The sequence below is a fragment of the Jaculus jaculus genome, chromosome 8, assembly GCF_020740685.1.
Source record: "Jaculus jaculus isolate mJacJac1 chromosome 8, mJacJac1.mat.Y.cur, whole genome shotgun sequence".
In the NCBI taxonomy this organism is placed as follows: Eukaryota; Metazoa; Chordata; class Mammalia; order Rodentia; family Dipodidae; genus Jaculus; species Jaculus jaculus.
The window spans coordinates 102,405,514-102,982,229 of record NC_059109.1 but is presented as its reverse complement, the minus strand read 5'-3'; the positions used below and the strand labels follow the sequence as shown (position 1 = coordinate 102,982,229).

Here is a 576,716-nt window from a genome sequence, read left to right as displayed (position 1 = left end):
GGGAATAGGTGACAGAGAATTTCATCCCCTGAACTGCATCTCCCAGCTAACTGTCTTTATTTCAATGTTTTCATTACCAAGGTAGCGCATGATCATCATACAAACATGAACAATGAAGACGTGGATAAAGTGAAAGCCCCTCTCCCTCCTCCAGCCCCACTTCTGGAAGGAGGAGCAGCAGGCATTGTGTAGAATAGCTAGAGAGACATCCTCAGGCCCGCAACTAAACCTTCACAGCATCTCTCTCAGCCTCCCTCTAGCACCAGCATTTTGTTCTATGGATCACCTCACGGAATTCCACGGCACAGCTGCCCCGTGTTTCATCCATTGCCTTTTAAACATTTCATCTGTACAGATCGTTAGGCAGTGGATTTCTTTGTATAGTAATCTTGTTCATGTGTGAGACAGTTTCTACAGAATGAACTGCTAGCATTGGAATGACTAGGTTTAATGGCATGATTTTTCTTTTTCAACCTCTTACTTTATACTTATGAGGTGCCCTCCAAATCAGGCCAAAAAAAGTTGGTCATTATTGATTTAATTTGCATTGCTTTTAAAATTAGTTTTATTTGAGCTTTTTCTGTTATGCTTATTGGGCACTTATATATATTTTTTTCTATGAACTGTGTGAATATCAACAACCCAACTAAGAGTAAATAAAGGGTTCTTATTTAGAGTGTGGAATAGGGGGCTGGGGAAGTGGCTCAGTGGTGAAAGGTAAAGCCTGACTGCCTGGGTTTGATACCCATGTAAAGCCAGACACACAAAATGGCACAGGCATCTGGAGTGCATTTGTAGTGGCAGGAAGCCCTGGCCACTTAGTTCTCTCTCTCTCATAAACAAATAAAAATATTCAAGTGTGGAATGAAAGGGAATTGGTGAGCATCGCTTGCATTAGATGGAACATTAAAGGAAAGCAGGGAGTTAGACTTTCTAGTGGAAGGAAAGGAAGCCCTCGGTTCAGGCACACCCTGACTGGAGGTTGTTGACAAAGGGGAGCTAGTGGGCAGGTGGCTGGCGGCATGAGATCCTATGCGATTGGTTAGGAGAGCAGATTTGGCTTTTTGTTGTCGGTGGTGGTGGTGGTCCTAGGTTGAATGTTGGCCAATAAATAAATAACAAATAAGTAAATAAAACTAGGGAAGCTTTGTCATTTACTGATTAATTAGGGTTGTTTGGGATCCAGAGATAGTGGCTTGGCTTCCTGGACTGTTGCCACGGACTGTGGTTAGAGTTATATATTTATAAATGGTCTGGCTATTGCTTCTTAGTATAGATGGTCCTCAATTTATAATGGTTCTGTACCTGGTTTCCACTTTATGATGGTGTGGACACAATCTAATTCAATTGAAACTGGGTTTTGCATTTGAATCTAGTCCCTTTCCAGGCTGGTGATACACAGTATAATCCTCTTGAGATTCTGGGCAGTGGCAGTGAGTTTCAGCTCCCAGTCAGTCATGTGATCCCCAGAGAGAGTTGATTGACAGTCTATACTATCTTGCTAAGTGAGAGTGTTCAGCAGGTGAGGTGTATCTCAGTGCATTTTCAACTTAATATATTTTCAACTTAGGATGGATTTATCAGCACAGATCCCTACTGTAAGTTGAAGAGCATTGGTATATTAGCCCTCAATGGCTTTCTTGCATCTTTATTTCTCTTGCCTATATTTCTTTTGGGTTGGTGATCTTTCTGTCTTTCCTGATGGTTTCCAAACTTGGAGCAGGGACAACAATGTTGTAGCTTCAGGTTTGGGGACATTGTTAGATAATTAAAAGGAAAATGATCTGCTCTGGCTTAGGAAAGACTGCTCAAAGCCAAGGAGCATATGTATACACAACCCTTTGGTAATGCAGCTCTGTTGCTCAGTTTACTACAGATAATTTTTTAAAAATCATACCAACATGCCACTTATTTTATTTAGTTAGTTAGTTGAGAGAGAGAAAAAGGAAGAGAAAGAGAGAGAGAGAGAGAGAGAGAGAGAGAGAGGGAGAGAGAGAGAGAGAATGAATGCACCAGGGCCTCTAACCACTGCAAACTCCAGATGCATCTTGTGCATCTGGCTTAAGTGGCTCCTGGGGAATCAAACCTGGATCCTTAGTATTTGTAGTCAAGTGCCATAACCAGTAGACCATCTCTCCAGGCCCCTACTACATAGAATTTTAACCTTTTATGATAATATGCTTTGTAGAACAAAAGTGTGTAGATATGAACTATAAGAATGAAATATGCAAAAGAACTGTGGAACTATTTCTTATGGACTTTACAAATAACTTTTGTGATATTGTGGCCATGACATGCTAAATTCCTTCCTTGTAACTGGTCCTAAAGTTAATCTTACAACTGTGTAGTCCGTCTACTTAAAGCAATGTGACTAGGTTTCCTCTGCCTTGCTGTACCTTTGGCCTGAACAGCACAGAGGACCAATACTGACAAGCAATGTTTAGAGATGTTGACTGATATTAAGCTATGCTCTTTGTCTAATTTCCTCAGAGGCTTGGTTGAACTCTGAACTCAGAATAAACATACATGCATAAGAAGTGCTGATCCTAGCATTGAAGGCCATGTAGTCAGTAACAAAGGGCCCACAGGTAGGCTTAATGTGATTGCTCTTGTGATCAGAGCATATGTGTGTTCTGGATCAGTGTAGTCTAGCAGGCCATGTCCCTAAATCCCTTCCTTTAAAAAATGCTTAAGGATTATCCGAAGTTGAAAATTCCTTTCCCTTTGCTCATGCAATGTACTATTCATTCACGTGTTACTGGTTTTTGCTGTTCATTAAAAGTAACAAGAACCTGTATGCAAGACAGGGAGCCAGAGCAACATGAGAGCAGCAGTGACAGCAGATGCAGCAGGTTTACTAATGGCTTAAGCTAAACTTCTCTCTGGCCTTCTCTTTCCTCAGGCAGCTGCTTAGAAGAGCTAGCCCACTCCTGGGATGGTGTACTGGGGGTTAGTTCTCCCATCTCCCAGGCTCTGCTCCTAGAAGCAATTTGCCCATTTCTAAATAGGAAAGTTCCAGACATAAGTCTTCTCTAAATTCAGGGCTGTGCCCCCAAATAGAGCAAAAGCAAACCTGTTTCACGCTTGTATGAATCTGATGTAAGGTTGAGGGGTGTGTATGTACAATTTTGGTCAGAATTTATGGAAAATTTGTGGAGAAGAATGTGGTCCTAGTTATGCTGTGCATGAGTGTCATTCCTCAGGAGGATGATCACGTGATGCCCTCCACCCAAAGCTAACACATAGAGGTCCAAGAATACTCACCATGCTTAAGACAAAAATTTAGAAGAAATATTAAGTGCTCATTATTTTTTTACTCTTGGGAAAGAGTATATTGAATCATCCTTCAAAAGGACTGTGATGTGTCTTTTTCTTTGAGCATCAGTGTGTGTGGGGGGGTCACATTTGGTTCTGTCACAGCAGGATCCTCCCACATATCTGTCTTTAGATTCCCTTTCCCCAGTTCTCAGTTCTATTCCTAACTACTATCTGAAACTTTTGGTGGGGTGGGGATCAGCCTCCCCTCAAGAGTACCGGTTCCTCCTCCTTCTGAACCAGTGAATGGAAGGTACACAGGGTGAAAGTCCAACCCATTGTCTCAGGCATACTCAAACTCTGGAGTGCTCTGTGGCTTTGCCCTCCACAGATGGTGGCCAGCGTTACCTTGATTGGCTTCCTTCTGTGCCCTGTCTTGCTTTCTCCACTCCTGAACATTCTCCCTTGAGAACACTTCCTTAAAGCATCTAAATTCCTGACTCAGTCACAAATTTACATGGGACTTGGGCATATCCTGACTTCTTCAGACCTTTACCCAGAAAATGAAGGTATGCACTATATTATTTCTAAGGTCGTTTAAATAGTTAGGGTTCCATGACTTTTTTTTTCAATAGTATGTATATGTGCAGGTACACATGGACATGTGGAGGGGCTGTGCATGCACATGTGTGCATGTACGTGCGGAGGCCAGAGGAGAGCCTTGGGTGCCATACCTCTGGCACTATCCACCGAGCTAGAGTTGTTCACTGGTCTAGAACTCACCAGTTAGTCTAGATTGCCTGCTTCTGCCCCCCTAGCACTGGGGTCACAAGTGTGTTCCACCATGTCTGTTTTTTATTTTTTATTTATGCCTGGGTCCCCATGCTTGCAAGGCAAGTACTTTACCAATTAGACTCTGATTTAGGCTTTTTGACCTTGCATTTGGAGGTTAATATAAACCATAACACTCACTTTATTTTCTTTTTCAGACAGATATGGGATAAAGCAGCTTAGATTTACTAAACGAGAAATCATGTTTTGCTAGTAATTACTGAAGAATAAAAAATGCATTTACTTGAGTTTCTTTCCCTATTCTTCTCTATGTCCTTCTTTTCATACACAGACTAACAGACATGTAGACACAGACAGACACATAGCTACCCATGGTCACATGCACAGAGGGCATTCTGGAAGCTTTTATCAATGTAGAATTCAAAATGGAGGCCCCAGATAATTACATTTGAATCCCACTTGCTGTCTGCACAGTAGGTCCATAAATCTCGAGGGAAGCAGCTGTTCCAGCTTCAGAACCATTAGGCCCCATGAGTGAGCCACATGCAGGGAGGGGGCAATATGCACAGAAGGGTCTCCTTGAGAAATGGGGCATTTCCGGATGCACATCTGGGTTAGCTGTGGAGCGCTCCTCTCAGAAGCATATTTTATGAGCCTAAGTGATAAGAAATTATATAAATATACAAACACAAACCCCAACAATACATATGGGGAAATAAAAGTCAACCAAATAATGGTGAATTAAGTGCACTGAAGGGTTCAACCAGCCTTTTTAATAAACCATGAAAGAAAAGCTTCTGTATTTATGAAGTCACCTTGATGTTGAAGAGTGTTTGTATCTCTCAACAAAGCTCATATGGGTTGAACTTACAAGACAAAAGGCTTTGGGGTTGAGGGTTTGAACCTCAAACTCTGATGTAGGCCAACTGCACACATGCATTCATGATTTCACTTCCTCATTCTTCAGTCTGTTTACTCACTTGTTCCGGGCATGTTAATTGAATGTTTAGTCTTACACGTGGTGTTGGACTCAAATGCTTATGATCCCAGACTTAATGGGGCTTATGGTTTAGAAGAAAAGACAGAAAGAACTAGTAAACAAATACATGAGGCTGGGTGCGCTGGCACATGCCTGTAATCCCATCACCAATCATGACATTCAGATGAAAGATTTCAAATTTGAGGCCCTGTAGGCTACATAGCAAGACATTGTCACAAAACAAAACAAAAATCACATGAATACATGATTACTGATTATGATAAATACTCAAAAACATTGCATTCTCTGTTTGAAGGCCAGAATAATGGGCTAGGAAGATGGCCAGGAAGCCATCTGTGGTGGTTAATTTTAGGTCAGCTTGACTAGGCTGAGAGACCCCCAAATAGCTAGCAGAATGTTACTTCCAGTTCTGTCTGTGTGAGTCTTTCTGGAAAAGCTCAGACTTTGAGCTGGTGGACTGAATAGAACAGGGAGTCCTCCCCAGTATGGTAGGTGTCATTAGTGCTTGAATGGAAGACAAAGGTGAAGCAAGGGGAATTCACTCTGTCTGAGGAGGACTTTCTGTCCTCTTCTGAACTTGGACATCAGAGCTCTTGCTTCTGAGGTTATGTATATACACATACACATGTATATGTATATGTATATGTATATGTATATGTATATGTATATGTATATGTATATGTATATGTATATGTATATGTATATGTATATGTATATGTATATACATACAAGTAGAGAGAAATGAGAAAGAGAGAGAGCATGCCAGAGCCTCTAGCCACTGCAAACGAACTATAGACACATGTGCCACCTTGTGATCTGGCTTACATGGGTCCTAGGGAATCAAACCTGGCTCCTTTGGCTTCACAGGTGAGCACCTTAACTGCTAAGCCATCTCTCCAGCCCTGCTTCTGAGGTTTTAAAAACAGATGCTACATGCAGCCTCAGTAGCCGCCACCGCCCTCCCATTCCCAGGCCTTCTTAGTTGAATTCAATTACACCATTGGATTCTTTGGTGATCCAGCCTAAAGCCAACAGATTCCATAACCATGTCATCCAATTCTCATGATAAACCTTTTCTTGTCCATATCTATATGTATATATACTGCTGGTTCTATTTCTTAATAACCTCAATATCTTTTAGTGGGATATAACTAATACTAAAACAAATGCTCCTTGTTTGTGCAAACTACACATTTAACTAGACACCTGTGTTTTATCTAACAACTCTACCTCAATGTGTGTTACCCATGTGGCTTGAAGTGCTCATGGGACAGCAGCTAATATGAAGGAAGCAAAGGCTTAAAATGCATGTGCATGTGGCCATATGTTTTTGTCATGTCTGGGCCCTCATGACTTATAAAGAACCCAAGACTGGGGCTGGCGAAATTACTCAGCTGTTAAAGGTACTTGCTTTCAAAGCCTGATGGCCTGAATTTGATCCCCCCCAGTACCCACATAAAGCCACATGTACAAAGTGGCACACGCATCTGGAGTGTGTTTGCAATGGAAAGAGGCCCTGGCATGCTGATACTCATTTTTCTTTTCCTCTCTCTTTCTCTCTCTCTCTTTCATGCCTATACTCTCTCATAAATAAATATTTTTTTAAAAAAAAAGAAGCTAAGATAAGCCTTTGGAGGATGAGAAACATGTTGTCCAGTTACTCCCATTGTCTTGACAATCAGCCCAGCCGTACTAGATATGGGTGAGGCCAACTATACTACCCAGAAGCCAGCTAATTGAGATGCTGAAGAGCTGCAAATACCCAGTGGTTTGGGTCACACTTCAATCTTAATTTGTTTCCATAATGGAAATTTATTTCTCATAGTTCTGGAGGAGAAAAAGTCTATGATTCAGGCACTGATAAATTCAGCGTCTCTGTTATAGATGGCACATCCTCCTCACCAAGTCCTTTCTGAGGTAAGGGCAAGGTGGCATTTTGGAGCCCCTTTTGCAAAGACATTAACCCCATACTACCAAGACACTGTCTTTATGACCTAATCACTCCCCCAAAGCTCCATCTCCTAACTTTCCCACTGGTGATTGTTTCTAAATTTAAATTTAGGGAATATTTTTAAGGCTGCAGGCCATAGCAACTCCTATTTTACTTTATGGATTCACATCCTTCCCTTTTAAAATCACATATTCACTTGTCCTTTAAGTTCCAATAAAGGCTTTGGACATAAAGAATGAAGGAGCTGGACTGGAGAGATGGCTCAGCAATTAAGGCACTTCCCTATAAAGCCTAACGACCCCAATTTGATTACTCAGTACCCATATAAGCAGGTGACACATGCATCTGGAGTTTGTTTGCAGCAGCTAGAGAATGGTGTGTTCATTTCCTATCTCTCTCTGCTTGCACATAAATAAATATTTTTTAAAAAAGAATAAAGTTCCCTTAAGCATTTGGGTTTAAATTTTCAGTGAGCAATGGAACCAAAATAGGGATTTTACACATACATTTCTTTCCCCTCTCCTCATAAAAGAGCACAACTTTGGGAGAATCCTGAGGATAAGAGGGTCTCACTTCTAGTTCTTCCCACCTGCAGCCAGTGGTACTATGAGTACTATTGATCCTACTCACAAACTTAAAACTGAAACTAATAAAGCATGAGAAATAATTTCAACTAGACAAAAAGAGGAGAATTCATAAAGTTAAATAGCTTAAGGATAATAGATTCTGGACTACATTTCTTTGAGGGGTTAAGAGTGTATCCCCTCATCAGCCCCCGAAGAGGCCAGACCCAGGACAGGTGGGGGAGACCATAGCATCAATAATAACAAGGCTGAGGAACACATTTGAACAGGGCAGGAGGATCAGATAATGCATAAAAGAGGAAAGAAAAGCAAAAAAGTCTCCTTTCTATTGTCCACATGCTCAGCTTGCATTATTCAAAGACAGATTTTCAAATATGTATCAGCATTCCAGTAAACAGGGCAAGCATGCTAATAGCAGTGCAATTCACCAGTGGCTACTCTAAGTAAATACATAAGAAATGTCATTACTTTAATCAGATTAACTTCTGTCCATCATGTTTTGCTTTGAATAATCAGTAGAGGGTTTTTTCTTTCTTTCTTTCTTTTTGTGAACATGGCAAGCATATTGCCTGGAAATGCACAGAAAAAAAAAAGTTGGTTTGCTAGCATTTTTCTTTAAAGAATTTTGTTAACCATTTTTTCAGTGTGGTAATTATTCCTCTGTATAGGTGATTGGTTATGTTAAGACTTCTAGTGTTCAACTTCACGATCTCTAGCACCAGAACTTTGATGCTAATTTTATTATTCATTACAGCAGTTTGTAGCTTTTATGAGAACAATGCAATGATAGGTTAAAAGTCATTATTTTCAAAACTCCCCTCACAGATTAGCTGCTCCATCGCCTCCTGAACACTTGCACTTGAATATTTGAACCATAGTTCATAATTGTATTATTCACTGAGCCAATTCTTGTTGTCAATAAAGTCTGCAAAAGCTTTTTCAATAGCCGGTGAGCGATCCACTTCTATAAACAAAACTGTCTCCACCCATTTTTGGCATTGGGCGGCAGCTGGGATCTTTTGTAAATAAATTGAGATCCATGGATGAATTTATTTTCTATTGTGGTTGCATTCATGGTGTGAAAGCCTTTGAAATCCAGTCGTGTTATCTGGTGTTCAGTGATTTTTTTAACTCATGAGATTAAAGAGAGAGGGAAATGCTGTCATAATTTGTTAAAATAATTTTCTTATCACAAGAAAATTCTTTTTTCTGGCACAGATGTTTGGAAGTACTACATCCAGTAAATACTAATTAGACTTCTTCAACTAACTTTCCATAAACCTCTAATGTAAATACACTCTCGTTCAGAAGGGAGGCAGACACTTGCACATTAATAGTTTTTCCAAGATGGTGACCTTGAACTCTAAATTGGATTTTATTTTTCTTTTCAGTTTGTTTTGCTGATCACTGACCTTTTCCACCATGCAATTCTGTCTCAAAAACATCAAAAAGCATTAAAATTTATCCATATATGTATATATAAACCAGCCAATGGCAATTCCTCAAAATAGAAACAGATCAGATGGGCTTGCCAGACTTTTCTATCTCTGTCTCCAAAATTCACCTCTCTACTTCCAAGCATTTCCCATAGTTTGCAATAACATTTTTTTAAAAGTGGCTATCCCAGTTAGTCGTTCATCACAACTGTTCCCAACAGAAATCCCCGTTAGCCCATAATGTCTTCAAATATGGCAAGAGCAATTTCTTTTCCAAGAGAAATGAATTTAGAACTAAGGTCACCTCCAAGTTTACAAAGCAAAATGAAGGAGCACGATTGGTCCTTGGTGTGAGTTTTGACTATAGAAACATGTTTGATTCATTCATGATAAATGTAATAAACAAATACCTCATTTTTTAAAAGTACTTTTGGCCTTTTTATTTAATAAATAACTTCAGTAAATAGCATTGTAAAAAGTGAACTGTTAAAATTGAAAGGCACTTTAAAACAAGAAGTCAAGCAGTATGAAGGAGGAAATACCTCTTTTTTTTTTTTTTTTTTTTTGACTTGTAGTGGTTACAAAATGAAACTTTGAGCCAGGCAAGGTGGTGTGTACCTCTAATTCCAGCACTTGGGAGCCTGAGGCAGAAGGATTGCACATTTGAGAGGCCAGCTACATAGTGAGTTCGAGACCTACCTTAGTTACTTAATGAGACCCTAGCTCCAAACACAACAGCTACAAAAAAAAAAGAAAAAAGAAAAAGTGGCTCTGATTTTTGGAATGTTGAAGATTTCTTTGGATTGAGCAAATATTCCTTCAGATGTGTCTGGAAAAAAGAAATCCAGGTGAGGAGGGAACCTTCAGTTCCTTCCCTTTACAACTTCAGGTAACTGCTGATCCAGCAGGGGGGACGCTCAGCTGGGAATAACTGTCCTTAGATGCAGTCCTGTGCTCATCTTCACTGCAGTCTTTCTGAGATTACATTATACCACCCACCCCTCTAACCTTCTCTTGAGGTCTGCAGAGCAGTTCTTCCCTCGTCAAAACATAATAAACCTAACAGCTTACTTGGAGGCCCCATCTCTCAGCAGCCACAGCCACAGCCAGAGTTGGATGGAACTGGATGGAAAGGGCCACCCCAAGACTCCTAGCAGCGCCACAGCCTGTTGCTGCTTCAATGACTCCCCACAAGGCAGCTCTCCCTAGCTGTCCTTTCTCCAGCCAGCCTGTTGGATTTGATGCCTCTTTGCTTGGGATGAGGCAAGAAACAGCTCAGCTTCCCTGTGCTTATTCCTGGAATTTTTCCCTTTCCTTTTACAGGACCTGCCTAGTCAAGTGGATTCAAAGAGCAACTTTTCAGCATTGATCTCGGCAATGTCTTGTATCCCCTTCACTTTTCAAGGTGACTATCTCCTGCTCTTAAGGAGAAACTTCCCTTTTCCCTACAGCCTCAAATTTTCTTCCAACATTTTGTGGATAGTTTACTGACTTCTAAAGACTCCTGACTAGAGCAAGGCTCTGTTCATCCAATTGTCATTCTATCACCTGAGACCTAAAGATGAATCAACGACCCGGGATAGGAAACTTAAAAAATTATATTTTTGAGCCAGGTGTGTTGGCATGCGCCTTTAATCCCAGTACTTGGGAGGCAAAGATAGGAGAATCATCATGAGTTTGAGGCCATCCTGGCACTACAGAGTGAGTTCTAGGTTAGCCTGGACTGAAGTGAGACCCTAACTCAAAAAAAAAGAAAAAATATATTTTAATTTATTTATGAGGGAGAAGAGAGACAGAAAGTATGGATGAGCTAGGGCCTCTTACTCCTGCAGACTAATAACAGACACATGCACACTTTTTGAGTCTGGCTTTATGTGAGTACTGAGCCATCTCTCCAGCCCTGTAAAGACCCTTTTTAGACAGTTTCCCTATGTAGCCAAAGTGCTGTGTGTCCCCTGGAGAGACAGAATTAAACATCTATTCACTCCAGAAAGGGTACCAACAACAAACAAAAAAAGGCATAGTTCCACCAAGTCTAGTTTGGAGAACCAATGAGTTTGTTGGGTTATTTCAAACAGGAGAGTGGGTGACTCAAAGGCAGCTGATTCAATGAAAGGCCGACCCTAGCTTGGGTGGCTCCCAAAATGGCTCTCAGGCAGCTCAGCCTGCAGAGTGCCCTCTCTAACAATTGCTACTGCTTTTACAACCTTGGGGAGAGGCCTCATAAGGAAGGTTCAGGAGCTTTCTGAGGCTTAAAAGCTTCATTTACCTCCTGAGTCTTAAGAGCTTTCCTCCTCCCTCCATGGAGGGAGTGTTTTAATTTTTAGGAAATAGTTACATCACACCAAGCTGGTCTTAAATTCTCCATCCTCCTGGCTCAGCTTCCCAATGCTGGGATTACAGGCAAAGCATGTTTGACCCTAGAATTGCAATTCGTTTAGCCATGATACCTAACTGAATATTTATTACCACCAGTTAACTTGGTTTAAAGCCATATGTCTAAGCTAAACTAGCATGTGTGTGTCCATAAAAGCACAAGGGTCTTTTACTGAATCATTCTTATTTTCAATGGGAAATCAGTGCCATCAGTTATATGAGACTCTGAACCACAAGGTAGAGGTTATCAAGGAAGGTTATATCCTGTGACCACCTGCAACTCAGTCTGGCAGGAAAGTGCACACACATTTCCAGAATCTTGCTGAAGAGAAACCATCCATCCACTAAGCAACTGGCATCAAAATACTTCATTGGTTGACAACTCCTCCAAACTCGAAGATGAGCTTTGATGAAGGGTGTTTAATACTGTGTGTGGGGGGGGGGGAGGGGAACAGCTAAGGTTAAATAGGAATTCAGTTTCTTTGTGTTTATGGGGAAATTTAAGTAAAACTTGAAGTGCAAGAAAATCATAAATCAACTAAGAGAATAAAATATGTTGAAAAGTCTAAGAAAACGAATTCAGACCTAGCATTTATTTGTGACTACATTATTAGGAGATCATGATATTGATCAGAACAAAGTGCAATACCACTGTGTGAATGTTTTGTTGTTTTTACCATGGGCTCAGCACATACATTTTGCTGAGAATTCACTTTGAGTATGGCCCTGAGTGCACCACAGACTTGCACAACTGAGGCACCCCTGAACAAGTTTTGTTATGAATGGCATCACATCACAGCAGTCAGAGTAGGCACTCTGCTACAGCAAATCAGCCTCGAGTTTCACCAGCTTAATACAACAAAAGTTTATATTTTTACTAATAGTTTAGCAAAAGGATTCAGACACAGCTTTCATGTGTGCTTCCAAGACCAGTCTCCTTCCTGGCTGATGTTCTAACATCTCTTGTGTAAGGAAAAGGTTCAGAGTTGAGTTCGGAAGGAAGAGACTGGTTGGGATTTCTAGGGAAAAGAGCAGGCTTTATTCAGCATATAGGGACTGAGAGCTTGACACCTCAGGAGCCAAAAGCACTATAACCCTGGTAACAGGAGTGTACACTGGGTGGCATGTGTTGGGAGGCTTTAATTAGCCTTGGGGTTGGGGGTAGGGACGTTCTAGCTGCAAAATGGGGGGAGTGAGGACATGGGAGCTGCAAGCTGTCTGATCTGCAGGCTGTCTGCAGTTATTTTAGTTTCCCTCGGTGGCAAGTCAGCAAGCAGCTTCTTGTGGCCTAAGCTAGAGGGAGGCAGCTGCTTCTCTCTGGGCAGACTGTGCCTCAAGTGTGTCTGCAAGTCTGCCACCTCTGGTCAAATCCCTTGTCCAGGGCCTGTTTGCTAATGCCTTCATCTTGGAACTTAAATCTGTTTCTGGTTGAGAGGTATGAGGAAAGAGAGAATGGAGGGTCCAGTTGGAGGTTTCTATGGGGCAGCTCTGGGATTATAGATGTGTACCATCACATCCAGTACAAGAGATTGTTTTATCTTTCCCCTGAGGTAGAGACTCATGCTAGCCCAGGCTAACCTATAACTCACACTGTAGTCCCAGGCTGGCCTCAAACTCATGATGATCCTCCTACCTCAGTCTCCTGCATGCTGGAACTAAAGGTGTGTGCCACCATGCCTGGATAGAAGACATGTATTAATAACAACAAAAATCTATTTTTCAGAATTGCTGATGTGCTTGGTTCAGACCTTTGCAAAAAGTGGGGAGAGGGTCTAAGTGGAGGACAGCAGGCCCAGCTTTTCTGTTTGAATTGGGAAGAGACGATAATGGCCCAAGTCAAGCCTGTGTTCGGTGGTTCTCAAGACAGTGTTGCGGGGCAACGCTGTGGGAAGCAGCAGGGCATGGTGGCTTGTGTTGGTCTGTGCCCAAGACACCCTGGGAGCCTTGAACACATGGCAACTCCAAATGAGGCTGCCCAGGATGGGAGGGGAGAACCCCCAAGCTCCCTCTCTGTAGCCTACCAATCCAGGAAAGACACACAGCTGTCAAGTCAAATCCTAGCTGCTAAATCAGTCACAAAATAAGCTGTCAGTCATCCTGCCAGGACGAGACACGGCCCCCAAAGTACCACACGCACAAAATGGCATGGTGTCACTGCCTAACAAAATCTGCCTGCTCCCTTGCTCCGTTCTTACCACCTCTTTACACATCCATCACCCACACAGCCATGGTCTTGGGACCAGATGCTTGTTGCCGTTCTTTTAAAGGAAAGCTCTCCTTCACTGTAAACAACAATTCTGAGGTTACAAGTTGTCATTCCTGTGGACATCTCATCACTAAAATGTCTTACGGGGTTGGGAGTCCGTCACCAAGCATGTCCATTCTCTCCCCAGTTCTTACTGCTGCACACTCCAGGGGAGCAAGAGTAGAACTACCACAATTCATGCTGCAGGCAAGTCCAAGTGCCAGTTCATCCTGTTTTCAACTTGGTAAGACGACTTGCGAGAGCAAACACAGCAGTTGTTTGGATTGGAAGCAGCATCATTGAAGAGTCCAGTGGTAACACCGGTGTAACAACGTGAAGAATCGCCAAGCAGGGAGTGTTCAGGATGTGCCTTCTAATTAGTACACAGGAGGTAGCTTGGCATCACCTAAACAGAGCCTGGGCCTCCCAGCAGGTTCAAAAACTAGAGCTCACAAGAAGCTAAACATAAATCCCACCAAACAATTCTTGGTCTATCTCATCCTTTCCAGGTCTTAAATAAGTCACTAAGTTTCTTCAGAGTCAAATAAGTCCCTTCATTATGATGTTCCCATAAAACCAACATCCTGTGGCTCTGAGAAGGATGGATAACCGCCCCTGATATGTGGAAGTTTGAATGCACGCTGATAAAAATCAGATTTTCTGCATGCGATGGATATTAAAAATAGCAAACTTTTATGATTTTTGAATGTTAAACAGTGTCCACAGGACTGAGATGACCTCGAGGCATGTGACACGGTGAGCAGAAGAAAGACAGGGTGAATGCTGTCCCATCTTTAATAATTTGCCTATTCAGACTTCAACCAGTGTGGTCTGGTCACACACGGCCCGCCCGGCCCCAGTTGTTTGTGTAAATATGTCTTCAAGCAGCAGCTTCCCAAGGGCTTTGTCAGTCCTCAATTTGCCTTCCCCGAGCTTCACAAGAGAAGAGAAGTGCAGTGGCCAGCAAACTTCCACTTGGGGAATCTCTCCTGACACAGTTCATCTAAACTCAAGAACAAAAGCATTCATATTTGTGCTTGTATGTCAAGGATTACCACTATTGAAATCTTTCTCTATTCTCCGCTTGTCGCTTTCTTTGCTGTTTAATCTCTTTCTCTTATTCAATAGGCCCCTCTTACTTTCTTTCCTGCAAGACACAGGAGATACCACCCCCTCTTCCTTTTAAAGGAATGCAGAGTTAAAAGGCCAGCTCAGCTTGACCACCTGGATGGATGGGAGGCACTGTCCATCCAGAACCCGCCAGCAGCCAGCTGTGACATTGTACCCTGCCAGCTTTGTTAAGTCCCTGCTCACAGGGTCATCCTGACTCTGTTGACAACCACCTCCCATGAGCTAGTGTCTTGTTCTGATTGTCCTCACTGTTCCTTGTTTAAGGCTGTTCTGCAAATTATGAAGCACCGAGTGTCTGTTCATTGCAGTTCACCTCCCCCATGTAAGGCCACACAGGGGAGGCAGAGCTAGATGGGGAGTCCTGCCGGCAGGGCTGAATGTCCTGAGGAGGGTGGCCCATTCACACCCCTAACGAGATCATTACCGCTAACTAAATACAAGCCCGGCCTCATGACCCTCTGGGGATTGGGGAGGGGGGCTATGGGACATCTATAATATCCCACACTTGCACTCAACTGCTTTCCAGTGCTGAAAGTGAAACTGGGGTCAGAAGAACTCTGGCGCAGCTCTGGAGCCCCAGCCTGCTAGTATCAGACACCTGATGTAGCCCGCTGGCCCCCCCATCCTCCCCCCAGTCAGGAGTTGCCTGGCCCAGCTCTTCAGCTAACCCTGCTGTGGCTCCTTCTTGAGACCACCTGGGAGCTGGTTTTGCAATGACCTCTTCCAGCCTTCCTACAGCTCTCTGTGGAGTCCCAAGGGGAGATGAGCAACCCTTAGTCACATGGTCAAGCCAGGCACAGTCCCCACTGTGATGGTGAAAAGGCGAGAAGGCGAACACTAAGGACTTTGGTGCTACTTTTCACTAAATTAAGGAGGGTTCCCACGAGTCTCCTGGTACAGACGAGAGTGTTCTCAAAGCTCACTGAGCCTGAAGCAAGGGGAGCAGCAAAGGCAGTCACTCATGAGCAAAGACTGTGTGTGTGTGTGTGTGTGGGTGTGTGTGTGTGTGTGTGTGTGTGTGATAGCATGTGAGCTATCTGTGGAAGACAGAACGTGTATGAGATATGAATGTATGTATATGAAGGAGTATTTATGAATGTGTGGGACAGCATGTGTGTGTGTGAATATTTACATGTATGTGAGTATATGTATTTGTGTAAGAATGCACATGAGTGTATATCTTTGGGAATGTGCAAGAGCACAAGCATGTATGTATATAATCATATGTATTAGTATACATGCCTATGTGATTGGCAACATGTGACTACATGTAAAGAATGTATGAATGAGGGTAAGTAAGTATGCAGAAGAGCAACTATATATGAAAAGGCATATGTGTGTAAGTGCATATTGGTGTGTGTGCGAGAATATGTATAAAAAAGTGAGCATGTATAAGTATGTATGAGGCACATATTAAAGTATGTACCTATGTGAGTATGAGTATGTTTGGGTCTCTCAGTGTGTATATGTGAGACTGCGTATTTGTGTGTTTAAGTGTGCATTTAAAGTAGGGAAAGATTAGCTGGTCATCGGATGCTCAGAGATAAACTCCTATGTAACCATCTGCCAACCTGCGTGATGACATGGATCTCAGTGATGTGTTAAGAACTGAGACTCCCTAGAGAAGGAAAGAGCTGGGACCAGTTGTTTCTTAATTTTCCTTTCTCATTCCTTTTTTTGTTTTGTTTTGTGTTTTGTTTTTTGAGGTAGAGTCTCACTCTAGCTCAGGCTGACCTGGAATTCACCATGTAGTCTCATGGTGCCTTGAACTTACAGTGATCCTCCTACCTCTGCCTCCAGAGTGCTGGGTTTAAAGGCATGTGCCACCACACCCAGCCTTCCTTTCTCTTCCTTCTAAAAGCAATGGTGAATTAAGATATTCCAAAACAAAGAAATATTTTGATTTACAAAGAAATGCATTATCCATTTGCATTATGTTTAAAACAATTTATTCTGGCAGATAACAAAATTGAACTCTAGAAGAATACCCACACTCCAATTACATTTCTTGAGAGGGAAGGGCTGGTCTATTCTGTGGCATATGCCTATTTAAATCTAACCTTCAGCAGAACAAAATCCCAAACTAATCAAACAGGTCCTTTCTGTGTATTTGTTTTGTCTTCCTCGTTCTTGTGAAGGAAACATTTCCTTTAAAGGCATATCAGTATAGGACACATGCCCACAGTGCCTGAGGATTTAGATATCCTAAATAAATCTAGATTATTGAGGTCCTCAATATTTGAATTGTCACTACCACCCAGTGGAACCCCTGAATGTTTATGTTGAGTTTAAGTACAGTTGAACCTGAATCATAAAATCCCAAGAAAAATGCACAAGGAGAGAAACATAGACAGAAGAGCACAAATGCAGAGGAAGCTGGTGATGGTCCTAGTGAATGACCCAGCAAGCAGGACAACTGGACCCCGACCACACACAGATGCTGGCCATAGGCTCTGTTGGCAACAAACTATTGAAAATACTCTGCTGGGGCTGGAGAAATTGCTCAATGGTAAGAGGCTTGACTGCCTACGTTTGATTCCCCAGCTTCCATGTAAACAAGTATGCCTGTAATCCCAGGCCTGTGAGGAGTGGAGACCTGAGAATCACTGGGGTGCATTGGTCAAACCAAAAGTACCAGCTCCAGGTTCAGTGAGAGATGCTATCTCAAAGAAACATGTGGCTGAATCATATAGAGGACACCCCAACATTCTCCTCTGGACTCTGCACACACACAAAGTGCATGGCATGTATACATCTTCACACACATCTATATACAACACACACACACACACACGTACACACGCATGTACACACAGTTGAAGGGAGCAGCCTTGGGTTTGGATTCTTTCTTGCCTTCCCAGTTTGAAACAGTTGCCACACTGCTTACAAGGTCCCAGGGGTAAGGTATGACTGTAAGCCACATAGTATTTAGGGTCCTGTTTGCTCCTCTCTCTCTCAGGAGTGGGGCAGGGATGGAACTCAGGCCTCTCACAGGAAATGTCAGTACCCTCCTGGCTATTGCACAAATCATTTCTGTTTCTCAGAGTTTTCTTCCCATTTGTTCCAGATGTTCCAGATGAAAGACCTCCAAACCTGTTTAAAACTTTACCCTATAACTCAGCAAAGTGGCGCCTCTCGGCATAGAGCAGTTCCATGTTTTAAGCATAAAGCTTGCATCCTCTCCTTGCCTGACAAGCTCTGAGGAAACAGCTATACCAGAATAGATAAGGGAAAGAGTAAAGGTTTTTCATTAAACCCTTTTCAGGCTTTATCTCTGGCATAAGAATTTTCATGAAGTAGAAACACAATTTTCAGGTTCAGGGAACTGGAATGGAATTTTGGTCAGTCATTTAAGAATACAGCTGTGAAATTGTAAGAGCCAAAGGTTGGGACATCATGCCCAGGGCATTGCCTCCCCCCAACAACTGACTGTTGCTCCCACATTGTATAACCTACAACCCCATGGGAAATACCTGCAACCCCACTGAGGAGCGTTCCCAGTGGAATGGGGACAGGGATAAGGAAAAGCATGGTACGAACACATGATGTATCCCTAATAAGTATGTCCAAAATAAATAAATAGAATACAGCTTTGGGCTGGAGAGATGGAGTAGCCATTAAGGCACTTACCTGTGAAGACTTAGAACCTAGGTTTGACGCCCCAGAACCCAGGTAAGCCAGATGCACAAGATGATACATACGCACGAGGTGGCACATGTGTCTGGAGTTTGTTTGCAGTGGCTAAGGCCCTGGCACACCAATTCTCTCTCATAAAAAATTACAGCTTTATCTAATTGGGAATATATTTTACAACATATTTCTGCTTAATCTCCTCCCAGACAGGCTCCTCTTTGCTCCATTTGGCTCACCATCCTGTTTCTCAAATAACCTATGGCTGATTTCACCACAGAGCATTTGCATTTGCTATTTTTCTCTTGTAAAAGAAAAGAAATATATATATATAATTTATTTGTGAGAGTGAGAGAAAGAGAAACCAGGGCCTCTTGCAGCTGCAAATTAACTCAACATATGCATCAGTTTGTGCATCTGGCTTTACATGGGTACTGGGGAATCAAACCCAGGCCAGCAGATCTTCCCATGATCCTTCAGGTCTCAACACAAATGTCTGCTGCTGGAGGAAGGCTTCCTGACTATGTCAACAAGTAGCTCCTGCCCCACTCTGTTAACTTGGAAGCATTTTCTGCTGCCTCCTACATGGATCTTACCTCACTGTTTAGCTTATGTGTCGTCCCCTTGTCCCCCTACACCAATGGTACTTGGCACAGAACAGGCACTCAGTATGCATTTGTTGGCAGAGCTCCAGTTGGAGGGTAAGAAAAAGTCATTGAATATTCTTGCATGGTACTTATTTATATTTCTGCTTCTCTTTCAGGATATCTGTGGTGGCATCGTTGTAGTCACCTTCTCGTCAGTGGGACAAAACACCTGACAGAAGCAGTTGATAGGAGGAAGAGTTGGTTTTGGCTTACAGTCTCGAAAGGAAGTGTCTTGATGGCAGGGAAAGCATGGCATGAGTGGCAGGAGTGGAGGCTGGACACTGCCTCTGCAACAGCAGGTGGGAAACAGCAGCAAGAAGGTGAGCTGAGATTTGGCAAGAGGGTGCTGGATATAACACCCCTAAGCCTGCTCCCAACAACACACCTCCTCCAGTAAGGCTCCACTTCCCAAATCACTTCCAACAGGGTACCAGGCATTCAGAGCACATAAGTTTATGAGGGATAACTGATTCAAACTATCACAGGCATCAAGCTATTCATATGCTGAATTTGTACCCATGGAGTCTGCACATTAAAAATTATCTTGTTGGGTATGGTGGGGTACATCTTTAATCCCAGCACTTGGGAGGCAGAGGTAGGAGGATTGCTGTGAGTTTAAGTCCAACCTGAGACTACATAGTGTATTCCAGGTCAGCCTGGGCTAGAGTGAGATCTTACCTCAAAAAAAAAAAAAAAAAACCTATAAAAAAATATGCCAGGCATGGTAGTGCACACCTTTAATCCCAGCACTCAGGAGGCCAAGGTAAAAGGATCATTGTGAGTTTGAGGGCAGACTGAGACTACATAGTGAATTTCAGGTCAGCCTGGACTAGAGCAAGACCCTATCTTGTAAAACCAAATATATACAGATATATCTTCATATATATGTAATCTCAGTAACACTTGTCTTTAGCAACCAAATGTCTGCTGTGACCTTCACCCTTGTGTTTATTTTCCATAAAACTAAACCCACTTCAAATTGCTCCCACACTAAGAACCCATAAAAACATGTGCTGTAAGTGCTTTGAAGGGCCATTTTACAAATCTATTCTACCAGGTGTCCCTCATCTCCTCCAGAGTTCTTTCTGCACAAGAGTACCATCTCCCAGACTGAGGAGGCTTATGAGGAAATCAAACACTCCAAGCCATGATAGGTTTGGATCAGCCAACCATTTCCACCCCTTCCTTGTGGTTAAGCTATTAGTTTGAAGTGCAGTTTTGTTTCTGCTTGCATTTCACTTTAGGGTTTTTTTTCTTTTTCACTTTGTTCATTGAATGGTTTTCTGAGAACATAAAATTTAACATGGTTCAACAGTCCACCTCATCTATACCCCTCATCCTCTCCACCCCATTCACATCCCACAGCAGCAGGAGAATGAGCTGAGCTCTGGCAAGGGGGAGCTGGCTTTTAACACCCCTAAGTCCACACCCCCCCAAAACACACCTCCTCCAGTAAGGCTTCACCTCCAAACCTTTGGGAGCCAAACTATATTCAAACCATGTTAGAAATCCTAATTCTCTTTTTTTTGTTGTTTTTTTTGTTTTGTTTTGTTTTTCGAGGTAGGGTCTCACTCTGGCTAAGGCTGACCTGGAATTCACTATGTAGTCTCAGGGTGGCCTTGAACTCTCGGCGATCCTCCTACCTCTGCCTCCTGAGTGCTGGGATTAAAGGCGTGTGCCACCATGCCCAGCAGAAATCCTAATTCTCAAGTGGACTATTGACTCTTCCCATACAGCAGAGTAGCTTTTCCTACATGGATATGAACTTGTATCTGACACCTGGTAGCTAAATATCAAGACTAGGGGACCAGTTGTCCTCCAGGATAAAAGGTTTTCAGTCACGGGGAGTTTGTTGTGACAGTCTTCTGAATGACTAAGTAATGTCCATCTGGTCACAGGAAGCATTTCTAACCTGCTTAGAACAAACTAGTCTACACTGTTTGAACTGCCCAGCTGGAAGAGTCAGAAAAAGTAGCATGGGCCTGCCAGGGACAGTACAAGCCTATAATCCCAGCACTCTGGAGGCTGACGGAGACGTGTCATAAATTTGAGGCTAGTGGAGCTTTGCGATAAGTTCAAAGCCAGTCTGAGCTATTTTAGTAAGACCTTGTCTCAAGACACCAAGGGCTGAGGATGTAATTCAGTGGAGAACACTTGTCTAGCATGTAGAAGACCCAGGATTCAAGCTTGAGAACTGCCAATCAAAAGAAAGAAAAAGTATCATTGACCACCAAGCTCTGATCTAATTGCTATACAATGATATGTTGCCCACAGAGAGATCCTTAGAAGGAGGCCATCTTACTTCTGCAGGCTAGTAGGTGTCTCTGTGCTATCTGGGCCTCATCTGTCCCTTTCTCTGATCCACTTTGACAAGGATATCTTGACGTAGCAGTCTTCCTGAGATGTGTTTTCTGTCTCCTTCTGCTTATTGATCTCTCCCATTGGTCAGAGTCCTCCTACATGGTCTCCTCAAACCCATCTAGAACAGTAAAAAATGAAAGGTTCTCATGTCCCCAAGTATGTGACCAGATGTTCTGCCTCCCTTCCCCTTCACTTCATGTGTTTGTAATTAAGCCTCATACTTGGTCCCCAGATGGTGGCAATTTGGGAAGGTTGTGGGACATTTGGGAAGTGAGTCCTTACTGGAAGAATAGTGTTGTGGGGGAAGGCTTTGGGGTGACAAAGCCCAGTACATAGATGCCTTCCTTCCTGCTGTTGTGGTGCTACAGTTCTCGGTTGGCTGTCTATTATCACCATGCTTTCCCCAACACAATAGAACTTCCCTCTAGACTGGAAGCCTAGTGGACGCTTTCCTCCCATGAGCTGCTTCTGCTTAGATGTTTTGTCCTAGCAACAAAAAGCTAACTGTAACAGGTCTTGCTGAATGAAGAATCCATGTGGTGGATGGGGAAGAGTTTGTACCAAACACCCACCTGCACAGCTACCATGCCTGCTCCCTAATAAGACCAGTTTCGAGTTGGCATTGCGTTTAATAAGCCAAAATACTTGCTGGGCTTAAAGTGTGTACATTTTCTCATTGCATAACTTGTGAGAGATCAGTTGGGACCCTTCTAATTTGCACCCCAGTTCTGAGTCATTGCACCACTCTCAGACCCACACAGCAGGAAACTATGAAGGAAATGGACAGTGTGAATCATCTCATGTCTTCAGTGATAACTGCTATGTGTTTTTCAGAGGTAATGCAATATTAAATAGAAAAAGGATTTTCCAGGTAGAGTAGGTATCAGTTATAAATTTAAAATGCAAACAGTATGAGCCATCTACACTTGAAAAGTCCTGGGGTACAGCAGCTGACTAACATTAAATAGAAAATGTCCTTCGGTCTCTAGCATTCATTTGCCAGTCACATTGTTGGTTAAAAGTAGTCATTTTGAAAGCAGTAATTCATTCTCTACAGTCCTTCCTTAACACAATTTTCAGCCTGCAATTTAGATGATAGGAAAATTACAACCTCAGTGCACTATATTATGTGATATAAATGTTATTGCAATTAAGCCTGCTAGGAATACACACACACCACCATCACCACCACCACCACCAGCACATATGGCCCAAGCACAACTGCCCCACTATTTAGTCTAAGTAACTGTTTCCCTTACAAGGAAGGGGCTTGTGTTACTGCAGGAGAATATGGAGCCAAAAACATTCTCAACAAGAAACCAAGTGACCAGTCTGGACTAACTGTAGTGAAAGTAAGAGCTGGCCTGCCCAAGCCTGAGTTTTATCTTTATTGGTCAGGATATGGGTGTATAGATCCTTAGCAAGGATTGCTAAGCAACCAGCCACTAAAGCTGGAACAGAACCTTGGTGGGGTGAACCAAGGTGTCTTCCCCCTTGGCCTCAAGCCAAAAAGGCCCTACATCCTGAAACTCCTACAAATCTTAATTCTTTCCTAGTTGTGACATTCCACTGCCACTTTCTGAATCAACACATCATGCTTTGTTCTAGACAATCATAATATCTCTCTTCCCAAGTTTACTCTTCACTCTTTTGTGCAAATGATGGCTGCCCACTGCAAAGCTGGTTAGACTATTCTCTTACCCCAAAGCCTTCAAAGACTTGTCCACACTAGCGTTGGTCTTAGTTAGGAATGACACTTCCCAGCACACTTTCCACATAAGCTTTTGCCCATGGACACTCTTGATCAGCCTTCATTAGCTGGTTCAGACCCCATCTTTTCTGGGAAGCCCACACCACTAATATCCCAAAGGAGAAAGCCATCATCTTCATCTGTCTTTGATTTTTGGGAATCCCTGCTAACCATGCTTACTGTGGTGCTTAACACAGTTAACTATGGTCCTGGCTGGTTTTGTTTTGTGTGTTTTTTCCCTTGGGAGAAAGAATAACAAGAGAACTAGTACTGTTCCATGTCAGGGCCTCCCTGGCATATTGAAAAAAATAGGAAATATCATATGAGGCTTCAAAAATTGATATTTTATGCTGAATGTCTTCTTTTAATCTTGTTGAGTTAATTCAGTGGCTGTGCTTGTGGGTTCAGTTGGAGATTACATGAAGAGGCTACATCCAAGAGTGTACAAAATCGTAGCATAGCCAAACATCTCTCTGGCTTCCCACCCTGACCTCCTACATATGGTAGACCCGAGGCCTCACCCTGCTTGCGGGTGCCTGCCCTAATCTGGCATATCAGAACCAGATGATGGCTACTACTAAAACTGAATCAAAACAGCAAATATTCCTTCAGAATCTAGGTAAACAAAGGACTCATTCTCTTCATGTTATCTTAATATTATACCTTTAACCATGGCTTTTCTTGCTAGACGAATCCATTATGTAAAACTGGCTATTGTAAGAAACTGAAAGGTTTAAAAATTATAGATGTGTTGCCCTTTCTGAACAAAGTCCAGAAAGAGGGTGGTGACCACCAGCCATCTGTCCTTCTTGCAGTAATTTTAGGGCCCAATATCCTTCCAACCCTTGACTTGCTACCTTTGGCCTCTAAAGTTGTCTGCAACATGTCACCAAAAGAGGAGAAGCTCTTACAGGTGGGGAGCTTTCCATTCATACCCCACTGGAAGAATGGAGTCACAGGAAGACGCATACATGCAAGGGATACTGGGAAATGCCATCTAGCTGTGCCCAGGAAAAAAGACTTGTAGAGAGCTTAGAGTTGGCCTCGCCAATGATTTTTGTTAAAGAGTCATTGTGTTTATGGCAAACAGTAATACTGAAAGTGTTGAAAAAGAAAATAATCACAATAACGTGATTCCCAGGCACTAGCTTCTAAATATATATGACCTCTTTTTTTATTAGCCTGCAATGCAGATTTAATCTCATTGTTTTCAATTTAAAAAACCTGTAGCTTGGGCTGGAGAGATGGCTTAGCAGTTAAGACACTTGCCTGAGAAACCAAAGGACCCAAGTTTGATTTCCCGGTACCCACATATGCCAGATGCACAAGGTGGTGCATGTATCTGTAGTTCATTTGCAGTGGACCTCTCTCTCTCTCTCTCTCTCTCTCATAAATAAATAAAATAAAATATTTTTTTTTTAAAACCTGAAGCTCAGAATGTGGAAGCTGTTTGAGATCACACAATAGAATAGGAATTCACATTTGAGTCTGACTGAATGTAGTCAGGTTTTCCTGACATCCATTTTGTCCCCTCACAATACAGTGAGAAAAGTGAGGTACAGAGAAGAGCAACCACTAATTAATGACAAAGCCATACCTGGCACCTGTGTCTCCAACTCTGAGGCTTTCCTAACTCAGTGTCAAGTGCAAAACACTCATTAAACCAATAGATTAAGCTAGATGGCATTGCTCAAAGTTATTCCCAGAGTTAATTTTTGGAATGGTAGATAAGTATGTCCATGCTGGACACAGATGGTTGCCTTTTGAGCCTTGTCCTGTGCTATCTTCTTAACATAACCCCCCTGGCCCAGGCAGGGTGGTACATGTCTATAGTTCCAACACTAGGCACCCAAGACACTGAGGAAGCTGAAGCAGGATGATGGCCTCTAATTTGAGGCCAGTCTGGGCTACATAGTGAGCTCAAGTGAAGGGGAGAGAGAGGAAGGAAAAGGGAAATGGAAGAGGAAAGAGGGAAAGATAGAAATGAGAAGAAAAAATGAAAAAAAAAGAAAGGAAAGGAAGGGAAGGGAAAGAAGGGGAGAAGAGAGGAGGGGAGAGGAGAAAAGGGAAGGGAAGGGGAGGGGAAAGGAGGGGAGGGAAGGGGAGGGGAGGGGAGGAAAGGAGAGGAAAGGAAAGGAAAAAGGAAAGGGAAGGGAAGGGAAGGAAAGTGAAGGGAAGGAAAGGAAAACGAAGGGAAGGAAAGGAAAGGGCTAGGGAGATGGCTTAATGGATAACTCAAGCCTGAGTACCCACCAGATCCCAGTAAAAAGCCTACCAGAAGGCAAGGTGTGGCACATGCTGGTGGAGATGGGAGGTGGAGACAGGGGAATTTCCCAGAAGCTAGCAGCCAGCACAACAAAGAAGAGGAGAGGAGAAGAGAGGAAGAGGGAGGAAAGGGGGAGGGGGAGGGACCTTTCCTCAAAAGAAGTAGAAAGGGAAGAGCCAACATGAAAATTGTCCTCTGACCTTCATGGGTGCTCTGTGTCACAGCACACCCGCACTCCTATGCACAATACAATTTTAAAATATATGTAAGAAAGCAAAGAAAACAAAGAACAAGGACATCTGGAATGGCCTAGAGAAGATGATACAACATGGTCTCAGGTTCCCAAGGGCTCAGGTAACACTGAATCTCTCTTTTCCAGCCTGGCCATGAGCTTGGATTTATGTTTAGATGATTCCTAATAGACCAAGGACAAGTGATTTGATTCCCTGGGGTTCTGTCAGTTTCCTGCGTGGAGGGCAGCAACCAGCCTTTTCTCTCCCATTTCCTCCCACTTTCTCCCTTCCCTCAACAGAACCCATGTTGTATGTAAGTGAATTGAGAGGAGGGTGTAGAAATGTCAATGATTTATCCAAGACAAATTAAAAGTTCCTGCATAAGTAGGAGCCTTCAATTTTTTTACAGCATCTTCATATCCAAATGCATACATCTCGTATTCTGCTCTGGATACAATTGCCTCTTCCCACCCTAACCTGCCTTTACTGCAGCCAGATGTACTTTATAGTGTTAGCAAAAATAGCTGCTCGTTTTGTTTCCTGCCTGAGCTTTCCTCCTTTATCAGCCAGACTGGGGAAGTTCGGTATGCTCACCTCTGTACCTTGTGTTCTGCAAATATGACACACCAAACAGGGGAGACCACGCAAAGAACAAGCAGTGGCTTTGGGGCAAGGTTCCACTCCACCGCTAGGATCTGGATGACGCCCTCTTCCTAGTCTGAGTCACCTTTGACCTGATGTACAGTCAAGCAGATTTCCATTTGGTTAGAAATGCTATTAATTCAGAAAATGAATCCTGACTTACCTGTCTTTCAATTAATCCACAGGCACTGAGCTCATTTGGATTCGGTTCAGGCTCTGAAACCCTGCGCTGCAAACAAGAGGCTCGGTACACCGCTGGAATGACAACGGCTGTGGTTTATTAGTTCACCAGGAAATGTTTTCTGAGTGAGTGTATGGTGTGAAAAGGCCCAATTTTGATAATGGATGTGCCTCTCTGAGCTTTTAATTCCATGTTTAATTGGGCACAAAATTCAAGCTCTTGGATTTTGTGAAGGTGCAAGGCAGAATAATGACGGCAGCGGTACCGTGAATGGAATGGAGTGGGGCATCCAACACTGACTCACCAACGCCAAGAAGTCCCCAACTGAAGGCTATCCATTTAAAGCATGTTTTGATCGACAGAAAATTATGAGAAATTGCCTTGATTGGGCTGAATGTCTTACTGACAAGGATGAAGCTTTTTTTTTAAAAAAAAATATATCAATAAGAAACTTCTTGACTCCAGTATTGACAGAGCAGCCACACTCAGAGCCTTCCCAGGCTAGAGGTTTCTGCCTTCCTCACCCATCCTAAGTAAAGGGTATCGGGGCCTTTTTACCAAGCCCCCTTCTTCTTCCACCTTTAGCTAAGACTTTTTGTAGCTGCAACCACCCCAAAAAAGACCAGTTAAGACTCCCTGGCACAGGCTAGGCTTGGTGGCACACACCTTTAATTCCAGCACTTGGGAGGCAGATGTAGGAGGATCACCATGAGTTCAAGGCCACATAGTGAATTTCAGGTCAGCCTGGACTAGAGTGAAACCCTACCTCAAAACAACAATATCAACAACAAAAAGATGATTTTGAGGGCTGGAGAGATGGCTTAGTGGCTAAGGTGCTTGCCTGCAAAGCCAAAGAAACCAGGTTTGATTCTTAAGAACCCACGTAAGCCAGGTGAACAAACTGGTGCATACATCTGGAGTACATTTGCAGCAGCCCTGGTGCACCCAGTCATTCTCTCTTTCTCTCTCCCTTTCCCTCTTTCTCTCTGTCTCAAATAAATAAATAAAATATTAGGCCAGGCATGGTGGCACACACCTTTAATCCCAGCACTTGGGAGCCAGAGGTAGGAGTATCACTGTAAATTCAAGGCCACTCTGACACTACTTAGTGAATTCCAGGTCAGCCTGAGCTAGAGCAAGACCCTACCTCAAAAAACTGAAAAAACAAAAAGAAAATAAAAGTTTTGTTTTCACATTACCAAGACTTTCTGATTAAGCAAACAGAAATGTGACCCATTTTCAAAAGGGTCACCAATGGCAATTTGATGCATAATTTTTAATGAGCTATTTATCATAAATCTCTAGTCAGGAACCAACACTTCCAAGGAGAAACCTAAGTGACTTCATTTCCATCTTTTTATTCTTTTTCTTTTGCAATTCTCTCTTGCCTTTTATGTTTGAATTCTTTCCCAACCGATGAAGGTGAGTGCTGAGACCTTCCCATCTTCCCAATGGCCATAGTGAACAGCAAATGCCTTCTTCTCAGAATCACTTCTGCTTTGCTGGATACATTTCTATTTGTAATACTTTTGTGATTAGAGACTTAAATTTTTCCCACCATTATCTTTTCTTGAGCTCATGAATTTTTTTATTGTGTGTTTATGTAAGAATGTATAGATGTGTATGGTGTGTGGGGGGGTGTTTGCATGTACATATCATGGCACACCTGTAGAGGTCTCCACTTTGGGCCTTTGTCATCTCCTTCCACTTTGAAAGACGGGCTCTTCCTTGGGTCTGTTTTGTTTTGTTCACTGCTTTGTGTGCATCAGGCTAGTTGACCCCCCAGCTCTTTGATTCTCCTAGCTCTGCCTCCCAATGCCGTAGGTATATTGGGATCACAACTCATGTGCCACATTGCATTTCTCAGCTTTATTGAACTCAGGCTGACAGGCTTTCAAGCAAGTGCCTTTAACCACTGAACAATCTCTCCAGCCCCTGACCCATGAATTTTTAAATGGATGTTTCTAGTCTTCAAAATATTGGAGAGAACTTTATCTGTCTTTTAATTTATCTTCTGTGTTTAAGGAAATTTCTGTCTTTTGATTTCTCTTAAAATTTTAAGGGAAGTTCATAGAGAACAGGTCTTCTATCTTCTAATTCTTTGATGTTGATGGAGAATTTGTTTAAATATTCCATATATATTAAAAAAAATCTCTTCAGGGTGGAGATGTCTTGTTTGCCTATTAGAACAAGCTTGTTTGTTGATTTTTTTTCTGAATAATTTTGTGATCTCCTGAACAATTTCAGTTCACAGTAATCTCACTTTTAGAAACTGAGTTACAGTTCCCCATTGTGCTTATAGGTTTACTAATCCATAGCTCCTTTGTCAGGTCTTGCTTTATATATTTTGAGGTGAAAATGTTAGGGTGATGGTTTTAAGAAAATGTGAACACATATTTGTATGCAACTGTGTGGTGCCATGTGATTCTTTTATACACATATGCACTGTATGGTATTCAAATCAGGCTGTGCTGTGACTGTAGAGTGAGTTGTTCCATGTCAGACTGGGGTAGAGTGAAATTTTGCCTTAAAAAAATCCAGGGGCTAGAATGATGGTTTAGTGGTTAAGGCACTTGCCTGCAATACCTAAGGACTATGGTTCAATTCCCCAGTACCCATGTATGCCAGATGTACAAGGTGGTACATGCATCTGGAGTTTCGTTACGATGGCTAAAGGCTGTGACATGCCCCTTCTCTCTCTATCTGCCTCTCTCTCAAATAAATAAATAAAATATTTTTTTAAAAAAATCAAAGCTGGAGAGATGATTTAGTGGTTAACACACTTGCTGGCAAAGCCAAAGGACCCAGGTTCAAGTCCCCAATACCCAGGTAAAGCCAAATGCACAAGGTGGCACATATGTCTGGAGTTCATTTGCTAGTGGCTAGAGGCCCTGGCGTACCCATTTTTCCTCTCCCTCCTTCTCTTTATCTCTCTCAGATAAATAAATAAATTAATTAAATTTTTTTAAAACCAAATTTATAAAAAAAATTAAAATCAGGCTGTGGTTTGGGTCTTAAATGTCCACCAAAGGCCTATCAATGAAAGGTTCATTCCGTAGCTTGGGGGTGGTGGAACCTTGAAGAGTGAAGCCTAGTGGAAGGTAAGGTTGAGTGTGAGGCCTCAGCCACTTTCTTTGCTGCTCTTTTGCTTCCCAGCTGTGAAGTAAGCAGTTTTGTTATACCATGAGCTCCCCACCATGACGTGCATGCTGTTTCACCACAGGCCCACAGCAATGTAACAAAGTGACTTTGGACTGAAACCTCCAAAACCATGAGCCAAAACAACCCTTTTCACTTCATAAATTGATCACCTCAAGAATTTATAACAGAAAGCTGATTAGCATATATCTATCTGCTTATATAGTTATCATTCCTTATAGTTTGAACATTCAAATTTTTTCTAGCTTTTTAAAAAGATATGGTAGGGCTAGAGAGATGGCTCAGGTTTTAAAGGCACTTACTTACAAAGCCTGGCAGCCAGGTTCAATTCTCCAGTACCCATATAAATCCAGATGCACAAAGAGGCACATGTGCCTAGAGTTTATTTGCAGTGGCAAGAAGCCTTGGTACACCCACACCAACACACACACACACACACACACACACACATACACATACACACACCCTCTCTCCTCATAAATAAACAAAAACATTTTTTGGAGCCAGGAGTGATGGTGAACACCTTTAATCCCAGCACTTGGGAAGTAGAGGTAGAAGGATCACTATGAGTTTGATGCCACCCTGCAACTACATAGTGAATTCTAGGACACCCTGGGCTAGAGTGAAACTCTACCTCAGAAGTACAGAAAAAAAAATTTTTTTTGGAGCTAAAGAGATGGCTTAGTAGTTAAGCTACTTGCTTGTGAAGCCCAAGAACCCATGTTCAACCCTCCAGGTCCCACATAAGCTAGACAAACATGGTGACACAAGCATACAAGGTCATATATGCACACAAGGTGGCACATGTGTCTGGAGTTCAACTGCAGTGGCTAGAGGCCCTGGCATGCCAATTTCTCTCTCTCTCTCATAAAAAATTATAAAAAATGTTTTTAATATGGTAGACATTTTTTAAATATAGTATATATATATATTGCTGGAGAGATTGCTTAGTGGTTAAGATGCTTGCCTACAAAGCCTAAGAACATATGTTAGACTCTCCAGTCTCAAGTAGCCAAATTGCAGTGAAGCAAGCATGCAACGTCGCACATGCACACAAGGGAGTGCTCGGGTCTGGTGTTTGTTCACAGTGGCTGAAAGGCCCTGGCATGCCCATTCTCTCTCTCTCTCAAAAATAAAATAATAATTAAAAATTAAATGCACTTTAAAAATATATACTTTATCATTATCAATAGTCACCTTTCTGTATAATAGAACACAAAAGCTTATTTCTCCATTTAGTCCCTCCAACTGATCTTTTACCATCCTACTCTCCTCCCAACCTTGGGTTATAAACCTATCAGGTATACTTCTTCTCATATGAACATTCTTCCTCTAAACTCTGTCTTTATTTTGCTATAAATACAGCTACCACCTTTTTTGCCTTAGTTTTTATCTCTGTATTTTATTTTCAAACTTTCCATGTTATTTTGGAAGAAATTCATTTGTCAAGACTCTTAACTTACTTTGTTTTTCAAAAATCCACAAAAATTGACCCTCACCAGTCATGAATTTGTACTAAGGCTGAGGTAGGAGGAAGGAAGGAACGAAGGAAGGAAGGAAGGAGGGAGGGAGGAAAAGAAGAGGAAGAGAGAAGAAGAAAGAGGAAGAAAGAGAGAGAAAGAAATGATGAAATAAAATGAAATGAAAGAGATTGCATTCATTAGTTGGTTCTTCAAATACTTGAAACAATTCGAAAAGCCATAGGAATTATGGAAACAAAATTAGTTCCCTTCTTTGTTTGCCCATCTGGACTTGGGAGTCTGTGAATATCCCTAGCTACTGGCTTGTCTCCTCTTGTCTTTCAGAGAAATCTCGGTCCACAGCTCCAGGATGCTCAGCTAAAGATCATTTCCCCAATACGAAAGCAATAACGGCGTAACAGCGCTCCACACCCTTCAGGGAGTGTTATGTTTAGATGAGAAAAACATCCCTAAAAGCATTTGTGAGAGATGACTGAGTGGTTTTATCATCAGTGATAGGGCCTTTTCCCCCATAAATATATGGCATTCAATAATACAATCTCCTTTCCCAGCTACACGCACGTGTCCTTCAAAGCACTCTTGCTCCAACCATGTGACCATTCAGCAGAGGAAAATCAGCCCGTTTACATAACAGCTGTTAGTGCGAGCGTTGACATATTACTTCAGGGCCTTCCGCCTATAATGGGTTTTTCAAATGTGTTGCCATGTTCAGTTGATTAGTTGTGGGTGATCTGAAATGTCAAACTATTAGCGTTGACAACTACTGCCAAGGTTACTATCTTTGGAAAATATCTTTTTAATAATATAACTGTTTGTAAGTGGAAAGGGTGATGCTCAAAATACAAAGTCACAATAAGTGTGGATTACCGAACCACTGATGGCTTTGGTTTCTCATTTTCTGTGGTAATGCCTGGTCTCAGGTCCTCTTCTTTAATGAGCATGCATCTCTGGGCATCACTAGGCTTCTCTAAGATACACATTCATGGATTTCAGGATTGGGCAACTGAAGTTAGGGAAGAGAGAGGACAAAAACTTTCAAGGAAGAATATGGAACCTGTCTCCTGCTCATGACTAAAATGCCATGATTTTAAAAAATCACTTCAAAAGCCACCCATGTAGTAGGGGTTGGAATCTGCCTTTGCAATGGAGGTATCTTAAAATCTCAATTAGCACATGTCAGACATGAAGGTGGAGCCAGTCATCAGGAAAACTGCAATGGGATAAAATGAGTCTATGACTCCCACTTATGCCCCTTCTTTCTCACCCCACTTCCAGATCCAGCAGCATGCCATGTTTGCAACACTGTTTCCTACATTCCTGCCTCCTTCCTTGAGACATTCGTAAATTTCCATCACTGCATTATTTTTTCTATTCCATTCCTGTCCCTAATAAGCAAGGAACCTATAATAAGCTATCTTCAAATGATGACTTTGGAGAGTGAACGGTTGGCATGAATTACACCAGAACATTCAGTGGACTGGGATTCTTCTCCCAGGCACAGGGAATGTATGGCCACCCTATTAGTAAAGGTCACATCATGGGTCTTTGCCCCTCTCTGGAACGACATCGCCATTCTAATCCAGCTTTCCGGGAAATTACCCTTGAGCTCAGGGGTTTTGCTAGACTGAAAATGCTGCAAAGCAAAGCAGTGCCCATCGTTTATTATCACTGTGACAGCGACAGTGACACTCACACAATGAAAAACTAAAGCCACCACTGGACTGGCTCTGAAAGCATCTACTTTTGCCACCAACAGCTTCAGCTGGCCTGGACAGATCCACATCGTCAAGGTTTCAGCAGAAGGAAAAAACACCGACCACAGTGTGTTCTTGCTGTAGTGTTTCCTTTGTCTTGCTTTCACAGTGAACTCAGTCGACCTTTTTCATAGGAGTCTGTATTATCCTGTGAGCAAAGTGGAGAAGGAATTTACACAGGGAGAGAATGGAGCAATGAGCCAGTTTACAACGCGTGGAAAGAGGAGAAGCGGCACCTTTTCTATATCATTTTCAGAGGAGCGACGCTAATGCCATTCCTTAACCCAAACTCAGACTAATAGAGATTTCAGGCACTGCCAGGATTGTGGGGAAGACGTTCGGGGGGCAGCAGGGCATTTTCTATTATGGTTTAAAGGACACTAAGGAACGCAGCCAGCTCTTGTAACAGGCACTTGAAGACAAGTGTAGGAGTCTCTGTTTCAGTAGGACTCCAGTCTTTGCAAATCTGTCCCTCACCTCACTTCATCCCAAGAGTATGTGGAGATCCAGAAAACCAACTCCAACACGTGCATTCTGCTTTTTCTCTTCTAAAAGAAAACTGCAAAGTTCAAAATGTAGTTTAATCACCTCAATCCAAAAATTGTCAACAAGAATTGTAATAAATACGGATTGTGAAATGTATTGTAGATTTTCATCAAGATAAGCATTTAGGGAGGACCTGAGGAAATACTGCTACACTGAGTGAAGTCTATCCATCACCGCATTTTACTCAGGGAGCTTTAATTCTAAATGTGTGACTTTGTGATTTGTAGACGTCTCAACCTCTTTTTGTTGAAAACAGCCTCAGAATAACGTTTTAAAGGCAGAGTGAAATGCAGAATTCCAAAGGCCTTGAAACAGTATCCAAAACATTTGTAAAGTGTGACTTAGCAACTTGCTTACTCTTTTATTAGCACATTGAACTGCAGGACCTAGTGGTGAGTCAAACAGCCCCATAATTTAGTACAAATTGTAGTCTGTGATCTTGGCTGCAACTGTAGTGTGGTGCGAAAATATCTCAAAGTCACACCAGTCTTGCTGATGATACTGTCACTGTCCCCATCCATAATTAAAGGAAATGCCAAAGTTCAGTCAGAGGTTGGTTAAAATAATGAATCGTTTTTTACTTCAAGTTCACAGGCCTTCTGAATTCCATATATAAACTTGTTGGGGATCCATAGAGCCCAAGTTAAGATCAAATATAATCCTTGTATCCCAAAACTTCACTGTGCTGATGCTGCCTGATGTTTCAAGATAGCACTGGCACTAAAGATGGCACTGCCCACCTTCTTGTTCCAGGGCACAAACCCAATTCCCTCACACAGGCCATTTCGGAATCCTCGACTGTTAACATTACTTTCTCGTTGCTGGGACCAAAAGCAGCTGATGGGAGGGATGTTCTTATTTTGGCTTACAGTATTGAGGGGAAGCTCCATGATGGCAGGGGAAAGCATGGCATGAGCAGAAGCTGGGCATTACCTTAGCCACAGCAGATAGAGAGCAGCAGCAAAGGAATGAGCTGAATTCTGGCAAGGAGGAGCTGGCTCCAATACTCCAGTGCCCACACCCAGCAACACACCTTCTACAGCAAGGATCCAACCCTCCCGCCCCCCGCCACCCAGCCATATACACATCAAATTGCCACCATCTAGGGATCAAGCATTCAAAACATGAGCTTATGGGGAGGAACATCTGATTCAAAATACCACAACGCCCTTCCCAGTCTTCAATCGAAAATGCAGGCAATGGCCACAGCTTACAATTTGTGAGAACACTTCTCCAAACCAATGTCACCCATTGCAAAGAAATATTACTCACATGTGTAATTCTTTCTGAAAGAACAGTTGAGCCTAAAAATTCCCAATTATTTGTGTGTGTGTGTGTGTGTGTGCGTGTGTGTGTGTGTATAGAATGTATGTGGTATGGTATTTGTGTCCTGCATACACATGTGTATACAGATGCACACATCCCATGAGCATGTGTGTGGAGGCCAGAGAACATCAGGTATCCTTCTCTTATCACTCATCTGTCTAGTTTCTTGAGATGGGATCTCTCCCTCAACCTGGAGTTTCCATCAGCAAACCCCAGTGATTGTCTGGTCTGCAGGCCTGACTAGAGTTACATGCATGTGGCCACACCAGCTTTTTACATGGGTTCTAAGGAGCCAAACTTGCTAGTCTACGAGGTCCTCATGCTTAAGTGTCAACTGCTGTTAACCACTGAGCAATCTCCCCAGTTCTGCAACTTTTGATGAGAAAATCTGGCATAAAATTATTCTTGGCTGTTCAGTTTCAGGGGGAATGTACTTGCCTAAGGATCTAGGCTCAATTCCCCAGTATCCACATAAGCCCGATGCATATGGTAGCACATGTATCTGGAGTTCATTTGCAGTGGGTAGAGGTCCTGATGTGCCCATTCTCTCTCTCTCTCTCTCTCTCTCTCTCTCTCTCTCTCTCTCTCTCTCTCTCTTTCCTCCCTCATAAATAAATAACTAGAAAAAGAAACTGGGCATGGTGGCACATGTCTTTAGTCCCAGCATTCAGGAGGCTGAGGTAGGAGGATCACTGTGAGTTTAAGGCCAGCCTGAAAGTATATAGTGAATTCCAGGTCAGCTTGGGCTAGAGGGAGACCCTACTTCAAAATAAATAAATAAATAAATAAATAATGGAACTGAGCAGATGGCTTAGTGGTTAAGCACTTGCCTGTGAAGCCTAAGGACCTGGGTTTGAGGCTTGATTCCCCAGGACCCATGTAAGCCAGATTCACAAGGTGGCTCATGCATCTGGAGTTTGTTTGCAGTGGCAATGTGCACGCCCATTGTCTCTCTATCTATTGCCTTTTTCTCTTGCTGCCTGTTGCTCTCAAATAAATAAAAACAAAAATAAATTTTAAAAAAGTAAATAATAAGTAAAATTAAAAATAAATTCATTAATATAAAAAAGGAAATTAAGTCATTATAAGAAGCATTGTGATATGGGTGACATTAAAGTCTAAATTTAGGACCAAAAAGATCTGGGTTCTAATTCATTCAGATATTTAGTAAATATGAATCTGGATAAATATTTAACCTCTCTGAGTCCCTAGAAGTAAAATCTCAGAGCAGGGATGGGAGGAATAACTGAAGTAGTAAGATGTATGCAGATAACTTAGGGCCAATAAAGTGTCACTCCTACTCTTCCCAAATGCAAGCACTTCCACCACCTCCTTTCTATTATGTGGGCCCTTCTAAGAATTGCACATGTGCCAATTTCCCCAGCAGAAAAATGTGGTGCCTTACTCTTGAGGTTTCTCATAAAAACACTAATTTGACAAACTTTTTTTTTGTTGTTTTTTTGCACATGCCACCTCCCCAGCCAATAACAAATGCTATGTTTCTGATACAGAGAAGGGATTCCAAATCAAAAGAGAAAAGAGAATCAAAGCAGGAAATGGTTAAAGGCAAAAATATTCTATTGGATCTGCAAGTCACAGAATTACAGAGATGAACTGGGGTTCTCAGCACCTAACAAAAAAGTTATTGTTCAGCAATTCTTGGGGACAGTGCTACTAAATCAAATAATAAAGGGCACTATATAAATTGCTATGTTCTTCTTTTTCATTTTTTAGTCTGGCAAAATTAATCACTTAAACATTGCCATCTATCAATAGGAACAATCCATTCAAATGCCATTTGTTATTTTAAGCTGTCTCTGTATTTTTTTGAATTCAGTTTCTCGATATCCTAGCCAATGATTATTAGACTAAAACCCAAAAAAGATTGATGCTGGTAAAATAGTACTGGTTAGAATATAAGATGTGCCCCATAAGCTCATGTGTTTGAACACTTTGGTCCCCAGCTGGTGGCGCTGTTTGGGGAGGCAATGGAATCTGTGGGAAGTGAAACCTAGCTGGCTGATGGAGGCCGCTGAGGCTAACCTTGAGGGCTATTGCCCATCCCTGCTTCTGGCCAGAGCTCTCTGCTTCCTGGTTAGAAGCCACAGTGCGGACAAGCGACCTGGCAAGCTCCTGCCGCCACAGCTGTGAGCCGCTTCCCAGCTGTACCTTCCCTGTCATGATGGACTGTGAGGTCAATCTCTCCTTCCCTAAGCTGCTTCTGTCAGGTGTCTGGCCATGAGTGATCACTGATAAGGTAAGGAACAAAGACAGTGTGCCTCAGGCAGGCTAGATGTTTCTTCCCTCCAACTTTATTTCAGTATCAAACATTTTAAGTAATTAATCATAGCCATAACTAACATTTCTTGGACATGTACTATATGGAAGTCACATGAATTACCTCTTTTGTTTGTTTTTTAATTTTTTAAATTTTTTGTTTATTTTTATTTATTTATTTTGAGAGTGACAGAGAAAGAGGCACAGAGAGAGAGAGAGAATGGGTGCTCCAGGGCCTCCATCCACTGCAAACGAACTCCAGATGCATGTGTCCTCTTGTGCATCTGGCTAACGTGGGTCCTGGGGAATTGGGCCTTGAACCCAGGTCCTTAGCCTTCACAGGCAAGCGCTTAATTGCTAAGCCATCTCTCCAGCCCTGTTTGTTTGTTTTGAGGTAGGGTCTCACTCGAGCCCAGGCTAACCTGGGATTCACTATGTAGTCTCAGGATGGCCGCGAACTCATAGCAATCCTCCTACCTCTGCCTCCTGAGTGCTGGAATTAAAGTCATATGCCACCATGCCCAGCCTGAATTGTCTCATTTAACCTTCACTAAGGTAATTCATGTGATTTCCAGTAGATTTTAATCTGGGTGCTAGAAGCATTAGCATCAAAGTTAGCCAGATCCAGAGCCCAGAGAGAGCTTGATGAGAGCCTGGGCTATTGCCTCATCTGTGACTACTTTAGTCAGTGGTAATCACCAACGAGAGCCAAGGCCTGAAGATGGGAAGAGTGAGGCAAACCCACCAGTGTGTAAACCAGTGGTCACTCACCTTCATCCTTAACAACATCCAAAGGAGGTCAACAGTTTTGATCTTCAGTATATTTACTGTTGGGAGGAGTGGGAGTACCATGCCAGGAAGGAAACTTCTTGAAAAGATGCAAAATAGGGAGTAGTGTGATTGATAGGCATTGAGAGTAAGGTAACCCCCAAGCTAGTCAGGATTACAGGTCCAAAAAGAATAAACAGGTATGGTCTGACAGAACCAACAAACACAGAGAAACACAGAAAGCAAAGTCTGGGAACTCAAATCCAAAAAATCCCTCACATCCAAAAGGTCAAATGGTCTGATTTATGCTGACTCACCAGGATGTTGGCTGGCCTATACAAAGTAACCCATGCTCTGCCTAACTCAGCACTGTGAGTTACTAAGATAGCCTCACATACACGCAAAGAAACCAATCCAATCTACCCCAACTTGATGCCTAATTTATATCCCTCAAGGGCATCACATAATTAGCCTATTAGAAGCCCACTTATATCCCAAGTAACCAATCTAATCCATCTTGACTTGATACTTAATTGCTCCCCAAACTGCTAACATTATCCCAGGATAATTTTCGGCAAAGAGGAAGCCTATAGTTTCTGAAATGATCTTCCCTGCCCTGCCTTCCCCAGAAATATGATCCTTATGTCATTTTCCAATAGAAATGCTAATGTCTATTTAAAAGTTCAGCTGTAGAATCCTAAACTCTTCCCCAGAAGGCAAGGCACTTTCTCTCTACAATGATACTAAAGACAAATTTGCCTTCCAGGATGTTTTGTAGCTATAACCTATGAATTCAAAGGTTCCCTCCTGGAGGGAGGCTCATAAAACTTAGGAAATAAATGAAATACACACAGCCTAGGAAGTAAACGAAACTTACAAGGTTCAGAAAGCTCCTGGAAATTATAAGATTCAGAAAGGGCCGCCCTAAGGTTATACAAGCAGTGATAACTTCTGCAGAGAGGAAATAACTTGAGTCATAAGAGCGTCCCACATATTAGGCAGGGAACTGGAAAGATGTAGCTTTCTGGCCTCACCATCCATGCTGAGGTGAGCTTGTGCTTTTTGGTGATATAGTTGTCTTTGAGTCACCCATGTTGCTTGGTAAGCTCTATTTGAGTAGGATCATTTCTTTGGTCTGTTGACAATGCCCTATCTGGGGTTTAAAACAAAACAAAACAAAAAAAATTGCTCAGGTGTCTCCAGAAAAAAAAAATCACATAATATGGGTTTCTGAGTGTTGTAGTCAGCTCCATGTTGCTGGGACAAACCTCTAGCCAGACACTGTTTATGAGAGGAAGGGATTTTAATTCAAGCTTACAGGCCCAGGGGACATCTCATCAATGGTGGAAGAAGCTGGTTCCCTTTCATAGGTCCAAGCAGAGAAGGAAAACACACACACACACACACACACACACACACCCAGAATAGCCAGTACTACAAGCAAGCACAAAACTACTATAAGATAGACTGCTGTCTCTACACCTTTGGGCTGGAATCCTATTTGTACCCCCATCCCCCTCCATACACACACAGACATACCCCCTCTAGCAGAAATCTGCCTGTTAGGGGCTCAAGTAGAAAGTTTAGTCAAAAATTACAGATTCCTGAGTCTATGGGTAAAATACTCAAACCACCACACTGATAAAGGACTGAGCCACCATACCTAGCTTCACTTCCTTCTCTTATTTCTTCACCCTGTCCTTCTTCTCTCCTTCCTCCTCCTCCTCATTGTCATTTTTCAGTACTGGGAAAAGAAGCCAGGGCCTCATACATGCTAAGCAAGTGGTCTATCACTGAGTGTATCTCCAGCCCATTTTATTTTAATTCATTTTGCAACAGGACCACCCTGAATTGTGTAGATTGGCCTAAAACTTGCCATTTTCCTGCCTCAGCCTCCCAACTGCTAGGATTCCAGGCATGTGCCGCCACATCTAGTACCATGATCTTACTTTGAATAGAATATCTTGGTTCTGGGGATGGGAAGATGACTCAGCAGCTAAACGTGCTAGCTTGCAAAGGCTGATGGCTTGGGTTCAATTTTCCATTATTCACATAAAGTCAGGTACACAAAGTGGTACATGCATCTGGAGTATAACTTGGGCCATATGTAGAAGTTGGCCATTGATGAATGAAAGATCAAGATGATTTAACATGATGTAAGCACCATTTTCTTCAAATCACTGAACATGACTTGTTACCTTCCAGTTTCTTAACATTTCTGTAAGAACTGAGGAATGAGCGAGAAAATTCAAGCCTAGAATGGTGACTCATGCCTTTAATCCCAGCACTTGGGAGGTTGAGGCAGAAGGATCACCATAAGTTCAAGGCCACCATAGGCTAATAAGTGAGTTCCAGGTCAGCCTGGGCTAGAGTAAGACCTTTCCAAGAGAGAGAGAGAGAGAGAGAGAGAGAGAGGAATGAATCCAAATCCAAGCACAGTGGCCCAAGTCTGAAATCCCAGTACCAAGGAGATGAAGACAAGAAGATTTTAAAGTCAGTCTAGACTACCTAGAGAAAGATACTATAAGAAAGAAAGAAAGTGAAAGGAAGGGAGGAGGGTACTTAACAGGTTGATATTGTATGTATGTAAGTACAATGATTGAGATGGGGAGGTAATATGATGGAGAATGGAATTTCAAAGGGGAAAGTGTGGGGGGAGGGAGGGAAATACCATGGGATATTTTTTATAATCATGGAAAATGTTAATAAAAATGAAAAATAAAATAAAGGAAAAAAGCGTAAAAAAAAGAAAGAAAGGAAGGAAGGAAGGAAGAGGAGGGCTGGGGAAATGGCTTAGTGGTTAAGGCATTTGCCTGCAAAGCCTAAGGACCCCAGTTCAATTTCCCAAGTCCCATGTAATCCAGATACACAAGGAGGTGCATGCATCTGAAGTATGTTTGCAGTGGCTGAAGGCCTTGACACACCCATTCTCTCTCTGCCCCCTCCTCGGTCTCTCTCACAAATAAATAAATAAAATATTAAAAAAAGAAAGGAGAGAAGGAATGAAAGAAGGGAGAAGCGAAAGAAAGAAAGAGAGAGAAATGAGGGAGGAAAGAAAGGGAGAAATTCAATAAGAATATAATCATCATTTATCACATGGCAGGCACTTCATTATTCATCATGCAAAGTGATTGCTTTGATTCTTATGTCTCCTTTAGAAAAACAAGTGATTTGGTCCTACAGATCAGAGACCTTCACTAACTATGGAAAATATCTGGGAAAAAATGCATGTGTACTGTACATACAGATTTTTCTTGTCATCCAAACAATACAGTATAACGGCTAGTTACATAGTATTTCCATTATATTCAGCATTATAAGTAATCTAGGGATGATTTGAAGGATATGTGGAAGTCCTGCAAATACTGTATCATCCTCCATAAGGCATGCTATAGTTTGGATCATGAATGTCCACCAAAATCCCATGCATGGAAGACTTGGTCCCTGCCCCATGGCACTACTGGGAGATGACAGAAATGTTTATTAAGGGACATCTCATTGTCACTGGGGTTATGCCTAGAGGAGGGATGTAGAACCGCGGTTTCTTTCCTTTTCCTCTCTCTCTGCCTTTCCTGGTCATGAGGTACTTTAGCACATGCTCCCTGCACTGTAACTGGGGCTGGACAGATGGCTGCATGGTTACGTGTACTTCCTGTGTGAGCATGAGGACCTGAGGGGGCCGGACAGCACCAAAGTTTGAATCTCCAGATCCAACACAAATGGCTGCATGTGGCCACGTGTGCCTGTAACCACCATCCCACAGGGGAGCAGACACCCAAGAGTCTTGGGATCAGTAAAGAGACTCCAGCTCAAAACCAAGGCGGGTGGAAGAGCCACAGAGCTGGGTACCCAAGTGTCCCCACTGCAGGCAAGCACATGGACTGCCACCCCCCCCCACATACCTGTTAAAAAAAATGAAATAAAAAATAATGTAACAAAGGGCTGGAGAGATGGCTTAATGGTTAAGGCATTTGCCTGCGAAGCCAAAGGACCCAGGTTTGATTCCCCAGGACCCAAGTAAGCCAGATGCACGAGTGGCACATGCATGTGGAATTCATTTGCAGTGGCTAAAGACCCTTGTGTGCCCATTCTCTCTCTGTGTCTACCTCTTTCTCTGTCTCTCTCAAATAAACAAAGTAAGTAAATAATTTTAAAAAATAATGTAACTGATCACAGACTGGATGGAGCTTATAAAACTGTAAGCCAATATTAACTTTTTATCTTTATAGATTGATTAGCTCAGGTATTTGTAATAGTTGATAGCTAAAATGAAAGACCAGAACATCTACAGATTTGGGTATCCAAGGGGTTCCTGAAGCCAGTGTTTCTAAAATGCTCTTGTGATATTGAGAGGAAGCATTCTGAAATGACTGAATATTAATTTCCCTTTTAGACATTAGGAATACTAGACTCAGAGAGAGAAGAAATTTCCAAGTTCTCACACTTGGCAAGTGGGAAAGCCTAGATTTGAACCCATGCCTTTGACCACTGGTTCTTCTGTAGCCTCTGCTCTGAAGAACCATATAAACAGCCTGGGCAACAGGACTCCTGCATAGAGCCTGGCTGGGGGGGAGGACCACCCTGGGAAAGCACTTAGAGGGAGGGCTAGAAAAAGAGAAAATACATTAACTATGGAATATGCAAATCTGTTGTGTGGCTTGTCTCTCAGAATCATCTAAGCAAAATTTTAAAGCCTAAATTTTTCATGTTCTGCCAAGTTTCAGTCAGAGGTAACTTGACACTCGCGTTTGAATTGTATTAATTTATTGGGCAGCTTTTCCCATTTAGGCCATAACAAATAGGCTTTAAAGACCTCGAGAGTGATGGTGCTCCCTTTTATATTCAGATTGACTTCTAATGCTATTCTGGGGAATTACTCAATAATAACTCTTACCACATCTTGATGAAAAGATAACGGTATTTCCATGGGGTATCTTTTCTTTGCCATGGGTGAAAAATGAAGGCGCATAAAGGCTAATAACGTTATCTGAGGTTTAGCAGCAAATCAAATGAAATTATAGGTATGAGCTAGCTCTGCAAGGGTAAAGAGTGCTATCCAAACATAAGGCATTATTATGAAGAACACTGACACTCCATAACTTTCTGACCGTCACACTCAAGTAAATTTTCCTGACTTCAACCTAGGACATCCAACCTTAAGTGTCATTTTCTAATTCTTTCACTCACTTAGCAAACACTCCTATCCAGACACCTCGCTCTTGAACTAAGAGCCAAAGGATTCAGTGGGTAAAGGAGAGGAAGCACAGATTAGAGGACTTTCACACTACCAGGACAAAAAGAAAAGAAAAGAGAAAATTAGGGCTGGGGATACAGCTCTGTAGTTAAAGGCACTTGCTTACAAAGCTTGTTGGCCTGGGTTCAGCTCCCAAGCCAGGCATGTAAAGCCAGATGGGTAAAAGAAATGTTCATTTGTAATGCAAGAGGCTCTGGTGTATGCATGCACACACACACACACACATGCACGCATGCATTCAGGGGCACACACAAAGGCAAATAATTAAGTCTTTTAAAAATAAAATTTAGGATTGATAGATGGATTATTAGTTAAAAGCACTTGCCTGTAAAGCCTAAGGATCCAGGTTCAGTTCCCCAGTACCCACGTAATCAGCTGCACAAGGTGACACACATGTGTCTGGAGTTTGTTTACAGTGGCTAGAGGCCCTGGGTTGCCCAGTCTCTATATCTGCCACTTTCTCTCTCTCTCTCTCTCTCATAAATAAATAAATAAATAGTTATAAAAAAAACAAAAATTAAATTTAAAGTATCAGAAATTATGTATCACATATTCAGACACATTGTGCTCAGCAAGAAAACCTTGCTTCTGATTTGCATACACCAAGAATTCAGTAAAGTGGTGTTGGTCAGGGTGCAGCAGAGTCCTTTTATTTTAAATTTTATTTATTTATTTATTTATTTAAGAGCGACAGACACAGAGAGAAAGAGGGAGAGAGAGAGAATGGGCGCGCCAGGGCTTCCAGCCTCTGCAAACGAACTCCAGACGCGTGCGCCCCCTTGTGCATCTGGCTAACGTGGGACCTGGGGAACCGAGCCTCGAACCGGGGTCCTTAGGCTTCACAGGCAAGCGCTTAACCGCTAAGCCATCTCTCCAGCCCTGAAGCAGAGTCCTTGAGGCAGAGCTAGAGAACTTAAATAGAGGTCAAGAGACATCTCAGCCATAAATTACTCATGCCTGTTCTTTCTCCTTTTCCTCTGTTCCTTCTTGGTCTCTTTCCCTTTCCTTCCTTACCCCTCCCCTGCTCTTTTCCTTTTCCTTTCCTTTTTTTTTTTTTTTTTTTTTTTTTTTTTTTTTTTTGTGTGTGTGTGTGTGTGTGTGTGTGTGTGTGTGTGTGTGTGTTTGCTTGTTTTGCTTTAAGGCTCTCTCTAGAGCCTAGACTGACCTCAGTCCCCTGATGCTCCCGTCCTCCCAAGCACTGGGATGAGAGGTCTGCATCTCCATGCCTGCCTGACACTCGGTCTTCTAATGTGGCAGATCAAAACAAGTAACCACTGAGTCATCTCCCCAGCCCCATTTTTGTGCTGTTTTTTTTTTTTCAAGTTTGTCTCACTCACAGTGATCCTCCTACCTCTGTCTCCTGAGTGCTGGGTGTGCACCACCACACCCAGCATATATTAAGAAATTTAACCCATTAACAAAATACATTTTTGCCAGGCAGTTTTTTCTGCATCTCTTCCTCTTGCCCCCACCTCCGTGGAGCAAATGTCTACATGGTCACTTTGAAAGCTAGTTTTTCCTAAGAATTTGAATGAGCTCATGTTTACCGCTATCATCACCATCAACAACAAAAGTGGTGCCCACCGCTGTCTCACAGTCCAGCCATCAACATGGCTACTTCTACCTCGCTTGGCAAGTGAACTTATCAAAAGGCTGGTCTTTTTCTGCTCATGAGCCACTGAGCCCATCCAAGCTCCAACATCCCCACCTTCAGGAAATAATGCAAAACTCACTTCAGCACCCAGGACCTTTTTGATAGAAAATCAAATAGCACACCAGAAAGCAACCTCCTCTGGGTTTCCTTTTTCCCCCTTTCCACCTCCACCTTTCACCTGTCTCCCCACAAAAGCATTCTAACCCTGAAGGCCCATCTCAAGCCATCTACCCCCTACCCCCATCCGCAACTCAGACAGTGAGAGAAAAAGGCAAACATCTGCTCTCATGTCTACAGGAGAGCAGACCTATGCCACTGGTCATGCCAAACAGACATCACCACAGACACTCAACACCCTGGGAACTCCAAGTACTGTCTGTCCTCCAACAAAAATAAAGACTCAAGGATTCCACACATTTCTGTAACCACAGAAAAGTATTGATGACAGTTCCAAAGAGTTTGAAGTTAACTGAACAATTTCAGAAGAGCTGAAGCCAGCATTAAGGTATTCCAACCATGCCTTTCTCCTCTGAACATTTTTTTTTGTCCTTTTATTAAGACCTATTAGGTTCAGCTTCAGCCAGTGAACTGTTCTATCCTGACACTATTCAATGAGCTCCAATATTAGAGAAATACACTCAGCTCAGGGATAGTCAGGTGGCTTATCGTGGCCCATTGTGATTACTTCTAAGTCAGCATTGTCCAGTGGCACTTTCTGGAATGGTGGAAATGTTATTATCTATGCTCTTTGCCAATAAGTTTAACCACCACCATCAACATATGGCTACTGGAAATGTGGTTGGTGAGGCAGAGAAAACTGAATTTGTAGTTTTTTTAGATTGTAATTAATTTAAATTTCAGTAGTTTCAGGAAACTAGTGCCACTTGCCATGGACAACACTGACAGCATGGTTCATAATCAGAGACAGGAACCTGCACATGTCCAGCTGTGATGGCCTTTACCGACTTCTTTACAGCACAGCTGCCGTTCTTTTTTTTTTTTTAATTTTATTTATTTATTTATTTGAGAGCGACAGACACAGAGAGAAAGACAGATAGAGGGAGAGAGAGAGAATGGGCACGCCAGGGCTTCCAGCCTCTGCAAACGAACTCCAGACGCGTGCGCCCCCTTGTGCATCTGGCTAACGTGGGACCTGGGGAACCGAGCCTCGAACCGGGGTCCTTAGGCTTCACAGGCAAGCGCTTAACCGCTAAGCCATCTCTCCAGCCCACAGCTGCCATTCTTTATGCTCACTCTCTCCTTCCTGCACTGTGCTTTTCTGTTCTTTGCTTTCTAGTACCTTTACTCTTCAAAAATGGTCTCTTTCCAAAGTAACACAATTTTAGCAGAAAAGTGGATAAACATCCTTTGGGAGTCACAATTATGGGGCTTTTGGGGGAAGATTTGATACCATGTTGTATATATTTACTAAGCAGGACCAGGCTAAACACTTAGTGACATTATAGTTGGACCTATGTAGTCATAGGCTCTACAAAAGACAGGTTAGAATAACCACAGACAGAAAAAAAAATGAGAAAAAAAAAATATGTCAACTCATCTCAGTACAGATCCCCCCCATCATTATTCTCTAAATGATACACCACAGCAATTTTATATTGTGTCAGGTAATATAAATAATATAGGAATAAAATATGTAAGTGGCTATGCCTAGGCACCATGCAAATTACTTCATTTTTATACACAGGACCTATACATCTGCAGGTTGTAGTATTCACAGGAGGGTTTTGGCACCAACTTCTTTGCAGACAGCTAGAAGCAATTCTCCTCATCATATGGCCTTCAAGCTCTAGGTAGAAATGTTGCCAGTAAGTTCTGAAGCCTGCTGGTCTACCTTGAATGGGACATTGGCCCAGCATTCACCCGTGTTCTCCTAAACTGTCTGGTAGTCAGAACCATCTGTGAGCTCCTTCAAGGGAGTTTTGAGGGCTACTGCTGGATATGGTCTACCAGAACATGCAGGGAGAGATCTCCCAATCTTTATATTAATCTATAGCTCTCCAGTGCTACCGTGACCAGACAATAGGCTTCAAGACAACCTGTCAGAAGTGTTGGCCTGTCCAATATTAGACATACAATCATCCAGAATAATGTCTGCCCTACTCCAACTACAGAGCCAATCCAATGTGGTGCTCACTAGAGGGAACTTTTAGAAGTGTTTGATAAGGAATTTGGGGAGACTGAGGGAGGGAATACTTTAAGCTTGTATTAGGAAAAATTTCTTTCCTCCATAAGGAATTTTAAATGTCCATCCTGCCAACACAGTGAGGCAGAAAATGCTGTAGGGCCAACAGACAATTCAGAGAGATGTTCAGAGCCCAGGTTAGAAGGACAAGCTAGCATTCCTGGGGTTTTGAGTGGAAACAAAAGCCAACTATACATAGGGGATTGAGGACATCACAGGATGGAATAGCACAGGCCATAGGTGCCATCAAGGGAAGAGAAACCTAATCCGTGCTACCTCTGTAATGTCACCTATTTTCTGTGAGGAGTATCTAATGGTCTATATAAACATCCTTAAGATCTTTTTTAAAAAAAATTATTATTTATTTATTTACTTATTAGAGGCAGAGAGGGAGAGAGAGAGAGAGAGAGAATGGGTGTACCAGGACCTCTAGCCACTGCAAACAAACTCCAGATGCATGTGCCACCATGTGCATCTGGCTTATGTGGGACCTGGAGAATCAAACCTGGGTCCTTAGGCTTCACAAGCATGTGCCTTAACCACTAAGCCATCTCTCCAGCCTCCACTCTTAAGATCTTTTTTTTGTTTGTATTTATTTGTTTATTTGAGAGCAACAGACACAGAGAGAAAGAGGCAGAGAGAGAGAGAGAGAGAGAGAGAGAGAGAGAATGGGAGCATCAGGGCCTTCAGCCACTACAAACAAACTCTACATGCATGCACCACTTTGTGCATCTGGCTTACGTGGGTACTGGGGAATAGAGCTTTGAACCGAGGTCCTTGGGCTTCACAGGCAAGTGCTTAACTGCTAAGCCATCTCTCCAGTCCCCTTAAGATCTTTTAAGTGCTGTTAATACATATAAAACAATAATAATTATAATAATAATTGAGTGAGAGGAAATGTTGAGAGTAGAGGAATATGTCAGTAACCTTGATGGTGGTGATGAGTTCACTGATAAATACTTATCCCCATTGAAATTGCATACATTAAACATGTACAGCTTTATACATGGCAATCACACCCTGACAAAGTGATTTAAAACAAATCTTTTAATAGGTTATATATCCAGTTTAACTTCTGTTTGACAAAGTGCATATGTTTTTAACTCTCTGGTATGGATCCAATCATTTACAAATCCTTTTGCTATTTTTCTATAGACTCCAAATTAAAACCTTGAGCCCCCCAAAAATGCTGAGTGTGCCACCAGGGCTGAATGAGCCATGCCTAGTCACTACCAACAGGCTTCTGGTTGCAGAGCAAGCCAGGCAAGTGCTGTTCTGCCTAAAAGAGTGCTTCACTGAGGCTCATTTCCTGAAATGGTTGATTTCACTGAACTGTTTAAAGCACAGTCTGGAGATGGCTAGAAGTAGAGGTTCTCTCCTCATCTCCCCTCCTCCTCCCTTTTCTCCCTTCTGTTTCTCCTGTTCCTTCTCTTCCTCTTCCTTTTCCTTTTTAAAATATTTTATTTATTGATTTGCAAGTAGAGAGAAATAGAGAGAAGAGAGACATAGAGAGAATGGGCATGCCAGGGCCTCTAGCTGCTGCAAATGAACTCCAGATGCGTGTGTCACCATGTGCATCTGGCTTTACATGGACACCAGGAAATCGAACCCAGGCTGTTAGGCATTGTTGAAATCGCCTTAACTGCTGAGCCATCTCTCCAGCCCCTCCTTCTTTTTGTTTCTTTCTCTCCTTTCCGGTAAATTTCTAAGCTAAAAACTGCAAGTATGTACTCAGACCATACTACTTCACCTGCATCATTTTCTTCCCCCTTAATCTCTCTCAATGAGGGTGGTGAGCCAAATTTTCCACAGCTTTCTATCTCCAATGTGAATAAAGGGGAAATGCATACCAGCAGTGGCATCGGGGCTGAGAGCGGAAGGTGAACACTGAACACGCTAACTGGCTGAAGCTGTGCCAAATCTGCATCTAGTTGTTTGTTTCTTCTCTGGCCTGTGGAGATTGGTCCTTAAACGGACAGGTGTGTCACTTCCTTTGAAGATGTGTGGATACTGGACTGTCTTCTTGTCCTGCTGAGTACTCTATAACTCAAGGGCATTTTCTTTATTCCTCCACTAGAAATTTCCTGGGTTTTTGTGGAAATGGAGACCTGAAACCCAGGACTTCCTTTCCTTTTTGAAGACGTAGGCTGCACTAAAGATGGACACGGATGAAGTGTTCAGACTCACACGTTGTTCGCTCGGTTCCTAGGCACTAACATGCTCATACTAATTCCATGGGCTCTTGTCTTCTGCCTTTGAACATTTCTGTTCTTGCCATATTATATTTCCACGCTTCCGTTATTAGTAGCATCTGCTCAGATGAGTTTACTATCATTTATCTCACTTATTGTAACATAGAGCACGCCATTAGTGTTGCTTAGAATTACCCCAGCTCCAATGAAGATGCTTTAATAGTTTTGAAGGAAAGCCACCCAAATTACAGTGCATGGGGAAAAGTGGGGGAGGGCTCACAGCTCTATAAATGTGAAGATCTTCAAGCCTTGTGCTGCATTCTTTTTCATTCATTTTCCCTGGAGCAGGTTAAACCTCTTGAATTAAGTTTCATGCTCAGATGCCAATAGAAATGGAGGGCACACAGAGACTGATGTTCACTTGGATGTATTTGATGCTGGAGTGTCATTTCTGCCTTCATCCCTCTCATCACCTTCTCAAGCTTTCTGAAAGGAATCCAGTGTTTCCAATTATCTTACCATTTCTCCAAAATACGTGATATGGGAGCATCATGATACCCATATGACTTTTGTTTTATTTTTTTTAATAATTTCTCAACTTAGTTTTAAAAATAATAGCTATGGAGGGTTTAGCTGATTTCAATTAAGAGATATTATATAATACAATTAAGAGATGCTATATAATTGCCTTCAATTTCAACAGCAAAAAGAACTCATATTGCTTTTTAGAATTCTGCATGCCTCTTTAAGTCAACATACAGCCCAAAGCCACAGTCATTCACTCCTGAATTTGCATCTCTCGGAAGTAGGAAGATTCCCTTCCAGGGTAGAATTATAGCCAGCTTCTCTTCATTCGATGACGCTGTGCTTGTGCGCCCCCTGCTGCCTTGGCTTATGGCAACAGCTGTTGAAGAATACATCTAAGAGCAAGCAGACAGGTAGAAATAAGAAAAAGAGAATAAAGGTGGCTAAAATGTCTTCTATCTACACAGCAAGGAGTCTAGACACTCACTCTGATGGGAAGAACCCATATCTTTAGAATTTTCCTCCTTTTCTTACGATTGTCTCAGAAACCTAATTTCCCATAGTTTTAAAACACCTGCATACTGCACAGTTTTGACATTTGTCTTTCAAAATGGAGGTTCCAAGCAGGATACTTGAGTATGAGAGAATATGGACATGTCTGTGTGCGTGCACGTGATATAGACACTGAGGCATGAGAGGTGTGTGTATGTGTGTTTTAGTCTAGCTGCCCTATTTCTCTCTCTCTCTCTCTCTCTCTCTCTCTCTCTCTCTCTCTCTCTCTCTCTTTTTAAAAACTATGAGCAACTGAGCCTTCCTCTACTTAGTACAACGTGTTATATAAGTGTAGTTCCACTGGGCTTGGTAATATACGCCTTTAATCCCAGCGCTCAGGAGGCACAGATAGGAGCATTGCTGTGAGTTTGAGGTCAGCCTGGGACTACAGAGTGAGTTCCAGGTCAGCCTGAGCTAGAGTGAGACCCAACCTCAGGGGAATAAAAACTGTGTAGTCCCAAGCCCACACCACCACTCATGTCTCTTCCAGCCAGACAACTGATCCTGTGTAGAAATTTTGGGGCCCCTGTCTCACAGTAGATCGAGATGTCTGTTAATTGACATTTGTATATAATGTGGAATTTATTAGATGATATTCTGAAGCTTCCTTGCATCCATAACTTTCCACAACAACATACTCAGGTAAGTAGTCACTTCCAGAAGTATTTACATCCCATTCTAGGTGGCTGTCTGATGTCCACGCAGGATTGGCTATTGTAGGATCTGTAGCAGTTATCTTCTCATTGCTGGCACCAAGCACCCAACTAAAAGTAGCACCTGGAAGGGAGGATTTATTTTGGCTTACAGTCCTGTGGGGATGTTTCATCATGGTAGGGAAGGCATGACAGAGCTGAGGCTGGGCATCACATCTTGCCATGGCAGTTTAGAAGTGGCAGCAAGAATTAAGTTAACTCTATCAAGGAAGCTTGGGCTATATCACCTCAAGGCCCACCCTAAGTGGCATATCTCCTCTACCTACTAAATTGCTACCAGCTGAGAATTTAAAATGAGGTTTAATCACAAACACATGAGGTTGTGGGGGGTGGGGTACATTTTATATTCAAACCACTACAGCAGCTGACTGCAGTCCCAGTGTGAGATGCTTTCTTTGGCTGCCTCCAAATGCTTCTGATGTTCTATGCACCTGTTCTCTTTTTGAAGGCCATCACCCTCAAGGTTAGGGGGGCACATGCTACCAAGACCCCCACTGCATCCAACTTAGGAGGCTCTCAATGTCTTAATCATTGTTTGCTAAGAGGAAGAATAGTGAGTTCGAGGCCACCCTGAGACTATATAGTGAATTCCAGATCAGACTGGGCTAGGGTGAAACCCTACCTCAAAACTCCCACCCCCTCCCCCAAAAAATAGTAGGTGACTCTCTGGTTTGAGGGCAAGCAGAAGGGCTCACCTCCAAATGGCAATACCAACCACCAAATCCTTGAACACCTGAATCCATAAACACCCCCCTGCACTGAACTAAAATGACCTTAACAGTCAAATTGCAAAAGATGCATTTTTCTTATTATTTCTCATCCATGAAACTAAGTGGCAAAGGCCAAGGATAAGAACATGGTTCTGTAAGCTTATGATAAAGAAGAAACTGTAGGAAGTTCTCGGGGGGGTTGACTGCTTTCACATAAGAATTATTGCCCTAGTTTTTAGAAAGTTCTTCAAAATGGCTCTTGTGGACATTACCCTGCTTTTATCTCAAACATACTTGACTTTTATTTCTCTCTCATTCAAGCCTTTGGTTAAGAGAAAATGAGCCTGAAATGACAATTCAGAGGAGACACTCCAGCAACGGAAGACCTGATTTCCTAACAGAGGTTTCCATTGACTTTGGGTAAGTGGCCAGAACAAAATCTCTCTGTGTATAGCGGTCGTTGCCTTGAATCTGACCCCCATTTCTGCCACTGTTAACCAGGAATTCTGTCACCAACTGGAGGACATTTAGCTGGTTTCAAAAGAGCCCTGCTGAAATATGGTGCTTGAATTCACACCACCTCTTCCCTCCAGGGGAAATTATTCTACCACTTTGTCTTGTTCTGTCCTAGAGCACACCTGGAAGGAACTGCTAGAGCCTGGAGTATATAGAAACCCCCTCAAAGGGCTGGCATAGGTATAGAAGCCATTCCCGAGCCGGAGACATTGCTGCCTGCCCCCAGCGCTTTCCCCTCCATCTGAAAGTTGCTAAACATTAAGAGCAGACCCAAGGGGCTGGAGAGATTTCTCAGTGGTTAAGGCACTTGCCTGCAAAGCCAAGGACCTAAGTTCACTTCACTAGTACCCATGTAAAGCTGGATGCACAAGATGGCACATGTGCTTGGAGTTCGTTTGCAGTGGCTACAGGCCCTGGTGCACCCATTCTCTCTCCCTTTCCATCTGCCTCACTCTATTTCTCACTCTCAAATAAATAAATCAAATTATTTTAATAAATAAATAAAAAAGATCAGACCCAAGGAGTAAGGCATTGCTCTCTCCTGTAATTTACTTTCTCCCTGGGTGTTCCTGCAATGATAAATTTAACTAGGATTTCTATTAATTGTAAAACTCTCCAGATAAGGTAAAAACTTAAGGTTCTCTTAGCTTATTCCTCCTCTCCTAGCCCAGTCACTCAATCCATCTGACAGGTGATTCTATGAACAAATGTGAAAGCTCTCCATAGATACTGCAACTCCTGACAGTCTAGGTTCTTTTATTTCATGAATTCAAGAGGATACCACAAAGATATACAAAAGGATATCTCCTTTTTTACTTTTTTAACCTGTTTGTTTGGGGAGAAAGGGTCTCATTCTGCCACCCAGATCGTCCTGGGACTCACTAGCCCAGGCTAGCCTTGAACTTGCAGTGAAAGTCTTCGTCCTCAGCCTCCCTAGCGCTGGGACAACAGGTGTGAGTGATCATACTTGGATTGTTCTTCCTCCCCTCCTCCCATTCCTCCTTAGCAGAATTACTGGATATCTTATGAAATCTTGGTTACTTGCTTGTCTGGTTGTTTCCACTTCCAGACACTGAAGTTGCTTGAAAGCAGGGATTTCAGTCTCTGTTTTTGTCCTCAGAACCTTTACCAAGTGCTTGGCACACATGAGTGGCTCAATAAATACTTGTCAATGGATCATGGTCCAAGCAAGAACATGTTTAGAAAGTAATTGTTTGACTTGATATTTTTATACAAGATATGGATCTCTGTAACATGATTAACTTAAATTCAAACATGGCCAGGGAGCTGCGAGGAGGGATGCCCCAAGTCCGCATTTCTAACTGGTCTATAGAGCACATTTGAGGTAGTGAGGCTATCCAGGACCAAGGTGAATTTACTTATTTTTTTAAATAATAGTTTATTTGTTTGAGAAAGAGAGCATATGGGCATGCCAGAGCCTCTTGCCACTGCAAATGAACTCCAGACTCATGCACCACTTTGTGCATCTGGCTTCATATGGGTAAGCAGGAAATTTAATCTGGGCCACTAGGCTTTGTAAGCAAGTGTCTTTAACCACCAAGCCATCTCCCCAGCACCTAAAGTACATCTAAAATAATCAGATCATTAATTTCATCTTTAGGACAGAACACTGGTCATATAGCAACGTTGGCTGTGTTGTTTGTTAGTGTGTTTTTGATGAATACCCTGACCCCTTGAAAGTGTACACACAGAATAACCACAACAGGAAATATTCCAAATGTGGAAATAAGAAATTTCATAATTGGCAGGCTGCTTGATACATTGGTGTAAAACATAAGGTTTGAAAAATTCTATGAAGGCAGTTTCATTCCCATTTGATGTTGTATCCTGTTTCTTTATAGCCACTGATGTAAAACAAATGCACTCAGATGGATCCGGAAGGGAATCTTGACTCTTCACACATATTATTTCATTGCTTCACAGATGTTTGGAGGAAGAAAGAACAGTGATTCATAGGCCAAAAGTGACTCCTTCAAGGCCACTCCACACAGACTTTTCAGTTCCTTCACTGGTGACGCCTACACACCATTTTGCCTCTTTGTGGAAGAATTTAAGATGTATTCTTCCTTTATTAGCACCAAAAAAAAAAAAAAAAAAAAAAAAAACCTGACATGCAGCTCTCCTGATGTTTATATAACAGAGAGCCAAAGTCAGAGAGACAAAAGAACAGATCTGCCTCAGAGACACTGAGGCTCCCATCACCAAGGACCTGCTGACTTCCACAGCCAGCGAACTATTTATTGTGGAGTCACCAGAACTACTGGTGGCTGTTTTGTGCCCCCACCCTCGGCCCTAGCAAGAAAAAAACATCTAGCTGGATGTGGTGGCACACGCCTTTAATCCCAGCACTTGGGAGGCAGAGTATCACCAAGAGTTCAAGAGTTCAAGGCCACCCTGAGACTACATAGTGAATTCCAGGTCAGCCAGGGCTAGAGTGTGATCCTACCTCAGAAACAAAACAAAACAAAACAAAAAAATAGAAAAAGAAAAAGAAAACAACATCTGTGGTCCCCTCTGTGGGCTCACCTCTGGCAAGGCCACAGAGGAACAATGTCGAATTCAGGGACACCCAAAGTTCTGGTTTGCTTTCCAGCCCTGCCCCTCTGATTGCCCCAATGTTTTTGCCCTCCCCTGTCTAGACCACTTTTTCAGAAGGGCAAGACCTCACTCTCCTAGAATCGTGAAGACCAAGGCAGAGATTCCAGCAGAGAAAAATAAAACAATATAGGAGCTCTTCCAGGCTCCAATGCCCAGTGGAGCTCTGTGTCCAGGGTGAGCTAAACGATGGTGTCATAACTCCCCTATCAAGTTCGCCGATCTGACAGGTGGAAATTAAACACAGGAGTATGATGTCTTCTGAGAAAATGAAAGTGAGGCTCTAGTCCCTGCCTTGACAGGTTCCACTACTGGATGTCGCCTAGGAGTGACTGCTCTAAGATGGCTCCTCACCTTTCTAGCCACTGAAGAAGGACATTTCAGTTGCTCCTTCACGTGCATAAACACTTCATCACACAACTCTACACAGACACATCCACGCACACATCATAGTACACACATACACACACACACACACACACACATGGTGAGCACACAGACCATGAAATAATAATCCCCTTCTCTGATTAAAAAAATTCCAGTTCTGGGAGATGAATAAGTGGATAAAGTGTTTGCATGGGGATCCAAGTCAGGATCCACTGAACACCCATAAAATGCCAGGCATAGTGGTATTTACCTGCAATGCCATCACTGGGGAGGCAGAAGCAGGAGGATCCCTAGGGCTTCCTGGCTAGCTGATCTGGCCAAATTGGTGAGATCTAGGTTCAGTCTGAGACCCTGTCTCAAAAAACTAAGGTGGAGCTAGGGGTCGTGTTACACAACTTTAATCCCACACGGGAAGCAGAGGTAGGAAGATCACCATGAGTTGGAGGCCACCCTGAGACTACATAGTGAATTCCAAGTCAGTCTGGGCTATAGCAAAACCCTACCTTGAAAAAAAAAATGGAATTTTGCTAGAGATCAGAGAAGGTTCTGGCTTCTCCTCACCTCTTGCCTAAAGGAGTTCCCAAATCTGTTTTCTCATAAACAACCTGAGCCCCTCCTTCCTGGGAAGGAGTTCCTCTTTCCTAGAATTGAGGTTTAAATCTGATCCTGGCTGGGCGTGGTGGCTCACGCCTTTAATGCCAGCCATCGGGAGGCAGAGGTAGGAGGATTGCCAAGAGTTCAAGGCCACCCTGAGACTAATTCCAGGTCAGCCTGGATCAGAGTGAGACCCTACCTCCAAAAAAAAAAAAATCTGATCCTGGCATTGTGGTTGGTTAAGCTCAGCCCCAAAACTTGCCACCATGACTGGCCTCTTCCTGAGCCAACCCCTGAGCCCAGATCAATCAGCCCTCTCTCAAACTCACCTTAGTCTGAGGGTAAATCCACCACAATAAGATCGCAAATAGGTCTCGTGGCTTTTCATTTCTGCTGAACCTCCAGGTCCCTGCTCTGGTAAGCCCTCCTCATCTCAGCTCGTCTGGACCTAGATGGACTCCTATTCCCATGTGGCCTCTCTACCCCTCCTGCCTTCCACATGGCAGGAGCTCTCTGTACTTTTCTTTCTCTTTGAATATAGTCTCTTTAAGTCCTGAAAAAAAAAGGGGGGGGGAAACATGGAAAGAGACTAAGAAAGACACATGACATTGACCTCTGTCCTCCACACCACAGCACACATAAGTGCAACTTGTACCTGCACACACGTGTGAACCCACACAAATATGAACATAAACAGATCCATGTATGTATACTATGCCACATACGTACACATGCAAAAAAAAAAAAAAAAACCCTCCCTACTTCAAAACCAAAGAATGTCAAATCAGTGACCCCTAACTTAGAAATGTCCCAGCTGGTTCCCCAACTTTCTTGGTCTGTTATTTTCATTGTAGGAATGGGAAATTAAGAAGTCCTGTGGAAGTTCTTAGGAATGCCTCTGCTCCTTAACCCTGAAGCTCCACTGGAGTCTTGCTCATTGTTTCTGCTTGATCTCTGAATCCCGCCACTCCACACCCTAGTTCTTTGACCGCAACCTCTTCTCTTTTTCCTAGACCTTTTCGTTTCATAACTTCCGAGACCTCCTCCTGATCCTCAAATATTTACTGTCACATAGTGGATGTCTTATCCTTACAAGCAGACAGATGTCCCCAGGGCTGAGCACCTGTATGGATCTCCACATAGTACCTACCTCGAGGGCTTGCCTCTGAGTACATATCTGTCCCATACTCTGGATGCTCTGTCACCTCTTGCTGGACTCTCCCCAACCCTAATGGTTGCTTAGGTGACTGATGGTTACTTACCACTGTCTTTTACCAACCAGATGGGCTTCCTGTCCTTGGCCATCCGGTCTCTCTCGGTCACACCTGGAGCATCATGTCCCATTTCCCGAGCTGCCTGGCCTCATTCCTGCATGTATCTATGTCAGGGGACAGAAGTCTTAGAAGAGTAACAAGACATCCATTCTAGCAACCTGCTGGACTATACATAATAGCAGTGCACTGTTTGTTAACCATGTCACTGCACCTACGGAGATATGAATCACAAAAGCTTTCCCTAAATGTCCTTTAAAAAAAATTTTTCCCAGGCTGGAAAGATGGCTTAGCGGTTAAGACGCTTGCCTGAGAAGCAGAAGGACCCAGGTTCAACTCCCCAGAACTCAAGTAAGCCAGATGCACATGTTTGGAGTTCTTTTGCAGTGGCTAAAGGCCCTGGCATGCTCATTCTCCCCCTGCCCCTCTCTCTCTCTCTCTGTAAATAAGTAAAAATAAAATAAAATTAACAAAAATTCATCCCAACATGCCACTATTACACAGATAATAGGGCTACCAGGGTGAAGTGGATGTTTATGAAAGGCACATTAGGTGTTCATGGGCCTGAAGATTTCTCTTGCTCCTGATACTTCCCTTAATTTATAATCTGGAAACCTTTGAAAAATAACCAATACTTGGATAATATGTTCTTCCGGTGGTTAGTGAGTCAGTGAGGGGAAGGTGCAGAACTCAAGAAATTCTCTGCCTGTGCATGGATATAAATGCCCAAGTGCTCACTTAAGAGAACTTGAAAAAGTAAAATCTAAAACACACATGGGGGAGGGGTGCCTCACTGCCTACCATAAAGTAGAAATGTGGCTTAGTTGTTTGCCAAGTCTCATCTCTCCTCTTCTTCTTCCTTCCCTACCTTTTCTTCCTTCTTCACTATTTCTCTTTCTTTATTTTGGAGAGCATGCCACTATGTTGCCCAGACTGGCTTAAGATTCCTGCCTTATTCTTCTCAATAACTGGGGCCACAGTAGCCTGCCACAACACTCATCCTAATTTCTTTATTTGCAAACATTTTTTATGTGAATGATAAGCTGTAACATACATATCCCCAAAGTCTTCTGAACCACCAGCTCCACCAGAGATCATCCAGGACAAGCAGTCCTCTCTTCTTTCCCTTGAGTTTATGATGACACCTGCCCGCCAAACAGGGCATAAACCTATACACTCATAGCTAATTACATAGCTTTGACAAAGAATACTAGCAAAGATCATCTACTAAAAATTGCCAGGGTTGGGCATGGTGTCATATTCCTTTAATCCCAGCACTCAGGAGGCTGAGGTAGTAGGATATCTGTGTGTTCAAGGTCACCCAAGTCGGCCTGGGCTAGAGCAAGATCCTACCTTGAAAAACAAAAATAAAATAAAATAAAACAAAAACCAAAAAACAGGGCCAGAGAGATAGCTTAGTGGCTAAGCACTTGCCTGTGAAGCCTAATGATCCCAGTTCAAGGCTCAATTCCCCAGGACCTATGTTAGCCAGTTGCACAAGGGAGCACACACATCTAGAGTTCGTTTCCAGTGGTGGGAGGCCCTGGTGTGCCCATTCTCTCTCTCTCTCTCTCTCTCCATCACTCTCAAATAAGTAAATAAAAATTAAAAAAAAAAAAAAAAAACCTTCTAGGGGCTGAGGAGATTGGTAATGTACTTGCCTAAGGACCAACTCACAATTCCCAGAGCCCATGTGAAAAACTGCCAGACATGGTGGAGTGCACAAATAACCTCAATGCTGGGCAGGGAGGGTACAGAGACAGGAGAATCTCTGGGACTTGCTGGCCAGCCAATCCAGCTTTCTTGCCAATGAGAAAACCTATTAAACAAAAAAAAAAAAAAGATGAATGGTATGGTGTTCCTGAGGAATGACATCCAAGGTTGTCCCCTGACCTCCACACACTCAAACATGTACACAACCCACACACCCACAAGAAACTTCCAACCAGGAGTGCATTTCACAAGATGAAATCACTTAGCATCACTAGACTGGGTTAATTAAATTGTAACCTTAACTTGCACAACTTATTTTTCTTTAATTTTAGAGAAAGAAAATTGGTGCACCAGAGCCTCAGCCACTGAAATCAAACTCCAGTTGCTTTCACCACCTAGTGGTCATGTGTGGCCTTGCACTTGTCTCTCACCTTTGTGCATCTGGCTTATATGGAAGCTGGAGAATTGACCATGGGTCCTTAGGCTTCACAAGCAAGCTCCTTAACCACTAAGCCATCTCTCCAGTGCAATTTGCACAACTGTTAACCTTGAATACTCCCAGAAAGTTAAAGATACTTTTAGGCTGGGGCTGTAGCTTGGTGAAAAGTTGTGTGCCTAGAACAAAAAAGGGCCTCTAACATTGTACCCAGACCCTCAGAAGAAGAAGAAATACTATTAAGGGTCAGGAAGGCGTTTTTCTCTACCTCATTTTAGTGGTGGTTTGAATCAGATGTCTCCCATTGACTCACATGTTCTCAATGCTTGGTCCCCAGCTGGTGGTACTTTGGGAGGCAAAGTCTTACTAGAGGAGGTGTGTTGTTGGGACAGACGTAGGGGTGTTATAGCCAGCTCCCCTTTGCCAGAACTCTGCTCACTCTCCTACTGCTATTTTCTAGCTGCTGTGGCAGAAGTGATGTCCAGCCTTTGCTCATGTCATGATGTTCCGCTGCCATCATGGAGCTTCCCCTCAAGACTGTAAACCAAAATAAACAACTTTCCTCCTATCAGCTACTTTTGACAGGTGCTTTATCTCAGCAACAAGAAGATAACAACAACAACTCTATACCCACTGTTGCAGTTACCTTTCCATTACTGACACAAAGCACCTGACCAAAATCAACTTGTGGGAGGAAAGGGCTTGTTTTTTTTTTTTTGTTTGTTTGTTTGTTTGCCTTACAGACTGAAGGAGAAGCTCCATGATGGCAAGGAGAGATGCGGCATGACCAGAGGCCACACATCACCTCTTGGCCAACATCAGGTGGGCAATAGCAGCAGGAGAGTGTGCCAAACACTGGCAAGGGGAAACTGGCTATAACATTCCTAATTCTACCCCCCAAAATAGACCTGGGACCTAGCATTCAGAGCACATGGGTTTATGGGGAACATCTAATTCAAACCACCACAGCCACCCTCTGGAGATATGCCTACCACTGCACACCTGCCCTCTGGAGCTATGCCCACCAGCAAATCTCTAGGAGAAGAAGCCTTAACAAAGCTGTAGGTCAGACACCTTTGTGGCTTAAAACAATAGCTATTATTTAGCTCTGTATTCTCTGGTTTGGCAATCTGACTCTTGGGTGGTTCCTACAGTCTCAACTTGATACACACATACTTGCACTCAGCTGTCCGTCAGCTGGGTGGCTCTGCATCTGAGGGTTCAGTGGCTAATGACTGGAGCAATGGCAGTACATGGGTCATCTGCTCCCTGTTCTCCATCAGACTTATTCATGTGGTAGTCAGGTAAGGTTTTGAGGAGGATACAATAGGCAACCAAGACCTCTTCAGAGCTAGGCTCAGAACTGGCACAGTGTAGCTTCTACCACTTTTTTTTTTTTTTTTTCGAGGTGGGTTTTGCTCTAGCCCAGGCTAACCTGGAATTCACTATGTAGTCTCAGGGTGGCCTTGAATTCACAGCAATCCTCCTACCTCTGCCTCCCAAGTGCTGGGATTAAAGGCATGCGCCACCATGCCCGGCTCCTTCTACCACATTTTGATCAAAGCAAATCACTGAATCAGTTGGATTCAAGGGGTAAGAAAATTGACTCCACCTTTTAATGGGAGGAGAATCAAAGTTAGATTGACAGATGCAGGGAAAGGAATAACCACCGCCAGTTTTGCAAGCCATTTATAAGAGCCTTGACCTGAAGCAACCCTTTTCATCACAAGATACTACAGAACACATCCCAAGTTCTGATTCAAACTCTAGCCTTTGTTTCTAACCAAGAATGGTGTGTGTGTGGGGGGGGGGGGAGCTCTGCCTCAATACCTAAAAGAAGTAATCTCTCCAATGTCCCTGAGTTCTTCAGGAGCTAGGCTGGAACCTGCTGGTCCAACTAGCCTTCCAGTAACATCTCTGACATCTTAGTGGGTCATTCAGAGGATCACAGCTCTGTGTAGAAGACTTCCAGCTCTCTGGGGATTTACTGTACACAGGATAGAAACCATGAACTGGAGGCACTTCATACCTCCAATGTTACCAAATGCCAGTAGCAGACAGGACCTATATCTGTGTTCTGCCTCCCCTGGACACTGCTGTGCTCCTTGAGTGAGGGAGCACCTGGAAGTAGTTCACCCTCCTGGGCTCTCTGTACATTCTCAGGCTGGAGAGATGGCTTAGTAGTTAAGGTGCTTGCCTGAAAAGCCTAAGGACCCAGGTTCGATTCCCTAGGGCCCACATAAGCCAGTGGCACATGTGTCTGGAGTTCATTTGCAGTGGCTAGAAGCCTTGGAGCACCTGTTCTCTCTCTCCCAATCTCTCTTTCTCTCTCTCTTTCAAATAAATAAATAAAAATAAGTACTTGTTTTAAAAAAAGAATGTCTTCTCAAGAGAAAAGTTAGGAGTCATTATGATTAATTTTCTGTGACAACTTGGCTAGGCCACACCACCCAGATATTCAAACATCATCTTCAATGTTTTCATGAACAAGTGTTTAGGTGAAGTTGACATTTGAATTAGTAGACTTAGATTGACACAGACTAGTCTCTATGATATAGGTGGGCCTCATCAATTCACTTCTTAATTCACTAGCTTGAGAGATAAACAGACTTTCCTTTAGCCAGAAGGAACTCTGAACTAATTTTCCCATGGGTCTCTACTACAGTGGCCTTTCTGAAGATTTTAAGACAATTCTTTTTTTTTAATTTTTATTTATTTATTTATTTGACAGCAACAGACAGAGAAAGAGGCAGATAGAGAGAAACAGAGATAATGGGTGCGCCTGGGCCTCCAGCCACTGCAAACAAACTCCAGATGCGTGTGCCCCTTTGTGCATCTGGCCAATGTGGGTCCTGGGGAAACGAGCCTCGAACCGGGGTCCTTAGGCTTCACAGGCAAGTGCTTAACCACTAAGCCATCTCTCCAGCCCTTAAGACAATTCTTTAAAATTAATATCTCTGTATAGACACATACCATTGGTTCTGATCCTTGCAGGGACCCTGACTGATCCAGGGGTGAAAACATTCCACATGAAAGTAAATGTCAACAGCCATGATGACACACCTGGAATCCTAGCACTCAAGACACTGTGAGTTCAAAGTCAGAATGAGCCACATAAGGACACTCTGTATCAAAAAAAAAAAAAATTGTGTCACCATAGTGCTCAAAATTCTGAATTTAAGAAACACTTGAACCATGGTATATGAAAACTATAACATTTAGTAATATGTATGCTTTCAATAGGTGAAAAAAAGAAACAAGCTTGGGAAAAAAGGAGAAAGAGAGCAAGTTTAAATTCTATTTTGTTACATCAGTCCCAGTTGCATGAAGTATTTGAGGTGAAGGGACAGTATTTTACATTTGTAGCCAAGCTGATATGTCCAGCTTATCATCCCATTTCATCTCTTATTTTATGTTTATACTTTTAATCAGAATGATCACTTAATGTGTTTCCTGAATACATTCTACAGAGGAACTACTAGGTTTTTACTTATCTAAGTTGGTTATTTCCCAAGAACAGAGTAAAATATAAATGCATATTTTTAAAATGTTATTATAGGGCTGGGGAGGTGGCCTAGAGGCTAAGGCACTTGCCTGCAAAACCAAAGAAGCCAGGTTCAATTCTCCAGGACCCATGTAAGTCAGATACACAAGGTGGTGCATGCATCTGGAGTTCATTTGCAGCAGCTAGAGGCCCTGGCACACCTATTCTTTTCCTCCCTCTCTCTTCCTCTCTTTCTCTCTCTCCCCATCCTGTCTCTCCCCATCTCTGTCTCTCTCAAATAAATAAAAATAAAATACAAAAATAAGTAAAATGTCATTATATTTACTTAAATTATTCTGGGAAACAAGATTTAGAACAACTGTGTATGAAAACAATAATGTAAAAACTTTTCCCACCACAGGACTGCTGTGAAGTTGTCACAGATCTCAGGTTGAAGCAGAGAGTTCACGAATGGTTTCAGGGCTGGAGAGATGGCTCAGCAGTAAAGGTGCTTGTCTGCAGAGTCTAACAACTGGAGTTCAACTCCCTAGTTCCCATGTAACGCCAGATGCACAAAGTGGTGAATAAATCTGGAATCTGTTTGCAGTGGCTAGAAGCCCTGGTGTGCTATTTATCTTTGTCTGTCTCTCTTCTCTCTCTCTGCTTACAAATAAATAATTTTAAGCAAACAAACAAACAAAAAAAAAAAAGAATGGTTTCAGGAAAGGAGCAGAGTGGAAGAACTAGAAACCACAATGATATGCTTGAGCCTCCAAGAGTCAGCTAAGCCCAAAGATGTCAGGACCCGGAGGAGGCAGCCACACCAACTATGGTCTCCATCCTATGTGACACATGACAGCCCAGCTGCTTGGTTGGGCAGCTGTGTCCAGACCCGAGAGACTTACATACAATGTGACTCACACACCCCTAGCAGAAGTACTTCTATATGGGCAACTAAAAGCCTTTTGACTAGAAAGCTCTTAAAGAGTGGAAAGTAGACCTATAGTGTCAAACCCTCACACCTCATCATTGCAAAGGAATTTTCATTTGGTGGTCCACACTGCCACCTGCTGGCATTGGTCATCCTTCTATGTCAAGGATTTGCTGCTTCCTTCCAGTATCATCAGCTCATGCTTTATTCTAAAGTCCAAATATATGAAGTGTTCCTTTACTAGTGCATGAAACGTTCCCACTAATGTTAAGGAAAACACCTGCCAAACCAGGACATCCAACACAAGTTATGCATGCTGGTCACAGATAAGCGGCAGAGTAACAGCTGAGAAGCTAAAAATAACCAGTTAACTGAACATTCCACGTCGCATTTGGATAATTACCACTTACAGTTGTCAGTTGTTTGATTGCCCAGTAATTACAGTTTAAGTTAAACAGGTAAATCTGATGGGTACATATTTGTTTGTGGACAAGGTTAACAGCACCCCGGATGAAGCATCATGGCGTCATTCTTCAGTAGCTCCATGGTGATTAATGGGCAGTTATGGGATTTTTACATATGCAAATCAACGCTTAATACAGAAATGTCTTCAGAGGACAGATGGGTTCATGAGGAACAGTGTTTATCATTAGCATGTACTTCTTCATGGACATCACTGGGTGCAGGTAGTCAGGAAACTGTCAACATGTGTCTGAAAAGCCGTTTCAGAGGCTTTCCAAGCCAGGAAGCCCATTAGCTGTCACACACAGGAAGAGTCCCCAAAGTCCTTCCAAGGCTAATAATTCATGTCCTCCCCTGTTAGCTCGAATGTTATTTCAATAGAAATAAAAGAAGGGGAAATAAGGAGATGAGAAAAGGGAAGAGGAGAAAAACACACATGAAGTTATGAGGGCAACAGGTTTACAGCTGCATGCATTGAAGTCGAATCCCTAAGTTGCTCGATAGTATATTCTCAGGCAAACAGGATAGCTTAGATAATCCTCTATTTGTTCTTCCCCCAAAAAAGTAAACACATAGGGAATATTTTCAACAACCAGAGAGCCTCCAGGATAATTTAGGAATAAATATCACATATAACAGCAGTGTGGGTGGGGATAGACAGGGGTATGGAGGTAGGATGAATCAATCCACAGGCTCTCAAACAGCCAGAAGAAGGGCAACTGAGTCCTTGCCCAGTGGTCCCTAGCTTGCTGTGCCTACTGATACAATCATGAGCTGGTGTTACTCCGACCAACCAGGTAAGTCCACAGCCTTCCTGAACCCCTGATACTTGGTTACAGGGCCAGTCATGTGTGCCAGGCAGTTGGCATACTGACTATGTCCTCTGCTTTCAAACAAAAGATTAAAGTATGGGCTGGAGGGATGACTTAGTGTTTAAAGCATTTGCCTGCAAAGCCAAAGGACCCAGGTTCAATTCCCCATGACTCACATTAGCCAGATGCACAAGGGGGTGCATGCATCTGGAGTTCATTTGCAGTGGCTGGTGGCCCTGGTGTGCCCATTCTCTCTCCCTCTTTCTCTATCAAATAAATAAATAAAATATTTTTTTAAAAAAAGGTCAAAGTAGTTTCAGCCCCTAGAGTTTACCAGGAGCACCATGTTAAAAACCTCTTTCCTGGGCTGGAGGGCTGAGCGGTTAAGGCATTTGCCTGCAAAGCCAAAGGACCCACGTTAGCCAGATGCACAAGGTGGCGCATGAATCTGGAGTTTGTTTGCAGGGGCACCCATTCTTTCTCTCCCCCACCCCACTCTTTCTCTCTGTCAAATAAATAAACAAAAATAAAATATTTTTTTTAAAAATGCTTCTTTCCCTCTGGAGGACAAAAAAATGAACGGTCATTAAAAAAGAGCTGAGAACAACAGGCTGAATTGGATCTGTGTGCACCATATGCATGTATGAAAACATCACACCAAACCACATCAACAGATACAACTATGCTAATAAGAAATTAATTTTACCTAGGGCTGGGGATGTGGTTCAGTGGGTAGAGTATCTACTTAGCACACATGTCGCCCAAGTTCCGTTCTCAGCACTCCCTGTAATGGACGCGGTGGGGCATTCCTGTAATCCCAACAGGAAGTTTAGTCTCAAGGTCATCCTTGGCCACATAGCAAGTTCAAGGCCAGCCTGAGCTACAGGAAGTCCTGTCAAGAATAAGGAAGGGAGGGAGAGAGGGAAGCAGGGAGGGAAGGAAGATGAAAAGGAAAAGAAAGAGGGAAGGATGGAGAGAGGGAAGAAAGAAGGGAAATAAAGGAAAGAAGGAAATGAAAGGAAGAAAATAGCTGGATGTGGTGGTGAATGCCCATAATCCCTGTACTCAAGAGTCTGAGAAAGGTTGTGACCTCCATGTTGGCCTGGGCTAGAGCAATGAGGCTGTAGAACAGCGGTAGAACACTTGCCTAGAATGTGCAAGACTCTGAGTTCTATACCAAACATTACCAAAAAAAAAGAAAAAGAAAAAATAAAGAAAGAAAGAAAGAATGAGGAAAAAGAAAAGGAAAAGGAAAAGGAAAAAAAAATGTTGACAACACACTGGCTCTCCTCTAGGGCCCAGTATGACCCTCTTCTCCTCACTGCCTCCCCTTCAAGGAGCTGCTCTCTCTCTCTGCCTGTTGGCTCAAGGTCTCTTCTTTTCCAGCATTAAACCCTGCATTCCACTCAGCACAACCCAATTAACAACCTGTAGGCCTGCAAGTGGCCTTCCAGCAGCCTTTCCCTGAGCCCGTATGCCCCTGGCTTCCTCTTGCTTCTTGGACCCCTTTTCATCTTTGTTTCAGAGACCCCTTCTTCTGTCCCTAGCTATCATCTTCTGGACTCTTCCATAGCCTCTCCAAACACCACCAGCAGCTGAGGAACAAGTGTTCAAACACATCCTGCGGCAGGACGGCTCTGTCCTCAAAGACTGTCTAAACGCCCCACTGTGGGATCACTACAGATAGTGATCCCCGTGTCCCAGAGCACTGTGGGACTGCCCACTCCCCAGGGTACAGCTTCATAACTGTACCCATTTTTTTGTTCATTTATATTTTTATTATTTAATTGAGAGTGACAGGCAGAGAGAGAGAGAGAGAGAGAATGGATGCGCCAGGGTCTCCAGCTACTGCAAACAAACTCCAGACGCATGCATCCTCTTGTGCATCTGGCTAACGTGGGTCCTGGGGAATCAAGCCTTGAACCAGGGTCCTTAGGCTTCACAGGCAGGCAAGCACTTAACTGCTAAGCCATCTCTCGAGCCCTGTACATGGTAGAAAGTTGCATGAATACATCCTGTGTTCATATAATCCTTTCCATCCTCCTTGCCCTCACTCTGCTGAGGGTCCTCCTCAGTGGGAGAGCTGGTCTTCTCCCAAGGTTTGCAGGGTGTGGATGTGAGAACATCAGTCAGTCATTGTAAGGGTGGAGGGCAGTGCCTCTGACATCCCTTCTACTCTGTGGCTCTTAAATTCTTTCTGCTCTCTCATCCTAGGTGTATGACTTAATGTAGGTTCTCTAGAGAAGATTCCAACTCAAATGGGTTGCTTGGGGTGCAGAGATCACGGGGGGTGGGGAGTACTATGATGGAAGAAGTACACTGGAGCAGGAACTTGGCCCTCTGGTCCAGCCAAGCACAGCCCCTACAACCGCCCTTTGCCCTTAGTGTGCAATCTGGGTGAACTCCTTGTCACGGCCTGTTGCAGAAACACCAGTCAACTGCTTTCCCCATTCAGATGTGTCCAACCTCCTGGCCTTGCCATACCCTGCCGTCATCTACAAACTTCACACTCAACAGCCCCACAGTGGAGCTTAAAAAAAATAAATAAAAGAAAGAAAACTTACCAAAAAATCTTTCACAGTTAAAGTAAGTTTACCTTTTTGTGTTGGACTGCATTCATAGCTATTCTGGGCAGGATGTGGTCCCACGAATAAGTTTGACACACCATTAGACCTGAAGTGGAAAACATTTCTGCCCTGTGGGTTGGTCCCACTCACCAGGTTCCTCACCCTAGCGTGGGGTCCTTCTGGGCATAGTGCTCCACACTGCTTCCTGAAGCTGTTATCTATAAGCAAAATTCTTCTGATAAGTGTCCTGAGAAAACCTTTAATAGGCAGCCTGTGTATGTCAGCACCAGTGTTGTGACTTCAGTTCTCAGACCTGGGACTCTGCTCCTCACCACTTTCTGTCAATCACCTAATATTGATTGAGTGCCCACAAAGACAGTCTTTTCTGAGACTTCATCTTTTTTTTACACCATGGCAGCCTACATCTTCAGTTATTATTGATTATTTTTATCAGCTTTTTATTCTTTTAGTTATACAAATCTATGGGATATAGTGTGATAATTTGATATGTGTTAAATTGTAATGCTCTAAAACCAGAGCTAATATTCCCATTGCCTTAGACATTTTTAATTATTTTTGATGAGCACATGACAATTGTACATATTTATGGGGTACATTGTGATATTTCAGTACATGTAGACAATATATACTGACCAAATCAGGACTTTACTTCGAGTTCTCTGGGGAACCTTACACTGCCTGGAGAGCCAATAACAGCAATCATCATTTATTGGTAATGAATAGCATGTAAAAATTCACTGACTAGGGCTGGAGAGATGCTGAGTGGTTATGGCACTTGCCTGAGAAGCCTAAGAAACCAGGTTCGAGTCCCCAGTACACCACAAGGTGGTGTGTACATCTGGAGATCGTTTGCACTGGCACGCCCATTCTCTCACTTTCTTAAATAAATAAATAAATTATTTTTAAACATAATTTATAAAATGCAAATGCAGTGACTAATGGGCCCTTAGCATCAGTAGCTGCCTGGTGAATAGAATAAATCTGCTCCTTTTCATTTTTCCTTCTCATGGACTCTACTCTTTCTTTCTCGTAACTTTTTGTTGTTGTTGTTTTGTTTTTTCAAGGTAAGGTCTCACTCTGGCCCAGGCTGACCTGGGATTTACTATGTAGTTTCAGGGTGGTCTTAAACTCACGGCAATCCTCCTAAGGTGCTCGGATTAAAGGCGTGTGCCACCACACCTGGATCTTTATCTTAACTTTTATCTATAATCTAATAAAGTCTTTCTAAACTTAAAACAACACAGACATGGGGAAGGTATTCGAGAACATAACTACACACGGGCTGATTCCCACTCGCCTTGCTCCTTCTCCCTCTCTCCTCTTGCAAGCTGAGGAGTTTATCAACCTTATCTGACTCTCCCCTCTCCATTTTCTCCAATAAATCTCCCAGCAACCTAATACCATCTTAGCTTCTGCTGCTTGAAGAGCCTGCGTTTGTACAATCAATGAGAGGAATTTGCTTGAATACTCCAGGGTAGTTCAAAGAATCAGGAAAAAAAAACAAAACCCAGTAAGTAAAGAGTGATGGACAATAGCACTACCACCCCAAAACTCAGTCTCAACACATCCTGTCTGCCCCCAAAGAGCAGGCTTTGACTAGCCTGGCCCACTGAGGCTGTTTGCGCTACAGCAAAGTGTAGTAACACAAAGGAGAGAGAATGAAAGGGGGGTGGCCTTAGGGTGCCATCTGCGAATGTCCTCTTTTTGGTTCCAGATGTTATTTATAACGATGACTTTAATTACAGAAACGTCATGACCTACAGTGACGACCCATTTGCATTTCTGTACACTCAGTAGACTTTAAATATTTTTGAAAGATAGTGTGTAATATTCTGATTTCTCTTTAGATGTATACATCTTTCACCTTTTAAACAGGTAACAGTTGTGCGGGCTGGAGAGATGACTCAGCAGTTAAGGCACTTGCTTGCAAATCCTGACTGCCTGGGTTCAATTCCCCAATGTCCACATAAAACCAGATGCACAGAGTGATGCATGTGTCTGGTGTTCACTTGCAGCAGAAACAGACCTTGGTGAGCCCATTCTCTTTCTCTTTCCCTTCTCTCTCTTCTTACAAATAAATAAATTAAAATTAAAACAATAAAGTATGGTGGGTTGTGGCGGCGCAGGCCTTTAATTCCAGCACTCAGGAGGCAGAGGTACCAGGATCACAGTGAATTCGAGGTCACTCTGAGACTACATTGTGAATTCGAGGTCAGCTTGGGCTAGAGTGAGACCCTACGTGGAAAAACTACACACACACACACACACACACACACACACACACACACACACACACGGCCTCCCTCCTTGTCAGGTTAGGACGATGGCACTTCTGAGACCAGACTGAAGGCAGTGTCCTCTTGCCCTACCTGGCAGCTCCATCCTTCTGAAAGCGCGCTGGACTTGCAGGGAGCACCCTTGCATTTCTACTAGAAAATACCCTAAATGGAAATTCATTCCCTGTTTTTCTACAGTAGTTCCAGACAGTAGCCAGCAGAGGGCGTGAGAGAAGAGCCTCTGGAACCGAGCACCTGAGCCCGAAATTACTCAACAAACCCCATAGCGCCAAGGCTCCGCAAGGATGCTCCCCACCAGCTCCGCCCCTCCCAATTCTCACCTCACATCGCAGCCCCAACCTTCCCTCACCTCTACCCGAGCAGGAAACAAGCCCTGGAACATTCTCCTAACCAAAAAAAAAGTTGTCTAAAATGGTGTAGTCGCACTGCCTTAGGAATAAGACATTGAAATATTGGCGCTCAGCATTTTGTGGGGGGACTCACGTGGGTCCCCAGCCTTTCACTGGTCACATGTTTCCTTACCTACCTCAGACTGAAGCTCCCTCCTTGACCAACTGAACTCTTTACCTCTTGTTTTTATATTTTCTCCTCTGAGGAAGACTTGAGATCTCAAAGGGGAAGACAAGTTATACAAGAAAAGCAAAAGAAGAAGGAGGAGGAGGAGGAAAAGAAAAGTCAATCCACTATCACTCTCATGCACCCAATCTACACTGAATAAAGTGGGTATTTTTGTTAATTCCACACACTATGGTAAGTTAGATAAACTAGTATTATTCTTTTAATTAATCCATCAACTTAAATGTATTCAAATAATCAATTATTTTAGAAAGAATTTACTAAGTGAAAGGATTTTAAGAAGAAAAAAAAAAGCATTAATTTGTAACTTAATTTTCTCCCCCTGACTTGTCTATTTTCTCCCTGGGAGCCTGTGTAAGCTTTCTGTTGCAGGTCGTTGGCGGGAATGCTGCCACCTGGCGGCAGTGAGAGTTGCTACTCAGAGTTGATAGTTCACTGCAAGCTCAGAACTCTCGGGGACCCGACCTCAACCAAAGCGGCCCCATCCTGCCCAAGGTCTTAGCGCTCCCCAGAAGCAGCTCGCATCCAATGTCTGGACACAATAAAGATTAAGAGGCGCAGTCTCCTTGCCCCAAGTTGGGCTGATCCTAAAGAGACAGCCTCATTCCAGAGTTCCTATGGGGTCAGTTGAGACTGCCTTGCTAAGACGTGTTCCCTGACCCAGGAGGGTCCCTACCTTCCTGCCTGCCCTATGGAGCAAGCACTAGAGCCAAGTCACGACGCCCTCCTATGGAGGAAGCGCCATGAGGAGGACAACTTGTCAATGGAGTCGTGGCCCTCAGTTTCTTGATGCCCATCACCACCGTACTAGCACCCCACAGAGCCCACCACCTCCCAACCCCACCATTCAGCTCACACCAATGGACGACGCACGGAAGAGCCTCTTTGGACCACCTAACAGAAGGGAAAGCTAGAGTTTGGTTCATAGGTATTATGGTTTAAATATGAAATATTCTGGGCTGGAGAAATGGTTTAGCAGTTAAGGCGCTTGCCTGCAAAGCCAAAGGACCTAGGTTTGATTACCCAGGACCCATGTTAGTCAGATTCACAAGGTGGCACATGCATCTAGAGTTCGTTGGCAGTGGCTGGAGGCCCTGGCACGCCCATTGTTTATCTGCCCCTCTCTCTGCTTCTTTCTCTCTCTCCCCCGCTTCTCTCTCTCTCTCAGATAAATTTTTTTTGTTTTTTTTTTCAAACCTACAAAGCATTTATTGAAATTAACATATCTGGCAAAGCCACTACTCAAATAAATTTTAAAAATTATTTTTTAAAAACCAAAATGTGGTTCCAGTCAAGATGGTGTCTGCCTAACCTCTCCTCACTTTATGGGGAAGAAAAGGCAAGGCCCTTAAGATGGACACAGAACTTGAGGAGAATATCAGCCCATCACACCCCACCTGGGCACCAGCTGGAGCCATAGTTAGCAGGGTAATGAGCAAGAGATGTTTTCTCCATGAACCTGGTACCAGCACAAGGATGAAGGAGATAGTCACAGAAAACACTCAACTCTTACCAAATCCGATATGGAGAGACACAGAGACTCTGAAGACCTTCTGTCACTGAAATAGACCTAAAATGAACCCAACATAGCTCAGGGAAATTCGAGGAAGAGGGGGCAGAAAGATTGCTAGAGCCATAAGTTGGGTCATTATGCACAGAGACATTGCCCCTCCCCCATAATTGAAGGCCACCCCCACAATGCAACACCCACAATCTGCACAGGGGGATGACAGGGAGAAGGCTAACAATGGTACCATCAAGGCTGTATACTCATTATATACATAACTAATAAAAAATAAAAATCAAAAATCAAAATATGAAATATTCTCCATAGTCTACCATCATACCACCCCGAATGCATCCAATCTCATCTGAAATATATCCCTAGGGTTCCTATTTGGTCTCTACCTTGTGGTGCTATTTTGAAGGCTGGAACCTTTAAGAGGTGGAACCTGGCTGGCAGACATAGATGACTAGGGACAAGCCTTTGACAGTTATAGCTGTCCCATGGCCTGCTGTCCACGGACCACTGCCTGTGAGGAGTCGGCCCCATGCTTCCACCACCATACATATACACAATATGCCATTGTCATTATCACAGTCCCTTGCTACCGCCCTTCCCTCTCCCTCCATCGAATCCCTTCTTATTTCCAACTAGTCTCTGGTAATCTTCTCTTGTTCTTCCTCCTCCCATTATGCAGCTCTTGTATAAGTAGTATCAGCCACGGTGAGGTCATAAGTGCCACAGCCACTCTGTGTCTGGAAGACAGTATTGCAAAGTGCTCCTTCCCTCTCACTGGCTCTTACATTATTTCTGCTACCTCTTCTGTAATGGTCCCTGGGCCTTGAAAAGTGTGACAGAGACATCTCACTTAAGGCTGAACACTCTGCTGACACTTCTTCCCACGGCTGCTGCCTGTGTTCATCTACCATCAAAACTGGGCAAGATGTGGGTGACCAAGTGTACTCAGATTAGCCCTCCAAGTCCCAGGCAGAGCACTGCCCCAAGCAGAAGGGACCCCCTTTGGGGAAGAGTATGCCTGCTTTAAAACCCTGTTGCTGAAGATTCCACCATGCTTGGGCCACGGGTCACTGAGAAATCATGCAGACGCTGAGCTGAAACCTCCTCCATGTTGACTAGCTGTCAGAATGCTGGAAAGAGCTAGGCAGCATGCAGCTTTTGAGGAGAGAAGTTGTCAACGGTATTAAACAGCAGTGAACCCTGCAAGCTTTAAGGCCGGCCAGCCAGGCCAAATGTGCCAAATGTGTAATTGTGGCACGTCTGTTATGGGGGAAACCAACTGCTCTCTGATTGGACTGGAGGCCAACTCTATGGGAGGTAATACATGCCTGGTACTGAAAATCTAGTCAGAAGTCCATGGCTGGGGAGGTGATAAGCCGTAGGGGACTAACAGCTGCTGTTATCTGGCTAAATGCATATATTATGCCCACCAAACTGTTCCCTAAGCACTTTCTACATTTATGTGTGTGCCCATATATTAATGCTGCTCTCACTTTAGGTTAAGAAAGCTTCTCTGTTCAGTTGACAGTGACCCCTGGGGTGACTCAAACCTCGCCATAGTGCTGAGAAGAAGTGACCGTGGAGTGTTCAGCACTGAGACATCTCTGTCACACTCTCCAAGGGTCAGGGTCCATCGAAGACGAGATGGTAGAAACCATGTGAAAACCAAAGGGAGGGTAGGACTTCTTGCAATGCTCTTCCAGACACAAAATGGCTATGACATTCATGCCCCCACAGTGCCTGACACTACCTACACCAGACCTTCATAATAGGAGGGAACAATGATGACAACAAAATGGAAGAGAGGCTAATTGGGGAGAAACAGTGATTCAATGGAAGGTGGATTTGGGGGGCAGAAATGGAAGTGGTAGATGGGGAATTATTTTCTATACTTATGGAAACTGTCAATAAAAAGTTTAAAGAACAAAGCCGGGCGTGGTGGTGCACAGCTTTAATCCCAACACTTGGGAGGCAGAGGTAGGATGATCACTATGAGTTCAAGGCCATCCTCAAACACTGAATTCCAGGTCAGCCTGGGCTAGAGTGAGACCCTACCTCAAAAAAACAAACCAAAAATAAAGTTTAAAGAACAAAGAAAGACTATGCTTACTTCCTAAGGGCAGTGCATAGCCAACAACCAGCCAATAAAAGGACACAAAGTCCAGCCTTATGGAAAATTTAGATCTCGTAGCCCAGAGCATTTTCTTTCCAAAGAATGTATGTGTGTGTGTGTGTGTGTGTGTATACACACACACACACACACACACACACATATATATATATTTTTAAATTTCAAGGTAGGGTTTCACTGTAGCCCAGGCTGACCTGGAATCTACTAAGTAGTCTCAGGGTGGCCTAAACCTCCTACCTCTGCCTCCTGAATGCTAGGATTAAAGGTGTGTGCCACTACACCTGGCTCTTATTTCTTCAATATTTTTCTCTTTCTGAAATAATGTTTTGGGTTAACTGTTTATGACCTATGTCTTTGGTCTCATATTTTCTATGGTTTTGGCCCTTGGACCTAGAAGACTTTATCTACTTTATCTTCTAGCCCAGCTATTGAATTATCTTTTCTTATGAAACTTTGATAAAGTATTTGTGAAAAAGGCTAGTTTTGATGATAAAAAATTCAATCCTTTTCTTGTAAACATATACAAAGAATACTTTAATTACTTTTATTTCTATAATCATAGTTTAAATTTCCTTTTTTTATTTTTTTTATTTTTTTAGGTAGCGTCTCACACTAGCCCAGGCTAACATGGACCTCACTCTGTAGTCCCAGGCTGGCCTCCAACTCATAGTGATCCTCCTACCTCTGCCTGCTGAGCTGGGTCACACCATGCCTGGCAGCATTTTAATTTCTAAGAATTCTTTCTTCCTTGGTTTTCCACGTAGAACATCTTACCCTGGTTGTATAAATTTGTTTTCAAGGTCTTTTCTGTTCTTTACTTTGTTACTTCTAGAATCAGTTGTGTTTTTTTTTTTTCTTAGAGGTGTTGCTATTTTCCTTGTTACTGTTTTTGGCCTTTCCTGTTAACACAACTGAGTTTTCTCTGCTCATTTGGAACATTATTCTGTTCAGCATTTCTTCTCAGTGAAAAGCATGCATAGGAACTAAGGGTGTTAATTGGTGGGTTTTACTTGAAGAGAATGTGATGAGCATTTTGCATTTGCCCTTTCATCTCCCCTGATCCCAGCTGCATCTCCTTTTCTCTGCCCAGTCTCTGTCCGCCACACCCCAACTGTGTTAACCCAGGAGGCATGTCCTCTAAGGCATGACAGGGAGGGAACTTAGCTTGGGTCTTTACTATTCTGCTTCCTTCCTGGGTCAGATCTTTTAGTTTTTAAATTTATTCTTAATTACTTGTCTTTTGAACATTTTCATATGTACGTATACATTGCATATTGATCAAATGCACTCCACATTACTCTTTTTTTTGGTTCATTTTTTATTTATTTGAGAGCGATAGATAGAGCGAGAAAGGCAGGGAGAGAGAGAGACAATTGGTGCGCCAGGGTTTCCAGCCACTGCAAACGAATTCCAGACACATGCGCCCCCTTGTGCATCTGGCTAACGTGTGTCCTGGGGAATCCAACCTCGAACTGGGGTCCTCAGGCTTCACAGGCAAGTGCTTAACCGCTAAGCCGTCTCTGCAGCCCCACATTACTCTTTCTTACCGTCCTCAGGGCCATGCTCCTCTTTTCCCCACCACTTACTAGTGGATATGCCATGGAAGAAAATGACTTCCCCTCTCCCAGCAACCATTAACTTAGCTTAGTGCCTCGGGGTGGGGAGTAGCCTCACCAGCCCGTCCCTCACCATAACAAAATGTTGACTGACACCATCATGGACCTGCTGCGTGTGGGTAACCACAGTTGCGGTGAGTTCATGAGCGCAATGGCCTTGTCATATCCCCACCACAGAACTCCATAGTGCTCCACCTCATCTGCCACTCTTACATCATTTCTGTTCCCTCTTCTGTGATATTCCCTGAGCCTTAAATAACGTATATGCCCCACGTAGGGCATCACTCATCAATCACTTATTATCAGCACTTTGATGAGCCTTTGCATCAATCACAACCCACTGCCAGGCAAGTAGGGAGAGGGGGCTTGGGCAGAGCAAGCCTTTCTGACCAGGGCTCAGAGAGGAACTACTCTGCCAGTATCAAGATAAATATTTGGAAGGCAGCTTGGCAACACTCTTACTTAGCAGAACAACAATAGCGGGGTTCTCCCCTCTGGCCTATGGTATCCCCAGCCATGGGATTTTGAGCTGGTTTCTGCAGCAGGCATGAATTCCCTCTTCAAATCCAATCACAGAGTGGTTGGCTACCCCAGGATAGTCATGACACTCTTGCACTTGAGTTGTCTTACCTGATGGGTTAGTGTTGTAGAATGTAGGATTCACTTCTGGACAATATAACTAATACTCTTCTGAAGCATCCTGCCTAGCACCTTCCAGCATTACAAAAACTAGCTAGCAGAAAGGAATCTTCCTCCTCAGTTCTGGCTTATTTTTTCTTTCTTGCGACCAACCAGCCAATATAGTGTCTTCAGCAGGAGGGTCTTGCCATTCAGTTCTGATGAGTGGCCAAGAGCCATGATAATAGCCTATAGTGTGGGGTTTTTTTGAGGGGGGTGCTTAGAGACTTCCCTGACCAACACCACACAAGGTACTATCCTAAGATGACACTGATGTTATTGTTTGATAACCCATAGCTACTAGGAGCAACACAGTCCATCTGTGTAGGGTACCTCCATACACCCAATAATTATTTATATTTTTTAATTTTTTTATTTATTAGAGAGAGAAAATGGGCTCACCACGGCTTCCAGCCACTGCAAATGAACTCCAGATGTGTGCGCCCCCTTGTGTATCTGGATAACATGGGTCCTGGGGAAATGAACCTGGGTCCTTTGACTTTGCAGGCAAACGCCTTAACTGCTAAGCCATCCCTCTAGGTCTATTTTTATATTTTTAATTAAGTTTACTAAGTAGTAGGTTTTCTTGTAGCTTTTTCTTACCACTTAAGTTTTTTTTTTTTTAATTTTTATTTATTTATTTGAGAGTGACAGACACAGAGAGAAAGACAGATAGAGGGAGGGAGAGAGAATGGACGCGCCAGGGCTTCCAGCCTCTGCAAACGAACTCCAGACGCGTGCGCCCCCTTGTGCATCTGGCTAACGTGGGACCTGGGGAACCGAGCCTCGAACCAGGGTCCTTAGGCATCACAGGCAAGCGCTTAACCGCTAAGCCATCTCTCCAGCCCCCACTTAAGTTTTACTTAACCCTCTCCTCACATCTTCTCCTCGTCTCCTTGCCCTCATCACTGTTTAACCCTTTCCAACCCCAATATTCCACCTCCCCCCAGTATTTTCGTATCACTTGTGTTCTAATATCTCCTTCCCTTTAAGTCTCTCCCTACTGCCCACCTCTTAACCCTTTTCTACCTTCCTGGTCTTTCCTGGCATTCCAAGTTGAGCTCACAGTTAAGTTAGGATCTGCATATGAAGATAACATATACTTACCTCACTCAGTATAATCTTTTCTTGTAAGCCTCATGCTTTAAAAATCTGTGTTAAAACATCTTTTAGTCAATTCCAGTCCTGGGTTGAGAACTTCATGAAGACCCTAGTGCTAAAGATGTTACATCCTTTATCATGGGGCATAGAGAAATCCAGCTAGAACTGGGATGGATGCCTTCTCCTAGTGTCAGAGGGTGCTATGAGGGCTGCTGAGAGAGAATTGTCATCCAGTTCCACTCAGTTGCTGTCACTGAATGCAAGAAGTACCCACGGGAGCAAAAGTGACAAACAGTAATGGAGGTAACCAACCACTTTCTGTTTAGGCCCATGCCTCTAGAAGGAATACACATCTAGTACTCTAACCCTGATCAAAAGCCCTTGACTGGAGAAGTCATAGCCCAATAGGGAAGCTACTGCTATTGTTTTGCTAAGTAGACATGATGTGCTCATCAAATTACCTTCTAATTAAATATATGTATACTCATAGAATAGTCCTGACATCAGCTTTGGTGAGTAACTGACACAGGCCCCTCAAGGAGTCTGGTGTGGTAACTTATAAATAAGCCCTCCTCATAGTCATCTAACTTGAATATCAAGAGTCTAATGATACAGTTGAAACACACCGAGTGCACACACATGCACAAGCACATGCACAGACACTACAATGCAGAACTAAGATGACAGCTGTTTACTTAAGGGACACTAACCATCCACCAAGGAGAAGTCACTTCTCCCTGTACAGGTAGCTTCATTGGACCGGGCTTCCTAAAATTTGATAGCTTTTCTGCATATGAAAGACAGAGACCCCGAACCATTTTTAAGTAGAATTCCCTTCACTTTGGCTTTTTTTTTTTTTTTTTTGCAGCCCATTCCTCATTGCCCATACCCATAATGGCTACCAATTTCAAGACCAGAGCTTCTCTTAGGCCAGTCAACACCACTCCCATACTTTTCCACTTCCCACAAATGTATTGAAATATCTCATACACTCACCAGGCATCCCTAAGATGTCTTTGGTTTTGAGGGCTTATTTCTTTTTTCACCTATTCAACTTTTTCAGTTGGCTATTAGGAGGTGCATGAGATACATGCATATGGTAGAGCTTTCATTATTAAGGGAGAAAAGGCTTATGTGTGGTTCCATAAAACCAAGAGTGAGTTGCCCTTGCTTTAACTGCTTAAATTGTTACATATGATGGGGGAAAGTAAGTAGAAAGGTTAGTGACAAGCTTAGAGCTCCCAAACATCACCTGTTTCTCAGCAGGTAGCTTATATAAACTTAGAGACAAGTCAATGAAAACTTCTCAGTACATACATTTAATGTGTCAGACTCACTAAGCTCAGACTCACTAAGCTTGATATTCATACTATATATATCTGCTAAATGACACTAAGAAAATTGGCATGAAATGCAATTACCTTTTTAGTACTTTGAAAACTGTTGTGCCATAGTATTAACTCAGGAGAGAGATTTATCAACTTCTTTGCTCCCAAGAAGTTATTATTTATTGTGTTCACAGCATTCGGAGATGGAAAAAGAGGGATTAAAAGACAAGAAGATGCAGCTGGGTGTGGTAGTGCATGCCTTTAATCCCAGCCCTTGGGAGACAGAGGTAGGAGGATCGCTGTGAGTTCGTGGCCACTCTGAGACTACGTAGTGAATTCCAGGTCAGCCTGAGCTAGAGTGAGACCCTACCTTAAAAAAACCAAACAAACAAACAAAAAAAGACAGGAAGAAGGAAGATGGGCTAGAGAGATTGCTCAGTGTTTAAGGCATGTGCTTACATAGTCTGATGACATGCATTTGATTCCCCAGTAACCACATACAGCCAGATGCACAAAGTAGCCCTGGAGTACTCATTCTCTCACTTTCTCTCTACTTCTCTCTTTCTCACTACTCTCCCTTTCCCCTCTCAAATTAGTAAAGAAAAATATTTTTAAATAAAAATAAAGGGCTGTAGAAATAGCTCAGAGGTTAAAGGCACTTGTTTGCAAGCTCTGATGGCCCAGGTTTGATTCCCCAGTACCCATGCAAAGCAAGGTGAACAAAGAGGCTCATGTGCCTGGAGTTTATTTGCAGTGGCAGGAGGCCCTAGAAAACTTATTCTGTTTCTCTCTCTCCCTCTCTCTCTCTCTCTCTCTCTCTCTCTCTCTCTCTCTCTCCCTCCCTCCCTCCCTCTTTATCTGCATGTCTTTCTTTATAAATAAATAAACAATTGTTAAAAATATGACCTTTGAGGCTGGAGGGATGGTTTAGCAGTTAAGGCATTTGCCTGCAAAGCCAAAGGACCCAGGTTCAGTTTCCCAGGACCCATGTTAGCCAGATACACAAAGGGTGCATGTGTCTGGAGTTCATTTGCAGTTGCTGGAGGCCCTGGGACACCCATTCTCTCTCTCCCTTTGCCTGTGTCAAATAAATAAATTAATGAATAAATAAATAAAAATTTTAAAATATATATGACCTTTGGACTGGAGAGATGGCTTAGCCATCAAGACACTTGCCTACAAAGCCTAACAACCAGGTTTTGATTCCCTAGTACCCATGTAAAGCCAGATGTATTAGGGGACACACTATCTGGGGTTCATTCGCAGTAGCTAGAGGCCCTGATACACTCATTTTTCCTCTCTCTCTCTCTCTCTCTCTCTCTCTCTCTCTCTCTCTCTCTCTGTGTGTGTGTGTGTGTGTGTGTGTGTGTCCCTTCTCTCTATCCTCTCTCTGCTTGCAAATAAATAATTTTAAATGACCTTAGATTTATTAGGTTAATCATACTGAACTTCCATTTTTTCTTTTAGTTTTCTTTTAAAAAAAAATAGAGCATTGGAACTATATTTGTAAGGCTTCACTAGAGAAACGGAGATAACAGAAAAGCCAATAGGAACCAAACAGAATAAGAGGATATTTATTCTAAGCAAGTGCCTCACATGGCTAGAGAGGTCAGGAAGTCCCATCCAAGGGTAGAAGATGAGGTGTTCAGCTCAAGCATGGAGGCAGAATAAAAGGGGACAAATTCCTCCTTCCTGTGTCTTTTGCTCTATTCAGGTCATCGAGTTTTGGCCATGGCCATCTATATCCCATCCATGTCGGGAAGGGCCAACTACTTGCCTGAGTCCATAGATCCAAATGCTAATCTTTTCCAGAAACACAATGAGATACATCTAGAAGTAACAGTTACTTTGACATCCATGATCCAGTCACCTTGTCACAGTAACCATTCATCTAATGTATGATTCACTAACAGGTCTTATTAAAAAATTAACTTTTTAGCCGGGTGTGGTGGCGCACACCTTTAATCCCAGCACTCGGGAGGCAGAGGTAGGAGGATCGCCGTGAGTTCAAGGCCACCCTGAGACACCATAGTGAATTCCAGGTCAGCCTGGGCTACAGTGAGACCCTACCTCGAAAAACCAAAAAAAAAAAAAAAAATTAACTTTTTGTTTGTTTTTTCAAGGGAGGGTTTCACTCTAGCCCAGGCAGAGCTAGAATTCACTATGTAGTCTCAGGGTGGCCTCGAACTCATGGTGATCCTCCTACTTCTGCCTTCCAAGTGCTGGGATTAAAGGCATGTGCCACCACATCCAGATAATTTTAACATTTTATTGACGACCTTCATACATGTACACAGTATACCCTGATCATCATCCCTCCCACCCTTGTTCCTCATCTCCTATCCCCCATACTGAACCCTTCTTCATTCCAACTAGTCCCTCTTCCATTTATTTTTAATTTTTTTGAAACAATCCCAACAAACTGGCCTTTTTTTTTTTTAATGAGAGAAAGAGAGTGTGTGTGTGTGAGAGAGAGACAGAGACAGAGACAGAGAAAATGCGAATTGGCCAGGACTTCCAGCCACTGTAATCCAACTCCAGACATAAGCACCACCTTGTGCACTTGTGCAACCTTGCATGAGCTACCTTGCACATCTGGCTCACGTGGGATCTGGGGAGTTGAACATGGGTCCTTAACAGCTAAGCGCGTTAGTAGCTAAACAATCTCTCTAGCCCCCTCTTCTATTTTTGTTATATATATTATTTTCTTTTGCTCTCATATTATGCAGGTTTGATGTAGGTAGCAACACTCACTGTGAGTTCATAAGTGCAATGGCCATTAAAAGTGTTTTTTTGTTTTTATTTGTTTTTGTTTTTTTTGTTGTTGTTGTTTAGAGACTGGGTAGGATTCTCTTAGATAGGCAGGTAGGTAGGGGATCAGACAATGGTCAGCAGGCACTTGCTAACTCTCAGGACCGATGATCCCCAGAGGAATCACTCCCATCATTGTGTCTTGTTTGTAAAAGACTTTCTTCTTCCTGGAGACTTGGGAAATACTCATGTCTTTATATCAGGGAAGCTCCCACATCTGGAAGAAACTGGATGAGTTTGTTTCATCCAAAAGCTACATCACTGTGACTCAGCGTTGATGGGGAGACCTAACTGCACCCCTTAGCTGCTGAGTGCAGACGGCCTCTGCCCAGCACAGTGCTTATACATCTCCCTGGTGATACATACTTCAAGGCTCATTAAAAGCTGCCAAATGCAAATGGATTGCTGCCTCCTTGATTATCTGCTCCTGTGTTAGGGAAAATTGAGAAAATGAAGCTGAGCATACAAAAAAATGCAATAATTTAGCTGAATGTTGGCAACACACATAAAGGTAGAAGTTATTACCTCAGTGGGATGTAGTGAATGAGCTGTTCATTTTAACAGGAAAATTGCAGGCTAGCATCCATGAAAGCATGTGAATTTAGTTTTCTCTTTTTTAAACAGGTCCTGGATGGTGTTTAGTGCATTCATAATCATGTATTCTATTGAGATGAACCACTTAAAGTTTTTCAAATTTATTTTTTTAATTAAAATGGCTCTTTTCCTTCTGCTATCATCATTCCCAAATCATGCAGTGTGTGTGTGTGTGTGTGTGTGTGTGTGTGTGTGTGTGTGTGTGCATTTTACTGGGGATTGATTGAACTTAGGGCTTTGTGTATGCTAGTGAAGTGCTCTACCACTGGGTTTTATCCACAGGCCCCATTTTCAAATCTTAAAATTTTTCACATCACCTTATAGATAGGAAGCCCAAAGCAGAGAACTGGGATGGCTCTCCTGAGATTTTTTTTTTTTTTGGATGAAATACCAATGTTTTATGAAAATGGAGTATCAAATTCCTGATCTGGATTGTTAAAAATTTTTTTGTTCATTTTTATTTATTTGTTTGAGAGTGACAGAGAGAGAAAGGGGCAGAGAGAGAGAATGGGTGCGCCAGGGCTTCCAGTCACTGCAAACGAACTCCAGACACATGCGCCCCCTTGTGTATCTGGCTAACGTGGGTCCTGGAGAATCGAGCCTCAAACTGGGGTCCTTAGACTTCACAAGCAAGTGCTTAACTGCTAAGCCATCTCTCCAGCCCCTGATCTGGATTTTAAAATTTCATTTATTTATTTATTGGAGAGAGAGAGAGAAGAAAGAAAGAAGGAGAGAGAGAGGCAAATAGAGAAAATGGGCATGCCAGGGCCTCCAGCCACTGCAGATGAACTCTATACATATGCGCCACCTTGTGCATCTGGCTTATGTGGGTCTTGGGAAATTTAACCTGGGTCCTTAGGCTTCATAGGCAAGCATCTTAAATGCTAAGCCATCTCTCTAGCTCCTGATCTGGATTTTAAAAAATATATTTTTATTTATGTTATAGAGAGTATGAGAGTGAACATTGGTGTGCCAGGCCCTCTTGATGCTGTAACAAACTCCAGATACATGCACTACGTTGTGCGTCTGGCTTCATGTGAGTTCTTGGGAATAGAACCCAGGCTGAACATTTTTCTACAAATTTCACTGTGTCATTTTTTTTCTTACTGTTGAGTAGAATTCCATCATGTAGCTATACCACATCTTGGTTATCCATTCATCCATTGATGGGCACCTGGGTTGACTGGATCTGGAAAAGACTATACTAAATGCAGTACCTGGGTTCAGAAAGTCAAATACCACATGTGCACTCTCATATGTGGAACCTAGTTTCATGTTTATATTTGTATGTGAGTTGGAGTAGTAGAGGCTAAGAAGCTAGAAAGAGGCATGAGGGAAAGAGGAGTGTGTGTGTGGGGGGGGCCTTAGGGGAAGTGGAGAGGCAGAATATATGGCTAAAATGGCCTAAGTGGGGTTAGGAGATGGGATGGAGGAGAGGAGAAGGTGAGAGGAGGGTTAACAAAAATTAAAGATGTTATGAATAAACTATACAGAAACAACTTCTTCAGTAGCTATTGCTGTTACCTTTTGTTGTTGGGACAAACATCCAACCAGAAGCAGTTTATGGAAGGAAAGGGATTATTTCAAGCTTACAGAATTCAAGAGAAATGCCATCAATGGCAGAAGAAGCGGGCTCACTTCCACAGATCCATAGCAGAAAGACACAATCAAACAGTCAGCAAACACAAACAGCCAGAGCTCAAATCAGCTCTAAACACACCTTAGCATTGCACTAAAAGATCGACCCCCAGCAACACCTCCTCCAGCAGGCTGCTGGAGACTAAAGTTGTAAGCTTAATTTTAATCAAAAATCTCTGAGGCATACATTTATGTTCAAACCATCATACTAGCTAAATATTGCATATAAATATATAAAGTTTGGGCAGAAGTATCCTGTGGGGCTGGAGAATACTGTACCCAGAAACCACAGATTGTTACAAGAAAATTTCAGTGGTGGGGGGGCAAGACCTTCCGAAGAAAGTTGTTGGTCAGGGAGACCTCTTATGCTCCCAAAACATTACAGGCAATTGCCAAGGTCTTGGTTGTCCGCCAGAGAGTTATTCTCACTCTTGGTTAGAGAAGCTTCTCTTTTCAGATGGAGGTGACCACTGAAGTGACTCAAAACTCACCAAAGCATTGAGAAGAAGTGACAGTGGAGTGTTCAGCACTATGTGAGACATCTCTATCACACCCTGCAAGGTTCAGGGACCACTGTGGAATGAGGTGGTGGAAAGAATGTAAGAGTCAAACTAAGGGGAGGAATGCTTTGCAATAATGTTGTCTAGATTCATGTGGCTGTGGCATTCATAATTTCACAGTGGCTGATGCTCCTACACAAGGTCTGCATAGTAGGAGGGAAAAATCATGACATCAAAATAGAAGAGAGACTAGTTGGAAAGAAGGAATTCATTACAGGGGGCTGGGCAGGGGGGATTAGGGGATGATGTGAGGGGATTATGATCATGGTATAAGGGCCTGTGGAGACAATCAGTGGTTAAAGGTACCTGCTTAATTATGGGACACTGTATATCTGTATGGAAGTTGTCAATACAAAGTTATAAAAAAGAAATGGATGGTGTGAAAGCTAGAAGGGAAGACTGGAGATTCTTCAAAGCTAACTATATCCACTGGCAATTGAATTAGTAACAGAAATATTGTGACTTAATAATACTATGAGTTTATTCTCTAATGGGAAGAAGTCAGGAAGCCGGCTCTGCAGGGCCAGCTAAACTATCTCTCTGCTTCTCCATCCTAGAGTTCAAAAGTTGGTAGCAAAAGCAAAAGCTATTTTGTGTCTTTTAGATCCAATTCCAAGACAGGAAATAACAAAGAGTTACAGGTCACATCCTGTTACAGAATCAGACCTCAGAGAGCTTGTGATGGTAGTCCAGTAACTCCCTCACACATGCCACAGCCACGCTTGGTGTAAGAGTTGCCCTTGGTTGGTGACTGTATTGAGCAAATGCTTACGATTAGTGTAGTAATTCTCTGAGTTTGTCTGTGGGGGTGTTTCCAGAGAGAACTGACATCTTAAACAGTAATTGAGGGGAAAAGATATGCCCAGAAAATGGGTAGTATCATTCAATAGCTTTTAGAGGCTTTGAATGGATAAAAGAAGAGAAAGCCAGGCTCCGCAAACAAGAGCCATTCTTCCTGAGCACGTGCATGTGTGGCCACTGCCATTGCTGTGGACAGCGGACACCAGCCTCTGCAGGCTCACACCAGCAACTTTCCAGGCAGCTTCCTGGCCTCCGTCCTGAGACTGTGGGGCTGCTGAGGCGTCCAGCTTCTTAGACCAAGCTGCTGCATAGTTCTCTACCTCTCTAGCATGCAGATGGCCATGGAGGTTGGATAACGGAGCCTCTCCTAAATCCCCTTTTAAACCAGAAAAAGGGGAGGAGAGAGGGGGGCAGGAGGGTGGAAGAGAGAGAGAGAGAGAGACAGAGAGAGAGAGAGAGAGAGAGAGAGAGAGAGAGAGAGAGAGAGACTATTGGCTCTGTTTCTCTAGAGAATCCCAGCGCATTTGGCTGCAAAGGAAACTATGAGATGTCACCTGTCTTTTAACTGAGTAAAGTCATTGGCGGGTTCTGAGTACAGGGGTGAGGTAATGTGGTGAAGAGGATAATGCTGGAAGAAGTGTGCAAGAGCCCCTGGAGAGGAATGGGAAGAAGGTGATGCAGTGATGTCACAGCCTTAAAAAAAAGAAAATCTATCCACAATACTCCTGCCATGACCACTACTGGGAAACCAAGTCTTCCAGAGAGCATGGCTTTAAGAAATTGCTTTCCTGCAGGTCTTGAAATCACAAGCCCAATTAACTGAATAATTTTAGGTTGAGAATGAAAAGTGATGACAGCATTGATGTACTTAAAAATTTGTCTCCTTGGGGGCTGGAGAGGTGGTTTAGTGGTTAAGGCATCTACCAGCAAAGCCAAAAGACCCTGGTTTGATTCTCCAGGACCCATGTAAGCCAGATGCACATGGGGTGCATGTATCTGGAGTCCATTTGCAGTGGCTGGAGGCCCTGGTGCACCCATTCTCTCTCTCTCTCAAAAAAAAAAAAAAAAAAAAAAAAAACCAAGCTAGGCATGGGGGCACACGCCTTTAAAATCCCAGCACTCGGGAGGCGGAGGCAGAGGTAGGAGGATGGCCATGAGTTTGAGGCCACCGTGAGACTACCAACCAAGTGAATTCCAGGTCAGCCTGGGCTGAAACCCTACTTCAAAACAAACAAACAAACAAAAGAAGATATAATATATTTTTAAAATGGTCTCCTTGGCTTTGCCTGAGGTGACCTAAGGTGAGGGATGCCTCCCTAAAGCACCTTCTAGGACAGAATCAAAATCAGAGACCAGAAAACAGGTTAAGGGAGCTTTTAATGAACACGGAGTACAGAGAAAGGGCTGTATGCTTTACAAGGAGGAGCAAGGCAGGTGAATCAGGAAAAGAGCAAAGAACCAGCCACTGGGAGTCTAGGCTGTAGCTGCTACTGAAGCTGATGTGAAAACTGGGCTCCACTTCTTTGGACCAACTCAGAAAGAAATAAATAACTACCCCCTTTCTATTATTGTCGCTTTAATTTTGCATTAATTTAAAGGCCATTCCATGTGGCCCCAAATTCAGATGGGTATTCAGATGGGAGATAGCTGACCACATTTAGTACCATGTTTACCTTTTGTTAGCTTTGGACCAGGAAGGTACATTGATTGTATTTGCTCGACCTCGGTTTACCATTTAGCCTTCCTGCCATTTTAAAGCCCCTGACATTAGTCCATCCATAACCTCTAGTTACAAGCCCCCTGCTGCTCTTCGGGTTCATTTTTAACTCAGTAGTGACAAGCAATTTGAGGATTGCTTACCAAACAGTTAGCGTTCGAAAGCTTTCAGCTGCCTCAGAATCTGCCTCCTCTCCCAATTCCCTAACTACCTGCCTATGCCAACAATTCCATCTATAAATCTATCCTAAAGTAATTTCTCTTTTGTCTTATCATTCATTTTTTTGTTTGTGACAGAGTCTCACTGCATAGACCAGATTCACATTACACTCACGATCCTCCTGCCTCAGCATCAATGTTGGGATTACAGGCATGAATCACTATGCCTAGCTTGCAATCATTTTAAAATATTTATTTATTTACTTATTTGCAAGGGGGGAGAGAGAGTTAGAGAAGGAATGGGCACCCCAGGGCATCTTGCCACTGCAAATAATTTCCAAATACATGTGCCAATTTGTGCATCTGGCTTTATGTGGATACTGGGGATTTGAACCTGGGCTGCCAGCTTTTGCAAGCAAGTGCCTTTAACTGTCGATGCATCCCTCCAACCCTTGCATTCATTTTTGATACTAATAAAGCATTTTATGATTGAATAACATTTCAAATTCCCTTAAATTTGAGTAATGTGCAACTGAACTTGGAAATTTGTCATCCTTAGCATGTTGGAACCAACTCATTTGGAATCTGTAATCACCGTTGCATTGGCACATTTATATCAGAGATGTCCCTGAGCTCATCCTCAGCTACACAAAATGAACACAATAATAAGCACATTTTACAATAAATCAGAGTAGAATTATTGTTGATCTTAAGGAAAACTTCTGACTAAGGTCATTGTCATGCTTCTTTGTTTTAAGCATTAAAAATATTTTATTTTAATATTTCAGTTTTTTCATTTATTTGAGAGAGAGAGTGAGGCAGATAGAGAATGAAGGTTCCAGGGCCAATACTCGCTGCAAATGAATGCCAGACATATGTACCACCTTGTGCATTTGGCTTACATGGGACCTGGGGAATTGAACCCAGGTCCTTTGGCTTTGCGGGCAAGTGCCTTAACCACTAAGCCATTTCTCCAACCCCTGTTTCAAGCATTATATATCTGAATTTAGAATAGTGGGATTTCTGAGATACTTTAGTGGATTGCAGAGCCAAAAGAATGGAGTGCTTGAAATGGGAATTTTTCTGTAAGCTTGGGCTGCCGGCCTTGTCTATCATACCATGAATATTCACAATTATAGGGGTTATGTTTGAACTGCAAGATTGTTCTTCTTAAAAAGGGACACATAAGAGCCAGGTATGGTGATTCATGCCTTTAATCCCAGCACTCCAGAGGCAGAAGTAAAGGATCGCTGTGAGTTCAAGGCCAGCCTGAGACTACAGAGTGAATTCCAGGTTAGCCTGGGATAATGCAAGACCCTACTTCAAAAAAGGAGGGGGACACATAGGTGGTATGATTTAGTTTATAGTTCTTCACTACTAAAAGTCAAAAGATGGGCTGTAGTGGGGAATGACTTGAAATGGCCAGTTTCCAGGCCATGAAACTGTGTGAAGACTTCTAGACTGAGCTCCACAAAATCAGGCACCTCCTGCTGACTTCTTACAGAATGGTGAGCCATGAACAAATCCTCATGACACCCTACCTGCCCCGATTCATCTATTCACTGTAGTAGGACTTTTCTTGCGTTAAGCTCCAACAAGACATATTATATTTTTCAAACCCAATATTTAAGCCAGATGTGATGATAACAACCCTAGAAAACTCCAGCACTCAAGAGGTAGAGGGAGAAGGACCATGTTTTGAGGCCCGCCTGGGCTACATAGTGATACCCTGTCTCAACAAAACAAAAATTTAGGGCTGGAGAGGTGGCTTAGCAGTTATGGCTCTTGCCTGCGAAGCCTAAGGACCTAAGTTCAATTCCTCAGTACCCATGTAAACCAGATACACAAGATTGCACTTGCATCTAGGGTTTGTTTGCAGTGGTTGGGGCTTGGTGGGGCCCATTCTCTCCCTATCTGCTTCTTTCTCTCTTGTTCTCTCTCTCTCTCTCTCTTGCTCTCTCTCAAATAAATTAATTTAGTTTAATTTAAAACTACAAAATTGTGACTGGAGAAATGGCTCAGTGGCTAAGGCATTTGCCTGCAAAACCTAACTACCAGAGTTCACTTCCCCAGTACCCATGTAAGGCCAGATGCACAGGGTGGCGCACACATCTGGAGTTCATTTGCAGCAGGTGGAGGCCCTGGCACACCCATTCTGTCTATCTCTCTGTTTCCTCTCTATCTCTCTCTCTGCTTGCAAATAAATAAAAATAAAAATGTTTAAGAAAAAAAATCAAAACACATCTAGTCCTCTCATGTAAAAATGTGATGCCTCTACCAAAGTGCAGCTGCTGAAAACTAATGCTGCCAGAAAGACATGGAAACAATCTGTTTTTGAAGATAATTCCCCATTCCGGAGTATACATTACATGCAGGGGAAGGAAATGGTCACATAGCCACATAATTCCAGTGTCAGTAGGGCGGGTGTCACTGATCCCATCAACACTCCCTTGTTTTTCAGGAGCCACTTGGCAAATTTATCTCAACCTCAATGCACTGCAAACTTGGCCCAGACAGGAAGAACCTGCTTTACCTTGACTTTGTCCCTCAATCAAGAATTGGCTTTCCAAAGAATACAAGATTTCTGGCGGCCATGACAACTGTCCCTCCCTCAATCCAAGCACTCAGCAATGACACAACTCTATGCTTAGAAGTCTATGGTTACTGACTATGACATCCCATAATGCCCACAGCTGTAATCCTAGTAGATGGCCCAACCTTTGGGCTCATTTCTCTAGTGTGTTGTTCTAAATGTTTTTATTTTTTTTATTTGTTTATTTATTTGAGAAAGAATCAAAGAGAGATAATGGGCATGCCAGGGCCTCTAGCCACTGCAAACAAACTCCAGATGCATGTGCCACCGTGTGCATCTGGCTTATGTGGGTACTGGGGAATCAAACTGAGATTCTTAGGCTTCACAGGCAAGCTCCTTAACCAGTAAGCCATCTCTCCAGGCCCTGTTTTAAATGTTTTTGATGGGCATCTTCTCCTTTGTAAAAGCAAGTAAGTCCCACCACAGTGAACAGATGAGTCAAAGGGTAACACATGGCATCACATGGATTTGCTCATGATTCACCATTCTCTAAACATCATCAGCTTTCCTTGGTCCCTACAGGAAAGTAAAATGTTACAATGAACAGAAAATTTCAGTTCATGACCTCAAACTAGATTACATTTATCCTGTGGGGGAGAATCTTGGATTTACTAAGACTTTTTGTTTTGCATTTGCTAATCATCAATATTAAATGTTTCTCTCTGACCATGTATTTCTGATGAAACGTCTGTTTCCATTCAGTGAGCTATTGAGAGCCATAAATACGGAAATCTCTGCAGATGGGTTAATGATGTGATAAACACAGTTTCACGGCTAGACAGATGGAGGCAGTTCTATAACCACAGCCATCTGGGGAGGCAGGCCAGGGTCTGGATGGCAAGGCCTGCACCAGGGGATTTTAGTAGAAATTACAACAGTAAAAGCACCAGATCATCTGAGTTAAACAACAATTGTTGCTCTTTCTGAAACAGATATCACCTGATCTGCCTACAAAAATATGAATTGTTAGAAACAAAATTAAGAGAGGTCAAGGTCCCCTATATTCTAGCTTTGTTCTGCACTCTATCACACTATTACCAGATTCTTCTACATGTAGGAAGTCAGGTTCATAAAGAAGGAGAGCTCCTAGGGATGGCATCTTTTTGTTTCCATGTAATATCTACCAAGCTCTCCATAAAGTTATCCCCAAGTAACATGCAACCCAGGCAATGGGGGAGCCCTTGACATACTGAGAAAGCTTTAATAGAAGTCCCTTAATCCTTCTCCCAACCAGATGGCTGTCCTAAGCCCTGCCTGTATGGAAATTTTGGATCAGTGGCTGCTTAGAGGATTAAATTTATCCCAGGCTGAAAGAGGCTTCTCTCTGCATCACTACAAAACTGGTAATGAACTTGCCTGAGGACCAGGTCCTGCCAGACATCTGGGCAACAAAAAGTCTGCTCATCTTTGGAAACACAAGGAGAGTCAGCTAGACCTTTAAAGCTGTAAGATAGCAGGTGCCTTTGTCTAAAACATAGGTAAGAAATGTCCTGCCTAAGTGCAGAAGAGCTCCACTGGAAAGTTTGTTTCCTGAAAGAGGTAGGGACTAGGAAAAGCCATGAGCTCTTGCCTTTTCCTCTAGAGGGAGGCCAGTAATGGTAAACATGGAGACAATGAGTGGCCATCTCATGCCAATCCAAATCCTACCACTTCAAGGTTGATTTCATGCCCCTTATTCGCAGACTCTTCTGTGACTTCTGAAGGACTTGTGGGACTGGTAGTCTATGACATCGACTATGGCACTTGATAATCTGCTGTTTTGTTGTGTAGTTGGCTTCACATGCACAGATCCTGTATACATCATGACAGGCAGAAATCATGTTTCATAGCAGATGCTGTGTTGGGCAAGGCTCTCTTGCTTGCAGGAAAAACAAATTAAAGTAGAAATTTAAGAGCTCAATTTTTGCTTTCATGACTGAAAAGTATAGAATTGGCCTCTGATTTGGGCCCAGCTGGGTAGGTTCAAGGGCTCCATCAGTCACCCAGAATCTGTATTATAGTTCTTTCTACTTCTCTTTTTTTTGTTGTTGCTGTTGTTGTTTTGTTTTGTTTTAAGGTAAGGTTTCACTCTAGCCCTGGCTGACCTGGAATTCACTACTTCATCTCAGGGTGGCCTCGAACTCACAGCAATCCTCCTACCTTTGCCTCCTGCAGGCTGGGATTAAAGTTCTGTGCCACCACATCCAGTTTCTCTTTGTTGTCTTTCCCCTTCTTGGTTAGTACCATTCTTATCTGGACTTTCTCTGCATGATGGGTCTGGAAAGCTCAAGGCTTATACTAGTCAGGTGAGTTATCCCCGGGAAGACACAACTTTTCTGTTAAATATTTTCACACATACACACAGGTTCCTCTCATTGGCTAGAGTGGTCCTGGACTAGCCTCCAAGGTCAAGTGCAGTGTTGCTCTCTTTGATCAACACTGAGCACCTATCTCCTAAGGTAACTAGAACCTTCGGACATTGCAGGTGGAAAGCAAAACAGCACATCCTCCCCTCCCCAGAGAAGTAATATTCATAGTTACCCTTTGACCTATAGACTCATCTCTCAGAATCCAGCCCTCAGATACAGTGGCAAACAAAAGGAATGTGTATACACAATATTATTTATTACAGTGCTCTTGTGATGACAAGAGATTACAAATAATCAAACATCCATCAACAGGAAGCCACTTTAATAAGCTTCAGCACATCCATGCAACAATGTCACTAAAAGGAGTAAAGAACACTATGACAGATAAGTTTATGTGTCAACTTGATCGAGTCACGTGGTCCCAGATATTTGGTTTAGAATAAAGCATTGTTCTGTTTGTTTCTGTGAAGGTGGTTTTGGCTGAGAATGATGTAGGTGGACCTCATACAGCCATGAGAAAGTCTTCAGAGACCTCAAAGTATAACCCTTCCCAAAACGAGGCAGAGTTCTTTCTTCATGACACTTCCTTTGAACTGAGCATCAGGTCTTTTCTTTGTTTGTTTTCTTTTTTTGTCCATCTTAACTCAACCTGAAATATGGACTAGAACTATGCCGCTGGCTTGCCTGAGTCTCTACCTTGCACACTTAACCTGCAGGTCTTGGGACTTATCAGATTCTGTGGTACATAGCCAATCCATTATGATACATCCTATCTATCATCTATCCGTCATCTATCTGTCATCTATCAGTCTCTCATCTACCTATCTGTTATCTATTTGTCATCTCTCTGTTGGTCTTTCATCTAGCATCTTCTTATCCTGTAAGAACCAGAATGTCTCCATTTTTGGACTCTGATTCCCATTTCATTGTAACTCTCTGTTTCCCAAAAGTGACCCAGACCACCCATCCCAATTATCACTTCCTCGGAATGGCCCAAACCACCTGTCCCATCATCACTTCCCTGAAATGGCCCAAGCCCTGAGGCAAGGTGGACCGCCCAGCAACCAAAGAATCCAATGCCTCCACTGCCCCATAAGTCTCTCCTAGTCTGTAAGGGAAGCAGCTTTTGACCTGCCTGGCCAGAGCCCTTCTCAGACTTTCCCTAAGAAAGCCTGTCTCTGCTGTTGAGCTGGATCTTCTCTCTTATTTCACTTCCTACTTTTTCTAGTGTATCCATCATCCTATCAGTATTTTATATTTCTGTCTATCTCTTATTATAATCATTTTCCTATCTGTATTGCACTAATTCTGCTCCTCTGGAGAACACATACCGACATTCACCACTATGGGACATTCATCTGTGGTGCACATGGTGGCAGTAAATGCCGGCATTCACCACTATGGTACATTCAGCTGTGGTACACATCATGGTAGAAAAAGGTACCTGTAGCTGGTTAGCATTTATCCAAGACAATGGGGATTTATGTATTTCTACTATCTCACTTACTTATTTAAAGCTTACCTGGGCTGCAAGGCCACTGAGAAATCTTGCTGGAACTGAGCTGATAACCTTTTCCATGTAGACAAGCTGACAGAAAGCTGGAAGAAGCCATTCTGCATGCAGTTCAATGGGAGAGAGAGAAATCACTGGTGAAGATACTCAACAATGGACACAGCAAGCCTTATATTTGGCCAGCCAGGCCAAATGAGCCAACGGGTGCAATAGTGTCATGTCTGTCATGGTGGAAACCAACTGCCCTCTAATTGTACTAGAGGCCAGCTCCATGGGAGGGAATACATCCCTGCTACTGAAACTGAAACTTAAAACAGGAGTAGTCATGAGCTCTAGGGTTGTAATGACTGTTGCTGTCTGGCTAAATGTACATACTATGTTTATCAAACTTCCCAGTAAGCACTTCTTTTAATGTTCATACCCATATATTAATGCTACTCTCACTTTTAGTAGAGAATCTTCTCTTTTCAGATGGCAGTGACCTTGGGATGACTCAGAAGGCATCATGGTGCTGGAAAGAAGTGACAGGAGTGCTCAGTACTACAATATTGGTATCATACCTTCCAAGGCTCAGGGTCTATTGTGGAAGAGGTGGTGGAAAGAATGTAAGAGCCAAAGGAAGGGTAGGGCTTCTTACAAGATGCTCCCTCCAGACACAAAATGGCCTGGATATCCATGACCTCACAGTGCCTGACACTATATACACAAGACCATCATAATAGGAGGAAAGATCATGACATAAAAAAAAAAAGAGAGAGAGAGAGACTAATTGAGAAGGGGAGGGGATATGATAGAGAATGAAGTTTCAAAGAGGAAAGTGGGAGGAGGGAGGGCATTACCATGGGATATTGTTTAAAATCATGGAAATTGTTAATTAAAAAAAAAGAAAAAGGGAATTCATTGCCTGCAAAAGAGGAAGAAAAGAAAGAAAGGTGGGCAATGGACATAAGCTGAAGTTGTCTGCATTTTCTTTGTTTTTAGTAATTTGACTTTGGAATCATGTAAATATTCTCAAATAATTGTGAATGTTTCTTATATTGCATTTTCTTAAGCTCAATTAGAAAATTTAGCCTGATAAAGAATGTCTGGGAGCTGGGGAGATGGCTCAGTAGATAAAGTTCTTACACAAGCGTAAGAACTGGAGTTCAGATCCTCCAGCACACACATACATGCTGGACAGGTGGATGTAGTGGCCCACCTAAAGTCCTAGTGCCTGGGCAGTGAGAATTCCTGAGACAAGCTGGCTAGCTAAACTAGCTGAATTGGCAAGCTCCAGTTAAAGGAAGAAACTATCTCAGTAAGTAAAGTGGAGAATGATAGAGAAAGGAGGCTGGATATTAACCTCTGGCCTCCAAGCACATCCATACACATGCAAATGCATAACACACACACACACACACATGCGCACAAAAATTAGAAATGTCTGAGTCACCTCCCACTGAAGACCATGTTGGAGTGAAACAAGCTTTTACCTTTTCTAGAATAACTTGAGGTTTTGTGGCATCATAGGGATGGGATATTTGAAGAAAAGAGTCAGTTCATGATGGCTGAAGTCACGTTGTTCCCACAGATACACTTGGTGTTGCTTCTTCTCTTATCCTTTTGGTTCTGTCTGTCTGCAGAACCTGGTTAGAGCTGCATGGAATTGTGCCGCGGCTGTAGACGAAGAAAGAGCATTGCCAATAGATTCCAGGAGCTGAATCCTGCTGAACACATGACTGTGCAGCGCAACTGACCTAGTTATGGAGGTTGATACAGCTGAAGTGATATAGCCTAGGAGATGATCAACTATTAGACTGGTATAGACCAATTCTATGGACTGAGACTATTTCTAGGCATAGTCAAGAGATGAGACAAGCCACGCCAAACAGTGAATGCCTCCTTCTCAGCCTATGAGATGGCAAGAGTCTGAAAGGCAGGAAAACATGCTTATCCTGAAGCATTTGGATTTCACAGGTTGATGCCTACAGAAGAATCCGTGAGCCAGGGCAAGGACTTGTGAAAACCTTCCTTCCATCTTAGAGAAGAGCAAGCTCAAAGCCAGCGTCACCCAAGCTTTGACACAACACCTGCTGAGAAACTGGACCCTTTGAGGCTCTTCCCACGGTTATGCTACTCTGTCTCCAGTCACTCAAAGTCCATAGTGACCTTTCAAATTGCGAGGCTGCAAGGGAGCAAGCTGATGCTCTGCAATAAGCTGTCATTTCATGTAACATGACACATCATGATAAACGGCAAAAACTATCTGCTGCTTCCTTCAAAGATGCCTGAGGATGCATGCTCAAGAACACTCATGGCACTTTATGATGGCCACCCCCACCTGCATACCCACAGAAAACTGTAATGGGTGCCACCAACACCTGATTGGTATGACCTTGCTTGCAGAATCCAGCTGCCTCAGAAGTGGCTTTTGATGATTATGTGGCAAGAAAACTATTAACAGACTGGCTTCTTGTACAGCTTGCATATCCTGTGATTGGCCACTGACTCACTGGACACTGCAGACATTACTCTCAAAGGTGATTTAAAAGAGGGAAACAAGACTAGAGAGATGACTTAGCATTAAGGCACTTGCCTGCAAAGCCAAAGAACTTGTGTTCAGCTCTCCATGTCCCATGTAAGCTAGATGCACAAGGTAATACAAATGCCTAAGGTTGTACAAGCACCAAAGATGGCCCAAACATCTGGAATTCAACTGCAGTGGCTGGAGGCCCGGCATGCCAATTCTCTCTCGCTCTCTCTCTCTCTCTCATTCTGTCTTGGAAAAACATAATAATAGATAATAATAAAGGATTAAAAGATGGAAATAAAATTTAGCTGAGGAGAGTAAACTAGCCACAGGGATCCGGCTATTCTTCAATGCACACTCCAGTCCCAGCAAAGGTTCCAGTTCTTCACTGCTTGGATGGGACAACCTGGAACCCCCCATTAATGCTCTGTATTGTCTGCCTCCCATCCTTCTCACTTCTCCACTTCTCAGGATCAACTGGCTTTCTTGGGATCTGCTATTAAGAACAAAATTCCGAGTAGTCCCAGAGATCCACAACTCTTTTGAGTCCAATGACTCATAAGAGGCAATCCAGGACCTTTTACTAGAGTCACACCAGAAGCAGCAAACAGTTGATTTTAGGTTCCAACTCATTTAGAGTACCTTACCTCTGGATATAGATGTGAGAGTCTTCCAGAGACTTGAGCGGAAGTTGGATAGAGTGGGGATGATCAGTCCTTCATGGGGAAAGGTACCAGGCAGTCAACCAGGAGCCTGGATAGGCCTTTGGGGCTGAGATATACTCTCCTTCATTTGCCCTCAAATATCAGAATGACAGGCTCTGCAGGTCTTCAGGACTCCGTACACCAGTGGAGCCCTGGGTTCTTGGGCACTGGACGAAGGATTATAGCTTCAATTTCTCTGTCCTGGGGCCTTTGAACTTGGTACAAACCACACTCGTGGCACCTGAGTCTGCAGCACACAGATGGCCTACTACGGGATTCTTAGCCTCCATAGTCATGTGAGTGAATTCCCCTATCAAATCCCCTCTCATTTATTTTTATCCCTGTCTCCTTTTGGTTCTGTCTCTCTGCAGAACCTTGTTAGAACTATTTGGGATTGAGCCATGGTGAACAAGGCCAATAGAATTTAGGAACTGAATCCTGCTGAGCCAATAGCAAAGGCTGATGCTCCAGGTGACAGCAGGTATGTGAGAGAACCTAATTCGGGCTAGCCAATCAGCCTCCTGCCAACCCCTGTCCTTGGCACAGGTGGTATGTCCAAGGTCACATACCAAGTTATGGCAAAGTGACATCGTGTCCTCCCAGATGCCCACTCTGAACCTGCACTTCTAAAATCCTTCACAGTTACCCAGGGGGATTCCAGGTTTGTGTTTTCCCTTCTGAATGCTGGATTGAGACCATTTTCTTCAAAGTTCAGAGGGTTTTAAAAAAATTTTATTTTTATTTAAAAGCAAAAAGAAAGAGACGGAGAGAGAGAGAGAGAGAGAGAATGGGTGCACCAGGGCCTCCAGCCACTGCAAGTGAACTACAGACACATGCACCACCTTGTGCATCTGGTTCGTGTGGATACAGGGGAATTGAACTTGTTTTCTTAGGTTTCACAGGCAAATGTCTTAACTGCTAAGTCATCTCTCCATCTCCCAAAGTTCAGAGTTTTTAAGGACACTTTTGAAAACCAGTCCAGATTGTCAATGAAGTTGTAGTCCTTCTATTGTGTTTCTAGGTCACAGATGGAATTCATTTGCAGGGGCAGGAGGACCTGATGCACCCATGTTCTCTCACTCTGTCTCATAAACAAACAAACAAATAAATAAATAATTTTTTTAAAAATGAAATGCTCAATCTGGTTTGAGGAGATGGTTTAGTGTGTAAAGCACAAGCATGAGACCCTGCATTAAGATTCCAGCACCCATGTAAACACGTGGCATGGAGTGCATGCCTGTAATCTCAGCTCTGCTGAGGCAGAGACAGAAATATTCCCAGGACTTGATGGCTAATTTAACCAAATTAGTGAACTCTGGGTTCAGTAAGTGATTCTATCTTAATAAAAAATGTTGAGAGCAATTGAGGAAGACACCTTAGTCAACCTCTGGCCTACACACATGTGCATGCACACACACGTGAGCTAGGAGCCTGAATAGGCTCCCACACATTATTATACATACATGCATACATACACCAAACACACACATGAACATGTATGTACCTTTCCCCCAGCACACACAGCAGTCCTTCCCTGCTTTAAAACCAAATGAGATTTTTTCAAGATCCCCAGGTTATTAGACTCTGAGAGTTTCTAAAAGCTTCACTGTTAAATATTCCAAAGAGACAAATTTAATGAGCTATTAGATGTAGACCATCTTGAAAATAAGAAAAGAGGTGATCATTTTCTAGTCTTTTGGTTTTTTGTTGTTGTCGTCATCAGTTTCCAGCATTCTAGAATTCCCTGAAAGGGTTGATTCCTCAGAGACCATGGTGGGAACTGTTCTGGAAAGTACATAGACCTCAGTCTGGGAGAGACACGAAGTTCATGTTTGGTATATTCTTGGCATGTGGAGCAGGGGGCATAGGGAGTACCATAGGTGATGTCAGCCCTCCATGACCTCATGAAATGCCACTTCAGGGTCACAAGCTCACAGAGGCGACAGTTTCATCAATCTTACCAATCCTCCATCACATGCCATGAAAACATTGCTATTTAAGATGTTTTTCTTTTGTAGGGGGATTTTTATTCCTTCTCTTTTTAGACTTGTTTTTACATAACACTGACATTGACCCAAATAAATACATTCAGCTTATACTACTAGAAAAATAAAATAAAATGAAATATAAAAGGGATAGTGCTCATCTCTCTGCCTTAGTTACATTATTCTCAAGGAAGAGTCAAGGTCACAACATTACCCATCGTTTCTTTTTTTTTTTAATTTTTATTACCATTTTCCATGATTATAAAAAAAATCCCATGTTAATTCCCTCCCTCCCCCCCACACTTTCCCCTTTGAAATTCCATTCTCCATCATATTACCTCTCCATCACCATCATTGTATTTACATATATTCAATATCAACCTATTAAGTACCCTCCTCCCTTCCTTTCTCTTCCCTTTATGTCTCCTTTTTAACTTACTGGCCTCTGCCCATCTTTTCATTTGATGTGCTGCAATAGCTTTGTCAGTTCCTTCTATACCAGTATTTCTCAGCCAGAGAAGACTTGGCCCCTATTCACCCTTGAAACACTAAACCAATAGCAGCTGTAGCCCACTCAGCAGGAGTTGTAGTCATGGTCCTCATGGTTTGTCCATGCTGATGGAAAAGTTAGAGCAATAGCCTTCTTTGTTAGCTTTCCAAAGCTATACCCAAGTATCAGACACAAGTAGCACATAAGCAAGGAAGATTTATTTAGCCCATAGGTTCAGTGGTTTCAGTCAACGCTCACTTGGCCATGTTGTTTTGTGCCAGTGGAGAGGTAGAACATATTGGGGGCCAGGAAGAAAAAAAAAGCTGGGCATGGTGGTTCATGCCTTTAAAACCAGCACTTGGGAGGCAGAGGTAGGAAGATCACTGTGAGTTAGAGGCCAGCCTGACAGTCAGGTCAGCCTGGACTGGAACAAGGCCCTACCTTGAAAAAATAAAAAGAAAAAAAGACTAAGGACCAGCATCCTAATATCTCATTTATAAAGGGCATGTTCCCAGCAAACTAACTGTAGCAGACAGCTTCAGGTTCGCTGAGATAAACTTCCAGACCAGACACAGTTATGGAGGAAGGGATTTATTGAAGCTTACAGATCCAGGGGAAGTTCCATAATGGCAGAAGAAGCTGGCCTGCCTTCATAGGTCCAAGCAGAGAGAAAGAAGTACAAGCCTAAAGGTCAAAAGCCACAGCACACTTTGCATATATTTAGATTGAAATCTGAAACCCACTACCACACCTTAAGGTCACCCAGTGACATTGCCTCCTGCAGGTGGCTACAGATGCAAACTACAAACAACTGAATATATTGGGGGCCACCTATTCTATTGTAGCCACCACACTAACCTATTCCCACTGGGCTCTACCTCCTAAAGGTTTCTATCTTTTCTCAATAGTGCCAAGCTGCAGATTGAACAGATGAGCCTATGAGAGCATTTCAGGTCCAAACAATGACTTTCAACATCTGGTAATCTGTCTTATAAAAGCAGAGAAGAATAAGTGAGTATGGTGATGCCATTTTTAAGATTTGAGTGCCACAAGCTTTGATGCAGAAGTGGCAAGGGGCCAGCCCCTGTGGAAGGCTGCATGGGGAGCAAGGGACCAGCCCCCAAATAGCATATTTTCCTCCAGCCACATTCCTGGGAGAGCTTCTTTTCTTGGAGGAGGAGCTGAGTTATATTTCTGGTTGGGATTCCCAGAATTAGACCCTAGCGAGAGTTATATGTCAAAGTGACTCAAGAGGAAAGATTCCCAAGAAAATCCTGGGATTGGGATGGTGGACCAGAGAAGGGAGGAGGTCTACCAAGCCAGGTGAGATATCAGACAAAGTATCACTGGGCTGTGTCATTGACTAAGCCAATAAAACCACTGCAACTTGTGAATGTTGTAATACAATAAATTCTGACACTATGGAACATAAATGTGTTTGTCTGTTTCTGACATAGTGCAACCATGATAACAAGGTAAGAAGTTCATGGGCTAGGGAGATGGCTCAGTGGTTAAAGATGTTTATTTACAAAATCTACTGGCCTGGATTTAATTCCCTAGGACCCAACATCAAGCCAGATGCACAAAGTAACACATGCAGCTGGAGTTCATTTACAGACGCAAGAGGTCCTGATGCTCCTATACTATAATGTGTTCTCTCTCTCTCTCCCCCCTTACTCATTGAAAATAAATAAAAATAAAATAATAATAATAAAGAAGATCTCAATTTCAAGGTCAACCTGAGCTACACAGTAGGTTCCAGACCAGTTTGAGCTGCAAAGTAAAACCCTGTCTCCAAAAAAAAAAATCTACTGACTTGCTTCTTGTCCCTAAACAATATAGCATAACAACTATTTTTTTTAATTTTTTTATTGTTCATTTTTATTTATTTATTTGAGAGCAACAGAGAGAGAAAGAGGCAGATAGACAGAGAAAGAGAATGGGCGCGCCAGGGCCTCCAGCCACTGCAAACGAACTCCAGATGCGTGCGCCTCCTTGTGTATCTGGCTAACGTGGGTCCTGGAGAATTGAGTCTCGAACCGGGGTCCTTAGGCTTCACAGGCAAGCGTTTAACCGCTAAGCCATCTCTCCAGCCCAACTATTTTTTTACATCTATATTGTACTATATGTAATATAGAGATGGTTTGAAGCCTATGAGAGGACTGTGTAAGTTCTGTGCAAATACTGGAACATTTACCTAGGAACTTGAGAACCTGGTGATTTCAGTATGAGAAGGGCTGAAACCCATGCCCCAGTACAGGGATGTGACTGACATGCACAGAGAGCTCTCCAAAAGCATGGACCCATTTGCTTCATCAAAAAAGTCTCTAGGCCATGTGTAGTGGTGCATATCTTTAATCTCAGCACTTAGAAGGCAGAAGTAGGAGGATTGTCATGAATTCTAGGTCACTCTGGGACTACAGAGTGAGTTAGTTCCAGGTGATCTTGGACTAAAGTGACACCCTACCTCAAAACAAACAAAAAAGGTTTCTGTAGTTCCATGTTATAATAACAAATTTGACCTCACTAAGGCCCTTGGGACATGAAGAAGAAAGTTTATTGGTGACTTAAACATTCCCTGGAGGAGTTAGTTAAGGTAAATGAGAAGTTATTCTCCAAATGTTTTGCCCTAAAGTCATATTCAGAAGTTCACTTACAGATTTGTTTTCCTTTCATTGACTATTTTTCTCCTCAGGACTCTAGAGAGGAGTTTTCCAGAAACCTTGGCGCTCTTACTTCTGAGGTTCTTGTAACGATCAGATATAGGACAAAAGTTTAGAGAATCCAAAAACAATGGCTGGCTGGTTGGTCTAGGGTTATGATTCACAGTTTGGGTCTGAGAATCTAGAAAATCATCTAACTTAATTTTCCTTTTTTTCTTATTGGGTTTATTATTTTACTTACTTGTTTGCTTTTTAATTTTTTAGAATAGTTTTAGGTTTTCTGACAAAGTGAGTAGATAGTATAACATTTCCATATAGCCTGCTACACACAGTTCCTTTGTCACTGCATCATATACTAATATAGTAGGCTAATAATTAATGAACCAATGTTGATACACTGTCATTAAACAAAATGCTGACTTTGCTCAAATATCTTTAGTTGTTAACTAAATAATACAATGCGTTTTTTTTCTAAATTCTGTCCAGAATATTACATTACATGTGGCTATCTTATATCTTCATACAATTCTTTTTCAAAAATATTTTTATTTGCAAGCAGACAGAGACAGAAAAAACATGGGCATGCCAGGGCCTCTAGCCACTGAAACAAACTTCAGATGCATGCACTCTTTTGTGCATATGGCTTTATGTGGATCCTGGGAAATCAAACTCAGGTCATTAAGTTTTGCAAGCAAGTGCCTTAACTGCTAAGCCATCTCTCCAGCCCATCTTCATACAGTTCTTGAGTATGAAAGTTTTTCAGCCTTTCCTTCACCACTGTGACCAAAATACCTGGCAGAAACAACTTGAAAAGAAGAAAGATTTGTTTGAATCACAGCTCCAGGGGACTTCAGTCCATCACAGGGAGGAAGACAGTGCAGGGAAACAGTCCACACCAAGCGTTATGGGAAAAACTTTACCTTGAGGAGACATAGACATACATCTTCTCCCCCAGATAGGGCAGGAGACTAAAGACTCCCTCACCCCCCTGTCACTTAATTCCACGAGGCAAGACCCCACCTCCTAAAAGTTTCATGGGCCCTTTAAGCAGTGCCAGCAGCAGAAGAGCAAGCATCCAAAACATGAATCTGTGGAGACACAAACTACGACACCTTGTTTTTGATGACTTGGACAATTTTGAGAAGCACTGATATACTATGCATCTATTGGAAGTCACCTGGTATTTTCCTCATGGTTAGATTGGGCTTTGCCTTTATGGTTATGTCTGCTAGTCAACTGGTTGAGGTAGTCGCTTCATGTCTGCATTCTGAGAAGTGACTGTTTCCACACCCCATACTATATATACTCTTTAGGTGAACACCACTTAATGAATGGAGAGATGGTCTACTTCCCAGAGGGGGTACTACCCACAGACTTCACTGAGAATGCTGCCACCAGCAGCTATATTTCTTCATTACTAATTAGTTTATTCATCTTTATATGTCAGTATAGAGTCATACATGTTTATTTCCAACTTTGCCACTGCTTTAATTGATACTCATTATTTGATATTTTAATGCTTATTTTACTCCAGCTTTAGCCATTGGAGCTCTCTAAATTGGCTATGGTCTTATGCCGTTGGTGTGGTGTAGTATATATATGTGTGTGTCCTTATTTTCTGGTACTCTAAGACACTCTAGGCTCATCTTGTATACTCCCTGCTCTTGTCATAGAGTAAGATATTTTGTCCAAGAAATTCTGATTTTTTTTTTTTTTTTGTTTAGCTTTTTAAGGTAGGGTCTCACTCTAGCCCAGGCTGACCTGGAATTCCCTATGTAGTCTCAGGGTGGCCTCGAACTCACAGCAATCCCCCTACCTCTGCCTCCTGAGTGCTGGGATTAAAGGTATGTGCTACCATGCCTGGCTTCTGATTTGCTTTATTGAAAACTGTTACTAAAAAGTAAAAACTCGGCTGCCAGCTGTGCTCATTGCTACTGGAATGTCATTGCCTTGCGGTCTTCTTGGCTGATAGAATAAAGAAATATAGATGCATATGCGTTTGTTTGTAAATAAATTTGAATGTAGTCATCTGTATTTGTATTGAGTTAACGTGTGCTCTTATTGCAATCTTTTGGATCATTACATTTTTTGTATGTAATTAATCTTTCCAACAAGATGCCTGACTCCTACCATCACTATTCATCAACTTAATTTGCTCAGTTCCAAACATATGGAGTAGGATCCAATATTTTAATCACATCTCTATGGACAATGGCTTTACAAGCAAGAATACAGAATTTGTATGAAACTCTTTTCTTTTTTTTTTTTTTTTGCCTTTTTCCTCTAGACTGCACTCATCTATTCCTCTACCTCCTTCACTGAAGTTATTTTATATATCTACAATACTATTATTATCCGTACACTATACCTCCACACACACCCCACACCAGGTATATCATACACACACACACACACACACACACACACACACACACACACACATATTACAGTTAGTTCTCTTATCTCAAAGTTTGTTTTGGGGGGGGTCAGTTTTTTTTCAAGCTAGCCCAGGCTGATATGGAATCCACTCTGTAGTCCCAGACTGGCCTAGAACTCATAGTGATCCTTCTACCTCTGCCTCCTGAGTGCTGGGATTAAAGGTGTGTGCCACCACATTTTTTCCCTGTGAATTGCACTTAACTTTCTTTTGATTATAAAGTTGGTATAGACCTCTGCCCAGAGTTTCTTCCTGTCATGTGGAGCCCAAGTTGAAAATCACCTCAAGTGGCAGCTGAAGAGATAGAGAGGGGTCAGAATAGCTTTTAAGCCTAGGATCTTATTACTATGGTCCAGATGGCTTAGTAATGTGCACCTTCAACAATAGCTTGATGTGATTAGTAAAGTGCACAGATGCCTTCAGAGTACAGGCTGCCTAAGGGGAAACTTGTCAGAGCGATTTATGTCATAAGAAGTAGGCTTGCTTTTTCTTTACTTCTGAAAGAAACAGGCATTCTCCCATTTTTCTTGAAACACATGGAGCATATTTATGCTCCTTTTGGGGAGGGCAGGTGGACATAAAAATAATTGTATTGTTCTTGTTCCTGAAAGTGAAAGTGAGTAAGTAAGGAAGCTGTGTATGGTGATGCACACTTGTAATTTCAGCACTTGGGAGGTAGAAGCAAGAGGATTAGGAGTTCAAAGTGATCCTGAGATATATAGCAGTTCAAGGTTAACCTGGGCTATCTGAAAAAAAAAAAAAAAAAACAGGCCAACCTGCAAGCAACTTATATTTAGCATGGACACAGGGAAAGGGCAGAGTAGATGGAGGTTGGAGTTAACTGAGGAGAGTGTGGCCTCAGCCCATTTTGCACATATATCTTTACCATATAAGACTCAGCACTCCCATGGCCTGCTTGTCCCTTGAAGAAAGGCTAGAAATGCAAATATTTGCATTTTTATTTTGTAAATTTTGGTTTATCACCAGAGGCTCCTGCCCTTACATACAAAATCCAGACACATACGCCACCTTGTGCTTCTGGCTTTACATGGGTACTCAGAACTCAAACCCAGGCCAGTAGGACTAATAAGAAAGTACTTTTAACCATTGAGCCATCTCTCTATCCCTCACATATTTGCATTTTTAAATTTTGGAAACTTATTCAACTGTATATATGCTTCTGTGTGTGTGTGTGTGTGTGTGTGTGTGTATGTATATATACACACACATACATACATACATACACACACACATATATATTTTAGTATAAAGTATAATAAGCTTACTAAATTTGTCTGTGGGTGCACTCTGGCCCTTACCCCACCAATCTGCAGTCTCTGCATAAACTAATGGAAAACAAACTGGCCCTTGACCATTCTTTCCTCATAAAATTGTCATTTGTTAGCAACAGCACTTTTCCAAATCTTCCTATTGTGTTTGGGCAGATTTACAAGGCATAAATAAAGAAACCCTTCCTGACTTAGGAACTTTTACCTCCTGGACAAGGTAGAGAGAAATGTTTTCTCTTTCATTGCTCAAGTCTGCACTTTATGAATCCTTTTCCTTTAAGAACTTGCCTTTATCTCATTCCTTTGGGCCACAAGATGACTCTGAGAGGAAACTTGGCAGAGGTTATATTTAGAAAAGTGTGGAGCCAAACAAACTCCCCTATCAGCTGCACTGAAACCCATGACCCCATGCAAGCCAGAGTCTGTGTCTTGAGTCCTGCTATTTCTGCCTGCCCTTGGGAGGACTTTTTATTAAAAGACATATAATTGGGCATTAGTAGCTTGTATACCCAAGAGTATAAGCACTGATTTAAAAGAGCAATAATGAATACCTCTTTGTAATAACTGTAGTTGCCTGGTTTTATTATTACCATAATTACCAGAACATGAAAAATAATTACATGACAAGAAGGAAAAGAGCTTCTCCCTGCCAGCCTCACTTGGGATAAGGGTTCATTTATTTTGTTCTTCTCTGAGGTGCAAGGGCTTGAACCCAGGCCTTGGACATGATAGGCACATGGTCTACTACTGACATATAGCCACAGTCCCTGAAGAGTTTGTTTTTTATTAAATATGTGTTTTTTAATACTTATTTGATTTATTTGAGAGAAAGTGAGCAAGAGAGAGAGAGAGAATGGGCATGTCAGGGCCTTCAGCCACTGTAAATGAACTCCAGATGCATTCACCACCTTGTGCATCTGGCTGATGTGGGTCCTGGGGTATCAAACCTGGGTCCTTTGGCTCTGCAAGTAAATGCCATAGTCAGTAAGCTATCTCTCCAGCTCAAGTTCATTTCTTTTTTCTTTTTTCTTTTTTTTTTTTTTTTTTTGTTTTGTTTTGTTTTGTTTTGTTTTTCAAGGTAGGGTCTCACTCTGGTCCAGGCTAACCTGGAAGTAACTCTGTCATCTCAGGGTGGCCTTGAACTCATGGCAATCCTTCTACCTCTGCCTCCTGAGTGCTGGGATTAAAGGCGTGCACCACCACGCCCAGCTTTGAGTTCATTTCTTAACCCCTTCTCCCTACATCTACCTACTTATAAGTAGACAAATTTGTCAACATATGTAACATTTGAAGTTTTCAGGTAAAGCTACTCAGTTGGTTTATGCTTGAGTCACAAGTTTGTTTATTGCAAAGCAAGATGAGGGAAAAGGGCAAGGCATTTTTTGACAGTTGTGTTGAGTAAGGCTTCACAAGAGCAGAAATTAAGGACTGCTATCTGTCTCCTAATGTTCAGTTCCACCAAGGAAGCATGTGATACCCCCAGCTCATAGGAGGAGCTCACCAATCCCCTACTTTTATAGGCATTATGGACTGATCTGTGTCCCTCATTTCCATGTTGATGTCCTAACACTCAGAACCTCAAAATGTTTGAATTAGCAGATGTATCCAGCCATTGTATTTTCCACTGTTCTAACAGAATACCCAAGGGTTAGTTACTGATCAAGAAGAGAGGGTGATTTAGTTCACAGTGTTGGAGGCTGAAAGTCCATATTGGGTAATCCCCATCAGTCTGACCTCTTGTGAGGACTCTCTTGGCTGGATCACATTATGGCAGATGTATCATGGCTAGAGTGTCATGAGAGGGACAGGTCACATGACAAGTCTGGAAGCCAAAGATCTGGGAGAAGCCAGCTTGCTCTTTTACATTTATGCACTCTCAAGAGATTTAACTCAGCTTCCCAAGAGAACTACATCAACTTCTTCCAAGACCAGCTTTCCCAATGACTCAATCACCTCTGCATTAGGCTCCCACTTCCACCATCTCAAAACCATGAAACTGACAGCCTGGCTTCCAGCACATGGCTTTTGGGATATATAAACCATATCCAGAACATAGCAGGAGATGAAGTCTTTGGAGAGAGATAATTAAGGTGAGAAGACTGGAGTCCATCTGAGAAAAGGGGATTTGGACAAAGACACACATGAAAGAAGCTCACAGCTTCATGCTCTCTGCAAGGCCAGGAGCAAGGCCTCAGAGAATCTGACAGGCCAGCGTCTTGATGTCACATATCTGGCTCAGGATCTAGGAGAAATACATCTCAGCCTTTTTGTTTGTTTGTTTGTTTGTTTTTGTTTTGTTTTTTCAAGGTAGGGTCTCACTCTAGGTCAGGCTGACCTGGAATTCACTGTGTAGTCTCAGGGTAGCCTCGAACTCACAGTGATCCTTCCACCTATGTCTCCCGAGTGCTGGGATTAAAGGCGTGTGCCCCCACACCTGGCATCTCTGTCTTTTTGTTGTTGTTGTTGTTGTTGTTGTTTTTTGAGGTAGGGTCTCACTCTAGCCCAGGCTGACCTGGAATTCATTCTGTAGTCTCAGGCTGGCCTGGAACTCACAGCCATCCTCCTACCTCAGCCTCCCCAGTGCTAGGATTAAAGGTGTACACCACCACGCCCATCTCAAATCTCTGTTATTTCAGCCTCTGGTGATGATTACAGAACAATTGAGCACATTCATACCAGGAGACTCAGCCATTCCTGTTGCTGCTGCAGCCACTACCCACTACCTTCCTCTGAGTGATGTCAGACCATCACTTTTAAGTGGGAGCTTCTGCTTATGTGCTGCTATTCTGCTATTGGGCAGAGCTCTCAGAACAACCTCCTTTCAGGTGCTGGTTCTGCTCCACATACTGTTCCAACTCTTAGCCAGGATGTCATGAGACATCTGCAAAGCCACCCAGAGCAGCTTGCCTTGGTGCACAGCCATAGGAAGCAAGGGACCCTCTTAGAATGAAGCATGTGAAGATATTTATGCATCTGTACATGTATGTGCCCACATGTTTGCTTATTCATGTGAAACACACTTAGATTATTGTAGAAAGTGCAAACCAGTCTATACTGACAATGAAGGAAAAGGAATAGGGAGGGATTGCCAGGGAGTTTGAGAAAACCTGTGAAGTGAAAGAAATATTTGTGTTTTCATTTTGGTAAGGGTTTATGGACATATTTATCTTATATATACTAATGTAACTTTATAGCATTGCTATTTATTGGATAAATTAAATCCCTATAAAGATGTGTGTGTGGCTTTTATGTGGGGTCTGGAGACCTGAACTCTGGTACTCAGGCTTGAGTAGCAAGCGCTTTATCCACTGAGCCATCTCCACAGCCCTAAAGCTGTATGTTTTTAATTTTATTAATTTATTTATTTGAAAGAGAGGGGCAATAGAGAGAGTGAAAGAATGGGCATACTAGGACCTCTAGCTACTGTAACAGAACTTCAGATACATGCATCACCTTGTGAATCTGGCTTTATGTGGGTACTAGGTAATTGAACTGAGGTCTTAGGTTTTGTAGGCAAGCACCTTAACCACTGAGTCATCTCTCCAGCTCCCTAAAGCTGTTGTTTGTTTTTCTTAAGCTATTTTAACAGGTTAGCATTAAGGTATTTGACACCCTTAGGATATAGCAAGGAAGCTAGCAGAATTATGCCAAGCAAATTTCAGACACAATTCAGAAACCTTCCCCAGTATAGCCTGTGATGTGAGCGCATGACTGATTTCTCCACTTTTTTTGGCTGGGAAAACAAGTCAAAAGACAAAGACTGGCTGAGTGAGGAAATACCCACACCAACTCTCCCAGCCAGGCAAAAAGCAGTGTGGAACAAAGGCATTGAGCAATTACAGATAAGTGATCCAACCCTTCAGGTTCAGGCAGCATGAGGAAACGACCTCTAGGCCACGTCTTCCTCTTACTCATCCCAGCTTTGTTTAGGAACTACGTTATCTCAAAACCTGAATGCAGATATAGCACAGTTTCTACCTTGGAATGGAGGCTTCTGTATTCCACTGTCTGGACAAGTAAGTATTTAATGAGGCAATGCTCATGCCAACATCTTGTGAAAGGAATCCTGCTAGCAACTAGAAAGGACATGTCCAAAACAAGCCCAAGATTTTATGTCACTTTTGTGAATTTAGTGCATGCTGAGGTGGGCAAGGAAAAATAGAACCACTATATTGCTATTAATTCAAAGCAATAGCATTTATTTATTTTTCTTTTCTTTCTTTTTTTTCCCCCCAGGGTAGGGTTTTACTCTAGCCCAGGCTGACCTGGAATTCACTATGTAGTCTCTGGGTGGCCTCAAAACTCACCACAATCCTCCTACCTCTGCCTCCCAAGTGCTGGGAGTAAAGTAAATGCCACCATGCCTGACTAACATTTATTTATTTTTATTTGAGAGAGAAAGAGGCAGAGAAATGGAGAGACAATGGGCATGCCAGGGGCTCTTAGTCAATGCAAATGAACTCCAGGTGCATATGCTACTTTGTGCATCTGGCTTTACATGAGTACTAGGGAATCAAACTCAGGTCATTAGGCTTTGTAGGGAAGCACCTTAAGTGCTGAGCCATGTCTCCAGACATTAAAGCAATAAATAGTATTCAAAGGTACAGTCAATTTCTTAAATATTTATTGACAAATCTCCATACATATAGATAATATACCATGATCATAATCCCTCTCATCAACTTCCCTTTTCCCCCTCCACAATCTCTTCTCTACTGAATCTCTTCTTTCCAACTAGTCTCTCTTCAATTTTTAATTTTTAAAACTTATTTGCAGGTAGAGAAATAGGAAGGGAGGGAGGGGAAGTGAGAGAGAGATGCATGTGCCACTTTGTGGCTTCACATGGGTACTAGGGAATCAAACCCAGGCCATTGGGCTTTGCAAGAAAGTACCTTTAACCACTGGGAAATCTCCATAGCCACCCTCTTCAATTTTTGATATCATAATTTTTTTCCTCCTACTTTGCAGGTCTAGTGTTGGTAGCATCATCCTCTGTGAAGTCATGAATGCCATGGCCACTTGTGTCTGAAAGACAGTATTACAAGCACTCCTCCCCTTCCTTTGGCTCTCCCATTCTTTCTGCCATCTCTCAGAGGGTGTGATAGAGATGTCTCACTTAGTCCTGAATACTCCATTGTCACTTCTTCTCAGTACTGTGAGGAGTATTGAGTCCCCCCAGTGGTCATTTCCATCTGAAAAGAGAAGCTTCTCTAACAAAAAGTGAGAGTAGCATTAATATATGGACATAAACACAAGTATGTGGGAAGCAGTTTGGTGAATATAATATATTCATTTAGCCAGGCAACAGAGGTAGTTTCCCCCATAGGGCTTATGACCTCCCTACCTATAGGCTTTTTCAGTAAGAGGCATGAATTCCCTCCCATGGAGCAGGCATCAAATCCAATCAGAGATGAGTTGGTTTCTCCCAAACAGACATGCCACCTTTGTACCACGTGGCACATTTTGTCTGACTGGCCATCTATTAAATTTGCAGAGTCCACTGCTATTTAAGCTTATTAATGAATTTTCTCCCTCAACAGGCTGCAGAGGTCTATCTAGCATCTTGCTAGCTGGTCAACAGGGAGGAGGCTTCCAGCTTCAGTTCTCAGTGACCTGCAGCCCAAGCATATGGAGTCTTCAGCAATAGGATCTTACCATCCAGTTCTCATGGGAAACCAAGAGCCTTGGCAATATTTGGGGGTATCAGGGACCAGCCTGGCCAGCAACTAGAAAGTATCCCAATCCTGTCAGATACAGTCAATTTTTAAAGAAAATTTTAGACAAAATGGCAAAACTATTTGTTATTCTCAATAACTTTGTTTTAAGGTACAATACACATTACAGGAATGAGCATTGCTACCTACCTTTTTTGAGGTAGAGTCTCACTCTAGCTCAGGCTAACCTGGAACTCATTCTATAGAGCCAGGCTAGTCTTGAATTCACAGTGATCTTCCTACCTATGCTTTCCGTCCGAATGGTAGAATTAAAGGCATGCACCACCGGGTCCGGCAAGCTAGCATTTTTATAAATATACACATTTTGGTGTTTTATAGTCCGTTTTTAATTACTGCAACAAAATACCTAGTTTGAAGAGAATGTATAAGGGGGGGGGGAGGACTTATTTAGCTTACAGTATTGAAGACTGAAAGCCCCAAATTGAATGACTCCATCTATTTGGCTTCTGATGAGAGCCTCTTGGAGGATGGTATCACGAGAGTAGGAACCTTGTAAAGGAAATCAGTCAAGTGGTCTAACAGGAAGTCAAAGAGATGCAGGGATCAAGTCTGTTCTTTTACAAGAAGTCACTTTTGAGAAAACTAACTACCTCAATGAAACCAAATAAATCCCTTCCAAGGGCAGCATGCAGCGACCTAACCTCCTTCCACTAGGCCCCACCTCTTAAAGGTCCCACCTCTTACATTGGTTACACTAGAACAGAACTTCTAACACTCAAGTCCCTTGGGAGACAAATCATACCTAAACAACAGCAGGTGGACGCCAGCACCCAGAAGCCCTCTCCTTGCCACTTCCCAGTTACTGTCTCTTCATCCTCCAGTGGTAACTGCTATCTAAATGTCTAACAGAAGGGGGGGAGGGGAGGGAGGGAATTACCATGGGATATTTTTTTATAATCATGGAAAATGCTAATAAAAAATTTAAATTGGCAGAAAAAAATAAAAATAAATGTCTAACAGAAAGAAGACAGGAGAGCAGGAGAAGATCAGAGAAACCTTGCTCCATTCAAAGGATAGAGCGTGCTAACGTGCCATCCTTGGGGTATTGTGTACTGAGCTCCAGACAGAGCTAATATGAACAGTGCTGCTATAAGCATCTTAGTGTGTTCCTTTAGAGCTTTACACTTCCAGAATGCTGCTGAATATCTATATTTAGAAGTTGAGCTTCCAGCTCAGATGTTCAGTTTCGGTAAATTCTATCAAATAATATTTTTACAATTCTGGAAGCAATGTTCAATTCTACCATTTATGTGTGAGTTATCCTTGCTCCTCAACCTTGCCAACATTGATTTTATCATCTTTTCCATTATATACATTCCCATATGTCAGAACTTCTTTTTGAGGAAAAAAGAAACACGACAGATTAAAAAGGAATAAAATTTTCTAAACATTAGGCCAGTTTGGTTTCTTACAGAATATAAAGACAAAGAAAAGTTTATCAACCCTAGGCAATCAATTGTATACTTACTATCCATAGACATTCAAATGTACTTAGGCTTAAGACCTAATTGCATTGTGTAAACAATATTGTGATGTGCTGGTAGGAATGGAAATTGGTATAGCCATTTAGGAGCATACACATGCACATGTTCTCCCCACACAAACAAGTGCCCATACACATACATATGTATGCAAATAAATAAAATTTAAATATCTTTTCTAAAATTCTATTTCTATTTATTGATTTTAAAGAGAGAAAGAAAAAGGCAGACAGAGAGAGAGAGATAGAATGGGTGTGCCAAGGCTTCCAGCCACTGCAAATGAATTCCAGACACATGCACCACCTTGTGCATCTGGCTTACGTGGGTCTTGGGGAATCGAACCTGGGTCCGTTGGCTTTGCAGGCAAGTGCCTTAACCACTAATCAATCTCTCTAGCCCAATTTAATTTAACTTTTGTTTTGTTTTGTTTTTTGAGGTAGGGTCTCACTCTAGTCCAAGCTGACCTGGAATTCACTATGTAGTTTCTGGGTATCCTTGAACTTGCTATGATCCTCCTACCTCTGCCTCCCAAGTGCTGGGATTAAAGGTATGTGCCACCACACACAGCTCCAATTTAAATATTTTAAAAATAAAAATAAACCAAATATTCTCAAACGTACTCCATCATAAACCTTTTCAGCTTGGGCACACTTTCAATGTGAAACAGACTTCAGGGTTTTATGACAACCTTAGTCTGAAGTGACTCCAAATGAGACTCTAAGATAAGGATAAGAGTCTAAAGGGCTGAGGCTGGTGAGACAGCTCAGTGGATAAAGTGTGAGTAGCTGAGTTTGGATCCCCAGACTCCAAGTAAAAGCCAGAAGCCATGGCATGCTTCTGTGACTGATGAAAGGTGGAGACTTGAGAATTTCCTGGAGGCTCACAGACCAGGTAGCCTGGCAAGCAAAGTGGTGAACAAAAGACCTTCCCTCAAAGGAGGTAGATAATAGACAGACATGTGCAGTTGTCCCCTGACCTCCACACACACATGCCTATACTCATACATATGAACACATCATACGTACATACACACACATGTGCGCACACACATTCAAGAGGAAAGGTTTATTTTTGCTGGGGAAGTAGGATGAAGAAGGAAGATAGGCAAGAAAGGTTCCCTGTGACCGTGCTGGTCACTGCCAAGGGTGACAGGCACAGTCTTGCTGGGAAGTGATGAGAACTGTGTGAACACATCTCAAGATGGTCTGCATCAGTGGGCTAGTATGGTGAAGTACTTGTTAATCAATCCCCATTGGTCAGAATGGAAGGCAGCCCCCAAAGGGGGTGAGAGAAAGAGAGAAAGAGCGAGCGAGCTCCAAAAGAAGTCCCAGGAGTCTTCTTTAACTTACATCTGGGAGATCTTGGGTTAGTGTGCCAAGAGATGGTGAGTGCTGAGGGGAAGGAGTTTCCTCATGATATGTGTCAAGTGACTGTGTCTTTAGAACACAATTTATGTAATCTATACAGATGAGATCCTTGCTCTTGACTTTTGACTCTCACCCTCCATGTTTTGGGTTCTATTTGTTTTATATTTACTTATTTATTTATTTGGATGTGTGTGTACCTGTGGGGTGTGGAGGAGCACACCAGGGGCTTTTGCCACCACAAATGAACTCCAGTTTCATGTGTCTGGCTTTATGTATGCACTGGAGAATTGAATCAGAGCCATCACACTTTGAAATCAAACTGCTTTAACTCCTGAGACATCTCCCCAGCCCCCTTTGTTTCTGGATTTTTGAGGTCTTACCCTAGCCCAGGCTAACCTAGCACTCGCTCTCTATGCCAGGTTGACCTGGAACTCATGGCGATCCTCCTACCTCAGCTTCCTAAGTGCTGGGGTTATAAGTATGAGCCACCACACTGTGTTCCAATGCTTTCTTTAATACACACTCACCTTTTCACACCCTGAGTCTCAGAAGTACAAGTTGTCAGAGGCCAGTCTAAAGCACAGCCCCTATAGCACCATGACACCGCATGAGGACAGCAAGCTTTTGGCCAAGGCTGAAGTTACTCAATTCTTGTTCAAAACACAGTATATGTGACAATTGGCTCATAACATCTGTTTATGCTTTCAGACTTCTGCATACCTCTCTGCTTTGGCAATCCTAACTGTTTGGAGGCCACAATAACAGGCAAATCAAAGCCCCAGGCAAAGACTGCCTAGACTCATTAACAGCACTCAAGAGCAGTAATGTGCTACCTGGGGGCAGTCTTGCCCTTGTCTGTGGAGCTGCAGCCAACCCTCACTTTCAAAACCCACTGTCTGACAGGCCCCTGGGATATACCCCTAAGTGGTCAGCATGGCTGTCATCAAGCTAAAGATTCTGCATGCAAAGGGACACATTTTATCTTGCCCAAATCTGCTAACAATATGTCAGTCCCATAAAGCCCTCCCAATGATCAAAGGCACAGTTCTATAAAAAGAAGTGATTTCTGTGGCAATATGAGGTTTGTGGTCATCTGGTTTAACAGTCATGTCAGCATGAAGAGAGACAAGAAATGCATGTAGAAGAAGGAAGTGGAGGTTGAAGAGGACACAGAAGGAAATGGGAGCATGCGGTGAAAAGAGGGATGGAAACTGATGAGCCAAAGGTTTTCTGTGAATGCCTGTGGACCAGAACTGTGGCACAATTAAATGTCCTTTTCTGAATTTTTTTAAAATGTTGATTTAAAAATTATTTATTTGCAAGCAGAGAGAGAGAGGAATAAAAGGGAGAATGGGCACACCAAGGCGTCTAGCCACTGCAAATTCCAGACTCATGTACCACTTTGTGCATCTGGCTTTATATGGGCATAGGGAATCAAACCCAGGTCATTAGGCATCACAGGTAAGTGCCTTAATCACTAAGCTATCTCTCCAGTCCTTAAATATTTATTTGAAAGAGAGAAAGAGAACATGGGCATGCAGAGCTTTCTGTCACTGTAAATGAACTCAAGATGCATGTGCCACTTGTGCACCTGGCTTTACTTATGTACTGGGGACTCAAACCCAGGCCATCAAGCTTTGCAAGAAAGCACCTTTAACCACTAAGCAATCTCTTTAGCCCTTAATTGTCCTTTTAAAGTTAATTTTGTCTCAATCTAAACTCCCTCGAATATGTTCCTAGCATAAGAAGTGAAGTGCTAAGCTGAAATTAGACTTGGTCCCCAGGGTGGAGATCTTGGGAGATGCTGTGGACAGTTAGTTAGGAAGAAGGGCCTAGCAGGAGGTCTTTAGGTCACTGACAGCATATCCTTAAAGGAGACCATGGGACTCCAGTCTCTTTCTCTTTCTTCCTTTTGTTTCCTGGCCACAAAGGCAGTGGTTCTTTCCCATCATATACTCCTGTCTCACCCCAGGCCCAAAGTGATGGGGACCTGACCATGGAATAAAACTGAGACTATGAGCCAAAAATGAATGTTTTCTCTTTATAAGCTGATTGCTTCAGGTATCTTATTGTCATAACAAAAAGCTGACTAGCACAATAAGGGAGCAGGGAAGGAGAATTGCCAGTCAAAAGTATAAGATCAAAGCTGGGCGTAGTGGCACACACCTTTAATCCCAGAACTCAGGCAGCAGAGGTAGGAGGATTGCCAGGAGTTCAAGGCCACACTGAGACTACCTAATGAATTCCAGGTCAGCCTGAGCTGCAGCGAGACCCTACCTCAAAAACCCAAAAAAGAAAAAAAATGGTATGAGATCAAGTAGACTTTCCCCAGGGTAATTATCCCATTAATGATAAGGGAGTTAGAATTTTTATATATTGACTTACAGTTACCATTGTTTCAGGACTTCTCCACAGAGATCTTAATTACCCTGGTACTTTTGGCTTGTCACAAAGAAAAGTTGAGAATGCAGTGAGTGGCCACCAGTAAGAGGCCATGGAACCAAGGGAAGGACATGGAGGGAGGGGCATAGGGCACCCAGTGTAAACCACAGGCATAAGCCTATCTTTTTTTTTTTTTTTTTTACCCTATTTCAAAAGAAAACAGTGATGCTATCTCTGCTTGGATCTAATTCTGTTTTTTAAAAACATCTAAAGAGATTTACGGTTAAGATAGTGGCTTAGGTACCATGCCAAAGCAGCCTGGGGGGGGGGGGGAGGAGACCGAAAAATCTCAGCAAAATACACACTTTTGCTAAAAAGTGAGGTGTATAGGAAATCGAAACAGCAGTGGAGAAGTAGAAGAGATCCAGAGCCCTCACAGGCTGGCAAAAGCAGCCCCGGCAGGTCCACCGCCAGCAGGCAGGAAAAGCCAGGTGAGGGGAGCTTCCACTCATACCGGAGCTCTCCACAACTCAAGAAACGTGAAGGGATGGGTTGGAGAGATGGCTAAGTGGTTAAGCGCTTGCCTGTAAAGCCGAAGGACCCCGGTTCGAGGCTCATTTCCCCAGGACCCACGTTAGCCAGATGCACGCATCTGGGCGCACACATCTGGAGTTTGTTTGCAGTGGCTAGAAGCCCTGGTGCGCCCATTCCCTCTCTATCTGTCTCTTTCTCTCCCTCTCTCTCTGTCACTTTCAAATAAATAAATAAATGAATGAACAAAAAAATTTAAAAAAAAGAAATGTGAAGGGAGAGCGGCAGTGAGCAATGGAGGAGCAGATCACAAGGTAGAAGAACACATGGAACAGCAAGAGAACTAGAGAAGCTGCGGCTCCCTCCTCTCCCCCACCACCTGTGCCCAGCTCCAGTGAACAGAGCAGTGGTCCCAGGACCCGGCCATGCCAACCTAGGCCAACAGTGGGACCCAAGCAGGAGCAGAGTCTGGCAGCAACAACAGCAACTCCGGCCCCAGCAGCAGTGGCCCCAGCAGCAACAGATCCAGTAGCAGCAGCAATGGCAGATCCAGCAGCAGCAGCAGCTTCAGAGGCAGCAGTCACAGATCCAGCAGCAGCAGTGGAGGATCCAGCAGTGGCAGCTAAAGCAGCAGCAACAGTGGCAGCAGCAGTGGTGGACCCAGCAAAGGCAACAGATCCAGGAGCAGCAGTGGCAGTTCCAGCAGCGGGGGTGCCGATCTGCAGGGCCACAGTTGCTAGGCTCAATTTTCCCTGCAGGAAAAGCCAATGCCCAGCTCCAGAAATCAGAGCAGCAGCCAACAACCCAGCCAGCAACTTGACTGAGACCAAAATCATCCAAAAGGGTAACTGGGATTGCACCAGGGAAGGTTCTTACTTGTTCACAAGCTGACTTGGATCCCTCAACAGACCAGAAATCTTAACCTCTATGTTGATAGAGGATCTGGTTGTTATAATAACTACTCTTGCATAAATACTTGGTGCTGTTTTTGATTGAATGTGTACAGTGTTTAGTTAAATTTTAGAATCTACCTGTATTTTATTCCACTCAGCCTACTACTCCATAGCAGGGAAACTCAACCCCGAGGAACACCTTTGTAGATACTCTGAGAGTCTTAAGAGCCACACCTATCACCTTAAGTTCCTGCCCTGAAGATATATTACATCAAATCAATTTATACAGCTAAGAATACCCAGCTAGCTAGAAAATCCAAGCATTAATTTAATCCAAGATGCAAAAATATATACATTATTACACAAGAAACACTAAAAATAAGACAATATAAATGCACCTAAAAGTATTAATGCATCAGAAATGACCTCCAGTGAGAACGAGTTAGAGGAAATGCCTGAGAAAGATTTCAAAAGAATGATTGTAAACATGTTCAAAGAAGTCAAAGAACAAATCAAAGGAATCAAAGAAGAAATCAAAGAGGAAATCAAAAGAATCAAAGAGGACATCAAAGAAGATGCAGGACACCAATTTCATGAAATAAAGAAGGCAATATAAGACATAAATAAGGAAATAGAAATAATAAAGAAAAACCAGTCAGAATTACTAGCAATGAAGAACACAGTTAATGAAATAAAAAACTCTGTAGAAAATCTCACCAGTAGAATGGATGAAGGAGAGGACAGAATATCTAAGCTAGAAGACCAGGTGGCAGATCTAATACAGTCCAACAAAGAGAAAGACAAACTTATAGAAAAGTATGAGTGGGAATTTCAAGATATTCGGGACACTATGAAAAGATCAAATATAAGAATTCAGGGCATAGTAGGAGGAGAAGAATTCCACTCCAAAGGCATAGTAGGCATCTTCAAAAAAATCATAGAAGAAAACTTCCCCCAAATTGGGAAAGAGGTGCCAATGCAGATACAGGAAGCCTTTAGAACCCCAGCCAGACAAAACCTGGAAAGAACCTCTCCTCGTCATATTATAATCAAACTACCAAACACACAAACCAAGGAAAAAATATTGAAAACAGTTAGAGAGAAAAGTCAAATTGCCTACAAAGGCAAGCCCATCAGGATTACAGCAGATTATTCAACACACACTTTTAAAGACAGAAGGGCTTGGAGTGATATATTCCAAGTTCTGAAAGATAACAACTGTCAACCAAGGTTACTTTATCCTGCAAAGCTATCCATTCAAATAGACAAAGAAATAAGGACATTCCATGACAAAAGCAGGTTAAAGGAGTATTTGAAGACAAAACCAGCTCTACAGAAAATACTTGATAGGATCCTCCATGCTGAAGAATAGGAAAAGCACACATATAAGGAACCTGGAAAAAACAAGCAATACTCAAATACTAGTTAACACAAGAAAGCAAAGGTAGAACCGGAACAACAACAACAACAACAAAAAAAAAAAAAAACATAAATACACACCTTTCAATAATATCTCTTAATATCAACGGCCTAAATGCCCCAACCTAAAGACATAGGTTTGCAGACTGGGTTAAAAAGCAGGGTCCTACAATTTGTTTTCTCCAAGTAACTCACCTTTCTACAAAGGATAGACATTATCTTAGGGTGAAAGGTTGGAAAACAGTGTTTCAAGCAAATGGGCCTAGAAAACAAGCAGGGGTTGCTATCCTAATACCTGACAAGGTAGACTTCAGTTCAACACTGGTCAAGAAAGATAAGGAAGATCACTTTATATTGATTAAGGGCACACTCCAACAGGAGGACATTACAATCCTAAACATATATGCACCTAACATGGGGGCTCCCAAATTCATCAAACAAACACTATTAGAATTAATGTCACAGATAATACCAAACACAGTGGTGGTGGGTGACTTTAACACCTCACTCTCACCAATTGACAGGTCATCCCGGGAAAAAATAAACAGAGAGGCATCTGGACTATTTGAGGTCATAGAAGAAATGGACCTAACAGATATATACAGGACATTTCATCCAAAGGCTGCAGAATACACATTCTTCTCAGCAGTACATGGAACATTCTCTAAAATAGACCATATATTAGGACACAAAGCAAATCTTAATAAATTCAGGAAAATTGAAATAATTCCTTGCATTCTATCTGACCACAATGGAATTAAACTACAAATAAGTAGCAAGAAAGGCTATAGAGCATACACAAAATCATGGAAACTAAACAATAAAAACAGACATGTAGATCAGTGGAACAGAATAGAGGACCCAGATGTAAGCCCAAGTACCTATAGCCACCTGATATTCAATAAAAATGCCAAAAATACTCATTGGAGAAAAGACAGCCTCTTCAGCAAATGGTGTTGGGAAAACTGGATATATATCTGCAGAAGGATGAAAATAGATTCTTCTCTCTCGCCATGCCCAAGAATTAAGTCCAAATGGATTAAGACCTTAACATCAGACCTGAAACTCTGAAACTGCTAGAGGAAAAAGTAGGGGAAACCCTTCAACATATTGGTCTTGGCAAAGACTTTCTGAATACAACCCCAATTGCTCAGGCAATAAAACCACAGATTAATCACTGGGACCTCATGAAATTACAAAGATTTAGCACTACTAAGGACACAGTGAAAAAAGCAAAGAGGCAACCTACAGAATGGGAAAAAAATCTTTTCCAGCTATATATCTGATAGAGGATTAATATCTAGGATATACAAAGAACTCAAAAAGTTAAATAATAAGGAATCAAACAAGCCAATCAAAAAATGGGCTATGGAGCTAAATAGAGTATTCTCAAAGGAAGAAACACGAATGACACATAAGCATCTAAAAAACTGTTCTATATCACTAGTCACCAGGGAAATGCAGATTAAAACTACATTGAGATTCCATCTCACTCCTGTCAGATTGGCCACCATCATGAAAACAAATGATCATAAATGTTGGAGGGGATGTGGAAAAAGAGGAACCCTTCTACACTGCTGGTGGAAATACAATCTGGTCCAGCCATTGTGGAAAACAGTGTGGAGGTTCCTAAAACAGCTAAAGATTGATCTACCATATGACCCAGCTATAGCACTCCTAGACATATATCCAAAGGAATCATTTCATTTCCTTAGAAGTACATGCTCAACCATGATTTTTGCTGCTCAATTTATAATAGCTGGGAAATGGAACCAGCCTAGATGTCCCTCAACTGATGAGTGGATAATGAAGATGTGGCACATTTATACAATTGAGTTCTACTCAGCGGTAAAGAAAAATGAAGTTATGAAATTTGCAGAAAAATGGATGGACTTGGAAAGGATTATACTAAGTGAGGTAACCCAGGCCCAGAAAGCCAGGCGCCATATATTCTCCCTCATATGTGGATCCTAGCTACAGATGATTGGGCTTCTGCGTGAGAAGGAAAATACTTAGCAGCAGAGGCCAGTAAGTTAAAAAGGAGATATAAAGGGAAGAGAAAGGAAGGGAGGAGGGTACTTAATAGGTTGATATTGTATATATGTAAGTATAATGATTGAGATGGGGAGGTAATATGATGGAGATTGGAATTTCAAGGGGGAAAGTGGGGGGGGGGAATTACCATGGGATATTTTTTTATAATCATGGAAAATGTTAATAATTTTTTTTAATTTAATATTACTAAGTAGAAACTTTATATGGACACATCATATGTTGGTACCATCATTTTCCTCCTCCCTGCCCCCATTCTACTGAGGATCCTCCTTAGTGGGATTGCTGGTATTCACCATGGAGTTGTGAGTTATAGAGTTGTGGGAGCAGCAGTCAGTCACTGTGGGCCAGTGGGTAAGGTGGTCTGATGATCCTCTCACAGGGTTGTTATACTTCTCTTGGGACAGCAGATGGGACAGACACCTCTGGAGGCACAGCCAGTGATTTGCTTCTTCCATACTCATGCTAAGAAACTGGCCTCAGTGTCAAGTTATAAGAGAAAAGATGAAGTTGTAATATGTATTTCTCAAGTATCCTTCAGAAAAACAAAACAAACAACAACAACAAAAAACAAGCAAATAGAGTCCACCTAAACAAAGAAAATGAAGGAAGCTTTATGATATTCTGCTTTTAAAAATATTTTATTTATTTATTTTAGAGTAGAAAGTCAGATAGAAAAAGAGACAGAGAGAGGGAATGGACATGCCAGGTCCTCTGGCCACTGCAAATGAACTCCAGACGCATGCACTACCTTATGCATCTGGCTTATGTGGGTCCTGGGGAATCCAACCTGGGTCCTTTGGCTTTGCATGCAAGTGCCTTAACTTCTAAGCCATCTGTTCCACCCCAAGAATATTCTATTTTTCATAGAACAGGCTCTTTCTTATAGTGGTTGTATTTTGGGTCAAAGTCAGAGCTATGTGATAGTCCCACTTAAAAGATGGCTCAATGATATGGATTTCAAGAGTAGTGTTATGGTTTGAATCTGAAATGTTCCCCACAGGCTTCTGCCTTGAATGCCTGGCTCCTCATTTGGCAGTTGTGGTGGCTTGAACCAGATATACCCCATGAATTCATGAACTACGTGTTCTGAATGCTTGATCTCTAGCTAATGGTAATTTGGGAGGTGGAGTCTTGCTGGAGGAAGTGTGTTGCTGAGGAGGGAGGACCTTGAGGTATATCAGCCTTGGCTTGCCGGTGTTAGTTCAGCTCACTCTCCTGCTGTGATATTCTACTCACTGTGGCAGAGGTGATGTCCAGTCTCTGTTCATGCCACACCTTTCACCCACAATCATGAAGCTTCCCCTACCCCGAAACTATAAGCCAAAATAAACAAGTTTCTTTCCATCAGCTGCTTTGGGTCAGATGAGTTGTGCCAGCAATGGGAAGATCACTACCACAATGGCCCTGTTTGGGGAGATTATGGAAACTCTGCGAGGTGGGACCTAGGTGGAAGAAATAGGTCACTGGCACAAATCCGTATGGGTATTATATCTCTAGCTGCTCCCTGATTCCCCTTCTTCTACTTCTCCTCCTCCTCCTTCTTCTTTTAAAACAGATTTTTTTTTTTCTCTTTGGGTTTGTTCAAGGTATGGTCTCACTCTAGCCCAGGCTGACCTGTAACTCACTCTGTAGTCCTAGACTGGCCTTGAACTCACAGTAATCCTACCTCTGCCTCTCAAGTGTTGGGATTAAAGGCATGCACCACCACACCCTGGTACTTCTTTCTTTATATAAATATTTTATTTATTTATTTCAAGAAGGGAGAGAGAGACAGGGAAGGACAAACAATGAGTATGGGCATGACACAGCCTCCTGCCACTGCAAACACACTCTAGACACATGCACCCCTTAGGTGATTGCAATGACAATGGGATGGACAAAATGGACAAAGAACAAAGCAAGATAAGTTTTGTGAGCTGCAACTTCACAACATGGGAAGGGCAGGTAGGACCTGAGTTGAAATCTAGGAGAAGGTGAAGGAGCCCTTCATACCTGCACCCAGGAAAGATCCTTCCATGGAGAGAGAATAGTGAGAAAAGCACCTTGATGTGAGATTGTGCCTTTCTGTTATGGCTATAGACAGACCCTGGGTGGCCTGGCCAATGGGATATGTGGAAGAGTGTGAAAGGAGAGGTGGTGAAATCTGAGATCCTTAACATTAACATTAGTTGGGTAGCTGAGTTGGGAACAAACTGTAAGAGATCTGAGAGAATAGGGCAGGGTACAAGCAGGATGTCTTAATCTTCTTGCTCGGGTACGAGAGTGATCAGTATGGGGACATTGATAACAGAAGAACTTTTGACAGTTGGCCAGAGCAGCAATTCTGGAAGAGTGAAAAGTGCCTTCCCATGGGAACCTTTCTTGCATTTGGTGATTCTAGCCCATGAGCAGTGCCAGAGACAGGGGGTGGGGCTAGCTTTTAAAGATAGGCTGATTTACATAGAATATGTTCTCATTAATTAGCCTGAAGAGGGAAATTGGCCCTTGATGAGCTACTCTGAGCTGAGTATTTGGTTCCCTGTTGTTTCCTGGTGGTCATCAAAGCTCTTCAGGGATCGGGATTAGTTATGTGTATGACTCCGAATCCTCCCACTCAGCGCTCGCCAGTCCCTGGCAAGCACAGACAAGTTCAGCTAGTGCCAATAGGAACTTTTCTTTGAACTGTATTTCAGTGAGTTGAATTCCTCTTGGCCAACAATGATTATGAAGCACTCTAGTGGAGACCAAGACCAAATATATACATTTTATATTTATATTTATATTTCCTAATTGCCCCTGCACCTACTCAGGAAATTCAGCAATCCATTGAATGAAGTTGGAGCAATGGCATTTAAAATATGGCTGTGGGATGGGCGTGGGGGTGCATGCCTTTAATCCTAGCACTGGGGAAACAGAGGTAAGAGGATTGCCTTGAGTTCAAGGCCTGACTAGTACTACAGAGTGAGTTCTGGGCCAGCCTGGGCTAGAGTTAGATCCTACCTCAAAAAACAATCCCTAGCCAGGCATGGTGGTGCATACCTTTAATCCCAGCACAGGGGAGGCAGAGGTAGGAGGATTGCTGGGAGTTCAAGGCCACCCTGAGACTACATAGTGAATTCCAGATCAGCCTGGGCTGGAGTAACACCCTACCTCAAAAAAAATATCCCTCCCCAAAAATATATATATATATATTGGACTGTAGTGCGAGGTTTGTGATGCACACTTATAATCCCAGTGTTTAAGAACTAAGGCAAGAGAAGAGAATCACAAGTTTGTGAATGTAATGAGTAGCAGGCAACCCAGTGCCAAAGAATAAGACTCAAGAAAACTATACACACACACACACACACACACACACACACACACATATATATATATGGCTAAGGATGTGGCTCAAGTAATAAAATGCATGCCTGGCATATGCAAGGCCCTTGGCTCAATTCCCAGTACTGCAGTGAGTGAGTGAATGAGTAAATGAGTGAATGAACTATGGGTATGACAATGATGCAGCAATAGAATAAGAAATACTTTGGGGAAAAATAAAACAAAATGTAAAAATTAAATACCTGCCATGATTATAGGTATATACTTGAAGACAACAGGCAAGGAAAAAGAAACCAGGAGGAAGAATACAAAAACGGTGGAGGTGTAATGATGAGCATATTCAGTGTTTCTGTAATTTTCTGAATTGTGAGATTCTAGCTTCCTGATTTCTTCTTCACTGCAAAAAGAGGTCTGGTTTCTGAGAACTAACAGTCTGAAAACGTCTGAGACTCTACAAGTATCTTATTTCAAAGGCCCTGGTGCCCAAAGGAGACAAGTGTTTGTCAGTCCAGTCCTGTCAAGGTTCCTGAGAACAATATAACAATTTCCTGGCTGTAATCACTAGTCATCAGAAAATTAAACTAACAAAGATACATGATATTGTCTTTCCTCCTTCCTTGTCCTTTCTCAACTGAAATTTAGTCAGACAGGAACTTCAAAGGGCACTTTTCTTCCCACTCAGTCACATGGTTTTAATACCCTTCTAGCAACCTCAAACACTTCCTTGAAATTTTAATGAATGAACAATTGTTGCTAGATAAATGTCAAGGGAGGAAATTTAAAAAAAAAAATAGCTAGAAAGGAGGAGGGGTAAAAATATTCTTTACAAAGAAGCCCAAGTTAGTATTCAGAATAAAAAGTCTAAGACATTTAATTTCACATACCTATAAAATGACTGCCTTTACTTCCAAATAATTTTTATATATTTTATATATTATTTATTTGAAAGCAGACAGAAAGAGAGAGAGAATGGGTGTTCCAGGGCCTGTTGCCACTGCAAATGAACTCCAGACATGTGTACCATCCTGTACCTCTGCCTCTATGTGGGTACTGGGGAATCAAACCCATTCTGTCAGACTTTGCAAGCAAATGTCTTTAACCACTGAGATATCTCTCTAGCCCCAGCTTCCAAATAATTTAATGTACATTTTTTGTGTGAAGGACTTTACATAATCACTCAGGGTTTGTTGTTGTTGTTTTGTTTTGGTTTGGTTTGTGTTTGCAACAGGGTCTCATTCTAGGCCAGGCTGACCTTGAACTCACTGTGTATCCTCAGGCTGACTTCAAATTAATGATGATCCTACTTCAACCTCTGGAGTGTTGGGATTAAAGGTATTTTCCACACCCAGCTTTACTTAGAATTTTAATTATTCTAATAGTTTTAAAGTTTTAATCCCTAAATATTGCAATATTGTTGGTGAACATTTCATAAATCCAACTTACTTTTGATCTATTAAACAAATTACAACTGTTTCCCAAAAGAAATATGGGAGTTATTTAATCTTGATTTTATAGACAAATATCTAGTTAGTAAGAAACTCCTGCAAAGCAATTTTATGGCTATTTCTCCTCCCCTCCCTTTTCCACTGCCTCCTTCTTTCCCTCTTCCTCCACCCCTCCTTTCTTCCCTCCCTTCCAGATTATAAACTCAAATAACGACTAGTCATCCGTGCCCGTACTACAGTATTTGTCATAATACACACATTATAGAACATATTTTAAAGGCAAGCTTTTTCACAATTTTAAAAATGATTGCTGTGCTGGGGAGATAGCTCAGAAGGTCCAGACACTTGCCTTGAAAGCATAAGGGGCCTGAGAGGGCTCGCGTTCAGTTCCCAGCACTCACATAAAAACCTGGATGTAGGTATGCATTCCGTAATCCCAGTACTTTGGGGAGCGGGAACAGGAAAATTGCTGGAGCTCACTGGTTAATTAGTCCGACAGAAAACAGTGGCTCTGGATTCAGGGAGAGATTCCTTCTCAAGATAATAACTCAGAAGAGTGATAGCGAAGGTACCAGACATTCTCCTCTGGCCTCTGCCTGTGTGCATATGGAGATGAATGTATTTGCACACACAACATACACACACACACACACACACACACACACACACACACACACAAACCAGTTGGTAACAAAAAAAATTGCATGGTAAGACTGGAGAGATAGCTTAGTGGTTAAGGCGCGGCGCTTGCCTGCGAAGCCTAAGGACCCATGTTTGACTCTCCAGGTCCCACATAAGCCAGATGCACAAGGTGACACAAGTGCACAAGGCCACACATGTGCACAAGGTGGCACACACAGCTGGAGTTCGATTGGTACTGGCATGCCAATTATCTCTGCCATTCTACCTTTTCCTTTCTCTCTCTCACTCTCTCTCATTAAAAAAAAAAAAATTGCATGGTAAAATGGTAAAAATGCAGTAAACCACCAATGCCAACATATTTCCTCTGAACCTGTGTCTTTGGCCCTGTTTCTTACTTGGCCTTTGTCCACTTGCAAACTGGAATGTGGGAAAGCTACGCCAAGGTTTGTATGAACCATAATGAGGCACCATCACTAACTGATGCTCTAATTAAGGTGGTCATTGGAAGTGTTCTCTTAGTGAACTGTTGTGTGCTGGTCTCACAGTGCCTATCTCTCTTTGATGTCACTATTCTAACTCTGCCTCCAATCTGAGTGATGAAAAGTAGACCCTGTTGAAGGAGAATGGGAGAAAGCTAGCTTCTTTTGGGCAATTTCAGTGAGATATTGAGGCCCAGAGAGAACCTGGAGATTCCACTCTATATGCCATCTAGCCCTGGCACAGGAAGCAAACTCTTGGCAGGAATGAAATTCATGTCTGATGGAGACTGAGCTATAGTGCTCCCTGCTGCCCACTGCCTAGCCCACTACCTAGATGGCTGGCTCAGGTGGGCTGACCCTGAGGTCTGCTCTTCAAACCTACAAACCAATCACGTCTTCCCCTTGCATACCTGAATCTGATGAAATAATACATTGCCAATGAACTATAAAGGTTATTCCAGCTCTCCTTTGTTCTCTCTGGATTGTCTCTCATCTCTTCTTGGATACACACTACTGGCTTTTGAGCAGAATACTCCTTGTTCTGGATGGTTTTTCTGCTTGGCTCTGCTTTATAGTGTGGGGTAACTTCTCACTTTAATTACGTGTATGATTTTCCTCTGGTCTCTGAATCTATCATGTGCATATTTCTCTTACATTCCAGGCCTACCACGTGGGTAATTTCTCTAACTCTAGCCTGTTACCTGTGTAACTCTTGTAAACTCGGGGTAAACATGGGTATAACACTCTTCACTACTCATTTCTCACATGAATATTTTATCTCTGCTATTCTTCCTCAACTCACCACCATTTCCCCTTTTAACTTTCTTCCATGTTGAAACTCATGGTGGATACTATGGATGTTCCTTCTAAATCTCCCTACATAAGCACCTAGGTTTTCTCTTCCATGTGTTTATTCCCTGAAAACCTCAATTTCTCTTAAATGAACCTCACAGACTATGCTGTGTTTTCCACATGACTGCATGTTTCCTGCTTTCCATGCACTTATGGCTCTGCCCTAGCCTTCATCCTTGACCCCAACCTCCCTTAAATAAACCCCACAAATTGTGATTTCTTCCTAAATAAACGTAATAACTCATGATTTATCCTTCTTAAATTCATTTTTTAAACTTTATTTTTATTTATTTGGGAGAAAGAGAAAGAGGCAGGGAGAGAGAGAGACAATGACCACTCCAGGGTCTCCAGCCACTGCAAATGATGCAGGCACCTCCTTGTGCATCTGGCTAATATGGATCCCAGAGAGTCAAACTGGGGTCCTTTGGCTTTACAGGCAAATGTCTTAGCCACTAAGCAATATCTCCAGCCCTTGAGTTCATTTTCAAATCAATTTTTTGTTAAAAATAGAACAGGACCCCAAACTGGGATTCATAAACATGGGGGGGACCATATTAAACCCCCAAATCCTGCATCACCATCATTGACAGGAAACTGCATGTGGTCACAATTGTCATCTGGCCTTCCCACAGATGCTGCAGAGTCTGTGTCCTGTTCTGAGCCAAGGTGGCTTGTTCCTCCTTTTTTCTTTGGTTCTGAGGTTGGACATGGCCCGCTTGTAGATGGTTGTGATTTGTATTAAACACTGATGAGAGTCCCCTTTGACAAGATCCACCATGGCAGTGACAACACCTGGCCCTCGGCTTCCCTGCCACTGAAGACCATACCACTGCCCCGCCACACCCTGTCTGATCTCCCACCCCTTGCTCTAAATCTGAACTCAACCTGTGTGTTGTCCTCCTGCCCAAGCACCAATCCCACTCTGTGGCTGATATTTAGGCAAGAAACTCTTGACACTTCTGAAAATAAGTATGTGGCCAAATCCTCACCACTTTGTGTACAACGAACATAGAAGCTCGGACCATTTGCAAATGATTCCATTTATCTTGGCAACTGACATTCACAATTTATAAACAATGCAAATAGGTTGGTTCTCAATAATACACCAGTTCCAGGATAACCATTTGCTGGTAGCAATTCTGGAACTATATTTGAAACTACCCAGGCAATCTGGTGCCTCTGTTTGTAGTAATTTGCTAGTTAGTGCTAATATGTTATGTTGACTCAGGCAGTTGCTGGAGTCTAACTGAAGGTGAAGAGATGATATTATTGAAGTACAGGAAACATGTGGGAAGGGATAAATATTAAAACTATAGTTTGCTAAATTTTTCTAACTGACCTTACCCTTATAGCCAGCACCAGGATCAAAAACCAGAACATTCTTAATCCCTAAGAGTGTTTCGAATCATGAAACCCCCTGCGGTGGATTGAATTAGGTGTCCCCCATAAACTCATGTATTCTGAATGCTGAGTCCCCATATTGCGGAAATTTGGGGATTGGAGTCTTGTTGGAGGTGTGTTGTTTGGGGGTGGGCTTATGTTACAGCCAGCTTCCCCTTCCAGTGTTTGGCACACTCTCCTGCTGCTGCTGTTGTCCACCTGATTTTGGCCAGGAGGTGATGTCCAGTCTGCTCATGCCATCATGGAGCTTCCCCTCAAGTCTTTAAGCTAACATAAACAACTTCCTCCCATCCATTGCTTGTGTTTGGGTGCCTTGTGCCCACTATAAAAAGGTGATTGTAACACCCCTATTTCTTCCCAGATGACCCAAACTGAGGTATTTCTTCAAAAGGCTCACCTCCCAAAAGGCTTGCTCACTCAATAAGGGATCTAGCCAGCCTGTCTTATTCCCTGAGCACTGGCCCACACACTCACAAGCCTCTCTCCCATTGGTCAGTCCCCTTGTTGCGAGGTCATGGACAGAAAAGGCCTGGTCCCATTCTTTTGTTCTTTCTTCTTCTTCTGGCCTCTTTCTTCAAGCAAGGTATGTCTTGAAGTATGCTCTGTCTCTGCCTTAGCCTTCTACTCTGCTTTCCTTTCATGTATGTAGCTCTCTCTTTCTTTTATCCTTCTCTCCCTCTCCCTCTCTTCCTTGCTTCTTGGCTCTCACTTGGTTCGCCTGGCCCTGTTGAAACATAGCACTCTGTTCCTCCTGAGCTGGCAGCCTACAATCCACCACCAATTATCTGGCTCTTCACCCCTCCCCTTTGCCTAAAATTCTTATTCTGAGCCATTAAAAATTCTTTTAAACATATATGTTGAGTCTGGCTGGCGAGATGGCTTAGCGGTTAAGCGCTTGCCTGTGAAGCCTAAGGACCCCGGTTCGAGGCTCAGTTCCCCAGGTCCCACGTTAGCCAGATGCACAAGGGGGCGCACGCGTCTGGAGTTTGTTTGCAGAGGCTGGAAGCCCTGGCGCGCCCATTTGTCTCTCTCCCTCTATCTGTCTTTCTCTCTGTGTCTGTCGCTCTCAAATAAATAAATAAAAATAAATAAAAATAAAAAAATATATGTTGAGCTGGAGAAGTAGTTCAATGGATAAGGCACTTGCCTGTAAAACCTAATGACCTGAGTTCAATTTCCCAGTACCCACATAATCCAGGTGTACAAAGTGCCACATGCATCTGGAGTTCATTTGCAATAACTAAAGGCCCTGGCACACCCATTATCTCTCTCTCACCTCTCTCTTTCTCTCTGTCTCTCTCTGCTTGCAAATAAATAAAAAAAATTTCAGTGTGGTCTTAGAATCTTTTGTATTAGAAGCTCTGTCATGGAGAGAACCCTCAAATTCCCTTCAGTAAGATAAGTGCTCCAGTTTGAACAGGAACGTTCTTCAAAGGTTCATGTGTTAAAGGCTTAGTTACCAGCCTGGTGCTATTGGAAGGTAGTGGAACCTTTAAGAGGTGGAGTTCAGCCGGAAGTTTTCTGATCATTAAGTAAGGGAGGTGACAAAAAATATTGCCTGGGGGCTGGAGAGCTGGCTCAGAGGTTAAGGTACCTGCCTACAAAGCCTAATGACCTGGGTTCAATTGCCTAGTACCCATATAAAGCCAGATGAACAAAATGGCACATCTGGAATTCCTTTGCAGCAGCTAGAGGCTCTGACATGCCCATTCTCTCTCACTGTCAGTCTGTCTTTCTGTCCCTCTTTGATTGAAAATAAATGAATAAAAAAAGTTGAAAAAAATTGCCTGGAACACAAGGGGAGTGGGAAGAAAATATCCAACCTCACTCTGGCATTGCCTAGTTCCAATAGGATTCAGAGAACAAGGGCATCTCAATGAGAAGGCAATCCAGGGCACAGAGCAAGAGAAAGAGGAGAAGCCAACGGACCTGCAGGAGGATGGAGGTGTAGAAGGCAGAGATTAACTATCCTACACAGGCACTGCAGTGTGCTGGGAAGGCTGTGGTTCCAGAAGTCCTGGGCCTTATCACTCCCTGACTTTGCACCCCTGAGCCTCACTGTCCTTGTTGCTAAAGGGTAGGTTGGCCCTGTGTGGTGGCTCATCTTTATTAGCCCAGCACTAGGGAGGCTGAGGTAGGAAGATCACTGTGAGCTTGAAGCCAGCCTGGGTTACAGAATAGTCCCAGGTCAGCCTGGGCCAGAGTGAGACCCTGCCTCAAAAATAAAAATAAAAAAAAAATCAAAAAGTCTAGATTGGGCTGGAAAGATGGCTCATCAGTTAAAACACTTGTTTGCAACGCCTGACAGCCTGGGTTCGATTCCCCAGTATCCACATAAAGCCAAATGCACGGGGTGGCAAATGCGTTGAGTTCATTTGCAGTGGCAAGAGGCCCTGGTGTGCACTCTCCCTTTGCAAATAAATAAATAAATATTTTTAAAAGTGTAGGTTGGGATGGAGAGATGGCTTAGCGGTTAAGGCCCTTGCCTGTGAAGCCTAAGGACCCATGTTTGACTCTCTAGGTCCCATCCATGCAAGCCAGGCTCACACATTGTGCACTAGGTGGCACACACATCTGGATTTCAATAACAATGGCTACAGGCCCTGGTGTGCCAATTCTCTCTCTCTCTCTCTCATTCTCACTCCCACTATTGCTGTCTTGCATAATAAAACAAAATAAAAGTATAGGTTGACCTGAAAGTTTTTTAAGTACCTTTTAGTTCTGAGTTTATTTTTTAGCTCACACACTGTTACATGAAAATTGTTGTAACTCACTAAATAGCTGCTGTCACCTTCCTCCCGATAGGCTAGCCTGTACAGTACAGCCCCACAGACATTTGGGTTTACAGACTATGACATAAAATATAATAAAATCTCAAGTAAAAATTTCCCTTAGGTAAGTCTTATATTGCCATCTGTGTTTTCCTGCTTCATGGAAGAAGTGACTTCATGAGAGATAAGTGATATGGACAGTCTGGGTTTAGAAGAAAGCCTCCACCCGTTTCTTTTTTTAAATTTTATTATTTTTATTTTTATTTATTTATTTTGATTTTTTGAGGTAGGGTTTCACTCTAGCTCAGGCTGACCTGCAATTCATTGTGTAGCTTCAGGGCAGGGTGGTCTCGAACTCACTGCCACCTTCCTACCTTTCCTACCCGAGTGCTGGGATTAAGGGATTGTGCCACCATGCCTGGCCTAATTAAAAAAAAAAAAAAATTTAGAAAGAGAGAATTGGCACACCAGGGCCTCAGTTACTGTAGTTGAACTCCAAATGCTTGTGCCACCTAGAGGACATGTGCAACCTTGGGCTTCCCTCATCTTTGTGCATTTGGCTTAGGTAGGATTTGGAGAGTCAAACATAGGTCTTTAGGCTTCGCAGGCAAGCACCTTAACTACTAAGCCATCTCTCCCGCCCGCTCCATCCTTGTCTAGCAGGAAGCAGTCTAACTGTAAGACAGGCTCACTGGGAAGACTGCTGTGACAAAAGCAGAGGGCAGCATTGTAGATGCACAGGATAGGAAAGAGCCAAGGCCCAGCACTATATGCTAACCAAACATGAAGGCAAGGAACTCAGTATCAAAATCACAACCACACAAAGTAATCATAGTGACTGAGGCCTAATGCTTACACAGCCTATCATCCAGCAATCTCCCTTCTATGAATAGGCCCTAAGGCTGGAGGGATGGCTTAGCAGTTAAGTCATTACCTGCAAAGCCTATGTGCCCAGGTTCAATTTCCCAGTACTCACTACCTACGTCAGCCAGATGCACATGGTGGCACACGTGTCTGGAGTTTGTTTGCAGTGGCTAGAGGCCCTGGCATGCCCAATCTCTCTCTCTCTCTCTCCTTCTCTTTCTCTAATAAATAAATAAAAATAAAATATTTAATATGCCTAAAAAAGCCTTCATATCAGCATGAATGCATGTTTTGCTTGAGCTAACATGAATGGGCTTCTACCACTTATTACCTACTTACACCTCTTCTGTGTATCCCAGTGCTTTTTTTTTTTTTTTTTTTGATTGATGGTTTATTGCAATATTGAATTTGAGGAGATTCTTCTTTTGGCTTTAGTAAGTTTGATTTCTGTAGCCTATTGGCATGTTTTTGTTAAGGGTTGTGCCTTCCAGAGAAATACAATGCTAGGAAGTGTTGCCTAACAGAGGGCAAAAGGGAAACTGGGAGGGTTAACACACCAACCAACACATTGCTGGCTGCCCTCCGGTAACCTTGCTTACTATGCTTTCATTTCTCGTATTTGTGCATGAGGCTCTTTACCCTTGTGGCCAGTCACTTTCTGAGTCTATTTTCTGTTGCTGCAAACAAAATGCCTCAGACTTAGTAATTCATAAAATAGAGTTTTCTTTAGATCTTAGTTCCAGAGAGCAGGAAGTTCAGGAGCCTGGAACTAGCTTCAGCTGGGCATCTGGTGTGGGCCTTCTTTTGTATTAGACCATGGCCAAGGGTATGATATGCTAAGAGAGAGCAAGCATGCTAGTTTGGACCTCTTATCCTCTTCTTTAAAAAGCCACTAATTAGGGCTGGAGAGATGGCTTAGCACTTAAGCGCTTGCCTGTGAAGCCTAAGGACCCGGGTCCGAGGGTCGATTCTCCAGGACTCACTTTAGCCATATGCACAAGGTGATGCATGTGTGTGGAGTTTGTTTGCAGTGGCTGGAAGCCCTGGCATGCCCATTCTCTCTCTTTCTCTCTGCCTCTTTCTCTCTGTCTGTGGCTCTCAAGTAAACAAACAAACAAACAAACAAAAAAGTCACTAATTAGCCAGGCATAGCGGCACATCCCTTTAATCCCCACAGAGGTAGGACAATCTCTGTGAGTTAGAGACCAGCCTGGGACTCTAGAGTGAGTTGCAGGTTAGCTTGGGCTAGAGTGAGACCCCAGGTTGAAACAAACAAACAGAAAACCACTAATTCCTTCGTGGTGGCCCCATTCTCACAACCTTATCTAAGCCTAATTTCCTACTGAAGGTTCCACTCTCAGTGCTCTTTACATGAGAATTTGGGGACTAAGTTTTTGACACATGAATTCAAGTCTTCCTTGAGCAGATGAACACTTTTGTGACCCTCTAAAGTAAATGTCTTATTTCTTGGTCATCTGCATTTAAGTTGTTTCTATAAGGGAAATAGCTGCTTAAATGTCAATTGTTAAAAGGAGACAAAGTTAAATTGGCACTGTAACTTCAAACAAGTTAATGAATTTGTGCGATGAGAATATATTTAGACATAGTTTGTCATCTGTCTTCTACTTTGGAAGTGGAAAGGCAGCCTGACTCAAGATGGTGAATATAGAGCCCTACTGCAATTGCAAGTAGAGTATTCAAAAAATATTATAGTCCTGCAAAACATTTCCTTTGAAAACTTGAGATGGTAACATATTTAGAGCAATTCTACCAAAGCGCAAAATTTTAGCTTAGTTTCAAATCTTTAATTTTTCCAAATGAAAAGGTGAGTCTTAATTAGCAAGCTTTATATGAGGAAATTACATAATAAAAGAAGTGATAAATATAGTTACATAAATAAATTTCTCAGGCAGGATATTGGGTTAAAAAAAGTCAAGGACACAAGCTGTATATTGAATGATTCTATGCCTATGAAATTCAAAAGTAAACTGATCCTGATAAAAGCAATGTCATCATTACTTCTAGGGGTGATTGGATAAGACATGAGACAACCCTTTAGTATATCACGCTACTGTATTTACCTTCTCATTGCTGGAATGAAACATCCAACCCAAAACAGTTTATGGAAGGGAAGGGTTTATTTTGGCTCACAGTCTCTAGGGGAAGCTCCATGATGACATGGGATAGCATGGCATGAGCAGAGGCTGGACATCACCTCCTTGCCAATATCAGGTGGGCAACAGCAGTAAGAGAATAAGCTGAACACAAGCAAGGGGAAGATGGCTATAATACCCATAAGCCTGCCCCCAACAACACACCTCCTCCAGCAAGGCTCCAACTCCCAAATTGCCACCAGCCGGAGGGCTAGCATTCAGAACACATGAGTTTATGGGGGTGCCTGAAACAAACCACCTCACATGCATTATATCTTAAATAGCCTCCAAAGCTCCATGTGTTGGAGGCTTGATCCCTAAGTTGGTGCTGATGGAATGTGGACTAAAGTTCCCAGAAAAGCGCTACATCAGCTGCACCTACTTCCAACAAAGCTGAGCAGACTGATAAGAACCCCATGATCACAGGGACATGGAAAATTGCAAGACCAGAGCCAAATTACCTTGGGCTACCTCTAGCCCCTTGATAGCCATTTATTGCTCACCTATGTATCTGACCTGACATCCGCATGACTATCAGCTGATCAAGTGAAACCTTGTTGGATCGTACTAGCAGATCACCAGCTTCCACCAACCAAAGGCTAAGAATGTCTTCAGATAGCATCTAAAACATGGTGATTTCACCTCCCCACTTTGCTGTAGCCCACCTACTTGATGGTCAACCAATGTATTTGAAATATGCCTTGATTTATGACTTTCTTTTGTTCTATAACTATAAAACCTTCATAAAATTGTTAACATGTTGGAACATGGAATTGGGGTAACCTAAATCTATGTTTACAGGCCTTGGTCACTCATATTTGGCTCCAGAATAAACTCTTATCCCCTTTGAGGTGAGAGCTGTATCTTTTATGTCAATAGGAAGGTGGCTGACCTTTTAAGAGTTGGGGCCTATTAGGAGGTATTCCAGCCATTGGGAGTGTACCCTTGGAGAAGGTAGTGAAATTCCAGCCCCTTCTTCCTCTTCTCACTTCCCAGCAGGAAGGAAATGGCTTTGCTCTGCCCTGTGCTCCCACTGTTATGAACTAACCTCTACTAGAGACCTGAAGGCCAAGGATTCATTTTATCATTCACTGTAAAGTCCTACGCTGTGGGCTAAAATAAGTTTTTTCTCTTCATGAATTGATCACTTCAAATGTTTGTTGTAGAAATGTAAAACTGACTAAAACAAGGTGTTTAAAATGTTCTATATTTTTTGGAGTTTCAAAGGTGTAAATATACAACATAGAGCAAACTACATTTGCTATTTTTGCCCTTTACTATATATGTAATAATGTCTGGAAAATGCAAAACAGGGCTGGGGCGATGACACAGTGGTTAAAGGCATTTGCTTGCAAAGCCTACTGCTCTGGGTTCAGTTCACCAGAACCCACAATAAGCAGATGCAAAATGTCACATGTAGAGTTGGGGAGATGGCTCACTTGTTTGCAAAGTGTCACATATATCTATGATCCCATCGTGCCTATGACAATGGGAGGCAGAGCCAGAAGAATCCATAGCTCTCAGGGCAGCTAGTCTAACATTTGTTTGTAGTGGCAAAGACCCTGTCTCAAAGAACGTACAGCACAGACACATTGAAGTTATCCTCTGATCTCCATACACTTTCTGTGGCACACATGCCTATACCACACACACAAACAAACAAGCAATAAAATAAATAAATGATTTTTAAAAATATTCATTGATTTGAGAGAGAGAAGGAGAGAGGAAGTGAAAGAGAGAGAACACTGTATGAAGGCCTCTTGCCACTGCAAACAAAATTCCAGATGCATGCTCCACTTTGCGCATCTGGTTTTTACATGTACATTGGGGAATTGAACCCAAGACATCAGAATTTGCAGGCAAGTCTTTTTTTAACCACTGAACCATCTCTCTGGCCCAGAAGAAATGTTTTTTTTTTCCTTGCTTTTTTTTAAAAATTTTTATTTATTTATTTATTTATTTGAGAGCGACAGACACAGAGAGAAAGACAGATAGAGGGAGAGAGAGAGAATGGGCGTGCCAGGGCTTCCAGCCTCTGCAAACGAACTCCAGACGCGTGCGCCCCCTTGTGCATCTGGCTAACGTGGGACCTGGGGAACCGAGCCTCGAACCGGGGTCCTTAGGCTCCACAGGCAAGCGTTTAACCGCTAAGCCATCTCTCCAGCCCATTGCTTTTTTTTTTTTTATATAAGAAAAGAATGCACTGGGTGTATTGGTACACATCTTTAATTCCAGCACTTGAGAGGCAGAGATAGAAGAATCACTGTGAGTTCAAGGACAGCCTGAGACTACATAGTGAATTCCAGGTCAGCCCGGGCCAGAGTAAAACCCTGCCTCAAAAAAAAAAAAAAAAAAAAAGGATCAGCGTTTAATTCCTCAGTACCCATGGAAAGCCAGATGCACAAAGTGGTGCATGTGTCTGGAGTTCATTTGCAGTGGCTGGAGGTCCTGCCCCACCCTTTCTTTCTCCCTCTTTGCCTTTTTCTTTCTCTATGTGTTCAAATAAATAAACAAATAAAATAATTTCTTTTAAAAAAGAAAACAGGGGACTGGAAAACAGGGGGCTGGAGAGATGGCTTAGCTGTTAAGTGTTTGCCTGAAAAGCCTAAGAAACAGAGTTTGATTCCCTAGTACCCACATAAAGCCAGGTGCACAAGGGGGCGCATGAATCTGGAGTCCATTTGCAGTGGCTGCAAGCCCTGGAGCTCCCATTCTCTCCATCTGTCCCCTCTCTATCTCTCTCTGCTTGCAAATAAATAAGTAAAAATAAAAACAAAAAAAGACAAGGCTGAAGAGATGGCTCAGTGGGTAAGCACTTGCCACACAAGCATGAGGACTAGAGTTTGGATGCCCAGCACTTTCATAAGTGCCAAGAGAGTGGCAGCCTGTAATTCTAGCACTTGGGAGACAAAGACAGTGGACCCCCCTGGGGCAAGACAGTTAGTAGACTAGCTGGATTGGTGAGGTCTGGGCCCAGGTCCTGCCTCAGTGAATAAAGTAGAGCAACCAAAACCATCAACTTCCGGCCACCACAAACATGTGCACATCCCACGCACACACACATACAGACATGAATACACACTCTCATATATACCACATGTGTGCACACAACAAAGAAAACAGCCAAATAACTAATGAACTTTTATATGAATCTCACAGAATGGACAATAATGAGGCAAAAAATGCTAAACCTATTTTTTTTTTTAATCTTATTTGGTGTTTTTTTTTTCTTTCCTTTTTTTTTTTTTTTTTTTTTTCTGAAGCAGGGTCTCACTCTATCTAGCGCAGACTGACCTGGAATTCACTATGTAGTCTCGGGGTGGCCTTGAACTCACAAGGAACCTCCTACCTCTGCCTCCCCATGGCTGGGATTAAGGCATGCACCACCATACCCAACTTGTATTTTTTTTTTCTTTAAGTAGGGTCTTACTCTAGCCAAGGCTGACCTGGAATTCACCTTGTAGCCCCAGACTGGTCTTGAACCCATAGAGATCCTCCTACCTCAGCCTTCTGAGTGCTGGGATTAAAGGCAAGTGGTATCATACTCATCTTAAACCTAATTTATTTTTCAATCAAATGGATAGTAATCTCACTGATGAAGCTATTTGATACCAATGATTCAAGTCATACAGAATGTTCCATGGCATCATATATTCAATTACCTTATTATCCAAATGTCATATCTAATTAAAATATATATATTCACCATAATATTTCTATTGAAAACATCATACATATGGACCATATGTCATTATCATAGTCCCCTCCTGCCATCCTTCCTTTTTCTACCTCCCATACCTCTTCCACTGAGTCCCTTCTTTCTATTTGCTCTGACATTATCTTAAGAGGAACAAATTAATTAACACTTCTTTTAATATGTTTTCAGAGTTTTTTCCAAGTTTTTCTGCAAAACATCAGCTGTGCTTCTAAACATGAATCTAGTTGTTGTATTCTACTGGTTTTTGGATGGGAAGAAATGTTGACAAATTATTAAATTATTCTGTAAACTATAGCATTATAATTTCATTTGCAGCAATCCATTTGAAAGAAAGGTGTCACTTCCCCTAAATTACCAGTGAACCAAGAGCACTTGCTAATTCCTGTTCTCAGAGAATAGTTAACAGATTTGTTTATTTTCAACTGTATGTACAAAGACTACTTCTAGTTTATTTTTCCAACTTCTGTTCCAGAGACCTGGCATGCAATATACCTTAGATATACAAGAAGAGAAGGAAGTGGCTGATGAAATTATATCTAGTCTAGAGCTATATAGTTATTTCTGTCCACAGAGATCATAAAAGTTCCTGATCATTTTGGGCAAATTCCATCATCTATACTGGGAAGTCACCATCTACCTAAGCCAGAGGTTGAGTAACCTACACCAGGCACTATTGGCATACCAGCAGCGTGTGGATATGTTAACGCTGTGTTTATGGGCTAGTCCCACCCTTCCCATCAACCCCAAAACGTTGGTGTACTTTTCTTGCTAACAATCTGACCTCTTGCTAATGTTTGAAAGCGTGCTCTGTAATTGCTTGAGCCATTTTGTACAGATGCGAACATTTTGTGGCAATGTTCAGATAACCATGGATTACCGGACATTACTTTCCTGCAGTGATTATTGGATTCTAGAAGCCTAGCTATCCTCCCTGAGTTGTGACACATTGGAGGGGAGGACTTGCTCAACACATCCAGAGTCCCTGCAGGCCCAGATGAAGGGCAAGCTTTGCTAGACCCTACCCATGACTTTTTCTCTTTCTGCTTTCCAGCTTTTCTTCGGGGGGTGTGGTATTGGCAGTATAGTGGTGTGCATAACTGCCTTCCACTTTTCTTAGTGTCTCCCTGAGGGTATTTCTTTAATAAATCACTTTCACATAAATCTTAAGCTTTGGTTTTGGGCACCTGAATTAACATATGGCCACTGACATCTCCATCTTGGGCTTCACTAACACTGTATCATTACTGAGATTTGAGGGGAAGCTTATGATCACTATCTTTTCTCTATGGTATTTGATTATTATAAGAATATGTACCCTTTAAAACTGGGCGTGGTGGCGCATGCTTTGAATCTCAGCACTTGGGAGGCAGAGGTAGGAGGATTGTTGTGAGCTTGAGTCTAGCCTGGGACTACGGAGTGAGTTAGTTCCAGGTCATCCTGGGCTAGTGAGACCCTTATTGTAAAATAAAAAACAAAATGAAGAAGAATACATACCAAGCTTCCTCCCTAATTTAGCTCTGGTGGATAGGAGGCTTAAACAAAAATCCTCCTCTATTAATGCCATTCTCATTGTTGTGAACAAATACCTGACCAGAAGCAACTGAAGGAAGGAAGGGGTTTATTCCGGTTTGCATTTCAAGGGGAAAATCCATTATGACAGGAAGGGAAGGCAATGTAAACCAGAACTAGGAAGTAGAGCGTGAATAGGAAGTGGGGTCAACTCCAGTGACCCACTTCTTGCAGCAAGACTCCACCTCCTGAAGGTTCCATAGTCTTCCCAAACAGTGGCACTATCTGGGACCAAGTGTTTAAATACATGAATCTATAGGGGACATTTTAAATTCAAACAGCACTCTGTCCCTGGTTCTCATAGGCTGGGGGCCATTTCATAATGCAAAATGTATTCAATCCAACTTCAAAAGTTTCAATAATCTTTAATAGTCCCAAAAACTGTTTAAAATTTCAAAGCCTTTCTAAGACTCAAGACAATCTCTTAACTGTGACTCTCTGTGCAATCAAAAAATACATCACATGCTCCCAACATATAACTGCACATTCACTTTCCAAAAGCAGGGGGGAATGATGTATAGCAAAGAAAGATTGGACCAAAGCAAGACTTAAAATTATCAGGGCAAACACCAAATCCTGTAGCTCTGTGTTTAGTATCTAAAACTTGTGATGAATTCATGTGGGCTCCAAGAGGTTTGGGTAGCTCTAACCCTCCAGCTCTACTGCCTATAGCCCACTCAGCCTTTCTCTTGAGCTGGCTCTGCTCTGAGCCTAGAGCTTTTCTTGACAGATGGCCCATGATCCTGGCATCTCCAATATCCTAGTGTCTCCATTCCAGCTTCATGCTATAAGGCCTTTGAGCAAGGACTCCAACCCTTAGCCTCAGAAGCTCTCTGGATCCACAGTGCTTTTCTTCATGAACCCCTCAATCTTGCATTCTTTTGAGTTTATAGCAGATATAGCATGCTCAAAAGCAAAATATCAAAATAGGGCCCTTCCCCTAAATGTAGTAGTAGATGGTTATTAAATACTGTTACCAAACTCTCCTGAACAGAGAGTCCTTGATAATCCAGGAGCTGGTTCTTGTCCTCTGTACTACAACCTTTGCCATGAATCAAAGTGTGGTGATAATTGGCTGACCTAGAGCGAGTTTAAGAAGAAATGGGAATTAAACTGGAAACAGCTAGTAATGGTATCTGTTTAAAGGAGCTGTGCTAAACACTGGATTTGAGAAATGAGGTGGCAGCTGGAGAGAAAAATGGAATCAGGTGGGCTTTGAAGCTTTGACAGGGAATGTAATAGTTTATGTCAATGGGAATGATCCAGTAAAGATGAGGAATCAGATGATGTGAGAGAAGAGAGAATGGCTGAAGACTCTTCCTAGGAGATATGAGAGTAGTCTATGGCCATACCACCATGAACATGCCCCATCGTGACTGATCTTGGAAGCTAAGCAGGGTCGGGCCTGGTTAGTACTGGGATGGGAGATGTAAGAGAGTAGGTTTATGCCTCTGATTCAGAGCTCATTTAGAGTCATAGAAATTGAGGTAGAATCTGTAGGTACAAATTTAGGTAAGTGGGAAGAAGAATTAGTGCCTCTTTGCTTTCTTCAGTGTTTTGTTTTGTTTTGTTTTGGTGAAGAGTCAATATGAGCTTAGCAAGCAACACATGATCCTGCCCACCTGAAGTTTAGTGACTATGAATTTAAACGGAGGGTAGTTGGTACGGTCCTGCTCTTGCCCGGCTAAATCCAGTGGCCCAGGATCAAGGCCAGTGTAAGTGAAGCATTGAAGCTTAACAGAATTAGGGTACTGTCAAGAGAAAAAAATAAAAGGTAAAAAAAAATAGCTGGGCATGGTGGGCATGCCTTTAATCCCAGTACTTGGGAGGCAGAGGTAGGAAGACTGCAGTGAGTTTGAGGACACCTTGAGACTACATAGTGAATTCCACGTCAGCCTGGGCTAGAGTGAAACCCTACCTCAAAAAAAAAAAAAAAGTAAAAAAGAATAAGAGTGGAAAAAGAGGTGAATGCATTCTACACAAAGAATGATTAGAGTGGCTGGCTGGGGGATTTAAGCTGGGCTAAGAAGAAAGGAAATATGTGTGGGAGCTAAGAGAGTCAGCTCCTATAGCAAAGATGCCAAGATTCCCCATAGGGCTGAGGGATTGCTAAACTTCATGCCCATCCTAAAAGCAAGGAACTGCAGCTGTAAGAAGTTGATTGAGTTTGAAAATCAAGGAGTCAGGAAGTGGTGAAGCTGAAATGAGACCCAGGCAGCTCAGCTCAAGTCATTCTCAGAACACTGCCTTTCACAGTCTAATTTCCAGTTAGAACCAGGTTAGGAGGAATCTCACAGAAGGTCTCTTGTGTCTTCCAATCTTCGTTTTAGGCCCAGGCATTCTATTATGATGCTCTATTTTCCTTGGAAACAAATTCTTAATTATTTGAAGTCTCATGAGAGAGGGATCAACAAAAGAGTTATCCCATGGGCAGAGAATCTAAAACTGGTAGTTTCAGTTCATCTTGTGTGCCTGGTACACACATATTTCCTTACCGACCTATTTCCTGAAGCCTGGAGAAGATTTCATCAAAGGAAACACATGTCATAATTTCATAATTACATCATGATCCCAATTGTTTCGAGTTTCTATTGTGACCAATTAATTATAATGAGAACCAGGGCTGTGTACTTCAGTCCTCATGAGCTACTTGGGCAAATAGCATCATGTCCCACTTTAAGAGGATGTTTGTAAGAGGAAGTTTGGTAAGAGGAATTTGACAAAGCTCGTATGTGTGTTATGCCCTCAATTGTATTTGCAATATCATTTCCTATTGTTGATTATCCCGTAATTCTGGTTGCACTGCGACTCCAGTGTTGGCAGTGTATTTATTTCCAGATGTGGTGGTTTGGGTGGAGAAGAAAGGGATAGATAGTTAAGAGGTTCCTTGAGTTTTTAAAAAGACAGGATAGCATGAATACAATTACCTACTCTTTTTTGTTGGCTAGTTAGGGAAAAGTTTAACGACTTAGAAGGTAAACATATTAAACTAATATGAAGGAAATTAGGTCACATAAAATCAAAATGAGGTTTTGGAGAAGGAGAAATTTGCCCATTTCTCAGATTGTGTTGCCCCCACCCACTCCATCCCCAACCCCTTTGGGACTTCTGAAGCACTCTATAAAATCTTGGCCTACAACTTAGAACATAAATGTTGGCCTCAAAAAGATCTTAGTTTTTAATCAAGGTTTCCTAAGCCTGTTTCCTTCTCTGAAAATAATGCTGACCTCAGGGTGGTTTGTAAAGATTAAATGAGATCAAGTTCAAACAGCAGCGGGCTGTCACTACTGGCAGTGTTTGCCCACTTACTGCTCCTCCCTCGGTCCTTCCTGCTATCTCTCCCTTCTCTCCGAGGTAGTGTGTGCAGTGTCTCCTGCACTCTAGCCAATCTGATGTGTCCTCCCTTCTCCCTTCCATCTGTCCATCTCTTTTTCTTCCTTCCTTCCAACCTCCAAAATCACAGTCCCTTGATAAAGACTTTCCAACTATTTAGAATGTATTGCTTGCTTATCATTTTTCCTTTGAAATCATCAATTAGTTTCCATGACTCACATTAATGCATATTACCATGATATCAATTACCCATTCATTTCTTTATCCATTCATTTGATTTACACACAGGCCCAATGTGTACAATTTTATTTATGCTCTATGTTGGAATCATAGTTGAAATCTTACCTTTTTCTATAACTTGATACTTGATTTTATCATATATTAGCTCAATGGATTTTTTTTATTACATCCTGTGAGGTAAGCAGAACAGATGTTATCATCATTTTCTACTTCTATGAATTTTAAAAAAGGCTCAGAGGAGTAGGCGGCCTACCTAAGATCGTAGCACTGGTTTCAGGAAGGCCACCTCATGACCTTTAAGAGCCCTCTCACCTGCCCTTGTCCACTCTCTCAGCAATGAAACTGTCTGGCTATAAACACCCAGTAAAGTGGGTCTCTTTCCTATCCTGTACTATAGAGCCTGCTTTAAGCAGCCTTAATACTATATGAATACTGTTTTTCTTTAATCAGAAATTGTCTTAAGACAACTTGCTAAAGAAGTAAAATATTGCTTTTGATATTCTAACAGTTTAGAGTCATCAGGAATGACACCTTGGACTTTATGGTGGTAAGAGGTTTCCAGCCAAGCGTCAGATTTTGGCTTAAAGAACTAGCGGATTCTTTCATCTAGCTGGCACAGCCATTCATACCTACAATTCATAACTTCAAGGACATGCTAACCTTTATGGTAGCAGAAGATTCTTGTCCCTTATCTTATAAACAGTTATGGTATACTTAGATTAAGTTGATCTTTGCTCTTATGTCTCAGTCCTCCTACTTCACAGTCTCCTTACTATGTCCCTATAAACCAGAAATTAGAACACTCTGATACTAGCAATGTAGTTAATTTCTAACTTCATTAAGATTCTATAAAAGACTGCATTGGAAGGGATTTAAATTCTCCCGGGGAAATCTGTGGTATCTTGATGACCTTATCTGTGTTTCCTATGGTCCCATTTCAAATTTGTACCTTGTCATAAGACACATAAACAAAGAACAAAATATAACAGTGAAAAGTACATTCAGTATTTGAAGAATTTATTAGTACCTATGCTGGCATTAGAAATAAAATATGATTACTTTCCTGTCTTTTTAAAAAGAATTTTTATTTATTTATTTGAGAGAGATGCAAAGAGAGAACTGGCATGCCAAAGCCTCTAGCCACTGCAAATGAACTCCAGACACATGTGACATTTTGTGCATCTTTACATGGGTACTAGAGAATCAAACCTGGGTCCTTTGGCTTTGCAAGCAAGCACCTTAACCACTAAGCCATCTTTCCAGCCTGCCTGTCTTTTTAAAAATATTTTATTTATTTATTTGAGAGAGAGAGAGGCAGAGAGAATGGGCCTTCCAGGGCCTCCAGCCACTGCAAACGAACTCCAGATGCATGTGCCCCCTTGTGCATCTGCCTTACATGGGTCCTGGGGAATCAAACCTGGGTCCTTAGGCTTCTTAGGCAAACACCTTAACCACTAAGCCATTTCCTCAGTGCCTGCCTGTCTTTTTTAACTTTTATTTATTTGAAAGGAGGGAGGAAGAGCAATAAGGGAGAGTAAGAGAGAATAGATGTGCCTCTTGACACTGCAAACTCCAGATACATACACCACTTTGTGCATCTGGCTTTATGTAAGAATTGAACCCTAGCTGATGTGCTTTGTGGGCTAGTGCCTTTAACCACTGAGCCATATCCCCAGCCCCTTCCTTTCTTTCCTGAAATGGATTTTTACTCATGTCACTTGCCATCACATTACCCATTTCACTCTTATGAAACTCCTTTCAAACATTTTTAACACTTTTAGTAAATGTATGTGGCTTCTTGTTTTTATCATCATATGAAGCTACATGGTACATGTCTTTAATTCTAGTCCTTAGGAGTCTGACATAGGAGAATCACTGTGAATTTGAGGCCAGCTTGGACTAGAATGAGGCTATGCTTCAAAAATAAAAATAAAAAATGTTTACCATAATACAAGTAAAGCTGACTTAAAGGGTATAGTGTTTCTTTGGTCATTGAGCTAGATTTAAATGACAATCTTGGTTCATGAAAGGCTCTTTGGAAATGAGCTTTCACCTTATCAATATGTATTATAAGTTTACTTTGCACTGAGCAGTAGAGGGAAACAAGGTATAAATATGGACTTCTTTTTTGGAGTACATGAAATTTACTCATAAAATAACAAACTGTTACATAGGTGTGGTGGTCCATCCCTATAATTCCAGCACTCAGAAGGTTGAGGTAGAATGATCACTGTGAGTTCAAGCCAACCTGGATTATAGCAAGAGTCATAGGTCAACCCAAGCTAGACTGCCTCAAAATAAATTAACCTATTAAATATGTCTTAAGCTGATCATGATGGCTCACATCTTTAATCCAGTACTCAGGAGCCAGTGATAGGAGGATTACCATGAATTTGAGGCCAGCCTGAAACTACATAGCAAATTCCAGATCACCCTGGACTACAGCGAGATCCTACCTCAAAAAAACAAAGCAAATAATAATAATAGGTGTGATCATATATGTTGTACCCAGAAAAAAAAAAACAGAATTATCACTATGAACCCTAGTTACTGAGGGATTAGTGTCCCATAAGGGTATTCCAGATGTTGTTCTTTAGATTCTCAATATATCAGGTGTCATGAATGATACCTAAAAAGAGCTCATACTATAGGTCTCTGCCCACAGAGGTCACCTGGCAGCTGGTGCCTGCAGAGCTCATCCCATTCTTGTAGAACTCTTGCCATCACTGTCACAGTATGACTTGTTGTATCCACACAGTTGGAGCTCTCGGTGTCCTCCTCATCCACCACCTCTGGCCTTGGCAAAGATCATGGTGAACCATGTGACAATCGTCAGCAGTGGATGATGGGCCAGGGCACTGCCCTGGTTGCTGCAGTAACTGGCCACATAGTAGACCAAACAGACATCTCAGCAAAACCCAAAAAGGAAATTGAGGATAGCCTTAGAATTGTGAAGAAGAAGTTTACAAAATACCCCAAGGGTGGTGAAGACTTATGGAAAAGACTACAAGCGCCTTTTCTCTCTTTTTGTTTTTTATGCTCCTTTCAAAGTAGGGTCTCACTGTAGCCCAGGCTGACCTGGAACTTACTCTGTAATCCCAGGCTTGCCTTAAACACTCTCTCTCTCTCTCTCTCTCTCTCTCACACACACACACACACACACACACAACTTTCTCTCTCTCCCCTACAAAATAAATAAGTAAAAATATTTTAAGATAAACTAATGGGGCTAGAGAGATGGCTCAGTGGTTAAGGTGCTTGCCTGCAAAACCTAACAACCTGAGTTTGATTCCTCAGTACCCACGTAAAGCCAGATGCACAAAGTGGCATATGCCTCTAAAGTCTGTTTGTACCAGCTAAAGGCCTAGTGTGCCTCTCTCTCTGTCTATCTCTCTTCTCTCTACTTGAAAATAAATAAAAATATTTTTTTTAAATAAAATAAGGGCATTGACTCACCTGGATGTCCACTGTGGAGAACCCACATGGCTGATGGTTCATCTGACTGTTGGCTGGAAGCTAAACCAAAGCATAGTCTGAGTGACCCCACTCTCTTCCACGCCCTCTCCATGTTAGAAAAAAAAAGTTGTAAGGCCTTTTAAAATGGTGTCAGAGGCACTAAGAAAATGGCTTAGCAGTTAAGGCACTTGCTGACAAAGCCAAAGGACCCAGGTTCAATTCCCCAGTACCCACATTAAGCCTGATGCACAAGGTGGTGCATGCACCTGGAGTTTGTTTACAGTAGCTAGAGGCCCTAGCACACCCATTCTCTTGCTCTCTCTATCTGCTTCTCTCTCTCTCTCTCAAATAAATAAGTAAAAATATATTTAGAAAATACTGTCAGAGGGGCTGAGGAGATGCCTCAGAGGTTAAAGCACTGGCTTGCAAAGCCTGCTGGCCTGGGATCAATTCCCCAGTGCCCTGCACAAAGTGGTGCATGTGTCTGGTGTTAAAAGACAACCTATCACTGTAAGGTTATAAATACCTTTGCAAGAGGAGGAGAGGCTTTCTGACCACTTGGAAACTTCCAGCTGTGGTCGAGTTTTTCCCTCAGCTAGGCCTGGGCTGTTTTGGCCCAGGCTCATGCGGGAGGGGCCCCTAGCCCTTATTCTCCATATAGGTTCTTTATCCCCTCAGCTCCCCTCATGATAGGAGCTCCTTGAACTTTCTTTTCTCTCTTTTCTTTCTGCAGTTTTTCCAGGCCCTCCATGTGGGAATGCTAGCCATGTGGGTGCCTTCCCTTGGCTCTGTACTTCCCTCAATAAATATTATAATTTAACAATCATCCTTCTCAGTCTTTTTTATTCAATTATTTGATTAAAATTAAAAACAAGCCTACGGTTTGGGGTTCAAGAACCTTCCTATACCCCTAACACTCCATTACAAAGTGACCACTATCAGTTCTGCTCACCAGCTTTCTCCCTTTGTTTTCTAATCTTGTTTTGTCTTGTGTGACTTGAACCTCTAACTTCTAAACAGTCTAAACTTGGGATGCCTGCATCTCTCCTCGGATCAAAAGCCTTTTGCCATGGACTTGTTTCTCAGGCTTGAGCCTCATCCCCTGCTAGACCATAAGACATCTTTATTGTAATAGGTTATGTTTAGGACCTTGATGTCCAATTTTCCTCCAAGGGTCTTTTTGAACTCTTAGTCTCAACCTTTCCATCTAGATTTTGACCTACTGCTCCCAGCACCCTGCTTCTAACATCCATAGAGACTGGAATGGGGGTGGATAGATAGCTATGCAAGGTCTTTAAAAATTAAATAAGTTTTACCCAGAGTGGTGGTACACACCTTTAATCCCAGCACTCAGGAGGCAGAGGTAGGAGGATCGCCGTGAGTTCTAGGCCACCCTGAGACTACATAGTAAATTCCAAGTCAGCCTGGGCTAGAGTGAGACCCTACCTCAAAAAAAACAAACAAAAAAATTAAATGTTTTGACTAAAGAGATAAAGAGAAAAACCATGAAATTAGGACTAGGTTCAGGATGTTTGTCAAATAGAGGAGTAGAGGAAATTTGCTCCTGAGAAAAATTAAGGGTAGATGGATGTGTGGGACCAGGTGATGACAGCCAGGCAAAGTTCCGATTTGACGTGATATGTAGTGGTAAGCCACTGTGCATTCTTGAGCTGAGGTGTGGTTTGGTGAAATGATGGTTAAGCAAGATTAGTGAAGAGAAGGAATGTAGGGTAGAGTGGAGAGATGGATATCAAAGAGGGCAGTGGTTACTGGGTAGTGGGCAATGGATGACTGTTGTGATTCAGGGGCTACAATGGAAATGATGACTATGAGATATCTAAAGAGAAAACTCTTTAGGGCAGTGAATTCTTAGATATGTGAAATTCAATAATGATGGCCAAGAAGTAGACTAGTGAGATTTCCAGCAGGAGGCTGCTGTAGGCTCTGGGGAGGGGAGGGGTTGGGATAAGGCTGCTGTGGACTCTGGGAGGGCAGGGGATAGAATGATCAGGAGCAACATGCACAAAGCAATGAACAGGGGGAAGAAGTCTGTTCAACAGTAACCACTTCCTCTTGTAGGCTGGATGCTGAAGCAAAGAAGGGATGACTCAGGAAAATTCAAGGCAGAAGAGAGAAGTTTCAATGACAATTTTAATTAAGGAGAAAAGGACATAGAATATAGTAAGAATGAATCTAGATTCTTTTGGATTTTTTTTTTTTTGAGGCACTCTAACTTACTCTGAAAATCAAGATGACCTCAAATCCATGGCAATCCTCCTGTCTCTCCTTCCTGAGTGCTAAGATTAAAGTTGTGCACCACCACATTTGACTCACATCTAGATTTTGACCAGTGTTGGAAACATTAAAAGAAAAAGAGATCATTGTGGAAGAAGTGGTGGAAAGAAAGTAAGAGCCAAAAGAAGGAGAGAAGTGCTTTGCAACACTGACACAGAGTGGCTGTGGTATTTAGGACCTCACAATGGCTGATGCCACCTACTCAAGAGTACATACTGTTTGACAGAGTGGTGGCTATCATGGTGCACATATGAGGGGAGTTTCTCTATATGTGGTGGTTTTGCAGAAATATAACTATTAGATGGCAAAGTCTGTACATGTTCAGACTTCATAAATGTTGTCAACCATGACCATATACATTTACACTACCACCAAAATACTCTTCATATTAATGAGTTTATAGATGCCCATCCATCTACTCCTACTGTTAGTTCCCAGGTGGGACAAGAATCTTCCAGGACAAACTCTGGTATTATTGCATCTTCAAAGTGTCCTTTCCTTTAGTTCGGCTAAAACTTTTCTATAATGCAAACTGAGTATGAACAGAGGCTTTCCTGCCCACCACTTTAACCTTTACACATGAACCCCAGGACCTCAAACTAAGCAAGTCCAAGTTGTCTACTATCTTTTTTCAGTGACCTAAACTGAGTATGCTTCATAATATTTTGTTTAACTGGGCATGTTCAGAAATGGCCCCAGCCCTACATGAATATGTCTAGGCTGCCCGAATCAAAGAACCAAGCTTTCTTTGTCTGGGAAGGAAAATAACTCATGCTTTCTTTATCTGTTGTGGTTAATCAGTCTTTCTTCACTCTTTCATGTCTTAAGTGTGCTTATTCTGGCTTTGTAGTCACCAAAAGACAACCCATTGTATCCATTTATATTACTGCACCTTCCAAAACATTTGAATCCACAAAATTGTCTTTGTCTTGTTTTATTTTGAGACAGGGTCTCATATAGGTGGGGCCTCAAACTCCTGATGGTCCTGTCTATACCTGCCAAGTGCTAAGATAGAGGCATGTGTCACCAAGCCTGGCTGACAATGTTTTCTTTTAACACATACAGCATCAGCCCCTGCTTGGAAATGGGATGAAATGTGTACCCAAAGGGATCTCTATGCTGTAACATTTGAACAAGCTCCAGTGTTTTCCCTATTGGCTCTGCATGCGAATGAATCGTTTACCAGGAAAAGAGCCAAAAGTTTAAGGGTGAGCCTTGGGAAATGCTTGCCTTCAGTTAAAAACAAAAAACAAAACAAAACAAAAAAAAGTGGATGAGGATCAGAAAGAAGTGGTCAAAGACATGAAAAAAAAAAAAAAAAAACAACCAGAGCCAAAGAAGCCATGAAAAGAACTGAAGTTTAGGGTAGGTGGGTTTGTGAGAGCAGGGGCATGCTGATTTCTACTGAACCCTTATTATGTGCTGGGCTCTGTATTAATTGCTCTGCATGCATATCTTTATAATTTATAACCTTTATAATTAACTTTATGGGTTATCAACATGTCCACAATACCTAGGCATGTTCTATATGGCTTACCAGAGTTCTCTAGGTAATTAAGCTCCAGATGCCTACAGTGGCAATTTATGATAGAATGCACTTTCTTTTTTTTTAAGGGTTTTATTATTTATTTATTTGTAAGGACAGAGAGAGAATGGGTGCACCAGGGCTTCTAGCCACTGCAAACAAACTCCAGACACATGTACCACCATGTGTATCTGATTTACATGGGTTCTGGGGAATCAAACTTGGGTTCTTAAGCTTCACAGGCCTTAACTACTAAGCCATCTCTCCATCCCCAAATGCACTCACTAAGGCACCTCCCTTCCCAGTCCACTCCCTTACACTTTACCAGTACTTCTTAGCATCATCTCCTAAACAAACTGTTTGCACCCACATCCTTGGGATAGTCTCTGCTGCCACTGTAGCTAGGGGTGAGGAGGCCCACATATAAAGGTCTTCCAGGCTCCAGCAGGAAGAAGACAGATAACAATCTGTATGGGTATGAGATAGATCGTGAGCTCTCCAGCCATAAGTTTATATCCTACCAGCCCACAAAGTATCCAAAAGCCATAGTCACAGGCCCGTTACACAAGAAAGAGCTGGAAGAAGCCATTCTTCAATTCTTTTCTGTCATGTAGCCCACTGGTCTCCTTTCATTCATCCAGCAGCCATCTTACAAAGGATTCAGGGAAGCCTGTAATAATTAGACTAGAAAAATTTAAAACTCAATTGTTACCTTTGTTCAGAGGTGAGAGGAGCCTCATGATCAAGATCAAACAGTCAAAGGAGCTCCTTTTTGGCTGAACAATTGTGTTAAAATGTATGATTCCAGGGCTGGAGAGATGATGGCTCAGTGGTTAAAGGTGCTTGCCTTCAAAGCCTAAGGACATGGGTTCTACTCCCAAGTACCCATGTAAATCCAGATGCACAAGATGGAGCATGTCTGGAGGAATTCATTTGCAGTGGCTGGAGGCTCTGGTATGCCCATTCTTTCTCTCTCCCCCCCCCATAAATAAATAAAGATTTTAAATGTGTGATTGCAGCCAGGCCTGGTGGTTCATACCTATAATCACAGCACTAGGAAGGCTTAATCAGGGGACAACAAGTTTGAAGTCAGCCTGGGCACCATAGTGAGACTCTGTTTCAAAAAAAAAAAAAAAAAACAGGAGGAGGGGTTGAGGGAGTGACTCCACATAACATGTATAGCTGAGCTGCAGATGCTGTACTGGGATGCCAGTCCCTTGTGATTCAAAAAATCTTAGAGAAATAACAGGACACCACTGATGGGTAGAGAAAGGAAACATGCCTAATAATGTCTTCCAGACATGCTGAAATTTGAATTGGCCTCTTTTCAATCCTAGCACGCTTTCAGGAGTGGTTCTTTGTTTGTTTTAAAGTGCCTCTCCATCTTTGAATTCTGGCCCTCCAGTATCAGGATGTTATACAAATAGGCCAAGTTTTCTATGCACCTCAGTTCTCTTTCAGAAGGTTATCAATGTCCATCCACTTTGTATTCCCCTGGAGTGGCTCTGTGCTCTGCTAAGGCAGGATCTGGCCTCCTTTAGCTCTGGTGGGCCCCACTTCAGAACTTTAGCTGTGGGGTAGCAACGTACAACTGCCACTGAGAAGCTGCCAGTGAGGGAAAAAGTGGTGTTCCAGCCTCAACATTCAGTTTCTGGCTGAATCCCATAGATCTCGTTGTTGAGAGTATGGGGTAAGGATGCTATTGTGGAGAAAGTGGGAGGCCACTTTAAGGAATTTACACAGTACCTTGGCTTTGACAGGTCTTTATTCATCCACAGCCGGCCAAATCTCAAAGGCTCCCCTGACAAGGCTTCAGCCCTTCTCTAGGTCAATTAGAGAAAGCATTCTCTTGCTTGAGTAAATTCCAGTTTGTATTGGTTCTTAGTCTTGAATAATATATAAGACTAGGGCTCCAGCCATTTCCTTTACTGGCAATATGGCAACTTTACATACATATAAGCTCAAAATGTAAGGGCCAGAGGCCAGTCTGTAGCTACCAGGGTAGGGAGAAGCAACAAGAATAACACAAGTAGCGAGGATTGTGCATGGAGCCCCATGGACCTGCCAGGCCACAATTAGCAGCCTTCTTGCACTTTTCTTCTTTTCTTCTCCTGTTCTTCCTCTTCCCCCACCTTCTTCTTTTGGTTTTTTCAAGGGTCTCACTCTAGCCCAGGCTGACCTGGAATTCACTATGTACTCTCAGAGTGGCCACAAATTCACAGGGATCCTCCTACCTCTGCCACCCAAGTGCTGGGGTTAAAGGCCTGCATCACCACGCCCAGCTAGAGATTCCTTTATGACCAATGTGCCTATGCTATCTTCTAGGAATCTTCCCTGAGAGAAGGAATTTGCCCCAAGGCCTAATCCTACAACTGCTAAACCACTGTGGTGGGAAGACAAAATTAAAACTCAGTTTCATTTTTCTGTCTATAGTTCTCCCTCTCTTCCCCCCTCTGCAACTTTCCTTACAACCATCAGTATTACAGTTTAAAATTTCAGGCTGGGGGTTGGAGAGATGGCTTATCCGTGCTTGCCTGCAAAGCCCAAGAACTCAGGTATGATTTCCCAGGACCCACTTTTTTTTTTTTTAATTCAGGCTGGAGAGAGTGCCTACCTATCTTGCTCAAGGAGATTTTCCCTAGATTCAATCCCCAGCAATTTGGGAAGAAGCATTCTTTTTAAGCATAGTGATTTGTACTCCCAATATTTGGGGGGTAGAGGCAGTAGAATCAAAGGTTTAAGATCATCTTTGGTTACCTACGTGAATTCAGTCAAGTTTGAGCTACATGAAACCCTATCTCAAAAATAAACAAATAATAAATTAATAAGTATTCAATCAGAAGGTGGGAGAAGAGGGGAATGGAAAAAGGATGGTTAATGGCACAGGGTTGGAGTTGGATCAAAGAAGAAACTTCTAATGTTCTTTAGCACAGTAGGTTAACTATGGTTGACAATAGTTAAATATATACTTCAAAATAGCTAATGCCGTGATTTAAAATGTTTGCATCACGAAGATATGATCAGTGTTTTTTATTGACAGCTTCCATACTTACAGACAATAAACGATGATAATTCCCTCCCCCACTTACCCCTACACAAATCTACACTCTATCTTATCCCCTCCCTCTCTCCATTAGTCTCTCTTTTATTTTGATGTCATCATCTTTTCCTCCTATTATGAATGTCTTCTGAAGATAGTGCTAGACACTGTGAGGTCATGGATATCAAGGCCAATTTCTGTCTGGTCAATTGCATTGTAAGCAGTCTTACCTTTCCTTTGGCTCTAATACTCTTTCTACCACCTCTTCCGCAATGGACCCTGAGCCTTGGAAGGTGTGATAAAGATGTTTCAGTGCTGAACATTCCTCCATCATGTCTTCTCAGCACTATGGTGCCTTTGGGTCATCCTAGGGGTCACCACCATCTTGAAAGAGAAGCTTCTCTAACCAAAAGTAAGAGTAGCATTAATATATGGGTATGAACATTAAGTAAAGTGCTTATAGGGAAGTTTGGTGAGCATAATATATCCATTTAGCCAGACAAGAGCAGAAATACACTCCTAATGCTCATGACCTCCCTGCCATAGGCTTTTGATTAGATTCTCATTACCAGGCACATAATCCCTCCCATAGAGCAGGTCTCCAGTTCAGTTAGAGAGCAGTTAGTTTCTCCCATTACAGACATGCCACTACTGCACCTGTTGGCTCATTTGGCCTGGCTGGCCAAACTTGAGGCTTACAGTGTCCATTGTTTTCTGCTGCTGTCTCCCAAAAGGCTCTATGCATTGCAGCTTTTTCCAGTTTTCTATCAGCTGCTCTACCGGAAGAAGGTATTCAGCTCAACCCCAGTTTGATTTCTCAGTGGACTTGCAACCCAGGCATGTGGAGTCTTCAGCAGCAGGGTCTTATAATCTATTCGTGGTGGGAAACCAAGAGCCTTGGCAATAGCTTATAATTTTGGGGGGTCATCAAGGACCTCTCTGGCCAACAATTCACTGGAAGATATCCCATCCCTGGCACTGAAATTTTTCTGGTAACAGTCTATGGCTTCTGGGTGTGCCATTATCCAAAAAAGTAGGCTAACATGCAGCTTATTCACAATATCCTGAATTTTGATTACCCTGCCCCCTACATTCCCTTACTCAATCTCTTCCTCTGATCTCACTTATGTCATTCCACCCACAGTAATCTGTTGATCTACTTACATATATACAATACTATCCCTTAAGTCCACCCCTCTCCTCCCTCCCTTATATCCCTTTTCTACCTTACTGGCCTCTGCTACAGATTTTTTTAATTTTTTTTGTTATTTTTATTTATTTATTTGAGAACGACAGACAGAGAAAGAGGCAGAGAGAGACAGAATGGGTATGCCAGGGCTTCCAGCCACTGAAAATGAACTCCAGACGCATGTGCACCCTTGTGCATCTGGCTAACGTGGGTCCTGGGGAATGGAGCCTCAAACCAGGGTCCTTAGGCTTCACAGGCAAGTGTTTAACCACTAAGCAATCTCTCCAGCCCTGCTACTGATTTTTACTTCTACTCACACACAAGTCTGAACATTTATAACTAGGATCTACATATGAGAGAAAAATGTGTGACATTTGGCTTTCTGGGCCTGGGTTACCTCACTTAGTATAATCCTTTCCAGATCCATCAATTTCCCTGCAAATTTCATAATTTCATTTTTCTTTACCACTGACTAGAACTCAATTGTGTAAATGTACCACATCTTCATTATCCGTTCATCTGTGGATAGACATCTGGGCTGGTTCTATTTCCTAGCTATTGTGAAAAGAAAAGCAATAAACATGGTTGTAAAAGTATCTCTAAGGTAGTGAGAAGACTCCTTATGATATATGCCTAGGAGTGCTATAGCTGGATCATATGGTAAATCAATTTTTAGCTGTCTCAAGAACTTCCACACTGATTTCCACAATGGCTGTGCCAGATTCCATTCCCACCAACAGCGTAGAAGGGTTTGCCTTTTACCACATACTTGCCAACATCTACTGTCATTTGTTTTCTTGATGATAACCATTCTGGCAGAAGTGAGATGGAATCTCTAAGTAGTTTTTATTTGCATTTTTCTGATGGCTAAGGATTTAAAAGACTTTTAAAAAGATGTTCATATGTCATCTGTATTTCTTCTTTTGAGAACTCTATTTAGTTCCATAGTCTGTTTTTTTAATTGGGTTATTTGATTTCTTATTGTTTAGTTTTTGAGTTCTTTGTATATTCTGGATATTAATCCTCTGTCAGATGTGTAGCTGGCGAAGATTTTTCTCCCATTCTGTAGGTTGTCTTTTTGCTCTATTTATAGTGTCCTTTGCTGTACAAATGCTTTGTAATTTCACGAGATCCCAGTGCTTGATTAGTGGTTTTTTTCCTGAGAAACTGGGGTTATATTCAGAAAGTCCTTGCCTGGGCCAATAAATTGAAAGTTTTTCCCTGCTTTTTTTCTTTTTAATATTATTTATTTATTTCAGAGTGAGAAAGAGGCAGAGAGAAAGAGAGAGAGAGAGAGAGAGAGAGAGAGAGATGGGGGTAAGAGGAGAACGGGTTCACCAGGGCCTCTAGCTGCTGCAAATGGACTTCAGACACATACCTCACCTTGTGCATCTGGCTTATGTGGAATCTGAGGAAATGAGCCTAAGTCCTTTGTGTTACAGGCAAACGCCTTAACTACTGAGCCATTTCTCCAGCCCAGGTTTCTACTATTTTTTCCTCTAGCAGTTTCAGAGTTTCAGGTGGATCTTAAGGTCCTTAATCCATGTGGACTTGATTTTTGTACATGGAGAGAGACAAGGATCTATTTTCATCCTTCTACATACATATGTTCAGTTTTCCCAGCACAACTTGTTGAAAAGGCTGTCTTTCTCCAGTGAATATTTTTGGCACTTTTGTCAAAGAACAGATGACTATAGCAGCCTGGATTAACATCTAAGCCCTCTCTTCTGTCTCATTGATCTATGTGTTTGTCTTTATGTCAGTACCATGCTGTTTTTGTTACTATGGCTTTGTAATATAGCTTAAAATCGGGTATGGTGATACCACCAGCCTTATTTTTATTGCTCAAAATTTTGGCTATTTGATGTTTTTCATGCTTCCAAATAAATTTTAGGGTTTTTTTTCTATATCCATAAATTTGGAATTTTAATGGGGATCACATTAAATATGCAGATTGCTTTTGGCAAGATTGATATTTTCACAATATTGATTCTTCCAATCCAACAACATGGGATGTCTTTCAATTTCCTAGTGTCTTCTGCAATTTCTCACTTGAGTGTTTTAAAGTTTTCATTGTAGAGGCCCTTCACTTCCTTGGTTAGATTTATTCCATGGTACTTTATCTTATTTATTTTTTTGAGGCAATTGTGAATGGGAGTGATTCCCAGATTTCATCCTCCACATGTTCACTGTTAGTATATAGAAATGCTACTGATTTCTATATATTTATTTTATATCCTGCTATGTTATAAAATTGTTTACCAGCGCTAACACTTTGCTGGTAGTCTTTAGGGTCCTTTATGTATAGAATCATATCATCTGCAAATAATGATAATTTGATCTCTTCCTTTTCAATCTGTATCCCTTTTATGAGTGTCTTTTCTCTTATTGCTATAGCTAAGACTTCCAGTACTATGTTAAATAAGAGTGGGGACAGTGTTTGTTTGATGAAATTGGGAGCTCCCATGTTAGGTGCATGTATGTTTAGGATTTTAATGTCCTCCTGTTGTAGTGTTCCTTTAATCAGTATAAAGTGAAATTCTTTATCTTTCCTCACTAATGTTTGAAATCTATCCTGTCAGATATTAGGATAGTAACATCTGCTTGTTTCCTAGGCCTGTTTGGTTAAAATACCATTTTCCAAACTTTTGCCCTAAGACAGTGTATATTTTTTATTGAGAGATGATTTTCCTAGAGGCAACAAACAGCAGGGTACTGCCTTTTAATCCAGTCTTCAAGCCTGTGTCTTTTGGTTGGGGCATTGAAGCCATTGATATTAAGTTATAATTGAAAAGTATACGTTTATTCTCATCATTCTTCTTGCTTTATAGTGCTTCCTGTTTTCCCTTTACTTTCTTGTTTTAACTGTTATTTGGGTATGGTTTATTTTTTTCCTGTTTCTTCATGTGTGTGCTTTGCTTTCTCTTTAGTATGAAGGATTTCTTTAAGTATTTTCTATAGAGCTGGTTTAGTTGTCATAAATTCCATTAGCCTGTGTTTGTTGTGGACTGTCCTTATTTATCCATCAGTTTGGATAGATAGCTTTGCAAGATAAAGTAATTTGGTTGATAGTTGTTACCTTTCAAAACTTGGAATATATCATTTCAAGCCTTTCTGGCTTTTAAAGTTTATGTTGAGTAATCTGCTATTACCCTGATGGGCTTTCCTTTATAGATGACTTTCTTTTTTTTAATTTAAAAAATTTATCTATTTATTGAGAGAGCATGAGAGAAAGAGGCAGACAAAGAGAGAGAGAGAGAGAAAATGGGCATGCCAGGGCCTCCAGCCTCTGCAAACGAACTCCAGATACATGTGCCACCTTGTGCATCTGGCTTATGTGGGTCCTAGGGAATAAAACTAAGGTCCTTTGGCTTTATAGGCAAACACCTTAACTGCTAAGCCATGTCTCCATACCATGACTTTCTTTTTCTAACTGTTTTCCATATATTTTCTTTGGTGTGTGTGTTTAGTAGTTTAATTATGACATGGAAAGGAGAGGTTCTTTCTAGGTTTTATGTGATGTTCTAAAAGCTTCCTGTATATACATTGGCATTTATTTCCCAATTTGGGGAAATTTTTCTTCTATGATTTTGTTGAAAATGCCTTCTATACCTTTGGAGTGAAATTCTCCTTCGACTACACCCTTAATTCTTACGTTTGATCTTTTCATTGTTTCCCAAATATCTTGAAATTCCCACTCATACCTCCCTATTAGCTTGTCTTTTTCTTTGTTGGAATGTAGTAGGTCTACTACCTAATCAGTATCTATCCCATGCCACTCTACTGTTGCAGTCAGGTATGCATTGCTGGTAGAAATCACCCAACCAAGAGTAGCTTGTGGGGAAAAAAGGGTTTATTTTGGCTTACAGACTTGAGGCAAAACTCCATGATGGCAGGGGAAAACAATGGCATGAACAGAGGGTAGACATCACCCCCTGGCCAACATAAGGTGAACAACAGGAACAGGACAGTGTGTCAAACACTGGCAAAGAAAAACTGGCTATAATACCTATAAGCACTCCCTCAATAATATACTTCCTCCAGCAGGCATTAATTCCCAAATCTCCATCAGCTAGGAACCTAGCATTCAGAACACCTAAGTTTATGGGGGACGCCTGAATCAAACCACCACACCAACCAAGAACATGTAACCAGCGGGGCATGATGGTGCATACCTTTAATCCCTGCACTTGGGAGGCAGAGGTAGGAGGATTTCCATGAGTTCAAGGCCACCCTGGAGACTACATAATGAATTCTAGGTCAGCTCTGAGCTAGAGTGAGACCCTACCTCAAAAAGACCAATATAATATATATATGCAACCCATAACCTGCCCTGACATGGAAAGAGAAATTAGCACTTCCAGTGCAGGCCTATGTACCTGCTTTTTTTTTGTCAGTTGGGCCTCATTACCTTTTGGAGTGGCTTCTAAACTCATCACTGTTGAGTGCCCACCTCATTCCCTCCATGTTTTGCTGTGGATCTCATGCTATGATCAACTGTCTTGGATGCCCTATCACCAGGGGCTGAAAGAGTTCTCTGGAGGTTTGTAGTCCTGATGGTTGGAGGATGAGAGAGTGCAGGAAGCCTGGAGTTGTACTGGAACTGCTCAGCTAGTCCTGCCTGTGCCCCCTTCAGCAGCTCCTCAGCTGGCCTCTCCTGTCTCCCCTTCAGGTTTCTTGAATTTGCGAGAAGGCTGATGCAGTTGGAAACTCCCCTTATTTGGTCTCTGCTCCTACAGCTTGGCGCCTGGCCAGGCAGGCAGCGATGATTGGGGCCACAAGCACCACCACAGGATTCTGGTTGGTTTCCTCCTTTCTGGTAGATCTTGGTCTCTCCTGCTTCTCCACCATGGCCAATAATAACCTATACACCTCCACTGTTTGGAAGAAGTATGTATTTTGCTGTGGTTTTGTTTAAGTCCCTCCCTAGGCTGGTTTGGCCTGACTCCTATGTGGCCATCTTACCTGGGAGTCCCGAAATGATCAGTGTTTGAGGTGATAGATATTCCAGTTCCCCTGATCTGATTAATCTATCTATCTATCTATCTATCTATCTATCTATCTATCTATCTATCTATCTATCTATCTATGCATGTGTGTATGTCTACTAAAAGAGAAAAAATCAGAAATATACTTGACCTTTCTCCTTAAAAGGCCTAAAACCAAGTCACTTCATTCATGATGATTCATAATTAATAGAGTATTCCAAAAGTCTTTACTGGCTCAGAAATCTTGCTGTTTTTCACCTGCAATAGATATTGGCATTCTTCTTGGTACAGGTAAGCAGGATGAGTGAGGCTGTGACCTTTTCACTTTCACTTAAATGACTGTTCAATACAGCCTCCACATATACCTTTCCCCTCAAGCCGGCAAGCAGGCATGATGTTCTTTCTTTGAAATCTCTGAGCTGCTGGACCCTTTCTTTACAGAATTTCTCCCTTTATGTCCCCACACAGATTCTTGCTCCAGTTCCAAAAATACAGCTGAGAAATAAGGACAAGGTAGAAAAGAGAGCTGCCACTGTCACTCCTCCACCCTCCTCACTACCACCAAAGAAAGTAGGTCTTCAGAGCTGTTCACTTGAGTACACCTTATCCTCTCAACATTCAAGGCAAGGTTAATGAAAGTTAAACTATCTATTTCCATATAGTGTTTTTAAAATAGCAAATTTAAATTATACTTCAGTACCTGTACCTGTGATTTGGACTCTAGCACAGCAGCCTTATCTTATGTTCTAATCATATTGTAAATGTGTGCACATTCCATCCACAGCACTAGAAAAAGAAAAAAAAAGACGGTAGCAAGTTGACTGAGGTGGCTTGTTTCCTAGACCATTATTCACTAAGTTTCCCCAAGGGATGTCCGCATCACACATCTTGTTTCTACATACCCATTGCCAGCACAGCCACAGGACCACCTCCCAAAACTGGCACAGCAATACTAGTTGACCTACCAAATTATTACCAAAAATGGCTGCGTAAAAAGGGAACAAGCTTTGCTGGACTTTCTACTGCTCCAGGTTAAGAACCAAAGGTGTTTGTTCAAAGTGAATTTTTAATCACATCAGTTGGGTTATGTCCTATTCCCTGCCACCTTGAAGTCTGCCTGGTCCACGCCAAGCTGTATTTTCACAAATCACTTTTGACATAGTGCCCAGAGTGCTAGAGTAATTCTCCCCACAAGGCTGGCTTTAATCCCACAGTGCTCAGCTTTTGAGACAGGGTGTTTTGGTCCCATTCATACCAGGATGTTCTAAAACATCACCTTCCTTGTTACCTTCTAATGTATCTCTGCATTTGCCACCAGCCAGTGAGGCCTTCAAGGGTGAAGTGAGAAGCTATATCGGTCTTAGTAACTAACATTTCTTAAGAATCTTTATAGTCCTGGGTCACATGCCAAGTGCCTCAGAGGCACATTCACTTACTGTAGAAATCAGCTCACATCCAGCAAGAAACAATGTAGCACCTGAAGGGAGTTCAATGAAGGGACATTTACAGAGGTGGAGGTATGACTAAGGGATCACTATGAAACTGTGGGCAGAGAACAGCCACAGTGGGAAGTCCTTGCCAGTCTAGGTCTGAAGAAGAGTCTGGTGAAAGTTGGAGTCACAGAAGTGGAGCCATGTGCCAATAACATGGCTGCAAAGGAGAGTAGCCATGTGTGATGTACATGGAACAGAGTGGGGAAAGGAGAAAGACATTAACATCTCAGCCTCTCTCTCCTACTGCAGGGAGGTGGGGGTGGCTTCACTGATCACAGCTAGCTGGCAGGCAGGAGGCAATGGGGGACACTAACCAGAGAAGGGTCAATCCTGGGCATGGACTAGGTCAAAGAATGGATCCAGGGAAAGCAAGTGGAGAAAAGCCAACATTCATACAGTGCTCTTGTATTCAGTGTGTGTTATGTGTGTTGACACCCATACACATACTGGCATAGGAGGATGCTCATCTACTGTGGGTTGTCAGATCTTCTGCTGGTCTTGTTTTGAGGCAGTCTCCACTGATTCTAGAGCTTGATGGGGGCTGTAATGATCAGATCTCTGGTCTCATGAGGGACTTGAGTTACAGGTGTGGGTGGTCACAGCCAGCTGTTTACCTGGGATCTGGAGATGCAAACTATAATGGTCTCAGACTCCCTCAGGCCCTCCTACTTGTGCAAGAAGTACACTTAACAGCTGAGTTATCTCTCCAGCCCTTGTTTTCGTCTTTATCTAAAATGCCTAGTGTGGTGGTTTGATTCAGGTGTCCCCCATAAACTTAGGTGTTCTGAATGGTGGGTCCCCAGCTGATGGAGATTTGGGAATTAACACTTGCTGGAAGCAGTGTATGATTGGGGGCGGGCTTATGGGTGCTGTAGCTAGTTTCCCCATGCCAATTTTGGCACACTCTCCTATTCCTGTTGTCTACCTTGTGTTGGCCAAGGGGTGATGTTCACCCTCTGCTCATGCCATTGTTTTATCTGCCATCATGGAGCTTCCCTCCAAGCCTATAAGCCAAAATAAACCGTTTCTTCTCCACAAGCTGTTCTTGGATGGGTGATTTCTACCAGCAATGCAAACCTGACTGCAACAGTAAAGTGGTACTGAGGAGTAGAAGTGCTGCTAGATACCTGACTATGTGGCTTTGGCCTTTTGGAGCTGATTTTCAAGAGGAATGTGGAAGGACTTGAAACCTTGGCCTAAGAGATACCTTGCAGTGCTGTTAGTATAGCTTGATGGACTATTCTGGTCAGAGTTGAAAGACCTGAATGCAGTAAGAACTATGGACTGTGAGGTTTGACTTATGAGGGTAAGAAAGAGCTTTGCCTAGACTGGGCTAGCAGTTTGTGTGAGAAGCTTGCTGTTATGCCTGTGTCCTCAGAAGTTGTACAGGGTTGCTTTGTGTAGAAATGAACTGATGTGAGCAGAGGGATATGGCACAGAAAAAAATCTTTGTGTGAAATGCTGCCCATTCATCTGCAATTGAGAGATTGCAACCTTTGAGTTTAGGCCAAATGTCCTATACTGGGGCAACAAAAGAACGTAGACTCTTTTGAAGGGGTCTGAATGCTCAAGAAGTGTCCTGTTCTTCAAAGTCTGCTTTATCCCACCCCCCTGGATTAACAAATTGACACTCTACCTGGTATTGTGGAGTATAAGAAATGCTGGAAAGAGGGTCATGGAGTTTGCAACACAGTCTTGTGTTCTGGAAATGGCCAGGCAGTGTGAAGCAGGTTTGCTGGATGCCTGCATGGAGACCCCGTGGAGCCATGAGGATAAACTGTGGATTGCAGTGGAGATCCAGTGGAGATGCTGAGAACACAGATGGCTACTAAGGAAAGCTACCAGTTCTGATGAAGTTTTCCAGGACTGTGAGTAGCCTAGCTGGAGGGGTGGAATTGGAATGCCAGAGACTTGTTGCTGGTTAGAATTATCAGACTTGGAGATTTGTCACTGGGTAGAGTTGTTGGACTTGGAGTTATAGTTTGATGTTTGCCCTGGTTGTTTTAAATCTTGTATTGGGGGCTAGAGAGATGGCTTAGTGGTTAAGCGCTTGCCTGTGAAGCCTAAGGACCCTAGTTCAAGGCTCGATTCCACAGGACCCATGTTAACCAGATGCATCTGGAGTTTGTTTGCAGTGGCTGGAAGCCCTGGCACGTCCATTCTTTCTTTCTCTCTGCCTGTTTCTCTCTCTGTCTGTCACTCTCAAATAAATAAGAATAAACAAAAATAAATTTAAATCTTGTATTGGTTGAATGTTTCTTTGCTATGCCCAATGCCATCTTTTGCAGTGTGAATGTTTATTTTGTGCCATTATGGGTTTTGGGGGGATTATTTTGGTATTATGGCTAAGTTAAAGATCTTGGACTTGGGCTAAGTTAAAAGACCTTGGGTTATATGAACATTATTGGAATTGATAAAAACTATGGGGACTTTTAAAATTGGATGAATGCACTGCATTTTACACCATGTATGGTTGTGTTTAGGGGGGCCAGGGGCGGAATGTGGTGGTTTGATTCAGGTGTCCCCCATAAACTTAGGTGTTCTGAATGCTAGGTCCCCAGCTGATGGAAATTTGGGAATAAATGCTTGCTAGAAGCAGTGTATTGTTGGGGGCGGGCTTATGGGTGTTATAGCCAGTTTCCCCTTGCCAGTTTTGGCACACTCTCCTGTTGCTATTGTCTACCTTATGTTGGGCATGGGATGATATCCACACTCTGCTCATGCCATTGATTTCCCCTGCCATCATGGAGCTTCCCCTCAAGTCTGTAAGCCAAAATAAGCCTCTTTTTCCCAGAAGCTGCTCTTGGTTGGGTGATTTCTACGAGCAATGCAAACCTGACTGCAACACCTATGTAGGCAGAAAGTGGGACAACTGGGGCTCAGGTTGTTCCAAGTATTTTCCTAAGTAGCAAAGCTACAGACTTGGAGCCAGGCTTCCTGACTTGGGAGCCCATTGCCTAAGACACTCATAATGTGATGTCTGTAACACTGCCCCTTCCCCTGATAGCAGAGCCAGAGGATCTAAACCCTGCTTGTTGATGAAATCTATTTACTTTCCCTCTCTCACAGGCAGTTTGGTACAGAGTCTTTTTCTCTTGGCAACTTTCTGCTCTAAGAAGTAAATTCAACATGTTGCCACATCCTCTTGGCTCCTCTGAAACTGTGAAATTGTAGGCTGATTTTGGTGTCATTCTATACAACCTAATATACTGCAATATTTTGGGCGGGGGGGGGGGAATAATACTTGTACTAGCTTGTTTTCCATTGCTATAATGAAATACCCAAGACTGAGTAACTAATAAAGAAGAAATGTTCATTTAGCTCCCAGTTTTGGAGATTGAAAATCTACATAGAAAGGTGCCAGCTCTGGTGAGTACTCCCCCACCACCGCCCATACAACTGCATCATCTCATGGCAGGTGGCATTATGGAAGAAGTAAGTGAGAAAAAGAGATCACCTCCAAAACAGGAAGCCAGAAGGCCTCTGAGGTGCCATGAGAACTATGCTAATGTCTTCCAAGGCCAATGTCTCCACTGACCTGCTAAACCTTCTGACATAGTACAATGGCATAGCACATCTGTGTATTCTTGCCTAAAATGTATGACCTGAGTTTAATCATGGATAGACATCAACAATCCCACACTGATAAGACTATCTCCGTAACTGCCTCGAATGTCTCAGATGGGAAAGGCATGAGATAAGGAAAAAATGTACCACATTGGAGAGCAGTAAGTAGATATAGCACCTAAATGCAATGTGGCAATATTGATTGGGTCCTAAATTAGAAAGAAAAAAAGAAAGAGAGAAAAATTAAGAAAGATAGAAAGGATGGAAGGAAGGAAGGAAGGAAGGAAGGAAGGGAGAGAGGGTGAGAGGGCATGAGGGAGGGAGTGAAGAAAGGGAAGGGAGGGGAAAGAAAAAGAAGGGAGGAAAATTAGCGTGACAATGGGCAACATTTGAATGAGGTGCAAAAGTTAGTTAATAGTATTAGGGTAGTGCTTGAAGGAGAAAGCTTAAGGTAGTAGGTCCCAGGAGAAGCACTCTGAGGGGGCTGTAGCACGGATTCTAGATTCCCTCTGGGGTACCTGCAGAGGGCGCACTAAAATTCCACCCCAGGCATTCTCTGGCCTGGAGAGTCACTAATCAGCCCAAGAAGGTTTGCAAGTGCCAGGAAGTTAGAGTGAATAGCCAAACTTCAGCCATTAAGGGTCAAGTATTGACAGATAAATCTCTCAACCTCCTCTCCCTTCACTGTTTTCCACAGAGTTCTTTGAGGACCTCCAGCGGGACTTGTCTGCTGACATACCTTGTATGAGGCTTCCTCCCTTCTGTGCCTGATTGCTTTCCTATTATTTCACTATGCTCCCTGCAATCACCTTCCAAACTTGTTTCCTGTATCCAGATGTTTGGCTCAGCTACAGACCCTACCTTTAGGGAGAGCCAAGGTTAAGACACTTGGAAATGGGATCTTTCCTCAACTGCACATCAACAGTTACCTTGGGTTCTCTATCTCTGATGGAATAGGCCACCTGTAACTCCACTTCTCTCAAGCTCACACCTCATAGCCCTTTGGGGACAGACCATGGTACTTGGTCACCGCTACTTTCATCGCTTCTTAAATTTGAGAAGCAGGAGGTTGAATTCTGCCCATAATCCTGACCGAAACTAGCTAAACTGTCATGGATAAGGGTTTGTCTTATTACACCTGGTTAAGTAGAATTTAATGAGCTGCCCTGGACAACTTTAGTAATGTTCAACTCCTTAACTCCTTCCAAAAAAAAAAACTAAAGAAACCTAAGTATGGTCAGATGAACCTAAACCACAGAAGCAATTACGCAGGGGGAGGAGACTCTAATTACCCTGTTGGAAGTTAGGCATGACACTTCCTGTCAGCAGAGAGTAACACAAATCCCTCAGTGGCCACCTAATTTCTCTATTAAATGGCTTGAAAATGTTTAGTCTGCTTTTTGGACCTGTAAAGACTTGAAAGGGAAGATGTGTTAAGAAGCAAGCTGTTTACCCTGATAGAAACTTGCCAAGCCTTAACCTTGTTGCATTCACTTAAAAAGAATAACATTCAAGTTTTATTTTAAATTATTTTTTGGATTATCAAAAGTAATACTTAATCTTTTAATGACTCTAGAAAGGCATATTCCTGGAAATAAAGATTGTCTTCATAAAATCCAGGTAAACATTTCAGACCTATCTTTTCTTTCTGAAAATTTTGGTAATTTGCAGGTATATGCACATAGGGGATGCCATGCACATATTTTAATATTTCTGTTATTTTCTCAAGATAGTTTCTACATGGCATATGGATGTGTTTAAGACCAAATTTTACCTAAGAAAGGACAACCCAATTTATACTTGGACCATTGTCTCATTAAAAACAAACAAACAAAAAAAAAACACACTAGTCTCTCCTCTATTTTGATGCCATTTTATTATTCTCCTCCATCATGCATGATAACATGTTGGTGGACCCAATATTATGCAGGTGTTGTGCAAGTAATGACAGCTACTGTGAGGTCATGAATGCAATGGCCACTTTGTGTCTGGAAGACAGCATTCCAGAGCACTCATCCCCATCCTTTGACTTTTATACTCTTTCTTCCACTTTTTCTGCAATTGTCCCTGAGCCTTGAGAGATATGATAGAGATGCCTCATTTAGTGCTGAACACTCAACTGTCACTTCTTCTAAGAGGGTTGATGAGTTTTGAGTCACTCCAGTGGCAACTACCATCTGAAAAAAGGAAGCTTCTCTAACTAAAATTCAGAGCAATACTATAAGCATAGATATTTAGTGGACAATTTAGGACGTAACATTTCCACTTAGCCAAACAGAGTAGTAGCTTCCCCCCCCCCCACACCACCAGGATTTATGACCTTCCCAAGCCATAGGCATTTGACAAAGTTTTCAGTATTAGGCATGAAACCCCTCCTATGAAGTGGAGCTCAAGACCAATTAGAGATCAATTGGTTACCCCATTAACAGTCATACCACCTTTGCACTGGTGGGCTTACCTTGCCTGGCTGGTTGGTTGTATAGTTTACAGTATCCACTGCTGGTCAAGACTGTTGATGACTTCCTCTCTCAGCCACCTGCCTAATACTTCCTAGCACTATAACAGCTAGTCAAAAGGGGGCAAGCTTCCCACTCACTTCTAGCTTGATTTTACAGTGTCCTGCAACTGAAGCATGTGGTGTCTTTAGCAATAGGGTCTCACCATCTAGTTCTGATGGGCAAATAAGAGCACTGGCAATAGTCTCTATTGTTTTGGGGTCTTCAGGGGCCTCCATCAGCAGTAACTCACAGAGCTATCCCACCCCGGCAATGGGATTTTCCTGTATCAACTTCTGATGCAATATTATCTATTATGCACCCATACATTATTTATCTGCCCAAACTGTATATATATAGAACAAACTGAAAAAAATATATATATTCAGTTTTTTCAATGCAGGGTCTCACTCTAGCCCAAGCTGATCTTGAACCTACTTTGTAGTACCAGGCTGGCCTTGAATTCTCAATGATTCTCCTACCTCTAACTCCCTAATGCTGAGATTAAAGGCTTGTGCCACCACACCTTTAATCATAGCACTGTGAGGCAGAGGTAGGAGGATTGCTGTGAGTTTGAGGCCACCCTGAGACTACATATGTAATTCCATGTCAGCCTGAGACAGTGTGAGACCCTACCTCAAAATAAATAAATAAATAAATAACACATTTTTAAAATAGCTAACAAAGAAGTGAGTTTCCAGGTTTCCATATGGTTTATCCATAACATCATTATTATGGTTAATCCTCTCCCCTTCTCTACTCCATCCTCCTCCACTGATGTGTGGTGACGGGGTGGGGATAAAGGGGTGGGGATAAGAATAGTAAAATTCAGCAGTTGCTTAGGAATCTTCACTGTAAGCCTGCCCAGTTTTCTGTGTTCTAACTCAAAAAAATGTAACTTCTTTCTTCTCCTTTCTATCTCTTCTTTGGATCCTGGCAAAATCCTAAGGATGCATGCTTGACACTCTGGGCACTCGGTTTCTCTGAAGAATACTCCCCATGCCATACAGCTGCATAAAGACCTCTATCACTGAGCCATCTGCATTTTTGGGCCCTAGCTCAACAGACATGCCTTTCTTCCTCTTCTCTATTTCCCTCCTCTTAATAGCTGCCAAGATTTACAGCTTTCTAGCCTTAATGTTTTTCTTTCAACCTCTAATAATTGTCCCTGACCTTTAAAAATTGATAAAAATCTATTTTAAGGCATTTTTTAAATATATGATTTATTATCATTAACTATAGCTATGATGCACTGCAAAAGACCACTAAAAGCTTTGTCCATTTTCTATTGGAATTTGACTTTCTTTTCAAGAGGTAAGAGGTAAAGATACACTGGAAATGGAAACACACGGCCTATCACATTTACTGTAAATGTTTTTCCATTTTGTCAGCACACTTAAACTATTTCAAAAATTTTTGCTGACAGAAAGCTGGAAGAAGCCATTCTGCATGCAGTTCAATGGGAGAGGAGAAATCACCAGTGAAGATACTTAACAGTGGACACTGCAAGCCTTATATTTGGCCATCCAGGCCAAATGAGCCAATGGGTGCAATAGTGGCGTATCTGTCATGGTGGAAACCAATTTTCCTCTAATTGGACTGGAGGCCAGCTCCATGGGAGGGAATACATCCCTGATACTGAAAACTTAAAACAGGGGTAGTCATGAGCCCTAGGGTGTAACGTCTGCTGCTATCTGGCTAAATATATATACTATGTTTATCACTGCCCAGTAAGCACTTCTTTTAATGTTCATACCCTTATATTAATGCTACTCTTGCTTTTGGTAGAAAATCTTCTCTTTTCAAATGGTAGTGACCTTGGGATGACTCAAAGAGTATCGTGGTGCTGGAAAGAAGTGACAGGAGTGCTCAGCACTGCAATATCTCTATCACACCTTCCAAGGCTCAGGGTCTATTGTGGAAGAGGTGTCGGAAAGAATGTAAGGGCAAATGAATGGTAGGACTCCTTACAACATGCTGCCCCAGACACAAAATGGCCTGGATATTCATGACTTCACAGTGCCTGACACTACCTACACAAGACCATCATAATAGGAGGAAAAGATGATGACATCAAAATAAAAGAGAGACTGATTGAGATGGGGAGGGGATTTAATGGAGAATGGAGTTTCAAAGGGGAAAGTGGGAGGAGGGAGGGTATTATCATAGGATATTTTTTATAATCATGGAAGTTGTAAATAAAAAATAATTTGAAAAGAAAAAAAATTCTTGCTGGGTGTGGTGACACACACCTTTAATCCTAGCACTTGGGAGGCAGAGGTTGGGGGATTGTAGCGAGTCTGAGGTCACTCTGAGACAACACAGTGAATTCCAGGTCAGCCTGGGCTAAAGTGAGACCCTACCTCGAAAAACAAAACAAAACAAAAAGTTATTGTATGTATTTCTTCTTTTAAAAAATGATTTCAAGTCTGGGAAGGACAACTCAGCAATTATAGGTGCTTGCTTGCAAAACCTGCTGACTGGGGTTCAATTCCCTAGTATCTGTATAAAGACAGTACCTATGTGACTGCAGTTCTTTTGTAGTAAGTAGAAAGAGACCCATGTGCACATGCATACACACTCTCTTCCTTTTTCTCTCTCTGAAATAAAAATGTTTTTTAAAAATTATTTCAAATTTTACATTTAATTTCTTATGATCTCCAGAATGTATCTTGATGTAAATGGTCTATTTTATTTTTCTTCTAAGAAGTATTTGCTTAAGTATTTTAGGTAAAGAACACTAGTAACTGAAGTGGAACTGTGTCCAAAAAGAATTGGTAAATATCCTTTTGCCTCCCTGGGATTGTAGACTCAGAGCTTGGAAAGTGCTTCAGAAAACTAAATGTTCCTAAACAATGAACTCTAGGGCTGGAGAGATTGCTTAGTGGTTAAGGTGCTTGCTTATAAAACTAAAGGACCCAGGATCGATTTCCCAGGACCCACACAAGCCAGATACACAAAGTAGTGCATGTGTCTAGAGTTCATTTGCAATGACTAGAGGCCTTGGTGTGCCTATTCAATCTCTCTCTCTCTCTCTCTCTCTCTCTCTCTCTTTCTCTCTTTCTCTCTTTCTCTCTCTCTCTCTCTCTCTCTGTCTTCCTCTTCCACAAATAAATAAAAATAAAATATTAAAAGAAAAAAAAAGAATGAACTCTACATAGAAGGGTAGGCTGGTTTGCCTCTGGGATATGTAGACATGACCTGATGGCTTTGGTCCCCATGTTTTTGGTGAGTGCCTAACAACCCTTAGGCAGGCAGGCATCCAAGATCATTTCCTTAGCATCCTTCCCACAAGGCTATACCCAGCTAATGTTCAGCCAAGAGGTTAGGAACTGGAGGAAGCCCCTTTATCAGTGTTTGCTTTCACTGCAGTGAAGTGATAATATGTTTGTGTAAAAAGAGGAAGCGGCAGGCAAGATGACCTCATGTTTGCTTCTCATTTCTGGCAGGTTTCAGATGTTTCAGCAAGAAAATTCAACTGAAAACGTTCCTCACACCAAAATTCCCCCAGACCAACTTGGACATATTTAAGCTGATATCAGAATGTTGATTTTCTTAGCATGAAAGGTGCCAGTTATGTAGCTTATGAGCAGCTGGCCTTCTGGCCACTTTTTGTTCTCATATTGTAGTGGCCTTTCTGTGGCCTTTTGCTCCCCTCCATGGTCCTTCACTGTGCTTTGCATATCAGTTCCTTTGCATATTTTCCTTTAGGGACCTCCCACACCTCTTCCATGCTGCCATAGTGATTGGCGGGGTCCAGGGATAGTCAGTGTAGGGCTTTTTGCCTGAGCCTTTGACTTGAGCCCCTGAACTGCTATGACCATTCTGCTCCAGCCAGGGACGGGAAGGGAGCAGGCTGAGGGAGAAAGCAGAACGGACCTGAGACTTGAGAGGCACTCAATCAGACTTCAGCCTGCAATCTTAAATATTTATTTATTCAAGAGAGAGAGAGAGAGAGAGAGATAGAAAGAGAGAGACTGGGCATGCCAGGGCCTTTAGCCACTGCAAATGTGCCACTTATGCATCTGGTGTTAGTTGGGTACTGGGGAATGGAGCTCTGGTCCTTAGGTTTTGTAGGTAGATGCCTTAATCACTGGGGAACCTCTCCAGCTCTCAGCCTGCAGTCTTCAATGCAACTCCACTTAGTTGCATAAAATAATAAATTCCCTTTTGTTTCTTAACATCAACTTGAGTTGGGCTTCCTCAGGGTTGTGTCATTGAAAGTCTTAACAACAATATTGTCATGTTGCTTTACTTATATATACTCTGGCAATTTTAGCTCCTCACAATTAAGTTGCTTCGTCTCATTGCATTACCCTAAGATTATTGAGAATGAAGTTTGTTTGTTGTTTGTTTGTTTGTTTGTTTGAGGTAGGGTCTCATTCTAGCCCAGACAGCCCTGGAACTCACTCTGTAGTCCAAGCTGCCCTTGAACTCATAGTGATCCACCTACCTCAGCCTTTGAAGTACTTGGGTTAATGGTATGAGCAACCATACCTAGTGAGAGTGAATTTTAAAAACCAACATCTATTTACCTTAGCATATATGTATATGTATATATACACACAGTTCTTCAATATCTGGTTGGCTTATTTTTTGTGCTGGGATTGAACCAAGGGTCTTGCATGTTAGGCAAACACTGTATCCATATGGATGCTTTAAAAAATATTTTATTTATTTCAGAGAGAAAGGCAGATGGAAAAAGAGAGAATGGGCACATCAGGGCTTCTAGCTGCAGCAAACTCCAGATGCCACCTTGTGCATCTGGTGTTACGTGAGTACTGGGGAATAGATCTGGGTCCTTAGGCTTTGTTGACAAGTGTCTTAACCACTGAGAAACCTCTCCAGCCCCCACTTGGTTGTTTTTTTTTTTTTTTTTGACAAATACCCATGTCCCATTCTGATTTCTATACCCAGAGATTATTCCTTTACCTTTTCTTCCAGCCTTTAATCCTAGCACTCGGTACTCCCAAGGCTGAATTGGGAAAGTCTCCATGATTATAAAGTGAGTTCCAGGTCAGTTTGAGGTAGAGTAACACTCTCTTAAAAAAGATAAATGCCAGACATAGTGGCACACACCTTTAATCTCAGCACTTGGGAGGCAGAGGTAGGGAGGATCGCCATGAGTTCAAGGCCACCAGAGACTACATAGCCTGAGCTACAGTGAAACCCTACCTCAAAAAACCAAAAAAAAAAAAAAAAAAAAAAAGAAAGAAAGAAAGAAAGAAAAAGAAAATTGTATATAATGGGGGCTGAAGAAATGGCTCAACGGTTAAAGGCACTTGCTTGCAAAGCTTATGTCCCTGGTTTGATTCCCAGTAGTACCTACATAAAGCCGGATGCACAGCAGCGAGAGGCCCTAGAGCACCCATTCTCTCTCTTATTCTCACTCTGCTTGCAAATAAACAAAGGTAAAAACAAAACTAAACAGGTATAAATGTGTACAACTGTTTTGCTTGTTTTTGTTTTATATTTGAGACAGTCTTATATAGCTGTGAACTCATGATCCTCCTGCCTCAGCCTCCTCTCCTGTGAGCGTTGGAATTCTAGGCATGAGCTACCACACCCAGCCTTAGACATGCAGGACTGCAGGCTGTAGGACAAGGGTGCTTCTGTCTACAAGGTCCCTCTAAGCTTAAATGCCTGCATGTGCACCTATCAGCCAGGCTCTTCCGTTGCGGGGGGGGGGGGGGGGGGGGGGGGGGGGGGGGATTTTCTATTTATAGTCCCAGGAAGGGGATTGGCACCAGGAGGTTTGATGTTCTGAAACAAAGTACACTATTATTTCAAAAGGCTGGTGCTTTTGTGAAAGAAAAAGTATCATTTGAATCAAGTTCTTAAACTACCTTTTGTTTTGTTTTGTTTTGTTTTTGTTTTTCGAGGAAGAGTCTCACTCTAGCCCAGGCTGACTTGGAATTCACTATGGAATCTCAGGGTGGCCTCAAACTCACGGCAATCCTCCTACCTCTGCCTCCTGAGTGCTGGGATTAAAGGCGTGCGCCACCACGCCTGGTAAATTCTTAAACTATCTTGTTTACAGCATCTATTCCAATGGCTTCTCCTTTATTTTTATTGTATCTTTCCTCTAATCGTTTACAGAAAAATCTCAATCACTTCTAACTCTCAGCCACCCAAGAAAAGCTAACCAGTTTGTCTCTTCTTTTTCTGGGGTAACAGATTTTTTGTTTTGTTTTTGCTTTTCAAGGTAGAGTCTCTAGTCCAGGCTTACCTGGAATTCACTATGTGGTCTCAGGGTGGCCTTGAACTCACAGTGATCCTCCTATCTGTGTCTCCCAAGTGCTTGGATTAAAGGGATTTTTGTTGCCATCTTCCTCTAGCATTTAGATGAAGCATTTATCTCTACTTCACTGGCAGAACCTTTATACATATGAAATCCATGCTTTATAATATTTATTATTTAAAACCATTGGCTTGCACTTAGAACTGGCTTGGTAGTTAGAATCAGGAATGCCAATGATCTAAGCAGGAGTCTTTCATAGGAATTAAAACTTCCCTTTTTTTTTCTAGAAAAGTAATAATTGATAAATGCCCTTAGGAAGATGACCTGGGTTAAATCCTTCATTCCACCATTCAATTACTGTGTAATCATTTGCACATTATCTAGCCTCTCTGAGCTTGCTTGCAAAGCCTACCAGTACAGGTTCAAGTTCCCAGTACCCACATAAAGCCAGAAGCACAAAAGTGTCATATGCATTTGAAGTTCATTTATAGTGGCAGGAAGTCCTGCTGTGCCCATTTCTTGTTCATATTCAATTTCTGTCTCTCTTTGTCTAATTAAAAAAAATTCAGCTCCAGCACTATATAATTTGAGGCAAGATACCTAACCTCTCATTATCTCAGTCCCCTTACCTGAGAATAAACTTCTTACTTCAAAAAAATATTATATGGGTTCAATAAATAATATTTAAAGAGCACTTAGAAATAGTACCTCCCAAATACTCTGTGCTTTCTGAATTTTAACTACTGTTATTTGGTTAGTTAGTTATTGACAGGTAAAGGAGAGTGGTGATCCTGTTAGTTTAATTTTTAAAAAATATTTTTATTTATTTGAGAGAGAGAATGTGTGCATTCTGGGGCCTCCTGATGCTGCAAATGAACTCTGCACATGTGTTACATTTCACATATGGCTTTACATGGGTACTAGGGACTCAAACCCCAGCCATCAGACTTTGCAAAGTAGTTCCTTTAACTGCTGAACCATCTCTCTAGCTCAACTAGCCTTACTTTTAAAGTGTTGCTTGTAATGAACCAGGACAAGTACTGATAGCATGATATCTCCAAGCCCAGAGGTGCCCTCACATTTCACAGATATCTATCCAACTTAGAGATAGCTAAGCTAGAGTGAACACTCAAAAACAGAAAATGCTTATTATTCAGGATATCACCTCTAAATAGCAGCAGAGTTGTGGCCACCTCAATTAGGTCATCAGTGCCAGCAAATGATGAATCATAGCCCCATTTCTTCCTAATGGAAACTCACATGGCCACTGCTCACTTTCTATTTTTGTAATCTACCTTCATAGATGGAATTTTTGATTGGGAAGTGAGGAAGCCAGGGCTTATTCAGAAATTGTGTATGCTATCATATCAAGTTGGTAAAAATAATTTTTGCTCAGAATTAACTGATTGGAGGTAAGAAAGGAATAATAATCATGTAATTTAATTTCTAGAAAGAGTAAAAGGACTAAAAGATATCAAATAACCAAGTTGCCAGGTGTGGTGGTGCATACTTGTAATTCCAGCACTCCTGAGGCAGAGATAGGCAGATTGCTGTGGGTTTGAGACCAGTCTGCAACTACAGAATGAATTCCAGGTCAGCCTGGGCTAGAGTCAGACCCTACCTCAAACACACACACACACACACACACACACACACACACACACACACACCACAGTTAATCTGCTACTATTTCAACCAAGACAGCAAGGCAGATCTTGAGTCACCTTCCTAGCTGACTATTTTTATTGTCTTGTGATAACCATGGATGAAGAGTCTGAAAAGAACCTGAGCATTTTTCCCACGCCCAACTGGATTCTGTATTTCTTTACTGCATGCTTCTTGGATGTGTTACACTGTGCTTCAGAGAAACTTTTAATAAGTAAACAACAAAGTGAAGTTAGAGATGGTTGTGTGTTGGCCTGATTCAAAAACAGAGTAAACTGAGCATGGTGGTGCACACCTTTGACCCCAGCACTCAGGAGGCAGAGACAGAGGCAGACGGATTGCCCACCATGAGTTCAAGACCACTCTGAGATTACATGGTGAATTCCAGATCAGCCTGGGCTACAGTAAGACTGTACCTCAAAAAATAAAAATAAAAATATCAGAGTAGAAGAGTGGGAAGATAGCTAAGTGGCTAAAAGCACTTGCTTGCAAAGTCTGCTGGCCTGGGTTTGACTCCCCAGTACCCATGTAAAGCTAGACTCACAAAATGGAACATGCTTATGAAGTTTATTTGGGGCAGCAATAGGTCCTGGCATGCCCATACACACATACTCTCTCTGCTCAAGAATAAATAAAAAATATTTTAAAAAAAAACCAGGGTAGATTCATGTATTTTTAAGTTCTGAACTATATACTCCAGATATATGAAGAGTATGAGGATGGTGAAATCAACATCCACTAGGGGAATGTCCTCACAACCTATTTATTGCTGTGCATGAAACAAGCTCAGAGAAGGGATCAGTTAAGTCTGTTAGCCAGAGCACAAACTTATCAAAAAGAGTAATAAAAAGTGTTAAATGTTAGTGTGGCTCATAGAGAGGTCATTTCATTTAGATAAAAGAAGAAAACTAATATATAAAGAAGGATAAAATAGGTGTTGGGGAGATGGCTCAGTGGTTAAAGGCAGTTGCTTGCAAAGTCTGATGGCCTGAATTTGATTCCCCAATACCCACATAAAGCCAGGTACACAAAGTGGCACATGCATCTGGATTTTGTTTGCAATGGTAAGAGGTCCTGGTGTGCCCATTACCTCTGTCTTTCTCTCATTACAATAAATAAAATGTAATTTCATTATAACAAGTGAAAACATTAAAAAGAAGGGTAATTTAAAGAGAAAAGCTCCTGGAGGCAAAGGTTTTGAAGATATCAATGAAATATGTTAGTAACAATTTCTGGTATTTGAATTTATGAGTTTTAGTGAAACAAAAATGTCAGTTCTTTTTGAATTATTCATATGAAACTAACAATTGTAAATTCACATATGTAAGAAACTTCAGTGAGGGTGTGTGAAGCATCTCGAGTAAAATTTTGAAAAACTCTTCACTGTGATTCTTCCTTAAGAACTTACTGAAAGGAACAAACTGTATCTTTCCATCATCTTATTAAAGTTCACGATCTTAATTATAAATCAGCTCTATAAATGGATGCCTTCTACCCTCCAGGGCATACCTTAATTAATGCCAAGTGAAAAGTAAATAATGATGATTCTGTTCTTTTTATTGCTCTGAGGAAAGATGATTATTATTTTTGTAATTTTAGCTATCCAACATCTACCATTTTTCCATTTGTGATGAGGAATAGGGGCTATGTTCTATTTTATATATCCTTGGAAACAGGTGGTGCTTACACTTACTTAAAAGGGAGCCAACATCACAGATTTTCTGTCCCAGAACAGAAAAGGAGCTGGGCCAATAAACTGGGTATTTCATCAAGGATTAGCTCACTGGGCATGCTCTCTTGACACTTGGAACTTGAGATTCAAGTCATGGTTGGGGTCCTTTGTTGTTACTAAGTTAAAAGTGTGCTGACTCATGTGCTCTGTTTGGCAACCTGTCCAGGTACCCAGAGATTCCATGTGCTCTGTTTCATGACCTCTCCAGGCACCCAGAGATTCCAGTATTTCTGATTTTCTACTTATTGACCAAGCCTGATTTTCTATCAATTAATTAAATGTTTAATTTATTTATTTAAGAGAAACAGAGAAAGAGAGAGAAGATATGGGTGGGCCAGGGCCTCCTGTCACTGAAAATGAACTCCAGCTGCATCAGCCACTTTGTGCATCTGGTTTTATGTGGGTAGTAGGAAAACGAACCCAGATCATCAGGCTTCAACTGCTGAGCCATCTCTCAAGTCCCTCCATTAAAATTTTTTTTCAAGGTAGGGTCTCAGTCTATCCCAGGCTGATCTGGAATTCATTATGTAGTCTCAGGGTGACCTCGAACTGACAGCAATCCTCCTACCTCTGTTGCCCAAGTGCTGTGTTTAAGTGATGTGCCACCACACCTGACCCTGTCCATTAACTTTTTTAAGGTTGACATTCTTCCAATGAATTAACTCTCATGTATATAGCCAATTTTGATTGCTCACAAACTAAGACCTTTCCTGAAAAATGCCAGGTAGTGTTCTCAATTTAGGATGTGCATTTATGTGCCAATTACAAAAAGAACTTACTTTCTTATATTGTGTTTCCCATTACTTTGTATTTTTTTCCTAGAAAATTTTTAAGAATCATCAAGCAATTCTTCACAGTATGATACATTTCTCTACTCTAAATAAATATTTTTTTGTTAATATTCTAAAATTAGCATTCACTTTTTTTTTTCAGTGCTGGGATTGAACCTTGGCCTCACACATTCTAGGTAAGTGCTGTATCACTGAGTTTCACTCCTAGCCCCTACATTCATTAGAAGAATCAAACATGCTGGGCATGGTGGTGCATGCCTTTAATCCTAGCATCCCAGAAGCAGGTAGGTGGATCACCATGAGTTCAAGGCCACCCTGAGGATACCTAGTGAATTCCAGGTCAGCCTGGGCTAGAGAGATACCCTACCTTGAAAAACTAAAAAAGAAGAAGAAGAAGAATCAGACACCTAGTTCTAGTTCTAAATTAAGAAAAAGTTGAATTTATATTAATTTATATTAATGGTAGTACTTTGCCTAATGGTGTAGAGAGCTGAGGAAATGAATTATTCTTTAAAAGTCTTTTACCTTAAGTAATTTCATATCATTATTCAAGTTTTCTAAGGCTAGGGATATAACTTAGTGGTAGAGTACATGCCTAGCATGTGTAAGGCTCTGGTGGGACTCCCAGTATCAAATAAGTAAATCACCAAACAGACAAACAAAGTGGAACACTTTACTTACTGTTTGGATAGTTTCTATGATTTTAGATCTTTCAAACATCATCATTCAAATTTGATGCATGTGTATGTACCTGCACAGGTGGAGGCCAGGGGACAACTGTAACAATTATCTTCTTATTCCCAGGACAAAACACCTGACCAGAAGGAGTTTATGGAACGGAAGGGCTTATAGTATTTTTAAAAATAATTTATTTTATTTATTTGAGAGAGGAAAAGAGGTGGGGGGGGAGACAGAATGTGTGCAGCAGAGCTTCTAGCCACTGCAAATGCATTGACACATGCGCCCTCTGTGCATCTAGCTGACGTGAGTACTGGGGAATCAAACCAAGGTCCTTTTGCTTTGTACAAGCACCTTAACCGCTAAGCCATCTCTCTAGCCCCAAGGGCTTATAGTTTTGAGGAGAAGTTTCTAAAGCATTCCAAAGCAGACAGCCAGGGCATCCTATCTCCACAGCAGTGGTACGAAGAGTTATGAACACTCAGTTGGGCTGGAATAATAAACCTCCAGGTCCACCTGCAGTGACAGTTGCCTAGCAAGTAGTTGGGGATTAAGAATAAGGCTTGCCCGCGGCCCCGGAAGCGCCTCGTTCCGGCGGCGGCGGTGGGTCGCTCGGCGTCATGGCGTGGGGGCTGGGCGGCTGAGCTCGGGGTGAGGGGCGGGCTCAGCGCTCGGAGCCGGGGGCGGCCGCCGCTGTAAGGAAGCCGGCGTCATGGCTACCTCCGCCGTCTCCTCCGAGCACTTTGAGAAACTGCACGAGATCTTCCGCGGCCTCCATGAAGACCTACGAGGGGTCCCGGAGCGGCTGCTGGGAACGGCGGGGACCCAAGAGAAGAAGAAGTTGGTCAGAGATTTTGATGAAAAGCAACAGGAAGCAAATGAAACGTTGGCAGAAAAGGAGGAAGAACTACTATATGCACCCATGTCTTTCCGTAACCCCATGATGTCTAAGCTTCGAAACTACCGGAAAGACCTTGCCAAACTCCATCGGGAAGTGAGAAGCACACCTTTGACAGGCACACCTGGGGGCAGAGGAGACATGAAGTATGGCGCATACGCCCTAGAGAATGAGCACATGAATCGGCTACAGACACAAAGAACATTGCTTCTACAAGGCACTGAAAGCCTGAACCGAGCTACCCAAAGCATTGAGCGTTCTCATCGAATTGCTACAGAAACGGACCAGATTGGCTCAGAAATCATAGAAGACCTTGGGGAACAGAGAGACCAACTGGAACGTACCAAAAGCAGACTGGTAAATACAAGTGAAAACTTGAGCAAAAGTTGAAAGATTCTCCGCTCGAGGTCCAGAAAAGTGACAACCAACAATCTGCTGCTCTCCATCATCATCTTACTGGAGCTGGCCATCCTAGCTGGTCTGGTTTATTACAAATTCTTTCACAAGCACTGAACATCCTGTACAGAAGGGTTTGTGGACCAGAACCTTGGCCCCGTGAACGAATGGTGTTAGGAATGTTAAATGTGTTGCTGCCGTGGGTTAGATGCAAGAATGCACTGTGTAGCCAAACTGTGGGAGAAGGGAGAGTGATGGGAAAACCACATAAATGTCAAGGAAAAGCAACAAGACCACTATGATATACCAAGGTAATAAATGCTGTTTATCACTTCTTAAAATTTACATGGTATTATGACATTAATACCTAGTGAGCAGCAAAAAAAAAAAAAAAAAAAATCATTTACAGTAGTAGTATTGGTTACCATAATGGAGAACAGAAGTTTGCAATTGTGAGAATGCACCTATGTTCTCATTAAGGCAGTATTGACCCAGACAGCCATTTAATATCTGTCTCCTAAAATGCTTTGCAACTCTGGAATGCCCACTGTAGAAGGTGCCAGTGCACAGTATTTCCTAAATTCTCACACGTTCTTCATTTTCTGACTCATCTGGTGAACTTGGGGTAGGAAGCTGGTCATAGACAATATGTCCTCCTTCTCTTGTCTGACCAAAACTTGAAGCAATCACATCCACTGCAAGGCTAGCTGTGGCCTTCGCTTCTTCCTCTGAAGTGGCCAGCTGAGGATTGACTTCAACAAGGTCTAGTGCTGACAGCAGCCCTGGAAGAATGAAGTATAGAAACCTCAGGTGGGGCTGGAGGGATGGCTTAGCAGTTAAAGTGCTTGCCTGCAAAGACAAAGGACCCAGGTTTGATTCCCCAGGACCCACATAAAGCCAGGTACACAAGGTGGCACATGCATCTGGAGTTCATTTGCAGTGGCTGAAGGCCCTGGTGCACCCATTCTCTCTCAAATATTATAAAAAATATTTATAAAAAAACCTCAGGCTAGATAGATGGCTCAGCAGTTAAAGCCTAACAACCTGAGTTCAATTCCCTAGTATCTACCTGATGCACAAAGTGGCACATGTGTATGGAGTTTGTTTGCAGTGGCTAGAGGCCCTGCTGCACCCGTTCTCTGTGCTAGGCATGGTGGTGCACACCTTTAATTCCAGCATTTATGAGGCCGATACAGAATTGCTATGAGTTTGAGGCCAGCCTGAGACTACATAGTGAATTCCAGGTCAGCCTGGGCTAGAGTAAGACCCTACCTTGAAAATTAAAACCCATCAGGCTGGAGAGATGGCGCCTAGAGGTTAAGGGGCCATAAGCATAAGGTGATGTACACATGGAGTTCAACTTCAGTGGATAGAGGCTCTAGTGCACCAATTCTCACATTAAAAAAAAAAATACAGGAACAAAAACCAAGACAACCAAAAAAGAACCTCCTGAAATTCCCTGGCTACTACTTTCGATGGCAGTCATTGTGCCTGAAGAAACAAGTCAATTTCCACTGTAAGACTGCCCATTGTCAGCCCTTGGACCTCATCTTTACCAAATCTAACAGAAAATAGTATGTTAGAGTAGGACTGGAAGAAACCTTGAAGGTAGTGAAACAAATCTATCCTGTTAAGCTATCCCAACAGGCCCAGGTGTCAGGCCTTGTTTTGTTTTCCCTGTGCTATGGATGAACCCAGAGTCCTGCACATACGAAACACATACTTCACAGTGGAGTCACATCTTCAGCCTCCTCAGTAGTTCTTATAGTACCACTTGCCCTGAAATGTAGTTATTGCTACAACTTTTTTTGGCGACAAGGACTTGCTGTACATCCCAGGCTGTATTCCTCCTGCCTCTCCAGAGTGAGGTGAGCTCAAGTACTGACCTTCTAACCAAAAGACCACTGTCAATATTTATGATTATGGGACTATATCTTGTCAGATATAGGCATTACTTGCCTGAGGAGAAATTCTAGCATGCCTTAGGACTTGATACCTGTCTCATCCTAGCTAGTCATGGATTCCTTACAGACCTTGACCTGGAGTCTGTTTCTTTATATACCTCAGTTTAATGAAATGGTTACTATAGAACATTATGTGGCAACTGATTAAAATTTTGCAAGTTCATTTCCAGAAGTCTAAAGAGCCAGGAGCTGTTTTACAGAATTGAAACTGCAAACAAGTCTGAGTTAATCTCCAAGAGCCACTATTGATCCAGAATTCATCATGTTCTTCTATCCATCATCCAGTCCTTTTGAAAGTTCCAAGCAAGCTATACTACAAGACTTAGAAAGACTAGGACAGGGCTGGAGAGATGGATTAGCGGTTAAGGCATTTGCCTACAAAGCCAAAGGACCTTGGTGCAATTCCCCAGGACCCATGTAAGGCAGGTGCACAAGGTGGTGCATGCTCCTGGAGTTTGTTTGCAGTGGCCGGAGGCCCTGATGCACCTATTCCCTGCCTCCATGTATTTCTCTCAAATAAATATATTTTAAAAAAGAAAAAAAAAAGAATAAGGCTTAATGATGACAAACAAGGTTATGGGAGACATTTTACATTTAAAAAAACCAGGCTTGAGCGTTTTCCTCAAGAACAAACTTTGTCCACTTATTTTTTGCATTTTTAATGAGACAGTGGCTTTCATTGGCCTGGAGTTTATCAATTAGGCTACACTAGCTGACCAGTGAGCCCAGGGATGCCTTTGTCTCTGAGATTACAGGCACATACCACCATGCCTGGCATTTTTATGTGGGTACTAGGGATCAAACTAAGGTCCTAAAACTTGGCAGGCAAACACTTTAGTACCTAAGCTATTTCTCTAGTTCCCATTTAGAGTTTTAAAAATATTTTATTTTTATTTACTTATTAAAGACAGAGAAAATGGGCACGCCAGGGCTTCTAGCCAATGCAAACAAACTCCAGATATATGCGCCACCATGTGCACCTGGCTTATGTGGGTACTGGGGAACTAAATCTGGGTCCTTTGGCTTTATAGGCAAACTCCTTAACCACTAAGACATCTCTCCAGCCCTAGATTTCTTTTTAACTTTTGAAAATTCACTTTTTATTTACTACTGGGTTTATTTATTTATTTATTTATTTTATTTTTATTTTTTGTTTTTTTGAGGTAAGGTCTCCCTCTGGCTCACTCTGGTCTGACCTGGAATTAACTATGCACTCTCAAGGTGGCTTCAAACTCATGGTGATCCTCCTACCTCTGCCTCTCAAGTGCTGGGATTAAAGGCGTGCGCCACCACACCCAGCTGGGTTTATGTTTTTTTAATGTTGATGCCTATCCATGATCTGATGCTGAAATATTAATTCTGTTTGAATTATTAAAAATGAAAATATATCCAAAATAGATGACATCATGGGTGAAATGCACAGCTGTGAAAATATCTGCTGAAATAACTTTCAAAATGATTGCTAATTTCCCTTCAGTCATTACTTTCTTATCAGGCAATCCATCAGACATATCAAAATGGCTAGTACATTTACAAAAAGTTTTCAAGTCTGTCTTTGAGTGAATTTCTCATATAAAATGATTTATAGCCACGTTTAAACTTCAGTATTAACCGTCTTTCTTGACAAATATTTGGAATGACAAGGAATTAAGAATTTTCCATTAGAATAGGAACTAGTAGGAAATATTTTTGGTGGAGAAAAGAAGTATATATCACCAATGTATTCAGTTATACATCATCTAGAAAACAGAGACACTATTTTGTAATCTTTTTTATTTTTATTTATCTATTTGATGAGAGAGAGAGAAGAGGGGAAAGAGAATGGTCAACAGCCTCTGCATACAAACTCTGGACACATGTGCCGCCTTGTATATCTGTCTTATGTGGGTCCTGGGGAATCAAACATAGGTCCTTTGACTTTGCAAGCAAGTGCCTTAACTGCTAAGCCATTGCCTCAGCCCAGAAACATTTTTAATGTTTAAATTTTTATTTGTTCATTTTGTTTTTGAAACAGGGTCTCATTATGCCATCCAAATCGGTCTTGAACTCAAGACCTTCCTCACTCCACCCCTCAAGTTCTGGGGTTACATTTGTATACCACTACCTCAGCCATGTTCTCTAAACATTGGGTTTCACATTTCATTTTATAGTTAATCATCATTGTAGGAGCCTTATGTGGATATACATGCTCTGGGCTGGGACATACATATTAAACAGAAATTAAGTACAACATTCAAGACAAAAGTTGATATACAGGCTGGAGAGATGGTTCAGCAATTAAATGTACTTACTGCATAAGCCTCATGATCAGAATTTGGATCCCTAGAATCTGTGTAATGCAAGTAGTTTACATGTATGTAATCCCAACATACCTACAGCAATGGGAGGTGGAGTCAGGAGGATCCCCAAGCTCTTGGGCCAGCTCGTCTGGTGCTTGCAGCAGTAAAACAAGAAAGACCCTATTTCAAACAAAGCGGAAGGTGAAGACTGATACCCTGAAGTTGCCCTCTGACCTCAGTATGTGCACCATGGCATGATCGCATACACACACACACACACACACACACACACACACACACACACAAACACAAAGTTGATGTAAGAAAAAATTTAGGGCTGGAGAGATGGCTTAGCGGTTAAGCTCTTGCCTGTGAAGCCTAAGGACCCCGGTTCGAGGCTCGGTTCCCCAGGTCCCACGTTAGCCAGATGCACAAGGGGGCGCACGCGTCTGGAGTTCGTTTGCAGAGGCTGGAAGCCCTGGCACGCCCATTCTCTCTCTCTCTTCCTCTATCTGTCTTTCTCTCTGTGTCTGTTGCTCTCAAATAAATAAATAAATAATTAAAAAAAAAGAAAAATAAGAAAAAATTTAAATTTATTAAATGATTGCTTTTTTTTGTTATTCTTTTGCGAAACAAGGATGCAGTAAAAATAACTCTGTCACATGAGTCTGCCATGGGCTGGCTCCTCAGTGTGACTGACATCTTGAAAGATATCAATCCTGAGAACAGGTCTATGTGATAGGAAAATTTGTGTCCAGAAACTGATATTTTTTCAATTAGAATTAATATACAAGCATGTGATACTTTAGTAAGTAAACCTATAAAACTAAACCTTCACAAACTGAAAAATTTTGATGAATAAAAACTAAGGGGAAAAAGATATTAAGATGACTAAATTTTAAGATAACTATAATGTTGGCTCATCTAAGCATCTAGAATAATTCCAATGCTCAAAGTTAAAGAGATGAGCAACAGTGCTGGAGAGATTGCTCAGTGGTTAAAGGCACTTTCTTACAAGTCTGTTGGCCCAAGTTCTATTCCCTAGCATCCGTGTAAAGCCAGATGCAAAGTGGCACATGCATCTGTAATCCTGACGTGCTTATGGCAGTGGGAGGCAAAGCCAGGAGAATCCAGAAATTGGTGGGCTCACTAGACTGGTATACACAAGTGGCAAAATAAAAACAAAACATGTCTCAAGCAGGGTGAGAGGAGAGGACAAATAATCTTCAGACTGTCCTCATATCTCCACACATGTGCCACGGCATGTGTGTGCCCCCTACACACCATACATGCCTACACATCAACATAATTAAAAAAAAAAGATGAACAAATTGTCTCTAATAGCAGGGATTGAATAACTGGCAAGAATTGGCTGAGATAAAATGGAGAGACCCTGCCAGACATTCTCCTTTGTTACTAGTAACAATACCAATGAGGAAGAGGTAGAGGACTGCACTGAGGCATTGTATAAATTATGGTTTTAATAAATCATGAGCAATCTATTTCAGAAGACAGGAACATTGTGGCATGTTTTAGAAGGAGTCTAGGAAGTTAAGGGTAAGCTGTTTAAATTTTAGGTTGAGAACATCAGACTAAACATGTTAGTGAATAGTGAATAAACTCTTTCATTTAATGAATATTGATTGAATGATGACTTTGACCTGTGATGGGCATATGCCTGACAATTTTGAGTTAAAGTTGTCTGAAATATTTAACATCAATGATTATATATGCTGCAGTTTTTACATAAGATCTTGAAAGGTCATTTTTTTTTTTTTTAGTACAATGCAAAAGAATGGGAAAATGGGGCTGAAGAGATCGATTAGTGGTTAAGTCACTTGCCTGCAAAGCCTAAGGACTCATCTTTGACTCTCCAGGTCCTAAGTAAACCAGAATCACAGTGACACAAGCATGCAAAATTACACATGTGCACAAGGAGGTGCACATGTCTGAAGTTCAATTGCAGTGGCTGGAGGCCCTGAAATGCCAATTTTCTCTCATAAAAGTGGGGGGGGGCAGTATGTTGTGCTTTCCTCAAAAAAAAAGAAAGGGAAAGTATACAATTCTTTTCATCATAATTTACACATAGTAGTCATTCATTCAATAACTCTTTGTTCATTTGAATTTATATAAACACTTCAGTAGAACAAAAAGTCTAACATTTGATTTTAGACAATACCAGGAATTGGTATGCTTTTATTTTTCACTGGGTTTATTTTGTATGTTCACTGCTTTTCTGTTTGCTTGGTGGTTTTTTTTTTTCATATTTTTATTTGTAAAGAAAGAGAGAGAATAAAAGAATGGAAATATATGGACTCACCAGGGTCTCCTGCCACTGCAAACTCCAGATACATGTGCCACTTTGTGTATCTGACTTTATGTGGGAGAATCAAACCCTGGTTTTAGGCTTTACAAGCAAGCACCTTTAACCACTGAACCATCTCTCCAGCCCCTCATTGCCTTTTTGATCAGAAAAATGCTTTTATGGCATTCTTCCTTGGTTAGGATCTGGAAACCAATACCTAATTCACATGGCTTCAAGACTTTTCCCACTTGTTAACTGAGGAAAGGTGTGTGTGTGTGTGTATGTGCCAATGTACACGTGTGTGTATGTGCATGTGGGCATGTGTATAGACTGCCTGAATCAATTAAAGAAATGTACTCTGCTTGAAACACTGCTCTAGTATATGGAAAATATACTATTAATATGAGTTTCTAGATTTATATATATATAGTTTTATAAAAGAAATTATTCTTGGGCTGCAGAGACAGTTCAGCAGTGAAGGTACTTGCTGCAAAGCCTAACAACCTGTGCCCTATTCTCCAGTACCCACATACAGCCAGATGCACAGTGGTACATGTATCTGGATGGAGATTGTTTGCAGTGACTGAAGGCCCTGGCATGTCCATTCTCTTTCTCTCTTTTTGGCTCTCTTCTCCCTATCTTTCTCTGCTTACAAATAAATAAAAATCAACAAACATTATTCTTTTTTGACAAGCAATTAAAAGTTATCCTAAAAGTTTATTTATATTAAAATTTTATGTTCTACTTTTTCATTTCTCAGTTGTTCTAATTGGAAGGATTTTTTTTTTTTCTTTTCTAGGCTGACTGTCACATTTGGTCATAAGGGCCTTCTTCAGGCAGGTTCTGGTTTTAAATATTATCATTGAGTTCTGGGTATAGCCTTAAATTTTCTTTGTATGTTCCTTGAACTCAACCTAAAATCTGCCATTTCACCAAAGAACCTGACTGCACTGAAAGCAAACAACATTTAGAAGCCAAGATCTGGATGATACATGTACTCACTGCCACTGGTGATCATTGCTTCTAGATCCTTTCACAGATTAGAACAAGCAAACATAGAAGAAATTTTTTAAAAAAGAAACAGACAAATAATTTCTAAGATTTATATAGAATCAGAAAGAATAGAGTTAGCTATTATAACAATCAGGAAAAGGAGACTAAGACTTACAATAAGGCCACACTGAAACCCACTTCTTGGCTAGCTAAATAACATATATGTTAAAAAAGAAAAAGAGAGAGAGAGAGAGAGAATGAGTGAGTTTTGGCAGAAGTACCCTGTTGGGGTGGATAATGTGCCCAGAAGCCATAGATTGTTACAAGAAAATTTCAGTGTCTGGGTGGGGTACCTTCCAGTGAGTTGTTGGTCAGGGAGACCCCCAATCCCCACAAAACATTATAGGTGATTGACAAGGTTCTTCATTGCCCACTGAAACTAGATGATAAGGCCATATTGCTGAGGACACCAACACCACATGCTTGGCCTGTAGGACACTGAGAAATCAAGCTGGAGCTGAGCTGGATGCCCCATCCCTGTTGACTAACTGTCAAGATGCTGGAAAGAGCCATCTATGCAGCCTGCTGGGGGAGAAAAGTCAACAACTGTCTTAACTAGCAGTGAATTCTGTAAGTTTCATGGCTAGACAGCAAAACCAAATATAACAACTGGTGCAATAATAGTAAATTTGTTATAGAGAAACCAACTGCTCTCTGACTGAACTTGAGTCAGGCTCTACAGGAAAGAATTCATGCGTGGTGCTGAAAACCTAATCAAAAGCCTATGGCTAGAGGGTTCATAAGCCCTAAGGGGGAAACTACTATTGTATTCTGGCTAATGAATATACTATGCCTACCTAGCTGCTCTCATAATTACCACGTTTATGCCCATATGTTAATACTACTCTCACTTTCGGTTAGAGAAGCTTCTCTTTTCAGGTGGCAGTGACCCCAAGGGAAACTCAAAACCCATCAAAGTGCTGAGAAGAAGTGACTAGAAGGAGTGTTCAGCACTAAATGAAACGTCACTATCATGCCCTCCAAGGCTCAGGGATCATTGTGGAAGAGAATATAAGAGCCAAAGGAAGGGGAAGAGTGCTTTGCAATTTGTCTTTCAAAACAAAATGGCTGTGGTATTCATGACCTCCCCCAGTAGCTGACACTACTTTACATGAGGCTTGCATAATAGGGGGCAAAAGAAAAAGGTTGACATCAAAATAAAAGAGAGACCAGACCAGTTGGAAAGAAGGGGGACTTGAGAGCAGAGAAAAAGATGGGTGGTGGGAGGAGATTATGATCAAATCCCAATGTCTGCATATATGGAGGCTGTCAGAAAAAAGTCAAAAATTAAAAAAAAAATACTTACACTGAAGCTTCAGCATTCAAGCCAGAGGAGCCATTGTCTGGGGTTAAACACCAGAATCACTGAAATAAACCAGGAGATCCAGAAGTTGATAAACACACACACAAACACACACACACACACACACACACACACACAGAGAGAGAGAGGGGGGGGGAGGGAGGGAGGGAGGGAGAGAGAGAGAGAGAGAGAGAGAGAGAGAGAGAATGGGCATGTCAGGGACTCTAGCCACTGTAAATGACTCTAGATGCATGAACCACCTTGTGCATCTGGCTTACATGGATCCTGGGAAATTGAACCTGGGTTCTTTGGCTCATAGGCAAGTGCCTTAAACACCAAGCCATCTCTCCAGCCCCCCTTTTGAGGTAGGGTCTCACTCTAGCCCAAGCTAATTCTGTAGTCCCAGGTTGGCCTTGAACTCAGGGTCCTCCTACCTCTGCCTCTCCTGGGATTAAAGGCATATGGCACCACACTTATCATTTTTTGTTTTATTTTTTATTTTAAATATGTAAATTTTTAAAAATATATGTGTATTTATTTATTTGAGAGAGGGAAAGACGGAAAGAGACAGACAGACAGAATGAGTATAGGCATGCTAGGGCTTCCTGTCACTGCAAACAAACCACCGTTTTGTGCCAGTTTTTGCAATCAAGCACCTTTAACCTCTGAGCCATCTTTTCAGCACCTATATAAAGTTTTTAATTTATTCAACATGAAAACAAGATAACAGATATACTTGGAAAGGACCCTGTTATATTTCTTTCCACTCTATTTCCTATCCCATCTAGGTAGGCACTTAAATTACTTTTCTTTTCTTTTGTTTGGCACAGGGTCTCACTGTAGCTCAGCTGACCTATGTAGCTGGTCTGGAATTCACAGAGATCCCCCTGAGGGCCTCACATGTGTGCTAGGATTCAAGGCATGTGCCACCATACCAAGCTTTCCATTACTTTAAATTTTTTTTTTAATATTTTATGTTAGTTTTTAAATTTATTATTATTATTATTTATTTAAGGAGGGGAAGGCAGATAGAGAGTGGGCATGCCAGGGTTTTCAGCCACTGTAGATGAACTCCACATGCATCTGCCACCTTGTGCATCTGCCTTGCATGAAACCTGGGGAATTGATCTTGGGTCCTTTGGTTTTGCAGTCATGCACCTTAACTGCTAAGCCATTTCTTCAGCCCTTATGCTACTTTTTCTTTGTTTGTTTGGTTTTTTGAGGTAGGGTTTCGCTCTAGCCCAGACAGACCTGAAATTCACTATGTAGTCTCAGGGTGGCCTTGAACTCGTGGCAATCTTCCTACCTCTGCCTCCCAAGTACTGGGATTAAAGGCATGTGCACCACGCCCTGCTCTACCCTTATACCACTTTTAAATTTATCCTTCTAACAATTCTTTTGGAAAACTAAGCAAATAAATATATATTCTATATCCTGTCTGTTGCTTTTGAATTTAACATAACTTGGAGATTCAGTCAAGTCAGGACATGGGAAATTTTCTCACTGATTTTGCACCTAGTACTCCACAGTGCTACATCATGTGGGTGTACTAGATTCAACCAGCCAATTTTAGAAGTGTATATATTGTATGTGCTATATCCAATCTTAACCCTGAGAACATGGATTCTCTTCGGTATCTGGAAAAACTCATTTTTTTTTTTAATTGCTGGAAGCTTCCAAAAATCACACAACTAAGTGGTCTAAAACAACAAAAGCTTCTCTTCTCACAGTTCTAGAATCCAGAAGTATGACGTCAAGGTGTGAGCAGGCTCAGGCTCCTTCTGGAAGGCCCCCTGGGAGCACCCTTTTTTGTCTCTTTCAGTATCTAGTGGCTATATCATTCCAGTTTCTGCCTTGTTCTTCACTTGATTCTGTTTTCCTGGCTCCTCCTTTCAGTTCTTTTCTTTTGTTCATTATTTATTTATTTATTTATTTGAGAGCGACAAACAGAGAGAGAAAGGCAGATATATATATAGAGAGAATGGGCACGCCAGGGCTTCCAGCCACTGCAAATGAACTCCAGACGCATACGCCCCCTTGTGCACCTGACTAATGTGGGTCCTGGGGAATTGAGCCTCGAACCAGGGTCCTTAGGCTTCACAGGCAAGTGCTTAACTGCTAAGCTATCTTTCCAGCCCCCTTTCAGTTTCTTATAAGAACATTTGCCAGCCGGATGTGGTGGCACTGGTGGCACACACCTTTAATCCCAGCATTTGGGAGGCAGAGATAGGTGGATCACTGTGAGTTTAAGGCTTCCCTGAGACATAATTAATAATTAATTATTAATGACATAATTAATTATTAATTATTAATGACATAATTAATTCCCGGTCAGCCTGGGCCAGAGTGAAACCCTACCTCAGAAAACAAAACAAAATAACAACAAAAAAAAAAAGGAAAGAGAGAGAGAACATTTGCCACTGGATTTACAATCCACCTGCATAATCTAGGAGGGTCTTAATTTTGAACTTAATGCTATCTGCACAGACCATTGCTTCCAAATAGAGTCCTTACTTACAGTTTTGAGGATTAGAACATTGACATCTTTTAGCTGTTAGAGAAATTGCTGCAAGGTGGGGGTGTGGTGGCATTCGCCTTTGATCCCAGCACTTGGGAGGCTGAGGTAGGAGGATCACTGTGGGTTTGAGGCCAGACTGGGCCTACAGAATGAGTTCCAGCTCACCCTTGGCTGTAGTGAGACCCTACCACGAATAAAGAGAAAAGAAAAAAATACTATAAAGACTAATGGTTCATGTTTGAGGTTAACTATTTTCAGGGCAGATTCTTAGAAGAATTTCTGGGGCTGGGGAGCTGTCTCAGCAGTTAAAGGCACTTGTTTGTGCAGCTTACTCGTCTAGTACAGCCCAGGTTCCATTGCTCAGTATCTACATAGAGCCAGATGCACAAAGTGGTGTATGTGATGCAGAATTTTGGGATTCAGGAGGGATCTCCGAGACTTGTGAACCTCAATTTTGTATCCTTATCCCATTTGCAACAAAGAATTGATAAAATGGTGTCAGAAAGGATAAATTTTGAATTATTGAGTTCATTTAGGGGTAAAAAAAAAATCACAATTTGTGCGGTTTATTTAGGAGAAATTGATATCTAGGAAAAGGTTGGTTGCAGTTCTATACACACATGGAAGCCCCTTCAAAGAACTGAGAAGAGAGGATTAAGAAATAGTGAAGGTCTCAGAGATCAATGAAAAATCATACATGTAATCAAAGTGAGAAGGTACCCCAAAGCATGACACAGAAACATGGCAAGCAGAAAAATACCCAAGTCAAGATAGGCAGGTATTCTCCTCTTAAGGGGACAGGCTTGCTGTAGATGTTCAGGTCAGGTCACAAGGCAAAAGGAAAATAACTGGGCCATGTGGGTAACCTCCTTTTTTTGGAACAGATATCCAATTAGTGTAAGCCAAATCAGACTCAAGTGTGTAGGCAGAGACCTGGTTGGTTTGTACTCAGGAGGTGCCAAGATCTGACTGGTTTCTGGATTCAGGAGGCTGACCCAGGAGCCAGGTTCTGATTGGTTTGTGGACTCAGAAGGCAATCCCAAAGAGGTCAAGCTCAAGAAGCAGCAGAAGTTCCTGCTGGGTCTGTCACTGACAGCCATCTTGGAGGGTCAGGGTCAGACCTAGGTTTCACCCAATCAAGATGGACAGAATGGTACCTCATTGTTCCCTCTTTGGGTTTCTGTCTCTTAACTCTCTGAAAAAAGCTAGCTTTGTCTTGTCTCTTTCACATACATCTAGAGTTCATTTCCTTGGTGTGCCTATATACACTCTCTCACCCCAATAAATAACTAAAACTAAAAGAGAATATCTGAATCAAAGGGCAAATAATATGCAATTTTACCAACTATCTCAGTATGCAAGCTGAGCCTTTTATACTTCTAGCTGTGTTTGTCTATGGCTTTTCCATCTGAGTGTGTCAAACTTCATAGTGTGTTTCTTTCTAATTAAAATGGTATTTCATGGTGGCTTTACTTTGCATTCAATGCTTTAAACTATTTAATTTTATCACTTGATTAAAGTATATTATTTATTCAATAGCATTTAAGTGTCTAATACTTGACACCCTAAGACTCTAGTGGGAAATAATTAACTACCAGGTGGGCAATATCCTCAGGGAGGACACTGTTCAGCAAGAAAAAATTCTGAGAAACAAAAAATGAGAAGAAAGCTGGGAATGGAGGCTTATGCCTGTAATCCCAATACTTGAGAGGCTAAAGTAGGGGGGTTGCCATGAGTTTGAGGCCAGCGTGGGCTACCTAGTGAGTTCCATGTTAGACTGGGCTAGAATAAGAGCCTGCAAGACAGAAGAGAGGGAGAGAACATGCCAATATGAAAGTGAGCATGATGGAGCTATGATTTCAGCACTGCATGATGGAGCTATGATTTCAGCACTAGGGAGACTGGGGTAGGAAGATCAAGCAAGGCAAGTTTGGGCTATAGCACAAGATGCCAGGTCATCCTGGGCAAGAGTGAGCCATTGTGTCAAAAAACCCAGCAAAACAAAAAGACAGTATGTCATCCTTTCTCTTTCTTTCCTTCTTTCTTCCAAAGGAATACAGCAGTGAATATTGCGGTCTACTATCTGTAGTGGGTAAACTCCTATAACAATGACTATTGTTTTGACTTAAGAGAAAGCAATACTTCTCTCCCTTATCACAGTTTAGAGCAGCACTGCCATCATCCTGAGCATGGAAATTTCATCTCTGAACCTGTGAGATTCATATTGGGGTTATTAGTATCCTGTTCTTTTCTTTTTTTTGGTTTGTCGAGGTAGGGTCTCACTCTAGCCCAGGCTGACCTGGAATTCATTATGGAGTCTCAGGGTGGCCTCGAACTCACGGCAATCCTCCTACCTCTGCCTCCCGAGTGCTGGGATTAAAGGCGTGCGCCACCACGCCCGGCTTGTATCCTGTTCTTTTCCTTTGCTTCTCATGAGTATGTCCCAGTTGTAGCAATGCTATTTTAACAACTCTAAGACTAGAATTTGTAACAAGTATGAGATGTTTCTGCATGCCCAGTTGAAATATGCAGGGCTATTTTCACTTTTATTTTATTTTATTTTATTATTTTATTTTATTTTATTTTATTTTATTTTATTTTATTTTATTTTATTTTATTTTATTTTATTTTATTTTATTTTATTTTATTTTATTTTATTTTATTTTAATTTTATGAGTTTTGTTGAGTGGCCAGGAAAGGTCAAATACTGTGTCAAACACAATGGTCTGTAAATTCCAGCCACTTCCCTGAAGTCACAGTACAGCTTGTGGAGAAAAAGACAGTTGGGTTGTCCCAACTTGGATGGGAATCACGTGATCATAAGGGGCCACCTTAAGTACTAGCTAATAAAGCTGATATACTGGCAAAACTTGGAGGCTCCAGATGCCAGTAAATCATCCTACAGTTCTCTTATCTCAAAAGTCTTGCCTCAGGGAACAGGCCTCTCCTCTTACAAAACATACTGGCCCTAGCATCAGGTCCTTAGGGCTCCATTTCTGTTGCTGTTACTGGACTGCTATGGGGCCTTCCCGCGTCAATGACGGGAGCATGCATTTTCTAAAAAGCAAGAGCCTGAGGCACCTCTTGGGAAAGTGCTTTTGGTACCTCTAAGGAGGGTGCGTCTCACGAACCCCAAGGCCCGCCGGCAGGCCTCTTTCCTTGTAGCCCAAGCCACTTACTTTAGTGTGAAATTGGAGTTCCGACTTTGGCACTGTCACACGGCCTCTGTCTTGCTGCCGAGTGTGACTCCTGAAGCTAAATCTAAAAATAGTTCGCATTTTAAAAGCCTTGCAGTTTTTCTCATTGAGATTTTTCTCTACTGTCGCTCCTGATACACAGGGAAATGGGGTGTGTGCACAGGTGAGAGGGTGGAAGGTCGTCCGGGTTATCTCAGGACAGCAGGCACGTGAATGTAGCCCAGACCTTTCGGGACTCTGAAAGGCAATTCTCCGCGCTTCATCGCTCGGAGACTACATTTCCCGAGAAGCCTTGCGGCTCACGGCGGGGCGGTACCACAGGCTCACAGCCGGCCCACTGGCTGAAGACAAAGCAATCTGATTGGAGGCCGTCTCGCGGTCCGTCCTGGGACTTGTAGTACGGTAGGACGTGAGAGCATAGGGCGCGTCCCCGCGAGGGTCTGAGCCGACCTGGCGAGTGTTCTGTGAGGCGGTGCGGTCCGCGAGCGCGTGCGCGGGCTTCGCGCCCGAGGGGGCCGGCTGGCGCCTGAGGCGGGGCGGGGCCCTAGGGTTCCGCGTTGATGCACCCGCTTTCCTGCTCTCCGCCCCTCGCCCGGCCGGCTCGCCCCTCCTTCCTGGAGCCACCGCTGAGGCTGAGGCTGAGGCGGCCGACTGCCGGGAGCGGAGCGGCGAGTGGTCCGCGCGACGCGCGTCGGCTCCGACCCGACCCTATGCGGTGACTCGTGCGGCGCAGGCGCCTGCTGCCCCGCCGGCGGGGCCCGGGTTTTCCCGCGGCGGGATGTTCTCTCGAAGGAGCCACGGGGATGTGAAGAAGTCCATCCAGAAGGTGCTGGATCCCAAGAAGGACGTGCTGACCCGCCTGAAGCACCTGCGGGCGCTGCTGGGTGAGGCGCGCGCCCCGGGGCGCTGGGGCCACCTGCCGGGGAGGTCGCAGGACCCGCCCCGTGGGCCTGGCGGGGTCGTGGGCTTGGGTTGGGGATGCTGGGCTCCCGACTTCTGCTCGCCGGGGCCGAGACCCCTGAGGCATTGTTCCGGAAGGCGGCAGCCTGGCCCTGGGCAGTGCCCTATAGCATTGAGTGGAAACTTAGCTGGGATTTGCACTGGGCGCCTACCCTCGGGTCACCTCGAGGCCAGGCACAGAGGTGACTGTCCCCGGTCCTCCCAGGAAAGAAACTGAACCCCAAGTGGTCCATGCACGCGCGCACGCGCGTACACACACACACACACACACACACACACACCTGTCATCATCTGCTTTTAAAATGTTGAGTCTTGACAACTTAGGTAGACCGAGACCCCCTACGTGGTCCCACCACAAACTGAATTGAACTGCTACCTTTGTCACCCACTCTCCCTTTTAAATTTCATTTTTACATTTGAGTCTTGAGACTCCCAAATACACTGATTGCAAGTGATCCCAGCACAGATTTAGCTGTCACCTCTCCTCCCATGCCACTCTCCTCTTTAATTTTTATTTGGGTCTGGCTGACACAATTTCCTTGTGTCCTTGGTGTGAAGGGGGCTGTGCATGCTGGGAGGAAGGGTTGCTTTTTTGGGTCCAGGGAGGTGGACTGGCCCTTATTAAAAGGATAACAGTAACTCCTTACTGTTTTCCTTTTGACCTGCTGGGTGGAGTTTCTGTAGAGCTTATAGGTGGGCCTGAAATTGATCTATGATGACTTGTGAAGCGCACCTTGGTGAGTGAAGTTTCCACAAGGTTTCATGTTACCAGCTGATGGTGATTCTTGTAGATAGCTACACATTTCCTTCCTTCCTTCCTTCCTTCCTTCCTTCCTTCCTTCCTTCCTTCCTTCCTTCCTTCCTTCCTTCCTTCCTTCCTTCCTTCCCTCCCTCCCTCCCTCCCTCTCTCTCTCCCTCCCTCTCTCCTTCCTTCCCTCCTTCCCTCCCTCCCTCCCTCCCTCCCATCTTTTTTAGTCTTAACTTTTGTTTAAGGTGAAAACTCCTTTGCCTGTCTATGGACAGACTTCTCTCTGTGTATTTGGGGGCCAAGGAAAAGATACTAGATTTCTTTTTCATGTCTTTTACTGTTAAAACAATTAAAAAAAAAAACCATCAAGCTTTAAAGCATAGAGAATATAGGGCATAACAGAATTCATTTTATACATGAGAATTTTTTTTTTTTTTTTTTTGAGGTAGGGTCTCACTATAGCCCAGGCTGACCTAGAACTCACCATGTAGTCAATGTTCGGTTTAAAGGCATGTGCCACCACACCTGGCTTATAGATGAGAATTTTAAGTAGTTATCTTGTTCCTGAGATGAAAAGTTGCTAATGATTTCTATTTATGTCCTGTGAATTAACCAACCAACCCACATCTAAAATTCAAAATTCCTACCTCTGCCCCCCCGCAAATAAACAATGACAACAACAAAAAACAGAAAACCAGGCTTTGAGATATTAACTCAGTATGTCAGATTCCTGGAGATTATACCTGTTTGTTCAGACGGGAATGAAATGTAAATCAATTACTGTTAAGTGGGATTAGTTTCCAGACTTTGAAAGCAAAATGTGGAGTTCTTGGTAAACTGAGCTTACTACTTCCAGTAGTGAAATGTCTGGGCACACAGGTTGCTTTGTGCACGTTCTTACTAGTGATTGAGTGATACCTGGGGCAGGGGTAGTTTTGATAAAGGAGAATTGAGTACTTTGGAACTGTTTTCTGTGCTAAAGAATTTAAACCTTTGTTCTGTCCAAAGCTACAAAGATTAAATTGGCTACATTTTATAAAGAAAGAATCCATTAGATCAGACTAGTTTCTTAGAGCCACATTGTCCATTGTTACTGTTCTGAGAAAGTAGATGCTTTCTAAGTCTGTGTAATTACGGTTTCTCTCTGAGATGGCAGGTCTTGTTTTAAAGAATGATCTGTCCTCTTATTGTACTCAGTAGGGCCTTTTTTTCATATAGAGAAGCTCATTGACATTTCCTTAGGAGTGTTTTTGTTGATGCAGTTGTTTATGTGATGTGCAAGTTTCCTTTGTTACTACTGTGATCTTTATCTGAAGGGTCTTGATTTTGGTAACATTTGAGGCTTCCAGCCATAATGTGTACAACTAATGTAGGTGGTGTATGCCCCTTGCACCCAGGTGCCAAGGCCAGAGGAGAGTGTCTTTCTTATCACTCTTCCCTGTATTTCCTTGAGATGACTCTCGCAGTGAACCTGCAGCTTCCGGCTTCAGTTAGATTGGTTGACCAGCCAGTCCCAGCCATTCTTCCATCTCTGCTTCCCACAGGACTGGGGTTACAGGCATGTCTAGATGTTTACATGGGTGTTGGGGAGAATTGAACTCAGGGTGAATCAGGCCCTCTCAGGTGCTTTTGAGGCAAGCACTTTTACCTGCTGAGCCATCTCCTTAGCCCACTACTTAATTTTAAAAATATTTATTTATTTGGGGGGGCAGATAGAGAATGGGTGCACCAGGGCCTCCAGCCACTGCAAAGGAACTCCTGATACATGTGCTGTCACTTTGTATATCTGGGCACTGGGGAATTGAACCTGGGTCCTTAAGGCTTTGCAGACAAGCAACTTAACTGCTAAGGGGTTCCTCCAGCCCTACTTAGTTTTTTTGTAAAGTCTTATTTAGAAAACAGGTTTCTTGTACTGAAAGATAAGAATTAAGCAAGGTCAAGGAAACTTAAGGAAATGAATGAGAATCAGTATTATATATTTATTTTTGTAATACTCTTGCTTTATGCATTTTACTATTATAAAATGGTATTAATGCTGCTATTTTTTCACATATAAAGATAGCCTGTCCCTTGCCTCTTGTAGCTACATTACTTGGACCAGTACTTAGCATGTCCCTTACTTCTGTTTGGTTATTCTGTTAAATGAGTATGATAAGAGTTACCATTGGTATAATTTGTAAATGAATTCAGCTGGGAGTAGGCATTTAATAATTTCCTTTTGCATTACTTTTCCACATCACTAATAGAGTAGGACAAATATTTGGAGAGCTGTTTTCCCCACCTTTCTTCTTCTTATTTATTCATTTTGGTTTTTCGGGGTACTATGTAGTCTTAGAGTGGCCTTGAACTCATGGCAATCTTCCTACCTCTGTCTCCCGAGTGCTGGGATTAAGGGTATGTGCCACCATGCCTGGCCTTCCTCTTTTTTTTTTATTTTTATTTTTGAGGTAGGATTTCACTGTGTCCCATGTTGACCTGGAATTTACTATGTAGTCTCAGCCTGGCCTTGAGCTCACAGCCATTCTCCTTCCTCTGTCTTCCAAGTGCTGGGATTAAAGACATGTGCCACCATACCTGGCCTGTCTTATTTTTGATACTGCTGATGGCTTTGTTCTTTTTTCATGAAAAGTATCATGTATTTCAAACAACTTATAGAGAAACAATTCATTTTGGAGATTAGACTGTTTCAAGAAAGGGCCTTTAACTGCTGAGCTATCTGTATAGCTCAAGTAGAGTTATTTCCGATTCACATTCAAACTTCAGATTTTGATGACCCCAGTATTACTAACTTTATTATATAAAGAAGAAACTGAGGCAAAGCAAGGTACCAAGTTATGTTCTAAATGGTTTATATGTATTAATGGACAACAACAACAAAAAAAAGAGGGCTGGAGAGATGGCTTAGTAATTAAGGTGCTTGCCTTCGAAGCCTAAGGACCTAGGATTGATTCCCCAGTACCCATGTAAGCCAGATGCACAAAGTGGTGCATACATCATCTGGAGTTCATTTGCAGTAGCTAGAGGCCCTGGCATACCTATTCTCTCCCTTTCTGTCTTTTTCTCTCTCATAAATAAATAAACTATTTTTAAAACAGAGCTGACTTTTAGTTCTCTTTACAGTGTTAAAACCACCATTGGGAAAGTAGGCAAATAACCAAAAGTCCTCAAATGAGCTGTGTACTACCATATTGCTCTGACAATGATTCCAGGTTTAATTGAAAGTTGAGTGCCTTCTGTCAGTCTCAAGTTAGAGTGAAGAGATGGTAGTGCTATAACTAGAAAAGTCCATATAAAATAACAGTCAATATATAATAGTATAATTACATAATTGATGATAGGATTTCAGGGAGCAAAAAGAAGGGAGTAAAGAGCCAGGCATGCCAAAGGAAGAGTAGGACTTCTTACAATACAATCTTCCAGACACAAAATGGCCTGGATATATCCATGACCTCACAATACTTAGTACTACCTACACAAGACCCTCATAATAGGAGAAAGAGATGATGACATAAAAATAAGAGAGAGACTCAATGAGAAAGGGAGGGGATATGATGGAGTATGAATTTGTGAAGGGGAAAGTAGGGGAGAGGAGGGAATTATCATGGTTTATTTTCTATAATTATAGAAGTTGTCAATAAAAAAGTTCTAAAAAAAAAAAAGAAATAAATATTTTAAGGAGTCAAAAAAAACAAAACAAAACAAAACAAAACAAAACCCAGCTAGGTCAGTGGTACATACCTAGAATCCCATCACCCTGTAGACTGAATTAGGAGGATTGCCATGAGTTCAAGGCCAGCCTAGGGCTAGAGTGAGTCAGTGCCAGGTCAGCCTTGGCTAGAGTGAAACCCTGCAAAAAGAATGGAATAATATGGTGCATGCCTTTACTCCCAGTTCTCAGGAGGCTGAAGCTGGAGGATCTCTGAGTTCAAGGCCAGCCTGGGCTACAGAGTGAGTTCTAGTTCAGCCTGGGTAAGACTGAGACCATGCTTCAAAACCAAAAAGAAAAAGAGAGAACAAAAAAGAATGGAATAAAAAGAAGGGCATCTTAAAGGAGACTTACTCATACCAGGTGCTACAGCATGTTTAGACTATGTCTATTGGAAATACCAGAGAGAGAAGATCTTGAGTTTGAGGCCACCCTGGCCTACATAGTGAATCCCCCATCTAAAAGAGAGAAAGAAAGAAAAAGAAAAAAAGGGGGGAAGGAAAGAATGTATTATATCAGGAGGCAATATTAACTATTAATTTTTTGCATTATTTTTTCTCTATGAAGTCTTTGAAATCTAGTACATATTGTATATTTAGAGCACATATTGTATATTTAGAGCACATGTCCCTACTAGCCATATTCCATGTGCTCAGGAGCCAATGATGGCTGGTAGCTACACATTGGACTAAGTAAGGTCTGAAGGTGGGAAAGCAGAGGGTTAGGGCAATTTCAGACAAGGAAGATGGGAGAACTAATGGTAGAAATGCCCATGGCACTGATGTAGGAGGGTGATTCTTTCCTGCATCTAGTGAGAGTGGGAAGGGATAGCACTGAGCACAGAGGACATTTGCCCAGTGTTCTGCATAGTCTACTATAGAGGGAATGGCCTGACCGAGGCTGAGGTTGGGGGCCAGAGCAGAGAGGACTCTGGTGCCTGAGTTGGAAGCTCAGCCCTGTCTTGAAGGTAAGACTTGAGGCTTGAGATCTGCCTCTGCCAATGGATCAGGAGGGGTGGGACTAGAGTGAGGAGACTGTGACAGTAATGGAGTAGCAGGCCAGGGATTGCTTGACACAAAAGTCTGGGGTAAAGGGAGAAAAGGGCCAGAATTACAGATCAGAGCAGCTGAGACTAGTGATTATCCATGTGCAGTCATGAAAGTGAAGGTTGCATGGCTGAGGAGGAGTGATTAATGTGAAGAGCTTTGGGGTCAGAGGCTGTGACACAAGTTCTAGGACCAGCACTTTGACCTCAGATTTGGAACCAGAGAGAAAACAGTTTCTCACAATGTTTTCTATATGGACAGAGCAAAATTTAACATTTTAATTTATTTCTTCTTTTGCATTTGTTGCTTTAAATAGGGACAAATTCACTTACAATTTTAGATGTTACCCCTTATTTTATATTATTTGTTTATTTATTTTTCTTTCAAGCTAGGGTCTCACTCTAGCCCTGGCTGACCTGGAGCTCACTCAGTAGTCCCAGGCTGGCCCTCAAACTCACAGCAATCTTCCTACATCTGCCTCATGCATGAGTGCCAGTATTAATGATGTGTGCCATCACACCGGGTTCTCTTTCTTTTATTATTAGCATTCTTCATGGTTTGTTCCCCCCCCCCCTTTTTTTGAAGCAAGGTCTCACTCTAGCACAGGCTAACCTCAAACTCATTCTGTAGCCCAAGATGGCCTTGAACTCACAGTGATCTTCCTACCTCAGCCTCCCCAGTGCTGTGATTAAAAGCTTGTGCTGTTCCTTTTTATTTTCTTTTACTACAGACATTTGTCAATACTATATACCATAGTCCAGCTTACAATTTCTTGGCTGCCTTTTATTTCTTGTTATTTTTATTTATTTTTGTTTTGTTTTGGCATAGAGTTTCATGATGTAGCCTAGTCTGGCCTCAGCTTTTCCATCTTCCTCCTTTGCCTCCTGAATTCTGGGATTGCAAGTGTGTGCACCATCATCACACTTGTCCTTTTCCTCTCTCCCTTCTGTCATCCTTTTCCCTTCTTCCCCTTCTCTTTTCTTCCTCTGACAACAGCAATACCACTCTAATCATCTTGTGCTCACTTTGATCACTAGGTTTGAGTGTACTTGTGGGTTGATTCAAGGCTTTCCTATGTGTTACATAATTCTCCCAGCCAGTGGCAAGATTGAAGCTCTCCTTTTCATTGTAGTCTATCAAAAAACAACTTTTATAACTTGATAATTGTCTTGTTAGTATTTGGCCTCATAGCAAGGTCCTGACAGAGCCAGAGAAATGGGGAGGGGAGTCCTTCTAATGCTAGGAGATGATGAGTCTCTTATTCTTCAGGCTGAGTGTGAGAAGGTCAAGGTCCAAGTGGAACATCTGGGAGGGTGATGGCGGTACCTGAGGTCTGGAGCTTAATGAGAGGACAAGCAGCTGTGACATGGTTACTTACCACCCTATGATCCCATTGACTGTTCCTACGACTGCGGTGAAGATATTGCTCTTGCCCCTGACTTACAGAAGAGGAAAGTGAGGCACTATTTGCCTACCTTCTCCCTGCTTATATGTGGCATAGCTTATATTCATGTTTATAAAGCTTGCAAGGCCTAATCTCTGGGAGGCTGAGGTAGGAGGATCAAATGTTCAAAGCTTGTCTGGGTTTAAGGTGAATTCAAGGGCAGCCTGAGCAATTTGGTGGACTCTGTCTTTAAAAAAGTTTTTTTTTTTTTTAAGTCAGTGTTGTGCTTCTGCTAGTTATCTGACTCAAATGGATATTTATACATCAGAAAATGTATTTACTCACCAGAATGAATATTGTCATAACAAAACCCTTGAAGTTTTTGCATATTTTGCAAAAATATTGCTGTGACATTTGTAGCTCACAACCGGGTGAGTGTGGCAGAAGATAAAAAGTCTCCTGTGTTTTAGTGTTCACTGGCTTCTCTATGCCTGTGACAAGTCTAGCAGGTCTTGATATTTGCATAGATGTGAATTCCATTACCAGAACAAAGCTGGTAGGTGTATTTCAGGCTCTTTATGCAATCCTATTTTGTTCTCTTGTACTTGACCCTGTTTGAAACAAAGTGATTTTGTTATAGTGCTTCCATTACTGATTTTCATCAGTCACTTGACATTTGATATTGATAACCTCTGGGATATAAAATGAGCTTTGGACACCCATATGATCCCTGTTTCTAGGACTTGAAGTTGTCTAGACATGAGAAAGAGGTATGCCCAGAATTCGTTTCTGAGCTCAGCTATGTTCCTGTCACTGTAAATTATTATTTGTAGACCCAGAACATTTTTATATAAATAGCTGTAATTTGTATTTTTTTTAACTACTTTATTCCTGGGCAAACATAAATACTTCTACAATGTGCTTATGATGCTGATCTTTGGTCTCTAAACTGAGAAACTATAGAGAATTTTTTTTTAGGTTGATATTTTCAAAGTGTTAGATGATCTCATTTAAGCATTCAGATTATTATTTTTAAAATATTTTTAATTATATATTTACAAGCATAAAGAGAGAGTAGAGAGTCAGACAGAGAGAATGGGCACACCAGAGCCTCTCGCCACTGCAAATGAACTCCAGATGTATGTACCCCTTTGTGCATCTGGCTTTATGTGGGTACTGTGGATTGAACCTAGGTTGTTAGGCTTTGCAGGCAAGCTCCGTAACTGCTGAGCCATTCTTCTTCTTCTTTTTTTTTTATTTATTTGACAGAGAAAGAGGGAGAGAGAGAGAGAATGAATATGGGCATGCCAGTGCCTCTAGCCACTGCAAACGAACTCCAGATGCATGCACTCCCTTGTGCATCTGTCTAACGTGGGTCCTGGGGACTCAAACCTGGGTCCTTTAGCTTTGCAAGCAAACGTTTTAACTGCTAAGCCATCCCTCCAGCCCCTATTATTCTTTTTTAGAAAATCTTATATTTTTGTTTATTTATTAGAGAGGGAGAGAGAGAGAAGAGAGAGAATGGGCACACCAGGGCCTCTAGCCACTGCAAACGAACTCCATATGCATGTGCCACCAATGTGTATCCAGCTTATGTAGGATCTGGAGAATCTAACCTGAGTCTTTAGGTTTTGCAGGCAAGTACCTTACTGCTAAGCCAGCTCTCCAGCCCCCATTATTTTTAAAAACAAATTTATTACACTGCGAAATTAAGAATATTTAATATGTAAATGTAGAAAAGAGCTCTCTTGTTTTGGGGCTTTAACAAAATTCAGTGTGGGATTTTTTTGTTTGTTTGTTTAGTGTATGTATCTGCTGTATATTAGGAGATTAATAAGATGCAAGCCCAAGACTTAGGGGTCAGTAGGAGCAACAGATGTGTAAGCAATGAAAAATATTTCCCCAGAGGGTTTTGACCTGTACTGTGGAGCAGGATGGAAATATAGAAGTCGTCACGCTTTAAGAAGTAACTGTAAGCCAGGTGTGGTGGTGCATGCCTTTAATCCCAGCACTTGGGAGACAAAGGTTGGAGGATCATTGTGAGTTCGAGGCCACCCTGAGACTACATAGTGAATTCCAGGTCAGCCTGGGCTAGAGCAAGACCCTACCTCAAAAAAAAAAAAAAAAAAAAAAAAAAAGAAAGAAAGAAAGAAAGAAGTAACAGCAGCTTTTCTTGGTGTGGGTAGATGGTGGAAATCCAGTGAGTTTTAAGCAGAAGTGCTAAATTAGAAGTCTTCCCCTGGTGAAGATTTGGAGGAGTTCCAGCCTCTCCTGAGATTTGAAACTCAGGTGCTAGGAGTGAGGCAGCCCCTACCCCTTTGTAGAAGCTTTGATAGTCTTTCTACCATGTGGAGAACACATATCTCAAAATGAATCACAAGCTCAGAGGCAAGCCCAGTCAAGGCGGGTAGTGGGGAGGAGCCATGGGCCCTGCGTGCACCAGGGCTTCAGCCCTACCTGTGCCTGATCCATCCCTGACCCGCTGGGTTGCAGGAACTAATCACACCCAGCTTTGACTTTAGCTAACAAGGTACATATATGGGCCTTGCAACTGAGGGTACCAATTAATGTGCCAGGAGGACAGAGATTCCACACTGAGGATGGGGTGGAAGAAGTACAATTTTTAAAAAAGCATTATTTATGTGTATAGGTGTCAGAGTGTGTGGATTCATGTGTGCATGCATGTATTTAGAGGCCAGAGGTTGACATTGGGTGTCTTCCACTTTACTTTGCAAACAGGGTTTTACCCAACCTGGAACTCACCAATTAGGCTAGAGAAAATAGCCAGCAGTTCCCAGGAATCCTCCTGTTTCTGCCTTCCTGGTACTGGGATTATAGGCATGTGGCTCTGCTCTTGGCAGGTGCTGGAGATCTGAACTCAGGTCTTCAGGTTTTTTTGTCCTTAATGACTGAGCCCTCCATTCAGCTTGATTTTTAAATTTTTCAAGAGCTGTGGGAATCAAGTTCTATACATAGGAGAAGGAGCTAATAGATAGCAGAGATGGGTGAAATGGAGAAAGATGTGATCTGCAGTGGGATTGAGAGTCTAGGGATATGAATGTGGATCTGACAAGAGGGTTGCCTCTTCCTCTGAGGTCTCTTGTAGGAAGTGAGAATAAGGTGCGGACCCCATGCTCTTTCCTTTCTGGAGGTGACATCTTCTGCTAAGCTAGCTTTTTTGCTGGTGTAGTGATAGCAATGGGGTATGTTATGCTCCCTGTTCTATGCCATTTGTCCCCTTAAAGTCAGAGAAATGCCACAGTTTGTAAAGCTTTCTTCTGTTCTTTTTGGGAGTGATCTTATAAAGGCATTTAGCAAGAAGGTGGAGGAGCTGTGTCACATGAAGCCAGTTTAGTAGAGCAGATGTCGCATTCACATTGTAGCCCTTCCACTCAGTACCCATGTGCCGTGTGTGAAGTGGGACTTCATTGTCAGAGCATGTCACTGCAGGTTGTGATAGTGGTGTTTAAGGGTCACTGTGCTTTTCTCCTTTAGGTCTTTCATGTAACTTAACCCATGTAGTGTGTCATTCCATGGTATTGACAGCTTATGTTCAGATAGCACCTTACAAAACTTGTGCACAGTGTGTTCTCATGTTCTTAACTTAGTCAAAGTGCTACCTCATACAACTTTAATTAGTGATGAAAGGAGTTTATAAAATGTCTGTTGTTGAATGTATTTTAGGTACTGTGCAGTATGAGCTATTTTTACCTAGTTACAGATTTATCAGTTCAAGTAACTTGTTCAGGCGAGGGGATCCAGAATCTTCTAGCAAAACCTGGCAAGTGAGACGTTGGTGAGATTAAGAAGGAGTTTACAGAAATTATGTCTCTTAAAGGATTTACTGTATAGAAATGTTTTATAACCCTTTTGTGTCTTTGATAGTGTTTTAGAATACAGAGTCCACTTGCAACATATTGAACCCTGTTTTAAAGCACTCGTAAAATTTGATGGTAAACGCCTGCTTTGATTTTGCTATTAACAGTTGTCATTTAAATAAAATTAAGTAGCCCACTGATTGTGTCTTTGTTTGAGTTTAAGTGACAGCAGATTTGCCTTGGACTTCATTCAGCCATGTTTCGAAGGATACCCAAGGTGCTGGTGACTTTGCTTATGCCCTACTGTAGGAGCCATGAGAATGCACTGTTGTGCTACCTGCTGTGTGGTTGACTGGTGGCCTGGCGCTGTCCCCTGGATCCCAGTTTCCAGCCAAAGCTGATCTTCAGGCTTCTCCCAGCCCATTACTGAACTAGCACCCGTTTTTGGAGCTCTAGATGCTTGTAAAGGGCAGCTTTGGCTGGCCATGATGTGAACTATGTTGCAGTTTGAGACTCCTTTTGCTCACTCTCCTTTGTGTGTCTCCTGAGAGATCAGACCTGCGCAGTAGTTTGCAGCCTCTTCCTGACTTCCCCAACACTTAATTTCCTCCTGGGAATGTTTAATTTTGTCTTGGTGTCTACTTCTCAGGGAACAAAACCCAAGGCACTTCTTTTCCCACGAGGCATTTTCTATTTGCTATCTAAAATTCTTCTCAACAGCTCTGATCAGCTTCAGCATCAGTTTGTTCTGTGCTGAAATTATCTTTCTGCAGAATTCCCAAAGTACTTTGTACTTGGTGTTGGTGTCCTTTTGGGAGTATTCTGTGGATTTGTGTTCTGCCTGATATTCCCCACAAATGACAAGTACATTGTGAACCTGAGAGCTCCTTGCTGGACTCAGTATCTTGGTAACATACTGCTTTATTTAGAAGAATATAATTAATATTTATTTGGCAGCATATGTTCTGAGCACTGCTATGTCTTTATGTATAATAAATATATAAATACTGTTTAATGCTTTCAAGTGAGATTTGAGATTTGACAGATGAGCTGAAGAGAAGGTGAGAACTTGATCCAGTTATATAACCAGAAAGTGTCAGAGTTGGGATTTGAACCCAAGGCAGCTGTGTCTATAATCCCATATTCATTTAGTAGCTGTATGTCTAGCACCAGCTTTGTTCCAGCCCTGTGATCAACATTAGGGTTGCTTGTAATCTAAGTATGGATTAGCAAGTATTAAAAAAAATAACATGGGGCCTGAAGAGATTGCTCAGTGGTTAAAGGTGCTTGCCTGCAAAGTCTGGTGACCCGGGTTCGATTTCCCAGTACTCACATTAAGCCAGATGCAAAAAGTGACATGGATCTGGAGTTCATTTGCAGCTGCTAGAGGCCTTGGTATGCCCATCCTGTCTGTCTCTCTTCTCTTCTCTCTCTCTCTCTCTGCTTGCAAATAAAATAAAGGTAAAATATTTAAAAAAAAACATGACTTCAGAACACCTAGATATAAGACTGTTGGCAAGTAGTCGATTACCTTTGTGGATGTCTTAAAAGTCCTGACAGGCTTCTTGTCCCAAAGATTATTTTAACTAGTCAGAAGTTGCCATGAAGCATGGCATACTGGTCCTTTTCAAAGACCTGTCTAATTTTCCCCTTGTGTGCATACAAATAGACAATTTCTGTGGACAAAAGAAAAAAGAAATTAATGTGGATAAACCTTGATTAGAGATAGTGAGAACTGTCTTGGTGAATGTTTAGGAAAGTACTCCAGTTAACCTTTCACGGGAAAAAATTGGAGAAGCATTATTAGCAAATTTTAAATTTACAAAAAGACAAAACTAACTTTACTTTAGGGAGAATTTTATTTTCCGATGAAATCTTTCATATTGTTTTCAAAACTACATGGGAAGAAGGGAAAACTAAAGGCATATTGTTTCTATACAAGTTTTTTTGTGGATTAAATTAGTGTTATTTCTGTCTGTGTTTGTGATATAGACCTCTGCATTCTGTGGTCTCTGTAATGAGGGTATGTTTGGCCCAGTTAGACCTGATGTAGGAGAGCTTACTCTGAACTCTGGAGCAGAGGCAAAATATCCTCATGCCCTCCTCAGAGTGGCGTCTGCGTATTTGTGTTTGTGTATCATACTGAAAATGCTTATTTTGGAATGAGTATTTCCATCTCCTTATTGTGCTCTTAATAAACACATTCAAGTAGACACATCACCTTCTACTGAAGTATAAAGTAAATAGTGATCTGGAAAAACCTGTGAGACCAGTAACAGGGGAAATAGTTATATCTTCAGTGCATTAAAACTTCAACACAAGAAAAATCATAGTGCACAAGAAAAATCATAGTGTATATTAACTTCAAAAATGGAGAAATACAAGAGTCATAAGACTATTTTACATGTCACTATTAATGGTCTAAGATGTAGAAACTTAAAGACTAAAATACATTTACCATTATATTAGGAAGTCACTTATTGTTTCTGATAACATGCTGTATGAGCACTCTAATACACATTTGGTGGGACTGTTATTTGTCACAACCTTTCTGGAAAGAAATTTGCTAATATGTATCAGTGATCTTTTAAATGTATATATCATTTAAAAATTATTTACTTATTTGAGGGAGAGAAGGAGAAAAGAGAGAGAGGGAGAGCATGAGATATGGGTGCACCAGGGCCTCTTGTTACTGCATATGAATACCAGACATATGTACCACTTTGTGTGCATGGCTTTACATGGGTACTGGGGAATTGTACCCGGGCCTGAAGGTCTTGAAAGTGTTTGTAACCACTGACCCATCCTCCCATCCCCTAAATGTATATGTCATTCAATCCAATTTCCTTTTCTAGGAATTTATAACTGATATTTTTGAGGGCTGCAAATGCACTGTTATATTATTTGCATGCTTAATTTCTTTATAACTTTTTGTGTGTGTATGAAAGTTTGTGTGTTTGTAGTATACATATGTGTGCTTGCATGTTGAGACCAGAGGTGGCATCTGCTGTCTTCCTTGATTGCTGACTACTTTACTGAGGCCAGATCTCTCACTTGAGTCCAGAGCTCACTGCTTTGACTAGTCTAGCTCACCACCTTGTCCTGAGGATCCCATCCATCCCTGCATCCCCAGAGCTTGGAGCATAAGCAGGCTGCCCACTTGCTAGATGAGATTCAAATGCCAGTGCTCATGCTTGTGTGGCAAATGCTTTATCCACTGAGCCATATCCTCAGTCCCTCATTTCTTTATTGATGTGAAACTCACATCACATAAAAATCAGTCATTTTAAAATGAATAGTTCATTGGCATTTAATACACTCATTGTGTTGTAAACCATGACCTGTGGCTCTGAAACATTTTTATCACCATCCAAACCCCTTGTAACCTTTGCACATTCATCTGACAACTACCTGTATATATGTGACTAGGCGGACAGGGTTTTCTTGATTATTTTGCTCCATCAGAAGATGTGTTCAGCATTTGTAGCACCACCTTTGGTTTAAATACCAGTACTAGCTTAAACTAACTTAAGCAAAAGAAGGGATTTCTTAATATGTAATAAGCATTGTGAGGGCAGTTTTGGACTTATTAAATGTGACTGTCTACAAGATTATAAATGATGTCCAGGGTATTCACCATCTCACATCCACATTCCCTCCCATTGCTCTCCTCCTCATGGTGAGCTAGTCCTCTCTACTCTTGGTTTTGGGTTGGCTTGTGTTTAGTTTCTGTGCCCTTGTTTTGTTCTCAGACCAAATCTCCAGGCAGCTCCACAGTCAAGAGGAGATTGTGGCCCCTCCTGTGGGGCCCACCCCAGTACCTGAAAACCTTTCCAATTGGTTCTTCTTGGGTCAGGTTGATCACTTGTCCTGTTTGTAGAAATAAAGCCTTACTCTCATTCCTATGTTTCTGGAAAGTAGTTCTGGAAAGGTATTCTGACACATTCCTGTAGAAAACAGCATTGGCAATATCACTGCCTATGCCCGTGAAGTTCATTGAGTTTTGTGGTAATAGTTATTCTGTTTTTTTTTTTTTTTTTTTTTTTTTTGAGGTACGGTCTTGCTCTAGCCCAGACTGACCTGGAATTCACTCTTGTCTTCTCAGGCTGGCCTCAAACTCACTACCATCCTCCTGCCTCTGCCTCCCAAGTGCTGGGTTTAAAGGCGTGCGGCACCACGCCCTCCTCTGCCTAATTATTCTTATTAAGAACTTCTTAGATGAAAATAGAGTTCTCTTTAAGACTGGAAGTTAATATGGATTATTTACCTAATTTGAGGGCAGTAAAGCAATGTCCTTTGAGCAGATAGTATCAAACATTCTTTTAAGTCTCTACATTTAAGCTATCTCCATTGTTTTGTAAGTCTTCCACAGGTGATTACGAGTGCCTGCAAATGCAAGCCCAGCTCTCATGGCACTCTTTTCTGCTTAAGGTAAAGGATAAAAGGTGAATAACAAATAAATGTACAGTGTAATTTCAGGTATTGATGATAGTACAAATGGAGCTTGGTCTGGGTATTGGGATCAGGTAGGCCTTCTGAAGAGTTTTGACTGAGCTTTGAATTAAATGAGGGAGCAGCTTTTCCATTATTTTAGGGAATACTATTCCCAGCAGAGGGAACAGGAAGTCATAAATGGCTCAGAACCTCTCCATAGTTAACAGAGGAGAGAAAGAGCAGGGATAAGGAGGGGAGGTGGGAAAAGGAGAATCTAAAGGTAAGGCTAAGTGGGGGGAAGATAAGATAAGGAACCACACTGGGGCGAAGAGCAGGAGCTGACCCTTCAGTATGAAGGAATTGCCATGTGTGTTCCTGTTTGGGTGATAAAGTTGCTTGAGTAGCCTTCCAGAGATCAATGTTCTGACCATGGCCAGTCTTTACAAAGGAAGCTGTCTTTGGCTTACTTCAGGAAAGGTCAGCTCCCTTGCCCCAAACTAAGTACTGACTGGAGATAGAAAGCAGGAAAGAAAGAAGTGGAGGGCTGGAGAGATGGCTTTAGCGGTTAAGTGCTTGCCTGTGAAGGCTAAGGACTCCGGTTTGAGGCTCGATTCCCCAGGACCCACGTTGGCCAGATGCACAAGGGGATGCACACGTCTGGAGTTTGTTTGCAGTGGCTGGAGGTTCTGGCCCTCCCATTCTCTCTATCTGTCTGCCTCTTTCTCTCTCTGTCACTCTCAAATAAATAAATAAAAATGAACCAAAAAAATGAAAAAAAGAAGTAGAATTGGAGAAGCAGGTAGTGGTAGAAGCTGTGGCATCACCTGTACACCTCCTACTGTGCAGGGAACAGTAATGAGAAGATAGATAGGAAAGGAACAATTTGTGACTGGTGGGACAGGAAAGCTAGAGTGCAGTGGGCCATGTACTGCAGCCCACACAGTGAAATGAGCTGGTAACAATACAGAGACGGCTTGCTGTTTTCCTCAACTGTAATAATTGGCAAAGGGCTGGCACATTAGAAAGTACCACAGTTGTGGATTTAAAAAAATGTCAGTCAGTGACTAAAAAAGACTGAGCACTGGGAAATGTCAGCAGGTCAGTACATTCATGATCCCTTCACGTAGTGATGGCAGAAGGCCACAGATTGCAGAGAGGCTCCGTTCCAAGTACCAGCAAATTTAGGGAACACCCCCTCATTTTTGTATTGAGTGTTTCTTAATTAAAATATCTGAGAACCTTATCTTTGATTTAGTGTCAGTTGAAAAGATGTAGTTTTTATGATCCATTGTTGTTAACTGAGCCTGTGTGTCTCTGGTGAGTGGCATGGTTGAATCAGGGATTCCCAAAGAGAGAGCATCAAGACACCTAAGCTGCTGGGTCCTCTGCTTGTTACCAGTTGAAAGCATGGCGTGTGCTGTCTCCTGACTACCTTTGTGCTCTTTTCAGCAAGTCCCGAAGTCCTATGAGGTAAATGTTTGCTTGTAACAATGAATCAATAAACAATAAACATTTGCCTCTCTTTTTGGAGAGAATCATATTCAGTCACCTTTTCGGTCAGTGCTGACTCTTGCCTATGTTCACACACTTGCTTTGATCTTTTTTACTATTGTCTTCAGGCCAAAGATCTCATCTCCTATAACATGGTGATTCAAAATTAGGTGGCATGAGTGGGTAGATGAATGAGGAGGATCTTATGGAAGACCCTCAGCGCTGTCATTTCTGAGCATAGACCATGTGTGCTATTAAGACTCTGTTCTGGCAGTTGATAATCAGTCAGTGCCAAGTTCAAGCAGAGTGAGACGTTGACTTATATGTACTAAGGCTGCCAGTTCTTGTAAATGAAGCTTGTGACTGGAAATTTTATCCCCGTTTATATTCCGAGGTGCACATGTTTACTCTTTTCCACTCACTGCAAGCTCTTGAAAGGCAGGACAGAGGCAGTTTCTTCCTGCCCAATTCTGATAATCTTCTGTACTTATCAGTTGATGTCTAGAGACAAGAAGCTTTTCCTAAAGTAAAGTGAATCTCCTTTAGACATTTAGGTCTTTCCTAGGAGTTAGGTGCAAGGCATGTACTATTCTAGAAATGGAGTTCAGATAGTGAACAAGAAACTTAAATTGTTTTCTGGTTTTAGAAAGCCTTTTAAAAGGCCAAGGAGATTGCTCAGTGGTTAAAGGCGCTTGCTTGCAAATCCTGCCATCCTGGGATTCAATTCCCTAGTACCCACACAGAGACAGATACACAGTGGTGCTTGCATCTGGAGTTTGTTTGCAGTGGCAAGAAGCCCTGGTATGCCCATAACTCCTCATTCTCTCTCTCTCTCAAATAAATAAATAATAGTTTTTTTTTTAAAGGAAGCTTTTTTTTGATTTGTTAAGGATACTCTTATGAATTATTTGGTTCTTTTCTTCAGAGTTGAAAAGTAAGACAAGTTTGGAGAATAGTGGCCTGCTGTCATGACTGCTGTACTGTTACTTTCTTTTTATGGTAGTCTACTTTTGAAAAATAAATTTCCAAAACATCTGAAATTTTTTTTGTCTAAATAGCTCTTTTTTCTTATATGGTTATATGATAATTATTAAAATTTGAATAATATAAATAAGCAAAAAATAACTAAAATGTAAAACATTTTTATATTTCAAGTGTATTTATGTATTTGCCAGCAGAGAGAGAGACAGAGAGAAGAGAGACAGAGAGAATGGGCACACCAGGGCCTCTAACTGCCACAAATAAACTCTGAATGCATGTACCACTTAATGTGCATTTACGTGGGTACTGAGGAATCAAACCTGGGTCCTTAAGCTTTGCAGACAAGCGCCTTAACTGGTAAGCTATTATCTTGCCAGGCCCATTAAAAAAGCGTTTTAAATTCTGGGCTGTAAGCCAGCATGGTAGCTCATGCCTGTGATCTCAGCACTTGGGAGGCTGAGGTAGGACGATTGCTGTCAGTCTGGACTAGAGTAAGACGCTTCCTCAAAAGAAAAAAAAATGCTTTAATAATCATTGTTAATATCTCCAAAACCCAGTTTGTGCTTGTTCTCTTACTTATGTGTGTTCTGTTCACTGTCTTGTTATTACCTGCGTGTGCACACACACACACATACATACACACACAGAGTTTTACATGAATAAGCATTATACATTGTCTAACACTACATTTTTTTCATGTAGCAAGCCTTATACATATTTTCCACAGCAGTAAGGGAAGACTTCATATTCTTTACATGACTGTATTGTTCTACTGGAGTCACATAGCAAATTGTCTGCCATAATTCTTCAGGTTGGGTGTTCCAGGCTCTCATACACTGTCAGAAAAGTGTATGCCTGGGAGTTGCTTCTGTGACCAGAACAAGTGTCTTTGATTACTTGTGTAATGGATATAGCAGATGTGACAGTGTTTGAGGCTGTCAGCAGGGTAGGGGACAGCATGTTGATTTTTCTGGAGGTAAAGACAGTCCTTTGGGGAAGACCAATTAAGTCTTTGCTAAGCGAATTTCAGAGAAGCTACCCTTTTATTCTGTCTACAATGAAGGCCATTCTACTTACAAGCTGGCTGTGACACCCTTTAAAATAAACTACCTTCTGGGCCTTATTTTGGACTTAATAATTAATCAATTCTGTGGTTCATTACCATATCTCTTTTCTGTTCTTTTTGTTTTTAAAAAGAAATATTAACAAAGCATTTCTCCCATGTGTGCTCCCTGCACCTCCTCTACCATTTTCCTGTTAGTATGGACTTAGCTGAGCAGTGGGGCAGTCTAACGGCATGGACTCCAGGTATGGCAGTGAGCTGCTCCTTTTGACCCTTCCTGTAGGCAGTAAGAATGATACTGCGGGCTGGAGAGATGGCTTAGCGGTTAAGCGCTTGCCTGTGAAGCCTAAGGACCCCGGTTCGAGGCTCGGTTCCCCAGGTCCCACGTTAGCCAGATGCACAAGGGGGCGCACGCGTCTGGAGTTCGTTTGCAGAGGCTGGAAGCCCTGGCGCGCTCATTCTCTCTCTCCCCTCTATCTGTCTTCAAATAAATAAATAAAAATTAAAAAAAAAAAAAAGAATGATACCTGCCTTCTGACATTGCTGGAGGGTTACCATGGAGTCATCATATGCAAAGCTGTTTTGTAAGCTGCTGTTACAATTACTACTGATAATTATATAACACAAGGCATTTATTCCTGGCTCTTTACAACCTTCACTAGCTTTCTGTTGCCTTAGTGTTGGGGTTAGAGGGGTTAGAGGGGAAGAGACAACCATTTAACTGATGCATTAGCCATTTTGTTTGTCTCCAGCTTTCTTCCTAGAGGTGGTTTAGACTATATAGGCTAGCCCCAATTCATATTACGAAAAAAAAAGTAAGCAAGTGTGCATTGACTTAAAATTGTTGCATGAGTTTTGAATTCTTAATAGTTTTGGTTTCCTGTTGCTTCTACCACCTTTTGTTTTAGCTGTCAGTACATATGTGTGGTGGTTTGATTCAGGTGTCCCCCATGAACTTAGATGTTCAGAATGCTTGATTCCAAGCTGATGGAGATTTGGGAGTTAATGCCTCCTGGAGGCAGTGTATTGTTGGGAGCTGGCTTATGGGTGTTATAGCCAGTTTCCCTATGCTAGTATTTGCACACTCTCCTGTTGCTATCGTCCATCTTATGTTGGCCAGGGGATGATGTCAATCCTCTGTCATGATGACATGTCAATGATGTCATGCCATCATTTTCCCTTGCCATCGTGGAGCTTCCCTTCAATACTATAAGCCAAAATAAACCTTTTTTTTTTTTTTTTTTCCCATAAGCTTCTCTTGGTTGGGTGATTTCTACCAGCAATGCGAACTTGAGTGCAATAGTAAAGTGGTACCGAGGAGTGGGATTGCTACTAGACTGTATGGCTTTGGCCTTTTGGAGCTGAATTTTGTGTTTTGGAAATGGCCATGGGCATTGTGAAGCAGGTTTGCTGTATGCCTGCATGGAGACCCCATGGGGCCATGAGGATGAACTGTGGGTTGCAGTGGAGACCCAGTGGAGATGCTGGGACCATGAGATGGCTGCCAAGGAGAGCTGCTTGCCCAGTATGACGTTTTTCCAGGACTGTGAGTAGCCCAGTTGGAGGGGTGGAATTGGAATGCCAGAGACTTGTTGCTGGTGAGAATTATCGGACTTGGAGATTTGTCACTGGCTAGAGTTGTTGGACTTGAAGCTACAGAGTTTATTGTCTGCCCTGGTTGTTTTAAATCTTGTATTGGTTGAATATTTCTTTGCTATGCCATCTTTTGCAGTGTGAATGTCTATTCTGTGCCATTATGGGTTCTTCGAGGTTATTTTTCAGTATTATGGCTCAGTTAAAAGATCTTGGACTAGGGGAATGTATGAACATCATTGGAATTCATAAAAACTGTGGGGAATTTTAAAGTTGGATGGAAGCATTGCATTTTATATCATATGTGGTCTTTACTTTATGGGGGTCAGGGGCAGAATGTGGTGGTTTGATTCAGGTGTCCCCCATAAACTTAGGTGTTCTCAATGCTAGGTTCCCAGCTAATGGAGATTTGGGAATTAACTCCTGGAGGGAGTGTATTGTTGGGGACAGCCTTATGGGTGTTATAGCCAGTTTCCCCTTGACAGTGTTTGGCACACTCCCCTATTGCTATTGTCCGTCCACCTTATGTTGGCCAGGGGGTAATGTCTACCCTCTGCTCATGCCATCGTTTTCCCTTCTGTTGTGAAACTTCCCCTCGAGCCTGTAAGCAAAAATAAACCCCCTTTTCCCACAAGCTGCTCTTGGTTGGGTAATTTCTGCCAGCAATGCGAACCTGACTGCAACAATATGGATTTTTGTTTTTGGTTGCAAGTAATAGAAAGCAAAAACATAGACAAATAGTAAGGAGTTTTCTCCTTCTATAAAAAGAGGTCCTTAGCTGGGGATGGTGGCACATGCCTTTAATCCCAGCACTTGGGAGGCAAGGAGGCAGAGATTTGGATTGCTGTGAGTTCGAGGCCACCCTAAGACTATATAGTGAATTCCAGGTCAGTTTGGACTAGAGTGAAACCCTACCTCAAAAAAAAAAAAAAAAAGTGAAAAAAAGTGCAACTCAACATTAGCTAATTGAGTTTCTGAATAAATATTTTTATTTATTTGTAAGAGAGGACAGAGAATGTATATGAATGAGTGTACTAGGGCAACTTGCTGCTGCATATGAACTCCAGATACATGTGCCACTTTGTGCATCTGGCTTTATATAGGTACTGGGGAATTGAACCTGGGCCAGTAGGCTTTGTAAGCAAGGGTCTTTAACCACTGAATCATCTTCCCAACCCCAAACTCTATACTTTGTTATCCTTATATTTTATTTATTTACTTTAAGCATTTTTAAATTTTTTTGTTTGTTTTTATTTATTTATTTGAGAGCGACAGACACAGAAAGAAAGGCAGAGATAGAGAGAGAGAGGAGGAGAATGGGTGTGCCAGGGCCTTCAGCTGTGGGTCCTGGGGAATTGAGCCTTAGGCTTTGCAGGCAAGTGCTTAACCACTAAGCCAGCTCTCCAGCCCTATTTTAAGCATTTTTAAAAAATGTATTTGAGAGAGAGTGATAAAGAGAAGGGGGCAGATAGAGAAGGGGCACATCAGATGCATGCACCACCTTGTGCATCTGGCATATGTGGGTCCTGGGGAAATGAACCAGGGGTCCTTTGGCTTTGTAGGCAAGCACCTTAACTGCTAAGCCATCTCTCCAGCCCCATATTTTGTTTTTCTTTCTTTTTTTGTTTGTTTGTTTATTTATTTGAGAGTGACAGAGAGAGAGAGAGAAAGAGGCAGAGAGAGAGGAGAGTCAGCATGCCAGGGCTTCCAGCCACTGCAAACGAACTCCAGACCTGTGCATCCCCTTGTGTATCTGGCTAACATGGGTCTTGGGGAATCAAGCCTTGAACTGGGGTCCTTAAGCTTCACAGGAAAGTGCTTAACCGCTAAGCCATCTCTCCAGCCCTTGTTTTCTTGAATAATTTATTTGTAAGGAGAGAAAGGGAGGGGGAGAAGGGGGAAAGAGAATGAATGAATGAATATGGACATGACAAACCCACATGCCACTGCAAATGAGCTCCAGATGCATGTGCCTCTGGTTTTACATAGGTCCTAGGAATTGAACCCAGGCCATCAGGCTTTGCAAGCAAGCACCTTTAACCACTGAGCAATCTCTCTAGCCCCTCCTTTGTTATTCTTACTATTACAAGTTTGTTTTCTGGATGGCAAAATGCCCAAAGCCACACAGATAGGATGATATACAGCGTCAGAACAAGGATGCTTCTTCTTGTGTCCCTTTAAGAATTAAGAAGAGGGGCTGGAGTGCTTGCAAAGCCTGATGACATGGGGTTCAGTTCACCGGTACCCCTGTAAAGCCAAATGTACAAAATGGCATATGCATCTTGTGTTGGTTTGCAATGGCAGGAGGTCCTGGGGCACCCATTGTCCTAGCCATATCCACCAGACTTCTGTTTAAACTGACCAGGATTGCATCACAGGCTTGGAGCCATGGTAGGCACTGGCAAGGGTTATGTTGTGCCATTCATTATTGGCTGAGTTGCATCAGGCCATCTTCCCAGGGTGCACTGCCCTGTGAAGGATAATCCCTGAGTAGCCAATTTTCTGTAAGGAAAAGCAAGGGTCTGTTTGTGGGGTGAGGCCATTTCGTCTGCTGCAGTCTGCTCTCACTTTTTAAAAATTATTTTTATTTATTTTGAGAGAGGAAGCACACTGATATATAGAGAAAATGGGCACACCAGGACCTCTAGCTACTGCAAATTAACTCCAGACACATATGCCATCTTGTGCCTATGGTTTATGTGGATCCTGGGGAATTGAACCTGTGTCCTTTGGCTTTGCAGGCAAGTTCCTTAACTGCTAGGCCATTTCTCTAGCCCTGCTGTCATATTTTAGTCAGAAATACTGTGGAGAACCCCTAGGAAAATGAATTGTCAGTTATAGTGAATTTTGGAATGCACATTTGTGTGTGTGTATTCTAGGGAGAAGTTTAAAAATTTTAAGCAGTGTAAGTAGTATGTACCTAGGGTAATAGTACAGTATGCGTAAAGAAACAAAGCTATCAAGGAAGCAAAAAAAAAAAAAAAAAAAAAAAAAAAGACTTTTTTTTTTCCTGCAAATAAGATGATAGTTTAGGTCTTAGCATGCCTCCAAAAGTAATATGCCAGGGTTCTGGTCTCCATTCCTTCTGATGGCTTAGGCTAGTGGATCTTAGGCACAGGGTGCATATATCTTACTTTTAGGCCATGAAAAAAATTCAAAATTGCCTATTGGATTAACAGAGCATAGCTCCTTAGGATGGCACAGCACACACACTGGGCACTTTCATTCAGGGGGTGAAATAAGGTGTTTGTTTTATTATTATGTATTTATTGCAGTCAGGTTTGCATTCTGGTAGAAATCACCAAACTAAGAGCAGCTTTGGGAAAAAGGGTTGATTTTGGCTTACACGCTCAAAGGGGAGCTTCACGATGGCAGAGGAAAACTAATGTCATGAACAGAGGGTGGACATCACCCCTGACCAATAATCAGGTAGACAACAGGAACAGTAGAGTGTGTTAAACACTGGCAAGGGGACACTGTCTATAACACCCATAAGCCCACCCCCAATAATACACTCCCATTAGGAGGCAGTAATTCCCAGATCTCCATCAGCTGGGAATCTAGCATTCAGAACACCTAAGTTTATGGGGGACACCTGAATCAAACTGCCACAGTATTATAAACCAAATATGCAGGATTATTTATTTATATGTATAGTTTTGAGCCATTGTCTTGTCATATAAACCTGGCTGGCCTTGTACTTACTATATTGGTCAGGTTGTCCTCAAATTTGCAGCCTTTCAAGTGTGAGGATTACATGTGTGTACTCCCACTGCATTAAATATTTAATACATTTTATTTTTTATTTTGTAAAAAAACTTTTCATCCAGCACATGGCCTGGGCTCAGGTAAATGCTTTGAGTTGAAACAAGGTTGGAACTGAGACTGGGAGTTTTTAAAATTATTTGTTATTTTTTATTTATTCATTTGAGAGAGAGTGAGGGAGGGAGAGAATGAATGAGAATCAATGTACCAGGGCCTCCAGCTGCTGCAAACATACATGTGCTGCCTTGTGCATCTGGCTTACATAGTTCCTGGGGAACTGAATCTGGGTCCTTTGGCTTGGCAGGCAGGTGCCTTAATTGCTAAGCTATCTCTCCAGTCCCTGAGACTGGGATTTTATTGAGTCAATATGATGAGGAAGAAAGAAATGAGGGGTTGAGGGACAATTATAGGGCCAGCTATAAAGATCATCATCGGGAGCCCAACTAGAAAAATAAGTGAGGATATGAGTGGCACCATAGATAGTGACAAGATGATGGATTCAGAGTTTGATTAAATGATCCAGTAGACCTGAAAAGTTGATGGAATTAGGGTTCCAGAAGGAGTGGCTAGAAAAGGTAAGACATGGCAAGTGGCAGGAGAATGACTCACTTGAAGTTGAGACATTGGAGGTGAGGAGTAATAATCAGGTCTAGGTTCTGGATGTGGATGTGGATGTGGGTGGCAGAGGTAGGTATCTGACAACTTTATTAAGGATGAGGAAGTCAGGCATTATCCATGTAAATGTTGAAATCACCAGTAATAATGACAGGGCTGGTAGTAGAGAGAAAGACAGGGAGCCAGACTCTCCAATCTTTGCAGAGTGTCATGGTATGTAAAAGACAGTGCATCACTGTGGTTGGTGGGGGTTGTTTGTGTATGATTGATGGGGTGAGCAGCCAAGGAGATTGTTTGTATGTGTGTGGGGGGGGGGAGGGAGGAAGGAAGGGAGGGAGGGAGAGGGAGAGAGAGAAAGAGATTGAGAAAGATGACCAGGATGGCCCAAAAATTACAGCATAGCAGGTGTGGGAAGGGGTGAGCAGGGAGGCAGTACACCTTATGTAGACCAAGAGCTGTGTGGGTGTAGGAAGTAGATGAGTCTTACCTTATAATTAATTGTAAGGGAAGTAGTGTTTTTAGGGGATTTCCAGTTTCAGACAGAGCCTAGAAGAAAGGATCCATTAGATGGTGGAAGGAGGAGATTTGGGCTTCATTGAATATACTAAGTGGATGGTTTGGGTTGAGTGGTGCCCACAGTTGTATGGGGTGGTAGTCAGAGATGAGGAAGATGGACAGAAACCCAAGTGCAAGCTTGATGTGCATTTTAGGAGTAGCCCGAGATTACTGCTGAGTATAGTCTTCTTAGTGAGGTTGATTAGGCCACTTATAATAGCCAGGTAAGGAAAAAGAAGGAATAGGTGTCCTGCAAGGAAGCCTTATGTCACTTTGGTGGGGTGGACTAAGAGAATGGCCAGAATTACCTTGAGTACGTTACTTAAATTCTGAAAGTTATATAGGAAGTAACTCTGTATCAAATGTCTGGTGCTTGAAAGTAAATTAGGATTGGAAGTATGGTATTACTTGAGAGAATTTTGTTTTTAATGTGAAGTCTCATGTATTAGAAAAGTGTACTTGTAAAAAGCTTGGATCTTCTGGTTCTTAAAGCTTTGCAGGAAGGAAGCATGTAAGTATTCATAGACAAAAGATACTCAGAGAAGGAGATTTGAGGTAGTACAGAGAAGAAAGGGTGCGGGTTAGAATAAAGTTGAGGTATGGGTTTCTTTCTGATCTGATTTTGACAACAGCAACTCAAGAAAGAATGTGCTGTTGATATTTAGATTTGTGGGACCTACTCTGATTTGAACCAGAGGCTGCAACGTCAGATTTGGGGAGATCTGCCCCTGAGGCAGAGGCTAGACTGAACCTGAAGGTGAAATGGGGTCCTGTGCAGAGTGGTAAATGTTGACTTTTGTTTTGAAAGTCCTTGGAATCATCATAGCTAGAGTTTCTTTGTGGTCTCTGACAATTTTTCTTAGAGACTGAGGGAATTCTAAGTCCAATGACATATTTTAATTTAATGTAATTTAATTTTTACTTTTTGATGTTTTTCGAGGGAGGATCTCACTCTAGCCCAGGATAACCTGGAACTCACTCTGCATATCCAGGCTGGCCTTGAATTCATGGCAATTCTGCCTCAGCCTCCTGAGTATTGGGACTAAAGGTGTGCTCCACCACACCTGGTTTATATTTTCACTCTAGCTCAGGCTGTCCTATCATTCTCTCTGTAGTCCCAGGCTAGCCTCAAACACAGCATTCCTCATACCTCTGCCTCCCAAGAGCTGGAAAACATGTGTGCCACCATGCTAAGCTTATATTTTAATTTTCAAAATGCACAAGTTTGGCTATATTTACTCATATATTAGCCATGGTTTAAGTTTTATGCTTGAGGCAGGCATAACAATCTTATGTGTAAATAAATATGGTGATAACTAGACATGGTGGCTCACAACTATAATTCTAGGCTGAGGTAGGAGGGTCACAGTGAATTATAGTGAATCCAGTTTGGGCAGTAGAGTGAGTTTCAGGTCAGCTGGGCTGAGCCCCTACCTCAAAAAAAAAAAAAAAAAGATAATAAATTCATTTAAAAAGTACATAGTGAGGACTTCTGGCCAAAATGGCGACTGCCTAGCTGCACTGCAAATCCTGGGGAAAGAAAGAAAGATGCAGATCCTAAGGAGAGAGCCACCCCATCATACCTCAAAAGGGCCCCGACTGAAACTAAGGAAAATTGGTGAAACAAGCAAGGGTGCTGTTTTCCTGATAAACCGGATACCAGCACAAGGGGGGAAGGAGACCAACACAGAGAAAAATCAACTACTACCAAACCAGAGAGCCAGAGCCCCAGAGGCCCCCAACACCTCATCACTGAAGCAGACCAAAAATGAACCCAACATGGCTCAGGGAAATTTTGCAGAAAAGGGGGCAGAAAGAATGTCAGAGCCACATGTTGGGTCATGATGTGCAGAGACATTTATCGTACCAATAACTGTGGGCTAACTCCACAATGTACGACCCATTTACCTCAACAAGGAGGGTCCAATGGGGAGGGATAGGTCACGGATGAGCCTAATAATGGTACCAAACTGCCTGTATTTGCTGAATAGAAAACTAATAAAAAATAAAGAAAAAATAAAATCCTAACAAACACCATTGGAAGAATGATACCAGGTCATAATTAGAACTACTTCAAATATTAAGGGAATTTCTGGGTATTTAGGAGGAGGGAGAATGTGCCAGAAGGGTACATATTACCTCTTTTTTTTCCTGAGAGGTACTTTAAATGACCTTCATGTCTTATTTTATCATCCAGCTTGTGAATAAATGTTTCAGTGGTAATCACATGAAGAAAAAAAGTACATAGTGATATGTTTAGAGTTTCACTGCCAAGCAGAATATTTCTGATTGCAGATATCTTTCAATACATCACACATACAATAGAGGTTATATAGATATTAGATAAGTTTATAAAATGAATACTTTCAGTAGTCTAAGGAATGAGCATACATTTATGCTATCATTTTGAAAACATAACCATTTATTATGTTGAGTAACTCTTCACTGGTTGTTTCCCTGTCCTGCTGACTAACATACTTATTCAGTGTGTGCTTATTTGGTGCATATGCCTTGGGTGCTCAGAGACTTGATACTCTCTGCTGGAGACTCAGGCACACAAGCCAGACAGACACCTGAGACTGGAAGGTGGGGAATGCTGCAGACTGACTTGAGATGAGCCAGGCTTAGCTAGCAGACTATGCCTCCATCTTGGTTCTTGTCTAGGCCACTTCCCACCACAGCCTGACCACATCTCAGTTTCAGGTCCTCATCACTGTAGGGTTGGAGTCCAAATCTGATATGCTTTCCTCTGTATACATTCATACTTTATTCACACAAGGATTTTGTATTTGCAGTCAGTACAGGAAATGTGTATCTTTCACGGGGAGAGGGACTTAAGGTAATGCCTTACTGTAGTCCAGGCTGACCTGAAACCTACTCTGTAGTCCCAGGTTAGCCTCACATTTGCAATGATTCTTCTACCTCAGCTGCCCAGTGCTGGGATTAAAAGCCTGGCTAGAAACATGTATCTTTACTGTTAGGCTTTTTAGATAGGATCTCACTCTGTAGCCCAGGTTGGGCTGAAACTCACCGTGTAGTACAATCTGGCTTTGAATTTGTAGTGACCTTCCTGTCTTTGCTGCCCAAGTGGCACTGCAGGTGAGCCACTGCCCCTGGCTAGAACTAGTACTCCCCAGTGCTGGGATTAAAAGTGTATGCCACCATGCCAGGCCTATAGCAAACATTTTTTTTGGTTGTTGTTGTTTTGTTTTTTTGAGGGAAGGTCTCAGTCTAGCTTAGATCGACCTGGAACTCACTGTAGTACCAGGCTGTCCTCGAACTCACAGTGATCCTCCTACCTCTGCTTCTCCAGTGCTAGGATGCAAGCTGTGTGCCACCAGCTCTAGCAAACATTTTTTTAAAAATCTTTACGTAAAGTTATTTCCAGATTAGAGTTTCTCTAATAATAATGACAATAAATATGTTGATTGGCTATTGAACTCCAGCCATCCCTTGGACATGTGTCTTATGGGGGTTACCACTGAGTCTGGGGAGGCTTCCTGGTGTAGGTTTTACTTCCTCTCCTAGATAAGCTGCTGGTGTTTACCTGCACTTAGTACTTTATAGCACTTGAGTGCACACAGGGGAGGCACTCAGATGTTCTGGCTGGTGTTACAAGGACTCTCTGCCCTCACTCCAGCTAGCACAGGTCACTGTTGACAGAAAGTTTGTAACAACAGGCAGGTTGTGCTTTTGTTCATTTTTTATTTATTTATTTGAGAGCTACAGACACAGAGAGAAAGACAGATAGAGGGAGAGAGAATGGGCGCGCCAGGGCTTCCAGCCTCTGCAAACGAACTCCAGATGTGTGTGCCCCCTTGTGCATCTGGCTAATATGGGACCTGGGGAACTGAGCCTCGAACTGGGGTCCTTAGGCTTCACAGGCAAGCACTTAACCGCTAAGCCATCTCTCCAGCCCAGGTTGTGCTTTTGGATTAGTTCGTTCGTTCTTTCTTTCTTCCTTTCTTCCTGATTTCAAACTAGAGATTTATTAAGGATTCTTTAAGTTTCTGCATAAAAAATTACCAATTGTTCCTCATTGAGTTTTAAAAAATTTTAAATACACATCAGTTATTTTGGGGCTGCTTTGTTGCCCCAATGCTTTAAAAAGTATAGCTCTTTTTACCACCAGGATAGTTAAGTCAGTGAGGCAGTTTCTTGGGTCTCTGCATCTGGAGCGTTTCCTGGACCCCCTCTAGAGAATTCCCATGATAGGCAGTTTCTAAGGTTGGAAAAGCTGTCCCTGAAATAGTTATGTAGAAGAATGCAATATAGTCAAACATGGTCACCTGCTTATGCATGGTTCACCAGTTAAAAAGCCTTCCTATTGTATGTAGTTCAGTTATCAAGGCCACCCTTAGATTACATAGTGAATTCCAGGTCAGCCTGGGCTACAGCAAAATCCTACCTCAAAAAACCAAAAAGAGGCTGGAGAGATTGCTTAGTGGTTAAGGTTCTTGCCTGCAAAGCCAAAGGATCCAGATTAGATTCCCCAGGACCCATGTAAGCCAGATGCACTAGGTGGCAAATCATCTGGAGTTTGTTTGCAGTGGCTGAAGGCCCTGGAGTGCCCATTCTGTTTCTGTCTCTCTTTTTTTTGCTTCTTTCTCTGTCAAATAAAATAAACAAAAAGAAACATGCACATACACGTGTCTGCAAAAAGACAGTGAGAGAGAGTAGGATTTCTGACAGTGCCATGGGCCAGGCTGTGTGAGCCATATGACCCCTATCAGCTTGCTTTTCAAACAAATGCCACAGTAGGAACCGTATATAGTTTCCAGTCTAAGACATCATTGGGTGAAGTCCCCAGAGGGGACGTGGGCTTCTCTGTGGTGTGAGGTGTACACTTTCCTTGGAGCTAGGCTCCTTGGGAAGAGGAAAGCACACACACACACACACACACACACACACACACACACGCACGCACACACACACACGCGCATGGACTTGATTTATTAGCAATGTTAATTGGTTTTTAATCGCACTGACAAGAAGGTGTGTGCCAGCCTGTGCTGTGAGGAATGTTCAAGGAGGTTTGGAAGGAGGATTGGTATTTATTGCTTCATTAGAACAGGACAAAAAAAAAAAAAAAAAAAGAAGAAGAAGAAAGAAAAAAACAAATAAAAAGTCAAGGCTGCCCTCTACAGATCAGGCTGGCCTGGGGGGCACTGGCCCCGCTGATTCACAGTGATGCGGTTGCTCACCTTCCCTCCCCCAGGGACCGCATGCCAGCAGCACCTACACTGTGTAGTTGAGTTCTGCTTTCATCTTGGTGTATATCTCATAGGTGAAGTCAGTGGTGACCACAAAGAGGTGGATCTTCTCCAGACACTCCTCCTGTGTCATATTCTGCCCCTTGGGGAGGGCCTTCATGAAGTCAGACTTGTAGTGTGCTGAGCCAGCGAGCCTGGAAGACCTTCTGTCTGATCCAGTCATGGTGCCTCTTCAGGGCCATCTCTTAGGCTTTGGTTGCATTTATGCAGATGAGGTTGGGATGGTTCTAGGCCCATTCTCCATCACAGTTGCTCTGCAGAAATACCCTGATGAAGCACAGACCCCTTTTCAACCGTATCATTCTGCTGGGTACATTCCTCTCTCCACCAGGGTCCTGAACTTGCCTGGGTTGATGTCATACATGGCTTTGATTTTCGTGATGTTGCCACACATGCCCATTTTAATGGGTGTGAACACAAGGATCCAAGGCAATGGAAGAAGGACGGCAGGTGGGACACTACCTCCAGAAAGGGTCCGGTCTCATTTTGCTTGTGTGCAGCAGGTTATTGGCCAGCAGCCCCATTTTGGGGTCCTTGCCGCCTCCTCCTTTCACACTGTCTGCATGAGGCCATCACTGCCACCATTGTCACCTGGATTAGTTTGTTCTTTATTGGAGGTGACAATGTGTTATACTTGAGCGCATGGCTCATAGGCTTCCTGGCCCTCAAATCAATGAAACAGTTCTGCACTGTTTCTTTCTGGGCACCAACATTTCATGGTGTTGGTGGGTGTGTAGTGGCTGGGGTGGTTCTGCTTCCACGTGCAGTTGCCTGAGGTTGTTGGGGTGGATCCAGCTCTGCTTCTCAAGTTTCCTCATTTCCCCTGGACCAATAGCTACCTCAGGTTCTCCAGCCAACACTCATGTTTCTGGGTACCCTTTGGCCACAGAAAGCCAGATTAGCATGTAATCAGTGTGAGTGAGCACCATTTAAAGGTGTATTTGCAGGAAGGAATAATGCATTGTGACTCTACAACCCATCAGCAGGAAAAGAGGGCATAGAGCTATGCTCTAAATAGTAGCTTGTCACAATAACATTTTTCTTTTTTCAAAAATTTCAAATTTTTAATAACAACTTCCAGGATTTAAAAACATATCCCATGGTAATACCCTCCCTCCCCCAACTTTCCCCTTTGAAATTCCATTCTCCATCATATCCTCTCCCCATCTCAATCAGTCTCTCTCTTATTTTGATGTCATGATCTTTTCCTTCTCATATGATGGTCTTACATATGTAGTGTCAGGCACTATGAGGTCCTGGATATCTAGGCCATTTTGTGTCTGGGGGGAGCATGTTGTAAGGAGGCCTACCCTTCCTTCGGCTCTTCCGCCACCTCTTCTGCATTAGACCCTGAGCCTTGGAAGGTGTGATAGAGATGTTACAGTACTGAGCACTCTGGTCACTTCTTTTCAGCACCATGATCATCCTAAGGTCATTGCCATCTGAAAAGAGAAGATTCTCTACCAAAAGTGAGAGTAGCATTAATATAAGGGTATGAACCTTAAATGAAGTGCTTACTGGGCAGCTTGATAAGCATAGTATATACATGTAGCCAGATAGCAGCAGATTTTATACCCCCAGCACTCATGACTACCCCTGTTTTAAGTTTTCAGTATCAGGGATGTATTCCCTCCCATGGAGCTGGCCTCCAGTACAATTAGAGGGTAGTTGGTTTCCACCATGACAGATGTGCCACTATTACTCCTGTTGGCTCATTTGGCCTGGCTGGTGTCCACTGTTGAGTATCTTCACTGGTGATTTCTCTCTCTCCCACTGAACTGCATGCAGAACAGCTTCTTCCAGCTTTCTGTCAGCTGGTGTGCATGGAGGCAGTTATCAGCTCAGTTCCAGCAGGATTTCTCAGTGGCCTTGCAGCCCAAGTATGTGGAGTCTTCAGCAATAGGGTCTATTCCTGGGTCATCTATTCCTGGTGGGAAACCAAGGGCCTCAGCAATGGCCTATAATGTTTTGGGGGCATCACGGGCCTCCCTGGGCAACAACTCATTGAAAGGTATCCCATCCCTGGCACTGAAAATTTTGTAGCAACAATCTATGGCTCCTGAGTATTCCATTGTCCAAAAAAGTAGGATTCCATATGATTTATTTATATTCTCTTAGTTTTTGATTAGCCCTCCCTCTACCTTTCCTTTACTCAATCTCTTCTCCTGACCTCACTTTGGGCCTTTTCATCCCCATTGATCTATTCTTCTACTTACATACATTCAATACCATCCTATAAACTACTCCCTCCCTTCCTTTCTCTTCCCTTTATATTTATTTTCTAGTTTACTGGCCTTTGCTACTGAGTTTTCTTCCTACTCACAAAGAAGTCCAATCATCTGTGGCTAGGATTCACATTATGAGAGAGAACATGTGATGCTTGGCTTACTGGGCCTGGGTTATCTCAGTTAGTATAATCCTTTCTAGATCCTTCATTTTCATGCAAATTTCATCACTTCATTTTTTTTTTTTTTTTTTTTTACCGCTGAGTAGAACTCCACTGTATATATATGCCATATCTTCATTATCCACTCATCAGTTGAGGGACATCTTGGCTGGTTCCAGTTCCCATCTGTTGTGAATTGAGCAGCAATAAACATGGTTGAGCAAGTATCTCTAAGGTAATGAGATGAGTCCTTAGGAGTGCTATAGCTGTGTCTTATGGTAGACCTATCTGTCTTGGAAACCTCCACACTGATTTCCATAATGGTTGGACCAGATTGCATTCCCACCAACAGTGTAGAAGGGTTCCTCTTTTTCCATATCCTTGCCAGCATTTATGGTCATTTGTTTTCATGATGGTAGCCAATCTGACAGGAGTAAAATGGAATCTCAATGTAGTTTTATTCTGCATTTCCCTGATGACTAGGGATATAGAACATTTTTAGATGCTTGTATGTCATCCATATTTCTTCTTTTGAGAACTCTCTACTTAGTTCCATAGACCATTTTTAATTGGCTTGTTTGATTTCTTATTATTTAATATTTTGAGTTCTTTGTATATCCTAGATATTAATCCTCTATCAGATATATAGCTGGCAAAGATTTTTTCCCATTCTGTAGGTTGCCTCTTTGCTTTACTCACAGTGTCCTTTGCTGTACAAAATCTTAATAATTTCATGAGGTCCCAGTGTTTAATCTGTGGTTTTATTGCCTGAACAATTGGGGATATATTCATAAAGTCTTTGCCAAGACCCATATGTTGAAGGGTTCCCCTGCATTTTCCTCTAGCAGTTTCAGAGTTTTAGGTCTGATGTTAAGGTCTTTAATCCATTTGGACTTAATTTTTGTGCATGGAGAGAGAGAAGAATCTATTTTTATCCTTCTACAGATACATATCCAGTTTTCCTAGCACCATTTGCTGAAGAGGCTGTCTTTTCTCTAATGAGTATTTTTGGCATTTTTATCGAATATCAGGTAGCTATAGCTACTTGTACTTACATCTGGGTCCTCTATTCTGTTCCATTGATCTACATGTCTGCTTTTGTGCCAGTACCATGCTGTTTTTGTTACTATGGCTCTGTAGTATAGGGTAAAATCAGGTATGGTGATACCACCAGCCTTATTTTTGTTGTTCAGTATTGTTTTAGATATTCAAGGTTTTTTGTGATTCCAATTGTATTTTTGGATATTTTTTTCTATTTCTGTGAAGAATGGCATTGGAATTTTGGTGGGTATTGCATTAAATGTGTAGATTGCTTTTGGTAAGATTGCCATTTGCGCAATATTGATTCTTCCAGTCCAGGAACAAGGAATGTTTTTCTATTTCCTAGTGTCTTCTGCAATTTCTCACTTGAGTGGTTTAAAGTTTTCATTGTAGAAATCCTTTACTTCCCTGGTTAGGTTTATTCCAAGGTACTTTATTTTCTTTAATGCAATTGTGAATGGGAGTGTTTCTCTGATTTCTTCCTCTGTGTTTTTGTTGTTAACATATAGAAAGGCAACTGATTTCTGTGTATTTATTTTGTATCCTGCTACATGGCTATAGGTGTTTATCAGCTCTAACAGTTTGCTGGTAGAGTCTTTAGGGTCCTTTATATATAGAATCATGTCATCTGCAAATAATGATAACTTGATCTCTTCATTTCCAATTTGTATCCCTTTTATGTGAGTCTCTTGACTTACTTCTATGGATAAACTTCCAGTACTATATTAAATAAAAGTGGGGACAGTGGACACCCTTGTCTTGTTCCTGATTTTAGTGGAAAACCTTCCAGTTTTTCCCCATTTAGCTTTATTTTGGCTGTATGTTTGTCATAAATAGCTTTTATTATATTGAGATATGTTCCTTCTATTTCCAGTTCTGTAGCACTTTTATCATGAAGGGATGTTGGATTTTGTCAAATGCCTTTTCTGCATCTATAAGATGGTCATGTGATTTTTTTTCTTTAGTCCATTTATATAATGTATTACATTTACTAATTTGCATATGTTGAAGCATTGCTGCATCTCTGGGATAAAGCCTACTTGGTCAGGGTGACTGATCTCTCTGATATGTTCTTTTATTCTGTTTGCCAATATTTTGTTGAGAATTTTTGCATCTATGTTCATGAGGGAGATTGGTCTGTAATCTTTCTTTTTTTTTTTTTTGAGGTACGGTCTCACTCTAGCCCAGGCTGACCTGGAATTCACTATGGAGTCTCTCAGGGTGGCCTTGAACTCATGGCAATCCTCTTACCTCTGCCTCCCAAGCCTGGGATTAAAGGTGTGTGCCACCATGCCACGCTTTTGCCTGGTTTTGATACCAGGGTGATGATGGCTTCATAGAAGGAGTTTGGTAGGATTCCTTCTTTTTCTATTTTATGGAAAAGCTTAAGAAGCAATGGTGTTAGTTCTTCCCTGAAGGTCTGGTAAAATTCACCAGTGAATCCATCTGGGCCTGGACTTTTTTTTAGTTGGGAGATTTTTGATAGCTCTTTGGATCTCCATACTTGTTATAGGTCATTTAAGTGATTAATCTCATCCTGATTTAATTTAGGTAGGTCATACAAGTCAAGGAAATCATCCATTTCTTTCAGATTATCATACTTAGTGGACTATATGTTTTTATATGATTTTTTGAATTTCTCTGTTATCTGTTGTGATGTTGCCTTTTTCATCTCTAATTTTATTAATTTGTGTCTCTTTCTCTTAGTCAGATTTGTTAAGGGCTTATCAATCTTGTTTATCCTTTTAAAGAACTAACTCTCTGTTTCATTGATTCTTTGAATTTATTTATTTATTTATTTTTGGTTTCTGTTTCATTAATCTCTGCCCTAATCTTTATTATTTCTTCCGTCTACTGATTTTTGGTTTGCGTTCTTCTTTTTCAAGGCCTTAAGGTGAAGCATTAGGTTGTTTACTTGTGACCTTTCTAATTTCTTAATATAGGTACTTAAAGCTGTAAATTTACCTCTTAGGACTGCCTTCATTGTGTTCCAAAGGTTTTGGTATGTTGTGTTCTCATTATCATTTGACTCTATGAATTTTTTGATTTCCTTCTTGATTTCTTCATTGACCCATTCATCATTTAGTTGTTTATTGTTTAGTTTCCATGACTTTGTTTATGCTCTATAGCTTTTCTTCTTGCTATTGATTTGTAGTTTGATTCCATTGTGGTCAGATAGAATACAAGGAATTATTTCAATTTTCCTGTATTTGTTAAAATTTGCTTTGTTTCCTAATACATGGTCTCTTTTAGAGAATGTTCTGTGTGCTGCTGAAAAGAATATGTATTCTGCAGCATTAGAATGAAATATCCTGTATATATCTGTTAGGTGCATTTCTTGTATGACCTCATTTAATCCAGGTGCCTCTCTGTTTATTTTTTGCTGGGATGACCTGTCAATTGATGAGAGTGGGGTATTGAAGTCACCCACAACCACTGTGTTTGGTGTTAGCTGTGAACTTAGTTCCAGTAGCTTTTGTTTGATGAAGTTGGGAGCCTGTATGTTAGGCGCATATATGTTTAGGTTTGTAATGTCCTCCTGTTGGAATGTTCCTTTAATCAATATAAAGTGATCTTCCTTATCTTTCCTAACTAGACTGAAGTCTACCTTGTCAGATACAAGGATAGCAACCTCTGTTTGTTTTCTTAGCCCATTTACTTGAAACACCGTTTTCCAACCTTTCACTCTAAGTTAATGTCTATCCTTTGTAGAATGGTGTGTTTCTTGTAGGCAACAAGGTGAAGGATCCTACTGCTTAACCCAGTCTGAAAACCTATGTCTTTTGGTTGGGGCATTGAGGCCATTGATATTAAGAGATATTATTGAAAGGTGTGTGTTTATTTTTGCCATTTTTTTTGTAGTTTTTCTGGTTTTACCTTTGCTGTCTTGTGTTAACTAGTATTTGATTAATGTTTGTTTTTTCCAGGTTCCTTATATGTGTGCTTTTCTTTCTCTTCAGCATGGAGGGATCTTACAAGTATTTTCTATAGAGCTGGTTTTGTTTTCAAATACTTCTTTAGCCTGCTTTTGTTGTGGAATATCCTTATTTCTTTGTCGATTTGAATGGATAGCTTTGCAGGATAAAGTAACCTTGATTGACAGTTGTTATCTTTCAGAACTTGAAATATATCACTCTAAGCCCTTCTGGCTTTTAAAGTTTGTTTTGAGTAATCTGCTGTGATCCTGAAGCTGGAAAAGAGCTTCGGTGTGAGTGGACATTCCCCTCACCTGGCTTTTCTGTGGCGCGAGCCGAGCCTGGCAGCTGTGGGCCTGCGGACCTTGTGCTGCCGCTGCTGGAGCTGCTTCTGCCTTCCTGTGTGGGCTCTGGATGCTCTGGATCTCTCCTACTGCTCTGCTGCCATTGGTAATTTCTTATATACCTCGCTTTTTAGTAGAAGTACCTCACTTTTTAGTAGAAGAGTGTTTTTTTTTTTTTTTCTCTTTCTTCCGTAGGCTGCTTTGGTGTGGTTCCTATGCCACCATCTTAACCGGAAGTCCCAATAACATTTATTCTTGACATCATGCTCCATCTTGTGTCAACCTCAGGTATCTCACCTGATTATTGTCCTTGTCCCCATTGAGTGTTTCTAAATTACGAATGTATTAAGTTACCTAGAGAGTGTCCCATCTTCATCTCCACACAGAGGTGTGTGCTGAGCCCGGGTGGCTCTTAGCTGTGGGGGTTCTGGGGTCCTTCCTTACAAGGGAGGAGAGCAGATTGTAATCTTCCTCCTCCTCTTGCCAGCACTGCGCTAGGGTCTCTGAGTGATCTGAAGACTTCTCATTCATGGTTCTAGAGGTCTGCTGAGGCAGGTTTCTGTGAGACTGTTATTCTAACTAGAGCAAGGTAGGACTGCCATCAAGAGGCGTGTGTGTGGGTAAAGATGAAAGGATAAATGCATTGGTTTCCTGGGTATGCTTGTTGGCAGTATTTGCTGTTGCAGTGGGATTAAGTGCTGTTAAATATGGGACAGTCTCATTAAGTATGTGAATTTGATGGCTTCCTTGGTAGGTGACACTGGTATCTGCCTCATTGTGGGCCTTTGCCAGCAGCTAAGCAATTATGAAAAACAACTAACATCTATATAATGCTGAGTGACAGACAAGCGCTTGCATATGCCTACAGCAGCCCTGCAATGTGGGGACCATTGTTGAAGTGGGTAACTTGTCCAAGTCCCTGGAGTTTCTCCACTTGAGTCCAGACAGTCTGTCCCAATTGCCCTTAGTTGCTCTTGCTTTTTAGCTACATGTGGAAAAAGAATTGTCAGCAACAGGATTAGCTGACGGAAGGGTGCAGCTTTTGTTATAGTATATAGATTATTTTTGAGAGATAATGGGAAAAGAATAGATGCAGTTAACTAGTTGGTGGTGATGAATAAGTGTGAATAATTAAAGAGTAGTTCAAAAATTTAGTAATGTCCTCAATCTCTGCTCTCTGTCATTTGCTTACCTGTGGTTAAGCTGGACACACTTGGCTGCCCTGTCAGACACCAAGGATCAGGCAGTTTCCAACCTTGCTGTGCCATTTGGCCTTGTCCTCGCTCACTGCTTCCTCCTCCCTCGTGCTCACCTGTCCTCCAAGCTGGGACAGGTCATGAGCTGCTGCTTCCCGTTACTTCTTTCTGTCTTCTTAATCTTGGTCTCTTCTCTCTGCTCCTTTCCCTGTGGTGTTTTCTCCTAAGGCATCTACAAGGAGATCATTTGTTTCTTCTGAATTCCTGACCTGATTCCAGTCTTGATTTGCCTCAGGTTTGAAGTCAGAAATTCAGGTAGCAGTTCTCTCCAGGTCCTAACTGGCTCTGTTACCTTGATCAGGTCACATGAGATCTCATCCTGAGGTTTCCTTTGCTCACTCACATCTGTCTCATGTACTCCACTGGGTTGTGGTGAGGTTGGAAAAGCATACACTCATGAAAGCATTCAGTATAAAGACAATGGCAAATGCATGGTATTAACCCCAGCCTGCATGTATGATGCTAACTTTTCTCTGCCTTGGTGCTTGGCATGCGTTTTGGCTGTGGTGCCCTTGCTATTGTTGGTATATGTACCTGTGCCCTCTTATGCCCTTAGGCCTACTGTTTTTGAATGTCTAAGCACAGCACTGGTTGGTGTGGGCAGGAACTCAATGAGTGATTGAATGAATTACTCAAAAAAACTCTGTCTAAAGGAAGTTTGTGGTTATAGTAGTTTTTTTCCCACTCAGCAAAGTCTTTATGTCTCTAAGCTTTTTAAAGTAGCTTTGCTAAAAATGTTTTTGTTTGATGTTTTCTGGTATTCTGTTTTTGTAGGATGCTAAGTTTCAGTGCTTTCCTTAAAACCTATTCTTCCTCTAAGTATTCTTTGGATTTTGAATTAGAGATATAAACTATTTGATAGTTATTTGATATTCTCTGTTTATTCATTTAACAAAAGTGGGGAGTGCTTGTAATATCTCCAGCTTGTTTCCCAGGGCTGGAGGGACAACAGTGAAGCAGCTTATATTCCACTGAGGGGCTAGACAGCCAAGAAGTAAATGATTAAGTAGGGGAATCCTGGGAGGAGGGCTCCCTAGACAGTGAGGAGTTGCAATTGGCGCAGATAAACTGAATATATTATCAGTGTCATGTTGTTGGCTTCATGGTGTTTTGGGTGACCTTGAAGTGATCTCCTTCTGCCAGTGAGAGCTTTAAGCTTAGCACTAGCTCTGCCTTATCCACACAGAAGACTGCATGGGTGAGGAAGAAGGTGGCTGCTGCCTGGACTTTTGGCTTCAGTAGAGCATCCCAGTCTATGTGAAGGCCCCTCAAAGTTCTTGGGACCTCTCTTTGTTCTGGTTGTTGGTAATTTGAGTTATTTAGGAGGGACCAAGGTATGGATAGGCTGGAGAGCTACTGACTGCCCAGTAACCTTTCTGTGCTATCTTGCTGACTCACTGCGCCCACCTGTCAGTGGTGATGACAAGTTGGAAAGAACTGGATCTACAGGGTAGAACTTCTTTGGACCTGTTTCGTTTTAGAGGTGGTGAGGGGTGAGGCTTGGGAGCTCTGAAGAGAAGATGTCAGGGCTGCAGGTGTAAATTAGAAATCCTTAACAAACAGATGAGATTTTTGTTTTCATACCTTAAATTTCTGTCTTGTAGGTCTTACCTGTTGTCATTTTGTCATTGAATATTACAGTGTTTCTCCTATTCAGTTTATTCAAGAAAATATTACTATGAGGACAGAGACTCTAACAAAGAAGACAGATGATTTAATCAGGATTTCAGTCAGCATACCACTGGGAATGAAGTAAAGTATGACATGTCTAGGACCGAAGAATTGGGTGGAGACCACACAGCAGAGGTGCAGGCCTACCCTAGACTGGGTATGAGGAGGGGTATTTTTATTGACAGTGAGAGGTGACTAGTAACCACCCGGGCTTAGAGTGCTTCTGGCATGTGGGCTTGCAATTTGAAATGGAGTTAAAACATACACATCCTTCCTTGCAACTGGCAGGTTTTGTATAAGGCCCTCAGGGATTTCTTGGCAAGACTGCTGTTCATAAAATGAGAGTGTTCAGGACTGAGGTTGTATTTCAGTTGGTAGAGTGCTTGCTTAGCATGCACTAAGTTAGATCTTTAGCACCTCATAAAACCAGGCATGGTGGCACATGATTGTAATCCTAGCACTTTGGAAGTGAAGGTGGAGAATCAAAAGTTCAAGGTCATTTTGGCTACACTGGGAATTCCAGGTCAGCCAGGATTAAGCAATCTTATTGCAAAAAAAAAGTGGGTTGATTGATGATGCTAGTTGTTGCCTGTTTTCACACTGGTACATATTTATTTATTTTTATTTTATTTTATTTATTTTATTTTTGGTTTTCTAGGTAGGGTCTCACTCTTGTCCAGGCTGACCTGGAATTAACTATGTAGTCTCAGGGTGGTCTCAAACTCTCAGTGATCCTCCTACCTCTGCCTCCCAAGTGCTGGAATTAAATGCCTGGTTAGTATATTTATAACCTTATGGTGGTGGCCCCTACTTCTGGCTCAGGTGAGCTGAGGGACATCTGATTGGTTAGGGCTAGGGGCAGTCCCAAGAAGAGGCCAGTCAAGTTCTGGGGTCTCAGCTTGATTAACCACAATGTTAGGATTAGATTTAAATCCTAGGAGAGGCCTCCTCCCAGGAGGGTCCCAGGTTGTTTGTGGAAAAACAGATCTAGTTAAGAGATGAGAAGACAGATCATCCTTTCATCTCTAGCAGAGTGGAGACTGCTTCAATAGGCTCAAAGACATCCCTGCTGTTTTTTACTTTCATGAGCCCAGTCACCCTAACTTCCCACTCCTTCTCAGCCATACCACCTGCCTGTCTACTAGAAGTCCCTGATCATAGTGGACCTATCTGGCACAACAGTGGCCATCTAGAACACATAGTCCACAGTATCTAATCAGGAGCAAGGACAAGGCACCTAGGAGTTGGAGGGAATGGGCCCATGTGAGCCCACATGGATGTGACTGGTTCATGAATGTGGTCAGGAGCACAGGCTCAGTCACTTGCACTAGCCCAGAGCATTGCCCTGGTGGGGAATGAGAAGGGATTGGTCCATGTATGATCGCCACCACCTAGATTGTTTTTCAGAGGCACAAACCCATTTCTTTTCAAGGCCTATGTCAAAGTTGCCTTTTCTGTGAATCCCCCCATTTTCTTCCCTTCAAATAAAGTCATATTATTTGTCCTCAGTCCCATCCACCCCCCTCCACCTCTGAGTTTTTGGCTGATCTGTGGATGCTGTGTCCTCATCAACTTTAACCTCCTTGAGTAGGTCTCATGGCTCCTGCACAGCTGTGTGTGGTGGATGGTGCTTTGGGTGTAATTCAGAACTCTCTTAGAGAATAAACAAATAAAAATATGCTTTTATTTTGTATGATTAGGTACCAGGGATAGCTTTTCCTTAGTTGTGAAAATGTTATTTTTGAATTCTAATAATTGTGTAAATAAAACTTTTTTTTTCAGATAATGTGGATGCAAGTGATCTTAAGCAGTTTTTTGAGACCAATTATTCTCAGATATATTTCATCTTCTATGAAAATTTTATAACACTGGAAAATAGTTTGAAATTAAAAGGTAAGCATTTCAACAACTTTTTGTTTAGTTTTAAAAATAATTTTCTTTATTTGCAAGCAGAGAGAGGGAGGGAGGGAAATGGTTGGGATAGAGAGAAAGAAAGACAGAGAGAATGAATGGATGAATGAGAATGAGGGCATCCTGCTGTCCCTGCAAATGGACTTCAGTTGCATGTGCCACTCTGCATATGGCTCTATATGGGCACTAGGTATCTAAATCCTGGGCTGTTAAGCTTTTCAAACAAGCCCCTTCAACTCATCTTCCAAGCCTCTTATCATTTAATTGATTTGCAAGCAGAGAGGAGTGGGGGAGAGTGTGTGTGAGAGAGAGAATGCGCACACGTGCTTGTGTGTGTCTGTGTGTGTGTGTGTGTGTGTGTGTGTGTGTGTTAGAGCCTTCTGTTGCTGCAAAGGGTTTCCAGACACAAGTGTTACTTTGTGCATCTGGCTTTGCATGGTTACTGGGGCACTAAACCTGGACCAGTGGTTAAAGGTATTTGCTTACAAAGCCTCACAGTTCAGGTTGGCAGAATGAGAAGGGTAGCTGAAGAGGGATGGTAACTGATAGTACAGGTGGTAGGGGAGTGGGTTGAGAGAGTCAAATAAACAGAAGAGAGATTCAAAGGTAAGTACAAAGTGACGTTCTATTTGAGGAAGAAAAGTAAGAGTATAAGTGTGGACAGAGAGAGACCTTTTGGGATAGAGAGGAGGAACTGAGGGACTTCCTGTCAGGTGCCTGCTCTGATCTAATAAAAGTAGATACCAGGCACAGAGGGGAAGGGATTTAGGGTCTGTCTGGTGGGTTCTGAAGAGCAACAGGTAGCTTGGAGTCCTACCAAATGCTCTAGGCTCTGTGTTCAGGATGCTAGTATTTGTTTTTCTTAATGGATTGCTCAGTTTCCACCTTTGTGATTATAAGTTTCTATAAACTTGGACATTAAAAACTTTTTTGACCAAATTGGTAGATATTTCAATTGTGAAAAGATCTGACATTTTTCTTGCTTGCTACATTTGTTCTGTTTAACTTCTTGGGTGTGGAGGAAAGTGTTAGGTTGCGTGTAATCAAATAGCAATGAAAAACAAGGGGCTGGAGAGATGGCTTAGTGGTTAAGTCACTTGCCTGCAATGCCAAAGAACCCAGGCTTGATTCCCCAGGGCCCACATATGTCAGGTGCACAAGGTAGTGCATGCATCTGGAGTTCATTTGCAGTGGGTGGATGCCCTGGCATGCCCATTCTCCATCCTGTCCTTTCTCTCTGCCTCTTTTTCTCTCTTAAATAAATAAAAAATTTAAAATATTAAACAATTAAAATTCCACATCTAAAACAAGGGCAGCTGCCACAAAACCTGAAAAAACGATTTTAAAAATGATACCCCTTTCTCATTTTTATCTTCTTTCTCTTTTTTTCCTTCTCTTTTTTCCCCTTTCTTCTACTCATTCTTTTGGTAAGATGTATTTCAAGACTATCAGTTAGCTTGTGATGTGTAACAAAGACCACTCCAAAACCAAATGCTTTAAAACAGCCATGTCTATTCAGCTTATGATTCTCCAGGGCTTTTGGCAAGCTCTTCTGACTTAATCTGGAGCTTGCCTCTTGGGTCATCTGATATTGGATGACTTCATTCAGACATCTTATAATGGAAAGGAATGTCATGATTCTCTATGTGGATGCTGGTCATCCACCTTTCAGGCTAGGCTGGGCACCTTCATATGGTGGTCTCAGAGTTCCAGAATCATCAGAGTTCCTCACATTTGCTAATGTCACATTGGCCAGAGGGTATCACATAGCATTTCAGAGTTCAGAGATTAGAGAAAGAGTCACTCAGTGGGAAGGAGAAGACTATGCCTCCTTTTGCAGTATGTCACAAAGGCTCACTGACATAAGAACAGGGTGAGATTTTTTTTGTTGTTGTTGTTGTTTTTTAATTTTTTATTTATTTATTTGAGAGCGACAGACACAGAGAGAAAGACAGATAGGGGGAGAGAGAGAGAATGGGCGCGCCAGGGCTTCCAGCCTCTGCAAACAAACTCCAGACGTGTGCGCTCCCTTGTGCATCTGGCTAACGTGGGACCTGGGGAACCGAGCCTCGAACCGGGGTCCTTAGGCTTCTCAGGCAAGCGCTTAACCGCTAAGCCATCTCTCCAGCCCAAGGGTGAGATTTTTGAAGGTTATTCCTTTAAAGTATACTCTGTATTGATCAATTAGAGTCCAGGGCAGAAAATACTACCCCCTGTAATAAAAAAGGAGTGAAAGAAAATGTTTATTAGGAAATGAAAATGAAGCCATTTTATAACTTCAGCCTTCCAGTTATTTATTCAGGTCAAAATTTTAGAGTTATTGGCTCTCTTTAAAATGCATCAAAAATCATTGGCCTCTTCTTTGCCCACATTGGTAATATTCAAGCTCCTGTTATCCTCACCTGAATTTGGCAGTAGCTGAAGAAAGGGTCTCTGAGTCCACACCTCTGCTCATGTCTCTTCCAAAGTTTCGAGTAGCGGGAGCCATGCTTTAAGTATTCATCAAGTAATGACTGGGTCTCTGACCCTCCAATAGATCCTTATTCCCAGAGTTACTACAGTGATGTCAAGTTGTTTCTAATCTACCTTCCTTTGCATATCTACTTGCTAAATTTACCTGCTATAATGTTCCCCATCTTCGTTCCATGGTCCTGGGACTCCCTGCTTTAATCTAACCTGCAAGTGTGCTCAGCCACTGGGACTTGGTGCATCCAAGTGCTGCTCCTAAGGCATGTGTCCCTCAAATTCTATATGGCTTCTTTTCTAACACCTGGCTTGCTTCCTTGCCTATTGTAGACCTTATTCCAGCAAGGTGTCCCTTGACTTCCCTAGTCAAAAATGGACACCTATTTTGATATCCCCCATGTGCTTTCTGTCTTAATTTATAAACTGCCTCCTATCAAATGTGATCTTTCCCAGGGCAGGGTTTGTTGCTTGTTTTATTCATTCCTATGTCCTCAGGGCCCAGAGTAATTACTGGAATATAGATACTCTGTAGTATTTCTTCAATGAATGAAAGATACCTACTGCATAGAGCTGTGAGGATTTAGTTAGATCAGGATCCTGCAACAGATAGCTTGGTTATTGTTGGCTTTTGAGACAGGGTCTCTCTACATAGGCTGTCTTTGAACTCCTGGTGATCCTCAACCTCCTACTGGTATTGCAGTTGCATTCCACTGTGTCTGACTTATACTTGATTACTATTCTTTTGTTTGTTTGTTTGTTTTTTGAGGTAGGATCTCACTCTGAAACTCACTTTGTAGTTGGCAGGCCTTGAACTCACAGAGATCCTCCTACCTCTGCCTCCTGAATGTCCTAAAGGTTTATTCCACCACAGCCAGTTTTGATTACTTTTTTCTTTTTTCTTTTTTTGTTTTGTTTTTTTCTAGTTAGGGTCTCACTGTAGCCCAGGCTGACCTGGAATTCACTACGTAATCTCAGGGTGGCCTTGAAATCACGATGATCCTCCTACCTCTGCCTCCCAAGAGCTGGGATTAAAGGTATGCACCACCACACCTGGATTTTGATTACTATTTTTATAAGCAAAGCTTCAGTGAGCACATCTGTATCCTCTACTTATGTACTGCCTGTGGCTGCCTTTGCATTATGATAATGGCTGAGTGGTTGCAAGAGAGGCTTGAAATACCTGGTGTGGTGGCACACTTCTTTAATCCCAGCACTCAGGAGGCTGAGGTGGGAGGATTGCCTGAGTTTGAAGCCAACCTAGAGTTACAGAGTGAATTCCAGGTCTGCCTGGGCTAGTGTGAGATGTTGCCTTGAACAAAACCAAAACAAAAAAGAGACCCTGAAAAGCAGACTCCTAAGTTAAATGATGTAGGTTGCATGCACAGCACATTGCTCAGTACATAGTCTAGTCAGTAAATGGTAATTGCTGCTGTAGGGAGGCTGTGCAGTTTTATTAGTTCTTATTAAAAGAGCAGTATGGGGGCTTTGGATGTAGCTCAGTTGCTAGAGTGTTTGTCTTGCATGCACAAGGTTCTGGATTTGATCCCAGTCACTGCATAAGTGTGGTGGTGCATGCCTATAAGCTTAGTTGGGAAGTGAAGGCACGAGGATCAGAAGTTCAAGGTCATCCTTGGCTACACAATAAGTTTGAGGCCAGTCTGAGCTTCATGACACCCTGTACTCTTTTCCCCAAAGTGTGAAACCACAAGAAGATGGACTGCTAGCACTCTTTTTCTATTTTTGCCATGTATTCTACCATAATTAAAAAATATTTTATTGGGGCTAGAGAGGTGGCTTAGTGGTTAAGGCGCATGCTTGCGAAGCCTAAGGATCCAGGTTCAATTCTCCAGGTCCCATGTAAGTCAGGTGCACTGGCCAGAAGCTCTGGGACACCCATTCTCTCTCTGTCTCTAATAAATAAATAAAAATAAGTAAATCTTTAAAAAATATTTTATTTATTTATTTATTTATTTATTTATTTATTTATGAAAGGGAGAGAGGCAGATAGAGAGAGAGAATGGGCATGCCAGGGCCTCCCGCTGCTGCAAATAAACTACAGGTGCATGTGCCACCTTGTGTATCTGGCATATGTGGGTCCTGGGGAATTGAACTGTGGTCCTTTGGCTTTGCAGGCAAGCACCTTAACTGCTAACCCATTTCTCCAGCTCTCTACCATAATTTGAACTGGCAGGTACCTAGTTGAGAAATGAATAAATCATCTGCTCAGGGTTGCCAGTTGCTTGGAAAACCTGAAAGCTGTGGTTGTACAATTGTAAGGGGTAGTTGTGTGCCATGTGGACCTGGTAGTCTGACTCATTGAGTGTCTGTATCACTGCTACCAGTGTTTCACACTGAGTCTTGGCATTTCTGAATAGGTGTGTGCATGTTGAGTCTTTAGTGTTTTAAGATGGCTTTTAGTATCATTTGCAGTACCCTAAAGTTTAAATGCTTGCATGCTAATTACCTCTTTTCTTAATTTTCAGGGAATAATAAATCACAAAGGGAGGAGCTGGACTCCATCCTCTTTCTTTTTGAAGTAAGTTTTAGTTAATTCATTAAAAAAGTCTTTGTTGAAAATTAGATATTTTAGATCTTTAATTGTACTTAAAAACAACAGAAATGACTATGGGTGGATATATTTTCTTCCCTCCCTCTCTTCTGGCCCTCCACTTACTTTTATACAGGATGTTGCAAAGAATGTTCTCATGTCTTTTTTTGTTGTTGTTTGTTTTTCAAATAAGTGGGAAAGTTTTCTCTATACACATACCTAGATGTGAAGGTATTAGATGGATGCATTTAAATACATTTAAATAGTAATAGCTTTTTCTGTGTTGCTCTCCATATAGATCATATGAACTTCTATGTAAGTCTTACATGGGTTTCCTATACTTTAACACTGCAGAAAATTTGTCTTTTTAATGTAAGTGAACCTGACATGCAAAAATTCACTATTTTTCAATATATGTTTTTCTGACTCGTGTTGGGGTTATGATCCTTGAATGTGTATGTCTCTGTGTGCATGTGTTCTTTTTCAAGCTGGAACATTTGGCTTAAATTCCTGCCCAGATATACTAGACAAATGTAGATTATGGAAATCTGGAGAATTACAGTGCTCAAGAGCTGAGTTATCAATGCTGAAAATTAATTCTTGGTTGTCTACAAATTACTTAGGGTTTGAAGAGGTATGTGTGTAATTTGGTATGAGGAGATAAACTTATGATTATGAAGGAAAGTCAAATGCACAGAGCTTGCTAAAGGGGCAGCTGGGGCAGAGTGCTCACTGGGCAAAAGGTAAGGGGCTATCTGGGTTTATGGAGTAAAGCAGAATCTGAGAAACTTCTCAGCCAGGACTAGGCTCATGACTAGTGTTGGCCTCTTTCCTTTGAGAGCTGTCTTGCTTCCGTAGAGTGATAAGCATTGAATCATGCTTTGTAATGGTTATTGTGTTTCCTTTGGCTATACTTCTGTGCTAAGTCATGAAGAGAAGTTATTTGTTACTTATTTTAAAAATATTTTTGTTGACTTATTTGTGAGGAGAGAAAGAGAATGAAGAGAAAGGAGAGAGAATGAATGGGTGTGCCAGGACCTTTTGCTCTCTGCAAATAAACTACATATGCATGAGCTGCTTTGTGCATCTGGCTCTATGTAGGTACTGGGGAATTGAACCCAGGCCAGCAAGCTTTGCAAGCCAGCACCTTTAACTATTGAGCCATCTCCCCAGCCCAGAGAAGTTATTTTTATCAGCAGGTTTAATTAAGTTCATTGCTTCACTCTTTTGGTGGTGATTTGTTTGTTTCATTAACTTCATTTATTTTATTTCTGTCATGGGGGATGGATTTACTACAGAAACTAACACATCTGCAAGCCAATTAGATGGTAAAAGTACCTGTATTTCCCGACACCTTTCCCTTCCCCATTTTGAGAATGAGAACTACAGGCTGCATAGATGTTGCTCTTGATGGCCCCTCGTTGACCTCTAATGGCAATCATTCCCTAGTGTCTTACTTCTCTTTCTTTAGAAAGGCTCTTACTACATGTACCCTTGAGTAATTCATTGTGTAGTTTTATTTGGTTTTGAATGTAACAGAGGAGTTATTATGGCATCATGACTTTACTTTTGCCTTAAGCATTATTTCTAATATAAATATCTATGTTTTTTAAAAACCATTTATTTATTTATTTATTTGCAAGGAGAGAGAGAAAAACAAACAAATGAGAGAGGAATGGGTGTATCAAGACCTTCTGTCCTACTCCAGACGAACTCCAGATGCATGCCCCACTTTGTGCATTTGGCTTTACATGCATACTGGGGATTCAGACCCAGGCCACCAGACTTTGCAAGCAAACACCTTTAACCACTGAGCAATCACTACAGCCTTATCCATGTTTAAATTTAACTCTTTTTAAAAAATATTTTAGTTTGTATTTATTTATTTACTTATTTGAGAGAGGGGGGGGGGGGAATTGGTGCCCCAGGACCTTCAGCTACTGCAAATGAACTCTAAATACACATGCCACCTGTGCATCTGGCTTTTGTGGGTACTGGGAATTGAGCATGGGTCTTTATGTTTCCTAGGCAAGTGCCTTAACCACTAAGCAATCTCTCCAGCCCTAAATTTATGTCTTTAAAAATATTTGGGGAGCTGAAGAGGTGGCTTAGTGATTAAGGGATTTCTCTGCAAAGCCAAAGGACCCAGGTTTGATTCTCCAAGACCCACATAAGCCAGATGCATAAGGTGGCACATGTGTCTGGAGTTTGCAGTGGTTGGAGGCCCTGGTGTGCCCATTCTTTCTGTCTCCATGCCTCTTTCTCTCTCACACAAATAAGTAAAATAAATAAATAAATAGATATTTAAAAATTTGGTCCTGAGAAATTTCTTCACTGAGAGTTATTTTAATATAAAATTTTATTTATTTGCAAGCAAAGAGAGATAGACAGAAAGAATGGGTGCACCAGGAGCTCCAGCCACTGCAAACAGACTCCAGATGTATGCACGTGCCACTTTGTGCATCTGGTTATACATTGGTACTGGGGAATTGAACTTGGGTTGTTAGGCTCTGCAGGTAAGTGTCTTAACTGCTAAGCAATCTCTCCAGCCCTAAATTTAACTCTTCATTCATTCATTCCTACTGTTAGATCTAGTGAATAAATATGATTTATTTCACTCCTATATATTTTTTTAATATAAAAATTTCAGAATGTATTTATTTACTTGACAGAGAATGAGAGAGATAGAGAGTATGGATGGCCACAGTATGGTCCCTTGCCACTGGAAACTGACTCTAGACATTTGCACCATTCTGTGCATCTGGTTTTATGTGGGTACTAGCAAATTGAAACTGGCAGACAGGCTTTGCAAACAAGCACCTATAACAATTGATCCATCTCTCCAGCCCTTTTTTGGTTTGTTTTTCAAGGTAGGATTTTGCTCTAGCCCAGGCTGACTGGAATTCACTATGTAGTCTCAGGCTGGCTTTGAACTCACAATGATCCTCCTACCTCAGCCTCCCAAGGGCTGGGATTAAAGCCATGTGCCACCATCGGGCAAGCTTTAATTTTTTTCTCAATTTTTATTAACATTTTCCATGATTATAAAAAAAAAAATCCCATGGTAATACCCTTCCCCCCTCCCCCAGTTTCCCCTTTGAAATTTCATTCTCCATCATATCTCTTCCCATCTCATTCAGTCTCTCTCTTATTTTGATGTCATGATCTTTTCCTCCTCTTGTGTAGGTAGTGTCAGGTACTATGAGGTCATGGATATCCAGGCCATTTTATGTCTGGAGGGAGCATGTTGTAAGGAGTCCTACCCTTCCTTTGGCTCTTACATTCTTTCCACCACCTCTTCCGCATTAGACCCTGAGCCTTGGAAGGTGTGATCGAGATGTTACTCAGTACTCCAGTCACTTCTTTCCAACACTATGATACCTTCTGAGTTTTCCCAAGGTCACTGCCATCTGAAAAGAGAAGATTCTCTACCCAAAGTGAGAGTAGCATTAATATAAGGGAATAAATATTAAGAGAAGTGCTTACTGGGCAGTTTGATAAGCATAATATATACATTTTTCCAGACATCAGCAGATGTTACACCCCTAGAGCTCATGACTACTCCTGTTTTAAATTTTCAGTATCAGGGATGTGTTTCCCCCCCTGGAGCGGGCCTCCAGTCCAGTTGGAGGGCAGTTGGTTTCCACCATGACAGACATATCACTATTGCACCCGTTGGCCCATTTGGCCTGGCTGGCCAATTATAAGGCTTGCAGTGTCCACTGCTGAAACTCTTATATTTTGTCTGTAGGTATTTTTGGTTTTCTTGGATTATTTGTGAATAATGCATGGCCAGGCTTGTCTTGGTCTATTTTCCTTGCTTGCTGCACTGGCTCAGCCCTCAATTACATTGGTAAATAGAAATGTGGTTATCATATTTCTTCTCTAAAAAGTGATTTATTCATTTTCACCATTAGGAATAGTAATTTCTACAAAACTTTTAATAGGTGCTCTATCAGATTAAATAAGCTTGTTTCTATTCCTAGTCTGGTGAGATTTATTTGAAGAATAGTTTTTAAGTTTAAGATGAGTTTGTATGTTTTCAAGTTGTTTTCTCTGCCTGCATTGATAGTGATATCATGTGATAATTCTTGTTGAGTATTAAGGTGGTGGCTTGGAGTTCCCAAGTTATGAGTGTGCTAATGTTCACCACTGTTACCTCAGCTTTCCATTATTACCTCAGAATTTCTCATTGTTAGCTCAGCTTTCCCACTGTTACCTCAGAATTTCCCATTGTTAGTTAGCTCAGCTTCCCCACTATTACCTCAGAATTTCCCACTGTTAGCTCAGGCTTTCTATGATTTTGGTGGGTACTCCTACAAAGACTGCAGATCTGTTGTCAGATTTTTTTCACATAGTCATCTGCTGGGTTCCTCAGGATCCATGTACAAACTGTAGATGCTCAAGTCTCATGTCCATGCTTGCATACATTCTTTGTACCACCATACCCAGCTTTTCTTGTTTTCTGTTTTAACTGCTCTTTTTCTTGGTTTGGGATTCAGGTATAGTTGGTTATTTTTTGTTTGTTTTGTGTTTGTTTTTTTTTTTTTTTTCCCCGAGGTAGGGTCTCACTCTAACCTAGGCTGACCAGGAATTCACTATGCACTCTAAGGATGGCCTGGAACTCACAGTGATCCTCCTACCAGTGCCTCCTGAGTGAGTGCTGGGATTAAAGGCATGCAGCACTACGCCCGGCAATTGGTTGCTTTAGATAATCTGTTGATCCTTGTTTTTTAGACATTTTTAATTTAATGTTAGTTATGCATTTAATATTTAATTATCATCTGATAATTCTAATACTTGAAGCTTTAATGGTCTAAATCTATTGAATATTTTACATAGCAAATATTGTCAGTTTCTCATTGCTGGTAGAAATCACTCAACGAAGAGCAGCTTGTGGGAAAAAGGGGTTTATTTTGGCTCGAGGTGAAGCTTCACGGTGGCAGGGGAAAACTGACATGAGCAGAGGGTGGACATCATCCCTTGGCCAATATAAGGTTTACAATAGCAACATGAGAGTGTGCCAAACACTGGCAAGGGGAAATTGGATATAACACCCATAAGCCCGCCCGCAAAAATACACCACCTCCAGGATGCTTTAATTTCCAATTGCCATCAGCTGGGTAGACTAGCATTCAGAATACCTTAATTTATGGGGGACACTACATTCCGCCCCTGGCCCCCATAAACTGTTAACCATCCATGATGTAAAATGCAATACATTCAGTCCAACTTTAAAAGTCCCCATAGTTTTTATCAATCCCAATGATGTTCAGTATCCCTACAGTCCAAGATCTTTTAACTGAGCCATAATACCCAAAAATCCCCCCCCAAAACCCATATGGCATAGAATAAACATTCACACTGCAAAAGATGGCATTGGGCATAGCAAAGAAACATTCAACCAACACAAGATTTAAACAAGGAAAACATCAAACTCTGTAACTTCAAGTCCAACAACACTAGCCAAGGACAAATCTCCAAGTTACAGTAATTCTAATGAGCAGCAAGTCTTCTGGCATTCCAACTCTGCCTCTTCAGCTAGGCTACTCACAGACCTGAAAAAACTTCATCCAGGGTAGCAGCTCTCCTTGGCAGCCCATCTCATAGTCCTGGCATCTCTACTGAGTCTCTACTGCAACCCATGGTTCATCCTCATGGTCCCATGGGGTCTCCATTCAGTCATCCAGCAAACCTGCATCATATTGCCCATAGCCATTTCCAAAACACAAGACTGTGTTGCAAACTCAATGACCCTCTCTTTCCTGCATTTCTTATACTCTACAATACCAGGTAGGGTGCCAATTTGTTAATCTGGAGGGGGGGCCATAAAGCTGACTTGGAAGAACAGGACACTCCTTAAGCACTCAGACCCCTTCCAAAGAGTCTACATTCTTCCTGTTGTCCCAGTGCAGGTCAGCTGGCCCAATCTCAAAGGTTATAATCTCTCAATTGCAGCTAAATGGGCATCTATTTTGGCTCAGAGTTTTCTTTTCTTCTTTTTTTTTCCCCTGTGCCATATCCCTCTGCTCACACCAGTTCATTTCTACGCAAAGCAACCCTGCACAACTTCTCAGGACACGGGCATAACAGCAAGCTTCTCACACAAACTGTTAGCCCAGCCCAAGGAAAGCTCTTTCTCACCCTCATATGCCAAACCTCACAGTCCATAGTTCTTACTGCATTCAGATCTTTCAACTCTGACCAGAATAGTCCATCAAGCTGTACTGAAAGCACTGCAAGGCATCTCTTAGGCCAAGGTTTTAAATCCTTCTACATTCCTCTTGAAAATCAGCTCCAAAAGGCCAAAGCCACACAGTCAGGCATCTGGCAGCAAGCCCACTCCTCGGTACCACTTTACTGTTGCAGTCAGGTTTGCGTTGCTGGTAGAAATCACCCAACCAAGAGCAGCTTGTGGGAAAAAAGAGGTTTATTTTGGCTTACAGGCTCGAGGAGAAGCTTCATGATGGCAGGGGGAAATGGTGGCATGAGCAGAGGGTAGACATCACCCCCTGGCCAACAGAAGATGAACCATAGCAACAGAAGAGTATGTCAAACACTGGCAAGGGGAAACTGGCTATAATACCCATAAGCCTGCCCGCAACAGTACACTGCCTCTAGGAGGCTTTAATTTCCAATTGCCATCAGCTGGGGAGACTAGCATTCAGAATACCTAAGTTTATGGGGACACCTGAATCAAACCAACACAGTATGTTAGCTTATTTTATTGAATATTTTGTGATCCTTGATTTTCAGATCAATTTTAATTACAAACAGATTTAATTTTTGACAACTTCCTTAATTATAGACAACAAATCATTATAATTCCCTTCCCTTCTCCCCCTTCACAAATCCACTCTCCATCCATATTCCCTGCCTCCTTTTAGTCTCTCTTTTATTTTGATGTCATCATCTTTTCCTCCTATTATGAGGGTCCTGTGAAGGTAGTGCTAGACACTGAGAGGACATGGATGTCAAGGCCAATTTGTGTCTGAATGATTGCATTGTAAGCAGTCTTACTCTTCCTGTGGTTCTTAAGATTCTTTCTTCTACCTCTTCTTCAATGGACCCTGAGCCTTGGAAAGTATGATAGAAGTGTTTCAGGGCTGAATACTCCTCTGTCACTTCTTCTTAGCACTATGGTACCATTTGGGTTATCCCAGTGATTATCGCCATCTGAACCGAGAAGCTTCTCTAACCGCAAGTGAGAGTAGCATTAATATATGGGCATGAAAGTTAAGAAAAGTGCTTACAGGGCAGTTTGGTGAGCATAATGTATGCATTTAGCCAGAAAAGAGCAGGGGTTACACCCCTAGGACTCATGACCTACCCTGCCATGGACTTTTAATTAGGTTTTAGAGTGAGCCTTCAGTCTAATTATAGAGCAGTTGGTTTCTGCCATATGAGACCGCCTACTATTGTACCCATTTGATCATTTGGCCTGGCTGGACAAACTTAAGGCTTACAGTGTCCGTTGTTTTCTCTGCTGATGATTTCTCTATCCCATAGGCCTACATGCACTGTAGCTTTTTCTAGCTTTCTGCCAGCTGATCTACAGGGAGGAGGGTTTTTAGCTTAGCTCCCACTTGATTTTTCAGTGATCATGAAGCCCAGGCATGTGGGGTCTTCAGTAATAGGGTCTTACCATCTTTCTCTGGTGGGAAACCAAGAGCCTTTGGAATGGTCTGTAATGTTCTGGGGGCATCAGGGACCTCCCTGGCCAACAGCTCACTGGAAAGTATCCCATCCCTGGTGCTGACAATTTTCTAGTAATAATCTCTGGCTTCTGGATGCACCATTGTCCAAAAAAGTAGGTTTCAATATGAGTTATTCATACCTTCTTAGATTTTGATTAGCCCCCCTCCTTTACTCAGTGTCTTCCCCTGACCACTTAGGCCTTTAAACCCCCAGTAATCTTTTCTTTTACTTACAGATATACAATACCATCCCCTTAAGTCCTCCCCTCTCCTCCCTCCCTTATAGCTCCTTTCTAGTTTACTGGCCTCTACTACCAGGTTTTATTCCAATTTACATATAAGTCCAAACATTTGTATCATTTGTTTTCTTGATAATTGCCATTCTCACAGGAGTAAGATGGAATTTCAAAGCAGTTTTAATTTGCATTTCCCTGATGGCTAATGATAAAGAATATTTTTTAGAGTTTATATGTCATCTTTATTTCTTCTTTTAAGAACTTTCTATTTAGTTCCATGGCCTATTTTTAAAATTTTATTTATTTGTGAGAGAGAGAGAGAAAGGCAGATAGGGAATTGGGTGCTCCAAGGCCCCTAGCTACTGCAGATAAACTCTACATGCATGTGCCACCTTGTGCATCTGGATTACATGGGTGCTGGGAAACTGAACCTGGGTCCTTTGGCTTTTCAGGCAAGTGCCTTAATTGCCAAACTGTCTCTTTAGCCCCCACAGCCCATTTTTTAATTGGGTTGTTTGATTTCTTACTCTTTTGAATTTTTCGTTTATCCTGGATTTTAACCCTCTGTCTGATGTATAGCTGGCAAAAATTTTCTCCCGTTCTGTAGGTTGCCTCTTTGCTCTATTCATAGTGTCTTGTTGTACAAAAGCTGTGTAATTTTATGAGGTCCCAGTGATTGATTTTGTGAGGAGGCTGGTGTGAGTGGATAATCCCTTCATCTGGTTTCTTCTGCAGCTCAGGGAGAGCCATGTGGCCATGCGGACCAGCGCTGCCATTGCAGCTGATTCTGGCTGGTTGCCTGCTTTCTAGAAGTTCTGGGTCTTTTCTGCTTCTCTGCTGAGATTGATAATTCCTTATACACCTTTACTTTTTGGTAGAAAAGTGTGTTTTGCTCTTTTTTTGCTTATTCTCCACTTCCAAGGTTGCTTTGGTGTGGGCACTATGCCACCATTTTTCCCAGAAGTCCACAAATTTAATTTTTGTTAATCCTTTATTTTCTCTAGATGGATGGATGGTTTCCATTCTTTTAAAAAAAGTATTTATTTACTTATTTGAGAGAGAGGGGGAGGGGAGGGAGAGAGAGAGAAGGCAGATGGAGAGAATGGGCATGCCAGGGTCTCTAGTCCCTACAAACAAATTTTAATTTTTTTTATTTTTTGGTTTTTCGAGGTAGGGTCTCACTCTAGCCCAGGCTGACCTGGAATTCACTATGGTGTCTCAGGGTGGCCTCGAACTTACAGCGATCCTCCTACCTCTGCCTCCCGAGTGCTGGGATTAAAGGCGTGCGCCACCACGCCCGGCTGCTACAAACAAGTTTTAGATGCATGCTCCCCTTGTGCATCTGACTTTATGTGGGTACAGGAGAATCAAACTCAGGTCCTTAGGTTTTGTAGCAAGCACCTTAATTCCTAAGCCATATCTCCAACCCCTGTTTCTGTTTATGCCAGGAATCTAGATTACTAGATTGGGATTACTTTAACTTCTCTTAAATGTCCAACTTTACTAATGGGGTTTAAGTTTGAGTACCCCAAACTCACTGAGGGTAGAGCTCTGGGCCTAGTTGTCCTGCTATTAGGAAGCCCTTCAGAGACCCCAGGTCCTCACTTTCCCAGAGAGGAGGTTTTGATACTTTCATGTCCAAAAATTCTACAGCAGTGAGGGTGTTATTAGTGATACATTACCAATTACACAAACTTAGTTGCCTGTACGGAGGAACACACACACACACACATCAAAGCTATATAAAACTTTCACTTGGCATAGTAACTATGGGTGAATAATGAACTTGCATTCCTTTTGTTCTGTATTCTGCCTCTGGATTTAGAAGTTAGGTTGTAATTTGCATATTTCATTGTGGGCTCTAAGAAACTTCATTACTGCTTTCAACATTTATGTAATCCACATAAAATGGTTTATGATGGATTGGAGGTGAATTCTCATCTATGTGTAAATAACTGGGAAAGACTTCTTTAGAAAAGGTGGCATTATCAAGATGTTAAATTACAAAAGGTAGAGATGTTCTATAAATAAGAAATGGTTTGGAAGAAAGTAGAGGATAGATTTACAGCATGGAAGAGGATTATATAAAGAGAGCTGCATCTTGCCTTTGTAAGACAGCTGAATTGAAAGGGAAGCTCTGGAATTGGAAACTGTTTATATATATGTATATATACATATATATATATATATATATATATGTATATATATGCATGCATGTATGTATGTATGTATACATACACACACACATACATACATATATATGGTTTCCAATATATATATTGTTTTTTCAAGGTAGGGTCTCAACTCTAGTCCAGGCTGACCTGCAACTCACTATGTAGTCTCAGGGTGGCCTTGAACTCATGGCAATTCACCAACCTCTGCCTCCTTTGTGCTGTGATTAAAGGTGGGCACCAGCATGCCTGGCGGAAACAGTAATGTTTAAATGTAGTGAGTTATGGAGCTATTCCAGTGTTCTGGTGAATTAAGTGATCCAATTAAGGCTGCCAGCCCAGGTCACACACAGTTCCAGGCAGCATGTGAGCATCCCTTTCTGTTTGCATTTTTCTCCCTTTGGAAGGTGACCTTCTGGCTACCTCTGTCCGTAGCATCCCTAGAGTTTCTGTTGTTGGCTCATGGAAATGGTTATCATGTTTCATATTTTTTGATGGTACTTTTAATTCTTTCCAAAGCATTTCCTTACCGTTATTGAACATTTCAAATAGAGATGTTGAATGATGGTGTAGGACCCAAAAGATGAATTTATATTGCTATTTTGTGTTTGACTTTACATGGGTGCTAGAGAATTGAACTCAGGCTGGTAGACTTTGAAGCCAGCACCTTTAACCACCAAACCAACTTCTCAGCCCTATATTTGTATTTTGATCAGAATATAGACACCTTACATGGACTATTCTGTTTAATCCTTTCCTTCTGAAGTCGGTTTTTATCATCTTGGGATTTTTTTTAAACCTAGGGCTTTGCTCCTCACTATACTACATTCCCAATGCTTTCCAATTTTTTTAAGTTACTTATCTCATAAGGTGTATCATGTATTTTGATCCCATTCACCCTTTGTGACTTTCTCTTGTCCACCTTCCCACTCCTGTTGAATCTGTTCCTCTTCCCAGTTGGTTGTCTTCCTACTACCTTAATATTTTTTTGACCCAATTATTTTAATTAGAGTTGCTTGCAGGAGCGTGTACAACTTAAAAGTGGCTACACTACTGAAGGAAACGCCTCCTGTTTCCCCAGCAACTATTAGTTGCTACTAGATCCTCATGGAGGGGTGGGACTTCTTGCATGCCTCCCCCATGCGTGATGGAATGTTGATGATCCCAGTTTTATGCAGGTAATTACAACTGCTATGAGTTTATGAGTGCAACAGCCATGGTATGTCCAGAAGATGACATTCCACAATGCTTCTCCTGAGGCCTTCCTCACCCCTGTTTCCCATCACTTCCTCAGCCATGGAGGGGCTGACATGAATGTCCCATTTAGAGGTGAGCACTCAGTAGTCACTGTCCTCAGCACTTTGACCAGTTGTAAATCTCTGCAATAACTGCAGCCCACTGCAGAAAGAAATGTCCCTGACCAAAGCTTAGAGTAGCACCCTGTAAACACTGTAGAAGGAAGTTTGACTGGGACACCATTTCTATATGGCAAATCAACAGTAATAGTTTTCCATCAACATTCTATCTACCATTGATGATGGAAAAAAGCATGAGGATCTCATCACTGCCTCAAAAACTACTGGCAGTGAATGTTTGCTGGGGGAGCAACAGAAATTTTCTTTTTTTTTTTTTTTTAAATTTTATTTATTTATTTGAGAGCGACAGACACAGAGAGAAAGACAGAGGGAGAGAGAGAGAGAATGGGCGCGCCAGGGCTTCCAGCCTCTGCAAACGAATTCCAGACACGTGCGCCCCCTTGTGCATCTGGCTAACGTGGGACCTGGGGAACCGAGCTTCGAACCGGGGTCCTTAGGCTTCACAGGCAAGCGCTTAACCGCTAAGCCATCTCTCCAGCCCAGAAATTTTCTTTAGTGTAGCCACTGGTCATTTGCTTATGCTCTGGTAAATAATCTCTCACCCATGCTCATGCAGGCAATTCTAATGAAACTCAGTGGACAGGGACACACACACACACACACACACACACACACACACACACACGACAGCAAAGTAAATGACTAGTTGGGAAGAAGAAGGGGTTCAATGGAAAAAGCTGAGGGGAAACAAAAGAAGGTAATGGGAAAGTATTATCAAAGTACGTAATATGCATTATAGAATGTCAGTGAAAAAGTAATAAACTGGACTTCAAATGTCATAAGGAAGTGACCTTATGTTTTCCAAAGCACACTTCAATGTCTGACATAGTAGGCACTATTGTTTATGAATAAGTGGACTGTGCCCACAAACAAACAGACAACAATAGTAGCTTCTCTATTCGGGCTTATTATCTTCGTAGTCATGGGTTTTTGACCAGGTTTGCAGTATAAAACTTGAATTCCTTCCATGGAGTGGGCCTTAAATTCAGTTAGAGAGCAGTTGATTATCCCATAACAGCTATGCTACTATTGTACCAATGGACACATCTTTCTTGGCCAGGTTGGTACTGAAGCATGTAGGGTCTGTAGCTGATTAAGACTCTTGATGCCTTTTCTCTGTCAGCAGCCTCATAACACCTCCTATAAGATGTAAACTACCCAGTAGGGAAGACATTTCTTACTCAGTTTCGGCTTGATTTCTCTGTGTCCTGCCACCAAAGCATATGATGTTTTTGAGCATTAGGGTTTTACCATCTAGTTTTGTTATATAACTTTAGAGCTGTTTCAATAGCCTATATTGTTTTGAGTGCCATAGTGGTCTCACTGACCAACCAATAACACCCCTGACACTTGACATTTTCATATAATAACTCATAGTTTCTGACTTCCCAGTTTTACTAGAAGAAAGTTTAGAGGCTTTGTGGAGATTAGGTGACCTATCTAAGGTTGCACATTTGCCAGCGGTAGATTAGATTAGGGTAGATGAGTTATCTTGTGGTATGATTCTAGAACTCTCAATTTCTTCTTCTTCTTTTTTTTTTTTTTAAGGTAGGGTCTCACTCTAGCCCAGGCTGACCTGGAATTCACTGCATAGTCTCAGGGTGGCCTCAAACTCTCGGCGATCCTCCTACCTCTGCCTCCCAAATGCTGGGATTAAAGGCGTGTGCAGAACTCATTTCTGTACTGCCCTTTGAGGTGTAATCTGTTATAGGGGAAAGAAGGGCTGATATAAGGCACTTGTAGCTGAGCCTCAAGGTCAAATAATTAATTTGTTTTTTAGAATCTTCTGGATGTATCTGTCAAAGTTATTTTAATGGTACCTTGGGCTTGTTTTAATCAGGTATAAGTCATACAGACATGAAAATGACTGTCATAAAGGAAGAATTTTTAATTAGATTCATATTTAACTAAAAACATGTCTCACAGGGTTAAAGGGTAGCAGTGAGATGAAATCTATTGGTCAAGAGGGGAACTAAGGGCTAGGAGCCTATATTATGTTTGTGTGCAAGAAGAATGGACAAACATATTAAGAGGATAGGGCTGGAGAGATGGCTTAGCGGTTAAGTGCTTGCCTGTGAAGCCTAAGGACCCCGGTTCGAGGCTCGGTTCCCCAGGTCCCACGTTAGCCAGATGCACAAGGGGGCGCACACATCTGGAGTTCGTTTGCAGAGGCTGTAAGCCCTGGCGCGCCCATTCTATCTCTCTCCCTCTATCTGTCTTTCTCTCTGTGTCTGAAAGTTGTTAAAGATGGACTCAAGAAGGGTAAATTGTGAATTATTAAGTTTGTTTAGGGAGAAATCACAAATTGTGTTTAGGAAACATGCTGTCATATGAAAACACTGCATAGTTTATAAGGTTTGTTTAAGATAGATTGAGGTGTTTGGGGGAGAAACTAGAGTAGGGCCACAAGCATGTGGACCTAACAGAAACTGAGGTTTTAAAAGACAGGTTAGAGTAAAGCTGCTGGCCCCTGGAAAGGAGAATCTAGGGGCTTATGTAGGGAAACCTGGGAAGAACCTGCACATGTAGATTCAGAAACCAGAGCAAAGTCATGCATGTTGTTAAAGTGAGATGTTACCCTAAACTGTAAAACTGAGAAAAGCAGAAAATCCATCCAAACCAAGAAATAGTTTTATGCTCTCCACCCCTACCACTTGGCTGGACTCACATGTGTCCTTGTGACCCTAGCAAAGAAGTAGGCAGGCTGAGCAGAGAAGCAGAGCAGAACTGAGCTGATCAGAGTGGACTTCATGACAGGAAGAAGACAGGAGCCTTTATAGGCAAGGGGAAGACATAATTGGTTGGTAGATTGAGGGTAGATCCCTGGGCCAGCCCACTTTAGGGCTGTCTTGTCTAGGTAGCATACTAGACTGGGCAGCAGGGGCACTGTAGATCAGTCTCAATCAGACAGGTTTGTGGTGGCATGTGGGGTGGCCTCTCATGGTTCTCTTTGACCCTCAGTCCCTAACTGAAACTGCCTAAAAAAGCTATTTTTCTTCTATCTTCCTGCAGGGGTAGCCTCTGGTTGTCCATTATCTGGTCTCTGGTAGGGGGATAGTGTTTCACAGTGTGAAAGCCCTTAAAGGAAAGTGGTTGGGATTATGGATTTTGGATTGATTGGTTTGCTTATCAGAACATACTCTTATTTTTCTCTAGGAACTCGCCAGCTCTAGTAGAGGCAGTTAGTCCTTTCTTTCAGTGAGGCCAGGTGTGAATACATTAAGAATGTAAAAAGAAACTGTACCCGGTACAGAACAGTTTGACACATTGAATATCAGACTTTTTTTTAGCTGAAACATAAGATCATTTACAGGTAACATATAAATTAAGAAAACCTAGAATTTAATAGCAAGGAATTTCCTCATTCTCTCATACCTACTCAAATGGCTATTGTTTAAAAATCATGAAGTGAGGGGCTGGAGAGTTGGCTTAGTGGTTAAGCACTTGCCTGTGAAGCCTAAGGACTCCGGTTTGAGGCTGGATTCCCCAGGACCCATGTTAGCCAGATGCACAAGGGGGCGCACGTATCTGGAGTTCGTTTGCAGTGGCTGGAGGCCCTGGCATGCCCATTCTCTCTCCCTCTCTCTCTCTCTCTCTCTCTCTCTCTCTCTCTGCCTCTTTCTTGCTCTGTTGCTCTCAGATAAATAAATAAAAATTAAAAAAATCACGAAGTGTAATATTATGAACACTTATTCTAAATTTTACTTAGATTTTTCACCAGATAAAGCCCTATTTTAGTCTTAGCCTTCTAGAAACCTGAGTGGACTTTTCACACTCTTTAAAGTAGGGCTAGGCTGGTCCATCACTCAGAGTCCTTCCTCCTGTGGGCTGCAGGAGCCCTCCAACAATTTGTTCTTCCTCTGGGGAACAGTTCCCTAACTTGGGGATGTTTGCCCTGTACTTTGCAATTTTACTTTGGCCTCTTAGATGATGCAACTCTCTTTCCAAGGACTGACCTTTGCCCTTCTTCTCTTCTGGTCTGTTCTTTCTGGCAAATATTGGAAGAAGGGCTCCTCCTTCCTATGAGCTCATATAATCATGTTATAGTGTGTGACCAGTTGATGATATCTGAGTGTTTTTAGTTATCCCTTAATGTGGCCATATCTTAGCCTTTAAATGAGGTCATAAATTTCCTGAGCCCAGTAGCCATTACTTATAATCTCTGGTGTCTCCCACAGTGATTTGTATTTGTTAATATTTATTGTTGAATTAAAGTCTCTTAAATTCAGGACTTCTCTCCTATTAAGTTATTTGGTTCCTTTGTGTTTAAAAACATTTTCTTTTCCACTTAGAACTCTGGATAAAAGTGATCAGAAATAGGTATCAGAAGAGCTGTCTACCTCTGGATCAGCGTTGACATTAGTAAGCCATGCAGTCTTGACAGAGGTCCTTAAATTGAGCCTTTCTTGGGCTTCCAGCTCTGTAAAGTCAGGGAGTGAGTCTAGGTGAGGGCTGATGTTTGATACTGTGGCTGTAGCTTTGTTTGAAGTGCCTAAACACGAAAGCTGGAAAACTGAGCTCATGGGAAAGTCTTTTTAAGCTTGATTTAGTTTTATTCTTTTTGTTTCATATTTTAAATTTATTTGACTTTGCTGGGTGTGGTGGTGCATGCCTTTAATCCCAGCACTTGGGAGGCAGAGGTAGGAGGATTGCTGTGAGTTCGAGGCTAACCTGAGACTACATAGTTAATTCCAGGTCAGCCTGAGCCAGAGTGAGACCCTACCTCAAAAAACCAAAAATAAATAAATAAATAAAAATTTATTTGACATTAATGCTCTAAACATCTCAGTTGCTTTACTTCTAGCCAGTGGAACTTCCTACAGACATGAGCATACTCTTTACCTGCATGGTCATAGGGAGCTGGATGCTTGAAATGAAGCCAGAGTGGCTGAAGGACTTGATTTTAGCTTTAAGTAATTTTATTAAGTAATTTTTATTTGGCTAGTGGCTACTGTATTATAGACACTGTGTAGTATTTCTGTAGATTGCCCGTACTTCATCCTCTTTGTTAAAACTCTGGGCTTAAATCTTCAGCACCCTGCATGCCTGTGTCCTTGTTAGGTGGGAGACTTGGAGGGTTAGAGTTTTACTGACATGGATTCTGTGGGCTTCTTGTTATTCCCAAAGTGCCTATGGCTGAGGGGAATGAGCACGGATTGACCTCCATGGAATGGAGCAGTTTCATTTGGCTGTTTTCATGCTTGCTTTACGATGAAAGTAATATTAAATAACAGCTAATCAAATTAGTTAGTATGCTATCTCCTGGCTACACTTCACACATTTCTTCACCCTCCCTCCCCCATACCCAAGCTAAAGCAAACTCAGTGTCATTCCAGGGTGACACATTGTTCCTTTCTTTGCTTCTCCTTTGGTGGTAGGAGAGTGTTTTGAGAAGCACCCAGGAGAGAGGCAGATTGAGCAGGTGCACTACATGGTGGGTGAAGGGTCCATTGGGCCTCCGTACACAGTGTTTAGAGGCAGGGAGATGATAACCACAGGCACCAGCTTTTGGGTTTTCTGTACTGTTAAAGGTGCCAAGTGGGTCGTTTGAGAGCCACTCCATGCGGATTTGTGGGGATGCTAGACCCACATGTGCAAAGCCTTGCTGAGCACTGTTATGTTTGTGAGTCATAATTTGACAAGTGGAGAATCCAGGGCTGTAGTGGAGTTTGCATCTTATTTTAATAGAATTCTATGCTGACCTTTTTTTCATAGCTCCAAAGTGAACTTGTGAAGATAGTGAGTTTAGCTTCTAATCCTATTCCTCAAAGTAGGGGTAAAAGGGACTTTTAATGGTTTTCTGAAAATAGTAACATAATTGGTTCTAGCACAGTGTCAAGTTGTGCAAAAGAAAATGAAATAAATGGCTGTTTTTCATTTTTTTGAAGACCAGTAACTTCAATGTTGATTTTATTTATTCTACATGTCTCCCATATGAAAGCTATTTATAACTTTCACATTTAATAGCATTGCTTTATCTCAGGTGTTAATAGTAAGTTACTTGAAGAAAACTTAAAATTATGACATAAATGATTGTAAACAATTCTGAGATGGTGGTTTCCCCTTCTTCCTCTCATCTTATTTCCCCTCTGTTCCTGTTTAGTTATAACTCTTCATCTTTTATAATTCTTTGAAAATGAAAACAAATCCAAAATTTCTGCAGAGGTCCAATGAAAGTGCTTGAGCTGAGTCATAGGCAGCACAGCCAGCCAGGTGTCCCCCAGGTTTAGATAACAGGCTTTTAACTTTATTTCCTTTATATGATGGTGATTGCCTTTTCTTCAGTATTTTTTATTTGTATTTATTTATTTGAGAGAAGTAGAGAAAGAGAAAGACAGAGAGAGAATGGGCATGCCAGGGCCTCTAGCTACTACAGACAAACTCCAGATGCATGTGCCACCTTGTGCATCTGGCTTACTGGGGAATTGAACCTTGCACTGTGGTCGTTAGACTTCACAGGCAAGTGTCTATCGCTGAGTCATCTCTCCAGCTCCATGATTGCCTTTTCTTAGAAGCAAAGGCATGGAATCATATCTTACAGTTGACTGGGGTCCTGCTCCTGTTTTCTTCTGCCTGGCCTGTCACTGTGCACTCCCATCGGGTTCTGCAACATCTCGGCATCCTCTGTGCTGCTCCCTCCTCTCCATTCTCAGGGGAAGTACTTCTTCCACATACCTTGCAGGCAGCTGTTGCTCTTCACTTCATTTCCTCAGAAGGATCACTGTGCTGTTAGTAGAGGAGGGACGAAAACACAAAATGAACAGGAAAGCAGATTCTTCTCAAATCCTTGGGCTTTTAAGTTCTTTTCGTCGCCGCCATCCCCAGATGGAGTTTCACCCTAGCCTGGGCTAATCTGGAATTCATTCAGTAGTCCCAGGCTGGCCTCAAACTCATGTCAATTCTCCTACCTCTGCCTCAGGGTGTTGGGATTAAAGGTGTGCACCACCACACCTGGCACTTTTAAGTTCTTGTTGAGAATTTCAAATGTTTGTTTTTTTTTTTTTTTCCCTATTCAGAGAATGAGTTTTATTTTGAATGCAGCTCCTGGGTCATTGTCATAGTTCTGACTGTGTGTAACTGAAAAAGGCAAGTATCAACTCAAATTTCCTTGAGGACTTTTAAAAATAAGCCAACCCAGACACTCATGGTGCCATCCCCCAAATCACCTTGAGTTCTTCTAGGCAAGAACAAATGTCATTGGTCATCATGATGAGAATACTGGCTTACATTGACGATATAGGGAGTATACTGTAATGTGTCATAAATATTTAAGTGATGATAAAGCTGTATAGTTATTGCTTCATCATAATATTGGTCATATTTGTAGGTTTTGGCATTTGACATTGAGCCCTTGGTGAGGAACAACCTCCAAATGACAGCATTATTTTTATGGTGTAGTTTGATCTGTCCTACAGCCCTCCTTGAGTCTCTGTCTACAGGGATAACAGCAGAGAGCCTGTGGCCAGCTTAAATGAGTTAGCTCTGTAATCTCTCCTTGGTGCTGTGCACTTTACTGCGTATTGGGGAAATGTAAAACATACAGAGTCCAGAGATTTTATTTCCATAATAACATGTGGTTATTTTGATGTTTCCTTTTGTTTGTGAAATGTTTATAATATTCTACAAACTAGAAAGGAAAAAGAGTATAAATGTCTGATCTTTCCTGGACACAATGTGATTATCGTACTGTGGCATGTTACTAATTTGAGGTGAAATGAGCCATTTTCAATGAATAATTTACCTCCCAAATTTAATACTCAAGACTGCAGCCTGTCTTAGATGCACTGGGACTTGTAGGTGGGAAATCTGGGATTGGCCCAACAGGATGTACTGAATTAATTACTCAGTTCACCTTGGGGGAAGGGAAACTGGAGACAAGATGTTTGTGGAAGTCTGAAATTACATTCTTATGATTATCTGCACTAACAAAGGCGCCTATTGCTTCCTGGTGTGCTGGCCCCTGTCACATAGTATACTGCTTGCTTTGTGGTAACTGACACCCTCTCCCCCCAAGGCTTTGTAGAAGACAGCAGATGCATCTGTGAACCTTTTAAGGGCAGATGGTAGAAACCACACCATGACTTAAATAATGGAGAATTCACAGTAACCCATGAGCGTGCTGTTTGTCATTAGAACAGTAGAAGGTGTTTTCTGCTAATTCAGCTTAAAATTATGTCTCAACACAACTTGAGTTGGCTATCTTTTCCTATATCCATTAAGAGAGTTGTACAAATACTTGCTGTTTTACAAATTTTCTAGGGCTTGTTTACCTGCTTGGTGTGTAGCATAGCAGCTGTTACAGAGTGACACCTAGTGTTTTATGTGCTTGTGACACTGGCCCGGTTAGAAGGGAGAGCTGACTTGAAGCCTTTCTTCTCTGAGCCAGCTGATCCTGCAGACCTGAGTACTTTGAGTGTCTTCAACTGTGACCTGCAGGTCTGTGATACTTTAGAGTTGTGTGGTATTTTATGGGGTTTTTCTTACTTCTTTCTCATCACTTATGCAGAAACTGTCGGGGGGGGGGGAGAGAGAGAGAGAGAGAGAGAGGGAGTGAGTGTGTGTGTGTGTGTGTGTGTGTGTGTGTGTGTGTTTAAGTAAGTGACAGAGAAAGAATAGTCATCTATGCTGATAAAATGGAATAGCTTTGGAGGGGGCAGTAGTTGTTTAGCTGGTGGGAGACGCCTGCAAGCCGTGAAGAAAGGCATGGCAGCTTTGGCTGTAACTGAGACCTCCCAGGTGAGTTCCTTGCATGAAATAAGATTCCTCTTAATCTGATCTTTTTTTTCAGGTAAAAGCCTACGTATTACTGTAGAATTTTATGCTACCATGCTCAGGACTTGCAAAGGTGTAGTATAATTTGAATTTCTTTAAAATGAGGTTAGATCTTAAAATATGAAAGTTAAAACATAACCTCTTGAAATTTATCATGTTTAGGCATCCAGGTTTTTGAATATTGTAGTTTTAATACATTGTAAAGTATTTAAAAAGGTACAAGTTAGTGCCCAGTAAAAATGTTTGCTATCTGTTTTGTCTGTGCTTCTGCACATCTTGTGCTAATTCCCTTTGATGCAACCTCCTCTTGCTTGCCGCCTTGGGCTTTGTGCAGAGTCTCTTCCTACCTGCTGGTCTTTAGACTGCAAGCTTCCTTTTCTCTGTCCTTCGCCCATCTCCAGGGCTCAGGGAATCATGTAATTCCCCAGCACTCTTTCAATCACCCTTTTAGTCACCAATCTTCTGTTCCCAGTCACCATTGTGCTAGGTCCTTAATGTCTCCAAACAGCAGGGCCTTTTCTTCTCTTTTTCTTCTTTCTCTTCCTGTCATTCTTTCTGTCTTTTTTTCCTCTTTCCCTCCTTTCTTCCTTTTTCTTTTCTGCTTAGTCTGCTGAAAGCACTCTTCAGTAGGTTCACCTTTGAGTTTCTCTGAGGATACAGTTCTAAAGTATTCATCTCTTGGCACTAAGTGTCTCTATGCTTGCTTCCCATGCATCTAATAACACTGTTGGTTTTCTTGTCTTGTCTTTTCTCCTTTAGGGCTATAGCTTTTAGGGCAGGCATAGTATCTGTTATCTATCTTTAGTCTGTCATATGGTGCCTGGCACAGAATGGACATAAGAATATTTTTTAAATGAATTAAATAAATGGAGATAAATTGAAACAGATCACTTTGTTGTGAGTACATATATATGCATGTCTCATGAAACATTTTCCATACTGTCAATTTTTCTGTGTTTGAAAGTCAGTTCTGACCTTCATGCCTCTGCCTCTTTAACAGTTTCCTACTGGTGTGTACCACCACAACTGGCTGAAAGTCAGTTCTGATAAACTTGTTCTTCTTAAAAAATAATTTATTTGTTTGAGAGAGACTGCAAGATCAAGGGAGGAGGGATAGAATGGGAACACCAGGGCCTCCAGCCACTTTAAACAAACTCCAGATGCATGTGCTACCTTGTACATCTGGCTTTATGTACGTATGTACTGGGGAATCGAACCTAGGTCTTTTGGCTTTGCAGGCGAGTGCCTTAACCACTAAGCCATCTCTCCAGCCCTAAACTTGTTTTTTGATAGGGGAATTTATTAACCTGCTCATATTTAACAATTTTTGTGAGATAATATTTTTTGTATATATATTTTTTGAGGGGACAAGCCACTGATATTTGTATTGTAGACTATGCTTTATAATTTGAAATGTGTAGTTTCTATTTTTTTCACTCCAGTAATGATCTTTAAATTAACAACACAGTATCCAAACTAATTTTCTTCAGACTATATCAAGACAAAGTCAGTATTTGATAGAAGCCCCATACTACTATTTTCTTTCCATACATTTCTCCTTTCTCAGCTATTTTAAACAGTTTATATCTACATTATTTTATTACAGTGTTTTTAGAATGCTATTTCTCTTGTTAATTTTAAAATGTATTATGTTTTAAATAAATATATCAAACATCAGTTATGTAAATATACCTTATTGTTATAGTATTTACATACCTCTGTCCTTGTTATGGGATTATTTTGATTAATGTCAGTGCTTCTAGAATAGGAGTCATATAATAAGCTGAGGAACGGAGGTATGTGGCTGATGTACTTCCAGCATAGACTGTCTTTCCTTTAATTCAAATATACATAACTGACTACATGATTTACAAGTCATAGTCTTCACCCTCCAAAAAAAAATTCTCTAAATTTTGCCTCACAAGATATCCATAATTTATTCATGATCTGTTTATTATGAACTGCGTTGTTGGATAGGCCCGTAGTGGGCTTTGGGTCTTTGCCATCATCATACATCTGTGTTGCCTGATGTCTGATTGTTGTTCTTTGATGAATATACTGCATTTTCTATTTGGCTTTATACAGTACTTTTTAGTTATTTATTGATTTTACAATTTAAGCATGCTTTGCCCGGGTATTTTTCTCTGTTTTTTTAAGTGATTTGCTTTTAGGGAAGTCTTTTGATGTGCCCGAGTGAAGGAGCACGTGGAGATAGTCTGTATTCATGCTGTTCGTGGTTTTCATCTTCATCCAATAGTTTCCGTTTCTTAATTATATACTTGCTTCCTTTATTTTCCTAAATTTTAAGCAGCAGTCATTGTCCATTGTCTCTTTTAAGAATGTGAATCAGGAATGCTAAACATTATCCTTGTTTTTCAGTGCATCTGTTTTGGAGGAGGACTAAGGAGGCTCCTTGTCCCTTTTACTGAGTCATTATCCAGGAGAATTCCACTTTTCCTTAGGTGTCTTTACTTTGTATTTCAAAGTCTAGTTTTTGAAAAAAAATTAAATTTGTTTTCTCTTTAGTCAAAATATGCAGTTTCTTGAGCAGTGACCTAAAGATCTATTAAAATTTATGATATTTGGAGATCCTTTTCCATTGTCAGTTATAATTTGCCTATTCACTAGGCTTATGTCATGATAAGGGAGGTCACTTTCTTTGCCTATGCCTATGAATTAAAATCATAACTCCTTTTAACTTATTTCATAGTTTTTTACTCATATGCACTGCTACATACAAATAGAGAAATTAGGGAATATTTGTGCCAGGCACTGTTTTTGATGTTGGCGATGCTAGATGGCTAAGTGATAGTCCTTTTTCCTAAGGAACTCAGCTTTAATTTCAGAGTTGGCCTGTGACTTTCTAGCTGAAAAGAATGTTGGTATATAGGGTCTTTTTGAGGTGGGATCCTTTCAGGAGTTTGCTGTGATAAAACTGACAGAGATATGACAAGATGGAGCTGTGTTTCCCTTACACCATGATAGCATGGTTAGTGATTAAATAATACACTAAACTGGAAGAGATTTGTGGTATAAGAAGAAAAACATTAGTTTTTAAAAGCTAAAAATGGAATTGTTTTAAGATTATCTGATTCTTTATTTTCACTTAATTTGACTTAAATTTGAAGATTCCAAGCAAGGGTTTGCACTCCAGCGAGCATATTCTGTCTACACCAGAGTCAAGTCACTTTTAGAGGTGAGAGGCCATATCAGGCAGCTGAATAGCATTGCTGTCTCTTGGTCCATGTTGAAGCGTGGACACCACTGGACTTCTCTGTACGTGGGTCCTTCTGAAGCCAGACTAGACCTGTCATACAAGTATTCATAGAATGCTTTCTTTAAACAGAACTCTCTGTTCTTACTCTAATTTTGTTTTGGACATTCATTAGTCTAAAGATCAAGCAAGGGCTTTATTCCTTGAATCTAAACCTTGTATTTTCCCAGGGCAGCATGTTTTGTATATAGCACCATTGTGCCCTGCAGCTGGTTTGTGGGAAAATTGCTCCCTAGCTTCTCTATTCTCACTGAAAAGATTTGGTTGGGTTATTGTTTCAGGTAAATTACCTGGTATAAATTAGTGTGTAATATCTTCTTCACTACTCTCCTTTCTATGTGGACTTCAAGTCAAGTGTGAATCACTGGGTTATGTTGCAGTCATCTGGTATTATTTTGGGAAAAAAAAAAAAGTTCCCCATACAAGTTAAATGAAGACTTGTAGCTTTAAAGTACGCTGTTGCATCTTGTATAAACTCCAGCTTACATTTCACATTATTCCTGGTCATGCATTAGGTTCTGAAGAAAAAGAGCTATGGATAATCAGTTAAAAGAATGACAGATTCCCTGATGTGCCGACCAGTAGTAATACCTAATTTCGATTTTGAGTGTGCCATAATGGATTACCATATAGATGCAGCTGAGCACTGAGCATTAAACAGAGTCACGTGTTTTTCAGAAAAGTAATATTTATTCACACTGTGTGGCTTTCTTGAATTTTTTTTATTTTATTCTCCACTGAAACTACAAACAAGATGTCAATAGCTTATGTGGCATCCACAGCAGTGTAGCTAAGAATATTAGCGGCAGTACAAGAAATGCCAGATTCTTTGTGCCTCACTAGAGGTAGGCTTCATCTGTGACTTCTAAGGGACAGGCTTAGCATTTAGAATAGGTGGTTGTTGTTTGGCTTTATTTTCATTGACCTCATAGACTGCAATGTATAAAATGGTCTTTGCAAGAGTTGGGTACAGAAAGAAATACCAGTATGGGTATTATTTTAGCCTCTGAATTGCTGCATAAAATTTTGTTCTTAGGGGAATATTCTTACTAGCTTAGACATTAAGCATAATATTTCATTTTCAAATCCTTAGTTTAATTTTTACTATTTTTAAAGTATATCCATTTTGCAAATCTGAGAACTTTGATTAAGAAGTCGGATGATTATAGTTCTGACCTTGGAATAAATTGGAAGGTGCTTTTGTTGTGACTTACTGACTCTGAGTGCCTATATGTAGATCATCTTGTATTCTTGGTATTTCCTGATATTAAAAAGACATTTGGGCTGGAGAGATGGCTCAGCAGTTGAGGCGCTTGCCTGCAAAGCCTAACAACTTGGGTTTAATTCCCCAGACCCATGTAAACCAGATGCATAGAATGGTACATTCATTTTTTGCTTTGTTTTGTTTTGTTTGTTTGTAGTGGCTGGAGGCCCTGGCACACATTCATATCCTCTCCCTCCTGCCCTCCTGCTTGCAAATAAATAAAAAAATATATTTTTTAAAAAAGACATTCTCTTTGTTTCATACTAATAAAAGAAAACTTAAGTCGGGAATGCCAAGATGTGTTTGGGAAACTGAAAGGAATGATTCAGTGCCAGGCTGTTTTCCTAAGTTAAAGGTCTGGAGAATAGTGGGTGTGTCAGGCATTCATCTGTGTCAAGATAAGATCTGTCCTGAATTTTTAATGTACCCAGAACCTTTTTGGAAGAGTGGGATCCAAAGGTGATATACCATGTAGCTGGAGTGCCAGGTCCCCTTGAAGGAGAGGGCATGAAAAAGATGTACTTGTTCAGGCAAGAAAGGAAGCAGCAACAGTACAGGACGGTTTCCATCTACAAACCTCACTCTAGCTGAAGAGAAACATGGCCAGTGCAGAGGCAAGGGCTGTACACTTCTCTTAGTATGCTGAGAATAACTCTGTTAATAATTTGAAGATTATTATGGCACACAGAAAGATCTGTTGCTCAGAAAGAACTTGCTGCTCAGCTACAGGACTGGCATTGGTTAGTGCCCTTGAGCTCTGTTAACATCTTCAGCTTTCTAGTCGTGGTCAAATTCTTATCACCACAGCCTCCAGCCAGTGAGCGAACAAGGCAGGAATATAGGGCCTTCTACTTCTTGCTCTCCAAGACTCTTGATCCTTGCCCCACTGTCCCTACTCATCTAGTAGTGGCTTTTCTTCCCATCCTGTATTATCCCCCCTTCCCCAGTGCTTTCCTCCATCAGCTGTTTTTACTAACTCCTTTGCAGAATAATTCCCAGAGAACTTGTAAAGATTATTATCAATTTGTTACCAGAGGAACTAAAGTGGGTCCCATTGTGCTTATGTGCAGTTCTTGAGTTGCTTGTTTGGCCTGGCAGCAGCCCAAATAATTGAAATCCTTGTTCTTGAGGACCACAGGGTTCTTGCTGTAACTGACTGTGGCTCTCCCTGAGTTCTTGCTACCATAACTAGTGGTCTAAAGCTCAAAACTGTTTACAAATTATATTCATAGGAACAGGGCTCATGTGTTTGTTTGTTTTGTTTTTTGTTTTGTTTTTTCGAGGTAGGGTCTCACTCTCGTCCAGGCTGACCTGCAATTAACTGTATAGTCTCAAACTCATGGTGATCCTTCTACCTCTGCCTCCTGAGTGCTGGGATTAAAGGGGTGTGCCACCATGCCTGGCTTCATGTGTATTTAAAAAAATTTTTTTTTTTGTTTATCTTTTTATTTATTTGAGAGTGACAGACAAAGAGGAGGAGGAGGAGAGACAGAGAGGGAGAATGGGCATGCCAGGGCTTCCAGCCACTGTAAACGAACTCCAAACGCGTGCACCCCCCCTTGTACATCTGGCTAATGTGGGTCCTGGTTAATCGAGCATTGAACTGGGGTCCTTAAGATTCACAGGCAAGCGCTTAACCTCTAAGCTATCTCTCCAGCCCTTCATGTGTATTTTTAAGTATACTTATGAGTAAGGTGTTGCAGTCAGGATCGTATTGCTGATAGAAATCACCCAACCAAGAGCCACTTGTGGGAAAAAGAGGTTTATTTTGGCTCATAGGCTTGAGAGGAAGCTCTACGATGGCAGGGAAAATGATGGCATGAACAGAGGGTGGACATCACCCCCTGGCGACCATAAGGTGGACAATAGCAAAAGGGGAGTGTGCCAGAAACTGGCATGGGGAAACTGGCTGTAACACCCATAAGCCTGCCCCCAACAATACACTCCCTCCAGGAGACGTTAATTCCCAGATCTGCATCAGCCTGGAACCTAACATTCAGAACACCTAAGTTTATTTGGGACACCTGAATCAAACCACCACATAAGGCTTAAACCTTTTTGATTCACAACCTCTTTTTGCCAGAAGAATTTTTATGTGGCCCTGCGTATATAAAATGTATATGTAAATTGAAAGATCATTTATAATAAAGTAGAAAGAAATTAGTTTTAAAACAATTCTTGATATACTTATAATTTTGCTGTTTACTAAATATGAAGGCAAATTTGCATTCTAATGTGCTTGTTTATTTTCATATAAAAAGTTAAATCTTGGCTGAGTATTTTATATTGCAACATTGCAGAGCATCTTAAAAGTTTTCTATACTGGATTGATGTATTGATCTTTAATGTGTTAATACTAAGAATGCGATCTTGCATAAATGCATAGTATAAAATAGCAGAATTGTGTTTAGGGCCATTTCAGAAAGCTTTGGGAATTCTGTACTAATCCCAAGCCAAAAATCATTTAAAAAGTGGTTTTTTTTTTGAACTTAAGTCAGCCACTTAAGAAACAATTTTTAAAGGTAAACATTCTAACACAGTACAATTCAAAGATAGCCTAGTTTGGTATTTACATGCTTCAAAATGGTGGTAGGAAAATAGAAAATGTTTCTATCTATAACTAAACCATTGTGTTTCTGTGAGAGCAGAAAGCTTGGTATGTATAGGGAAAACATGCCACTTCAAAATATACAGTAATCTTAAATCAGCTGAAGTGTTTTAGGCAGCATTCATTGGCATAGCACGGCATTGACAGCATGCAAACTGGGTATGATGTGTGTTCAGTACCAAGGTTATAGTGAAGTTGCATGATGCCATGTGAGTGGGCAAGTATTGCCATCAGCACCTTAGAAACCACTCACTGTTGCCACATTTTCCCTCATGCCCTGCCTCCACATTGTTGTGATCCTGTATAGAGTTGACCCACAGTTTTAAAATATGGTCAGAGCCAGGCATGGTGGTGCACACCTTTAATCCCAGCACTTAGGAGGCAGAGGTAGGAGAATCACCATGAGTTCAAGGCTACATAATGAATTCCAGGTCAGCCTGGACTAGAGTGAGACCCTCCCTCAAAAAAACAAAACAAAGAAACAAACAAAAAGATGGCCAATAGAGAATTGACTTTTTAGGGATGAGAGTGTGGCTCCATGGTAGTGGAACATTTGCTTAGCATGTATGAGGCCCTAGATTGGATCCCTGGCACCTTAATCAATACATATATACATACATAAATATATCAATTAGTGGTGATAACTAACTTTTTCATATCTTCTGATTTTCTTTCATATTTGAAAAATTTAGTTATTAATTTTATGTATGTAGTTATGTGTGTGTGTGGCTGTTTGTATGACACATGTGTGGACAAATTTGTATGTGTGTGTGAAGTACAGATGTCAATATTGGGTGTCTTCCTCAATTGCTTCCTTCCTTCCTTCCTTCCTTCCTTCCTTCCTTCCTTCCTTCCTTCCTTCCTTCCTTCCTTCCTTCCTTCCCTCCCTCCCTCCCTCCCTCCCTCCCTCCCTCCCCCCTTCCTTCCTTCCTTCCTTCCTTCCTTCCTTCCTTCCTTCCTTCCTTCCTCCCTCCCTCCCTCCCTCCCTCCCTCCCTCCCTCCCTCCCCCCTTCCTTCCTTCCTTCCTTCCTTCCTTCCTTCCTTCCTTCCTTCCTTCCTTCCTTCCTTCCTTCCTTCCTTCCTTCCTCCCTCCCTCCCTCCCTCCCTCCCTCCCTCCCTCCCTCCCTTTGTAGGGTTACATCATGTGTTGGTACCATCTATCTCCTCCTCCCTGACCCCATTCCAACGGGTCAGAAAGGAAGAAAGAAAAAAATGCCTGGGCATACCAGGGCATCTTAACACTAAAGATGATTTCTAGACACATATGCCAGTTTGTGCATCTGGCTTTACGTGGATACTGGGAAATTGAACCCAGGCTGGCAGGCTTTATAAGAAAGCATCTTTAACCTCTGTGCCATCCTCTCCAGCCTTGTACTTTGCTCTTGTATGCATGATAGGGATCCGAACCAAGGACCTCATGCTTACATGATAAGTACTATACCATCTCTCTAGCTCCCTTAGTTTTATTTCCTCCCCCCTCTCCCCCTTCCCCCTCCCCCTTTCCCTTGCCCCTCCCTCTCCATGTGTATGTGTGATGTGTGGTATATGTGCATGTGTGTGAAGATGCACATGCTCATGTGCCTGTGGGAGGAGGCCAGAAGAGAACGTCAGGCATCCTCTTTCTGCTTGCCTGCGTATTTCCTTGAAACAGAGAGTCTCCCTCTACCAGCAGCTGCTTTCTGTCAGTGAGCCCAGCAATTCTTGAGTCTGCCTGATGCAGAGTGGGGTTACAGACATATCTGGCCATGCCCAGCTTTTTATGTGGGTTCTTGGGAATTGAACTTGGAAGTCTCTGGGCCCAAAAGGCTTTTATGCTTAGGCTGCAAGCACTCTTAATTGCTCAGCCATCTCCCCAGCCCTGATCTTCTTTGAATGTAAGAGAACTTACAAACATTACAACCCATTCTTCTTCTATGATACATATATATGTATATATAAATTAATGTTAATTAATTAATATATATTAATTATTGAAAACTTCTATACTTACAGACAATAAACCATGATAATGCTCTCCCCTCTCTCACTTTTCCCTTCAGAACTACACTTCATCATATCCCCTCCCTCTCTCCATTAGTTTCTCTTTTATTTTATTTTTAAGTTATTTTCAATTAAATTTACTTTTTTGACAACTTTCATAATTATAGACAATAACCCATGGTAATTCCCTCCCTCCCCCACTTTTCCCTTTGAAAGTTCACTCTCCATCATACCCCTTCCCTCACTCAATCAGTCTCTTATTTTGATGTCATGGTCTTTTCTTCCTATTATGAGGGTTTTGTGAAGATATTGCTAGGCACTGCAAGGTTGTGGATATAGAGGCCAATTTCTGTCTGGACAGTTGCATTGTAAGGAGTCTACTCTTCTTTTGGCTCTTACATTCTTTCCACCACCTCTTCAGCAATGGACCCTAAGCCTTGGAGAGTGTGATAGAGATGTTTCAGTGCTAAACACCCCTCTGTCACTTCTTCTCAGTACTATGTACAACCCAGGTGTTTTTTTTTTTTTTGGTTTTTTTGAGGTAGGGTCTCACTCTAGCCCAGGCTGACCTGGAATTCACTATGGAGTCTCAGGGTGGCCTTGAACTCACCACAATCCTCCTACCTCTGCCTCCCAGGTGCTGGGATTAAAGACGTGTACCACTACGCCCAGCTCAACCCATTCTTTACATCTAACTTTTTCGTGTTACCATGTAAAAATGCATGTTGCATATTCTGAGTGAAGGCCTATTTGAGATTGTCCCCGCTGCTCTGCCTCTGCATAGTCACGCCTAGCACATGTCTGACACAGATCATGGGTTCTCCATGCAGGAGTATTTAGCTCACAGGGTTTCCTTTTGTTATGTGGCCTCCCTTTTCAGATATATTCTAGCTTCGATATCTTTTTATCACTAGTTGTGCATATAGCCATATGCATTTTTTATTTTAAAGTGAATATTTGAACCTTATACATCAAGAATTTCTCCTTTGCTCTGTGCACATCTGTCTTAACTTTTGTTTTGCTCTCCATCTATACCGTCAAAACAGAATTCCAACATACTCCTCTCTTAAGGGCTTCATCTTGCCCTCCCATTGCAGGCTTTCTCTCAGAGATGCTCTTTTACATCCTCAGCTGCTGCCTCCACCCTATTCTCCCCCTGTCCTGCTCCTGCTCTCCAATCCATACACTGATCTCCTAGAACATCTCCACCTTAGCTGGCCCACTGACCCCTGAATTCCAGGTGTCCAGAATCAAACTTTAGATGTTACTTCTCCTTAAGTCTTCACATTCCTTTGGCTTTGATATTTTGGGTAAAACATTGCTTTTTGCTTAGGCATATGAGTCAGTCTCATTCTTCTTCCCAACCACTCTACATGCTCATCCCAACAGTGTTTCCTTCTGAATATCACTCTTGTATTTATCCTTGGCTATCCTGCTATCTGAGGCCCAGACCACTTATTCCTCTTCTGAAATATTCTTATTGCCTCCTTGTTAATATCTTCACTTCTGTTCCTTGCCTTCTCAAAATTCACTTCTAGCTAGAACCTCTTTAGGGCCTACAGATTTCTTCCAAAGAACATTAACCTCAAGCCTTGCCTACCTCTTGAGTGCTTGCTTCTCCTCATTTACTTACCCACCAGCCAAGCAGACCTGCTGCTATTCCTCCAAGACACTAAATTGTCTTGGCCCTCCCTTGGCCTTCTTTTGACCCTGTTCTCCCGTGGCCTAATATAACTAAGCCTCTTTCCCAGAAGTTTCCCATGAAGGTCGTGCTAAGATGAGGTGTTTTCTTTTTCCCTCCATAGCAGATTTCTGTCTTGGGTACTGTATGTTGTGTATGAGTGGTATTTTCTTTATCACCTCTTTTTGCTTATGTATCTTGAAGCTGTAGGAAGTAAGGACTAGGTGTTGATTCACATTTGTTTAATTTCCATGCTTCCACTCTGAAGCCTGATGTGGAATTTCCTATTAAATGGGATGTGAGATGTGTGTTTGAGTGTTTGTCAGCACCATCATATAGTAACTCCAAATAGAGGATACCTTTTAGAACTGTGGCCTTAAAAGATAACAATCTGTATAAAATAAATATCTAGCAAAAGAAGAAATATAAATGGGCAACAAGTTTATGAAGAAATGCTCAATATCATCCTGTAACTCTCAGGGATTTACATTTTTGTCTATGGTGAAAGTGCTTTCAAATTATATATCATTTATTTTTATTTGGTTTTCTTTACTAAGTTGGGAATTAAATGTCAGTAACCCAGTAATATTTAAGAAAGTATGTTATATACTTTATGTTAACATGAACATAGGACCATAACAGAGATGACAATTGCCTACAAATTACAATTCTTTTGTTTTCTCCAGAAAGCATCTCCAGCACCCACAAGATAGCTGGCATAGCAGGCATATGGTGTATACTCAGTAAATGAGTAGTCATTTCATTTTACATGGGGAGTTGTAAAATTTATCAGTAGCTGTGACCTTTGCTATAGTCCTGTGATCAGGTTAATGTGTAATGTATATCATATTTTCTTAAATATCACTGGTTAATGACATTTATCTTCCAACTTAGAAGAAAGAACCAAATACAAATAAATAGTTATAATTTATATTTATATTTATTTATTTGAGGAAGGTACATAGAGGCAAGCAGAGAGAGAGAGAGAGAATGTGGACATGCCAGGCCCTCCTGACAGTGTAAATAAACTCCACAGGCTTGCACCACTCTGTGCTTATGAATCTTTATGGGGGCATTGGGGAATTGAACCCAGGACATCAGGCTTTGCAAGCAAGTACCTTCAACAGCCAGGCTATCTCTTGAACCCAAATGATTATGATTTGAAAGTACTTTTACAAGTTAACAGATGTAAGTATATTTACATAACTGCTATAAATTCTTCACATCTACAAAATGAGAATGCTGCATATGTGTGTACAAATTCTTCGAGACTGTTCTATTGATTCACGATTCTCTATTTGAGTACTTTAGGATGTGGCAGCCAGAGGAAACTTGAAGTTGAACAAGTTAGCATGGCTGCCCTTTCTGTCTAGCTTGCAACATCTGACAGAATGACATCATAACATGTATAGCCTGAGCGGAGTCACTGTGGGATATCAAGTAATACAGACTTACCACAAGTTATATCATTTCATTTGTTGTTTATTTTCATCATTTTTTTATTTTGTAGAAAATACTGCAGTTTCTACCTGAACGAATTTTCTTTCGATGGCATTACCAGAGTATAGGTAAGAAAAATGAAAACAAATGTTTTCTGTAATACAGATTTCTTCCACTTGAATTTTCAACAATGCTATATGTAATTAGCACTATTAAGAGAGCTTATAAGAAGTTTTCATAAGTATATGATAAGTATTAATAAGGGATGGTAATTATGAGACTGACGCGCTGCCTACTGTGCTAAGGAGGCAGATAGGGATGGTAATTAAAATTAAGACAAACTTATCTTGGTCTTTGGAGGAAAATATATCTAATGTATCTATCTCTTGCTAAGTAAAATTTAAAGTATTTTAATTTTATGTATTTATTTGCAAGCAAAGAGAAAGAGAGAGAGAGACTGAGAATGAGTAGGTGTGCCAGGGCCTCTTGTTGCTACAAACGAACTTCAGATGCATGAGCCTCTCTGTGCATCTAGCTTTACATGGATACTGGTGAATTGAATAGGGCTTTTAGGCTTTGCAGGCATGTGCCTTAACCACTAAGCTATCTCTTCAGCCCCCTAAGATTTAAAATGTAGTCCATAGACTGAGAGCATCAGTCTACACCAGGAGCTTGTTAGAGATGAAGAATTTGGGTACCACCTCACTTATTGAACATACTAGTCTGTTTTAACAATAGCCCCAGGGATTTCCTGTGCACATAAAGTTGGAGGAGCCCTGATCTAGAGTATTTTCTCAAGTTGTTTCACATTATTCCTTATAGTAATTATTCTTTAAGACTGCATTATTGATATAAGTTCCTGCTGTTTGACTACTTTAGGATGTGGCAGCCAGAGGAAACTTGAAGTAAAGCATGTTACCATGACTGCCCTTACTGCCCAGTTCTTCACATCTACGAGTATAAATATCATGATTTAATATGGACAGCCTGGCTCAAGTCATTTTAGGATATCTGTTGTGAATTCTGTTCAGCTTTAAAGAGTGCCTACTTACTCCAGTCTTTCTGCTATACAAGAGTACCATTTCCTAAATTATTTATTTATTTATTTGAGAGATACAGAGAGAAAAAGAGGCACAGAGAGAGAGAGAGAGAGTGAGAGAATACACAAACACACACACACACACACACACACACACACACACACACACACACACATCTGCAGAACTCAATGAACACTTTAAGAGAGTACCTTGATTTTTAAATCTTTAAAATATGCAAAAAAAGCTTTCCTTTAAATCTTAACAAGTTGTGCATAGCATTTTTGCTTAATTGTAGCTTTGAGCTTGTGGTTTAAGTTAATGTAAAAATAAAATATTTAAATGCAAAGCATAATCTTAAGAGATGTCCTGGGGATTTGTGATGGTCTGTGTTGTGGTAGAAATGGATGGCAATAAGTAACTGCATGCAGTATTTTTATCTGCTAGGTATAATCCTTCTTTAATTTTGTTTATATCATTTATATGAAAACCTTACTCATTTTCTTAAGATAATTCTTTAGGATGTCTGGAGATTAGTGGGTGCCCCTCAGCATAAATAAACTTACTAAAACTCTGAAAATAAATTTGCATTTGTGTTGTGAAATTTCATACATCTAATAGGCAGTATGTGACAGTACTTTAATTTTGCCTAATGTTTCAAAACTAGTTAAAATGGCTGCCATAAGTAACTCTTCACACAGCTTGATAACATCTAATCAAGAGTGACCCGAGGCCTCATACTCCTCAGCTGGGGTGGCAAAGTCCTAGCCTTCCATCTTCAGCCCTATTGTAGCTATACTGTTACTGCTCTGTAATGTAGAACAAAGTTGTCTCTATAAAGTTGTCAGACTAAATCATATTTCAAGTTGCAGAAACCTGACTGTTTGTATATAAAAGTCATCCTTATTTATTATTGACACTTACATACTTAATGCTTGAATCAAATAGGCTCAGTGTAACAAGTTGAGTTATTAGTCCTAGAACTTAAGACATGAGTATTCGTGGTTTGTGGAGTAACCAAGTCCCAAATGGCTCTGATCCAGTTTTTCCAGCATCATCTAGATCAGGTCTTGTTCACACTGTTGCTCTACAGAGAAAATGTTGTTTTTACAACCTTTAACATTTTGAAATTATTGTTACCAAGTTGTTTGTTAATTTGCCATTGTATACATTTATTTCATGTGTCTGGTGCCTTTCACGTTCTTTTTAGTTTACTTAGAGTTGTTAAACAGTTATTATTTGTTACTCAAGGTCTTAACTGAGTTAATCCTAGCGGCTGTAGCACAATACCAGACATCCAAGGAAAGCTGTTTGCCTTTTTATAGCACTGGCACCTTGATTTGTGCACAGCCTCCCAGCCTATTGGCAGAGGTATCTTACCAACCAGTGGCTGACATCCTAGGGAGTTAATATTCCTTGCTTGATGGGAAGACCACTGATTTCTACGATTTCTTCATTTAATGGTAATGTAGTGGTTAATTCTGCTAGTCTCAAAAGCTCTTAGCTCTACCCAAACAGCCAAGTTGTATCTAGAGGAGGAAGAAAGCAATTTGAAACAACAACTTCCACCATGCTCAGTATGTTTCTTATTGTGTCATTTTATTTTGTCTTTGCAATCAGAGATATTCTATCTCTATCAAATTTTTTTTAATATTTATTTTTATTTATTTATTTATTTGACAGAGAAAGATGGAGAGAGAAAAGGGGAGAGAGAGAGAAAGAGAATGGGAGCGCCAGGATCTTTAGCCACTGCAAATGAACTCCAGACACATGCGCCCCTTGTGCATTTGGCTAGCATGGATCCTGGGGAATCGAACCTGGGTCCTTTGGCTGTACAGGCAAATGCTTTAACTGCTCAACCATCCTGCCAGCCCCTCAAAAGAGTTTTTAGAGGGGAACAATAGTCTGTATTTTTGTCTTAGACTTTAAAGGCTAGTTCTTTGTCATATATCAGTAAACAAGGAAAGCCATTAATCTCTGTGACTTGCAGTGTGAAACAAACGTAGGTCCAGCATTCTAGGTAAACAGAGCTCCTTCTTCAAGGGATCTTTGGAGAACAAGATCAGGAAAGTGGCTGACAGCACTCATAGGTCTCCTATACATGCTTAACCTATGACTGACCTGTTTGCAAGTTTCAACTCTTGATTACAAATGCAAAAATGTTCAAAATTTTCCTGAAGTCATTTTTAGACCTATAAATGATGACCTTCTTTTCTTCAGTGCTGCTTCCAGACATGGTGCATTATGCCCTCTGTGGGTAGGTAGAACACCACCCACCTCTCTTCTGCACTGTGCTGTAGTGCTGCCATATCTCATCTCTTCCTACTTTCCTTTCTCAAAACAATATCTTATTTATGTGTGTGTGTGAGACAAAGAGGAGGGGGAGAGAATAGTGCACTAGGGTCTCTAGCCACTGCAAACAAACTCCATATACACGTGCCACCTTGTGCATCTGGCTTACGTGGATCCTATGGAATCGAATCTGTGTCCTTTGGCTTCCCAGGCAAGTGCTTTAACTGCTAAGTCATCTCTCCAGCCCCTCCTTTAAAAAACAAAACAAAACAAAAAGCTCACTTATTTTTAACATATTAATTTATTTACAAGGAGAGAAAGGGAGGGAGGGAGGAAGGGAGAGAGAACGAATGAGAGAGGGAATGGGCATATTAGGGCCTCTTGCCACTACAAACAAACTCCAGATGCTTATGCCACTTTGTGCTCTATGTGGGTGCTAGGGATTTGAACCCAGGCTGTCATCAGACTTTGTAGGCAACTGCCTTAACTGATGAGCCATTTCTCCAGCCTTCCTTTTGTTTTATCTTTTCTCTCTTTTTAAAATGATCTCTCCTCGTCCTTCTCCTTGTTACCTATCAGGTCACTGACATCCCCCTCCTTAGGTGGATTTCTGTTCTTTGTCATTATGCAGATATCTTTCTGTCTGACCATGACCTCCAGTGTTCCAGTCTTTCACCTAGTCATTTCCAGAGCATCTGTTCTATTTATATTATTTCTAAAAAGCAGGTTTTTTTTTTTTTGTGGGGGGAGTGTTACAATAAGCTGACAATATTTATTCTTCACATTTTGATAAGTTTTGTTTGTATACATGTGTTTGTGTGTATGCACGTGTTTGAGTGTGCAGATGTGCATTTTTTGGTGAGAGGACAACTTAGAAGTTGTTCCTGAGAAATGTCATTTACCTTTTTAGGCTAGATTGGCAGGCCAGTGAGCTTCAGGGATTCTACACTCACTGCTTTTCCAGAGCTGGGATTGCAGGCATGTGTTTCCATGCCTGGCTTTTTTTATATATGGGTATTGGAGATGATGCCTGTGGTCTTCATGCTTGCAAAACCTACCAAGTGAGCTATTTCTGCAGCCCTCATAAGTTTTTACATAAGTGTATACATTTGCTATAACCAAGATACGGAACAAAGGCATCACTCTTACCCCTAAAGTTTTTTTCATTCTCCTTGGTGAACTCTGTCTATTTCGTATCCTTCCCTACCTCATCTCTGAGTCCCAATGTAACCACTGAGTTGCCTTTGCATTGCCAAGAATCTTACATACATGCTTACTTTTGGCCTCTTGTACTCAGCATAGTTATTTTGAGATTCATATATATGATATCTACTAATAGTTTTCCAGAGTCTCTTGTCATTGCAAATGAATGCCAGAGTCTTGTGCCACTGTTTTTTGTTGTCCTTTGCTTTTGTTGTTGTTGTCACATCTGGCTTACATGGATAGCTGGGGAATTGAACCCGTGCTGGCAAGCTTTAGAAGCTAGTGTCTTTAACCACTGAGAAATCTTGCTAGCACCCAAACTATTTTTCTTTTAAATATTTTTATTTATTTATTTGACAGAGAGAAAGAGAAAGAGGGGGAGAGAATATGGGTGCGCCAGGGCCTCCAACCACTGGAAATGAACTCCAGACACATGTGCCACCTTGTGCATCTAGCTAACGTGGGTATGGGGAATAGAACCTGGGTCCTTTGGTTTTGCAGGCAAACACCTTAACCACTAAGCAATCTCTCCAGCCCCAAACTATTTTTCTAACCAGTTTTATTGTTTTATTTCTCCTCAGTAAGCATCACAGTTCCAATTGACAAGAGTTGTTATGGTCAGTGTTTTTAAGATTTTTGTGGTTAGTGATATCTCACTGTCTAATGATCTTGAATGCCATTTCATTACTTATAATCTCTGTGTCTTTGGTTGCATATTTATAAAATATATTGTCCATTTAAAAGTTTTATATTATTAATTTTGAGTTTGAGGAATTCTTTTTACATTCTGTATCGAAGTCTTTGTCAGATGTATATTTTGAAATATTTTTCTCCCTATCTTGTCTTATCAGTTCTTTGATACCATCTTTTGAGGAAGAAGGCTTTAATTTTGAAGAGATCCAGTTTACTAATTTCTTCTCTTGTAGATTGTACTTCTAGGGAATCTGTTATAAACAAGCCATCACAAAAATCTGTATTTTCTTCTATTATTTTTTTGTAATGCTAGGGATTGAAATCAGAACCTCATGCAGGCTAGGCAAGCTCTCTTCCACTGAGCTACACACCCAGACCTTCTTCTAGCAGTTTTTTTTTTTAACACTGTTTATCTTTATTCCTCCAGATGTATTTTTTGAATAATAATCAGATATAAACATTTTAATTTTTATCCTTCAAAAGTATCATAACATCATGTTGTAAACTAGGTATTAAATTTTTTTGTTTAAAAAATTTTTATTATTATTAACAACATATTTTGTATGAATGCATCATGTTTTGTACCCTCTTTTCCCTTGCCCTTGCCCCCATTCCATCTGGGGACACTCCTCAGTGGGGTTGTGGGGTTGTGGGTTATGTGTTGTGGGAACAGCAGTCAGTTCTCTTTCGGTGGGGGAAGGAAGGAATGCCTCTGGGCATGATGTCTCAGCCTATGGTTCTTATAGTCTTTTCACCCTGTCTTCACAAAATTCCTTGAGCCATGGTGGGTGCATTTTAAGTCTATTTCAGTGATGAGATCTTAGGAGCCTCTGGATCTCTGCTTTGGTAGGTATTGCATATCCTCAAGGTCTGTCTCCTTCACCCTGGCTCTGATTATCAGGTTCAGCATGGAAGCAACACTCTTGCTTGTCTCCCCATTCCTCTGTATTTTCAGCTGTGGCTTGGCTGAAGTGCGAGGAGTTGTTTTATCTCCTTGGGTCTCACTACCTTCTGAAAAAGAAGAACAGATTCTTCAACAGAGAGTGAAGTTAGCATAGTTTAAATGAGATAAGCATTATTAATTTAGGGGGAATTTGGTGTGTATAATCCCTCTTTTAGCCAAAGACTAGTGAGAGCATGACATTGGAGAATATAAACTTTGTCTCCATAGTGTTCTGATCTAATTCCCAGTTCCACATATGGGTTCCTTACACTGAGTAGATCTTTTAGCCAATCAGAAAGCTATTGGTACTCACCAAGGCTGTGTGTCACTATTACACTGGCATGTACATCTTGTCAGGGTGTTTGCTTCTGAGTAGCTTAGATCTTTGGTTGCTCAGACTGTTGTTGGCTACTTTCCCCAGGTAGCTCATGTAGTGCTTTTCAGCACTAAACAGACTGTCTGGTGATTGGCACTCATCTGGATTCCAGCCAGGTCTCTCCATGTTCTGTATTGGCAGCATATGGTGTTTTTAGCAAGAGTCTTACATTTTGCCTCAGGCAGGTAATCAAGTGCTTTGACAGAAACATGACTTGTTTTGGGGACATCGTAGATCTCTCTGATCAGCAGCTCATTGTGGGTAGCAACTGATTTCTGGTATTGAGAGTTTCAGGCCAGAGACCAAAAAAAATTTTTTTTAAAGGTTAGTCTTCTTCATCCTGCCCTCTCCAGGGTCCTTCTTTATAAGTATTTCCCTTATTCCTTGTGAGGGTTGTATCTTTTATTCTATCTCCAAGGGTAAAGGTTTCTATGGTACCAGTTCATTTTGGAATTAGTTTGTGTTTATTTTTACTCACCCTCCCCTTACCCTGCTCCCAACCCTTCTGTCCCTGTTGCCTGGGTTTTGAGTTGCCTATCAGGTATATCAGCAAATCCAGCTGGTCCAGGTTAGGAACCACAGAGAAGTGAGACCATGCAGTGTTTGTCCTTCTGTGATTGTGTGAGTTTGCTGAATGTGATCTGTTCCAAGTCTGTCCATTTTTATACAAATTTCATTGTATTTTTTTTTCTTACTGTTGAGTAGAATTCCATTGTGCACATGTACCACGACTTCATTATTCATTCATCCACTGATGGGCACCTAGGTTGATTCAAGTTCTTAGCTATAATGAATTGAGCAGCTATAAACATGATTGAGCAAATGTCTTTGTAGTGAAGTGTGGAGCATTTAGGATGAACGCCCAGGAAGGGAGTAAGTGGGTCTGTTGGTAGTTCTGTGTTCATCCTTTTCAGCAATCTCCGTATTGATTTTCCATAGTGGTTGTACAAGTTTATATTCCCACCAACAGTGCATGAGGGTTCCTCCTTCTCCATATCATTGCCAACATTTGTTGTTAGATTTTTTTTTTTCTCATGTAGGTTTTTCACTCTGCCCTAGGCTGACCTGAAATTCACTATGTAGTCTCAGGGTGGCCTCAAATTCATGAAAATCCTCCTACCTCTGCCTCCCAATTGCTGGGATCCAAGGCATGTGCCAGCACACCCGGCTGTTAGATTTTTTTGATTGCCATCCTTACTGGAGTTTGGTGGAACTCATGGTTGTATTAATTTGCATTTTCCTAATGGTTAGGGACGCTGAACATTTTTTTTTATTAGTTATGTATACAGTGTGTATACAGCCATGTTGATACCGTTGTTAGCCTCCTCCCTGTCCTCACCCCACCACCCCCGGACCCTCCTTGTTGGGGAATATGGGTTGTGCATTGTGGGGTTAGCCATCAGTTATGGGTAAGAGGCAATGTCTATGTACATAATGACCCAACATGTGCTTTTAACAATCTTTCTGACCCCTCTTCCACAAATTTTCCTGAGCCATATTGGGTTCATTTTAGGTCTGTTACAGTGATGAGGTCTTGGGAGCCTCTGTGTCTCTGGATATCTGATTTGGTACGAGTTGAGTGTTCTCTGTGTCTATCTTCATCACCCTTGTGCTGGTACCAGGTTTACCAAGAAAGCATCACTCTTGCTCATTTTCCCAACTACTTAGTTTCATCTCTTTTGAGGTGTGATGGGCTGGTTCTCCTTAGTATCTTGTGTCCATTTGAAAAAAGGAGAAGCAGATTCTCCCACGGAGAGTGAAGTTAGCACCAGACAAATGGGATAACCATTGTTATTTTAGAGTGAACTTAATAGGTGTAGGCCTTTTTATAGCCCACAATTGGTGGGAGCTTGATATTGTAGAGCAGGCTTGTTTTTGGATATGATTCTGACTTGTTTCCTAGCTCCAGGTATGGATTCCATTCCACTGAGCAGATCTGTTAGCCAAATCAAGAGCAGTTGGTTTCCCACCATGGTGTGGGAAATAGTGTGCCACTATTGCAGGTTTTTTCTTTTTAAGAAACCACTATCTCTTGTAGCCAAGGCTTGACAGTGAGCTCATACATAGATGAGGCAGACCTTGAATTTTTAAAATGTTTTTTAAGATTATTATTACTTATTTATTTGAGAAAGAGAGAGAGAGAGAGAGGGAGGGAGGGAGGAAGGGAAGGGAAGGGAAGGGAAGGAAGGAGGAAGGGAGGGAGGGAGGAAGGGAAGGGAAGGGAAGGGAAGGAAGGAGGAAGGGAAGGAGGAAGGGAAGGAGAGAGAGGGAGAGAATTAATGGGCGTGTCAGGGCTTCCAGCCACTGCAAATGAATTCCTAACACATATGCCACCTTGTGCATCTGGCTTTCGTGGGTCCTGGGGAATTGAACCAGGGACCTTTGGCTTTGCAGGTAAGGGCCTTAACCACTAAGCCATCTCTTCAGCCCTACCTTGAATTTTTGATCCTGCTACCTCTACCTCCTGAGTGCGGGGATTATAGGCATGTGCCACCACACCCAGGTTTTTTTTTTTTTTTTCTCTCTGTCTGTCTTCTCCCTACCTCCTCCTGTTTCTTCCTTCTCTTCTCCCTCTCTTTTTTTGGTTTTATTCAGGAAGAGATCTTATTCTGTGGCCCAGGCTGGCTCTGAACTCATGGTGATCCTAACTCAGCTTTGCCAGGGCATGAGTCACCACTCTTGATTCCACACACAGTTTTTTTTGGATCCTGGGGAATTGAACGCAGGGTAAACTCTGTCATCTGAGCTACATCACCCGCCTAAAATTTTGATCTTTTAAAAACAACACACATTTATAGAAAGGAACACACTAAATTTTATCTTCTATAAAACATGCAGCTTCCATTTAACAATTAAAAAAAATTCTTTAGGAGCAGAGAGAGAGAGTGGTGTGTGTGCGCGCGCGCGTGCGCCAGGGCCTCTTGCCATTGCAAATAAACTCCAGATGCATGCTCCACTTCACAAGAGTATTGGGAAATGGAACTCAGGCCAGCAGGCTTTGCCAGCAAGTGCCTTTAACTGCTGATCCATTTCCCCAGTCCCATGTAACCATTCTTCCACATTGAATCTCAAGAATTTTATCAAATACTTTACCATTCTTACTGCATTATCATAGTCTGGAAGCAGCTATCATATTCATCCCTGAGAAAAATTGCAAACTCTGAAGTGTCACTTCCTACTGCCTCCTTCTAACCACACACCTACCCACACCTATTTTTTGTTTGTTTGTTTGTTTGTTCGTTTTTTGAGTCAGGGTCTCACTCTAGCACAGGCTGACCTGGAGCTCACTCTGTAGCCCCAGGCTACTGAGTAGTGCCACTAATAAGGGCATGCAATACCATGTCTGCCTTCAAATACTTTAATTTTGTTCGTGGTGGGGTTAACATTAAAATATGTATATAGGACCGAAGAGCTGACTTGGAGGGTAAAAGTGCTTGCTTGCAAAAAGCCTGATGACCAGTGTTCATTTCCCCAGAAGCCACATCAAGCCAGATGCACAAAGTGGTACATGGCACACCCATTCTTGCCCTCTCTTTCTCTGCTTACAAATAAATAAAAATATTTTAAAAATAAAATACATATGAGCTGGGCGTGCTGGTCCCAGTACTTGGGAGGCAGAGGTAGGAGGATTGCCGTGAGTTCGAGGCCACCCTGAGAATACAGAGTTAATTCCAGGTCAGTGTGAGCTAGAGTGAGACCCTACCTTGAAAAACAAAAACAAAAATAAGTAAAATAAAATATATATATAGGGATATATACTTTTTTTTCTGACCTCAGGTGTTCACTATGATTCAGCATCATGGTTAATATTTAAAAATTTAATGTTCATTATGGACTTTTTGCATTTTGAATTTTAAAAACTATTGCATTTAAACAATACTTTCTTTGATTCTTGAGTTTTGTATGCTGTTTACATTTTGCGCAAGATACTTACTCATCTTATTCAGCCCTAGTATTCTTGCTGCCTTTTCAAAAGTAATAAGACTTACATTCATAGGACATTTATATGTAAAAATACAATAAAAGTTAATGATGCAAGCAATGTCATTGAATCCGTTTAGCTAATCAGATTCATTTATTCATTCCTTTATTCTTTGAGTTATTCACTTGAGTCTATAATAAAGTAACAACCAATATGGTTAGTGAGACACTCAAGAGATTATCAACCTGGGCCCCAGTATAAGTGTGAGGGTAATGGCTTAGCGGCTAGAAAAGACTCTTCATATTGCCAGTGGCTTTATTCTGGCTGATGCATCCTGAAGAGGGTACATTTACCTAATATACATGTATGTTATATCCACATAGCTATAGTTTGCATTGATTGCTGAGATATTGCCTGTATTTCATGGAGCATCTCTTTGAAATACATTAGACATCTGCTTTTTAAATATAGCACAAGGGTTCTGAATAATTCTTTTCTTAATATATAATGATTGAGAGAAAAGTTCTGTTTCCTAAACTTCCATCTTATTTCTATTTTAAAATTAACTTTTTTTTTTTTTTTTTTTTTTAGTTTTAATGCAGAACATGAGGTTTAGATGTTGTTGCTAAACTGTGTTCATACTAGGGGCATGAATGCATTTATAGAAAATTCAGCCATATATTTCCATCCTCAGGAGAGACTTTATTTCGTAGTATATAGAGAGGGCTGCAACCTCATAGCTTTTGCAAGCAACCATTACAGAGAATCCTGCTATTCTGAAATTTTGTAAAATGTTATAAAAATGCTTGGAACTGGGCATGATGGTGCATGTCTTTAGTCCCAGTATTCTGGAGGAAGAGGTAGAAGGATCCCTATGAATTTGAGGCCAGCCTAGGACAAGAGGGAGTTCCAGGTCAGTATGGGCTAGAGTAAGACCCTACCTCAAAAAAACAAAAACAAAGCAAACAAACCCAAACAAATAACAAAAGGATCTTAAATATTCCTTAATATAGTTTAAAAGTATTAATATACTGTATTCTAATTCATTGTTTTAAATTTTTAGGTTCAACTTTAAAGAAGCTTATACACACTGGAAATTCTATTAAGGTATTTCTTTCTGTACTTATTTTGGTTTTTCAAGGTGGAGTCTTGCTCTAGCCCAGGCTGACCTGGAACTCTCTATGTAGTCTCGGGGTGGCCTCAAACTCATGATGATCCTCCTACCTCTGCCTCCCAACTGCTAAAGATGTGTGCTACCATGCCCAGCAAAGTATTTATTTTTGATAAAAGTACAATGGTGTTTTTCTTTACTATTAATTTTTTGTATAATTTTTACTTATTTACTTGTAAGCAGAAAGAGAATGGGGAGCAGAGAAAGGGTGTACCAGGCCCTCTTGCCACTGCAAACAAACTCCACATGCATGCACCACTTTGTGCATATGGCTTTACATGAATGCTGAGGAATCAAACCCAAATTGTCAGCCTTTGCAAGCTAGTGCCTTTATCCACTGAATCACCTCTTCAGCCCTACTCTTAAATTTATTGATGCCTCAAAACATAAGTTAGGCCATTTATTAAAATACTGTTCTGTTCTTTTTATAATTATTATTAACATAATTTAATACTGTTCTGTTCTTTTTATAATTATTATTAACATAATTTAATACTGTTCTGTTCTTTTTATAATTATCATTAACATAATTTGTATGGATACATCAAGTGTTGGTGCCCTCTTTTCCCCTCATATGTGCCTCCATTCTGCTGGGAACCCACCTCAGTGGGGTTTCAGGTTATGTTGTGGGAATAGCAGTCAGTTCTGTTTTTGTGGGGGGATGAGGGAATGTCTCTGGGCATGATATCTCAACCTGTGGCTCTTACAATCTTTCCACCCCCTCTTCGCAAGATAACCTGAGCCATGGTGGGTGAGTTTTAAGCCTACTTCAGTGATGAGTTCCTAAGGAGCCTCTGGATCTCTGCTTTGGTAGGTGTTGCATATCCTCAGGGTCTGTCTCCTTCATCCGGGCACTGATTATCAGGTTCAGCGTGGAAGCAACACTCTTGCTTGTCTCCCCATTCCTCTGTAGTTTCAGCTATGGCTTGGCTGAAGTGCAAGGAGTCTATCTCCTTGGGTCTTGCTACCTTCTGAAAAAGAACAGATTCTCCAACAGAGAGTGTAGTTAACATAGTTTAAATGAGATAAGAATTATTAATTTAGGGAAAATTTGATATATGTAATTCCTCTCTGAGTCAAAGACTAGTGAGAGCTTGACATTGGTGAGCATAAACTGTCTCCTTAGGAGTCTGATCTGATTCCTAATTCCACGTATGGGTTCCTTATACTGAGCAGATCTCTTAGCCAATCAGAAAGCTACTGGTTACCCACCAAGGCTGTGTGCCACTATTATATTGGCATGTATATCTTGTCAGGGTGTTTGCTTCTGAGTAGTTTAGATCTTTGGTTGCTCAGACTGTTGTTGGCTACTTTCCCCCAGTAGCTCATATAGTGCTTTCCAGCACTAGAGCTGCTATCTGTGGACTGGTCTCTTCTGGATTCCAGCCAGGTCTCTCCATGCTCTGTGTTGGCAGCATATGGTGTTTTCAGCAATTGGGTCTTACCTTATACCTCAGGCACGTATTCAAGTGCTTTGACAGAAGCCTGTCTTGGTTTGGGGACCTCATAGGTCTCTCTGATCAACATCCCATTGTGGGTAGCAACTAATTTCTGCCACTAGGAGTTAGAGGCCAGAGACTAAATAAATAAACAAACATACAAAGCTTAGGCTTCATCCCACCCTCTCAAGTACCCATCTTTTCAGGTATTCGCCTCTTCTTCCTGTTGAGAGTTGTATCTTTATTCTATCTCCAAGGATAAATAATTCTATGGTACCAGTTCACTTTAGAATTAGTTTTGTGTTTGTTTTTACCCACACTTGGCTTACCCTCCCCCAAATCCCTTCCATCCCTATTGTCTGGGCCTAGAGTTGGCTATCAGGTATGTCAGCAAATCAAGCTCTTCCAGCTTAGGAACTGCATATATGTGAGACCATGAAGTATTTGTCTTTCTTTGATTGTGTGAGTTCACTGAGTATGATCTGTTCCAAGTCTGTCCATTTTTCTACAACTTTCATTGTACTGTTTATTCTTACTGCTGAGTAGAATTCCATTGTGTAAATGTACGTATCACAATTTCATTATCCATTCATCCACTGATGGTCACCTGGATTGATTCCAGTTCTTAGCTGTAATGAATTGAGCAGCTATAAACATGGTTGAGCAAATATCTCTGAAGTGAAGCATGGAGCATTTAGGATAAATTCCTAGTAAGGGAATAACTAGGTCTGTTGGTAGCTCTGTGTTCATCCTTTTCAGGAATTTTCATATTGATTTCCATAGTGGTTGTACAAGTTTACATTCCCATCAACACTGGATGAGGGTTCCTCTTTCCCACATTCTTGCCAACATTTGTTGATGTTTGGTTTTTAATGATTGCCATCCTTGCTGTAAGACGACATTGCATGGTTGTTTTAATTTGCATTTCCTTAATGGTTAGGGATATTGAGCATTTTCTTAAGTGTGTGCTAGCCATTTCTATTTCTTCCTCAGAGAACTCCTTTTCCAGTTTTATACCCCACTTTTGGAGTGTGTTGTTTGATTTTTTTTATTGTTTAGTTTTTTTGAGTTCTTTATAGATTCTAGATATTATACTTCTGTCAGTGGTATAGCTGGAGAAAATTTTCTCCCATTCACTCGGTAATCTATTGGCTCTGCTTATTATATATTTGTCTGTGCCAAAGCTTTCTGGCTTCATGAGATCCCAGTGTTAAGTGATTAATGTCCTGGGCTACTGAGGTTTTGTTCAGGAAGTCTTTTCTCACTCCTAAATCATGGAAAGTTCCTCTGATTTTTTCTTCTAGTAGGAAAAGAATTTCAGGTTGTATATTGAGGTCTTTAATCTATTTGGACTTGAGTTTTGTGTATGGTGAGATGAGTGGGTCTAGTTTCATTTTTCTTTTTTTTGTGAGAGTAAGAAAGAGGCAGAGAGAAAGAGAAAGGGAGGGAGGGAGGGAGGGAGGGAGGGAGGGAGGGAGGGAGGGAGGGAGGGAGGGAGGGAGGGAGGGAGGGAGGGAGGATGGGGATGCCAGGACCTTTTATCTGCTGTGAATGGACAAAAGAGTCATGTGTCCCTTGTGTTGTGTGCCTGTGTGATATTGAATTCTTGTGTCATTTCGCATTTGGCTATGTGGGACCTGGAGATTAGAACATGTGCTCTTAGGCTTTGCATTCATTTTTCTACATATGATTATCCAATTTGCCCAGCACCATTTGTTGAAGATGCAATCTTTTCTCCAGTGTATGTTTTTGGTACCTTTGTCAGAGAACAAGTAGGTATAGTTACTTGACCTAAGGTCTGGGTCTTAATTCTGATCCATTGGTCTATATCTCTATTTGTATGCTAGTAATGTGCTATTTTTATTACTATGATTTTGTAATATAGCTTTAGATCAGGTATGGTGATACCCCCAGAAGTGTGTTTTTTGCTGAGGACATGTTTGTATATCTGTGGTCTGCTGCCATTCTACATGAATTTTGAGATCAGTTTCCCTATCTCTGTGAAGAATGATGCTGGAATTTTTATTAGTATTGCATTAAATCTCTGTATTGCTTTTGATAAAATTGCCATTTTCACAATATTAATGTTACTTATCCAGGAGCATAGGAGGTTTTTCCATCTTCTCACATCCTCCTTGATTTTGTTCTTGAGTTCATGTTTTCATTTTATTTGTCTCTCACATCCTGGGTTAGTGCTATCCCAAAGTATTTAATTTTTTTGTTGTTGCTATTGAAAATGGGACATCCTTGCTGATTTCTTTCTCAGTATATTTGTCCTTTGCATATAGAAAGGCTACTGATTTTTGTGTGTTGATTTTGTATCCTGCTACTTTACTGAAGGAATTAATCATCTTCAGAAGTTTTGAAATGATTTGGGGCACTTATGTATAGGAGCATGTCATCTGCAAATAGGGCTAACTTGACTTCTTCCCTTTCAGTTTACATTTCTTTTATTTCTTTCTCCTGTCTTATTGCTTGGGCTAGTACTTCTAGTACTATGTTAATGAGCAGTGGTGAGAGTAGGCACCCTTGTCTTGTTCCTGATCTCAGTGGGAACTCCTTGATCCTTTCTCCATTAACTATTATTTGGGTTTTAGGTACTTTATATATAGCCTTAATTGTGTTGAGGTATAAACCTTCCATGCCTATCCTTTCCAGTGTTTTGATCATGAAGTTGTGTTATATTTTGTCAAAGGTCTTCTCTGCATAAATTTAGAAGATCATGTAGTTCTTGTGATTAACTTTATTTATGTGATGTATTCTGTTAACTGATTTCTGTATGTTGAACCATCCTTGCATCCCTGGGATGAAGCCTACATGATCAAGGTGGATAATGCTTTTGATGTGTCGTTGAATTCAGTTTGCTAGGATTTTGTTTAGGATTTTTGCATCTAAATCTATCAGGGTATAGGTCTGTAGTTTTCTTGTTATATGTCTGTCAGGTTTTGGTATTAGGGTGATACTAACTTCATAAAAGGAGTTGGGGAGGATTCCCTGCTCTTTGATTATGTGAAACAGTTTAAGAAAACCTGGTTTTAGTTCTTCAGTAAAGATTGTGGAAATTGTAAGTACATCAAAGGTACCTGGGGGACTGGGAAAAGGGGGGAACTGGGAGCTCTGGCCTATTTATTCCACTTGCACATACTCTTCACCTCATGGGGATCAGGGGTTGGGGAACCAGGAACCTGGAAGCCTGAGAGCCAGGGGCAAGAGGCCGGTTCCTACAATGGCTCATGCATCTTCTGGCTTAGAGGAATAGGGATCTGGGTACGGGACAAGGTTGCCCCAAGCCAGCAGCAGGGGTACTGGGACCCAGGAACTGGGAGGTGGGGAACTGACTGGGAGTTCTGGCCTACTTACTTTGAGTGTGCACCGTCCATAGCAGTTGATCTGCGAGTTGGGGATCCAGGGGCTATTCAATCAGGAAGGCTGAGCAAGGGGCTTGCTTAGGCAGAAAGCTCTGCTAAATTTGAAAATCATTGTAGGGAAGAAGAGTTGTGGAATGTTACTCTTGAATACAATTTTTTAATATATTTTTTAAAATTTAATTTCAAGGAGGGAGGGAGAATGAGAATGGGTGTGCTAGGGCCCCTACCCACTGCAAACAAACTCCAGATACATGTATTTCTTTGTGTATCTGGCTTTATGTGGGTATTGGGGAATTGAACCCAGGTCATTAGGCTTTTTTAGGCAAGCACCTTAACTGTTGAACCATCTCTTTAGCTCCTTTGAATATAAAGTGTTTTTTTTTTTTTTTTGCATCAGATTGATGTTGTAATTTAGGTTAAAATTAGCTTGTTTTAAAATAAATAACCTATTTTTAATGAAATAAGCTATCTGATGCTGTGATAAGATGAGCCTAAAAATATAAATGGCAGAAAGGAAGCCACCTAGGGGTGAATATTTTATTGGAGATAATTTACTTGTTACTAATTATGTTGTATGAATGTCCTTAATAAGGTACTTTTTTTTGTTGTTTTTTCGAGGTAGTGTTTCACTTTAGCTCAGGCTGACCTGGAATTCACTATGTAGTCTCAGGGTGTCCTCGAACTCACGGTGATCCTCCTACCTCTGCCTCCTCAGTGCTGAGATTAAAGGCGTGCACCACCACGCCCAGCTCATTTTCTTTTCTTTTTTTTTTTTAACACCAGTTTTAACTACCATAGCTATTTAAAACTTGGTATGTTAAATATCTTTTACAAGTTGAAAAAAAGAAGTAAGCTATGTTCTAGTCTTATTGTAGAGTCCTTACTTGTCCTTATTTGAAGGGAACAGCCTTACAGTTTAGAACTATCAGGTTATCTATCATTTAATCTAGTTAGTATCATTTAATTTTACGTGTCATAAGTCAAGTTAGCATTTAACTTTGGAGACATGATAAAAATTTCATGGAAAATTTCTTCTGTTAAATATTACTTGATTAGATATAGAGAGCTGCATCATTTTTGTCTGATGGCTAATAATCTGTATTCAGTGTTACCACTCATGTTGTTTGCCAGAGGAGACACAGTATAGGTAGAGGCGGAACGAAGGAGTAGTGGTAGACTCCAAGGTTATGTGTAGAAGTGTGCTTGTGAATTCACTCAGCCAGTGATGTACAACATTGCTGGCAACAGGGATGTGTGTCTTCTGTGTCGCCTCTACCTTTTGGTTTTCCCAGGAGTCTTGTATTTGGTTTGTAACACTCTTGCTTTCCAGCAATGAGTCCCACCTTGAGTTAATTGAAAGGCCACCAAGAAACTCCTCTAGCTGCTGCCATTCTGGGCTGTCAACATCTTTCAGCTGTGTTCGAAGCATTTTTCAATCACATTTGCTAATTTAACTTTGACTTCATCTTTTCAATAATTAAGAAATACTGACAAGAAAGCATGTTTGCTTTTTTAATTCTAGGAGTAGAATGAAGATAGTACTAAGTGTAGAGGAAGAAAAAGGACATGTCTACTAGGAGATTGTGGTAGTTTGAATGGGATGTCTCTCATAGCTTTGTGTGGTTTGAATGCTTGCTTCTCAGCTATTGGCAGTTTGGGGGAGTGGTAGAGCCTTTGGGAGGTGGAGCCTTGCTAGGGGAGCAATGTAGCTGGGGGTGGACATTGGGATTTATTTGTCCAGACCAGTTGGGCATTAGGTACTTAGTTCCCTTGGTCTACTTACTTCCTTCCCCTGCTGCTGTGACAAGATGTAAAACTCTGCCTTGCTCTTTCCAGTATGTTGACACTTCCCCTTGAAACTGTGTGCATGAAATAAATCTCCTATAAGCTACTTGTGGCTAGTGTTTTGTCTCAGCAACAAGAAGGTAACTGCTCCAGTGATGCTGGCCAGTCAGATCTCTGTGAAGGAGTTGGAGGGAGCAGTGTAGATGAAGGCAGGGAAGCTAGAGAGCAGCCCTATCACACATAGCCAGGTCCTCACAGTCTCATTAGCTCCAGATTTTTCACATTCCAGAACTGTAAAAACTGGGGCACATTATATTAAAGTGACAAAAATTCTAACAAAAGTGTGGTATAAATGTGACAAGTAAGCTTAGTCATTTTTTTTAAAGAAAAAGTACATTTTATTTATAAGTAGAGAGGGAGAGAGAAAGAAAGGGCACACCAGGGCCTCTCCCTGGTACAATCTGGCTTTATGTGGGTACTGGGGAATTGAACATGGGCTGGAGACTTTGCAAGCAATCACCTTTAACCCCTGACTCATCTCCTCAGCTCTTTGTCATTGTTCTGATGGATAATTAATATTGTTACATTATGTTTAAAAATATGGTTAATTTTATTTATTTGAGAGAGAGAGGGGGGGAGGGAGGGGGGAGGGAGGGAGGCAGATAGAGAGACAATGGACGTGCCAGGGACTCTAGCCACTGCATACCAATTCCAGATACATGCATCACCTTATGCATCTGGCTTATGTGGGTACTAGGGAATTGAACCTGGGTCCTTAAGCTTCACAGGCAAGCACCTTAATTGCTAAGCCATCTCTCTAGCCCCTGTTATATTATTAATAGTGTTACATTATTACCAAGCCTCAAGTACTGCCATATATACCTGATACATGTTCCTTAATCCTTGTGACAGTCCTTTGTGGCAGAACTCTTATAAGATCCCCATTTTACAGATGAGGAGACTCAGGCAGAGAAAAGTTGAGTGGTTTTCTGTGGCTATGGCTAGAACGTAGCAGAGGATGAATTTAAACCCAAGTTCTCTTATTTGTCTATGCTCTATTGTAGCATGCTTGCCTGTCACTAAGTGAAGAAGCTGTGTTAATATTTAATGATACCTTTGACTTTTACTTTTGTCTTCTTCACTCTTCCTGTCCTCTATCTTTAGGGGTTGGAGGGTGTTTGTAGCTCATGCTGGCCTCAAAGTTGAGCTCCTCCAGTCTCAGACTCTCAAGTGCTAGGATTGCAAGACACTCATCCTTGGCTTTCTAGTTATTATTTATTAAAGATTTTTATTTTTATTTTTTTGATTAGAGAAAGAAACAGGAAAGGGAAGGGATAGAGAGAGGGGCAGCAGGGAGGAAAGGAAGGTATAGGTGCACAGGGCCTCTTGCTGCTACAAACAAACTGTAGAAGTTTGTGCCACATTGCGCATCTGGCCTTATGTAGGTACTGGGAAATCAAACTCAGGTTGTCAGTCTTTGCAAAAAGCAAGTACCTTTAACCACTGAGCCATCTACATAACCCCTTTAAAAATATAACTTATTTATTATGAGAGAGAGAATATGAATGTGCACGCCAGGGCCTTATGCCACTGAAAACAAACTGCAGATGGCTTGTACCACTTTATGCATCTGGCTTTATGTGGGTACTGGGTACTGGGAAATCAACGGTCATCAGGCTTTGTAAGAAAAACGCCTTTAACTGCTGAGCCACCTCTCCAGCTTTAGTTTTTCTTTCTCTTAAGACTGATGCTGTATTAACATGAATTTCTTTGAATACATGTTAAGTGTTCTGTTTTTATTGCTTTCATTTTGTTTTCAGATAAGATGTGAAGGAATCCGACTATTTCTTTTGTGGCTTCAAGCACTTCAGACAAACTGTGCAGAAGAGCAGGTGCTGATTTTTGCTTGTCTTGTGCCTGGTTTCCCAGCAGTCTTGTCATCCAGGGGCCCCTGCACACTGGAGACACTCATCAACCCTAGTCCTACTGTAGCTGATGGTAAGCATTGTTACCTGATCTGCCATGATAAGTTACTCTTGAACTTACACTGAGGAATTCCTTGGTGTCAATGTTCCTGAATAGAAATCCTGATGGAGCATGAAGAAGTATTCCATGTGACTCACAGAGCAGCCACCCCCCCACCCCCTTAGGTCGGGTCTTGCTGTATCCCAGGATAAATTGGAATCCACTTTGTAGTCTCAGGCCTCAAACTCACAGCGATCCTCCTACCTCAATCCCCCCAGTGCTGGAATTAAGGGTGTGTGCCACCATGCCCAGCTTCACAGAGCATTCTTAATGGCATTAGAATCAAAGCCATAGATTCAATCCATAGTTACACACACACACAAAAAAAAAAACAAAAAACAAACCCTGGAGTCTATTTTCTATGAAATGATCACAAGAGAATGTTACAAAGTGGAAGAAAGAGGAATGGAAGAAAGGGAACAGATGTTGGCAATAACAGGAAGTAGAGAGTGTTTTGTGTTTAATCATTTAAATCTGCCTCCTAAAACTTGTCTGTTGTTCTCATCACTTGTTTCATGAGTAGACATTCACCTTATTTTGTCAATTATGTGTTTTCTTTATTATTCATTTGTAAAGAGAGAGAATATGAATGGGAATGGGCATGTCAGGGATTCTTGCCACTGCAAACAAACTCCAGACATATGGGCCACTTTGTGCAGCTGGCTTTACGTGGGTACTGGAGAACCTAACCTGATCCATCAGATTTTGCAAACAAGCACTTTTAACCGCTGAGCCATCTTTCCAGCCCAACTGCGTTTTTCATGCAGCCTGAGGGACAGTAGTGGCTTCATTGGACCATTTGTGTCTTGTGAGTCTTTAAGGAACTTTCCCTTAGGGACACTGGTTTACTACTACATATCACTGTATTGTCCATTGAGTAGCATTGGATCTTAGACTGGCCAAAACAGAATTAAAGGGAAAGTGATCCAAAAGGAGTGCTGGCTCTGTGGGCTTTTGTACTATTTTCAAGCCCTCTGTGGATACTGGGTTTGGAGATCAGTCTGAGCAGTTCCATTGCCTAGATGGATGTATTTTAATGGATACTTTAAAAAGTTTTAAATTTAACTTTGTGAATATGCTTTCATTATTTTCCCTTCTGTAGCAAAGATCTATCCAGAAGAAATCACTCCACTCCTACCAGCTGTATCAGGAGAGAAGCTCGCTGAGGACCAAACCTGCTTTTTTCTTCAAATACTGTTGAAATATATGGTGATTCAGGTCTGAGAAAACTAAATGATGGTGTTATTCTTAGTAGGAAGGAGAAAAATACTGCCTCTTTTCCTTCTGTTTTCTATGGTTTTCTTTTTTGTTGAGATGATTTTATGTGATGTTTCATTAAACCCTGAGCATGTGCCATTGTTGGACCACTTCAACAAGACAAGGCATAGTGCTATTTTGTATGAATGTGTCTAAGCTAGTTTTCCTTCTTTTTCCTTCCCTACCTTCTGCGTTCATATGTCCAGTAGCAGGACAGGATGGAGGAGGTGGGCCTGGATCAGGCAGAGCTGGCAAGGATATGAATGCATTGTAACATTAGCACAGGCCTCGTCATAGCAAACACTCCTTTTCTGAGATTCAACTCAGAATATAGAACTGAAATTCGGTAGCTTGCAATTTTAATAGCTGACTTGTACTTGTTTTTTTTTTTAATCTCGGTGAATATTTATCTGGCTCATTTGCTCCTCCTGGGTGTTCAGTTCACTATCTCTCCTTCCCTTTACTTGTGAATTTGTTGAAGTCATCATCTTGGTCATACCAGTTTCCACACCTAACTTTCTCATAACTTGTGCTATTCCCAGCTTGTGTCCTGTTTCTGCTGAAATGCCGGGTCCTTAGTTTGGTGGTCAGTGCAGAAGTAGGATTTACTTCAGTTTTGCTCTGCCCACCCAGTGCTTGAGGTGATTTCACGGGGGCTACTCCTCCTCTTATGCTGTTTTCTTATGGCTTTTCATCTCTTTCACTTCTTTGCAGTTTTCTTTAGGCAACTACATTTTTTTTTTCCTGCTGTCCCAAGAGTCAGTCCTTGGCTGCCCTTTCTGACTACTCAGTCTTGCTGGGCAATCCTGGCCCCACCCTAACCCACATGTCACTTAACTAGCACCAGAAACACAAGGACTTGGGAATCTCCAGAACCTGACTAGGCTGTTTGTCATCTGAAGCTCCCCAGTGAGCTCATGTGTACCCTACATGCAACTCACACACCATCCGCTCAGAGTGGTTGGACAATCCATGTGTCCTGGGGAGCTAGTATTGATAGATCTTGGGCTTCGTATTCTAGATCTATCACTAGTGAGTTGTATGACCTTCAATCAGTCATGTAATCCCCCTATCAGAGGAGGATGGCATTGGTAGAGGGTTTTGTTTGTTGGTTTGTTTTTTTTTAAGGCAGGGTCGCTCTAGCCCAGACTCATCTGGAACTCACTCTGTAGCCCCAGGCTGCCCTGAATTCATGGCAGTCCTCCTACCTTAGCCTCCTGAGTACTGGGACTAAAATTGTTTGCCATCACACCTGGGCTGGTGGAGGTTTATATGCAGACTGTGAATGCCCCAGTAGTGTATAGAGTTTTAGGTACATGTCTATACTTCTTGCCTTCTGTCTCTTGGGGCCATTCCTCAGAAACAGAGCTTCTGACACGTTATGGATGCTGAGCCCATCTGCCCAGGGGCCCAAAGCACCTTGTGCCTTTACATCAGGTACTGTACACTTAGGACCATTTTCTGAGCCAGCTTGTCATGAAGGAAATTGGGAAGCTCTGCTTTGGTCTGATGTGTATGAAGAACCACTGATAGATTCTCTGTAAGCTCCCCTGTGAGGCATCTTTCCCTCAGTAGTGGAGGGTGACTACACCTCTGTAATGGGTGTGCTCTGGGCTCCAGCTAGTGAGCTGTGTTGCAGTGATCACACTGCACACACTGTGCTGAGGAGAGTAAAACCTCAACATCAACTTGACCTGTAGCTAGATTGGCAGGCTTGATGTATGCAGTCTTCACATTGTTTTGCAATAAGGAGAATGCCCTATTCCAAGGCTCTGTAGCTTTTGCTTTTTGATACTAATTTTGTGTTAGACAACATTGGATGCCCTCATTGAAAGGGACTGTTTTTTTGACTTTAGGAAACAAGTGCTGATTATTTCTGACTAAATATTTTAAAAGGGACAAGAAGTGTTAACAATTGCAAATATAGATGGGAAAAGCCTGTACATTATGTTTGAAAAAATACTACATTTAAAACAAATCATTCACATCATCTTTTGAGCTTGAGTTTTGTTGAGGTAGGATTTCATTACATAATTGCCAGTATTATTTTTCATTTTTAAAAATTTATGATAGAAATTTTATCATGAGAGCATTTCATTTTAGTATATGTTAATTTGGACTATAAATATACATATGTTCTTTTCTACATATTATCCAAAGGCTGCAAGCTTGGAGTGGAAGAATAAGGAGAATCAAGATACTGGTTTTAAATTTCTTTTTACATTGTTTCGAAAGTATTATCTTCCTCATTTGTTTCCATCATTCACTAAGTTAACAAACATCTACAAACCTGTACTTGGTAAGTACTGTTGGAGTCATGTGTCAGCGACATCCACAGGGAGGCTGTTCAGTGACTTTCATAGTAATCCTCATGATTATTTTAAAGTTAAATAGTCTCTTTATCCTTGTATTGAATATATCTTTATTAAAAGAGGGTTAAAGTTTCCTAATAAGTGGTTTTCATTATGTGAATCCACTAAAACAGAGTTTTACCTTATAGAACTAAAGGGAAACCTTGGCTTCTATGCTTAGAAATAATTTTTAAAGTATCACAGCTAATTTTGGTCCAATTACACTTGCCACTTTTTAAGGTTAAAAAGATGTTTTGCATTTCCAGTCTTCTCTTATGGGTGGTGAGGTGTGGTGACCTGAGGCTTTAATTAGTGGGTAGGCAGGCCAGCAAGGGTGATGCTCACAGGGTGCCCTTCTATGCTGGGCCTTTCGTCTTGTGGAACTATGGACAGGCACTTATGGAAGGAGATGCTTGAGCGGTGGGACAGTGCAAGGACAGTAGAGTCCAGGGGCTGGAAACACAAGGGAACTTCTAGCTTAGCTCTGAAAGTTTTCTTTTCATAAGGAGTTAGAATTCACAAACAGAATTATCCCCTACAGTGGTAAAAGTAGGTAGAGACCTTCTTCTTGTTACTTAACAGTGATGGAGTTAGTTCAAATGGGTGATCAAGAGTACCCTTGGAGGGGAAAGAGATTTGACTTCCTCTAGACATCATGACCATTTAATTCAGTTGTCTTTGCTGTGTTTGTATATGAATGTACACATGAACGTGCACACACACACATACACACACACTCAAATTATTAGGAAAGACAAGAATAACTGAAGCCCGGTGTAGTTTGAATGATAAAGAAGTATTGACTTTTAGGGGTCCTGGAATATTTAACTAATTAATTAACTTATTTATTTATTTTTAAACAGATATCTATCTTTTCTCTTTTTTAAAATTTATTTTTATTTATTTGAGAGAAAGAGTCAGAGAAAGGGAGAGGGAGAGAGAGAGAATGGGCACACCAGGGTCTTCAGCCACTGTAAACAAACTTCAGATGCGTGTGTCACCTCATGCATCTGGTTTATGTGGGTCCTGGGAAATCAAACCTGGGTTCTTTGGCTTTGTGGGCAAGTGCCTTAACTGCTAAGTCATTCCTCCAGCTCATGGAATATTCTTTGTTAGATATATGTTTCTAATTTTATATGTTGTCTATACTCACTATATAAACAGTGTGTTGCTAAGATTATTAGATTAAAAGTTGTTTATGAAGCTGGTCATTGTGGCACATTACTGCAATCCCAAGGCTCAGAAGGCTGAGACCAGAGCTTAAAACCAATCTTGACTACATAGAGAGACTATGTTGAAAAAAGAAATAACAGAAGTTATTTATTGAGAATGTCTTTCCCTCATCCATCTATGAAAATTAGTTGAGCTGTAGAGTTGGGGTTATGGCAAACAGTATTTCATATCCAATGCTGTATAACTTTCATCTTTGTTAAAACTTAAAGAATGAGAAGTGGACCTTTCAGTTGACATTGGGGGCAGGTATGGGGAGGAAAGGTGGTACCTGATATTTCAGAAATAAAGCATGAGTTTCTGGGTTCATTTAGATGCAAAGTAGATTATGTCAATAAAGTTTAGTGAGTTTTACCAGTGAGTGTTAGATAGTAAAATGATTTTTTTCTATTTTATGACTGGGTCTTACTGTTAGTTCAGGATGGACTTGAACTTGTAACAGTTCTTTCTGTGTCACAGCTTCCTAAGTACTGAGATTATAGGTGTACGTACATCATTATGCACAGCTTTAAAGTAATTTTTTAAAGTTCACATGTGTGTGTGTGTGTATACTTGTTTCAGTCATAAAACAAGATTAAATTAGGTATAGTGTAAATGAAGATACCATCACTGTTATGATCTTGGGTAATTTTCCAGAATTGTTAAAGCCATAGTTAACTATGAACCATCACTGTGTAAGCAGAACCAGCTACCTCAACTTAGGTTGCTAGGCAGAATCAGAAGCCCACTGCCAGAAGATGTAGTTCTTAATCATTTCTGGGTATTCATTCTTAGTTGCTATTCAAACAACCAATGGAAGTATTTGTAGGGATGATATAATGTTCACTAAACTAATCATGTATTCTTTGTTTTTCTACCAGAAATCCCCCACTTGAGACCAAAGCCAGTGTACGTTACTACAACCCGAGATAATGAAACCATTTACAGTACAAAAATCCCATATATGGCAGCTCGTGTTGTTTTTATTAAATGGATTGTAACTTTCTTTTTGGAGAAAAAGTATCTAACTGCAACACAGAACACTAAAAATGGAGTTGATGTATTGCCTAAAATTATCCAGGTATGTCATTCATCATTTCTTAAAAAATATTTTAATTTATTTATTTGCAAGCGGAGGGAGAGTGAGAAAGAAAGACTGGGTATGCCAGGGCCTCTAGCCTCTGCAAATTCCATATGCATGTGCCACTTTGTGCATCTGGCTTTACATGCGTACTGGGGAAATCAAACCTGGGTTGTTAGGCTTTGCAGACAAGCACCTTAACTACTGAACCACCTCTCCAGCTTTATTCATCATTTTTAATTCTCTTAGTTATACATAAGAAAACATACTAACACATAACCAAAGGAAGTACTTATTAGAGATTTGGTTCTGATAAGTTTGTGGTTTACTGGCTCACCTTGTCCACAGAGCTGAGGTTTCAGAGGGAGCTGTATGTATAAAGCACTTGCTTTCTGTTGTTGAAATTGCCATAATGGACAAGGGAGGTCTTTGTGGAGATGGCTTTTATGGGTGCTGTCCCTCATTTTCCTTCCTTTGCTTGAGTATCGGTGACTTCTGAGCATGGGCACAAGGTCCTGTCTGCCCTACCTTGCCCTCCTGAGAGCTGAGTGAGGCTTATTTTTTTAATGTTGGGCCTGCTGTGCGTTTTTTTTTTTTTCTCTCTCTCCCTCCATGCCTTCCCTTCATCTCTTCTTTCTCCCTTCATTTCCCTTTCTGTCTCTACCCTCCCTCTCAGTGGTCCAGCACAGATGGGGACTTTGGCAGCAAGCTGAGTTGCTTGGGGCTGTGTACTTGATAGAGCACTACCACTTACAGAGGTCACATCAGCCATGTCATTGATGGTTTTATTTTTTTGTTTTCTGTTCCTAAGAACAGGCCAGAAGATGTATGTTTATTATTGTAGGTTTACTGAGACCAAGGAGATTTCAGAACTACAAGTTTCCCCCAGGGTAGGAAACACCTAAGTGTCAGATCAGTGGCAGTTATGTTTCCAGGTCACTAGAGCATTGACAGGAACACCAGATGGGTTAGATCATGTGGATCCCTCACAGAGGACTCAGTGGAGAGCCAGAAGAGAAACTCGATCTTTTTGTTTTTAGAGGTAGGGTCTCACTCTAGTTCAGGCGGACCTGGGATTCACTATGTAGTGTCAGGGTGGCCCTGAATTCATGGTGATCCTCCTACCTCTGTCTCACGAGTACTGGGATTAAAGGTGTGTGCTATCACACCTGGCTGAGAAACTAATTTTTTTTTTTAAAGTCATGTTTCTTTCTTTTTTTTTTTTTTCTAATTTTTTATTTATTTATTTGAGAGCGACAGACACAGAGAGAAAGACAGAGGGAGAGAGAGAGAATGGGCGCGCCAGGGCTTCCAGCCTCTGCAAGCGAACTCCAGACGCGTGCGCCCCCTTGTGCATCTGGCTAACGTGGGACCTGGGGAACCGAGCCTCGAACCGAGGTCCTTAGGCTTCACAGGCAAGCGCTTAACCACTAAGCCATCTCTCCAGCCCGAGAAACTAATTTTTAAAAGTGTCTGTGGGAGATACAGAAGAACCCTAAAAGGTTTCCTAAAATGTCTATAAACCTTTAACTTTCATAATTTAAAAATTTTTTTAAAGTGGAATAAAAATGGTAATGATCCCTGCTAAGGGAAAAATGGTTATCTCAGAACAGTGATTAAGAATTCAGAGAGACACAAACCAGAAATTAATAGGCAAGACCTAAAGGCAAATCCAGGCCTATCTTGCAAATGTGTGGGTGGAAGGAGAAAAGTATGGGGAGTAATAACTGAGTAAATAGAAGAAAAATTTTATCAGAGCCATAGAAAAGACATGGCTCAGACTGAAATGGTCTGTGTCAGGGAAAAAAATCAGGGAATAGACACAAACTTTGACAGCTGATGTTCAGGAATTCAGAGAAAATTGTACCAGCTTCCAGATAGAAACCACAGGTTAAATGAGACTAAGATTGGTATTGAGCATCTAATTAAGTCTGCAACCCTGGAAGCAAGCTCTTGCTCCTTTAATAATATACAACTAGAATTACTAAAACCTTGCCTCTTACATCACTAACCATATGTCAGACTGAATGAAGGTCTACACTAGCAACAAAATAATGAAAGATTTAAGAGAAACTCTTGAGATGTATAAAAATGGAGAGTGATAGACTATCTTAAATAGAACTAAGGTCTAGAAATTATAAAAGATACAAAGCTAACTTTGTCAAAAACTGAAAATTAATGTCAAAAGATCCTAAAAGGCCAAATCCAAGCAATCATCTGTTAATAGTTAAATAACCTTCCATGTTAAATGAGTCCACATCTACACAGTATAAAGAGTGCTTGCAAATGGAGAAGAAAAACAGGCAGGGAAGAAGAAATGGTAACTCTCAGGAAAAGGAATATGATGGCCCATGATTTACCAGCAGTCAAGGAAGTAAGATTAGTCCTCCACAAGAACAAGAGGTCTTTATTTACCTTCCAGTACACCAAATTTATATGAACTTAGGGTAAAAGTCTGTCACACATTTTGGTAATCTTTATGTAATGCCTTGTGTAATTGCCATTCCACTCATAACTGTCTCAACTGATGGAACCACTGGGTTTAGAAGATTGGAAAACCATCATGTATTTATTGAAAATATATGACTCATTCCTGAAAAATCCATGGGAAGCAGGAAGAACAGCAAATGAGCCACTGCTTCAAGGTTCTCACTTCTCTGTAGTTGACTGTCCACAGTTTAGCATCTACTTTAGTTTCTAGCTTGGTTAATGTCTTTAAGAATTGGGCCTCTTGCATCAGCTACTATGGGTCCATCATCCTAATAGGATAAGGCACCATCAAAGTACCAAGGTGTGTGTGGAGAGCCTGGCCAAGAATATGACTCATTTATGCTTTCTCTTATTCTCTGTAGAACTTTTTCTTTTAGTAGTCCCCCCCTCCCCCAGGTAAGGTCTTACTCTAGCTCTAGGCTGGCCCTGAACTCACAGTGATCCTGTTTTTGCCTTCTGAGTGCTGAGAAAAAAGGTGTGCACTCCCATGCTCTGCTTTACTTTTAGCAGTTTTTTCTTGAGCTTTCTACTTTGATAGCAAGATAGTTATGGAGACTGGGGAACTTTATTCCCCTGTTCACCCATAAAGATAATCTAGGAGTATAAAGCCCACTCTTTTTTTTTGTCTGAAAATAGAATTGGCTTATAGTACTCACCCACCCTGCCACAGTAATGAGGTGCTGATTGCCTTAAAGCTGGCAATGTGACTGGGCCAGGACATGATGGCCTTCCTGAAGCCAGTGCTCCCTGTTTCTGTGGCTGTTTAGAGCTGTGTTAGGGATCGAGAATGAGTGGCGGCAGACAAACCAGTGCCCATCGTGCTACTGTCCGTGGCTGTGCCACAGGTCGACCTGGTCAGTATTCCTCCCAGTAAGTTATGGTTTTTTCCTTTTGCCACTGTAGTGAATTGCCACACATCTAATAGTTCAAAACAATGCAAGTTTTTTTAAATATTTTAGTTGTAGATGTCAAAAATCCAAAATCATTGTCACTCTCAGTTGGCTAAAATTGAGGTGTTGGAAGATGCCTTTTCCCTGTGGAGCTCAGGGGAAGAATCCCATTTCCTGCCCTGTCAGTTTCTAGAAGCCACCTTCACCCCTTGGCTCATGGCCCTGAACCATATCACCTTTCCTCCCTGTCTGTTACTGTCACATCACCTTCTTTAGCCCTCGTTGTCCTCCCTACAGTTTGATCAATGGGAAATCCACTACAGCCTCCCCAGCTCCATGTCCTTATTAGCCTGGTCCCATCAGCTGAGTCTTGTTGGCCAAATACTGAAACAGTTTTACAGATTCTGGGGATTGAATGTGGATATCTGGGGTAGGGGCTCATTGTTAAGCCCATCTCACTTGTCTTCTGTACTTCCTTTTATTTACACCTCCTCTACTTCATTTATTGCCCAGCAGTCACTTAACCTGATTCCATTTCTTATATGAATTCTGTCACAATAAACATGAATATGCAGGTATCTCTTTTGAGTACTAATTTAATTTTCTTCAGATATTATATACAGGAGTGGGAGGGCTGAAACATATGGTATCTGTTTTTAGTTTTTTCAGCAACCTCCATACTGTTTTTCCATAGTGGCTGTACTAATTTAGATTTCTACCAGTAATGTATAAGGGTTCTTTTTTCTCATACCTTCTCTAGCATCCAGTATCTCTTTAATGTATTTTTTTTTATTTATTTGCAAGCAGAGTCTGTGTGTGTGTGTGTGTGTATGTGTATGTGTGTAGAAGGGGTATATCAGGGCCTCTTGCCACTGTAAACAAACTCCAGATACATGTGCCACTCTGTGCATCTAACTTTACATGGGTGCTGGCGAATAGAACCTGGGACTTTAAGCTTTGTAAGCCAGTGCCTTAACCACCGTGCCATCTCTCTAGCCCCAGTATCTCTTTTATCTTTGTTTTTACAAGGTAGGGTTTTGCTCTGGCCCAGGCTGATCTGGAATTCACTATGCAGTCTCAGGGTAACCTTGAACTCAGGGCATTCCTCCTACCCCTGCTTCCCAAGTGCTGGGATTAAAGGTGTGTGCCACTACGCCTGGCTAATATTTTTTTGTTTTTGAGGTAGGGTCTCACTCTAGCCCAGACTAGATTTGGAATTCACTATGTAATCTCAGTGTGGCCTCAAACTCCTAGTGATCCTCCTACCTCTGCTTCTCCAGTGCTGGGATTAAAGGATTGCATCACCATGCCTGGTTTTTGATTGATTGATTGATTGATTGATAGATAGATAGATGGATGGATGGATGGAAACTATTCTAAGTGCAGTGAGATGGAAATTCATTGTAATTCCCTAATGGCTAAAAAAACTGAACATTTTTTCTATATATTTGTCTGTCATTTGTATATATTTTGAGGTGTGTTTATTCAGATTGTGTGCCCAGTTTTCAATTGGTTACTTACTTTAAAGAATTAAAAAAATTTTTTTTTCACTTATTTGAGAGAGAGAGGTGGGGGGCAAGAGGTAGACAGAGAGTAAGAGTGAATATGGGTGTTCCAGGGCCTCTAGCCATTGCAAACAAATTCCAGACACATGTATCACAAGGTGTATCTGGTTTTATGTGGGTAATGGGGAATAAAACCCAGGCCATCAAACTTTGTAAAGCAAGTGCCATCTCTCCAGCCAGATTGCTTACTTTAAAAAAATATTTTTATTTATTTGCAAGGAGGGGGTAGGGAAAGAGACAGAGAGAATGGGCACACCAGGGCCTTTGATGCTACAAATGAACTCCATATGCATGTGCTACTTTGTTCAGTTGGATTTACTTGGGTACAGGGGGATTGAACCTGGGACAGTAGGCTTTACAAGCAAGTGCTTTTAACTGCTGAGCCATCTCCCCAGCTCTGAGTTACTTACTTTTCTGATGTAAAGTTTTTCTAATTCTTTATACATTCTGTATATTAATTCTGTGCTGGATGAATAATTAAGTAGGATTTTCCTCCATCCTTTGGGATGTCTCTTTGTTCTGCTATGTAGGAACTTAAAAATAAATATATATTTTTAGACTGGAGAGATAGCAGTTAAGAAACTTGCCTGCAAAGCCAAAGGACCCCAGTTTGATTCCCCAGGACTCACATAAGCCAGATGCACAAGGTGGAACATGTGTCTGGAGTTTGTTAGCAGTGGCTAGAGGCCCTGGCATGCCCATTCTCTCTTTCTCAAATAAATAAATTAAAATAAAATATTTAAAAAATATTTTTATTTACTTGAAAGAAGAGATAAACAGAGAGTGGGTACACCAGGACCTCCAGCTGCTGTAAATGGGACTTCAAGGGCATGTGCCACTTTGTGTATCTGGCTTTACCTAGGTGTTGCAGTCTGGTTCGCATTGCTGGTAGAAATCACCCAACCAAGAGCAGCTTCTGGGAAAAAGAGATTTATTTTGGCTTACAGGCTCGAGGGGAAGCTTCATGATGGCAGGGGAAAACGTTGGCATGAGCAGAGGGTGGACATCACCCCCTGGCCAACATAAGGTGGACTACAGCAACAGGAGGGTGTGCCAAACACTGGCATGGGGAAACTGGCTATAAAGCCCATAAGCCCGCCCCCAACAATACACTCCCTCCAGGAGGCATTAATTCCCAAATATCCATCAGCTGGGAACCTAGCATTCAGAACACCTAAGTTTATGGGGGACACCTGAATCAAACCACCACACTGGGTCATGGGGAATCAATCTCTGGTAAAGAAGTTAGGCTTTATAGGCAAGGACCTTAACTACTGGGCTGTCTCTCCAGCCCCTAGAAGCTTTTTAATTTGAGCCAATCTACATGTCAGTTCTTGAAAAAGCAGCAGTTTAAGCATGAGATAGTAAATTCTAGAAATGAGTTGCTGTTATCTTTGTCCTCTCAAGGTTTTTGTTTGGAATTTAAGATATGATATAATATAATATAATATAATATGGTAAAATATGATATAATCATCTAAAATGATTGTCGTCTAATCCATGGTGCTTAAAAAAGTCACTTTTGAGGCAGTGCACTAGTCTTGTAAAAGACATTTAAACTTTTTAAATTACTATTTGACAATAGAAGCCACATTTTGGGGATGGGGTAGAAAGAAACCTCAGTTGGTCATATGCTTGCTTTGCAAATATGAGGACCTAAGTTCAATTCCCAGTAGTCACATGAAATGCAGGAGTGGTGGCAAGCATCTATAATTGAAGTGTTGAGATTGTAGAGAATGGAAGATCCCTGGAGCTCATTGACCAGCCTGTCCAGCTATATTGATGAGATCCAATGAGAGACTCTGTCTCAAAGAGGTTGTCTTCTAGCCTCCACCTGTGTATATATGTGGGAGGGTGTGTGTGTGCGCTCCCCCCCCCCCTTACTTCACATTCTTGCTATTTTGATATAGGTCACATGAGGTGTTTTTGTTTTCCATAGTGAAATGAGCTGGGCATGGTGGTGCATGTCTTTTATCCCAGCACTTTTGAGGCAGAGGTAGGAGGACCACCACAAGTTCAAGGCTACCCTGAGGCTGCATAGTGAATTCCTGGCCAGCTTGGGCTAGACTGAGACCTTACCTCAAAAAAATAAAAATAAATAAAGTGAAATGACTTCTTTATCTGGACCTAATGCCTTTGTAAGGAGGATATACCTCAGTGACCTAACTTCTTAATCCTTCTTCAAGGACATACCCCCAGTGACCTGAGTTCTTAATAAGTCTTTCAAGGACGTACTCCCAATGTTGTGATTTGACTTAGGTGTCCCCCATAAACATAGGTATTCTGAATGCTAGTCTCCCCAGCTGATGGCAATTGGAAATTAAATCCTCCGGGAGGCGGTGTATTGTTGGAGGTAGGTTTATGGGTATTATAGCCAGTGTCCCTTTGCCAGCATTTGACACACTCTTCTGTTGCTGTTGTCCATGTGATGTTGATCAGGGGCTGTTGTCTACCCCCTGCTCATGATATTGTCTTCCATTGCTATTGTGGAATTTCTCCTTGAGTCTGTAAGCCAAAATAAACCTTTTTTCCCCACAAACTGCTCTTGGTTTGGTGATTTCTGCCAGCAGTGTCAATCTGACTGCAACACCCACTTACCTGACTCCTTAATACCTCCTTCAAGGATGTACCCCCAGTGATCTCATTCTTTTTTTTTTGTTGTTGCATTTTTGTTTTTAATTTTTAAATTTTTATTAACATTTTCCATGATTATAAAAAAATATCCCATGGGCTGGAGAGATGGCTTAGCGGTTAAGCGCTTGCCTGTGAAGCCTAAGGACCCCGGTTCGAGGCTCGGTTCCCCAGGTCCCACGTTAGCCAGATGCACAAGGGGGCACACGCATCTGGAGTTCGTTTGCAGAGGCTGGAAGCCCTGGCGCGCCCATTCTCTCTCTGTCTCTCTCTCTCTCCCTCTATCTGTCTTTCTCTCTGTGTCTGTCACTCTCAAATTAAAAAAAAAAAAAAATTTAAAAAATATCCCATGGTAACTCCCTCCTTCCCCCCTACACTTTCCCCTTTGAAATTCCATTCTCTATCATATTACCTCCCCATCTCAATCATTGTACTCACATATATAAAATATCAACCTATTAAGTACCCTCCTCCCTTCCTTTCTCTTCCCTTTATGTCTCCTTTTTAACTTACTGGCCTCTGCTACTAAGTATTTTCCTTCTCACGCAGAAGCCCAATCATCTGTAGCTAAGATCCACATATGAGAGAGAACATGTGGCGCTTGGCTTTCTGTGCCTGGGTTACCTCACTTAGTATAATCCTTTCCAGGTCCATCCATTTTTCTGCAAATTTCATCACTTCATTGTTCTTTACTACTGAGTAGAACCCCGTTGTATAGATGTGCCACATCTTCTTTATCCACTCATCAGTTGAGGGACATCTAGGCTGGTTCCATTTCCCAGCTATTATAAATTGAGCAGCAATAAACATGGCTGAGCATGTACTTCTAAGGAAATGAGATGAGTCCTTCAGATATATGCCTAGGAGTGCTATAACTGGGTCATATGGTAGATCAATCATTAACTGTTTTAGGAACCTCCACACTGTTTTCCACAATGGCTGGACCAGATTGCATTCCCACCAGCAGTGTAGAAGGGTTCCTCTTTTTCCACATCCCCACCAACATTTATGATCATTTGTTTTCAGGATGGTGGTCAATCAGACAGGAGTGAGATGGAATCTCAATGTAGTTTTAATCTGCATTTCCCTGATGACTAGTGATTTAGAACATCTTTTTAGATGCTTATATGCCATTCGTATTTCTTCCTTTGAGAATGCTCTATTTAGCTCCAAAGCCCATTTTTTGATTGACTTGTATGATTCCTTATTATTTAACTTGTTGAGTTCTTTGTATATCCTAGATATTAATCCTCTATCAGATATATAGCTGGAAAAGATTTTTTCCCATTCTGTAGGTTGCCTCTTTGCTTTTTTCACTGTGTCCTTAGCAGTGCAAAATCTTTGTAATTTCATGAGGTCCCAGTGATTAATCTGTGGTTTTATTGCCTGAGCAATTGAGGTTGTATTCAGAAAGTCTTTGCCAAGACCAATATGTTGAAGGGTTTCTCCTACTTTTTCCTCTAGCAGTTTCAGAGTTTCAGGTCTGATCTTAAGGTCTTTAATCGATTTGGACTTAATTCTTGTGCATGGCGAAAGAGAAGAATCTATTTTTCATCCTTCTGCAGATATATATCCAATTTTCCCAACATCATTTGCTGATGAGGCTGTCTTTTCTCCAATGAGTATTTTGGGCATTTTTATCGAATATCAGGCAGCTGTAGCTACTTGGGCTTACATCTGGGTCCTCTATTCTGTTCCACTGATCTGCCTGTCTGTTTTTTTTGCCAGTACCACGCTGTTTTTGTTATTATGGCTCTGTAGTATAGCTTAAAATCAAGTATGGTGATACCACCAGGCTTATTTTTGTTGCTCAGTATTATTTTAGATATTCAAGGTTTTTTGTGGTTCCAAATGAATTTTTGGATTGTTTTTCTATTTCCATGAAGAATGCTTTTGGAATTTTGATAGGGATTGCATTAAATGTATAGATTGCTTTAGGTAAGATTGCCATTTTCACAATATTGATTCTTCCAATCCAGGAACAAGGGATGTTTCTTCACTTTCTAGTGTCTTCTGCAATTTCTCGCTTGAGTGTTTTAAAGTTCTCATTGTAGAGATTCTTTACTTCCTTGGTTAGGTTTATTCCAAGGTACTTTATTTTTTTTTTGATGCAACTGTGAATGGGAGTGATTCTCTGATTTCATCCTCTGTGTGTTTGTTGTTAGCATATATGAAGGCTACTGATTTCTGTGTATTTATTTTGTATCCTGCTACATTGCTGTAGGTTTTGATCAGCTCTAACAGTTTGCTAGTAGAGTCTTTAGGGTCCTTTATGTATAGAATCATGTCATCTGCAAATAATGATAACTTGATCTCTTCCTTTCCAATTTGTATCCCTTTTATGTGTGTCTCTTGCCTTATTGCTATGGCTAAGACTTCCAAAACCATATTAAGTAAAAGTGGGGACAGTGGACACCCTTGTGTTGTTCCTGATTTTAGTGGAAAAGCTTCCAGTTTTTCCCCATTTAGTAATATGTTGGCTGTAGGCTTGTCATAAATAGCCTTTATTATATTGAGATATGTTCCTTCTATATCCAATCTCTGTAGGACTTTTATCTGAAGGGATGTTGGATTTTGTCAAATGCTTTCTCTACGTCTAATGAGATGATCATGTGATTTTTGTCCTTCAACCTGTTTATATAATGTATTATATTTATAGATTTGTGTATGTTGAACCATCCCTGCATCTCTGGGATAAAGCCTACTTGGTCAGGGTGAATGATCTTTTTGATATACTCTTGTATTCTGTTTGCCAATAGTTTGTTGAGAATTTTTGCATCTATGTTCATGAGGGAGATTGGTCTGTAATTTTCTTTTTTTGTTCTATCTTTGCCTGGCTTTGGTATCAGGGTGATGCTGGCCTCATAGAAGGAGTTTGGTAGAATTCCTTCTTTTTCTATTTTATGGAAAAGCCTAAGAAGCAATGGTGTTAGCTCTTCCTTAAAGGTCTGGTAAAATTCAGCAGTGAATCCATCTGGGCCTGGGCTTTTTTTAGTTGGGAATTTATTGATAACTGTTCAGATCTCCATATTTGTTATAGGTCTATTTAAGTGATTGGTCTCATTTTGATTTAATTTAGGCAGGACATATAAATCAAGGAAATCATCCATTTCTTTCAGATTTTCATACTTTGTGGAGTATATGCTTTTATAGTATGTCCCTATGATTTTTTTGAATTTCTCTGGAATGTGTTGTGATGTTACCTTTTTCATCTCTGATTTTATTAATTTGTGTCTCTGTCTCTTCTCTCTTTCTTTTGATCAGATTTGCTAAGGGTTTATCAATCTTGTTTATCCTTTCAAAGAACCAACTCTTTGTTTCATTAATTCTTTGGATTGTTTTTTTTTGTTGTTGTTGTTTCTGTTTCATTAATTTCTTCCCTTATCTTTATTATTTCTTCCCATCTTCTGATTTTTGGTTTGCCTTGTTCTTCTTTTTCTAAGGCTTTAAGGTGAAGCATTAGGTCGTTTACTTGCGACCATTCTAATTTCTTAATATCGGCACTTAAGGCTATAAATTTACCTCTTAGAACTGCCTTCATTGTGTCCCAGAGATTTTTGTATGTTGTGTTCTCATTATAATTTGAGTCTATAAATTGTTTGATTTCCTTCTTGATTTCTTCATTGACCCATTCATCATTTAGTAGTGTATTGTTTAGTTTCCATGATTTTGTGTATGCTTTATAGCTTTTCTTGCTACTGATTTGTAGTTTAATTCCATTGTGGTCAGATAGAATGCAAGGAATTATTTCAATTTTCCTGAATTTGTTAAGATTTGCTTTGTGTCCTAATATATGGTCTATTTTAGAGAATGTTCCATGTGCTGCTGAAAAGAATGTATATTCTGAAGCCTTTGGATGAAATGTCCTGTATAAACCTGTTAGGTCCATTCCTTCTATGACGTCATTTAGTCTAGATGCCTCTCTGTTGATTTTTTCCTGGGATGACCTGTCAGTTGATGAGAGTGGGGTGTTAAAGTCACCCACCACCACTGGGTTTGGTGTTATCTGTGACCTTAGTTCTAATAGTGTGTGTTTGATGAATTTGGGAGCCCCCATGTTAGGTGCATATATGTTTAGGATTGTAATGTCCTTCTGTTGGAGTGTGCCCTTAATCAATATAAAGTGACCTTCCTTATCTTTCTTGACTAACGTTGGACTGAAGTCTACCTTGTCAGATATTAGGATAGCAACCCCTTCTTGTTTTCTAGGCCTATTTGCTTGAAACACCGTTTTCCAACCTTTCACCCTAAGATAATGTCTATCCTTTGTAGAAAGGTGAGCTTCTTGGAGACAACAAATTGTAGGATCTTGCTTTTTAACCCATTCTGCAAACCTTTGTCTTTTCGTTGGGGCATTGAGGCCATTGATATTAAGAGGTATTATTGAAAGGTATGTATTTATGTTTGCCTTTTCTTTTTTTTTTTTTGTGGTTCTGGTTCTACTTGTGCTCTCTTGTGTTAACTAGTATTTGAGTATTGCTTGTTTTTTCTAGGTTCCTTATATGTGTGCTTTTCCTTTTGTTCAGCATGGAGGATTCTATCAAGTATTTTCTGTAGAGCTGGTTTTGTCTTCAAATACTCCTTTAAACTGCTTTTGTCATGGAATGTCCTTATTTCTCTGTCTGATCTCATTATTTAATACCTCTTTCAAGGATGTACCCCCAGTGACCTGACTCCTTAATACCACCTTCAAGTACATAACCCCCAATGACCAAACTCTTTAATACCTCCTTCAAGGATGTACCCCTAGTGACCCCATTCTTTAATGCCTCTTTCAAGGACGTACCCCCAATGACTGAACTCCTTAATACCACCTTCAAGGATGTATCCCCCATGACCTGACTCCTTAATACCTCCTTCAAGGATGTACCCCCAGTGACCTGACTTCTTAATACCTCCTTCAAGGATGTACCCCCAGTGATTCAACTCCTTAATACCTCTTTCAAGGATATACCCCAAGTGATGCAATTCCTTAATACCTACTCCAAATGTTGTGACTTCTTAGTACAAGGCCCTGCTTCAAGAGTTCCACTGCCTCTGGGTAGTTCTGCATCTTCAATACAAGGTCTTTAGAGACATTCCAGAGCTATAATTCATGGGAAAATAAAAATACAGTTGTTTGTACATTCCATGACATTTCTACTTCAGCCTACTGAGTGCTGGATGAGAAGCAGGTACCACCATGCTTAGCTGCAGCTCATCTTTAAATGTGATAGAAAGCATACTGATGAGTTTAAGGTTTCAGCAGCAGCTGCTTTTGATCAGTTTAATCCAAAAAGTCCACCAGGGAATGAAAGAGAAGTTTGAGATGGCAAGTAGCTAGTCATATTTATTCGTATAATTCTGTAGTTACATTAATAAAATAACACTTTACTAATTCAGAGACAGCCCATAATAATGACCTGTGGGCTGTGGCCCTACCTAAATATCTGTCTATAAATATCTGTAATATAAATATCTATTTCAGGGGATGAACAAGTAGAAAAAGTGAATCATGCAAACTGACTGTAGCAGACAGCTTCAGGTTCACTGAGATGAATTTCCAGACCAGGCACAGTTAGGGAGGAAGGGATATTTATTGATGCTTACAGATCCAGGGGAAGTTCCATAATGGCACAAGAAGCTGGCCTGCTTTCACAGAACCAAGCAGAGAGAGAGAGAGAGAGAGAGAGGGAGCGAGAGAGCGAGAGCAGTATAAGCCAAAAAGCCAAAAGCCACAGCATACTTTAGGAACTCTTGCTAGACACACTTTGCATATCTTTAGATTGAAACCTGAAACCTACCACCACACCTTAAGATCCACTCAGTGACACTGCCTCCAGCCAGGTGGCTGCAGATGCAAACTACAAACAAATAAAAAATGAATGTATTGGGGACCATCTATTCAAATAACCACACTGTCATTTATATAGGAATTTCTACATGTGTTTACTGACTCCTTATTCTCAGTTGCTCTTGAACTCTACAAAGGCACATATAGGCTGCAATGACCATGGATACAAATCAAGACAGGAATTGAGTGGTGCCAGGCTCAGGCATCACCAACAGAATGCTTACAATATCCTCTGAATTGTTGCTTTGTGGCTGTCCACATTTAGACAGACCCTGAGAATGAGCCAGTTTCAATATGAACGGTGGGGTTGAGAGGATGCCAGTGTGGCAGCGAGGCTGAAGGGGTGAGTGAGTGAAAGACTGAAGCATGCAGTTTTCTGAGCCTTGGGAGTGCTGGCCTGGTCCAAATAGGTATGTCTGTTTCACCGATTAAGACTTCTACATGTGACGGAGGAGTAAAGGCATTTTTCCAGTGATTAGTGACTAGTGAATCAACTAATACTAAACAAAAGCCACAAATTCTAGTTCTTGTTTCTAGAGTGTGGAAAATGGACCTCTCTCTGGGGCTAATTCCTCATGCTGTTATTGTCATTAGTCTTTGCAAAAAAAAAAAAAAAAAAGACAAGTGAGCGAGGTTAGACATTCAGTTTTTCAATTTTATTGCTTACTGTAGAGTTAAATGTCTGCCAAACATGGCAGATTCATTCCTTCCTTCCTTCCTTCCTTCCTTCCTTCCTTCCTTCCTTCCTTCCTTCCTTCCTTCCTTTCTTTTTGGAAAGCAGTCTTTAATAGGAAGTATGCACTGGATAAGGCTACGGAAAACATTTTATTAATATCAGTAGTTTTTGTTTAATGCATGGTGATTCCTCTACCTTTGTGCCATTGTGTTCTGTGTCATTGGTAGAGCTCATTTCTAAGTAACTAGATGCATTTAATTATAATTTTTATATGTTATTTAAGTTTTACTGCCATGGTCCAAACCACTTTAAAACCAACTGGCTTAAAAGACAACCCTTTCATCATATTTTTGGATTTCCCTTTTTTGGAGCAAGTATTAGGTCAGATTTTCTGCATGTCTTGTGGCATTAATGGGTCCTTGGGCCAACCCATTAGCTGGTGGCTGATTGGTCTGGAGGATCTGAGATGATTTCATTCACACAGTTGTTACTACTAGTTGGAGGGAAGGCTGGCTCATCTAGGACCTCTTTCTATGCAATCTCACTAGGAAGGTAGCTGGACATCTTTTTGGCTGCTTGGGGCTCTAATAGCAAAATGTTTTAAGGGACAGAAAATGTTACCTGTCAGCTTCTTGAGCCTGGGTTTGGATGGATCACATGGTGATTTCCAATGTTGCAAGAAGTCTCCTGAATTTTTAAGTCTCTGACCTTATAGTAAATGCTGAAGTATAGAGACCTCATATAATGATTACACGAATGCATTTACACATTAATTCTGTGATTTTGTAAATACAAATTAAATATTTTAGTTGATAAACTTCACAGCTCTGTTTCCTGAAATAACTTACTGATGAGATTGCTGAGTGGTTAAGGCGCTTGCCTACAATGCCTGCTTGCCGGGGTTTTACCAGTGCCCATATAAAGCTGGAAGCACAATGTGTCACATGCATCTGGAGTTTGTTTGCAGTGGCAAGAGGCCCTGGCACACATATACTCCTAAATAAATAAATAAATAGAGAAAAGTATGACAAAGCCTCCCTTATGTCAGCTGTACTCAGCCAAAAAATAAAAATGAGGAATTCATTTGATCAGAAAATAGTTAAGTAGACGTTCTGGGACCTGTGCGTCAAGCAATTTTCTGGTGTCCAGCTTGTTACACCTTGTACAAGTTGGTGGTAGTGAGAGTACTTTGAAACAAGACAGGACCTGGGTCTAGGATTGTGTCTTAGTGGTAGAATGAATGCTCACATGTGTGAGGTTCTAGGTTTCGTCACCTGGCCAAAACTCACAAAATCCAAGAAGCAATACATGAGGCATGACTCCTACTTTGCTGCGTGTGGTTGAATGGGCATGGGCACTGCTAAGAAATTTGATGGCATTTTCTAGACTGTTGGTGGTGGTGTAGCACAAGAGAAGGTGCCAGAGCTGGATGGTGCTGGGTCCACTGAGCAGGACAAAAACCACTCTAACAGTAGCACCTTGTCTGACCGAAGACTCAGCAACTCCAGCCTTTGCAGCATTGAGGAAGAGCATCGAACAGTGTATGAAATGGTACAGCGCATCCTCTTGTCAACACGGGGTTACGTCAATTTTGTGAATGAAGTATTTCGACAGGTCAGTGTGTGTGCATAAAGAAATTCATTAATTGAAGTCTTTTATTTTTGTTTGTGTTAATCATCTTTCTACTGCTCTAACAAATACCTGAGATAATCAGTTAAAATAGAGGAAAAGGTTTTTGTGGCTCACAGTTCCAGAGGTTCCGGCCCACAGTGGCTTGGCCTTGCTGCCATGGGCCTGTAGCAGCATGTATAGTACATTGTGGGGGATCACATGGCTGAGGAGGCCTATTCACCTCACGGTTGATAATGGAAAAGAGAGGAAGAGACCAGAGTCCCATAACTTCCTTTGAAGGGTACCTGCTGTCCTGTCACTTCCCACTAAGCCCTTCTTCTCAAAGTTTCTACCACCTCCTAAGAGTGGCCAGAGGGTCTAGGCTTTGTAAATCAAAGGAAATTTTCTGATCATATAGCCTCATGTTTCATGTCATGTTAGTTCCTTTTCCCAGGAATAGCAAACTCTGCAGTTAATCTTTAGGATTTAAAAAAAGACATTTTTTCTGGAGAACAGGAACTATTTTTCTGTTTTTGATTTAGAGAGGTGGGGGAGGGAGAGAGAAAGGGGGAGAATGGGCACACTAGAGCCTGTAGCCACTGCAAACAAACTCTAGACTCATGTGCCCACCAGCATCTGGCTTATGTGGGTATTGGGGAATTGAACCTGGGTCATTAGGCTTCATAGGCAAGCACCTTTACCCACAAGACATCTCTCCAGCCCCAGGAATTACTATTTTTTTAAAATTTTATTTCAGGTAAGTGATTGCACAAAAATGTGTCTTTAATATATATGTACAAGTTTCATTATTTGTAAATTGGTGATGGAAATACCTGTTATGTGTCTTTACAGTGATCTGAGCATGTGTGAAATTAAGCAGGATTTTCCTTTTGTTTTCAGGCATTTTTGTTGCCTTCCTGTGAGATAGCTGTAACAAGAAAAGTAGTTCAAGTGTACAGGAAGTGGATCCTCCAGAACAAACCTGTGTTCATGGAGGAGCCAGATAAAAAAGATGTTGCCCAAGAAGATGTTGAAACATTAGGAGTTTCAGAGATTGAGAACAAGGAGGTAACCTTATCTATCACTTGACCTTTGGATTGAAAGTATTTATGTTTTGGCAAAATATACCTGATAAGTCAAGATTCCCACTCAGTGGCATGCAGGCAGGCAGGCAGAGACCTAACACTGTTGAGGCTTTGAGTTCTATGAGTACCTGCTTCAGAAGCACCTTTTACGCCCCATTGTAGACGGGCAGACATCTCCTAACCCTCAGCCTAGACTCACACACGCATGGAAGCTTTCTTACTTAGTCACTATCACAAGGAAGTCCTTTTACCATATTTTACAAGTCATTCTGTGAGACTAAGACTGCCTTCTTTTTGTTTAAATAAATAGCATTTAGAAAATGTGGACTGTTTTGGAAGATTTTCTTTTGTAAATTGAGTGTTAGACATTTGAAAGGACCAACCAATAAATAGCAAGTGTTTCCTGGACTGTCAGCAGTTAGAATGCTGCCTTCCCGGTGGGAGGGGATTATCTGTGTTAATAAAGCAAGGATTAGATAAACTTTAAATAACTGTATAGGGCATCCTCCTGAAACACAAAGAAATTTAAATTAAATTTCTGGTGTGCTGCTTTGAGAAGTATAATTATGCTTCTTCCTGCTCTGTTAATGAAGGTCTCATCTGAAAGTTCTGGCCATAAACGATCATCTAGTTGGGGACGCACATACTCCTTCACAAGTGCCATGAGCAGAGGGTGTGTGACTGAGGAGGACAACACGAATGTGAAAGCCGGAGCCCAGACTATGCTGCAGGTATGCTGTCCCCTAGGCCACAAAGACCTCCCAGCTCCAGCAGTCGTTTTGAACATTTTACTTAATGAAAAAGTAATATACAAAGTATAGAGATCCTTTTAACCATCAGGCACTAACATAGCCCTTAAATCTTCATTCTTAATTTCCCTAATTTGCCACCTGCAGTTGGGAAAGATTGTATTTTCTATGAATGAAGACATCAGAACTGGTTTATTTATTTATTTTTTATTTATTTATTTGAGAGCGACAGACACAGAGAGAAAGACAGATAGAGGGAAAGAGAGAGAATGGGCGCGCCAGGGCTTCCAGCCTCTGCAAACGAACTCCAGACGCGTGCGCCCCCTTGTGCATCTGGCTAACGTGGGACCTGGGGAACCGAGCCTCGAACCGGGGTCCTTAGGCTTCACAGGCAAGCGCTTAACCGCTACGCCATCTCTCCAGCCCACTGGTTGTTTTTTTGAGAGGATATTATACAGTGAACATAAAAATGTCTGAGATTTGAGTATTTTTCTAAGCACACAGAACAGTTACTTAGAGTTAATTTGCAAGACAAGTTTGGTGATTTTAACTCTTCTAAATAATATTCCTCCTAAAAGTTGCCCATGCCCCCTTTATGGGCAAACAGTAACTAATATAGAACATTTTACACATGTGTCTAAATGATAAATATATGAAATAGAATAATGCTACCTGGAGACAGTGGGAAGAGCACCTTTGCTAATGACTTAATTTGCCAGACCTGCCTTAGGGTTTTATCTTTAAAATGGGAATTGGGAGATTACCTCTCAGTTTTATGGTTTTTAGGAATTTAAGTAACAACACAGGTTTCTTCTCATTCCCCCATTCTCTGGTCTCTACAGGCTCCCACCCAAGTTGATTTTTTTATTTTTATTTTTGTTTAAACTTTTTTTTTCTGAGAGAGATAAGACAGATAGATACAGAGGGAGAGGGAGAGAATGGGAGGGAGATAATATGAATAAGAATGGGCATGCCAGGGCCCCTAGCCACTGCAAATAAATTCCAGACACACACACCACCTTGTGCATCTGGCTTAGTGGGACCCTGAGGCAAACCAGCCTTCTCTTCTGTGTAGAGTTCATTCTTTTTTTTCTTTTGTTTTTTTTTTTCGAGGTAGGGTCTCACTCTGGTCCAGGCTGACCTGGAATTAACTCTGTAGTCTCAGGGTGGCCTTGAACTCATGGCGATCCTCCTTCCTCTGCCTCCCGAGTGCTGGGATTAAAGGCGTGCGCCACCACGCCCAGCTTTTTTTTCTTTTAATATTTTATTTTTATTTATTTGTGAAAGAGAGAGAGAGGTAGACAGAGAGAGAGATTGAATAGGCACACCAAGGCCTCTAGTCATTGCAAATAAACTCCAGATACATGCACCACTTTGTGCATCTGGCTTAAATGGGTTCTGAAGAATTGAACGTGGGTTCTTTGGCTTTGCTGGAAAGTGCCTTAACTACTAAGCCATCTCTCCAGCTGTGCTTCTGTCATCTTTATCTAAAATTTTCTGGTTTTTTTTGTTTTTATTTTTATTTATTTATTTGAGAGCAACAGACAGAGAGAGAAAGAGGCAGAGAGAGAGAGAGAATGGGCGCACCAGGGCCTCCAGCCACTGCAAACGAACTCCAGATGTGTGCGCCCTCTTGTGTATCTGGCTAACGTGAGTCCTGGGGAATCAGGCCTCGAACTGGGATCTTAGGCTTCACAGGCAAGCGTTTAACTGCTAAGCCATCTCTCCGGCCCTGTCATCTGTATCTAGAGAGGAGTCATTATCAGTTGTCTTTCTGTTTTTGAGCTAATTGTAACGTGATGCCACATCCTCATGCATCCTCTCATTTTCATTAAAATTCAGCAAATAATTTGAAAGTCACTGCTTTAGAAATCAGTGTGGTTTACTTGTGCAGCTTCAGAGAACTTTACTGCAGTTCACAGATGTGACTTATGTCCTTATCACAAGTATTTGGAGGGGTCATTCCCCCTTGTCCTGCTGCAACCCCTTCCTTGGCTCCACGTGGATTATAGTCTTCCCATAGCTCTACAGCGTAAAGAAGTGGTTAGCACTTAAAGTGTTTTTTTTTCTCTTATATCCAGAAACTTACTCTTTGATGTGATTCGTGGTCCATTAGGGTAAGGGGTTAAATGGAAGTCTGATAAGATAGCACTTTTTGGGCTGGAGATACGGTTTAGCAGTTAAGGTTCTTGCCTGCCAAGCATAAGGACCTAGGTTCGATACCTCAGGACCCACATAAGTCCGATGCACAAGGTGGTGCATGCATATGGAGTTTGTTTGCAGTGGCTAGAGGCCCTGGTGTGCCCATACTCTCTATCTGCCTCTTTCTGTCTCATATAAATAAATAAAGATATAAAATATTTAAAAGAAAGATAGTGCTTTTTTCTTGATGCTTTGGATGAGGACAGTTTAGACATAATAATTTTGATTGTTTGGTTGTGCCTTGATACCAGTGCAGTCATAAGAAGTATTCATGTTTGGCACTTTGATGTTTGTATTAAAAATAAAAGTACAATACATGAAGGCAGGGATGTGGCACATGTATGTTTATGCATGTTCATATCTGTGTGGGTACTCTTGTATGTGTGCAGGTGCATGTGGAGGCCTGAAGTCTGGGGTGTCTTCTTCAGTTGCTCTCCATTTTATTCTTTGAGACAGAATCTCTGGCTGAACCTAGGGCTCATTGATAGACTAGATTAGCTAGCCAGTGAGCTCCAGTGATTTCCTGTCTCTGTCTCCCCAGCTCTGGAATTATAGGTGTACATTCCCTCACCTGGTCTTTATGTGGGTGCTGGAGATCTGAACTTAGGCCTACTTTGCCCACTCAGTATATGAAGGCTTTTAATTAAGAATGTGCAAAATTTCAAATTCAAGAAGGCAATGCATAGAATTAAAATAATTTATATTACAGTCTATTATTTGTGATGTATTCTTTTAATAGTCACTAAAACTGCTGTAGTTTATTAATTAGAAAATTCTTTTTCTTTTTTCTTAGTGATTATTTCACCCTGGTGTTATCACCTGTTATTAGCATTATCATGCTTACCTAGTGACTTTTCCCTCCCCTATAAAATGGAGACATGCTACTTATCTTGCAGAAGATAGACTCTAAAGGCTGTCAACATTTTAGCCCAGATGTTTTGAATTGACTTAAAAATATTTTATTTATTTATTTGGAAGGAGAGAGAAAGAATGAATATGAATAAGTGCACCAGGGCCTCCAGCCACCACAAAGTTCAATGCATGCACCACTTTGTGCATCAGGCTTTATGAAGGTACTAGGGAATTAAACAGAGCCTTAACCACTCAGCCATGTCTCCAGCCCTGACTTGACTTTTTAGTGTGTCGATTTGAACCTCTGGTCAGTGTATGCATTTTTTTGGGTATGTCATCCACTAAGGGGCCAAAGAGAGTTGATTTACTTCACAGCCTTGGTGTTTGTACTGTGAATCCTAAGGGAGACCTACAAAGGAGTATAAATGAAGATGGATGGAACCTCCCCCACCCCCCCCCCTTTTTTTTTGAGGTAGGGTCTCACTCTAGTCCAGGCTGACCTGGAATTAATTCACTATGTAGTCTCAGGGTGGCCACAAACTCAAGGTGATCCTCCTACCTCTGTCTCCCAAGTGGTGGGATTAAAGGCGTGTACCACCACACCCCGCCCACCCAGTTTTTATTTTAGGGAGAAAGAATTGGGCCTCAGCCATTGCAATCTGTAGATGCTTGCGCCACCTAGTGGTCATATGTGACCTTGTGCTTGCCTCACCTTTGGGAATCTGGTTTGAGTGGGATCTTATGTGGAAGAGTGGAACATGGGTCCCTAGGCTTTGCAGGCAAGTGCCTTAACCACTAAGCAATCTCTCCAGCCCATGAACCCACCCATTTTTACCTGATTTACAATATTGGATATCTGAAGTTACGGGCCACGAATGCTGTATTCTTGAATGTAGTATGTTGTCTTTACTGTAATAACCAGTGACTTTCTGCCTGAGAGGCTAGGTCAGTGAGTTTCACCTTTTCCCACTGAAGTAGTTCTGCTGACAGAGGTCAGTGAACTTGTAGTTAATAGAGTATTTAATTGTTCCCTTTATTTTATATTTTATTTATTTGAGAGAGATGGAGAGAGAGAGAGAATGGGCATTTCAGGACCTCTAGCCACTGCAAATGAACTCCAGACACATGCGCCACCTTGTGCATCTGGTTTATGTGGGTACTGGGGAATTGAACCTGGAATCTAAATTCACAGGCAAATGCTTTAACCACTAAGCCATCTCTTCAGCCCCACTTGTTCCCTTTCTAATGTGCTTTATATTTAGAATTCACTTAGATTTTGTTCCCTCCTACACAAAAGCATTCTCCTATTTAAAAAAAATCATGGGCTGGAGAGATGGCTTAATGGTGAAGGTGCTTGCTTGTGAAGCCTAAGGACCCAGGTTCAGTTCCCCAGTACACATGTAAGCTAGATGCACAAAGTGGCACATGCGTCTGGAGTTCACTTGCAGTGGCTGGAGGCCACTGCTGTGCCCATTCTCTCTTTCTGTCTCTCTCTTCATCTCTGCCTTTTTCTCTTTCTAATATAAATTAATGAATAAATAAAGTCATGATCCTGGGAGCTGTGCAGCATGGGCCATGTGGCTTTATCTGTTTGCAGGCACACTACCACTCCTTACTCAAAGTACTCACACCTTTTGGGATCACAGGCCATGCTCCATCAGGAAATGAGTCTGCTTACTAAGAGGTTCAGTCAGTAGGTCTGCCACAGTTCTGTTGTTTGGCTTGGGCCTCTTCTCCTGACATCCCTCCACACTAGAGTTTCTCACCCTGACATAATACACATGATCCTATCTTTTCTTCTCCTCCTTCCTTCCTTCCTTCCTTCCCCCCTTCCTTCCTTCCCCCCTTCCTTCCTTCCTTCCTTCCTTCCTTCCTTCCTTCCTTCCTTCCTTCCTTCCTTCCTTCCTTCCTTCCTTCCTTCCCCCTTCCTTCCCTCCTTCCTTCCTTCCTTCCTTCCTTCCTTCCTTCCTTCCTTCCTTCCTTCCTTCCTTCCTTCCTTCCCCCCTTCCTTCCCCCCTTCCTTCCCTCCTTCCTTCCTTCCTTCCTTCCTTCCTTCCTTCCTTCCTTCCTTCCTTCTTTCCCTCCTTCCTTCCTTCCTTCCTTCTTTCCTTCCTTTCCTCCCTCCCTCTCCCTCCCTCCCTCCCTCCCTCCCTCCCTCCCTCCCTCCCTCCCTCCCTCCCTCCTTCCTTTCTTCTCTCCCTCCCTCTTTTTCTTTCTTGCTTAAAAGGATATTGAAGAATGTTCAAATCAACCTGATATAGTGGTGCATGCCTTTAATCCCAATACTTAGGAGGCAGATATATGAGGGGCACTGTGTGTTTAGGCCAACCTGTGACTGTGGAGTGAGTTGGAGGTCAGCCTGGGCTACAGTGAGACCCTAACTTGACAAAACAAAGCCAAAAGTGTTCGTATGTCTTGTGACTCATGAGTAAAATAGCACTATTAATATGGAATAGTAGTGTTTGTTTGTTTGTTTTCTCCAAGGAACAGGACTTTAAAGTATCTGGGTGATTCTGAGGGGTAAGCGTCAGGACATTGAACATGAACATGTACTGGTGCCCAGGCTGTACCAAAACAGAATTTGTGGAAGTAGCTGTGCACTCCTGCTTCATGATCCATTTTCAGTGTTCTCAAGTAACAAACCAGCAAACTCTGGTCCACTTTCCCCAACTCCTGTTCTCTTAATGTACAAAACAGGCAGTTTCTTCCCCCACTTTTTTTGTGTGTAAAAATAACCTAAAGGAAATTATTAGTAGAAGAAAATGATCTTTAAACAAAAATTTCCTTGGATGTATATAGCTAGTTAAATTTTTCAAATGAAAATTATCATTTTTAAGGTCTTTCTCACAAATGCTGCAAATGTCTTTTTGCTGGAACCATGTGCTGAAGTTCCTATACTCCTGAGAGAACAAGTTGACGCTTGTAAAGCTGTTCTGGTTATTTTTAGACGCATGATAATGGAACTCACAATGAATAGAAAGACATGGTAAGTTTATTCAATACTATAAAACATACTTTTGCTTGTCAACATAATTAAATGTTAACATATTTATTTTCTCACTGACTTTATCAAGTTTAAAATAAGATGCCTTTTATGATAGTTTCTATGAATTGTGAAAAAGGTAAATTCCAGAACTTTGATACTTCGTTGAGAACTGGTGAGATGGCTCAGCAGTTAAAGGCACTTGCAAAGCCTGCAAGTCTGGGTTCAGTTCTCCAGTGTACATGTAAACCCACCAGCACAAGGTGGTATGTGCATTTGGAGTTTCTTTGCAGAAATAAGAGGCTCTGGCATGCGCATTCACATACATGCGCACATACACACACACACACACACACACACACACACTCACTCTCTTCTTAGAAATAAAAATATGCCCTTGAAGTAGTAGTAAGCTATGATATTACTTAATTGTAGATTTTTTGCCACTTTAAACTGTCATCAAATAGTTTTGTGGAAAAGAAATGTGGAGTTTTATAGCATTTTTTGGTAAATCCAGGAGAATTTGTTATTGTTTGAAATGCTATAAACTGATTTTGTTCCTTCAACATAATAGTTTAAATACACTTTGGAAAAACATTTACTTTAGATAATTATCAAATTGATATTAAAAATATAGTTAAAATATGTTATCACAGCAGGAATGATGGTGCATATTTTTAATGCCAGCACTCACAAGGCAGAGGTAAGAGGATTTCTGTGAGTTTGAGACCAGCCTGGCACTACAGAGTGAGTTCCAGATCAGCCTGGGCTAGAGAGAGAGACCCTGACTCAAAACAAAAAAAAAAAAAAAAAAAAATCACCTCCAAGAGTGTAAAGTTTTTCTTCTTTGCTGCTTTTCTGTTAATCATGTCATTAAAGGTAAATAGTATATCAGGTATTTTCCATGCCCATCTCCCATAGTGAATGTCACCATATCAGCCCTTCTTGCAAAGGCATTTTTAGTACTCTCAAGTAATAGACCAACAAGCCTGGAGCCACTGCCCCTACTCCCCATTCTCTTACTGTACAAAACAGACTGTCTTTCCCCTGTGTCTAAGACATGCCTTTTGTGGTCTGACTGGGTGTGTTCCTCTCACTTAGCCACCACCCTTGCTCCCCCCCCCCCCCCCCCCCCCCCCCCCCCCCGTTAATTTCCCCCAAGTGCCCTCTGCCTTAGCCTCCTGGCCCCTGAGGCTACTGGGGTTCTGTGGTAGTGGCATCTTATTTTCACACTTGTCTTCTAAGTGCCATGGAGCCAGCATGATTGGTACTTTGCAAGGTGTCTTCAGTAGTCAGGAAGTTCTAGAAACAAGGTAGGGTTAAGGTGCCAAGGATTACAGGCCACCAAAAGGTTCATAGATAACAGAAACCACAAGTATTAAAATGATTTGAAGATGCAGTTTCCAAAGTCAGCTGTCATGGTTTTAAGGCAGCATTCTTACTAAAGTTAAACATTGTTAAAATGGGGAGCACTACAGTGATGCACATATGCTATAAATGGAGTTACATACGACACATAATAGTGAAAATACTGAGAAATGCCTTCAGTTCACATGAATGCTCTTTGATACCACAGTTGTATGAATAATAAAATTTTCTGTTTTTCATTGAAAAGTGTGAATTCTGTATAAATCCTATAGCAGTATAGTAATATTACATTTTTGATCATTTTATTCTAGTGAACATTCTAGAAAATAAAATTAAGCAGTGTTTTTTTTTCCCTGTAGTATTTCAGATTTCTAGTTAAAGGTATAAAAAAGACAAGTTACAGAAATAGACAGATGTAGCCACTAAAAATAGTAGCATTTAGAAAGGAGCATGGTTTTCTTCATGTATATTTAAATTTTAGACAGTCCCTTGCTATCCCTGTCTCCCTTCTCTCTACCTTCCTTTCCTCCCTTCCTTCTTTCCCTGAGTCCTTTCTTTCCTGCTAGTAATTAGCTCTGGAGCATCTACTATGAGGACATACTGGTGTACTCGATAATGTTCCTGTCCTCATGGGGTAACCCCCTTGGAACGGAAAGGCATAATGCACCCACAGTTAAGGTGTCATTAAGTTCTAAGAACAGTGATGCTAGGGAAAGGGATAGAATTTGGAGTTGAGGAGTGTGCCCAGCATGGAGGCCAGGGAAGGCCTTTCTGAGGGGATGCAGAATAGAGGAAAGAGCCATGGTGCGAGAGAACATTCTCAGTAGAAGGAACAGCAGCAGCTGCAAAAGCCGTGATGGGTAAAGGTAAAAGGTAGTGTATTCAAGGAAGAGTGGACAGCAGAACAGTATCCAGAGATTTGAGGAATGTAACTTAGTGACTTAAAAAGAAAAATGTCTTCTGACTGTTCTGAACATTAGCTGTCAAAATAAGCAATGTTCTGCTGACTCTTCAAGACCTTTACATACAACCTCCTTCTGCAAGGCTCTGAAGACATTGGCACCTTGTGACTGAGATATGGTGTCCACAGCAGTCTCAATGTGCGCTGTAGTGCAGACATCATCCTCCAGGCTCTAGTGCTGCTTCCAGGGTCTAATCCTTTACAAGTCCCTCCTGCCTGTGGGCAACAGGAAGTGCAATGCTGATGGCATGTGTCCCCAGAATTAAGGCCAGAAAGCCTATTTTGCTTTCTGCCATAGAGAGTTTCTGGGCTAAGTAAAATGATGATGGAAAATTAGAGTACTACATAAGTTCAAACTGGCACAGCTATTACCTGAGTGCCCTGAGTGCTGGTTCATTTGGAGAAAACCATCTTGCCTTCCTTCCTGCAAGGGGAAAAGTCAGGCTGGGAAGATGTGTCTTTTATTCTGACAATTGTTGTGGATGTTCAAAGCGTATTTGTAGAATTATTGTAGCATAAAGTAGCTTATTTTGATAAACTATGATATTTGTTCTGTATTGGCACTTAAACCTTTAATGCTTGTGTAATGATTGTCAGTGTTGATGAGTTCTTAAGAGAATTTTTCATACCTATAAAGTGCTTTGGAAATGTGATTATTAATGTGAGCTTTTATTTTGGGTGGCCCAGGGAGCAGATGTTGCAAATACTACTCAGGATAACAGACGCTGTTGTGCAGAAGCCAAAGGATAAACACATGAAGGACTTGTTTGCCCAGAGCTTGGCAGGGTTACTATTTAGGGTAAGTCTTTTTTATTAAACCACTGTAAATGCAAAAAGAATCACATTTTAAAGCAAATTAATTGCTGAGAATTTTAAGAGCAATGTACCATTAAGTTCTTAGAAATTTTCCTTGGTTTTGTTCTAAAGGTTATAGTCTAGTCTTTTCAACCCAGTGTTGGCCTTTTAGACTTTCCTACCTCTTTGTTATCTCCTTCTGCTTGGTTTGTTCAAGGAGGTAAGAAAATGTCAAGAGCTGAGCACCTTGGTGGAAAACCAGGTGGATTTAAGAGGTATGGATGGAAAGATGGGGATAAAAACTTACTATAGTTTTCTTTGCACTGCTGGGACAAAACACACGTCCGAAAGCAGGTGATGGGAGGAAAGGGTTTATTTTGGCTTACCTTGTCAAGGGGAAGCTTCACAGTGGCAGGGAGAAGATGGTAGAGCAGACCTGGGACATTTCCATCTGCTGTAGCAAGGAATAAAGAACAGCACTAGAGTGAACTGAGCTCTGACAAGGGGGAGCTGGCTATAACACCCCAAAGTCTGCCACCCAGGAACACACCTCCTCCAGCAAGGTTTCACTTCCCAAATTGCCACCAGCTGGGGATCAAGCATTCAGAACATATGAGTTTATGGGAGACATCTGAATCAGACCACCACATTTTGCTCCTGGCATCCATAAACTCACAACCACCTTGATGAAGTTTTTGGAGTTTGACAGATCTTGATTGAATCTAGTGGTGGCACTCTTGGATCGATATCCTTCAGCACCACTTGATCTTTGTGAATCTCTTGCTGGTGTGCCACAGTGCCTGCCTTGTACCTCAGGGTGGGCTCATTTGGGATTTTCCATTATCTGTTCACTTTGGTATCTTGTATGAGATGTGAGCATGGAACTGGCTGTGGTTTGTGCTGAACTGCAGGCTGTTGTATGGATGCTGTCTTAGTGTCACAGTGCTGTGCAGATGCACTAACTTATTTGTCACAGGACTGTTACATCATCAGATACTTTATTAATTTTATGTTTATATAGAGGGCTACTATGGGGACAGGAAATGTTAGGTTGTCATTATCCTTTATAACTTTTCCTCTAGTGTTTTATTTTTCCTCTGTGGATAATCTACATTTGCAAATTTTCTTCAAAAGATGTCTGAATTTGACCCAGTTTTTATTATTTACCAAATAATGATGATTGCCTTAAGTGGTGTTATAATTGTGATGTTCATGCTAAATAGGATCATATGCTTGAAGCTCTGAAGGTAGATTAGGTATTTATTATAGGATCCAGTTCTTGACAATTATGTAGTGCCCTTAGGGCAGGAGAACGTGAGGGAAGAACCGATTGGTTAGTAAGTGCTCACAAGAGAAGGGTTGACTGTGGCAAGTATTTTTATTTAGTTCCTGTGTTAAGCTGTAGCTAATGAAACATTGAGTGTCAGTGCTGAGGGATTCTTGAGGTGCCCTTAGCTAGCTCTTTTACCTTTTTGTTTTTTTACTTTATCTTCCTTTCCTTTCTCCTTTTTAAAAATATTTTATTTTTATTTATTTATTTTTATTTTTGTAGTCAGTGAATACGGTCAAGTTGGTACCATTGTTAGCCTCCTCCCTGTCCTCTCCCTCCACAAGAACCCTCCTTGTTGGGGTATATAGGTTGTGCATTGTGGAGTTAGTCTTTTACCTTTTTTGTTTGCTTGTGTATATATGTGTGGTGGGCATGCATGTATATATGTGTGTTTGCATATATGTGGCAACATGTATGTGGGAGTGTGTATACACATGTATATACATGCATGTGGAGGCTAGAGTTTGACATTGGTGTTTTCTTTGGTTGCTTCCCACCTTATTTGTGGTGTGTTCCTGGGTTCTTGCTCCGGGGCCGGCCGCAGTCCCCCCAAAGGTGCCCAGGCAACCGGGGTGGGTGAGCACACAAAAGTAAAAGACTTTTGGGAGTGTATCAGTCAGGGTTGTCTAGAGGAACAGAACTACTAGAATGAATTATTTAAAAAGGGGATTTATTGGATAAGCTTACAGTAGTCCAATAGCAGTTGCAGGCCCGAGAATCACTGAACCTGGTAGCTGCTCAGCCCTCGTGTCCAGAAGCCTCAGCAGTCCCGACCCGGCACTGCAGATGGTGTGGGGCAGCCTGGCGGCTTCCTGAGGAGCCACTGGGTTTCGATCCACGTGGGTCCTCAGTTGATGCTCGTCTTCAGTCCGCACTGGTCTTCAATCCACGCTGGAAGGTAGTGAGCAGCTCTGGCAGCCAAGTGGAAGGGAGAAAGGAAGGAAGGAACTCTTTTTACCCAGAGCTTCCTTATATCAAGTCCCCCTCTGAGTGGGGCTGCCCACTCTGGGGGAAGGGCTCACCCTGGGGGAAAGACTTCTTCCTTTAGTTGAGCCTTCCTAGAAGCAACCTGTGGATTACTAAACAGATCAAGTTGACAACATCTTAACTATCACAGGGAGATACTTTTGGTGAACAGCTCTCTTGGTTTATTGTCAAGGAAATGGGTTTATAAGCAGTTGAAGGTGGGAAAAGGGCTCTAAGGGGGTTGGTGAGTTTAAATGCTGCTAGCCTATGCCTAGGGATGTTCTTTCCTACACATAGGAAGTCAGGTGTAGCATGTAGGGAGAGAGTCAGGTCATCTACATAGGGTCCCAGGACTGTGTGAAGGCTGCTGGCTGATAAGGAGTTTCCTAGGCAACTGGCCAAAGGTCACAGGGCTATGGACAAAGTCCATGTGTGCAGGGCTTGGAGAGGGAGTGGCCTCCTGTAGCTCAGGGGTCCTCAGCAATGCCTGGAAGCTCAGGCCCCTCTCCTGAAGGCTCCAGTCTGTGCCTGGCAGTGCCCGACACTTATTTACTTGAACTCAGAATTGGCTGAATCAGTTGGTCCTGCTACTCAACTTACCTTGGGGCTCTACTGTCTCTGCCTCCTGAGCATTTATCTGGGTGTTTGGGATCTGAACTCAGATCCTTGCTGGTATATCAAATACTTTATCATTGAGCCATCTCCCCAGCCCTCTTTTTGAATGAGAAATGTGACTCCAGAATGACCAAGTGACTTTTCCCAGGATACAAATTAAGTTAGTGGCACACATAAGAGTTGGGAATCTTTTCAGTCTTCCTTTTGGAAAAGGGTAATTGGATAAAAGGCTTTCCTACCTTCATAACCAAAGAGTCCCTTCACCTTCCATCTGTCTTTATGACTGCTATTGTAAATTATGTCGATGATTCAACAGGTCTGCTTACATGTTGGTGATACTAGCTAGGGTTTATTTCTTTTTTTTTTAATTTTTATTAACATTTTCCATGATTACAAAATATATCCTAGGGTTTATTTCTGAGGATGACACCAAGATTGTCTTCTGTCTTACACATACACACACACACACACACACACACACACACACACGTAAACACATGCACAAACCATACATATACCAACAGAAAAGAGGAAAGGGCTGCTTGAAGAGGGAATTTGCTTTAAGCAGAATGTTCTGTTTATTTAAATACTGATGAGCAGAAGCTGAGGAAGGAGAGTAAGTTGGAGATAAGGATGCGTAACCATACTAGGAATACAAAGATTTTGAGGAGGAAGTCTAGGTCTTAAGTGGGGCCAGTGTAGGAATGCCTCTTAAAACATAGCTGCTAATGGAAGTGAAGCTAGGTGGATGTCAGAAGGGTGTAGGTATCATGGGCTAAGATCGAAGGAAGTCTCATTTTATGAGGTCTTTTACCTTGGAAGCGTGCAATGAGGCCAGCTGCCCAAAATCAGGGAGGAAACAGTGGATTTGAAGTTCACATGTAGAGAAGAATGTTTGAGGGAACCTCTGGTAAGAGGAAAAGAGCCATCTTAGGAAGCTGAGCAGGTACTGAGTATTTTGTCTGTTCCTTAATTATAGCTGGGTCAACCACACAATCTAGAGTACTACTGGCTCTAAAACTATTTTTTTTCCTTTTGTTTGTTTGTTTATTTATTTCAATTTTTATTAACATTTTCCATGATTATAAAAAGTATCCCATGGTAATACCCTCCCTCCCCCCACTTTCCCCTTTGAAATTCCATTCTCCATCATATCCCCTCCCCATCTCAATCAGTCTCTTTTTTATTTTGATGTCATGGTCTTTTCCTCCTCTTATGATGGTCTTGTGTAGGTAGTGTCAGGCACTATGAGGTCATGGATATCCAGGCCATTTTATGTCTGGAGGGAACACGTTGTATGGAATCCTACCCTTCCTTTGGCTCTTACATTCTTTCCACCACCTCTTCCGCATTAGACCCTGAGCCTTGGAGGGTGTGATTGAGATGTTACTCAGTACTCCAGTCCCTTCTTTCCAGCACTGTGATACCTTCTGAGTAGTCCCAAGGTCACTGCCATGTGAAAAGAGAAGATTCTCTCACCCAAAGTGAGAGTAGAGTTAATATAAGGGTATAAATATTAAGAGAAATGCCTACTGGGCAGTTTGATAAGCATAGTATATACACTTATCCAGACATCAGCAGATGTTACACCCCAAGGGTTCATGACTACCCCCTGTTTTAAGTTTTCAGTATCAGGGATGTGTTTCCCCCCATGGAGTGGGCCTCCAGTCCAATTGGAGGGCTGTTGGTTTCCACCATGATAAATGTGCCACTATTGCACCTATTGGCTCATTTGGGCTGGCTGGCCAATAATGGGGGTGAAAAGGCCCAAAGTGAGGTCAGGGGAAGAGATTGAGTAAAGGAAAGGTGGAGGCAGGGCTAATCAAAATCTAAGAGGATGCAAATAAATCATATGGAATCCTCCAGTTTCGGACAATGGAACACTCAGGAGCCATAGATTATTGTTAGAAAATTTTCAGAGCCAGGGATGGGATACCTCCAGTGAGTTTTTGGCCAGGGAGGTCCCTGATGCCCCCAAAACATTATAGGCCATTGTCAAATCCCTTGGGTTCCCACCAGGAATAGATGGTAAGACCCTATTGCTGAAGACTTCACATACTTGGGCTGCAAGGCCACTGAGAAATCCTGCTGAAACTGAGCTGATAACCTCCTCCATGCAGACCAGCTGACAGAAAGCTGGAAGAAGCCATTCTAAATGTAGCTCAATGGGAGAAAGAGATACCACCAGTGAAGATACTCAACAAAACTATTCTTAATAATAACTAACCTTACAGTAACACAGATCGTAGTTATAGTTGTTCAAAAGTAAGAAAAGCAACATTAAAAAGTAGCTTTCTGCTAAAATTTACTTTATTAATATAATTTGAATTATCTTGTTAAAAATTGTACTATTTTTGGTTTCAGACGCTCATTGTGGCTTGGATCCGAGCAAACCTCTGTGTGTACATTTCTCGGGAGCTCTGGGATGACTTTCTCAGTGTGCTCTCATCCCTCACAGAATGGGAGGAACTCATCATCGAGTGGGCCAACATCATGGACTCCTTGACAGCTGTGCTCGCAAGGACTGTCTATGGAGTGGAGATGACAAACCTACCTCTGGATAAATTAAGTGAACAAAAGGAAAAAAAACAACGAGGCAAAGGTATTTCTACCCTTCCATGTAAAAGCAGAGGTATGGGTATGGGAGGACTGTGTACTCTGCATTTAAGCCATTAATGCATGTCATTCCAAGAAGAACTGAACCAGCTGCAGAGTCTTTTTTAATGCTAGCATTAGAGTGTGTCTTGTATCACTTCATTTCCTTAATGAGGCTGATGACTATCTGGAGACTGTGGAAGAAGAAAGCCAATGAAGTGTGGTGGTGACAGTGAGAACTAACAAGGATGACCATGGCTAGTGCTCGGCACCACTATTGCCTCATGTCACCTTTGTGACAGCCTTATGAAGTAGACACTTATATTCCCTGAATCAAAGACAGAAAACCTGAAATCCAGAGATTCTACTGTGATTGAATCATTCAAGGTCACATAGCTAAGAAACTAAGAAATGGTGATAGCAGAAGTCAACAGCCAATCAAGTCCAGCTCAACATGCCATACTGCCAAGATGCATTCTGTAGCCATCTTCGGCGACATGGAGCAAGGCTGAGTGCTTGAGACAGGGGCCGCTTTGGCTTTTTTGTGCTTCTGGGCAAAATTGTTTTGAGGTCTATGGAAATAAAAGTTAGAATTTTGAGGAAACTTTTTGCTGAAAATGACAATTTGGCCTTCCCTTGACTTCTGTACAGTTGTTAAGAACCATGACATGCTCTTGGGATTAATTTGTCTATTCCAGTTTATTCTGTAAAGATTTTAAGTAGTTTATAGAAATGTAGATAGTACAGAGCAAATGCAAAAAGAAATAGGGCAAAGTGAATGGGAAGTAATTCTAGGTATAGTGCCGAAAATACTTGCTATAGAGGCTTATGGGCTTGCTGGGGAAGTGGGAAGCAGGCAGCCTTGGATTTGACCTTGATCTTTTAAATTTCTTCTCAAGATTATAGCAAACAGAATACAAAAAGTAAAAACACTTTGTTTCTTTAGGTGATAAGTAACTAGACCTAGAAGGCATCTGTCCTTCAAAGTTCATCAAATGTACATGTGGTCTGTTACAATAGACTATATTTCAGTAATAACCTTATTAGGGACTCCATCAGTTAGCATTTGCTGTGTGTAAACTATCCCCAAATTTAGTAACTTAACATAGCATTTATTTAGACCATGGTTTTATGAGCTGGCGTTTTGGGTTGTGCACTGTTGGCTAGTTCTTCTGCTGGTCTTTTCAGCATTCACTCCCGTGTTTGAAGTCTGCTAGGCTGTGCAAAGGTCATTTAGACTACTCTGCATCCAGGAACTGGCTGTAACAAGAACAATGAGTGTGATTGGGCCACACATTATACCACCCTGCAAATTGGCACGTGGTTGTTCATGTACAGGTGTAGGAGCAGCAGTGGGCAAAATCAGAATTTCAGGTTTCTGTCTGTCTAGTTTTATTCCCAAAGTAAGTCATGTGATGAAGCCCAGAGTTAGTTTGTAGACAAAAAAGATGCAGATATAGGGAGGCATGACTCAATTACAGCGATGAGTTATCATATGAGATATGATTAATGTGACTCATTTAATCCATCTTCATTTCTGTATGAGAGTGGCTTGCGAAAGCTCCAGTCAGTAAAAGCAGGCCGCTGAAGCAAAGGGGCTTGTGTCCACAGTGTTCCAGTGGAACATTTAATCTCAGTATAGATTTAGAGTGAGATTTTTTAGTGTAGTTGTTTTTAGCAACAGATTATTTTTTTTCTCCCGTGTTGAAACTGAACAGCCCCTTTCTAAATACATATTAGATTAGAGATCCTTCCCCTCTTGTTCCCTCCCAAGACTCAGAGGGCTCTGTGTAAACAGGGTCTATGAATATCAAGGTGCTTCCTGTGGTTGCCTGGCTATCTAAGACAGAGGTCCTCAGTTTTAGAAGAAGGATTACCCTGCAAGGAATGTTTTCCAGGGCAGAGGAAGGAGGAACTGAAACAGGAGATAAGGATTCACTTTCTCAAATTAATTTTGTTCCCTGTGCTCCAAAATGATTTTAATGTACACACATGCACACATACCACCCTGAGAACTATTCTTTTCTCACTTGTTGGGCAGACAAAGACAGATGAAAAGATAGATTAGCATTAGGAATGTAGACAACTTCAAACATGATATTTTCCAGACATGTATTTTAATTTACTTTTCACTTGTTCTTGTGGCTTTAATATTTATCTTCTCTTTTTTTCTTTTATTTACTTTTATTAACATATATATTATACATAATGGTGGGCTTAATCATAACATTTTCATATATGTATATAATGTTCTTGGATCATATTTATCCCATTACCCTTTCTTGTCCCTCTACCATTCCTGTTTATCCCCTTTTCTCAAATAGTCTTCCTTCTACTTTCATGTATTTTTTTTCTAGTGAATCAATGCACTTAATACACATTTTTTACAGGAACAGGAGTGAGAGATTACATATAGGAGAATAGGCAATTTACCTGTGGCTACATCATTGAAGAAATGCTTCCTCTTCTCCAACAACCATTAACTTCCTATAAATATTCAGGGTCAGTGAGGCCTCATGAGCTCTTACTCCATCCATGACAGAATATTGTCAAGCCCAATCTTGTGCAGATTAATTTATATTTATTTACTCTGTAGAGGGATTTAAATCTTCCTTATAGAAATACTTACCTTCTAAGCATTAAATTAGTGAAAACAGAAAGCATAGTGTATTTCAGTTAGCTTCTCATTGCTGGCGGAAAGTACCTAACAAAATGCAGTTTAAAGGGAAGGAAGGGCTTAATTTGCAGTTTAAAGGGAAGAAAGGGCTTAATTTGGCTTACAGATGCAAGAGGAAGCCCCATGATGGCAGGAGAAAATGTGGCATGAGCCACGTTAGGTGGACAACAGCAGCAGGAGAATGTAACAAAAACTGGCAAGAGGAAACTGGCTATATACCACCAAAAACCTACCCCTAACAATTCACTGCCTCTAGGAGGCTCTACTTCCCAAATTTCTACCAGCTGTGGACCTAGTATTCAGAAGACATGTTTATAAGGGGACACCTGAATCAAATCACCACACAGAGGGATCTGGGTAGAAAAATAAGTCACAAGCTGAAGCTATGGCTACATCATTTTTGGGAAAAATATCTCTTGTCTTACTCTTTTTCTTCCTGTGTTTCTTTTGGGTCCTTGACCCTTATTTAAAACATTGATGAATATGAGAGGAAAGAAGTTGACTAAGATTACATTATTGATTGTTTTAGAGCTTTTTCTAAGGCAGGATTTTGGATTATTTGTACATTTCCATTCTCTTACTGTAACAGGTACCCTTTCATTGCTGGGACAGACTACTCGGCCAGAAGCAGCTTATGGAAAGAAAGAATTTATTTCCAGCTTACAGTTTTGAGGGGAAGTTTTTGGGTTTTGGGGGTGAGAGGGAACAAGATAGGGTCTCACTCTAGCTCAGGCTGACCTGGAATTGGAGGAAATTGGAAAAGCAAGCTATGAGAGTGCTGGGTGCTAACCACTTCTGCCAGGGAAGGTGAAAAAGGTGTTATGAATGCCCAGTGAGACTGTACTGATAAGCCACAAGGCCTTACCCCATGGCATACCTCCTCTAGGCTCTACTAGCTGGGGATTAAGTACGAGGTGTAATCACAAACACATGAACATCCAGGGGACATTTTACATGGTAACCACACCTACCCATTTGGCAAAATTTACTTTGTAGTTCATAGGCATAGATTTCTCTAGGGATTGGTAGATGGATTGGAGTCTGTAGGATGGGGTATACTTTTAACATCAAGGCCTCTGAGTTTTTGGTTTATAAATAGTGGCTTTTGAAGTACCTGGAAATGATAGCACAACTTCACTTGATACTGTTATTACATCGAGAAAGGTTTGTTAATATATAACTTTTGCATATTGAAGTACATAATACAAAGTTTTCATGAGACTGTCAGATTATTATAAATACTTTGTTTACAGGTTATGGATGTACTTAGCAATTTCCTAAACTGCAGCACATGTATGTGTCTCCTAATTTATAACAAGGGAATATGCTACATCATTATATGTGTCCATTTCTTGAGTTACATATCATCATATACAGGCCACTTGCTAAGCTGCTGATTTCATATCATTGCACATCTGCCATCTGCTGAGCAGATTAGGCCGTAAAATGTATCATAATGAATTCAGTCTTGAGATTGTTCTTCTCACCTCATTCTTTATTAGGCTGTGTGCTAGATTCTCAAAAAGGGACCACCGTAGGGAGATCATTTTCTCTCAGCTGGCGTAGCCACCCAGATGTGACTGAGCCAATGAGATTTCGGAGTGCTACTACATCTGGAGCACCAGGAGTAGAGAAAGCAAGAAGTATTGTTCGCCAGAAAGCAACTGGTAAGCATTTGTTTAAATATTTCTCCAAACTCTATTTAATATATTTGTATGAATAAAATGCTTTAAAATTCTACTCGATTTAAATATTAGTTTTTTTTATGAAATATAATGTGTCCTTATCCTTTTAAGTTTTTTGTGTTCTGGTTACTTTTTAACATATTTTAATATTTATTTCTAAATCCTCTTGTGAAGAATGCAAGTGATTAACACTGAGTGAGATATTTATATAAAATATTGAAGCTAAAGGTTTTGCTTAAAGAAAGTTTCCTAATAAATGCATTATTAATTGCAGTAGCATTACTGCTGAGCAATGTTTCTCATAGACTGAAGGAGCTGGCTCCAGCAAAGAAAAAGAGATGGCACACATAGTTCTTAAAAATGGATGGAAACATTTCATTTCTTTGCTTTTTTGAAAAAAAGTGTCTTTTAAACATATTTGAATTAACAATATTACTTAACCAAGAACTCCTGGTTAATTGGACTACTTTGCTACAGTTTATTCTTAAAACAGGTCAGCCTGGGCTAGAGGGAGACCTTACCTCAATAAAATAAAATAAATATTTATTGAAGTTTAGTAATTTTTTTAGTGTTCGTTAGAAACATGATGGTTTAGAATCCTGGTGGTATTTTTTTAATTAATTAATTAATTTTTTAATTTTTTTCCATGATTATAAAAAAAATCCCATGGTAATTCCCTCCCTCCCCTGGTGGTATTTTTGTAGAAGTTTATTATCTCCTAACCTAACTTTATCATTCTTTTTGCTTAGCATTTGCTGGTGATTATCTCCTATTTATCTATATCTATGATTCTACTTATTCTTTTCCATCATTCTGTCCACTGAGGAAAAACCCAGTTCCTGAAAACATGAATCATTCAAGGATGCTCCCTGATTTCCTTCCCTACAGTTTTTTTTCTATCACTAGATCCTTCATAGAAAGAGATCAGAAGTTTGTGGCCAAGGCAGCATTCCTGAGCTACCCAGACTTCCTGTTGCCCCCTCCCTTTCAATCAGATTGTTAATCCAAACCACTGAATATTATTGGCACATGTGGACAGGGAGTGAATCACTGTTCATGCATGTTTGATATATCACTACTTTGTCAAAACATAGATGTTCAGAGGTGGTATCTTAATGTTCACCAAGGCATTTTACCCTGAGTGTGGTAGAGACACCGTTATGCTTTAGAAAGTCCTTAGAGAAGGCACTTAGATTGTGTTTATAAATGCTCTTAAGTTGTCTGAGGGGCCATGACATTAGAAAAACCTTTACAAAAGTTTTATAAAAATATCTGTGGAATATATACTTTAAAACCATAAGCTTGGGCTGGGAAGATGGTTCAGTGGTTAAAGACTCTTGCAAAGTCTGCCTACCTGGATTAATTCCCAGTCCACCTAGCTAAGCTAGACACAAAAAGTGACTCAAGGGTCTGGTAATTTGTTGGCAGCAGTGAGAGGCCCTGGCAGGCTTACCCAAATGCACATAAAAATAACTTGAAAAAAGAAAAAACCATAAGCTTGGCTCTTGCAGTCTTAACTAAAGTAAAACAAGTCTAGAACCAGTACCTTCCAAAGATAATGAAGATGGTCAGTTGAATAGGTTCATTATTGTTACGCATTATGTGTATGCATTTCCTATTATAATTTAAATTGAAAAATGTTATTAATCAGTTGTTGCCTATAAAACAACTGACATTTGAAGATTTGATTATCTCATACTATTTAATAGTAATATATGGACTAGATATTTGTGATTTTACTTGTTTTATTTTTATGTATTATAACTCACCTTCTTCTAAAAAGCACTAAATGCTCAAATGAAAAGCCTCCAACATACTGAGAGATAAACAAATATTTAACATTTTGACATTTACATGTAAGTTGGCCTTTACATATTATCTTACAAATACATGAACTATACAGTAATCACATTAGTGGGAATTCTAATAGGCAAAGGATTGAGGAAAGGACAAAGTAAAATATTTGTTTTACTTTTTGCAAATGTACCACTATTGTTGGTACTTTTGTTTCATTCCTGCTAAATGAAGGTACAAAAAACCATTTATAAAGCAGAAAATGATCCCCTTTTTTATGGTTAAACTGATAACTGAATGTGGTTTTTGTATATTAAGTATGTTTTCCTTCTGTGTCTGTCATTTCCTCAGATGTTTATTTGATAAACATCATATGATAACATCATAAAGTTAATACCAAGAAAATACAGCTTTAATGAGTATGTAATATGATACAAAAACAGATTTCTTTTTTTTAAAAGTGCTTTATTTATTTGTTTATTTGACAGAGAAAGAGGGAGAGGGAAGGAGAGAGAGAATGGGCACGCCAGGGCCTCCAGCCACTGTAAACAAACTCCAGATACATGCACTTCCTTGTGCATCTGGCTAACGTGGGTCCTGGGGAACTGAGCCTGGGTCCTTTGGCTTTGCAGGCAATGACTTAAACACTAAGCCATCCCTCCAGCCTTGGATTTTCCCTTTTGAAAAAAATGTATATGTTCTTGAGCTTTAGGATATTTGATTCACTAAGTAGTTTTCTTTTGAATATAGTCAGCTCTCAGTGAACCAGTTTCTGAATTATTTTATCATTTATTTAAAAAATTTTCATCTTGGACCAGGTAGAGAACTATGGCAATTTTATGTGTATTCTTTAGGAGGAGATTATAATGTTTACCTAAAAATATAATCAGATGGCATTCTTAATATACAGCAGACAAAGGAAGGCTAATACATAAAGCTTTCCAAAATAAAGTCAGTCCTTTGTGGATTGCTCATTGTGCCTCTGTCTTCAAAATAATTCACTGAAAGTTGGCTATATTTACAGACTGATGAAATACTGTTATTTATGCTGACTTCCTTTACAGTTTAAAATGACTTCCTTTAAATATTTAAAGAGCCCAGAAAAAGCACTTAAAAATCTGTGAAAGGTGTTGATGTACTCCTGATGTAACTGTTCCTTTATCTCCCCTGGAAGCCAAGCGCAGCCAGTCTATCAGCAACTGTGTCCACCTCTCTGAGGCTTTGCCCGCCACTAAAAGCGTCCCGCTCCTACTTCACACCGTGAGCGCTCTCTTACCCGGTCTCTCTTACTCTTCTTGCTCTCACAGGCTGTCAGGTACTGTAATGCTTTCTTGTGTGTCTCTCTATGTACCTGGGCTTCTCCTGCCTGTTGCCTCCACCCTTTCTTCATTTTCTCCTTCCTTTCCCCATGTCACATATTGGAGTCTGGCTATTTCTCTTGTGTTAAATTTCAGAGAATGCTGATAGTTGTTTTGTATTGTTGATGTTTAGTAGCAATTAAGTAGTCAAGAAATTTTTTCTGCAACCCTGCTCGTTGTCATATTCATGCTGATAATTAAGATTTTACTTGTGGTTAAACCAAAGTTAAACAGTTCTAGTTTCTAACACATTTTGTTCCTGGACTTCAGCTAGTTCAAACTGAATTTAGTTACGTGTGGTATACACAAAATGCAATTTTGATTTTCTTCACAACATTTCCTCAGTGGCATGGGAGATGGCTCAGTGGATGAAACACTTGCCACATAATCATGAGTACCTGAGTTCAGAACCTCAGAACCCACAAAACTAGAGCTGCAGTTAGCATCTGTGACCACAGTGCACCTATGGCAAGAAGAGAGGCATAGACAGTCGACTGTCCCAAAGTTCACTGGCTAGCTAGCCTGACATTGCAGGAAACAACCCGAGACCCTGCTTTAAACAAGTTGGAAAGTGAGGACCAACAACCTGAAGTTTATTGTCTCACCTTCTCATGTGAGCCATGGCATGCTTGTGCCTACATACATTCACAGAGTTGTTGCTTCCCCTAGCATAATGATGGGAATATAGTTGGCAATAATGTACTGTATATCTCAAAGTAGCTAGTTTGGAGGATTTTGAATGAACTCACAAAGAAATGATAAAAGCTCAAAATGGTAGATAGCTAGTTAACTTGATTGTTATTACATTAGCTAATGTGTACATATACCAAGATATCACATTGTATATCATCAATCTACATAGCTATCCTGTGTCTGTTATAAAAATAGATCTTGTAGTGCCAAGATTATTTAAAGCAGTTAAAAAATATTTTATTTATTTATTAGAGAGAGAAAGAGGCAGAGAAACAGAGAGAGAGAGGGAGAGAATGGGCATGCCAGGGTCTTTAGCCACTGCAAACAAACTCCAGTCATATATGCCACCTTGTGCATCTGGTTTACGTGGGTACTGGGAAGTCAAACATGGGTCCTTAGGCTTAGCAGGCAAGTGCCTTAACTTCTAAGCCATCTCTCCAGCTCTAAGGCCATTTTTGATGTAGTGACGTCACCAGAGGAATTAACTTTTCTATACTGAATAATTACAGTTATATCCAAATATTTTTCAGTGATTCAGAAGTGAAATAAGTCTTCTTACTAAAGAGGGAAATACTGTCTTTTTTTTACCCTATGGTAAATTATGTCCTGTTGGCAAAACAAAATGAAAGCTTAAGTCCCCTAGTTGTTATGTAAAGTATATACTATTTAATTTTCAAACTGCAGGAAGAAGTTAGTTTTACTTATCCTGAGGATTGTGTTTCTTAGAAAATACTTTATCCCTAGTAAACAGTGAAAGTGAAAACACTTAAGACTGTCACCTGGGAAAATGGTTGTCAGCTAAATTACCAATGAATACTAACTATTCATTTGTTTTTCCAGAAAGTGCTACCACTTACATGTGATTAGTATGTTCTTTAAAATAATCTGCTTGCTATTTGGCTGATAGATGCTAAAAAGAAATTTATAAAGGTGAAAACTTTTATTTCACAGTCTGTTTCCATACTGTTTCACTAAGGGTTTTTACTAGTCTTTCTGGTATATGTTCTCTATGTATTAACTTCATTTTGGAAACTTAATATCATTTAGTATTTCATTTTGTTTTTCTCAGATTCTTGCTCACTATGTGTACATCCATGGTTCCAACAGAAGTTGAATGATAGAACAATGACTTTCAACTGGGGACAATTTAGCCACTGTGGTTGTCACAGTAAGATGGTGCTACTAGCACCTAGTAAGTTGAAGTCAGGGATGCTGCTAAGCACCCTACCCCACACAGGCCAGCCTCACACCAAAAGATGATCAGACCTCACGTACCAGTATTGCTGAAGGAGAGGCCCTAAAGTTCTGGTGAAAGGAAATAGTCTTGACTGGGCCTGTGCTTCCCTGTCTTTGCTCTCCCAGTTCCTGGTTTTATGCCAAAAGCATGAAGAGACAGGGCATAGTGACTTTGAGGACAATCTCCTGTTGCCTGTGTCATCTGATAGCTACAGTAGAGAGCTCCTTCATAGTCTGATGCTGGTTGTCCTGTATTAGTTAGAATGATGCCATTGTCCTTTGTGATTGTCCTACAAGAGACTGGCCAGGGGCAGTATTCATCAGTCCTCAGTCTTACAGTGTACATTCCACTGGTTGGCACATTATTTTACTGAATTTGTGCTCTAAACCTAGGTGGGTGGGCATTTCCAGCAAAGTCTGCTAAATAACATGTAGGCATTTTGATTTTTCCATTCTGATCACAAGTTGTTGCTTTTTTCCCTTTTACCATATCAGTGGTCACTAATTTTGCTTTTATTTATAGAAATGTTTCTTGGTTTTAAATTTTCTTTATTATTTATTTATGAGACAGAGTGTGGGGGGGGGGGGCTAATGGGTGTATCATGGCCTCCAGCCACTGCAGACTACAGATGAATGCACCACCATGTGCATCTGGCTTATGTGGAATCAAACCTGAGTCTTCAGGCTTCACCAGCAAGCACCTTAACTGCTAAGACATTTCTCTAGCTCGCTTGTTTTTATTTCATTTTATTTACAACAAAACTGTTGTAATAAAATGAACAATAGATATATATTTTCCTTTAGTCACTATTATATCTTATTTGGATCCTTTGGGGACTCTTCATTTGATAGCAGCAAAATTTGTATTAAGGGAGGAATACATGATGGCTGTGTTTTTGGAGAGCCACACCCCTTGCTTCCAATACTATGATATTATGTCCTGTAATTTCCAATAGCTGCATTAATAATAAAAAGTAGAGCTAGGGAAATGGCTCAGTAGATAAAGTGTTTGCCATACAAGCGTGAATACCTGAGTTCAGAGTTCAAATCTCATGTTAAACTGTATGCTCTAGTGTACATCTGTAATCCTGCAACAAGATAGGAGGCAAAGACAGGACAATCTCTTGGAACTCATAGGCCATTAGTGTGGTGAATGCAGTGGTGTACAGACAGAGACCCTGCCTCAAACAAGGTGGAAGGTGAGGCCCAAACTCCCGAAGCTGTCCGCTGTCCTTTATGTTCATGCTGTCGTACGGCACACCCACACTCATATGTGAACACACCCATATATGAATTAAAGAGAGAAAAGTAAAAGCAAGGTACTTGGGAAGTGGGCCTGCCAATTTATAGATTTCCATTTTTCTCCCTTTGTGGGAACAATTCCCTCTAGCTCTTCTGTAATTTTAACTGTTTTATGTTGGAACATTAATCAGTTGGTGTCCTTCACAGGTTATAACAAAAACAGCAGTTTTGTTTATCTTTTGGAAATATTATAATGGCAGTAATTTAAAGGACCAACCATCTTCCCTCCTTCTAAAACAATTTATGGAACCTAGGGGAAGTCCTTGCTTCGCTGCTTGTGCATCTTACTCATCAGGCTGTATGAAGTGCTTCCGGGTAGGATCTGGGCTGACTCAGTCTTGGAAAGTTGACCTTGTAGAAACCAAGATGTTGACTGGATATATATGTCCTCTGGTTTTCTTAGGTTGAGTTGGCATCATGTATGATGTTTTAAAAACTAGGAAGCTATACTCTTAATTCTGCTTATGCAATCTTGTATGAGAAATAAATTGAACCCAGCATTTTGCTTATTGAAGAATGAGCCTCGCTCCACTTAATAAGATTAACTAAAGGAAGCCTTTGATTAAAGAGTAAAATTGCTTTGAAAACCAGGCAGCTATTCGGAGAAAATAGAAGTAAACTGAAGAGCTTACATATTTAATCATGTTGACTCTTCTCTCAGTGGAGAAAAAGAAATTAATTAATTCTTATGTATAGTTTTATTTTTCTGTTTTCAATGAAGTTTTAGAAAGCAGTGGGTCAGTAGTGGTGTTAAGTAACATATCCTCCAGAGACAAGAAAAGTTAGTGCTTTCAAAATTTGAGTTATTAAGTTAGGATTAATTAGGCTTACAGTGAATAAATAAACTTGAGAATCAGAGACAGAATTCAGCTCTTTTGAAGTGATTCAGATAAATTATGTGACATTGAAAACAGGGATGCATTAGATCTAAGACTTCTCACACAGTGTTTATATAACTCACATGCTTCTTTTTCTACTTTGACTATAAGATAATCCTGTATCTTGAGATTTTCGAGTCAGTATTTAAATATTTTTCATTTGTTGTAGAACAGCTGCAATATCTGGCACCATAATACTTGAGTAATTGCAATGAAATTGCTCAGTTAGCAAATAAATGCCAGTAGAGGGAGACCAAGAGCTGCTTGAAAGGAATGATGTTAAGAAAATGTCTTCCCCACATTTGTAAATATCTTAAAATGAGTACCTACTTTGTTTAAAACACACACACACACACACATACACACATACAAAACAAGAAATGTACACTTATAAATTAGCAACTTGATCTTAAATTATGACACAAGAATAATTGAACATTCCTTTTCCACACTATCTCACTTGACAGTGAACAATTAAGAGTAGCTCAAGTACCAACAGATAGCAAGGCATGTGGCTCTCCATTACACTCCTGCAGCATCCATGCTTCCCTCCCTCCACTTCCAGTTCTTTCCCCAGTCTTGGACTTTCTCCATGTGTAAAGTCCCTCCTGACAGTTTTACAAAAACAAAGTCTTAAAAGCTGTATTAGGTCTGCCTGTTGGGAAGGCAGGCCAGCTGGTAATGGCAGGCTTTTTGTCCTCCTCCGCCTGCTGTGTTGAGGACCAGTGGGGACACTCTAATTTGGAAGCTATGGTGCCATGGTGGCTGTACTGCATCCCACCAGATGGCGATGCTCTTTATCTTTAGAAAGATGCTGCCAGTGTTGGCGCAGCTCTTATTTGCTTCTGTTCATAGCCCAGAAACCAGCTTCTACCAGTTTTTGGCATCAGGTTTCAGAAAATAAAACCTACTCTTCCATCTATCCATAAAAAATGGACTAGGGCCAGTGTTTCAGCAAGTTGAGAAGCTCTTGGGCTCCCTCTGCTGATTATAAGGGAAACTGTCTTCTCAAACCATTTCATTATTTTGTGTATCATTAAAATGCACAAGAAGGCCGGGCATGGTGGCGCACGCCTTTAATCCGAGCACTTGAGAGGCAGAGGTAGGAGGATCGCCGTGAGTTCGAGGGCACCCTGAGACTACATAGTGAATTCCAGGTCAGCCTGGGCTAGAGTGAGACCCTACCTCAAAAAAAAAACTCAAAAAAATAAAAGATAAAAAATAAAATGCACAAGAAGATAGCTGGATGTGATAGCCCCATGGTATTATGTGGGTTTGGTGGCCTGAAACTAAAGACATTAGAAGGAGACCTGTGAAAAGAGCCTAGTCTGTGCTTTGGGGATGTGTAGGTCAATTTAAAAATATTTATGTTCATATGCCTATGTTTCCTCTGGGAAACTGAATAGTTTTTGGCTATTCAAGAGATACAGATGAGGCTTTACTGAATCTGTTTCTTTCTACCTTGGCTTATCTTGACAGTATCTAAATTTAAACTGGTCTAGAACTTTGAATCATAAGTGGAGAATCATACAAGTTTTGTAATTTTGAAGTCTTACAATTGTACCAGTGTAGTATAAAATGGAATTTTCACTTGGATGGGGGGGGGGGGAGCAGGAACTCTTTGTTGAGATCCTGTGTATTAAACTTGGGATCATCCTGTGTGAACTGGGTTGGAGTGAGCCTTTGTTTTGGCCTGTGACCCAGATTGGAGGGTTACACAGAGGGTGAGGCTCATCCATTAGCACTGAGTCTCCATTTCAGGCAAGAAACTGAGTTACATAGCCAGGTAGATAATACAGCCTGAATTTTGAGCAATTTCTTCTTATAAACAGTACAATTTGAGATATTTGCTTTTTTTGGAAAATGGGATGTCATGGTTATGTGTATATGAAATTTTATAACTGTGTCACTGAGTTTGGGTTCTAGTGAGGAACGGACTCATGGGGTTTACATGTAGACCACATAGCAAGACATAAAGCAGGATTTACTGGAGCAGCATGGAGTGATTGATGAGGCAGGGAGAAGAGGGGAGTGGACAGCAGGAGGAAGAGAGCTCAGGTGCCAAGAAGATAAATACTGCTGAGATTAGAAAGAGTAAGACCTCCTAGATGGCAATCTGGGACCAGTGTTGGGGGTTGGGGTCATTCAGGGAAGGCGTGTTGGTGTTTCAAATGTAAAATGTCTCCCAAAGCCTTATATACTTGATGACTTAATCTTAGTTGGTGGTGCTGTGTGGGAAGGTTGTAGAGCCTTTGGGAGGTATGGCCTTGCTGGAGGAAGTATGTTCAGGACAGGGAAGGAGGATATGGTTGGGGTGTCATAGCCGAGCCTTGCTTTCCATACTCAGCTTGTTCATGCTCCTTCCTCCCTGCTGATATGAAGATCTGATGCCTGGCTGTCTGCTATAGCTATGCTTTCCCCACCACGATGAAACTTTCCCCTCAAAACTGTAACCCAGAAATAAACCCATTCCTTCCATAAGCTGTTTCTGGTCAGATTCTTTGTCCCAATAATGAGAAACTAACTACTACAGCATGCGTTTGCCAGATGAGCACAAGGCTGATTCTGATGACAGAGGGCTCAAAAGGTTTTATAATGGGGTGTTAGAGGCTCAGAAAAGTTCTTGAACCCCACACCCTAGGTTTCTAATTTTAATCAAAAAATTGAATAAAGGAAGACTGAGAGCTGGAGAGATGGCTTAGTGGTTAAGCGCTTGCCTGTGAAGCCTAAGGACCCAGGTTCGAGGCTTGATTCCCCAGGACACACATTAGCCAGATGCACAAGGGGGCGCACACGTCTGGAGTTCATTTCAGTGGCTGGAGTGTTACGCCCATTCTCTATCTGCATCTTTCTCTCTCTGCCTGTTAACTCTTAAATGAATACATAAAAGAAAAAGAACAAAAAATATTCTTAAAAAAAGAAAGACTGAGGGCTGGAGAGATGGCTTAGCGGTTAAGCGCTTGCCTGTGAAGCCTAAGGACCCCGGTTCGAGGCTCGGTTCCCCAGGTCCCAGGTTAGCCAGATGCACAAGGGGGCGCACGCGTTTGGAGTTCGTTTGCAGAGGCTGGAAGCCCTGGCGCGCCCATTCTCTCTCTCTCCCTCTATCTGTCTTTCTCTCTGTGTCTGTCGCTCTCAAATAAATAAATTTAAAATATTTTAAAAAAAACTTAAAAAAAAAGAAAGACTGAGAAAGATAATTATTAAACTATATTTATTCAAAGAAGTACAGAGCCATGGAAAGGCACCCATGTGGCTACAGATCCCATGTGGAGGGCCTGGGAAAATTGTGGAAAGAAAAGACAGAAAAAGTTAAAGGAGCTCCTGCCATGTGGGGAGCTGGAGGGGATAAAGAACCCATGTAGAGAGTAAGGGCTATGGGACCCTCCCAGCTGGGCCTGGGCTCCTGGGATGAGCTAGTCCAGGCCCAGCTGAGGGAAAAACACACCCACAGCTGGAAGTTCTCCAGTGATCAGAGAGCCTGTAAATACCTCGCAAAGGTATTTATAACCTTATCGTGGTGGGCTGTCTTCCAGCTCAGGTGAACCAGAGGAACAGTTGGTTGGTTAGGACTAGGGGCTGTCTCAGGAAGAGGCTAGCCCTGACACCAAGTTCCAGGGCCTGAACTTGACCAACCACAATGTTTAAATCCTATGAAAGACCTCCCTCCCGGGAGGGGTACTGATTGTTTGTGGGAAAACAGGTCTAGGGAACCAGGCAAGAGATAAGAAGTCAGATCATCTTTGATTTCTAACAAGGGCAGACCTTCCTGCCTTTTTCTTACTTCCAGGGATCCAGTCACCCTAACTGTACACCCCCCCCCCCCGCCCCCAGTTTCAAGCAGAGCAGCAAAGTCTTTGTTAGAGAGGTCTCTCTGGTAGCCTGTAGAAAATAGCTATCAGGGTATCAAAAAGCAAGAGCCAATGACTACTTAGCAGGCCATTCAAATGACCCAGACAAAAGATGATACAATCTCAAGGCTATGAGTCTAGAGAGAGGATTATTCTAGTATCATGGGCAGTCCTTTAAAGGTTAAAGTGAAAGCTACATTTTAGAAGTGCAGCAGGAGGGAACTCATTCTCCAGGAATTTATTATGTAATAATGCTAGCTGAAAATATCCAGTGTTGAGTGCTTTTCTTTTGTTTTCTATAGTTATAGCCTATGTGTGTTGAAAGTCTAAAAATACCAGTAGGTCATCTTTGTAGGCTAGTTTAACATTGCACTTTGAGATAGAAGCTATTAAATAACATTTTATTTTACACAGTTGTCCATCTGTGTGCTAAAAAGAGAGGTGTAGTTGAAATTTCTGTTTTCTTTCATGTACCTTTAGTGTGTATTTTGGGGAGGGACCTTTTCTACTATCATCAGATATTATATACTCCATCTCCTGGATGGCTGAATCTTTATTTCTTTCTTTCTCCTAAACTTTCAAATGACTTAGAGATATCAGTCACTTCTGTGTGTGTTTTCTCTTCCCCTGCCTCTTCGCTTGGATTGAGAAATAGGTTTTCTGGAGTGGACTAATAGTACTGGCAAGTATAGGAAGCTTAATGAAATAAATGCAAATTGTCTTACTGAAAAAAAATTTGTGAAAAGTATGTTAAGTTTAATTTTTTAAATCAGTTAAGAGGTGAAAATACACTTTTAAAATCCTAAAACACATCATGCCTGTTTTGTGTTCATGCTCTCAGAAGTAGATGAGTGTCAGCAGTCAGAAAATGCACCTGCAACCGAATGTAGTCATCTTGTGGTGGGACAGCAGCAGGTACCCCGGAGCAGCAGCACATCTGACATCACTGAGCCTCTGCGCTCAGATTCGACTCAGGGTATGTAGAGTCTTTAGCTATTTGCTTATTTATTTATTTGTTCCTTCTCTCTCCCTCCCTCCCTCCCTTCTTCCCTTCTTCTTTCTCTTCCTCCCCCTCTCTAAATAGTCCTGGCAGCCAATGAACTGGGTTTGTAAATCAAGCTGGCTGGAATTTGCAGTGATTCTTCTGCCCTTGTCTCCCTTCCTACCACTACCTGATTGCTGGGGTTATAGGCACCATGCTGTCTGGATCTTTAGTTATTAATGCAGAGCCATAGATATAATCTAGGGGCCAGGGAAGTTATAGATAGTATTGCTTTCTACATTTACTCTGTATTTATTTCAAGGGAAATATACTTATTTTTATGGTTTTTTGAGGTAAGGTCTCACTCTAGCCCAGGCTGACCTGGAATTCACTATGTAATCTCAGGCTGGCCTCAAAGTCAGAGATCCTCCTTCCTTGGCCTCCTGATTGCTAGAATTAAAGGCATGTGCCACCACACCCAGCCAATTATACTTACTTAATTTGATTATAGGATGTGATTTCTGGCTGTGAAATATTTTTACTATTTAATACATTTACCTAACACACACATACTTACACATTCCAAGTTTAGCAAAATTGAGAATTAGAAAGAGTCCAGAGAGTCAGGAGTAGGAGACAACAGAGTAGGTGTATATATAAAAATATTAGGGACTGGAGAGATGGCTTAGAGGTTAAGCGCTGGCCTGTGAAGCTTAAGGACCCTGGTTCAAGGCTCGACTCCTCAGGACCCACATTAGCCAGATGCACAAGGGGGTACTCGCGTCTGGAATTCATTTGCAGTGGCTGGAGGTCCTGCCATGCCCATTCTCTCTCTCTCTCTATCTGCCTCTTTCTCTGTCTGTCACTCTCAAGTAAATAAATAAAAATAACAAAAACATTTTAGGGCTGGGTATACAGCTCAGTTGGTAGAGTGCTTGCCTGCTCTGGGTTCCATCCCCCAACACCACATAAAACAGAATGATGGCTAATGCTAGCAATCCCAGCACTCAGGAGGTGGAGACTGAAGGATCAGAAGTTCAAGGTCGGGCTGGAGAGATGGCTTAGCGGTTAAGCGCTTGTCTGTGAAGCCTAAGGACCCCGGTTCGAGGCTCGGTTCCCCAGGTCCCACATTAGCCAGATGCACAAGGGGGCGCATGTGTCTGGAGTTCGTTTGCAGAGGCTGGAAGCCCTGGCGCGCCCATTCTCTCTCTCCCCCTCTATCTGTCTTTCTCTCTGTGTCTGTCGCTCTCAAATAAATAAATAAATAAATAAATAAATAAATAAATAAAAGAAGTTCAAGGTCATCTTCAGCCTCATAGCCAGTTCCAGGCCAGGCTGGGCTACTTAAAAACAACAAAACCAAACCAGGTAGAGCCAAAAAGATGAGCAAATCAGGTAGAGGACAGAAAGGCAGCATGAGAGAAAGTGAGGTACAGCCTGTGGGAAGAGCCTGTAGAAGTTGACAGTAAGAGTAGAAAGCTAAACAGACTTGTGAAAATGTTTATTAGCAGTGTGCAGACTTTGCTGAGGTTGAAAATAATTTTTTAAAAAGTTAAATATTTTTATTTACTTGAGAGAGATAGAGATTGAGATTGAGTATAGGCACTCCAGGGCCTCTGGCCACTGGTAACAAACTCCATACACATGCACCATTTTGTACATCTGCCTTTACATAGATACTAAGGAATTGAACCAAGGCCACCAGGCTTTGTAAGTAAGAACCTTTAACTGCTGAGCCATCTCTCCACCCCCAAAATAATAACTATCAATAGCACTTATTTACACAGCTTTTCTAGCCACATTTAGAAACAACAGGGTATGGAAAGTAAAGAGGCATTCAGGTTATTACTGAGTCTGCAAATAATTAATGGTGTATTTTGCATTGATAAAGTACTTGCTTAAATTGTATCTAGCATCAAGATATGTACTAGCCATTCCATTGTAATGTCATAAGTTAATTAAAAAACTTAACACTTATAACAAGTTATCTAGTATCTCTTAATATCAAGTTATGCTAGCCCCATCAAATGAGTAGTTTTCCACTAGAAATGTTCTTGAATTAAGGGGAAAAAAATCCTGAGAAAATATATTATCTAAAAGATTTTCTACTCTTTGTTTAGGATTATTGTTATTAGGACTCTGGGTAGACTTAGTGATAAAGTAGTTCGCTAGCATGCATGAAGCCCTGAGCTTGGTCTCCCACACCACACCACACCACACACAGATATATAAGCATACCCACACAATACTATTATTCCTGAAATACCTAGTAGAATACCAGTCACCTGCAGTTCTCATCAAAAATTGAAAAATATTATTCTTATTTTAACAATTTTTACCTAAAAGAAAAATAAATTCCAGAGATTATATAGTATGGTGCCTGTAGTGAATAGCAATGTATTTTATTCCTGAAAATTGTTAATTGTTTGATGAGTTGTTTTATTTTGTTTCATTTATCTGAGAACATTAGCCCCAGAACTTGCAGTCATATTGTCTCAGCTTCCTATGTGCTGGGATTACTGGCATGTTCCACCACACCTGTCTAAGAGAGTAGATTTTAGGTAGTCTTAACCACATGAGTATGTAAGGTAATCCATATGTTAATTAGCTTGATACAGCCGTCTTAGGATGTGTGCATATTTTAAACATCATGATATATGAGATAAACATGTAATTTTTGTCCAGTAAAAATAGAAATCAAAGAAATGAAGGACTACTTACATTTTCTTTGGTTTTGATATATTATGTTTTCCTAGAAACTTGTTAATTTTTTCAAGTTTATTGGCTCCAGATTATTCACTACATATTCTATGATTTTTAAAAAATTTTTTATTTATTTATTTGAGAGCGACAGACACAGAGAGAAAGACAGATAGAGGGAGAGAGAGAGAATGGGCGCGCCAGGGCTTCCAGCCTCTGCAAACGAACTCCAGACGCGTGTGCCCCCTTGTGCATCTGGCTAATGTGGGACCTGGGGAACCAAGCCTCGAACCGGGGTCCTTAGCACAGGCAAGCGCTTAACCGCTAAGCCATCTCTCCAGCCCTATTCTATGATTTTTTTTTTTAAATGTTTACAGGCTTTGTGTTGGTATTCCCTGTTTTTATCCTTGAATTTGTTTGTGCTTTTTCTTTTTAGTCTATATATTCTAGTAACATGGAGTCATCTTACTTCTCCCTTCTTCCTGTTGCTTCACAGGTCAACCCAAAAAGCCTTCTCTGAGATACTGTTCCTAAGCTCCCTTCCCCAGGAAGTAACTTGTCTCATAACAGACCAAGTGGCCCTACCTGATCAGATGCCTGTGTAAATCAGACCCACCCATAGATACTGACATTCCAGACCCATAACTCCAGCTTTTATGGGTCTTGAGTTATCTAGATGAATGGTTATGTTTTTCTGTCTGTAAATTATTTTCTCATTTTATCTTCTGTAACATTTTTCTCATCCCCCCCCAATCTCTAGGTCAAAAGGGAGAAAATGCACAGAATTTGAATTCTTCAGAACCTAAGCCTATTCAAGAGAATAAAGGACATGTGAAGAAAGAACATGAAGGAATAACAGTAAGATTAAAAAAAATTGTCATTAAAAAGAAATTACAGCACAATAAGTAAATTCATTGGTGGTAGTTACTTAAAACTGTTTGTTTGTTTGTTTTTTTCATTTAGATGGATTATAGACCCAAATGATTTTGAAGTCACTTAAGATCTTAGCTTTCTATGTAAAATATAGTCATTCTGCAAAAATAGGGGGCTAAGGAATCAACATGAAGTGGTATTTCCTGCCTAGTCTCAGTGTGGCCCAGTATATGTTTAAGTAGGTGTACTTGGCTGTAAAACCTGTACTTCGTATTCCTTATTCTTGATACCACTTTAAGTAGTAACTCCCATCTAACACAAGTGAAGATTGCTCAAAGATTTGTTGCAGTTTCTTTTGTTTAAAAAATTTTTGTTTTAAAAATAAATACAGAGCACGAGGAAGAAATTAAAAGATAATCTGTATTATAAGTCATTCCTGCAGTAAAACTATTTGCTCATTTTTAAGATGCATTATGTATTTACAGAACTATCACAGAAAGGAATAAAACAAAGGGGGAGGTCCTCCCTGCTGCTCCTTGTTTGGGAGACAGCAATGCTAAGTTCTTGTTTCTTTTTGTTTACAAAGGGTATGTATCAGCTTACCTGTGTACAGTGAAGCAGGTTCCAGAAAGCCCTCCCCAAACTCCAAAGCTAGAACATTTCTGCTGTGTTGCTTTGGTCTCCAGGTTTCTTTCTTGCCCTTTTCTCTTGCTGCCTTCCCTTTGGGTTAGTGTGTACTAGTCCTTTGTCTTCCTGTGTCTCTGAATAATATGCTACTTCATTTTCTGTAGTTTTAAACTTTTAAATACAAAGAACTCTATAGTAGTGTTGTTGTTTTGTTCACTCAATTAAGTGGTTCTAAGATTTAATCACATGGTGGTATAAAGCAGTTAATTTACTGAGCATTTTCTCTGCTTTGTTATTCTACTGTGAACATATCATTTGTTTGGCCATTCTTCTGATGAAGGGCATTTAGATCCTTTTCTTTTTAGATTTTGATTTTTATGAAAACTCAGCCGTTTGCATTCTTAGCTTTATCTCAAGATAAAGTTCAAAGTTCTCTTTCTGTGACCATCTAAGAGCAGAATTAATGAGTTACAGAATAAAGATTGTTTTCTTTACAAGTGCTTTGCCATGTGGTTTCTTACTACTCTTGGTCCTCGTCCTTCAAGTTCACTTCAGCATGCTTAGGCACAAATCTCTTGTAGCTTGTGCATCTTTGGTACATGCTATGTTCCATACATTTGTGGACCCATTTCAGGAAGGTTCTTGCTAATAACTTCTTCAAAAAATGTTACATTTTAAAAATTCTGTCTTTTCTTTCCGTCTGGAATTCTGGACAGAAATCTAGTAGACTTTCTCATTCTGTTCCTCATATCACTTAAGGTTCCTTTCCTATTATTGATTCTCCTTGGTCTCTAGCTGCACACTGAATTAATTGAAAGAATGTTCTCTGTTCTTTATCAGTTCAGCAATTGCAGTACTAGGAGACAGACTTTGAGGTTTGCTTCCTCTAAGTCACAAAGCACAACCCAAGTTTTTATAGTTCTACCATTGGAGGGTATTTCATCTCACATACTTCCAGTGGATGTTTACCTCACAAGTATACTTGCTGCTCAAAGTTGCAAATTATGTTATTCAGTATATCATACAACTTCTACTAACCTGTTGGTGATTGCTCTACTTTTGTTTCTCCTCTTTTAACTCCATTAAAATATTCATAAATTATTCTTAATTCTTGTTTGTTTGTTTGTTTTTTCCTCTCTTGGTTTTTTTTAAGGTAGGGTCTCACTCTAGCCAGGCTGACCTGGACCTCACTCTGTAGTTCCAGGCTGTCCTCAAACTCACAGTCTTCCTCCTACCTCTGCCTCCCAAATGCTGGGATTAAATGCATGCACTACTATATTAGGCTATTCTTAATTTCTTATCTGGTGCACCAAAATTTTGGGGGGGGGATCTAAATATGACATTTGTTTTTTTTTCTGAGACTCTTATGTTTAGTTATTTATTTCTTTTGTTGTTTGTGATCTTTGATTGAGTTATTAGCTGGTTGATTATAATCTGTAGAAAACCTGAGTGCCTGAATTGATGAAGGTTCCCCAGGAAAAGATTTGAATGCCCATCTTAATTGAACCAGCAAATAGTGTCACTTGAACTCTGGGCCTTAGTCCTTTTGCCACTGACAGTGGTAGCATTGGATTTTTCTTTATGATAGTTGTTATGCTCAGTTCTTGGCATCCCCAGTGACCACCAAGGAGAACCAAACACATATGCAAGGGCCAGGAGCTTTATTTCGGGCTTAAGCTCTGTCTCTTGACTTCACCAACGCAGTGGATCCATACAAGAGCCCTGAGTAGTGGGAGGGTAGGGTTCTTATGGGGATTTGAACATAGAAGAAAGGGATGGGTACATGACTGGTTGATTTAAACAGTGTACTCTTATTGTTGGCTTAGGATTTTGGGGGGAAGAGTTGGCGGCCTAGGCCTAGGGGAATTGAACTTATCCATGACTACAGGAATGTATGGCATAATCAGTTTCCAGTAAGTGTTAAACCCACCCTTACCAGAAGATAAAAACTTAGACCTTGCCGGGAAACAGAAACTTAGGCCTACTGAGGACTCTGAAGCCTATCATGGCATCCATCTGGTTCCTGAGTCCTTCAGTAGTGCCGTTGGATTACCTTGACATCCATTCACTTTTGAGGATGTATGTGGATCTCGTAGAGGTCTTCTTCCTGGGAGCTCCAAAATGCAAACAAAGTTTTTGGCACAACAGGACCTCCTTTCACTGCAAATGAACTCAGGATGCATGTGCCACCTTGTGTATCTGGCTTTTGTGCAGGTACTAGAAATGAACCTCGGCCTTCAAGCTTTGCAAACAAGTGTTTTTAACAACTGAGCCATCTCTCTAGCCTGTAACTATTCTTTTAATTATGATCTGTCCCCATTTTTATCTGTTTCCTTGTTTGTAAAGGGATATTATTTATCTTTTTAATTTAATTTAATTTAATTATTTGAGAGAGAGTGCATGCATATGGGTGTGCCAGGGCCTCCAGTCCCTGCAAATGAACTCCAGACACATACACAGACCACCTTGTGCATCTTGCTTATGTGGGTACTAGGAAATCAAACCTGAGTCCTTAGGCTTCACAGACAGTCTTTAACCACTAAACCATCTCTCTGGCCCTATTTATCTTTTTAATTGTCTCATTGAATCTCAGGGCAGGTTTTTTTTTAATGTACTCTGCAGGAGAGAAGCTTAAATTTACATCTTCACCATGCCTGGCTTTCTTCTGTAACTCAGCATTCTTGGATTTTTTTTTGGGGGGGGGGGTTACTTATAAGACATTGCCCTTGTTATCTTCAGTCCAAAGATTAAAATTAAAATGTCAGAGGGTCTCAAATTCATCCCTTTCAGCCTTGCTGTCTCCCCTCTATTTCTCTGTTCTTGTTACTGTTGTTCACATTGCCCTCTCAGTTGTAACTCATGATATTTTGGTTTCCTCCATTTCTGTGTATACCTGGTTATCGGTCCCAGCCTCCCATTCTGCAGTAGTCCTCTTATTTCTCTTGTCCTTTTCTACCTTTAGAAGCATTCCCCTTCATTCCTGAAGAATCAGAACCATTCCATAGCAATTCTCTTCTTCACACTAATCTACCACACACATAATACTAGAATTACCTTTGTAGCTGTGATTTAAATTACAGTTAGCTATTGTCTAGAACATACAATTGCTTATTTTGTCAATGTTAGAGCAAAGCCCTAAACCTCATATTGAAAGCTCCCTGGCCTCTACTTCTTTTACAAGGTCTGTGTTTCTCCTTGTCTCTTTCCGTCTTCACCTGGCTGTCCTACATGCCTCGCGGTACTCAGCTTCTTTTCCTGCACATAGAACTTGGTGATTGCCACTCGGCGCTTCCTGCCTTGAGTTCCCTCCTGCCTTCCTTCTACAACTTCATGTCTGTTGCCTTCTTGATCAGGTCTCCTATAATTGTCAGCAAAGCAAGGCAGCACTTTATTTTACATACCTTTCACAGAGTTTATTTGCATATTTTGCTTATGTACAATGTAATTATTTCATGTAGTTTATGTATGTCTCTAGGCAAACTGTAAGTTTCTAGAGGATGCCAAGTGCTTTCTGAGCTTTTTTCTTTCTTTCTTCTTTTTTTTTTTTTTTTTTTTTTTTTTGGTTTTTTGAGGGAGGGTTTCACTCTGGTCCAGGCTGACCTGGAATTAACTATGCAGTCTCAGGGTGGCCTCAAACTCACAGCAATCCTCCTGCCTCTGCCTCCCAAGTGCTGGGAATAAAGGTGTGCACTATCACGCCTGACTTTCTGAGCTTTTTAGTACTCTTAAGTTTAACAAAAATTACAGTGTTCAGCAATGCTCTGGAGTTGGTGCAGCACACTTAACTAGGAAGGCACTGGACACACCTTTGAGAGTGTGGAATTTTTTTCTTTCCCTGCCTGCACACTCATCATTGGTGAGGAGCTTAGACCTTCTGGAGAATTCTGTTGACTATGTAAATGCGTGTGATCAGAGAAACAAATAGAACTTTAAAGTAAATTACTTTCACAGATTTTGGCATCCCTTCTTAAGAAGATCTGTTTAGTTGGATGTCAATTGACAAAGTAGAGAATATAAATTAAAGTTTCAGATCTTGAGTAATAGATAATTTGATTACAATAATTTGTGTGTATACATCCTTCAGATGGAAAACATCTTTCAGTGTTTTATTAGCATTATTCTTTTTCTTTAAAAAAAAATGTAGGCTAGGAACTTAACAGCCTTGTGAAATTTTTTAACTTTCCTGTAACAAAAGCAGTGTTTCTTTTTGTCTGAAGATCTTAGTTCGAAGAAGTAGCAGCCCTGCTGAGCTGGATTTGAAGGATGATCTGCAGCAGATGGAAGGAAAACAGAGGGAAAGACCAAAGAGTGAGTTCCAGGAAATGTGGTCTGTATGCATCTTAACTGCTGAGTGGATAGGTTTTATTTTCTTCTTGCTTTCTAACTCAAGGTCTATTTTTTCAGAGACATAGTTGTAGAGTAGAAATTTTCCTTCCTGGAACCCAGTAAGAATGTCAACAGTTAGTAAAACAGTTCAGTCAGTTGCCTATACCTGAGAAACCTGTCTCTCCACCCCTGGGCCTTTCTTCAGGTGAGGGTCACAAGAAAGTCTGAGGGTTCAGAGGAAGAAACAGACCTAGAAAAAAGAACTATCATCCCAAGAAAGTCCTCACAGCAAGGAACACAAAGCTTTAGCACACACTGAAGTTAGAAGGGTGAGTACTTGAAAGTAAAGTTCGATTGGAATCCCGAGGCAGATGATCATTTGCTATAAGGTATGGCCCTACTTCTCTGCTCCCCTGCCGTCAGAGGCCCAGCTACCTCCTTGCCACTATAACTTAGCGTCCTACATCCCATCCAAGGGCCCCACATACACAGGCTGGCCCTTGATGGGAAATTATCTTTGAGACCTCACCAATTGGTCATCTGTTTACTGACACAACTTTCAGTTCTCTGCAAGTGAATAGAGGACAGCAGATTAGAAACAGTGAAGCTGGGGGGCAGTCACTAGCAGATACAGACAGCAGTTGGAAGGGTGAGCAGGCAGAAAGGTGGACACATACAGTCTTAGGAAGCAGGAAGAATATTCAAGTAGCAGAACTGTCTATATTCATTTTTCTGTCAGATTAAGTAAATGATCCTGTAAGTCATAAAAATTTAGTACAATTACATCATGACTAATCAAAATATTTAGTGTTTCTGTGTATGTATTTGTGTGTTGTATGTGCATGCATACATGTTCTTATATTTGTGCATGTGTGTACATATGGAGGCCAGAGACAGATGTTTAGCATCTTTCTCAATCACTTTGCTCCTTATTTTTTGAGACAGGGTCTCTCATTAAACATAGAGCTCACTAATTTAGCTAGATGAGCTAGCCAACAGCACCTAGGAGTCCTCCTATATCTGCCTCCGCAGCACTGGGATTATAGGCACATGGTACCATATCTGTTTTATGTGGATGTTGAGGGTCTGAATTTAAGTTGGTATGCTTGTGTGACAAGCCCTTTCCCACTGAGCCATCTCTCCAGCCCCCAAACTTTTAATGTGTAAAGGAGAGAATTTTCATTGTGGCAAATCTGTTGTTGTGGGGTACCTCATTCCAAAATCACCCTAGATGATTCTCCTTGGATTTAAATCTAAGTATTAGGCTAAAATATGCAGAATAAACTGGGACTTGGGTTGAAATCAGTTACACCATGTTCCTTTTCTTTCTCCAGCCACCCCGTTTTGCTTGTGAATCTCTGGAAAACTTAGGACTTGGTGTAGTCTTTGGAGTATGTAGACTTACTGAATGGAGACACTTTGAAATGAAGACATATTTGTGGAGCTCCTAATGCTTATTAATGCTCCATACTTGGATAGTTTCTTTTGATTAGCCAAGAGTCCCATAGGGTTACCACCTGAACCCCATCCACATTCTGCCCAAACCCCTGAAAAAATCCTGCTGTCTGCTGTGGAAGAATGTTCTGATTCTCAGCTAGCTGCTCTCTCAAGCTTGGGTTCTTCTGTTATGCCAGGTGAAAGTACCAGCAGTGACACAGTTGTGGGCTACAGCAATGAGGCAGAGCTTCCCATGAGCTCATGGCAAACATGTGAGGAGGACCCAGAACTGCACACGCCCACTGACACTGTGGGTGACTCTGATGCACGCCATTGGTTACAGCTGAGTCCCACTGATGCTTCAAATTTAACAGGTAATGGTATTGCTACAAACAGTTAAGAACTCCTAGAGTTTCTTACTTACAAAAACCCAGGATTCTTTAGCACAACCAAATTGGAATGGCAGCCCCAACCACCTGCGTGTGTAAGGCTGTAGGTTTGAGCCCCAGCATTGCAGAACACAAACAAAAAGTACTTGGTTCCCCACCTCCCCATTTCCTGGCTCTGTTTCCTGGACCCTGTTTGCGTGTTGTGAAAGTAGGCCTTTTGTTCCCAGCTTCCTGATTAACTAGTCTCAGGGTCTCCGATTACTGGAACCCCTGCACCAGAGGGTGCCCACAGGGTGAGTAAGTCAGAGCTCCTAATTAGTTACCCACCTCCAAGTTCCCTGGTCCTGGTACCCCTGCTGCTGGCCAGGTAAAGCCTGGAATCTACATTCATGCTGTGGAAGTAGGCCTTTTGCTCCAGCTTCCTGACTGACCACCCTCTGGATCCCTAGCTCCCAGATGCTCTATGTCAGAGGGTACACATGGAGTGAGTACAGAGCTCTTCCTAGTTCCCCAGGCTCCCCTGTTGTACTTGGAACAGCCACAATCTGCACATCTGTAGTAATAACTCTATCCTACTCCAATACAGTTTAAATTTAAATCAGAAAACCCACTGAAGATCCTACAAGGACTAATACTTGCTTCCTCCTTAGTAAAATAAGACTTTTATCCAGAGATGGGTAGATCACAACACACAACAAAAGTAAGTCAGAAAACTGAGAGATCTCCTCCAAGGATGGCTAGTTCTTCAATGGAATCCTCTGGTGAAAATATAGAGGAAAAAACAACAACAAACAAACAGAAATTGAATCCTAAAAATGAAAACACAACAAGTTTTGTGATCCTGACCAAACAAATTGCTGAACTAGAAGCAAATCATCAAAAAACCAATGATTGCATAAATGAAATTGAGCAGAATCTTCTCTTAGGGCACTCAGTTTTGTCACTAGACTTAACATAATAAAAAAAAAAAAAACCCAGAGAGGCCTCAAAAGAGAGATAAATGACTTGAAAGTAGGTCAACAAACAGAGGAACTCAATAATCAGCTGATTAAGCGTAATGACATGATCAAATGCAAGAATGAATTCCAAGAGGCATCATGAAAATCAGACCTCGACCTAAAATTGCACCTCAAAGAAGAGATGGCAGAATACAGAAAAACACACCAGGAAAAAAAAAAAAAATCAAATAGAACTTTTAGAAACCTCTCTAGAACCCCTCAATAACTAAGTCATTCATGAAGATGACAGGACCTCAGATTTGGAAGACAAGACAGGAGAAATTGATTGGGAGTCCAAAGCACCTGCTAAGTTCAAAAAATCATGTGAACTGACTATGAGGGAATTATGGGATACCCTAAAATGACCAAACATCTAGATCATGGAAATACCAGAGGGAGAGGAAATCCAGGCCAGAAGCCTAGAGAACATACTCAACAAAATATTGAAGAAAAATTTCCCAATCTCTCAAAAGAGAGACCCATCCAATACAAGAAGCTCACAGAACACCAAACAGAACCAAAGAAGAAAGTCTCCAAGACACATCATAGTTAAAACTCTTAACAAAAACGAGAGAGTGCTAAAAGCAGCAAGAGAGAAACTACTCACTACATACAAAGGCAATCTCATCAGAATTACTTCAGAAGGGCTTGGAATGGAACATTTCAAAGTCTAAGAATCTGTGGCTTTTGCCCCAAAATAGTGGACCCAATGAAAGTATCCTAGCAAAAGTATACCTTGTAATAGATGGTGAAAGGAAAACTTGCCATGATTTTTTTTTTAAAAGTCAGCTCTATGATTATATGAACACAAAGCCAACCTACAGGGAATACTTCAGGGAATACTCCACACAGAAGAGTCAAACAACCAATTGCAAGAGCCTACAAGAAGATGATCACACTAACCAAAACTAGAGCAGGCTCAAAAAAGTATAAATTGAAAGGAAGCACCAAACCCCAGAAAGCAACCCATCATGGCAGGGATGAAAACAACCCTCATCTTTATTATAATCTTAAATATTAATGGTCTTAACTCACCCATCAAAAAACAAAAGTTAACAGGGTAGATCAGAAAAATGGACCCTTGAAGACCTCCTGTCTTCAAGAAATCCACCTCACCACTTCAGACAGATACTCTCTCAGAATAAATGACTAGACATTGATTTTCCAAGCAAATGGAAATAAGAAACAAGCAGGTATTGCTATATTAATATCTGACAAAATAGACTGCAAACCAAAAGTAATCAAAAAGTAAAAGAAGGCTACTTTTTACTCATCAAGGGAACAATTCAGCATGAGGACATCATAAATCTGTATGTACCAAACACAGGTGCCCCACAGTTTAGAAAACAAAACTGACTTGATAACAAAATAGAAACACTAGGGCTGGAGAGATGGCTTAGTGGTTCAGTGCTTGCCTGTGAAGCCTAAGGACCCTGGTTTGAAGCTCAATTCCCCAGGACCCACGCTAGCCAGATGCACAAGGGGGCGCACACATCTGGAGTTCGTTTGCAGTGGCTGGGGGCCCTGGTGTGCCCTTTCTCTATATATACCTCTTTCTCTCTCTCTATCACTCTCAAATAAATAAATAAAAATGAACAAAAAAATTAAAAAAAAATTCTACTACATCCTATTAAAAAGAAAAAAAAACAAACAGAAACACTAACACCATCATAGCAGTGGACTCCAATACTCTACTATCATCAGTAAACAAGATTATCCAAACAGGAAACCAACAGAGAAATAAGAGAGTTCAACAACTCCATAGATCAACTAGATCTAATGGACATCTAGAGAACATTCTACCCCAGTTCTACAGAATAGACATTATTCTCAGCAGCCCATGGAACCATCTCCAAAATAGATCATAGACTAGGCCATAAAGCATTTCTTCATAAATTTAGGATAGTTTAACTTCCTGTATCATATCAGATCACAATGTTTCAAAGCAAGAAATTGACAAGAAATACATCAGGATTTCCACCAGCTCCTGTAGACTGAACAACACATTTTTAAACAATGAATGGGTTGTGGAAGAAATCATAAACTTTCTAGAATTGAATGATAATGAAAACACAACTTATAAAAATTTATGGGATACAATGAAGGCAGTCCTGAGGGGAAATGTGTGCTAAATGTGCTTCATAACAAAGATGGAGAGATCTCAAGTTAATAACCCAACCATCCACCTGAAGATGTTGTTGGAAAAACAAGAAGAATCCCTAAGAGCTCCAGTTAGAAAGAAATAACCAAGATCAGAGAAGAAATTAATTAATTGGAATCTGAGAAAACAATTAAGAAAAATGTTGAAAGAAAGAGGTGACTCTTTGAAAAAATAAACAAGATTGATAAAGCCCTGGCCAGTTTGATCAGGTGAAAAGAGAAATCTCAAAGTAACAAAATCAGAAATTAATAGTTAGAGGTCACAGCAGACATCAGTGAAACTGGAAGAATCATCAGGACTTACATACTTCCAAAACCTCTACTGCACAAAATTTGATAATTTAGAAGAAATGGATCAATTTCTAGACACATTACCTACCAAAACTAAACTCAGAGCAGATGAATCTCCTAAACAAACCTATTGCATTCATCAAGATTAAAAAGATAATGAAAAACCTACCCCAAAATTAAAGTCTATGACCAGATGGCTTCTCAGCCAAATTCTATCAAACCTCCATGGAAGAACTGAAACCAATTTTTCTCAAACTGTTTCACAGGATCAGAGAGCAGGGAAGGCTCCCTAATTCCTTTTATGATGCTAGCATCACCCCAATTCCAAAACCAGGCAGAAATACAAGAAAAGAAAACTCACAGGCCTATAACTCTGATGAACTTAGATTCAAAGATCCTGAACAAAATCCTTGCAAACTGAATTCAACAACAAATCAAAAGCATTGTCCACCTTGATCAAACAAGACTCACCCCACGGATTCAGGATGGTTTTACATATGGAAACCAGGCAATGTAATATTACCGCAAAAATAAAATTAATCACAAGAACCACATGATGATCTCAATAGATGCAAAGAAGGCCTTCGACAAAAAAAGTCACTTCATGAACAAAATGCTGGAGAGAATAGGTGTGGAGAGTTTATATCTCAACATAATAAAGCTTATATATAAAGCACCTGAGTCCAAATAATACTTAGTGGGGAAATACTCAAGGAGTTCCCATTGTTATTGGGAATAAGACCAGGGATGCCCACTCTCAACACTGCTCTTCACCATAGTACTGTAAGTCCTTGCTGACGCAGTAAGACAGGAGAGAGAAATAAAAGGGTTACAAATTGGAAAACAAGAAGTCAAATTAGCTCTATTTGCAGATAAAATGATCTTATGTATACATCTTATTATACATAAGATCATTTTATCTGCAAATAGAGCTAATTTGACTCAAAGGTCTTTACCTTAGAACTTCTAAAGGTGATTAATTCCTTCAGCAAAGTGGCAGGATACAAAATCAATATGCAAAAATCAAGTAGTCTTTATTCCTGCAAAGGACAAATAAACAAGAAAGAAATCAGTGAGGCTGTCCCATTTTCAATAGCCAGAAAAAAATTAAAATACCTTGGACTAACACTAACTAAGGATGTGAAAGACCTATGTAATGAAAAGAAAAACGCTCTGGAAAGAAATTGAGGAGGACGTGAGAAAATGGAAAGACTTCCCATTTTCATGGATAGGTGGAATTAATATTGTGAAAATGGCAATTATTTGAGCTGAGAGTGGTGGTGCACACCTTTAATCCCAGCACTTGGGAGGCAAGAAGTAGGAGTACCACCATGAGTTCAAGGCCATCCTGAGACTACATAGTGAATTCCAGATTAGCCTGGACTAGAGTGAGACCTACCTGAAAAAAAAGAATAAAAAAGGCAATTCTCCCAAAAGCAATATACAGATTTAATGCAATAAAAGTTACAGCATTATTCTGCACAGAGATAGAAATAATAATGTCAGAATTCATATGGAATGGCAGCAGGCCTCAGATATCTAAACAAACCCTCAGCAAAAGAAACACATCTGAGGGTTTCACTATAACTGGTCTAAAGCTATATTACAAAGCCCCAGTAACAAAACAGCATGGTATTGGCATAAAACAAAAATATAGATCAATGGAATTGATAGAATTGAAGACCTGGCCCTTAGATCAAGGAAATACAGCTATAGTATGCTTGTAATTACTTCCAGAGGAATAAAATTTGTAGATAGGAAATGAAAGCTTAAACTTTTTTTAAAATTTTTTTTTTGTTTATTCTTATTTATTTGAGAGCAACAGACAGAGAGAGAAACAGGCAGAGAGAAAGAGAGAATGGACGCGCCAGGGCTTCCAGCCACTGCAGACGAACTCCAGACGCGTACGCCCCCTTGTGCATCTGGCTAACGTGGGTCCTGGGGAATCGAGCCTCGAACCGGGGTCCTCAGGCTTCACAGGCAAGCGCTTAACCACTAAGCCATCTCTCCAGCCCGAAAGCTTAAACTTTTTGAAGCAAATGCCATCTAGAGAAATGTCTATTGCCTTGGCAGGAGAGGCCTCTTGTGACTCCAGCCTATCAAATCATGTTTTATGCTCTGGGTTATTGTTTAGAAGAACAGCAATAATAATAATAATAATAACAATAACAATTATTATTATTATTATTATTATTTTGGTTTTTCTAGGTAGGGTCTCACTCTAGCTCAGGCTGACCTGGCATTAACTCTGTAGTCTCAGGGTGGCCTTGCACTCATGGCGATCCTCCTACCTCTGCCTCCCGAGTGCTGGGATTAAAGGCATGTGCCACCATGCCCGGCTCAATTAATTTTTTGTATGTATACGTGTGTATTTATATGCATATGGGCATGTGTATATGTACAGGTGCGTGTGGAGGCCAGGGGTAGAAGTCAGATGTCTTCTGTCATTTCTCTGCCTCTTTTCCCCTTGAGACAGGATCTCTCACAGTGCCCAGAACTTAGATCTATTTGCTGGGCAAGCTAATCAGCAAACCCTGGAATTATAGGTACGTGCCACCTTGCCTAGCATTTTATGTGGATGCTGAGGATCTGAATTCAGGTCCTCTGGCTTGCATAGCAAGCACTTTACTAGATTACATTTTAACCTTCATAAAATAAGCATGTAAGGTGGTTTTAGAATCTTATTGCATGTATTTATCACAGACCTACATCTAAATGTTGCTTATAAAAATTCTTTTATTGCTTCTGTGTTAATGGGGGGCGGAAGGGAATAAGATCAAAATACATTGTATACATGCATGAAAATGTCAAAAAATTAAAAAAAATACTTTTACCACTCCTGCTTTTTTTGATTATAGTTGTATATATGAACTGTACTGTTACATGACACTACATTTTATATCATCACATACATTTTTGGAGTTTTATCTAGGGTCCAATCTGTTTTGGCATCATGAAATATTATAAATAAAAATAATAGTGATAGGGCTGGAGGGATGACTTAGCAGTTAAGGTGCTTTCCTCCAAAGTCAAAGGACCCAGGTTCAATTCCCAGGACCCACGTTAGCCAGATACACAAGGGGGTGCATGTGTCTGGAGTTCATTTGCAATGGCTGGAGGCCCTGTCGTGCCCAATCTCTCTCCCCCTTTTTCTCTGTCAAATAATAAGTAAATAAAAATAATAGTGATAGTTAATAGTCGATTTGGTAGTTCAACTTCTAAAGCTTTTCCTTGTGCCTTGAACTCACAACAATCCTCCTACCTCAGACTCCCAAGTGATGGGACTAAGGTGTGTACCACCAAACCCAGCTAAAGTCTTTCAGTTGAACAGTAATGTCCTTGGAAAGCAGATGAGGAAGGAGAGGAGAATCAGTGTACATTGTGTGTGTGTGGCCGGGGCGGGGGTGGGGGGGGGAGGGGGGGAGTGGCATGAATTGTCAACTCACTGCTCCTTCACTTTGATCCTCGAATCTAGTCCTTAATTTTCTGCCTATAGAACTAATATGCTTAACTGGAACATTTGAGATTATATCTTTGTATGGTTTTCAAATCAAAATTGAAAGTCATTTTCATAGACAAGAGCTATATTTCATCAGTGCTCTGTTAGACCTACACAAAATTCCCAACTATATGAAATGGCTCCTTAGTCATGGTACCTATTTTGCTAATTACTAAGAGTTAATTCATAGCTAAAATCCTTTTTTAATATTTGCCATTCCATTTCCTAAGCTTTATATTTGTTAAAACCATGTATGTGTTTTGAGACAGTAAAATGTTACATGTTTATAGGGACTTTTCCTGTAATAACAAAGTTTAAATCCCTCCATCACATTTAGTAATAAGGAAACAAGAAGATACTAGGCAAGCATTCTAGCCTGCTAATGAAAATAAAGTAAATAATTTGATATTTTGGAGGTGAACATGAGATTTTTCTGAAATCTCTTAAATCCCCATTTTTAATTAAGTGTTCCTTCATTGAGGAGCCATCTACATGTAAAATGTCAGCATCTGTTCAGTAACTTTTGCCATCAGCAAGATATTTTGGGCAAAAACATTCCAACTCATTAAAATCCTGTTCACAGTAATTGAAAACATCAGTAAAGTAATTTGAAAACCTTCTGAGCAACTCAGTATATTTTGATAATGTGATGGGGGTGTTGCCCAAGTTTATCACCAAGGCATGAATTTCTTCTAAGTACAAAGCAGTATTGAAACATATTTTTTTTTTTAATGTGGATTCTTTCATAACTGAGGATCTGTTACTTTGCTGTGGTGATTTGTAAAATGACCTTCATAGCCTCATGTGTTTGTAACTGACTCTCAGGCTTAATCTCCACCAGCTGGTAGATTCTTTGGGAGGTGGAGCCTTGCTGGAGGAAGTGTTTCTTGGAGGTGAGCCTCATAGTGCTAGGGCCAGCTCTGCTTGTCACACTTAGCTCACTCTCTTGTCTGCTCCTCCCATGCCGTTCCCACCGTGATGAACAACACCCCCCCCACACACACACACATACACACATACCAAACTGTAAGCCAGAAATAATCCCTTTTCTTCCATGAACTTCTTCTTGTTGGTTGTTTTGTCCCAGTGAGAAGCTAACTGCTGTATTAGCACAGCAGTGCAGGTGATGAGGTACTGGCCTTCATTAGTGTGGGTTGTTACTCCAGCAAAGGGTCAGCGCTATTGGGATGCTAACACTGATCTCGCCTGGATGCCTACATTTTAAAGTTATGGTAGAGAATAAAACAAAGCTGGAAATAATCATTCTTCTTATTTTTCCCCCTAGTGGGATTAAAGACAATATGGCAATTTTTATTAAAGAAATAAGTGCCATAATATGCTGCTTCCTCACCTGGTAGCTTCTGTTAATTCATCAGCAATAAGGCCTCACTGTGCCTTGTAAGACTACTGGCTTAACACTGCACTTACTACAGGAGGAGTCCTCCTTTTTGAGGCTTTATAAAAATCAGAACGAAGAAGACCAATAGGCTTTGCCCTCCAGGCCTTTGGGCCTTTCTGACGTGGCATGTAGGGATTCCAGTTTGGATATTTGTCCATGTTAACATGTCTCCTCAGTTGAGTATATGATGTGTCTGTGGGAGTTAGACGTGTACTTTCTCTGAAGAAGAAATGGTGTTGCTGTAGAAGGCCTTCCCATGACTCCATCTGTCCTCCTTACTGAATCCTTCATTTCAGTGTCTCAGGATCTGCCCATCAGCAACATAGACACTGGATCCATTCCTAGACCCGCTCTTCTCAGATCCATTCCTTCTTACTCCTTGTTGCCCAGGTGTCCCCCTTTACTTGACTTTCTCAGATGAAGAGATTGTGTTTTAGTTGTTATGAGGAGGCCTTGAAAACACAGAAGTCAGTCCATCTTTATTTATATGCTGGATGGAATAGAATGATTTGAGAATAATCTTGTTACTAAAAAATGAATAAATGCACGAAAGTAGAGAAAGAAAGTACTGATAGAGGCAAGGCAATTCAGATTTTCTCCAAAGACTAAAAAGAGAAGCAGATAAAAGGTGACTTACACAGAAAGCCTAAAGTAAAATAATAGAAATATAACCAAACAAATTAGCTAACACAATAAATATAAACTTTTTTTAAAATTTAAAGCAGTAGCTGGGTATGGTGGCACATGCCTTTAATTTCAGAACTCAGGAGGCAGAGGTAGGAAGATCGCTGTGAGTTCAAGACCAGCCTGAGACTAAATAGGGAATTCCAGGTCAGCCTAGAGTGAGACTCCACCTTAAAAAAAAAGCTTAAAGCAGAAATTAATAGTGATGCTGGTAACTAACTTTATATTAACTTAATAATAAGAACCAAAAATTGGCAAAAACATAAGGAATTACTGATATAATTATAGGAAAAATTTTTAGTATCACCTTCCAGTGATGTGTTAAGCAAAAATAGATATTAGAATAAAAGAAACCATTCAGTTGGATGGATGTATGTATGTGTGTTTGTGTGTGTATGTGTATGTTTGTTTATACACACACACACACATATATACACACATACATACACACATGCTGTGACTGTTCTTTGCTTGTAGAAATTCCACTTTAGAGGATGTGCTGTTTCTTTCCTTCACCTTAACACATATTAAACATGCTTTAATGCTATAAAGCCTAGGAATCTCACATTAAACCTAGAGCTCACTATCTTGGCTAGACTAGGGTTGCAGTTTGAATATAAAATTGTCTCCCGTAGGGTCATGTGTTTGACCACTTGATTCTCAGCTGTTTTGGGATATTTGTGAACTTCAGGAGGTGGAACCTTGCTGAACACCTCAAGGTTTTATAGTCTGGCCCCACTTCTTGTTCATCCTTTGCTTTTTGACTATAACAGCAACGTAACAAGCCAGCCTCTTGCTCCTTTTGCCATGCCTTCCCTGCCACAGTGTAATCTAGAGTAAACCCTTTCTTTCTTTTTTTTTGTTTAAATATTTTTATTTATTTATTTGAGAGTGACAGACAGAGTAAGAGGCAGATAGAGATAAGGAGAGAGGATGGGAGCACCAGGGCCTCCAGCCACTGCAAACGAATTCCAGATGCGTGCGCCCCCTTGTGCATCTGGCTAACGTGGGTCCTGGGGAGTTGAGCCTCGAACCGGGGTCATTAGGCTTCACAGGCAAGCGCTTAACTGCTAAGCCATCTCTCCAGCCCAAGAGCAAACCTTTCTTTAAATTGCTTGTGGCCAGATATTTGTTCACAATAATGAGAAAATATCTGATACATAAAATTTATACCAAGAAGGGAGGCCATTTGCTGTCATAAACCCAACTGTGGTGTGTAGGCCTTTGAAACTAATTTGTTGGAGGAATATGAAACAATTTGGAACTTTGGGCTAGGGAAGCCCTAAAATACTGTAAGCAGAGAATAAAGAGCCCTTCTGGTGGGGTTTGGAAGATCAACTGGCCAAGAGAAATGTGAACTGTGGCAGCCAGGCTCATGAGTTTTCAGAGGGGAACAAAGATTATCAGGAACTGTACTAGAGGTAGCTCATGTGATTTTGTGGCAAAGAATCTGGCTGCATTCTGCCTGTGTCTTGAGAACTTGAATGAGGTTGGATTTGAATTTAAAGTAATGTGCTCATTTGCTTGGCAAAGAAATTTCAAGGTAGAATAGCATTCCATCTTTGGCATGGCTACTGTTGAGGGCTATGATCCAGCTCTACAGTGGGGAGCAACAAGCAGAGCAAAAATACATAAATGTGCCATATGACAAAGAAAGGAGCAAATTCTGAGTTTTCCACATAAAGGATACAGGTGCTGTGAAAGAAAGTGACTCTAATTGTTAAAGATATTAGGGCCATTAAAGAGAAGCCTACTGCTCTGTACTGGGACAATAGACAAGGTGCTCTGAAGGCAAGATCATACCCATAGAGACCTCTAATTTGTAATAATGATGCAAATTCTTTGGAAAGGAGAAGAAATCCTGAAGGGAAAATGCTGAAGGTGTTTCCTGCTCCTGGAAAGCCACAGCTTAGGGAAGTGTTTCCTCATGGTCAGCACTCAGAGGCTACTGCAGCTAAGCTTCATGGGGCCAAGCTCCGTCCCAAGTTGGCAGCAGAACTTGGCAGTATCTTCCATGAGGTCCTGGTTTTTTATGCATGAAAACTGCAACATTGAAGGGGTCATGGCATCTTGCCCCATGGTTTCAGAGAGCCACTGAGGTCAAGCAGTATAGCGCAGGGTTTGATTTCTTGAAAGAAGGCCCTGAGAGGCCATTACATGAAGCCACAAAGATGAAGCCTATATTGCAGTGGAGACCTTAGGATGTTGGAAATGCCAATCCCATGAGACCATCTGTCAATAAATGCACTAAGCTCAGTGTAGAGCTGGTCCTAGAGAGTGCCAGCAGCAGATCTGGAGGTTCAGGACTACCTAAGCCCTTTGGAGCCCAGAGGATTTCATCACAAGCCTTATGGAACAGCATGATTTGGTGTTTGTACTGTTGGTTTTCAGTCTTGATATCCAATCTTTCATATATATGACCCCATTCATCTCATTTGGAATGGGAATGTTTAATCTGTGCTATATACTGGAAGTATGTCATTTGGTTTTGGTCTTCTAGGGAGTCACAGTTAAGAGAGTGCCTTGAAGCCAGGTGTGATGGTGCACGCCTTTAATCGCAGTACTTGGGAGGCAGAAGTAGGAGGATTGCCGTGAGTTCGAGGCCACCCTGAGACTCCATAGTGAATTCCAGGTCAGCCTGGGCTAGAGTGAGACCCTACCTCAAAAAAAAAAAAAAAAAAGAGAGAGAGAGAGACAGAGAGAGCGTTGAATCTCAGAGACTTTGGACTTTTGAAAGGTTGAGACTGTTAAAGACTAGGGACACTTTTGAAGTTGAACTGTTTTTGTATCATAAAATTGCTGTGATCCTGTGGACATCAGGGACAGAATAGCACCAGGGACAGAATGTTGTGGTTTGAATGGAAAATGTTTCCTATAGGCTCATGTTTTTGAATACTTGGTCTCCAGCTGGTGGTGGTTTTTTGGGAAAGTTGTAGAACCTTTTGGAGATGGAACCTTGCTGGAGGAAGTGGGTCACTGGGAGGCAGATCTTGAGGTTTTTATAGCCTGTCCCACTTCCATTTCATCCTCTGCTTACTGACTGATAGCTATGTGATAAGTTGGCCTCTTGTTCCTGCTGCCATGCCTTTCTCTCTGTGGTTGTTTGAATAGATGGCCCCCAATATATTCAGTTTTTTATTTGTTTGTAATTTGCATCTGCAGCCACCTGGCTGGAGGCAGTGTCACTGGGCAGATCTTAAGGTGTGATGGTGGGTTTCAGATTTCAATCTAAAGATACGCAAAGTGTACCTAGCTGGAGCTCCTGAAGTGTGCTGTGTGGCTTTTGGCTTTTGGCTTTTGGCTTTTAGCTTGTACTTTCTGTCTGCTTGGTCCTGTGAAGGCAGGCCAGCTTCTTCTGCCATTTATGGAACTTCCCCTGGATCTGTAGGCTTCAATAAATATCCCTTCCTCCATAACTGTCCCTGGTCTGGAAGTTCACCTTAGTGAACCTGAAGCTGTCTGCTACACCCTCCATGATGGAAGGTATCCCCTTGAAACTATAAGCCAGAATAAACCCTTTCCTTCCTTAAATTACTTCTGGTCAGGTGTGTGTTCACAGCAACAAGAAACTAATAAAAATAGCTCCCCAGCAAGCCCTAAGGATCCTCCTGTCTCTGACTTCCCAGCACTGGAATAACAGACACATGCTATCACATCTCCCTTTCAGGTGGGGTGGTGGAGATCAGAATTCAGGTTCTCTTGCTCTTACAGCAAGCCCTTCCCTGAGTTATCTCCCCTGTCCCAGAACACATAAATTCTAAGCATGGGAGTTTGCATTAAGGGGAAAAGCTGTGGTGATGAAATCAATTGCTTTTTTTCCACAGATAGCAGTGAATGCCTTGCAGATGACTGCAGTATAATCGCTGGAGGGAACCTCACTGGTTGGCATCCAGATTCTGCTGCTGTATTATGGCGTAGAGTCTTGGGAATTCTTGGAGATGTTAATAATATTAAGTCACCCAGAATCCATGCCAAGGTCTTTGGCTATCTCTATGAACTCTGGTACAAACTGGCAAAGGTGTGTTTTGCTGTTACTTTTTATTGTAATCTAGGAAAATTGATTAACATATATCATTTAACATATAAACTGTTGCCTTTAACCACTGAGCACTCCTTGGAAGACTAAGTAATTAGAATTAGTATATTTTATTAGTAAATAATAAATCATAATGTTTATAGTTTATTATTTTATAAATGCCAAAGAATGATTTTATTTAGTGCAAAAGTTTAATATTAGTACAGGATATTAAAAACAGAATGTTAAGGGGTTTTTGTTATTCTTTTTGTTAAAGTGATGTTGGTTACATTATGCTTTTTGAAAACTATAAAAAACTACAAAGAATATTTACATCACCATTTGATAAAAATAACCAGTATTAAAATTTAGTCTTATTTCTGGGAATAGACATTTTAAAGATGCATAGAGTTTTATCCTGGCTTTCCCCCCTCCCCCCTCCCCGAAAGTAGAGTCTCACTATAGCTCAGGCTGACGTGAAATTCACGATGTAGTCTCGGGATGGCCTCAAACTCACAGTGATACTCCTACCTCTGCCTACTGAGTGCTGGGATTAAAGGTGTGTGCCACCATGCCCAGCTGTTTTTCAACTAAATGTACTTTTTCCCTGATACTACATCTATTTTCCAAAACGTGATTAATGTTCATACAAAATAGTTTTATTTAGTCTTCCCTAATTATTTGGGGCTCAGGGCCTCCACAGTTCATCTTCTAGGAAAACAACAGTACCCTCATTTTGTATATAGACCTACAACCACATGTAGTAAGCCAAATGCACAATTTAAAAGGACAAGAATTCTTACAATAGAAGAAAAACTTATAAATATTATGGCTTTCTCACCTGTACTTATAAACCTAATTAGAAATAGCTGTATTAGGAAGGCTGTGGAAGACAGTACTGCTCTGCTGTGATATATGGAGTGTCACTTTTACTTTTCTTTTGAGTTAGATACGGGATAATCTTGCAGTCAGCCTGGATAACCAGTCGTCTCCATCTCCTCCGCTCTTGATCCCACCACTCAGAATGTTTGCATCATGGCTCTTTAAGGCAAGTAGATTTGTGTTTATGCTTTTGTTGTAATTTCCTCTTCCTTTCTGAAATTGAGTTTAAAATGTGTAATTGCCCAAGACTGCATGTTTTGAAGACAGGCTAGGTCTTACTAAAACCATTGCATCCCACATCTTCATAAACAACTCTGCTGGAAAACTGAGAAGTGAATGAAATGTCAAAATGTTTTGCATCGGGCCTTGATTTCATCTAGAAACATTATCTCCTTGACAGGCCACGACACTGCCAAATGAATATAAGGAAGGCAAACTGCAAGCCTACAGGCTGATCTGTGCCATGATGACCAGGCGCCAGGATGTTCTGCCAAACTCAGATTTTCTGGTGCATTTTTACCTGGTGATGCACCTGGGACTGACCAGCGAGGACCAGGTATTCTGTGACTCCTTTATCATGATTGCCCATTGTGGTAAAACTGCATGTTGTTCTTTACAGGTATCAGGGCTTGTGAAAATGCATCATAAATGTTGCATTTCTCAGTAGCTTCAATGCATTCCCACACAGTGGCCACAGAGATCTCTAAATGTGTGAATCATGTTTTATCACATCCTTGCTTCTCATCTCCCCCCCCCCACATTACATTATGTCAGAATTAAGTCTGAATGTGATTCTGTGACCACATGATCTAATCTGCTTATTTTACAACCTCAGAGTACCATCTCAGCTATTTCTCTGGTTCTGCATTAGGCATTGTTTGAAGAAAGTGGTTCTCGTCAATTAAACATGTTTAGATACTGCTGTTTTAGTAGCATGCTTCTTTTCTGTGAAGCACTTCACCCATAAAGTAAGGGTCTTGACATTTCTTGATATGGTTGTATTTTAATTTTTTTCCAAAGAAATGAAAGTTTGAGTTAGGTAGGAACAAAAAGACCAATGTCCTCAAGGTGTCTCTCCTTCTCCTCTTCCCACCCACGTCCTCAAGGCATCTCTCCTCCTCTTCCCCCTGCACACCCCCCCCCCCCAGACCCTGGATTTAGAGTATAGGAGGTGGCTAGTTCCTGGCCTGCCTCCCTTGGGAGGGAGGAGAGAGGCAAATGGCTATACTTTTACCAATAGGGAAATACCAGCCAAGCAAATGATGTAACTGATTTGTACTTAATAGAGAATATTTTAGACTGCATTTGGATTTTACAATGGGGCAGTGGTAGAATGCAATGAGAGTTTGGGTCTTGAGACAAGAAATAATTGAAGTGTCTAAACGAATACAGATTTTTTCAAAGATAAGAACTAAGGTAGAACCATTGGAGATGGGAAGAGGATAGGCAGATTCAAAAACAAATTAAGGCATTTCATTTTATCAGTAAGTCTTCTTAGCCAACTAAAATTATGGGAAATGTTTCAGAATTTACCTTTTAAATTGCTCATACTTGTCAGTGAACTTGAATCATTTATTAAATACCAGGTATCTTTCCTTTCTGTATTTCTTTTCTACCCCTTGAGTGCATAATGTAGACATACAGGGTATTATTTTATACTGCTAGGGTGCTAAGAGGGTCATTCATGGAGCTGGAGATGCAGTTTGGTGGTGCAGTGCTTGCCTTGCATGTGTAAGTACTGGACTCACTCTTGAGTATCTTCTAGCTAACAAAAATTTTCATGACTTTTTGTTGTTTCAGCATGTGCTTAAACTTTCCAGTGCTTGAGAATTTGCCAGTATATTCTCTGCTACATGCTTTGAGCTATTATAATTGAGCTTTTTTTTCAGCAATGATTTGTACTCTCCCAGTACATTGTCCTTGTCATATTTACTCTGAAATGAGTAGCGATTAGAGGACATTGATAGAGCTGTCAGGGCTTAGACCCATAGCCTCATTTATTTTTTAAATAAATGTGTAAAACCAAACATCAAGTATAATTGTTTATATTTCTACTTAACTGTCCTACAGCCACCTCAGCAGGTGGAAGCAGTATTTTCAGAATGATGCAAAGTTGGGTGCATGGGAGATTAGGGGGTACAAATAGGGAAAAGAATTAACTTCTTGGAACTCACTAATTGTGGAACCAAAAAAGAAAGGTTTGTTTAACAGTACTTTTCTTTAAGGCATATTTTGCCAAGATTTTTAAAGAAAAAGTTATTTGGAAATAATGCTACTATAGAATATAGAAAATCACAAATAGTTGTGAGTTTTAAATCATTTCTGTTTAAATGTGTGTTGATGTGAAAATAAAATAATAAAACGAAGGAAGAGCATGTCATAATGTTACTAAAACATGATTTTCTGAATTATTTTCAAATTTTTAGATGCAGAAAGAGTGTTGAAATCATATGCTTAAAACACTTTCACATTTCAGTATGTCATGTTTCAGTTTAGTGAAGACTGATCTTATGTAGATTTGTTGCAAAATAATGTAAATCTTAAAATTTTGACAGACCAGTGTTAGTAGTAATCCCAATATCCAGACTTCTAGGATAAAACCAGGGATATCATAAATCTCTATTCTATAATCAGCCTATTGTTCAGGCCACTAGAAGCCTGAATTTTTATGTGGGTTTAATAGAATTTGCCATTTTACTTAACTATTGCTACTATATATTTTAGAAGCCCTGTCTGCCAAACAAAATTATCCTAAATAAACTTTATTCTTTTGCCAGAAGAGAATTACACAGAAAACCTTCTAATGAAAGAAACTTTTCTCATTTAAGTAAGAAATGTCTCTGGCTAATTAGTTTAACTTTTGGTCCACATGTCTAAATAGATCATAGTGGTTGTTTCAGAACTTATATGTACTTCTGGAAACACATGCTATATTCATTATAGAAAGAAAAGAAGGCATTTGCTACAGAGAATACAGTTAAATTCAATTTTTTAATTGGCCAGCTGTGCACCTGTGGCTGGTACCATGTCAGGGCTTGTTTCCATTTTGTGAGAGTCTCAAAGTTATACTTCTATGTGGCCTGGTACTAAAAGGATTTGTCCATGTAGAAGGGACTTCTTAACTCTTTCATTTTTTAAGATAAGTAATAGTGAACAATTTTTTAAAATTAAACCTTTACTAGTTTTATCATACAAATAAAATCCAAGTTATGTTTCCTCCTTTCACCTCTGGGTGGCACACTTGTCTGCTCAACCCAGACATGCAATTGTAAACTGCTACAAGACCCGGGACACTGAACATTATGATGTGTGTGCCATGGTCTTTTACAAAATACTACCTGGAGTCTGAAAGTATCAAAATTTTGTCCCTAGTGACTAATAAAATATTAGGTTATAAATAAAGCTCTCAGATGTTAAAAATCTTGTCAAATATAGTGCTGCTTGTTATAATTGGAGACTTTTAAGTTTAAAAATCTACCTTTGAAATAAATGTCTTATAGATTACCTGGTGTTTTGGGGCCCAATTATGTAAAACCATGGTTGTTTCTAATATCATACCAAATTCATTATGTAAACAAATTTAGTCATTTTCAAATAGCTAAGATGAAAAACATAGTAGATCCAAAATAATATTCTTGTGTTGTTTTAGCTAATTTTAGTTATCTTAATAACAATAATTTAATAAGTAAACAATGACCTTATCTTGTAGTATTTCTCACAGTCCAAATGCTGTGTGGGTTTGTGGTTTATTTTAATGATTGAAAACATACCGCCAAATAGATTTATTTTTTCCTTGACAATGGATTTTTTAAAACATTGACCCCATTACTGGTTCAAAATAATTAGGGTCATAAACACTTTCACAATAACTGTAAGTTTTGAAGAAAACTCTGAGTGACTTGTAGGGCTGCCCAGCCTGTTCATGAATAGGTCTTCCTGTTGGCCTCTGCCTAGCTGCTTTATGCCTGGTATGCTAGCAATGTGTGTATAGGGAAGTGAGGGTAGTGATGTTTGAGAATGTTTGTTTTATCTATCTATATGAGCACTGTTAGGTACTAAGATCATGTGGTATCCCATTGATTCTTCTCTGTAGTTCAGTTAGTTAAGCACTATGACCTGCTTTATGAATAATAAGATTTCAGAAAATATCAACTTTTGCTCAATGCCACATATTCAAAGGGTACTAGGACTCAAGTGCAGGCTTGGCTCATCCCATTGAGTATGTCTTTCCCAGTGATTGACAGCTAACATGTTGATCAAACACTCCTTGACTTGATCCCTCCCTTGTTTGTTTGTTTTTAACCTGGACACTGGCCATGGTCTCATCCACTTCAGGCTCCTTACATTGCCTACCAACCTGCAAATGTCTTCTCATTCTCTGTCATCTTTCAGTTTCTTTTCTAAAGCTGTTCTTCGTTTTTCTTAGTTTTTTGTTATGTTAAAGAAGCTTTTCACCTCAGTCTTCCCCAAAATATTTTGACATGAAAGGAGCTATGATTTGGATTTATTAAAAACATTTTCTATTAATTTCATGATTATTTAAAACATATGGAAAGATCAATATGTGTGAAATGGAAAAGGACAGTTGAGGAAAGGAATTTTATTTTCATGTTTGTAAGAACATATATCAAAGACTGGAAAGTTTTCTTTTCTTAAAATAAGTAAACTATTTTTTAACAATAACTTACAGATTTACTGTCTTAATGTAATTTGTCTGTTATACATCAAAGTTAGGTTCTCTTTCAAATGCAGAGCTTACAGTAATATATAATTATTGTTACAGATTTGCATATAAACTTTTGGGAAATGTGGATTTTTTCATTTTCATCTATAATGTTATATTTTCATAATTTGTAATGCAGCTAAAAAGCTGAGCCCTCTTAGGTAAAGAAGGGTGTATTCTTCTGGTCTGGAGCAACGACTGACACAACAAATTTTAACCCTAAAGCATAATGTTATAATATGGTGTGATATACAAAGTCTAATAGTCAAGAGCCTTAAGTCAGGCTGAATTTCAGTTTGGGCCTTATAGCTTCTTAAGCTAAGCCACTTGAGCTTGCTCTACCTTTTTTCTTTATCTGTAAGAGGAGGATAATTACAGAGAGTTGTTTGAAGACTTGGAAGTAAAACCAGTAATATGCTCAATCTGGAGTCGGTATGACAACCCCTCAGTTGGCATGAGTTCTTGTATTAATGCCAAGGACCATGAAAAGGACTGTAGCTCCAGGAACTTAAATGTATTTCATTTTCTTAATCCCTGATTGTATTTTTTTTTAAATTTCCTCATTTGTTATCTTACTTTAGGACATAATTATTTTGACTAGAAAACATACCTATCTACTGTGGAATTTCACAACATATTTTAAAACTTCACTTCTTGGGTCATGGGTAAGAAGTTTTTACTTTTCCTTTATATGCCTGTGATCCAGAAATATCTCTTGTGTATCTGTGGCCCTTGGTCACTCTGCCTTGAGGGAAGCCAGAATACTGAACTCTGGATGGCCCAGACTCCTTGCATTTGGGTTGGCAGTGAGTGCTTGAAAGCCATAGGGAGTGAGGGACATAAGCCAGAGGTAGTGGGTCCTCTTGTCCATGGAGGTTCTTCTCAGTCCCAGGCATCACTGCAAGCGGTAGGATCTGCCAGTACTGCCCTTCTCATGGTATGGCTGAGTATTTCTGCTTGTTATCTTTTCTCTGACCAGTGAGATTCATGCTTGGTTTGGCTGACACTGTTATCTATTCCTGTTTTCAAAATCTCAGAAGAATGGATTCTGTTGTCTGCAAGTAGGATCCTTGCATATCTAGTGACTATCATGTAGGGTTCTGGACTAGCAATGGATGATTTTCAGTGACTGCACTGGAAAGGTATGGTCAACACTATTTTAGTTCCTAAATACAGCTGTGGCATTAATTTACCTTAATTGGTTTTTCTTAATTTTAGCCATTTATTTTTTACTCATTTATCAGCATAATACTTATAATGTGAGTTTTGAATGAAATTTTTGCCACACTAACATTAAAGAAAATATTTTATGCACCATATATAGATCAATATTCTATCTTAGAAGTCAAAATAGTTCATGATTTTCTTAATGGATGTACAACCTTTACTCATGAGGTATATGATGGAATAATATAATAATAAACAGTGGTTTGTAAAAAGATCCCTGGGGCCCCCTCAGTGAGCATAAAACTCACAAGTGAACTATGAAATTAAGGTGCAGGGGTGATGCTTGTAAATTGGCCATACCTGCCTCTTGTAATAATCCCAGACAGCTGGATCATGCAGTGATATGCAATAATTGCATCACCTTTTCTTAAACAAAGAAATATTCTTTGCTGAAGATTTTGACTTATAACTTGAACCATATATATTAGATAACATGAATTTTTCAATATAATTAAAAGCTAAGCAGAAATGAGCACTCAGCTGGAATTAACATATAAAATTGGGAACCATGTTCATCTTATTTAGCTCATACCCAATGAAATAATTTTAATAGTTTTCTAAAGTGTTCCTTTTTTATTCAGATAGTGCTTTACCAGGTTCAGTTTATGCAGAACTTAAATTCAGTGCTAGCAGAATCAGATTTAAGTAATATTCAATTAAAAGGTATTTTAATGTGAATTAATAGAACTTTAGGAAGGTAATTTTTTTAAAGGCTTCATTTCTGGTTTTTTTTTTTAACTACAGTCTTAGTGAAGAGAGGAAAAGGATTAATTCTGAACCTACTCCTATTGTTAACAGTGGGTTTGGGGTCTTTAAAAATTATATTATTTATTTATATGAAAGAGAGAGAAAAAGAAAGAGGCAGAAAGGCAGAGGGAGAGAATGTGCACAATAGGACCTCCACCCACTGCAAATAAACTCCAGACGCATGTGCCATAAGTATCTGGCTGGGTCCTGGGGAATGGAACCTAGGTCCTTTGGCTTTGTAGGAAAACACCTTAAGTGTTTAAACACCACTAGGCTATCTCTGTAGTCCCTTGAGTTTTGTTTTTAAGACTTCAGGATATATAACTTCAAAATATATTCAGGATATGATCTTTGTGGGCAACATGCCTTATATTGAGAACTATAGGATCTAAGACTAGCTTCTACTTTGCAACCCACTAGCCATGGAGTTTTCCTGACTTCAAAGACCTTTGAGCATTTTTGGATTCTGTAATTTATTTTAAAACATTTATGTTAAGGGCTACACTGCTCTTTCTTAAATATGGAACAAGGTTCAAGTGTATTTTTGTGTTGAATGTTTTTCCCACAATGATAAAAATTTAAGAGAATGAGATGTATAAGTGAGGATCTGTAATATCCATTAACTTGTACAAAGGACCAGGTAAGTGATCATTGGAGTGTAGAATATCCTTATAGCTAAGTGGAGTTGAAATAGCTCATAGGGGAGATGGAATTGGGCAGGACTTTCAAAGATGGATAGAATTCAGACAGGACAAGAAGCTAGGTAGAATATCACTTGTCAGAGATACAGAACTTCTTGGACAATACTCAAGGAATAGTGACTGGGAGGGTTTGGATTTACTTCCAGGTATGCATGCAGAGATTCCCAGATGGTCTGGATTATTGAGTCAGGTATGGATATTTTATAAGTTGTCACTCCTGCACTTTGCTGTTATAGCTTATGCTTACTGAGTAGTTTTTAGCCATTGAAAAGCAGGGAGCTTTTGAAGGCTGTTGAGAATAAAACTCAACCTGACCAGAAAGATTTTAAGAAGCTTAAACCACTGTAGTGATTATGTGGGATGGTTTATAATTATGAGAGAATGCTGACAGCAAGAATAGAAAGGGAATTATAATAACCCAAGGGTAAATTAATGAGGGCTAACAGTGACTGAGCCACAGATGGGGTTTGCATGTATATGTGTGTAAATGTGTTTACATGGGCATTAGCATATGTACATATATTTGTGTGTTTGTGCACATATCTTGGTGTGTGTGTGTGAAATATTTTGGGTAGATATGAAATATTACTGAACAGCACTATCAGGACAAGACCCTCCTAGTACTGTTTTCATTGTTTAGCAAAGCCATAATCACTTGAAAAAGGCAAGATGAATTGAGAAAAGAAGGGGATAAGCACTGTAGGATGGAATGACTGTACAGATGTAACTCATCTAAAGGGGGAGGTTGTGGCTCAGTGGTAGAGTACTAAGATCCACTCCCTACCCCAGGCACCAGGTGTGTGTCCTCCAAGAATTTGTACCTGTTAGGAATTAGAAATGTGTGGGAAAGATTTCCAGGAACATTTTTGTCTCTACTTAAGAGAACACATTTTCTAATCCTGCTGGAATTGAAACAGTTTCTGTGCAAATTGTATATTTAGAGTTCTTAAAATAGAATTTCCAGTGGTCTCTGTTATTTGATATTTTGTTAGTCAGTTTTTTGTTTTTTTGTTTTGTTTGGTTTTTGGAGGTAGGGTCTCACTCTAGCCCAAGCTAACCTGGAACTCACTCTGTAGTCCCTGGATGGCCTTAAACCCACAGTGATTCTCCTGCCACAGCTTTGCCAGTGTAGGGATTAAAAGCATGATGCCCTGCTTTTGTTAGCCAGTTTTGCTACTGTTTATTTTCAAAATTAACTTGAGGGCTGGTGTGATGGTTCAGTGGTTAACGATACTTGCTTGCAAAGCCTGCAAACCTGGGTTCAATTCCCTAGTACCCATGAAGAGCATGATGCATAATGTGGCATGTGCATCTGTAGTTAATTTGCACTGCCAAGAGGTTCTGGCATGCCCCCCCCCACACAAACATATACAGTTTCTCTCTGTTTCTTTCTCTCTGCTCACAAAAAAATATTTTCTTTAAAAAAGTAATCTGACACTTAAAGACAAGCTTTTTTATTTTTCTAAATATAATTTTATTTATTTAAATTTACTTAATTCAGATGAATGTGTGGTTGTTGTTTTGAGGCAAGGTCTTATTCTAGCTCAGGCTGACCTTGAACTCCCTCTGTAAACCTCCAGGCCAGCCTTGAACTCACAGTGATCCTCCTACCTCATCCTCCCTCCTGAGGGCTGAGGTTAAAGGCATGTACCACTGTGCCCTGCTTTAAGATTTAATTTAGGATTGATGGAAGCTCAATGGTTATACTCAGAGTGATAAAGTAAAGAAGCTATTGTGTAATTAATGTTATTAACACCAGGTAAAGTACAAGTCAGATTAGCCAATTTTTGTCAAAGAAAATTATGTTATACTTTGTTTGGCTATCATTGGCCATAGAGACTTCAGATAGAGATTGCAGAAAAGCATTGACTAGAAAAGCTTTTAAAAACTTTAACCAGCCAGGAATGGTGGCGCACGCCTTTAATCCCAGGACTGGGGAGGCAGAGGTAGGAGGATTGCCATGAGTTCAAGGCCACCCTGAGACTCCATAGTGAATTCCAGGTCAGCCTGGGCTAGAGTGAGACCCTACCTCAAAAAACAAAGCAACAACAAAAAAAAACTTTAACCAGTAATTTTGTTTTGTTTTTGTTAAACTATTAGCCCAAGTCCACTTACACCTCATTAAGGGAAGTAGAAATATGTAGAAGGTGGCAGATGGCAGAGGGTTCAATTCTGTGGTTTAGCACATGTGCAGTGGACTTGTTTCACAGCTTTAAAACTGTAAGGTGATATCATGGGAGACTGATGCAGAGAGAAAGGAGTCCACCTTCGTGGCCAAAACCTAGATTGATTTCCCTTGTTGGATTTAAAGGCTTCATGCCTTTCTGTCTAGTGTGATGCTATAACTGAAGAGTAGGAAGTATGCACGCCCAGCCGTGAATCTTCCATGTGTTCAGTATGGCATGATGCACAAAGATGTAATATGTAAGCCTTCTCATATTTCAGTAGAGAACATGTTCGCTGCTCTGAGATTTCAATCTGAAAATAGACTACTGTGGTCTTTCCCAAGGCCTAAGTCACCAGAACCTTCCTTGGAGTCACTGGGGAGCGTTTTGTCTTTTCCTAGACAGAGTAAATGTAAATGTGCTGAGTGGTAAACACTGGGAGAGAATGAAGACCTCCCTTTGAGCCTGACCATTCCACATCCCCCGCCATTAAGAAAAACGTAGAATGATCTGGTTAGTTCAAGTAAACGTGCAGATGATCTGAGATGTGTTTTGTCTGGAAGTTCAACTTTATGTTTGTGGCCTGCGGCTGCAAAGTTCAAGGCACTGGGTGGAGTACTGGAGCAAACAGGGGCCAGGTTCCACACTCATTGGGCCCTGCATTGCAGCTGCTGCGAGGGATGATGGCTGAGAGGACAGCTTGAATGGTGGGGGAGAGCTAGCGCATGGTCCCAGAGCTATCTGCACAAGTCTAAGCTCTGCAATGGAAAAGATTCTGAGCCAGCACTGAAGACTTCCTAGTGCAGCTTTCTGTTCAAGTGTGGTAGTGGCTGATTCTGAGAAGGTTAGCCTCTCCAGCTTCAAAGTGCTCTCCATCTCTCCCAGACTGCCTATGGAAAAGGGAAATCTGGCCACAGCTTATGTCCTGGCCTCACACAAGTAGCTGTACCCATGAGTCAGCAACCACATGGCCTTTTTTGTTTTGAGCTGCTGAGTCCATGAAATGGGTTCCTAATGGCTCTCTCTCTGGTCTTTCCTATGTAAGGACCTAGTCCTTCAGTTCTTGCTGGTACATTCACTGTAGGGGCTTCTCCTGAACCTTGGAATATAGCTTGTTGGCCTGCAGGATCATCTTTTCGAGGTTTTTAAGAAATTTCTCATTTTTCTCTAGAGAGAGGCACTGGCAGTTGGGGATAGCCTCTGGCAGCATTACCAGTAGTAAAGTTGTACTTGAAAGGCAGGCATCATATTGTACACCTTTACTTCCAGCACTCAGGAGGCAGAGGTAGGAGAGGAGGATTCATGTGAGTTTAAGGCTTGCCTGGAGCTGCAGAGTGAGTTCAGTGAGACCTTACCTCAAAAAAAAAAAAAAAAAAGGGGGGGGGGAAGGAAAGGAGGAAGGAAGGAGAAAGAAAGGAAAGAAAAAGAAACTTCTTTCACTCTTGTCTGGAGGGGAATAATTGTTGACTACAAGAAATTTTAAGTCATGACTGGTTTATAATCCATAAAGGATATGTTTGGCTACAAGGAAAGAAAAGCATTTTAAATGGCAGGTTTTCTTTCTGTGAGAAAGTACTCTCCTTATGGGGAATAATCACTTTGTTGATTTCTTTTATTGCATAACAGTGGTAGTAGTAGTGTGGTGATTGCAGATTGTTTAGCTATTAATGCTATTTACTGGAACACATTTTAGAAAGAACATTGTTTTCTAAAGAAACAATATTAACACCAGTTTTCCTTTTGTTCTCCTATGGAAAAATATTCTCTGGTAGGTAGTTTGTGGGGTAGATAAATTTGAGCAAAAGAGAACCTTTCAGTAACAGGACATAACATTAAAATACCTGTTTTTCCCCATACTGGAGTCTTAGTTGAACACATGCCACATGGTCCTTTTGTCAAGACCTAATGCCATGTGTCATCTAGTCGGTTCTCTCCTGGGTCCCCATGACATAGTCACTGTCCCCTTGCAGAACCTGTGTGAAGTAGCCTACCTTTACCCCCACCATAGGCAGCTGTCATTACTGAAAGCAGACACCTTGTTCACTTCATTGACATGGCACTGTTGATCCATTTAGCACTCAAGAAATTTGTTAACATCTTAAACTGTCTTTGTATAAAATTGTCTGGATAATTCAGCTTTAATTTTAGATTTTTTTTTATATGGGTGGGCTTTAAATCAAGCCAACTCCCAATTCTTATTTTTTAATTAAGTCTAGAAAGTTAAATGAGATTATGATGATAAATTTAATAAAATGTATGGGGCTTTGGGATTTCTATAATATGTTCAGATATGATGTCTATTGACTTTGTTAGAATATTATGGGAATGCTGCATTTCCATTTCCATTTCCATTTTATGTGTTCAAAAGGTAAAGTATATGTCAAGGGTCATGTAGCAAATTAGTACCATCTTCCATCTTCCTTCAAAGACCTGCTCTTCTTTCTTTGTTATTCCCTACAACATTTCCTTCAGAACACCTTTGTTTAGATAAAAAGTACTTCTTGAGCTAGAGAGATGACTTAGCAGTTAAGGCATTTGCCTGCAAAGCCAAAGGACCCCAGTTCGATTCCCCAGGACCTACTTAAGCCATATGTACAAGGTAACACATGTGTCTAGAGTTTGTTTACAGTGGCTGGAGACCTGACATGCCCATTCTCATTCTCTCTCTCTCTCTCTCTCTCTGTCAAATAAATAAATAAAATTATTTTTTAAAATTACTTCTTAAATTCAAAAAGCATATTTCATTATAAGCAAATTAAAAACCACAGGTATATAGCAGGCATTACTAGAATTTGAAGCAAGGAGCTACTTACCAGTGTTGAGAGGTGAATTGATGATCTGGTCCTTCTGTGGTGGATTCTTATGGGGTGGGTTTTCTGTCCTCTGATGGCAGAGTAGATGAAAGTGCAGCTGTGTATAGATTGCTGCTGTTTTAGCCTAAGTGTCTCCATAAGCCAGACAATAGAATTGGCGTCTCCTATTTCAGCCATTACTTTTTGTGTGTGTATATGTGGATGCATACACCTGGGTGCACATGCCTGTAGAGACCAGAGGTCAACAATGGTATCTTCCTCAGTCATTCTTCACTTTATTTACCACTTCAGGTCTGTCATTTGAACCCAAAACTTGTTGGTTCCATTACTCTAAGTAGCCATTTGCTCCCTCCCCATCCTGTTTCAGCCTCCCAGCACTGGGATTAGCAACAAACTTGAGAGCATAGCTTAAAAAATACTGTTTGCATTGTTAAATGTTATGCTAGCCAAATGAGGTGAAAAATGGATTCCCATTTCAGAGCTAAGTCACATCCTCAAAACTGCATTATGCTCTATGTTATAGAAAACCTCAAATGGTGCTTCATTGACCCTGAAATGACATTGACAGAGGTAAATGCTTGTGATTGTGTCTATAGCTTGCTACTAGCAGTGGCTATAGGCCTTGACTGATTTCCTCCTCTTTCTGTAATGTGAAGCCATTGAATGTAGATCTTTTGTATCTTTTTCTTTTCCAAGCTTTTATGGTTCCAGAGGAATAAATAAATATCTTGTTGAAGTTTAGTAAGGGTGTGTTTTCACTGCTTCATTTTTCTTCTTCATTCTAGAATAACACAGGTATATAGGTAAACTTCAGCCTAGAATTGAAATGGTTATTTTGCTCGGTGTCATTGGAAAGTTCTGTTAAATCTTCCTGCCTTCCCTCTTGTAGCCATGGCTCCAGATAGTACCTGACTGTGTTAAGGTCATGGTGTCATCATCTAATAATTTCTAAGGATATATTTCTAACTGAGGCACTCTTGATAAAGGAAGAACAGCCAACTTGGGAGTAGGAGAGATGCCTATCTTGTTTATACCTGTATTAACTGTGAGGGGTATTTTTCTTATTTTGCTGATTTTTACCTTAAATATATTGCTTATATGGTTATGTACCTCTGCTTCTCAGCCTTTTGCTAAGATCATTGATTATGTACTAGCCTCCGATTTGTGATAGCAATGATGCTTTGCTCTTTCCCTTCTGAGAACACTATAAAATCCACAGAAGAGTCAGTTATAGGATACAAGTGGAGCCTGGAGTCAGTTTAGCCCCTTCAGAAATCTCCAAGAGAGCAGGCTATAGTTTTCCTACTGCTTACCCTTCTTCCTTTGCAATGTCTAAATGCTTTTCTGCATGCACCTACTTGTCCCTCAGCCTCAGCCAGCATGACTGGTCTACCTTTGTCATGCTGCTTCAGTGTCCAGTGTCAAGAGAGATCTGGCCACATCTTCCCTATTGTCACTTGTTGGCTTGTTGAAACTCCAGTTGACTGAGGTCTTATTGGGAACAATGTTTAATCAGTGCTCTTGAGCATCTGTATCAATCTTATTAAGACAGCCTGTTGTAAAACCTATAATGTTGAGAGTTTGAGGCTTATCAGGGTGATGACTAAGATAGACATTATATTGTCAGACCACAGCATCTTCAAGATGCTTTTGGAGTAGTTGGTAAGTTACTTCTTTCTATGACTTTCCAATGGTTTGCCTCATCTTATGGAATTATAAAGGTGCCAGGATTTTCTAGTGGGTTTGCCATCTTCCTGCCAGCCTCCTGGTATACTGTGAAGTGCCTATTACAGGAAGCACATGGAAAGACAACAGCTTTTCATGAATTATGGGCAGTAAGTAGGGGTGCATTGATGAAGGTTAAGGGGTTTTCTCTTTTGTTCATATGGTGAGGAGGGACTATGGGGTTACCTGTTTATATGATAGAGGACAAATTTTACAAGCACTGATCCCATAGTACTTTGCGCATCTTGTAGAGGGTATTAATTCATCACTTCAAAAAAATTCTTTTAAATTTTTTGTTTGTATATTTTTACTTATTTATTTGAGAGTGACAGACAGAGAGAAGGAGGCAGAGAGAGAGAGAGAGAGAGAGAGAGAGAGAGAGAGAGAGAGAGAGAAGAGGAGAGAAGAGAAGAGAAGAGAAGAGAAGAGAAGAGAAGAGAAGAGAAGAGAAGAGAAGAGAAGAGAAGAGAAGAGGAGAGGAGAGGAGAATGGGCACATCAGGGTTTCCAGCCACTGCAAATGAACTGCAGATGCATGCGCCCCCTTGTGCATCTGGCTAACATGGGTCCTGGGGAATCAAGCCTCGAACTGGGATCCTTAGGCTTCGCAGGCAAGCACTTAACTGCTAAGCCATCTCTCCAGCCCACTTCAAAATATATGTTGAGCAATGATTTGTCTGGGTTTCAGTGCCACATCCTAGTCTCTGGCTATCTTCCCACAATATAAATAATTGACATGTCCATTTGAAAGCCCTAGTTTTATCCTAATGATCAAGATCTAGTGAGCAAAACAATGACATGCTTTTACCACCTGTTTCCCAGTGTTCTTGTATTGGTTACATTTCTTGTTGCAGTACCAAATGCCTGGCAGGCAACTTAAGAAATGAAGGGTTAATTGTTACTCACAGTTGAGAGGAACGCAGCATATCACAGCAGGAAAGACAGTGCCAGGCCCAGCTTGGCTGTAGTGCTTACCAGGAAGCAGAGTGAAAATGCCTGCAGTCAGCTCACTCTTTCCTGTCCCCTTTCTCTTCATTCAGGTACAACAGGCCATAAGATGTTGCCTACATTCAGAGTGGGTCTTCCCTCTACAATTTAGCCTCTCTAGAAACACCCTCACAGACACAGGGGTGTGCCCACTTAATGGTTTAGTTTTTTCCTAGTATCATTGAGTTGACAAGCAAAATTGACCATCACAGTCCTGTAGATTCTACACAAGACAGATAAATAAGAAAATGAAATAAAAAGAGAGTACATAAGAAAGAAAAAAATCTATGTTTACAGCTTACTGATATTTGGAAAATTGAAAAGAATACATGTGTGCTAAGCACATATATATACATTTTTAGATGAAATTCAAGGAAACTTGAGTAGCCAAAATAATATTGGCAAAGAAGGTCAGCTTGGGCTAGTGTGAGACCCTACCTCAAAAAACCAAAAAAAAGAGGGGGGAATAACTAGTGATAAGGATTGAAAAATTTGGAACTTTTTGACTTTCCTAGTGAGAAGAAAAACAATGGTAAAGCTACTCTAGAAAATAGTTTCTCAAAATTTAAATATGCAATTAATAAACTCAACATTTCCATTATATACATATATAGACCTGAAAGCATTGATGGCAGATTCAAATGAAAGCTTTGTACACATTTTCATAGCAGCGCTGGTAATAGTCACCAAGAGGTAGAAACAACATAGATATCTACCAGTTAGTAAATTGATTAGGCCAACCTGATGACTCAGGCCTGTAGCCCCAGTGCTGTAGAAGCTGAAGGAGGATCACTACGTCTGAAGCCAGCCTGAGCTACATGAAACCCTGTCTCAAAAAAAAAAAAAAAAAGAAAAGAAATTCAAAAATGAAACGTGAAATATTAGTAGAATAGAACATTCTTTCACTATTTTTTGTAAAGTATTGTTCCAGATGTGGTGCATGCCTATAAACCCGGCAAGTGTAAGGTAGTGGCTGATTATCATGAGTTCAGGGTCACCTTCAGCTACATAGCAAGTTTACAGCCAGCCTGGGATGTCGCTCATGAAACACTATCTCTAAAAAGTCTTGTTGCATGCTATGGTACTGGTAAGCCTTGCAAACATATTAAGTAGCTGAAGCCAGAAATAAAATGCTACATATTCTGAATGATTCAAGGTTGGCAAATCCAGAAACAGAAGGTAGATTAGTGGTTGCCAGGTACTGGTAGAAGGGAAATGGGGAGTGGCTGCTAATGGACATAAGGTTTCATTTTGGGGTAATGAAAATGTTCTTAAATTAGGTAGAGGTGATACTTGTTCAGTTCTCTGACTATACTGAAAGCTGTTTACTTTAGAAGGATTGGTTTTATTGTATGTGAAGCATGTCTTAATAAAATTGTTGCAAAAAGAAGAAACAGTTAAGACAGGCTAGTAGTTAATTGACTAGTATAAAATAAAATTCATAAACACTGTTTCATGACTGAGTTTGTGTTTTTGGTTTTTTCTTTTTTGGTTTTTCGAAGTAAGGTCTCACTCTAGCCCAGGCTGACCTGGAGTCTCAGGGTGGCCTCAAACTCACGGCGATCCTACCTCTGCCTCCCGAGTGCTGGGATTAAAGGCATGTTCCACCACGCCCGGCTATAAACACTGTTTCAAATCATTCAGTTTAAAGGCTAGCAGCTTTTCTGTACACATGAGGGATTAGTTGTTAAGCAACTTTGAAAAACCTTTAAGGCTCTTTTGGACTTGGGGGCTTCTTTGTGGCCACCACCCACTTGTTCCATCATAGCTAAAACACTGTTACTGGCAGATCATTGGAACAGTTCCTAAGCCATCCGAAGGCCTTTCATGTATCCTGTTCCCCTTCCTTTGCATGGCAGTCCAGGAAGCTTGGTACCTCACAGCAGTCCTCATGGTGCTAATGAGCCCTGTTACTCTGTCTTGTCAGATTTCTCTAGGTTTTGGAAGTACAGTTATACCTAAAGTCACATTTTGACTAGCACTTGTCAAAAAAAAAAAAAAATCTACCTTTCTTCCCCCAAATTGCACCAGAGTCAGCTGTTTAAACAAATAATATATAGCATGTACCACATATTATTTGGCTCATATATTGAAAGTAACTTGCAGCTTTTGCTACCTGTATTTTTTGTTTTCAAGACATTCTGGAAGTGCTACATTGGTGCCATGTTCTGCTCTGCATTTTTTTTTTTTTGAGTCATAATGCCAATGTTTGTTTGTTTGTCACTAGAGGTCAAGTAGCAGTTTTTAGTCTGTAAAAGGATGTTCTTCACAGAACTGAAGGAACAGAAGCAGAGACCCGCATCTGGGAGATCTGTTCTAGTAACTACATCAGGCAATGGCTGATATTTACAAAGTATATCCTCAAGGTACCCTGGGATTGTGGATGTTATAGTTGTTAAGAAAAGTTTTGGGGCTTGGGAAATTGCCCAGTGGTTAAAGGTGCTTACTTTCAAGGCTTAATGACCTGGGTTTGATTCCTCAGTACTCACATAAAGCCAGATTCATAGAATGGTACATGCATTTGGAGTTTGATTGCAGTGGTGTGAGGCTCTGGCATGCCTATCTCTCTGTTTCTGTCTGTCTGTCTCTCTCTCATTCTCCTTACAAATAACGAATAAAAATATTTTAACAAAGTTTAAATTTCGTCCAAGTTTAATGTTAAAAGTATTCCTCTGCATGCAAGTATTTTTATAATTAATTATCCATGTGTAAAATGAGTCATGCCTTTTTATTAACCAGATTACTTGGATAAGCAGATCTCAGCAGTCCTATTTTGCCAAATAAAAGGCTCTTATGGGCTATCCTCAAAAGATAAGTACTCACCCCTGGGAATAGTGATAAAGCCATCTTGCTGTGGAGCATTGTGGTTTTCTTAAATTAAGGTGCAGACAAAGAGTTAAATCATTTTTGCATACACAGATTTTATTTCTTGATGATTGTTTGGCTTCATGGAGAGACTAAGTGACTTTAGGTGGAATAACCGGATCTGTTTGCTCTTGAGAAGCGGGCACAAGTCCGCCAAGGAGAGGCAGAGACAGATGGCTGGCTATTGTGTTACAGCCATCATCTGCTGGGTCATGAGCAAATATTAAGTGAAAAACATATATGTAATTGGTGTGAAAGTACAGTTGCAACATTTCTAATATAGCCCAAAGGATCCCTGCTTCTGGAACACTTGTATTTCATAGCATACCACATTGAAATTTTTTTATTCACAGGGTTAATCCATTTTAAACTGCTTTAAAGTGAACATTTTCCCCCATTTTTTGACACCACTGTGCAATATTTTGAATTGAAATGGCCTGTAATGGCCCTTTTTTTATTTTCCATAACAACACAAGCACTAAATTATAGCTGTGCAATTATGTAAACAATGGAAATGCTTCCAGAATGAATCCTTCCTTTTAAATTTTCATTTTGTGTAATTGTTGGAAGGTTTGGAGCCATAATAAACAAAATTATTTTACACATTTATCATTCTAAAGGTCAATTATAAGAGAACTAAAGAAACAACACTATGCAAAATGAATAAACCAATTTCTGCTGCCATCACCATATGTTTTTCTTATCACTTATGGTTTTTCCAGTTACTGTGTACATAGCTTTCAATTAAAGCGATTCATTTACCAGGCTGAATGTAGTTTGTGTTTATAGAACTGTGCTTTGAGGAGAGGAAACAACACTCCTCTATTTGAATTACCTGATTTTTTTTGTAAGATCAGTGATAAGAGACAGATGTTCTCACCAATCACTTTCCCATAAACCTGAATCTTTTGATAGCTACAAATCCACAGTAACTATCTTACAATATAGCTTTTTACACTCAACATGTAGCATGTACATGGACTTTTCACTAAAACAGGAGAAAAATACTACTGTGGTAGCCTTCCACCAAATGACAATATTTCCCTTGAGCCAAAGCATGTGATAGAGGGTCTATGCTTGGTCCTGGTCAGTTTTAAAGAATAAAATGAATTTGTCTTAGACCCAGATTGCCATTGTTTGTTCTGTTAAGAATGTAGTAGAGAAATCAGTCTTGCTTTCAAACTCCCTTATTTGAAGTAGGTCCTAGAATTTCTTAGAAGAGTGAAATTTAGAAACTAAATGATCATTTTTCCATTTTTGTTTCCTGCTTTGCTTTACAAGTTATACACTCTATGCCTGATTGCTGTTAAAGACATTTTGTTTGAGGGCACTTACATTCAGAGCTTTTTTTGTTTCTGGGATAATACATGATCTAAGAGTCTACCTTTGGAATGTTTGCAAAGGCCCTTCCTGTAGATCAGAAAAAATAGTAGTTTACTGCCCTATGAAGTAGGTTAAAGTGAATTCTTCAGAATCATCTTCTTTGGGAAAATATTTTTTTACTTGCAACTCTTTATTTCTGTCTGTTCCTTAAGGCCTCTGTAAGGTATCTCTTGTTCTCATCCACATGCCATTGACTTCTACTCTTTGAGAGGGGTCATCTCATCTTATGGAAGAAAAACTTGGAGTTCAAGCAACTCATGATCTTCCTACAGGGTTTGAACACAGGTCTCATGTCTCTAGTTCTCAAGTTCTTTTCTCTAGAAGAGCTTTAGTATGGGGACATTTCCCACTAGTGGCCAAAAACGTGAGTCACTTTGAAAAACCTATGAGGCAAAACATGTTCATTTTAGAGAGGGCTACTGCAAAGACAGGGCCACTCATGAGTGAGGGATGTTTGGGATGTACTGTCCTGCCGTGTGCGTGCGTGTGCGTGTGCGTGTGTGTGTGTGTATGTATGTACATGCATATACATATATTGCCTTGAAGGCTGTAAAGGATGTATCTCAAGATTTTATTTTTTATTTCCAAAGATCCACATTATAACTCTGATCCTAATATGGTAAGGAAAAATGAAAGTGGGATTCTGCTGAGTTAGAAAAGGGTAGAACACTTTGTGGATGGCCCTCTATTGGCACCTGCTCTCTCTTGTGTACCATACAGCTATTCCTGGTTTAAAAATGTTATCTCAAAGTTAGAGTCTTTTGACTGTTCCATTTCAGTATAGATAAGCAAAGTAAGCTGCCATGTAGCTGCAATTTGGCTGACTGGTCCTATGGGCCTCTTTTTAACCCCCACATTAACCCTACCCAGTATTGTCTGGCGACTGCAGCAAAGCCCCACTTTCCCTCCAGGCAGTGTCTTACGTGGGTGGCAAAGTAGCATAGGCTTGCCATCTGTTATTGTGCCCTCTCTTTCCCATCTTTTTGCCCATAGAAACAAGTTCCGTTGAAGTGACTGGCTCAGATCCAGGCACTGTGGAAACTGTGTGACTTTATCTCAGTTACATGCGTATCTGCTATCTTTAGCATCAGTATCAACTTGGTAATTTTTTTCTCAGTGCTCCATCTTACAGACCATTGCCTTTAGACATAAGCACCTTATAAAGCAATATAAATTCCATTCACAAATTTTGGTTTTAGATTGTTAAACAATCTGGTTCCTAATTGCTATAAACCTATTCTAGAAAAGCATCTTTTAAATAAGAACTAAATTCCAATGGTAAAATGTTCATTTGAGTTTAGTATGTGTTAAAGATTTTTAAAACCCATGGGCTTCAGGGTTTTAGTTCCTCATCTCAACAGATGGAATTACCACAAACATAACAAAGTTAACATCATGGTTGTTTGCATTATTAATCTTCAGATGCATGGCATTCTGCTACCTTGCTAGCCAGGTTTGCACAAATCCTTTCATTGCAGCATATGTCAACAGAAATGTGCTTCCATCTGCTGCTGGGTAGCTTGATGCCTGATGTTCTGAGACAAGGCCCAGCACAATGCGTACCTCTGTGAGTAATTACAGGTGTGTAGTAAGGAGCACAGGGCATTAATCAGGGGCTTAATTATGAAAAAGGTGGATCTTTTGTTCCACTCCTACAGCATGAGTTTACCACACACTTTCTAACCTGCAGCATCCATCTGCTCGGCCTGTAGAGTGTTTGTCTTGGCTGATATGGACCCTAAATGCATCACAGGACGTGATTAAAGCAGGGTTAAAAATTAACTGGGAAGAAGTATGGGTCAGGTTTTTCTTTCTTTCTTCCGTCCTCTCTTCATCTACCAATCCATCTATCTCTCTATTTATCTGTCTGTGTATCTATCATCTATCTCTTTGCTTATTTTTGAAATAGGAAATAGTCTTTTGAAATGCCAAAACTTGAAAGTAGTACCTGATAATCTGTTTACCGTATGTGAATATTAATAGACCAAACATTATACATTAATTTTAAATATATAAGTAGTGCAATTAATAGTAAATTAAAAAGTAAAATTAAAATTAAATTAAAAAGGAAAAATATCTGTGGAAAAATACTTTGTGACTACAAATGCATTCTATTTTAAGCAGACAAGTTGGTAAATGAAGTTAAATTTTTATTATGGAAAAATATATATACACAAATATGTATACATACATATGAGGCAGGAGATAGTATTACAAGTTAGTATGTTGCTACTACTTATTATTCTTATTATGTTATATTATGCTAATTTTTAAGGATTTTTCAGTTAGCCACAATGACAACAAAGAAACTCAGGGTTTTTTTTATTTTAAAATTCTGCTTCTTCTTCATATATTATACAAATGTTAGGTTTTATACATAACTGCAAGTCACATAACTATAGTATATTCGTGTGTTTGATTAATATGCCTGGCCAAAAGCTGCTTAAAAGAAGATTGTGGCTTTCTTACTAATCCCACTTATACACGCACACACTCACACAGATGGCATTAGAAGAGGGCCTGGCCACAGTGTTGTGAATGCTGTCCTGGGCTGGATCCTGGGGGTGGGGCAACCAGCCATCTGCAGGAGACCATTACAGACATAGGACAGAAGCTTGTTGGGGGAAGATGTTCTTGATAAGCAACTGGCAAAAAGCTGCTACTGTGCCCACACCTTGTGTTCACATCAGATCCATGTGGACCATGACTTCTGCCTCATTGACCATATACCACATCCCTCTTTATTGTTGGCATAAAGTTACCTAAACAGTGATAATCTCCATCCCTTTGCCTATGTTAATATATTTTCACCTTAGCAGTATGCTTTAACTTCTCAATATTGAAGCTGAAGGAGTCTTTGCTTTGCTTTTCCCTCCCCTCTGCTTCCACTCTTCTCTTATCCCATCTGCTCCCCTTTTTGCCCTACCTCCCCTCCCCTTTGCTTCCTTTTACTTCCAGGATCTCATGTAACCCAGTCTAGCCTAGGATTTGCTATGTAGCCAAGTTTGACATTGAACTTTTGCTGATCCTCCTGCCTCCATTTCCCCATGCTGGGATTACAGGCTGTGCCATCATCATGCCTAATTTTATGTGGTGCTGGGAACCAAATCTAGGGCTCCGTGCATGCTAGGTAAGCTCTCTACTAATTGAGCTACATCACATGCTCTATTTCTTTATGTTTATGACAGATGTTTGAGGTTTTAGTTATAGATCTATATCAACAATCCTATAGTTTGTTGAAGAGGCCCACCTTTATCTGGAATACAAAATAAATACCCAGTCTTGATGCTACAGTGTAGATTTTGGATGTCATCTTACAGTTTGATGTCTCCAATCGTCTTACCTATAAAATGGGTACAAGAACCATCGGATTAATGTTTCTCTCTGTACTCTGTCATGGGAAAATCTATCCTCATGTCTTCTCATCCTCTCATTTTATTATATATTAATATTATGAACATACAACCTAACCACTTTGGGACTTTGTTGTTAAAGTCTAGGAGTTTTCTTATCTTCTCTTTCAGGATGTCTTAAACACCATCATAAGGCACTGTCCACCCCGCTTTTTCTCCCTGGGTTTGCCTGGCTTCTCAATGTTGGTGGGGGACTTCATCACAGCCGCTGCCAGGGTCCTCAGCACAGACATGTTGGCGGTGAGTATGACAATGCTCAGCATTCTGGTTCCCTGGAGGCTTCACAGTCACTAACAAGGTTCAGATTTCTCCACTCTTAACAGGTGTGGACTCATTAGTGCAATGTGAAACTGGGCTCTCAGGGTAGATACCCTGGCAGCTGATGTGTGAAATTGTAGGATAAGATGACACACTGGTACTGGAAAGGCGTTTCATCAAAAGGCCAAAGTGTGAGAAATCATATACCCACTAATATTTGAGCACATTTACACAGAAGCAGGACTTGTCTTACAGGGACTTAAGAGCATTTTCCTATAACTGGTGGCTCAGGCATAAATGTAGTAAAGAGAGAACTGTAAGTGTATGTTAGATGTAATATATTCTTGTTTTATTGAATTTGTTACTGTGAGTCTGAGAACAAAACTAAACTTTCTTTTTGTAGTGTTGATCAAATCCTGGTCCTGGTGTGTTAAACTTGTACTGTATCTCCAAGATATACCTTTAGCTATGAAACATTTCCTTAAACTACTAGAATAGTAACATTTTTACTGAAGTTAAATATGTTTGCTTATTTATGGTCCAGAAAACTCTGGCAGAGTTCTCATATTAAAAAAAAAATTAGAAGCAAGTGGACTTATTGGGCATTAAGGTCTACAGAAAGGATTTATTTTCAATTTCTGTATTTACCTGCACTATCTGGGCACTATCTTGATGCTTTGTGAGAGAGTACTCTCATACACTTAAAGGATGTTTCCCATTTGTGCTGTGCACAATCCATTATCTATTGATTCATTTTTCCCCTTACAATGGTATAAATAAGAAAGCTTTCCTGTTAGTCAGCAATTTGTGTTGAAGTCAGTATGAGTATGCAGTATCCTAAATTTTCTTTCCTGCATGGTTAATCTTTCACTATATATTTTTGAGAGGGTGTTTAAGGTAACTTCAAACTCCAATTTAAAAGTGTTTAACACTTTGTATAGTTGATAATTTTGCTTGTATTTTTGGGTACTTTTTCTTTTTTTACAAGGATAAACTAGAGAGCAAGAACAAGAAAAAGAAGATAGGAAGAAAATAGAAGAATGAGAAAAGATAAAAATTAAGGAGAAAATGTTTAATTTATTCAACTTTTACTGAAAGAACTTGGCAGTTTTTCCTATTTCATTATTGCTGGAGACTTTAGAGAAATCATCCTGAAAGAACCTTTAGTTTTATTTTAAAAGTTATTTTAATTTTTTTGCTTTTTTTTTGAGATAGGGTTTTCACTCTAGCTCAGGCTGACTTGGAATTCACTATGTAGTCTCAGGGTGGCCTTGAACTCATGGTGATCCTTGTCCCTCTGCCTCACAAGTACGGGGATTAAAGATCAAGACAGATGAAGAGAGAGAAAATTGGTATGCCAGGGCCTTAGCCACTGAATCAAACTCCAGACACTTGCACCATCTACTGGGCATGTATGACCTTGTGGTTGCATCACCTTTGTGCATCTGCCTTAAGTGGGATCTGAAGAGTGGAACATGGGCCCTTAGGCTTCACAGGCAAGAGCCTGAGCCACTAACCCATCTCTCCAGCCCTTTAGTTTTATTTTTAACTGTTCAAGTCTTCATTGCAAAACCTTGTAAGATCCATCCCGGAAAAATCATACTTAGTTGGAGTTTTTATTACTTTCTAGGAGAAATTTTCTATAAAAATTATTAATCCTTTATAGATGTAATTCTATATGCATATGTTAGTCTCTGTGAAAGTGTATCTTCTGGCTAAATGAGACATTTAAGTTTGCCTTCCAGACACACAGTTGGTCAACAAGTATATGAAAAACTAATCAATGCCCTTAATCATTAGGGAAATGCAAATTGAAACCACAAGATTGTCATCTCAGCTGTTAGGCTATCACCAAAAAGCAAAATAAGTCTTGGCAAGGATGTACGGGGAAAGGAACCCTTGTACAATGTTCTTGGTGGGAATGCAAATTGGTTCAGCCATTATCAAAAATAGTATGATGGTTCTACACAAAAATTAAAATAGAACTACTAAGTCTAACGATTTTATGATAAATAGCCAAAGGAAATGGAATCAGTATTTGAAAAGAATGTCTGCATTCTTGTGTTCATTGCTGTATTATTCACAATGAACAAGTTATAAAAATAACTTGTGTTTTATTACACATGAATAAAGAAAATGTGCCATGTATACACAATGACTTAAAAAAAAGAAAGAAATCTTGTTATTTTTGACAACATGGATGAAACTAGAGGCCATTTTTCCAGGCACCAAAAGATAAATATGGTTCTTCATAATATCTCTTATATGTGCAGTCTGAAAATGTTACATGCACTAAAGAAAAGAGTAGACTAGTATTTGCTAAGACTTGAGGGGTGTGGGATGAATAGGGTAAGGTTGCTCAAAGGGTAAGAAGCAGATCCTAAGCATTATCCCACAGAAAAGGACAATTCTATGAGATGACAAATAGGTTAATGAGCATTTATTTTCCATGGGTGGTATCAATGCATGATATTATACACCTTAAATATTATTTTCTTTTGTTTTTCAATCATACCTCAGTAAAGCTGGAGAAGTATCAACAAAGAATAAATAAGTAAGGTAGCTTTCTAAAATGTTTTATAACAGAGCGACTAGGGTGAGAATATGAATGTAACACATAAAGGAAAAATAATTCTTTGCATTCCTGTTTTTGTTTGAATATGAGGTTTAAAGTAGGAGAACTGCTAAGAGGTATGTTGCAGTCAGGTTCACATTGCTGGTAGAAATCACCCAACCAAGAGCAGCTTATGAGAAAAAAAGAAGTTTATTTTGGCTTACAGGCCTGTGGGGAAGCTCCACAATGGCAGGGGAAAACAATGGCATGAGCAGAGGGTGGAAATCACCCCCTGGCCAACGTCAGGTGGAGATGGCTACAGAAGAGTGAGCCAAACACTGAAAAGGGGAGACTGGCTATAACACCCATAAGCCCGCCCCCAACAATACACTGCCTCCAGGAGGCATTAATTCCCAAATCTCCATCAGCTGGGAATCCAGCATTCAGACTACCTAAGCTTATGGGGCACACCTGAATCAAACCATCACAAGGTACGTGGATGGAACACACCTACTCAACTAAAACTTCCAGGTATCAAAATTAATTACAGGGTTGGAGAGATGCTTAGTTGTTAAGGTGTTTGCCTGTAAAGCCAAAGGACCCTGGTTCAATTCCCTTGGACCTAGGTAAGATAGGTGCACATGGTGGCACATGCGTCTGAAGTTCGTTTGTGTGCCCATTGTCTCTTATACACAAATAAATAAGTAAAAATAAATTTTATTTTTATTCATTTATTTGACAGAAAAAGAGAGGGGGAGAGAGAGAATAGGCACACCAGGGCCTCCAACCACTGCAAACAAACTTCAGATGTGCGCACCCCCTTGTGCATCTGGCTAACGTGAGTCCTGGGGAATTGAACCTGGGACCTTTGGCTTTGCAGACAAATGCTTTAACTGCTAAGCCACCCCTCCAGCCCAAAATAAAATATTTTTAAAAACTTAATTACAAGTGTTACATGCCACTGCTGCCCAGGCTACCAGAGAAAGGGGAGTGCATGCATAAATTCAAGCCACCAGAAACTGTGTGGGAGCAGCACACAGCAGCATTGCTCATCAGCCAAAACTAGGGGCAGAGCACATGTCCATCTGCAGCACAAGAGCTGTGCTGGGTACATGCCATTCAATCTTATATATGGTAACACAGGACCAGGGACCACCAATCTATACTTTTGAATTGAGTACAGATCTGAGAGCTAAGAAGATAACTACAGTCAACACCCTGTGTTTAGGTTCTGTGGAAATGGGGAGTTTCAACAAGGAAGCCTTTAGGTCTCTTTGAAAAGCAAGAAAGATGTCCCATAGACACATGATATGATGTAAGTGTTCACAATGTGAGGGAGCTGTGAGCTGTGTCAGTTGCCTGTGAGATGTCAAATGAGATGAGACTAAAGGTGACCACTGGGTGTGCACCATAGAGGTCATGAGCGGAAGTTCTCACTGTATCTCACCATAGTAAATCTTAGTATTTTTCAGTAGTGGTTTCCAACTTTCATATTTTAAAAATAAATGAAATAAATAAAGCATTAAAGATGCAGTAACTTCATCTCTGATGCCACGGCTCCTTTCCAAGCCATCATCACTCTTACCTCTTGCTCTTGATAGTTAACATGAGCTCTCCCCCCTTACGAATATTCCTTTGTTTTTCATCTCAAACAATACCAGCAATGTCATCTGCTTTGTCAAGAACATGGACACTGAAAAGAAGTGAGATAGTCATGGCTGAGAGCCACTTTCGTTTGGATTCCTAGGGGCTCTGCAGATGGGTTTTAATGGCATGTGTTTACCTGAATTATAGCAATGTTTTCCATTCCTTAGAAATTTGCTTTTATTCCCTGAATATTCACCAGGAAAATGACACTGAGTAAAAAATTATAAAGATCCCTTCTCAAAACCATGAAGAATTAAGACATATTCTTGCTTATTTAAAGTTTGTAGTTACGGAAAGAAAACTGTGTTTACCTCCTTGTGTGCAGGCACCCCGTTCAGAAGCTCTCACTCTTCTTGGTTCCCTTGTGTGCTTCCCGAACACCTACCAGGAGATCCCGCTACTGCAGTCAGGGCCACAAGTGACTGAGGTCATCACAGGAACTGAAGAGGTTAAGGTACATAATGCATGTCACTGGATCTCAAATTAGCATTTGGTAGTTGCAGTTCCATTTGTCCATATTTACAATCCATATTATGCACTGATCTACTTTTCCTTGAAATATGGCTGTATCTTTTAAATGTTTTATTAATTGTTCTCAGAAGCATGTTTTAGGAACTACAAATGTATTGCATTCATACATGTTGCAGTTAGACCTGGCAGCTGTCCTCCTGGGTGTTTTTCTTTATTAGATCTGTTGATCATTCCTAGAGATCATAATTATGTCATGAGTCATCCTTTGTAATAATGTTGTTGGTTTAGTTATGCTGAATTAGTGTATCAAATGAGCTCATAAGACATGATTGAAATATGCTAAATATTCAGTCCTATTGTTGGCCTCATTAAATACTGCTAATAATTTGAAATTCCACATTATTACTTATGAGATACCATAAGCATTTGTTCTATCCTCAACTGACTTTGGAGGCAAGCAAAAACATCCCAGGATCAGTCAATCAATTAATCTTCAATACCTGATTATAATATATAATTCAATGTACAATGTGTAATCCAATCAAAATAAAAGAAAATGAAGATTTTCCTATCTGGAAGTCTCATTTGCTTTGCTTGACTTCCATTGGTTCCCCAGAAACACTATACTCAGACTAGCTTAATTGCCCAGGGAACCCTGCTGAAGCAAGCCAGGTTTTCCCTGAGGGAAGGGCTTTCTGAATTCTCTGGCACTTTGGTAGCTCTGGGCTGCCTATAACATGGTAATCACATGTGGGAAAGAAACTTTGACATCAATTTTTTTATTTACTGAATTTTGTGTTTTTAGCATTACCTCATAAATATTTTACTGAAGAATGCTACTGAGGAACCAAATGAATGTGCAAGGTAAATGTTGAATAAGAGGTAAACTGTTTAAAATGTGAAGATACACATTTATGTGTAGATAGCTAATGTCAAAAGAAACAAACAAACAAAAAAAATACCCCACCCTTTTGTGTTAGCTTTGTACACACTGATATGGGTAGTAAGAATTAAACCAGAAAGATGTTATGTTTGGTTATTTTAAAAGCCATCTTTATTAAGTGAATGTGGTAAGATGCAAACTGTTCTACATAGTGCACTGTCTTTTACCTTTAAAAACCCACAAGATTCAAAATTTACACATATATTCCCCAACATTTTCAGTAAGAAGTCCAGTGGGAGAGATAAAGCAACAATTCATCAAAATGTCTGTGTAGGACAGAGATTTCCAACTGGAGACACTTGGCAGTGTCTGGAATAATTTGGTTGCTTCTGCTAGGCACCTGAGGTTGTTAGCAGTGCATGACCAAGATAAGAGGCTTTCTAGGCCACCAACATGACAAGAAGTCCCTTCCTTTTCTTAAGGGGAAGCCCACAGTTGTAAATGCTGAAGGGGAGTAACATTTGTCTTTCATCCTCAACTTCCACCAGAACCCCAGCTTAGCTTCTTACCACCTCCTAGGAATTACTCATGCCCTGGGCTCATGGCAAGATAGCAGTCCATCACTCATTGCTGTCTTGTTAACTTTTGTTGTTGTGTTCACTTTTTGACAGTTATCTTCAGTAAATGAATGCATTCAAATTTCTAGTCTGCCCTTATCAGAAACTACATGCACATTACTAGTTTGCTAAGACTAAACTAACCGTGTACTTGGAACATACACAGCTTGTTCATAACATGTTCTAGTTGAGGTACTGTTTAGGCAAGTGATATTTATGTGAAAATCTTGTAATGTTCCTTCTCCATCTTTCCTTTAACTGACATGGTTAGAGGTTATAGAGCTGACAAGACAAGGAACTATTTTATTCTCTTTAATCAGGAATATCTCTTGCAAAATTACAATTAAGAATCTTGCATATTTAATAGGCTTTGCTGGTAAAACTATATAGGCCTACTATTTTCTTTCTTTTTAATTTATATTTATTTGCAATGGGGAGGAGAGAGAAAGAAGGAGAGAATGAGAAAAAGAATGGGTATGCCAGGTCATCTTACTGTTGCAAACTAATCTCAGATGCATGCACCACTTTATGTATATGGCTTTACATGGATGCTGAGAATACATATTTCTAAGTGTCATTTTTACATGCATTCTCTTAAGTTTTAATGTGTAATATTTTTCAGTTCTATTTTTTTCTACTTTTCAATATGTTTTCTACATTGGGTGATACATTTTTTAAATGTATTCTTAATTTCAATTGTGGTTATTTCAGTGTTTTTACTATTGTTCTAAACTAATTACAGTGTGGATTCAGAAGTCAGTCTGATGACTGCCTTGATAGCTATTGAGATTTACCTTATGGCCCAATATATATTGTTAGTGTTTGCAGATTCCCATGTCTTGAAAAAAAATGCTTGTATTTATTTATTTACTGTGTGTGTGTGTGTGTGTGTGTGTGTGTGTGAGGTAGGGTCTTTCTCTAGCCCAGACTGATCCAGAATTGATTATGCAGGCTGGCTGCAAACTGACAGTGATCCTCCTACCTCTGTCTCCTGAGTGCTGGGATTAAAGGCATGTACCATGCCCAGCAAAATGCAATGTGGTTGTTTGTTTGTTTGTTTTTTGAGGCAAGCCCAACAAAGAGACTTTTTTTTGTATGTGAGAGAAAGATAATTGGTGCACCAGGGCCTTTAGCCACTGCAGTGTAACTTCAGACACGTGTACCCCCTTGTGTACGTGTGTGACCTTGCGCTCTTATGTCATTGTGTGTCTGGCTTACTGTTACATTAAATTTTTTAAATCAAATACTTCAGATATTCTGTATTCTTTCTGATTTTTTTTCATCATTTACTAAAAGACGTTTCAAAACCTCCCACTGTTATGGTTCATTCATTTATTTCCTTGGCATTTTTGTTAAATTTTGCTTTATACATTTTGAGGTTGTTATTAGTTGCATAGAAGTTTAAAACTGTCTTATGTCTATAGTGAATCATAGGTATTTTTGTGTTTGTTTATTGACCCTCTTTCTAATGATTTTTTTTTTTTTTACCTTTTTGTCTTGTTTTGTGTGAGGCAGGGTCTCACTGTGGCCCAGGCTGACCTGGAACTCATTCTGTAGTCCCAGGCTATCCTCCAACTCATAGTGATCCTCTTACTTTGTGTATCCCAAATGCTAGTATTTAATAAATATACCGCCTTACCTAGTTAGATTTTATTATCTTCAAGAACACTTTATTTGATACTGATTTCACAATTGTATATTTTTTATTATTCTTGCTAATGCCTTTGCAAAAATATACATTTGGGCCAGGTGTGGTGGCACATGCCTTTAATTCCAGCACTTGAGAGGCAGAGGCAGGAGGATTGCCATGAGTTCATGGCCACCCTGAGACTACATAGTGAATTCCAGGTCAGCCTGAGCTAGAGTGAACCTTACCTCAAAAAACAAACAAACAAACAAACACACACACACATTTGGATTTTATACATTTATAAAATGTGTATGAATTTCATCTTTTAATTGAAACTTTGATTTACATATATTTGTTATAAATTGCTAATAATTATTTAGTGTTTCACTTTTAGCTCAACTTTCTCAGCATTTTTAAAATTTTCTTTTGCTTACCTTCATTTTCTGCCTCTTTTTTTCTGTCATTTTTTAAAATTTCTTTTTCAAAGTCTACTTTATTTGTCCTAGCTTTTTTTCAGAAATTATCCTAGAGATTTAATATGGATTCTTAACAGTCCTAAAATTAGTCTCTCTTTTTTTAAACAATGACTGTTCCTTAAAACATAAGTCCTTACTTTTAATCCTCTCTCATTATCACTGCTGCTTTCCTGACTCCCTTGCTAACTTCTCTGACATCTGAATATTAGAGTGACCCAGTGTTAGGACTGGGTCTGGTCCTTCTCCATGACTTACTATATATTCTCATCCATTTTGGCCATTCTATAAATACCATCTACTTGCTGATAATTTCCAGTTTATTTACCTGGCCTTTTTACTAACTCCTCCTGTAGAGCCAGGCTTATGTTATCAAACTGCATTCTTGACACCTCAATTTGTATGCTTTAACATACAAATGTTATACAATATAACTGAGCCTTTGGGTACTTTCTGATATGTCCTACTCCCAAAGCCTCACAGTCAATCTCAACAGATGACAGTATTCTCTACCTAGGTTTTCAATCTCACAAACCTATGAAATATTTCTCACATTCATCATAATTCATATTGGTAACAAATTTTGGTAATTCCTTTTCCCTAGCTTTTTCTTTAATGTAGAAAGCCAAATAGTATAGAAAGCTGGGTTAAAAAAAGAATCAAGGCTGGGGAAATGGCTCATTGGGTAAAAGTGCTAGATCTGCAGGTCTAATGACATGAGTTCAGATCCCAGAACCCATGTGAAACCAGACACAGTAGTGTGCATATGTAATCCCAGTGCGCCTCTAGCAAGATGAGTGACAGAGACAAGAGGGTTCCCAGGGAGCTCACAAGCCAGCCAGCCTAGACCTCACAGTGCAGACAAGAAACCCTGCCTCAAGCAAGGTGGAACGCAAGGGCCACCACCCAAGGCTGTTCTCTGACCTCTGCATGCACACCATGTCTTCACGAGCATGGAGTTTAAAAGAAATAACATATTAAAAGTTATATTCAGCTGGGCACGATGGCAGAGGCTGAGGTAGGAGGATCGCCAGCCTGATACTGCAGAGTGAGTTCTAGGTCAGCTTGGGCTAGAGTGAGAATATGCACTAAAAAAAACTTATATTCAAATATGCTTTAAAATTATGTAAAAAAATTATCATATATCCTGTGTAAATTGTAAAAAGACAACTGACAAACCCAGTTTTCAACAGTTTCCTTAGATTCACAGATTTTTATTTTTCAATTATATCTTAAAGGAAAAAAAATATAATAATTTAGATTCAGCAAAAATAGGTGATACATTCTTTGTACCAGTTAATAGAAATATGATACTTATTCTGTGAAATATTTAAGTACTAACCATTATTGATACTTCTGAGTCCTGAAAACTGGCTTATTGAAAGTTGTCTTTTCTCTCAAGAAGAGAGTTTATTAATGTATCTATATTTTTTTACTTTGAATAAGTAAACTTAAAATATTTGTCATCTGACAATGTCAGGAGAATGTATTGAGTTTCATGAGTTTTTCTTCTTTTGCTTCTTGTTTTAAAAGATGCATTGCCATTTGCTCCCTTGGGGTCTGGATCTGCGAAGAGCTTACACAATGTACTAGCCACCCTCAGGTGAAAGAAGCCATCAATGTGATAGGTGTAACTCTGAAGGTATTCCCACTTCATGATGCTCATTTGACATTAAGATCTCTCTCAGGCACTTAGCCCATGTGAGCCGTGTGTTTGGGGTGGGAGGCAGTAAGAATGTGTGTGTGCAGATATGCATGCTCTATGCAAGTGCCTTGTAGAGGCCAGAAGAGAACTTTGGGTGCTCTTCTCTGGCACACATCTGGGAAGTCTCTCTTAATCCAGAGCTGCTGTCTGTAAGCCCTAGTGATCCTCCTGTCTCTGTTCCCCATGGGACTGGTGTTACAGTTGTTCATGATCTCACCCACCCTTATATTTTTTTTTAACATGGGTGGTGGAGAATCAAACTCAGTTTCAGGCCCTTGTGTTTAAGTGGCAAGTGCTCTTCACTTTTGAACCATCTCCTCAACCCCAAATTGGTCTGCTTTTGTTGTTCCCTACATCAACAGAGAGGAGATGATTAAAAGCCCTTTTCTGAGCACCATGCTGAACAACTGTGTGGCAGTCAATGGCCCCTTCTCCATTGGCAACTGTAGTCAGGCCATTTGTAGTCTGAATGTTCCTGGACCAAGCCTGGTGGCTAGGTAGGTCTCTTCTAGCAGTAGGGCAGCTTTCTGTGGCAAGAAGGACATCAGCTCCCTTTAGTGAGGGTAGCAAGAACGTGAGATTTCAAGCCATGACCTCTTCATCTCCTCTTCAGAATACCATAGGGGCCTGCAGCTTGTACCTTGGAGTCCTTGGTGGTTTTGTTTTTGTTTTTGTTTTTTTTTTTCCCTTGGTTTTTATGAGGTCGGATCTTACTCTAGCCCAGGCTGACCTGGAACTCACTCTGTAGTCTCAGGGTAGCCTCGAACTCACAGTAATCCTACCTCTGCCTCCCAAGTGCTGGGAATAAAGGCATGCAACCACCATGCCCGGCATCTGGGTGTTTTGTTACCCAAACTTTGGGAATTTTTGGAACATCTTTCTCATTTGCCTTGTTATTGAGAGAACTGTCATGCCTTGGGCACTCATGTGGGTCCAGAGCAATGGTGAACTTGATACTTTTCTGAGATTTTTATGATAGTTCTGCAAGTTATGCTGTAATCCCCATTCTATACTAGAGGAAATCAAGTCCCAGAGAAATTAGTTTACAAGTCCAAAGCCAGGCAGGTTATAAGTGATGGAACCAGAATTGAACACAGATCTGTGTGACACTAAAGACATAATTAAGCTTTGAGTTGTGCGGTTAGGCTGCTTCTGACAACAGAGCTCATATCCTATCCTGTCATGGCTCCTGATTAGCCTCAGTGGAAATCGTTATCACCGCCATTGTCAAGCCTTCATAAAGAATGAATCTCTGTCAAGCTCTGTGCTGAGGACTTTGTGGAAGTTCTCAGTGGTGAGGGCAGTGTCCTCATTTTACAAATGAGTGAAGTGATGTACAGGAGTTCTAAGGAGCTACTCAAGGCTGTGCGACCACTTGGATAAGTCAGAGCTGATGCTCTGAGACATCCATCTTGACACCAGTATCCAAGCCCTTCTTCTTGCCTTTCTTTGTTGCCTGCTTCATGCAACTGTGACTGTAACAACACTAGCTGATGCTGAGGTAGCTGTCACTGGACCCGTGGCAGTCTCTGTGTCACCTTTGTGTGTTATTGTCTGCAGCCCAGGGAATAATCATCCACTGCTATTTCCCATCCTTGGCTTGGTATTGGGCCTTGTGGTCTGGCCCCTGCCTCTTGTTTCCATAAGTATCCTCTCCCCTCCTGCAGCACCTCCCCCTCCCCAACCCTCCTCTGTAATACCTGCATTATAGCTTAACAGGTGGGAAAATGCCTGGTGTTGAACTTGTTGAATGTAAACATTTGTCAAATCTGATGCCACATGAGAAGGTTCTCTGTGGCCTGACCCTTGTCATTGTACTTCTGAGAACCATCTTATAAGTTAACTGGAATTGCTACCTGCACTTGACAGGTGAGGAAAGGGCACTGACTGGTAAGCTGAGAAGGAAAACCTTGTCAGGTCAAATTCCAGATGCTCTGGCCACATGTCTGAGGTTTTGTATAACTGAGGTATGTATGATGCCCTCTGACTACAAGACATGGAGAAATACCCACATGTAATTATTAAATTGAAAATGTTAGATACAAATTATTAATCAATATGGATCTCAGTTCATTTTTAAATTTATTTATTTGCACATGTGTGTATGCATGTGCTCCAGGGCCGCTCGACACTGCAAAAGAACACTAAGCACTTGCACCACATTTTGCATCCAGCTTACGTGGGTGGCTTGGGTATTTTGCACTGGCCTGGTAGACTTTACAAGCAAGCACCTTAACCACTGAGCATCTTCCCAGATCTGTCAATTCATTTTTAAATGCCCTGCTTTCTCAATTCTAAGATTTTCAGATCTTAATTTTTCTTAAGTCTAGACATATATTTCCTATCTCTGTCCTTTACATGGGAAAACTGTTAATCACTTGATGGCATGTTAGAAATACACGTTTTCTATATAGTATACAGAGATGGAATTTGATGATAGCAAAGGGAAAGGATAATGAACAGATATTCTTCTTTGTATTTCTATGAAGTTTTAAAACTGCATACAATTTTCTATAATTATGAGGAAAAACATAATGAATCAGAAAAATCCAGGTACATATATTGAGTCCTTACCCTGTCAGGCACCATCCAGCACAGTGCCAAACTGTCCAACTAAGTCCTCCCCGCTCTGTATAGATACTGATGCTGTATCTATTTAAAAATAAAAGTGAGGGGCTAGGAAAACAGCTCATCTATTAAAGGTATTTGCTTGCAAACCTGCCAAGTCACGTTCAGTCCACCTCAGCACCCATGTAAAAGCTGGATACCAAGTGGCATGCATACCTGCCATCTGTAATCCCTGTATACTTTTAGTGATGGGAGCTGGAGCCAGGAGAATCTGTAAGCTCACAAGCAGCAGTGGCAAAACATTGATAGATTCTATCTCAAATGGGTGGAAGAAGCAGAGAAACACCCCGAGGTTGAGTTCTGACCTTAACTTGGGAGGGTTTAAGAGCTTTGTCAGGAGGGAGAGAAAGGAAAAAAGAAAAGGTTGCACTTGCTCCTGTGCAGCCCTGTCTGTGCTGCAGAGAGCCAGAACTAGAAGGATGTTGGCACCACCTTGCTCATACCACCCCTTAAGAAACACCTTTGCAAACTGGATGTGGTGGCACACACCTATAATCCCAATACTTGGGTGGCAGAGGTAGGAGGATTGCTGTGAGATCAAGGCCACCCTGAGACTATAGTGAATTTCAGGTCAGCCTGGGCTAGAGTGAGACCCTACCTCAAAGAAAAAAAAAAAAGAAAAGAAAAAAAACACCTTGCAATCGTGGCCTGGATATTCCTATAGATGTGGGAGGGACATGGCTAGCCCTGGTTGGGGAGACTTTCCCCAGGGGAATTAATGGATTTCACCCACCCTACACAGCACCAAGTGTTATCAACCCAGCCAGCTGCAACCCAAAGTTTCTACTCAGCCATTTCTTTGTATATTATGGGGGGCAGCATGTGGGCAGCAGTTAGAGTGGTGGTTTTCAGCCACTAACATGCTCAAACTATCAGCATCCCACCTTCAAGGAAGTGCCATTGGTCATAGAATGGCATGGGCTAAGGCTTAGGCCTGCTGTTTAGCCCAGCCTCCCTGAGCTGCTGCCCTTGGCCTCACTTGCAACCTGCTGTCCTATGGCTGTCTTCTCTGGCATCTGTGATTTTTTGTGTCCTTCTACCCCAGACTGTTTCCAGGCACTGAGATATGCTGGCTGTAATTCCCAAAGACCCTGTGTTCCCTGTCACCTGCCCCAAGTCCACCCCACCCATGTTTCATTGTTCCTGTTATTGGGAGTCGCTAGTCCTATTCTGTCTTTGCAGATCCTCCCCAGTTCTATTGCCAGAGGAGTTTGTGCGTAGGTCTGGCCTTCCCAGCCTATGGGCTGTAGTATTTAGCAGGGCATGCAGGACGGATACCTACCTGCTCTGTGACATTGCCAGTTCCTCGAAAGCAGGGATTTTACACACCTACCCTACTCATCTTGTGCTTTCACTTCTCCACTTTTAATTCAGTGTTGACATGTTGTCAGTCTTCCATAGCTATGAGTGAGTGAATGAGCAAATGACTCGTTCATCCTCACCTTATTTCATGCCTCACTTCATTCCTTGTGTCAGTCCTACCACCCAGCTGGCAGCCCTTTCTGCCTGTGGTCTGTTCCTGCCTTGGTGCCTGTGCTTTCCCTTCCCTGAACATGTTCACACTCAGTGCTGCTGGCCTGGAAGGAAACTGTCTCCATTTGCATTCTTTCAGGCACAGCTCAACTGTCTGTCATTCCTTGTCTTCCCTCTCTGCCCAAACCCCTTTTGTCTTGTCTGCTACAGCTCTCATTTTTCCTCTGATCCTAGTTCCTGGAGCTGACAGCCTTGCTAATGCCCCTTCACTCTCCCAGTCCCTTGGTGTTTCATCTTCTTCTTAAACATACTGCACACACTCAATGGAGGGTCATGTCCGGCACTGTTACAACAGGGTTACGGTTACAACAATCATTGCAGTTTGTAGGAGCATCCATGGCCGCCTCTGGGTATACTGTAGAAGATTCAAAATGGGTAAAAAGCTAGAAGGAATGGGCTGCTACATTTTGTGCCAGGAGCTGAACAATGTACCAGTGCTCATCACATGCAGCCTTTGGTAGTAAAGCTTTAGATAAAGCCAGGAGCAAGTGCCAAACTCTAGGGCAAAAGCCAGCTAGGATGTTTGAGGAAAGAGACTTGTGAAAATCAGATCTACTGGGGTCTGGGTGGCTGGGCAAGGCTGGAAGGACCTGAGTACTCTTCAGTGCTTGGTTCTTCTGGTACTTGCCACCTTCCTAACCTTCTGTCTTTAGCACTGGAGTGCTGAACATGGACCTCTGACATGGTGTCTGTGTGGTGCATCCGTGAATCATGTGCTTCAAGTGACAAAGTGAGCAGCACAGTGCCATTGGCAAACATTTGTACTGTAGGTAATGAGCACCCAGGTCTGGCCAAAGCGAGAAGCATGGGCATTCTCATTCCATTCATGCTCTCTCAGCATGATCAACTAAGGCCTTGCAATCCTGCCCCTTTGACATCAATGTTATAAGAGATGGAAACATCCAGAAGACTTGGAACATGCAGTAGTCTCAGAAAACATATTCAAAGTCATGAATATATTATATGTAGCAGCCCATGAGTTATATCCTCAAAGTCTCCTAATTTCCCACAGTTCTAGTTTGTTACATATAGAAAGTGTTTCATTTGATCAGGTAAGGAAGTCATTTATCACTACCAGTTCTTCCATGTGTATCTGCCTTACAACGCTGCCAGTGAAGTCTTAATGAGAGAAGGGGTTACAGTGTTGTAAAAGGTTCAGCGCACAGGGAACATTCAACAGTGTACTCTCTTTTCAATTTATTTTATTTTACCTATTTACTTATTTTATTTTAAATGCTTGTGCCACCTGGTGGGTACATGCGACCTTGTGCTTGCCTCACCTTTGTGTGTCTGGCTAACATGGGATCTGGAGAGTCAAACATGGGTCCTTAGGCTCCACAGGCAAGCGCCTTAACTGCTAAGCCATCTCTCCAGCCCTCAATTTGTATTTATCTGAGAAAGAGAATGAGTACCCCAGATCTCTTGCCATTGCATATGAACTCTACTAGATGGACATGGCACTTATGTGTCTGGAGAATTGAATTTGGAACAGCAGGCTTTGCAAGCAAGTGCCTTTAACTAGTGAGCCAACTCTACAGCCCCATGTATTCCTTTTAATTTCCTCTGCTTGTCACAAATATTATTTATGTGAACTAAGTACAGAATTAGAAATTTTGTTTAATTTCCAGACAATTAAAAAATGGCTACTTTTTTCTATGGAACACTATATAAACTAATATAGGCAAGGATAGACCAGAGGCAGTGTTTGAGTGATGATATGATCATGTATAAGTTTTATTCATTGTACATAATTTTCATCAATGTCATGCAAAACAAATTATTGTAATCTGTAGAACTTGGAAGAAATGTCAGTTTTGTTCTTCCTTCAGAATAATGCACTTAAAGTTATATATTTACTGTGACATTTTCCTTCCTTTTATAGTTTTCTAACAAAATTGTGGCTCAGGTTGCTTGTGATGTTCTCCAATTGCTGGTTTCCTACTGGGAAAAGCTTCAGATGTTTGAAACTGCTCTACCGCGAAAAATGGCAGAAGTAAGTCCTTTAACACTAAAACATATGCATTTGCTTTTTAATAATGTATTTGATACCTAATTAATTGTAGATCCTCAAATAATTGTTAGAGAAGCAACTATTAAACTGCCACGGACGTCCCGTTTTCAGTTGAAGCTGGCTGGCTCTTCTCATCTGCCATTCTAGGCACTGTATAAAGAAGCCTGCAGTGTTCCAGGGCATAGGCTGCTACTTGGAAAGTTTGAAAGGCAGACACGACCACAACAAAGAGACCTTTTATAGATTAGGCTTTATTCATTGAGAGCAATTTGGATGGTGCCAACAAGGAGTAAGGCAGCTGGTTATGATGCCCTCCTTATGCGATGGGGGCTGCTGCTGTGTAAAGCAGGACTCTCCCAGACAAGCCCTGGACTCTGGTTTTTGCCATGGCATTGTTGCCCAGCTGTAATGAGATCAGTGTTATAATAACTTGGAGGGAGTGGCGGTCAGGAGAGCGGGTGGAAGTTGCAGGAAGGATGGTCTCAACTGTAGCATGCTGGAGGTCAGTTATATCCAAGAGGGTCTGGCTCAGAACCAAGCAAGGACCTTCACTAAAAGGTACCCGTGCTAAGGCACATTCATTCCTAACAGGCTATATAGCTATACTTTAAAAAATAAGCCCTGTTCTTTACACATCCAGTGGTAACTCTGAGGAAATTTGATTTGTCTCTATGAGGGATAACAGATAGAAAGAAGTGATGCTGATTCATTTCCTCTAGCCTTAGAAAGATTTCACTGGTGACATGATATCCCTTTGTTCTCAGAAACACATCAAGAGTCACAAGTGATTTTTGACCTGAAGTGACCTAGAATGAAACAGAGCTTTGAACCTAGAAATGTACAATATAAAGTTGGATTTTGGAGTGACCATATAATGTATCCAAACAAGAATGCTTTTGAGAATAAAAAGGATGTTATTACATCAGAACAATAGGTAGATAAATTACTTGGGGTAATTTGTAGGAGATTAAATGGTAGTTTTTTTAAATTATGAATTATTAAGGGAAAATCACAAATTGTAGGAATTATTTAAGGGAAAGTATGTTCTAGAAAAAAGCTGGAGCAGAGTCACAAGCACATGGAAGATAGAAAACACACTCATGTGGAAGGCACGACATAGTTCATGAGGTTCATTTAGGAGAAATGGAGGTCTAAGAAGGGCCTGGAGCAGAGCCACAAGCATGTGGAAGATAATAGGATCTGTGTGGAGAGATTTAGAAGAAACATGCACTTGTGTGGAAAGTACAGCATCCATCTTGAGCCTCCCCAAGGAATAAAGTTAAGAGTAAGTGGTGGTAATGGTTTAAGAATGGGAAAGAAAGTACTAAAGCAGCGACCAGGAAACCCAGATGAGAAATGGGTGGTAAATACAGTTACACCCATGGTTACCCCAACTTTTAGAGAAATCACACAAGTAGTAGGCCCAGAGTTTAGTGAAAATTCCCACATGATAGATCTAGAATGTAAAGGAAATACACATGTGGCAGACTCAGAGATCAGAGGAAACTCTTACAGGTAAGTAAAGTGAGAAATTACTCCAAAGCATAAAGCAGAGGCAAGCAGAAAATTATCCGGGGCAAGAAACAATGCTAGGCTGGGTAGGGGAAAGGCAGACTTGCGTGCCCCTGCAGAGATCCTAGGGAAGAGATCTAAACGGGAACTTTTTCCTCATTGTTTTTGGAAGTAGTTTTAATATCACTGTGGAAATAAAGGGACTGATAATGGAAACTGTCTACAGAGAGAGAAATATTCCTAGTCTTGGGGGCCCAGTTCCCCCACCAGTAAAGTGGAGTGGAAATAAAGCATGGCCCATTACTTACTCATAATTTTCAAGATCATATACAACTGGCCTGCAACTTTTTATCACTTGGTTTAGTTAGAGGCTGTCTTGGGACTTTTAACATAAGACTTCCAAACAAGTATTATTGTCTGTTTGATTGGGATTTATCTTATATACAGATCCTTGTGGCCACAATTGCTTTTCTTTTGCCAAGTGCAGAGTACTCCTCAGTGGAAACAGATAAAAAGGTAAGTGACCCATTAATTAACTTTTCCCCAGAGTTTATTTCTTTTTATTTTATTTTGATTTTTTTGTTTGTGTTTTGTTTTTTCAAGGTAGGGTCTCGCTCTTGCTCAGGCTGACCTGGAATTGACTATAAAGTCTCAGGGTGGCCTCAAACTCATGGCGATTCTCCTACCTCTGCCTCCTAAGTGAGGTAGGGTCTCACTGTGCCCCAGGCTACCCTGGAACTCATTCTGTAGTCCCAGGCTGGCCTTGAACTCACAGCTATCCTCCTATATCTGCCCCCCACCCCAAGTGCTAAATATGATTAAAAACATGTTCCTAGCCCCAGAGTTTATTTATAACTGTTAGACAGTATAGCACATACTACAAATGATGATATGATTGTAATATCCTTATGCATTGGACTTAACTATTCCTATGAAGACATTTTTGTTTACTCGCCTACCTAACATTTGTGCATCCATTTGAATAATTAGTATTCACACAGAAAATTCTGTTTATTTTTCTGTGTAGCTTAAAAGGTTCAGCTTCTGGGCATGTTTCTTCTTTCAGTTTATTGTGTCCTTGCTCCTCTGCCTGTTGGACTGGTGCATGGCGCTGCCTGTGAGTGCCCTCCTCCACCCCGTGTCCACAGTGGTCCTGGAAGAACAGCACCCACCCCAGGCCCCTTTGTTGGATTATATCTACAGGGTAAGTGTCAACCTGTGCCTGAGGCCAGACTGTGTGTACCTATGTCAAAAACCATCAAAATGTATCTTGTGCATTTACTTTCTTACCTATGTCCTTGGGAAAGGACTTATGGTAGGTTAAACATTTAGAAAGAAGAGCAGACACAGTTGTAAAGAAGCTGTGGCTGCCAAGTTGCAGATGTATTTTACGTGGCTTGACTTGAAACAACTGCCATCTCTTCAGAATCCCCCTCCCTCCATGGAACCTCACCTTTGTCTACTTACTTTAAACATGAGCTGGTTATGTTATAGTAGTATAGTATTGACAGCATCAGGTTGACAAAATCTGTCACCAAAAAGAAAAAAACATAAAGCCTCCAGTAATCTCTGCTTTAAAATCCACAAGAGCCAGGGGTGGTAGAGCGCGTTTGTAATCCTAGCACTTGGGAGAATGAGGGCAGGAGGGTTGCCTCAAATTCAAGGCCAGCCTGGGCTACATAACAAGTTTAAGGGCAGCCTGGGTTACAAAGTGAGATCCTGTCTCAAAAAAAACCTTCAAGAAACAAGTTTAGGAATCTAGCCATGTGAAAAATGAGAATTTTAAAATCTGTATTATATGTACTTTTTTTTTTTCTTTGGTTTTTCGTGGTAGGGTCTCACTGTAGCTCAGGCTGACCTGGAATTCACTATGGAGTCTCAGGCTGGCCTCAAACTCATGGCAATCCTCCAACCTCTGCCTCCCAACTGCTGGGATGAAAGGCGTGCACCACCATGCCCAGCTGTATTATATGTAATTTATTAAATTGTACTTTAAAATTGGGAGTTAAGAGTTCTAATAATTTAAACTCAGAAACTGCCCTGAAGTTTGCCTGTGGTCCCTGTACCACAGCCTCCCTTCATATCCTGGGCTCTTTCCCTTCACCTGTATTGCCTTTGGAGAATGGGGAACTATTAAATTGCATACAACCACATTAAATAGAGCAATGGGTACTTCTTTTCCTTTTGCCTTGCATATATATTATCCCAGATGTGAACAGAGTAATAAAACTTGCTAATAGCAAGAAGATATTTAAGAATGGGAAGAACTACATATTTTGAAGTAGGAGTCTTAACTTGTAAGCATTTAAGAGAGCTAGACAAGTTTTGTCAGGGTACTGGAAGTGATAGCATGCAGGATGCCACCCCTGTCTTGTGTTCCACAGGTTCTCCACTGCTGTGTGTGTGGCTCAAGCACATACACGCAGCAGAGTCACCACACTCTGACCTTGGCTGACTTGTCGTCCACGGATTATGATCCTTTCCTGCCCCTGGCAAATGTGAGGAGCTCTGAGCCAGTCCAGTGCCATTCCTCAACAGAACTGGGGAACCTGCTGACTGTTGAAGAGGGTGAGTGTCACTCCACATGGAGAAACGTTGTGGGTGACAGAAGGAATGATTGTAGTCTTTGTCCATGCTCTTCTTTATTTTGTCCCCTACTATTTTTCTTCTTTCTTCCATCTTATTCAAGCAGTTTTGTGTTAGTGAGAACCAATGTGTCTCAGACCCATAGAACTTGCAAAACAAAAAGCTCATTTTCTTTTTTAAAAAAAAATTATTTATTTGATCCAGGTATGGTGGCACACACCTTTAATCCCAGCACTTGGGAGGCAGAGGTAGGAGGATCACCGTAAGTTCAAGGCTACCCTGACACTACATAGTGACTTCCAGGTCAGTCTGAACTAGAGTAAAACCCTACCTTGGGGGAAAAAACAAACAAACATTTATTATTTATTTGAGAGGGAGAGTAAATATGGGTGCATGAGAGCCTTTCATTACTGCAAACAAACTCTAGATGCATGTGCTAGTTTGTTTGTCTGGCTTTACTTGGATAGTGAGGAATTGAGCCTACACCTGCAGGCTTTGCAAGCAAGTTTGTGTTTAAAATTATTTACCTATGTATCTATGTATGTGTTGTATGTGTGTATGTGTACATATATGTGTACATGTGTGCACCAGGGTATCTTGATATTACAATAAAATACTTGCCCAGCTTTATGAGGGTTGCTGGGAAGTTGAACCCAGACTGGCAGACTTTGAAAGCAAACACATTTAACTGCTGAGCCATCTCCCTAAAAGGCTCATTTTTAACCTCATGAGAGTATCCCTTAGGGAAGGACTCACACTAAAATTAGCAAGATGAGTAGGCTTTGAAAGGAATGCATAGTGGGTTTCAGACTGGAAGATTTTTGTTTAAGGAACTTTTGAATTTTTATTTTTATTTATTTATTTGAGACAGAGAAAGTATGGGCATGCCAGGGCCTATACCCACTGCAAACAAACTCCAGGTGTTGTGCAGCTAGCTTATGTGGATACTAGGGAATCTAATCTGGGTCCTTTGGCTTTGCATGCAAGTGCCTTAACCACTAAGCCATCTTTCCAGCCCCAGACTGGAAGATCTTTAAAAAGAGAGATGGGAATTTACTTGCCACCATATGAGTGGTCTGCTTGTAGTAGAGGCCAGTTTAGAATCTGTGAGAAATGTCAGGAATTAGGAACTGCTATATTTGTTCCACACTCACCCCTTTCTCTGGAATGATAAGTGTGTTAACTCACATGGAATGTGAGTTAAAATGTGTGCTTATCATTTCTACATATGACTAAATTTTATAAAACTAAATGTGTACAAATAAGTGCATATAAAACTGGTATACACTGAATTACCAGTGAATTATATCAGTATGAGTTTTCTGATTGATACTGCGCTGAGGGTGCACAAACTATTACCACTGAGATGAAGGGTATTTTAGATTTTTCTCTTGTATTTCACACGAACCTTCAAAATTTAAAATTCAAATAAATGTAGGTGTAGAGTGTCCCATCATCCATGGAAATTTCTCTTTTCAAAATAAGTAACATTCTTAGTGTAATGACAGTCCTTTCCCTCCTAAGTAATTGTCAAGTTCATTTTCATTAATGAGATAAGATATATATGAATACAAAGCCATTTCTATGCCTTAAATCACAATAAAGTACTCAATAATGGCACAGTCCTGTTCTTTTTATTTATTTATTATTAGTTATATACACAGTGTGTATACAGCCATGTTGGTACCATCGTTAGCCTCCTCCCTGTCCTTCCTCCATCCATGGAAAGTTTGCGAAGTTTGCAAGCTTAAAACCTAGACCCAGGAATGGAGCTTCAAGGGTAAAAGTCATCTTTAATGGAAAAGGAGTGAGAGACTGTGACTAGGGAAGCAAAGTCAGTCAAGTGGAGAAAGGCCAACATCATCTCTAGAAGTCTCTGTAGGAAATCAAGAGGACACAGCCGGTGGCACTAACGAAGTTTAGCAGTGCCAGGTGCTTCGAGTAGCCGAGGGGCCTTGAGGGATAGTTTAGTCAGTATGCTGCTTGCCATGAAAGCATGAGGACCTCAATTTGACCCTCAAAATGAGCAGTTAAAAAAAAAATCCAGGCATGGTGGTGCAGGTTTATAATCCCAGCACTGTGAAGACATTGACAGTACAAACAACTTGGCAAACTCAAGTCCATTGAGGACCCTGTCTCAAAAGCAGGGTGGACAATATTTCTGGGGAATGACATCCAAGGTTGTCTATGGCCTCCACATGTTATATGTGCATGCATGTACATTCACCTGTACACACATACACACATGCATGTGTGATGCTCAGGGAAGGGGAGAACAAAAAGAAAATGAGGTGTTTTGTAAAGTGTTTGGACTTGGGTTTTGCCAGAGCACTAGGGACAGAATAGTTTGTTTGGCTGGATAACATGAGGCTATGTCCTATGTGATGACCCTTCAAGCCTGAAGCAGAGAGAGGAAGGCCACAGCCAGGTGAGAGTGCAGGGCACAGGCAGCTGTGCCTGGAGTTCGGCCAGACTTGCATGACACTAAAACACAGCAATAGCTTGTAATCTGACTGTCCAGATTGTGGCTCCATTTAAAAGATGAGCAAACTTAACTTCAGGGATTTCCTCACAGATATGTGAGTCAGAACTAATAATAACGGTGGGATTTGAACCTAAAAAGTAGTGATCGGGTTCCTGAAGTTAATTACTGCTACACTCTGCCGCCAAGTAGACCAAAGACTTATTCTGAGCGTGGCTTGTGATGAATAGCATATGGGTATTTCATGTTATCTACTCTGCATTTACTTAAACATTTAATTGTCTTCTTCTGAAATTCTTGTGTCTATTAAAAACAGTGTTTTCTTGGCATTTTTTTCACAATTCTAAGTGCAAGCTGTATTTTTATTAAGTGATTACAGTAACCCAATATATTTCTGATATTTGTATCTTGCAATCATTGCCTTTCAAAAAGTTTACTTTGGGCTGGAGAGATGGTTTAGTGGTTTACAGTACTTGCCTGTGAAACCTAAGAGCCCAGGTTCAATTCTCCAGGTCCCATGCAAGCCAGATAGATGCACATGGTGGTGCATGCATCTGGAGTTCATTTGCAGTGGTTAGAGGCCCTGGTGTGCTCATTCTCACTCTTTCTCTTTCACACTCTGTCTCTAATGAATAAATAAAAATAAATCTTTTAAAAAAGAGATTACTTTCTCTTGAAGTGATTGAAACTCATCCCATATAGCTGTCCCTAAAAGTAAGTTCAGTCTCAGTATGGCTTGTCTCTTGAACATAGCAGAAGATTAATGTTAATGAAAAAGGAGCAATTTTCAAAATGCACACAAGTTTGGCAGGGCTTTCCTTTCTGTGTACAGCACTCTCTGATGAGTATTCATTCTCTAGAGAGCCTCAGGGGTGAATGCAGACCTTCCCAAATATATTTCTGTAGTTCTTAACACAATAATGTAAATTTCTATGGAAAATAAGTTTTGTTTTGTTTTTTAATGCACTAAAAAACACATTGGCACCAGTTATGGTGGCATATACCTTTAATCCCAACACTTGGGAGGCAGAGGTAGGAGGATCTCTGTGAGTTCAATGCTAGCCTGGAACTACAAAGTGAGTTGTAGGTCAGCCTAGGCTTTAGAGTGAGACCCTTCCTTGGGGGGAGTGGAGAAGCACATTGGCATGCATGGTCACTTTTTATGTGTGTACATTGTGGTAAGTGTGAAGAAAATAAAGATAAATTTCTTTCTTTCTTTCTTTCTTTCTTTCTTTCTTTCTTTCTTTCTTTCTTTCTTTCTTTCTTTCTTTCTTTCTTTCTTTCTTTATTTGACAGAGAAAAGGGAGAGAGAGAAAATGGGCATGCCAGGGCCTCCAGCCACTGCAAATAAACTCCAGACACATGTGCCCCCTTGTGTATCTGGCTAATGTGGGTCCTGGGGAATCAAGTCTGGGTCCTTTGGCTTTGCAGGCAAATGCCGCTGCTAAGCCATCCCTCTAACCCAATAAAGATAATTTCTATGTTAAGTATAATGTGTTTGGGCTGGGGAGGTGGCTCAGTGGTTAACAATGCTTTCTGCAAGTATAAGGGCCTACAACTACCTGAGTCTACTCTGACTTCCATGAACCTGTGAGAGCATCTGTGCACATACATGACACATCACACTTATGAAAGATGCTAAACAAATAAATGTACTCTCACTCAACTTCACAATTCAGCATTTTTTTAAGTATTTCAAATATTTATGACATGGTTTTTATATTTTACCAATTATTTTAATGTACTAACATACTAATTAAGTAAGCGACTTTCTTAAATTATTTACTACTTGGTATATTTATTATTTTAAACAAAGTTCCAAACATGAGACCTTGTTGAGCCATCACTAAGCATGTGTGCTCAAATTGCTCCCCAAGTGTTTAAAGGGCAGGCCAGGGAGGGGCTTCCCAACGTGAAAGTGGAATGATAGCCTAACATTACTGCTTTTTATATTTCTGCTATGAATTTAGAAAACGAGGGTACATGGAGTCTTTTTTCCTGTTTGAGAAAGCTGTGAACTCGTTGTTTTCACTGATGGAAATCCAGATCTTTGATTCTTGGGGAACCTTAGGTGGCGGATTTAGCTGAAGTGTGCCAAGAAAGAGCAATTATTATTTCACAAATGTTCTTTTTCCTGACATTTCAATGCCAGAGCTAGTTTGGGTTTTATTAGGTTTATCATTGTGTCATGGTATATGGCTTGATCAGTGTAACTCCAGCTCATTTTCCCATTATAGAATTCAAACACATTCACAAAACAGACATTTATATTCACCTCAAATTGGAAGCACAACCTATGTGAATAAAAATAAAGCAAAGTTGATTTTCTAATTGCTATTTTCTGCCTTGGCCTTTATCAAATTGGGTCTTTATCATTAGAATTTTATGCCTGCCTCACTGTCATTACAACAGCATTTTTCATGCTATGAACTATGAATTCTCAGCTGGCTTCATGTTTGCCCTCTGAGGCATTAATATTGCCTATTTTGAGCATTAAATGTGGTCATTGTATTTCTTAGTTGTGTAGAAATCATGCTTCTAGCGTTGGAAGAAAATGCTCAACTTCAAGGATAGATGTAAATGACCTACTTTGCTTCTAAAACATGAGTCTTATATGAAATTTCATTCTCCATCATTGAATATATAGTTCGTATGCATTAAAAAATTGCTTAAAAATTCAAAAGAAAATCTCAGGATAATTTTGTTATAAAATTCAGAGATTTGATTGTTCCTAAGATTATTATGGATGTTTACTCTATTGATATCATAAAATGATGTTACAAATAAATAAGTTTGATTATTATGTCTAAAAGGGAGGGTGTTTAACATGAAAAAGGCACATATTTGAGAGATATATATATATGTATATATATATAAAATAAAAACTGTAAGTATATGTATATATAAGCTGTAAATATATGACTTTTTATGTTCAGGTCCCCAGCACCCACAAAAATGCCAGATATGGCAATATTCACCTGTATTGCCAGTACTCAGGAGACAGAGGTTGGGGAGCCCCAGGGCAAGATGGATAACTAGACTAGCCAAATTAATAAGCTCTGGGTTCAATGAGAGACTTTGTCTCAATAAATAAGGTAAAGAATGATTAAGGAAGATATCTGTTGCAGTCCAGTTCACATTGCTGGTAGGAATCACCCAACCAAGAGCAGCTTCTGGGAAAAAGAGATTTATTTTGCCTTACAGACTCAAGGGGAAGCTCCACAATGGCAGGGGAAAATAATGGCATGAGCAGAGGGTGGACATCACCCCCTGGCCAACATAGGTGGACCATAGCAACAGGAGGATGTGCCAAGGGGAAACTTGCTATAGTACCCATAAGCCCGCCCCAATAATACACTCCCTCCAAGAGGCATTAATTCCCAAATATCCATCAGTTGGGAAACTAGCATTTAGAACTCCTAAGTTTATGGGGACACCTGAATCAAACCAGCACAACATCAAGCTGTGGCCTCTGTATGCACACACACCCACACATATGTACACTACACATATAGAGAAAAGGGCAATTGTTTCTTACAGCTTTAAGCTTAAACTTAAATCTATAAACCTTAGTTTCTTTAAATAGCTAGACTTTCTTGTTAAAATTTAAAAAGTTTAACTTTCATTTGTCCTTGGATTAATGTATCATGCTTTATAAATTTAGCAGATTGAAATATCCTTGACTTGATGGTTCATCAGTTAAAGGCACTTGCTTGCTAAGTCTAATGGCCTGGGTTTAATTCCCTAGTACCTGTGTAAAGCCAGATGCACAAAGTGGCACACTAATCTGAAGTTTGTTTGCAGCACCAGATTTTTTCATGCCCATGCTTATTCTCTCTCTCATATATGTAATTAAAGAAAGTAAAAAGGAAAGAAAGAAGGAAGGGAGGGAGGGAGGGAGGGAAGGAAATAAATAAATTTCCCTAGCTACTTTCAAGCTAAAATAGGTTTCTTTGTTGTTTTTTTGTTTTTGTTTTTGTTTTTGTTTTTGTTTTTGTTTTTGTTTGGTTTTTTGAGGTAGGGTCTCACTGTAGCCCAGGCTGACCTAGAATTCACTATGGAGTCTCAGGGTGGCCTCGAACTCACGGCAATCCTCCTACCTCTGCCTCCCAAGTACTGCGATTAAAGGCGTGCGCCCCCACACCTGGCTAAAATAGTTTTTGCAGTCCATACTTACAGGTTTATCTGCCTCTCCCTTATATCTATCTCAATTTGTAAAACCCCTTTATATATATTATTATCAAAGTCTTTGCGCATAATTTAGGTAATAACATTTTGTAAATCAGTTCCTTTTAAGCATTTAATCATGAGCCATAAATTTGTTTAAATTTCTCTAAGTCCCACCATAAGTTACTAGTGTGACAGCTTATCTTACATATTTTAAGTGCCCTATCAAAAAACTGTAATTGTCATAATTATTAAATAAATAGGTTCCAGTCTTCTTATGCAGCCCTAGGCTTTATTAATGTCCTTATCAGATGTATCTTCACCCTGCAGAGGGATGAAGGGATGTATGATAACCTCCCTGCCCCACTGTTTGGCTACCAGCTGGCCCTCCAACTGGATTTTGTCTTCATTTGTACCCTATACACTTGAGTTCTAAAGCATAGGGATGCTTTTCTTTTGCTTATTCTTCTATCTGCAGACTTTTTAAAGTTCTTTACAGGGTGAAATCTTCATGATGTAATTTGATTTTTCGAAGTGTTAAAGTACGGCCATCAACTCAAAAATTATTAATGTAAAAAAAGTTAAAAATATTCTCACAGTGAGGAATCAAGCATTCAAAAGACTGACTGAATTCTCTCTCTCTCTCTTTCTCTCTCTCTTGCTCCTGCTTTCTCTGTTCACAGAGAGGAAGAGAAGAAATGTGGAGTTGATACCCCTGACTGCACGGATGGTAATGGCACACCTGGTGAACCACCTGGGGCACTACCCACTCAGTGGGGGCCCTGCCATTTTGCACAGCCTGGTCAGTGAGAACCATGATAATGCCCATGTGGAAGGCACTGAGCTGTCCTCAGAGGTATTCAGGAGCCCCAACTTGCAGCTGTTTGTATTTAATGACAGCACTCTCATCTCCTACCTTCAGACGCCAGCAGAGGGAGCGGCCTTGTCGGATGTGAGGGTCATTGTGAGGGATATCTCAGGGAAGTACTCTTGGGATGGCAAAGTTTTATATGGACCTCTGCAAGGCTGCTTGGCACCCAACAGAAGAAATCCCACACTTCTGATTTCAGGTGGCTCTCATCATCACACAGATGGACCTCCAAAAGATTTTTCTCACATTGAGGAGGGAGATGATGTCCTTGACAAATTACTTGAAAACATTGGCCATACAAGCCCTGAATGCCTTTTACCTTCCCAGCTGAATCTGAATGAGCCATCCCCACCCCCATGTGGCATGAACTGTGATCAAGAGAAAGAAATCATCGAGGTCATCTTGCGCCAGAGCGCACAGGAAGATGAGTATGTTCAGAGGTGTAATTCTAACTCTGCAATGAGGGTCACCAGCCAAGGGCAACCCTCACCAGTGGAACCACGAGGACCCTTTTATTTCTGCAGGTTGCTGCTTGATGACTTGGGGATGAATTCATGGGACAGAAGGTAACCATGTGTGCTAATGCTCCCGTTCTTTTATCATTGTTCTATGTGATTTTTTTAACCAATTTGAGGTTAGAGAACAAAGGAATTAGAAATAGAGATTTTTCTCAATTTTAATACTTAAGAATTTCTTTTTAGCTGCTGGGTTAAAACAAGAAATGAAATTAATTGTGCAATGTTGGTGCCAGGCATTTCTCTTTTATTCTGTGTGTTTTACTTCATTTCTTTCCTGTCCAATATTGTTTCTATATCCACACAAGATGCAAATAGAATCCAATCGTAAGTCACTATCTAACCATAAAATTGATGAGGGAGATGGATACAATGCTTTTCTGATATAGGACAGGAGGTGAATAGGAGTGATTCAGTCCAATGGGAAATGTAGATGGTAGAGAAGACCTCATAGAAGAGGGTGGGTATGAGCTGGATGTGATAGTGGAGTAGAGTTTTAAAGAGTGAAGGGGACAGATCCACAGCATAGCTAGCAGTGCAAACAGAAACATAGGCACATGCGCACAAGGGACACACTTGTTGACCACAGAACCTTCCAGTGTCACAAAACAGTGATGGGATACTATGGTACTGTTAGGCCTTTGCATGCCTTAGGGAAATAGACCTCATTTTCCTTAAGGTGCCTATCACAGTATTTCAGAGAATGAAGTAGTGCATGGATAGGTGATGTGTAAGTTTTTTAGTTGGTTGATTGGAAAGCTTTTATTTTTTTTCTTCCATCCTTTTTCCTTTGTAGGAAGAATTTTCACTTGCTGAAGAAAAATTCAAAATTATTGAGAGAACTTAAAAACCTGGACTCCCGTCAGTGGTATGTGAAAGTATACCAAAACACATTTTCCTGTCTGTTGTAATGAGTGAGTGGAGCCAAATACAGTTTCAGAAATGAGCACATCTAAGATATCTTGACAACCTATTATCTGGTGACATTTACCTCTTTTTTTAAAAAATATTTTATTTATTTATTTGAGAGAGAGAGAAAAAAAAAAAAAAAGAAGGAGATGGAGAGAATGGGTGTCCCAAGATCTGTTGCCACTGCAAACAAACTCCAGATGCATGTGCCACCTTGTGCATCTGGCTTTAATTGGGTACCGTGGAATCTAACTGGCAAGTGCCTTAACCACTAAGCCATCTCTCTAGCCCACACTTTCCTATTCTTAACCTTTGGTGTTTAATTTTATTGATTTTTATTTTTATTTTTTAATATATTTTATTTATTTGAGACAGAGAAAGAGGCGGGGGGAGGGAGAGAATGGGCACACCAGGGCCTCCAGCCACTATAAATGAAATCCAGATGCATACACCACCTTGTGCATCTGGCTTACATGAGTCCTAGAAAATTGAACCAGGATTCTTTGGCTTTGCGGGCAAACATCGTAACCATTAAGCTATCTCTCCCAGCCCTTGTGTGTTTATTTTTTGAGACAACATCTCAATAAGATGCCCAAGCCAGCCTTGAAGTCACTCTGTAATCTAAGCAATCTTTATGTTTGTGATCTTCTTGCCTCATTCCCCCAAGGAGTTAGGATTATAGACCTGAGTCACCAGACCCAGCATACTTTTGGTGGTTTTACCCTTAAGGAATAACTTCTTTTTTGCTACACTAAGAGGTCAGTTTCTCTACAACCTATGCTACTTGTTGTTTTTGAGGTAGAGTCTCACGATAGCCCAGGCTGATCTAGAACTCACTCTGTGGCCCTAGGCTGGCCTTGAACTCACAGCAGTCCTGCAACCATAGTGTTGGGCTGTGTGCTACCATGCCTGGCTGAGCTTATACTTTTTGTAGTTGTTGTTGTTTTTATTTTTGAGGTAGGGTTTCACTGTAGCCCTGGCTGACCTGGAATTCACTACATAGTCTCAGGGTGGCCTTGAACTCACAGAAATCCTCATACCTCTGCCTCCCGAGTGCTGGGATTAAAGGCATGTGCCACCATGCCTAGCTGGAACTTATACTTTGACTGCATACTTTTCTGTTATCAGCCAGCAGAAACTCTTCAAAAGACTGCATTCTTTCTGTTGTCCCAGTGCAGGTCAGGTGGCCCAATCTCAGTGGTTGTAATCTCTCATACAATTGCAGCTGAACAGGCAGAGGTTTTGGCCCAAAGATTCTATTTTATTTGTGTGTGTGTGTGTGCCATATCCCTCTGCTCACACCAGTCCATTTGTATGCAATGAAGCCATGCACAAGTTCTTAGGACATGGCCATAACAGTAAGCTTCTCACACAAACTGCTTCTTGCCCAGTCCAGGCAAGGCCTCTCTCTCACCCTCAAACACCAAACTTCACAGTCCTTAGTTCTTACTGCATTCAGGTCTTTCAACTCTGACCAGAATAGTCCATCAAGCTGTACTTACAGCACTGCAAGCCATCTCTTAAGCCAGGATTTCAAATTCATCCACGTTCCTCTTGAAAATCAGCTTCAAAAGGCCAAAGCCACATGGTCAGGTTTCAAGCAGCAATGATACCACTCTCTATACCAGCTTTACTGTTGGAGTCAGGTTCACATTGCTGAAAGAAATCACCCTTCCAAGAGCAGCTCATGGGGAAGATAAAGGGGACTTATTTTGGATTACAGATTAGACGGGAAACTCCATGATGGCAGGGGAAAAGGATGGCATGAGCAGAAGGTAGACATGACCTACTGGCCAACACCACGTGGGCAACAGAAACAGGAGAGTAAGCAAAACACTGGCAAGGGGACACTGGCTATAATACCCATAAGCCTGACACTGCCTCTAGGAGGCATTAATTCCCAAATCTGCATCAGCTGGGAATGTAGCATTCAGAACACCTAAGTTTATGGGGGACACCTGAATCAAACCATCACAAGCATACAAAATAATGGGTCTCATTATAACATTTTCATATATACCTGTTTTTATTCATACCTTTCCCCATAGTGCTTCCTCATCTCCTTCATCCTTTCCAGCTGGCCTCTCTTCCATCCCCCACACTATTGTCCCTTCTGTGTTCATTTCTCATGTATTCCAGTGCTCTTTTTTCCCTCCTTTACTTCTCCCTTAAGATCTCTTCCTCCCTTTATTAGTCTCCTTTCTGCTGTCATCACACACACACAAGATGCACATACCATGTAAGTTTAAATGTTGAATTCATAGATGAAAAAAATCATGCAGTATTTGTCTTACTCTGGATTATTTTGCTTAACATATGATCTCTGCTTACATTCATTTTCTTAGAAATGCAGTGATTTCATTTGATAAGAAACCTATGAAAATATGTGATTTCAAATTGACATATAGCCACATGTTTTGTTTTGTTGTTTTTTTCGAGGTAGGGTCTCACTGTGGCCCAGGCTGACTTGGATTGGAATTCACTATGTAATCTCAGGATGCCCTCAAACTCATAGCGATCTTCCTACCTCAACCTCCCAAGTGCTGGGATTAAAGATGTGTACCACCATGCCCAACTTCTTTTTTTATTTTTTATTTTTATTTTTTTTGGTTTTTCAAGGTAGGGTCTCACTCTAGTTCAAGCTGACCTGGAATTCACTATGTAGTCTCAGGGTAGCCTCGAATTTACTGCGATCCTACCACTGCCTCCCGAATGCTGGGATTAAGGGTGTGTGCCACCATGCCTGACTTCTTTTATTTTGTTTTAATTCTTTAAACAAACTCCAGACACATGCATCACCATGTGCATCTGGTTTATGTGGATCCTGGAGAATAGAACCTAGGTCCTGTGGCTTTGCAGGCAATTGCCTTAACTGCTAAGCCATCTCTCCAGCCCCACATTGTATAATTTTTTAAAAACAGATTTGGGGGGGCTGGAGAGATGGCTTAGCAGTTAAGGTGCTTGCCTACAAATCCAAAGGATTTTATTTAGTTCAGTTCCCCAGGACCCATGTAAGCCAGATGCAGAAGGTGGCGCATGTGTCTGGAGTTCGTTTGCAGTGGCTAGAGGCCCTGACATGCCCATTCTCTCCCTCCCTCCCTCCCTCCCTCCCTCCCTCTCTCTCTCTCTCTCTCTCTCTGTCTCTCTCTCTCAAATTAATAAATAAAATAACAGATTTTGGTATATTATGTGGCTTTTTTAAAAAATATTTTTGTTGTTGTTGGTTATTATATTTGAGAGCAACAGACATAGAGAGAAAGAGGCAGATATATATAGAGAGAGAATGGGCACGCCAGGGCCTCCAGTCACTGCAAACGAACTCCAGATGCATGTGGCCCCTTGTGCATCTGGCTAACGTGGGTCCTGGGGAATCGAGCCTTGATCCAGGGTCCTTAGGCTTCACAGACAAGCGCTTAACTACTAAGCCATCTCTCCAGCCCCTGGCTTTTTTTTTTAATTGAGGCTAGTATGTTAATTTGCATGTAATTCCCCCATAGATTTAGTTGTTTTATTAAAAGCTTGACTCCAGCCACCTGGCTGGAGGTGTCATTAGAGGCATATCCTGGGGTCCAGCCCTAATGTGTGTTTGGGAATGGATCTGATTTCCAACCAAAAGGTATACAGAGAGGTCTGAGCTCTGCTGCGGTCCCTGCTGTTTGCTGGTGGTTTCTGTTTGCTGGCTGGTGATGGTCTTTCTCTGTTTGGATGTATGGAAGCAGCTTCTTCCGCCACTGGTGGAACTTTCCCCTAGATCTGTGAGTGTGAAATAAACCCCTTCCTCCTCTAAATTGTGCTTGGTTTTGCATTTTTGTCCCAGCAATGTAGAACTGACTACAACAGCTATCATATAAACTCATGGAGCCAGGCGTGGTGGCGCACGCCTTTAATCCCAGCACTCGGGAGGCAGAGGTAGGAGGATCGCTGTGAGTTCGAGGCCACCCTGAGATTCCATAATGAATTCCAGGTCAGCCAGGGCTAGAGTATGACCCTACCTCAAAAAAACAAAAAAAATAAATAAATAAAAAATAAAGTAATGGGTTTCATTATGGCATCTTCATACCTGTGCATCATTATTCTTTATTCTCATTCATTCCATTCCTTTCCCCACTACCCTCCTCTGATCCCCCTCCAATGGGTCCCTTTCTTCCCCCAATTAGTCCCCCTTTCTGCTTTCTTATTACAAATCATGCAGGAATTTGGAGTTCGGGAGGGGTCCCCTAAGTTCATGAACCCCAATTTTGGGTCCTGTCCTATTTTTAACAAAGAATTGACAAAAAAAATTGACTCAAGGTGGATAAAGTATGGATTATTAAGTTCATTTATTGAGTAATCACAAATTTGAGTGTTTGCTTAAGGGAAATTGAGATCTAGGAAGAATAGCATCATAAGCATATGGAAACTAAGAAACATGCACTCATGTGGAAAACACAGCATAGTCTGTGACATTCATTTAAGAGAAATTGAGGATTTTAGGGAAAGACTGGAGTGGAGCCACAAGCACGTGGAAGATGGAACCTAGGAGCTCGTATAGGGAGATTTAAAAGAAACACACAGATTCTGCCCTGAGCCTCCCCATGGAAGAAAGTTAAGAGGGCAAATGGTGGTGCCTTAAGGAAAAACAGCAGAGGGAAACTACAAAAGCAGAGACCAAGAAGTTCAGATGAGAGATGAGTAGTAAAGAGAGTTATACCCTGGATATCCCCAGTTTAGAGAAAGTACACAGGTAACAGCCCCAGGGTTAGAGAAAGCACCCATGTGGTAGATCTAGAGTGCAAGGGAAATACGCATGTGCTAGATTCAGAGACCAGAGGAATATCATACATATAATTAAAAAGAGAAATTACCCGAAAGTTTTATGCTTTTTATTCTTTATGAATAAGCAAGCAGAAAAACTATTCAGATCAACAAAGACTGGGTCAGGAAGAAGCCAGACTCACGTGTATCTAAGCAGAGATCACAAAGCAGAGCAAGGAGATGCAGAGAGAGAGGGAAAAAAGGCTGAAAAACAGCCTTTATAGTCGATTGAAAATGTATTCTTTCATCAAAATTTAGGTACATAAAGAGGCAGACCCAATTGGTTTGTAGATGTGAAGGGCAACCCCCAGGGCCAGACCGCATGCATAGTGAAGGTCACCCATCTAGGAAGCTTGTTAGGTGGTGAACAGCAGAGGGCAGCACAGCTGCTGTAGATGCGTCTCAGTCAGAAACGGGGTTCCATTCCCACCAGTCAAGGTGGCATCCTTTCTCTCTGGGCCTCTGTTCCCAACTGAGACCACCTAAAAGAACCTAGCTTTCTCCTATTTCTCCTTCACTAGTACCCTGTTTCTACCTTTCTGAAGATCTCGTCCTCCCTTCTCATGATCCTTTTCTGGTTTGGTGACCTACACCCCCCCCCACACACACACAAACATTTAGATCTAGGTTCCATATATGAGAAAACATAGTATCACCTTTTCTGTGTATGGCTTATTTCACTTAACATAGTGCTTTCCAGTTTCATCCATTTTCCTATAGATATCATAATTTTATTTTTCTTCATGGCTGCATTAAATTCCATTGTATATACATGCCATGTATTCTTAATCCATTTATCTGTTGATGGCATCTAGGCTGGTTTCATTTCCTGGACATGAGAAGTACAGCAATAAACAAGTATGGACAAGTATCTGTGGTATATTCTCTTAATCACTTTTCTGCCTTCCCATGTGTCCTCCTTATCAATTATAACTTCACAGAGCCATACACATGTTGAGGCACAATCTCTTTCATATATGTTTTGAGTATTGTGAAAGTGCCAGAGTAGCTATTGCAAACCTTATGCCCTCTACACAAGGTTATATGAAGGCCTTTTCACCTGGTGGCTTTTTTGCTCTGGAACATATCTTAGTATCAATAAGTAGAAGAAGAAAAAAGTACAAACTGAAACATTCCATTTATTTATTCATAGACATCCCTGGAGAAGGGAACCATCCGCTGGACAGAAGCTTGTATCTCCCGTTGCTATTTTAAGTGTTTTCATTTCCTGATTTATCAAGCAAAACTGAAGTAAAAGATTTCAATTTAAAGAATCTTTAAAAACTCATTAGGAGCCGGGCATCGTGGCGCACGCCTTTAATCCCAGCACTCGGGAGGCAGAGGGGCAGAGGGGGAGGCAGAGGGGCAGAGGTAGGAGGATCGCTGAGAGTTTGAGGCCACCCTAAGACTACAGAGTGAATTCCAGGTCAGCCTGAGCTAGAGTGAGACCCTACCTTGGGGGGGGGGGGGAGCCTCATTAGGGATAAAGAACCCGACACTGCTGTTCTTCATATTGCTTCATCCTTTTCAGTTTCCCTCCTGTTGTGGTTCTGTTTCTCCAGAGGAACCAAGACTGCAACATTCTCTGTGGGCATTCTAGGAGGGATTTCCTCTGAAGGACCCTGGGAGTTACTTCCTGCTCCCGCTTGTCCTTCAGTTGTAAACAAGCAGTCATTTGGGCCCAAACCAAGCTTTTCAAGCATATGCTAAATTATTCCCTGCTTCTCAGTGTTAAGTGAATATACTGGTATCTTGTAATTGTAGCCAATTTGTTGAGTGTTAATATACTTTAGTTGCATGAGGTGCAATTGAATTGGCTCCCTGGGGTGCTGTTGCAGTAAAATATGGCAGTTGGGTAGCTGATTGGTAATCCTCTGCCGCTTGATTAACCTTCACTGAAACTCTCCAACTTCTGGATTTAGTGTCAAGAAGACCTCTAAATATATGTCAGTTTATTTTATGGGAAAGTTTATTTTTAACATTGTCTTTCAAAAAAAGGGAGCTTAGTCTCAAACTCTTCAGGTATAAGAAATCTAGACTTAGCCGGGTGTGGTGGCGCATGCCTTTAATCCCAGCACTCGGGAGGCAGAGGTAGGAGGATCGCCATGAGTTCAAGGCCACCCTGAGATGACAGAGTTAATTCCAGGTCAGCCTGAACCAGAGTGAGACCCTACCTCAAAAAACAAAACAAAACAAAACAAAAAGAAATCTAGACTTGTTCAAGATTAGTCAGGTAAGAAGCAAGAATGTACATTGTCCCTCAACTCTCAGAATATTTCTGCTTATTCCTGATGGTAATTTATATCACTGCCCTTCTTAACATGTTTTCAGAGATAGTAGTCTTGAAGTTATGGTCTTTATGCTACTGTGTGTGATGACAGTCCATTCAGATCACACGGGGCTCCCTTTAAATGTGAATGCTTTCCTGCAGCATGAGGGGGGTGCTCACATTTTCCTTTGTCTGGTTCCTTAAGTTGAACGCCACCAGAAAACTGAGCTATCGTGATCTATTCCTAACAAGAAAGAAAAAGCCGCCTCCTAACCAGGGAGGGAAGTTGTTGGTTTTATGCATGTATGTTCCTGAAGTTCCTGCTCCTTCTTGTACTGGTTGTACAGCTTATGGGTAGCAGTGCTGTTGGTGGTGTAATTACCATTTCAAAAGCCTGTCTGTAATAAGGCCAGACACGGCGTCTACATCCTTGCAGGCCCTGCAGTGCTAATATTTTTGAGGATGTGAAATCTGATGACTGTTTACAACTAAAGGTCACCTTTCCTCACACCCACATCAGTCAGCCCTTCTTCACTGGAGCTTAGCTGCTCTCAGTGCTGCTACACTGAGTTAATGAGGACTCAAGCACCCATAAGCAGCTAGGATGGGAAATCCTAGATGTTAAGGTGAATATATAGATATATTTCTGATAGACCTTTTTTTTTTTTAATGTATGCCAAGTCTGTAGAGCAGAGAAAAGTTAAATGCTGAGGAGCTTTAAATATGTACTGAGAGATACAGAAAGAAATTGAATAACTAGGCATTTGTTCTCTTTTTGTTGAGATAACCTTTTAAGTACAAAATTAAGATATCCATTGTCATCATCCATGCTACCAAATTATTATAGCTTTTGGGGTAAGCTAGTCAAATTCTAGCTTGTCATGGCCCCTGCCAGTTAACTTGGCGCAGTAAATGGAGTGGCAATTTTAGTACTCTCTAAGGAATTGCACACTCTCCCAAGGATCCATCATCAAAAAAATCCTCCCTTCTTCCAGCACCTGTTCACATCTAGAGAGATGCTGCAGAGGGTGTGCTTCTGCCTAGCCTGCCTAGTGCCAAGGCCTTCCTGGTGGCAGCTGGGTAGAGTGTATTAAAGGCCATAAGAATGGGCAAGGACTGCAAGTGCTATGTCTTTTCTTTTTTTATTCTATCTTTTATTTGATCTTTTTTTGTTTGTTTGTTTGATTTTTTTTTTTTCAAGGTAGAGTCTTATCTAGCACAGGTGACCTGGAATTCACTATATAGTCCCAGGCTGGTCTCAAACTCATACCAATGCTCCTACCTCTGCCTCCTGAGTACTGGGATTAAAGGTGTGTGCCACTATGTCCAGCTTTGGTTGAATTTAGCAGTAGAGACAAATATTATAGCCACATAGGTTCCAGCCTCTCTACCCCATATATTGGCTCCTTATTGAGATTTTATTTATTTATAGGTTTATTGTGATAAATACATAAAACAAGAAATTGACCAGTTTAGCCTTCTTAAATGTACAGTTAAGTGGCATTAAGTACAGTCTGTTTGTTTTAGGGAACTGAACATGTTGAATAAAAATGTAAAACAAAAGCTGAATCGTATAGGCAGAATAGAAACAGATCTCTGAGAATTGCTAAGTGGACAAGACACTGCAGCTCCTGGTCCTTGGATGTGTTAATAGAATCTCAGACACAGGAGGATTTCCTTTTGTTTTGCCTGGAATGGGATGGAAATACCCAGCCCTTAACCTGCACCAATGAGCTAAACATAGGTACTTGATAATTTTTAACTCTTCATCCCACACTCCTTGGTAGTAGGGATTGATCTGTAGTTTTTAAAAGCTGATTATGTAATGCCATTTTGCTATTGGATTGGGTATTTTTTTTTTCCTTAACACTGATTCAAACTAATTTTTGAAAGTAGTTCACATAAACCTTAAGAAAAAAGTTGTCTCAGTAAATATTAGAGTCACAACAAGACTTCAGAAAAAGAGATTTGAAATAATTTTCCAAAATACCCCAGGCTGTTTTATTTCTGCTTTCTTTAATTTGTTATCTATTATTATTATTATTATTTTATTAACAACATGTTTCATATGGATACATCATGTGTTAGTACCCTCTTTTCCCTCGTCCCTGCCCCCATTTCATTGGAGACACTCCTCTGTAGGGTTTCAGGTATTCCCCATGAGGTTGTAGTTTATGCATTGTGGGAGTAGTAGTCAGTTTTTTTGGGGGGGCATATTTCTGCTTTCTTTAAGTGAGTATGATGTCTCAGTAATATTCTTAATTGTAAAAACATTTCTGTTACTTAGAAAATTTTGTAATTATGAAAGTTACTTATTTATATCTATCAGAATAGTTTGTGGTTTAGTATAGTTTGTGGTTTGAGAACACAACTTTTAACGAGAATATAAGTGTGTGTTGGTCTCATAAAGTCATTGTTATAGATCAAAAATGTGATCAGGTATATGAATGGACAGGGTTTTTGGAGAGATTTAATACATAAGAATATAGTGGCAGATTCTTCATATACTTTATGTGTTCTTTTTCTTTCTTAAAACCCTTGGCTTTAAAAAACTTTATGGACAATTTTTATACATGTACATAAAATATTTTGATCATAATCCTCTCCTATTGCTTAATTTTGTCCCCCATCCAACTTCTACAAAACCCCTTCTTTCTAACTAGTCCCTCTTGTATTTTCATGTCTTTTTTTGTGCCCTCCTTTATCATCCATGATGACATGTTGATAGGCCCAATATTACGTAAGTTTTGTGCAGATGATGAGAGTGGCTATGAGGTCCTGAATATAGTAACCATTTCTTGTCAGGAAGACTGTATTTCAAAGCACTCCTCCCATCCTCTGGCTCTTACATTGTTTCCACTGCCTCTTTTGCAATGTTTCCTGAGCCTTGGAGGATGTTATAGAGATTTTTCCTTTAGTGCTCATCACTAAGCTATTTCTCACTTCACAACACTGGGATGAATTTTGAGTGTCCCCAGTAGTCACTGCCATCTTTAAAAGGAAGCTCCTTTGACCAAAAGTGAGATCAGCACTAATCTATGAGATGTCCTTTCGATACTGGGTTTAGTTTTTAAACACAGTCATTTAGAGGGCAATTTGATAGGCATACCATATCCATTCAGGCAAACAATAGTCATAGCTTCCTTCCAGGACCTATTACCTTCCCAGCTATAGGCATTTGACTAGGTTTTTAATACCAGTCATGAATTCCCTCCCATAGAGTGGGCCTCAGATCCAACCAAGGTATAGTTGATTACTTTCATGCCAGACAGAAAATAGCTGGGGCTTGCCTACTAAAACTGGCAGCTCCAGATTGAGGGAGAGATTCTATATCAAAGAAATACGTGAATGAGCAATAGGGAAGAGCACCTAACATTCTCCTCTGGCTTCTGCATGCATGTGCGTGGGGTGTACTGATCTTCATGCCTAGGTGCACATGCTACTCAAACATCACATTACATACCATATTACACATGATTTACACACATGCAAAAAGATGTGTTCACACTTAAAAGTAGCTATAATGGTGAATTTGTATTATACATAATTTTCCCACATAAAAGGAGAACTCATCAATATTTTAACTGTAAAACTTAGCTGCAAGTCAGAATGTACTGATTTCTCATATTTCACTTTTAGGCTAAAATCATCCTGAGATGGTAATTGCAATGTTATTTGCTTATATATTCAAATTACAAGTAGTTATCTTTATTGTTTTTCCTTCCTATATTTTCTAATTTCACATCTGTTTATTACATGAAAACTATAGAGGGAATGAATAGGAGAGAACTGTCCTCCTCCTGTTATTTATATATGTGATTTTTTTTGTTGAGTTTTAATTACTCTTGTTTAAGTAGAAAAATAAGCCATAGCAGAAGGAAATACTAGAGAATTTGTTAAAATATGGAGTCCAGACCTACCAATTTGGATATCTAACTAAATTATGATGTTGAGATATTAAACAGTTAGACAATAGATTTCTGCATTGCTGAAGCATTTGGTTTTTCCTATGAGATTTTTGAGAATGTAATATAAAAAAGAGTAGGGTAGAACTGCTATCAAAGTAGTAATTTTTTTATGAATAAAAACTGGTAGAATAAAACTCATAGCTAACAGGGCTGTGTATTGAGTGATTTTTTTGATTAAAACTTTATTTGAGTAAGAGACATCTTTTCATCTCTAAACTATCACATAGTTTCTTGATAGGAGTCCAGTTATTTGGCAGTTTACTCCACAGTATAATTTCTAAAATCTGGTTATTAACATATTCACATATACCAATATATAATTGGTCAGTTTAACAGAGATTTAGCTGAGCCTATACTATGCACCAAATACTACATGAGCTATTTATGAAAGATAGAAAAGTAGGGCTCTTTCTTCAAAGTGTCTGTATCATGTTTAGTTAATGCATGTGGCAGTAAATTGCCTCAAATGCATCATGAGACAAGTAAGGGTTTCATATGTTTGAAAGAACTTTCCCAAGACAACTGTCCAACCTACCAGGTACCATCAGGATAGTGTTCTGCTTGGAAGTTGTTTCCTTTTCTCATACAATCTTGTCATATCAAATAGTTCTAACCAAGAAACTACTTAATATTCTTGGTCTCAAAGTATTGTATGTAGGATGCAAGTAGATATGTATGTAGAATGCAACTAGGTATCTTCTAAATGTTTTAGAGAGAAATGCTATTTACCAGAAAGATAAATAACTTACCAAATGGTGTGCTCTAACATACTATAATGTTTGGGGGTGTGTTCTCCTGTTTGTTTAACTTTTCTGTGCCTCCTTTCTATCACTTCTGCAAAACTGGTGATGAAGACCACACTCCTCATTAGAAGAGTTATAAAGAATGAACAAAGTCATTTATCAAGCCACCTTAGAGCAATGTACTGTACTCCTAGAACTATCCAATAAAGATGAGCGTTTAATAGTAGAATTCATACTGGTGATAACCATAAAACAAAACTTGACGTATCTATGAATCCTAACTCCTTTAACTTCAAAACTTTATATAGCCGTGAAACACACAAGATCGCAGTGTTTTACATTGCTGAAGGTCAAGAAGACAAGTGTTCAATCCTGTCTAATGAAAGAGGAAGCCAAGCTTATGAAGACTTTGTTGCTGGTCTTGGATGGGAGGTAACTCATTTCATTCAATATGTGTTTATAGATAATAATATTTAAAGTTGCTGGGATTAAAGTGTGTGCCACCACACCTGACTCATGCTATAACGATGAACTGTGACTCATAGACTTTTGATAGTAGCACAGACTACAGCAATCATTTTGAAAGGCACTTTAGTGATGGCTGCTAAATTGTTTAACATCTGTTCCTCTTGACCCATCATCTTACAGAAACACTCCTTTGAGTGTTCTTTCTGGTTTGAAAAGGGAGGAAACCCCACAGATCCATCCAGGGAGAAACTGTGTTTGTGTATATATACATACATAATGACCCCAGAGAATGAGAGCAGTGATGCTGGCAGTGTGGATATACTAGAGTAAAGCCACAAAATGTCATTATTAAGTGAAGAGGTAAAGGCATGATAAGAGAGAGATTATGTTCACACACACACATATTTCACATATTTATAATGTATTTTTATGTTGTTAATCTCTTACTTGCCTAATTAATAAATTCAACTTTATAGGTCTGTATGTAGAGGAAAAACATAGTAGTATATATAGGGTATGGTACTTTTTGTGGTTTCATGTAACCACCAAAGTTCTTGAAGCATATTCTTCACAGGTAAGGGAGAGACTACTATACAAACATGTACAGATATATACATGCATATATGCCCACATAGAGATGAAGAAATTAAGTTAAGAAATACACACCTAAGTTTGGGGGTGGGCTGGGAGATTTTTTTTTCTTTTGGTGTTTTGGCATATGTATGTTTGCATGTGTGCATGCTAGGGATCACAACCAGGTCCTTACTGTGTCGTTACATGGTAGGTTAATACTTTGCACTGAACTGTATCCCTAACCCATAAAATTTTGACGGTGGGCTTCTTAATTTAGCAGGATTACAGAGTAATTTTTTTAACATACTTTATTTAAGATTTTGATTTTTTTTTTTTTTTGTGGTTTTTCAAGGTAGGGTTTCACTCTAGCCCAGGCTGACCTGGAATTCACTATGTAGTCTCAGGGTGGCCTCGAACTCAGTAATCCTCCTACCTCTGCCTTCCAAGTGCTGGTATTAAAGGTGTGTACCACCACGCCCGGATTTTTTTTTTTGTTTTTTTGAGGTAGGGTCTCGCTGTAGCTCAAGCTGACCTGGAATTCACTGTGTCATCTCAAGGTGGCCTCAAACTCATGGCAATCCTCCTACCTCTACCTCCCAAGCGCTAGGATTAAAGGCATGCGCCACCACACCTGGCTAAGATTGTAATCTTATCTAACTTGGCATTCTATTTGCTTTTAATCAGAAAGGAAGATGTTAAAGTGAAAATAACTAATTTTTAAAGCATCCACATTCCTGCTTAATAAATAAGAATAGTTCATCTTTTACTTTGTCTCTTGTTCCCCCATGTGACCATTAGGTGGATCTCTCAACCCACTGTGGGTTCATGGGTGGACTTCAGCGAAATGGCAGCACGGGTCAGACAGCCCCTTACTATGCTACCTCGACAGTGGAAGTGATTTTCCATGTTTCCACTCGGATGCCATCAGATTCGGATGATTCACTTACCAAAAAGGTAGAGGCCCAGCTGAGGCCCTCTGGGTCAGGAGTGACCAGGTCCTGACGGACACATACTGATGCTTCTTTCCTCTGGATTCAACTTGTTCTTCCTCAGGATGCAGCTATGGTGAATCTAAAACACCCATTTTAGGGCCTGAAGAGATGGCTCAGTAGTTGAGGTCCTTTGCTTGCAAAGCCTGATGATCCAAGTTTAGTTTCCCAGTACCCACATAAAGCCAGATATATAAAGTGGCACATACTTCTGGAATTCGTTTGCAATGGCAGGAAGCCCTGGCATGCCCATTCTCTCTTTCTCTCTCTCCCTCCACCAAATAAATACTTTTTAAAAAGTACCCAGTTCAGTTCTGAAATTAAGGATTAGAAAAAGAAAGAGTCTTATATGTTACTACGTCTCCTCTCACATTAACTATCTGACAGAAAATAACATTTTTACCTCACAGATTAGCCAAGTCCACAATATACAACAACCATTCTAATGGAAATACTGGTGAGGTTCTGGGAAAGTACCCTTTCCAAGGCTGGGGTGAATGGTTAACATCTACCAAAGTATGGGAGGATGCGCTGCTACCCCGCTGACCCAATTTAGCTGCCAATCCTTTGTTCCAGTGTACCTTGAGCCTTGAGGGTAGCATTACCTGGAATTTAAAGGGTTATTTCATTCTCCCAGGAAAACTCCCCCAAGGAAACATGGCCTTATACTTCACAGTGTATAGGATGTTCATATCATTGAACCCTGTGTTCAGATGAACAGCACCTTAATGGAATAGAAACTTAGTCTGGTAATGAAGCCATTCTTATAAGTTTCCAGGTGAGTGGAGAATCCCAGAACAACTGTAATTTGTGTTCACCCTGTGGGCTAGCATGTGATGGAGCCTACAGTTAGTCATAACCTCGCACCTGCTCTCCTCCTATATATAATACGTACTCAAGCACCTCAAGTGCTTGCTGAAGCTGCTCGTTGGCAGTGTGGTTATGGGCCGACTTGGCTTAAGTGTGTGCCCAATTATTTTGCCAGCTTGTGCCTCGGTTTCTCATCTAGTAAATAAGATTAAAAATGGACCCTATGTCACAGTGTTGTTGAGTCAAATAAATGGGATAATTCCTGCAAAAATGCTTAGCATGGTGCCTGGTAAGATCTGCTTGACCATCATCAGCCGTTGTCATTATCCAACTGGTCTAATTGATTCATTTCCTCTTGCCCCATTAGCCAGATGATTGATATTAGTTCAAGGACTTCTCTGTATCTCCTTCATTTCTTTGTGTATGGTTTTGACTTTTTACCACTGTGGCCACACATGTCTGGACTATGTACATGCTGAGCCACAGTGCATGTGAAACCTCCTCAGAACTCAAATCACAGCCCAATAACCAACAGCTGTCATAGTGAGCATATATCTCATGTACTAAGCACAGTTTGCATGCAGGAACTCAGTAGCCTTTTACCTACGTATCTTGCATGCTATACTGGCTTCTGAGGTGTGTGAGCCTCATGCTGGTCCCCATGGGTATAGAGGAGCTGCCTGCATCTTGAGTTCTGGTGGCTACACTGCTGTTGGAGAGGAGGGCCCTGCCAGGTGGGAGTCTACTGGCAAATCTAGTACAGCTTACCAAGTCCCCAGGCTTGGCTCACACATTTAAAAAATTTGGGATATCTTGTAAATTTGCAAATGTGTCCCCATATTCTATGATTTTTCTTATGACTAAAAATTATTTTGTTAAAAGGGCAGGTGTGCATAGAAAGTATTTTTAAATGTCTCTTAGATAAAAATTTTTGTTTTTAAGAAAACATAGTTTTCTTGACAAAATGCTATACCAAAAATAATGTTCTGAGGCTTGGTCTGGATGGAAGATTCCCCACTGTAATAATCAAAATGCAGCTGATACCTTTTGCAGCTCTGAGATTTACATCATTAGTGATAAACTCTTTTTATCAGGATGTCTCACAGCTAGACTAAAAATCAGTCACAGTAACAGCAGCCCACAGTTCCTTGTCTTATCTAACTAAATTGTCCCTAACAGCTTAAAAATGAGCTGCAAAATTCTAAAGTGATTCATGCTCTCTTCTGCCCCTGTCATGGGGGCACTTTTTCAATTCTGCAATCTGGTTGCAACCCCATACTGAACTCTTGATCCTTCACTGCAGAAATTTGTTAGCTCCAGCTAGATTAGATTTTTCACAGCTAATCTAACTGCTGTAGGGGTTTGCAGAGTGGGGACAGAGCTGTGCTATTGGATTTGTCCAATTCATTTGACTCCAGGACTATAATTGCACTTATGTCTTACAAGGCTTTTATAGCCTCAGGCTGGCCAGCCGCATAAAAAACAAATTGGCAGTGATACAGTATGAGTGAAAAGGGATGAAAGGCCCACATTATCAGTCTCCAGGCAGCGCTGTTCTGGCAGGAAGTTTCTTGGTTAATTTACAAATAAAACTTAGATTTTAGGATAGGCACACTGTCAGTTGAACAATGGGGATGTCAGGCCTGACTGTTACTTAGTAAAAGTAGCAGCCGGGCCCACTGAGGAGCAGGAATTCTTCAATCAAACAGACGACTCCTTCTGGAGCCAGCTGGCAATGTAATGCAATTAGTTGGGAAAGGAGGTCAGCCCATTAGGTGTGGACCGTGACCAGTGTCACCAGTGGTGTGCAGCCTGGCAGCAGCAGGCAAAATGGGCAGGCAGAGGGGCTTTAGAACTCTATCAAGACAAGGAATGGCAGGACATGGGGTTGATTTCTTGAGGCTCAAGAGCCCATTTATTCTGAGCATGATGAGCATCCAGGCCTTCTGAAGCTTTGTGTTTGTGGAGTCAGGAACTAACGTGAATGCAGTATGAGATTGGCCCTCATCTCCTAGAGACACATGCCTCAGATCAACTTGACTTGTGGGTCCTGAATAAACATGCTGGTGGGCCTCTAATCAAAGTTCTCTAATACTCACAAAGTGATATTTCTATATTGAAATATCCTTTAAAATTGAGCATCATTTTAGGTTTCCAGAAAATTCTCTTATGTTCTCATATGTGGGCAATTTGTTCAGTTCAGTTTTGTTTGTTTTATCTACTTGGGTTCTTGTCATAGGTACAAGAGGTGTAATTTTTTGCTTTTTGCTCCAGATGTACCAGTCAGTTGGTCCCATGGCCTTACTTCTGTGATTTGGCTAATTAAACTGTAACATGTCCAGAACTCTGAGGTTCATGGCATTTGGAAGTAGTTCAGAGGTAACGAATATTACCACATAAAAATCGTTCCTTCCTAACCATAGAGTCGCCACACTGGGAAGAAGGGTCTATTAGTGTGACAGTGCTCTCTCCTGTGCTTTAGTTTTCTCAGAATACAGTTACAAATAAAATTAGGAGAGATTTACTTGAGTTATATCACTGAATAACCCAATTTAAAAAGGGGGAGACTAACTGCAAAATTTCAGCTTCTACTGTATCACCTCAGAGCTGCTGCTGCAGCCTATTCTTGTGACACAAAGGAGCAACCACAGGTGTTAGGTGCTGGCTTCAGGTGGCAGCAAGGTTGAAAGGTGTTTGGTAGGTACATACCATTTAGATATTTGTGACAGTATTATAACAAGTGGCCTAAAATCAACCCAAAGCTAACTTTTTTTTTTTTTTTTTTAATGGGATGAGGACTTTAGGTCTGAGCTTCAGCTCTCGTTCTCACAAGTACCTCCTACTGGACCAAATTTGTCCCAAAGTTGTAAATATATTTATTTACTTTGGGAGCCTGTCCATCTTGTATTGTTGGTAGTGCTACTTTCTTTGTAGACTATCTGACCACAAAGGAAAACCCAAAGTGACCCTAAAACAGCCTCTTTTCCATTCATAAGTTGACAAAAGGACTGAGTTGTAGGAGTGTGTTCTTAGGTCCTTGAAAGTTCTGTTAAAAAGAAGCAGGAGAGGGAGAGAGAGGAAATCAATTGTACCTGAGATAGGAATTGGGCTGAGGTATAGCTGAGGGACAGAAGGATAGATTCTCTGCTTGAATAAGGCCCGGGATTCAATCCTTAGTAGTGCTGAAAGAAAGACGGAAATAGAGAGAATTGTCTAATACTACTCTAAAAAAGCAGTATCTTTTTTTTTTTTTTTTTTCATTCTTTACTGTTTGTTATAATGGATTGACTACAGCTTTTGCCTGTTACCCTTTGAGCATTTATATTTGTGGAGGGGTAATGGAGAAGTGAGGGGAAGAGAAAAAGATGCACTGGCTGATTTTCACATTTACAGAGTGTTAACTCCATTAAATTGTTTTGGATCATTGTGACTTGCTCAGTCCCTGCACTTGCCCTTGTCTCAGAGTCTCTATTCAGACACAGTTGGTTCACACACCCACAGTATAGGTACAAAGTACAGGTGCAGGTCTCTTTTTAAATAATTGGCTTTTACAGTCATGCCCAGAAGTATGGAGAGGAAGAAGAAACAGGCATTACAGCAAACTTCTTTTGTCATCTTATGAATGGAAGAGGCTATGTTGGGATCACCTTGAGTTTTCCCTTTGTGGTCACATATGTACAAAGAAAATAGCATTTTTACTAACATGTTTTAAATACATAATGTTCCATAATGCCCTTTTTTATATATTTAAGGCAAAACAGACATTAGCCTTGACAATCTCTAGTTTATTAAAGTGCTTTTAATTTTGGTTACTTTTCCAGCTCATCTGTTTCATAATCAAGGAGGGAAGCAGTCCTTGTTCATGGTGATAGATAACATGCTCTTGCTGCTGTGTGTGAGACAGAAGCCTCTCATTCCCAGGAAGCATCAAAGGGCCTGTCTCAGTCAGCCTCCACAGCTTCTGAACTTCGCTCTGAGTCAGTGTTTCCATATGACGCTCTGTTCTCTCTAGTCATGTTTTCAGGATTTCTCTGGTGATCTTTGTATGCAGCTTTCTCACTGTGGGACTATGGGGTCATCACACAGTAGACTGATCTAGAATGTTCTTGCACCTGACAGAAGGTCATCCTGGAAAAACTCTGAAAGGTCCCTGGGGCTCTTTCTGCTAAGGCCTTCTCAAAGAGATGAGGAGTGTGGCTTTTTGAACTTTATAGATTCTTCATGTATAAAATAGTACAACAAGTGAGCTATGTAAACTACTTGATTTGTAACAATAAAATAGTTTTCAATGTATTCCTAAATAGTCATGGAATGAAGGCCTTGGTTCAGATTCCTGATCCATCCTTTTTGTGTTATTGATGTACACTTGGGCAGGCAGAGCCTTCCTGAATACCAGATTGCCTCCTTTTAACATAAGATAAAGATGATGTAGTTACTTCACATAGTCAATGGGAAGACTAAATAGACACTAGGTATAAACATTTTGGGGCTCCTTAAATGTGCTAAGTATTAGTGTTCCCATCAAATTTAAGTAACTTATTTATTAGTTTCCTTCAAGATGCAATGTTATACATTGTTTTTCTCAAAAGTTTTATCTGAGGGCTGGAGAGATGGCTTAGTGGTTAAGCACTTGCCTATGAAGCCTAAGGACCCCGGTTCGAGGCTTGGTTCCCCAGGTCCCACGTTACCCAGATGCACAAGGGGCGCACGCGTCTGGAGTTCATTTGCAGAGGCTGGAAGCCCTGGCGCGCCCATTCTCTCTCTGTCCCTCTATCTGTCTTTCTCTCTGTGTCTGTCGCTCTCAAATAAATAAATAAATAAATAAAAAGAAAAAAAAAGTTTTATTTGCTAACCATTTGTTTCACAATTGTGTTATAATGACTAATGTTCTCTTACAGTTTCATTCCTTAACCATTGAATTAAGAACTCCAAGGTAATAATGTAATGAGGGCTAACAGACTGATGCCATTAGTTGTTAAAAAACATTCTTGGTCGGGGGAGGTTGGGGACAGGGACAAAAAGGGGAAAAAAGTTCTTTGTTTATTTGACAGAGGAAGAGGGGGAGAAAGAGAGAGAGAATGTGTGCACCAGGGCCTCCAGCCACTGAAAACGAACTCCAGATGTGTGCGACCCTTATGCATCTGGCTAACGTGGGTCCTGGGAAATCGAACCTAGGTCCTCTGGCTTTGCAAGCAAATGCCTTAACTGCTAAGCCATCCCTCCAGCTCAACATTCTTTTTTATTTAATTTTCATTTTTTATTGACAACTTCCATAACTGTAAACAATATCCCATGATAATTCCCTCCCTCTCCCCACTTTCCCTTAACAATACAATGCATATGACTGAGGTAGAGGTAAAATTCCATGTAAAGACCTGAGAGAGGTCTCTTTTGTCCAGCTAGAATGTGTCCTCCATCTGATTATATGTGATCTTAGTGCTCACTAAATAGGTTTTGTAAAAGATAAACTATTTTTTATGAAATTGTGTTTTTGTAAATCTCCATACAATGCAACAGTGTTATAGCCTGTTTTACTACTAAAATAATTTTTGCCTCAGAGTTTTATAATTCAGTTTGTTAAGCCATGACTTCTTATATACTGATGTTATCACCTTGATTAATATACAGCCAATTTGCTGTTGCAGCTCCGTCACTTGGGGAATGATGAGGTCCACATTGTCTGGTCTGAGCACTCTAGGGATTACCGCAGAGGTATTATCCCAACTGCCTTTGGAGACGTTTCCATCATTATTTACCCAATGAAGAATCACATGTTCTTTATCACGATAACAAAGAAACCTGAGGTATGTTTCTTCCACATTGTTGCCTGGTTCCCACAGCATTTTCTATTTTACTCACTGTACTTGAAAAACAGTAATATGATTTTGTTGAAGGGGACTGTTTTCCAACTGACGAATGTCTTACATATATCTGAGTGGTGTGAACTTAGTATGAGGGGTTTTTTTTATAAAACATCTTTCATCATAACACATAAACTTCCATATTTTATTATTTCTCTGCTGAAACATCACAGAAAATTTTTAACTAATTTATTTATTTCCTTGAGAGAGAGAGCAAAGGAGGTACAGAGAAAGGTGAAGAAGAAGAAGAGAGAGAGAGAGAGAGAGAGAATGGGCATGCTAGCATCTCCAGTCCAGCCAGTGCAAAGGAACTCCAGACACATGTGCCACCTTGAGCATCTGGCTATCTGGCTTATGTGGATACAGGGGAATCCAACCTGGGTCCTCAGGCTTCATAGGCAAGCGCCATAATCACTAAGCCATTTCTGTAGCCCTGCTGAAATGTGTTTTAAAAGCTATTTTAATTTTTCAACATGTTGAAGCATTATAATTTCAATTTCAGGCACATTGGTTAATAATATGAGTTGAGGGAACCCCATTATCACACCTAGCATGTTAGAAGCAACTGTGGATCCAGTCTTGTCTGATGGATGGGCATTGCTCACTGAGCTCCTGACTAGTGCTAATGGAGGTCAGTCCTGAAGGATCTGGGGCATGTTCACAAAGACACTGGGCCCTGAAGCACAGCCCATGTGACAGGTATTAACAGTCAAAGCACCTTGCCACAGAATCAAATCAGCCATGTCAATTGGTATTGATCATGGTGATGGCTGGAACAATCCAATGGGCTATGTGCTGTGGACTAAATTGGCTGTAATTTCGATCTCTGTCATGCCTTTAGTGTATATATATATATATATATATATATATATATATATATATATACATACACACACACACATATATGTGTGTGTGTGTACATATATATATATATATACATACACATATATATATACATATACACACTAGATATATGTGCTTAATATAGTGACATTTTTATTTTGATTGCATTAAGAGGAGTATTAAGCATAAGTCACTCCATAAGAAAAATAGTCTTTTTGAGCATAATATTAAATATACTCATTTTCCTTCCAAATCATTCTCCTGAAGGAACTGACCATTTCCATTTTAAAAGCTATTTTTAAGTCTTAAACTAATAAGTTACGTAATTTGTTGTTCAAATTAGGATTTATGACCTGAACTGTTAAGTTGTTAGCATTAAATATGCTAGTAAATGCAGTACTTCAAACATTGCCTGGCCCCAAATGTAGCACTGCTCATGTGTCATAAGTATTGTTGTAGTGGTTGTTATCATTGTCATTGCTTTTAGCATTTTTTGGTGTAGTTACTATCAGAAATAAAGTCAATAATGAATTACAAGTTTAACACGTAATTCTCTAATGAGGTACATGTGAATGAATTTCTTAATCTAGACAAGCCAAACTCTGGGTGACGCAAAGAGGAGAGCCTCTATCCTGTCTGTGGGGTGAAAATGTCAGTATATTTCTGAGCCAGACCTTAGCCTGTGTAGTTTTCAGTTTTTCACTTTAAGAAAATAGCTGAGCGCTGACATTTATATTTGTCCATAAAGAGTACTGCTTAATTACAAGAATTAAACTTATAACTTTAAGATTTTTAAGACCAACAAATTTAGATTTTAAAACTAGAAAATGTATGTCTTTAAATGTGGATGAACTAGCTTTATCTGATCATTTTCAGGATGGCTCTTTAAAATGTCACTTAATGTCCTAAAACTACTGTTTCTATTTTTTGATACAAAAGGAGAATATGAAAGAACATTTCATTTCACCTTACATTGTCAAAAGTGATCTTTTTGTCTTTTCTTTCTTTTTTTTTTTTTTTTTCCAAGGTAGAGTCTCACTCTAGTCTAGGCTGACTTGGAATTCACTCTGAAGTCTTAGGGTGGCCTTGAACTCACAGCACTCCTCCTACCTTTGCCTCCCCAAGTGCTGGGATTAAAGTCATGTGCCCATGCCTGGCAAAAGTGATCTTTTTAAAAGTAGCATAAATTGCATAAAAATGATCAATAATATACATTTAAGATTTTTTTTCTACAAAATGTGTTTAATAAATTTGGTCACCTGACAAGATAAATTGAAAAAATTGCTTTCTTAATATTTTAATTCCAAAGGCCTAGAGGGAGAAAAAAGAATAATGGACAACTGGAAATTTAGTGTTATCCCTACATTTAAAGTACAAACCATTACAATGTAATAAAATTAATCCAGACATTTCCAGGGCAAGTGTGGCTGACCTTTTGTTCACCAACGACTGACCCCAGGGTGAATGCAGGAGGCTTTAGGAGGGAAAGTCTGTTTGTTTGGCTTCAGTCCCTGGTATTTAAATTGCATTCCCTAATCAAATGAAAAGGCTGTCCTCTCTATCAGGTTACAGAATCCATGGCAACATTTGGCCTTTTCTATCCATAATGTTAGCCTTTTTGTCTGCATCTAAGTAGAGACACCTGGAGCAATGTTAACATTAACCGATTTAGCATTAATAGCTTCATTATAGAAGAATTTCTGATCAGATAGCTGTTACTTTTGTTATATTGCTTCAGCTTGTATTGTTGTCATTTTTTATCTCCCTGCTTGGCAACCAGGCAATGATTTGCAAATTTTTTTTGTCTTGATTAATTAAGCAATATAATTATCAGTAACCGTGATGCAGTCTTTGCTCAACAAAGCTTCTGAGAGAAAACAATGGTAAGTCTGTTAGTATGAATGCATTCCACGCGTCCCAGATGCATGAGGATATTATGGACAATGAGGGGAAAGGCCGCCTGTGAGCGAGGACAAAGGGTGCCACGCAGACTCGACACACTGCACATACCGCCAGGGACATGCTGCGGGCTCCCTGGGACACAGACGCCTCGTTAGATTACAGCTAGTCAGCAGAGATTAATTCTCAGCCATTTGGTGCAATAATTTACCCATTCCCCAGTCTTTTAACTAGTGATCCTTACTATGGAAGTAAAGGCTTTGTACTCAAAAGGTTTATTTAACCTTGCTTACTTGTGGAGATCTCTACCAAAATCATCATTTTTGCTTAGAAATTGTATTGATACAGCTGCTTGAAGTTGAGGAATATTCCTATTACTAATGCAGAATTTGTATGTTTCAGAAATTGTATGTGAAGTCAGAGGCATTATGTTAACACCTGTATATTCCATCTGAATGTGGTGTGACTGTGTGGTCTAAGGACATTTATTTTACTGATTTTTGGGCAGCCATACTTCTTTAAGAATAATTTTATTCCTTTTTATAGGAGAAAAAAAACACCTCATCAGTACACAAAAGTCCTGCTCATTGGATAAAGTCATGCATATTCAAATTGTACTCTCATTCACTTGGTCTCATTAATAGCCTATGTAATAATGTAGGGCTATTTGTAACACAAGCTCACAGGCAGCATTGCTTCCAAGTCCTTTGAAATTTAACATATTTCGCTTTTTCATTCCATACACTTCCCTTAAATATACAAATTATGTGGCTGGCAGATTCCGCCTCTTAATAATACAGAACATTTGTGAAATAGTATGTTGAAGAAGTATGGGTTTGCTTGTGTGACTGCACAAAACCCTCGTGGCTGAGAGGCCTGCTCACTTCTTCAGCGTTGTATTGAAGTTATTCTTTTCATTAAATTGTAAACAAAAAAGTCAGTGTGCTTTGCTTTCAAATTTAAGTTGCTCTCAAAATAAGCCCACCACTATCTCCATAAATATCGACACAATATTCTTTTGATTATGGAAAAGAAATACATTATCATCATCAAATTTATGTGGTTTTGGTGGGGGGTTTTTTGTTGTTGTTTTGTTTTGGTTTTTTTTGTTTTGTTTTTTTGTTTTTTTTTTTGGTTTTTCAAGGTAGGGTCTCACTCTGGCCCAGGCTGACCTGGAATTTACTATGTAGTCTCAGGGTGGCCTCAAACTCATGGTGATCCTCCTACCTCTGCCTCCCGAGTACTGGGATTAAAGGCGTAGACCATCACACCCAGCTTCATTATTTTTTTAATCACATCAGTAGTCCAGCAAAGTCTTGTACCTAGGGCAGAATGTGAGTGACCACAATTGTGAACTATGCTTCAGGAAGATGGTTTATAAAGCCTCTATCCATATTACTATGAGTGACTGTGTTGCTCTCCCTGTCTTTCATCAGTGACCAGAAAGTAATTGTTAGTAGTGTTTGCCTTGATGGGTTTGTGAAGAAAACTTTTAGTGTCCGGGGCATGTTTATCTCCAGTCACATTGGTGAAAGACTGGTAACCATTGAACCAAAGGGAGAATGTTCTGAAGAAGCTATGAATATCCTTAACTGAGATAAGAAGTTTTAATGAATGATCCTCCTCATTTCTGCTTTTATAAATGAAAAACACATTAATGTCTCCTAAACTCTACTTTCTCAGACCTGATAGATATGAGTATGGGAGAAAAATCAATGATGATGCAGCCATTTCTGAGAAGTATAAGACAGAAAGAGTATAAGATGGGAAATGGGACTCAGTCTTATTCTGTAGCTGTCACAGTTGCAGGGGTGGGGAGGTCTTAAACAGATTTTAAACTGCATTTCTCTAAACCTTGGTCTTCTCAGCTATAAAGTTAAAGATGGGGACTAAAGTATCACTTCTCAGGGATTATAGAACCTACCATTGGATTCTCTGTCCTGGGTGCTTTTGATATACTTAAATTGCCCTGACTTTCACAAGAGTGCTATTGCAGTGATCTCTGAGACAGTGTTATAGCTTCCCTAGTATTTCTTCTGTATGCCTTTATGTGTGAGAGAGGGGTGGGAACAAGGAGGCAGGGAGGCATGTACAAATGTTTGGGCATGTATTTATTCTTCTGCAGGGTGATGCCTAGCCCAGGACTTTGTCTAGAACAAGAAACCCAGAAGTACTAGCAAACAAAATTCTAGTGTACCAGAAGTCAAAAGAACACTTAATATAAAGCCAAGAAGAAGCTAGTATTTTACCCATGGGTTTTTAAAATTAAATGTTTTATGCTTGCTAAATTGACCTTATTATATAGGGAATATGCCTTTGAAACAAGATTTTGTAAATTTATTTTTATTTCAAATGTATAGTTTTGTTAAATGCATCTTAATCTCAACTGAACAACTTTTTGGAGATACAGTCATGTAATTTCAAATATTCTATAGAATTCTCTGAGAAATAAATTAACCTTATAATATACAGTTACTTACTTAGAAAAGAACTTTGACAATACCACAGACCCACCACATACCCAGAGTATTAAACATAACTTATTAAATGGTAGGATATGGTAAGTTCTGTTTTGGTAGTGTGTTATCATGAGTATTAGCATTAATTTTAGTAAAGGAATGGCATTGAAAACTATGTGAAAAGACCTCTGCCATTTTTCAGATGTTATTTCAAAATCAAATTTCCTTACTAATTCATTACCCTACTAATTAGAGGAATTCCCTGGATACAAGGGATTTATATTATCCCTTTTGTCCAATTTTTGAAAGACTGAGTTACTCACAAGCAGTTGCCAAAAAATAAAGAACATTCATTTTACAAAAAGCCCTGATACAGACAGAAGAAAGTACATAGCATAACTATTACTGAAGGTAACCCCTACCACCTGACCTACCTTTTACAACCATTTGATTTTTTCAGAGTTCCTTTCCAAATGAATCTCCTTAAAAATTAACATTTTTTACCCAGTTCTTAAGTGGTCTTTGACGCATACATCTTACAATTATAGGTTTATATTCTCTTCCTTGGTAAAAGTATACCAGATGGTGAATAGTGGCTCAGGCTTTGTGTCAGGAAGCAAGGCAGTTTTCATTCTCTATTTCTGAACTGCTTCAGTAGGAAGGACCTTTTTGGCCCCAGAAATAGGCATGCATCACAGACACTCCCACATGCAGCTTCCTAAGGTCCTGCACACCGGAGCATGCCTGTTGGCTCTTCAGTCATGCAAAGGAGACGGGTCAGAAGCATACCTAGCTCCACCATAAGAAGGAAACAGAACCCCTGCCATGGAACTAGAGGAGTATTGTTCTGCTAAACTTTGAAATTTCCTAGTTTGTTGTTACTTTTTCCCCCATTTTGTTGTCTTCGTGAACACTTTTATGCTACTTCCCCAATGACCACTGCTCTGCTTTTAGTGGAAGCCACAGGAAAGAGGGTGCTTACTAATTACAGTAATGAACCATGAGTGAACGTGTAAAGACTGGGCTTACTGAGGAGAGGCAGAGGCGGAAAGAGTTCTTGTTTCTTTGTTGTTGTTGGTTCCTGGCTCTGGCAGTGGTGATTAGTTTTAGACCATGAGTAGCTCCTGCATTTTCCTCTCTGGAATTAAAATGCTGCTGCTCCACCCACTTGTTATCATCATGAGGGGAAACCCCTGGTATCAGTCATCACAAGCAGCAGTCTCTCAGCACTCTTGGCCCCCACTTGGTTTGCCTTAGTTTGGACAGCTTCCTCTGTGCTTTAGGCCTGATATAAAATGGCATTGCCAATTTTTTATAATCTTATTTTTTAAATTTTTTGTTTATTCTTATTTATTTGATGGAGGGAGGGAGAGAGGGAGAGAGAGAATGGATGCACCAGGGCTTCCAGCCACTGCAAAGGAACTCCAGACGCGTGCGCCCCCTTGTGCATCTGGCTAATGTGGGTCCTAGGGAATTGAGCCTCCAACCAGGGTCCTTAGGCTTCACAGGCAAGCGCTTACCGCTAAGCCATCTCTCCAGCCCTATAATCTTTTTTTTTTTTTTTTAACTATGGAACCCTTGCTTGAATCCCACCAAACTTAAAGGCTATGGCAGCAAAAGTCCACTTAGCACCTCAGGATCATGTTATCACCCCTCCACCTTGGACTTTCAGATATCTTCAGAAAACAAACAAGCAAACAAACAAAATGAATGGTCACATGAAAGAGACAACCGATTTGGTTAGTATCCACATCCAGATCCTTAGGAGCTGACATCCTTCATTCATTCAAGCAGGCAAGATGGACTTATTGAAGCTGCTTTGTGCCCAAAACTGTCAAGGACTGCGAATCCCACTTACTTGGATTCTAAGCTTTCATAAAAGAAAGAGGCAGTAAATGTGTAAGTAAGTGTTGAACCAGAAGTATTCCCGAAGGAATATGTGTCACCAAGACAAAGACTTCCTTAGTTCAGATATGACCTTCTAATGTCCATCCAACATGAAGGAAGCTTGACAGATGTGACTGCCATCCTCACAACGAGAAAACCGAGAGTCAGCAGCAGTTCTTGCATCCATCTGAGAGCTGACATAGGGCAAATGCCTATCTTAAAACTAAATAGACTCACTTTCTACAACAGCAGCCCAGTAAAAGAAACCAATACCAGGGAACTGGTATGGGGAAGGAAAGTTTGTAATTGACCACTGCTACAGGCTCAATAGGGACACCTCTAAAAGGTAAAGGGTAAAGAGAGAGGGTATTGATGTAGACCTTCACATTTTTGTATTTCCCCTTTAGGAGTTCTACCAGGTTCTCATAATCAACAATGAAGAAAAGGCCCCTCATGATTTGACAGAAAGAAGGAAAAATGGCCATCTTAAATATACTAAAGCATTTTTTAAAAACAGAATCTGCCCTCAAAAGAAATTTTTCACAGACTATTTAACTGGATGAAGGGAAATAGCAAACTGTACTTCTAGCCTTCCGTTAACACCTAAGTGTAAAGGAACAAAATAGCACACATACACACACACACACACACACACACACACAAAGAGAGAGAGAAATGGGGAAGAGAAAATAAGTGAGAAGCACTTGGAAAGTCACAGCTGAGGGCATGGGCTCATTAAAAGATTGGAACCTAATCTTAGGAGTATAGAATGTTCCCGTTTACATCTTGCCCTGCATCAATCAGACTTCAATGTAATAACATGAATACAACTAAAAGGACTGCATGCCTCAGATTTCTTTAAAAAAATTATATAGGGGAACCCACTGACAATAGAGGAAATGAAAGTAAAAACAGCCAAGAAAATTTTGGGCTCTGGCACATGTATGCCATAGAAAACAATAAGCAAGACTGACTACTAGCCAGATAAACATAAAATCTCCTATTAAAACCTTCATATTCACTTGCCTTTACCTGATATGTCATGCCTAGTCTCGAAACATCAGGCATGCTGAAAAGGAGAAACGGTTTTAAGAGAGCATGAAAACTAGACCCAGACATGGCAGATATTTTGAAATTATCAGACCAAAAATTAAAAAGAGCTGTGATGAATATGCTAAGGGTATTAATAAGAAAAATGGGCAACATACAAGAAGAGATAGCTAATTTAAACAAAGGCGGCAACTCTGAGAAAGAATTAAAAGTAACATTACAAATCAAAGACAATATCACAGAAATAGAGAATGCCTTTTTAAAAATATATTTTTTATTTGAGAGAGATAAAGAAAAAGGGAGAGAACATGGGTGTGCCATGGCTTCCTGCCATTGCACATGAGTTCTAGACATGTGTGCCACTTTGTACATCTGGCTTTTTGTGGGTACTGGGGAATTGAACCCAGGCCATTAGGCTTTGCAGGTGAGTGCCTTTAGCCACTGAACGGCTCATTAGTAAACAACATGGCTGAAGAAAGGAATTAGGAGTTAAAATGTAGGTCAGTAGAAACCTTGAATTCAAAACTTATGGCAGACATCAAACTACTGATCAAGAAAAACTATGAACACAGAATACCAAAATATGTATATGTTGGCATAATGCAAAACTATAAAGTAAGTCTTGAAAGAATCATAGAGTAGGGGTAGCAACAGAGGAACAGAGATAGATAGGAATTACATAAGATCTCTTGTCAGTAACCATGTAAGCAAAAAGAGATGAGAGTAGCATTCTTAAGGCAATGGGGGGAAAAAGTTATGCGTCCAGTGAAATTATCCTTCAGCTGTGAAAGAGAGATTTTCTAAGCTAACGAAGATAGAAAGAATTTGTGTTTCATAGGTTTGCCTTGCATTAAATGGTAAATGCATTTATAAGAAGAAAGAAATATGCATCTACATTTAAAAGCTTTGGAGAAAAATAAATGAAGGTAAAATAAAATCTTACATTTTTCTTCTTCGTTGATTCATTCATTCATTTAGGTTTTTTGAGGTAGGGTCTCACTCTAGCCCAGGCTGACCTGGAATTCACTATATAGTCTCAGGGTGGCCTCAAACTAGTGGTGATCCTCCTACTTCTGCCTCCCAAGCACTGGGATTAAAGGTGTGCACCACCATGCCCGGCTCATTTTTCTTATGTTTTTTTTTTTAATTTTTATTAACATTTTCCATGATTATAAAATATATCCCATGGTAATTCCCTCCCTCCCCACCCCCACACTTTCTTATGTTTAATTGGTCTAACAGATGACAATTTGTTCCAGATAATAAGTATTCAGTGATTACAACTTACATCATAAGCTGCATGGTAATGACTAGCAACAATAATATAAGGATGAGAGAAAGGAATTGGGAATGGTTCTTCTATTACCTGGAAGTAGCATGATGTTATTTAAAAATAGCCATGGGGCTGGAGAGATGGCTTAGCAGTTAAGGCACTTCTCTGTGAAGCCTAAGACCCATTTTTGACTCTCCACAAACACAAGGTTGCATATACACACAAGGTGGCACACATGTCTGGAGTTCGATTGCAGTGGCTAGAAGCCCTGGTGTGCCAATTCTCTCTCATTAAAAAATAAAATAAAATAAAATGCCAGTCTGATGAGGTTGCCTCAAAAAAAGAAAACTAGCCTTTGGTTAGTTATGAAAGTATTTCAAACTCAAGACAGTCTCTAAACAAAAGTTTTAAAATATGAATTATTATTGATATGCTCATTTAAAACCAGGTTTTTAGGGTTTTTAGGAGGCAGAAGAGAAGTTAATACAACAAAGAAAATAAAAATAAAATATGATGAATATTTAACTATATCAATTAATTTTTTTACATATCAATGATATGAATACATCAGTTAAGGAAAAGGGGGATGGAGCTATAGCTTCATTGATAAGTATGTGCAAGGGCCCAGGTTGAACTTTTTAGAACCAAAAAATGAGAAAGAGAGACAAAGAAAAGAAAAAAGATACTACTGTCAGGGTTGATTAAAAGAAAAATAAAGCCCAACTATATATCATTAGAAACACTTTTTTTTTTTTTGGTTTTTTGAGGTAGGGTCTCGTTGTCCTGGAATTTACTATGTAGTCTCAGGGTGGCCTACTTAGGCCAATTCTCCTACCTCTGCCCTCCAAGTGCTGACATTAAAGGCATGCACCACCACGTCTGGCTAAAAACACTCTTTAAATGATGGGATAGTGAAGGATATACCATGCTAACATTACTCAAGAGAAAACAAAAGCAACAATATCATATAAAATCAACTTTAGAGTAATAAAAAGTATAAGAGATAGAGTATTACATGATGATTGATGTAGACAAGAAGGCTTCCTGGGGAGGTGACAATTGAGCTAAACCACAGTGAAGAAGGTATACCAGCCCACATTGAATACTGAGCAGAGAAGACAGAGAGGGCAAAGTCCCTGAGGTTGGACCTGAGCCTCACAAGTGAAGAAAGAAAGATCAGGCCACTCAAAGCCTCCTGGGTCATATCTGGCCAGTAAGAGAACTCATATGTGAAGGTATCTTGGGCTGAACCTGAGTCTCATAAGAATAAATTAATTCAGGCTGCACTTTCTAGGTTTGAGCCTCCCCTCATTCAGAGCTGTGTTTCCATATTCATTTCCTAACTTGCAACTGGTGAAGAAAGCAAGATTGTCAACAGTCATGGAAGATGGGTATTTATAAGTCATTCAGAAAGTAGAAGGCTGTAATGATGAATCTAGGAGAGGTCTTGTCAGATATCATAGAAAATATATAGAACTATTTTTCTTGCAAGATGTATGTCTCTAGACTTTATATTTTTATTGTGTTTATAAACAATACTTTCCTCTTTGGCCATTTGTTACTGGAATTGGAAGTGCAATAAGTTTTCTGAGTCTATTTTGATGTACTCTTATTACTAGTGGCCATTTTCCATAAATTCTGTGAATCCAGTCATTATATCTGAAATAATCTTAGTTTTGCTTCTTCCTTTCAAATTCAAAATCTTATTTTTCTGGATTTGGCGGGGGGGGGGGCTGTATTGTTATATTGACAAAGATAACCAGTGAATTTTTTGCTAAATGTGCTGTGTGGGGATACTTTTCTCTTCTTCACAGTCACACATCAAACTCTCAGTGTTTCACTATCACCATGGGATTCAGTATGTATTTTTTTTTATTTATTTATTTTTATTTGAGAGCGACAGACGTAGAGAGAAAGACAGATAGAGGGAGAGAGAGAGAATGGGCGCGCCAGGGCTTCCAGCCTCTGCAAACGAACTCCAGACGCGTGCGCCCCCTTGTGCATCTGGCTAATGTGGGACCTGGGGAACCGAGTCTCGAACCGGGGTCCTTAGGCTTCACAGGCAAGCGCTTAACCGCTAAGCCATCTTTCCAGCCCCAGTATGTATTTTTAACAAATTAAGGAAGTTAACTTTTACTCATTCTTGCTAAGAGTTTTTTTTCATAAATAGATTTTGAATTTTATAAAACATTTGTATGGCATTGTGAAGGTTTTTTCATTTGTTTTCTTCTAGAAGCTTTATGGTTTTCACATTAATAGTTCAGTCTACAGTCATTTGCTTCTGTGTGTCCACTTTTCCATATGGTGATCCAGTTTCCCTAGGTTTTTAGGGGAACAAATTTTCCCCATCAAATTGATAAGCTGACTTTATTATAGACTAGTTGCTGTATATGTATGGCCCCTTTTTTCTTCTTTTGGTTTTTAGAGTTAGGGTCTCACTCTAGTCCAGGCTGACCTAGAATTCACTGTGTAGTCTTGGGGTGGCCTAGAACTCATGGCTACCCACGTACCTCTGCCTCCCAAGTGTTGGGATTAAAGGCATGTGCCATCATGCCTGGCAGTTGGCTCTATTTGTGAATTGTATATTCTGTTCCATCAGTATATCAGTCCCAGTGCCGCTATTCTCAGGCCTTATTTTAGTTTGATAGCATGCCTTAAAGGCAGGTAATCTAAAGGTCATCTTATTATTGTCTTAGCTATTTAATATCTTTTAATTTTCATATTTAGAATTGTTTGGTCTTTGTCTGCTTTTTAAAATCTCTCTAGAAGCCGGGCATGGTGGCATACGCCTTTAATCCAGCACTTGGAAGGCAGAAGTAGGAGGATTGCCATGAGTTTGAGGCCACCCTGAGACTACATACTGAATTCCATGTTAGCCTGGGCTAGAGTGAGACCCTACCTCAAAGGAAAAAACAAAAAAAACAAAAAACCTATAGTAAAGATGTAGTATTGCTTGTAAATATAACTGAAATGTAAACTTCATAGTTATATATAAATATAAGTACTTTGGGGATATGCTATATTCTGTGACTAAAAATTTCACTTGTTAATTGGAGATGTATTTCTTTGAATCATATACGCAATATTATTTTGAAATAAAAAATAATTTGAAGTTTTTGCCATTTTTTATTTTTTTGAGGCAGGGTCTCGCTCAGCTCAGACTGAGCTGGAACTCACTCTGTAGCTTAGGCTGATTTCAAACTCAGGGTTATCCTCCTACCTCAACCTCCTAAGTGCTGAGATTAAAGGTATACCCCACCATGCCCAGCTTACCTACTCTTTTCTTTCTCTTACTTTAAAGGCTAGGACTGTAAAAATGTTTCCTAGAAGAGGTAAGAGTATACATCCCAATCTTTCAGGATCTTTGGAAGAAAACATATAATATTCACCATTAATTATTATACCATCATTTTTCTTTCCAAATATTGAGGCAAATAATTTGTATTTAAACATTTGCAAGATTTTTTTTATCCTATTGAGGTGAATTTTATCTTGTGCTTATTTTATGCATGTGATAGTCGTATATGATGCTTCTTTTTTTTCTGTTAATGTTGAAAATTCCATTGATGTATATGAAATTAAGCCAGCTTAGCATTTCTATAAATAGTTATACTTGCTCACGTAACTCTTTTATATTATTGTACTTAATTTGCTAAAAATCACTGCAAGATTTTTGCATCTTTGTTGAGGGAAATTAAGTAGCGCATAGTTTCCTGATCACATCAGCTCCTCATGGGGAAAGATGGTCTTTCATTTGCCATTCTATGCAGGACCCTCCAGCACCACCTACAGAGGAGCGTCTCATACATTGTTAGTGAGAGAAGTCAAAAGATCTATACTGGAGGTGTGCTTTTATTAACTTTTATAATATTAATAAATTTCATTTATTCAGTAAGCATTTGTATTCCAACTATGGGCCAAGCACAGAAATACTTCTTGGGGATTTGCCTGTGCCATCTCCAGTCACTCCTTCTCAGTCTTGTTTTCTAATTGTTTCTTGTGTCTCCAGCATGCACTGCTGGAGGCCCATGTGATATAGGCCTTAAGCCTTTTCTCTTGCTCTTTGGTGCTTTTGTCCTCTCATAGATAGAAATGCCGTCTGCCAATGAGCAACTCATACCTGTATCTTTAAGTTGAGCTTCTTGCCTGTCTTCCAGCTTGATAAGGCCAGTGCTTCCTCACTATATCACCGCTGGATAGCTGTGGGAAACTGTAATTCAGCCATCTAAAATAAAAATAAAATAAAATCTAAAAACAGCTATAACACCTCATGGCTTACCCTTAACCTCAGTGACATACTTCCTCTACTCCTTAAAGGTTCCTTAAAGGTTCCAGCTGGGGATTAAGTATTCACACACGTGAACCTATGTAGAGGGAGCATTTTACATTTAAACCAACACACAGACCCAGCTCCAGAGCTCACTGAGCTGACAGTCTCCACATTAGTGAATGGAATTAATGAAATTCTAATGGAGGAGAAAGGAAAAAGAAGAAAGTAAAACAACAAAAAGGACACACATGGGGCTGGAGAGATGACTTAGTGGTTAAGGCACTTGCCTGCAAAGCCTAAGGACCCAGGTTTGATTTCCCAGTACCCACGTAAGCCAGAGCACAAGGTGACGTATACATCTGGAGTTATTTGCAGTGGCTAGTGGCCCTGGCATGCCCATTCTCTCCCTCCCACTCCCTCTCTCTCTTTCTCTCTCTCCCTGTCTCAAGTAAATAAATAATACTTTTTTTAAAAAGACACATATGAACACTGTGGGTGCCCATATGGTGAAAATGAACCCAGCAAAGGAATGCCAGACCTTTATAAGAAGTAGGAAGGAAATGAGGATAATGTGGGATCATAGAAGTAAAAGATACAAAGTTTAAGCAAACAAGGACCCTAAGCAGGACCACATACAAGTTGGTTTGAATGGCCACAAAGCCAGAGGTATATGCTGAAGCAAATCTGTGCACTGTGAATTGTCCTTACAGCACAGGTACTTAGTAACAGTAATGCTAGGGGGAAATTGTGGATAATTTGCCATTAAAAGTTCTTTTGGAAAGTTCTCATTGAACCTGGTGGAGCAATCTGCTTTCATTGAATTGAAAGCTCTCAACTTGTACTGTGGAGATCTATCTGCCTGGATGATAGCCTGCGTGTTCACTCCAGGTCTTAGACATCAATCATCTCTAGTTTAACTCTTACTGATTTTTGAAAATTGTTTTTCCGCTTTGAATCAACAGGTTCCATTTTTTGGGCCTCTGTTTGATGGAGCCATAGTGAGTGGGAAGCTGCTGCCAAGCCTTATATGTGCCACGTGCATCAACGCCAGCCGGGCTGTGAAGTGCCTCATCCCACTTTACCAGAGCTTGTATCTTTTTACTGTAAACACATAACTTTTTAGTTCTCTCAGGATTGAGATTCTTAGCAACTATTCCAGAGAGGTAAGTATTTAAAACTAAGTTGAAGGCTGGAGAAATGGCTCAGTGATTAAGGCACTTGCCTGAGAAGACTAAGGACCCAGGTTTAATTCCCCAGTACCCATGTAAGCCAGATGCACATGCATCTGGAATTTGTTTGCAGTAGCTAGATTCTCTGGTTTGCCCATTTTCTGTATTTCTCTGTCTCTCATAAAAAGCTAACTTGAAAGCTGGGGGTGGTGGCTCATGCCTATAATCCCAGTACTCAGGAAGCTGAGATAGGAGGGTTACCATAAGGCCAGCCTGGGCTTCATACAGAGTAAGCTCCAGTTTGGCCTGGACTAGAGTGAAAACCTGCCTGAAAACAAACAAACACCACCACCACCACCAAGCTGAATAGGGAAAGAAGGAATTTATTCGAATCTGTTTTTATTTATTCTAATTCTGTGTGATTGTCATGCTATTTGTTGATTTATGTGACAAGTTATGATTTTGTGCTATGTCGAGCTTATTTTCATGATGTGCTCACATTAAGTTTGGATCTCGCTGTGATGGTTATGAGCTGTCCATGCCTGGTTAAGTGTTCAGTCTCTCCCTTCAACCTTTCACAGTCCATAGTGTAAAAAAAGGAATGCTGAGCAAATGCTAATAGTTTCATTTAGTGCTCCACCCACAAGCCAGCAGCCAATGAAATGATTCTAATAAATCAATGATGTGGCAAGTACCACTTGAGAAGTGCAAAAAGACTTCTGGAAATCAGAGGAAAGAGAAATTGTATCTTGTTGGAAGGAGAGGGAAACAAGGAGTCCTTCTGTGAAGCTGCATAGGGAAATAGTAAGAATGGGCAGAATTTCTTTTGTAATTTTCCCCAATTATTATTAATTCCTGACCTTGTCTCTGAAAACAGAAGACATTTCATTTTTCTAATTTTGCTCTCAAATATTAATTGGCATGCAGTAATCCTTAAATCTAAGTATGATGTCTCATTATAAGAAAAAGAAATTAAGGAATTTCATAAAATTGCTGCCAAAAAAACAATCTGACTTCCTAATAAAAGTTAGAACCTCTGTTTCTAATTGATATTAATAATGATTAAAAATGCATTGCATTTGACCTCTCTCTACATATGCCTAATTGTAAGTGATGCATTGTTAGCAGGTGGAGGGTGTATGAGAAATGTCACATGTAAACAGATACAGTTCATGAAAAATACCTTTCATTAAAATCCTGGTCATTTCTTTGACGAATATTCTGCCTTTAGATTTAAAAATATATATATGCCATGTGGCAACTTAGAATTATCATAGAAATTAGTAGTAGAAGAGAGCTATTAGGTTCCATCTGGTCCCTCCCTTGGGACCAGGTCACATTATTCTCTCCAGTGTGCTCTCACATGCTTTGTCCAGACTGGTGGGGAGCGTTTGGAGGTGGCAATTTCCACAAAGCTGTCTATAGCATTCCAGACCTAGTCTTGTGCCCACTGTCGATTTAGCCTTCTACGTGGAGTTTTTTTTTCCACATACTATTTACAGGATCTTGTAGGCAGAAATGAGAAAGACCTATTTGGAAAAAGGTCTGTCAGTTTGCATGTCAACTTTGAACATCCCATCATACAAGGATTTTGGATCAACACAACAAAAAGCACTTGAAAACAAGAAAATGCTATGTTCTATAAGGCCACTGTGACTTCTGTCATGTCACCTTCTCCACCTACCAAACCTCTCATAAAATACATGCTCTGTTATTCTTTTGAACACTGTTTTCTCATCAACTGATAATCAGATTGTTATGCCATTGGAATAATGAGATTTAGGGAGAGCTATTGTAAGGATTGTGCTTACTGTCACTTCAGGGAATCACATCAGGACTAATGTGGTTGCCAGTTGAAGTTCTGATACGAATATGGGTTAGTAAATTCGGTACTCTTAAACAGCTCATGAAATAGACAACTTGACATCTTAGAAGACAGCTTAGTACAGAAATTAGAAAAGAAATAGTAACAAAATCTGTTAAATTGATCACCTTAAATTTTTTCAATCTTTTTCTTAGACTTTGAGAAAATTTAGTTGGTGCTATTCAAATAAATTATTTTAAACTGTAAACTATCTGTTATATACAGGTTTTTTATATAGATGAAGTCATGTGGGAAAACTTTATAATCATTTAGTGAGTATTTTTTCTATCTGTAGAAGAACTAATACTCTGCAAGAAATGAGGAATGTACTACAATGAGGAAAAAATCAGGCATAAAAAGATTTTTTGTATTTTTGTTGTTTAAAAAAGTATATATATATGTGCCTGTCCCGGGTGTTCAGAACTAGATGATCCCTTAATGATTATTGGAATATACAAATCATGTATCCTTTAGCCAAAATCTAAACCTGCTTAATTGTGTCATGACTCATGTTGGGAATTTGTTGCTTCATTGACACAAGTCTTAGATTTGAATTTTGAAAAACACTGAGTAACCTAACACATCCTAATTATGGGTATCTAATTACATTTATTCGTTTACCAAACAAACAGTTCCTGTACACCCTGCCAAATGCAGAGCGAGGAGCTGGGGCTACAACCACACCACAGGGAGCCAGGAGACAGGGCTCCTGCTCTGGGTGCTGCAGAGAAGACTTGCTACAGAAGGAGGAAGCTCAGTGGTTCTCCCTTGTTGGGCAAAGACATGAAATTGAAAGTTGAGGTAAAGGTAGAGGAGTCCTCTTCAAGGAGAAAGTCTCAGGGCAGAGATTGGAGAATGAGATAGAAGCTGTCCTCAGAGTCATGAGTTATATTCTGATCAGAAGACTCTGAGTGTTTTATATATGACTTCACCAAAACAGTTAATGGCACTGTCACTCTGAGGTTGTGAGCATGGCTTTATAGGAATCCTGCACATGCTTAAGTTCCTCAGGGTGCCTGTGAGAGACTCTAGAGCCAGCTTTGGCAGAAATGGTGGTGTGTAAGTGATCCTGCAAGGAGGCTTCTCAGACTCATCCTTTTCACTTGCACCTCAGAAGTTCTCAACTTAATGCAGCATCCTGAACAGCCAGTTTCCTAATGGGTATCAGATGGGTAGGGATTGCAGAGGACATTGTATCCTTCAAGTGTTCAAGCCTCTTTAGGGCTGAGGAGATCAACAGTACCTTGGACATACCTGCATCCAGGGCCAATGACATAACCTGACCTCCCCAGTGTGAGGTGATCATGTGGTGCTCCTTTTTAAAAGCAGGAAAAGAGCCTTTAAATCCGTTCTTCTGTTGTCTCCTGACTTGTGGTATTTCTGCTTGCATTTAATGTCATTCTAAGTAAAAGACTGTTAAGATTTTAAGTTGCTGATATCAGTGTTGTTAAAAATCTATGATGCTTTCAACTTATAATGTATGGAATCACTGGGATTGCAGTTCTCATTTCATAGTTGGTATGTTTAGCTCTTACCAGAAGAGTGGAAACACCACACAAAACCAGCTTATCCACATTTATTTCATTCTTTATATGTACATTCAGCAAAATTCTATATTCTAGCAACTCTCTCTGCCATTACTTTGTTGCCAAGAAAGGAAGGACTGGCAGGAACATACACTGGGCTACCCTGAAATCCCATTCCCTTGGTGGTACCATTTGTATAGTAAATGGTTTGCCAGTGCAGGGGTGTAACACAGCTGGTAAGAGATTTGATAGGGTCTCTTGATTGTTCATGTCTCTCCAGTCAGTCACTATTGCTTCCTTTCTGTATTCAAAGCAAGTTCTGATTAGGTGAGAGTGTGACTTCTAAATTCCATGAAAACTCAGTCTTTAAAGAAACACATTTCCCATGTGCAGCTGCACAGTCCATATGAAGTTCATCCTGAAATCTCCAGTATAAGTCCCCAACTGCCTGCCATTGCTTTCTTTTCCCCTAAAAGCCCAGAGTATATCCCTGGTAAAAAGCTGTGTTGATGTATGAACCAAGACACATTAAGGAAGGAAGCAGCTTATGTCCTGTGCCCTAGTGTTCATTTAGAGTACAAATATCTTAAGAATGAATCACTGTTTCCTGCTTCGTTGAGATCCATGGTACAGAGTAAAGTGCCAATAGAGAAAGGAAAATTGCTTTGTTAGCCAGACCATTTTATATGAGCAGCTCTGGCTTCCCGTTTTTGTTTCTAATACTTATAGCACAAGTGTGAAAGTAGAATATTGCCAAATGTCTCATTTTTTTCTCAGTGCAACTCACTTTTTAGGTGTCAAGATGGCTATTCTGTGAACAGAAGTCATATTGTTTAGTTCAGACCACTTGTGAGAATTTTGGAGAGGAACACTTGGTTTTTTTGTATGGACTGTGCATCCCAGACATTGAACCTGATGGCAAATGAAGAAGAGAGCCAGTGGATTGCTTTGGAGTAGTTGTTCCTCTTCTTTATTTCCTCCCAGCTGATTGACACTTCACTGCCTTAGAAGAAGGCCATTTGAGTTGAGGTTTTGTATGTGACTTCACCAAAGCAGTTACTGGCAGTGTCACACAGTAGCATTGAAGAAAATATGTCTTCTCTAATTAATCTGGGGATTAGGAGCATTACCCAAGTATATTTGGCTTTTGTTTGTTTTTTTCTTTAGTAAATTCAGCTGAAAGTCTATATCAAAGGAGTTCTTTTGTGGTGTTATCGTGGCTAACTGATCAAACAGTTGGAATTGTGTGGTAGGGGCACATAGAATACTGAAAAAATACTACTGTTTTGCATGAGGGGGAAAAGTGAACATAGTAGGGTTGTATGTGGCAAGCACCCTTGGTGACATTTCAGCCCAGTACCTTTGTGCCCTGGGGGTTCTCCTGTTACCTCCTCAGTGGGCTGAATCAAGTCTGTTTGGTGTGTCTTCATCCCGTCCTGACCACAGCACAGTTGAGTGGTAAGGGCCAAATCACCTTCCATCTGCCTTTTCTGTCCCTACAGGCAATCAGAATCTGTTCCTATGCATAGACCGTGGTAAATGGGAAGCTTGCCACACGTTATGATTATACTTCCCCAGCCAACTAAAGATTCTAAAATGAAACTATGGTCAGTTTATAGAAGATTCCAAAACCCATGAGTCAGTGCTTTCATTCTCCTTGTCAGATAACTTGTTTTGGGGAAAAGGTTGCCTCACAATATGCAATGTGCCCTTTTGGAGGAGTTCACCCTGAATCAAACAGATGGTGGCTTTTTAAAATAAACACCCACTTCAATAGAACAATAGTCTCAATGGCATTTACCATCTCTACTCTGTGGAACTATCAGCATTTGATGGAAAGAACTGGTTTGCCGAATTTGTACACCTACAGTCATAAGTGAGATTTACTTTTACTTTCTTCTTTCCCCAACAGTCACCACCATTTGCAAAAAGAAGCTTCTCTGGCAGAAAGTGAGAGGACCTCTAATCTATAGGCATAAGCATAAATATTTAGAGGGCAGTTGATGGGCACAATATCCATTTAGACAAACAACAGTACTGCCTTCCCCTAGGGCCTGTGACCTTCTCCACTACAGACTTTCACTTTCCCTGGATAGAAACATATACATCTGGCAATACTAGAGCTTCTCTCTCAGATTCATGACTTTGTAATATTGTTCACACATTTTGCTCCCAATTTACACTTCTTCAGAGTTGTTCCTTTCCCACAAGGGAGTGGTACCTTTTTCCAGTGGGACCTTTGGTTCTTTTCAAACAGACTTTTAATTTCTTCTCATCTCCATACACATCAAAAAGGAAGTCAAACCATACCATGTGTTGTATTTTTGCCATGCAGAACCAGTTAAGCATTTGTCAGCATTGTAATGCCTCTGTCAAACACAATTCTAGCCACAAGGAACATAAATATGAATAAGCTATTCCAAGGAAAAGGACACGCTGCTGTCGACCAAGCTATGAACGAACATTACATGTGAGAGTGACAGATATTTCCATATGGTAGCCGCAGTGTAGAGTGTACACATGTGGGCACAGGTGCAGGTATCATACAGAAGACAGAGCTGATGAAAGCACATGCAAGCCTATGGGGGGATTACAGCCATGGTCAGTACAGTGGCAGGAGGTAGAATGATACAGTGTATAGTCACAGATGACACTCTGTGGACTATAAGAACACCCTGTGATTTTCTATCTTGTAGAACTGTAACATCCTCTGCAAATGGGAAGGGTCATAAAGTTGTCTTGGTAGAGGAATTAAAATATAAGTCCCACAGAATGCAATAAGGGGAAAGGGATGCTGGACCCTACAAGTAAAGAGCCACCCTTATCTGGTTGTAGAACAAATGCACAGCAGGAATCTCAGAACTATAAGAAACACACATACCTAGAAATCACCAGACAAGATCAGGTACATTCAGGGCAGTATGGCCACAGACTAGAAATCACATAGAATTAAAGATAAACCCAAAACTTGAAATGGGCAGTAGTTTCTACCTTTTGGATGTTGTATCATCTCTCCTAGCTTTGTTAAATTGAATGGCTTAAGTAGGTCAGGCGCCATTAGAGAAGAGTTCATGAAAAGTGGGGCTTAGCAAACACTGTGTTTGATAAGCTTACTATTTTTGGAACTTAGAAGAAACTTAAAAATACAAATCTTAATTTTGACAAAATATAAGACAAAGTGTTATGATTACCTGGCAGATACAAGGAGAACTGTGAGCCTCAGAGAACTTCATAACATCATTGTGACCAGAAATGCAGTTCATTAACTCATGCCACCACCGGGCTGGGTCTGTGGTCTCTCTGCAACAGCCTACCCATTTGATACAGGTCTAGAACTATCATTAGAGAGAAAGATGAGAGAATACTAGCTAATTTCACCCCAGGCAAAATCAGAATTCAGTGTTGTCTCAACAGGTGGGTCTTCTGGCCCAAACCAACAAGATGAGACTGGAAAGGGTGAACAGAAAGTTATGTCCTTGGGTTTGGATAACCAGCTGTTGTAGCACAGGAGGGTGATGTGGCTTGATGGCCATCACTGTAAACACCATCAAGGATTTGGATTGATTGTAAATACAAGTGATAAAAAAAAGTGATGCATGTAACAGTTGGTGGCATCACATTTTCTGTGACACAGCCTAAGGAACATGAGGCCCACTCATGGGACTTAGGGCACTGTCTCTGTGCTCCCATGACCATAGGATCTTCTGAAAGGTGGCATGCTGCTCTGGAGGCCACATTGGAAGAAGGACCTCAAGCAACCTGGAACCAGTCCAGAGAAATTGTGATCATTATGCCTTAGGCATCTGGAAGCTATTAAACCAAGAAGGCATCATTTCCGGCGCCTGGGAGGTTTGTAAATAGGAGACCAGTCTGCAGAGATGAGAGTAGTGCGCAGAGGCAACCAGGAAGCAGATTTAGCTCAATGTCAAGACAAACATTGAGAGCCCAGAACTAGTAAGCCAGCTGCCTGCAGACTGAATCCAGCCCACAGATGGGCTTTGTTTGAATTGTAGTTGGCCTTGCCATGTTACCAAAACACAAAACTGGAGATTGTTAGCCACAGTGAAAACCTAACTGGAGGATTTTGCATTTTAAACATCTAGATTTTTGTCTGATTTCTCCTAAAGAATGAAATTATCTGACCCCATTGAGTCTTCCCTTCTCCGGGCAGCATGTGGCTTCACAAGGTTTGTGTCCTCCTGGTCACCATCACCATCTCCACCTCATGGCATCCCACTATCTATCTTCCTCTTGAGTGTTGGTGAGAGAGTTGAAGACTTAACTTGATGCTGAATGAATCAGCATACAGTCCTTACTGGTAGTCCAGAAAGTGTTAACCTGTGGAAGTTATCATATTACCATCCTGGCTTCTATAAATAATGGAGTTCCAGACCTAGGTTGTAAGAAGGGTGGAGTTAGGAAATATTTACTTTTCACCTTACAGTGAATAAAAGCTAGGAGACTTTTCTTCCTTCTGTGACTTCTAGCAAAAGTTCTCATCTGTGTGAAAGATTGGCCCCTTGGGGTCAGAATTACCCACCAAATGAAGGCATATAGGAAGCACTTGATAGCAAATGGAGAATTTTCAAGGAGAGAAAAATAATCATTGTGCTACTTTTAATGTGAAGACACTTATCACTGTTAAAGCTCCTTCTCAGCAAAAATTAGAATTGAAATGAAACCTGTAAAGGAAGAGCATGTGGGTAAGATGATGTGGGTCCATACTATAGGAGAGAACCAAGAGAAGCATGTGGAGTGGGCTGTAGCGAAGTGACCCACATGGAGATGCTATGGTGAGGTCAGCAGAGTGAGAAGCAGCACCCATGCCCCCTGAACAGGTAGTGAGACAGGATGACCTGTTAAGGATGGAGCTGAGAAGTTGAGAAACAATGGCAAGAGAGTAAGGCTGGACTCTTCTAGACACTGCCCCAGGCAAAGCAGCAGTCTAGCTAGCTTCTGTATAGATTGTTTGGAAGACAGTTAAATTGTAATCAAATTATAATGTCAAAACCTTAGTTTATAATTATATCCCACGCAAAGAACAGAACCTAGCACTTGGCATGGTACTCTGTATTAAAGGTTATCCACAGAGCTGTGCCCATAAAAATACCCAGTATGTATCTTCTAGACACAAGATGGCCATTGCATCCATGACCTTACAGTAGCTGATGTTACATACACAAGACCTGCATAATAGGAAGTAGGGAAAAAACCATGACATCAAAATAGAAGAGGTTCTAGTTGAAGGAGTTCAATAAGGTAAAGGTTGGGAAGGCACTGGGATCAGGGTGCATTGTATAAATGTATAGAGGTTATCAATAAAAAGTTTAAAAATATATAACATAATGGAGCTTTTCAAAGGTTAGAATTTTTCCTGAGAAGTTTGATATTATGGGAAATTGTCTAGGTTTCAACTTTTTTGTTGTTGTTATTTTGAAGTAGGATCTTGCACTAGTCCAGGCTGACCTGGAGTTCACTATATAGTCAACTCACAGTAATCCTCCTGAGTGCTGGGATTAATGGCATGTGCCACCATGCCTGGCTCCATTTTTGATAGGGCACATTAATGAATGATTTTGTTGTGTTCAAAGTAGCAATTCTACAGCTACAGTGGTAGCAATCTTGCCTGTCTTGTATAGGGTCCTGGGATCAATCACTAGCACAAGAAATGAAGAATGAATGAAGGAAAGAATGAACTTACTTCTTCTATCAATGCCCTCAAAAGTCACTGTGAGAATCATAACAGAATGGTGTTTGTATTTGGTTTGATTTGAGAGCTATGAAAACAACATGAAGACTGTTCCTTGGAGTCATGTTTGTATTTAGGTAGATTTGGAGAGAAAGGTTGAATTGAAACCTTATAAAAGTCAGAAAATTACAAGAAGGAAGTGGGAGAGAAATGCCAAAGCCCTGGTGTCTTCAAGAAGACATGACCAGCTGTAGGCCAGGCTCAAAGAGGTATCTGGAAAGTCTTGAATGTTGTTGTTCTAAATCCTAGTGAAGAGGATTGGGTAGCCAGTCAGGAGAGAGGGCCCAAAGAGGGAATGCTTCCCTGCCAGCTTCAGCAGGACCAGAGTTCAGCTTCTGATCCACAGCCAATCCAATCAGCTCTCTCGCCCCTACTCCTGAGCCAGCCCCTAGCCCAGCCCAGTCAGCTCTCTCTCAGATTTACCTTAGTCTGAGGGTAAGTCCACCACAATAAGATTTTACCAGGTAGTCTAGGCCTCTTGTTGACTTTTCATCTCTCCTGAATTTCCAGGTCCCTGCTGGGTAACCTCCCTCTCTTCTCAACTGGGGTGGGCTAAGATGGGGGTGAAAGTGCAATCCCCACTCACAAGTGGATTCTCTACCCCCTCCTGCCTTCCACACGTCAGGAGTGCTCTCTATTTTCTTCTTGTTCTAATAAAGTTTAAACCATACCCTCTGGTCTATGGATTTAATTCTTTAAATTCGTAAGACAAGTATCTGGGGTATCCTAAATTTGTTGGTGCTTTGGCATATTGGTGTATGAGTGTATTAACAAAGAACCCCAAAACCCATGTTATACTAGGGACGCAGGCTAAGTTGCTGTGTTGTTTTTTAAACTGTTAATTGTATGTAGATTTTTTACACATAAATAAAACCGCCAGCAACGCCCCAAGGAAACTATCCTTGGCTTTGAGACCTGCTGCCAGTGGCTGGCCTAGGCCACGCATGCAAATACTGACAGCTGAAGTCACTTGTTGGAAAGTCTGCAAACTCTGGTTACAGCTGCATTTGTCAGCCGCTTGAAGGGAAGTGTAATCAGCCAGAGAGATTAATTTGCATCTCAATTAGAAAGGAGTGGGGAGGAAGCACTAGGGTCTGTTGCGGGAAGGTTGTAGAAGAAATCTCTTCGAGCACAAAAGCCTCCCAGTGCTTGTCCTCCAGCTGAGTGGAGGACAATATCTGAGGTTTCGTTTCCATAGGGACCAGAAACCTGCTGAGACCCAGAAGAATCTCGGGTTTGCACCGTAATCATTTGGTCATGATGACACAAATTCCACTCTTGTTCCCAAATACATTTTGCTATTAGAAAGCTGTTAGAAAAGTGGAAATGATCATCATGTCCAAAGCATGCAAGGGGACAGTTGCTGACCCTACTTTACCTTTTTCGTAGTGCTGCCAGGATTTCTAGTCATTCCGCATTTATTAATGTCTGAATATTCAAAGAGCCAAAGGTGATTCCATAAATGACAATATTGCTTTAGCTTTTAAAATGATACCTCGGGAGCAACACAGATTTAAAGAGAGCCATTATATCGAATTCTCCCACACTTTTCAGCAGTAGGCAAACAAAATTATGAATTTTAACAGAGGCAAAGGGACAAACATGGAATCATCTGGCCACCAATCATGGGAATGTCTGATAATTACTAGGTGTTAGATAATTCCAGTGAAACCACAATGAAAACTCAGCCTAATTTTCAGAAGCACAAAGTAGCATAAATTAAAATTGCCTGTCGAATATTATCTAAGTGATTGTTTTCACAGATTTTGAAATCTATGCCAGATAGGCCCTTTGTTTTCAGAGAAGTTTGTGTTCTCAAAATTGTGTGCAGGAGCCTCATGAGAATGAGGGCCAGTGGAGCCTTTGTTGGTGCCAAGTTGCCCCCCCCCCCCCACCAATAACTCAGAAGGGCTTACCCTTAACAGCTCTGAAGAAATCTTGAGTTTCTACTTTATTTTGTTCTGTTCATCAATTCATTGTCTCCAACTTCAGAGTGACAAAACAAACGCAATGAGAAAGAAAAGAAAGCAAACCCTGAATTGTACTTTATGAAGCTCTTAGATGCAGACAGGATTCTCATCTAAAGTCAGAGTTTTAGAGTTTTCTTCCCATCCTGAAAAGGGGCAGGAGCTCTTTTCCAAAGACAGTCTCTTCCAGAGCCCACAGACTGAACAACACATTGCAGGGAGACATCAGAACCTTCTAATCCAACATTAATCAAATTTCGGTTTACTAATTATCGGTTCCATTTTGAAAGGAACAGCATCAGCAGAAAATGTAGTAGACTCTGAGATTATAAGCAGTATTTTGGAAGTGAGACTTTCTGTTATTCACATCTCTGAAAGGGATAATTCATGCCTCATTATAATAAGAGATTGTGCAAAGCCAAAGGAGGACAAAGCAGCAAGTCCAACTGGTGGTCCTTCTGTGCCGTCTGCCTTCAGGACCAGAGAGCTCCCTGCAGGCTTCCCTGCTCCAGTCATTCACAGCATGCCCAAGGACATTTTTTAATCAAAGCAGAAAGCTTTTTTTGGTAATCTGTGAGTGAATACAATCCAAATGCCATCATGCTAGCCTTGAAGGGCTTCTTTTTCAGTTTACCATACTACTGAGAAATTCTAGGAAACTAATGAAACAGGTACAGCTTGTGTTTCAGACACAGTCTGTGTCTCTGTACTTTGAAAGCTTTTGATAGAGGCCACAGGGACCTGGTGGGGGACGGCTGGTCTGTAGGAGGATCAGTGTCAGTGCCTGCAAACTTCTGTCCTCCACTCCCATCTCCTACCCCCTCACTCCCAGCCTGAGTGTAGCCCCCTCCCTGGGCCCACATGTGCATGTTGTGTTTTGCACATGCCTTGAGCATAGCCAGCTTGAGATGCCCAGCTGCTTTGGCTTGGGGTAGAGTAACATGCTCCCAAAAATGTACCAGTATTTTACAAATACACTTCTCTGCATATACCCCCATAATTCCTGAAAAACCCACATGTGATAGTCTCTATGCCCAGGTGATGTTTTTGCTACTGTTTCACTAGAGTCATACAAACAAAACCATACATTGGGGCTAGAGGAATGGTTTAGTGATTAAGGTGTTTTCCTGCAAAGTCAAAGGACCCTGGTTCAATTCCCAGGACCCACATTAGCCAGATGCACAAGGGGCACACTCATGTGGAATTCATTTGCAGTGGCTGGAGGCCCTGACTCGCCTATTCATATTTTCTCCCTCTCTCTCTCTCTCTCTCTCTCTCTCTCTCTCTCTCTCCCCCCCCACTCTCTCCTTCTGTCTTTCTCTTTCAAATAAATAAATAAATAAAAATTTAAAAGAAACAAAACACACTGTTCAGTGGCCTATGATTTTTATATTCCTTTGCTTATTTCTTCAGATGCTTCATTTCAGTCTCCTGGCTCCTGTTTGGTCTGAGGATATAAACGGGTAGAGAAAGGGCATCCCTCTTCCATGTTCACTCCTTTAAGCCCTTCAGTACAAAGCTTTGGTCTTTCATCTACCCATGATCAATGAAGGGGCTGCCTCCTCAAAACTCAGAATCTGCTTGTCAGGGAACAAGCCAGCCTCTTAGATGCCAACTACTCTTGGTTCCCCTTCATTTGCCTATGAAGTGGGATGTAAGGATATGAGTGCATCCCAGCCTTGAGGCAGATGTATGGCTGGAAGTGCAGAGTCTCATACCTCCACAAAGGGTAGGGCAGGCTGGCTGGCTGCCGGGATTCTGAATTTATAAGCAGAGTTCCAGAATTCCCCCAGGGCCTACTTTTCAAAGGCAAATTAGTATGTTTGCAACTTGATCCCTGGGCAACTTTTGACAGTTGTTCTAAGAATAATAAAACAGATGGACAGAATAGATTTTGGGGTCTCCATCCAAACTGCCATCCTCAGTGGAATTTAAAGAAGGCAGAGAGCCGATGGGGGAGCTGCTGCTGCCCACCATTGTGTTCTGCCTTTCACACCCAAGACTCATAACTTTATCCCCAAAGAAGATGGAAGCTGTCGTCACATAATATTTTCCTGCTGAGCATTCAGCTTGGCCATAAGAAAATAAATAGGATGTGTGTTATCTGTACATATTTAAAATTAAATGAGCTGAAGTCAGTAAAATCGAATTTATACTCCCAAGAAACTGATGTTAGTATCAGTTATGATGTTAGGAGAAAAGTAAAATTGCCTTAAATTTAAAGTATTTTCATGGGATTTTAATCTTTTTAAATTAGAGCCTCTTTCTAATGTCTTACAATTATTATCTACTCATTATTTAGGAAAAATAGAATTTTATGCCTGGCTGGACAAATATTTTCTATTCATACATGTACATACATCAGATTGCACCAGGAGACAGCATTTAAATTATCTGATAAAAAGAGACTATTTCTGCAGTTGTGCACTATCATTTTGTCAAATGCATATAAGTTGTGTATGAAGTTTGAATGAAAGAAGCACTTCACAGTAACCATTCTGCTCTGTGGAATGCCAGACCTCAGTGTTGTTTTGGCACAAGTATGCTTTCCTCCCACCCCCCCCCCCTCCACCTACAGTGTACCTAAGTGTCTACTTCTTAGTCGCTCCTCACAGTCACTGCTTGGGCGCCAAACATCACTAAGGTCAGCTATCCTCTGGAGCTCTAGGACTATCCTGGGACTGGGACTTCATGTGTGCAGGAGTTGTACGCCCCCCTCCCACCCGGTAACATAGACCAAGTGTTCAGCTGAAAATGTCAATGATGACACACTAAGACAGTAGTTTTTTATTTGTTTGAAAATATATGAAGGAATGTTAAAGCTCTCTTTACATCTCCTGTTGTACAGTGTTACTGAACTGATGGTGCTGGATCCTTGTGGACAAGTCTTTTTTTTTTTTTTTTTAATTTATTTTGACAGTGCTAGGGATTGAATTTAGAGCTTAAGGCATGCTAGGCTAATGCATTATCTCTAGCCTTTTTCTATTTTTCTTGTTCTTTTTTTGCATGTGTATGTGTGCATGGTTTGTGTTTGTGTGTGTATGTGTAGGTTAGCAGTCTACTCAGATGTCATCCTCAGTCACTCTCCACCTTATTCTTTTAGGGGTTTTGCTCGCTGGAGCTCACTGATCAGGTCCTCTTATCTCTGCCTCTTCGGTGCTGGGATTACAGGCATGCGCCTGGCTTTTACATAGGTGCGAATGATCCAAACTCAGGTCCTGATGCTTGAGTGGCAAGCACTTTACTAACTGAGCCATCTCAGTTATAAAGTTATATAAGGGCTGGAGAGATGGCTTAGAGGTTAAGCGCTTGTCTGTGAAGCCTAAGGACCCCGATTCAAGGCTCTATTCCCCAGGACCCACGTTAGCCAGATGCACAAGAGGGTGCACACGTCTGGAGTTCGTTTGCAGTGGCTGGAAGCCCTGGCGTGCCCATTCTCTCCCTCCCTCCCTTCCTCCCTCCCTCCCTCCCTCTCTCTCTCTCTCTCTCTCTCTCTCTCTCTCTCTCTCTGTCACTCTCAAATAAATAAATAATAAGCAAAAAAATTTAAAGTTATATAAGTGCCAGATACATATACAGACACAGATGCAAAGTGTCTTTTAGTTATAACACCTACATTGGCAGGGTTGTGCAAGAGCTGGCCTCAGGTAGACCTGGTGTTTCAGTTTTCAATGGGTAACTAGTTCTGAGCTTTAAAAGAGTTTTTTTTTTAAAGTAGTGTATTTATTTATTTGACAGGGAAAGAGGGAGAGGGGAGGAGAGAGAAAAAAATGGGCATGCCATGGCCTCTAGCCACTGCAAACCAAATCTAGATGTGTGTGCCCCCTTGTGCATCTATCTGGCTAACGTAGATCCTGGGGATTTGAACCTGGGTCCTTTTGGCTTTGCAGGCAAACACCTTAACCACTAAATCACCCCCCCCCAGCCCTTAAACAAGCTTTTGTACCTTTATCTGTTTCCTTATCTGTGAAGTAATGAAAATAATTCCTCGCATACATTATTGTGCTTATGGAAGGAAGCATATATAGAAGTAGTTTAACCATTAAGCATAATTGAAATCAAGCTACCTCTCACCTTGTCCCACCCCGACTTGCCCCAGCCTAGGTCTCAGCTGTCCTTGTTACATGCCAAAATGCCACACAGACTCCCGCCTGTCTTGCTGCTTCTCTGTTCTCCTTGCAGAACTGTCCAGGCAGTTTTCCTTCTGAAACAGAAATCAAAATATGTAGCTCAAACTTCTCCATACCACAGAACATTCTGGAATGTTTATGATGGTCCACAAACATGCCAGCTACATGGAATGCATGTTCTGCCTAGAATTCTGCCTGCTACCATCCATCTCCTAGCATGTTCCCAAATCCCTTTCCTCCCCTTTAATCTCTGTTAAAAGTTGCTGCCTCTGTCACCTTATTTTCCCCTTAGTCATTGTCACTTAATCAATGTCTCTTTCTCATCAGTGTATATAAACTGCTGAGGATAAACTTTGTTTTGTTTGTGCTGTATCTTCACCAAATAGAGGCCAGAAAAAAGGCTTGGCAGAGTATTCTCACTATCAAAACAGATGGAGTAATGAATGGACAGATGCATTCTGGGGTGTGGAGGAAAGCCTGTCTCTTGCTCATTCTCTATAATCAGAAGTGGCTGCACTATTCTCCCAGCTCACCCAAGGACATGCTAGGTCACAAGCTCTGCCACACATCCCATGGGAGCTCCAGGGTCGTTTTGTGTTCCACCCTCAGCCCATGTTCTTGTGGCCCTAGCTTGTACTATAGGAAGCAGAGATAGGTGGCCTTGCCTTCTTCACCAAAAGGGGTGGTTTTGGACTGCAGGAAAGGCATGCAGTCAGTCCCCAGTGGGTCTACTGAGTGTTCTAAGCACAAGCTGCAAAAGAGGATAAGGATGGTGGGCACTCCACAGGAAGAATGATTTCCACCTGCCTTGGAACATCCTTGGGACATCTCATTGGAATCTTCCTCTGAGTCAAACAGGACTCAGAAGGCTGGGAAATTCACGGAATTTTGTTTCACAAAAAGAGATTCAACACTGATCACAGTTGATTATGTAAATGCCTATAGACTGTTCCATAATGCCCAGGTGGATTTTTGGTGAGCATGCTCTAAGGATGGAAGTTAAACTGTCAGTCCTCATGTTAGTGGATGAGGATACCACTTCAGACCTCCCACCTTCTTCAGAAGTCTGCACTTTTATTACATAACCCTCAAAAGCCAAAAAGACTTAAAAGCATGTCCTTGAAATTTGCATATATTGACTTATTTTAAAGCATTACAGCAAATTCTATGCTAATTCATTATGTCATTATAAAGTGTATTCAATACTATGAATTTTGAAAGGTTGTGATAAAGAAGAAATAATTTAAAAAAATTTTTGGGTAAGCCTAACAGACTGGCCTTTTGGTTTTTAATGTAGGAGAGTGAGAGCAAGAGAGAGAGGGAGAGTTGGTGCAACAGAGCCTCCAGCCACTGCAATCAAACTCCAGACATGTAGGCCACCTGTGTACTTGCATTACCTTGTGCATCTGGCTTGCATGGGATCTGAAGAGTCAAATGTGGGTCCTTAGTCTTTGCAGGCAAGCACCTTAACCACTAAGCAATCTCTTCAGCCCTAAAATATTTTTTTTTGTTTATTTTTATTTATTTATTTGGGAGACAGAGAGAAAAAGGCAGATAGAGAGAGAAAGAGAATGGGCATGCCAAGGCCTCCAGCCACTGCAAATGAACTCCAGATGCATGTGCCCTCTTGTGCATCTGGCTTATGTGGGTCCTGGGGAATCAAGCCTTGAACCGGGGTCATGCTAGCCACTCTGGGTCACAGCTCCAAGCTAGCAAACTCAAGCCATGGCTCATTCATCTTTCATTCCCATCATCTGATGTAGTAGAACTCGGTATGTATTAGTTGGATGAAAATAAAGATGTAAAGGGCTGGAGAGATGGCTAATCAGCTAAAGATGCTTGCTTGCAAAGCCTGTCAACCTGATGTCACTTCCCCAGTACCCACGTAAAGCCAGGTGCACACAATGGCAGATGTTTCTAGAGTTCATTTGCAGTGGCAGAAAGCCCTGTTGTGCCCATTCTCTGTATCTCTATCTATCTTTGTTTCTCTCTCTCTCTCTCTCTCTCTCTCTCCTTGCAAATAGATAAATAAAAATATTTAGCCAGGTGTGGTGGCACATACCTTTAATCCCAGCCCTCAGGAGACAGAGGTAGGAGGATCACCATGAGTTCGAGGCCACCCTGAGACTAAATAGTGAATTCCAGGTCAGCCTGGGCTAGAATGAGACCCTACCTCAAAAACATCAAAAATAAATAAGTAATAAAAATAAAATTGCAAACATTTTAAGGAATTTCTAATGAGGGGAAAGTACTGTAGTGCCATTCACTTAATTATGCCACAGAATGTTTTTATCATAAGCATACAAGGGAATTACACTAAAGGAGATGGTGGATTTTAAGTAAAAAGCTTTGACCCAAAGAACCGTCATAAATGCAGTAGAATTCAGTTGGTTTGATGCCTACAGAAATACCCATTTAAGAGGGGCCTTCTGTTCTCAGCTTGCTTTCTCTGGATCCCTTATTTCCCAATTTTAATCTGCTCTCCATTCTGTGTTTAATCTTATAGAGCTTTCAAAAATCATGAACTTTTATATGCTTTATGATTTCATTGGATGTTTCAGATAAATTTACTGTTTTTATGCCCATAGGAGTTTTTCTGCACAGAAATCTTCTGAACGTTATGTAGACTGTATCACTGTGACTTCCTTACTGAGAATATCCTTTAGACCAGCCTTTAAATGTTCAGCTTTAGGTGAGGGAAGCTATCATCTTTTAGTTGGGGGAAACATTTCAGTCTTTTGTGATGAGAACTGGCCTTATGGCTGACCTTTCCGGCACTACTAGAGGGACACTCTGGAAGATGAACCTGCCAGGCTTTTTAAAAGCATGGCCTCTTGACAGTTTTCTATGCAGTGGTCTGTTGGTCCCACTGTGAATGAGTGTATAAAGCCCATTCTAGGCCCTGTGTTTTAAAAAAGCTTCAGGTTTCACAGCACCTTGGCTGCTCTGGGAAGTCTGTGACCAGTTGATGGTGGGGGTTGGGGGCAGCATTTGGCCCAGCTCACCATCTCTGTGTCCCGATGCACATTACAAGAACCCTCATAGGTGCTGTGAAGGAGTGCTGACCCTCATTTGGAAGCACGGCCCCCCACTGGAACAGATCAATACTTGAGCTGTCTGTCTCTGCTGCTTACCTTCCTTTTGCACAGCAAGACTCTTCTGCTGGGAGCGATCGATGGCTCTAATCTTCAGCAGCCTGCAGCAAGTCATGCGAGGCAGAGCACTTAGGTGGCTTTACACGGACCAGGAAAGCGGCAGCTTTGCGGCACAGATTCATAGCACCCTTCCTAGGGGTGTGTTTCGTTTGTCATGTGTAGTTGTGAGCGCTGCTGTGGTGGGGAGAGAGAGGAACTCTGCTGAGACTGAATGCACATGTCCACATTTGCTCAAGCATATAGAGTGTGTGGGTACTTGTGTGAATTCTGCACGTGCCAGCACTCTTTGTTTGGTGCGTTCCTAGCTGTCGAGATGTCCTGGATGGTTGCATCTACTCGTATTGAGCCTGGTCTGGAATTGTTTCCATGCTGGGTATTTTGTAAACATTAAACTTTTTTCTTTATTCCTTCTCACCAGTCACAGTGTCACATACCTATAAATCTAGCGCTTGGAAGGTACAGATAGTATGATTAGGAATCCAAGGCCAGCCTGGACAAAAATAAACAAAAAATATCTTTAAAAAAAAAGAAGACAGAAAAACCTTTGAAACTCCAGTGACTGAAAAGCTCCTTTGTTGTACCATCTACTGTTCCACAGTGTAGGAGAAGATGGAAAAAGTTAGTTGTTGCTTCTGTCTCTCAGTGGCTCTGGCCACCTGAGAGGCTCAGGATTAAGTTTGGCTCTCTCAGGTCCCTTGGCATGCCTCCCTTGAGGATCAGCTTTCAGATAGCCCAGGGTGGTCTGTCGGCCCTCCTCCTGTGCATCTTCTGAGGGTCAGGATACAGTAGGAAATAGGGCTGAATTTGAAGAAGGCAAATGAGAAAGAAACAGTAGATTTGAACCAGGTCAGCATTGGCTATGTTGTATGCCCATGCCATAAGGAGTAGGCAGCAGTGGCAAATGACATCACATTCTAATGCCTGCCTTATGTGAGAGGCTGGCGGAGAGGGCCATTTTATGCACCTCAGTTCAAGGGATCCATGGGGGCAGTCTTGCTGTGCGGCCCAGGCCAGCCTCAAGTCCCTGGGCTCTGTACATGCTCCTGCCATAGGTTCCATTAAGCTGGACCTGCAGATGTGTACAACTGCATTTTCTGGTGTGACATCATGATTTCAATTTCCATAGCCTTTTAAGCTCCATGACAAGTCATCTTACCCTGACAGCCATTTCCAGGCTATACTTGCCAGGCATCTACATTCTTTTCACAAGGTAAAGATGTCACCTCCCAAGATGTACTTCAAAAAGCCTGTCTTTTATCTCAAAAACTAGTCCATTTCCTCTGCTGTTCCTGCACACCCAGCCCTCGGAAGTGGAGTTCCAAGGCGTGCTTGCTGCAGAGATGGTCACTCAATAAACATCATTTCTTTAGTTGTTTAGTAAAAATGCAGTTTCTGGTCTTCTTAGTCATACTCTCAACCACTGATTTTTGAAAAGGACGAGTCAAAAGCAAGTTGCTTCTTTCCCTCAGATTACTCATTCACTGAACAAAGTACCTATTGGCCGTCTCCTGTCTCCCAGGCACTTGCTGTTACCAAGGCACAGATGGAAGGCACAGCCCTTTCCTTAAAGGACTGTGGTGGAAGACAAATGCACTGAGGTCAAGAGCAGTATGCAGTTTCCTAATGGCTACAAGGGCTCTGTCCTAGGAGGATGAACAGGAGTCACAGGGCCCTGCTTGAAAGAAGGAGAATTCAGAAGTGAACACCTTCCAGCTAAATAGCCTTCTGGACACTCAGAGCCACCATAGAACCCAGATGTTTCTAGGAGCTCAAGCCCACTCATTACCAATAATCCAGCCTGGGGTTCCCAGACCCCCACCGTTCTTCACACTCCCACAGTGTGGTCTTTCTGTGACGGCCAGGCACCTGCTCTCCCCCATCTAAATCCTGCTCTCACTGGATGTGCTGCCACCTTGTGCTGTGGAAGGCCAGGAGATCCAGCCTCTTGGAGCTCTACACTGCTTCCCTGGAGAGACATCAGCTTACTTAGCTTCACTGGCACCTGCTCTGCCCATTGTTCCTTTCCACAGTTCTAAGAGGAGGTAGCTATCTTGAAAAACTACTATACTCATGTAGCGCAGTGTCTCATAATGCAGTCTATTCCATTACATTTTTTAAAAAAATGTTTTATTTGAGAGAGAGAAAATGGGTGTGCCAGGGCCTCTTGCCACTGCAAATGAACTCCAGACCCATGTGCTACCTTATGCTTCTGGCTTTACATGGGTACTAGGGAATTGAACCTGGATCCTTTGGCAAGTGCCTTAATTGCTAAGCCATCTCAAGTCCCTCCATTACATACTTTTAAAATATTTTATTTATTTTTATTGATTTATTTGAAAGAAAGAGGCAGAGAGAGAGAGAGAAATGGGTGCAACAGAGCCTCCAGCCACTGCAAAGGAACATGTGCCACCTTGTGCATATGGCTTACATAGGTCCTGGGCAATCGAATGTGGGTCTTTTGGCTTTACAGGTAAGTGCCTTAACCTCTAAGCCTTCTCTCCAGACCCCTCCATTACAATTTGTTTGTTTGTTTGTTTTTGTTTATCGAGGTAGGGTTCCACTCTAGCTCAGGCTGACCTGGAATTCACATGTTGTCTCAGGGTGGCCTCAAACTCATGGCAATCCTCCTACCTCTGCCTCCCCACTGCTGGGATTAAAGGCGTGTGCCACCATGCCCGGAATCCATTACATTTTTAATTTAAACAATATAGTCAAAACAGAGGCTCAGAGAGGTTAAGTAACTTGCCGGAGGCCACACAGTTACTTGAGTAGTAGTCAGGACCTGAACCCAGCAGCAGCTGTTCCATTTGTGCTGTTAGCCTGCTGCACCCCACTGCCCACTAAACCTCCACTACAGAACCCAAACAAGCCCATGGGCTTCTCTGTACAGTTCAGTGCAACTTTTAAAAGCATGTTGGGCCTGTTGGGGAGATTTACCACTTGTGATTTACAGCAGGTTTTGATAAAGTATAAATGCCTGTATCTTTTAATGAGACTGAAGGCATGAACGAGCAGATTCTGCTCTGAGGCTGTTGTGGGAACACACCGACATTGCGCTGGCCCCTCTGAAGGCCAGCATTGTCGCCAGGCTCATTAGCATCCTCGCTCCTAGCTGGCCGTTGCCACTCGCTAGCTTACCAGCTGTTCCTGCTGCTCTGTACAATGTCGGATGTGTTCAGCTCACTGGGTTCCTGTCCTCGCTGCCGGGAGGAGACAGCCCTTCCACTGGGGATACCCACGTGGCTGCCTGTCAGAGGTGGCACCGAATAGAGTAATAGGCCTTCGCATGGCATATGGTGTCTGGATTCGTACAAGATGCAAAGCTCCTCTGCTGCTAACGCAGGGTGACTCATAGCATTGCTGATTTTTCAAACAGAGCTGACTTCCACACCCACACTCTTAACCCCTCCTCCACTTAGTCCTGAGTCCTTCAGTTGCAAGGCTCCAAAAAGATGGTCTCTGGGCCGCTTTATAAAATGTGTCACTGTTCCTAAAAGTATTTGAAATGGCTTGCTTAGCTTGGGTAAAGGTTATTTCAATTTTTCATTAAAAGGAAAACCCAAATCTCCAGTGAGGAGAAAATTTTAAGCTTTAACTTTTTTTTTTCTTTTTTCTTTTTCTTTTTTTAATTTTTTAATTTTTATTAACATTTTCCATGATTATAAAAAAAAATCCCATGGTAATCCCCTTCCTCCCCCCCTGACACTTTCCCCTTTGAAATTCCATTCTCCATCATATTACCTCCCCATCTCAATCATTGTACTTACATATATACAATATCAACCTATTAAGTACCCTCCTCCCTTCCTTTCTCTTCCCTTTATATCTCCTTTTTAACTTACTGACCTCTGCTACTAAGTATTTTCCTTCTCACGCAGAAGCCCAATCATCTGTAGCTAGGATCCACATATGAGAGAGAACATGTGGTGTTAAGCTTTAACTTTTAATTCTTTTCTCATATTAGAAGAATTTAACAGTTTGGTAGGGTCATTTTTTTTTTCTTTGTTAGATAATTAGGCCTGGGGCTGGAGAGATGGCTCAGCAGTACAGGTACTTGTTACAAAAGCTAAACACACGAGTTTGACTCCCCAGTACCTATTTAAAGCCAAATGAACATAGTGGTGCATGTGTCTGAAGTTCATTTGCAGTGTGGCAAGAGGCCATGGCTTGTCCATGTACTCTCACTTTCTCACTGTCTCTGTTTGCAAACAAGTAAGTTAAAAAAAAATAAACAAAAGAAAGAAAATTGGGCTTACAGATGCACAAAGTGGGCTCGTGATGCGACTGGAGTTTGTTTGCAACAGCAAGAGACTCTGGTGCTCCCCCTTTCTCCTTGCAAACAAATAAATAATTAATGCATTCTAAAACAATTAGGCTGAGATATAGTTCAATGGTATACTACTTACCTAGCATGCACAAAACTTCATTTTCAATCCCCTGTGTCCTCAAATTTAAAATAAAAGAGAAGGAAAGCAGGAAAGAAAGAAAGATAGGTAGAAAGATTGCTTAGTGGTTAAGGCACTTGCCTGCAAAGCTTAAGGAACCCATGTTCAATTCCCCAGCACCCATATAAGCCAGATGTACAAGAGGGCACATGCATCTGGAGTTCATTTGCAGTGGCTAGAGGCCCTGACATGTCTGCCTCTTTCTCTCAAATGAGTAAATACAATTTTTTTTAAGAAAGACAAGAAAGAAAACTTCTCAAAGGCATTCTGTTGTAATGGTACAACAAATTATTTATAAAAGTTTATTTTCTCTGAGAAGTAACAGAGAAACTGACACATGATAGCATACGAACTCAATAATGGGAAATTTCAAGCTCCTCACATTATAATAATCCAAAGTTATAAGAGAATGCTGATAGTTTTGTATAATATGATGTTGCATAGTCTGTTAAGTAGGCCTTTTAAATAAGTAAATGGAACCAATATAAATTTAGATTAAATTTACATTTAACTGACCACTGTTTAAACCATAAAATGAATACCTGAGATCTTCTATATAAAAATAAAAGGGAGGAGGGTTCCTACTAAGTTTTGGGTTAATTGTGCAAATCAATACCTAAATTTAATCTGAGAATTTCTGTACTAAAATAAGACAGTTATATTTGCATGTGTTCAGTCAGTCCTTCCTTTGAATTAGTGACCAAAATATTGGTTCCCTTATAAATAAACCCTTATTGAACATTTTATGTAAATATTTCAGAATCAAGAGTTACACTTTTGCCAGGTGTGGTGGCGCACGCCTTTAATCCCAGCACTCGGGAGGCAGAGGTAGGAGAATTGCCTTGAGTTCAAGGCCACCCTGAGACTCCATAGTGAATTTCAGGTCAGCCTGGGCTAGAGTGAGACCCTACCTCGAAAATCCAAAGGAAAAAAAAAAAAAAGAGTTACACTTTGTTTCTAATTATATACCCAATGACTAAGTGTTTCTTGGTCAATCTGACACAGGAAAGCTCTTGCAATCCAAATTTAACAACTGGATTTATAAAGGAATTTCCACCTAGGAAATAATACAGAATTTTTATAGTACCCTAAATAATTTATTGTGATAAGAGGAACATACTCATATTGTCAGTAATAATATTTCCTTTGGGTTTCATTTTCAAGTCCAAAGATTTTGCTATGATCTACACATACAAACTTAAATGTTCACATAACTTTTAAAAACTATTTTTAATTTTCATTTATTTATTAGAATCAGAGAGAGAGAAAGAGTGAGAATGGGCATGCCAGGGCTTCCAGCCACCGCAAATGAACTTCAGACGCATGTGCCCCCTTGTGCTTCTGGCTAACGTGGGTCCTGGGGAATTGAACCTCTGTCCTCTGGCTTTGCAGGCAAGCGCCTTGCTGCTAAGCCAGTCCTCACTTAACTTTGAATGAATCTGTCTTCAGAACTTGAAAACAGAAATATTTAGAATTCCTCAGTATACCTCGTGTTCTATAGCCCAGTGTTAGATGCTGTTTTCTCATCATCTTCTCTGATACCCTTGTTCTTTGCCATTGGGAAGAAGTTTGGGGTGTGTGTGGTGAGTATAAAAATTCATTGAGCCTGTAAAATTCTCCACTTATAATGTGTATAAGATTTCCAGTTTTGACTCTATTGCTGTGAGCTTAAGAACTGTCCTAATGCTACTACCAGTACTTATATTGTAACCTATTTTCACTCACTTATATGAAGTAAGAAAAAATGTAATAGAATAAGCAAGTCATTAGAGAGGGACAAAAGGAGAGATACTGCTGTACCTGAACTAGTCAATTGTTAGCGTTGAAATGTGTCTTTTAGCAGCTCAGGGATCTGGGAGCAGCCTAGGCTACAAAGGCACTTGGGGCATTGATGGGTCATAGGCAAAAGCATTGCTGCTCAAAGATATGCTTTCAAATTAAAAAGCAGTGTAAACATTACCCTTAAATATTCTCAGTGACCGTCCTCACCAGAATCCATCACATCATACACACCTAAATCTGATGTGGTCCTAGAGTTGAAAGCATAGTTCCATCGTGGTGATGTTTTTTGATTTTTGTAAGCCAAACATGGATCTGTTATTGTTAAATCTATCTGTACTCTGCCTCTTTCTAAAATAGATTTGAAGGGTTCACAGTGAAGGCCAGGTGATCTGAGCAAAAGAAAGTCAAAGCCTAGGAAATAAAGATCAAAAGAAGAGCATCTAGCCAGGCATGGTGGCACATGCCTTTAATCCCAGCACTTGGGAGGCAGAGGTAGAGGATTGCTGTGAGCCTGAAACTACATTGTGAATTCCAGATCAGCCTGAGCTCCAGTGAGACCCTACCTTGAACCACCCCCCCCAAAAAATAAACCAAGAAAGAAAAAGAAAAACAAAAAAGAGCATCTTAGAACAGAATAACATAATGGGGCCACTGTAGTGGCCAAGGTGACAGAACAGGGTACCATCACTACTGACTTCCTAAGTTGTGCTGTAGAATGTATGGTTGCTATTTGTCCTCTCACTATTTTTTAAGTATTTTTTAAAATATGTTTATTTATTTATTTGCAAGAGAAAGAGGAGAGAGTGAGAGAAAATAGAACAGGCATGACAGGGCCTCCAGCCACTGCAAATGAACACCAGACACATGTGCTACCTTGTGCATCTGGCTTGTTGTAGGTACTGGGGAATCAGACCCAGGTCATCAGGCTTTGCACACAAATGCCTTAACCGCTGAGCCATCCCCATCACTATTATTGTTACAAAGTTTTTCATTACTTAGTGGAATCGTACCATTGTCTTAGCTAGAAAACCTGAAAGAACAAGATTTTGATTGTTGTATTTCAGACTATAAGTATCCTTAGGAAATTTTTAGTATCAGTAATTTCCTACTCCTCTTTCATGAATCCAAAATATATCTTTAGAGTTAAAGTATGAATTCTTTGTAATATAAGCTAATTTAGACCAAAAATAGGCAGTGGGTGGCGGGGGAGAAGGAGGCTGGGGAGGGTTGACATAGCACAGAAAATAAAGAATCAGTGATAAAGAACCCTATGATTTAAAGATAACCACATTGCCGCATCTTCTGGATAGCTGCTTTTGCAGAGCCTTTTAGTATAAAGGACCCCCAAGTACATTGTAAATTCTGTTTTTCTGTGAAGATAAAAGGATGCTTAAGTGTCTCATTCTCAATAACGCTTCATATGTGACAATACAATTTCTGCTTCATTCATTTCCATGGCCAGGCATTTTCATATGATTAGCCCACTGAATGTCATTTGCACACTACAACTTTCTCAGCCCTGGGATGGTCTGGATTAACTGACCTCAAAGGCATGCGTATTAGATACTTCCCCCTGTTGGTCTTCTTGTTACCATGTTGCAGGACTTGTTGCCTCTAGTCCAGCTCTTCTGCGGGTTTGTTTACTTGTGATCACTATGTAATCATTCATTTTATGGAACCTCATTAAGAACTGCAAACCTCTGTCCCAATTTAGCGTCATTGGAGCGTAGGTAGCATCCATCTGCTCCACCCGCACTGTTTAATTAATGAACTTCGTAATGTGCTCTTTGCCTGTTAAAAGCTCTTCATTTTCTCAGGTTATTGAATGAGACTCACATTCCAGGTTTTCATGTTGAAAATCTAGGAAGCCCTCCATGGTAGGTGCTAATTGTGGACTCTTAAGTTATCTCTTGAAGGTAGACTTACTTTACCTTTTAATGCATATACATCTAAGTCAAAGTACTTTAAAGTAGTAAATTTTTGGCACGTTTTCATAATCCTTTTTTAGGTGAAATTTTTTTTTAAAAATCTGTGTTTCCTTTGAATACAGAAAGCATATATTTGTCATTTTGATTTCCTCCTCTGAAATTAGGATTAAAGAAATAATGAAATGTCAGAAAGGGTTGTTTTTCAATATTTCTCTTTCAAGAATTACCTGAGAAACTGCATGACTTAGATTCTATCAAAAGTTACGGAGTACCTGGACTGGAGAGATGGCTTAGCGGTTAAGGGCTTTGCCTGCAAAGCCTAAGAACCCAGGTTTGATTCCCCAGGATCCACATAAGCCATTTGCACAAAATGGCACATGGGTCTGGAGTTCGTTTGCAGTGGCTGGAGGACCTGGCATGCCCATTCTTTCTCTCTTTCCACCCCCCTTTCTCTTACTCTCTCAAATAAATAAATAAACAAAAATCTTCAAAAAGTTATGAAGTACTTGAGTATTGTCCACTTTGAAAAATGTTAACAACTCAAGTAAACAATATTTTAAAATTTTTACTATCTACCTAGTTTTTAGTAATTCCAGCCTCAATCTCAAGGTGTTTGATTGGTCCCTACTCACAGACCTGATAAATTTACTGATAAATAAATTTAATATATGACAAATGGTTGCAACTCAGCTAGCCTTGTTTACTCACTTAAATCAATGTCTGCTACAAACTAAGGCTGGATTCTTTTTAAAAATATTTTTATTTATTTATTTGAGAAAGAAAGAAAGAGGCAAATATAGAGATGGTGGGATGGAGGGGAGAGAATGGCAAGGCTTCTTGCCACTGCAAACAAACTCCAAAATGCATACGCCGTCTTGCGTAGCTGTCTTACTTGGAGACTGAGGAATCAAACCTGGATCCTCAGGCTCCACAGGCAAGCACCTTAACCACTAAACCATCTCTCCAGCCCAAGGCTGAATTCTTAATCTTGAGTCCCCCACTGGCCCCTACAGACTGTAAATGAGTCTCAGGCCTTTCCTTAAGGATTGATTCTGATATTAAACTCCATTCTCCCCTGTCTTAGGATTTCTGTCTGTCTTAAAATAAGAGAGCTCCATTCATATTGTACTCATTGTACATTTCCCATGATGAGAAAAAATATTCCTTAATATTCAGTTTTGAAACTCTGTATCTACCTCCATCAGAATAGGGGTAGAATAACTATCACTTATTATTTACCATTATCAAGCTCATAACTATGAAAATCAGTGCTAGTAATGTTGTCATGAACATTAAAGCAAGAACATAAGAAGACTTTGAAGACTAATTCAGCCCCAAGATGGAATGAAGAGTCAGGCTCTTTGAGCTCTTCTGACATTTGTAGAACAGACTTCAGTCAGGGGTGAGGCCTATAACCCTGGTGAGGTTGTTGACACAGGGCAGAGATCTCCAGGTTCTGTTTATGTGATCTTGTGTAGTAAATGAAAGATTGTCCCACTGCATCTTTTCAAAGTTGATCACAGAAATAACTTTATGGAGCTGGAGAGATGGCTTAGCGGTTAAGGTAGTTAAGATGCACATGGTGCCGGGTGTGGTGGCACACACCTAAATCCCGGAATTCAGCAGGCAGAGGTAGGTGGATCACTGTGAATTAAAGCCACCCTGAAACTACATAGTGAATTACAGGTCAGCCTGGGATAGAGTAAGACACTACCTTGAAAAACAAAAACAAAACAAAAAAAAAAAAAGGATGCCCATGGTGACACAGGTATCTTGAGTTGTTTGTAGGGCCCTGGTCCACCCATTCTCATTTTCGTACCCTCCCTCTCTCTTTCTCCCTCCCTCCTCCTCTTGCTAATAAATAAATAAAAATATTTTTTCAAAAAGAAATAACTTTATATGGACAAGGAATTAGAGAGTGGTACAAATGTATGCCATATTTTGTTTTTTTTTTTTTAATACATGCAACTGCTGCTTTGTGACTATCTGACCTGATGACAGATGTTTTCATGTGGTTGGGTCATAACAAAGAGCATCAACTCCTTTTCTCATGCAGGGAATCTGTGCACTGAATGCTTGAGCCTTGGGTTGCCTTACAAGGCTTCTCAGGAACCCTAAGCTACTGAAATCACTGTCTCTTGAACCTTTGGATCATTCTTTGAGACCATTATCCTTTGACTTGGGTTGGAGTTGGTTTCCCTGAACATTGTGCCCAGATAATGTTATTTTTGTTCATTATATGCATTGTCTACAATCCTGTTTTGTGATAAGAGCTTTAAAATTGATTAACCAATGAAATTCATCTTTACCTGGGATTTTTTGTTTTTTTTTAATCACCTGCAAGGTTAGCAAATTCTCAAGACTGCCATTGGCCCAGATATCACCTCCAGTGCTGGACAATGGATGGTGCTCTCCATTTACCACCTAACGAATATGAAGCAAACCACCTTATTTTATAGCAGGAAAAAAAATGTATAAATGAGAAAAAAATATCTCTGTTCTATGTGTAATTTTTATTAAAATATTAAAATGTATAGCAAGGTAGCAAGGTAATTAAAAACCTCTCCACGCCATTCATCTAAGAGACCAGTGTGGGTGGGATTTGAATTGTGACAGATAGGCTATCAAACCAAGACTTAGTCAATCCATGGCAGCCAAGGAGCTCAAGAGCAGAATTTAACCTTAAAGCCCTCCCTAAATGTGAATTTGGGCACAGCCAGCCAAAGTAGGTCACTCGCCATTCCTGAAAAGTCATGGGATGTCTGCATCCCATCCAGGCCCAAGGCACATGTCAAAGTTGGAGGAACTGGTTCAGTCCAAGAAGTGACTTTATTATCTAAGTGAAAACACTAGGCTGAGCAGGATGCCTGGCTTCTGCACTGTCCCTACAGCAGCTCAGGTCAGCTTGGTATTCCCTGGGACCCAGCCAAGCAGCTCTGTGTCACCTCCACGTGAGTAAGCATACTCTGGAGGGTAGAGCAATCTTCTCTCATTGTGCTGCTGATTTCCTGTCCCTCCTTCTCTTGTTTTTATTTTATTTTCAATTAGCATGTAATAATTGTTTATATGTATGTAGGGTTACAGTGTTATATTTCAGTATATATATGTAGTGTGCAGTGATGAAGTCAGGGTAATGAACAGTCCTGTCTTGTCATTTTTGTATGTTTCCTTCCTCCTCCATCATCTTCCTCCTTCCTTACCTTTCCTCTTCCACTGAACTGTCCTCCACCCTCTCCCTTTTCCTTTCTTATTCCTCTTTGTCCTCCCATCTCTTTCTTTCAAAACCTAGTTTGTAAATTTACCTCTGAAAAAAAAAATGCCTATTTTGCTGTAAGAAGATGTGTTTTCTAAAAAAGAAAATTATAATTATTGCCATCACATGTAACTAAACTACAATTTTAGAATCATTTTTCACTTCTCTGAATAATAATTGTTTTTAACTGAAACTTCAAGATGGAGGAATGGGGGCAGCAGAATCTCAGTTTTTGTTGCCTAACTATCATGTATGCATGCAGGGTCAGAGGTTGAAGTCAGTTGTTGTCTTCAGTCACACTCTCTTTCATTTACTGAGGCAGGGTCTCTCACTTGAGCCCAGAGTTCACTGAGTCTGCTAGCCAGCTTGCCCTGGAGATCTCCTCTATCCACTTCCCAAGTGCTGGGATGACAGGTGGTCCAGCACACTCACCCAACATTTACATGGGTGCTAGGGTTCCAAACTCTGGTCCTCATGCTTGCAGGGCAAGCACTTCACCCACTGAACTACCTCTCTAGTCCCATCACTGTCACTTTTAAAAAATTTTGTTGTAATTTATTTATTTATTTTCAAACAGAAAGAGAGAAGAAGAGAAAAAGAGAATGAGTGTGCTGGGGCCTTCAGCCACTGCAAATCTGCATGCATCATTGCATCTGGCTTTATGTGGGCACTGGGGAATTGAACCTAGGTCTTTAGACTTTGCAGGCAAGTACCTTAACTGCTGAGCCATCTCTCCAGCCCCACTGTCACTTCTTTAAGAATATATTTTATTTATTTATTTATTTATTTATTTATTTATTTATTTATTTATTTGACAGAGAGAGAATGGGCATTCCAGGGCCTTCAGCCACTGCAAACAAATTCCAGATGCATGTGCCCTTATGCATCTGGCTTACGTGGGTACTAGGGAATCAAACCTGGGTCCTTAGGCCTCACAGGCAAATGCTGTAACTGCTAAGCCAGCTCTCCAGCCCCCACTGCCCCGTTGTTTTTTGTTGTTGTTGTTTGTTTATTTTTATTTATTTGAGAGCAACAGAGAAAGAGGCAGAGGGAGGGAGGGAGGAAGTGAGAGAAAGAGAGAGAGAGAATGAGAATTGGCACGCCAGGGCCTCCAGCCACTACAAAAAAACTCCATACGTGTGCACCCCCTTTTGCATCTGGCTAACATGGGTCCTGGGGAATTGAGCCTTGAGCCAGGGTCCTTAGGCTTCACAGGCAATCGCTTAACTGGTAAGCCATCCCTCCAGCCCCCACTGTCATTTTTTTAACAACACATTCCTTCTAACTAGAAACACAGGCAACCATTCAACAGTCCAAGGTGGTCATTATTGTGGTTTCTCTAAAGAATATGTTGGCAAGGAAAAATATAAAATGCCTCTGACCAAAGCTCCTGTTAAAGGGGTAGAAAGTACCCAAGCAGAAGAGAGGTTTTTAGCTATAAGAAGAAAGTAGACTATGTAAATTCAGTCACTTGAGAAAACCTTCAGAGTGGGGTGCAACTTGCCTAGAGCTAGCAGAGTGTCTTAGTTTCAGCCATATCAGGAGTGTAGGTTTCCAGAAAATGCTCCCCCATTCAGATCTATAGTTTATTCAAAGGAATTGCTGTTTTTGAGGGTTTTCTTTTGAAGAACATGTGCCTTTACATGGTACTTTGCAGAATGAGAGAGCTAAGTAAATCTGTTCATCATTAAATCACACTTAACATGTGGGTCTCACACACTCATTTCCAGGAGCTAAGGAGGTGGCTCACTGGGTAAGAGTGCTGCTTAAGCCTGATGGCCGGAGACTCCCCAGGTTCAATCCCAAGTACCCGAGTAAGAAAGCTGGGCCTGGCCACACCTGCCTGCAACCGCGGTTCCAGGTTGAGGGAGAGACTTCAAGGAAATAGCAAGCTGAGTGATTGAGAAGTGCACCTGACATTATCCTCTAGCCTTTGCACACGCATGGGGCATGAGCATCTGCACTCACATGTGTACATGCCACATATCACATTACATACCACACTATATGTACCCTACACAGGTGCATAGAAAATAAAAACTTGTTTCCAGGTTAAGTCTATACTAAGTATTCTGCCACTTTAAGGCATGAGGCCCTGGCTGCCGACACCCATGGCAGCTTTTCTTTTTCATCCCTGGCAAGTAGTCATAACTGTTTGTTGTGTGGCTCTTTGGGTTTGTTTTTAAAACAAGAGTTTACAAAAGCAGCCCTTTCTGCATGTGGTAGGCTGGTCAAGGCCGTGGACTAAGCTAAGAAGGGGCATCATTCTAGCTTATGATTCCAGGAGCACAGCAAATGTCAGTCATCCCATGGCCCTCAGATCTAGAGCCAACCACTGAGAAGTGCGTTGCACCGGTCTGCCCCTCTTCTGGCATCCTAACTGCAGCCCTGGAGGTGTCACAGGCTCCTCTGTCTTCATGAATCTCCGCATACAACTTAGGTACTTCTGAGAAGTTAAAAGCTAAAAGTTAAAATGCTCAAATCAGGAAACCAGGTGATGTGCAGGGTATAGGCAGGTCCCACGCCTTTGCATATGATCAGCTGCATTTGAGGCTTAATCATTAACATCTTTATATTAAAGTAGTCCCCAGCCTTGAATTTGCACATTTTTTTAAGTTAGAGAAATCTTAACATATTTCTTGCTGGCCAGCTCTTGCACAGAGAGGACTCCGGAGGAATTCCTGGTGTGTACTGCCTTGCCTTCTCCAGGTTACCAACCCCAGCTGTGCAGTGGCACCACATGGGGAATAATCACATTGACCAATGCTCAGAACGCACCTCGCAGATCCTGGTTTACTTCTTGCAGAGTGGGGATCATCAATGCTGATTAGTCACCAAGTGATTCTGAAGTGTGGCCACAAGTGAAAGCTGTAGCCTTCGTGCATTAACCCTCACCCTGACCAGGGATTCAGGGATGCCCAGCAATAGGACAGATTGCTACTACCTTGTGGGAAGTGTAGACAAGGAGCCCTGCTGTTTCCAAAAGGGGTTTCTTAGCTTATGCTGAGCCCTGTACTAAGTGCTTCCTGTTGATATCATATCATGCCATCTAGCCTCGAGGAAGCTGAGTCCCACAGAAGTGGTCTGAGTTCCTCAAGTACACAGTTAAAGAAATGGCACTGGCAGGCTTAGAGCTTGGGCTGTCTGACCACTGAAGCTGACTTTACTTTTGAGAATGTCACATGGTAACATAGAGAAGCAGCCTGGTAAGCATAGGAAATTGTCAACTGTGGGAGAGGTTGAGGCAGCTGAAATTATGAAAGACAAATGGCACTGGCTTCATAATAAGGCGCCAGGGCTCAGAAGGGACCCAGAGATACTCTGGGAGGAGGGTGGAGCCCAGGAGTCACTGCAGACACCATTTCATAACTCCATAGTGACTCTTCTGATACTGCACTGGTTATTTCATGAGATTAATTCATGGAAGTCATTTCCCTGTCCCTACCCCAAAGGCATTTGTTCATCGCTCTTTATCCATGGAATGATTGTGAGCCCTTCAAATCACAGCCCTTTGCCTCTGCGACTTTATAAACCTTGAGGGATCACAGTCTTACCTTGTGATACCTTTTTTAATTGATCAAAGGATTAAAAGTATAAAGTATGTAGCTTTAAGGAAAATGTAAACATTAGTGTCTTTCTTTAATCTATAATAATGACTGGTTTTAGTCAGAATGCTTTAAATGCAGCTATTTTAAAATCTCTGCCCTTATATCAGTGGTTAAGTATCTCAGTCCATTGATAGAGCTTTCAAAAGTTCAAAGGCTATGCTAGCATATCTTTGTCTCCTCCTCTTTTAACTGCAAAGAAAAGGGTGTCCTTGTATCGAGCCTTAGCATTTATATGAAAAATAAAATTGGGTTCAGTTTGTGCATAGATTTTCAGAGAGATTAAAGTGGGCATCACACAATTTTTCTCTATAAAAGGCTGCCTTTGATGTGCCTTCTGTCTATTCATACAGAAGTGTCAGCCATTGTTTTTGAGCCCTAGAAGACTGTCCACTTGTCATTGGCACATTCTGATGCCTTTGTGTTGGAGACTTGTTCAAGGTGGATCTTATCATTTAGAAACAATGTTACTGAAATGGTGCATTGTGACCACACCAGCCTGCCTGGAAAGATAAATGGCAAAGCGAAGCTGAAGACTTTGGAGGATGATCAGGAAGCAAAGCTGAGATGCACATCCTTGGAGTCCACTTGTGAGCTTTGCTCTGATACTTCGTTTGCAAGTAGTGGTGATTCTAGTGTGCTGGCTTTGCTCTGGCACTGGGTTCCAGTTTACTGCTGCTGCCTTGTGGCAGAGGAAACCAGTGAAGTGGTTATGTTCAAGGAACAGGAGTAGCTCTCACAACTTGAGCTGGGCCAAGGTGAAGGAGAACAGTGTGGAGGTGCCTCGTGGAACAGAGGAGAGCATGCTAGTGACTTGCCCAAAGTGTCTGTGCCAGCAAGTAGGATTTGGTATGTGGGTGGACATTCCCTCAGCCCTGCTCTGTGCTGCCTTCCAGCTCTCTCAGAGGCCTGGGAATTTATATATCAACTAAGGTTTCCACACTTCTCCCCCAAATTTATTTAGTCGTCTTCATTTGCCCCCCCAAAAAAGCAAGATCTTTTCCCCTTAAATGAGATCCAGTGAAAGTTTTTTCTTTGTCTTCTTTGTGACAATATGTCCTTCAGCATAATTTAACTTTTGGATGATGTTTTTTGACTATCTAAATTCTTTTCAAAAATTTTCTCCTGGGCTGGGAATTTATTGGTGGTAAAGTACTTGCTTAATATGTGTGATACCCTATGTTGAATTCCAGCACTGTTTTAAAACAGAAGTTAATTAATTAACTAAAATTATCTCCCTTGCGGGGTGTGGTGGCGCATGCCTTTAATCCCAGCACTCAGGAGGCAGAGGTAAGAGGATCGCTGAGAGTTTGAGGCCACCCTGAGACTATGTAGTGAATTCCAGGTCAGCCTGAGCCAGAGTGAGACCCTATCTCGTAAAACCAAAACACTAAAATAAAAAATCTCCCAAACATCTAAGACTCATTTCTTAGAGTATTACTAAAGTAAATTAAATTTCTTAGAGTAGTATTAAAACAGCTTTGTCCTCTTTCTGTGTGTGCTTCTAGTACAACCCACTCACAGCTTTCCCAGCACACTCAAGCTGGGCAGCCGTGTGTGTGTAAAGCCGAAAGTCTGTGCTCCTAAACACAAGCCGTCCACCACACCCCCAGGAGGAACAGGGTGGCTCCTCCCATAACTCCCTGTCATACTTTGGGAAGAGACAGGCAGAGGGGAACTGAAGGGTGGGAGGCCTTTCAACTCACAGCACTGTCTTGAGCTACATCTGCTGTTCTTGAGGTCCCTGCTGCAGAGGACCACAGATAGTAGCTCTCCTGAGACTGGGGGTGGGGAGACAACACATTTTAGCTGTCCATCAAATGCAGTTACCACCAGGTCTCCACAAAGCCACAGTGTGCTTAAGCATTGGTAACAGTTCCTGACTTAAGAGATTAACTTCCTTCTCTTCATTTTCTGCTGTGGAAAAGCTGCCAGTGTGAAACAGCTCCCCCTTCCCCCTAAAAAAGCATCTATGCAAATATGAAAGTCTTCCTGCAAAGGAAAATTGGAAGGTGAGTTCTGAGTTAAAGTACAATTTCGTTTCTCCGCCACTCGATTACAGTCTGCTTTCATTTGTTTTTCATTTGCAAGTGAGTGTTAGCCTGTGTTAAAACCAAGGCAAAGCTACACCGTTCTGTTCCAAAGAAGCATTTGGCCACCAAATGAAAAAAGAGCCAGGATCCATGTATAAATTATTCAGAAATTTGGTAAATAAACATGCAAACTTCTAGCTGGGGCTATCGCTATTGCATTATTCAGTCCAATAAAGAGAATTTAATTTAACGGATATTCAGCAACATTGTTCAGTGATCAACAAAAGGCATACTGTCTTTTATGAATAACTGATTTTCTCAGGGCATTCTGAGGAAAGTGGGTCCTCGTTAACCCTAGAATGGCTAGCTAATGTAATTGAAGCACGACCACCTGGCAGCGAGGTTGCCCGTCAGCTGCCAAGGAAGGCCGGGGCCGGGAGTACCAGGTGCTCAGCTCGCGCTGTCTGATTGTTACAGAGGAATAAACAGCGTGATTGCACAGTATGGCCGGGGGCGAGAATCCAAGACTGCTGCCAACCAGAGCGCCCGCTTTCTTCCCTGGTCTTTGACAAGGGGGGCCAAAAGTGCTCCTATTCAGAGCAGGTAGGGCTGACAAAGCCCCAATGCTGTCTGCTGCAATTAGGACAGAAAAATGAGACTGGCCCAAGAATGAAGCAGCAGCAAGCCCTCAAGTACCTGTTTCTGTTAGCCCACAAAGCCTGGGCCCTTTTAGTTCTGGCTGGGACATTTAAGCATAAAAATTTAAAAGAAATTCAAGCAAAGGAACCTAAATGCTGAGTGACCCGTGCTTTTTAAAGCACACCGGCCTTATTATGCTCCCAGTTCTGAAGCACAATGCTAAGTCGCCCGTACGATAAACTTTATTTAGGCCTGACTTCCATGGCAACCCAAATTCCCTGGTTCTTTGATTATACTTAATAAACTGCTGGGCCAGGTCATTTCTCTCCCCCCCTTCACCCCAGCTATCTTCCTTTATAAAGCCCTACAAGCATCTATATTTAACTAACTGAACTACTCCTTGCTCTGTGGTGTTGTTTATTCTCAATAATTTTTTAAAGCACTGCTACCCATGTAGATACATAAAAGAAAATGAGTATTATTTGACTTTAAAAAAACTTAATTAAGAAATAGGCATTATGACCTTTCTAAGGGGTTTTGAATGTGAAATGGTTCATTAAGTTCCTGTTAATAGAAAAGTAAAGAGCACTTCTTCCAAACAGCAAGAAAAAAAAAATGGCTTGCTCTTAACACATTGATTTATTTCATTTGCTAAACACAAGAACCATGAAATGTTTCATCCTGGCAGCACATTAAATATGTGCAGAAGTAAAATTGCAGCCGAAGAGTGCCTTGGACTTTATCCTCACAGTGTGTACATTTCAATAGGCTAGAAAGGAAAAAACAAACTGTAGAAAGATCCTTTTATGAAATTACATTACCTGTTTTGTATTGCTTTGAAGCTGAGCATGTCACTGTGGTTTCAGAGGGATTTGACTATGGCCCATCGTTTTTCCATTGGTTCATCCTGTCACCCTCCTCAGCCCAGGTCAAAAATTTGTCACCAAAAACAGAAATAAGGAAATCCTTTCTAGCTTCTGTTCATTCTCTCTGGTAGTCCCTAGTTATAAAAAATCATCAGGAGCCGGGCATGGTGGCGCACGCCTTTAATCCCAGCACTTGGGAGGCAGAGGTAGGAGGATCGCTGTGAGTTCAAGGCCACCCTGAGACTACAGAGTTAATTCCAGGTCAGCCTGGACCAGAGTGAGACCCTACCTTGGAAAAAAAAAAAAATCATCAGGGTTGCTTATTAAGCATACAATCAAAGATAGTTATAAATGTGGCTCACATTTATAAACTACTTAAACATTATGAGCTTTTTTGTAACCTGATTGCATAGTTCTCAAATATGAACTTTATAGATGACAATATTATATCAATGTCAAAACGTTCAGCACACCAGGTTTAGAAGGACCTGTGTCAGATCTACAGTGAATCTTAGCATATCATCGAGCAGCAGTTGGGTCTGTTAATAATAAAGTGAGAGTGTGACTTGAGCTGGGTTAAGTCATGTCTCCCAGCCTCAGTTTCCACATCTGTTCAAAGGGACCCCATGTTGTAGTTTGCAGCTTTCCAAACTGGGCCTCTCCCAGTGGAAAGTGTCCTAAGGCTGCCTAGGAGGGACAAATCTGAAGAAGAAAACACAGTTCCCTGTATTTTTTTTAAATGTATTTTATGTTCATTTATTTATTTATGGGGGAGAGAGAGAATGGGTGTGCCAGGGCCTCCAGCCACTGCAAACAAACTGCAGACACATGTGCCACCAAATACATCTGGCTTATGTGGGTACTGGGGAATCAAACCTAGGATCTTAGGCTTTTCAGGCAAGTGCCTTAACCGCTAAGCCATCTGTCCAGCCTCTCTATATTTTTTTTCCTAAAGGATTTGTGTTTCAGACTCCATTTTACCCTAAGTACTCTCCAAGGATGAAAAGTAAATGTGTATAGGTCTGGACAGATGGCTTAGCGGTTAAGGCACTTGCCTGCAAAGTATAAGAACCCATATTTGACTCTAGATCCCATATAAGCCAGACGCACAAAGGTGAGGCAAGCCCAAGGTCATGCATGCCCACTAGGTGGTGCAAGCACCTGGCATTTGATTGAGGCCGTGGCACACCCATTCTCTCTCTCTAAAATGAAAAAAGCAAGTGAATATAAATGTAATTGAAAATTTGTATAGACATTTTATTCTCCTTTCATAAAATTTCTCCTCTTCCTCTCTCTCTCTCTTGACTGAAACATGAAGTCTTTTTTTTAAATTTAATTTATTAGTTTTCAGCAAATACAGGCAGTTTGGTACCATTGTTTAGGCTCATCCATGATCTACCCCCTCCCATTGGACCCTCCTTGTTGATGTAAATGGGTCATGCATTGTGGAGTTAGCCCACAGTTATTGGTATAAGTGTCTCTGCATATCATGACCCAACATGTGATTCTGACATTCTTTCCGCCCCCTCTTCCGCAAAATTTCCCTGAGCCATGAAACATGAAGTCTTAACTGGCAACTCTGTCTTGACCCAATGTCAGCATCCGGCACTATAAGCCCAATCAACATCCTGCTCCTCAGTATAAACCTCCTGTGCTCAGCCTGTCTGGGCATGATTCCTGATCTGTAAGATGAGAATGGGCCTGAGAGTCAGTACTGGGTCATTTGTGGGAAGAAGTGAGGCAGATTCCACAGGTGGCATGTGTACAGTCCTATGATCAGTGCTGTTAGGGTCCCCATCTATACTCAGGGTCACTGGTGGTTCCTTCTGACTGTGTCACTCACTCCTAGCCACTCTACAGGAACAGCTAGAGGGGTGAAGTCCCACTGGTAGGGTCTCTCACCTTGTTTTGTGTGGTGGACTTTCTGCCCTTCGCAGAATGCTTTTAAGTGCTGGAAATAAAGTACACAGGTTTACACAGTAAATCAGTTATAGTGAAATGCTTCTGAAAATCAAAAGTCTATGTGGTATTGTATGAACATCTTAATGTACTGAAAACCCACTGTAGTTGTGTATATCACTACCATAATTCTGAGGCAGTGATAAGAATTGGTGTTTTGAGTCATGGGCAAAAACATCGTGTGTTATGAAAATACCTGAGATTTCTGCTGTGACACAGTCACAGGTATTACTGCTGTGGTTTGATGTCCATATTAATAGAAAGAGATGCTTCATTTCAGGTACAGGGTAGAGAAAATAAGGATGTGCCTATTGGATTCAGATTGCCAGAAATCCAGGAGGCCCCTGGGTCCCACTGACCCAGATCACAAGCTAATCTCTGAAGGATTCCCATGAACCCCTGATCTAAAGCGGATGCTGAGCATGCACAAAACATGGGAGGCACAGTTGAGGGCAGAGGAGACTGCTGGCTAGGCACCTCACATGCCACTTAAGACTTTGGCTCTTACTCTGAGGTGGCATCACCTCAGGGAGGGATGTGTGCATGAGGGGACTATCCCTTGAAGGCTTCTGTGGGTACCAAGGCCCACATACCAGGAAGGTGGGACAAGATGAAATGGCCTAGCCCAGTTGGTGGTGTGCAATGCTAACCTGGTCAGGATTTGTGTTGGTTTGAATTTGCTGCAAGGTGGGCTTTCTGGTGTGTCTCAAGTCCCCAGGTGGTCTCCAGACCTTCAGGGTAATTTGTGGTCCACAGTCAACTTAATTTCACTATTTACAGAAAGTATATTTCTATTCAAATTAATAACAGAAAGCACTCTTTCAGAATTTTGTGGACATAGACTAATTTTTAAGTCTTAGCCCTAACCTGTTCTGTGGTAGAGGTCCAAGGTCCCTTTGATCATTGTCTTAATTCCCCAAACAATACCAAGACATTTATCAGGTGGCTTCATCACTGTGGTCCTCCAGGTGCATGCTATTGACCAGATTTAGTAGAGTCTGTTAATTTTGAAATTACTTAGCAAGAGCTTGTTTTAAGTGAGCTGGGTATATTTGCTTATGACTATTTACAGGTAAACCCCATTTGAATATTTCAATTTCATTAAATGTCAGCTTGTTGATGCAGCTTATTTAGAAAAGTGCTTCATTTAAAAGAACTGAGTTGTGTGTGCTTTTATAAAAAGCCTCATTCCTGGTATTTCCTATGCTAGCAGCCTGTGGAAGTGATCTCCTGTGTGTGTTCCCCACATCTCTAAAACTTCATCTGCTGCCAGCAAGATGCAAGTCCCTTTCAAGTGTCTCTCACCTCTTTTAATATACAAGTTGGACATCCTTAATCTAAAAATCCAAAATGCTAAATGTTCCAAAGTCTGAAACATTTGAAATGATGCATGAATTCTAGGCCTTTCAGAGTTTTGGATTAGGGTTGCTTAGCCAATAAAAGTCTGCACAGGCTGGGGAGATAGCTCACTTGGTGAAGTGCTTGCTTTGCATCTGCATGAAGACCTGGGTTTAATTCACAGAACCCTTGTTAAAAAAAAAAAAAAAAAAAATGCCGTGCTTATGAATCCCAGCACCAAAGAAGCAAAAACAGACTGATCCTTAGAATTTCGGCCAGCCAGTCTAGCTTGACTGTGCTCCAGGCCGATAAGAGATCCTGTTCAAAGGTGGTATGTGTTCCTGAGGAATGACACCCGAGGTTGTCCTCTGACCTCTGCAGACACACATGTGCATATGCATAAGCACACACACATATACACACACACAAATATGTTTATGAACATATTCCAAAAAAGTGTGAAAACCTTCAGAGTCAAGTACTTCTGCTTCCAATGTATTAGACAAATGATATTTAGCCTATAATTATTTTCTAAGGCAATACTGTGGCCTTTACTTCTAATTCTCTCCTGCTCAGATATTGCATGGCATTACTGAATAATAAAGTACATGTAAGTCCTTGTAATTTGTTTTCTAAAAAGTTCAAAAGTGAAAGCTAATGTAACATACAGAAATGCATATGCATCATGTTCACCTATAGAAAGGTAGCATTGTCACAAAGCTTGGGGTACCAGTGCTTGCTGACTTTTGACCCTTTCTCCAGTTCCTTAACCCACAATGATGATCACCTACCTTATGACACCAGCCAGCTAATTATAATCACCAAAGGAGAGCCCTAGTACTCATCAATGGGGACAGTGAGACAATCACATTCTGAAACCCATCTCTGCAGAAAATTGACCCTGGGATTATAGTCTGCAGCGGGTTGATCATCACAGGAAAAGTGGCTTGTTCTGCTGAATTCTGCCAGTGAAAGGGTCATACACGAACCCTCTGTTTAGATGGTTCTTTTTCACAGTGCCTATAATTGCTCTCACCAGCTACTTTTATAAAAAGAAAAAAAGTATATTTCCCTAGACTCAGTCCTCAGGACTACAAAAAAGAAAAAATGTTATGATTTCAGTGACTAAATACATGATATTAATAGTTACAAATTAAAAGATGTGAATCCCATTTCCCTCTCCTATGAAATCTGTGCAATAAATATTAGATATGTCTCATTAAATATACAGCTTTTACTTGAACTTCATACAGCACAAATGGCCAGGATGCAGGCTTTCCCTAGAAAGTATTGCTGTGTCAAGAGGTACATGTATTCTCCCTTGTGATTTCCTAACACAAAACATGTCTTCACTTTGAGAATTTCACAATCAAAAATGTCTTATTTACTTGCTTATTTATTTGACAGGGTCCCATTATAGTAGCCTAGCCTTGCCTTAAACACATGATCCTACTATCATTTTCCTTTTAATTGACAAATAATAATTCATGTGTTTATGTAGTACAATGTGAACTTAGGATACATATGTACAGTGTAGAATGATTAAACTAATGTAATTAACATACTCATCCCCTTTCATACCTTTGCATTCCTTGTGGTAAGAATATACAAAACTGCTCTTTTAGCAGTTTTGAGGCATATAGTAATCTTTTCTGTAGTCACCAGGTTTAAAATTGTTTCATGTTTCCATAACTCTTACCAAGAATAATTTTATAGTTGTTTATAGCCAGTTTACAAGTTGTGTCTTTGCTCTACCTTCCTGCGGATTGAAATGTCTTCTATATGACCAGGATCATTTTCTCTTCCCAGAGGCAGCTCTAGGGTTGTTTCCAGGGCTAGCTGTCACTCCCACCTACCTGCTTCACCTGCCGCATCAGCTGAACCTTCCTCCTCACAAGTCTGCATGCTTCCTGAACACCAGTGCCAGTCCAGAGGCTGGTGTCTCTAGTCCTACTTCTGTGTTCCACATGTCTTTGGGCATGGATTCTTGAAATATGGCCTATCGTGTTTTCCTCCTGCTGCCTCTATCACTGTTTTCCTACCTGTGTAGAGTCCACTCAGTCTCAGAGCCATGGTCCACACAACTCCCTACCATACTAAGTGATGTGGCCAGCCCCCTTCTCTCACTGTTTGATCCATTTGTAGGTGCAAATGAAGATAGGGACCATGAGTTACATTTTTTTTATATTATTTACTTGAATGTGGGGCATTTCAGGGCCTCTTGCCACTGCATATGAAATCCAGACACATGCACAACTTTGTGCTTCTGGATTTACATGGGTATTGAGGAATTGAACGAGGGCCAGCAGATTTTGCAAAGCACTTTAACCACTGAGGTCTCTCTCTAGCCCTACATATCTTTTTTAAAACTTTAAAAAATTTATTAGAGAGAGAAGCATGGGTGCACCAGGATCTCTTGCCACTACAGACGAACTCCAGACACATAATACCTCTTTGTAATCTAACTTTAAGTGGGTACTGTGGACCCAAGTCAGCAGGCTTTGCAAACTAGTGTATTTAACCACTGAGAAATCTTCCCAGCCTGAGTCACATATCTTTATATGTCTTCTATAAATAAAAATAATAATTTATGAGTGAGACTATTCAATATTAAAAATAATTCATTCATATGGTCTCTTCAACCCTTGGGGTTTACTTAATATGTGTCTTTGGGGCTGTTCCCAATGACTTGCATATACAGGATGTTTAAGGAAAACAGTGAGATCCATCTATGCTATCGACATACATGTGGGGAAGTTTGGAATGCAAAAGGAGTAAAGAAATACAAAGAGGATGACAAAGTGAAAAATCTAAGTGTCATTAAAGATGGATGAAAACAGTCAAAAACATCAGTCTCGGGCTGGAGAGATGGCTTAGTGGTTAAGCACTTGCCTGTGAAGCCTAAGGACCCCGGTTCGAGGCTTGGTTCCCCAGGTCCCACGTTAGCCAGATGCACAAGGGGGCGCACGCATCTGGAGTTCGTTTGCAGTGGCTGGAGGCCCTGGCGCGCCCATTCTCTCTCTCTCCCTCTCTCTTTCTCCCTGTGTCTGTCACTCTCAAATAAATTTTTTAAAAATGTAAAAAAAAAAAAAATCAGTATGAAGTAAATCAGCAACATGCTTGATCAATTTTTAAATCTGCTGACAGTTGCACTCAGATCTATAAGTTAACATGACTCTTTTGTCTGTTCTTTGTGTTCTGAAAGTATTTCTCACCAGTTAGAGGAAGCACTCAGGCCCTGGGCAGGAGTGAAGTACCTTTTCCATCAAGGGAAGATCTTGTGCCTTTCCTTTGGTCGGTCGTGTGGCCTTGGGTCCTATAACTGGCCACTGAGTAAGCTTAACAACTGTGCTGCTACAATAGCTGTGCACAGGCATCTGTGGTGTCTTCCCCCAACTGTGACATGATCTTCCTTTCTCCTGCTGCTCATTTCATACACGAAAGGATGGGTACTTGCAGAGCAAGCAGCTTGCCTGCAACTACATAGCAAATGTGTCTATCCATTTATCCATCTACTTACTGAATGCTTCCTACCCACTCATCATTCTTCTTTCACATGTAAGAAATGTACTTCTGTGATTCTTAGCCCTCCTCCAGGACTTGACTCTTAACAGTCCTCAACAGTGCACTGATAGTTACAGCATTTGACAGGGATTCTAAAGCACCACATGGTGAGGTTACAAGGTCTCTAGCCTGAGTTCTGCTGGAGCAATACCTGTAGGAGAAGCTGGAATGGGGCTTTGGCTCTTTCTCTCTGCAATGACATGTTGGGTATCAGCCTCAATTTCTAATCCTTTTACTAAGGGGCATTGCACTAATAAGTATTCATCAGGATCACCAACAACCCCATTGAGGAGAGTTCTCAGGGAAAGTGGAATGGGGGAGAGGGGCTATAAGACTACAACCTTTGTTTAAAAAAAATAGGCCTGAAATGATGGCTTAGTAGTTAAGGTGCTTGCCTGCAAAGCCTAATGACCTAGGTTAGATTTCCCAGTTTCCAAATAAAGCCAGATGCACAAAGTAGCAAGTGCATCTGGAGTTTGCAGTGGCTGGAGGACCTGCCATGCCTATTCTCTCCTCTCCTTTCCTCTACACTCCCTCCCCCCTCACAAACAAATAAAATATTTTTTAAATAATGAAAAAGCAGTATTTGCCAGAACCTTTATTACTCTTGTAAGATAGCAGCTGTAAGGTGGTGACCCATCTACCTTGCTGCCTCTCAGTATATGAGTATGGACAAAAGCCGGATGGGTCTCCCAAGGAGGAGCTGTGCTCTTGTCCCATGCTGCAGCGGGACTGATGGTGCTAAATCATTCTCACAGAAAGTTCCCACTTGAGATAAGAAATCAGTAAAACTTTAGAATTCTATTCTAGTTTGCTTCAAAATGTGACCAGAAATAAACAGAGTCATTTTATCTTAAATGAGCTCATTAACTTTCCCAAACTCTGATGCACAAAAGAAAGAATTGAATTACTATACTTTATTTCTCTAAATTCTGGCTTCTTCTGTCAATCAAACAGATAATAATTCAGCTAGGAAATCACCATTCATGCCAAATTAGCTATAAAAATTGCCAATTTATTTCATGCTGCTTTGGCTCAAGAGAGAGGAGAATCTAGTTTCTATTCTCTTTCTTCTGTCAGTACCAGACAACAGAATTTGTGAATTAACTTAGCTTTTCTCATTGAAACTTCCTAACGAAAACAAATTTAAACGATGGAGCTGATAAACCACAGTGGAGAGGAAGGAGGTAGCATTTGAGAGGATGTGGGTTCTTTGGAGCAAACTACTTGCCCATGGCGACATGGCCATTCATTCTTCCATGCACCCATCCATTGAAATGGCCTAAGCTTAAGTCTGAATTCTGTTCATTAGTAGTAGTCTCATTAGAATTCATTAGAGTGGTCTCAAGATTGTTATGGCTACAAGTGGCATGCACTTTACCAATGCTCAATAAGTTGTTTTTATTTTATGAATATTCTATCTTATTCTTTTTTATTAAAATGTTTAAATATTTTTTTATTTATTTGTTTGGAAGGAGAGAGAGAGAGAGAATGGGCAGGCCAGGGCCTCCAGCTGCTGCAAACAAACTTCAGATGCATGTGCCACTTTGTACATCTGGCTTTACATGGGTATTGGGGAATCAAACCTGGGTCATTAGGCTTTGCCAGCAAACATCCTAACAGTTGAGTCATCCCTCTAGCCCATGTCTTTTATTCTAAGTGAGATAACACCCAACAGATCTTCAGCTAATTATAAAGTAATCTGACCATCGTGTGTTTTAGAATCCTCAAAAATACTGCAACTTTCAGTGTGATGACTGGATATTATAGGAGCCAAGGCTTACAGAGGGGCTAAGGAGCATAGAAGTGGTTTTTGTTGTTGTTTTGTTTTATTTTTGCATCTCAGGGAATAAGAGATATGTAGGAGGCAGTAAATACTGCACCAATGGATGGATGGGTGACTGGTGATAGGCACAATAATATGAAGACATAAAGAATAAGGATAGGCTACCAGGGTGGGATCATGTCTAGCCTCCTGCTCTGGGACCTTGATTCAGTTGTGCTTACCATGCAAACTATGAGAAACATCTCCATCTCTTTTTATATAGGAACAAAATGCTTCCAAAGGATATTTTTCTCATCTGGATCATGTCTCATGCCATTAATCTAAAACTGTTGATTTAATGGAGCTGCTTTTGATCTATCAAGAAAAGACACGCCTAATTCAATCTGGCTATTTTTTTCTAAGAGTTAGTGTCTTAATTTGCAAGAGAATGATTTGATTATAATTTTAAGTAATACTGCAGCTACAGTTTTAGTCACAAAGGTGATATCAAATGACTGTATGAGGTTTAAGTGGAAAGTCCCAGAGAACTGTGAGAATTAGGAGCTTTAACAGTTTTCAGGGCTATTTCTGTTATTTGTATATTTTAAGAATATATTTAAGTCAAAATGGATGGAACAGAAATTTTGGGAAAGAAATTTTCATGTAAAATGTAAAAGTAGGCAGTTCCCATCAAAGTGCTACATAGAATAAACCCAAAATATAATGACATGGAAAAATCAAAAATGACCACTCATTTTTTTATTGAACATTTTCTTGCTAGAGCATATGTCATCAAGAGAGAATTTATCTTCCTGACCTTTGTCAGGTGCTACAACCCTGTTACTGTTTTTCCATCTACATTATTTAGAAAAGGTGAAACTGCCTAGGTGCTCAGAGGGTACTATTGAAGTGGAGAGGAGATTCTGTCCAATGTAGAGGGGTGAACATATGCTCCACAGGCAGTAACACCTTTCCTCCAGGTCCAAATGAAGACCAAAAACAATCAGTCCCTTTTCTTCCCTCCCACAGTCCATCTGGAACCAGATCTAGTCATAGTTTACTCAGAAAGTCACTTTTTAAAATAATTTTTTAATTTAGTTATAAGGAAAGAAGGGAGAGAGAGGGAAAGAGGGAGGGGGGGTTGTGGGTATGGGTGTGCCAGGGCGTCTAGCCCCTGCAAACGAATTCCAGATTTATTCACCACTCTGTGCATCTTGCTTTGCCTGGGTACTGGGGAATCAAAGGTGGGTTCTTAGGCTTTGCAGGCAAGCTTCTTAACTACTAAACCATCTATACAGCCTGAGAAAAATCACTTTCTTAACTGGCAACCTATGGGATCATTTGGGTGCTAGATATGGGGTGTCAGGCCCAGTGCAGCAGAACACCAGACAAGCCAGGTGGGAGGGCTCTAAGGAAAAGATGCCTGAGCAGGAGGAAGATCTGCACTCATTTGTGTGGTGAAAATGCCTAGGGTGCTGCTGCTGTAGGAGCCCCTGCCGCACAGAAGAGCTTCATGCCCACCATTCCACTGTTGCTCTGACCCACGGGCATTCTTCTCACAAGTGAGGCAGGGTCAAATATACTTACTTGAGACAAGCACTGAATTTATTGAACTTGCAGGAAGGGAAATCTTTCTAAACACAGCAAGCTGCTGTGCTTTACTGTTGTTTGGGTGATAGCATCTAAATGGGAGGGGTGAGAGAAAGGTGTCCATTTCTTCCAGCCTCTACCCCCTCCCCGCTGTAAGAACACAGTAAGTGTGCACACCTCCCTCTGCCTCTGTTAGTGGCTTCTCTTTCCTTGTAGGAGAGAATTCTGATCTCAAGGCAGAGCTATGCCTGAGAGCTGGCCTGGCAAGTCAAGCTGCTGGTTCCATCTGAGGGGCCTAGAGCAAAACACATGGTCTTTGCCTTTCACTCTCCCCAGACACAGTCCTGAGCACACAAGACACAGAGGTGATGAGAAGGAATCACAAGATAGAGCCTGTAAAGTAGTGCTCATCCAGGAAGCACACCTGATCATGTCAAATGTATGGGTGCACAACTGTAGTCTGTGACTTGAGCAACACTAGCCAAGGTGCACCAGGGCCTGGCTGATGCTCAGGATGTACTGTGGCTCATCCCACAAACAGATGCCTCACCCGAATGGCTGTTAGAACAGGGACTTTCCCCCTGTAGAGTCAGTTCCTAAAAGGATACCTGGGTCCCTCTGGAGTAGGGGTGTGGTACAACGGCACTTGCCTCACATGTAGGATCTGTGGATTCTGTCCTCTATGCTGACAAAAGTAAAAGGTTGCTGGTTGTCTCTGAGAATATGCCAGTGCCTGAGCCTTACAATGGATCCTAATGGGTATTTTTAAAAATATCTTCTTTTGGTGTTATGCTAGAGAATTTCCCTTCCTCACCACCAAGCAGAAGTATCACAGGCGTGTGTGACCACCTTCAAAGTCCTCAACCCTGTACACTTGAGCTGGGGACTTTTTCCTGGAGCTGGTCCCTCAATGCACAGTGTGTTTAAAGGATCCATGTATTTTCTCCTTTGCACAGCCTACAGCCAAAATTAGTAGAGGGTGTAGAAGAGCATAACTGAGTCCACTGTGAAATCTCAGCTGGGAATTTTTGCAAGCAATATCAACTAAACATGAAATTCCCTACCAGCGGGGCTGGAGGTCAGGGTAGAGCCTTTGTCTAGCATGTGTGAGGCCCTGGGTTCCATTCCCAGCACTCCTACCCTCAAAAACTCCCACCATGACGATCTGTTCTGGTATCCTCCAGAAGGATGGCTCAGCCCTTCTGTCCTGCCAACAGGAGCATCTTCCACTGGTTCTGTTGTGGGTAACAACTCTGTTGCTATAATACACAGTGACAAGCAGTTTTGCTGCTTCGAATCATCAAGGGCCTCTGTGTTATTAGAATTCCCCCAAATTTCCTTCTAGGTTTCCATAATTACAGCATTACTGTTTTGCTCAGATAAGTCTGTGAGGTATATTGAGTTTCAGGTGCAGATCAACTACCCTGTCACTCAGGTGCCCTAACACCCCAGCACTCCCACTCTTGTTGTCCATATAGGCCACAAAGAACAACCTTCACATGGATGTCCTCTTATTTTGTAAGTTACAATTATTTGGTAAACCCCTAACTTTTCTTGCGATTTATTCTTGTCATTTAATAATTCAATATTAAGATGAATGTCTTCCTGGAAAACTCAGATGCCATTTATGACATTGGAATTATTTTATAGAAATATAATCTTCTCCATCTAGAGACATTCACTTTTATTATTTTTAATGCACAAAGGAAACTTAAATATAGCTCCTGCTTTACAAACTCATAAAAAGGGACTATTTCCATAAAATTGCTTTCAGAAATGAAAACTCCAGAATATCTGTGAAGAACTTGCAGCGGACTTTGTATCACAATAGTTATTTTTATTGGGTCTGAGCTCGTGTTGACCTTCAGGGCTATTCATGTGCAGCAGCTCCACTCACTCTGTAGTCCAGGCTAGCCTCAAGCTTCTCATCCTGTTGCCTCAGCCTCCCTAGTACTGGGATTCCAGAAGGGCAGTACCACATCAAGTGTATGTCTTATTCTTAGAATCACCCTAGGGTCTGGGGAGATGGCTCAGATTGGAAGAGGGCTTGCTATATCAGCATGAGGACCTGAGTTACTGCTTCAGCACTCACATAAGAAGTTGGGCACAGATGTACACACCTGTAATCCCAGTGCTGAGCTGGGCAGAGACAGAAGGATCACTGGGGTTCACTGGCAGCCAGTTTAACTTACACACTACAAGTTCCAAGTTCAAAGAAAGATTCTGTTTTAGAGAAGTAAGGTACAAACAATAGAAGAGGATACTCAGTGTCCTCCTATGGCTTCTGTATGATGTGCCTGCATCTGCACACACACACCTGCATATACAACATACTTGGATCCATACACATGTACACCAAGAGAAAAAAGATACTAGAATGATCCAAGATATAAACTAATCTATAAGCTAAATTAAAGTGGTTTTTCCTTCAAGAAGAGAATACTTGCAGAGAAAATATTAAATAATTATGTTCAAATTGCACTGTATAAGTCATGCTTGCAATGTACTGTATTTAGCGAATTGTTCACGTTTAGTCAGCCATGGTAGTTAGAGCTGAAAGTCCACATTTGTTCTGTTTGTCTCCTTTTTATGCTTTTCTACAAGGGAGATTCAAGGCATTTCCAGTCAGTTGTACATTTCTAGTTGCTGTCCTCCTACTCATCACTTCATGGATATTAAATGCCAACAAAAAGTCCAAGGTGGTCACTTCTATAAATAAGGTCAAGAGTACCTTTTTAGCTTCCATCATATCATATCTGTAGAAGAATGAACCCCACAACAGAGTGACAGCTCCAGTGACCCAAGTTCCCTCCCAGAAATCAAGTCATCGGCATAAGCACAACAGAGCTCTCAGGTTTTCCATTGTTCCTATTGATCCCTCATGTCACCGGTCGATTTCATCAGCCAAGTAGCCTGTTGAATCTGTTCTCACCCAATTTGACAGCACTTTCTCTTGGCCTGAAATAGGCCAAATGACTAATTTTCCTATCACTTATATTTTTACTGATGTGAGGCTTTGAGCGACAGTGTCACTGAGCATTTTCTCACTTGCAGAAGGTGAGGTACACCAGGAGAAGTGGAGATGGAAATGGAAAAGGCTGTCATTAAGGGTGTGCTCCTCACCAGCCAGTTCCCTGGGAAGAACAGGTCTAAATGTTCCTAATAAAAATGTGGACCATATCCACTGCACCCTTAAAGTGCCTCCAATTCTGAGGGGGAGGGCTTCGGTTCCCTAGCATGGAACTATGAGAGCAGGCCTTCTCCAAAAGTCTGTAACTTAATAGCCCTTTCCCCATTTCCATTTGCTCTTATCATTTCCTCAGAATTATTCTTAAACTTAGTTATGTGAGAATTTTCTTCTTGTTGAGCAGTGGTGGACTGTTCCCCTCCAGGAGTGTGTCATTAGGGCTCAAGACCTAATCTAATATCTTATACCTCCATGTGTTTAATTTCCTTTTCCAGAGCATCAAGTTCATGTGATTATATCATTCAGTCAAGTCTCCTCTTTGTCACCAGGCTGTAACATTTACAGTGACTGATTCATTTACTTAGGATCTTGACTAGTCCTAGCATTTAAATTTGCATTATACTGAAAGTCAGACAAAATCTTTGTGGAGAGGATGTAGGGCTTTAGGATATAACTGGCCTGTACTTCTATTTTGATCATTATGGAATTTCATCCATTTATTTAAAGTGAGGCATTGCACTCTGAATCTAACTATGGAATATCCTGACTCTTGGCAGGTACCCATGTATCAAGAATCAGAAATAGGGCTGGAGAGATGGTTTAGTGGTTAAGCGCTTGCCTGTGAAGCCTAAGGACTCCAGTTCGAGGCACGATTCCCCAGGAACCACATTAGCCAGATGCATAAGGGGGCACACGCATCTGGAGTTTGTTTGCAGTGGCTGGAGGCCCTGGCACACCCATTCTGTCTCTCTCTTTCTCTCTTGCTCTCTGTCTCTCTCTGTCGCTCTCAAATAAATAAATAAAAATTTAAAAAAAAAAAAAAGAATCAGAAATACACCAGGTAAGAGTTTACCATTCCTGCTTCCAAATGTGTCCCCCATGGCTTCTGCCAGGCCACTATATTCCCAACTCTGTCTTTCAACCTCTGTCCGAATATAAAGTAAGCAGGCAAGTAGGTAGGTAGGTAGGTAGGTATATGCATACATACATACATACTTGTTTGTGTATCACTGCCCCTAAAAATACATCAACTGCTTCCTGAAATATGCAGAGAATAAGTGTGAAACTGAACTGATTGAACAAGCCCATTGTTTGTACATAGAGATGCAATTTGGCATGGAAGTCTTCAGACTTGGAAGACTTACTAGACTCTGCTTGGTGTGCACATATCCCAAGGGCCTTCTTTATACTGAAATGAAGTTATCTTGCTCTCCTGCCTCAACAGACCATGAGAACTCACACCAGCGTACCTTGCACCTGCTCCTTATACTACCTGCTTCCCACCCCACAGTTCCTGTCTCCTTTTACTTCCTGAAACACTCCCACCTTCTTCCAGCTCTTGTCATTCTCTTTTAATTGCTCACCCTATGCTCTCTACCCCACATAGGGGTAGCTGCTACCTGCCACCTCTTCAGAGACATCCCTGACTTGTTAGATTCCTCTTTGATTCCTGGCACTAATGTTAGGACAGTTTACCTGATTCTACAAATTTGTCTCATAAATAATGTTCTGTCTTCTGGGGGTTGGGTGGCTGGGTCTTGCCCCTGCCCACATGTCCTCCAGAAGCACATATTGGTGCACATTTTTAATGTGTGGTGGGGGGGTGGGGATTCATGCATGTGAGTGTGTGTACAAACATGCCATAGTATGTATGTGGAGGTCAGAGGACAACTTTGGTGTCAGTCTTCACCTCTCACTTTGTTTGAGGCGAGGTCTCATTGTCATTTACCATTGTATTTGTCAGGTTGGCTGGCCTGTGAGCTTCCAGGGGATTCACCTGTCTCCGCCTCCTTTCTCCTCTTAGGCACTTGCTACGGTTACAAACACCAGTGCTACAGCACTCAGTTTTTACATGGATTCTGGGGATCCAAGCTTAGGTCCCCTCAGTGGCATAGCAAAGACTTTATTAACTGAGCCATCTCCCCAGAAGACCTTAGTGCAGATTCTTAATTGTTTTAAGTGTGTATAGGGTGGGGGGAGAGAGAGAGAGGAAGAGAGAAGGCCCATCTCAGGCTAAACAAGCACTCTACCCAGCCTAGCACACATTAATTGAGTGCATAAACACTACAGTGATGGCTTTTTAAAGGTGGCAGAGTTGGCTGGAGAGATGGCTCAGCAGTTAAAAGTACTGTACAGTCATTTATACAATGGAGTTCTACTCAGCGGTAAAGAAAAATGAAGTTATGAAATTTGCAGAAAAATGGATGGATCTGGAAAGGATTATACTAAGTGAGGCAACCCAGGCCCAGAAAGCCAAGCGCCACAGGTTCTCCCTCATATGTGGATCCTGGCTACAGATGATTGGGCTTCTGCATGAGAAGGAAAATTCTTAGTAGCAGAGGCAAGTAAGTTAAAAAGGAGATATAAAGGGAAGAGAAAGGAAGGGAGGAGGGTACTTAATAGGATGGTATTGTATATATGTAAATACAATGATTGAGATGAGGAGGTAATATGATGGAGAATGGAATTTCAAAGGGGAAAGTGTGGGGGGGAGGGAGGGTGTTACCATGGGATATTTTTTATAATCATGGAAAATGTTAATAAAAATTGTGAAAAGAAAAATTAAAATTAAAAAAAAAAGTACTGTGCAGAGTCTTATGGCCTGGGTTCAATTCCCTAGTACCCAGGTAAGCCAGATGCACAAAGTGGTGCATGTATCTAGAGTTCGTTTGCAGTGGATGGAGGCCCTGGCCTACCCATACTCACTCTTTCTCTCTGTCTCTCCCTCTCTTTCTGCCCCCCCCAACCAGTAAATAAATAAATTAAAATGTTTTTAAAATAAGAAAGTGACACTTATTTCAGGTCAGGTTTTCTGAGTGGGCTGGCATCGTTTATAGAAATCACACATACAGGCCCATGTACACAAGTAGTACTTCAACTGTTCCAAGACTTTTCCCTATTTGGTCATTTTTAGTGTGTGGTTGCTTTAATAGAAGTAGCATTATAGAAGACAGCACTTTTCTGAAGTAGTACCCTACCTCATGGTGACATCTGTGTGCCTGTTTGAAGTGAGCTGTTTGAGTCCCATCTGCCAGAGTCCCCATAGATTTCTGAAAATACTGAGCTCTACTATTCTGGTCTTTTTCTGGAACCAAGGCCCTAAAAATAGTACATCTCTTTTCTGCTTTCTCTGAGTCAAATGGGAGTTTTCAATCATTGTCCCCCCGTAACAACCAAATGCTGGCCTTTTATAGCAACCTTTGGCTTAAAGAAGTTCGTTGTATCCACCAGTACACCAGAAAAGATGAGGGCCATATTCCATTCACAAGACTGCTAATGTTCATTATACAAAATGTACAGCTACTAGAAAATGCATAGCACTTAGGTTAGTTGTACAGAATACTAAGACCTGCCTCTGTATGAGTTCTCTGTTTGTACTGACCATGCATTTGAGACCCTGACACATACTTCCTCATATACCAGATGTAATCCCTGGATATTATTCTCTTGTTCTTCCTTGGTAGTGTTTGGCATATGTGTATAGCGTAGGGCAATACTCTTTACTTTGTTTTAAAATTTATACAAATAGAACATTGTTGAATATGTTATTTTTTGGTGTACATGTGTATGTGTGTAGTATTTGTGTATGTGTTCATGTGTGTAAGTATACGTGCATATGTGCCTCAGCACAAAAGTTCAGGTCAGAGGATAACTTTATGTGTTTGGTCCTTGTCTTCCTCCTAGTTTGAAGCAGGGTCTTTTGTTCTCCTTATTGTTCATGCTGTACTAGCCCATAAGCTTCCAGAAAATTCTTCTGTCTCTGCCTCCCATCTCATTGACAAGTTGGGGTTACATAAACCTACCACAGCTTTTGGGTTTTGCATGGAACCTGGGGATAAGACCTGAGGTACTCAAGTTTGTACTGCAAGCATTTATCCACTGAGCCATCTCCCCCACCCCAGGAGACTCTTGCTACAGCATCCAGCTTTTACTTTTTATGTTCTTCCTGAATATGGTTTCAAGTTACAGTCACATAATTCACATGCCTGTAGTTCATGTATGTTCACTTTCATATAGTATTGTACCACTTGACTGCTGAAAGTGTTTTTCTCCTTTTTATTTTTTGCTGTTGTCTTCAGAATTTTATAAGCTGCTTAAACAAGCACACATGCACAAGAATTCATATACGCAGGAGTAGAATTGCTGGCTGTGTTACTCACTCATCTGCCCTTGCCTTCATCATGTCAGGCTGCCTTCACACCAGTGGGCTCCTAGAGTGCCAATACTCATGTGTTCTTCACTGACGTTTGACATTACTCTGTGATCTTTAGTTTACTGGTCTGGATATAAAATGGTATCACGTTGTGGCTCTAATAATGCCTGATTATTAGTGACACTGAGCATCTTAATGACCATCCATAGTTTAATTTCTAGTAATGCCTTGTTTTCATTTTGCTTCTGGATAATTCACCTTTCTCTTAAGGATTTGTAGGGCTCTTTGTAGATTCTGGATACTAACCCTTGAGGGGGCCAGAGGCAGACATGCATTACGGGTGCCTTTGCCCACTGAGTGCTTTCTCTTCATGGAATTGCGGCAAATGGTAGCACTCATGTTAACATGCTCGGATGTGCAAATCTTCCTCCTTGTGGGTCATGCTCTGGTTCTCATTTAATAAACCTTTCCATACTCAAATACATATGGTGGTGTAATAGCTCAGAGCAATGGACACAGATCCTAAGTGTTCATATCCAATAAACATTGTGTGGAACACTTACAGGCTAGGTGGCAAGAGTGACATAAAAATGAACACACCACTGGAACCTATGAACAGGTGAAGGTCTTGAGATAAGGAGACCCATCCTGAGTTATCTACCTGAGTCCTAAAACCATTGGCAAGTGTACTGAGAAGAGACCCATAGACAAGAGGAAGGCCTATATCCACATACACAAGAGAGTCAGCCCACTGGCATAGGAAGGAGGGAGAACAGACTCTCCCAGGGTCCCTGACAGGAATAGAGGAGCATAGCTCTGCTGATTCAGAGCTTCCTACTTCCTAGGACTAGTGAGAGAGAGAGAGGAAATTTGTAAACCACTTGCTCTGTGAGTTGCAGCTGCAGAGAGCTGACAAGGAGCTTTACAATGAGAAGGAGGTACAGGGCAATGACAAGAGAAGTCTCAACTTTTTCTACACTCTGGTAGACTTGGGTTGAAACACAGGTAGAGAAGCCTAAGATGCCAGAATTTTTCGGAGGGGTGCATGACACATGTAGCAGTTCTGAAACATGACTTCCCCTCCTTTGCAGATGGTTACTGGAAAGTCAGAGGGCTAGCTGCCACAAAGATCACCAGCTCTGGACTTGCTTGCTTCAGTAACATGGAACTGTGAGAATTCAGAAAGAAAACTTAGGATAGGTACGTGAGCTGATATGGCACACATCAACATCAGGAGGCAGTCTGCCTCAGGGCTACTTTGCAAGTCTGAATATCACATTCATGCGTGGAAAGTTTAGAGAAGGCCCAAGCAAGGATGAAAAGAATGTAATCTAGGCTGGAGAGATGGCTCATCAGTTAAGGTGCTCGCCTGCAAAGTCTAACGACCCAGGTTCAATTTCCCAGTACCCACCCAGATATACAAAGTGGTGCATGATCTTGAGTTTGTTTGCAGCAGCTGGAGGACCTGGCACACCCATTCTCTCTAACCCCCTCACCACCTCCACCCCCATCTCTGTTCTCTCTGCTTGGAAATAAATAGATAAATAAATTTTAAAAAGACTGTACTCCTCAACATCCTTCTTCCAAATCCAAGGTAGAAAGATGTTTACTTATTCAGAAAGTAAAGTGGGGTAATTATTGGCCTTATGTATTCCATGCAGTTAGTGTGTGTGTGTGTGTGTGTGTGTGTGTGTGTGTGTGTGTGTGTGTGTGTGTAGAGAAAGTCTAAACATATGCACTCAGGTTTACATTGTAGGTGTGGTTTTATAGCCCTTGGATATTAAAGCTTGTCGATTGGATGTCGTTTGGAGTTCAGCTACCAGTCTTACATGAGATCCTGGATTTGACTCATTTGTTCTGGAATTCATGATCTGCACTGAAGCAGTAGTGGTTAGATCTAGGTTCCAGTCTTGATTCTGGTTTGTGAAGTAACTTTGACTCAAGAAAATCACTGGAAGTCTTTGAGGTCCCATTTCCCCATCAGTAAAGATGTGTGCTTGCTACAAAACCTGGCCAGAGGTTCACCCAGCTCAGCCATTGTTTCCTGAACTGAGCCTGTGAGCCCACACTAAAGGCAGGGAGCAGGCAGTTCAGACTTACCATGGGGAACAGGGGCTAAGGCTTTCCAGTGGGAGTTCATCAAGCCTCCATCCACATCCCCATTTTTATCCCTCAGACAACTGGGAATTGGTGCCATTTGTCTGTGGTCCTCCATCTGGTGAGGAAAATGACCAGAATTCAAACCTAGACCTTTCTTCCACAAAAGTAAGCACCTCCCTTACTGTCATACTTTTGCTGTTTTTCTGACATACCGAGTCACATAGCCATCAGACTAAAGCTGGGAGGATAGGATTGGATTCCCAGCAGAGAGTGTCAGTTTTTGACATAATATAAACAAGTAGAATATTAATAACTCATAAAAGTTATAAAAAATGATGGAATGGGTCACTCAAGAAACTAGAGAGAGAAAATAGAAGATGGGTTTCTGTTTGAAGATTCTCCAAGTTGAGTAATCAAGGGAAAATTACTCCTTTAAAAATACTTTACTGCATATTAATGCTTCAGAACAGAATAAAAAGTTTTGTGTTTGTTGGGGGACTTTTTAAGAGAACAAAGACCACTGGCTAACATTGAAATGGCTATTGAATTTGTGACCAAGTGCCTTTTTAGTTGCTTGCATATGCATGAGGAGGGCCCTGTAGTAATTTTGATGTCTATGTTATAAATGCTCTTTAAAAAAATGTTTTATTTTTATTTATTTGAGAGAGTGAGAAAGAATGAGCACATCAGGTCTTCTAGCCACTGCAAAGGAACTTAAGACATATGCACCACCATGTGCATCTGGCTTACATGGCTACTGGGCAATCAAACCTGGGTCCTTAGGCTTCACAGGCAAACATTTTAACTGCTAAGCCATCTCTTCAGCCCTAATGCTTCTTTTAATAGAATGCATTGAGCACTAAAGTCCCTAGGATGGAGGCTGAGGAAATGACAGGCAGTGTACTCCTACCTGCCCTTGCTAATTGTTCTACTTATTCATCTTCTGGCTTCTTTTCTTTAAGGATACTGAAGAATAATTTTTGGCATCCAAGGCTTCTGGCTATTGAAAGTGTTGTCAGAGTTGGGATGATATTTCCTTTCTGTTTGTCATGGTGCTTGCAAGCCTTGGCTTGAACCCTAGTGAGATGAATTAGATGGTCTTGTGGCCTCACCCCAGTCTTTGATGGAAGTTTATCTAAATGACAACACCCAGTTTAGCATCACCAACACTGCTGGAATGGGAGTGAGGAGTGTGTGACATGTTATAGTCCAAAGCATGATGGTGATTTGGGAACCTGTAAAGAGTCATTTCCTCCTCTGTCCAGTTCTGGAATCACTCTTTGGCTCTCTGTCTTTTGTCATGCCTTGATTTAAGATTCACCAATAAACATTGTCTGAGTGGGGGAATCTCAAAACTTGCAAACTGCCCCTGTGAATGTAGTGCTGTGCTTTCAGAAGCCCAAGTCACTTCGCCTTGATGAAGACCAGTCCATGACAAATGGATCATGTTACTCAGGGTGAGGATGACAAACCACTGTCTGTGGTCAGTCTCTGTGACATTGTGCACAGTATCCCATCTGTAGGTTTGATTGTGAACTTGACTACAAGGCCTGTTTCCAGGTAGCTGGTCCATAGCCATAGAGGATCTAGCAAAGGGCACACACATCACTGTGTTGTTCACCATTGTCCCTAGTGCTGTGTGAGGATGTGTTGGGTGCACTGGGACCTTTTAGCAAACAGCAGGGTGATGCTAGGCAGAGTGTGACAGGTCTTTAGAGGGACATGCCTGCTCTAACCCAAGCCCATAGGCAGACTGGGGGCTGAAAGGGAAAGCCATGAATTGAGTGTTGACAGCGGGCCACAGCGGTCCGAAGGCTCAGGTGGTTGTCAGCCATAAGTTTAGCTCAGCTCTTTGAGTAATTTGTCACGCCTCACTCAGCCCCTGCTGGGCCAGCACGTGCCAGCTTAGTGTCAGAGGGCCTGTTCGCCAGACGGCCACTCAGGCCTAACGTCCTGCTGTTCTCTGGACCAGTGGCTTGCTGGGGCCATGCATGGAGGGCCGCGCCGTGGCGACAGCCAAGTGCTGTACAGAACAAGCATGTTCATAATGAGACGTGAATGGCATTAGTGGGTCCCTCTAGACTTGGGCCTGAGCAGGCGCATCTCGCTGAGGAAGTTTGGCAGCCTGTTCATTAAGGCAAGTCACCAGGAGTTCAACCCACGGCTGAGGGGCCAGCTCTGGCTCATGCTGCCTAGGTCTGGGGCTGTTGTGACCATCAATAGGAGAATCATAAATCTTTAGAAAGGCCACTTTTGAAAATTTCCAGTGCATTTTTTTCATTTTCTTTTAAAGTTGAATAAAGCAAGATAAAAGAAATTCTGATAAAGCACTGTCCAGAATTACTTTCCATGATGATGGGCAGGTCTTGTATCTGTGGAGTGCAGCATGGCATTCCCAGCCACGTTTCACTACTAAATGCTTGAGATGCGTGGAGAGAGGTAGAGGAACAGAGTTGTTACTTTTGCTTTTCAATTAATGAAAATTTAAATTTAGATAGTGGCCACCAAGTCATCCAGCATAGCCCTAGACTACCTCTGCTCACTTCACCGTGTTAAATTTGCCTCAGAATTTATGAGAAGTGGAGAGGAAGGAAACCTCCATTTAGAAATTAGTGTCAGGCTGGAGAGATGGCTCAGCAGTTAAGGCGCTTGCCTGCAATGCCTAAAACCCAGGTTTGATTCCTCAGGACCCACATAAAGCCAGATGCACAAAGTGGCACATGTACCTGGAGCTCGTGTGCAATGGCTTAAGGCCCTAGTGTGCCCATTCTTCCTCGCACGCATGCGTACACACGCATGTGCTGTCCTTGCACATAAATAAATAAAATACTTTTAAAGTAAAATCAAAGTAAATAGAAATCAGTGTCAAAACTTTACCAAAAGAAAATAGAAAGGCATTTTCAATTTTAAAGCACGAGCTCTGTTGAAAGCTAATTGGAAGGGCATGTCACCAACTTACATTTTTCCAGAGGCCATTTTGAACAGATAGTTGTTAGATTCAGCAAGATATTCAACCAACTACAGTGATCCACATTCCCTATGGTCATGGAGAATTAGCACAATTTTCAAAATGATCAAAACACATCTTTTAACTTTTGCATTGATAATGAAGAAGGGGAAAATGAGACATCATGACAGTTTCCCCAAGTGTTAATTCATAAAGCCATACGTAAGGCGCCTACATCCATTGTCAGATTGTTCTGACGTTTTCCTGTTATTGGAAGTGCATGATTCACCTTCTGAGGAAACAGAAGCCACACACAAAGGGAAAGATTTGCTTTCTGCCCGGTGAAAGGCTGCCACACGCAGGGGTCCTATTAAGACAGCTGGGAAGTTGCTTCGGCGTGTTACGCTTGTAAGTTTTATTGGTGACTGGTTTTTGATTACACATTTGAATGTTGTATGTTCCAGACTGCAGTTTTAATTAAAAGGCAATGGTCTTTCCACTCCCCTCCCTTGGACTGTGTGCTGTTTGCTAGATTCTCCTCTATATTTGTTTTTATTTCCTAATGCTTATAACTTAGCCCTGGTCAGGGCTCTGCTCTCCCTATAAAGTAGAACTCCTAGTCTTGTCTTTCCCGTGACTTGCATTTTCTTTTCTCAAGTGTTCACCACCACCACCATCTCTTATGTTATTAGTTCATTATAGTGGTAGTCTGAGAAGAATGTCTCATGGGCTCACATAGGAAGTGAAGATCAAGGCTATCACCCAGTCACCACTGCACTCACCATTTCTTGTTCTGTTTTTTTAAGTCAGCTTTAATGGTGCTGTTATGTAATGCTGTAACTATTGGTTTATTTTCTAATGATGCTGGTGTTGAATGCACTTGAAGCCTGAGAGAATCTCAGGTCTCAAAACCAGTCTTATTATTCCTTATATTAAATATTTAATTTTCTGACAAAATGCTAAAGAACTTGCATATAGTTATTTTACACATAAATAGGAAAGTCACATAGCTGCATTTAAAACAAGAGTGAACCATCACTACTTTGCATGCCACTCTGCACGTGTGTTTGTTTCCTTCACCGATTACTGAAGCTATGAAGAGCGAGCTCTGTATCTGGAAGCAATAATTCAGAACCACCGGGAAGTCATGACATTTGAGGATTTCGCAGCTCAAGTCTTTTCTCCCTCTCCCAGCTACTCCCTCAGTGGAACGGGTGAGTGTCTGACATTATTCCCTCTCCCGCTTAAGATGCATTTGAGTAGCAGATGTACACCTGTTTTTCACAGATAAATGCTTGCAAATTTAAGAAGAGCATTCTCCCTCTGAATCAACTAATGAATATCAAAAGGAATGATGACATTCATTTTAATTTGTTTTGTATCCGAGCTGTTCACTCTGTTCCTTTCTTCAGCTATCCTGTTAACCCCCGAATCTAGCAAGGTTAATGAACTTTTTCTCAGTAATGTGCTCCTGTTCATTCAGGAGTGTGGGTTTCTTGCTGAGCTGGGAATATGTTGTTTAAAAGCGATGCCCGAATCACTGCGTACTTATCAAAAAAAGAGTTCCTCACAGTCGAAGCCGTTGCTACTAATGCTAAATGGGGATTATGCTGCCGAGATACCAGGGTCAGGGATTAATGCAGGAGACATGGAAGGACAGTGTCCCTAGGCCCATCATTACAGAGTGCCGCGCACACGCTGCTCTCTGGAGTGGTTGGTGTCATGCGGACAAGCCACGGACTGGAGCAGCACCTGGTGTGGATGGAGCCTTTATAAACTAGCTTACAATAATTTTTCATTTAGTGGGCCAGTGGAAATTGCAAACATTTCCATGGATTTCATTATTTTTAGGCACTATTTTTATATTTACAATTTGAAAAAATGTACTGATGATATGATTACTGTGACTGCTTTCAAAGAATAGAATTACTACTTGTACATTTCGGCCTGTGGTTACAGATTAATTGCCTGTCAGAGAGTAAGTAGGATATTTAGTCAAAGCATGTTGAAATTCTCAATGTTGAGCTTCCTTCATCTTCCACTGGTTTCAGCACCACTGTGAGAGTGCTTAATAGATTTCTAACCTGTGTTAATTGCCTCTGAACACTGCCTTACTTCTTCTATTCTGACTTGTTAACAAATATCTTACACTCAAAGTGAAAAAAATTAAATTCAGTGAAATAAATCACTTACAAATAAAATCAGCCATGCGTCATTGTTTAACATTGCTGGCTTCAGTCTGTGCCTCTCAGAGCTTTGTTGGGAGATAAGAGGAGAGGCACGCACTTGCTGGGGAGCCAGGAGCAGCAGGCAGAAGGCTTGGGAGATAAGCAAGCTGGCAGAGGTGCGGAGCCCTATTTACATAATCACGCCTCTGCTTCCTGGTGAGGCGCAAGAAACACAGGGATGGCCTCTATTGATCTTTGTTGAACTGGAATAGTGAGCAACATGAGCAAAGCTTATAACTTAAAGATTTGATTAACATTTCCTACATTAAAAAAGTAGAGCAGCTGTGAGTTGAATTCTTTTATATATTCTGCCAGCATTCTCTCTAAGACAAAACAAAAATCTGTTTCAAGGGAATGAAGATTTCTTACCCAGTCTGGCTAGAGGTTTAAAAATGGTTTACTTTTTTTGGTAAAAGAACATGAGAGATCTGTAGCAAGCTTTTTTCTTTTTTCTTTTTCTTTCTTTCTTTCTTTCTTTTTGGTACTGGTCTCATTCAGAATCTTATCCATATTAGATATCAGGGCTTAATTTTTCAGTGTGTGTTTTAACTCTTGAAAACATTTCATTTTTTAAAAGCAAAAATATTAAATAACTAGATATTTAAGTTCCTTAAACTTTTATTCTTAAGGCTGTCTATTGTACTATTACTGAAGCAAATAATGATTGTTTGTTTTCTATGTATATCTTAACTTTTAAATAAATTAGTTGGATCTTTTCTAAAAAGTTCATAGTTATTCAAACCAATTCAGGTGAGTCAGGCCACAGGTAACATCTTGAGTGAGATTGGAGAAACAATTTGAGTTTTTATGGCCACTACTTGAGCAAGATGGTTATATATAGCCTTTTTGGAGAAGTCTTTGTTTTAAGTTACTTAACATAAATATTTTGACAACTTATAAGACTAGGTCTTGGATATGTGTAAATGGAACATGAGACTAAGCATGGAACATCAAAACAAATGCCACTTCTTTTCAAATTAACATCATCAGCATTTCATAATGCTCATGATTTTCGTCTGCCCTTAACAGTCATTAGCAGGCATTAGAGGGTAGGGGAGATGGCTCAGCAGTTAAAGGCATTTGCTTACAAAGCCTGTTGGCCCAGGGTTCCATTCTCCATTATCCACATAAAGCCAGATGCACACACAAAGTGGTACATGCATCTGGAATTTGTAGCTACAAGAGATTCTGGCATGTTCTCTCCCCCCTCCAAAGTAAATTAAAAAATATATAATTACGGGTTGGAGAGATGGCTTAAGCAGTTAGGTTACTTTCCCAAAAAGCCAAAAGACCCACGTTTCACTCCCCAGGACCCACATAAGCCAATGCACAAGGTGATGCATACATCTGGAGTTTGTTTGCAGTAGCTGGAAGCCCTGATACTTACTCACTCACTCTCTCTTTCAAATAAATAAATAAAATATTTTAAAATATATAATTAAAAAAGAAGGTTCTAGAGAAAAAGTCTACCTAAGCTAAAATGCAGTCCAGTAAAGGTGGAGCACACCAGACCAGCACACAGGTGCCTTCTTAGAGCTGCATCCATCTTCTCCTCACTCACATGTGGGCTTCACTTGGGAGGAACCCCTGTTCCTAGTTCTACTTTCACAGATGAACACATTTTTTTTTTACTTCTTTATAGTTTTTTTCAATTTTCTTGGGACAATCATAGTCAAGCCCAAATGACCAGCCAGTTTAAACTAAGAAACTGAGGTGTAGCCTGCTCTTCTAGCAACAAGCTCAAATTCCCACAATGTACTTGGGACTCAGTCAGGCTGTCTGGCTATCAGTGTAGAGGGAAGGCCCCATGGCAGATTTTGAGGACCAAGATGAAGGTGATATGCCAGAGGGCCTGACCAGAGATGATTCTAATGGGTCATGCTTCTGCTTCCCAAGTTTCTTGCCCACCTTCTGTTACTTACTACTCCAGAGCCCTGGGCACTCATGGGCACATGAGTATGCTTCTGTCCATGACACACCTCAGCTTGGAATAGGGACTTGGGGCTGATACATGAGGTCTTAACTTCTGCCAAGAGGATTTTAAAAAGACTCATCTACCAGATGATAAAGTGTTGTTTTAAAGCACCATCTTGTGTATGTTCCATTTCTTGTTTGTGTTAACAATACCTAGAGTATAATAGGTAAAGATGCAGGGTATGATAGGTAGTTGAATGACTTTTTTACTTGGCCCTCCTTGTGGTTCATCTTTCCTTTCCCTTCTTGGCAGAAATAAATAATATAAAATGTAGCCTGTATTAACATCTTTATTTTATGCATGTATATTTGTATGTGTTTGACCTACACCACTATAGGGGAGAGAATTAAGTTTGTGTTTTCTAGTGTGTTACCAAGGAAGGGGGCCCAGCAGAGGACTGTAAGGGGTTAACTGGAATGGGCACCCTCGAGTGCTGGGGAGGGACTGATGTAATCTCTGTAGCTCACAGCCAAGTGCATCTGTTCACCATGAGGTCATTCTGCATGCTAATGATTTGGAGACTCCAGTCTAATGTTTGACATTATCTAAGAGGATATAGTGTAAATCTTCACCTTTGGGAGCTGCTCTTGCAGAACAAAAAGGGGAGCAGAGACTTGCTTGGACTTAAGTGTTTTTTCAAGAACTACTCAAAAGATTGTCTCTGGACCTTGAAATCTTGGAGGAATCCACTTGTGCCTGTTAAATGAATCTCCAAATCACTATTAAGGTCACAGCTAGCAATTTGGTAGTTGAGAACTATGTGTACTATAATAGATAACTTTAAGAATTTTTAAGTGCCCTGGTCAGAAGTTGGTAAAGATACATTCCCTCCCCCCCCCCCCCCCAAGGAATGTCTGAAATCAAGATTTGCTCTCAGTGTACCCAGACTGACTGGTGTTTGCTGAAGATGCCAACACTGTTACGGTTCTTGCCTTCAATGTTGCTGTGGCGGGCCAGCAGAGGGAGCACAGGTCTTTGTTTATTTGTTAGCCTCAAAACCACAGCTCTTGTTTTCTCCAAGACATGGTCCTTAGTGATATGTGTGTGAGATAGTAAAGACTGCAAGATATAGAACGAGTAGAAGACAATGCTTCCCTCTGCTCTGCAAACTGCCAGCTTAATGTAGGTCATATTTGAGGCTTAAACCAGATTAGTCTGAGTCGGTCTTCAGATGCTGCCATTATCCAAAGCTGCAAACTTTCCTTTTATATTTGCTTCTTGGAAAGGAATATTATATTCATCTATCTCATAGAATGGGTTTTTGTCATCCTTTTCTGAAACAAAAGCATTACAATAACTTCACAGATACTTCACCAGGTATCATCAAGTCAGTTTGGTAGCAAACAAAATCACCTCACAAAGCTAGAGACAGAAACACATCATGTCACACCTTTGTCCCAAAGCAAATCTGGATATGTATTCCTCACTCACTGGTTCTGTAACTCACTGTCCTGTGGCCAAAGAAGTTTCCCCAAGCCTCTTAGCTTACTATGCCAGGCTTGCTGATCTGCACAAAGATCCTGACAAAAGAGTATTTTACCAAGTATTTCATGATCAACTTAGGCCCCAGAAATAGGCAATCCCTATCCAAAACTACCTCCCGTTCACTGAAAGTGAGGCTCACTGCAGTTTCATTTAGCATTCAGTCTCATCTTCCTCCATCTAGCCCTGTTAAATTGGTTTTGTTTGATAGCTTATTCTTCTTTTGTGATGAGCTTTGTCTTGACTTGAGGAGACTCTCAAAGACCATTATAGAATGTGGAGGTAGAAGGGGCTTCAGGAGAGATGAAGTCTAGCCCCTTCTCCATTGTGACTAACCAAACAACCCGATCATGGGCAAGTTGGAAGCAGGGCATGCTAACTCTCATCTCCCCATTCCACATGTGGGCATATGCTAACCTGGCATCCACCCTATTACGACAGTCCTATAAACCAAGCCATGCTCCTGGCTTTGTAGTAATATTAAAGACCAGAATTTGAGAACACCATGCAGAGAATCCAGAAACTTTCCTCAACACAAACCCTCTTGTATCATTGTCTACTCAAGAGCTCACAGAAACCCTGCTCACACTCTCAGCCTCCGTGGTTGTTCCTGGCCAGAATGCTGCCACATGTCCTGAAAACAGCTAACTTTCTCTCACAGACACTTCATTCACCCCAACAGTCCCATATGTCCCTTGCCTAGATCTCAATTCCCTCCATGCAGCCAGCTTAATTCTGACACTTTGTGCTTTTTAAATTTTTATTTAAAAAGTGTAGATGTGTTCTTGAAAAGCTGACAAAGCAGGGCTGGAGAGAAGGCTCAATGGTTAAGGTACTTGCCTGCAAAGCCTAACGACCCAGGTTTGATTCCCCAGTACACATATAAAGCCAGATGCACAAAGTACCACATGCCTCTGGAGCTTGTTTACAAGTGGCTAGAGGCCCTGCTGCACCTACTCTCTGTGTCTGTCTTCTTTCTGCCTCTCTCTCTGCCTGCAAATAAATAAATAAATATTTCTGAGGCAGGTCCAACAGACTGGCCTTTTTTTTTTTCTAATGAGAGTGTGAGAGGGAAAGAATTGGTGCTCCAGGGCCTCCAGCCACTGCAGCACTGCAGTTGAACTCCAGACATGTGTGCTACCTTGTACACATGTGTGACCTTGCACAATTGCATCACCTTGTATGTCTGGCTTATGTGGGACTTGGAGAGTCAAACATGGGTCCTTAAACATCACAGGCAAACACCTTAACCACTAAGCCATCTCTCCAGCCCAAAAATATTTTTAAAGAGTTAATAAACAGAACTTAAAAAACATAAAGACGACAAAGCAGCTTCTAACTACCCTTTATCTTGTCACCACAACCTGGTAACACTTAGCCCCAGCTGCACATTGGACCCTTGTGCTCTTTCAGTTCAGTTCAAGTTATGTTGGGTTTATGTAATTGTACAAGTAGATGAACATCTATATTTCTTTCTTGAGTTTTCTTAGCATATATGAGTCTGGATTCTATGTGAGCCATAAATTCTTGAAAACAATGCATATCATTTTTTTGTGTATCACATGCAACAAGAATAAATTAGCAAGCAGCATAGAAAAAGGTCAGGCTGTTGCTTTTAGCAGTACAGGTTGTGTCTCTAGACCACAGATGTGTTAATCCTGATGCAGGATGCAGAACAAACACCTGTAATTCAATTTCATCTGTCCCCTCCCTTCCTGGTCTCTTAGAAAAAGTGGGCCAGTGGTACGCAGTGTGGTCAAAAGTGGGTGTAGGAAAGAGTGGGGAGCCAGGACCAGGTAGATACACAGTCTGGATAGTACGGTTCTGAGTAACTGAAACTTGAGTCAGGATGCTTTTATAAAGGGTGCCGAGGGGTTTGGAGAGCACTCTCTGCCACCCCCTTGGGCACTACATTTTGCTTTGTGCTTATGCACCCCTGTATCCTTTGGAAACTCTGCTGTCTTCCTGGTGGTGCTCTGGGAAACAAGCCAAGGTGAGCCACACATATTTTTTTCCATTTGTTAGCCACACAGTGATGCTGCAGCCTGTCAAATGTGACATCTCTGAGCTGGCCCTGCTTTCCACGGGCTGCTGCCACTGAGCCGGACTGTGGCGCGCGTGAGGCAATCTGGAGCAGCCTGCATCTTTCCTACCCTTGTGGAAAATGAAACCTTCTTAGAGAAAACTAGATGTTCATGAATGATCTATTTACTAAAATGCCTAGGTAATTTATGGCAAACTAGAGCTATAAGTGAAAAACCCACTGCCAGCCAATGACTTAGGCCACTAGGATTGAGGCTCCCCTGAGATGGGCTGTGCCGTTTGCCTTGTTACTGGAAAGAGAACAGAAACCTGCCTTCTGCATCCTCTATCAAATACTAAGTCTCCTACCAGTCAGCTTTTACATTTATGATGCTGTCTAAAACCTAGGACACCAGAAACCTAGAAGGCCCTTCAACAGGAACAGGATGCGGGCTGCTAGATATGAAAGAACAGAGAGGAAGAGAAGTGCCTTTCAGACCTTGTGGAACCTCTGGACCCTGAGACCAGCATTGAGGCTTGAAGTATCCATACCTCCCCAGAATGAGAAGGAAGCTGAGCTCATTCATTCTCAGCTTTGGCATTGCCTGAGTCTGTACCTCTACAAGTGCCTTGAAGCTGCTACTTTTCTGTGAGATGCTATGGTCAGTTAGCCCTGGTTCTCAGGCCTTCCACAGTTTACGCACAGGTGGCACCTGTCTCCTGCCTACCTGCTAATTATGGCTCAGGGGACACTGTAGCAGTTGCCAAGGGATGGCCAGAAGGTACCAAGAATCTTTCTCAGTCATGGTTTTGGAAATAGGTCTCAATTAAAGCTTATTCGAAATAACTTTGAGGGTTTTTCTGTGGAAAAGCCCCGCACCCACGTTCACATTCCTTGTAAACAGCATTTGTAACTCTCACGTCAGTCTGGCCTCACAGGTGTGCCTTGTTAAGCCTAGGTGGCTTGAGCTTCCCAAAACGCTCAAGATTTTGCTCCAATTTCCATTTAGCACTGAGTGAACTACAGTAAGGCCCAAGGAAGCTCTCATACTGGCATTCAATCCTGCTCTTGGAAGAAGGAAGGAATGTTTTATACTATTCTTTCCGGACAGTGATGCCCAGGAAATAAACCCATGAACAGCATAATAAAGAGAAAAAGCCTGCTTCTTTTTACCCATTTCCTTTAACCCACAACAGGCTAAGGGGGGAAACTTCTTAAAGACAGGAGGCATGTCAGTCAGTTTTGTGAGAGGACAGAAGACATGAAGGAAGAAAAGGAGGCAAGGGAATTTGTTTTCTCATTCATTACAAAGTTCACAGAATTGCTGCAAAAAGGAATGGCCAAAAGCCCATTTCTCATCCGCTTCAAGAATATGAATGGATAAAATCCTAGAGGCATAGAGGATACATCTCACCTACCTGTGTCCCCCATCCACAAGGGTGCCCCTGTTCCTGCAGTGCTCAGCTCATACATGTGGTAAGAACTGGTGGCTTCACTGTCCCCGGCCTTCATCTTCTGTGGAGCAGGTCTGTGTGATTCATGAAGTGGCTTGAGGGTCATCAAACACCTGATCAAGAAGGTTCTGCTTCCTCAGAGCCCTCATCTCAGGCCAAACAAGGAACACACACACACACACACACACCCCTTCCTGTTGCTCCTGTGCTTGGGCAGACCCTGCAGCCAGCCATGGTCGTTAGGGAAACTGCGTCCTAGCTTGTGTCTCTAGGGCACTAAGAAATAGCAAGAGAAACAAGCAGCTCCTGGGAGTGCCAGCACCCTCCAGTTCACATTGGCTATGCAGCTGGTAGAGGCTAGACACTGCAGCCAGGGCTACATTAGCTGCTGCCTCAGGATCCAGAGGTCCATAGATGTCCCCAAAAGAGAAGAGAAGGAGCCAGAAAAGAAAGTCTAAGGCTCCCAGCTGCCTGCACTTTGTTCTGCTCACCAAGCCTAGTGAGCTGTTGGAAGTCATGGCTAAGTTCAGAATCTTGGGGGCACACACTTCTGCTGCAGCTGGATCAGTGAATAGGAGCTGCAGCCTCACTCCTTAGAGCCTGTCACGAACCACACTCGAGTACCGTCACTGTACAAGTGTCTCCTGAAGACTGCATATGAGGACACAGAAGTGGACAAAGCAGAGGCCCCAGCTGCCTTGAGGGAACCTTCTTGACGGGGAGAAAGGAGTGAGTCTACCAACAAGAGCTGTAAGTGCCGAGCAGGGAAATGGTGGGAAGGAGGCTCAGGAGGATGCTGAGGAAACCGTCTGATCATGGACATGCACTTTAGAATTGGGGTCAGCAAAGACCTCGCTAAGAAGGTAACAACAGAGAAAACTCTAGAAGGAAGTGAGGGAATGATTCATATGAGGGAGGCAGGCAAGGAGTAGCCAGGGCAAAAACTCCCAAGGCAGGAGCTTTCCTGACCCTCTCAGGGTTTGGTGAAGAACAAGGTCTGGTTAGAGCAGAGCAAGCACAGAGTGAGGAGGAAGAGGAGGCTCAGAGATGCACTACAGGCAGAGAGAAAGACTGAGACTGGGGGCTATGGGAGAAGGGAGGTGACTTGATATAACTACAGTTTGAAAAGATCAATCTGGTTTCTTGGGGGAGACTGTACTTCAAAGGGGCAAATTACATAGTACCCCACTTACCATATTGTCACATCATCTGGCACACTGCATACCTATAATACATGTGAGGCTAGCAAGTGACTGCTGTGGCAAGGCAGAGGTGTCCTTCCTGAACATTCTCTCTGGGAGCACTGCAGGCCCTCAGTGGTGCCCCGTTGTAATATAGCCCCTAACTTCTGCTACTCAGGTCAAAGGAACATGGTGATACCACTCTGTAGGGGAAAGTGTGCAGGAGGAAAGCTGAACTTTGACCTGCAACCACCCATTCAGCCCTGGCCTTCCAACACAGGCTCACACAGAACCTGTGGTCCTGACTCCTGTGCCAAGCTGAAGAGCCATGTAAACAGCTGGGCTGAGCACACAGAGAATGGATGACCCAGTGAGCCAGGAGAGCAAGGGTATGAGGGCAAGATTCTGCACCTCTACTGCACTCTGAGAATGTTCTCCAAAGACAGCTACCATGGGACATATCTACAGTCCCAGCTACTTAGGAGGCTGAGATGGGAGGGTTACATGAGCCCAGGAATTCAAGTCTAGCCTGGGGAACAGAGCAAGACCCTGGCTCAAAAAATATAGGTAAAGATCGCCAGAACAGTCTATAAACTATGGTTGGTCTTTTTGACATATATCTGGAAATTTGCCATTCCTGAATACTTTCCTACCTTCCATCTTTACAGAGCAAGGTCTATCTTCTTGGCAGGTGAGGGACTGAGGAGAGGGTATCTTCATTATCAGATGCTTGGCCATGTTAAGTCCAGGGCTCAGCTCTTAGGTCTTTCTGCCCAGGGAAGAGTCATTGCCGCCAATGTGCAGAGCCCCTGCTGTCCAGTGCCTGCTGTCCAGTGTGCATGATGTGTGACAGGCCCATAGAGGAAAGCATCACGTGACAGGAAGGAGCCCTGCTAGACTGGCAAAAGTGAAGCATTCTCCCTGAAGACAAAAAGGATAATTTTGTCAAATTTATGGCCTGGATAGTTTGTGGAGTGACCAGTGCACACCCACTTTGGCCAAGATAACTAAGTAATGTAACTAAAATGAACTTCAGAATTCAAACAGACCCATGACAAGAACTCATGCACAGGAAATCTTAATTATGGACCCAACCTGCTTTTCTAGTATCTGAAGACAAAAAGCCATGTTTGTTTGGTGCTAAGGGTTGAATCCCAGGACTCACATATGTTGAAGAAGTGGTCTTCCACTGAGCCCATCCCAATCCCAAAGGGACTATTTTTTAATAGTAGAATGAATTACTGCCATTCCATTGCTTCTATAATGTTTCCTGAATTTTCAATCTTAAGTGTCCACAAACCACTACTGCATTTTCTTGAACTGTGAATGGCATACTAAACCCAGTGAGTAGAGAATGTGGTAAGGCTGAACACCCACTGGTCCCCTACAAGCCACCCTTTAGTTGTTTTAGATAAATGAACTCAAGTGAAGAGGACACCTCACCCTTGATGGGAAGTGTGTTGGCCCTGAGGTTGGTGGGAAGCTGAGAGAGTCCACAAGGCCTTGTGCTGCCCTGTCACCCCCTTCCTTGGCCACTGGGATATTTTTTGCCCTAAATCTTGTCTTGCTTTTGTGATAAGAGTAGAACTTCAACCACTATCTTTCCTACTTTGCCTTTAAAAAAAAGACAAACAGCTTTTGGGGCTGGGAATGTAGCTCAGTAGTAAGCACTTGCCTAGCAAGCATAAGTCGTGGGCTCAGTCCTAAGTGCTACCAAAAAAAGATAACTAGGGCTGGAGAGCTGGCTTAGCGATTAAGCACTTGCCTGTGAAGCCTAAGGACCCCTGTTCGAGGCTCAGTTCCCCAGGACCCACGTTAGCCAGATGCACAAGGGGGCGCACGCGTCTGGAGTTCATTTGCAGTGGCTGGAAGCCCTGGCGCGCCCATTCTCTCTCTTTCTATCTGCCTGTTTCTCTCTGTGTCTGTCACTCTCAAATAAATAAATAAAAATAAACCAATTAAAAAAAGAGAAAAGACTTCGTTTCCCATAAGACGTGTCTTTAAAAAAAAGATAACTAATGAAAAGTTATATTGACATACAATTCATATATCATACAAATCTCCATTTAAAGTATATGATTTGATACTTTTATATTTTCACAAGATTGTACAATTAACTCCTTAACATAATTCTGAGTATTTCCTTTGCCCCTAAAAACTCAAATCAAAAGTGGAGCTGGAGAGCTGGCTTAGTCAGCAAAGTGCTTGCTGTGTAAGAGTGAGGACTTGAGTTTGGATCCTCAGCACCCACACTGAAGAAGGGCACAGTAATCCCAGTGCTAGGGAGGCAGGGATAGGAATAGCTCCAGGGCTTGCTGGACAGCTAGTCTAGCTGAATCAGAGAGCTCCAGATTCAGTGAGAGACCCTGTCATGAAAACAATTGTAGAACTGATTTCAGTCTCTGGCTTCCACATGCACACAAACACATGTTCACACATACATGTACACATACAATAATCAACCCATAGCCCCACTTTCCTCCCCTAGTCCTATCAAACCACAAATCCACTTCAATTTCTTTGGATCTGCCTGTCTAAACATTTCACATAAATGGACTCAGACAATATAGAGCCTTTGACAACTGGCTTCTTTCACATAACATGTTTGCAAGGTTCATGTTGTAGCACATATCAGGTTTTTAAATTTTCTGATAATATTGTATCATCCACTCATCAGTTGATGGATATGGGGTTGTTGGGAACACTACTGCTCAGTCGTATACTATCCTGTCACTCACTAGTGTGGACTACAAGTAGTAAAGATATCAGCCCCTCCCCCATCACTATTGTGCACCTGAAACCTTGCTCTTCATGCTCTGTGAGATGTTGAGGGTTTGGAAACCTTTCTACACAAAAGCCTTACCAGAAAGTTGGTGCTGAGCTATTAATTTAAAGTGTATAATTTAGTTTTAGTCATAGTTTCTAACAGTACATAATAGGCAAAAGAAAGAGAAAAATGTCAGGAATTGTTCTCCCTATGTTTCACCTGCTCTCTGAGGTCCTGCACAGGTGTGTGCGGCACACGCAGGCACACAGGACGTGCACTCCCCCTCTCTCCCTCCTTCCCTCCCTCCCTCCCTGTTGGCCCAGCTGTACTGGCTTTCTGCTTCAGAAGTAAAGTTGATGGGCAAGACCAACAACCAGACAGAAAGCCAAGCCCAGAGCCAAAGCCAGGGCCAGAACACAGCCACTGCTGCTGGATTGGAGATCCTGGAAGCCATCCTTGGGCCATTTGGAGATGTTAATTAGGCTGGCAAATCCCTACTGGTCTTGGGTTGCCAGTGTGGAGTTGGGTGTGCAGGCTTTCCCGTCCACTGCCTGCACCTGTTCCCTTCCTCAGAGCCATTCCAAGGGGTCTGAATAATGCAGTCAGCTCTCTGGTCCCCCTCTGCCCGCCTTCCTGCTGGGAGGATAGTTAGCACTTGCCCAAAGCTGGAACCCCAGTCCACTCTTTCTCCCTCAGCCATGCCAGCTCTCAAAATCATTCTCTTTCCTAATTATCTTGAACCTGTTAATCATTTTCCACACTGACTGTTTAGTAACAAGGATCCAGGGACACCGCCACTTATTCTTGTCTGCCCCTGCCCAGCACAAACCCAGGTGGCAGTCTTGGATGGCAGGTTTTCCTCAAAGAAAAGAAGCCTGCTTCAAACCTTGTTCTTTTGCTGTCCCAGTAACCACAGCTGGAGAATGCATGTTCACCAATTCATAAAAAGTGTCTCTAGGCAAAGCTGTAGAAAGCACAGCAAATCTCCAGACAGAACTGTTGTTTCCTATGGATTTTTTTTTTTACATCCTTGTAGATGTCCAGAGTATTGGAGTCACGCAATACCAAAGAAGTAAGACATCACTCTTTAAAAGTAGCTAGATTTTCCAGGCTCAAACTCTTGTGGCTGAGCAGCCAGTCAGTCACACCTGGGCCATTTGGTGTCTGAGTTAAACTATAAGCCCCACCCCCCCAATCCCCAGGGATGTCACTTAGCTGCTACTAGTTGGGAAAGGGCTATCCCATGATTCTTTTTTGTTGTTGTTGTTGTTAAGATTTTATTTATTTATTTATTTATTTATTTATTTATTTATTTATTTATTTGAGACAGGGAGGAAGAGAGAGAGTGAAAATGGGAGCACCAGGGCCCCTAGCCACTGCAAATGAACTCCAGAGACATGCACCACCATGTGCATCATGGCTTACATGGGACCTGGAGAGTCAAACCTGGGTCTTTAGTTTTCACAGGCATGTGTCTTAACCACTAAGCTATCTCTCTAGCCCATATCCCCTGATTCTTAGCACCACCTTCTCATTCAAGATACACATTATCCTGTAGTTTATGGCTCTCAACTTTTTTTTTCTATGACCACTCACAATGAGGTCTTTTAATATTTTTATTTCTTAATTTGTCCCCTCCCTGGACACTACAGAAATACCATGCATCCATTTATATACAGTACATAGATGGTGCTTTACACATATGAAGGGTTCGGTATCTGTGCTCTCTAGGGCCAATATCACCCATTTGAATGCATGCCTTACATCTCCCATCACTTGAAGAAGCCCCTCAAATCAAGATTTTTGTCTGCTGTGTTCACTGCTACAGCCCACACATAGAATGAACATGGGTCTCAGCATACGTCTGGTGTCCCATTGATGATAAGATGAAAAAAAAAAAAATCATGATGTCTCTACTTCATCCTCCTAATCTTCATGTGTCTCCAAGCTCAGGGTGCTCACACTCCTTTTCTTCCTTCAGGGAATTCTAACAGTGTATAGGGTGGCTGAAGCTTACCCCCAGGATTGTACTAGGTAGCTGACAGCCTGCCCTGGTCCCAGAAACTAGGACCTTACCCTTGGGGAGCAGTGCCCACATGTCAAGGACTGGTGACATCTGAGCCCCACAAAATAATCAAGGCAGCTCTAACTGCCTCCGTCTCTGCATCTCCTTAACTCAACCATGGATTGGCAGTTATTGAGACATGCTTTGTGGTCCAGCATACCACACCAGGCTGCGTCTGGGAACGTTCAGGAGAGGAGCAAACCAGTCCTCATCAGCAATTACAAACAAGTCCTCCATTGTTAGTGCACCATCTGCTTTCTGGGTTCCTACCAATCAGAGGCTTGTAGGCCCAGCATACCCAGCGCTGAGAGGCCTGCAGGGGAGTGGGATCAAGGAGCCCCTTTATAAAGACAGCCGTTGCTCACATGGGAGAGTGTCAGTAGCATGATGCTCTGAAAAGCTGAGCCTCCACTTGAAGACCCATTCACAGGTTTGCTGTGTTTGCCATTTTCTGGGAGAGGAAGCAGAGCCCCAGAGCATATACAGGGAAAATAAGAACCCTAGATGATTACATTATCCAAGGAACCATGGCATCTGTACCCCACAGTCAGTCCCAGGCATAACCTCCCATGTGCCACGTGCAGAAGGAGTCACATGAACAGTAGTTGGCATCAAACCAGTGAGTCAGTGAGTGCCATAGGGTCACCAGGACTGGTTATGGATCCTGACTTCCTACCCCAAATAATCTGCTGGGGATTTGCTTTGATCATTACATTGGAAAATATGTCTTCATAGAGCTGCACACCTCCTTCAGAGACAGCATTCTAATGGCATTCTAACCATGGTTGGAAACTGGCCCAGTCACTGTGCCAACCTTGACAGATGGGGTCAGCAGAAAATTCAAGTTTACAACTGTGGCCCTGTGGACAGTGGCCCGTCTAGTGATAAGGAATTAGGAAAGTTGTGGAGACTGAAGCTAGGAAGCTACGTTTGGGTAGCAAAGACAGTGTGTGCGGCTACAGAAGACTCACAGGAAATAGGACTCACAGGAAGGGATAAGGTGAGGGAAGCTCAGATCCTCCCGCAGATCCATGTGTCAGCAAGGTCCTGTGACAATGAGATTGTGGTCCAGTTTCACCCCCACAAGGTCCCTTGCCCAAGCCTCCCTCTACACACCATGCTGCAGTGCCCTAGGGGACTGTCACGTTGCAGGTGACATAGGACTGAACTCACACACTAAGAGTGATTCAGAAACCTGTAAGATGAAACTTGGGAGACATGTAAACTTGCACACCTAGGAGGTATATTGAGGTTTTAGAGGTCATTTGTTGAATTCCAAATGTTTGTATTAAAAACTTACTTCATATGTTTCTTACTTTGTATTTTAAATCAAATCAGTCAGGAAAAGTCAGGCACTAGGAAAAGGACAAGTCTGTCAATATTGCCTTGTGTCTTCAGGCTCCTAACAAGATCTGCTTTACATACCATAGAAGTCTTAATGTCTGTCCTTTCCCACTTGTAAATGTAATGTCAGCTACTACAGGTCCTATTGAGTGGACTTTTCAAGTGAATTATCTGGTCTTAACGATTTATAAGGCCCTAGGAATGCTCAGGGAGCTTTGGAATTTCATGTATTCTTAGTACTGTTTTAATTATCAAGTTGAAGAAGTAGGGGTACCAAGCTTTTATTCACTTGACTTTTATGTTCTTTCCCTTCAGATTAAAATACACAGTGGTCTCATTACAATACTTGAGCAAGGTAAGACGGGCACTGTGATGAGTTGCTCTCCTCCCTCACCCCCACCTTCCCAGCCCCGCCTCCCACCAGCCCTGCTCGGGGGAAGGGATGTCAGATGACTAACAGTGCTACCTGCCTGCTCATCTTCCTAAGCCTGGGCCTTCTCTGCCTCCTGCCACTGTCCCCAGGGGCTCTGTCCCTGCATGTCTGTGCTGCCTGAGAAGCCCGCCTTTCTTCTGCCTGTACACTCTGGGTGGAATCCGACACCAACACCTGCCATACTGAAAAGTGCCTTTGTCACCCGTCCTCTTGTGTATAGGGCTGCAGGGAGCCATAGGCACAGGGGCCGCCCCCTTTTTTGTTGGCCAAGCCTGGAAGAGCAGAATCCTGAGATGGGCAGATAAGAAGTGGCACGTGCTGGGCTGGCCTTTGACCGTTCCCCTTAGCAGAGGCCTCTAAGGACTCCACATGGGGAAGGCAGATTGTCAAGGGGGCTGCTGAACAGAGCAGCTGGGGGAGGAGAAGCAGACAAAGGCTGGGGGAGCAGAGGGCGAGGAACCCCAGGATCTCCTGTCTAGGATCCAGAGGGCAAGCTGCCCATGGCAGGTGTGATCCCCTAGCCTGGGCGGTCTGTCTCGGATCTGGTGGGTGGCACAGTCCCCACAGCAGGACTGAATATCCACTCTGCCTTGTGTGGCCCAGCTGCACGCTAGCTCACAGGTACAAGGACAGGCTTTGATAGTGGCAATAGTAGTGCCACTCAGAGGTGAAAGAGCTATCATTAACTAGCCATGTCACCCACAGTGAAAAGTACACCACCGATGCTAAGTCACTTCTTGTCGCAACACAGGTGGAAAAGGACGTTGGAGTCTAGATGTGCTGCCTTACTCGGCACCACTCTCACCCACCAGCCAGGGATTCACAGTGACCTGACCTTCCATCCCAGCTGCCCTTTCTCCTATTCTCAGCCACGGCTTTGACCCAAGTGCTTAACTCGGGAATGGGCAGGGCGGGATTTTATGCTCCCCTTCAAGTAAGGGTTTGGGGGCAAAAGTTTGTATTCGGGGCTGGTAAAATGGCTTAGTGGTTAAGGCATTTACCTACGAAATCTAAGGACCCCGATTCGATTTCCCAGGACCCAAGTGAGCCAGATGCACAAGGGCACATGCATCTAGAGTTCGTTTGCAGTTGCTAAAGGCCCTGGCGCAACCCATTTTCTCTATCTGCCTCTGCTCCTCTCCCTCTCCCTCTCTCTATCTCAAATAAATGAATAAAATATTTAAAAAATAGTTTGTGCTCATGGGCACCTCCAAACCCTCCATGTCATGCTGCACCTGCCCCAGCAGAGGTGAATTGGGGCTCCAGTATCCTTTGAATAGGCCCCAGCTTCCATTGCCTGCAGAGGCCAGGCCAGGGCAGCATTGCTAGCAGCTTGCAAGTGGAGTTACCATACCCGGAAGGCAGCCCTTCCTTCTCCTTTATGCATTCTGCAGCTGCTGCCTCCCCATCCATCATGGGGTACAGGGGCCACATGGGAGCCATTGCAGGCTGAGGAGGGGGAGCAGCACCAAGTTGGGAACTGGAGGAACGTGTGGGCCATGGTAACACTGGCTCTGGCTGCCTCCAGGTGTGGCTTTGCTCTGCAGAGCTGCGCACTGCCTGCTTGGGCGTGTTCGTAGGACAGCTAGTGTCACTGTACATTTGTGCACCTGCAGAAGTTTCAACTGTGGCCTTCATCACCTCTTTGTCCCCCTGGGTAGAGGAGGGTAGAGTGGTCCCAGATTTAGCAGCATTTTACTCTTTCACCTAATTATCTTTTCATTAATTTTTTTTCTTTTTTGCTTCTTTATCCCAACTGTTCTGATGACAGTAGTCTGTGGGTGGCATTCCAAGATAGACTACCACCTGGGATTAAATCAGGTGTTTCCCCTGCTGTTCCTCACCTCTGACAAATTAAATGTTCCTGCTCACCCCCAACGACAAGGGGATGAAGAGATATATTTAACAACCTTATGACTGGATGATGGCAGTGTGGCCATGCTGCTGTTGTCCAAAGCCACTTGACTTTTTGCATTTTTGTGGGGCTGGAAATCAAATAGGGTCTCTTATATGCTAAGCAAGTGTTCTACCCCTAAACTTCACCTTAAGTGGCCTGTTTTTTTTGTTTTGTTTGTTTGTTTGTTGTTGTTGTTGTTGTTTTAAAGAACACAGTAGTCAAGAGGCCCAGGAACTCTCTGTTTGTCTCCTGTCACTGAGCCTAGCAGGGAAGAGATGGTGAAGGTCCTTGTCCTTGGAATGGGAGAGTATGAACCCTCAGAGCACGCAGGGGCAGCCCATCTCCACATGTCCCAGCATTTGTTAAGTACTGATTTCAGAAGCTCTTCCTTAGAAACAGGCAAGATCAGAAGATGAAAAATGACTGTCTGTGAGCAAAACAACCTACTTAAATGAACATCACATGCCAAAATAAGAGTTGTAGAGGCCAGCCTTCTAGGAGCAAGGCTTGAGGCATATTCTAAGCACAGGCCACACAGGCCACACAGGGAAAGTTGGGGCATTGAAAAATACATTGTGAGGGAAGGGTGATGAAATGATCCTCTCATTCACAGAGTGGTCCTCAGGGAGGCCCGACGGCACTGGCAACAGTGACTGAGTGTTGCAGCAGACGTTCTTCTATCCCTCTGAGCTCACCAAGGGCCACCCTGGGGGAAGGAGGGGTGTACATCCACGGGTTTTCATTTTATTCTGTTCCCGCTAGTGCTAAATAGCTGTATACTCATCTGGACGCATTGAGACAAGCAATTTAGGCCTGACCTCTAGTCTTAGGCCCTTTGGGGAATAACTGAGTAGTAATTTGTGTGAAATATCAATATGCAAATACTTAGAGATCCCAGTAATGCTGATGGATCCACAAGGCTTTCCAATCAAGTTTCAGTGGCTCTCTGTCACCTCTGCCCAGGTCTGCCTAGTGGATTTTCCTCCCTGTTGCTGCAGTCATGTTCCGTTCCTGTCATCTGTACTTGAGATTGACAGAAAGGCTGAGCTTATCTGTATCTTCTTTCATACTATAGAAAAGCCCAGGGCAAAAACTAAGAGGAACAATATTCATTTGTTGGGACTGGCTCAGTCAGTAAAGTGTGTGCCACACATTCATGAGGCCCTGAATTCGGATCCCTAGTCCCCACGTCAAAATCTGGCCATGGTGGTGTGCACCTGTAATGCCAGCACCGAGCAAAGAGATAGAAGGATCACTAGGGCTTGGTGGCTGGCTAGTCTGGTGTAATCAGTAAATGTTGGGTTCAGCAAGAGGCCCGTCTCAAGAAATAAGGTGCAGACACCCAATGTTGACCTCACTTACACATGTGCACTCCCCCCACATACACATGAACATCACCCATACATACACAAGCCAAAAAATTCATTTGTCAACTTCTTCAATAAACGTCTTTATAAACATACTGTGGGCCAGAGGAGGACATCAAACCTGCTTTCTGAAGACTGAGTGGCCTTTCTTCTGAGCACCTCACATTCTCCCTTAAATCTGTGGCCAGACAGCCTCACTGGCCTCCATCACTTGGCCATTCTCTGCTTCCTTTACAGGGGTCTTGACCTCCAGCCTGAATGTGGACCCCAAGGAGTCCAGCCATGTGGTGAAGATAGACCAGACTCTCCTACTTTCCTTCCCTTAAGCTCCCAAATCCAGACTCCAGGAAACCCGGTGACTGTCCAGCACCTGCAGCAAGCCTCCCCAGTGCTGGGCCCTCCCAAGTCACAGGTGATCTGCTTCACATGGAACTTTCAAACAGGGCTATCATCTAGTCCTGGAACCTCACAAACCTTGGGCTTCCACAGAATAGAAAACTTCACCAACTACCAGCAACAAAGCTGCTCATGTGGACAGTGGAGTAGCCTAGCTGCTCAGACAGATCACAGTAGCAAAAGATCTGGAGCCCATAGGGAGGGGCATGTGGTGTCTGTATCCCAGGTTATTCCTTTTTACACCTAAGTATGATTGGGGGGGGGGGGACCAGAAAAACAGCGGTGTAATTGAGGAATTTCCTCTGCACTGATTTTGCCAGGTCCTATGTTGGGATTTATAGTTTACTCAAAAATTTCATCATCATGGAAATTGGCTATCCCCAGAGTCTTTTCCCAGGAGAAGTTTCACCTCAGCCAGAGTCTGTTTCCACCTGGTGCCTGAGGCCCACTAACTGAGGAGGTTCTCTTGACACCCAAAGACCCACTAGGTGGTGACAGTCAAGCTCCCATCACAGAGCCCTCAGAAGTGTCTAGAAATACAGGGCTGTTTATGAGCACTTCTGTGGGACAGGGATCATTGCCAGCTCAGCATCCACACAGAAAGCTGCCAGGCTAAACCAGGCACCCCTGAGTGCCCCATGCCTCAAAGTGATCACCTGAAATCTTCTGCCTGCTGCACAGAGACCAAGATAAGTGTTGAAAACAGTTCTCACCATACAGAGTTTTAGGGTAACAGATTACACGCAAGGGATTTGAATCATATTTTTTGCCTCTTTGGCTCCAAGGGAAGGTAAGTTGAGCTGATGGTAAAGAAAGGAAAGAAGTCAAGATGAGAGGTCCTGCCTTCTGTCTAGTGCCCTTGCTAGGCACCTTGCCATCCAGCAACAGGAAGGTCAGCTCACAGAGGAGATCTCTGTGGCTCTCCCCAGAGCTCGAGCTTGCTGCACTCCCACTGTACCCCAGAGAGAAGTGCAGGAAATGTAGCAGAGGCCACCCCACCCCATTCCATGGGCCTGCTGTGTGAAGCCATTTCATAGTGCACAGGACCAGGTGGTCCTTTCGCTCAAAACAGGAAAACAGCACTTCAAGCATGGCTGCAAGGAGCCTAGTCACAGGAAGGTGGGCCCTGGTCTTAGATACCTGTCCACCTTCTTTGGCCCTTTGCCTACTTGGTCAAGGCCTACCCTGCCCACCCCATTAGTGTTCATCCTCGCTGAGAAGCCAGCTTTTTCTACCAATCATTGGGTTGCTTTGACTGATAATGACCTTGGTAGGGAAAGGGGCAGAGCCAGGAGCCAGACTCAGTCTATGAGTGAATGGAAAAGTCCTGAGAGTATCTTCTTAACAAAAGGGCAAACCTTCCAACTGCAGGGAGAATCTGACTGCTTTGGAAGGAGTGCAGGCAGCTTTGCGTCCCAGGATCATCCACAGAAGCACCTAGAGCCATCAGAAGACAGTGTAGAACAGGCCTATTCCACAGTAGAAGTAAGTAGGCTTTAATCTCAGGCAGGCCTTCTTAGGGCTCAGGGTATCCACATACTGGAGGTTTGGTGGTAATAGAAAGGCTGACCAAACATGGTATGTCCTATTGTGTCAGCAAATACCTTGATTTTTATTTCCAGACTCCTCTTTTTACATTTTCTTATTTTTGTTTTTAAGAGATCAGAGCTTTCCAGTCTGATTTGTCCAGTGTTGCTCAGACTTGGTGGCACTGATTGACCTACTTTGTTTCACGTTTACAAAGTACAGGGATCCTGCTCCTGTGGGAAGGACATTGCCTATCAGTAAATATCTTCCAGGAAAGTATTCTGTCTTCAGAATCCAGAAACCTCTGTTGTAGAATTTCTGGTCATAGTAGCTTTGGTATAGTAGTTTTTTTGTTTGTTTTTGGTTTTTGGTTTTTTTTGTTTGTTTGTTTTGTTTTTTTAAGGTAGAGCCTCACTATAACCTAAGCTGACCTAGAATTCATTATGTAGTCTCGGGGTAGCTTTTAACTCACTGTGATTCTCCTACCTCTGCCTCCTGGGTGCTAGGATTAAAGGCGAGTGCCACCAAGCCTGAATGGTAGTCTTTTTGCTTTTGTATTCTGTTGGTGATGACACCCAAGGTCGCAGCACAGCCCCTGACAGCACAGTTTGCTCCCCTGGTCTGCTCATGATTTCATTTTGCCTTGGACTGAAAATTCAATTGGAGGTAGCAAATAACTCAACCTTCCTATAACCTAATAATTTTACAATCCCATGGCCTCAGGTGACAGCTGCAGTTTTGTGACTGGAGGGCTTTTGTTTTTCCTTTTTTTTTTTTTTCCTTTTAGTCATTGCTTCTCAGTGACACTCTGGTTGGGAGACTTAGAATCTTGGAGCAGGATTCTGGCCACGGTTTGTTCACAGTCATGTGGACTTAGTCGTTCTTGTTATTTGGGGTGGAAAATTGAAATGATCGAATTTGGTGTTTCTTTTCTTCCATTAGAAAAGCAAATATTGTGCTTTTGTAGTAAATGTCTTTTAGCAAAATTGCTAAAGGTTATGCATCCGATAGAGACCATCCCAAGCCACAGCACCGTTAGTATTAGTAGGTTAGCCATCTGTAATAAAAGTGGCCCTAATTAGCCCAGAGTGTGTTGAGACTCACTGGCCTCCTGCAGGGCCTGGTCAGTTCCTTCACTCTGTGAATGCTGATTTCCGGATTTCCACGTAGAGGGAAAATGATGTTTAGCGTCTAATTGATTAGACTTATTTACTTTAAAGAAATAGTAATTCCTCAAAATGATGACCTTTTAAAAATAGCCAGACTAAAAAAAAAAAAAAAAAATAGCCAGACTTTCAGCTGATGGAAAGAAATGGAGCCAGGTGAGCTACTGTCTGGATGTCTCTCTTCAGCAGCTCAAAAGAGCTGTATGGTGTGGGGACCTTGACTTGGTGATGTGGCTCGTTGCCAGGACCCTTAGCCTTACAGAGGAGATCACTCAGTTCCAGGGAGCCACACAAATCCTGTCTTCCAGACCATCCTCAGGTGTCACTTCCTGCTTACCTCTGGCCTGTTACATTCGTATCAAACGGAGGTTTGATCAGTCCTTTAAAGTAACCCTTCCTGTGTGTGAAGTTCAGCTGTGCTGCTTTCTGTCTGCTGAAGGGAGATGTCCACATCCAAAGGGAAGCTCACACAGAACAGCCATCCTTGTAGTTGCACTCAATATCTGTGTATGGCGTACACAGTAAGTGAATGTCTTCTTATGTTTCCAGGGCTATAATGTTAGTACGTGTAAATAGAGGAAAATTTGATAGATATGGTAAATTAAGTTATAGCATGTCATTTGATTGTTTTGTGTTCTATTTAATTTTCCAATGCTGCACATCTAGGTTCATTCCTAGGTGGATGAGACCTCCACGTCTCTCCCACCTTGGCAGGAGTGTGTATGTGTGAGCCGAGACACACTCCATAAGAGGCAGCCATGCTGGGAAAGCACACAACTCCACTGATGGTGCCACTCACCTCTGCAGTTAGCCACCCTCCTTTTCCCCTTCAGTCTGATTTACTGTGATGATTTAATGAAGTAGAGACATGTGTTTCTGTCATTCTCCTAGTTTGTAGGAAAATAAACTTTATCCTGGCACCTAATAAAAATTGGTTTGCATTTTTTTATTGAGCAGTTATCCAGGAACAATTTGTTTAAGCACTTTTATTTTTGTTTGAGAGACAGAGGGAGAGGAGAAAGAGAGAAATGGTGCACCAGGGCCTCAGCCACTGAATTCAAACTCCAGATGCTTGCATCACCTAGTGGGCATTTAGGACCGTGCACTTGCCTCACCTTTATGTGTCTGGCTTATGTGGGATCTGGAGAGAGATTGAACATGGGTTGTTAGGCTTCACAGGCAAGCACCGTAAGCGCTAAGTGATCTCTCCAGCCCCAAGAACATTTAAAACCCAAAGCCTAGGTCTGGAGAGATTGCAATGACCTGGGTTCAATTCCCCAGTACCCACGTAAAGCCAGATGCACAAAGTGGTGCATGCATCTGGAGTTTCTTCTTCTCCTCCTCCTTTTCCTCCTCCTTTTCTCTCTCTCTCTCTCTCTCTCTCTCTCTCTCTCTCTTTCTCTCTCTCTGTCCCCCCCTTTCAAATACATAAAATATTGAAAGAATAAAGAGAAAGCCTAAAATTATCCAGTGTGGTAGATGGAACCATCCTGGAAGCCTGTTTCATGTGTGTGTGTGTGTGTGTGTGTGTGTGTGTGTGTGTAATTGACCTTATGAGTTATCACAAGGAATGCTAAGATCCAGACACCAGAGGACCTTCATCCAAGCGTGTTCCCCTCATTTACTTAAACCCATCCCTGCCTTCTTGATGACATACATGGCTGGGGACACTTTGTTCCTGTGACTGGTGTCAAGCATCACAGTATCCTTTGCCCCTGCTGTCTCCAGGGCAGTTCCTATACAAACCAGCCTTCTAACTCTCAAGAACCCCTGTCCTGAGGAGTAAGAGGCCTTTGAATGCTGTGTTCCTGTGACCCTTGCTAACTGTGCAGCTCAGCAGATGGCCCTCCAGAAGTCTTGGGGAGCTTTCCTCTGGTCATTTTGGAATGCTTTTCTGGAAATGAGCATTTGAAATTCAAAGGCTGTTGTTATGAACGTCTCATTAAAAGGTTACTTTCCTATGTATAGCAAAGCAAAAATAAAAGATGCAGGAGATGAAGTCATCTTCAAAAACACTTGTCAATAGAAGCTGGGAACGGGGCTGGGCTGCATGCTATTAGAGCAAGATCGCAGGACAACCAGAATCCGTCAACAAGACAAGTAGCTGACTCCTTGGCAGCAGGTGAGCCACCCCTCACACAACAGCCAGGGCCCTGGTGAGACCACAGAGGAATTAGCAAGATGAACAAGAGTGCTGCTTCCACGGCGAGCTTTACAACCTGGGCCAGTGTGATGGAGACAGACACTGAGGATACTCAAATGCAGTGCAGAAATGCAGAAGCTTCTGAGAGCTCAATACTACAGTCGACTTAAAGCATACCCATTAAGGCTCAGGGAATTTTGTGGAAAAGGGGTCAGAAAGAATGTAAGAGCCACAGCGTGGGAGGGACTATCCAGGGACATTTCCTTCCCCTTACAGTGACTGACTGCTGCTCTCAGAACTCATAACCCACAACTCAATGGTGAGTACCAGCAGTCCCACTAAGGAAGGCCTTCAGTGGAGTGGGGCAGGGAGAAGGGAATGGTACCAATATATGATGTGTCCATATAAAGTTTCTACTTAATTTAAAAAGAAAGAAAAAAAAACTTGTCATCTCAGACCATATCATCCAGACCATTAGCAGAATTCTAAGAGTCCAGCTTCCAGTGAAAAGGACCATTGCTATAAGCGATGCTCTCATGGGTCTTTCTTGGGTTTTGCCAGGTACCAGAACTTAAAGAAAAATAGTTTGTTTGTTTTTTCTCTTTTTATAGTACTGAGGATGGAATGCAGGGCCTTACACAGGCTAGGGAAGCCCACCACTGAGCCACATCCCCAGCCCTCTTCTTACTCTTTGCCTCACTAATTTGTCTTTGAACTCAACTCATTCTGTAGCCCAGGTGGGCCTTAAACTTGGGATCCTCCTCCCTCAGTTTCCTGAGTAGCTAGCATTATAGACCTGTGCCATTAGGCCCCATAAGATAAAATGTTCTTAGGGTACACCCTGACCATAATATGATTTTCTGATATTCCAAGAAAAACAGCCAAGTTTTTTGTTTGTTTGTTTGTTTGTTTTTTACTGTTTCCAACAGTAGACATCTCCCAGCAAGAAGATGGAGGCATTTGCCTTTGTTTAGTTGTGTGGGCGCCGGCGCTGGTGATTCAGCACTGTGTGTGCGTTAACTAACCCAGGCCACTGGGAGTTACTGAACCATTTATGTCAAGGAACACTATTACTGTTTGCTCTTCCCTTTATAAATAGACATGGGGGCTGGGAGATGCTCAGCGGGTAAGAGCACTTGCCGCACAATCATGAGGTCATGAGCTGCATCTCTGGCAGCCACATAAAAAGCTGGACATGGCCACACACACCTGTACCCCCAGACCTACGGAGTGGGGTTGGGGGTCAGAGACCAGAGAATCCCTGGGGCTTGCCAGCCAGCCAGTCTCTTGAAAACATGGCAGCTCTGGGATCAGGGAGAGGAAAGAAACCACACAGCAGAGGATGGAGAACAGCGCACATTCTCCTCTTGTCTGTGAGCTTGTGCACACACAGCATCTGTAAACACTACACTTAGCACACATACTACACACATGCCAAATAATAGCAGTAAATACATAGACATGGTTTTAATTGCATTTCATTTTCAACCTCCCCCTGCCAAAAAAGAGAGAAAGAAGAAGGTTGTAGGGAATGGTGACAAGGTGCACCTCTTCCTGCATGATGTGGTTAGTGAAGACACAGGCCCAGCTGGACACACTGCCCCTGTCCACTGGCTGCCTTCACCATGAACCTTGAAGCCTGAACATGGTGCCTCACTGGCCCCCAGAGATACAGTGAGTGGGGCTCCAAGAGGTACTGAATCCCCTCATTTCTACATTTTTGTGATACCCCACTTAGTACCAGTCACTGTTCATGACAATTCATGACTGTTGAAAATGTATTTTCCACATTTTTTTTTGGCCACTGTGAATGTGCCCCAAAAAACCACACCTAAGGCCATTTTGTGTCATGGGGGCAGACACATCACAAAGTGGGTTGTTGGCATGTGGGGATCCGGCTTTGCCACAAGGCTGACCTCTCTTCCCACATGCCACAAAGACCAGAAACCACCACCTGATCGCACGTTTCTGGAAAGGCAGATTGACTGAAAATAGACTTTGAAAAGAAAATAGGAAGCAAGGCAGGCTTACCATGCCCACCGGTCAGCTGCTCTCTTGGAAGGGTGCTCCTACGCTCGGCGGTCAGTCACATAGTAACATTTGTACCATGTGACCAAAACTGTGCTTGCCACCTAAGAATGTTTATGGGTAAGAGGTGTCATTAAACACAAGAACCACCATGCAGGAGCGTAGAAAGACTTGCTTCCGAAACCAAGGCAGAGGTTTGGCATGCTGTCTGCAGCCATTCCTGCCCACTCTACAAAACAGTGGAGGAGCCGGCAGGCAGCAGGCAGGCCAAGGAAGGCAGTGGTATTTCAATCTCCAGCATTCCTCTCCCACCCCCACCTCTAAGTGCCTGAGGTGCTCTCTCATGTGTACCTCCTGCTGAAGGGTCAGGTAAAAGAACTTACCAGAATTGGAATCTGCTGTTTGGTTATTGTTAGAATTTTACACTGACAGTGCTTTTAATACCTGAGTTCCTACTACTCTAAGTCAAGTTGCATAATGAGAGAGATGAGGGATTTAGAATATTTCCGCAGAGCACCTGCCCAGAATGTATAAGGTCCTGAGTCACTGGGGAAAAAAAAATGTGTATGAATACATAGATGCAGGCCTGTATTGACAAATGATAGTCTAGCAGATTCTGCCTTGTACAGTACCAAAGCCAGACACTAGGAAGCCCCCTCCTAGTCAGCACCCTTCATACCATACAAGACATGACTCCCGTCACGCTTTCCTCATATTCACACCACTGTGCTGCCTTCATATCAAACTAAATTATGGATGTGACTGAAAAGTCTATTTAATACATTTTTTAAAAAGAGAATGCATAAATGATCTCTGGAACAAGAGTGCCCTTTCCTGTGTCCAGGCAGAGTTTTTAATCTTCCATTTAAGTTCCCCCACCTTCTTCCCCTGTCAAGATGCCCATTGAATTTGACATAGACTATTTTACATGAATAGGTGCCACTCGTCAGCCTCCTCCTTGGTGTGGGGTCCTAGGGTCTGAAAATTGGAGTGTGCTTTTCACTGAGGGTGTGAAGTGGGGAGGGACCGCTATTACACATCCTGAAAGGATCTTTTTGACTTCAGAAAATAGCCTGGCCAAGAAAAGCTTTTTTCCGTGAATACTCACAGACTGCATTATGCTCCTTGGATGATAGAGGTGAGCACTTTTGATCAATATTCCCCAAGAAATGGTGAGGCTAAGTGGGAGCCCAGGGCCTTAGCAACACAACCCCTCCCTGGGCGCTGCCCAGCATCTACAGCACATCTTGCCAAGGGTTTAAACCAGTGAGGGCCGCACCATCAGGGCATCACCTTCTACAAGCTCGCCCCATTCTGTCCTCCACTTTGGAGGCTGATGATGACTGGAAAACAGTACTTGTGTGGCCTTCTCTGGGGGAGGATTTGGGCAGGGTCATCTCAGGCACCAGAAAAAGGCAAACCCCCTGGAACCACTGTGACCCAAAGACAGCAGGATGCCAGTAGGAAAACTAAAAACAGGAGTTTCTCTTAATCTAGATGATCGATTTTACTAAGCAATGTTAATATTTTAATGAAATAGGCAGAGAATAGATATGTAACACATCAGTTAGCCTATACCTTTTTCCTTCATTTTTTTGCCCATATTCCAGTGCCCCTCCCTGAGTTTGGGAATCACGTTATTCAAGGAACATTCTCTGGGAGAAAGCAATTTTCACCAGATCTGTGTAGCACACACACAAAGACATAAGGTTTTCCTTTACACAGAAGTACTGTTACATAACACATTACTCTGTCTTTAAAAAAAAAAAAAAAATCTTGCTGGGTGTGGTGGTGCACACCTTTAATCCCAGTACTTGGGAGGCCAAGTGTTGCAGTCAGGTTTGCATTGCTGATAGAAATCACCTAACCAAGAGCAGCTTGTTGGGAAAAAAGAGGTTTATTTTGGCTTACAGGCTCAAGGGGGAAGCTCCATGATGGCAGGGAAAACAATGATATGAGCAGAAAGTGGACATCACCCCAGCCAACATAAGGTGGACAATAGCAACAAGAGAGTGTGCCAAACACTAACAAGGAGAAACTAGCTTTAACACCCAAGCCTGCCCCCAACAATACACTGCCTCCAGGAGGCATTAATTCCCAAATCTCCATCAGCTAAGAACCTAGCATTCAGAAGACCTAAAGTTTATGGAGGACACCTGACTCAAACCACCACATTCCACCCCTGGCCTCCATAAACTGATAACCATACATGATGTAAAATACAATGTATTCAGTCCATATTTAAAAGTCCCCATAGTGGGCTGAAGAGATGGCTCAGTGGTTAGGTGCTTCCCTGTGAAGCCTAAGGGCCCTGGTTCAAGGCTTGATTTCTTAGGACCCGCATTAGCCAGATGCACAAGGGGGCACACACATCTGGAGTTCGTTTGCAGTGGCAAAGGCCCTGGCACACCCATTCTCTCTCTCTGCCTCTTTCTCTGTCTGTCTCTCTCAAATAAATAAATAAAACTCAATGAAACAAAAAGTCCTCATAGTTTTTATCAATTCCAATGATGTTCCTATATCCCCATGAGTCCAAGATCTTCTAACTGAGCTATAATACCAAAAAAAGATTTCCCCCAAAAAACTATAATGGCACAGGATAAACATTCAAAAGATTGCATTGAGCATAGCAAAGAAATGTTCAACCAATACAAGATTTAAAAAAACCTGGGCAAACATCAAATTTTGTAGCTTCAAGTCCAGCAACTCTAGTCAATGACAAATCTCCATGTCTGATCATTCTAACCAGCAACAAGTCTCTGGAATTCCAATTCCACCCCACCAGCTAGGCTACTCACAGTCCTGTGAAATTTCATCTGAGCAGCTTTCCTTAACAGCCATCTCCTGGTCCCCGCATCTCCACTGGGTCTCCACTGCAATCCACAGTTCATCCTCATGGCCCCATGGGATCTCCATGCAGGCATCTTGCTTCACACTGCCCATGGCCATTTCCAAAACACAAGACCGTGGGCTGGAGAGATGGCTTAGCAGTTAAGTGCTTGCCTGTAATGCCTAAGGACCCCAGTCTGAGGATCAATTCCCCAGGACCCACGTTAGCCATTAGCCAGATGCACAAGGGGGGCACATGCGTCTGGAGTTCGTTTGCAGTGGCTGGAAGCCCTGGCATGCCCATTCTCTCTCCCTCTCTCTGTCTCTCTCCCTTCCTCCCTCCCTCCCTCTTTCTCTCTCTCTCTCTCTCTCTCTTTCTCTCTCCCTCCCTCCCTCCCTCCCTCCCTCCCTCCCTCCCTCCCTCCTTCTCTGTGTCGCTCTCAAATAAATAAAAATAAACAAAACACAAGACCGTGTTGCAAACTCAATGACCCTATTTTCTGCATTTCCTATACTCCACAATACCAATTTGTTAATCCAGGGGAAATAAAGCAGACTTTGAAGAACAGGACACTTCCTGAGTACTCAGGCCTCTTCAAAAGAGTCTACATTCTTCCCTGTTGCTTCAGTGCAGGTCAGCTGGCCCAATCTCAAAGGTTGTAGTCTCTCAATTGCAGCTGAATGGGCAGCAGTTCATCCAAAGATTTTTCTTTCTGTGCCATATCCCTCTGCTCACACCAGTTCATTTCTATGCAAAGCAACCCTGAACAACTTCTCAGGATACAGGCATGACAGCAAGCTTCTCACACAAACTGCTAGCCCAGTCCAGGCAAAGCTCTTTCTTACCCTCACAAGCCAAACCTCACAGTCCATAGTTGTTCTTACTTCATTCACGCCTTTCAACTCTGACCAGAATAGTCCATCAAGCTGTACTTAAAGCATTGCAAGGCATCTATTAGGCCAAGGTTTCAACTCCTTCCATATTCCTCTTGAAAATCAGCTCCAAAAGGCCAAAGCCACACAGTCGTGTGTCTAGCAGTAATCTCACTCCTAGGTACCACTTTACTGTTGCAGTCAGGTTTGCGTTGCTGACAGAAATCACCCATCCAAGCTTACAGGCTTGAGGAGGAAGCTTCATGATGGTAGGGAAAACAACAACATAAGCAGAGGGTGGACATCACCCCCTGGCCAACATAAGGTGGACAATAGCAACAAGAGGGTGTGCCAAACATTGGCATGGGAAACTGGCTATAACACCCATAAGCTTGGCCCCAACAATACACTCTCTCCATGAGGTGTTAATTCCCATATCTCCATCAGCTGGGAATCTAGCATTCAGAACACCTAAGTTTGTGGGGGACACTTGAATTAAACCACCACACCAAGGTAGGAGGTCTGCTTTAAGTTCGAGGCCAGCCTGAGACTACATAGTGAATTCCAGGTCAGCTTCGGCTAGAGCAAAACCCTACCTCAAAGGGGGGGAGAAAAAAAAGAAAAACTTTGCAGTATTCCTTAGGCACACATGTTTCAATTTTTCATGTTCAGTGACTGCATATTATTCCTTAATACTGATGTACCGTGATTTACTCAGCCCGTTTTGAATATTAAGGTGGTCTGTAGTGTTTATTGTAACAAATATGCATATAATAAACACTGTCATACCCATATCCTGACATATATTTTTTTCCATAAGAGAAATTCCAAACCTGAAGTGACTGAGAATTACAGTTTAGTTCTGAAATGTCCAGCAGGTCTTGGTTCCAAGCTTTGGTGCCCTTACAAAGTGAGGGGAACTTGAGGGCCATTTGAGTCACTGGGCTCTTTCCCTCAAAAGGTACTGATTAAGATCCTGGTCTTTCTCTTCCTTTGTGTACTTCTCCCTCATGAGGTGAGAGGCCTGTGGCTTCAACCTGTGTTCTCACCATGATGAGCTGTCTCCCCACAGCAAAAAGACCAACCGCAATGGACATAAACCTCTGAAACTGTGAGCCAAAGTAAATCCCTGTTTTGAACTTGGTTATCTCAGATGCTGTCATATAGCAGTGGGAAGCTAACATACTGAGTCAGTATACACAGTTAACTGTAGATTGTTTAATGCCCCCCCACCCCCGCTGACACGCAAATCCATATTTTGAAGTCTTAATCTCCATGTCATAGAATTAGGAAAGACCTCAGAGAGGTAAGCAGGTTTGGATGAGTTAATGAGGTGGGTGGGATTAATGTGTTTGTAGGAAGTGCCTTGTGGATTGGGGTGTAGCTCAGCAGTAGAGCACTTGCCAGGGCCCTGGATTTGATCCCCAATACTGCAGAGAAAGAGGAGGAGGAAGAGGATTGTGAGGGCACAGGGAGGAGGCAGCTGTGTGCAGCCAGGAAGCAGTCCTACACTGGAGAACAAGGTCAGAGCCCTCGGGATTCAATCACTTCCCAAAAGCAACCAAAACCCAGATACACGGATCAGCTTAAATTAAGACCATCATTTTTGCTGTAATAGACTACTTGATCATTTTAGAGTTATATAAAATCTCTTGGAGTTATAATGCTTAAAAATGAAACAAAGGGGCTAGAGAGGTGGCTTAGTGGTTAAAGCACTTGCCTACAAAGCCTAATGACCCAGGTTGTACTCCCCAGGACTCACAAAAAGCCAGCTGCACAAGGTGGTGCATGTGTCTGGTGTTTGTTTGCAGAGCCTGGAGGCCCTGCCATGTTCATATCCTCTTTCCCCCTCCTCCTTTCTCTCTCTCATAATTTTTTTAAAGTGAAACTAGGACCACATCTTTCTCTGTTTGTATGCAACTCATTACATGATCCATCGGCTCAAGAAAAAAATTAAAGGAGGGACATCTTAGCAAATAGCTTTTCAGCCATGTTAGGTACATCAATGAGGTCCTGCATTCAGTTTGTCCACCCCCCCCCCCCTTAGCCAGTGTTTCTTTCCATATAACATCCTAAGGAGTTTCATGGCTTTCAAAACTTCTGAAGACACTAACCGAAGTGCATCAAAATACACCGTATTTCCACCCTTCACTGTACATTGAGGAACACATGGCTTTGAGTGTTTGAGTCTCAAACATTCTGCCTCTTGTCTCCCATCCTTAAACCAGTCATACTAGTTGTCAAGGCCAGCTCAAGGTGGCCCCTGGGGTCATCATCAATTATACTCATGTCCTGTCCTGTGTGGTCCTTCTCACACCAGTTTAGAGAGGACTACTGCTGAGACCAGTAGAGCACAGAGGAAGTGATGTTTCTTTTGGCCTCTCAAGTGGCTTGCTCTGGGGAAAGCCACTGTGCTGTGAGGACATGCAGGTGGTGCTGTGGAGACTGAGGGCACGTAAGAAAGCCAGATTGTAAGTGGACCCTCCGACCTTCACTTGACTACAGTCCCGTTTGACAGCTAACTGTGACTTCATGCCATGTTCTAAGCTACAACCACCCAGCCTAGCTTGCAAGTGAAGTTTGTTTGTTTCGGGGTTTTGCTATATAACCCAGATGGGCCTTGAACTCAAAATCCTTCTGCCTCAGTAATTCTGGACACTGGGGTTGCAGGGATACATCACCATGTCTGACTGCTTCTGAATTTCTGACCTACATGAATGGTTGGGTATAATAAATGTCACTTTTCTCATCCACTGAGTTTGGGTGGTTTGTGTCTACATACTTACAGTAACTGGAATGTTGTCCTGACGATCACTGTGAAGGCACTTACATTCAACAGTACATTCTAACAGTTGTTTGAATCCATGATGTCTAAGATACTCCTACAAACCCTATTCTTTTGGGGCTAGCCACTGTATTTCTTGGAAAGAATGGTACACCTGGGACCCAGAAGCCTCAGGTCTAATCTTAGTCTGGAAGAGCACTGTGATACAGAGCAAGGCACACAACATTCACAGACATTTTAATCACATATAAATTGAGGTACAACAATACTTGCCATGAGGAGTTGAAGTGAAACCCAGTGGAAAAGCTCAAATTTGGATACTGTGAATACCAGAACTCTAAAAACAGCAGGGGTGTTTTTAGGTATATTGCTATATAATGGATCACCCCCAAGAACCAGTGGCTTAAAACAATAGCAATCATGTTACAGCTCTCTTTACAGTTCTGGGACTGAGCAAAGCCAACTGGGTCATTCTCACCTGGCCTTTCTCAAGCAAAGGTCCCGAAAGGGTGAGGGAGCTGGTTCCTCACTATTGAGTGAGGCCACAGTTCTCACTGGCCATAGGACACCTACATGTGGCCCCCATGTGTGGCTTGGGCTTACCCACAGCGAGGGGAGTGACAGACCCAGGCAGAAGCCATTTCTGACCTCAGAAGTCATGCAGTGTCTACAATAATCCAGGAAGCATTCCCAATGACTCACCCAGTGCTTTGGAGGGAAGGACATGGCATAGACTTCAGCATGACAGGGATGTAAAGGAACTTGCAAAATGTTTTTAAACCCAAACCAGGTGTACTTGTATTATCTAAAATTTAAAATCACTGTTCTCTCACATTTTGTGTCTAGGTTTCATTGATATTAGAGAGAGAGAACAGCAATGGTATTGAGTGAGTTCTTGCCAGCACTTGACCTAAATACATTTACAACAGCCCTGGAGGTACTTAGTTGCAGACAGCCAAATCCACTTTAGCCAGCTGAAGCAGATGCATCATTGAAATCAAGTCTCCTGGCCACCTCACATTGTATATAGAAGTTTCACACAAGTCAGACTTTGAGGTTAAAGATCCAGGAACAAGCCAGGCATGGTGGCACACGCCTTTAATCCCAGCACTCGGGAGGCAGAGGTAGTAGGATCGCTGTGAGTTTGAGGCCACCCTGAGACTACAGAGTGAATTCCAGGTTAGCCTGGGATAGCGTGAGGCCCTGTCTCGGGGGTGTGGGGGGGAAGATCCAGGAACAGCACTCGGTGAGTGAGACAGCCAGGCCAGTGCACCTGCAGCTGACTGCTTGATGCAAGCTTTCACCATGGCCATCAGATACATGCCTTTCTGTCCCTCCCCAGTGTGGCTCACACTTGGCTTCACATTCCTCTTCTGGACCTGTGTCTCATGGCTCTTCTGTTCAGAGACCAGGCACCCATAGTCTGAGTTATGACAGTGACGTCACTCCTCGTGTTTGACACTGATCTGAATATTCAACCCATTTTCCATAACCTTCTCACAGACCTAGCTCCAAGGGAGGCAGGTTTGGGGGTTCTACATTGGGTAAGCAGGACTTATGCAGTAGATTATATGGTCATAAAAGGTGTTCAGGGGCTGGAGGGATGGCTTAGCTGTTAAGGCATTTTCCTGCAAAGCCAAAGGACCCAGCTTCAGTTCCCCAGGAACCATGTTAGCAAGATGCATAAGGGTTGCATGCATCTGGAATTTGTCTCCAGTGGTTGGAGGCCCTGGTGTGCCCATTCTCTCTCTCTCTCTCCCTCTTTCTCTGTCAAGTAAATAAATTTAAAATAATAATAAAGGTGTTCAGAAGTCATGGTACAAGAAGGAGAAGGTCAGAGAACAGACTAACCACTTTCCCAAAGTCACATGGCTCTTAAGTAGTAGAGACAATATAATAAGAGTGGGTATTTGTACTCCAAACCTATGGTACCTTACAGCCACAGTATGCTGGGAAAGGAACTTAGTACCTTCGTACATGAGCTTGGAAACAATCCCTCCACAGTGAAAGATACAGTTTCAGCAATCTCTTTAAGGCATAGAGTTTAGAAACTAATTTTCTTGGCGTTGGGCAGGATATCCAGGGCCTCATGCTTGCTAGCAAGTACTCTACCACTGTTTGAATACAAAATATCCTCTATAGATTCATGTGCTTTTAGAGGCTTGGTCCCCAAATGATATCTGTTTTGGAACATGGCATAAGCTTTAGGAGGTGGATCCTAGTGAGGATATGTCCTGTGCCTTTGAAGAGCTTATATTGCCCCTATCTCCTTCCTCTTTGTCTCTGCTTCCTGGCCACCATGGGATGAGACTCTTTGCCCTGCCATGCATTCCCACCACCAAGCTCTGCTTTATTGCAGCCCAGACACTCCAGAGAGCCAGCCATGGACTGTAATGTCTGAAACATGAGCCAAAATGAATCTTTGCTCCTTTTAAAAAATTCAAGTATTTGTCACAATAACAACAAAAAAAAGGGCTGGAGAAATGGCTTAGCAGTTAAGGCACTTCCTTATGAAGCCTAAGGACCCAGGTTCAATTCCCCAGTGCCCACATAAGCCAGATACATAAGGTGGTACATGCATCTGGAAGCTTTGACATGCTATCTCTCACTCGAATAAATAATTTTTAAAAACCAACCTGGCCAATACACTCTGAAGTATTTTATTAAATGTTTCTAGTCAGGCATCATGGCACATATAATTAATGGCACCACTCAGGAAGCTAAGGTAGGAGGATTACTGAGTTCAAGGCTAGCATAGACTACATAGTAAGTTCAAGGCCAGCCTGGGATAGATAGGAAAACACTGGCTCAAAACACAAACAACAATAGACTTTCTTAACTCCAGTCTCAGAATTTGGGTTTAGGTTCAGTGCATTAGGGAGAGCTGCACCTTCCTCCCTCTGCTGCCCTCTGGACCTGTTGTGCTCAGGGATAATTTTTCCTTCATTCACTCATGCTGGTTGTCATGGTTCTGGGATGGCCCATTAACTTGCCTACAAGTGTAGAACAGCAAGTGATTTCCACAAACAAGTGCTTTCAGAACCAAAATGAAAAATAGACAACTAGATAGAAGATGGCATGGATGAGCTAGCTCAGGCTGGTATTCCCTCTGGGTCATGGCTTAAAATGCCACCATTCACAATTTCTCTTTTTCTCTCCCTCCCTCTCTCCTCTCCTCCCCCCCTGCATCTATAGCATATTAAAGCATGACAAAAATGGTGCAGGATCTATGAATTTGATATTAAGTGCATACAATTGTGATTTTAATGAATCAGTGTTGAATTTACTCAATTTCCTCATGGGGACTTGTGTTTGTAGATTTATGGAAATAAGAAGTTTCTCCTGTGTATGAAGTAGGAAACAACTTCTCTCTCACAAGGTAGGATTTTTGAGCTCTTATTTTACTTCTTGTTCTTGGCAGGAAGAAAGCAATTCACCATCCACTTGAATGCTCTCATTCTGGATGCTTGCCCCTTGGGTTTCTCTCTGTGACTCAGTTTACTTCTTAATCTCATGTCAATGTAGCCAGCTATAAATATGCCTCCTTGTAGGGCTTTCCACCTGCTAATATGTCCCACAGGGATAAAGATCAATACAAGCCTTTGTAGAGTCACTGGGAGTTCAGTGAGTGAGTCATGTAAAGGCAAATGAACTGAGGTTTAGCTGTTAATATTGTCATTATTTCATTATTGGTTTGGGTTAGTGGCCCCTAGTGAAGACTTCAAGCCACCAACTCATTCTAGGACAAGCTTTCTGTTGGTGGCCAAATCTGGGATAACATCTGGGAATAAGAGCTCACACTGTCAATGCAGCGCAAGGTTCAACATAGTAAACACAGACTCCCTGGAATCTTGTTCAAATGTAGCTTCTGATGCAGTACATCCAAGGTGGCATCTACAGATAGGTTTTTCTAACCAGCTGTCACGTGGTGCTTATGCTACAGGTCCATAGTCCACACTTTGCATAGCCAAGCTCTAAAGAGGGGATGTTGAGAAAGTTCAACACACTTTCCACTGTGACTTCCTATCACTGGCTTTGTTATGCAGCTATCACAGAGCACCACAGACTGGGTGATTTATATGAGCAGACATCATTGTCCTCAACTATTTGAAGACTGAGAAGTCTATGTTCTAGGCGCTAGTTTCTGGCCAGAGCCTTCTTATTATAACATTTCATTGCAGAAGGTGAGAGAGAAGCAAAAGAGGGCCACCACCACTTTTGTAACAAACTCAACCCTTAACATTCACAATGCTAATGAATCCACACATGGTGTCAAAGCCATCTTGACCTCCACACCTCTCCTTGGGCCCTGCCTCCCAACATTCACATTGACTATTGCATTTCCAATGCATGAACTTTGGAAGACACATTCAAACCATGACATTGTTATGATTGACACACTCGTAAGACTGAATCAGAAAACGGTTTTAAGATGGTGAAGTATCATAGTGATGGTGGTAATAATGGAATCCAAGGATAATTTTTGAACATATAAGCTCACAGTTATCACTATAGATGAGTCAAGGAGCTATCATATGCACTTATGTGAAACATGCTGGCTCATTAAAATGATTTGAGATTATCATGTTTTATAAAGACAGTCTTTGGAGGCTAAGTGTGGTGATACGTGCTGTAATCCCAGCACTTGGAAGGCTGAGGCAGAAAAATCATGAGCTCAAGACCAGCCTAGACTACATAGTGAGAACCTGTGTTAAAAAAGCAAACCAGGGGGGACTGGAAAAATGGCTTAGTGGTTAAGGCACTTGCCTGTGAAGCCTAAGGACTCGTGTTCAATTCTCCAGGTCACAGGTAAGCCAGAAGCATAGAGATGCAAGTACACAAGGTTGCACATGTTCATAAGTGGTGCATGTGTCTGAAGTTTGAGTGCAGCAGCTGGAGGTCCTGGCACACCAATTCTCATTCTCTCTCTCTCTCATTAAAAATAATAATAATAATAATAATAATAAAGAGCAAACCAGGGCTGGAGAGTTGGCTCAGTGGGTAAAGGTGCTTGCTTACAAAGCCTGATGATATTCCAGGTTTGTTCCCAAGTACCCATATAAAGCCAGATGCCCAAAGTGATGCCTGTGCCTGGAGTTTGCAGTGGCAGGAAGCCCTGGTGTGCCTATACTCACTCACTTTTTGTCTGCTTTGTCTTCTCTCTGTCTCATAAATAAATAAATGAAAACAAACCAAACTAAACAAGCATACAAAGATACTCATTTGTAAACCCCCAAAAAGATGTCAAGTATAATAATTCATCTTCCAAAGAAGCAGTAAAGATTTTCCTGTCAGGGCTGGGGAGATGGCGCAGTTTGTGGTGCTCACTACCCAGCATGAGGACCTGGGTTTGTGTGCGCGGTACTCACATAAAAGCCTGGTGGGGTGGCACATGCCTGTAAGGCCAGCACTAGTGAGGAGTCCAGGACTGGCTGGCTACTTTAGCCAAATCAGTGAATTTCAGGTTCAATGAGAGACCCTGACTCAAAACATAAGGTGGAGAGCAATTGAGGAAGATCCCCACTGTCGACCTCTGGCCTCCACATACATACGCACTCACGTGCATGTGAATACATTTATATGCACACACCACGCACGCACAAACAGCTTCCACTCAAAAGCATGAGACACACAGGGAGAAAAAGAATGCTGTGTTCTGTGGTATATCATAGTCGACGAGTGCTGAAGCTCTAACATGATTCTGTTCAACATTGGGCAACCAGAGCCTGGGATGTGGCTCGTCTCCCTTTGTCCCTGACTCTTCACAATTTGATCATTTTCAGGTCCCTATTCCTACCAGTTTCTGCCCATCTCCGAGTAACAACCTCTTTGCAGCTGAATTCTAGAATGATAAAGGCTTGTTTTACATGACATAGTAGGGAGACAGCAATAGAAAGAGCTGGAGATCAGTTGATGCTACAAGCTTTTAAATGGCAATACTGGACATGTGCATGTCAGCCCAAGTTTCCCATCCTTTTCTGTTCTTTGTGCTCAGAGGAAATTGTAGCCTAATTTTTTTTCCTTTCTCCCATAGAAAGAGCCCTTCTCTGCAATCTGCTCCTCCGTGCACTAGCGCCTCTTGGTGTCCTATCAGATTGGACACACAATAGCCTCTTGGCTCGCTGTTCTTTCTGTCAGCATCAGGTGTGACTGTCACCTGGCTGTGGTGTTTGAGAAGGGCGCATGGCATGGGGGCTCTCGCCCTGAACAACAGAGATGAAGCAGATGTTGCATACAATAAAAGAGCCGTCTCTGATGAGTGAAAGCGGAGAGCGATGAATTAAGGTTGAAGTTTCCGGCATTATTGTTTCCCTGCTGCGCTGTGTGTGCTCAGTCTACTGGCTCAAACCAAATGGAAGGAACAGTGAATGCCTGCATTCTGGTGCAGAGGAGGCACACTGGGAAATCAAATGCAAACTGGGGCCACAGCTCCTTGATGCTGTTCGAATTACAGAGTGTGAATGTGTCACATTTGGAACACAGGCTCTTGCCAATCATGCCTTTAAGATGTTCCTACTGACAGCAAATATTATCCAAGTTTCACTCCAGTTTAGTGCATGTTCTAACAATGGTTTGCCCCACGAGTGTGGGCTAAGTGCATTGAATTAGATTGGGGGGGGGCAGAGGGATCAAAAACCGAAGACACCGGTACTGATGATTAGTGTAGAAATGCCACCAGGAAGACCACACAGGACAGAAATCTTCAAACAAGACAAGCATGAATGTATTCACCCCATAACCCATCTGCTCACCATATAGAAGGGAGTGTACATGGCTGAATTTCACATTCCACGTGCAACAGAGCAAGCCCACAGTAAAAAGGGGTAAAAAAAATGATGACAGTTGGGCTTAAGATATGAAAGGGTATATGTTTGGGTTAGTGAAAATGTGTTAACTGGCTTTACATTGTTTGCTGAAATATGTCCTGTGATTCAGAGATGCATATCAGACCTTCATAACAAGCCCCCTCCCTGCTCAAAATGTTATGAATGATAACTTCTAAGCCAAGGGGGTTTCCTCTCTCATCCAGCTATAAGAAATCAACTTCTCTCAACACAAAAGTCTATCCTGGGTCTCTCAGTAGGGATAGCCTTCCTCATGGTCAGTTGCTTTCAAGACTATATCTGATTTAGAGTCATTTCCCCTGGTGGTTCCACATACAGAATGAGTCCAAAAAAGTAGAACTCATTTGTCTTCAGAAAATTCTCTTTGGACATTGCCTTGGTGGCAACAAAACCTACAGCCAGCTGTTGGCACAAAACGAGGAATTATTGAAAACCGTAGCTCTGTTATTTCCATGAGGAGTTCCCAAGGTCATTTGGTGGAGAGCCAAGATGATCGTCTTCTTGAAAATCCCAGGCATGTGGGTCTTCCCTGGCCCTCTCTCATTATAGATTCTATGTACCTGACCTTGCTTGGAAATGTTGGTGGATGACAGGTGCCAAGTGACAAATTGGACTCTGGATCCAGGAACTCAGGACTTCTAGCAGAGGCTAGTCTGATCTGCTCACTCTGAGACATCCTGAATAGTTCTGTGGGCTGCTGCCCACAGACAATCTTGTCTGCCCAGCATGTCTCCTTAAGTTACAGAGCCAGTTCTCACTACTGAACTTTTGGTGTTGCTGATCTACCTATCAGAGATAATTACTACATCACAACTAACAAGGAATCAGTATGCCAAACTTCCTCTAGGAGTGGTATTAAACACTGCAAGCAGCTTATAAAGCAGCAAAAAAAATCCTCTAAAATATGAATCTCTCTCCCCCTCTCTCCTTGCAGACTTTTCCATGCCTTATGATGAGAGCCTGTCTTCAGACCACCATAGTGTGCTCCATGCTTGGTACCATCTTGGTGACCAAATGAAATCAGGTTTCATTGCATGTTGCGAAGTTGGTTCTCTCACCTTGTGGGTTTCTCTCTACAGCTCACTTTCCTTATTCTCCAAATTCCACAGCTTTTACCTCAGTCACCAAGCATTATAGGTTTCTTTAGCTTGGTCAAAAGCCTGTAACTTTCCTTAGCCCCATATAAGCTAACCAGTGATATATTTTACCCCTCATACTAGGGATCTATTTGCCAGACAATTTCTCTTCAAAATCCAAATGTTTTTAGATAAGTTTGGTTCAAATTAAGCTTTCCACAGACTGGCAGGTTTATAACAAATTCTTTAAAATATTTTATTGATTTATTTATGAGAGAGAGAGAGAGAGAAAGAGAACAGGCACTCCAAGGGCCTCTAGCCACTGTAAACAAACACCAGACACATGCGCTACCTTGTGCATGTGGGGAATTGAACCTGGGTCCTTAGGCTTCACAGGCAAGTGCCTTAACCATGAAGCCATCTCTCCCATCCCAAGTTTGTAACAAATTTTAAATGTTGTTGGGGAAAAGTATTCCTGACAAAGGGGCTGTCTCCTACCTGTGTGAACAATGCCTGGTCCTTCTGAGGTCCTACTGTCTCTCATCAACTAATCTGTGGAATCTTCCCCAGATGTCTCACAGCACACAGATTCCCTCTTCCTCCCCCTCACGGTCATATACCAGCAAACATTACCTCTAGTTAACGAACCCCAGAGGAAGCAAGGAAGTCAACCTACTAAAGCCATGGATTCTACCCAAGCCTCACCAGTCTTCTTTTTCCTTTCTCTTTCTTCATTCTCTTTTCCTTTTGGGGGGGACAAGATAACTAGTAGGGGAAGAATTTCTACAGTGTCATCTGCTCTCTAGAACTGATAGGGTCCTCTGCTTTGCCTGGTTTCACTCTGTGGAAGTGTGTGGAATGACCAAAGGGATGGGATAGCTTAGCTCAGGGAAGGAGGCCACTGATTCAGGCTACAGGCACCAGCAACAGAGCAAAGGAGTCCAATGAGAGGTAGTACACCCTCACCAGCAGCACCCCCACATAGATACACTAGGCACCATTCACCTGGGGCTAGCCTGGCACCCAGGTATCTGCAGGGCACCTGGCATGTCCCCACATGTCACTGTGTGTGCACAGCCCAGCCATTGGTTCTGGTCATCTGACAAGTGTGATTCCTCTGTCCATGGTGCTACACAGAAGGAAGAAAACCTTGTAGCCTAGGCCTTTAGGAACACTGGGCAGGTCAGACCTTCCCAGCACAGCAGTCCTGCTCTGGGGCCCTGTAAGAGCTCCCATTCCTCTGGCCTCAGAGAAGTCAAACACAGCATGTTTACAGTAGCCTTCACAGCCATATAAAGAAGGGGCTGTGCTTTCCCCTAGATATTCTGAAATAGGAGCCCTGGGAGCTCACTATCTGGGGAAGCATAAAAAGAGAGATTCTGACTTCCTACCTGTGGAAGAGGTTGCTAGGTCATATTTCATTGCTCTGAAATAAACTGGCCAAACTTCTCCTCTGTACTGTTGACTCTTCAGTTGTCACCACTTACTGTGCAGGTTCGCTCACCAGTTCACATAAATGAAATTTTGTTTTTATTTTCATAAAGGTATATTTGTCCAACCGAAATAAATTTCCCCACAGACAAAAGAGCACATGAACAATGAGTTTTGTATTTATAAAGGTGGATCGTTGATGAATTCCTGCTTTATAATCATGGGCAAAAATAATAGTCCAACACAGACGCCAGCTGTCTTTCCTTCAGACAGGTCTGGACTTGTCACGTGTGGCCAGACTTCATGTTTCTAAGAAAATGTCTTATTGTTGTAGAACATAAATGCACTGCTCCGTAGTTTAAGGGGCTTTCACAATGCACGATGCAATGCAGTGAGACAATTATTAAACTTCTCATACTGTGTTGTTGGGGTAGGGAAACAGGTAGCAGCCCATACATTTGGGCTTTTCTTTGTTTTCATCCAAAGTTTTCAGGATATTGTAAATGCTGTTCTGTTCCTGCAGTGTTTTATGGTATCTACTGTAAGGTTGTCTTCTTATTTCCAAGCTGGTAAAATGGAGGTGGTTGGTGACACAGACAGCTGGCAGTGTGCTCCAGAGGTGACTTACCTGGAGTGGGTTTTCCTCATTGTTACAGAGCCTGGGAGCCTCGCGGGGCAGGAGTGTGCCAGACTCAGAATCCTCAACTCAAACCATGAGGCTCAGAACCTGGTCAGCTTTTCCTTCCAAGTTCTTCCTGCACTGTCCACCCTTATTGAAGGCATTCTTTGGTGACCCCATCACTGTGTAGATTTCTAACATCTCTATGGACAGCAAATGTGGTTGGGAGATGTAGTGGGCCTTAGAAAACAAGTAACAAAACCACACAAAATGAAGGGAACGCTCATCTGCAATGGGTAGCACAGTTCCTTAATTGTTCGGCTCACAATATTGGCTGGTGAGTGTCAGAACTGTTCTTCAAAGAGTTGAGTGACAAGTAACGGAAAACATTGTAATTACCTGTTATTAAATTTAATACACCAAACAGATGGTGTTCCCCCCACCCTGCACCCATAGTTTGCTCACCTGATTGGAAACTTATTTCAGAGCCCTTGCTCCAAAATCATTTGTGTAACTTGTGTTGCATTCATATGCAAAATGGCTTTTGCTTCAATTTGCAAATCTGGCCATAAAGCCACTGCTGATTTCCCCTAGTTGATCCTTAATTAACAAAATTTCTTCACTTTATGTATTTGAGAAATGGCTGTTACCCAGAGCCCAGATTGTAAGGAAGTCAAGCCTTTGCTAAATAAAAGTGGTGCTCATACATCCCTCAGTGCAAAGGAAATTCCTCTGCTTGCTTAATTAGATCTCGGAAGGGCTGCCACTGTCGAGTCCAACCCACTGCCCTGCACATTTTTGTAAAAAAAAGAAAGAAAGAAAGAAAGAAAGGAAGGAAGGAAGGAAGGAAGGAAGGGAGGAAAGAAAAACACTACACAGTACAACTCTGTTGACAGTGGTGGTGTTTTTCCTTAGTAAAGAAATAAAGGCAGCTTTTAAGAAATCACCAGAAATAGTAACTGAAAAATCTATTTTAACTCATTTTTGAAGGCATGTGATCCAGAAATAAGACCACCATTCATTGACTTTGAAAATATTTTATTTGAATAGTAAATATTTATACAGTTGAAACAGTTCTATTGAAGCTTTCTATAAATAGCTAAGAATTAAGAAAATAATGTATGTAGAAAAGAGATTGCATTTAAAAGTAAGAGCTGTCAGTTGTACAGGGGCCCCGGGGCCCCCCAAGCAGAATAAAATGGTAGGTTGTCTGTAATTCCCTCAGATAAGGTATAAAAGGTAAAACTTCCACAGATCCCTTTAGGAAAAAAAAAAAGGCTCTCTTCTAAAATGCACAGTGAAATGTCAAGAGTGGTAGAGGGAAAGCGCGCGCACACACAAAAGAATTTGCAATCAAATAACATCGTAATCTTCATAATTAATATAAATAAATAAAGAATAAATAACAATTACTCATAAATCAACATATACATTTAGAGGGAACTCATATAGTCCTACCTCAACCAAGATGATCGAACCAAAACGTCTTAAGTGAAACACTGAGGCAGTTACCACAGCATCCGGTGAAGATTTCCTTTCCCTCCCCCCACCAAAAAAAAACAATCCCAGACAGACAACAGGTCAAGGCATTTGTGGCTATACTAAAGAAAAACTCTTTTTTTTAAGCAATTTGATTTGTTCACATACAAAAAGGTAAAGCCAGACTCCAGCAGTTCACAAGCCATAATAAAGCTAATCGTGTGGGAAATTCAGTTTACAGCCTGTGAAATATAAAGGCATTTATTCCTCAAGATTCACCCAAAACAACCCGTACGCTACAGACAGAGCAGAGATTGGTAGGCGAGAGCAAAACCGCACTTCTAGACCATGAACACAGCGAATACTAGCAAGAAAAACAGCTTCGCCCCTCAAGGGGAGGCTTCCAACCACGAGACACACGCGTAGCTTTTCTCCCTTGTACAGAAAGAGATGACTCCTGTTGCGCCATGGTGGTTGGGGGGAACACAACGCAAAGGTGGGGGAGGAGGGGGGTCTAAAAGGAGTCACAACGAGAGGACCAGGGTTACCATCAGGCCACATCGAGAGAAGCGAAGAGGACACTTTCATCCAGGGGAGCGCCCCGGAGCAGACGCGGGGGGTTCTGCGGTGCAGGACGCGCCCTCTTTGTGGGTCTCCAAATGAAGGCACAGTTCTGGGGGCCTGGAGGCGCACTCTAGCAGGCCGGGCGCACGGGCACCTGCAGGAGGATCACCTGTCTGTTTTCGGACGGGTGGCACTTGTTGATGTGCCGCGTAAGGCCTGGCGAGCTGTAGAAGGTGGCCGGGCAGTACTTGCAGGGGAACACCTGGGCGGCGTGCAGCAGGCGCAGGTGGCGCTCCTGGGCGCCCTTGCTGGGGAAGGTCTCCCCGCACACCGGGCACAGGTGGCACTCGGCGGAGGCACTCAGACCCAGCACGCTGGCCGCCTCGCCGTCGCCGGCCGCCTCCCGGGGCCCCTTTTCGTCGGGCCCCGCGTAGAAGGCCAGTAGGTCCTCGGCGGGCGGCGCTGGCGGCGCGCCCTTGGCCTGCAGCGCCTGGTGGTGTGCCAGCAGGTGCTTGCGCAGGTAGGCCTGGCGGCGGAACTTCTTGGCGCAGTGGTGGCACTCGTAGAGCCCGTCCTCAGAGCCCGACTCGGATACACCGCCGGGGCTCGGCGTGTCCCGGTCACTGCCGCCGCCGGTGGTCTCGCGCGCCTCAGCCCTGGCGGCGGCTTCGGGCTCGGGCGCGCGGGCGGCGGCGGGCGCGGGCCGCGGTTTGTGCCAGCGGCGGTGCGAGGCCAGGTTGGCCGGGCAGCTGAAGACCTTGGCGCACTCTGGGCAGCGGTACTCCACGCGCACGATGCGCGAGCACTTGTGTTGCGCCAGTGCGAACGGGTCGGCATACTCCTCCTTGCACAGCTGGCAGATGAACTCACCCAGAGGCCGGGCAGCGCCCCCCGAGCGGCCCCGCGGCGCCTCCACCGGGCCCTCCTTGATCTTGAGCCCCAGCACAGGCGACGTGGTCACCTCATCCTCGAAATGCAGCTTGCGGATGGCCTTGGGCTTCTTGGCACTCGGGGCCTTGGCTGCCTTAGATGGTGGCTCCGCGGCGACGGCGGCGGGGGGTGCAGGTCGCTTGCCCGGGGGCCGCAGGGCGGCGGCGGGGGGCATCGGAGGACCGGGCCCAGGGCCCCTGGCCGCCTCAGCCCCGGCGGAAAACGCCGTGCCCATCTTGAGCTCCGCGGGCGCGAACAGCAGCGCGTCGCCGCCGCAGGTGCCGCCGCCGCCCGCGCCGTTCGCGCCGCCGCCGCCCCCTCCGAGCAGCGCGGCGGGAGTGGGGAAGGACTCGGCCGACACGGGCGAGCCCAGGTTGAAGCTGCGCTCAAAGTACTTATGCTTCTCATGCTCGCGGCTCACGGGCCGCGTGGGGCTGTAGAGCGGCGCGGGGTGCGCGGCCTCGGGGTTGCCGAAGTGCGCGGCCCGCGGGGCCGGCGGGGGTGGCGGGTGGCCCGGCGCGCAGGCTAGCACAGCGGCGAGCGCCGCATGGGCGCGCTCTGCGGGCGGCGGCGGCGGCGGCGGCGGGGCGGGCAGCGGCCCGGGACTTGGAACCGGGGCCTCGACGCGGGTGCCCCCGGAGCCGGGCGAGAGCAGCAGCGCGCGGTCGCTGTCCTCGCCACCGCGGACCCGGTAGGACACAGGCGTGGACTTCTTGCTGCGCTTCACCAGGAAGCCACGGGGCATGTTGGCGCGACGCTAGAGTCAGACCCTGTCTCGGTCCCCACCTCCGCCGCGTTCAGTCCCGGTGGCCCTCAATGCTCCCAGCCCATCGCCTGAGCGCGGCGGCGGCGGCGGCAGGACTCGCGTGGCGCCGGCGGCAGCTGGACCGGCTCTGCGCCCTGCACGCGCGTCCCTGTCCTCGGGCTCGGAAGCCGCTCCCTTTTAACGGGGGGAGGGGGCCATTGTTCTCGCCTCCCGCTTTCCCCAGAGCCAATCAGCGCTTCCGCAGCTCCTTCGCCGGGTAGGGTGGGAGGGCGACGGAGCGGCAGAATGGGGGCCGGGACTCAGGGGTCGCCCGGTAGGTGCGGCAGATGTACCTGAGGGCGCGGGGCCCCAGCGCGCGCCCCTCGGCCGCCCCGCCCCGCCGCGCCCGGCGCCGCCGCCCCGCCTGGCCCAGGCACACGCCCGGCCCCGCCTCCCTTCACGGTCTGCTGCTCCTCTATGGGGAGGCGCACGTGCCTGGGCTTTGTGTGTCTCCTCCGGGGGGCGCGGAGCCGCCAAATGGGCCCGTCCATCAGCACGACAATGCGCGCCCCCCTCCCGCGCGGGGATTACCCGCGGGTCCCAAGCAAAATAGCAACAAAGGAGAAGAATGGCCCCAAATATGTCAGGAGGGTTCAATCCGCGAGCTGGAGCCCAGGGAGAAGTTGGGCACTGATTGGGTGGGGGCGGGGGAACACCCGAGGGTTGCGGCCAGGGGCCGAGAAGGTCGAGGAACGCCGGAGAGTCCCGCGCGCTGTTGGGAGAGAGAACCGAGACGGGGAAAGAGCTGTACCGTCCCGGCAGCAAGGGGCCCGCTCGTGCCTTGGCTGGACACGCCCGCCGCAGGACCCCGGGGCTCCGGGACCTGGGGCTGAGGCGCTGTGAGTGCTCAAGGCTTCCTCGGGCCAGGGGACGGTTTCTTCCGACACCGAGAAGCCAGCGGTTGGGTCACAACACGTTTGCGGTTGTCCGCAAGCGCGGGGCTTGGGGCGGAGAGCGGAGCGGCTGGATTCCAAAGGGAACTTGAATTTCTGAACTTTTTTCCTTTCCTTCCAGAAGTTCCCCGGGCTCCAGTACTGGCATCCTCGCAGGGACCCACCTCGGGCTTCCAGCGCCTCGGCGTCCTCCAGGACCGCGTGAAAGGCCATCAAGGTGGCTCGAGCCCGAAATGCGCGAGCCGCGTGGAGCGTGCGGGGAACTTGAGGTCTCCACCCTCCCCGCGCAGCCTCATGCATTTTCATTCCGAGCGGGCATTTTGTCTGCGGGTTGACATCAGATGCTAAATCAAGGGCTCCAATCAAGGAGCAGCAGAATAAAGCGGCCGCCTGTCTAGGCGCCCCCCTCCCTAGCCGTGCCCCCTTCACCTTTGTGAAGGAAATTAACCTCCGGCTATTGAGCGCCGGTCGCGGCCAATCTGGACGCAAAAGAGACGCGTGCTGCCGCCCGGGAGTGGGGGGGGGGGGAGGGGGCCAATCTGTCCTCGAAGGCTGGCTGCGGCCTCTCAGAGGACTAGCCGCTTCCACCGTGCCACCAGAAAAGACAACAGCCAAAGACACCCCTAACCACCACTCAGGGCAGCTCGATCTGGACCCAGACCGGGAACCTTGTCCCGGGTCCTCTTTCCAGTCCAGCACCGAGGAAACGTGCGCGCGCGCGCACACAAAATCTCCAGGGGAGGGGGCAGAACTCCCAGGCATAGAAGCCCGGATCATCCGTCACTGGGGAACAAATAGCCAAGCTACAACAAATGTCATAGGATGTGGGGGAAAATGTCACTTTATGGAAAGGGAGAGAAACATTTCTTTTTCTGCCAATCTCTGTAAGCCTAGATAGATTTTGCTGAGTTTTGCTTATGCATAATTCAACTGAAGGTATTTAATTGTTTTGGGTTTTCCCTCTGAAAATACCCGTGGAAATTAAACATAATTTTCAATGGAACCCACATGAGTCATAAATTGTGATAAGGACAGTTAGGATGAGTTAAACAAGGGGGAAAACGTTGGGTAATTTCATGTCTGTGATTTTTTTTTAAACCCACACATTGAAGAGAGAAGAATACATATAATGGAATATATTTTGGAAGTTATCATTCACTTAAATAATGCCAACGAAGATGAATGCGAATCCTTAAGAAAATTAGAAATCCTAAAATGAATTTACAATTTATCAACATGTTTCAATGTCAAAGTAACTGATGTTATTTCCTTGCTCTTTTGAACGCTGATTGATAACGCTGATGAAATTAGAAGTGGGAAAAGGATTCCGAGACAGCTTTGGCCAATTTTATTCTCTAATCAGGAATCCCATCTGGGTTGTGGAATAACCGGACTGGGCTCGGCTACCTAACCCCAACTAACTGAAGGGTATGTAGACCTTGCATACGTCATACGTAACCCTCATTTCATTGCACAGATAACAGAGTCACCTAGTGAATCTTGAAAATATAACACCCACCTAGAAATGGAAGGTGGGGGGGGGGGGAGTGAAAGCAACAATTGAAAAAAAAATCCTTGCCCGAGAGAATTCAAACAGGGTTCTGAATTTGGTCAGGGCATAGTCTTTTTCTTTGTGGTTTCTAGTCTTTACAGCAGAAGATCTGCTTTCAGACGTGGAGCGGGGGTTGCGGGGTCAAAATACATAGAAGCTTGGAAGGTCCAAGTATTTGAAAGTAATTTCATAACGCAGGGCTGAGGAAGAATTGGGCTGTGCGTGCGCACGCTCCAGCCACCCTCCCGCAGGCAGGTGCTTCCCGGCACCCGGTCGCGCGTCGCCACTGTGGGCTGTGTGGTTTTCTCCGAACCTGGGTGCCCGCCGGGTTGGGGGCAGCGGGTCCTCAAATCGGTCTTTCTCAGGGACACCCGGTGGGGACTAGGGCTGGGACCCCCCTGAGCTTTAATTCCCCTTTTTGCAGAGGGGCTGCCCGGGAGTCGGTGAGTAGCGGTTGGGTACCGAGATGTCCCTCCGGACTCCTAGGCCGGCGCTTCGGGAGACTCCCGAGGCCTCTGCGCTTCTTGACCTCGCGGCCTGGGGCGTGGGGGCTTCCTCCGACGGCTGCGCGTTCCTGACGCGGCCTGGGCGTCTGCTGTCGGGGCCGACCCCAGGCCCACTGTGACCCCAGTTCGGCTCGGAGTCAGAGTTGAGGCTGCGAGGTGTTTCTAGAAAGCAGGGATTTGGGGAATGAGCAGTCTTGGGGAATTTTGCCTTAGGAGTTGGAGTTGGCTCCTTCGGGTTTGGAGAAGTTGCTAGCCTTGAGCTCAGTGGAGGACTCTTGGGTCAGTAATCTCTGCCCACCTCGCAGAGAGTCTCTGTCTCTCTCTGTCTCTGTCTCTGTCTCTGTCTCTGTCTCTGCCTCTCTCTCTCTCTCTCTCTCTCTCTCTCTCTCTCTCTCTGTGTGTGTGTGTGTGTGTGTGTGTGTGTGTGTGTGTGTGTGTGTGTTTCTTTCCATTCTGCAGCAGACTCCTCTTCTCGCTTAACACAGTCTCCCCGCACCCCGCATGGCCCCTGGGTCCCACGACCCAGCTCCTCAAGCCCACCGCCAGGCTGTGGAGAGGCTTTGTGTTTGCAGGAATGAGGGGTTGTCGCGTCAGTCCCTGGGGCACGCGAGAGACACGCGCAGCCCGGCCGTCGGCCACCGCCCCGCCTGGCCGGGTCCGGCCTCCCGGCACCTCCCGTCCGTCCGTCCCCCCCCCCCACCCCCGCGGGCCATCGCCTTTGTTCAGCACATTAGCATAAAGCTGCCATGGATCTCCTGTTTAAATAATTCCACACACAAAAGGAGAGTGCATGAAAGAAGAGTGAACAAGAGCGAAGCCGCGAGGCCGTGCGCCCGGCGCGGGAGGGACGCGTCGAGTGTCCCCTCCCCTCCAGGGCCCAGGGCACCGCAATCTGCCGCGCGACCATTATGAGGACGCCGCTTTCATCCCCCGGAGCGCCGTCGGGCCACCGCACGCTTCTCGGAGTGCCCTCGGGGCTGTCTGTTTTTTTTTTTTTTTTTTTTTGCCTCGAGTGGGATTGGACGAAGAGGGAGCACAGGGGGTGGCAGGGGCGGCTAAACTGGCCCAGGCGACGCCTGAACACGTGGGAACGTCGCAGCCAGAGCGTTCTGGTAGGTAGACCCTGGAACAGCGCTTATCCCCCGACCCCGCGCCCACTTTGAACGTGGGTGCCGAAGAGCGCTGACGTCTGCCTGCCCGCTTTGGGGCGATGTGATTCGCAGCCCTTGTCCCAGAAAACGGACCCACAGAACTCCCCAACATCTACCCGCGAGGCCGGCTGTGCCACCGCCACCGCACCCTCCTCCCCCTCTGGGCTGGGAAGGGCGCTTTGGGCCTAGGCCAGCCTAGTCCTTTGGATCAGTGTCAGGCTGCCACTTTTCAGAGCAGCCTTACTCTCATCTCCTCCCTTACTCTCCTGGCTGTCATCTCCCCCCACCCCCCGCCTCCAGTCTCCCCTTTCCTTCCACCTCTCTTCTCACCTCTCCTGTCCTCCTCTCTCTTCTGGTTCTCTCCTTCGCTTCCAGCCCCCTCCTGACCTCAGAATGTCCCTCCCCTACTGTCTCCCACGGTGTCTCGCCCTGGGTGTTTTTCTGTCCTCCACCCCACCTCCATCTCCTCTTTTCCCAGTTGCTGTCCTCCCTTCGCTCTCCCTCTTCCTGGGTCACCTGTCTTCTCTCTGGTCTTCCACTCTCATCCCTTCTGTTCCTCCTCCTTCTCCTCCTCTCTCTTTTCCCACTCCTTGTCTCCTTCTCACTCCCCCTCTCACACACAGGCCAACGTGTGTTATTTTATTTGTCTAGAGAGAGCCTATTTGTTCAGTGATGTGTGGCCTCCTGGTCGCCTGCTTTAATAGGGGACGCGGAGGCTTGGTTTCTGTGAGCATTAGCATACAGCTGCTGGGCTCCCGCCCGGCTGCTTACTTTATCCCGGCCTTATCATCACTTCTCTCAGCCAGAAAACATTCAACAACTCCTCACACAAGCCATTTTCCAACCTGGGTCTCTGGTTCTTGGCTAGCACTGGCTGTCCCAAGTACAGCATTTCTATTTCCTCTCCTCTCCCTCTCCCTCTCCCTCTCCCTCTCCCTCTCCCTCTCCCTCTCCCTCTCCCTCTCCCTCTCCCTCTCCCTCTTCCTCTTCCTCTCTTCTCCTCTCCTTCTCTTTTCTCTTCTTTTACCTCTCCTCTTTCCCTCTTCCCCTACCCCATAAACATTGATTGGTTGGTTTTCCTGTGGCATTTGAGTGAGTAACACCCCAAGGAGCGGCTTTGGCCAGAAGGTGTCTACCTTTTTTTTTTTAACTTAAGAACTGGCATCTGTGAGGTTATAAGTGAAGCCAGATTTGGAAAAATAACTTTGGTATTTTATTGACAGTGTTGTTTGACACTCTAACATCCCAAGATAGGGTAGAGAGCCTGCTTAGCTTGTCCCCAAGCCAGTAGCAATGGAAAACCCACAGGACTTCAAGTCTTCACCCATTGTCTACAGAACTTGTGTCTTGCATACCAAGTCCAAATTCTGATCTTTTTGAAGCTTTTTTTTTTTTTTTTTTTTTTTTTTGCCAGTTCTTTTATCCTTAAGTCCTTAAAAAAGCCCATATCAAGCTGTGACCCATCTCCACTCTTAGGAAACATGCTCTCAAGATCTGCATGTATATACCAACATTCTTAAGTTCAGGAAATTATTTGGCACATATACTAAATTTTTTAGGCTCAGGAAATTACTTTTTCAGAATAGGACAAGAATTAAAATGTCATCAGTGCCCTTTGTAGAGTGAAGTATGTTTTGTATATAATTTAAATGTGCTATCATGCTAATGGACATCCATGACTATTTTTTTAAAGGCAGAAAAGAAAAACTATTATGAAATTTATGCATGACTTGGTGTTAAGGTTAACATAGTCATTTAGGGTCACTATGTGTGACTAGAGGCTTTATCATGGTAATACTTGGTCACAGAAGTCATAACTGTTGATCCTCTGGCGTTGTTCTGTTAATCTCTATTGCAGTGTCCCAGGGCCTGTCACCCAAGCTCCCTCCATTTATTGATGATTTTGACCCAGGTCCTCCTGGGAAAGGGAGGAGGGAAAGAAGAGAGGTACCCAAGCTGACTGGGTCAGCAGTCCCTAAAATATGTCTCCCTGTGTGTTGGGTATGAATTTGGAGGCATGGCTCAGGAGGGATCAGGCCCTAATTCAAGTGGCAGTTTGTACCATATGGCCAACCCTGGGCCCTCCCCCTAAATGACCCACACATTTGTGTCAAACCTATGTGTGAAGGAATTAGTGGCATTTATTGTTTGCTTTTGTCTGTCTTGGAAAAATCAGAGTTCAGTGTTCTGGAACAATTATTTCTGAAAAGTGTCAAACAACTTGGAAGTTCCAAGCAATGCTGCAACTTGTGGCATGGTTGGGTAGTGTGTAAGTAACCGACCTCTGGCTGCCAGCTCTCATGTATGATAGCTGGTAAGCCTTACTACTGGACCAATTTTGGTAACTGCTAACATAACTAAAATGGGGGGGGGAGAGGGAGAGAATAAATATGAATGAATATAAGAATGAATAAAACCCATAACTGCATTCATGAAAATCAATTTCAAGCTCCCTGCTGGCTTCCCAGGTCACCCTATCTCCTAGCAGACTACCAAACAGGTCATGTGCTGTTTCTGCTAGTTCTTGAACCCATGTGTTTTGGGATCATAAATTAGCTTTGTTTGTTTTTTTCTTCTTCTCCTCCTTTTGACTTTTTGAGACAAGGTTCCATTTTGTAACCTTGGTTGGCCTCAAACTCACAATATAGCCCAGTCTGGTCTTGAACTCACAGTGATTCCCATCTCAGCTTTCCCAATGCTGGCAAGGAGAGGCTTCTGAGCCACAATGTAGATGACAGGACCAGGGAACATTCCTTTTCTCCCAAAGCAACAGTGATCAGGGTCAAATAAAATGAATTTGACACATTTCATTACCATTTTAAAATGTAAAGCCTGTGTGTGTGTGTGTGTGTGTGTGTGTGTGTGTGTGTGTGAGAGAGAGAGAGAGAGAGAGAGAGAGAGAGAGAGAGAGTATCTCTGGATCTTTCAATGGGGGTGGGACTGGAAATATGCATTTTGAAAATACAAGGACTTTGAGAGTTGCCTCTTTCCTTTGGAAAGATCATGCCGGTGTTTACCCACTCACTCCTCCTAAGGGTGGATTACGGATTGAATTTCTCATAATTTGTTAACTAATTTTCAATTCTGAGCATACATGATTTTCTTTTAAAATCACTC

General features: G+C 41.7%; 2 protein-coding genes and 2 pseudogenes across 5 annotated transcripts; 2 read left to right on the top strand and 2 right to left on the bottom strand.

Moving 5' to 3' along the window:
• Positions 1–179,939: 179,939 nt before the first annotated feature.
• LOC101617462 lies at positions 179,940–181,476 on the top strand (annotated as a pseudogene).
• A 14,413-nt stretch (positions 181,477–195,889) lies between these two features.
• On the top strand, positions 195,890–562,138 carry Ralgapa2 (Ral GTPase activating protein catalytic subunit alpha 2). 4 transcript variants are annotated; one of them, XR_006638510.1, is made up of 43 exons: positions 195,890–196,048; positions 237,992–238,102; positions 243,070–243,122; positions 275,704–275,761; positions 287,163–287,206; positions 295,683–295,860; positions 296,990–297,105; positions 299,305–299,443; positions 301,586–301,785; positions 317,257–317,484; positions 318,382–318,549; positions 319,160–319,297; positions 325,207–325,355; positions 328,369–328,480; positions 333,752–333,989; positions 338,162–338,326; positions 341,313–341,453; positions 350,295–350,429; positions 353,896–353,993; positions 358,853–358,943; positions 360,596–360,772; positions 373,643–373,836; positions 374,783–374,881; positions 375,116–375,271; positions 397,575–397,703; positions 402,248–402,376; positions 403,199–403,257; positions 407,530–407,638; positions 413,745–413,855; positions 415,833–415,901; positions 416,452–416,589; positions 417,770–417,953; positions 425,304–426,057; positions 426,803–426,874; positions 438,998–439,121; positions 440,529–440,684; positions 447,175–447,333; positions 462,034–462,161; positions 522,878–522,999; positions 538,620–538,659; positions 542,239–542,413; positions 559,067–559,127; positions 561,783–562,138. XR_006638510.1 is itself a non-coding variant. In XM_045156188.1 (41 exons), the coding sequence occupies exons 1-40, from the start codon at positions 195,943–195,945 to the stop codon at positions 538,622–538,624; spliced, it is 5,742 nt and encodes a 1,913-aa protein (XP_045012123.1). In that variant the 5' UTR covers positions 195,890–195,942; the 3' UTR covers positions 538,625–538,659; positions 542,239–546,015. The 4 variants fall into 4 exon arrangements, 2 of the variants coding, with proteins under 2 accessions (XP_045012123.1, XP_045012124.1); XR_006638509.1 differs by lacking the exons at positions 559,067–559,127; positions 561,783–562,138 and adding an exon at positions 545,757–546,015; XM_045156188.1 differs by lacking the exons at positions 559,067–559,127; positions 561,783–562,138 and having other exon boundaries at positions 542,239–546,015.
• Positions 226,562–233,813, bottom strand: LOC105944790 (annotated as a pseudogene).
• A 4,602-nt stretch (positions 562,139–566,740) lies between the features above and the next one.
• On the bottom strand, positions 566,741–569,552 carry Insm1 (INSM transcriptional repressor 1). The gene has a single exon (XM_045157488.1). The coding sequence runs from the start codon at positions 569,435–569,437 to the stop codon at positions 567,893–567,895; it is 1,545 nt and encodes a 514-aa protein (XP_045013423.1). The 5' UTR covers positions 569,438–569,552; the 3' UTR covers positions 566,741–567,892.
• Between the last annotated feature and the right edge of the window lie 7,164 nt (positions 569,553–576,716).

What these genes read in the sequence shown, in the direction of transcription:
- Ralgapa2 (XM_045156188.1), top strand. Translation starts at nt 195,943, where the DNA reads ATGTTCTCTCGAAGGAGCCACGGGGATGTGAAGAAGTCCATCCAGAAG. An exon ending in TATTGCCTAAAATTATCCAG is followed by an intron (nt 301,786 to 317,256) that starts GTATGTCATTCA and finishes GGCATTTTCTAG; the next exon opens with ACTGTTGGTGGTGGTGTAGC. An exon ending in CAGGAACTGAAGAGGTTAAG is followed by an intron (nt 402,377 to 403,198) that starts GTACATAATGCA and finishes TTGTGTTTTTAG; the next exon opens with CATTACCTCATAAATATTTT.
- Insm1 (XM_045157488.1), bottom strand. Translation starts at nt 569,437, where the DNA reads ATGCCCCGTGGCTTCCTGGTGAAGCGCAGCAAGAAGTCCACGCCTGTG.